This window comes from Phyllostomus discolor, chromosome 13 (assembly GCF_004126475.2).
Source record: "Phyllostomus discolor isolate MPI-MPIP mPhyDis1 chromosome 13, mPhyDis1.pri.v3, whole genome shotgun sequence".
NCBI lineage: Eukaryota > Metazoa > Chordata > Mammalia > Chiroptera > Phyllostomidae > Phyllostomus > Phyllostomus discolor.
In genome coordinates this window covers 25,749,470-26,324,493 of record NC_040915.2, presented here as the reverse complement: position 1 = coordinate 26,324,493, position 575,024 = coordinate 25,749,470, and the positions used below count along the sequence as shown (strand labels likewise).

At 46.1% G+C, this 575,024-nt stretch overlaps 11 protein-coding genes, 1 long non-coding RNA gene and 1 pseudogene across 23 annotated transcripts; 7 read left to right on the top strand and 6 right to left on the bottom strand.

The window, feature by feature from the left end:
* Positions 1–98,957: 98,957 nt before the first annotated feature.
* On the top strand, positions 98,958–156,059 carry CLINT1 (clathrin interactor 1). Of its 4 annotated transcripts, none has more exons than XM_028527134.2 (12): positions 98,958–99,186; positions 125,445–125,549; positions 126,094–126,190; positions 127,840–127,948; positions 128,917–129,081; positions 132,132–132,309; positions 136,117–136,363; positions 138,388–138,457; positions 145,435–145,509; positions 150,740–151,032; positions 152,902–153,106; positions 154,336–156,059. In XM_028527134.2, the coding sequence occupies exons 1-12, from the start codon at positions 99,146–99,148 to the stop codon at positions 154,680–154,682; spliced, it is 1,932 nt and encodes a 643-aa protein (XP_028382935.1). In that variant the 5' UTR covers positions 98,958–99,145; the 3' UTR covers positions 154,683–156,059. The 4 variants fall into 4 exon arrangements, with proteins under 4 accessions (XP_028382935.1, XP_028382936.1, XP_035870185.1 ...); XM_028527135.2 differs by having other exon boundaries at positions 98,959–99,186; positions 152,956–153,106; XM_036014292.1 differs by lacking the exon at positions 98,958–99,186 and adding an exon at positions 119,603–119,615.
* Positions 156,060–176,231: 20,172 nt separating this feature from the next.
* On the bottom strand, positions 176,232–189,640 carry LSM11 (LSM11, U7 small nuclear RNA associated). The gene is made up of 4 exons (XM_028528861.2): positions 189,181–189,640; positions 183,809–183,948; positions 181,832–181,915; positions 176,232–181,389 (listed from the first exon to the last, which is right to left on the bottom strand). The coding sequence occupies exons 1-4, from the start codon at positions 189,620–189,622 to the stop codon at positions 180,979–180,981; spliced, it is 1,077 nt and encodes a 358-aa protein (XP_028384662.1). The 5' UTR covers positions 189,623–189,640; the 3' UTR covers positions 176,232–180,978.
* A 1,873-nt stretch (positions 189,641–191,513) lies between these two features.
* THG1L (tRNA-histidine guanylyltransferase 1 like) lies at positions 191,514–198,763 on the bottom strand. Of its 4 annotated transcripts, none has more exons than XM_028528780.2 (6): positions 198,573–198,763; positions 197,613–197,789; positions 196,714–196,883; positions 195,874–195,962; positions 194,312–194,419; positions 191,514–193,029 (listed from the first exon to the last, which is right to left on the bottom strand). In XM_028528780.2, the coding sequence occupies exons 1-6, from the start codon at positions 198,761–198,763 to the stop codon at positions 192,868–192,870; spliced, it is 897 nt and encodes a 298-aa protein (XP_028384581.1). In that variant the 3' UTR covers positions 191,514–192,867. The 4 variants fall into 4 exon arrangements, with proteins under 4 accessions (XP_028384581.1, XP_035869729.1, XP_035869728.1 ...); XM_036013836.1 differs by lacking the exon at positions 198,573–198,763 and adding an exon at positions 198,137–198,427; XM_036013835.1 differs by lacking the exon at positions 198,573–198,763 and adding an exon at positions 198,224–198,327.
* An 11,578-nt stretch (positions 198,764–210,341) lies between these two features.
* SOX30 (SRY-box transcription factor 30) lies at positions 210,342–229,128 on the top strand. 2 transcript variants are annotated; one of them, XM_028528783.1, is made up of 5 exons: positions 210,342–211,353; positions 212,980–213,219; positions 215,171–215,350; positions 217,508–218,000; positions 228,747–229,128. In XM_028528783.1, exons 1-5 carry the CDS (start codon positions 210,342–210,344, stop codon positions 229,126–229,128), a joined length of 2,307 nt encoding a protein of 768 aa, XP_028384584.1. The 2 variants fall into 2 exon arrangements, with proteins under 2 accessions (XP_028384584.1, XP_028384585.1); XM_028528784.2 differs by lacking the exon at positions 217,508–218,000 and having other exon boundaries at positions 228,747–228,956.
* A 3,103-nt stretch (positions 229,129–232,231) lies between these two features.
* Positions 232,232–234,071, top strand: LOC114510287 (annotated as a pseudogene).
* A 23,831-nt stretch (positions 234,072–257,902) lies between these two features.
* Positions 257,903–336,737, top strand: ADAM19 (ADAM metallopeptidase domain 19). The gene is made up of 23 exons (XM_028528426.2): positions 257,903–258,114; positions 261,101–261,186; positions 265,279–265,349; positions 290,197–290,275; positions 297,587–297,663; positions 306,093–306,285; positions 306,931–306,996; positions 311,612–311,683; positions 314,970–315,136; positions 317,453–317,537; positions 318,176–318,315; positions 320,003–320,180; positions 322,585–322,674; positions 323,391–323,586; positions 324,855–324,963; positions 326,275–326,479; positions 327,155–327,232; positions 327,336–327,444; positions 328,279–328,423; positions 329,267–329,351; positions 329,651–329,875; positions 332,359–332,511; positions 333,293–336,737. The coding sequence occupies exons 1-23, from the start codon at positions 258,048–258,050 to the stop codon at positions 333,344–333,346; spliced, it is 2,730 nt and encodes a 909-aa protein (XP_028384227.1). The 5' UTR covers positions 257,903–258,047; the 3' UTR covers positions 333,347–336,737.
* A 1,723-nt stretch (positions 336,738–338,460) lies between these two features.
* NIPAL4 (NIPA like domain containing 4) lies at positions 338,461–352,122 on the bottom strand. Its single transcript, XM_028528387.2, has 6 exons — positions 351,812–352,122; positions 348,191–348,430; positions 345,560–345,616; positions 344,329–344,419; positions 341,472–341,632; positions 338,461–340,826 (listed from the first exon to the last, which is right to left on the bottom strand). The coding sequence occupies exons 1-6, from the start codon at positions 352,047–352,049 to the stop codon at positions 340,195–340,197; spliced, it is 1,419 nt and encodes a 472-aa protein (XP_028384188.2). The 5' UTR covers positions 352,050–352,122; the 3' UTR covers positions 338,461–340,194.
* A 13,682-nt stretch (positions 352,123–365,804) lies between these two features.
* Positions 365,805–470,180, bottom strand: CYFIP2 (cytoplasmic FMR1 interacting protein 2). 5 transcript variants are annotated; one of them, XM_028527236.2, is made up of 32 exons: positions 469,912–470,017; positions 454,453–454,592; positions 452,870–452,959; positions 449,670–449,747; positions 447,983–448,084; positions 445,148–445,329; positions 443,331–443,427; positions 442,028–442,156; positions 438,407–438,511; positions 436,167–436,258; positions 434,346–434,463; positions 431,914–432,033; positions 431,308–431,433; positions 429,720–429,886; positions 428,603–428,750; positions 426,392–426,466; positions 425,436–425,589; positions 424,281–424,437; positions 423,698–423,794; positions 420,999–421,075; positions 418,638–418,746; positions 416,977–417,096; positions 412,125–412,324; positions 410,446–410,533; positions 395,129–395,272; positions 394,070–394,160; positions 392,843–392,973; positions 377,558–377,630; positions 377,005–377,099; positions 371,731–371,969; positions 370,084–370,231; positions 365,863–368,024 (listed from the first exon to the last, which is right to left on the bottom strand). In XM_028527236.2, exons 2-32 carry the CDS (start codon positions 454,567–454,569, stop codon positions 367,857–367,859), a joined length of 3,837 nt encoding a protein of 1,278 aa, XP_028383037.1. In that variant the 5' UTR covers positions 454,570–454,592; positions 469,912–470,017; the 3' UTR covers positions 365,863–367,856. The 5 variants fall into 5 exon arrangements, with proteins under 5 accessions (XP_028383038.1, XP_028383037.1, XP_028383040.1 ...); XM_036013709.1 differs by lacking the exon at positions 469,912–470,017 and adding an exon at positions 469,375–469,459 and having other exon boundaries at positions 367,857–368,024; positions 454,453–454,594; XM_028527237.1 differs by lacking the exon at positions 426,392–426,466 and having other exon boundaries at positions 365,805–368,024; positions 469,912–470,180.
* Positions 405,366–410,318, top strand: FNDC9 (fibronectin type III domain containing 9). The gene is made up of 2 exons (XM_028527245.2): positions 405,366–405,627; positions 407,603–410,318. The coding sequence occupies exons 1-2, from the start codon at positions 405,467–405,469 to the stop codon at positions 408,258–408,260; spliced, it is 819 nt and encodes a 272-aa protein (XP_028383046.1). The 5' UTR covers positions 405,366–405,466; the 3' UTR covers positions 408,261–410,318.
* Positions 470,181–477,132: 6,952 nt separating the features above from the next.
* ITK (IL2 inducible T cell kinase) lies at positions 477,133–533,568 on the bottom strand. Its single transcript, XM_028528071.2, has 17 exons — positions 533,266–533,568; positions 514,587–514,691; positions 513,005–513,086; positions 511,061–511,189; positions 507,461–507,501; positions 504,605–504,756; positions 502,383–502,448; positions 499,789–499,843; positions 493,041–493,123; positions 491,109–491,242; positions 490,698–490,772; positions 486,957–487,128; positions 486,343–486,559; positions 485,311–485,375; positions 485,108–485,226; positions 482,752–482,909; positions 477,133–479,809 (listed from the first exon to the last, which is right to left on the bottom strand). The coding sequence occupies exons 1-17, from the start codon at positions 533,401–533,403 to the stop codon at positions 479,738–479,740; spliced, it is 1,863 nt and encodes a 620-aa protein (XP_028383872.1). The 5' UTR covers positions 533,404–533,568; the 3' UTR covers positions 477,133–479,737.
* An 11,763-nt stretch (positions 533,569–545,331) lies between these two features.
* On the bottom strand, positions 545,332–564,700 carry LOC118498019. The gene is made up of 3 exons (XR_004900541.1): positions 564,617–564,700; positions 559,739–559,742; positions 545,332–545,343 (listed from the first exon to the last, which is right to left on the bottom strand). It is a non-coding gene; the product is annotated as an uncharacterized LOC118498019 (long non-coding RNA).
* Positions 547,729–551,085, top strand: FAM71B (family with sequence similarity 71 member B). Its single transcript, XM_028529032.2, has 2 exons — positions 547,729–548,337; positions 549,102–551,085. The coding sequence occupies exons 1-2, from the start codon at positions 547,729–547,731 to the stop codon at positions 550,563–550,565; spliced, it is 2,073 nt and encodes a 690-aa protein (XP_028384833.1). The 3' UTR covers positions 550,566–551,085.
* On the top strand, positions 561,967–570,589 carry MED7 (mediator complex subunit 7). The gene is made up of 2 exons (XM_028528761.2): positions 561,967–562,063; positions 567,030–570,589. Exon 2 carries the CDS (start codon positions 567,047–567,049, stop codon positions 567,746–567,748), a length of 702 nt encoding a protein of 233 aa, XP_028384562.1. The 5' UTR covers positions 561,967–562,063; positions 567,030–567,046; the 3' UTR covers positions 567,749–570,589.
* The last annotated feature ends 4,435 nt before the right edge of the window (positions 570,590–575,024 follow it).

Below are 575,024 nucleotides of genomic sequence, written 5' to 3'. Positions count from 1 at the left end.
GAGGTGCTGCTGCTCAACAGCTGGGCCAAGAAGGGGTGTAATGCCCTGAGCTCCAGAGGAAACCGCCCCAGTGTGACCTCTGAGCCTGACCTCAGCTCACTTCATCAACCCCTCCTGGCAGCCCAACTTCCTGATCCATTCAAATGGGGATGATAAGAAAACAGTGAAGTTTAAGTAAGACAATGCATTTAAAGCATCCAGAACAATGCCTAGCATTTAGTAAGTGCTCTTCAGGCCTCCATTCTACTGCTAAAAAGAATGAGGTATAGAAACAGGTATGACTTCTTTGCAACAATTCCAAAGATATTTGGGAATATCCTCAAAATGTCCTTCTTTCCCCCTATAACCAGTTATCCATCTTTCAGCAAAGTTTTTACCTCAATATTTTTCAAAAGCTACACTTTCAGCTTTTGTTATCTCTTCTGAGCCCCCTATTCTGATGAAAAGCTGTGTCAACTTTTATTCAGGTCTTCCTTTTATTCAAGCTATATTTAGCTGCATCTTTCACAAGCTCAAAGAGAGTGAAAGTCAGGCAGGGTCCAATGAAAGACGGAGTCTGCCCTGATCCCTTCCCAAGTGACATGGAGAACCCAGGAACCACATCTGCTTGACACAACTGTGACTTGCCTCTGGTGCCCCCATCACTGCAGGTGCACAATAATTATTTATTGAATCTATTGATCAATCCATCAATATCAATTTCTCCACTACAAAGCATGCTGGCTACTCTGTATCTGGAATAAACCATTCCATCTTGTGTGTCTTGTTTTGGAATAATTTTTAATCCCCATTTGCAGTTGCTAGGTCTCCTAAATCTATGGTTAGACAAAGCTATCCACCAACCCAGTCACTAGAAGAAAATTGTTCCAACTAAACAAGAGTCAAGGAATAAGTGAAGGTAGGGGCAGGAGCAGTACCAAACAGAAGTCAGAACTGGAGACCAGATTTGCCATTAATCAGCTATGTATCTGTTGCGAAAAGAAAAGCAATGAGACCGTTTGTACACAGCCTTTGCTATGGGCTAACTCTGGGCTAAACACTTCCTACAGATTTGTTCAATTTCATCCCCTTCCAAGAAGGTATTTCCACCCCAGTTTTAAGAGCACAGAAACTAATACTCAGGGAGTTTGAGGATTTCACCCTGATTATACACATAGCAGTGCAACCAGGATTTGAACCCAGGTCCATTGACTAGAATGCACAAATTCTTCTCCTTCTCACCACATCAACTCACCTCCTTCATCAAAATGAAAGATTATAACAGAAAATTGTTTCATTCAATCAGTCTCTGGCTTATGGGCCCAACAACTTATTCCCTTGAATCAGACCACATCATCTATTTAAGCCCTAGTTTCCCTCTCGATAAAATGAAGAGGCTAAACTAGATGGTGCCTTTCGCATGTTAAGTCCTGTGACTTGGTGTCAAGGTGCTGAGGTACCTCTGGAAAAAAGCAGCTGCTAGCCGGTGCGGAAGAAGGCAGCCTGTGTGTTCAAGCATCCATCCTCTTAGCGTTTCCAATCTGCCACATTAATATGCTAATTGCGGGGGAAGAAATGTGGAACTAACGCCAGGGATCACTCGAGTAAGGGCATCCAGGTAGCATGAGCTGGAGAACCAGGGTCGGTGTGACTTGAGCCGCCTCCGAGTGCGCCATGGCAGGGGGACAGGACGTGGGTTCCTCGTCGCAGCTCCTTGCCACGTTGTTTCTTCTAAACAGTCCAACGGGAAGGAAGCTCTTCTCGCCATTCCCTCCCAGTGCTGGCGTTGTCCAATATATAAACCACGCTGGCAGCCTCCTCCGACCCTCCAGGAGCCCATCAAAAAGTAATAACCCTGATGCCTTGGGGCCCGGTAAATCTGCTGCTCCCAGAATCCCCACCCAGCTTTGAAGGGTTGGCTGACTTGAACAGATGAGGCTAGGAGAATGTTCCAGTTGGCTTTTTCAGAATCTTGACTAATTGAACCATCTGGTGAAGGACAAAAACCATGTCATTTGGGGCATGACGGTTCTAAGGAAGCTGCCAGCGTGTGCAGGAGGATAAAAAGGATCGGTGGCATGTTGGTAATGGCTGCGGGGGAACGGAGCGCATCTGCCGAATGGACCTTGAAACAGAACTCGCTCGATGCAAAGTCATCCTTTCCCCGTACGACCCCTGCTCTGGTCCGTGACACCAAGTGTATGCTTACGTATTTTTTTCACATCCGTTGCCCAAATAAGGGCATTCTTTGCTTCCTCTCTTCTTTCCTTCACTAAGAACAAGCCTAACACATCAAAACGTCGAAAGTCACCTACTTGGCTCAATTTGCAAGGCCCTTTAAAGCCCTCTGGTCTTACGCACCAGTCCCCCACATGCTTGGCCCACCCGCCAAGAAAAGTACTGACCTCTGGTTTTACCACAGTGGCTGGCGTTCCCTTTTTATTCTTCCTTTGTGTTAAATTTGTGATTCTAAGATGTGTTAGGCGGGACTCTCCGGAAGCAGACCCTGGGAGGAGGGTTCATGGGCAAGAGATTGGTGAAAGAAATGCTCTCAGGAGTCAGGGAGGCACAGGGCGGGGGAGAGACTTCCGGTCTAGATGGCGCAGGTGAGTGCTGTGCTCCCTCCTCCTGTGACCACATCAAAATTACAAATAATGATAGAACAGGCAGCCTGAGGCACTACCTGAAGACTAGCCGAACGAAGGACACAAAGAAGAGGCCACGCTGAGACTGAGAATTCAATGCACTTTTACCTAATCTGGTCAAAGACATTGTAGGACAACTTGGTCATATGTGTTAAAAAAGAAAGCACAGACTGGGTGGCTTGTACAGCAAACGTTTGTTTCTCAGAGTTCTGGAGGCTGGGAAGTCTAAGCTCAAGGCGCCGGTGGATTTGGTGTCTGGCGAGAGGCTACCTCCTGGTTCACAGACAGCTGTCTTCTCTCCGTGTCCTCAGAGGACAGGACAGGTGAGCGGGCTCCCCGGGGTCTCTTTCATAAGGGCCCCAATCCCATTCACGAGGGTTCCAACACTCATGACGTAATCATGCCCCAAAGCCCAACCCCACGCACCATCACGCTGGGAATTAGATTCCAGCGCAGGAATGGGTTAGGGGACACACGTGGTCAGTTTCTCAGGGGGCCTCGAAGGCAGAAGTGCACATTGTCGGAAGTCCCGCATCCCCCGCAGCTCTGGAAACCTCCCACAGCGAGACTCTACGAAACCGGATTGGAGTCACTGTTATCTCTTTGAGGGTAAGAACATGTTTTGTCCAGTTTATTTTAAGAACAATCTAGCACAATCCCTAGTAAACCATGAATTCTTTCTTTAAAAAAAGTTAGATAGCCCTGGCTGGCATAGCTCAGTGGATTGAGTGCGGACTGCGAACCAAAGCATCATCGCAGGTTCAATTCCCAGTCAGGGCACATGCCTGGGTTGCAGGCCACGGCCCCCAGCAAGCGCATATTGATATTTCTCTCTCTCTCTCTCTTTCTCCCTCCCTTCCCTCTCTAAAAATAAATAAATAAAATCTTTTTTAAAAAGTTAGATAAATGAAGAATAACTAACTAGGAGATACCCAACTAATTACAGTGGCAACAATGACAATATTCACTGAGTATTTGCCTTTATGGCAGGCACCATGCTAGACACCTGTGTTATATTTACAGCCTCCCCTGAGCCTCACAACAAACTCGAATGTAGGTACTGTGATTAAGAGATGAGGAAACTGAGGCACAGACAGGTCATATGACTGGCCCAAGGTCACACAGCAATCAAGGATTTAAGCTCAGTTAGTCTAACTCCATGGCCAAAGCTCTTACTGGTAAAGCTAATATCAATATTTGGACATTCTAAACACCTTTGTAATGCCCCTGAAGACCAAAAAGTTCCAGGAAGAAATTCAGATCTGTCAAGTGATCTAAGGCATAAAACAAGGATTGCACTCATAAACCGACCCTCTGCACAGGTGCCTGGTCAATACACTGCTGTAGGATACACTGATGAGCGAGAGACAGTGGAGAAATTTAAGGAAGTCACACAACCATACAGAAGCAGGAAGGTGCAAAGTGATGCCGACACTGCACGGAGCGCCTGCCAGGAGAACTGACCTGTGTGCTCCGTTACTCTTCTTGAGCACTCAAATGAAATGTTAGAAACACTGGAACGAATTAGACAGTCAAGGTACCTACCCTCATGAAGCTTCCATTCTGATGGGAGAAACCAAGCATAATTCGGCAAACCAACCCAGATCATGTACAACAGTGGCAAGTGCTAAGGCAGCAACAAAAAGGGGTAACAAACAAGCAGTGACGGGGTGCAGTGGAGGCTACTCTAGAAACAGTGGGCAAGGAAAACCTTTCCCTGGGGGTGTCACTGAGGCAGAGGTTTGGACAACATAGAGAACATCCCTGCAAAAATCTGAGGGACGTTATATGATCTGGTAGAGGGTTTTAAAAGATCCCTGTGGCTGTCAGGAGGAGAACGAACTGTCACTGGACATGTTAAGAGGCTTTTCTCAAAGACCAAGGGGGCCGGTCATGGCTTAGACATGGATGGAAGCAGGAGGTGTGAGGGGTAAGGACATGAGGAGGCACTGGAGAGGGAGGGGAAGGACGTCACCTAGCGTGCAACCCTGGGAGCTGCGTGTGGGGAGGGGCTGATGGGGTCCCACAACTACTTTGGGATATGTGTGTCCTCTTCCCTTAACCTGCCTATCTGTCCATTGCAGGAAACAATCAAGTTCATCAACATCAAGAGTCAATATCCAAAGGTACCGATGGCACTAAAGGAACCTGGACCCTTCTAGTCCCAACGCTGTCCTTTGAGAGCCCAAGTCCAAATTCCTCTAGGACAGGGGTCAGCAAAATTTTCCTATAAATGGCCAGAGAGTATTTTCAGCTTTCTCACCACACGGTTTCTGTCACAACCACCCAGTCTGTGAGTGTAAAAGCAGCCACAGATGATGTGCAAACAAATGGGTAAGGCTGTGTCCAATAAAAATGTTATGGGGAAATGAGATTTTAATTTAATATAATGTTCCTAGGCCACGAAATAGTCTTCTCTTTCTTTTGATTTTGCTTAACCATTTATAAGTGTAACGACCATTCCCAACTCACAGGGTGTGCAAAAACAGGCAGCGTTTGGCCCGAGGGCCGTGGTTTGCAGACCCGCGCGAGAAGAAGAGCATCTGTAACACACCCTCCCCGCCTCCCCACCCCCCGTTCAATTTCTTAGGTAGCATCGCTCCTTTGGGCCCAATATATGTCACACTGCATATCTTACATATAAACATAAGCCAGATTTTTTCCTCCCTGCCACAGAGTGCCCCTGGAGACTCAAGGGTTCTAATAGCCAGAGTGAGCCGCATTTTGCCAACAATCCCCTCTTTCCATGACGGAATTTAATTATTTGGCCTGAAAAGCATTTAAGCCTCACTATACAGAAAGAGTCAAATAAATAAATAATAAAGGGGCACATTTTGATAGCACCTGCCTCAAAGATCTTAAAGGCATTGTCATGCCTACTTTAATATTTTATGGTGTAGAAATGTGACTGTTACCAGGTCATAAAAATATACTGCTTCTTATACCAGGTCAGAATCCAGGGGCAGCCGTCCTGTTTTGTGGCAGGACGCAGCCAGCCAGCCGGGAAAGAGGATAGAGTTACCTTTTCTGAAAACTGAAGAGAGCTATTTAAAGATGATGGGCCAGATAAATGCATATTGGGTAATTTTTTTTTTCTCTCTCTCTCTCCCTCTGCATCTCAAAACAGAAGGCTTCCGAGTCTGCCAGCAGCAGCTGGTGCAGCATTCATTATTTACCACTCAAAAGCCAAGAATCTCTGCCCCTGACCCTCCATTGTTGCTCAGGCGTATTCTGGGAAGAGCTGAGAGGCGGGCAGGTGTTTCCTGGAGCCAGTACCACATGGTCCCTGTGCAAACACTTCCAGTCTTGAAGTTGGGAGCGTGAGCACCGATGGACCCCACAGCTTGCATCCTGAAGGAGAGACTCCCTCAGTGCCACCGGCTGAGGACAATGCCGTCACGGGGCGGGGAATGCGCCCCCTCCCTGGGCAGCCTTTGCCGTGACTGGAGAGAGAACTGGTGGTTGTTCAGTTTTCCCAACAATCCCTGAAAACAGGGACCATTTTAATGCCCATTATACAGAAAAGGAGACCGAGGTTGTTGAACTTGCTAAAAGCGGCACAGCTAGTCAATGGCAGAGCTGGGGTTTGAACCCTCGGTTACCTGGCCCCCTCAAGGGGCCCCTGCAACCAGCCCTCTCATCGCCCTTGCCTCCCACCTCTCAAGACATTTTAGTGTGACAAAGTTCTCCTTCATATGTGAGCTGCCCTAGTTCCCACCCAAGGAAAAAAAATATGTCTGTTTCCAAGGCTGAGATGTAAAATTGAGAGAAGAAGAGAGGAGTAGCAGTCCCGCAGCTCGAGTTAGGTACTAACAAAACTAATAACGAATGTACAAGTAAACAAATGCAGAGAAAGGCCTCTGGCACCATAAAACAGAGATTAATTAATCACAGATTACAATGGAATTCCTATAGAATTACACTTGATCCAGACCCCAGAATAACAAAGGAATGCCGCATGATCAATGCTCTGAATAGCAAGGAACAGCAGAATGATTTACCTCTTACTGCTAAAAAGGGCTGCCAGCTGGCTCAAGAAAGCCCCGCCTGACCCGGGGCACGGCTATCTCCCGTGCAATCAGCGATCTGAGTTTCCTCATCTGACAGGAGCACCAGCTCTTTGCCAACCCGGCTTCGTTCCACACATCTTCCCCCACTTCCTGCCCGGGCTCCACGCTCTCTCCCAACGGGCTCAGCTGGGTGGCTCTGGGTGTGCGGAGGGGCCAGTTCCGGGCAATGGGCAGCACCAGCACAACCAGCCTGGACACAGGTGCCAGCCGTCATACAGGCTCTGGGGGGGCGGCAGGGAGGGGAGGGCTCCTTTATTTTATCTTCTCATTTTTCCCGTTCGGAAAAACCTCTGCTGGTGAGTCATTTGCGGCCATAGGTGTTTAAAGCATTTATATGAGCAGAAAGACAGATTGATGCCTTTAGCCCAGCCTGCCTGCTCTGGTCTAGAGAGAGGTCAGGAGGATGACAAGAATACTAAAGCTTAAGACGACAGAGTTGGCGCCAACATGCATTTAAGCAGAGACGAAGAGTCCAGAATTCCTGGACATCATAAAGAATCTATTATCATTGTGGTCACTTTCAGCAAGACTGATTTCATTACCATCTGTCTTCATCCACCACCGCTTGGTGAATAAATATTAAATATGGAACTTTTCCTGGACTCAAGGCACTGAGGCCGAGAGGGAAGCAGCCATGTAACCACATGACGTCCGCACACCCCACGGCCCGGAGGAGAGAGGAAGAGGTGAGGGGGTGCGGTGGGGAGCACTGGGGGAGGGAGACGCTGTGGAGTGAGATAAGATCGTTAGCTCTACTCAGTCGAAAATAAGGGTTCAGTTCTCGGTTGAATAATAATTCTCTTTTCAAGGTGGGCAATATTTAAGCAATCATCTCTGGAAAATTGGTCATTACCACCAGCTAATAACTGATTTGTTAGTTAATAGCCCAAGGTGAAGCCAAGGGCAGCAAATGCTCCGGCATACCTTTCTCTGATGGCAGGATTAACAGATTTCAAGGGCATTATTGCTATTATGAACCATGTTCATTGATTTATAACAACACTAATACGTTTTATCAAAAACTGGGTGCAATGTCCTGGAAAAATTCATCATTGTCTGGTGCTTCGAAGTTGAATAACCACTATCCCACATCCCAGAGAGACACCCTCTGGCTCTGGGCATCGCCAGGGCTGGCTCACCCTGGTGGCTTGCACAGTGTGGGGTCACAGGATCTGGAGACACATCATTACAAGACGGGGTGTCCAGGCTGTAGCATTCATTGCAAAGATGCCACTTCTTCCCTTAAACATGTCTTGACTGTAATTTTTAAACCCGCCAGAATAAAGTCTAGAAGAATAAACAGTGAGATTTTATCAGTGCACCTCTCAGGAGTGGGACGGGCACAGAGAAGGAGCAAGACTCTCTCGTTTAATATTTGCTTCTTTTTTGAAGATAGAATAAAGTTTTGGTCAAAAAACTCTCCTCACTTCCCAGTAGGAAATTCTGGGGCTCAGGGTGGGAGCTGTTGCCCACTGATGAGACAAGTCGCCCCCCAAACAGATGTGTACAATGTCACTGGGTCCCAGGGAGAGAAGCTGTGAGGGCGGGTTAAGGCATGGGGTCCCACTGGCAGCCTCCCAGACGACTCTCTGGCTGAATGATCACCACTCCCACTCTGGAAGTCACAGCTTTCCTAGGGAGCTGGAGCCATGCCCCCTCACTTCTTAGGACAGCCCTTTCTTTCCCCCTTCTTCCTTAAAAGTATAACTCCCATTTTATGCTTCGAGAAGGACGGGTCCCCTCCTCCGTCCCAAGGGCAAATCTCAATTAATCTAAACGAGTCATGGCAATTCCAGTTCTCTTCCAGTAATTGATGTAAACATGGGCGTGTGGCCCAGTTCAAGCCAATAAGATTAAGCAAAGATCTGTCGAGGGATTTCTGAGAAAGGCTGTCCTGCTCCTAAAATCGAATGTGCAAGAAGACGGAGGCCCCTTTTCCCCTCTCAGGACAACTGGTAGGAGGCGATGCCTGTGCCGGCCGCAGCCTCTGGACAAGCGTGCAAAGGTGTCAGTCCGGGTACCAGAGCAAATACGCCAAGGTCATAACCTCAGGGTTTCACTTGGCTGAACCTCCAAGTAAACCAACCCTGTGACTGCCCTATCTTCAAACTTCTTTTCTGACACCATAAAGAATGTCCAAAGGGTTTATTCCACTTTTCACTGGGTTTCTTTTTACTTACAGCTGACAGCATCCTGCCCGATACCCTCCTCTAACCTGCCTCAGGAAACATGGACAAGGTGGGGGGTGGGGGCGAGTGGAGGTGGAGGAGGGTATAAGGGGGACACATGGTCATGAAAAAAAGAAACCTGGATAAGGAAAGCCGCAGTGAAAGAGGCGAGGACAGAGTCAGGACAGATGTCAGGGAAGCAGGATTTGACAGTCCTGGGAACACTTAAGTGAGTTCCACACACCCGAGTGATTCCTTGTACCCCAGAGAGTAGTAGGTGGGGTCTCTTCCATGGCAAACACAAAGGAATATGCATGCTAGCCAGGAAAATAAACACTTATCAGTGCCAAAGCCCTCAAAAAATCAGAGTGCAGATAGTAGAAATGAGCTGGCATCCCTGATGAAAATCAAGTTGGGAAGAGTATCAATTTCAGCTCTCAGCCTCACTGAATTTCTCTTTCAGAGCCGTCCGTGGGGAAACAGCTTTGAGGGAAGGCGGTTGCTTGGCTCTCTTGGGGTAAAGAAGAGAAGTAAAAGGGGAGGGTTCCTAACCGGTCAGCTCGCTAAGGACAAGTTTGCCCTCTGCCCGCCAGGCACGGACACCGCGTGGCAGGGCGACAGAACGGAAGTCTTCTCGGAGCGTGCTCCCTGCGGACACCTAACCAAAGGAGGTCGTGGGTTTCTTGAAGAGGCCAATGTAAAAGTAAGAGCTTCGATAATTAGGTACGCGAGACAGACCATCACCACGCTCAAATCCGTAAGCCACGCCGCTCACTGGCCCAGAGCCAACGGAGGTGCCCGAAGCCGGCAGTTCCCTGCTGGGGATAGTTCGTGGCTGCCTTCCAGCTTCAGCTGAGGCAGAGGTTTTCCAGCAGCTGAAGCTCCCTGTTCGGCCTCCGAAGCTGCCGAAGTCGGAGGAGCCGGATGAAGAGGAAAATAATGAGGAGGAATGTTTGGCTATGGCACGTACTATTTTGGAAAGAATTTTGATGTCACTGTTTTTTTCTGGTCCATCATTTTTGACTGAGCTGAGATTAGCCAATCAAGGTCATCAGTTAGTTGTAGGCCTTCCCGAAAACAGAAGTTTAAATATGTCTTAATTCCATCAGAAAAATAATGTGACCAATTTAAGAGAAAAATACACCTTCCTTATCCCATCTATATAGAAAAACAAAACAAAACAAAAAAGAACTTGCCCTTACCAGCTAGTTACAGAAAGTACAAAGTAAAAGAGGTTAGTTCTACCTCTACTCTGAAAAGAAAAGCCCAATGGATCTTTCATGAAAAGCATTCTCTTTTTTTTTTTTACTAAGCTAAACTTCATGATGGGGCCAAGTTGCGTGCCTACCTCCTCCCCATCCTCACTCCCACCATCCCCCTTACCGAGCGCTCCCCCCCTTCCCACAGCACCTCACAGGCACTCAGGGTCCCTGAACCAGCGCTTCCCCACCCGGGGCCGGCGTCCCTCACTCCAAACAGTTCCGTCTCTCCTCACCCACTGTGCCCCCATCAAACACTCCTCTGACCCATGGACCAACCCTTTAGTATCAGGAGTTCTGCTCAGAATCTGAGATGCTAAATGCTCTCAGTGGGTACAAATGGGTTAATCTGGTCCCTCTCTCGGGTAGCCTAGAAGCATTTTTACAGGAACCTCCTGGTTTGGGATTCTAATGGGGATTTTTAAGTACCCTGGAAAACTTGTGAAGGAATTTGGGAAAACACAGTGGTGCCTTAATGCTCATCATCAATTTTGATTCCGGACCTCGTGCTGAGTGCTGAAACTGAAGCGTACTGAACGGTGACGCACTTTCTCTTGCGGGGCAGCGTGGTGACTCCTGCAAGTTCAAGCAAGTGCGACATGAGCCAGTGCCAAGTGGGGAAACGTTTTTTCCTCGCCAGAATGCAGCAAGTGCGGGGTTTGACGAGTTCTGACGCAGACGAGTACTGAGCTGTGACTGTGCCCCTGAAAGCACACAGGGCAAGCCACTGGGACTCACACAGTTTAGGACTGGTCATCTCCTGAGTTCATCCAAATAGGTTCTGCAGGTTCACACGAGATGCTCCTCCTATAAAACAGCTCACACAGTGGCAGTCTTGCTGCACAAGACTCCGGTGCTCACCTGGCGTTTGCGACAAGCTGTGACCGCTCAGTCCCAGCACCCACCGTTCAGTTGAGTCTAGGTAGTCATTTCCCTTCAGGAAGGAAGCAGATGCTCCACTTAACCATGGCCGCCTTCCCCTGTGTTCAACAGGCGGGCCGATTCAAGTGACAGACACCACCAAACTTTAAGAGCCTTAAAACAGTACAGATTTGTTTCACAGTGTAATGCAAGCAGCTCTCCTCCAACGAATGATTCAGAAACCCAAGCTCCTTCTATGTGGGGCTGTGCCATCTGCAACCCACAGCTGGTCCTCCAGGTTCCCTGGGCCTCACCTCTGAGCCAGGGGCACAGAGAGGAAGGAACGTGCAATCCAAGGGAGGTCGTGAAGCCCTGCCTGAAGAGCCAATAAAACTTCAATGCTCACGCTAGTGGCCAGAACCCAGTCACATGACCACCTAACTGCAGAGGAGGCTGGGAAATGCAGTGTAGCTGGGCACATGGTGACAAAGTCACAGTGCAGGGAGCAGTGTCTGCCACACCCGGGAACCCAGAGGGCTGATAACTGTCCACTCACTCCGCACAGGCCCGTTCCCGACCCGCAGCTACAGCAGACTGCCTCCGACCAGACTCCGTCTTTTCTAACTGCTCCCTCTGGGGGTTTCGTTTGTGAGACCGGACAAAGACTCTTTGCTTGACCAAACTTGAACTGGGCGCCTGAATCTTCTCCTAAGCCCACGCACCCATCTCCTAGGTGCATGTCCTTGTAAATCTAGTTTTAGCCAAAAGAAAAAAACCCTGCTAAGTCAGTTTAACCAGAACCCCACCTGCGGTATCTGACCACCCTCGGTATCTGATCAGGTTCCTCATCCCCAGAGAGCCCCACGGAGACGTCTGGCTGCCCCGGCCGGTCCCCAGCAGGAATCTTGCTCAGGCAGCTGAGCCAGAGGCACCTTATGCCCCTGATGGTTCCTTTTAGTGATGTTCCATCCACTGCCCCAACCCTGCTCCTTGGCTATAAGGCCTGACTTGCCCGTGGTGTTTTCAGAGTGAGCCCAGTCCCCCTCCCCCTGTGAAGTCCATTCACAGTGGTCCCCGCACCTGTTGCAACGGTCCTGCCTAAAGTGTGCCTGACCATCTTTAACAGTTGCCACTGAATTTTTTTCCTTTAACAGACTGAAAGCATGACCCTTAGGAAGATAAAGGCTGAAGAGTTAGACACTGTGAGTTCTAATCAATTCTGGAAAAATTACCTTCAATTTGAAAAAAAATTATACACCTTCCAGAATCACCTTTCCAGAAAAATGAAAAAACTAATTTTACCCTTTAGGAATGTTCTGCTCTACTCCCAGAATATACACTCATGGATACATAAGGCCTGAGAACAATACACAGGAAAAGACACACAGGCCTTGCAAACCCTGCTCCGCACTGAGTTTGAGCCGTGTCTCCCGTGTGGACCTGCAGCATTTCTGTTTGGCTGGCCGCTTCACAGAACACCATAGGCAAAGGAGGGCTGGTCCGAGGGTTGCCAAGACTCCTTTGATCCAGGAGTCACTTTATCAAGGCATTCACCACTGCTGATCCAAGTCCACCCACCCCATCCTCAAAACACCCTCCCAAAGGGCCTGGGGGTGGGAGGGGAGGGGGGCGGTTCACTGCTTCCAGTGAGACACCAGTGAGGTGATGTCTGGTTTGTATTCAACGGGATAATTACTAATTCAATACCAAATTATTAATTTATGCCAGAAACTAAAGTATGAATGCTGTCACATTGCAACATAAATAATGGAGGAGACCAGACCTCGGACCACACTTTGAGAATCTCTGACATGATTGATTCCTGCTCCCGAATGGCCCCGTCCGGGCAGAACCACGTGACCAGTTACCCATGTTGACAAATGTGTTCCCTCATCAACAAATGTTGAGCATGAAAATACGACAAGCAAAACCTCTGTTTTTTTGGCTTTAAGATGAAAGAGTCTTTTTATCTCTTCGGTTATTTATCCTGTAATCTCTAGATTCGGTGTGTACTTACTATTTGCCGCAAACTTTTCTAGAAGGCTTTCCACGTCTTATTCCTCTTACATGATCTAGAAAGGCAAATGGGAGAAAAACAGACTTGTTGACGAAACCAGAGCAAATCCCAGGTCCAGAGACAACGAAGGCCGCCCGCCAGCCAACCCCAGGGAGATGGCACACAGCGCCCAAGACCTGCATCTGCGAAATTGACCCAAAAAGCAGTCTCGAGATTCTGTTACCTGCTGAAGCAGACACTTAGAGACCAAACAACAAAGTGGTTGGAGAAGGCTGGTTGGCGGAACATTTGGGAGATGACAGGACAGAATGTGGTTCCAACATAGCCTGGAGTTGCATTTAAAATTCTTGATCCACACATAGAGAAAAACAAAACAAAACACACACACATATACACATACACACACAAACCCCCAAGTTTAGACTCTAGTCCTGACTCTGCAAAAAACTAGTGAACCGCCTCAGGCAAGCGAATGACTGACACTCCCTGGGCCTTTGTTCTTCACCATCAACTGATGACTGGACTGTAGAAACATCTACAGTAGTCATTTGCTAAATTTAAAAAATACAACAATTACACTTGTTGGCTGCCTCCCTTAGGGCTACTATAACAAAAATGCCACAGACAGGGTGGCTTATAAACAACAGAAATGTATTTCTCACACTTCTGGAGGCTGGAAGTCCAAGATCAAGGCACTGGCAGATCTGGGGTCTGGGGAGAGTTGTCTTCAGGGCTTACAGGTGGCTGTCTTTTGGTTGTGTGCTCACACGGCAGAGAGCACAGGGGAGGAGGCAAGCCCCCCCCACGTCTCCTTACAAGAGCACCAATTCCATTCGCGCAGACTCGAAGCCAAGGCCTCACCAAGGCCCCGCCCCCCATACAGTCACACTGGGGGTTAGGATTTCAACATGTGAATTTGGGGGGAACTTGAATATTCAGCCTATGACACTGACCAAAGGTTTGACAATTTTATTCATTGATTCCTTCAAATTTTTGACATGGATGCTATTGAGTCCTGAGAGTTTTCAATAGCTTGGTTTTGCCTTAAATCTAGAATATTCTGAGAGAGCATTTCTCAGAGCACATTCTGTAGACTTCAAGTTCCAAGAAAAGATTCTACAGTAAAACAAACTTGGAAAACATGGCATATCATGACTTTATTTTTAGATGTTCATTATCTGTATTCACATATTAAAAACCCTAAGAAGTCCTGAATGAAAACAAACACAAAAAAACCTTTGCTTTGTTTAGCCTGTATCCCTTGAGTCCTGCAGACCACCATCAGTACCTGCACCTTCTTGTGTGACTTATAGTCATAATGTTTCTGTCTCTCTCCCTCCCTCCCTCCCTCCCGCCTCTCTGCTCTCTGCTCTCTCTTCAAAAGCCTGTCCCACCTGCCTGTAGAGCAGGCCTAAGCAGCCCCAAATAACACATACTCCAAAAGCAGCCTCAACCAACAGCTGAGAAGAGCTGGAGTGTAACTATCCCCCGCTCCCTTGCTGCTTGGCAGGGATACCTCCGAGACGTCTGCTTTATACCGTCGCCCCGGGGCTTCAGTTCTAGCCATCCACCGTGGTTGCCGGCTTGATGAGGTGCCGTTTATTAGATGCTTTCCCTTCACTGCCGCGCTTCCCCACTCCCACCTCCCGTACAGACTAGCTGCACCCAGACCCTGTTGGGGGACCCAAGCTAACATGCCCAGGGTTTCCCACGTACATGCGGTGACAGGTCAGTCTTCACATAACACTTTTTCACTTGGCCAAAACTCTTTCGGTGGTAAGGGAGAGAAGGCCAACACTAACTGACTAAAACAACAAAAATAATAATTTATTTCAGTCCGGGAATAGTCTGGCTTTCTGCCTGGCGGAGCTCAGGGTCTTGGACCAAGTCACGGGGACTCTCAGTCTCTGGGCTCTGCATTCCTCTGCGTTGGCTTCATGCGAGCAGGCTCTTTCCACAAGGCAGAGCAGTGACCATCAGCAACCCCAGAAAGACGGGCTTATCCCCGCCCATCGTTCCAAAGAAAGGGCCCAAATATCTATCTCACTGGACTGGGGCTGGTCGCACGGCCATCCTTGCACAGATTCCTGGGACAGGGAAGATGGGACGTGCTGACTGAATGACCCTGGGCCAGGTTCCCACCTCTGGGCTCAGTCACACCCAACACGCAGGGACCGACAGTAGGGAGGGGCAGCTCCCCAAAGGCCAAGCAGGGTGCTGCGACCGACGGAAAGAAATGGCTTCACCCAAAGAAGAGAGTCCCAAAGAAGTTGGATGCAAGGAGGATCATACCAAGGCACATCATCATTAAGTTACCCAAGGTTAAAGGTAAGAAGATAATCTTAAAAGCAGCAAGAGATAAGGGGACAGTAACCTACAAAGGAGTTCCCATCAGATTGTCAGCTGGTTTCTCAAAAGAAACCTTACAGGCAAGAAGGGGCTGGAAAGAAGCGTTTGAAGTCATGAAAGGCAAGGACCTACATCCAAGATTACTCTATCCAGCAAAGCTTTCATTTAGAATGGAAGGGCAGATAAAGTGCTCCCAGATAAGGTTGAGTTAAAGGAATTCATCATCACCAAGCCCTTGTTATATGAAATATTAAAGTGACTTACCTAAGAACTAGAAGATCAAAAACTATGAATAGTAAAATGGCAACACACTCATAACTATCAACAACTAAACCTAAAAAACAAAAACTAAGAAAACAGCTAAAATGGGAACAGATCCAGACAAATGGGGATCACATGGAGGGTTATCAGTGGGGAGGGGGAGGGAAGGATGGGGGAAGGCTACAGAGAATAAGCATAATTGGTAGGCATAAAATAGATGTGGGGTGGGAGGAGGTTACGAATAGTGTAGGAAACAGAGAAGCCAAAGAACTTACATGTACAACCCATGGACATTAACTAAGGGAGCAGCGGAATGCTGGAAGGGGAGAGGTGCAGGGCGGAGGGCGGATGAAGGGGAGAAAAAAAGTAAGAAATCTGTAATAGCATAATCAATAAAATACACAAACACACAAAAAAGAAATGGCTTCAGGGCCCAACTGACTGATGCCACTGTGCTCTCCCACATTCTACAGCCCTCACTGGGGTGGGGGGGGTGCTGCTCTACAGTTTCCACACCTATCCCCCGACATTCCTGGGACAGCCTCCCCCAGAACAGGTGGGAGGTGTGCTCTGGAAAGGGCTGGGTCTCTCTGACCACATCTGGTCATCCCACACACCCCTCACACACGGCCACGTCCGTGGCGTCGCCAGCTCTCCACTTGGCCTCCTGGTTCGGGTAGATTTAAAGGATGGACTATCGGCACTGGCATTTCTTGTCAAGAGAACAAGATATTCCATCAAGTATTTTCCATCAACCTAGGGCAGCATGATTCACTTCTTTACTCTTCCTATCAGGGAAGGTGATCCCGCAGCCTAAGCACACGGGAGATCACCTTCGCACGCTGAAGGCACCGAAGAACAATGGAGGTTAGGAAGTGTGCTCTGCAAACCACCCGTCCACTCCTGAAAACATTTGCTCTCTGGCTTCCTTGTCTTTCCCACAGGGAAAAAAATTACAACCCAGGAACAAAAAAAAAAAGAAAAAGAAAAAAAACACACAGAAGAATTTAACTGCACACTTGTGGTTTTATTGGTTTCCCTAGAATTTACTACAATGCCAGAAATTAACTTATAAATAATGACAAGCATGGGGACCGCAACCAACATCACGTGAAGAAAAGGCAAACACCTCAGGAATGTTATAATTGGCATGGAAATACTCTTCTGTGGCTGGAAGAGCCGAGAGAGAAGGGCAAGTTTCACATACCAGCCTTGGAAAGCATCACTGTTTTCATATTCCGAAACAATATAATACCGTCTTCCTCAACTCGTCTACCCCTTGTCCCTCCCGGAGGGGTCTCATGAGGCAGGGACACCCGACTGAGTGACCAGAGGAGCCCCTGGGCCACTCCCTTCCCTCCTGCTCTGACCACCCTCTACTCTTTTGAAAGAAGGGTCCCGTGTCATTTCCGTTTAATGGCTCCCCTGACAAATATCAATGTAATTCCTGATGGTTATCATTAAAAGGATACATTATGTAGAATTGCATGATTTCAAAGTTCCTCGGTCTACCAATGACAAGCAGCTTTTAAAATACAGAGCGATGGCTGCCTTCGGCTCCTCCACCGCGGTGTGCACCGGCCTGGGGAAGGGTACTCATTAAGTACTGCTCTTCCTGCCCCAGGGGCGCACCCATCTCGCCCAAGTGCATTTGTCTGGGCACAGCCCGTGTTCACAGAGACTCGACTCTCCCCCAGGGGCCCTAGCACGGCCTCAATACGAAGCCTGGGGAGCCCATGGAAGGGGGAGCTGAGCTGTGAAAACATGAAAAGACTCACTATTAGGAGGCCAGTAAATAAATGATAAGACATCACTTCCATTCAGCTATGAAAAAAAAAGATTCTTCCAAAAACTATTAATGATGTGAGAAAATGCCAACAAGAAAACTTTTTTTAAGAATGAGAAGAAATACACTCAAACATTAAAAGGATCGTTCTCTCTCTGGATGATAAGAGTATCAGTAGTTTTTTTTTCTTCATGTTTTTCCCATGTTTTCTATAGTGAATATATTACTTGATCATTGGTGGGAGGGGGCAAAGGCTAAATACTGAAATATATAAAAAGTCTCTGAGAGAAATCTGTAAAACGCAGATGGTACCAAGTAGGACAGAAGCACAAAAATCAGAGCCCCAATCATGCCCTTCCACACCAGTAAGTCACCACCTCATCACATATACTGACAGCCCCCAACATTGGGACCCCCTAGCCTGTCGGTGCCACATCACAGCTTCATCCTCCCCAAAATGCTTAGTGAAGGGCTCTGCACAAAACAGGTGTTCAAAAAGTGTGGTGTGCATTGATTTAGGAGAGCATGGTGGTGTCGAGATGGGTGTGATCAGGCGGGAACCAGCGAAGGACAGGAAGACCTAAGGGTTCACGTGCTCTGGAGCCCTGAAATTTCAGCTAAGTATCTGAAACCACAGAACCTGGCTGAAGAATCAAAGGCCCAGGAAGTCAGGGGGTTAGGTGACTAGGTGGTTAAAACAAGCAACTAGGAAGTCAGTTGAGTGAGCAGCCCTGAAACCCAACCCAACACAGCAAAGCAGCTCTAAGCCTGCCTTCAGCTCTTCCCAGCAAGGGGGCCTGGGAGTCAGTGTGCTGTGTGGCTCCCCAGAGCTGCCCCCCGCAGACACCAGGTCCAGAGGATTTGACCAAAAACAACCTAGCCACAGAAATTTAGTCAACTAAGCAATTTAGGCTAACAATACAGGATTTGTTGGAACAACCTCGTCTCACAATAGAATGTCTTTTAAAATGACATTTATTGTTTTTCCCAAATTTCAAAAATTATGCCTTCTCCTTAGAGGAATATCTTGGATGGCTCACAAGCATATCAACTTAACATGTCCAAAACGGGGCTCCTGACCTTGTCCCCCAAACGCCACCTTCCTGCAGGCTGCCCACCTCAGCTAACACAGTTCCATCCCTCACTCACCCAGGCCAGACAAGGTGCATTCATTCCTGACTACTACTCTCTTTCTCTTGTAAGTCCTAGAGACTCTAATTTGGACGTATATCAATAATTCAACCACTTTTCACCACTTCCACGGCCATCACTTTGTTCCAAACCACCATCACCTCTCACCAATGGTTCCTGCTCCCACCACTGTCTCCGCTTTAGATGGTTCCCCAAAGGCAGTCACAGTGGTGCGTCTACAACATATGTCAGATTGCGTCACAGCTTTGCTCAGAGCCCCCTGGTGGCTTTCCCTCTCACTCCCAGAGAGAGCCCAAGCCTTCACAAAGGCCTGCAGGGACTCCACGAGAGCAGGCTCTCGCACTACCCCTCCGACTCGCCCTCTCCTACTCTTCCCCGTGGCTGACTGCGCCAGCAGCTCTGGCCTCCTCGCCTGCACATGCACACACACGCACACAACGTGTTTTGCACTTGCTCTTCCTTCCCCTAGCATGCGTTTTCCCCAGATACCAACCTGGCTCACACCCTCATCTCCTTCATCTCCTTCAGGTCTTTATTCAAGTCACCTGGACAGGGAGCCCTTCCTGACGACCTCGTTTAAAATCGGAAGCCTTCTCCCACCCCCCACCCCCCTTCCCTGGCTTTATTGTTCTCCGTGGTACCCGTCACTGTCTAACCGAGGATGCATTTTCCTTAGTTCTTTTGTCTACTCCTCTGCCCACTAGTGTGCACCTTCAAGGGGGCGGATATTTGTCTTTCTTCTTTATTGCTGTATTCCCAGCATAGAGGACATGGCTAGCATTTAACTTGATAACATTTTTTGAATGGATTAATAAAGTACAAATAAGCAAAATAATTCCACCCACCCAAGGAAAACGGTTGCCCAAATAGTTTTCTATACGTTGCCGTTACCCTTTAAATCTAGGACCACACCACATGCACTGCTTGCACCTGTGTGTCTGTCTTGTCTCATCAGGAATTGTTAGCTATTTTAGATGTTTCAATGAAATCCTACCTTTTCCAACTTTCCACTTCAACAAATACCAAAGAATAGGAAAAGAATAGGAATAACAGGCTGGGAAAAATACTTGAAACAGAATAGCAAAAATACAAGGATAAAACTGAGAACTTAGACTTAAATGGCAAGAATCCCTAAGGCTGCATAAAGGGAGCACAGTGGTCACAATCATGGACCAAAATCATCAAGGTTGGAAGGAGGGTCTGAAGAACACTCATTTTGTTTGTGTTTGTTCTTCTACTAAATAGTTGGGTCGACCCATTTATTTTTGACTGCATTGTGTTCAGCCCAGTAACCTGGAGCCAGTCTGGGCAGAGGAGAGTAGGGACGTGGGAAGAGCCCGAAGCCCTCAGGGGTGTCCTGATCCTGGCAGAAGCAGGAGCAGAGGGAGGGCTGGCGATCACAAGGAAACTGTCATCAATGTTCTCCATGGAAGACTTCAGGGCCTGAGGCTACGGACATCACCCTCCACTCCAGTTTCACCATCCGTCACATTAGGACAGAAACACCCCTCACCTCCCTGTTCCCCAAGGATGGGCAAATAGACACACCAGAGCTCTCTGAGATCTGCAAGGAACCCTCTGGGCCCTGCTGAGTGGGCTTTTCCAGAGCCAGAGCAGACGGGACCGGATTTGGGAGTCTAGTTGCCCTGGTCTCTTTTCCCTGCACTGCACGGCAGCTCGAGGCAGCTCACAACACGGCACGGCAGCTCGAGGCAGGGGCTGACAGAATCAGGACTTTGTCCCACACCCACCGCCCCTGATGTGCTGGCCCCTTTGGTTTCTTGTATCCCTTCACATCCTTCTGAGACCACTCACTTAGTAGGCGTTTTGAGACTTTAAACTGACTTCCCATTATCTGAATAGAGTGGATGATGTGTTTCTTTTCTTTTCTAAGAAAATGGAGCCCCAGCTGGTGTGGCTCAATGGCCTGTGAACCAAAAGGTCACCAGTTGGATTCCCAGTCAGGGCACATGTCTGGGTTGTGGGCCAGGTCCCCAGTTGGGGGCGTTCAAGAGGCAATCAACCAATGTTATCTTCCAAACGCTGATGTTTCTCTCCCTCTCCTTCTCTGTCCCTTCTCCTCTCTCTAAAAGTAAATAAATGTCATCTTAAAAAAAAAAAGAAAGTTCAACTACTGAGGTGAGCTGTCACCAGCAAGAGTACGAGGGATTAACCACGTCCAAAAAGTGACTTCTGGGAGGGGACACTGAGTTAGGGCACACAAAGGACTCAGTCTTCCCACAAAGGGAGGAGAGAGACCAGTCACCCTCCGGCAGCTCCGCTCGGGGCTCCGTCCTGGAGAGAGACGAAAGGATGGCGAAATAATATTCTGAACCTGCTCTGCGGCATGCTCTGTGTTGCTGCCTTTGTGGAAGTTATCTCAGTTAATCCTCACAACAACCATATTAAAAACAATTACCTGTACTGTGGGTGTCATTTTACCAACTTTACAGATGAAGAAAATGTGGCTCGAAGAAACTAAATAATTCTAAGAAATGTGCCAAAACTTGTAACCATCTTGAGACGTCATTATTCTAGTGCAGCCTCTCTGTCATGTTGCACTTCCGGTCCTCAGCGGTACCGGAAACGGCGGTCTCTAGGGCTGGGGGACCTGGAGGGAATAAGAGGCATGTGCTACACAATATGGATTTCTTCGTGGGGGGGTGAAGATGTTCTAAAATTGATTGTGGCTACATTTGCCCAACTCTATGATATATTCAAGTCCACTGGATTATATAGTTTAAATGGATGTATCATGTCGTTTGTGAATTATACCATAATAATATTTAAGGGAAGGCTTTCCTCATCCTGTTATACCAAAGAAGTCACAAAAACCTCTTGATTTCCGATAATCAACATATCCTGAGGATCAGTGGCTCTGCTTTCTATCTCTTTGTAATTTTATAAAGTGGGCAATAAACAAATGGCTTGTGATGGTCATGAGGAAACAGATCTAAATTCCCCCACTCCAGTTGTTGCGGAAACTGCCCAGGTAAAGGCAGCTGAATGGAGGTCAAAAGCTAATCCTAGATGAAAATAAGGCAGCAAAATTTCCTCTAGCACAGTGCCCCTCCCATTTAAAGGCTCTGCCCCCACCCTCCTCACGCTTCCTCCTCTTCCATCACCACCGCCATGATTTTGTGGTTACTCAGTTTCATTGAGTAAAATTAGAAATTGGCTAAAGAAGCAATGGTATTCTCCTGATTCTATGATGCCATCCCTTTAAAATGAATCATCAATTTAGTAACAACTTTCCAAGAAATAAAAATAAAACATCACATTGAGCACATACACTGTCCACTCATTGAGCATTTCAGAAGTGTGAAAATGTGGAAGGAAATGCATCTTAAAATCAAAGAAATAATTTCTATGAAGGTGGTAATCCAGTTAAACAATGACTTCTCTATTTTGAAGAAGAACAAAATGCCTTTTATGGAATTATGGGTTTTCCTGGCTGGTGTGGCTTGGTGGATTGAGAGCCGGCCTGTGAACCAAAGGGTCACTAGTTCAATTCCCAGTCAGGGCATGTGACTGGGTTGCAGGCCAGGTTCCCAGTAGGGGGTGTGCACAAGAGGTAACCACACATTGATGTTTCTTTCCTTCTCTTTCTCCTTCCCTTTCCCCCTGTCTAAAAATAAATAAATAAAATCTAAAAAAAAAAAAAAGAGTCACAGGGATGATGTATCTTTCATGATGGAAATGCAGGCCTGAGGCAATGGAAGAAAAAGTGGTATTTGTTAGGGTGAAGGAGGCAGCTTCCTGGAACCTATTAAATACCCAAGTCTGTGCCCCATCCATTTATTTTGCAGGAATGAAGCGTCACCCTCATTTTGCAAGGGTGACAGAGGGAGTGGGAAAGGGTGTGGCTTTAGGCATACACACTGAAACCAGCGTGTTCTCAAAGGCCTGGGGAAGTGTGCATGACTGCTGGGATGTCATGGCCACTGCCAGCATGCTGCAGAACTTTCAGCAAAGGATTGGTAGCTGGACCATCCAATGTCTGAAGAACTGTGCAGCCTATTTTCTCAGTATTCCCAAAAAAGAAAAAAAAATGGCAGGGGGGAACTTGGGAAGCAAATCCTGCCTATAAAATAAATGCATGCTTTGACTCTATGGTATTGGACAGCCCATTGCAAGGATGACTTGGGTTGGAAGTAATCATGAAATCTTAATATCTCTGCCCCTGGCTTAATCACAGGAGGGATTTCCCCAGCCTAGAACCCCTTGATTTCCCTCTGCCTAAAGAAATAAGACCAGGGACCCCACCACCATCTCAGTCAGAGGGATTGAACAGGATGAGAATACGTCTCTGTCATGCTACTCTTGCCGACAATTTGATTTCTTGAATTCCAGACTGCCTATGCTCCCCAACCTGTTCACTCCACATTAGCTGATCAAATCACATTGGATTTACGCCTGCCCAAACCTCAGGTGTCTGCTTGGTCAGAAATCCAGGACAACTCCAGATATCCACATGATGAAGATTCCCTCATAACAAAGGAAACGCAAAATCCCAACCAAATGATGATAATATGAGATTTTCAACAGTGAGTTCCACAAAGGCAGAAACTACCATATTTGCTGCGACAGAAATTGCAGAGATATCTCGCATAGAGATTTTCTGAGGGAAAACCATGTGAATTATATTTGTCACATAGGAGTTAAAAGTAACTCTAAACTGGAATAACAGATGATAATACTACCTTGTTTTATAAATACAGCATATTATATACTAAAATCTAGCAGAAAAGTATATATTCTAGATTTGTACTATTAACTTTTAGAAAAATTGTAAATCAAATGGCTAGAAATCTGACATGGGTTTCACTGGATAGGAGTACAAAGCAGGGTTATAGTGTATTTCCATTACCATTTTAACTTTAGACATATAAATGTACATGTGTTCATGAATTCATACATTCCCATTTACTGAGAACAAGGCTGTTGATTGAAACCAATCATTTTCTCTCTTTTTTGTTTTTTTGCATACATGACGCTAATAAAGCAATGCCTACACTCTCCAGTTTAGGTCTCCTTAAAGAGTCCTACAAGAGATCTTAAAGACACTTAGGAAGAAATCAAAAAGGATGCAGAATCCTTCCTGGTTTTCACAACATTGATACACCCATCTTTCACAGTTATTTCTCACACTCCTAATTCAATAGCTATATAGATATATTTTTGAAGTTTAACTTCCTTCTTTTATTTTACTGTTTTCCATTTTATGTGTATATTTTAATGATTACTTTAATTAGACCTTACAAAGTATTCAAGTATATCCTTATATATACACTAACTTTATTTTTACATATAATTTCAGTGGATTTCTCAGTTGCAACCATAGGTAGTTTCTCTGAGGTCCATGAAACAGTAGTGCATTGTAGTAAAAAAAACAGAGGATAATTATACGTCAATTATATGTCAATAAAACTAGAAAAAACAGACAAACAGGCAAGCATATGAGCAATACTGTTGTAGTCCTTCCTTAGAATGAGAATAAGATATAATTAAACAGATAAGGAATGTTTTCCTAAAAAACTAACAGAAAGGCAGTGTGGGCCTACTTGTTAAAATATGTGTGACAGTGTAAAGTAAAAGAATGTACAATAAACTTAGCAGCTAAAAAAAAGAGCAGAGTGCTGAGAAACATAAGATCTAGTTCAACAGCTCACTCTACCTTTTCCTAGAGATATGACCTTGAACAACTCAGTTCAGCTTTCTTGAACTTGGGTTTTCCCTCAAAAAAAAAAATGAGAGTGGCTCTAGCAGCGTGGCCCAGTTGGTTGGAGCATTGTCCCATAGGCCAGAACACTGCGGGTTCGATTTCCAGTCAGGGCGCATAGCTAGGTTGTGAGTTTGATTCCTGGCTGGGGCAACTGATTGATGTTTCTCACAGCCATTTTTTTCTTTCTCCTGCCCTCTCTCTCTCTAAAATCAATAAACATATCCTTGGGTGAGGATTTTCTTAAATAAGAAGGTGGTCCCAGATCTGAAACTTTCAAGCTATACCCCTAAGAGCTGTGTGTACCCGCTCCCAGCAGCCACACACTCCGTGCTCAGAGAGGAACGTGAGGCACACAGGCGCCCCCATGCACACACGCTCAACACACAGCAGCTTGAGGCTATCTGCTTTGCCTCTGAGGCTTCTGGGTAAGATCGTATTTGGGTTTTGGCATGGAAAAAAAAAACATGGAAACTGCTGGAGTAGATAACATCAGAGTTCAGGCCAGCTCTAACTCTGATTCTTCCTTCCACACTTCCATGGGTGCAGAAGGCACTCAAAACGAAAATGAGTTGCTGGTGGTGTCTCTTGTGAGCATTGCAAAACTGAACACTCAGCTACCAAGAGCTGCTGGAATTAAGCCTCTCTCTCCACAAGATCCCTCACAACTCTGCACATGTTTAAGATTGAAAACGTGTAGCCTAATTAGCAAGAAAAAAAATAAAAAATAAAATTGGTATTGCTTTTAAATTGTATTCCCATTTGAAAATTTTACCACTGGATTTTTTTAAGATGCATTTGGCATTTTATTTCCCTGTTAAAGCTGCGCTCAATAAAAATAAAAGAGAGAGAGGAGGAGAGGGAGAGGAAAGAAAGAACCGAACAAGCCGCCGTGTAGGAGGACAGAGAACAGCTTGATAAAGATCGCCGGAAGTCGGCTGCCTCTAGAAAGTTCAAGAGCCCTGCCATAAATAACCCTGCATAAACCTACAGAGGTCTGAAATGTTTAACTAGTTTTTAAATGTGAGCTAATACACACACACACACACACACACACAGCCATCTAACATGCTTTAGCTTCATATCCTGAGCACTATAAAAATGTCCTATTATTGGTGTTCACGACAATTTAACAGCTTGGATAGATTATATTCCTTAGGGACAGAAGGCAGCTGCAATGCAAGGTTCAAGTTCCTGAAGTTCAGATAGTTTTAGGACATAAAAAAAAAAAGCTTCCCATAGGAAGAATTAATTTCTCTCAAGCAAAGAGCAAGGAGTGAGAATTTCAATTAATCCCATATTTTGGACAGAGGTGATGGAAACTCATTTCACAGGTGACTTTTGCAGAAAGACTGAAACCAGCCTTTTCCCAGGAGGCCGTATGCAAGTCTGCTAGAAGTACATAAGCATGAAAATATGTAGGAGATCTGCATACTTGTTGTCCCAAGTTTACACAAACCAACAAGGTCTACACAGTTGATTCTCAAGTTCACCTTTTACTGCTGCCACCTCTAAGTTAGTCTGTGTGGAAGTTCACTCATCCCTTCTTACCCAGCTAATGTTCCTGTCTTGGGCCCCTGAGGGCAGGCGCATTACTTAACTCATAAAATCAGAGGTAGGATTATCAGATGTAAGAGTTGAAAGGGGTTTGGCCTCTACCTCTCTGACATTCAAAATTGGGGACAAAATGGCAAGGTCATCTGAAATTTTCCTACGGCCGCTCGGAGCTGATGAGCCAAGTTGGGAAGCATTGACCTGGAGAGGGAAAGTGCACGGACACCCGCCCGAGAGCTAGAGGGCGGGGCTTGGGGTCAAACGGCAGTGGGTCCCCGTCCCAGCTCTGCTTCCTGCTGACTGAGACCTCACAAGCGACTGAGCATTTCAGAGGCTTTATTTTCTCATCTGTAAAATGGATATTTTATTAAAGACTGCTTTACAGTGTCTACAAAGTCAAGGAGGTGCCTGTGGTGCATTCACTGCAACGCTCAGGCTCAGCTCATCATTGTTTAGACTCGCTAACTCATGGTGAATCTCCTGCTGCATGACCTGGATGCTGAGAAGCATCAGAAAGGACCTACAGATAGAGAACTTCTCAACACTAAGCAAACTTCTGCAACCAGACCTCTCATGTTCCGTATCAGCACAAGAATAAAGACTATTTATGCAGTCAAGTGACTATACCCTAAAACAAGAGAACTTTTTCGTAAACTAAAGTTACAAGTTATTAAATGGGTAGGTCACCAGCATCCCCCCCAATACTCTTCAACAGTGAACAAAGGTCCCCAGGCCCTTCCGTGCCACCTCAGCGCCCCCAGCACTTTTCACAGCCATGATCCCTGTCTGTCCCCCCTTTTTTAAAAAGAACCACAGGCCTCCGGGTCATTGCAGGAACAAGGGTACAATTAGGCATTGACTATCCGCCCCCACCCTTCAGCTCGTCCGTGTGATACAGAGGGAATACAGAGACGAAGCTCGGCCGCTGGGAGGGGTGGGCCTGTCAGACCGAGCCCCGGGCTGATTTCAATTTGAGGCATTTCGGTACGGTTCCTCCTCGGAGTCACTGAGGACTAATGGTGCAATCCGATTTCGCCGAGATGCATTTCCCATGACAAACGATGTTGGCTCATCAGTTGTGGTCGTGACTGAGTGCCAGTATTTTTCTTCCTCCAGAGCTTGGGTAGGACAGCACGGAGCTCTTGTGTTCCCTGGGACATTTGTTTCCAATTTCGCAAACACTGTGAATGTGCTTATTTTTGTAGCTCTGTTAGGAAAGTACATGGCATTTAGTTTTTCTTGTTGGAGTTAATTATAAATCATTAGGGTTCCAGTGCCCACAACAAAGCCCTTGGACCTTGAAGCTCAATCACCGCTGATTGCCACAGTTCTGCCCACACCCCCCCACCTCTTGCTAAATCCTCCATTCCTCATTATACAGCAGGAGGGAGGAGGGGGCGTTATTTTAAGATGTTTTTATTGGCTTCTAAATGTGAAGCTTTCATTCCAAGGTCTTCTTTTTTCCCAGAGCAAGATAAACTTTGGGGGGTTGTAAATCACGGGACCTCTGCATCCCTTGACAGGGTCCATGTTTAAAAGCCATTCCAGCCGCCTCTCTGATTACTTAGGAAGCCGAGAGAGTTGCCCGCGCATCGTGAGAAGGGCCCTTTCAGTAGCCCTGGGCCTGCGCCCAGACCTGGCGCTCTAGGACGATAAATCATTGTGCTCGCCCCTCCCCACTTCCATCCCCCATTTACAGAAAACAGTGTTGTGACCTGGCCAGTAACCTTAGGATGAGCCATTGGCAAGACTTGGGGGAGGGACCAAGATGGGAAGTCACAAGATGGGGGCCCCTCCTCCACCTCTGAATGCCCCCGCTCCCTGCCCACGGCCGGGCACCCACATCCCTGGGAGGCCCCAAGGGCCCTGCTGTCACTCCTGGGCCCATCTCACTGCCCAGGGCAGCACCCGCAGTGCCAGTCTTTCCCACTGAAACACCCCGATCCTGCGTGGCATCTTCCCCCAGGGCACTGTTTCCTGCTACAGAGTAGACGGGTAATCTAATTTTTAAAAAAAAAAACCTGCATCCATGTATCCATAGGTACCAACTAGAGAATAAAATGAAGAGGAGGTTTGCCTTCTGCCTTTTTAGCCCCCCAACCCTCTCTTCACTCAAGGCCTTCTCTGGTTGGATCAGAGCCTTCAGCAGGCATTCTTGTTCACCTCTGGCCCCAGTGCTGGACAGGGTCTGGCACCCAGCAGGCTCTGAGAACTGAGGAATGAATGAGGGCCCGTCCAGCTGCTTCGAGCTCCCCTTCTAATCCCTCCCCATCCCCTGGCAGATCCCGGTCCTTGGTGGGGGGAGGGGGAACCTGGAGGCAGAGCTTGCATGCCTCATAGTCAATGAAATACGTTCACACATTCAGGGAGTGCCCCAGAAGGTTGGCGCTGAAGACCACTCAGTCCCACCCGGCCACCTCACAGACGAGGAAACCGAGGCCCAGACAGGGGACGTTTCCTGTCCAAGGCCACATACTGAGCGACTCCGTAACAGAATCTGATTCGGGTCATCCCCCCGTGGTTTGCTGCCCTGCTCCTTTCTTTTTAACATAAACCTTCTGGAGAAGAGTAACTTCAGACAGATGTCCTCACCAGTCTCCTAACGAGGATTTACTTTTCATCGCTCACACACACACACACACACAATAAGCTTTCTTTTTTTTATGGGAGGAGCAGGAGCTTCTGGTCCGGAATGTCCCTCCCCTTCTTCTTACCCCCAGAATCCCCACAAACTGCAGACACAGTCGTGACAACCGGCTTGAAAGCAAACACGCAGAGCTTCGAGATGATCTCAGCCTGGCTTCCTCTCAAAGCAGACTCCGAAACAGGGATTCCAGGACGCACCCCTGAAGGTGACGCTGGGACGCACCAAGAGGAAGGACTGAGGCAGAGAAGGGAGGAAAATCAAGGAAGGACTTCTGGATGTGCACGTTACCACTGAAGGCTAGCGGGGCCTCTGCCCGGCTCCGGATCCTGAGAGGCTGGGTAGACACAGGCAGAGGGTCTGACACTGAAGGAGGAGGAGGCGTGGGCATGCCCCCTCCTGTCCCATGTCAGGAGAAAACCAACCAGTGGGAGGTGTTGGGCCGCCTGCGCACCTGGCCTGCCCTGCAGGCCCCCGGAGTGTCTGCAGCCAGAGAGCCCGGGCAGGCAGGGCCAGGAACGCAGCGGGCTGTCTGCAGCTGCGCCCACAACAGGCACCAGCAGCATCCACTGCGGAGAACAAGCAGGTCATCAGAAACCACCATTACTCCATAAAGAGACTGGCCTACTCTCAAGAAGGCCCTGTGCGGGGTTGGAGGTGGAATTTTCGCAGCACGATGGAACCATATCAAACCCAGCAAGGGGAGGCCGGCCTCTTCCTCGAATGGTGCCCTTATTCCTAGAAAGTTCTTCCCTGTGCTCATTCTTCAGGTCTCAGCTTTTTGGGTTTTTTTTACAAAAAATACTTTGCTAGGGAAGTCTCCCCTGAGCTGCTCTCCTGCCCTTCCCTTTGTCACACACTGTTCCCGTATCCAGTGTCCGTCTTCCCCCCAGATGCCCCGTTCCGAGTGCGGGAACACAGCCCTGCCCACTTCTGTGCCGCCGGCACCTGCCACAAGTCCTGGACATGGAAGGTATGGAATAAATACCTGTTACAGGTGTCACTGCAGCTTGTGTTTTATGCAGCTTGATGGTGGGCTGCATTCGTTTGGCAGGAATGAATGGAATTAGTCCCTCTGTCTTATTTCTGAGTGTTTGTACTTGGGCAGCAAAGCCTTCCCTGTGGAGGGCAGGTGAGGCTGTTTCTCAAAGCAGCTTAAGTCAGTAAAAACTCAGGTGAGAGGATCTCATCCAGCTTCATGAAAGGAAATGTGCTAATACTCCCTCCCTCTAGCCTCCTGCCTATTTATAAAGCACGGGGTTACAACTAGAAAAGATTTAATCGGGCTTCCTCTTGCGAGGATGAAAATTCCGCTTCCGTGTACAGTGAGCTGCATGATGTTATCACAGCCTGTTCTGGGAAGGACAAGCTTCTTCCACTTCAAGATCGGCATCTTCTCTGGATTTTATTTTCTCGGGGGCTTTCACAGCAACAGGAAGGAGCCATGGGGGAGGGAAACGGCAGGTCAGCTCCCTACAGACACAGTGGAGGAAGAAGGGACAGCAGAAACAGAGAAGGGCATGGGGCACTCTTAGGGCACCTTGCTCCAAGAGTCGGCCAATGCCTTGGGACAGGATAAGAAATGGTAACTCACTCGTGCTTATTCAGCTAAAGGGCGGAGGTGGCTCTTGTGAGGACAGAGACATGCCTCATGAGAAAGCTGGCAAAGTTGAACCAGGGCTCAGGAAAGACGAGAAACAAGGCCGCTTTGGGATCTGACCGCCTAACGCGTGAGCGCGCTCTCCCCCCATCCCCCTTCACTCTCCACCTCCTCTCCTTGCCGGCGTGTTCACGATTTCCGCTTGAACACAGCTATCACACGTTCCTCTCTTTATACTTGAACATTTTCATACTAGCTTCTACCACTAACAGGGAACTGGCTCTTTCTCAATTCTCTGTCCCCAAAAGAGGACTCCGGCCTGCCCTGTCCATTTGAACTGGGACAAACTCCAATAATGGGTCAGAGGACATTGACCAGTCCATAGACGGGGCTAACCTGCAACAAGGTTGGAGGCCGGCCTGGTCAGTGCGGTAGGAATGAGAATGGCAGGAGAGAGTCCCAGACATACAACATACACATGCTCTCGTGGGTGAGGGTCCAGGCAGAATTTCCTGAGAAAGGAGTATAGATGGTACAAATAACCCAAAATATGAGCTGCCCTACCCCTCTCCCAAAAGTGGGGGTGGGTGGCTGGTGGCAGAAATTAAAACCTTTCTCAGACGGTTGTATTAGGGCCCCTCCTCCCCACCCCTGTGCAGGCGCCTGTGACTCTCCACCAGGGGCTGCTCAGTAATACAGATTTTTGCAGATTAGGAGCTGAACCAACCCTCTCTCCAGATCTATACTCCAGCTCTTGTTCCTCTCCCTCGTGTCAGTCTCCTGGCACCTATTCTATAAAGCGATCACCACAAAATATTAGGGACAGCAAGGCAATAACAAAAGTGACAAATTTGTCATTTCCCACAGTAAGGTATGTTTTTGCTCTGTGGGTCATTTCACAAGTAAGTGGCTAGCACCTAGATTTTCTGAACAGGTTGCCTCAGCAATAAAAAGAATAATCTGCCCTAGCTGGTGTGGTTCTGTGGATTGAGTGCCGGCCTGCGAATTAAGGGGTCACTGGTTCGATTCCCAGTCAGGGTACATGCCTGGGTTGCAGGCCAGGTGCCCAATAGGGGGCGTGTGAGGTGTAACCACACATTGATGCTTCTCTCCCCTCTCTTTCTTCCTCCCTTCCCCTCTCTCTAAAAATAAATAAATAAAAATCTTTCATAAATAAATAAATACAATAATCTATAGCAGCTTAAGAAATGAACTGAGTGGTCCAGGCTCAGAAATCTGTCATAGTTGGAAAAATGCAACAAACAACCAAAAATTAAAATAATTTAAAAACAACACAATTCTTTACATAGAACGGTATACTGTGTCCATGCTTAAGAACTCAACATCAACATCATAAAGATGTCAATCCGGCCAAGTTAATATATAAATTTAATTCAAGCCAAACAAGAGTTACCGGTAGTATTTTTATCTATTATCATATGGAAAAACAAACAAGTGAAACTAGCTAGAAAAATCCAAAAAAAGTGAAGCCCTGGCCACATAGCTCAGTTGGTTGGGCATCGTCCCGCAAAGAGGAAGGTCCCCAGTCTGACTCCCAGGGAGGGCACAGGCCTGGGCTGCAAGTCTGTGGGGCGCATACAAGAGGCGACCGATCGATGTCTCCCTCTCACACCAACGTTTCTCTCCTCTTTCTCCCTATCTTCCCTCTCTCCAAAAAGAAATAAAATTTTTAAAAGAAAAAAGTAAAGAGGCCAAATTAGCCCTGTCATATATTAAAATATGATATAAAGCTACATTAATTAAAGCAGCATAACACTGGCCCATAAATAAACATTTCAGTGGAATATTCCAGTAATGGACCCAAAAAGATAAGGGAAATTCATGTAAGATAAAGATGTGATAGTAAAGAAATGGCGTTCGCACAATGGACAGCTATGTGGGGAAAAAAAATTGACTGCATTCCTCTAAGCTAAAAACAAAATAAATTACAGATGGAGCAAACACTTGAATATAAAAACTGAAAACCACAAAATTATTAGGAAAAAATGGAAGAAATCTGTGTGCACTCCCAGAGTAGGGAAGGCCTTCTAAGCATGGGTAAATCAGGAGTCATGGAAGAGAAAACTGTTATACCAGACTACACAAAAATAAAAAAGTTTTGCACATCAGAAACCTCCATAAACAAAGTCAAAGAATACATTTAAATGGGGTAGATTTGTGCAATTGATATTATAAATGGCTCCGTTCCCAAGCATATAAAAAGCTCCTCAAAATTATTATGCACAATCAACAACTCAGTATTTTTCAATAGATGCACAAAGGATACCAGCAGACAGTCCGTAGAAAAGGAAGTACAAATCGCTTTCAAATATGATTTGCTTCAATCACAGTAAGTCTAAAGAGGGAAAAAAATCCTGCATGTCTCTCCTTTATTCTCACAACACTCTAAAATACTTAACTTTTGACACGAAATGTGTTTGTTTCCCATACATTAAGCAATTCCTCCACTGCAGCTGGGTGCCCTACCAAATACCTCCGTTCTAACACTAGCTTCCTGGAGACAGCATCAGGGCCCACAAAGTAAGGGCTCAGCCCTACAAGGCTTCGGGTACCACTTCATCACTTCAAACACCAATCACAAATCCAGCTTGTCACCTGCTGCCTGTACATCAGAGGTTCTTGTGACTCCTGCCTTGGGTTTGATTCATGCGCTAGAGTGGCTCACGGAATTCAGTAAAACAGTTTACTGTGTAGACTACCACTTCATTATCAAAGGATAGAACCAGGGAACAGCTGGAGGGAAGGGATGCACAGGACAAGGTACAGAGAATGGAGTGTGGAGCTTCCACGCTGTCTCTCCCAGAACCTCTGCGTGCTCACCGTCCCAGCTCTGCAAACCCATTTTGGGTTTTCGTGAAGGTGTTACTACGTAGGTATGATTGATTGATTCAACCTCCATGTCCTCTTCCCTCCGAGACGGGGCTGGGGGAGACTGAAAGTTCCCACCCTCTAGTCCTGCTTTGTTTCTCCTGGCAACTGATCCTAGCCTTTGGGGCTGTCCAAAAGTCGCCTCATTAACATTGTTCAGGTGTGGTTGAAAGGGGTTTGTTATGAATATTAAAAGACACTTCCATCACTTAGGATACTCTACTGGTTTTAGGAGCTTTGTGCCAGGAGTCAAGGACAAAAACCAAATATATATTTTGTGATGCCCAATACCTAATATTAAATCTTACTAATTATAAGTACAATTAAAACTATAGTAAAATACCACGTTCACCTCATCAAACCGGCCACATGAGAGAGTTTGACATCACTCTGTCTAGGTACCGGCGAACAACCTCATACATGACTCAGCGAAGGGCACGATCTACTGAAAGTCAAATGCGCACACACTTTGATCCAGCAGTTCCGCCTCTGCGGCCATTCAAAACCCTGTCCGGAACTGGAGTCAGCACACTGTTCCGTAAAGGGCCAAGCAGTACACATCTTAGTCTCTGGGCCACGTGCTCTTTGTCTCAACTACTCAGCTCTGCTGCTGTAGCGTGCAATCAGCCATAGACGTTGAATAAGCGAGTGTGGCTGTGTTCCGGTGAAACTTTATGTACAACGCAGCTGCAGGGGGGTTTGGCCTGTGGGTCATCCTTCGCCAGCTCCTGCTCCAGGAGGCAGGAGGAGCAAGAAGGCAGAACACACCTCACTGTGGCAGAGGCCACTGCTGTCCCCAAACTCCACTTCCTCCCCATAGTACAAGGGCTACAGCCGGGGCTTGGATGCCCAGGCAGGCACTGTAGTTTCAAGCCCTCTGCAAAAATCCTGGTGGCCACGTAACTAAGCTCTCAGGGATGTGCGAGCAGAAGTTCCGTTTCCAACCTCTGGCTCATTTGCTGAAACAAGGTTTCTTCAGAAGAAATCTTTGTTCATTTCCCGGCTCTCACCAGCTGCTGACAGTAACCAGGATGATATTAAAGCCACCTACTGGGAATGGCAGAGCTGCCCTCAGCCGGAGACCCCGAATGACTGGATGTGGCAGAGCGACCTACAGTCTCACACCTAAGAGAAATTATTCCAGACCTGGTCTGCGGGAACGTTTCTGCTTTCACAGCCTCTTTCTGAGAAGTTAGCATTCCTGATAAAATGCTTAAGCAATTTTCTGTGAACTTTAATGGGATTAAGGTTTGCTCTAGGAAACCAATTACCCACATGCCCAATTACCCACACACTCGGTTGCCAACTGTCAATCAAGGGTCTAGTGACCTTTAACCAGACTTTCTTTTCTTTCTGTGTCTAGCCTAACAATGATTAACTGAATTCTTTTCCTATCAAATGTCCCTGCCAAATCTGTATTTGGGAAGTGGTCTTCTAGGGTCCATTACCCTATGTGCACGATCATAATAAAACTTTGATACATGCTCATAGCTAAATTGTCTGAAAGTTTTCTTTAACACTTGGAACACTCCCCTGACGCTGTAACATGAGTGAGAAGTAAATTTTTCTTTGAGCCATTAAAGCCTGATCTCTATTGCAGGTGCCTGATCTACCCTAATATGTTCACACTTTATAAATTTGCTTAAATTTACAAAATGCTTACTTTGCACCAGAGACTGTGCTAAGCACTTTACATGCGTTGTGTGGCACCGAACTCCACTTCTTCCCCCCACTGAAGGTTGGCAGCTGGACTGGGTGCCAGGCCAGGGACCAGCACCACCACCACCATGACGCATTCCTGGCAGTAAAGCTCAGCACGCGCGTCCTGCTTGGAGGACACAGAGAGAAAATGAAGCTCCTCTTGAAAGGGCTACGATTCCCCTGGAGCACACCGGCATCCTTGGGTCAGAACTGGGGTGGGGAAGACTTCCTTTTTAACGCTTCCCAAAGAGAGGCATTATTCTTGCAGGCTGAGAAGCCCTGCACACTCTTGCCATTTAGAGCTGTCGCCCTGGTCCTTCCGAAGGCAGAGCTTTAAAGGTGATCTTCCAGGCTCGTCTCCCAATGGCCCCTTCCCTTCAGGAGAAAAAAAGCATCTCACGTTGCCCCCAAAAGACTTGGCTCGGTTTTGAACCAAACTCAAATACAGGCACCACCCGTGACATCACTGCCAGTCACTGCCACCTGGCAAGTGTTACAGCGACGGGGAGGGGATGGATCTGAGGGAGTGCGTCCAGGAAGAATGAGGCTGGGGTAGAGAAAGGAGGAAGCCAAGAGGCTGCAGAAAATGAAGTGAACGCAAAACTTCTACCCGGTGTGGTCAAAAGACTTTCCTGTAGAAAGGACCAGCAGGCAAGAGGATCGTCAGTAGCAAACCGAACAACGTCTGGTGTTGGACGACGTAATTCACTGCGCATGTGTATTTTCCCACACACCTGAACCTCCTAATGGTTCACCGTCATTTTTGGAAATAGCAGGATATGTATACACCTTATGTAACAAGAATCTTCTTCACTCGGCAAGAGAACTCACCCACAAATTGCTTAACTGGATGACTAACTGAATTCAGAGACTTGATGGGGGAAGAAGCCTTCAAGAGGAGCTTGGTGACCACTTTGGGGAGGACACCAGGGTTTGGTCCTGCTGAAGGGGGTCTCTGAGCGGGGGACACAAGCCAGAGAGCCGAGGAAACAAAGGGGTCGTCCGAGGCTGTTTGCAGTGAGAAAGGGGGTCGACCAGGCTGCTGGCGGAAGACAGAGCAGGGACAAGAGCCTCACTAGTTCTCTGTGTGGTTCTCTATGATGCAAAGCATCCCCCCTGCTTCCTCCTGGAATCTTCAGGGAAGAGTCCATTCTGGCTCCTGTGCTCTGGAGCTGGGGGTTCACCAAAACCCTGAGGGAGTGGCGGAAGCACCAGCTGCCCACAGGAGGTCTGCTAGCTGTGCAGGGCCCCAGGCCTGCAGCCTGCTGCTTAGTGCAGGGCGATAGGTTTGAAGACAGGATTTGTTAAAGCACTGTGAAAAGGTCTGGGTGTTTCAAATACAGTGTTTCGTCGAGGTATACCAAATCAGCGTTTTACATTCCAAACCGGGTCCCTTCTTTCCAAAAATGAGTTTGCCTAATTCTCCCAGCTCGGGAACACAATAGGCATCATTTCCCCACTTCCAGGAATGGTGTGACCCTAGCAAGCCCAAGGAACTCCACTAAGATTCCCAGGCAGGACAAGAGTCAGAGAAGCTGGCTCTCCACTGAGAGAGAAACCACCTGTGGGGCCTGCGAGCCACATCAGAGCACACAGCTTCATGAAATTCATTTCCCGAACGTAAATTCCATTTTCTTCTCCATTAAAAGGCTGCTGAGACACCATTGGGTGGCACTATTGCTCACATTTTAAAATCCCAGGCTGTCAGGCGGAGTCACGTTTCAAAGCCGGCTGTGGAAAGAACAGCAGGGCGCCCTCCAAGGAGTTCTAGAAGACGGCCTCCTACCATCACCAAGACAGTTCAACTACAGAAGGTTCAAGATAAGCAAAATACGATATCCTGCAAAATAACCCCACTCCTCTAAAAGACACGGTCTCTCCGATTCAACGAGCACTAGCATCCTCGCTACAATTTTCATGCCATTTGACATCCTAATGAGCTCTCCTCTCGGTCCAAGATGGATTGCCAGCAATTGCCACTCACTAATGGGAAAAGGCATACTGTTTTGCGGCTTTCCCCTTCCGCAAACACGCTGAAGCCTCGGTTACTCGATTACCCCCGTGACTCCTACGTCCATTTACAGTAACTTCTATTAGGGAAAGTTCCACCTCTTGCACTAATGGGAGCTTTGATGGCCAACTCAAGGTCCCTAGCCATTACATTTTGCTCCTATCCCTGCCTGGACTTCCCAGACCTTTCTCAGCATGACAGAAAGATGGATCTTTGAGGAGTATAATGACTCTCATTACTCCTCCGAACACACCCACTTCACTAGCAGACAGGAATCAGCCTGGGTGACAGCCAGTAGATCAACACTGGGGACAATTGTTACAGTTGTCACTGTCTGGCATAACACACACAATGAAATGTTAGTCGGTGGCGCGACTCTGTATTAATTACAGTTTTCACCGTTCGTGCTTTTTCACTGATTTAAATAGCCCCTTCCATGCTGCTGCCCCAGCGTAAAACCAGCTATGTCCACTGCTAACGGCATTACAAGGAAAGACTCTACTGGGACAATATATTACCTGTGCCAGCTTTTGTCGGCGGCACAGTCCCAGCTGATGACAGCCAGAACACCAGGGGGAAGGAAGGACCAAAGGCATAAGTCATATATAAAATGGGAGAAAAAAGGCAATAGAGAATGATACCAAAGTTTGATGCAGTGGATACATCTGTATATGTGGATACTCCATACATATTTTTATTAAAATGCTATCATATTATGACTCGTTCATTCATTCATTCATTCATTTGGTAAAACAAATATTTACCAAACACTTACTATATGCTAGGAGCTGGGGATAAAACAGTGAATGAGACAGATTCTTCCAAAGCACGCTTTGTTCACAATAAAGCATTCTTTTTTCTTCTTGAGGATCTACATCTTTCTTTTCAATGGCTTTCTGTTATCACATTGTATGACTGTACCATAATGTATTAACTACTCCTTTTTTGAAAGACATTAAGGTTCTAATTTGATACCACCCATTATATATATATATAATCTTATATATATATATATATATATATATATATATATATATGAGATCTTCATGAACTCCCTTTATTTTTTATTGAATTTACTGGGGTGACGTTGGTTAATGAAACTGCACAGGTTTCAAGTGTAGGACTCTATACCCACCATCTGCACCCTGCATCATGCACTCACCACCCAAAGTCAAGTCTCTTCCCACTGCCACTCACCCTCTTTGCCTGATTCCATCTCCACATCCCTGTCTTCCTCTGATCAGCATACTGCTGTGCATGTCTGTGTGTCACACATACATATTTTTTTTGCTATTTAACCCCTTCACCTTTTTCACCCAGCCCTCCCCAACCTCCCTCCCCTCTGACAGCTTTCAGTCCATGTACCCATGCTTCTATTCTATTTCGTTTGTTAAATTATTTTGTTGATTAGTTTCCATATGTAAGTGAATTCATATGGTATTTGTCTTTCTCTGGCTTGTTTCACTTAGCATAAACTCCCCAGGTCCATTCATGCTGTTGCAAAAGGTAAGATTTTCTTCTTTCTTATGACCAAGTAGTATTCCATTGTGTAAAGGTGCCACAGCTTTTTTATACACTCATCTACTGGTGGGCACCTGGGCTGCTTCCAAATCTTGGCTGTTGTAAATAACACTGAAATGAACACATACTTTTTGAATTCGTGTCCTGGGCTTCTTCAGATATACTCCCAGAAGTGGGATCGCTGCATCATAAGGCAGTTACGTTTTTAGTTTTTGAGGAAGCTCCATACTGTTTTTCACAGTGGTTGTACCAGTCTGCATTCCCACGAGCAGTGCACGAGATAAACTTCCTTTAAATGAGCCTTATGAACACACACGGTTTTCCTGAAGCAGCTCATTGCTTCATACTTTTTCCTTTCCCCCCTCAACACTTGGCATGGTAGTTTACATACAATGGGCATTTCATCAACATTTACTCAATAATCAGTCTGCACAGCCACCCTACCTGACCAAGGGCCCCTGAACTTTCGGCGTGACTTCTTTTAATGTTTCAATGAGAGACTGAATTCTTGAGTTTAAATATATAAACATTTAAAACTCTAACTCTACTTTGTAGATTTAAGTTATAATTAACTCCAGTACATTCAAGAGGCTGCTTGTGGGCTTTCCCACCAACAACGTGGCATTTTTAATATGCTCTCATTATTTTAAAAATTCTGTGTTTTAAGGAGCAAATTTTCAAACTGGCTTTTGAAGGGGTCCCCAGAGGCCTTCTGTGGATGGCTTCTGACGTGCAGAAAACCCAACATTTACCATGAGGAATCACCAGCGGCGCATCCACAGGGGCCCCTCCCAGAGGCCGCCCGGGCACCAGCGCCCGCGCTGCACTCCCCCTGCGACCAACAGCGAGGAGAAAAGTCTTCTTCCGCGTCCCCGCAGAGCCTGGACCGTCTGATGCGGTTGCCAGGAAATGACAAGCGAGCACAAACAGTGGTTTGTGCTGAACAGGATCGACATGGGCTATCACCTATTAAAGTGCTTATTAAATGTGCACTTTGCTGAGGTGGGGGGGTGGGGGTGGTCATGCAATAACCAAGGGAACTCTGTACTCGCAGATTGTGAACAGAACTTCAAAAGCACGCAGCACCAGATACGGCACTCACCAACCAACTTCTGTAAAGAAGCATGTCAGTGAGGAGAGGGCAAAAAAAAAAAATGTTGAACTTCAGCAAATTTGCAATTTGTGAACTTGGAGGGTGAGAGGAACTTCTACACACTTAATAATACAGAAACCAGCAAGTGTTGCTTTGGGTACGGGAGTTCGAGCGTGGGGGGAAATGAAACGTGAGCAGCGTACAGCAGGCTCGTCGAACGCTTTTGACTGCAGCCCACAGAGCGAGCGCCTCACGTACGCCGCAGCCCAGCGCAGACTCCACGCACGTGCGGACACATAACCGAAACGCAGATTTCGTAAAATAATACCATCGCTATGTAATCTTTTCTACCCTATTCCATTCCATCACAGTATTTAATGAGGTTTGTGACCCGCTAAATTGATTTCAGGACTCACTGATTCATGGTTTATTGTTATTAATGGTCAGCAGCTAGCCACTGAAATTAGAAAAAATATCATCTTAATGAAAGACGGGACACTCAGGCACACAATCGTCACATGCCCCAAACTTCAGAGTCACAGAGACCTGGGTGTTAGTCCCAGCTCCATCACTAGTGTATAACTTAAGAAGGTCACTTAAGTTTTATAGGCCTCAGTTTCTCCATCCATGAAATGGGGATAATAATAGTAGCTATTATGCATATTAGGCTCTCAAATGATAGCTACCATCAGCAAAATCAGGAAGATGATGATGATGGGGATGTATTCATTCACTTTGAAAAATGTCCCAGAAATCCAGGGCAGCACAAGCCCCACAAAATGCAACAACCTTCTCTATATGTTTCTTTTCTGAGTTACACAGTCACCCAAATAAAGGTTTCCTAGAAAAATGCCGGTTGTATGTTCCAAATCCTAAAAGGCATAGTTTATAAGATACCGTATTTTTCAGACTATAAGACACACTCTTTTCCCCCAAATTTGGGAGGAAAATGGGGGTGCATCTTATAGTCCGAATGTAGTTTGCCTGGCTTGCTGCTGGGGGTGGGGGGGCAGTGGTGGAGCAGGGTCACAGGTTATTAAATATTTTACCACATTTTTTGCTTCAAATTTTTTTTTCCTATTTTCCTCCTCTAAAACCTAGGTGCGTCTTATGGTCCGGTGCATCATATAGTCCTAAAAATATGGCGATTCTAAGACAAGTACATGTACATATACAGATTCACAGCACCCCACAATAGCCAAAAGGAGAAATCGGCACAAATGACCATCAACAGAGGAACAGACAAACACTCAACATGATCATTGTTCAGCCACGAAGGGAAGAAAGTGCCAGCACATGCTACGACAGGGACAAACCTCTGAGCCACGCTAAGTGAAAGAAGCCAGATGCAAAAGTCACCCATTGCATGATTTCATTTATAGGAAATACTCAAAATGGAAAGCCACAGAGACAGAATGCAGACTGGGGCTGTCTGGGGCTGAGGGGAGGGAGAGAGGGGGACTATCCTTAGTGGGTGAAGGGTTTTGCTTTGGAGTGATGGAGATGTTTTGGAACTAGACAGAGTTGGCAGTTACACAACATTATTAATATATTGAATACCTAATGCCACTGAATTGTTTGCTTTAAAAAGGTTAATTTTATAATATTTGACTTCCAGTTCAATAAGTTATTTTTCTGAAATGAGAATGCCTAGAACATGGGAAGAAACCCAATATTACCGTATTTTCCTGTGTATAATGAGCACTTTTTTCCCCAAATTTTTGAGGGAAAAATAAGGACATGCATTATACATAAGTAGTACTAATTCCGTATTTATGTTTTTAATTCTTTTATTTATGCTTGTGCATTAAAAGTTACTCTAAAAGCAACAATATCCATATATAAAATAATAGCCTATAACATGATCATTGGTTTTGTTTCTAAATATAAATAAATAAATAATTGAATTGAAAGATTAAAACAAAAAAATTTTTTGCCTGAAAGTTCAGGCCAAAAACATGGGTGCACAGCGCGTGATCAAGAAGCACTTGGGCCCTGGGGTCGGCCAGCCAGGTCTGGACACCACTCATCACCCTCTGGCGAGCTCAGCCCTCCCAGCCACTGTACTCTTATGCCGAGGGTGCTTGTGAGATCTGCGGCTGGCAGAGCCTTTAGCACATCGCCTGGCCGAGCAACAAGCCTGTGATGATGGCGACGACGATGATGGTGACGATGACGACAACGACTGTGACAGCACTGGTGCCGCCACCATGAGCAATAATGCTGTGGGCCTGTCTCTTATTGCCTCACATGCACCACTCACACACGTGGCCGCATTTCTTTACAGCCGGTCATGCAGTGGAGAAGCGACAACACTGTAAGCCGATGATGAAAACTGGTGTGACCAGTGACCATTGTGCACCTCCAGACGTGACACATGAGGACAGAGATGGTGTCGTCCAAGTGGAATTATGGCCAGAAATACGTAACCTGAATACAGTCAAGAGACAATGCCAGATAAACCCAAATTGAGGGGCATTCTATAAAATAAATGGCTTTTTTCTTCCAAAATGTGCATGCAATGAAAGGTAAAGAAAGGCTAAAAAACGGTTCCAGAGTAAAGGACACCAAAGAAACGTGATGAGGGAATTCTCTATGGGATGCTGGACTAGAGGCCAAAAAAATTAAAAAAAAAAAAGATTGTAAAAGACATTATTGGGACAATTGGCAAATCTGGAATATGGTCCATAGGTAAAAGTGTTGTATCCATTAGCTTTCCAGAAGGTGATAACCATCTGGACCATCTTTGCTTTTAGGAAATGAGCATTGGAGGATGGAGAAGGGGCCTGAGCCATGTGGCCTGCAGTCATAGGACCCAAAACATCAACAACCCTGATGTGTATGCACACACACACACACACACACACAGAACAAGAGCAAGAATGATAAAGCAAATATGGCAAAATGTTCAGATTTAGTGAGTTTAAATGAAAGGTATTTGGATATAATCTACACTAGCAACTTTCCTCTAAGTCTGAAGCTACTTCTACGTAAATAACTTTTTTAAATGTGTAGGAGGGAAAAGCAACGGGGACACAAAACTGGCCATGAGCTGAGCCCTGTTGAAGCTGGGTGACGAGAGCCTGGGGGTAATTCTACGCCTCTGCCTGCTTTTGTACAGACTGGAAACGCAAGGCATAAAGCACCCACAATAAAGTGTTAGCTCCGTAACACGTGTGCATGTGCTCACCCGTGTGATCGTGGAAGTGTGGGCATAGCTCTGTGCCCCTATGATTATGGTGTATGAGCACGTGCATGCGTGTGAGCAAGTGTGCGCACACACACGTAGGAAGGACAGTGGCCAAAGGGTGCAGAGTGCCCGTCCGCATCAAGGCCGTGCAGATTACTGACGAAGAGCACAGGCGTTTAGAGTCAGGCGACCGGAGTTTCCAATCCAAACGCTCAGGTGAAACTGGAATTTGATCTTGGGAAACTTACTTAACCCCCATGTTCCTCAACTTCCCCAACTGTAAAATGGAAATTATAGTAGGAACTGCCTCGTAAGGATATTAATGAAGCTTAACTATATTCATATATAAGGTGCTTAGAACAAAGCCTTGCACCATTTTTATTTTTAGTAACGTCATGGGTAATTTCTACTCTCTCCTTTCCATTTTTCCCTGTTGTCCAAAAGTTATTTTAGTGACTTTATCTAATCTGAAGGAAAAAAACTTTTTCATTTTAGCAAAATAAACAAAGAGGAATAGACAGGGGAGAGGGAGGGAGGGAGGGAGGGAGGAGAAGGTTTGCTTCCTAGGGCTAATTCCAGTTTTCCCTGCAGCTGAAGTCTGTGCCTTTATTGGATCATTTTAATTGCTATTATTAGAAAAAGACTTGAGGGGATTTTCTCCTAGAAAATAAAAAATTCTTTTGTAATGCAAACAGTGTATCTCTGGAGCATTTGTCCTATAATTATGAACTGGAAGTTTCTTAAAGGCAGGACAAATATGAGTGCCCCTCTAAATAACAGTCATCTTTTCTCTTTTCCTCACTTTGATTCTGATCATTTTTAAACACACAAAAGTTGGAAAAAATAGTATGAACACCTCTGTAGCTGCCACTTGTACCTCAACAATGATTAGCATTTTTTCGTGTTTGTTTTCTCTAACACATCCAGACTTAGTTTTTTTTTTCCTAGACCAGTTGAGTTGCAGTCATCGTCCCGCTTTGCCCCAGAACACGCTGGTGTGACTCGCTGAAGAATTAAAGGTGTTGGCCTAGATAACCGCCACAGTATTAGATAGGGGCAATTACATGCTCACAGGCATTGGTGAACGTTGCCACCCAGCTGTGTATTCGTCACACCGATATTTACGAGGACTTACTATCAACCAGTCAGTGAGCTAAAGTGATGATCCAATAAATACGACCCCTGCTCATGGAGCAAGAGAGAGACATTCGAACAGAGTCAAGCCGACCACTCATGTAATTACAAATGCGGTGACTGTCGCAAAGGAAAATGCCACAGCGTATCCACTTCAAGCTTAGTTTGATCATCTACTACTGCTCATAAAAATGGCTAGCGCTGGTTGTTGTATGAAATAGTTTTCCAGTTGCAAGTGATTAAAACCCAACCTGAAACTAGGTTAAGAGAAAAGGGGAATTTCTTGGCTCACCCTAGGCACACCCAGAAGCAGGAGCTCAAACGATGGTCTCCTTTGAAGTTCCAGGCCCCACCTTCCTCTTCATCGTTGATTAGGTTCTCAGGCATCCTCTCTCCATGTGGCCCAAAACAGGGCTACTGATAAACCAGATGTATAAGGACCTATAAAATCCTAGATCCAGCAGAAAGAAAATGCTGTCTCCCAACTCTTTGAGAAGACCTGATTTGCCCAGTTTGGGTCAGGTGCTCTCTCTGAACCGACCCGTGAGAACAAAAAATGGAGTGCTCCCGATGGTCAGGCTGGGTCCTATGCCCACTCACTGTGCCCGGGGGAAGGGCAGGGATGATGCCACGCAAACTCTACAGAGTGGTTCTTGTACCACGTATTGCAGAAGGTGTTGGATGGTCAAAAGCCACCCGGCCACCCCATGGCAGTGTCTGGAATTCCGCCACTCCACAGGTGCTGAAGGCCTTCCTACCACAGTGCACACAATGAACCAGACGCAAGCAGGTGGGGATAGGCAGCGAAGGCTTCCAGACTCCAGCTTGGTCTGTGTCTTAACAAGCCCAGTCCACCAGAGGTCAGGGCAGAGCACAAAGCAGGAATGATCCAGGAGCTGGCACTTCAACCTTGCTCAAATCCCCAGCGCACAGGAGCGGGCCCTGGGGCAGAGGCTGTCGCCAACAGAACGCAGCCTGCAGCAGGGGCCGTGTTTCCATCAGAACTGGCTTCCTACAGGGCAGGCTAGGTTTCAGGGCAGAAACAGACAGAGTGAGGGAAGTGATTTTTAAAGCACTGTATTCTGCAGCTGCACGTGGCCCCAGAATCATGCAAAATGAGATTCAATATGTACCAGTGCTGCATTGGCCAGAAAAGCTGCATTCTCTCGTTCCTGTCCCCTCCTCACCTCCCATCACACTTCTGCCTGCTCACTAAGAGTCAGCCATGCCGACTGACCGCCTTTCTGCAACCTGATCATGCCGAGCTTCTTCCTACCTCCGAGCCTTTGCATTTGTGGTGCCCTCTGCTTGAAAAGTCCTTTTCCTAGGTCTTTACACACTGGGCTCCTTCCTGTCAAGGAGGTCTCATATGAAAAGTTAGCGCCCCATCTAAAGCAGTGTGCCACCTAGCACACTGTTTATCTCCTTCACATCATTTAACACTCTCTCATCTATTAAATCTGTTAACGTGTTTTTTCCCTCGTCCCACAACAAAGCACAGAACTCCAGGACTGTGTGCTGCAGTTTACCCAGCATGGGGCTCTGGAAACAGGCGAGAAATGAACAAATGAATGAGCCCAGTTTCCCGCATATAAAACGCAATGGTTAGCTTATATGACATTAACAAGGGTGCGCATACATTGAACGTGTATTGCACGGTAGGCACATTGCTAAGGGTTGTGGGCAGTATTATAGATAGATGGTTGACTTGTTATCTGTTCAGCCTAAACAAGATATCAAATATTCTCCAAATCTCAAGTATCCAAAAGGATGTTTCTGATGCCAAAATTCCTCAGTTAGCTATTTACTCCTCTGCCTTAGTTCAGAACATTTCAAAATACCTTTTGGCTACGGAAACATTTGTTCAAGTGAAATCTCACCTGGAAGCTTCTAATGAAAAGCAATCGGGAAAACAAGTATGCGTATCAGGCCAGTAAAAAAGCCTCCAGCAAAGCTCAAGACCAGGAGTCTGAAGACCATCATCTCGGGCCAGAAGGTAACTGAGGTGGAAGTTTATAAACAACGGAGGAGGAGACATTTCTCTCTGTACAAGCAGTCTAGCTCATGGCCGGGGGGGAAGGCAGACTTAGCGTTTGGCTGCTTTTCAAGACTGAATGAATCCAGGGAATGAGCACGGACGCCCGCGAACGTGACAGAGACCGACAGACGTCACGTACCTCCTGGTGAGAGAGCATCCCACCACCCGTGAAGGGGCCTCACCAGAAGGTCACACCTGAACCTGATCACACCTCGTGAGTTCACCCTCGGTTTGGAGGAGGCACAGGGGAACCCAGGAAGGTACACCACAGGACTACAGCCAGCAAAAGCCAAAGAGAAGGAAATGGAAAACCTGAATTCTTCCGAAATAAGCTATGCGAGCAGGGAAAGGAGATGGCATGGAAACTGGTAAGAGTGAAGAGCTCTGAAAGACACATCAACCAATCACAAAACGTGGGCCTTTTTTGGATCCTGATTTAAGCACACAACCTGAATAGCAAACGTATGAGATAAAAATGCTTAACACTGAACAGATAACGATCTTGAAAAATCAATGTCTTCAGGTTGACATGTTGGTGATATTTTGTGATCTACATAGAGTCCTTTCATTATACAGACACAAACTGAAATATAAATAAAATAAAGAAAAAGTTAACAAAGAGATCGATTTTAAATGGCACCTATTTGGACATTTAAAAACACTCTGAGCCAAAAACTTACTGCAGCCTCTCCATCTAGAGCTGAGAAAGGCCAGGATCATCGCATAGGTCCTGACTTCTGAGAAGGGAGGCACTGGCGGCCGTAACCCACATGGACAAGAGGCTGCGTGGGGCTTGCAGTTAAAAAAGGCACAAAAGAGCCCTGGCTGGTATGGATCAGTGGATTGAGCGCAGGCTGCAAACCAAAAGGTCGCCGGTTCGATTCCCAGTCAGGGCACATGACTGGATTGCAGGTCAGGTCCCCAGTGGGGGCCACGTGAGAGGCAACCACATACTGATATTTCTCTCCCTCTCTTTCTCCCTCCCTTCCCCTCTCCTTAAAAATGAATAAATAAAATCTTAAAAGAAAAAAAAAGACAAAAAGACTCTTTAGACCAGAAACAAGAGGAACCACTACGCTTCGGTCCATAATGGGTCCCTCTCTTCCTATGACCTCGTAAGGAGACAATATTATGGAATCCTAGGGACCAATATGAGTCCCTAGTTAGGCCTAGATTCTCAGTCCTTCTGAGCTCAGGAGATTTTCAGTGACCCAAGGGACATCTGACCAAAGTTTGTTTCCTCCTTGGCATTGTGGGCTTTCTGTCTCATTTATTGCTAATATTTTTTTCTTTACTTTTTTTTCTCATTTTCCTTGTTTAATTTTTCATATTTTTCTTTTATTTTCTCTGTTTTGTTTTTCTTTATGCTTTTTTCTCTTCCTCTTGTTTCTTCTGTTTTATCTATTCTTTTTCTATTTCTTTTTTTTTCTTTGTGTTTTTACTTTATACTGATGTAGTCTTCCATCGTGTTTTGATTCTTTCGTAAACACCAGTTCATCAGGTGGCGTCTGCAAGTGATGTCCTGGAGAAGTGGCACAGGCCAAGCTTCCGCCCAGCTGTCCCCAGGCTCATGTGATCTTAGGGTACCTCGCCCTCAAGCCCAGCTGTGACTCCAACATGCACAGGGCCTCTGTCCCATCTCTGCTGAGGAGGAGACCCATGTTGGCATCGACGGCTCCGAGACCATCAGCACGGGCACCCCTGCCATGGTGAAGGTGGCCTGACACATCCCGGCCGGGGAAAGGCCACCGTGAAGATCACTGACAGGACTCGACCACATTTCTCCACCTCAAAGAAAGAAACATGGAGGCTTTAAATGGCCCCAACACAATGGGACTATTGGAAGTGGCGGAGGACAAGATTCCTCATCACAAGGAGCACCTGGAGACTCATGGCAGAACCCAAGAAGAGACCCAAGCCACATTCTGCCAGATAGTATCTGCCATAGTGGGCGTGTCCAGCTCATTTTCGCCGGGGGCCACATCAGCCTGAAGGTTGCCTTCAAAGGGCCGAATGTAATTTTAGGGCTGTGTAAGTGTAACTACTCCTTAACAGTTAAGCGAGAGCTCGGCACTGCTGCTGGGTAGAAACAAGGTGCCGGGCCGGATAAAACAAGATGGAGGGCCGGATCTGACCCATGAGCCTTGTGTTTGCCACCTCTGTGCTCTAGCAATGACATCAGAACTTTCTCATCCATAGAGACTTACTGACAGAAAACCAGCTCTCGGATGCTGACAAAAACATCAAGATTGCAGATTTAGGCTTCACCAACAAGTTTACCTTTGGCAATAAGCTAGATACCCTCTGGGTAGTCCCCTGATAGCTGCCCCAGAGCTCTCCCAGGGCCAAGAGTACGATGCACCCACTGTGGCTGTAGGGGCCTAGGTGTCATCCTTTACACACTGCTCAGTGGGCCCCTGCCTCTCATGGACAGAACTTGAAGTGGCCGTGGGAGAGAGTACAGGGTAACCAACCACATTCTGCTAGACTAGAGCACTCCAGGGCCCTCAAGTCTTTCTGCAGTGGAAGGTAGAGGTTTGCAAACTCTCACGGTGGTCTCTCAATAGGGTTCATTTAAATACATACTCAGCGCCCATGGCCCTCAACAGCATTGTGTCTAAATAGCCAAAGAGCTTGGGCTTAAAGGGCTGCCAGGCTCTTAAGGCAGTGGAACTACCCTGTGTGAGAAAATCACGGCAGCTCCACGTCATTGCACACTTGTCCACACCCCTAGAATGTACACCAGGAGTGGATCCGAATGTAAACTATGGACCACGGGTGATATATCAGTGTAGGTTCATCTGTCGTAACAAAAGTGCCCCTCCAGGTGTGGGGCGGGGGATGCTGATAATGGGAGAGTCTGTGCACGTGTTGGGGCAGGGACCCAATCCCAAAATGACTATGACAGGGTGGCTTCACTCACATGCCCGGGGGTTGGCAGGACAGGTGGCATAAGGGCCTCCTCCAGGCCTCTCTCCTTTGCTCCCTGGGTTTTCTCACCCTCTAGCAGGCTGATCTGGGCTTCCCCGTGGGGCGGCAAGAGGGGCCCAAGCAGCAAGTGAGGGCCAACCCAAGGCAGCGTTCAAACCTCTACCTGCACCACAATTCCTAACGTCCCTTTGACCAAAGAGGTCACAGGGCCCAGCCCAGACTCAAGAGGTGGAGAAAGACTCCGTCTCTAGGTTGGGGGATGAGCAGTCACGTGCCAAAGAGACTGCACTCTGTCTGGGGCGGGAGGAATTCCCAGCCGTTTTACAATCACCTAACTGCAAGTATTTGAACAACGACAACGTGAAGTCCTATTCTGGGCAGTCAGTGACGGCAAACATGATTGAAGTAGCTAACTTCTCGTGTTAGCCTCCGTGTTTAATTCTTAGAGGAAAACTTTTCCACCAATAACAAGTTTATAGAACAGTCCGAGATTTTGCTTTTCACAGAGCACTCTTGTGTGAATCTCTTGTCCAAACGGGTCAGCTGAGACGTTTCTATAAACATACTATTTATATCAGTGATTCCTAAGAAAACAAACATTCCCTCCCCTGAGCTCCACCCAGAGGAACTTACCAGACATGGGGCGGGCCTGTATAATTTAAAAACACTCTCATAAACCACACAATTTTGTAGGGAGAAAATGAAAAATATATAATTATTTTTTATGATACAAATTACAGAACACATCACATTTATAAAGTGGAGACATGGTTTTTAAAACTTGAGACGCACCAGGCAAATACTGGAAAAATTGCAGCTTCAGGAATACCCTGAGCTGGGTAGAAGCTAGTTCTCTTGAAAAGAGACCCTGTGGGCGCAGGGTCCAGTTAGAGGGATGGCGTCCAGTCAGAGGGATGGCCTCCTGGAAACAGCCACAGGAACAGTCCTCTCCAGGCTGGACCGACACCCCCCCCTCCCCCGGGCCGGCTGGCACTTGGCGACCTGACAAGTGTTTTACATCCAAAAGGTCAGGCTCTGACTGCATCTGCCCGGAGCCCCTGATGAAGGGGGCCGTGCGACTCACGCCTGGATGCCCCGGCCTGGCGTCTGTCCCCTGCTCCACCCTGCTGACAGCTGCGGAAGAAGGGGCCCAGGGGCCCACCAGCCTGGGCTGTCAGGGCGTGTGACAGAAGCTGAAGGTCAAACTCGAATTCTCGCTCCAGGGAGCCTTCCTTCTCTTTTCCTCTCTTTCAGCACACCCATCTTAATAACTGGTTGTATGTTTCTGCTACTTTAGAGTCTTACAAACATTCTCCCTTTCACGCTCTCATCTGATCCTCTCCAACAGGAGGGGGGTCAGAGCAATCAGGAGTTTCCCTTCTGTAAGAACCAACTGGCCCAGGGAGGCCAGGAAACTGCGAGCTGGGAGAAAGCATAACCCAGCGGCGAAGAGCAAGGGCTCCGGAGTTACACTCCCGCCCATCGCCAGCCAGGTGACCCTGGACGAGTGACCTCATTTCTCCTGACTCAGTTCCCCTATGTGTAAAATAGAAGTGATAATTTTCCTATTTTGTAAGGCTTTTGCAAGAACAAAGTATAATACGTGAAATGTCTGGCACATCACAATAGCATAGTAAACTGTCAATACGTGTTCGGTATTTGTATTGCTTGCCTCGCCGCACTGCCGGTGAGCAGCGGAACGAGGACTAGAACGCACATCCGGGGCCTGGCAGCCACACCGGCAGCCCCCATCCTTGCACAGCAGGCGCTGGCTGTTCTGCCGCCCCCGGAGGTAGTCCGGAGACTCCGTTAGACTCATCACCCTGAATGAAAGCTTGTTCTTACCGCTTTCTAAAGCTTCATGAAAGAACCCCAGGGCCTGATGCTCTTTTAATTACTTTTAAAAAACACCTAAAAAACTGGTATTACCAAAAACTGGTTTGTCCTCAGAATACTGGGGGCCTTTCCCTCCACAGCCTATGATTCTAATCCAGGAAAGTCAGTATTCTCAGGGAAATCAGCTTTGCTGATAAGCAAAGTTCCTGTTGATAGCCAGGAACTTCAAATCCTTCCACAACTAACCTTCCATCAGATTGACTCCAAAATCACCCAATTTTCATTGTTGGAGTTCTTTTTCCTCCTTCATCCCTGGGTAACTATCAATGACAAGGTAGTGAGCAGGGAAAGCGTACAAAGCCCACAATGGGAAGAAGCTGGAAAACTAACAGTCCACCGGACCTGGAAATCAGGCTGCCGACCCCACCCATACCTGACCTGCCCACCAAAACGAAAATTTTAAATGTGTGGTTCAGGATGCAGAAACAAACAACCAAAAGCTTAGAAGCAGAAAAGAATTAAAGTCTGAATGTCATACTGACAATACAGGAAAATATCAAATGAGAAAATGAAAAGAGAGTTGGGATCCCCAGGAAATACACTAAACTGTGGCTGTGAAAGGCAAGGGGGAAAGAAAAAGAGAGAAAAATAACATAGAAATCTACCTTCATTGCACTGTGTCTGACCACAGAACAGTATAATGAATCTCCTACTACCATTAAATTAAACACAAATTGCTTTGTTTCTAATTAACATTTGCCTGAGTCAAATGTGATGTGTGAAAGTCTTCTTTTTTAATGGCTTTCCCATGCCACAAAAATATTATAACCAGAGTGAAAGATTATGGATGTTTTCCAATAGCTTCCTCTAAAAGAGAGGCCAAACCTTATAGGAGATATATGTGAGAGTCATTTGAATTCTAAATGCATTTTCAAGGACCAGCTCTATTACAGTGCATAGCAAATGAATCCATAATGAGGAGATATTCCAGACCAATTGTTTCCAAATTATGCCTTCAGATTATCTTCATTTCTCTTTTAAAAATATGCCCCGTTATTTTTAGCCTGGCATAAGAAACCCTCGACTTGTCTGGCATCGGACAACTTCCCCAGTCTCTGCGGCTGCTCTCCCTGAGGCCTGCACACGCTAGCCCGGCCACACAGGACTAGACCCTCCTCATCCCTGGTCAGCTCCCGCTGTCCTTCACAGGCCGGCTCGTACATCACCTGCTCCGTGATACCTCTGCCAGCGCTCCCAGGTGGAGTGAGAAATCCCTCCTCGGTGCTCCCACCACCAATGTCTATGTGTCTATTGTTCTGGGGTTCTACAGGTGGTCCTCCGCAAGGATCTTCTCTTCCAGTGTCTGAACCGCCCCAGGTTAAGGGCATAGCCACACTACCTGAATGGTATTAATAGTCCAGTAACAGAAACCTATGGGAGCTGGCTTCAATTGAAAAGGGTGAGGAGGTACAGCATATATTAGAAGCTCATGGGAAGCTCATGGAATGCAAGCCAAGACCCAGGAAGAGGCCAATATAAGAGGTGGAAAGCCATCTGGAGTCCAAGGTCACTATCTCCCATATAACGTCACCAATTCACGCCTACATCTCGTTTGCTCATCAATCACCACAGACCGACTTTTGTCATCAGTCTACACAGCAGAAGAGGAGTGTGCTAGTGGATGGATTCCGTTCCGCATCAATCTTTGTACCCACAGGGTAGGAGATCAGCCATGCAAAAAGAATCCTTTGTTGTCTCCCCTTTGGCCCAAGTCTAAATTCCAGGGAGAGAACTGACTGCCCGCTTGAGTCGGGTGTCCACAGTAACCCAATGTGCTACATTCCGATGCTTGGGGCTGTGAGGTTTATGGAAGGGGGGGGGGTATTTAATTTTTGTAATTTTTCAAATACAGTTGGCATTTAATATCAGTTTAAGGTGTGCAAAGGGTCATGTAGTGTAAAGGCAGTTATCAAGGACTCTGAAAGGGGGACAAAAGAGAAGGGAGAATCATTGTGAGCTGAACAGACAGCCTAGAAGGTGACTCCAACACAGGCACTTTGTGCAAGGGAAGGGATGGAGGAAAAGGAGGAGGGGAGGAGGGAGGACAAGTCCAAGTCCACTCGGAGGGCTTCCCCCTGGTGCTGAGAGTCAGGCAGGAAGGTTAGGAGCTTAGTGTCTCACAGAGGATTCTCATGAACCCAGTGGTGGTGACATCTTCGATGTCCATATGCTTGTGATGAGAGTCTGCAGGTTAAGTAGCCACTGATGTGACTCTTACCTTTGAGAACATGTGGCTAACCAAGAGTGGGGGCCTGTAGCTTAGCAAAAACCAAAGCCAGGCAAAGAGTTCACCGAAGAGCCCCAAACCGAAAAGCCACATGCCTGGCAGTGGTATCTGCTCCCAACAACCCAGGGGCACGTGGTCTTCGTGTCTAGTAGGAATCAAAAGCTCCCGGGAGGCAGGGGAGGAACCCCACCCACTCCCACCAGAGTGTCAGTGTGTGCTCGCAGCAGACAGCTGGCTGCCCTGTGGACCTCAGCCTGTCGGTAAGATAAGGCCTTATGGTCAAAGTTCCCCCAAGTGTGGTCCACTGCAGAGTCAGGCCACTGTGGGTTAGAAGCTGGAGGAGTAATTTGTGAGTGTTACAAAAGGGAAAGCCCGGGGTACTCTGTCAAATGGTGCCACGTGTCTTTTCTGGAAATTTCTTAAAGATACATCCCCCTTCATTGGTAGAGTCTTTTAGATTCTGGCCATGTTCCAGATACACAGAGGAAGGAAAAATATCATTTTACAAATTCAGCCAATGCAGGCTTCCTGGGTTACCAGGGTTTATGGTGGCTGCTTTCAACTGTGGCTGTCAGCTGTCCTTTCTTTGGATTAAACATACATGGACAATGGGCAATTGTATGCCTTTCCTGTGCCTACTTTGAAATTATTTATAACGATGAAACTAGAGGATCGTCTTGTCCAGGACACACTGCTCTGCGGAGTGGCCACAGCTTGGTTGGAAGTGAAAATTACAAGATCCATATAACAAGCTAAAAGCTTTCTCATCAGGCTGCCGATAATGAAGTTTGCTAACCATTCTAGTGCAGAAAGTAGAATTATGAAAACTGATTCAGTCTAATTATCAAAGAGTCGGGCGTTTTCCATGACTCTCAAAATGCAGCCATTGAAGTGGCTGAAAAACTCGTTGTCCAGAATTTAAATTGCCTCTCGCCAAGGCTCAGTGACTGCTGCAGGAACGAGTGAAAGTGCTTGAAATCTCGGGACTGTGTGATTACAGGTAGCCCCTCCCGCCGTTTGCTCAGTCGCGCACAACCGTGCAATTAAAACAAAGGGTGGCTTGTGGAAGGCCGACTAAGGGAGAACTGGCCTGCGGGCAGGGGGCCGGTCTGGTGGAAGGGAGAGCCAGGCACAGCGGGGAAAACAATGGGCAGAAAGGACACAGGTCCCCAAGCAACATACCCCCAGGAGCGTATGGCCTCTCAGGGGAGAAAGACAAGCAGATGGCCCCTGAGAACACTGTGTGTAAGAGCTGTGTCACAGGGGAGCTGCTCAGAGTGGGGTGGGGTCAGGGAGCGCTAACCTGAGGATGCGACCTCCAAGCTGAAGGTGGCGTGGGAGTTGGCGAGGCCAAGATGGGGTCTCGAGTGGGAGAAGAAAGCGAGGTTCCGGCCAAGTCAGGTACAAGCCAGGACACACCAGAGACTTGGGGTGCTAGAACAAAAGAGTTCAGGATGGTGGGAAGATGAGGAGGCCAAATGAGGAGAGATGAGGCCAGAGGGTCAGCCTGGTCCGGGAGAGCCTCACAGGCCACTGTAAAGAGGTTCGGCTTTCTGTTCCTTGGAGTTCGTTTCTGACATGAAACAGACATGTTCAGCTAGCACCTCAGAACAAGTGTTTGCTTTTTTTTTTTAAGAAACTCAATTTCATGAGGATCTCTAAAATTCACATAAATGACAGAAACCGTTCTTCTCTGGTCTTATGGCAAGAAGACAGAGAACATGGAGTTCCCACTCTCAGGCTCCCGTCCCATCTTCCAAAGACCATCCCGCAGCTGCTTGCTCCTCACCTCCTCAGCCCTGACCTCTCCGTGACCAGCAGATTAGAGGGGGAGGCCACGGAACAAAGTGTGAAAACTCAGAAGGTATCAGCCTCCATTCTCAAGAGGAGTTTTTCCAGCAAAAAGGATAAGAATTTCTGTTTCTGATAAGCGGCAGAGGAGGTAAATATTGAGACTTTAGAAATGGCATACATCTTCTTTTGAATGTAAGAAAGACTTCTTCCGGTGTTAAACATGTATGCCTTTTATCTGGGTCTTTAGAAAAATCGTGTTTCTTACAGTTCAGTACACAGCACGTGTAAATGCACTGCCATAACGGGGCAGCAACCGATTCCACTGTAGACAGAGTGGCCGCACATCTGTAAGTTTACTAAGTGACAAAATGAGTATCCCCCAACGCTGCCCTATTTGCAGAAATGGCTGAATCAAGGGCGGGATGTCTCCTAAACTGAATGCTAGGTGTGTGGCATACCCAGCACAGCGCTGGGGGTGAGAAAACAGAGATGAATTGCTCTGGCTGGTGTGGCTCAGTGGCTGCGCACCAACATGTGAACCAGAAGGTTGCAAGTTCAATTCCCAGTCAGGGCACATGCCTGGGATGTGGGCAGGTCCCCAGTTGGGGGCAGGCACATGAGAGATGACCATCAGTGTTTCTCTCACGCATATTTCTCTTCCTCTTTCTCTATCTCCCTTCCCCTCTCTCTAAAAATAAATAAAATCTTTTAAAAAATAGAGACGAATTAAATATAAGTCACAGTCCATTGCTAGTCCAGACACGGGCCTGATGGCCCGAGGCAGGAAGGGCTTCGGGAGTAAACAATTCTGTGTTCTGGAAAAATTTTGCCCTTGCCTGAACCACCCAGGCAAAACTCACCATAAAGAAACCCCTTAACTTAAAACTGACTGAGCAAAAAGACAAACATATTGAAGTTTCCTATTGCTATTATAACACACTACTACAAACTTAGTGGCTCAAAACTATGTGAATTTATCTTACAGTTCTAGAGATCAGAAGTCCAAAATGTGTCTTACAGACTAAAGTCAAGGTGTCAAGAAGGTGGCGCTCCTCTGGAGACTCTAGAAGAATCCATTCCCGGCCCTTCCCAGCTCCTAGTGCTACCCACATTCCTTGGCTCTTATCCCGCCTCCTATCACTCCTCTGTGTTATGTTTTTCGACTCTCCTGCCTCCTTCTTTCCTTGTAATTACACTGGGCCCACCCAGATGATCCAGGATAATCTCCCCATTTCAAAATCTCTAAGCTCAGGCACATCTCAGAGTCCTGTCCTGCCATGGAAGGTAGCACAGTCCCAGGTGCCAGGGATCAGGATGTGGCCATCTTCAGGGGCCTTTATTCTGCCTCCCACGAGAAGAGAGCAGTCTTTGCACAGAAGGTAGGACCTGAGGGCAAGGCTGTCTGGTTTGCTCCACACCATCCCCAGCACACACCTGGCTCAGAATCAGTACTCGGCGAACACCTGTTGAATAACCAGTACATGAATAAGCAAGTGTAAAAGGTGCGCTGCTTCCTGTGATAAGTCCTTATGTGAATAACGTATGGACAGTTCCAAAGTCTGTAATTTGCTGTCTTCTAAACACAAAGGATCGAGCGGTACTGGCTTTCAGCTTGGGAGGATGAAAAGTTCCGGAGCTGGACGGTGGTGATGGTTGTACAGCAGTATCAGGGGACTTAATGGCAGTGAACCATGCATTTAAGGTGGCAACTGTTATGTCATGTATGTGTTACCATGATAAAAGAATATGAAGGACTAACTGAAAGAGTCTATAAGTCAAGGGAAAAAAATTACACAATGGCTGTTGACCAAAACAATAACACCTAACTTAAATAGATGCCCTTCTTGTAATAATTCCCTGAAAAGAAAGGTTTGGAGTACCCTACGTTCTGGGGCGGAGTCTTCTCACCATGTGTTTCCCTCCTAAAGCATCAGAACCTATCACAGGCCGTGCTCATCGAGCCCAAACATTTTCACTCCGCTCCTGAAGCTACACTAATCGGGAGAGATGAGTCAAGCAAGCAGCTTTCCACTGGAGCCTCTGCTTGGTTCACTCTCCCGTGTCTGTGCTCATTTGTCTGCACCCTGGGTTCACACTCACCCTCATACACACACACTAACATGCATACAAACTCATACACACACATGCACAAATGGACACACTTGGACGTGAAGTCAGTATTCTCATGGTATCAAAGTACTCCGTGGGTTCACGCACAAAAACCAGTCAGATTCCTGAACAGACTTTCCGCAGCCTCAATGATCAGGATGTGGAGTGAATTTTTCACTTATTCATCAGTTCCTTTGGGAAAACAGTATACACAGCTCTAAACAGACCATTCTCAGAACTGATGGTCAACTTTTATCCCAAAGTAACAACTAGGAACCAATTAGAGCCACTCTCTTCAGTTAGGTTGATTACTGGTGCTAATCTGTGAATGGAAGAGTCCAATTGCGAGGAAGGTTAGCAACCCCAAATAACACCCCCACAAGGTTTAGCAGGCTTCTGCCAACACCTCCAGTCTGCTTTAATTGCTTCTTCAGGGCCGGTTTCGCACGCACGGAGAGTAGAGCGGCTTCCACAGCTCTAGCTGAGTTCTCTCAGCCGCAGGGGTGGAAGGAGGGGAACAACACAGAAAACCTGGGTCGCTCCACTAAACCTGTAAGAGAGCTATTTTTTAAGTCACTTACTACAGTATTGCTCCAAAAAAAAATCAATAGAATAGGACCCAGAGCCCAAATCTGTCTTACTCAAAGTCCACCAGCTTTCTGATACATCACACACTGAGTCAGTCCTGAGTCTTCAAAAAATATTGTGCAGTTCTTCCTGTATCCTGGCCTATTTCAGCAGCCGGCCATCTCTCTCATGCCCATGGGAGTGCAGTCCCCCACCCTCCCCCGCCACACACACACACACACACACACACACACACACACACAGAGGAAGAAAGCATCATGTGGAACCAACTTTCATGCCAACTATATGGCTAGAATTTACAGGGTGCTGGCTCTGTGGCTGAACCTGTCTTACATGCATTGTGGACCTGTAGTATCTTTTTCTTACATGTGCTTGGTGATGCTGAGGTCTGAGAAATCATTAGCAAAACCAGAGCCTGGATTTATGCCACCAGCCTGAGTTCCAGGTCTCTCTGCTCCACCACATTGCCTTTGGGGCCGAGACTCCACGTTCCCTACCTTGGTGACTGTCAGTACGTGGAGCACAATGTTGGTTTTGCCATATAAACACAGAATGCCAGGGAGGCAGTGAAGACAGCAAAAGAACAAGAAGCCCTTCGCCGAGGGAAGAAAGGACTCTTCTATAAACAATGCTCTCTTGCTTGCATTTTGCTTTCAAAGAATTTCTTTATAGCACCAAGAACTCTATGAAATACATTTGTGTTGGAAAGCACGAGAAGACATCAATGTCTCTTTTGTGTTTCCTACGCGCTGGGTCGAAGAAGCTGGGCAGAAACTGCTCTTTCCAGCATGAAGCTAACCCTAATCCTAACAGATCTACCAGAGAAGATGGATCCACGGTTGGTCCTCATCGCTTCACAAAGCCCTCTCACTTCTCTAACCACGGTCCCAAAACATCATTGAAAACTAGGCTAGATATTTCTTAAGAGATTTGCTCACAGAGGTTCATTATTTTTTGAATGAGGCTGGAGTAAAAAAACCTCCTGTGAAAACAGCCTTCCCAGCTTAAAGTTCCTTCCTGTCTCCAGATCCCTGGGGCAGGGAGCGCTGACTCAGGAGCACCCCCTCCGCAAAGTTGGGGAGGGGGCGGGATGCAGGGAGAGGAGACTTTTTATAGAGATTCCAGTCACGAAGCAAGAGAAGATTCAATCCGGATCTTGACTTGACTTTTCTGTAAAACCACCCAAGAGATTGCCGAAATCCTTCTACAGGCAAAAAGAAAAAAGAAAAGGGAAAGAAAGGAAAAGAAAAAAACCCAAAGGTTTGAAAGGAGAGATTCTAAGCTCTTAATGTTTAGCTTTGTAAAGAGAAATTTTTTCCCCTGAAATTAAGCAGAGAAGCAAGCTAATGCCACCAACCAGGGGTAAACAACCTTGAAAGAAACTGATGGGCAAATGAGTGTGGAAGAATACTTGTCCCCCTTTGAAAGTGACAGAAAAGCACACAGTTGTCAGACAGTAAGTCTCTAGGCTGCAACCCAGGACAATGGAGGAAACTGCTCATGGGTGAAATTAACACACAGAAAATCCCTCCGTGGACAGGATGAACTGGCCAGGGAGCTTGATGCCTGAGCGTGAGAAGAATCAGAGTCAACTGCAACCAACCAACAGCTCCAGGGTGGAGCTAAACTGACAGGCAACGCAGATTTTGTGCTGACGGCTTGAGCTCGCAGCATTTGAAGAGTTGACGAGTTCCATTTTCTACCGACAAGTCTCCCGGAGAGCTGCGCTCTGCTCTCTCGCTGGTCACCGTGTTGGAAAACCCCAAGCCGAGAGGCCCGGCTGGGACGTGCAAGGAAAATTCCACCTCATCTGACTGACACCAGGCTAGGGTCAGATTGTGACCTTGTGACCTTAGCTGAAGCCTTGTGGTGTGTGTGACCGGAAAATAAACCACCTGTCCCCACAGAGGCCCGCCCACCACTGCCGGGGAGTCAACCCCGGGCCTTATCTTTCTCTTCTTCGAGATAATGGTTTGACGAGGTCATCTCCCGCCTTCATCTCAGCCTTCACCAGCGAGGTTTCTAAACTGGTCTCTGGCCCCCTTTCATTTCCTTCCATTCAAGTCCTTCTCCCCCAGTTCTGTCGCTTGCCTACTACACGGCAAAAACTGTCGTGTATACCTCTGTATATGACAACGTCTATAAATGTTCTTTGATTTAAAGCACACACATACAAAGAGTATAAAGGTACTAATACCTTCCTTTAGCACAGGGGTCTCTAACCTCTGGGCCTCGGACCAGTACAGGCCCCAGGGCCTGTTAGGAACCAGGCCGCACAGTAGGAGGTGAGCTTGGATGTAATGCTCTTGAATCATCCAGAAACCAGCAACCCCCCACCCCCAGCCTTGGGTCGGTGGAAAAACTGTGTTCTGCAAAACTGGTCTCTTGTGCCAAAAAGGTTGAAGACCACTGATTTAGAAGATTCAGAAACTGAGAGTCAGAGAGATTAAAGTACTTACCTAAAACCAAAGATCAAGAAGAGGGTCACGGCAGTATTCGAACCCAGAGACTGTCTGACTCTAAAGCTCACACACTCCTCACTGCACCCTGCTGTCTGCCTGTGGGCCTTCTGTGAGCCCCATGGCCAATGGCATGTCCACTCCACTTGAAACCCCTAAGGAGGGAGTCTCTGCTCCCACCAAAACCCACGTGTCCTAACCCTCGTTTCCTCCAGTGCCTATCCGATTTGAACACATTTTCTTTCTGATAGAGAACTCAGTACATATTATAATCCACTTATTAAAAAAGAGGGGAAAAAACAAACACAGAGGAGGCAGCTGCTCAGCCTTGGAGTCTACACCAGTGAGGCCCGAAGACAACCCACCAAACCCGCCACTTCTTGAGCTATCACACGAAGTCACCAACCACCAAAACACCACTGAGTTATTTTGGATTAATATAGTAACTCTCGTGTGTAATTTTTTAAACAAATAAGATGTTTTCTTCCACAATAAAAAGAATACAAGTTTATTTTCGAACAATTTGGGAAATAATTAAAGCAAAGTAAGACAAAAAAAATATATTCATAACTCGTTCAGAGGACAGCACCGTTAATTTTATCAAATTTACTTCCAGTAGATTTTGTTTCTCTTTCTTTTCCTTGGAATCACTTCGGTTATATTATTTTTGTAATAAGGCTGACTTTTTTTCTGAATAGTATGTGATACACAATGAGATACCACAACACACCTACCTGAATGGCTAAAAAGTGAAAAAAAAAAAAGTAGAAAATATGGAAAACTCCAAAAGTTCAAAGAAAAAGAAGACATTTCCAAAACACTGCAGCTCAACAGTAATATTAAAAACTACGGTAAACTGCTTTCCATCCTTTTTTTTTTTTTTCACATTTATGGGTGTGAGTGGGCGTTTTACAAAATGAGTACCAAACAGATGGTATCTTCCTATTATAGAGTAGCACTGTACCTGCGGTACTTCCCCAGATCATTAAGTGTTCTTCAGAACTACTGTGTTACAACTTGCTTACCCTGTGCTGAACACTTTAGGTTCTCTTTCCGGGGTGTGAACAACACTTAGGTGAACATGCGCAGGGAACTACAGTTTTTGCCCAGTGCCTTCACCACAGGGAAGTGCTCTTCAAGGCAGCATGGCCTGGTGGTTTGAAGACGGAGCCAGAGTCCAACCCCACCACCTGCCACAGGGCCACCTGGGGACATTCACCAAGTCTCTCTAGCCCGTCCGGTCTGCTGTGCCCGGAGGCGGGGCGTGGGAAGCGCCTGGCACTGTGCCGGGCACGCAGCTCCCAGCCACGTCATCATCCGTGCACCGCAACAGTGAGTGAGGATATTCCTGATGAAAGCGGTACCCAGGGAGACAGAGGAAGGCGCTGTAGGCACAACGAGGACCGCGCCCCATGTGACTGAGTGTCACCACGCCGTGCACAGTGTCCACTGTGTGAGAGGTGTTCGATAAACCTGGCGGAGGGAGTGGGCAGTGAGCGATTGTATCAGTGCGAGGGCAGACCCCTGGCTTTCACACGCCGAGGCAAGAGGCCAGCCGCAACCTCCCTGGTAAGCGTTTCCTGCCCCTGGCCCTCCGGAAGCGGCTGAACACATCTCTCCTTTGTTCACCGAAGTTATGTGTGATACACCTGAGTTCCGAGTCTGGCTCTGTCTCTGACTAGCCGTGTGTCTTCGGATGAAGACATCGGTGACAACGCTGCCATTAGTCTGTTAGACTATTACAACAGTCTCCTGTGAGGGACTGGTATAGAACAGGTCATTATCCCCCTCGTTCAGATGAGGAAACCGAGGCCCAGAGGAGAAAAATGATTTGTCCAAATTCTCTCCTGCCACCAGGGGGCAGTCAGGAGAACGCCCTCCGCATGCCCTCCTGGCTCCGAGGGACTCAGACAGCGGTGGCCCTTCCACCACTGTCTGAGTAGGCTCCCCCTCCTACGTCTTCCTCCCCCCCCCCCCCCCCCCCCCCCCCCCGCCCAGCCAGCTGCTCGGGCTGAGCTAGGGGTTGGATTTTTGCCAGCAGAGGGGGCTGCTGAACCAAAAGAGGCCGTCTCCAAATAAGGAAGAGAAGGTTCCTGCTGCTGAGATGCAGCTAGAGGAGTTCCTCCTTCCATCCCGAGCTCTGCGAAGACTCTTAGGTCGCAGTGACACAAAATTCTCTAAGGGTCTACAGTACAAAATACAGCCCACAAGGAACATGGGCTCTGCTCTAGCTCCGTCACCCCAGGAAAGGCCCTCCATCCACACGTAAGGAAGTCCGAGCCCAGGGGCTCTCAAACGTGGCTGTGCATCCGGGCCTCCGGGGGAGCTTGTAAAACGCACAATCTGGGGCCTCATCCCAAACCTACTGAATCAGAACCTCCGGCAGCATGGAAGCTGGGAATCTCTCATTTTACCATTTAAGGTCCAGGGCTTTCTAATGCACAGACATGTTCAGGGACCACTAAGACTAGATAAACTGGAAGGACCTTGTTTTGCATGGTAACATGGAAAACTCAAAATGTGTCGACTTCCCTGTCACGCCTATCAAACACCAGGCTTGTGTTTCTGGTTGGATCACTGACTGCCCAGAGAACCGCCTTAAGGCCGATTAGAAGGCAGCGCCCTACAGTAAAGATAGGACATGAGCCGCAGATGTGAGACACATAAAAACGTTTCCATGTTCTAGTAACCAGTTAAAAGGAGTTAAAAGAAGCAGGTAAGATTAAGTTGAATAGCATATTTAATTTAACTCAACAATGTAAAATATTACCATTTCAACTTGTAATCAATACCAAAAAATGAGATAGATTACTTGTATTTCTTTTGTGAGGTCTTCCTGCTAGCCACATGTCAAGTGCTCACTAGCCACACGTGAGCAGTGGTTACCCATATTAAACAAAGCTGCTAAAGCCACATCAACGGGAGACAGCCCGATAACCAGCAGTGTCTACTGTGGGACAGGAGGGAGGCACATAGCTTATACAGTCGTCATCCTTGGGCAGTGGATGCCCAACCACCTCATTTCTAGTTCTCTGGAGAGCAGACCCAAGCACAAAAAAACAGAGGTGTCTGACCTAGGTTTCTTGGGGAGAAAACAGGAAATCCACACTAGTTAGCGGTTAGAAGCCCTGCACCCAAGTGGAACAAACATTAACGTAAGAAAGAAAAATATTTGGCCAGAAGCAGGTAGAACAGGTCAAGCACCAACACTTGAGAATATAGTTTGTATTCATGCTATGCAAATAATCTCCTTCAACCAGGGCCAATAGAACGGTCTAGTGAAGGGCTATTGATTGGTTTATAAGGTGCATTCACAGTGTGGCTGAATCTCCACCCTGAGAGACAGACCGCTGATACACAGCATCAGAAGAAGTGGGGAGGGCGCCCTGGCAGGGTAGCACAGTTGGCTGGAGCGTTGTCCGTACACCAAAAGGTGGCGGATTCGATCCAGGTCAGGACACGCACCTAGCTGGCGGGTTCGATCCCCACTCAGGACATGTGCAGAGGCAACCACCTGATGTTTCTCTCTCTCTCTCCCCCCTCCCAATAAACATATCTTCAGATGAGGATTAAAAATATTAAAAGAAGTAGGGAAAGTGAAGACATTGAGAAGTGCAGATTGGTAGTTACACAATAGTCATGGGGATGCAAAGTATAGCACAGGGAATATAGTCAATAATATCATAACTATGTGCGGTGCCAGGTGGGTACTGGAACTATCGGGGGGGGGGGGGCGGAGAACACTGTGTCAAGTCCATGATTATCTAACCACTACGCTGTACACCTGAAACTAATGCAAAACCATATTGAATGTAAACTGTAATTGAAAAATAAAATTTAAATTTAAAAAATTAAAAACAAGCAAAAAAGAAGGGGGGTACCTAGGCCATGAAAATAATAATGTGAGCAGTAACAATAGTAGGCCATATTTAAACTGTATGCTTTTAAAAAGCACTTTGCTATCCATTGTCATTTAGTCCTCTGACACTTGGGACAAGCGGGTGGGATGTGCAGGCCCATGTCAGACTGGGGACTGAGGTTCTGAGGGGTGTGGGTTTGCCTGCGTCCCAGAGCCGGGCAGTGAGCCCACATCTCTCCGCATGGAGCACCCTGGTTCACGTGGGAATTCAACCTTGGCCTCATTATCAGCAGCTCTCCCAGCTACTAACCTGATGCAGTTATAAATATCATTAATTCCCTTTTCAAAGGCCTCGCCTCTTCTAATAGATTACTTTCAGCTGCTTCCTAACCGCCCCTCCCCTGAGCTGCACCTGCACATACCCTGCGGTCTCTAATCAGATGTCTCCCTGGAAGGTGTGAATGCCTTTGCCTCAGGCAAGGATGCCTTTTCGACTGCGCCACGTGCAGCCCCAGCCGGCTTGCAACAGAGGAGCCTCACGTCCCCTGTTCTCTGAGTCCCCACAACAACCTGACAATCCTCAAAGTCACCCAGGGAAGCACGGAAGGGTTTCAAGCAGGAAAGGGATGTGATGAGATGAGGCAATGGGGAAGGCAGGCGAACAGCTGAGGGAAAGAGGGAGACCTGGAAAGAAAAAGAGGAAGAAGGGAGAGTAATAACCATAATAGTCAATGTTGGCTTTGCTGGTCATTCAGCTCTGAGCTTGTATCGCTTGCTCAGGGAGGCCTCTCCTGTCCCCCGGGCCTGAAGTAGCCATCCCCTTACTCCCTGTCAGTTCACCCTCCCATCGTTTCTGTGCAGCAGCTGTCGCTTTCAGATGGGTTTGTCTGCAACTACACCTCCACACCCCAGGCTGACGACAGGTCTGTGAAAGCACAGACACTACTACGTGTTTTACCCGCTGTCCTCTGTGCAGACCCCACAGCCACACCTGCCCCGTTAACAACACTCATTAAATGTTGCTGTAACGAAGGAATGAGGGGCTGAGCAAAGTGCTTCGCCACTGTTTACAGGCTGAACCACTGAATCCTCACAGGAATCCAAGGAATTACATTTTACCACCTGCATTTTACAGGTTCTCAGAATGTGTGAGGTGATAAGAGTTTGTAATCTGCATGCGGTGAAGTCACTTTTGATTTCCAAACCTCCAAACCCGAAACGTTTTTCTCCGCAAAACCTTTTCCCATTCTTTCAGCCTTGCTTCAACATTTGGGAGTGTTGTTCCCTGCGTTTCTCCTAGAAAATCTCTTTTGGATTCCACTCATCATAGCATTATTTACAACAGTCAAGCTATAGAAGCGACCCAGATGCCCACTGATAAGGCAAATGGATAATGGTACATGTGTACAGTGGAGCATTAGCCAGCCATAAAAAAGAATGAAATCTTACCATTTGCAACAACATGGGTGCTCCTAGAGAGAATTAAACTAAATGAAATAAGTCAGACACAGAAAGACAAATACCATGTGATTTAACTTATATGTGGAATCTAACGAACAAAATAAACAAACAAAACAGAAACAAATGTATAGAGAGAACCAACTGATGGCTGCCAGATGGGACGGAGGTTGTGAGGTTCGGTGGGAAAGATGAAGGGATTATAAAAGTACAAACTGCCCGTTACAAAAACAGTCACTCAACTGTGAAGTGCAGCGTAGGGAACGTGGTCAGTAATATTGTAACAACTCTGTACGCTGCCAGCTGGGTACTCGACTTATGCGGGGGGGAGGGGGGACTACTTTAGTTATACAAATGTGTAATCACTATGCTATATACCTAAAACTAATGTATTATTGAATGGCAACTGCAAATGAAAATTTAAAAATTTTTTTCATTGTACTTGACTAAAAGAATACAGATAATATACATTTTTCTTTGTCCTTTCTGTATTTCCAAAACTGTGATACTTATTACTTTGGAGTGTTTTTATTTCTTCTCAAATATACCTGTATATTTACCTGTTAAAACAAAGTTAAATAATAAAGAAATTTAAAAGGCAAACATCTACTCATTACCATCATCGCCACCGTCGAATCCCAACCCCAGCTAACCACCATTCGTTAACCCTCCAGTGCGGAGCCTTCGGGCTTTTCCCCGTGAATTAACTAGCATGAACCGAGCGTGTGTCCGTGCATGCGCACACACAGGGCTGTTGTGTTTCACCACGTCTGTGGAAAACTGCAGGTCTGTGGTTTTGGAGGTGACTGAACTAACACCAACCCCTGGACACGCCCGATGCCGCTGTGCTGCACCAGGTGGGCCGTGACTCCGCCGGTGGGCCCAGCACTTCCCTTGATCCCACCCCCTCTTAAATACAGGGTTTCTGCCTGGTGCGCCCAAACCAATAATCCATCCGGCTGACTCTGCAATAAGTGTCCTCGGGTGCGAATGTATAGTGTATATCTTTGCGCCCATGTTTTTTAGATAAGTTCTTAGAAGGGAAGCTGCTAGGTCAAAGGGTGTATTCATTGCAAGTGTTTCTAGATGAGTCCGATTTGTCCTCCAATCCGGTGCCCACTTAACGCCCTGCTCCACCTCGCCTCCTTATCAACACTGAATATTATATTCCAATGTGATCAAAGGAAATAGCATGCTGCTTCAGTCTGCATATTTGGAGCATTAAAATAATTGAATCTTTCCTATCTTTTATAATATGTCTAATGGGTTTACAGTCGTCTTCTTTGAGGTGCCTGTTTGTGTGTTCTTTGTCCTTTTTCTACAGAGCTGTCTGTCTTTTTCTTGTTGATTTTAGGAGCTCTTTATCTTTTAGGGTTTTTTTAAGTAAATGTTTGCAAATATCTTCACTCAACCTAGAGTTCGCCTTTTACTTAGGTGCATAGTGTTTGGCTTTTGCTTCATTTTGTTTTGGTTAGAGTCCCATCAGCTTATTTTATGACACATCTCAGTGCGTGCTGGTGGGCTCAGCAACAGTGTGACTCTGTCAGGGTAAGAATTTCCCGCTCCCGGAAGAACCCTGGGTGTGTTTTTGCAAAGTCAGAAGCAAAGCTGTTCTAAATGAAGCTAAGAATTTCAGCTATTCTCCTGCTCGGAACAACCCAGTCATCACATATTGTTTTAAATCCACACAGTCCTAGTTCTGAACATGCAAACTACCTTTGAATGCTTAACCAATATTCACATTGCCTTGGAACTCCGACTGGAATTTCTTAGTGCCTGTTCACCCAGGGGTGCCAGACAGGAGACACGCACACCCTTATCACCACCACCATCCCTTCTTGCCCGCCCACGGCAGACTTCACTAATGGATCACTTGCTTCCAGGACCCAGGTGTGGTCTAAAAAGCTCTCCCTCCGCAGCATTCCTGGGAACTGCTACCCATCAATCAGAACTTGTGTATAAGATAAAACCTGTTTTGCCACTGTGGTTCAAGTCCAACCCTCCGTTTTCAAAGAAAGAAAGGCAGGCCCCGGGTGGGAGTATAACTCACAGCAGAACGTGCAGCAAGGCAGCCACGAAACCAGGGCTAGGAGCTGGGCTCCTGTGAGCCAACCCGAGGCTCCGCCCACGGCACCGCTGTGTCCTGCCGGAGCGTTCAGTGAAGACCCTCACACAGAGTGAACTCTAAAGATACGGTTGGATCGCAGCATCTGTGTCAACAATAAACAAGCAGATAAGCTCAGAGCCGGGTTAAGAAGGGGACCAGCTGGGCAGTCGACAATCTATAAGGGGCACTGAAACACAAAGACAGAAGCAGGGCAGTGGGGAGCTGGCCTCAGCAGGAGCCCCTGTGGAATGGGACGACACAACAAATGAGTCGTGTGCGGTGGGAGTAGGAAGCAAGGGCGCAACCGGGCTCAGTAACAACAGAGGGTCCCTAAGCCTGCAGTCTGATTAACCCTTGTTTTGGGGGGGAAGGTGGGGGGACACAATAACAAATCCTCGGGGACAGTAAAGGAAAGACAAGGCTAACAAAAGGTAGCCTCCTTCTCTGTCCTTCCCCCATGCATGCTCCTCCAAACTAACACTGAACACTGAACACTTAGATATCCAAGGACCTGCAATTTAAAGGATCACGGTGCTGCCCCAGCTGATGTGGCTCAGTGGACTGAGCGCCAGCCTGCAAACCGAAGGGTCGCCAGTTCCATCCATTCCCAGTCAGGGCCCACGCCTGGGTTTCAGGTCAGGCCCCCAGTAGGGGGCGTGCAAGAGGCAACCACACATTGATGTTTCTCTCCCTCTCCTTCTCCCTCCCTTCCCCCTCTCTAAAAATAAATACATAAAATCTTCATTAAAAATAAAAAATTTTAAAAAATGAAGGATCACAGTATGACAGTCTGCTTTGAGCACCAAGTCACTGAGCCTCGGGCCGTCGCTGACACCTACCTGCCCCCGGCACCTGCTTCTCCTCTGGCTGCTTATCATCATCTGCATCTTGATGAGGCCCTGGGAATGTGCGGGCTGTTCGCAGCAAGTGTGTCTGTACGGAAGGACGGCCTGCTTCTTCTCCACCAAGCACAAACTGTGCCTTCTCCTTATTTGTGTGCCATGAAGCACCCAGTGGACAATGTCCTTGCTCAAAAAATATCCTTTGATTAAATGGCAAAGAGAAAAACTGGCATTAACTTCTGGGCTTGACTTTCAAAGAGTTCGTGGAGATCTTGGAAGCACACGAAGTTTCTGTTCCTCCAAGGCCTATCTGAGCAGGCCCTGCGCCACCCACAGAAGGGTTCTGCTCGGAGAGGCGTGATTTCCAATCGCCTGCGCTGTTTTTATTTTTTGACTGACTCCCATTTTATCAGAGTAGCCATTTGTTTCTATTTGAGCTCACGCCTAAGGCTAGTGCTGGGGCCCACAATGTAATTTATTGTATCCTGGGGCATGAAGGCTGGATGGAATTAGGGAACAAGGCCGGGAAGAAACAAAAGTGGGCCAGGCGTAAGAGAAGGTGGTTGAGGTGGTTGACACGGGGAGCTCACTGAGAAAAGCAAACCTTTTTCTAGGAGAGTGGTTCTTCACTCGGGGGAGAGCGCATCCCCCAAGTAGGCTGCCACTCCAGGTACAGTACACCCAGTGAAAGGTGCGCATTCCAAAATGTAGTCATTGTTTCTCTGGAATTCTCACTTAACTAGGCATCCTGTATTTTCATTGGCTAAATAGGAAAATCCTACCCCAGGGGACATGTGGCAATGTCTGGAGGCATATTAGGTTGTCACAACTTGGGGGTTGTTAGAAGGGAAACTGAGGCATGCTAAAGATTCTAAGAGTTTATTTGAGCAAAAAATCCATTCAAATGGGGCAGCACCGAACAGGAAGTGTTTAGGAGCGCCCCACCCCCCAGAGCTGGGGGCAAAACTCAGAGAAGAGGCAGAAACAGTGCAAGGAAATTGTTTGAATGGCTGTAGTGTAAGCAGTTGCCTTATTTGGAAAAGCCTAATTGGTCGTTTGCGATTGGTTGTCCTTAGGTTTTGACTTCTTAATCTTGAGGCATTTACAGGCTTAGGTTTTGGTTTACGTACGTTGGTGGCTGAGGCATTGGAACCACCTTAGTCTACTGACCTCCTTCTTGAATTAATTTAATAGGGTGCTCCTGGCACCTAGTAGGTAGGGCCAGGGATTCTGCTAAATAAACATCCTTCCATTCTCGGGACCATGCTCCCCAGCAAAGAATGGCCTGGTCCGAAATGTTAACAACGTCGCTGCTGAGAAGCCCTGGCGCAGAGGAGTAATGTTTAGCTCTCAAGAGCACCTCGTGTGGCGGAAACAGCACAGTAGGAACACAGTACACACGTCTGTGTGCAAGCATGTGTATTCCCCCCCAGAAAACTTGTTTGCAAAGTGTGTTTCCTTTAATTCTACAAGTTATGATGATCTGCAGTTTTATGATGGTCATTTCTCCAATTCCTCCCTGGGGAGATATGACAAAATTCAAATCACGTTTGGGGGAGGAAAAAAAAAGTACTGAAATGTATTGAGTGCTTTTCTGCAATCTCACAGAGCCCTTTCATTCTGTTACGGAAAACGGAATTAAAACTCACAACTGCTGAACGTATTGCTCATGCCACTAAAGCCAGCCTGCCTGCCCCTCTCCGGCTGGGCCCTCACAGCGCTCAGAGAGCGGCTGCAACGGGTTTTAGTTTGCAAGAGAAGATCAAAAGTTTTTGTAACTGATTAGTACCCAGAAAGCAACAGCCTCCTTTAACCTTGAGATGCAAATAGCCAAAGATTGTCAGGGGATCTGAAGGGCTGGAGGATTTGATGGAAGATCAGATTCCCCGCATTTCCAGGGCAATTAGTTTCCCATGCAAAGTCACAGGAAGGTCCTGCCTGCTCTCCACAGCAGTAAAGCTGTAATAAGACTCTGAGCTTTATCAGCTTGGACTAATTGGCCTGCTCCCACCCGGCAGAGTTCATTATTGTTATCCCCATTTCATAGAACTCCGAAGGTGGGTAGAAATCTTTTTACTCCCCCACCACGAGGCACAAGCTGCTTTAATACTTCCCACTCTGGGTCACTGTACGTAAACTCCTGGTACCGAAGGTAGGGATTGCTCTGCTAATTATTCATCCAGGCAGGAAGGAAAGGTCCGGAATTAAGTCAAATCTCTTTGCAGGTGCCTCTTAAAATTCCCCTTGGAGGTGAGTCCTGGCCTCAGAAAGGTTTAAAACAGTCCAACACGTTCTTTTATCTGATAGTTAAGGAAACCAGGGAGGAAGTTGCTGTCAATTACAGCCAGGATTCCGGAGCTCGAGCTAAATTGATTTTGAAAGGTCTGATTGCTGGACCGCTGCCCTCGCACCAGCGGCCAGGGCTGGAGCCGAGGCTGACTTCTCCGGATAGACCTTTCAGGGTCGTGGTCCAACCAGGTGGCCCTGTCCATTTGGTGACTGAAATGCAGCCTGTTGTCACGATGGATTTTCTGCTCACAAATGTACAGTTATGTCCGCATGTTTTTCGTCATTGCCTCGACTTCCCGAAAGGCAGCACATCAGCTTCCTGCAGGGCCCTTTACTGGCTGGGGAGTCTCCCACAGGGAGACCCTCCCTGGCCAAAGGGGTCTCTGAGCATGTGACACCCGCAGACGCTCTTGGGCTTTCACCTTGATGTTCCCCTTCCTCTGGCACGGGTTAGGCGTTATGGCATGCATGGGTGAGAAAGCTGGCAGCCTGCTTTCTCAAACCAGCTGAAGGACACTGGCCGAAAAGGCCTGCCCAGAGAGAATGTGGTTGGCCAAAGATGCGGGTGGGAGGTGTGTCTGCCGGCAGGATGGTCCCCCTGCGAGCAGCTTGGCACTGGCTTCCCCACCCTCTCGGTTTTCCACTAACCTCTCCTGGAAAAGGAAGGGCTAATGCCAGGAGGCGCGGGTCCTACAAAGGCCTCTGCCCCGCTCCCTTACCTCTCTGGGGTGCTCGGAACACTAAATGCAGTGGTTAAGAACAGGGCCCAAGTCTCCGCCCCTTTACCAGCTGTGTAACCTTACACAAGTTATTTTTTAAATTACAGTTTCCTCGTCTGTAAACGTGAGATAGTGATACTGAGACCACAAACCACTGGCACAAAGTGAGGGCTCAGTAGAGATGACCTTGTGTGATGGGGGGGGGGGGTAGTGCAGGTTTCCCTGTCAATCAAAGTCACGGGAAAACTCAGGCCTTGCAGAAAGAAAAGAAAATACATTATGAGAAAACAACAGACCCCAAGTTGCCTCCGTCTCTCGTTCGCCCTCTGCTGCCCTCTGCAAGTTCTCCCCACCGTCCCCACTCGGCCTCAGGGCCCTCCTCCGGCCCTGCATTTGCCAGAACCCTCACTAACCCCCGACCTCTACTCCCACGGCGCCCCCATGCCCACCCTGGCACACAGCGAGCCTGCTGCTGCCCGTCACATCAGAATGCCCGCTATCTGCCGCTCCAGGCTCTCTGCCCTCGCAGCCTGCAGCCCGGCCCGGCCCTGGGCATTGGCAGGTCACACGGCTGCCTGCAGAGGGTGAGCGGAGGAGCACCAGGGAACCAGGCTCGTCCGGACAAGTGCCTCCCACCCCGGGCTGCCACAGGGCCTGCCTTCCATCCATCCTCCCTGGCCTTCAAGGGCCGTGTGAAACCTCCCCTTTGGGCAACATCGTCCCCACGCGGGCTACTCCGTGTTCTACTCCGTGTTCCTTTATTACATGAGAGGTGAAGGAGAGCCACCTCCCTTCCTCGGTGCCCAGCAAGTCATCAGTCCACAAAAGCCGGCTAGATCCGTGCACTGGGAAGCCTGCCAACTGAGAGAGCCGGGCTGGCCACGGGACGGGGAGGTTTGGATGGGATCGCAGGGGGAAAACACTTCAGTGCATGAGAAACAGGCAGCTCTGCGTCACGACGTCATTCGGGGAAGAACGAGGGCTTGACGTCCCGGAACTTAGGAGGTAAGAGGCCCAAGACTGTCGCGCAGAGATAGGTGGGAAAGGTCAGCTTCTCCCGGTCCCCTCCCGTCCCCCAAGTCCTGCCTCCCCGAACCAGAGGGCAGAGCTGTCTGGCCGGAAACGCACACCCCAGCACACACACTGCCGCAGACGGAAAGGAAGGCATGAATATTTTAAATCAAAGTTTTCTGATTTGTCGTGCACTTGGGAACTTTTGCAATCGAATTATGAAAGGCAGAGAGCCTAAGCGGGGAAACCATTACTTTCTTAGGCTTAATGTGCAATAAACCTTCATTTACAGGGTCTGTGGGGTGACTGATATAAAAAAGAGGGGACCAGGGGAGGGTGCTGCATGTGGGGCGTTTACCCTGTCCCTGTGATGGGTCCCTTTGTCTGGGGACAGAACCCAAGGGTAGAAAGAGCAATCATAAATGCAGACCAGAATAGCACAGACCTCTAAAGCATCTTGATTTATAAAGTCATTCCTTCAGGTTACCTGAAGTACTTGAAGTATCAAGTGTAAGTTTGATTGACTTCCACAGATGCCATTAACCCCGGCATCTAACACCCCCATATCCGCACACCCAGAAATAAAGAAAACGAAGGGAATGGATACGCAGATATATTCGGGTAACAGCCCTCTCCCACCAAATCTCAGTGAGCTGGGAGGGAAGGTTTTACTTATTCCCACCACAGTCCGATGTGGGATGCAACTGTCAGGTATCAAGGTCCTTCCAGTACATCCTCTCTGTGGAGCTGGTCAAGACAGGAGAAGAAAGAAGCACAAAGAAGGCTCTCCTGGGCTTAACCAACTCAGCCCAGAGACAACTCACATCGCTTCAGGTGACATTCCACTGGTGGGAATTGGTCACATGGCCCAGGCTTCATGCAAAGGAGCTGGAGAAACCCAGTCCGTTGTGCACAGGAGAGAAAATGGACCGGCGAGCACCCAAGTTTCCACCACAGCCAGTGACACTGACTTCAGCGTCTAGTCGATTCCACATTCCATTTTCCCTTCCTTGGAAAAGTAACACAATAGGTAGTTATTACTACCTATTAGTTAATAGGTAGTAATAACACAAGAATAAACTCTGTGTTCCACCTACTCACAAGTGCAACCTACTTTTGCCCCGCCCTGTATATAATGCCGATAATGGGCTGGATTGAGCAAGACCCAAACTCCCATGAGTCAGAGAAATCTTCTTTCCCTAGATGGCACTTCTTGGGCAGGTTTGCTGTCACTTGTAATTTCCCGGCCATGGCTGACATAGCTAATTAATCGTGACACTCTTCCCTGTCACTCCAGTCACAGCCGCGCAAGCCTGCTCAGTATGGAACTCCAGACAGCCAGGACCAGTGGATCAGAGTGGACATGCAAAACAAAGCCTCTTTTTACCCCTAAATGTTTCCACCCCATTACGTTTCATAGACAAGGAAACTGGAAGTCAGGGAAGTACAGTAACTTCATTCATTCATTCTTACTGTATATTAGACATCGTGTTAAGCTCAGACAATGCTACTTCAAACAAGATACCGGCCTGCCTCCAGGAACTTGATGGACAGTGGGAAATCAGGCGAGAAGGCAGGTCATTCTGATACAGTGTGACAAGTGCTAAGAAAGGGGTAAGGGCAAGATGCTGTGGAAGAACAAGGCACAGACAGCTGGCCTACTGTCGATGAGGGTTGGGCAAATCTTGCCGGAGGAAAAAACCATCTATGCTGGTCATGAAAAATGAATAGACTTTAGCCAAGCAAAGAATGAAACTGGAAGATAAGATCACTGCAGGCAGAAGAACCAGCCTGTGCAAACACCGAAAGGTGAAAGTGAGGATGACACAGAGGAAACTGCAAGAAATGTAGCCTGCTTGGAGCCCACGGTGCAGAGAGATGGAATGAAGGGTGCATCAATTAGCTACTGCTGTGTAACAAACTACTCCAAAACTCAGAGGCTAAAAATAATAACAGCATTCCATTGCTTATGATTCTACGGGTCGGCTGAACAATTCTCGTCTCTGCTAGGCTCCTTCACGTTTAGACAGTCATCTGAGAGCTGGGCAGGGAGCTCTTTCTTGAATGTCTGGGCGTTAGCTAGCTGTGGACTGGTTTAGGGTAGCCCAGGCTGTGACAGCTGGGCTTCCCTCCAAATAGTCTCTCGTCCTCCAGCAGGCTAGCCTGGCCTTGTCCACATGGCGGTGGCAGGGTTCCAACAGAGAGAGCAGAGGCACTCCAGGCCTCGGGATTGACACAGTGCCACTTCCAGTGCATTCAGTGAGCCAAAGCAAGTCACAAGGACAGCCCAGAGTCGAGAAGTGAGGAGATATACTCCACCTTTTGATGGGGGAAACTATTATACACAATCTTTTTGCAAAGCATGGGGCTATAGGGAAGCAGAATTTAGATGATTGTTTTTTAAATCAATTACCATTAAGGGAGAGCAGTGGCAATAAGAAAACCCAGCAAGATAGGTCCAAAACATAAAATCTTGTTTCCCAAACCAGGGTTTGGAGAGGTAGTGGAGAGCCGTGGAAGAGTGTCATATACAGACATGAACTCTGGCAAGGTGCTGCTTTAACCCAAAAGGTTTGACAAAAGCTTGGATCAGGGCAGAAGAGATGGGTTGTGCAAGAGATAGGTACACGTGCTACCTACTGGCATGAAAAAGATGGAAATATCTGAGGTGACGGTGCTGGTGAGTGGCAGAGCTGAGATTCAAGCCAGGTCTTCCACACCCCAGTCTGAGGTTACCATTCTTCCTCCCCAGGTGCAATAGTTTAAGAGCAGGGATTTTTTTTTCCGCCCCTCCCCCACCAACTTCCAGTGTTTCCTTGGCTGCTCTCTGAATCCGTGACCTGGAAACAGGGACACCAAGGCCACTCTAACCGTCAGCCACGGAAAGCCTTCAGATTTGGAGAAATAACAGCGGACTCTCAGAACTAGCAAGTCTACCAGAGGTGGCGTGGAGAATCATTAACCACCGTTAGATAAAGAGATCCTGGCTGTGGCTTATCCGGGAGTGTGTGAGAAGCCGCACTCGGTTGCAAATCGACTCCTGCCATGAGGAGCAGCCACCCTTTTGACCTCAAGGCAGGACTCGCATTCGAGACCAGTTTGTCCTCTCGGCCCATTGCCCCTTAACCCCCTGGCATGTCTCTCCCAGCCTGCAGTCTGCAGGCCTCAGCTCAGTTCAGATGCTTTGGCAAATGACTTCTCTAGAGCTCCTCACAAGTGAATATGTGTGCCAAACAAATACTGCCTGTATTTCATCTGATCGTTGCAAACGCACCCTCCAAGTCTGACTACATCTACTGAATTGATTGTGCAGGTCACAGTGATGAACAGAAACTACTTCTATTTATTGGTAGTGGGCACTTGCCCCTAAACTTTGTACGCTGCACTTTTCTACCAAGGGGCTCCAAACACTTTGTGAACAATGTTTCATTTAATAGCACACCCTTGGAGCCAGCTGCCAGTCCTCTGTCACAGCTCCCCTCTCTTTTTCGGGTCCAGGGTGGTAGTCAATCTGCAAAGATGGCCTCAGTAATTCCCCCTCCCTTGCATCGCACAGACTATTCCAGCGACTCCCAACAAGAGGTGGAATCTCTTTCCTCACCTCTTGAATCCGGTTTGGCCTCATCACTTGCTTGAACCAAGAGAATATGGCATAAGTGACACTAGGAAACTCAACAGGCCTTGCAGCTTCTGGTGTGGCTCTCCTGGACCTGCTGCCACAGTAACTAATGACTGACAGCCTGCCATGCTAGCCTGCTGGAAGATTAAACAAGAATACAGGTACTAGGTTGCAGGTTCGATCCCCAGTCAGGGCACATACAAGAATCAACCAATAAATGGATAGATTCGTGGAACTACACATCAGTGTTTCTCTCGCTCTCCTTCTCTTTCCTTTCTCTCTGTAAAATCAATTTTTAAAAAAGAGTGTGTGGACCGAGTCCCCAGCACATAGCAGGCGTTACAGTGGATGTCAGTTTCCTGCCTCACTGCCTATAATAATCAGTTGTCTATAATTATCATCTGGAAGACAGCCGCGGACTCTTCAAACGCCCTGAGCCCCTCACCGAGAGCAAGGGCTCACTTTGTAATTCGTTGTCCGGCAACCAGCGCACAGAGAACTCCTGAATGCCAAGTATAGTTCAAAACTCCTACTCATTAGGGAGCAGAAAGGAAAATCACAGGTTTTGCAACAAAGTCACTCTTCAGGTTCTCAGAATCACTTGAAAAGACCAATTTTGCTGTTTGCCTGCCAAAGCTGAGTTTTTGTCCCCAGGCTGCTAACCACACAGGTCTTGTGGGTCACCGCGGCCTCCGGCCTCTGAAGCAGACAGACAGGGCTGCTGCAGCCTGAAAAACCAGTTCAACGGGTGGAAGGCAGCGCGGCAGGCGGCAACTTGCTCCTTCCCTGGAGTCCTTTCAGGTTTACAAGGAGAAAGGTGTGGCGGGTGAATGGGGGCGTAGAGAGGGTGGTGCGACCTTCTCTCGCCAAGACGGTGTGTGACTGTGGCAGCAGCAGAGATGACATCAGTCCAAAATCTGGGGGGCCATTAATAGATAAAGACCCGGTGCCTGCTAAACGTCCTGACCAGTATCAGGAAATACAAGAAACCAGGGGCGCTGACTTTCCAAAGCCCCCATCCAGGACCGATGCGTGCTCTTCTGCTCCCTTCTGCTCGCTGCCACTGTGACCGCAGACGCAGCGCTGTGGGCACCAGGGCCGGAGAGCAGCGAAGGAAGGGAGAAGTCGATAACCTCCACGTTCGGCTCTTCTGGCTGGGGCGGTCGGGTGGGGAAGGCCATTCCTGTGCCAGTGTACCTTTGGCACATGAGGTGATACTCGCCAAAACCTGCGATGAGTTGAAGTCTGTTTGAAAGTTATTTTAATGAGTAGAAATTGACTCAACACTCTAGATTTGAGCAATGTCACATGTGTTTATTTTTCTAAACCACCTAAAATCCACCCTCTAGCCCCAGGCAACGAGGTCGGTAAGAAGACTTAACACCTGTCACTTCTGCAGAATCGTCTCTGTCTCGGTGTGGAGACCGTTATCATCACCCCGGTGGAGCAGGAGAAGGAACCCAGCGCTCCAGGTCCCCTGCCGTTCTCTGGGTATGGATGCAAGTTTCACCTGCTCACTCTTTGGCTCTGAGGCTGCCACCATGAACACCACGAAGCATAAGCTAAATAATCATTAAGGACAACCCTCCTGATTCGGAACTGTGGTCATTTCTCTGCCCTCCCAGGTTTGGCAAATAACAGGGAATCTTGATTGACAGAGATAAAAATGCAAAGTCGCTTACACAACTCGTTCGTGTTTTCTTTGTCCAAGACAGGGGAGTCTCTCGGACAGTAAATTCCCAGGGAGTCATCACCAAACGCTTCCTTTTAACTATAATTACCACATGATGCACCTGAGGTGGTTATTCATGATGATCCCTCCTAACAGTCATTACCATCATCCCCATTATCCTGTACTACCATTTATTGCGAGTTTATTTTGTAATAAGCACTGTGGCAAGAGCTGGACCTGCATCACCTCACTTTATCCTCAGCACAATGCATAGAAGCAGGCATTATCATCCCCCTTTTCCAGCAGTGAAAATTAAAGCTCCAAAACATTAAATTGCCCATCACCAGCTACTACATATAAGAACTAGAGTCAAGAACCCACTGTGTCACTTGAAAGCCCAAGCTCTGAACCTCTATGGCACGTCATCTTCCAACCACGTGCAGGGTACGCCCGAGAGCACCCTCCTAAGGCCGCCGTGATCTAGCCCCTACTCTCCTCCCCACACTTACGTACTGCCTGCTATACATGACATTTCAGGTCCGTCAGAGAACTTCGACTCCCTGAACACACCCTGCTGTTGTGTACCTCGGAGCCTCATTTCATAAGGTCCCTCTGCTAGGATCACCTGCTCCCCACCTCATACAAAGCAGATGAGAGATGCGCTTCCCGAGAGCCCTTCCCCAGTCCTCCCCTGACCTGGGTGTGTGTCCTGACTCCTCTGTCCACTAACATTCTAGGTGCTGTCTGTCATTGTCCTCACCAGAATGCATTGTGATTCTGTATTTCCTGTTCATTTAGCTTCCAGCTAGACTTTGGGCCTTTTCAAAAACAGGAGCTAATTTAGATAGGTAGATAGATACATAGATGATTTTTTCATCTTTGGCCCTTAGTACATTCCCTATTCCATATTAGACAATCAATATTTGCTGACTCACACTGCCAACCATGTTAAGTGAGTTTCCAGGGCTATCTGAAAGTATTACCCACAGCTTTGGAACAATAGGTAAAAAATAATCGCCATTTAATCAAACCAATATTTACCGTAAAGTCATTACAAGAGTAGGAAAGGAACTTAGAGAAGACTTAGTTTGGGATGGCCGCAAAGCTCTGGAATGGGAAGCAGGGAACTGAGTTCGAGGCCCTCTTAGCTGCCTCCCAGCTCGGGGAACTGTGTGACCTCCCGTACTTCGGTCAGCACGTTCACCTACAGAACAGGGTTCATCATACCTTATCGGCCATGAATGGCCAGTGTGAGAATCAACTGAGACAGTGTTTATGGGAACACTTTGCTTACTGGAAACATTACACAATGAAATGCTTTGGTTTTGTTTTTGCTTTTCACAGAGCCTGGGACATAGTAAGGACTCGGGGTAGATGCTCCATGAATGCTTCTGGAAAGAAGAAAAGGAGGGAGAAAAGGAGGAGTGTCGTCGTACAACTGGGAGTAACTAAAAGCCCTAGGGTGCTGATTCCTCGGTGGCAGGTCCCCCCACTTGACCATGGCAGTGGGTGCTGTAAGCCAGTGGTTCTCCAGGTGCGGGCCCAAGAACCAGCAGGAGCAGCAGCATCAGTCTGGGGTATGTTAGAAATGCAAGTTCTCGGGCTCCACCCCAGACCTGCTGACTGAGAATCCTGGGGGTCTGGCCAAGCGGTCTGGGCCGTTCTGCCGTGAGGCCTCCAGGTGACGCTGGCGCATGCCAAAGCTGGACAGCCACGCTGGGGGCACTCCTCATCATCTGCCTCTACGTGAGACATGCGGGAAGACAAGGGTGAGCTTATTTAAAACTTACACAATTTATTCTAGAAGCCTAATGCACATTATTTTCATTGCCATTTTCCACTAATGACATATTTAGGATTCAAGGGGACACATTTCTAGAAAGAGTGCACCAATAATGCAGTACATTTTTGGTTTAAAATAACATTTACTGAACTATTTTTATAAATATTGATTATATTACATGATCGACCATTATTAATAATGATCAATAATTTACCCATTAATTATAATGGGTAATACTAAAAATTGCAATGACACTTATATGGTACTTACTGTGTACTAGGCACTATTTTAAGCACTTTTACTGCATTAAGTAACATTACTCAACACAATCCCGTGAGGCAGGTACAGTTTTTTACTATTGCCATTTCACAGAGAGAACATTGAGGCATGTGGAGATTATGTAACTTGCGAAAGGTCACGTGGCCTGGGAGAGCCGGAATTTGTAACCAGGCAGTCTAGCTCCAGAGTCCGTGAGGTTAACCGCTCACTGAGCTCCACTAGGAATCACCCACAATTTAGAAATAATCACTCACTATTAATATTTATGGAGAATCTAGTATTTTCCTCCAGGTTGGTAAAGACACGCACACATCTGTGCGTGTACATGTACATATAAAATGTTGGTAAGTATATTTATTTACATGTAAATAATTTCAACACAGTTGTTTACATTTTTACATATTTTATATGTTTACAAATATATTTCTTTACAATCGAAAGAACAAAATCAGGTCATAAGTAGCTGTAATCTAGGTTTTAATTTAATAATACAACGTCTGATGTTAATACAGTCCTAAAATAACTGTAAAGGACCTGTGCACCCGCACTTGGTATGGCGGGAAGGGGAGGCCCCACTAGTCCAGACTCAACTAGAGGGTCCGTGCAGGGGAAGGTGGAGGGAGGACAGAGGTCGGTGTCACCAAAAGTTTCGGGAAACTCCTCTCTCTCTGTGCGCTATGAGTGTGTGTGTGTGGGGGGGCATGAAATCTGAATAATTCCCAATGTCAAAATAACCCTGTATTGTATTTTTTATATTGAGTGGGGCCTTATATTCAGAGTAAATGTTATACATGAAATTGGAAAAGAAAAAAAAACTATAAATTGGCACTATTTAGAATACCAAAAGACTAGAAACCATGTACCATATTTTGCCATGTATAACACACACTTAATTGCCCAAATTTTTGAGGGAAAAATAAGCATATGCATTATACACGGGTAATGCCTGAGATACCCTCTACCTGTTCTTGTGTTTTGTAAATATTTGTCATATATCTTGTATCATATTTGTCATATGTCTTGTATCATAATATGTTCAAAAATAAATGCTCAGATTCCTAGCCCTGGCTGGCGTAGCTCAGTGGATTGAGCACGGGTTGGGAACCAAAGTGTCCCAGGTTCGATTCCCAGCCAGGGTACATTCCTGGGTTGCAGGCCATAACGCCCAGCAACCGCACATTGATGTTTCTCTCTCTCTCTCTCTCCCCCTCCCTCCCTCCCTTCCCTCTCTAAAAATAAATAAATAAAATCTTTAAAAAATAAATGCTAAGATTCCTTTATCATACAAAAAACAAGTATCTAAGTAAGTCATTGAATTAGAAAATTAAAATGAAAGATATTTTTCCTGAAAGTTTGGGCCAAAAACATGGGTGTGCATTATATATGGCAAAATACGGTAAATGTTCATCAGTGAAGAGCTGGCTGCATAAATAATAGTTAAGTGCTCACAATGGAGTTCTCTAAGCTGTAAAAATGCCACAAAGGGATCTCCAAAGTATAACATTGAGTCAGAAAACAAGGCAGAGAAAAGTTATTTTAATAAGCTCTTGTTTATATACATATATGCTTATATATACATTATACAAGGTCTGCCTGGAAAAAGTCCAACCATTGTTATGAGAATGGTTTGTGCAACATCAAGGTAACCTGGCAGCCAAGGTAACCTGGCAGCCTGGAATGAGCATGCATGAACAATGGCGACTTTACTATACTAGTCAGTGGGGGCAGTAGCTGCCATTGAGTGAGCATGTGTACTGTGTGGCCATCGCATTCAAAATGACTGAGCGAATACAGTGACAAATTTTGCAGATTTGCATCAGGCTTGAACATTCCCCTGTGAAGAGATGCAATAGGATGAAAATGGTGGCAGCCTTGGGCAAGTGGTGATTGGCAGCTTCATCACGGTAACATGCCAGCTCATGCATCATGTCTCCAGAGTTGTTTGGCAAAACATCAAATCGCCCAGCTGACTCAGCCCCCCTATAGCCCAGACTTGGTGTCCTGTGACTTCTGGTTTTTCCCAAAACTAAAATCACCTTTGAAAGGGAAAAGATTTCAGACCATTGATGAGATTCAGGAAAATATAACAGTTGCAGCTGATGGCGATTCCAGCAAAGGATTTTGGAGTGTTTTGAACTGTGGAAGAGATGATGGGAGAACCGTGTGAGGTCCCAAGGTGACTACTTTGAAGGGGACTGAGGCGTCATTGTTCTATGTGCAATGTTTCTTGTATCTTGTCATCTTCTTCCATAAATGTCTCTTTTTCATAGCACATGGCTGGGTACTTTCTGGACACACTTTGTGTGTGGGTGTGTGTGTAGTGCTTATATATAGTTAAAACAGACTGTTACCCACTGGGGGAAAAGGGAACAGGGTAGAGGAGATACACTGAGAAACCAGACTTCTGAATATAGTTTAATTTGCAGATTTGACTTTCATCCATACAAATGTTTAAATGATTAACAAAAATAAAAATAAAAATACTCCCTATGAGATAAAACATAACAATATATGAAAAAGAATTCTTTCACATGATATTAAAACACAGTGATTTATATATGCCCAGTGAAGAAAAAGAACAGCAAAAAACTATCCAAAACTACTTTTAGTAATCATCTTATTAGTAATACTGCTATGATTCTGAAACTATTATACTCAAAGCAAATAAATAAGAGTTAATGTTAGGAACCAAGATTTTCATAATAAGAGAAAAGAAATACAGATATTAAAACAAATTAAGTAATAGCGTGTAATAATAAATGTTGAATTATTATGAACTCATATTGTCTTTTCACTTTTAAAATTAAAAAAAATGTTTTTCCAAGCTTTGTCCATTGAAAAGTCCTAGAAACAATAATAAACCCATTATTAATAAACACTGCTAACCTTTAGATCATGGCCCCTAAATACCATTTCCCTGGAGACATGGTTGACTCCAGGCTGGGGCCGAAAATGCAGGAGACAGCCTGACTGTCCTGTCACATTAAAAGGAGAGAAGCAATTCAAGAAGTCTGCTGTTATGTCAAAAGGAGCCATAATGAAAAACCTCTCCCTGGCCAGAGTTGGCATAATTTGAACATTAATAAGAATACTGCAATTGGGTCCAAAAAGTCAAAAGTACTAAACTTCATGACTTCATTTTTTTAAAGATCATATTTACTTATTTTTAGAGAAAGGGGAAAGGATGGCAAAAGAGAGGGAGAGAAATATCAACCAGGTTGCCTCTTGCCTTTCCCCAACCTGGGACCTGGCCCACCAGCCCGGCATGTGCCCTGACTGGGAATTGAACCAGTGACCTTTTGGTTTACAGGCCGTGCTCAATCCACTGAGCCACACCAGCCAGGGCTGTGACTTCTTTTTTTTTTTAAAAGACTCATTTCTGAAAGATGCTAGAGAACCAACTTCTTATTCTCAGAGTTTCCAAATAATTGATGAAGGAAAAATTTCTCTTTAGAAAAGAACTCCAGTTGAATGAAGAAGGAATAATAAAATTAGAAATAGGCCCTTCTGGCAAACCTCAAATAAAATAAGAAATCTAGGCATTAATCACCGATGGCTGCTAATATTGCCACAGAGCCACCCCCACACCATGTGCCTCCTGCTGGGAGTCCCCGGTGCCGCCAGTGTCAGTCTCCTGGCTGAGACATCGGCAGTTAATTTTCCCATGCGTCTGGAGACATATGTATGAGACCATTGAGAAACATAAACGTTGACTAATGCTAAAATTTTTGGCAATATTAAGAAATTTTGTGGTTATGCTTTTAAAACAGTCCTGTCCTTTCGAGAGAGATATTGAAATCTTTGTGGATGGGTGGCAAGACATCGGGGGTTTATTGCAAAGCAACCTGTGGGGCCCTGCAGGGTGCTCAGCTGGCTGAGTGGCATCCTGCACACGAAAAGGTTGGGGGGGGTGGGTGGGTTCCATCTCCAGGCGGGTGAAGATTTTAAAAAGTTATAAAATAAAGAAGTAAATAATGAAAGAAAATAATCCCGCGGGGAAGAAGGCAGAGGGAGCATGGATGAAAGCAGAGTGGCGATGCTTCCCACCAGCATCGGAGGTAACGACCGGACCTGGGGAATGGGTACACGGGCGTTTACTATCCCATCCTCTCTACTGTGGGGCGTACGGATGTGTAAATGAGTGGAATAAGTGGGGGCATGCCACGCACCCCACTAGCAAGGGTAAAACTACTGAGGTGAAAATAGGGAAGGCTAAGGCACTCGGGGGCGTGATGGGAAATAAACGGGGCTGATGAACAATCGTGGCTACCCCTTTTAGAGCGCCAGCTAGAGTCCAGGCCAGGCACTAGGCAACGTTATCCATCTGCATGGAAAGTCACAAATCTCTACTGCTTTCCATCTTTTGAACAGTCCTGCAGTAGTGGGGAAACTGAGATAGGGAACCAACGCTCAGAGAGGCCTGGCGCCACCAGCTGCTGAGGACGTGAGGCACCCAGCGCCCAGACAACGTGTGCGCCCCTTCCGTGAGCTCAGTCCGGCTCTGGAGTCCGGAGGGAAAGAAATAAACGCAACACCCGAGTCCAGGGAGAGTGCCCTCAGTCTGGAAATAAAGCTTTCGGGTCTCTTTCTGTGTTCTTAAGAAAACTTGTTTTAGGAGTTTGCCTGGCTTTGTCCTCTAATAGTGCTCTTTATTAAAAAAAAAAAAGAAAGAAAGAAAGAAAGAAAGAAAGAAAGAAAGAAAGAAAGAAAGAAAGAAAGAAAGAAAGAAAGAAAGAAAGAAAGAAAGAAAGAAAGAAAGAAAGAAAGAAAGAAAGAAAGAAAGAAAGAAAGAAAGAAAGAAAGAAAGAAAGAAAGAAAGAAAGAAAGAAAGAAAGAAAGAAAGAAAGAAAGAAAGAAAGAAAGAAAGAAAAAGTTCTTGAAAGGGTCCCTATCCAATAGGAGTGCCTGCAGCCCCACTTCTTCCGCAGGCTCACGGTTACACCAACCGACGCCAAACCTTCTCTTTCCCCTCTGATGTCAGGTGTTGAGCTCCGACATCGACATGAACATTTGAGAGAAACAGAGAGGGTGCGGGAAACGCTGTGCATGCCTTCTCTTCGGCCCGGATTTCTCGGTATCCCTCCGAGCAAAACGAAACTCTTCGGATGTGATTCGCATGTGTAAGCTATCTCAAATGCACGGGCAGCCGTCTTTTTCATTTGGAAAGTATGCTTGGGTTCTGTTTTTTATTTTCATGACCCTCTTTTTAATAACGTGGGAAGCAGGCTCTGTTTGAGAAAGATTCCCACCGAGACAGATAAAAATGAAAGTGTCAGCCCACGAAGCTGGAGCTTGGCGGGCCCACAATGCTGCGGGCATTACCCGAGCTCCTGGAATGCCTGCTTCTCTGCCCGCCCTGACTTTCACTTCCCTCTGAGTATGGGCGAAAGAGTTGAGGTGCAGGCCAGCATTAATGATCTGTCCCTCCCTCAGTCATCTTCCTGACGCTGCTCCTTGGAGCTGCTTGCCCTCTGGCCCCTCCCCCTCGGCCAGGGTGGGTGGATGGGACCAGGGAGAGAGGGGCTTCACTTCCCTTTATGAATCGGCCTGAGACCCAAAGAATTCTGGGTGGAGGGGTACAGAAGGGCCTTTTGGTCTGGCCTCTCGTTCACAAAAGGACTGAAGATTGCCTTTAAAGCGAGTTCACATGCACAGACAGAAAGACAGGCTGGCAGGACTGGAAGACACGGGTGCCTGCCTTGAGGCTCGCACGGGTACCTGTCCCTGAGCTACCGCGCGATTACCCGGGGAAGCGCACACTTTTCCTTCCTGTGTTTCTCTGTGTGTTGTAAAGCATCAGGGTCTTATACCTAAATGTTTAAAGCATACCACAATCCTTTGCAATCATATTTTGCAATTTCCTTGTTTCTTTTGATACACTGGTAGCCTCAAAACTGGAAGTGGCCCTGGCCTCCCTGGCCTCTCTGGCTGCCTGACAGGCCCCGAGAGAAGGAAGAGGAGGAGGAGGAGGTGGGGTAATAACCGACCCGGCAGCAGTCACACTACACAGAGCACCTGTTTATGCCAGGCGCTGCCGAGTGCCCTCTTGGATTCATTTAAATGAGCTCATGCATTGCCATGTACTAATGCATTTAATTCTCTCCTGTGCAGTGGGTGTTTTACAGATAAGGAAGTGGAGGCACAGCTGATGAGCGGCTGTGTGTGGAACCTTCCTGAAGGGCTGGAAGGAGCAAGAGGGAATGAGAGAGTGTGAGGGGAACAGGGTAGAGCTGTTTGGAAACATCCTGGCCAAATGGGAAAGCACCTAAGGGGGGAAATCCCTCGTGAAGGGCGCTTCCTTCCTGGAAGTCCCCAGATCCTAACCTTGCTTCTGAGCCCTGGCATCCTCCTGCGAGGGCAGTGCCTTCCCCTCGACTGCTCTCTGGAAAATTCCGCCCTCATCCCCGGTGCTCCTGCTCCTCTGCCTTGTGGTGTCTCCGCCCCAGGCGAAAAATCTCAGAGTCTGACTTACTCAGTATAAAACGACACTCGGAAATTTTGGGGAGTGGCCGACAGTAGGGTGGGGGTGGCTGGCACTCCAGGTGTCTGGCCCTCTTTGGCGTCTCTCTGACATGGTGGGTGGAAGTTAACGATCTTTATTCTATCTCAGCCTGTCAGTAACTGGTGTATTACTTGCCCCTTTACTGTCAGGAAGGGGCAAGTAGATCCAACAGTTACTGACAGGCTGAGATAGAATACACCAGTATTAATATACCAGTATTGTCAGAGGAAGTTAAGTCTACACCAACTCATAGGGATGTAGAGAATCATCCCTAAATGATTCATGATTTGCAAATGTGTCTTTCTTAACAACGGAGCTAGTGCTTTGGATGATAGTCATACCTCAGTACCTGCCGGCGTCAGAACTCGTCAAACCCTTTGCTTGTCGAATTTTGACAAGAAAAAAGTATTTCTGCGCCCGGCGCTGGCTCGGGACCCATCACACTTGCTAGAACTTGTGTGAGCCGCAACACTGCCCCGCAAGAAAAAGCGTGGTCGGTATTCCCAGCTTTCGGCACTCATCATGACTTCCGGAAAGAACCGCAGGTACCACTGCAGCACGGTTCGTTTGTCTGGTTCACTGTCTCCTTCCCCTAAAACTGGGTTCCTTCCAGGCAAACCACCATCCTCCCCGTAACTGCCTGTGATAAACAGGAGGCGGGCGGGTGAGGGTCCAAAGGCTTCGGTCTCCCAGCTTCCAACAATGGGAATAAGGTTGCCTGAGACTGCTTTTTAAAACACGCTTTCTCTGCATTCTAAGTGATCAGTGGAAAACTATGGTCAATGTCCTTTGGTCACATTTTGCCCTAGCACCAAAAATATTTGTTGCCAGTTCCCTGAGGCCCTGGTTGTTCCTAAACACTGTGTAACTGCTTCCTTTGACCCAAGTGCCAGGGCCTGGCCCTCACCCAGGTAAGTGAGGAGGAATCTTATGTTAAAGGCTTTTTTTTTTTTATGGTAAACATGACTTGGGGCTAGCCCCAAGCAGAGGGATAAGTTGGTACTGTAAACAATTCAGAGGCAGATTTTGGAATGAAAGCTCTATAAATTGGTCATAGTGTCCAGAATAACAAGTTAAGGTTTCCAAAGTACTTTCACACATACCACATTGTTCCACTCTCATGATAACACGGAAAGGTCATTTAGACTTGGCATTAAACACCAGGAAATTGAGACTAGGAGAGTTTACGTGATTGGGCAAGGTCATTGAGCTAGCTAATTAATCATAGAGTAAAGCTTGGCTTTTGGCAACCTAGTCCAGCTCTTACCAAAGCATTGGAGTTTCACTTCTTTACATCCGCAAAGCATTTCACGGTTATTCGCCCTAATGGACAGTTCTATGCTTTGATCACCACCTGTGATGGTGAATGGTGTGTGGGAACAGGACCGGGCTAAGTGATGCCCAGATAGCTAGTGAAACACGGTTTCTGGGTGTGTCTGTGAGGGTGTTTCCAGAAGAGATTATCATTTGAATTGGTGAACTGGGGAAAGCAGATAACCCTCCCCTGTATGAGTGGGCATCATCCAATCAGTTGAGCGCCTGAATAGAACAGGAGGGTAGAGAAAGAGTGAATTCACTCTCTCTCCCTACGAGCTGGGACATCCACCTTCTGCCCTCAGACATCAGAACTCTTGGTTCTCGGGCCTTTGGACTTGGACTGGGACTTCCACCATCCCCTCTGCCTCCTCCCTCGGTGGGTTCAGTGCTGTGTTAAGAATTCAAATTTGAGCCCTGGCTGGCATAGCTCAGTGGATTGAGCGCGGGCTGTGAACCAAAGTGTCACAGGTTCCATTCCCAGTCAGGGTACATACCTGGGTTGCAGGCCATGACCCCCAGCAGCTGCACATTGATGTTTCTCTCTCTCTCTCTCTATCTCCCTCCCTTCCCTCTCTAAAAATAAATAAGTAAAATTTTTTAAAAAAGAATACAAATTTGAGGTCCTGGAATGATCTCTGAGACAAAAGTGCTTACATAAGAGGAAACAAAGATTCTTCATGTAAACCAGGTGCCAGCAATAATTCTAATTGTTGTTACTGATATCAGGAAAAACTTCTGAGAGTTATCATCAGTTGATTTTCAACAAGGTACCAAAGCAATTCATTGGGGAAAGAATAATGTTTTCAACAAATGGTGCTGGGTCTCTTCCTGACACTATATACAAAAATTAACTCTACTTTGATCTAAGACCTGACTATAACAGCTGAAACTACAAAATTATTAGAAGGAAATAGAGAGGCAAATCTTCATGATCTTTGATTAAGCAATCGTTTCTTAGATAAAACACCAAAAGCATAAGTAGCCAAAGGAAGAACTGCCCTGGCTGCTGTGACTCAGCTGGTTCCAGTGCCATTCGGTACACCGGAAGGCTGCGGGTCTCACCCCTGGCAGGGGCACGTATGGGAGGCAACCCATCGATGTCTCTCTCTTTCTGTCTCTATCTCTGTCTCCTTCCCTCCCTTCCTCTCTCTCTCTAAAATCAAGAAACATATTTAAACTTTGTTTAAAAAAAATAGATAAACTTCATGGAAACAAAAAAAAATGTGCTTCAAAGGACATCATCAAAAATGTGAAAAGACAACCCACATAATGGAAGAAAATACTTGCAAATAATACATTCCATAAGGGACTTTTATGCAGAACACATAAAAAACTCTTACAACTCAACAGTAAAGAGACAAATAATTCAATTAAAATATAGGCAAAGGATTTGAATAGACAATTCTCCAAAAATAAAATACACAAATGGCAAACACTGTAAGCACATAAAAAGATGTTTGACATCATTAATCATCAAGTCAAAGTACAAGTCAAATCACAATGAGGTGCCACTCCACACCTACTAGGATGGCCATGGCCAAGTGCTAACAAAGACGCGGAGAAACTGGAACGTTTGTACGTTGCTAGTAGAAATGTGAAATGGTGCACCTACCTTGAAAAACACTCTGGCAGCTCCTTAAAAAGTTAACCACAGAATTACCATATGACCCAGTAATTCCACTCCTAGGTATATACTCAAGAGAATTGAAAACATTTGTCCACACAAAAGTCTGTACACAAATGTTCACAGCAGCATTATTCAAAGTCGCCAGAAAGTAGAAGGAATGCACATCGTTCAAATGTACGTCAACTGACGCATGCATAAACAAAATACGGTAAATCCACATGTGAAATAACACCTGGCCATAAAAGAGAAGTGAATTACCACGTGCTACAAACAGATGAGCCTTGAAAACACGGTGCTTTCTGTAAGAAGCCAGACACAAAAGGCCACCTACTGTGTGATTGCATTTATATGAAATGTCCACAGTCGACACATCCAGAGAGACAGAAAGTACATTAGTGGTTGCCAGGGATGGGAAGAGAGGGGGAAGGAAAGTAACAGCTAACGAATTCGGGTTTGGGACAGATGGTGATAATGTCCTGGAATTAGTGGGGGGTTGTGTACCTTGTGAATATACTAAAAATCATTGAATTCACACTATAAAAGAGTGGATATTATGGCTTGTGTATTATATCTCAATTTTTTTAAAAAAGAATAACCCCCAGCTTCTCACAGGTGCTACCATAAGGGAAATAAATAAATCACTTGATTCAGTGCTCCTCAGCCCACCAAGGAGCCACGTGAGAAAAGATCGATGCTCAGAAGATCGCGAGGGAGGGCAGCCTGGTTGTTAGGACTCTGAAGTGTTCTAGTAGCACTCCAGGGCAGTCTCCACAGAATTTGCATTCCTGCTTAACGCCAGGACTAGATCCAAAGTGAAACTGTGGCCCGAGGAACAAGCTGATCTCATTTTCATAAACCTCCATCTTGCCATCTTTCAGGTGCTTCCCCCGAGGTGTCAGAAAGAATGAAAGTCAAACTTCTAACTGGTTCTCAGAGAATTCAACGCAATTCAGCACATGTCACTGAGCACTCGGAATATCCAGGCACTTGCCAGACCCAGGGAATCAGCTGTGATCAGGATGGGTGCTGCCCTCCCTAGATGCATCCTGTAATCTAACACAACAAACGAGTAGTAAAAAATATGCTGGTTCTTCTTCAGCACCCAGACCATCCTCAAGCCATTCGGTGACTTTTCTGCCCTGCGCTGCCTTCTGGAGAGGTGGGGCTGGCCTCCGTGCATTGCCCCACCCAGGCTCTCCTCCAATGGCAGATCAGGCAGCAGGAAAAGCGAGATCAGGGTATTTTTTCTGCTGTTCTTGCCCTGCCTCAGCACCACAGTTTTTTGTTGCTGTTGTTTCAAGTCTTTTTAAAATTGATTCTAGAGAGTGTGAAGAAGGGAGAGACAGAGTGAGAGATATCAATTTCTTGTTCCACTCTTCCACATTCATTGTTTGATTGTCATGTGTGCCGGACCAGACCAGGGGTGGGTGGAACCCACAACCTTGGCACACCGGGATGATGCTCTAACCAACTCCACCACCCAGCCAGGGCCTTATTACTTTCATTTTTAATTCTCCTGTTCCCACCCCTCCTTCTACCTCAGGCAACAACAGTTCTAATTTATTTCAACTTAGATTCATTTTGCCTGTTCCAGAACTTTATATAAAAGGAGTCATAACTTTTTGTGTTTGGCTTCTTTTGTTCACTATTATGTCTCTGGGATTCATCCAGGTTGCTGCATACATTACTACTTCATTCCTTTTTATTGCTGAGACATATTTCATTCAAACGATGTACCACAATTTGTTTGACCACATGCTGTTGGTGGACACTTGGGTGGTTTCTAGATTTTGGCGACTGTGAAAAAAGGTGCTATGAACATTCTTGCACAAGAACTTTGACACAGATTTCCAAGTGAATTTATGGGTCAAAGGCTGGATATGTGAGGATATATGAACACATTTTACTTTTGTAATATAGAACTAACAAAAACATCCCAAAGAAAAAATTTGAAGAAAGAGAAGCAATCTGTATTTCAACAGGTAATAATACTTGCTTTCTGTTTCTCCAGTCCCTCCCCTCTCAATGGGTATTTAGGTTGGTGAGATCTTAGGCTTCCCAGGCCAAGTCAGCAACCCACCACTTTTCAGGGTGAATCATCGAAGGTGGGGAAACTCTAATGTTACACCTTCCCAAGAGGAACTGGATTTAGATTATCACCCACCAGGAGCCATGGACTCAAGGGATCATTCAAGAGAACTGCTAACACACAGGAAAAGCAGCTTCCACAGAAACCACTTGCAAAGAAAACAAAACAAAACTCAGGACACTCCTTTTCTGTAATAACAGAGCGTCACCAGAGCAGATACTTAGCATTAACAAAAAAAAGCAAGGGGTGGGGGGTAGGTTCTGAAAGTAGTCAAATCACACATCAGGAAGGAGAGCAGCGGAAGCAGCCTCACCACAAGGAAAGGGGTATAAACAAACTGTGGACCAAACCCTGGCAAATTCCAAAGCTAAACTGAAAGTCCAACATGCTACAAAAATCCAATCAGTATCACGAAGACCTATTCTTCGGAGAGATTGGCTGGAATCTGCATCTATTTTTAACTGTTGAAAAACAGTAAGGCCCTGCTGCCAATGAGAGATTTAGGGGCACCTGCAGGCCCGTGGCCCACTGCCGCCTTTCCCCTCAGACCCGGCCTGGAGTCCTGACCCACAGGAGCGTCACGGCATCAGTTGTTCCTCCAGAAGACAGCTGTCTGGACCAGGGATGGACCCCTGATAGGTCAAGTTTGGGTTCTAAGTGCCACAGGAAACCATTGAAGTATTCTGTGCAAACAGGAGCATGGTCCCATTCATGATTCAGAAAAATCTTGGGGAGGGTGGTAATGGGAGGGAAGTGGGGAGGGTTGGGAGGGGGGCTGGATTGGGAGTAAAAGGGAGAAAGCTGTATTTGAACAATGATTAAAATAAAATTTAAAAAAATTTAAAAAAGAAAAGAAAAATCTTGGAGGAAGAAACCAGGAAGCTTTTGCAGTGCTTCCCATGAGAGGTGATTATGGTGGACAGTGAAGGAGAGAAGTGAGTCCACCCAATAGCTACAAGCCAGGGAGAAGAACACAGGTTTCTGGAGGAGCCTGAAATGTTGGAGGAACTGGAAGGCTGGTGGGTAATGAAGGCTAGGAGAGCAGGGAGCTTAGAGAGGAAAGTAGTCAACTGTGGCTTGCCAAACCTGTTTGTGAAGAGGACAGCCTTCTGTAAGGGGAGCCGAGAAACGGGGCACCCGCTGCAAGACACTGAAGTGACATGAAGTGACTATGGCATGTCTGCATCTTCTTGATGCACATCAGATAAAAATCTAAAAGGCCACACCCTCAGCTTGACACGCAAGTCCCTCCACGTTGTAGGACTCCCTGCATCTCTCAGGGTCCCGGCAGCAAACACTGGCCCACTCAGAGTTTAGCTGGGGAGGGCACAACAAAGGGACAAGTTACAGCAGGGCAGGAGGGGGAGGGAACTAACCTCATCTGGGGAAGCACCCAGGGGTCAACATCAGGGTGAAGGGAGCTCGAGCTATGGGAGGCAGACTACCCGATACCAGCAGCGGCCACAGAGGGACTCAGAGGCGGGGGAAGGAATTATCATGACTTCCTCCATCTTCTGATCCCGCCTCACAACATTGACGGAACCCAGCAGGAACCTGGGAGCCATGAGAATGCAGGTAACGGAGGCCTTAGATGTCAGGAGGGAACAGGGCAAGGCTCACCTCGCCGGCTCACCTCTGACTATTCCACCCCTCTCCCTGCAGCCTCCCTGGGCCTCCGTCCACATCCTGGAACACGCTGAGCTGTGCCCCATCTCAGGCCTTGGCACAGCCTGTTCTCTCTATCTGGAACGCTCTTTCCCTCTCTACCTCATTAACTCGAAATGATCTTCCCACCTTCGCCTGAAATGTCACTTTCCCAGAGAAGCCTTTCCCGTCCCTTAGGTAGGGACCTCAGCTGAATGAAACACCACTGTTACATTCTCTCACAGCATCCCATTCTTTTCCTCCACTGCGTTCGTCGTATTTGCAGGGATAGATTTATCAAGATGTTATTTGTTTGAAATCCATCTCCTCCCACAGACTGCAAACCTAATGAGGACAGGGGTTGTGTCTGCTTTTCAGAGTATACTTCTTGGCGATGGGGCAAGTGCCCACATACCTAGTTATTAAAGGATCTCACGCACCTGCTCTAACACTCTTTCCCACATTGCCCATGATTTCTGGGCATGAGCAGTTCAGCAACGGTAACAGATCTCACCCAATCAGTCCCTGCTACGTGTCAAGTGCTGTGCCAGATGTTTAATGTACCGTCATCTCAGTCACTCCTCCCAACAGCCCTATGAGGCAGGGACCCTTATCAGCCCTGTTTTCCCAACAAAGGTGCAAAGGCCTGAGAGGTCAAGTAACTTAGTCAAAGCCACACAGCTTACAAGGTGTGAACCAAGGTCCTGATGATAAGACAGCCGATGCTCTGACCTGTCCCCCACACTGTGCTGCCTCCTTAAATATTTCACTGTGGTTTTGTTTGTCTGTTTGTGTGTCCATCTTCCACAGCAGACTGTAGGCTTCTCGGGTAACAATAGCCTTGAGTCATCTATTTAACCCCACCGCACACTGCAGATGCCAATAAACACTGAACGTGGACTCCTTCCCACCAGGAAAGCAGGCCTTGCGCTGACTGGCCCCCCAAGTCTTCAGCCGCATGCGTGTGTTTATTGCAGAGCAGAGGTCTGCACGTCAGACACTTTTGATGCCCACTGCCGCGAGCTTTCCCTCTAGAGCACAATTGTTTTCTAATGAACTGATGGAGTTCAAAGACCAGCAGAGCCTCCATGTGCACTCTGGACACTTGGGGCTTTCCCAGGACACCTGACCTTACCCAGAAGGCTCTGCCTCAGAAACCAGCCAGCCCATCCTCTGGGGCACCCACCCCATTCACTCCCGAACCTGACTTGACAATGCTGACTAGTTGCTACGTTGACAGCACCTCGGCTCCCAAGGCCTAGACACTAGGAGCAGTACATACACCCTGGGCCCACCTGTGGCCGGAAGACAGAAGAAGAGAGCATCTCAGGAGGCAGGAAAAGATTCCAAGAGCGAGTCAGCCTTCACCTCACCTCCTGCCTGCACATTCTTGCAGAAGGACTGCAAAAGTGTTAGCCCTCTAGAGCACCTACCAGGCTTTCTGACTAGGCCCTGCTGATAGCGCTGAAGGGAGATGGCAGTTCAGCCAAGAAGAGCCCAACAGTCAGCGGAACAGGTAAGCGAGGGCACGCCCTGCTGCCAGCTTACCTGCTGCACAACGCCGCACCGCCACGCAACTCCTGCCTTCTTTGGTGCTCCCTTTTCTCTTCTGTAATTCCCCGTGGTAATCTTTTCTCTTTTGCTCTCCAACCCAACATTTGTGGAATTTGGACCTTAAAAGTAAAAGGTATGGTGTCACAACTGGAAAGAACCTTGTGTCATTCCAATCCAGAGCATCCCTAACCCTGGTAAAATCACTTAAGAGGGGTGTTTGTTTGTTTGTTTGTTTGTTTGCTTAAATACAGATTACAAGTTCACACCTTAAACCTAGGTTTAAGCAGAGTAAGGGAGTTTATTGACAAAGGGGAATGGGGACACTTCAGAGATAGAATTTGTCTCTGTTGCTTTTCTCTGCCAGGGTGTGGCTTTCTTCCGAGCTTTTTCAGAGCACCTGTCTCCCCCAACTCATGTGGTTCTCCTAAAGCTACCAAATCTGTAATGCATACCTCCATAGAGGGGATTGGCTCGCACATAGGCACATGATCAAAACTGGGCCAATCAGAGTCATTCCCTGTGATGTTCAACTCAGCAGGTGAAAGACAGAGCATCTCTTCCCACTTGCTTGCCTAATTGGAAAATGGTACCTACTCCCCACCAGGTAGTGTCCTATTACCTGCCAACTAGGGGAAACCTATGTGCAATAAGGAAAAATGAGAATTAGAGAGTTCTGACAACATTTGCTAAGTTCCTGAGGCAAATTCTATCTCTGAAGTGTCCCCATTCCTCTTTGTCAATAAACTCCCTTGCTCTGCTTAATGCTAGATTTGATTTCTGTCACTTGTGACCAAATGTATAGAGGATAATACACCTATTAAATTGGGAATTCAGGGGCTAGGACAAGACCATCTGAAATTTTTAAATGTTCCAGGAATTTTTGATGTATGGCAGGGTCTAGGATATTCTGGTAGGCCAAACCTCTCAGTTTATGAGGAAAAAAAGCTAACATCCACATAAGAGGTATGATATTAATAATGAGGTAAAACTTAGTGAGCATTTGCTACATACAGGACCCAATGTGAAATGAGCAATATGCACTATTTCATTTGATCCCAAGTATGTCGCTTTTGAGTTTATTATGCTTATTATATCATTTGTTTATTATCTATCTATAAATTATAAATTTCATCTATCAATTGTACATCCACCACCAACATAGCACCTAGAATATAGTAAGAGCTTACTAAATACTTGTTGAATATTGCATAAATTTTATAGATTTATACAATTACTACTATTATTATTATTATTGGGGGGAGGAAAAGTAACAATAGTAGTAGCAGCATTGCTACCATTTACTGAGTGTTTATTTTGTGTTAGATACTGTTCTAAGTTCCTTTTAAACATTACCTTATTTAATTGTCTGAAAAAGCCTTTAAGGCAGGCTTCTAGTACCCCCATTACGATGAGAAAACTGAGCCACAGAGATGTTGGATGGTTTTCCCAACTCGAACCCAGAATCTAGCTGCAGAGTCCCAGCGCACAGCCTCTGCGCCCTGCTGGTTTAGTTCACTTACCCAGAACGACCCAGCTACTGAGCAGCAGCAGGTGCAGCACCTGAGCCTACGCTGGTCTGAGTCCAGAATCTGCACGCTTTAACCACTCACTGCCTTACACTTCCGCTCTGGGATTAACTGTCTGGCAGGTCCCGGTGCTCCACATCGGGCCATGCAGTATGTAATCTGCACGATTCTTGTGGCCACCCTCTCACTGTGATTAAAAACTGAGTGTCCTGACTGTCAGAGAATAGAAACAATAATACAAGTGGAGCCACTTTCAAATGGAGCCAGAGCTGCAATGCCGGGAGAACTGCCTTGAATGTCTTATACCTTAAACCTTGGAATATTAAAAAGAGGGCACAATTCACCTTTGGACTAGGCCTAAGCAAACTTGTTTCCCAAGGAACTATTTGCAAAACTACCGAGAAAGCAGTTATTATGATTACTATACTGAGAATTTAAAACAGTGTTTAGAATTCACATTGCTATGTTATTTTATGTACACCAACAGAAATGCCTTCCTTCTATTGATGTAATTGTTCCCTTTTCCCTTCTTATAAATACCCATTGCCTTTGCCTCCTAACCAGAACACTATTTGGATTTCTGCCTGAATGAAGGATTTCCAGCTAGCTATTCTTTGATCTCAAATGTACACTTATTTGCCTTTCGCTTTGAAAGTCCTTTTTATTTTTAGGTTAGCAGGAGGAGCAGTCAGGTGTGATAAAAAAAACAAGACTGTTTGAGCCAAATACTGAAACCAATTGTTTGCCTGTTGTGTCTGTGTGCACGCTGCAGGCAGAAGCAGCCCAGGGGGAATTAGAAGTGTAAGAGATTTATGGAGGGAAATACCTATGAAGGATTAAGGGGAGAGGGAACAAGAGCAGGTGGGGAGAGCCTGAGACCACAGGGAAGTTCTGACACCTGCCACAGAAGGACGGCAAGGCAGGAAGGCTGGGTAGGACGAAGGTCCCTCCAATGGCAGGGAAGTTCTGAGGAAATCTGGGCTGGGTTGATGGGGAGTCCAGGACAATGTTTGCCTCATAAAGGAGCCCAGCCTTGTGCAGAAATGGCCCAGCACCAGGACACCGTATTTAGTCACTGTCTGGGAGCAGCCCAGTGAGAGCATGGTCTCGATGGGAATGCTGTGGCTGATCCCCAAGGAGTGGCTGCGGGAAGCTGTTGGCCATTCCCACTCCTTACCCTGGCTCCCTTGAAGAGAGATCTGGGCAGTGCCTTCCTGGGGCTGCCACACCTGCATGCCATGAATTAAACTCCTCCAGAGGCAAACAGCAAGGAGCCAACCACAGGGGATTGGTCAGTGTCTATAATTGCCCCTCACATATAAATAACACAACTGAGTGCATTTACTTTGAAACCTTGTGTTGGCTCGGCCTGTCAGCTCGTTTAGTGAAAAATATGCTTTCCTGAGGAGGGGTGGGTGGGGCATTTTGTAGTTTATTTTTCTACCACACACACTTAAATTGCCACAAAGAAGTTACTATGGGAACTGCTCCTAACCTTGCAAGATAAGAGGTAAAAACGGAACACTTTGTGGACATGCAAATACGTAGTCTTTGTGACCACTTTTTAACAAACTCTCTTTGTCTGGTTCTTCTGAGTCCCTTAGGGACTCTCTTGAATGAAAGGTGGACAGGCAGGTTTTTGGCGTTACATGCTAAATGGCCCTGGACAACCCTGAAAATGCCACAAGTGACAACCCTGGAATAAGTCTAGACACTTCCAAACTTGGTGTTGGAACAAGTAAAGTAGATAATTACATTACATTCTCTGGGTAAATCTGGTGAAGCTGACAGTGAATTCCTATGAACAGGCAAACAGGCTCAGAGCTCTGAAGATAGTTATTTTTATGCTTTGCCCATTCTGCCGGTGTACCCTGGAACCCTCTGTTTGAACGTTAACTTGCTGAGCTCTTATTTATGCAAAGCAGTTTCTCTTATCTCTTCCTGCCACATTCTATCCTTTAAATCTTGGGTTGCCAAGTCCTTTCAACAGGAAACACAAACTTCTCGCTTGAAAGTCCAGTTTCTCTGCCTATCTCTGCTCCTCTTAACCCGCCCACCTCTCTCCATTTCATTCGGGTCTGCCCGGGCACTCCTATCTTGACAAAGCTCTGAGATAGCTTTGTCCTGAGTTCTGCTCTCTGTACTTTTCTGCCAGGCAATTCTTTCAACCTGCTTCTTTCAGCCTTAATTCCAAAGACTTATTGAAACCCTTTTCAAAGCTGCTTCCAGTAATTAAGTGGATGCAAGGAGAAGAGGTTACTTGACCTAAGGAACTAGGGGTCAGAGGTTCTGGGTTCTTGATTTGGGATCCTTAGTACCTGGCTTTCTGCCTGGCAGCACTTTGCTTCTTCTTTGTGAGCCAGTCTTTGTCTGTTCCCTTCACCAGGGATTCTTTTATTGCAGATGTTTCTTCTACAGCTAGCTTCTCTTTCACGTTCAAGATTCAGCTTAAATATACTGTCCTCAAAGAGGCCCTAAATATTCCCTAATGTTATTTTCTTCCAACATCATTCTCTTTAATATTATTGCCTATCTTCTTCATGCATTTTCTATCTGCAATATCCTAAATGTTTCCTTGATTATTTTTTCCCCAAAAGACCCTTAAGACCCAAGAGAGCTGGGGCCTGTCTGCCTTGTCCCCAGCTGTATTCTCCACTCATGGCCCATAGAAGATGCTCAGTAAATATTTTTAGAATGAAAAGAACTGTAAAACTTAAGCAGCTGGACCAAACGAACTTTAAGGATGTTTACAGCTTTAAGATGAACATTGTCAACAATGAGTAGGTGGAAAATGAAATGACACCAACCATTGCAATAAAACACCGAATGCAGTGTGTGTATGTACTTGTGCTTATAAGAATATAAACCCGCTAAGTTCTGGGACATGTCATAGTGCTGCCTTTCTACCTTCTGCAATGGAGGGTGAACTGAGTTTCTGGGCTTTACGATAACGTATCTGACTAGGATATCAGATAGCTAAATATGAAACCACCGTATCATAGAATTTGAATACAACCTCTTCAATTTGCAGGAAGCACTAAGGCCCAGAGAAAGAAGTATATTTGGACACTTAGAACCAAATACAGAGCGGCTTCTGTCGGTAAGGAATACATATACCGCTCACATTTCCGTATATTGTTAACCCCAACACTTAACATTGGAACCACTGGGTCTGCAATTTGGGCGTGAAGGACGTGTTAAAGCACAGATTGCCGGGCCCCACCCCCGGAGTTTCTGGTTCTGTAGGTCGCTGGGTGGGGAAAGGTGCGGGGTACCCGGGCAGTTTAAGAGAAATCCTTCCAACCTTAACACGCCAACTCAGTTTACAATACTCCGCGCCGCGCGCAGAACTACTAGTCCCGGCGTGCCCCGCGCGCAGCGGGCGGAGCATCGGGCACTTCCGCTCCACGCAGCGCCTCTAACCTCGCGTCTCGACGTGTCACCGGCGGCGCCGAGGCTGTGGCTGGAGAAGGAGCTGACTTGGGAAGTTCGAGGCGGCGGGCGGCGGCGACCCGGCCTGGATCTGCCCCGGCGCGGAAGTGATCGGGAGTCCGTGCGGAGCGGGAGAGGGAGGAGGCGGCCCGGCCCGCGCGGGGCACGATGTTGAACATGTGGAAGGTGCGGGAGCTGGTGGACAAAGCGTGAGTATCGGGGGGCAGTTGTGACCAAGGCCCACGCGGGGAAGGGGGGAGAGGGGTACGGGGAGCTGACCCTGCGCACCGGGCGGCCCGCGTCACGCCCCCCGGCCCGGCCAGCCTCATCATGGCGGCGGCCTGCTTTTTCCCTGGCCCTGATCCTCGTCCGGATCCGCGAGACTGGGAAGGGACTCTTCCTCGTTTCAAAACATCCTCTTAGCCCCCGTCGCTCCTACCCAGGCCCTACTTACTCTGTTCCTACCCACGTCCCCCTAGGCACAAACCCTTGGGTCAGGGAAGGGGGCGGGGTTGCCCAGAGCTGGGTCACTGCCCTGGCAGAGGACTGTCTTGGCCCCAGGCAGTACGCGTTGCCTCTTGGGCAACCGCGAAGGTTTGAGGGTGGGGGACGCAGTGCACTGGCCCTTGTGTCCCTCGGGTGTGGTGCAGAGTCCTTAAGCCTGGTCCGGATAGATCCTTTACCTTGCTGGGTTTCTTTGATTTCCTAATGAACCTGGAGTGTTGGAGTGGGTGCTAAGTGTAACAAGTGGCCATTGTGGTCAGGCTGGAGTTACCCAAGAGGAGACTCATCCTTGGCTTTTCTAAGTCCAGTGAAAGTGGATCACCAAATAACTTCTTGTATTTCTTTTTCTGTTTCCTTTTCCACTACACTTCATTTTTGGAGGGCCACTTGTTTCATTTGGTTTAATTAACAAGTCATTAAGAAATTTCCCCTAAAAAAAGAAAACAATTCAGGTTTATATCCTGTCGTTCTGCGTTTAGCTTTCCTGATGGGTAAAATGACTAATACGTAGTTGATTTCCTTTAAGACTGAAGTTATAACTTTAGTATCTTACTGCACTAGGAAAACTTAAACACTTAAGTTGATTATATCAGATATAACAGTGGTTAAGTAAGGTCTTCTAGGCAGGAAATAAAGTTGAAGAATTTAACCAGTCTCTTCCTTTGGGGTTTTAGTGAGTATGCAATAAGTGTGGAAACAGTTTATTTGTCCACAACATCCCACCTAAAATTAGGAACTGTGGATGACAAACTGTTAGGCTTTCTGACAACAGAAAAAATAATTAACTGACAACAGAAAAAATAATTAAAGTCAGATAGAACTCAGAGTTTGACCATTCTTCAAATTTTCAAGAAGGCAGTAGAGTGCCTAAGGAGCAAAGGTTTCAGGAGCTGGTTCGAGTGCTGTGATGGTGAGAATTCACCTCAGAGCATCCCGGTGAATCCCGGGCACATTTTCATAGTGTGCCCGCATGTCAGGCACACTATGAAAATGATAGATACCTCCCTACCTTGGAATGCTAGCGTGAAGGGCTAATATGTTTAATATGTTTAGATCAGTATACTTTTGATAACTACAGCGACTGTTCTGCATTGGGAGTGAGGTGAATTTTGTTGAGAGAAGCCCCATCTTTGAAAAGTGATTTGCTTTAATAATTTTCTTTTATCAGCTATTCATTTGACCATTAAGTCCCCAGACATTTATTTTGGGCTTATTTTGCTATTCATAAACTCTGTTTTTACTTTCCAAAGATAAAATATTACTTCTTTCCCAGATCCTGTTTCATTGGTTGCTTTTTTCATATATGGTATAAAGACTAAGGTACTAGCATAAAGAGTTTTTTAAAAGCCCAAATGTTTCTAAGCAGAAGAAAACCACTAAGAAATACCTGGTTATTGTAAAGGACTGTCTCTTTTCAAGAGACAGAAATCAAGGCAATATTCCTGCTGGTGGTGTTCAGTTTCATTGTTTGTCTTTATCACCTGTGTCACTAATCTAGTGCTTTAGGTTAAATTTGCCATGTAAGTAGTTATCAAGTCATCTAGTAGAAGAGCTGTTGTTGAAAAATAACTTCTACCTTTGTACTTCTCAATTTAGAATGGAGACTTGAACCAAGTTATTCAAGAGCTTGTAAGAATGTTGCCACCAAGGGCTTTTGAAAGCTTTCCTGGGTGCCTGACACATGATATTAGGACTAGAACATGAGGTTACTTTATTGATGCATACTCAGGCTTTAGTGTTCATCCTTCACTGGCAGAACAGCATGTGCATCTCACAGAACCGGTACCTGTGGCACTGTGTACAGGAGAACTGTTCGGTGCACAGTGCCGTTGGTGGAGGGGAGGTGGAGCCCTAGAATGGCTGCTCTGGTTTTCACGGGGGTAAGGCGATCGGGGAACTTGCGAATGAGGAAACAGTGAAGTGATTCAAGGCTGCTCTGAGAACTTGGTTAATACGATAGAAAGGGCATTGGTTTGGGTTTTGGGGACCTCAGTTCAGATTTTGACAGTGCCTTTTAGAGTAGCCATATGTATCATTGGAGGCAGAACCATATGAATCTCCAGACCGAGGTTTCCCTATCTGTAAAATGAGGGACTGGGCTTGAGTGTCGATTTTCAACCTTTTTCATCCTGTGGCACACCAAAAAAATGCATTTTTGCTGATCTGACCAAAAAAATAGGTAGAATTTTGATTCATTCACACTAGACGGCTATTGTGTTGGCTGTTCACATTGTTTAATGTGATAATCTAAGGGAAGAAGGTCTGTACCCCTGACTAAAATAGTCAGGTATTACATGTTCTGAAAATCACTGGGCTAGAGTAAGACTTCTTCCCACTTCACTGGCTATTTGGAGACATGAATTTCCCTCGGTAAAAAATTGGAACTAGTATTTCATAATAGCAGATCAATTTTGGAAAGTCATTACCCTTCGGAGATAGTTTTGGTTTAAAAAGGACATTTTTTAGGAGAGTGGCAATCAATAGATGTTATATTTAAGTGCTTTGTGCAGTAAAGAAGTGCCAGCCATGACTCAGGAAAACTAGGACCTTTATTTAGTGCATCTCCCTACCCAGCGAGGTTGACTTCAGAAAGAAAGATGCACTCTTACAAAATGTGCTCCTGGAGCTCCTGTTGGATCCAGCGTGGTGGCAGTTCTTAAGTATAGTGATATATGGCAAAGACTGGCTTTTGAGACCTTTAAGACATACAGAGAGTGGGAAGGTCTTTTCCACAATTGTGGCACCTCCTGGTGGTGCTAAGTAGCTGTTTGGCAGAACAATGTGGACTGAGGAGAAGGAGATAAAGCCATAGGTCAGCCGGGGCTTGCAGTGCCAGCTTCCTCCCACTTGTCCTCCAGGCACACAGAGGCTGCTGTGGCAGGAAAGGATAAGTGGCACCACTCCCACCAGCTGGGACTGGCTTGACCATCGTCATCCTGTGTCCTGCCTCCCTCGTTTGAGGCTGTAATAAAATTGGACACTCTTGCATTTAGTCACGCCATACTTGATATAAATTGAAAATCGCTGCAGTTTTGTTATGTTTTTTCCTCCCAAGTTTGGAAACAGGTGACATGGTATAGTAGTAGATCAGAACTGCTCCTTGTTCAAGCCTGGCTAATGGTAAATCTGACTCATCAGTGGCTCCTGCTCTTTCTATGGTCGTGATTCGAACAGCGCTGGCCAAGGTCCTAAAGCACCTACTGTTGGTAGTCCATTTCCCGTTCTTAAGCATAGTCTGCATTTCCCCCCGTAAGCTGATTTTCGTTGGTGTTCTGTTCAGTTTGCTTCTTAGAATGTAAAAGCAAAGACTAGCTTTCTAGTCTTCCCGTATCAACTTTTCTTTGAACCAGTTGTAAATAATTGTTATTGCTGAAACAGTAAGTTGATTATCCTTCCTTCTAGTAACTACACAGAAGTAGATTAATAAGAATTTAATTCCAAAGAAAGATGAGTTTAATTTATCTTCTGCCAGCATTTCTCATGGGTGATTTTCTGTAGCGGAAATTAATGTTTAGTACTACTGTCCAGATGCTTTTAAGAAGCACTTAACTGCTCCATTTTCCTGAACCCTTTAGTGTTAGCTTACAAGTAGTTTTTCGTGTTTACTGATACATCTGCTAAAGGTACTAGGCCTTCTTAAGTGCAGCCTACTAGTACTCCTAATTTTTACAGTGTAGCTCTACAGTTGAACCTTTTTCTATGCTCTTGTGCTATTTTCTTATGTATTTCCAGTGTTTAATGTTTCCTTTAAAAAGAGCATAGGCAGTTTAAATAACGTTTTTTAATCTTGAAGAAATTTTATTTTTTTACATATTTAGATCTAGACTCCATATCTAGTTGGAATTTATTAGTTTTTATTACGCAAAATTTCAAATACACGTATATCCAACGATGGAGGGACTATTCGTGTACACACGAGTGGCTTCAGCACTTTGGCCAGTCATGCTCCATCCGCACTTGTACATCACACTCCCGCTCCGTGTTGTTCCGAAGCAAATCCCAGACACCATACCATTTTGTCTATAAACTTACCAGTCTCTACAAGGTAGGGAGTCATTGTTTATTTAAATCATAACCATACTACCACCACAAAATCTTTTTTTAAATGATGGTTACTTAATACCAAATGTCCAGTCAGTTTTCATTTCTTAATTGCTTCATAATTCCTTTTTGATGTTTCTGGTTAGTGGGTATATCTCTTGATTCTCTCAATGTATAGGTTCAACCTCTGCTTTTCTTTCCCCTTGCAATTTATTTGTTGAAGAAACATAGTTATTTGCCTTTTCCTCAGTCTGGATTTTGCTAATTGGACCCCCATGAGGTTATTTAAATATTTATCTAACTTCTGTATTTCCTGTAAATTGATCATTGTATCTAGTCATTTTGATCAAATTGAAGTTCCAGTTTTTGAAGAGCAAAATACCTCATAGATTCAAAGTACATTTTTTGGTACTAATAATGGGTCTCATGTACAAAGTTAACTCTTTTCCGTCTCAGCTGACATTACATAACATTCTGGGAAAACATATTTAACTATTTATTTTTTGTTTTTTTAAGGTGTCACTTCATGGGAAATTTCCTTGTTTAGCCTAATTATGCATTTTTCCATCCAGGCATTTCTGGACTACTTTGCCGGCCACACACACTCTCTTACTATACACAGCCCCTGTAGATGGAATTCGTGGATCTGGGAAGTGGTTTGTGGTTCAGAGGTCAGAACTGGATTGAAATTGTAGGTTTGCTACTAAGAAACGATGATCTTGGGCATTGGAACAGTATCTCTAGATTTCCCTCTCTAGAAAATGGAGATGTTTATTTTACAGTCCTTGTGAGAATTAACTACATGTGAAACACTTAGCATAGGACTCAACATAAAATAAACTCTTGAACCACCTACCTACCATTCTCATTATTATTATATAATGTACAAAACAATTTTAATGTCTGGAAAAATCAAAGGAATGTAATATGGGAAAGAATACAGAAAATATTGTTCCCAGACTAGATTATTGAGAAGTATAAGAACTGTGTATGTAAGAATTGTCTTAATTCATGGATCATTGCTTTCCATGGGTGCTCTCTTCTTAAACCTTTCACCTGAGTAGGCGTCTTAACCCTACATGTAGGAAAACTCATGTAAATATCTCTATTGTGTGTGCCTCGTGTTGTGTTTATTAGCAGATTATGCATGCTTCTACTTTAGTATTGTAAAGCGTATTACAGAGATAACTCTTCTGAAAGACGTATTGAGGAATAAAGTCTTTGGAAAGACATATTGCTCCATCTGCTCATTGTTTTTTTCAGTTTTGGTTTATATTTTCTCAAGATTTTAAAGATACTGCTAATGTAAACATTTTAGAATATAAAAGATTTACCTTTTGAAGGAAATTGAAGTTGATAGTTTACCCTTAGAGAGAGTGAACAATATCAAGAAAAAGAACCCCCTAAAATACGGTACCAAACTCAGGGTCTTTGACGATGGTTGAGCACTGTGTACAAGGAGAGCACATTGTGGAAAGGACTTGGCGATTATGCAGCCCAGTCTCTCCAACCGACAAGAAATTCTTTTTGGCTTACCGGAGCCCTTTAGCCTGCAGATCAAATACAGGTAAAAACATAGCATATTTCCATGTTGGAACCAATTTATAGCTATTTATGACTTGGGGGTAGATTTAGCTAATGAATTATTAAATATGAGTGATTTTGTTACTGTGCAGCAATAGATAGGCATGTTTTATACTTGAGAAAAGCCTAGTTAGCCAGTTATTTTTGAATGTTTCCTCTTGGCATATGAATTTTTTTTAGTTTCTAAGTTTTTAGGAGAGTATTTAATTCTAATATAAATAATTTTTTTTATAATTTCCATATAAACTCACCGTTATGTGGTAAAGGTGTATACATGCTTTTGAAATGGTTCGCTCAAAAATTGTCATACAGGTAGCCTTACATTTTTATAGAAGTGATATGCATTGAAAAATCAGTTTCTTATTTTCCTTGCCATTTGTTCTCATGCATTAGCAAATCATTAAAGAACAATGCAAATAAACATAGTGAGTTCTTTTCTGTTTTTCTCATATTCATTTTTCAGTTGTCACCTGTTAAAGTGACTTAAAATTGTATGACTGAAACTTTTTATTTGCAATTAAACCACCATAGTTAAATAATATCCTTAGTTTGATGTATTTGGCTTATAAGTTTGGTACTGAATGGGCTTTTGAGGTAAGACTCATTTCTCATGAAGCTAAATAAAAATTTCAACTCTATAATTTGCTCTCCACACAGTAACAAGAGGGATTCTGTAAAAAATACTGTCAGATCTACTCAGAACCTTCCCAGTCTATTCTCATCTCCCTGTTTACCAGCCTCTCCATGATCTGGCTCTCCAAGGCCCCCTCCAACCTCATCTACCACTTGCATTAGATTCCGTGCCTGTGTAAAATAGCGTGTGTTCACACTCCGCACTCTTCCCCTGCGTTCTTTATGCACGGATAGTCACATGCTGCCCCTGGGAGGTAAGCTTGTAGAGGGCAGGGGCCTTGTTTTGTTGGTGCTGCGTTACTCACTCCCGGAGCAGTGCGGGACATGGAGTAAGTGCTGAGTAAATATTGTTGAATGATGATGTTAAATTTGGTAAGTTGATTTATATTACCAAGGAAGTCATTTAAGTCCAGATATTTCTAATAAAAGCTAATAGTTATTGACCATTTGCCATGTGCTAAGAACAACGGCGACAACATTATTATCTTCAATTTATTAATGAGGAATCTGGCCGCAGAAAAGTCCAAGAACTTGCTGAGAGTAACACATCTAGAAATAGACTTTAGATTTAAATCTAGATGATCTGCTTTCCGAACAAATACAGTTTTTACTAACTTTTAAAGGACGTTATTTAAGTAAAAAATTGTTGTATTTCACTATAATAAAGGTGACTTCTAGTGCATACCTTATATAAGTTAAAAATTACTTGGAAAAAAATTATGATACTGAAGTTTTGGAGACAAATTCAGGGAGAATGTTACAGTTTCTTTTTTTCCCTTTTATGTTCCCGTCATAAAAGTTTTCAGGCCTCTTGCAGTAGTCTAATAGTTGTACACCGGAAGCCCTCAGCAGAAAGGAAGCTAGTATGTTTCCGCAGGTGAAAAAGAAAATTGTGGCTGTTGTAACAAAGATAGTCATTGTAATTAATTCTTTTAAAAAAAGTGACATTAATGAGCTGTATTAAGTGCTTCAGAATGATTGGACCTCTGTAACCAGCTTTCACAACCTTAATAGGTTTCATTTAATCCTGTGATCCTTATATGGTGGTTGGTTTGCTGCGCCTGCAGTGCTGTGTCAAATTAATCTGTGATTTAAATACAACTTTCCCCAATTTTACTTAGGTTCAAGTTGGATAATTTAGGAATAATTTTCCGTAGGCCATTATCTACCTGTCCAAGTAGTATATTTTTGGCATAGATTGTAAACATTTAAATGTTTACAGTAGCTGAAAACACATTACAGACATCCTTAGTGATCTTGGCCATGCCTTGTAAGGGCCCTTCGGCGACTGTGTATTAAATACCAGCCATGAGCCCTGTAGAGCACTGGGAGATGAGAGCCAGACCTTACGGTCCCAGTGGCAGCCTGTGGTGCTGTCAGGCATGTGGAAGGCATTTGAATCTCTTGGGAATGCTGCAAGATGGTGTGGTATCTGAATTTGGGGTGAAGGGTATAAATACTGTGGAAATTTAGAGAATGGAAAGAGTTAAGACAGCAAAAGCTTCATGAAGGAGATATATCCTGGTATTTTAAAAATGTCTATTTGCTGAGAGGACGGTGAGGCCAAGTCAAGTATAGAACATGGAGCAAAGATCTGAATCAGGTCAGATGATGCAGGCTCACTGATAAGAGCCTTTGGGGCGGTAAACACAATACAACATACAGATCACGTGTTGCAGGATTGTACCCCCCAAACCTATGTAATTTTATTAACCAGTGTCACTTCAGTAAATTCAGTTAAGAAACAAAGACCCTGTTCTCAAATCCAAGGAGCAGGGTAACATCAGTGACGGCCGCCTGAGAAGCTGGTCTGTTGCAAAAGGGGGTTCCCCTTCTATACCAGTCAGTTCAGATTAAGTAATTCGAAGTGTGGGTGTTTGTCGGGTTGTATTTTGAGAGTTTGAAGGGAAATAAATTATGATGGTTTCAGAATTTTAGCAGTGAGAGTCTGGAAACCATTTTTTTTAGTGTCAGAAAAGTTGAGTCTAGTTTGGGGGATTTGTACATGCATTTGTGTAAATCTAAATTTAATCAATCACAAGTGAAAAATGGAGAAAAACTATTACTGGCTTAATTTAAACAGAATATCCACTATTTAAGTTTACGTGGAATTGGTTATACAAACTTATTACTGTTAAAGTGCAGGATTTCTCATTTTTATCATTCCGTTGGTAGGGTTTTTCAGTTATATACTTCCAGTTAAGTGTTTGATATGTGGCTATGCATCTGAATTTAATCAGGAGTGAGAAAAACCTATAATCCAGCTGTATAAGATCAAGTATTTGTGTTTACAGAGATCTGATAGTCTCAGTCCAAGACTTGTCATCATTTTATTATTCTCTTAGGAGGGTTTTATGCTTTTTTAAAAAAGTTTTAACTTCAGTACTTTTAGATTTTTTTTCCATGAAGGAGTCATTTAATAATGCATTTAATAAAACTACTTTAATTGGAAAATTTAAATAGGGCCATGTATTTTATTATTTTTTAATTTAATTAATTTATTTATTTTCAGAGAGGGGGAAAGGGAGGGAGAAAGAGGAAGAGAAAGATCCATGCGCCTTTCTCGCACGCCCCCAACTGGGGACCTAGCCGGCAACCCAGGCAGGAAATCAGTCTGCTGACCTTTCAGTTTGCAGGCCTGCACCCAGTCCACTGAGCCCCACCAGCCAGGGCGAGTATCAAATATTTAAAAAGATAATTTGTAGTGAGTACGTCCAAGCCGAGCAAATTTCTTTGGGTTTCAATTAAAAAAATTTTTTTTAATTGATTTGTGTGTGAGAGAGAGTCAGACAGATACTGATTTGTTGTTCCACCCATTCATGGATTTATTGGTTGATTCCTGTTTGTGCCCTGACAGGGATCAACCCTCAACCTTGGCTTATTGGGATGATGTTCTAACCAACTGAGCTACCCAGTCAGGGCTCAAGTTTATTTTTATTTTTATTTTTTAGAGGAGGGAAAAAGAGGGAGAGAAACATCAGTGTGTAGTTACCTCTCATGCGCCCCCTACTGGGGACCTGGCCTGCAACCCAGGCATGTGCCCTGACTGGGAATCTAACCAGCAACCCCTTGATTTGCAGACTGGCACATAACCACTGAGCCATGCCAGCCGGGGCTCAATTTTATTTTTAAATGAAGGGTAGGGAGGGGAAATTGGAGGGGAAAAGATATAGGTAAAGAGACTTTGTCCACTTTCGCTGTATGAAATAAGCATAAGGTTTACCCTCCTTATTTCCACGACTGTTAAGAGAACTAATGAGTTAATATATTGTGAAAATGTTTACCATTGTGTTCTCAGCAAATTCTTGTTCTTTGCTTTTGTTTTGGTTATTTAGTTTTGTCATTGTGAGATAGCTTTAAAAAGCTGTAACCCAAAATTAAAAGATATATATGAGCAAAGACTCCCTAGATTAGTTCTCGCTAGATTAGTTCTAACTGTAGTGGCTATTTTATCATACCAGTAAAAATGATGATTGGAGTCTATAATGCAGATAAAACTCTTGTGCCTTACTCATCTTTTAATACGTTGTATACTTGATCTGCTTGTCCCTTAGATATTTGATCTGCTTGTAGAGCCAGTTTAACATAGGGTGTCTCTTGACAGGAAAAACATCACACTGTGCTTTCTTTAAAAACAGTGGATTTACTAGGAAAGCAAAGAACCTGTGCCAGTGGCCTTAACAGCTGTCACCAGCAGGAAAGTTTGTTTCACAATTAAACTTACACATAAAACAGTGTGAGTTTAAAGCTGCTTTAAGTACCGAGTATGAGTGTTTTTGGTTGTTGATTAGGAATAATATTCCCATACTTTTTTTTAAAAAGTAGACCATGGGAACTTAGGCTTTTAAAATATATTAGAGATTGCGTTTTAGGCCCTGGCCAGGTGGCTTAGTTGTTGGGACCGTCATCCTGCACGCCAGAAGGTCGCAGGTTCAGTCCTGGTGAGGTCCGTTGAAAAGGCAACCAATCAGTGTTTCTCACATGGATGTTTTTCTCTCCTTCTCCCTCTCAACCCCCGCCCCCTTGCTCTCTCTGTAAAATCAATCAACATATCCTCAGTTGAGGATTAAAAAAAAAAAAAGATGAAGTCTATATTTAAAAAAAAATAAAAAGTTGCATTTAAGGAACTTACACTTGAATTGATAAAGTGTACCACAGGATATATAGTTAAATTTGTGATGACTCAAATTTGCAAAACAATTTAAATGTTTTACATTAAATATTTTATTAGAAGTTTTTCTAGCAAGTAGAAATCAGTGTCCTAGTTATGTAGAGTCATAAATATACTCAACTATTGTACTCAATAAAACATCTTGCTAGCTTTTGTTAACTTGTCATTAGATGTGATAATAGATTTATTTACAAGAAAACTTGTAACTAGAGCAATCCTAAGAGCTTCATCAAGGATGTTTTTATTATTTCAGTTGAGTAAAATGTTTAATCTTTATGATGATTTTTTTACTCATAAATAGTTAGGACTGCTTGGTATGTGAACATGGTTGAGGGGGTGGTTGCTGATATCCCAAAACAATAAGATTTGCTTAATATATCCTGTAGTCCCCCTCAATCCATGGTGTGTATGTCCAAGAACCTCAGTGGATGCCCCAAACCATGGTACCCAACATACAAAATACAGACGGGTGTCCAACCTGCAGCCCAACACAAAATCGTAAATGTGCTTAAAAACTTTTTTTTGCTCATCAGTTTTTGTTAGTGTTTGCGTATTTAATGTGTGGTCCAAGACAACTCTTCCAGCATCTCCCAGAGACACCAAAAGATTGGACACCTCTGCAAGTACAGAGTATCTTATTGTACTGTACTCAGCCTTTCTTTTTCTTGTGGTGATGACACATTGCCTCTGTGATGAGACGGAGTCAGATGAATGATGTTGGCATTGTGACGTAGCATTAGGGTTATTGTAAGGGTTACTTGAACCCAAGTACTTGGATACCCGAGACAGTCCATCAGTAACTGAGGTGGCTACTAAGTGACTAATGGGTGGGAAACTTATCAGTGTGGAAACACTGGACGAAGGGACGATTCATGTCCCATCCTGGACAGTACAAGATTTCATGACGCTACCACAGCAGCGTTAAATTTAAAATTTACGAAATGTTTGTTTCTGGGATTTTTCATTTAATGTTTTTGGACTGCGGCTAACCACAGCCAGCTGAAAATGCAGCAAGTGAAGCCGCGGATAAGGGGGCACTACTTTATTACTAATTGCTCCTTTAACTGCATCTAAAATGTAAAGTAAAATGACATTAATTATAAAAATCAGGTAAGCCTAAATTTTATAGTTGTTTTAACTCTGATAAACTTCCTTTACATTAAATGTATGCATTCTGTGTTTAAAAAGCATGATGTACACTCTGCATCTAGTAATTGCCTAATCTGACACTAAAGTAAATGTTCTCCAAATTGTAGAATCAAGACAATGACAGTTCAAAATGAAAGGGATATAAACCAACCAGTCCTTTTCATGAAGTTTGACTTCATTCTAAGTATGTTTCTTAAGCAGATTTTTTAAAAAAAATGTATTGAGGTAACTCATACAACATAAAGTTAATGGTTTTAAAGTATTGAATTCAGTTGCATTGGATGTATCTTATTAAATTTTTAAATAGTTTTATTTGAAAGTAAAGTTTTAAAAACAGTAAAGAGAATACCTGTATACCCTTTGCCTAGATTCACCAGTTTTTAAGATTTTGCCATGTTTGTCATTCTCTCTTTTCCTCCTCCACTCTTTTTGTCTGTGTACACACACACGCGCACACATTTATTTTTCTGATCATTTGGAAGTTGGTTACATACCCACTTCGCCTCAAGACTTTTGTGTGCACTTACTAAGAACAAGGACTAAGCCACAGTATTGTTACCAGATTGAGAAAATTAGCCCTGGCTGCTGTAGCTCAGTGGATTGGGTGCTGGCCTGCAAACCAAAGGGTTGCAGGTTCAATTCCCAGTCAGGGCACATGCCTGGGTTGTGGGCTGGGACCCCAGTGAGGGGTGCATGAGAGGCAACCACACATGGATGTTTCTCTTCCTCTCTCTTTCCCTCTCTTTCTCTCTAAAAATAAGTAAATGGATAAAAACCTTTTTTAAAAAGAAAGTATGTTAAACAGTGAAAAAATTACTTTTCTCTCTCTGTGGTCCATATTCTGATTTTTTCACTTGTCCCACTCCAGTACAGGGTTATGTCCAGGGTCAAACACTGTATTTAATTGTCATGATGCTTTAGCCTTTTTTACCTTTTTTATCTTTAATAACATGGGTGGTTTTGAAGGTTACAGCCCAGTTATTTTATAGAATATTCCTCAGTTTAGGTCTATCTGATGTTTCATGAGCTAGAATGTCACATTAGGTAATACTGTGTCCTTTTCAGTAGGAAAACAATGTCTGTATGTCCCTTCTTAGTCATTTTAGTTCTGATCATTAAGTCAAGGTGTTGCGTGGTTCCTGCACTGTTCACACTTGTTTTTCTCGCTGCAACTGATGAGCAATCTACGCAGAGACACGCTGAGACCTCTCCTAATCAGACTCCTCCCTAGATGTACTCTCTACTGAGGTTTCTTGCTTGAGCTCATCTTCACTGTAATGGGTACAAATGGTGATTCCCATGCCCGAACAAAGTTTGTCTAACAGGTATCTTCTCTGTAGGGCACATCACAGCCTTCTTCCGCTCAGGAACACCAGGCAGCACCTCAGCACTGGGGTTGGAGCCGTATGACACAGTGCAAGCACCAGCAGAAAGCACAGGGCAAAACACGGCCCCAGAGAGACCCGGACAAGGACACTTGTTTCCAGTGCGAGAGCTGGAGGGAGAGGCAGGGCATCACCTCTGTGAGCCCCCTCGGCTGGGACTGTGCGTGGGGAACGCCTCAGAACTTCATTGCTCTGCATGTTCACCGGTGACCGTGAGCGCACTGAGAGTGTTCATTTGAGGACTATACATGCATTTTAGGGAGCAGGCTAGATTTGCAGATATGAAGCCCTCAAATAATGAGGATCAATTCTACTTGCTTTTTAAACATTTACACTATACTAAGGGAATTAAAATAAATTCACATACAAGTCATTGCACAAGGCAGAACATAATTCATAAGAGTTCTAAATGTAAGGTTGGATTTCGTCATGGGAATGGGAGACGGTGGTTTGGAAAGAATCGGGAGGGCTTCATGTTTGCAGTTTTGTTAAAAACTAGGTTTGCTTTAGCTGAAAGGAGAGTTGGGGATGTCAGGAGTGAACAGTTTCTAAGGTAAGAGTAAAGGCCGTGTTTAAGTTTCGGCTAGTGACACGGTTTAATTATCCCGTGAAGGAAACGAGACAGAAGCCGTGTGGGAGAAGGCTGGCCAAGGAGACTGAGGCCAGATCGTGCAGGTCCTGATGACAAGTTCAGTTCGGACTTCTTTTCCTCAGGAAAGAAGCTGTTGAAGAATTTTAGTCCTTTTGTTCAATTACTCGGTAAATGTTACTGAAATCCACTGTCACTGAGCACGTCCCATATACTGAGGATCTTGAGGTGAGTAGACCTTTTCGTCCAGAGCGGGCGACAGGCCTGTGGACAAGCATGCCTGCCGGAGGGCGCTGGTGTTAGTTAGTTCTAGTTCACCGCAGCAGCAGGCACAGGGCACTACAAAGAGCATACAGGCAGGGCCCCAGCCTGTTTGGTAGTTACAGGAAGGTTTCTCGGAGGAATGGGCGGGCAGAGGACTTAGAGGGTGCACGGGCCTGGAGGTGCCCATGACAGTGATGGAACTGAAGAAATCGATTGGTATCTCAGGTGCAGGCCCTCTTTTGTCATGTTAAGGAATTTGGACTTCATCTTGAAGGTAACCAGGAAGCCTTTGCTAGATTTAAAGTGGAGAGCTCGGTTAGATAGGATCTGTATTTCAGCAGGAGTTTATTTTGGCTGTACCTTGGTGTGAGAGAGAGAAGCAGGGGCAGTGGTTAAGTTACAAGGTCATCGGCAACAATCCAGGTGTGAAACGGTGGTGTCCCGGGACTAAAGTGGCAGTGTGGGTAGGATGAAGTGGTTGGACATATCTGAGACCTGCCTAAGAAACCAGGTTGAAAAGGCCGGGGAATGGGCTGGGTACTGGATAGGAGAGCGGGGAGAAGTGACCAATACTGATGTTCAGGGCATGACTCTGAATGGTACTGTCCACTGACACATGAAGAGGGAGGTGTCTGGGGGAAGGTGGTGATGAACTTGTGGTGGACTAACACGGCTGATCCTAAATATTAAGAGAATGGGTCTTGGGGGATGAAGAAAAGAATACCCCTGCAGTGGAGAGATTGTTAAATGGCTTTTGTAGGAGCCTAGGCTAGAGGTGAGTGAGTGCCTGTATTTTTAACGTAGAATGAGCAGGTCTTGGAAATGAGTGGGAAGTGGGCACTGGGAGCAAAGGCTGCCACAGACGGCTCCGGACAGGCCAGCCAATGCCTGCCTTGAGTGCCTTGTCCTGTGCCCCGAGATCGTTCTCAGGATGGGAAATCGTGAAGCTGCTTTCATGTTGCTGCTCCTCAAATACATAGAAACTAATATTTCATTGTTAAAAACCATGCATAATTTCTAAGAATAAGCATTTTCTTCGCTCTTGGCACTTGACAAAGCTCATTTCTTTTTGAGTATCTCATAACACATACTTAATTGATCCCTGTGTACAGTGTCACCTCTGTATGAGGGGCCCGGAAAAGCAGCGGCAGTCAGGGCCAAGGGGAGAGGCCCCTCATCTCCTCCTGCGCGCTGAGCCCTGTCTCTCCCTTCAGCTTTGTATTATAGAATACCATATGATAAGTAGAATATGCAGGGCAAAAAGAAACAGGTTTAGTAACAGGTTTATTAAATTAGGGCTAAGAAATCAAAACTTAAAGCTAAAAATAAAGTGAGAACTTTGAAGGGATTGGAATGAAGTTTAAAAGTCTTTTAAACCCAGTGGAAAAAAGGATACAAAAAGAGTAAAACAATTGAGACTTTAAATAGAAAGCTAAGATCAACAGTAAAGAATCACAGTTTTTAAAATATGATAAATGAGATGTAAAGGAAGATAAAAAGCTGAAAGCCAGCCAACAGATAAGAGTTTAAAGACATAAAAATAAAGGATTAAAGGGAAAATCTATTTAGGAAGAGCTGTTTACTAGGAAAGAAAGGAAGGGGTAGGGGAGAGAGGAAAGAAAAGAGAAAAGAAAGCATGCAGGGTGGGATAAAAGTAGGTTTACCGTTGTATTATTTATTAATTACTATATTATTCCCTATACGAACACCTGTAAACCCCACCCTGTATTCTAAAAACAAAATGATAAGACAAAAGATATAAACTGACCCTTTTTAAAGTTTGGTGGGGAAAGGGCAATTTACCAAAGTGGGTTACTTGGGACACTCCGAAAAAGCTTCAAGGAAAAGCTATGTCGTCCCTGACCTTTAGAGGTGTTTGACACTGTCTCCTGTTGGAGCCGCGGCGGGCACATTAGGGTAGTGGGGCCTCTGAGAAGCCTTGGCAGTCGTGAAGTTGCCTTTGTTTTTCCAGAACACTTCCCAGATCTCACCACGGGATCCTTCTCTCACATAACACCTACTAATATCTCCCAGAGTGTTTTTCACAAAACACTAGAGTACTGTTTTAGAAGAAAATAAAAATGAAAATCTTAAAACTTACAGCGATGCATGGTTTTAAAAAAAACAGCTGGAAATAGAAAATAGTGTTGGCTCGGGGCTGGCATTCCTAGGGAATAGTGCCAGGGGGCAGGGAGCAACTTGACACTCAGCCCCGGCCCCTCCGAACTGTCTTTTCAGAAAGCTTTTATCTGTGCAGACAGGGCCCTGACAGAATACACAGGCTGCCGAGCCAGGGCGGAGAAGCTGATCCTCAGCAGAATGAAATCAGCCCAGCTATGGGGTGTTTCCCAGCAAGTCAAGAGTAGTTTCATAATCAAGTGCTGTTTTTGTTTTTGTTTTTTTTTCTTTTTAAAAAATCCGTTTTTTCCTTGCTTACATACAATTTAAAACAAAGGTGTCCCCCACACTGTTTTCCTGGGTTTCATTCCTCCTAGGCTTTGGCCGTGTGCACGTGTGTTTTTCTGTAGTCCATAGTGGTTAGCATTCACACAGTTGTGCGTTGTGAGAGCTCTTTCTCTGTGACCATGAAAGGAAGAGAGTTTCCTGGTGGCGGCTGCCTCTGCAGGGTCTCCCGCTGCAATGTCCCAGGCACCATTCCTGCCACACTTTGGAAGCAGCTGTCCATCTGCTTCCGTGAACGACGCAACAAGGCCTCTCTTTTGTGGCCATAAAACACTCCCTCCCCTCTCCCAATCTTATTGCCACCAGCATGCCTCTCTGCGAAATAACTCCTTAGCATCATGGGACCAGCTTTATGTCAGACAGCTTCTTTGTAAGCCTGTCACCCGCTGCAGCAGTACCTGTGCTAGAGGGGAGTGGGAGGACTTCCATGTAAACCATCAAGACCCATGGACACGCAGACATTTGCTGGTATAAAGACTCGTGTTCTTGCAGATGTAACGGCACAGAAACTGGGTATCATGGCCCTTCTAAAACTTTCTTTTCAGCCAAACACCTCATGGAGTGAGTAATGTAGACCTTAGTTTTGGCATTTTGAAAGCTCATAAATCTGCTCCTTTGTATATTCCTATGCTGTAAACATAAAATTCAGGCTAGATAATTTCCCTTATTATTATAATGACTTCAGTCTTTGTTTTTGGCTTAATTTGTTTGCTTTGGTATGTGCAGCCCCAGTAGTTGAGTTAGTTCAGTGAGTTCAAAAAAAGCTAGAGACTAATACGAGATTACCACTAAAACAGAAATTGTTATTTAATGTAAAATGAAATCCTAGGTCACATTGGGTGATGTGCTAAGACTAAGGAGAGTTAACTTCAAAATACAAACTCTAGTAAGCATAAAATAGCAAATGTCCTGTGCTGGGGCTTGTATTAATAGATGCTTGTCCTGTCTTTTAATGATACTCATTCCCAGCTCTTTGGCCATTTCTTAGCAACAAGTCATGTCTGCCTTACTGTATAGTTATGTCTTCAAAATCCTCATTTCGGGTTCTGCCCTGTGGGTCAGATGGGATGCCAGTCAGTGTAACTGTTAAGTTCTGCAACAGTGAATGACGTGGGTAAATCATAAGCATTATGTCAGTCTATTCTAAGGACCATATAGAGAATATCTTAAGACTAAAAATAATAACTAGTGGCAGAAAAATAACCGTGAGCGCTAAATGCTTTACACAAATCATTTCATTTAATCTCTGTAGTCATACATAGGAACTACCTTCTAGAAGAAAAAGCTGAGAGCAGTTGATTTGTCCAGGGATCAGAGACAAGATTTGGCCCCTGTTAATTTCTTAATTAGTGGTCAATAATATGTATATTAATGTGCTTTTTTACAAAATTAGCCATAAAAGATGAAACAGATTATGAAAATAGGTAAATGTACAGTATTTTCGTCTAGTGTGGCCTTGGGCTTTGGGCAGGTCCTGGAGTCCAGGCCCCTTTTAACTTCTGTGCACGGGCTGCTGTTGAGTGGGCTTTGTCCAGTCTGCGTTGCTAAAATGGGCTTTGGACTCGTGAGGAAAGGGAAGTGGTAGTACAGTTTCTTCTTCCCACACGTCATAATTTAGTTGTGGACATAAGGATGTTTTTCTTGGCTTATCTCATTCATATAGTTTTCCTTGCACATCTGTTACATAAATTACAAAGCTATTTCCTTGAAAAGTTGCCAGTTTAAGTCACACTTAATAGTGATCAAGAGGTCCATTGGTACCTTTTGGAAAAAAATGGAATGACAGACTTTGACGGACAGAAATCCAACTACCATTCTGGTTTAAGTTTTTTTTGTTTTGAATCAATTCCTATATTTTTTTTAGGCATTGAAATAAGATTACGTGGTTTCTGGTGTTTCTAAAAAAAAAACTTTATGTTGGACTAGAAACATTTCATGATCTTATATATAAAATGGGGTATTTAAGTCACTGCTTCTATGTTTTTATCTTTTCAATGATCAACTTATATGTTCCAGTCTAGTACATAGTTTGGCATTTGAAACTAAATTTGGAGGGTTACTTTTTTTAATGATTATTCATTTTATGTAATTCTTCCTGGCCTTGAATTTTACATAAACCATAAGGTAATGATTTTCTGGTTTTTTCTTGGGAAAGAAAATTCACAAGATTTATTCTGCTAGTTACATTTTAGGACAACACTATACTTAAATGTTGAACATACCAGTTTTTGTGAATCTCAGAAATTTTAGGTATGTCTGATTTGTGTGGGCCCATGCAAACTGATACTGAATCAGTACTAGAAATTTTCCCGGAATGGTAGGTGAACTCCCTACACCAGGGGACTGAGTTATTTCTTTAATGCACAATTTGAAATTGTGGGGATCTGGAATACTGGTTTTTAAACTTGAAATATTTAGATATCATTTGGAATTCTGATAATCTGTAATGGGTATTTTTAGAGATCAGAAGTGAAAGTATATTATAAATAGGTTAATGTTAGTTCCTGATAAAAGTTCTTAGATTAATTTTTTTTACATTACATTGCCTATGAAACCATTCTCCTTTCTGAAATACAGTAGATTCTTGATAGATTTTTCTGTTCAAAGTTGTGATTTTTTAAAACAGATCTGGAAGATTTATTAAAGAAAGAATGTATAATTTGGTTGTGTCCCAGACCTGACTTGCAGTGTGGGGACAGGTCCCCAGGCCACGCTGGTCACTGCCACCCACCTCCACCTCTGTCGTGCCCCAGCTCCGAGGCTGCGGCGGGCGGGACTTCAGCTTCTTTGTGAAAGCAACTCAAAGGAAGCCCGCCTCCAGGATGGGTAGTGAACCCGGCAGAGCCTAAGGAAATCATGAATCATGGACAGAAAATAGGAACTTATACATGTATTTAGAGAGGAGCACCAGGTGTGGTGGTACCTTGAATTAATGGCACCAGCATATCTATACAAAGTCAGTAAAAAATTTCTGAAACATGTTCTGCCATGCAGAAGTTCCTTATCTGAAAAATAAAATGTGGTGAATCTAAATATTGGCTACCCTGAGCTGCATAAGTATAGTACACACAGGATACTTTAACTCTTGATCGAACCTGGGTGATTGGAGTTTGTGCAAATGTTTCCATTTTCATAATTTTGAAGATACACAGAAGTGTTTAGCTAATTTTTCAAGAATGTTAAGGGTTTACTCTTACAGCTTCTTCTGCCTGCAGAGTTGTGTCCAGTGTTTAATTTGCTCCCTGCCCAACACCCCCAAAATCCTGAATAATAAGTACTTTTATAGAAAACAGTTTTATAGAATTTATCTTTATACTTTATCTGTAAGTAGCTCAAGTGCAGTCTAAAATTTTGAATTAAGATTACAGGAATATTTGGCCATATCAGTCGACAGTGCTCAGCAATAGGAAAACACCAATAATGATTAAAATTCCGTAGTTCAGTTCTGCACCCCCATGATGCCACTGGACTGAACTGTTACTGAAGTTGAAGGCCAGCATTGGTGTGATAGATCAGAGAATTCGGTAGCAGAGTCATGTGAGAATGGCTTTTGGCCTTCATTTTCTTACAGCTTAAAGCAGGTGGGTATTTCAAAAACAGTTGACAACAGTTAGGAGTAGTTCTCTATTGTCTCACGTCATACTGGGAGGGAACAACTGAAGTGGTGTTTTGAACAAGAACAGATTTTCTGTGGTTTTAATGACACACATGCAGGCTTCTGGAGTTTTGAATTAGGCCGTTTTTCTTGATCTCTAAAAAGGACTATGGGCCTCCCATGCTCCCTCAACAAAACCTGGTAGTAGACTGCTTTGCTCTTTATTTTATTTACTGATTGATTTTGACTGGTAGATAAAGGTTGAGGTATGATATTTCAGAGCCAATTCTTGATAGTCATTTTAAAAAGCAAAAGTTTCATGTTTTAACATTTAGCATTTTACGGTTCCCTTTTGAAAAGTAAAGAGGAAAACAGAAGGTGCATTATCCTTTGTAAGTAAGTGAAGTCATAAATAACGCACATGCGCATCCCACATACTTAAATAATTAGATTGAAATAGGGTACGTGGTTTTTGAGTAATAACGTTACTCTTTTCTGAAATTGTGTTACTGTAGAAGAATGGATAAGACAGCCTCAGACTTTAGATATGTTTAATTTCAGTTTTCCCTATTCAAACTTTTGATTTCTTTACTCTGCTTTTAAGAGGGGGACATTCGTTTCCTCCTTTTCAGTTGAATAGTTTGTATTTAATATTTACTAAAACCAAAGAAAATGCAATTTCCATGACAGGGAACATGCAAGTATTTTATTTATTTTTTTGTATTTTTAAACGTGAAGTCAGCATTTAGTTCTTTTAGTAGCACAATCTGTGCTGTCACACACTGATGAGTAGATTTTTCACTTAGAATGATCTAAGTGAAATGATACTGCTAATTCTCTGATTTTAGGGCAACGGTGGCATAATAGAAAACGGGCTTTGGAATTAGAAAACCTAACAAACTTGAACATCCGTTACCACCTACCAGTAAGGTGATCCTGAGTGACTTTACCCAACTTCTTTACTAAGGAGTTGCTATTGAGTATATTTTCCCTCCCTCCTCATTCTTTTTAGTAGAGACGGGGCTGCAGCTCATGGTGGCCACAATAGAAAGTGCCAGTGTTAGGTTTGCTACCTTTGCTTCTTCTGTTCTTTCCAATATTTATTTTACTGGTTTTCTCCTCTGTAGGTATAGGGAGCACTGTAGTTTATTCCTTGTTTTAGCACTGTAGCTATTTTAGAACTAAGATACTATCTAATCAAATATGATAATACTCGCTTTAGTAGCATTAAGTATCCTGTTGACCCATTGCTTGTGTTAAGACATTTTCCATTCTTTGTATTTCATTTTCAGATCAAGAAAATACTTTTTTGTGTTTTGATAGGTAGCCAATATCCAGCCAGGAGGGTGAATCAGTTTTTCCACCTCCCCCACATCATTTCCGTATAGCTTCAGATTTTCTGCTAACAGCAAAAATTGTGTTTGTTGAATTTAGGAGTGCTGGAGTTCTTAGTTGTTGACCATAAACTTGATACTGTTCACTGGACTGTAATAACATAACTTGGTTTTAAAATATGAGTACTGAATCGATAAAATGTTCAGCTTGCTAATAAGGGTAACATGGTGAAGACCGTTTCCTGATGAAAAACAGTGATCACAGAGTCCATTATCAAGCTTTTAGAGCAGGTGTTCTTAAAACTCCTTCCCTAGTGTTTTGGCCAGAAAGGCCTTTCTTCTCTTCTTCTTCTTCTTTTTAATGTACCAAATTTTCCTGGCTTAACTGACTTGTTAATAAGGAGCATAATAATTTTAATTAAATCATAAAAGTATCTGAAATCTTTGTGGCATTGAGATTAAAAGGTTACTTTTAAGTATAGGTTTTATTGTAAGGAATCATTCTTCCCTAATATTCAAATAGTTTTAAAAAGTCATTTTAATTTCAATATTAGGTACTTAAATTATTCCCTGTAGTTTTACACACGTAGCACTTGGTTGGTATACACATTTAGTATGTATACATATATTTTAGTTACTAGTTTGCTGCATTTATTAGCCTGACAAAACAAAATGTTAGAAGTCTACATAATACTCATGTGGTCTATAATGATGCCTGTTTTTCCTTATGCATAAAGTATAGCTAATGATGATATAGTACTTGACTGACCATTTTAATGACATTTAATAATTTTCCTTTGGTTACAATATCATGTTCATGGGGGAAATTTTGGAAAATTCAGCATTATTTAAAACCATTACTTTGAACCATTTCTGTCTTTTGCTACCTCTGTTTTTCTGTTTCTGACCCTCTGTCTGTAAGTATGGATATAAGTATGCATGCATATGATGAAATAAGTTTAAAGATTTAAAAGGAAATACTGCAAAGAACTTTCTTGACCTTGGAGTGAATGAATTATTTATAATAAGTTCAAAACAAAAAGAAAAGCTATATTATAAATACAGACCCATTGACTCTGTCTTTTAAAAAGTATTTCTTACTACATCAGTGTGTTTCAGTGTTTTTATTCCTTTGTTAACAGTACTGGGTTACACTTACACTCTACCTTTTCTGCTTGTGTGTAGTTTTCTTTTAAAACTAAACAAAATGTGCTTATAGTTTGTAAAGCACATTCTTGAATTTTTGACAGGAAAAGTATAAATAAGGGCTGTACAAGTTTTTCCTCGTGGGTCGTTTTACTGATTGTTCTCCAGGTAGACGAGAAGCAGCCCTGGCCATCTGTGAGCAGAAGCCCCGTTTTAGCTTTTACTTTGAACCAGTTTTGCCTCTAAAACATGGTCTAGAGTTGTTGTCAAGTAAAATAGCTTGATATTTTATCATTAGTGAGTGGTGAAATAAGCAGAAAATGGGGAATAGAGAAAGCCAAAGTGAACGTTAATAATTTACAAACTGAATAATCAACCCTCAAGTAAGTGCACGTCGACTCTCTTTGTTCACACACACGGCCGTGGAAGCGAGTGTGTGGAGCGTGAGGGCGGTCGGTGTGAGCAGCTGGCGCAGAGAGAAGGTCCAGTGAGCCAGTGGCTCTGGGTCGCCCAGAGTTAAGCACGCCCAGTGGGGGCTCGTAGTTCTGTCCTGCTTATGAACAAGGGTGTCGTGAGGAGCAAAAGTGAAAACTATAAAAAAGCTGTGGGAGCAGTGAACGGTCTCACAAATGCAAACAAATAGTGATTTTAATTGTGGATTTTATCCTTGTAAAAAGCAGTTGTTCAATATTGCTTTAAGGTAAACTCTTGAGAACAGGGGCAGCTTCTTTTATTCTTTACTGATAATTTCCTATAATTTTGTTTGCAGAATAGATCCTACACCTTTGTCTGATTTTTGTGTTTAAAAAACTGATGAGAGAGCCCCCTCTAGTGTCTGAAATATTCATCCTAAAACATTTGTGTCAATCATGGGATGTTTTAGGAATTAAATGAGCTGTTTTTTCCTTTCACATCTGGACATAATTTTTTTTTTTTTTTTACTTTTCATTTTGGAGGGAGGGAGGGTTTATCCTTTTTAAAAAAGGTCACCAGAATTATGGGTAGGGTGTGGATTGAAGGCAGTAGAAAACATGGGAAAGGAAGGACCAAAATGCCATTTCTACCTTTTTAGAAATAGTTATTTCTGAATGACTTGGAATAAGGCCAAACTACACAGTGTTGTTTTGTTTTAGTTTACATTTGTTTGAATTGAGTGCAGCATAAAAAAACTTTGTTTTGGAATTCTTTATGCCATCAGATCTCATCTTAAGAGAGTTCTTTCCAGTTTCTGAGAGCAACAGTTTTATTGGAAAACGACTTTAAAATAGAGCCTGATTCTCTTCGTGATAGTGTTCTGACTTTGTTATTGTCATTGTCATATGTTTCTGTGGACATATTTTTTAACAACATTGTGAGTCTGTTCTATGGCAAGTTGTCATTTTACACAGTTCCCGTTTTTTTCAAACCAAGGAAATAAGGAGATTCTTAAATTATTGGCTCTCCGCCACCTCTCCCTCTAAACACACAACACTCAAACACAGGCCTTCAGCTTCGAGTTTTGTGAAGGGTTACGGAAACAGGACCTTTTTCATTTGACCCATGGGCTTTTGTGCCTTGAACAAGGAAAGTAGTGTTCTGAGGGCTGCAGCATTTAGGAAGGCTCTAGTGAAAATATTTCATGTGCATGGACTGAGAGATTAACTTCTTTCATCTTACTCTCCAACGAATTAAACAATGCAAACAGATTTCAAGTGCATTCTGGTAATGAAATGCTTGGATGAATTATAATCCTAATTGCTATTGTTCATTCGCACAGCTGCATTTTGACACTTTTTAACTGCCGAAGCCACGCATTCTTCAGCCACTAGGACAAACAAACCCATTCCTTTATTGTATGACATCTTAAACTGCATATCTGTCATTGGCTGCTTTGATTTTATTTTGGTTCCATTGTTGATAAAATTAGGAAACAATGTGATTATTTCTTTGTACATAAAATTATTGTCAATAGAATCATTATTGGATTTTCATGAAAATTCATTTGTTAATATCCTTAAAATTTGAAGGAGGCAGTGGAGATTATGTATTTATTTTAATCCCAGTGAAATAATTTGTATTTACTTTATCAAGCTAGTTGATATTTTAGGAGGCACTTTCTCCAAGGTGTGAAAGAAAATAATAGGATTTTGCTTTTCTTCCTTAATAGAAGAGTATTCTGAATATCTAAAAGTCAGGTTTATTTTGTGGTTTGGCAAGTTGTAATTATATGCATAATGGTTCCTTTAAAATTTGACTCAAAACTGTTTATAACTAGTCTGTTCCTTCAAGGTAAAGAAACTGAAGTGTTTACAATAAATCTGAAATTTATATTTATTTATATTTGAGAAAGATTTGAGTGCCAATTTTGACAAAACCTTTCTTACTTAAAAAGCAAAATTTTTTGATGACCGAAAAACTGTACAGCAAAAGTTAGGTATATTAAAGTAACAGTTACCAAATTCTGATTTTCCACTATTTCTAAGACCTCATTTTAAGTGGAAGATTTGAATTAGCATATTCATTGGCATCTGTTGTAACAATTGTTTAGTAGTAATTGGAGCTTTAAATGTCAAATTATTGCTAGTATACTACGTCATATTTAAAAGCATTTTTTATTCCTCAGAATGTTTTTGAATTTTTAAGCCCATGTAAGCATGAGAAATCGCTTTAAAAATCAATTTTGCATCTCATTTCTTAAATTTAACATACTCTTTTAAAAGTTAATCCTTTTATAAAAATATTAATATTTAAAATTCTAATAGGTGATTATTGTCTCTAATAATAAAATAAGAGCTAACATTGAGCACTTCTTATATGTTCCACACTGCTAATAAGTATCATTTGTAGGCTGTCCTTTAAGCTAGAATTTTTCTTGTTTATTCTCATTTTGCATTTGAGAAAGCTGAGTTTAAAAGAATTAAAATACTTTTGTCAAAGGTTATTACAATGTGAGTGATTGAAGTCAGATCTTTCTGACTCCTAGAAGCCGTGTTCTTGACCACTGCTGAAGTCTTAAGTGAAAGTTAAATGCATTACCATAGTCTCCTGATGGCTTATCATGTAGCCATTAAAAGTGACGGTTACAGTGCCTATAGTGAGGTTGCAGATGTATGTGATGTAATTGAAAAAGACTAAGGGATTACAGTAAAATGTTCATAGTGGTTCTAAACATTTTTAGAATGTTATCTTTTATTTGTCACTGCTTTTTAAAAATATATAAATAATGTTCCACTGTTATATAATTTTGTCAGCTAATTTGCCAGATCTTTAAGACTGCACGTAAACCACGTCTGGTCAGGAAACTGACAACTTCAGTTTTAATCAACTCTAGCATGTTCAATTTTCTTTGTAATTTAACCCCAAACCATTTTTTACTGGGCTTATGCCAGCTCTGATAGAGTCTGTTATCAGTATTCTTGAAGAGGAATGGAATAGTAAAATCTTTTTAAAGATAACTGAAATGTGTTATATAGTGTCCTCAGGGTAGCCAATGCACAGAAGATATTTTCTTTTCCACCCTGTAGAGGTATCTCATTAGGACACCCAGTTGTGTCATTATTAAGTTTTCATGTGTTTCTCAGTTTTGATGCTAATCTCTGTGCGTATGTGCGTGCATTTTTTTCTTTGCAGCACCAATGTGGTTATGAATTATTCAGAGATCGAGTCTAAGGTTCGAGAAGCAACGAATGACGATCCTTGGGGACCTTCTGGGCAACTCATGGGAGAGATTGCCAAGTAAGTGATAATTTGACTCAGCAGTGCAGAAAGAATCCAACCATCTTTACACAGAAATGTGAGATTTGCCTTCAGTTTTAAATCGGTTAGCTTCCAGATAAAATTTTTGCATAAACATTCAAGTATTAGTGGAGAAAGTTTTATGCAGGGTCCATTCCCCTTAAAAATTAGCTCAAAAAAGTAAAACAAAAAAGTTTCTTCAATGACATTTAGAGACTTACTGTAGTTTACCATGTAAAATTTGGACAAATGTGTATAAAATAACTTTAAATACATTTATTAACATTTCTTCCTCATGAATGTCTAGACCCACTAGGCCAGTGACGGAAGGACTTGTAAAATATGATATTCATTAGTGGGGCTTACAGATGTGCTAGATGGTAAACAAAGTATAGGGAAAACATTTTTAAGAAAGCATATCATTAAATTCTTTAATTCACATATAATAATTTTTAAGCTTTTTAGGAAAACACAGTAACTTAGAACAAGCCTGCCATCTACTGTCAAAATTGACGTATTGCAAGGAAAATTATTCTCTTTTCAGGGCTACATTTATGTATGAACAGTTTCCAGAACTTATGAATATGCTTTGGTCACGAATGTTAAAAGACAACAAAAAAAATTGGAGAAGAGTTTATAAGGTATGGGCATTTGTCTGTTGCTGTTACTTAACATGTTGAAAATGCTTGAAGATTTAAGGTATTTGTAGTTATTATGAAACACATTAAATCCTAGAATATCCTAAAACAGGTTTTAAAAAAAGATTTGCTCTTTGTGTTGTTTTCTAGTCATCATAAAAACTATTCTTAAATTGTTTAAAATTAGTAGTACTTCTAAATGTTGAGTATTATTTTATGGTTAAAGTTGTTCTACCTAAAACCATTTGTGCATATGGAAAGTAATGGATCTGTAGTAGTGTGTGTATTTAGGGTGTGCACAATTAAGATGAAAACTAGGCCAGCATGGTTTGTCATCTCCACATAAGAATCTGCCTAATTTAAAACAGTGTTGTTTGGTGTTCTGCAGCAACATTGTTAGTTGAAGAGGATCTGTTTTCATCTCCTCGTATAATGTAGACTTTTAAACGGAGGTAGTCAGCTGTTCTTCCACTTGCACCATCTTTTCTTACCCCTCAGAACAAGTGTTTCTGTGCTTTCCAAAATGATATGTAATATTTATATATGAAACTTTGAAAATAGCATTTCTGGCTTTTAGGATTGAAAATCAGTGCTTTATTTAGTTACATGTTTTTTATAGTATTTCTGAAAATACTCACTGTTATTTCCTCAGCTTGTATAGTAATTGCAATGAAATACTTGAAATTTCTATAAATTAAATATTTTTTTCATTAGAGCTAGAAATTTTGGGGGGTGTTGGTATACTTTTTTAAAGAATTTGTGGTATGTTGAGGGTTTTTACTACTCAATGTCACTAACTTAACTAAATTTTATAGATCTAATCATCTTTATGTGAGGCTTATTCTAAGCAAAGTTAAGTTCAAAATACATAATTCACTGATTTTTAGTGTAATCAGAATAGTGCAGCATCTACCACTATCTAACACCAGAACATGGCCATCACTTCAGAAAGAAGCCTCATAAATCTTTTTTCCTCTTCATTTGTTAGCAGCAGGTGTTTGAAACAAAAGTCACATCACTACCCACCCCCCCTTGCAATTAAATTTTATCTTTGGAAAGTGTTGTGGGATCTTACAATTATCAAGTAATTGTTCTCTTTAAGTTTTTTAAATTTATTGATTTTAGAGAGGGAGAGAAAGAAACATCAATTTGTTCTTTCATTTATTTATGTATTCATTGGTTGATTCCTCTTTGTGCCCTCACCAAGGATTGAACCCGCAACCTTGGCAAACAGGGATGATGCTCTAGCCAATAGAGCAACCCGGACATGGCAATAATTGTTCTCTTTCAACTGATACTCTGACAGTTCACAGCTCTGTAATGCCCAGATGAAAAGTAAAAACTGCGCCAGCTTTCTAAAAGCCTAGTGTTCAATTTATATCATACATTCAAATATTTCTTAACACCAGAATTACATTTTTTATCTTCTGACGCATGGTATCCAATGGGTAGTTTATTTACTGTGCTTAGTATAAGAGGAACTTCACATTGATAATAGACTGTGTATAGTCTAACATGGAAAAGAATTTCCTCCCCCCACACACAAATGAAGATTATTCATTTGCTAATGCTGAAATTATTTTTTTAGCCATTTACCAAAACTCCACCAGTATTTATTTTGTTGAATCATTTGGTGCTTTGTATTTTTACAGTCGCTGCTGCTCCTAGCTTACCTCATAAGGAATGGATCAGAACGTGTTGTTACAAGTGCCAGAGAACACATTTATGATTTGCGATCCCTGGAAAATTACCACTTTGTAGGTGAGCAATAGAAAAACCTTATAAGCAAATTAAAACAGTAGTTGGAGTTGTCAGTCACCTGAACCAGCTTAGAAGCTTCTCCGCTCTAATTAGAATGTGACTGTTGCTGGTTGTGTGACGAGTGCAGAATCCAAGACGCGGGGCCCTAGAGTATTAATTAGTGAAGACAAGAACTTGCAGAAAAGACCGGCTAATAACAACAGAACCAACACAACATGAGTGTTCGGGTTTATATTAAAATATGCACTGGAGACTGGTCCCCTGTGGTGTCCGTAAAGGAATAGCTTTAATCATATGGGAAGAAAAGGTTAGAGCTCCAAAACACACACATCTGTTTGAAGCTGGTTTTTTTCCTCCCACCAAATAATATTTACTGTGCAAAGGCAGCAAGACCAGAGTGTGTTTTGAATGTGAAAGAAGATACAGAATGAACCACATTTCATTTTGTAGTATACTCCTGTTGAAAGCACTTTAAAAATTCAGTTTTTCAGCTATACTAAATTCTGGTAATTAGTGTTTCCAAACTTGTATTGGGAAAACCAAAGCATTTGGGTGCTTAAAACCCAAAATGTGAGTTTTAATGGCTGAAGTAAGTTTCGTGAGTTTTGATTTTTGTTTTGTTAAAAACCATCAGAAAAGAAAATAACATTTGTGGATAGAAGTCCATTTCATATGGCCATCATTAGGAATCCTTTTCGGTGGATCTTTAATCGATCTTGCGTAGCACTGTTATCAGTGGTCCTTTTTAGTTCAACTTGACAGGCTCTTATAAACCAAAATTGCGCCTCAAAACTTAGAATTTGCTAATGAGGAAATGACAAGATTTAACAGCATAATTGCCTCTCTCTTAATTTTAACATATATTGGTTTCTTATGTTGAAATTTTCATGCCTGTTTTTTGTGTTAAAGAGTTTGATAGAGATTATCTGAATTCCTAAGGTTTTGTCTCTCCCTTATCATCCTCACAGATGAGCATGGCAAGGATCAAGGTATAAATATTCGCCAGAAGGTGAAAGAATTGGTTGAGTTTGCCCAGGATGACGACAGGCTTCGTGAAGAGCGAAAGAAAGCGAAGAAGAACAAAGACAAATATGTCGGGGTTTCCTCGGAAAGTGTTGGAGGGTTCAGATACAGTGAGTATCAGAAACGGACTGGCACCTAGCCACCAGTTTAGCTTCTTGGGTGTATTTAAGAATCATTGAGCTATGAGAGACCAAAATGCTTTTTCTTTTTTTTTTTTTAAGGAATACATAGAATACTAAAATATATGTCTAGTCATTTTGGCTCCTATTATATGAATCTTAGGAATCTTTCTCTTTATTTAGTGTGTTCAAGAAATGATATTTGGTGGATTCAAGAATATGATTTTAACCATTAATTGTTAATTAAATGACCGCATCTTTGAGTTGATCTACAGAGAACAAAACAGATATATTCCTTTATCTCTTGGTGTACCATTCTAAAATGAAAAAAGGGTTTCTCTAACTCAGCATTTAGAGCATAAAATTATATAAAGTTTGAGCAAGAAATGAATCTTCCTAATTTGAAACCAATTTATCTGTTTTTGGCCAAAAATAGATACTAAGCTTCCCGTAGGTGGGCTCAGCCTCAGTCTTTCCCCTCATTGAGCAGTGCATTTATCTGACACAGGCGAAAGGGACCAACAGTGTTGTTCCTAACACATTGCAGACGGCTAGCAGGTTCATCTCCCAGGTTTATTTCACGTGTGATCATGTAGTTGGCCTAAAAGAGATCACTAAGTGTTTGAAACAGATAGAGAAAATAACTCTTTCATAGCGTGTCTCTTTGGACTCACATCTTCCGGGGCTCTACAGTCCCCGGCCGTTTGGGGTCTGCAGAGCCAGGCCAGCGCTGTGTACACGCTCGCTGGGACTCTCCAGCTCCTCCCATCTGCATCTGAGTGTGTGCATTTGGGTTATTCTGAGAACTCACGACTCGTCATTGGAACTGTATGAAAGCCTTCAATTCTTACCTTGTGACCTCCTGTAAAACAGTCTTTTCACTCCTCTCCTCTGCTTTCTTGTTCACAAAGAGAATGCTACACTTTAGTTGTTAGAAGATGTTTCTAACAGCAGAAACGTCTATTTCTTTTGTGTCTCAGCATTACGTAAAAGTGAATTCTTGAATTGGGCAAAAATATTTATCTTAAGTAAATCTTGTAAATGTTTTGAAGTTTTTATTTATTTGGGGGAATAAAAAGTTTTTGGATTATTTGCCCAAGTAGTTATTTTTATTCTTTAACTTTTCAAAGTAGCTATAGCAATTTAATGTATGCACGAGTAGAAATTGCTATTTGCAACTCATTTCCTCATTCTATTTGCTTGTAATCCTCTTTTTTACCTATAATTATAATTATATAATTATATATATAATTTATCTAATTATAATCGTCATTATATAATTAGATAAATTTAGAAAATTGAACACATTTTCAGAATCCATCACAGTGAACTGTGTGCAGTAGAGATAAGAATTGAATGGCCTATGTATTTGCATCACATTCTTGTATGAGTTATTTTCAGTGTTATGCGTATAATTCAGAGACTTAATTAATCAACTTTAACTATTTTATATGGGGTTTGGTTTTTTTTTTTCATTTTAACATTAGATAATATCCTGCCAACATTCAGTATTTTTGGCATGCATTTAGTATACCTACCACACTAGTCAGTTTCATTTTCAGTTACTTTCATTTTGCAGATAAATTCTTTTTCAAAGTTTAGTTTATCATATTGTCACTGAAATACTGAACAACCACCATTTTTATAAAACCATCCTGTTTTAAATTTTATGTAAGAAACTTTATTTTTTCATGTTCTGTTTAAGTTGGTGGTCACTTTCAGATTTAGTAGACATGTTTGAAAATTCTCGAGCTCTTACACAGCGTTTTGACTTCATGGTTTCAGCAGGCACTTCAGTGCGGTGTTTGTTCAGTGTGCAAAGTATGTGTGTGCCATCACTTGTTTGCCAAAGCTCAAGTGAAAAGCTCTCTCGCCCACCTTGGGACTATTTTGTTATTTCTCGTTGCCCTTCCCTTTTCTTTCCAACCTGCCTTAATTTTCAGTGTTTTCTTCTTTTTAACCTCACGTGATTTTTCCTGTACCTTCTGTTCTTGCCTCTTGAGTTTGGACATGGACATTGGAATGGAAAGGTTCCTTCTAATGCCTATAATTCCTTTCTCTCCTTTGGACCCCAAGGTCAAGGACTAAAACAGATCTTGACCTTTGGGAGTTTTGTTTGCTGCCATGATCTGTTCCCCTCACTTTCAGACTCGCCATGAGGCTCCCTCGGTTTGACCAGCCCCAGCGTATGTCTGTTCTGAACTGCTTGAGCATATTTCATGATTCCAGTCAGTGTAGCTTTTGGTAATTAGAATATTCTTTTCTATTTACTGTAATTAAAAGATGCTTTCTCGTGTCATAAAATCTATTATTTTTCTGGGTTGATATTAAGGAATGTCTTTATAGCGCATTGAGACATGTAACATTTAGAATGGTGTTTCTTATAGCTTGTGTTTTAAGAAACTTAGCTGTCCACCCTGGCTGGCACAGTTCAGTGGATTGAGTTGCGGGCTGCGAACCAAAGCATCGCAGGTTCGATTCCCGGTCAGGGCACGTGCCTGGGTTGCAGGCCACGGCCCCCAACAACCGCACATTGATGTTTCTCTCTCTCTCTCTCTTTCTCCCTCCCTTCCCTCTCTAAAAATAAATAAATAAAATCTTTTAAAAAAGAAACTTAGCTGTCTAATACTTTTCTAATAACTGAAAAAACATTGAGAGAGCGGAGTGAAATATAATTCATTGAGTGACTTTTGTAAAAACAAAAAGATTTCCATTTCTACTTGGCTTATGTAGCCTGTGTTGGTTTTTGTGTTTTCCTCCACTCCTTTCATCCGCCTTTAAGAACTTCCTGATAATGCTGTGCTGTGCATTAAAGTCATGTAAGTTTTCATAAGTGAAAGCTTTTGAGTCTGCGTTCCCTGCCACTTAATGACTGGCACTGCCTGCTGTGTCTTGCTGTAATTGTGTTGATTCAGCACCATGGGAGCTTTCTGTTTTCCTTCGAAAACTATTTTATTATGAGAAAAGCTTCAGAAAGAACTGTAGACACCTTTTGTATTTAATGGCCTTAGAGTTGCTTCTTTTTTTGATGCTTTATATAGGTGAAAGATATGATCCTGAGCCCAAATCAAAATGGGATGAGGAGTGGGATAAAAACAAAAGTGCTTTTCCATTCAGTGATAAATTAGGTGAACTGAGTGATAAAATTGGAAGCACAATTGATGATACCATCAGCAAGTTCCGGAGGAAAGATAGAGAAGACTCTCCAGAAAGATGCAGGTACTAACACTTTGTGTTCTGGGTCTCTTGGAGAGGGCGCTAAATTGGTGCAGCTGGGTTTTTTTGTTTTTGTTTTGTTTTGGGTGTTACCGTTGTTTGAAGTTCAGCTTTTTTCCCCTAATAGATTTTACTTTTTAGGTTCCCAGAAGAACTGCATAAATTACAGAGTTGTCATAGTAACACACAAAATTTCTCCTGTTATTGATATCTTGCATTACTGTGGTTCATTTATTAACAGTTGATAACCAACACTTGTATATTGTTACTAAGTCTGTTGTTTGCATTAGGGTTCACTGTGTCGACAGTTGACAAATGGGTAATACCCACCATTGTAGAACCATATAGAAGAGGGACACTGCCCTGAAAATGCCCTGTGCAGAAATGGAATGATTTATGAATTTGCATGTCATCCTTGCACAGAGGTCAGGCTAATCTTCTCTGAGTCACTCTGGTGTTAGTGTGTTTGCTGCTGCTGACTGACTGTGGCTGTTTTGAAGATGCTAAGTCAGAGACTGTTTGAAATTAGTACCAACACACTTCATTTTGCTTTGTCCATTTATTTCTAAAGTTTTCACATTTCCTAGATGTTTTTATTCAAGCTATTTATTGGAATTTTTTTTCTCAGTAAGAACTCTCAAATCTTATTTTTCACTTGGACATCAGATTATCCAGGGATCTAAGGTATTGCTAAGGGTTAACAAGGCTTATTATATTAAATTTAAACAAAAGTTAAATGGTTTGAAATTTAACTCCTCCTGTGACATTTCATTAGGATTCTGTGCCATTGAGTACCAGGAAGAAAGTCCAAATGGATTTTTGGACTAAATGTATTATGAATATAGACCAGTATTTTCATAAACTACATTTTCTAATGGTAAGGCATCTTTTATTTAGTTTTATATAAAACTAAAATAGCACGTGGAATAGCATTCATTTTTCTTCTCCCTACCAACATAGCTATAAACTAGCTTTGCTGCCAGTTAAAAGGGCAATGTATGTAGCATTTCATTTGCAAAGCGAGTGTTACAAGATTTTTGTCATTCATGCTTCCAAGTATCTCTATTTGATAGGCTAGAGAAAGGATTTTACCCTTATTGTTGAGAAGTAAAACCTGAGGCCCAGTCAGGCAGTGTTGAGCTTTCCTAAAATGAGTTAGTGAGTGCTGGCCGGGGGGCTCAGTTTGTTGGAGCATCGTCCCATGTACTGGAAAGGTTGTGGTTTGATCCCTGGTCAGGGCACACACAGGAGGAGAGAACAGATTGCTATTCCTCTTTCACGTCAGTGTTTTTCTCTTTTTTAAAAAAAAAGGTTGTATTTGTTTATTTTCAGAGAGAGGAGAGAGAAACATCGATCAGTTGGTTCTCACGCACCCCCAGCCAGGGATCTGGCCCACAGCCTAGGCATGTGCCCTCACCAGGAATTGAACTGGCAACCTTTCAGTTTGCAGGCCAGCACTCAGTCCACTGAGCCACACCATCCAGGGCTGTTTGTTTGTTTGTTTGTTTGATTCTTTCTTTTCTTTCTTTCCTTTCTTTTCTTTCTTTTCTCCCTCCCCTCCAAATCAATACACAAATCTTTGAGTAAGGATTAAAAAAAAAAAAACAAACAGTGTTAGAAGCCTTCAAGCAAGCTCTTGTAATACTGTGGCCATGTATTCTGTTGCTATTTTCTGAAGTGTCAGAACCAAGTATAGATCAGCTGTTTAGACATTGGACTATGTACATTCTTGTGTTGTTTCCTTTGCCTTCCCACCCTCGGTTTTTCTTTCCATGCTTTTGTCTTCTTATTCTTTCTTTTTCTTTGTTGGCTCTAAGACAGAATCTGCTGGAGTTCATAAATCTTTTATATAATTTAAGTTAAAGAATGAAAATATAATGTATATTATTTATTATAGTAATTAAAGGCCACATCAAGGACTTTTACATCTTGGAGTATTTGTGAGAGAATTTTAGACAAAGTTGCATGTGACCTCTTTGTCATGTTACCAGAATTTCAGATTTCAGACTTCTTAGTTTATTATTAGATTTAGGAATTCTTGAACATAGATCAAATATAAGGTTTCCATTTCATTGTGTGCTAGTCAGGTTTATATTCTCAACTTATAAAGAAATTACCTTGATTGAAATAAAACTGGACATCAGGAAGGTAGGAAATTTCTGGTTTACTTATAGAACTGATGATGGGACTCTTAGGTCATTTATGCTACAAAATTACGTAGTAAGTGACAAGGACTTAAAAACAATCAGAACTTGAAGATTCCCACTTATAGATAAAAATACATTTAATGCCTTTGCTGTGTGTTGGAAGCCATGCTTTTTGATCCTTGATTTATACAGCTTTGGAATGAAACAATTCCAATTGCATTTATATTTTAGTAGAAATTGGCTTTACATTAGACTGAGTTAAATTTCATCAGTGATGATAGATAGTCATAGTTTTAAAGAGAATTTTCAGTATTTTATTTTGCCCTGGCTGGTGTAGCTCAGTGGATTGAGCACTGGCCTGAGAACCAAAGGGTTGCTGGTTTGATTACCAGTCAGGGCACATGCCTGGGTTGCAGGCCAGGTCCCCAGTAGGGGGCACATGATAGGCAACCACACACTGATGTCTCCCTATTTTTCTCCCTCCTTGCCCTCTCTCTAAAAATAAATAAATAAATAAAAGTTCTTTAAAAATTATTTAAAACATAAATAAAATTAAGTAACATAGATAATGGAACATGCTTCAGGTGTCTCTCCCTGTGTCCTTCTTGGATCAAAAACGAACAAAAACAAAACAGTGCCTTATTACTGGAGAACAGACTAGTGCTGGCATTTTTAAATTCATGGCATATGAGAAACCCAGTTCCTTGTTAATGTTTTTTTCTTTTGCACTATTAAAAAAAGAAAAAATATTGATATGCCTGAAAAATTATTTCAAAAAAATTTTAAGTATACTTAATTTTTCTATAAAGTAATTTTCATAGTTATATAAAAATTTGATCTGCTGATACTATGGTGAAAAAAAAAGCACAACTGTTGTGAAGCGCATTACCTTACATGACAGGTGGCAAGCACAAGGCCCAGGAGCCGAACCCAGCCCTCTGCCTTGTCTCCACCCGGCGGCAGCGCCGACCGAGCTCCTTGCCCCAGTTAAGGAGCACTAACACTTACACGGTCCTAAATTACATTCGGCCCTTGGAAGGCAACCGCGAGGCGGATGTGGCCCCCGGTGGAAAAAAGTTTGACACTCCTGCCTTACACTTTTGTGCATTTACAGATTAGTGTTTAATCATTTGAATTCAAATAAGATAGAATTTAAAAGGTATTTGTCGAAATATTTTACTGTGTATTGCTTTAGTATGTGAGAGTCAGTGAGAGAATTAAGTTATGTGAACAGAACTAGTTCCACACAACCCATTTCAGGAGAATGGTCATCAAGTGCAGATGTTGGAGCTCCTAGGGTCTTATAAGTTGATTCTGATATGGTAATTCTGTTACTTTATTTTTTAAGTAAGCTTTAATCTATAATAAATAAGCACTGGAGTTATTTCAGACATTTTTTGTTTGTGCACACGTGTGTAAGGACTGTTTTGTAGCAGCATTTTAGACGTGCCCAGGGAGTTTGCCTGGTCCCCGCGTCCTCTCCCGGCACACGCGGAACTTCACTCAGACAGCCCGGGTAACGTTCCGTTGGTCCCTGTCAAGCAGTCAAAGTGTGGAGTTTCAGAGTTACTGCATTTGAAGTTCTTCAGCTCAAATCACTGAGGACTTCATTTTAAAGGACTCCCTAGCCTTATTATTTTGCTTCATTTTTAATATCTTTTAGCGACAGTGATGAGGAAAAGAAAGCGAGAAGAGGCAGATCTCCCAAAGGCGAGTTCAAAGATGAAGAGGAGACTGTGACGACGAAGCACATCCACATCACACAAGCCACCGAGACCACCACGACCAGGCACAAGCGCACAGCCAACCCTTCCAAAACCATTGATCTTGGAGCAGCAGCACATTACACAGGGGACAAAGCAAGTCCAGACCAGAATGCTTCAGCTCATACGCCTCAATCTTCAGTTAAGGTGGGGATGGCACAAATCTACACATTATACACAGTTTCGTTCTTAGGGATTACTTTTAGAATCACTGCATGCGTTGGGCATTTCCAAGCAACCATATTAACTACAGATCTTCTGGCATGTATTACTCAGAGTCATTAATGATAAAAAATCTCCTCGGGGGGAGAAATCTGTCCAATTTCTGAATGATTGTCTGCACTTTCTACAAAAGTAGAAATGATGCTTTGGTTCGCTTGGGAAAGGCTGTGAATCAGAATTTAGTCCATCTGCTTCCTTCTAGACACACCTCTGGTTACCAGGTACAATGAGATTCACCAAGGAAAACATGGGAGTCTTTGGAAGTTGTAAGAAATAGATGATGGAGGGCCGAGTAGATACCTGGGGGAAGCGGTCCTGTTTGGCACAGAGGAGGTGCCTGTAAAGGGAGGCGTGTTTGCTTGCTGCTCACTGCTGACCGGGGCAGCACTGACGCTTGTCATTTCCCCATTTGTTCATTTACCACAGAAATGGAAGTCCACCTGCTGGATACCTGGCCATGAGCTAGTCTTTTAGACAGAAATCTGCCAAAGAGGGAGATTTGCCCCCAAAGGCTAAATTGTTCTTTTGTCACTCTCCCCCCACTAGTGTTTACTCAACTTGTATCTCTGCATCAGAAGTGGCTAAAGCTCAGGAAAACATTTTGCTGAGGTATCCGGCTAATAGTAGATGACTCTAAAAATAAAGGTAGTCCTACTTAGTGTCAAAAACAGGTATCGTGTTAACTTTTGCCAAATGTCTTCTGGTATGTAATTTCATCCATATTTGCTCTTTTTAAAATTTGGATGAAAATTTCAAAATTGTAGCTCAACTTTAGTTGTAGTTAAAAGGGGGAAATGGCTGTTCCTTCTTTCTCATCCTAGATTTCAAACCCCTGTTGTGGACACAGTCAGCTTACTGAAGGCGGCTGTGCGAAGTCTGGTAGTCGTAACTGAAACCCGCAAACGGGGCGGCTGTCATGTGGAAGATTCACTTAAGGTCACATGAAGAAAATTATCCCAACTGCCAAATGTTTTAACAATAAATCAAGGCTTTTATAATTCGTGGGATTTTTAAAGTATCAGTTTGTAGTATGTGTTACCCTGCCATAAATATATCTATAGTGTAAGCTTTTTGATTTTGTTTTTAGAAGGTCAAAGTTCTGGAAAAGTTTCTCAACTACTTCGATCAGTCTCGATCTCAAGGCCTCCTTGAGCCATAATGTAGTACTTTAATCTACAGAGCTCAGAGTGAGGAGCCCGGGAGCTCAACAGTGTGTCCCCGATGGCTAGCGATCCTGACCTCTTCAGTGTGTATGCACTGAACATCCACACGTGCTTCAGGGCGCTTGCACTGCGGGGAAGAGAAAAACTGTGTTACAGTTCCAGCCCCTTAATTTAGTGGGAACTAAATATAAAATAATTAGATGTCAAGGTACATCAAACAACAGAATTATACTGACTTAGTAAACAAGCAGTTAAGTGTTGCTGAAGTTCACAGAATCAGAGGACTTTAGAGTGGGACAGGATCTTGGCTTCTCGTCCATTGGATCTCAAACCTTCCTAAGTGTTGGAACTTCTGGGGCAGCTTTGTCAGACTGTACAGGCCAGGATTCCACCCTGGGCATTTAAGGCTCCATGTGTTGTGATAAGGCTGGGCACATGTATTTTTTAGTGTTTCTCATGATGCTGATAACATAGCAGTGAATTTTCTGTGGAAGGTATGTGTTCCAATGTGAAATGCAATACAAAAAAAATGAGCCAGGGAAAAGAGGAATGTGGATGTTACAGACTTTTACAGTGATGGGAATAGAATTACTTAAAAATACTGTCTCTCCATAGGATTTCAAGGTTACATCTGTTGGGTTTTTTCTTTTTTTCTTCCAGAAAACTAAATCTGCCCCTATTAAGATAATTACAGGTATTTGCGTCTAAGTTGGAAATTAGAGTAGAGCAGATTAAAAGAAATAGTAGAAATTTGTTTTCTAAGCTTATGAGTTTGTGTGTTTTCAGACTTCAGTGCCTAGTAGCAAGTCATCTGGCGACCTTGTTGATCTGTTTGATGGCACCAGCCAATCAACAGGTAAGCTTCCACATTGGCTCACTCTTTCTCTCTTTAAGATTTTATTTATTTATTTTTAGAGAGTGGGGGAAGGGAGGGAGAAAGAGAGAGAGGGGAACATCAATGTTCAGGAGAAACATCAATCGCCTTACTAGGGACCAGGCCCGCAACCCAGGCATGTACCCTGACTGGGAATCGAACTGGGGACCTTCTAGGTTTGTGGGATGACGCGCGAACCACTGAGCCACATGAGTCAAGGCAGCTTATGACCCACGGACATGGACAATGGTGTGGAGATAGACTGTGGAAGGAGGGGGCTGGCTAGGTAGCAACGGGAAAAAATTTGGGACAACTGTAACACTAATAAATAATACTAAGTTTATTATTGGTGTTACTAATAATAACACCAATAATAAAATAAATTTTTAAAATAATTTTTTTAAATGTCAAGGAATGAAAAATAAATTTCTTTGCAATGTATTTATTTTTAATATGAAATTAATGAGCTTTGAACATTACTTGAGGGGAATTGTCCAGTTGCCTAAAATAAGGAACGATGCTTAAATATTTAACCAATAATTTATTAATCTCCTTAATTTCTTTAACACTGAGTATTTGGGGTCCTTTGCTTTCTCTATAAACAAAATGCACCGCTCTGTTCATGTTACTGTCTGTTGCTGAATATTAATTCTGGCTGTCAGCATCAGCCATGCCTAGAGTCCACTCATTTATTCAACAAATATTTGCTGAACTAGACGCAGGTCTGGGTGCTGGAGGTATAACGTGTAGTAAAAGAGTTCTTGCCCTCGTGGGAAGCTCAAGTGGTGGAAGTACAGTGATCGTTACTCAAGAGTCACAAAGAGTTACTTAATTACAAACATGGAGAGTGCTTCTGAGGAAAGGAGTGTTCTACAAAAGGGTGTAACTACCTACCTGACATATTTTAAGAGTGCCGCAGCAAAAGAATAGTTTTTTTACCAAGATTTTCTCGAGATAGGATTAATGATGTCTTCAATTTGATTACCACTATGTGCTAGATTTTGAGTAGTTCCCTATAAATTATTTTCAAGAAAATTTATATTTTAGGCTATATTCAGTGATTATGGATTTCTAATAAACTCCTATGTCAGAACAGCTTGAGAAATGAAACTTCTCTTTAAAGACAGTCCTTCCCAACCTGTTCAGTTCAGTTCACATTAGATCGTAGATGGCAAGATTGGCATATAAGTAATGAGCAAAGTAAACATACTGTTCCTAGATGTGTGTAATGATTTTTTAAAACTGTGCCTGAGAGGAAGTCTATGATAGAAATCGATTAATGGTTAGTTTAGTACATGTAATTTAAGTCTCCTGCTATTTTTGTCTTCTCCTTGCCTAGTGTCATAAAATTCTTGGACTGGGAGTGAACTTCATAGGGTATCTGGTATAACCTAGTTTCTGAAATTCTTTAATTCCCATCCCCTTTTTTTTCCTGTGATTGTAAACTCATCCTAAAATTATTAAACTGCACGCCCAAGATTACAAACTACATTAGTTTTTTTAAACTTATACATGCTTTTCGTATAGTTATATGATTTTAACTCTCGTATGAAATGGCAGTTAGCATGCAGTGTCACAGAATATCAGCTCTTTTGGACTTCCCAGCGTGAAATATTAAAGAGCCCCTTCCGAACATCTCTGGAAAGTTTTAGTGGAGCAATCAGAGAAGAAAAAACTAGGAAGGCCAGATGAGTGAATGAACTTTTTTCCTCTGATACCAAGATTGCTTTGAACAGTGAGAATTATCAAGTAGTAGCATGCTTCCTTTGCTTAACAAGAAATCTTTGAATGGTTTTTCTTCTCCAGTACTTAAAAGTAGATTGATTAATTAAATAGAAATAGCTATTAATATTAATACAATAACTAAGACAAATGAAACCTGGAAGGTTTCTTGCCTTAATGTTTATCTTAATATTGTCTTTAAAAAAGCAACTGAATGTGGGTTGACATCAGATTATTTTTTTAAAGTCATCTCCTTTTTGAAATAGTGTGTTTTAACCAGTTTCTTCAGAGCACCCCCTCTAATCAGTACATAAATTTTGTTATTCAAAATCTCTATTTAAATATTTCAGTAATATATTTGAAATTGAATTCAGCGGTGGAAATCTTTAGCAATGCTAAATCTCTAGCACCACTAAGTCTTTGGCACCTACACATGAGAAAGTGTAAGAATCCACCATGTTCGCATAGCTATTTGGTATTCCATTGGGGGTCATTTACCAGATGTGCCTGTACTTATTATAGTGCCGTCGGGCACATAATATGGACACGAACTATAAACCTAAGCAGATATGGCATCTGTACAGCTCACCAGATAGAGTTCTCCTCTGAGAAAATGTTCGGGTCATCTTTTTTGTATATGTTATTACATCCTTTTGTTAGCAGCTTCCAAAGTATACATGTGGTAACAGTCATTGTAGGGTATGTACCAAGTTTAAACATACACATGTGAGCCCATTATCAAGGCTTGCTTGAGACTCTCCTGAATGTCCCACTGTGGTGGTGATCTTTCAGACTCTGCACTCAGACGATATTTTGATGGCTTAAACACATATAGGACATTTCTAAATAAACTGAATAAAATAAAGTAAAATAAATAAATACAACTGAATTGAATGAATAATTTCAAGTTTTTAGAAAAATAAGCCAATTAGAAATAGAATGCCAAAAACCATTCCATTTCATTTTTTTTAAAGTATATCTCACTTTAAAAATCCATGTAGTCTCCTTTGTCCTTTTGCGATTAAGGAACTTAGGCCATGGTTACCTTACTGTTAAAGAAGATAATTTCTAGTACAGGAAATGATGTTGAAGAGAAAATACACTGTAGTCAGTACTAATAGAAAGACATTATATGACTTGCATATGTTATGATTTCTTTTAAGTTAAAAAATCTTTAAAGATTAAGGTATATCAAATCCAAAATTTTTATTACATTTACATTTGAACCTGTTGTCTTATAACCAGTGGTCACTGAAGTTTGTTGAGGATATTTCCATGACTGTGAACCACCTCGTTACAGCCTTAACACATCAACATATATAAGAATTTCCTGGGAGTTGTTTCCAGTTTGAACTAAATTTACAAAAATAAAAATTTTTAATAACTCTTTCTACTATATAAAAGTAATGCTCATTCTAGAAATTTGATGGAAAACAAGTGATTCACCATAACTTAGATTCATAAAGTCAACTATGAATTTTGGTGATTACTCTTTTTTTACATACATTTTCTGTATATTTAGTCAGTACCTTTTAGCATTTATTGTGTGGCAAACCTTTTTCAGGCTTATAAATAAGGATTTTTATTTTTTATTTTTTGTAAACTGCTTTTCAACCAAGATCTCATGACCATTTCCTCATGATAGTTGGCATTCTTTTACAGACCTTTTAATTACTTTATAATAATCTTAACATTGTATGGATAAACTATAGTTTATTTAGCCAATCAGTATCTTTTTTTTTTTGCGACATTAGGTTTTTAAGGGGTTTTTTCCTCCAAAATTTTCTATATTATAAAGTAGTGAAATAGCACCTTCCCAAAATCTTCCAATTTGTTAAGGAGAAAGTAGGATTTCATTTTGCACTGAGTTTAAATACTTTTTATGTTTTTATAAATTAATCATAACTTCTCTATTTATGTCCTTTGTCCATTTTTTCTTTAATTAGGGTGTTTATCCTTATTGGTTTTTAAAAGAACTTCTTACATTAATTCTTTGTCACATATTTACATGTTTTATCATTTTTTTTAATTTGTAAGTATTAGAATTCTATATGCAAATTTTGTTTCATAATGTAACCTAGATTAAATTTTTTATGGAAGGAAATTTCCATACGTAGTCTGGCTGTATTTTCCCTGTTCACAGATTGCTTTGGAAAATACGTGTTCCCAGCTGGTGATTGTAAATAACTTCCTTGCTGCCCTGAAAAGGCAGATGGAAATGGTTCATTTGTAATGACAGCTCTCATGTGGGAATCTTGAAGGATGGCTCTTGCTGTGAAATTTAGCAGTCTTCTACACACAGCCATTTTTGGGTAGACTCTTTTATTTAAATTCCCTTAGCCTTAGAAGTTATCTGGGAAAACGCTTAAGAATAGAAAATTTCTATTGAGTTCAAAGCATTGGTATGAATAACATCATGCATATGGGTATAGAGAGTGTGTCCTAGGAGAAAGTCTGTTCCTACATGAAGTACAAAGATTTTTAAATTTTAAGGTAGTTTTCAGAGTTGAAGACCATAGTGTAAAATAAATAGCAACATAATCTGTGGCACTTCAGATCATTGGAGAAAAGTTAAATTCTTTACAAGGAAAGGTGGTTTCTGTCTGTAAAATACTTGTGCGTATGTGTGTTTCCATTCTCTCCTCCCAGTGTTCTTAAATTAGTCATGTTAAAATCAAACTCCCTTCGAGTATGGGTGGAAGGGAATAGTATTTCCTATAGGTGTAAGTTAAGAATGTGGCATAATTTCAGCATAGGTATTAGAAGGTAGAACAGTAGAATAACCCAAGTGGGTAATTATCTGAAATATTACATTCAGGATATGACACAAATAAATATCTTGCCCAGTTTGGAGTTGTGGTCTATAGTACTCGGTGCTTTTATCCACAGCATGAATTTTCTTACAGCTCAGACTGAATAAGATTTGAAAAAATTCCTAACTTGTTTGGCATAATAAATTACATACTGATGCTTATTCACTGCTTGGATGAAGCAAATTAAAATAATCCCCAATTTTCAAGTCTTTTAATGTTACAGTAAATGATGAACTATCAGTTTGTTACCTGATCGTGTACTTTGATCAATATCTTGAACATGAAGGAACATTACAGAAGACAACTTATGAATATTAAGCAACAACTGTTTGTAACATTCATTTCCCTGCTATTTTTTATTAATGTATGTGCTTGTTTAAATAGTTTAAAAATATAGGTCATTGATTTTTTTTGCCCCTTGTCATATTTTATCATGATATACGTGCCTATAAAGAAAAAAGCAAACACTGTTATATTATCTTTTGGATAAAGCAGAAGTGGGTGCATGAGCTGTAGGTGTTGATAGGGAGTGGAGAGCCTTGGCCTTGGCGGGACAGGAGTTAATTCATGTTGGGTGCGAATATACGTGAATATGTGCATTTGTAATGAGGTGAAAGAAGGAAGAATTCCTTATGCCTGCTGATAGTTGACTACAGTAAATGTGTATTAAAAAGAAATACTAAATACATATGTATCAGAAACTGATTTGTTCCTTTCATTACTGCTGGCCATTTATTAAGAAGGGGAGATGGTTCTACTTTAATTAACCCAGTTGAGTGTAGCAGATGGGGCAAAATGTCTTGCAGCGATAAGACAATTCAGAAATGGCACCAGATGTTGAAAGCTGTCCCTGGTGGTGTTTGAGTGCAGCCCAGATGTTCCAGTCCCACCTGGCTAGTTTCTAAGCACTGCAGGCTAAGCAGCTGTGATGTAACCTATGTAATGTTCGCATAACACTAAAAGCACCATAATTGAACTGCCACTCTAAACTTCTAAGGCTGTGACTCTTAAGAGGTGAAATCTTTAAGGACAAAATAAGGACAACTATTTACGGTTTTAGATCCTTTGGCTGTTGCTATTTAGTTGATAATTGGAGAGAGGTGAAATATTAAAATTTAATAAGATGTTATTGTTCAAATGGTAGATAAAAGTAAATATTCTCACCCACGTAGTGTCTCCAGATGAGAACGTGTGTGGGAGTGCGGTGTCACGTGCACAGAGACTGACTCGCAGCCTTCCGATTCGGGTCTCACCCCTTTACAAACGCCAGCCTAGAAATATCAAAACGCTATTTTTCATGTAATAAAAATGCAAATATTTGCTTGCTCATAGAGTAAACAGTTTTTTCCCCTTTTATTTCTTTTAATTTCAAACCTACATAAAATTTGCCACATTTTCTTTCTCTTTAGTTCTTTTTGGTGGGTGTTTTATTGTGTACTATTTGTTTATTGTGTACCATTTGAGAGAAAATTGCAAACAGCATGACATTTTGCCCCTAAAATCCTTCAACACATATCTTTTTACAACAAGGGCATTCTCCTTTATAATCACTATATAATTATCATACTTCGGGAACTTAACATTAAAACAGTTTCATTGTCTAATAATAAACAGACCAAAATGCAGATTTCCCTGGTCTCAATTATATCACTTCAGGGTAGCACTTTTCAAAGAATCCAGAGCCCAGTCCAGGATCACGCATGTCATTCACTTGTCCTGCTTCTTTAGGCTCCTCCCCTTTGGAGCAGTTCCAGTCTCTTTGTCTTTAGTGATGCTGACATTTTCTGAAGTCTTCAGAGTTGTTTTGCAGAATGTCTTCAATTTGTATTTCTCTGATTCATTCCTCATCACTAGGTTCAAGTTAAATATTTTTGGCAGGAATTTCTGCATGGGTGACAATGGCCATTTCAGCTCCTTATATTAGAGAACCCATGAACACTGTTTTATCCTATTCTTAAGTGGGATCACTTATTTGTTATCCATCCAATTTCTCCATTGCAAAAGTAGCTTCATCCCCTTGTATTTACTAAATAACCGATGGGGTGATGTTTTGAGATTATGTAACTATCTTACTTCCCAGCAGCATTTTACCCAGCATTAGCATCCATGGAGGGTTGTTATAAAGAGCATAACTGGCTGGATAAACTGCATGCCCATGTTATGTTTCTGAAATGTAAGTGAGGGATAACTGACCACAGTTGTGGTGTCAGTTGTCTGCTAGACACAGAACTGAGGAATGTACGAGTCTGTGGTTGCTTAAAGGGACCGTGAAAACGTGGATCAACAAACTAGCTTTTATGATGGGTCTGGACCCTTTAAATAGTGAATATTTTTTACGTGTGGTGCTAAAACGGCTTCTTGAAATTACTATCAATTGTTCTGTGATTCTAACAATTTAACTTCTTCCTCATACTTAATTTCTAGGAGGATCAACTGATTTATTTGGCGGATTTGCTGACTTTGGCTCAGCTGCTGCATCAGGCAATTTCCCTTCCCAAGGTATGATCCGGTTTGATTGGCCAGAAATCTAGCAGCAGTGAAAAGGTTATCAAAACAAAATGACTCCCTCCCACACCCGCTTCTTTTTGGCATTTTTTTCCATACCGTATTTGTAATTCCTAATGGATTTATTCAAAGGTATATTATTAGGCCAGTGTCTTAATTGCACCACACGAATTAATTTGGTACAAGCCGCTGAGGTACACTTAAAAGTGTTCTTACTCATAAGTAACTCCTACTTAGCTTTTTTTGGTGGGGAGTAGGGAGTTTGAATAAGCATTAATAATCTCAGTGGCCAAGGGTAGTGGGGTTTATGTTTAACTTACGATTTTCATGAACAGCATTCAGGGACCTTGGGTATGGGCAGACTATCTTAGTAAAATTCATTTCTTTATAATTTAGATAAGAGCATTTTTGTGACAAATAACTGGACTTCATTTTGACACATCCTTAGCAGGTGAACCTTAGGCAAAACTTCCTCACTCCATGTTAGATTAGAAATTTAAAAGTGCCCTACCAGGGGTGTCCAACCTGCAGGCCACATGCAGCCCAGGATGGCTATGAATGCAGCCCAACACAAAATTTTAAATTTACTTAAAACTTTTTTTGCTCATCAGTTTTCATTCGAGTTTGTATACTTAATGTGTCGCCCAAGACAGCTCTTCCAGTGTGGCCCAGAGATGTTAAAAGGTTGGACACCCCTAGACTCACTGTGGTGATCATTTCATATAATATATACAATATTGAATTATTAGGTTGTACACCCGAAACTGATAGAATGTTACATGTCAATTATACTTCAGTTTTTAAAAAGAAAAATCAAAGCCAACATCCAAGCAGAGTAGAAGCTTAAACATCAAGGATTAAGGTGAATGGCTTGTCTTTTTTCCCTTTTTTATCTTAACGCCTCTACCACAGACTGTGGTAGCTAGTTAACTTTGGGAGAGCCCCTGAGCCTCCAGCTTCTAGAATCGGGAGTCATGCTTCCTTTAGAAGTATGGTTATGCCTTCCTAAGGGTCAGTATCTTACTTCAGGCAAATCAAAGTGGAAGATGCATACTGCCCCAATTTTACAGACTGCCTGTGTAATTCTCAAAGTTTTTATGTATATAAAGTTGCCTAATATGCAGATAATTCAAATATGTTAATGTTGCTAAGTGATACATTTCTTCATCCATATGAATGTGATTACTACAGCTTGATCACCATTACACAAAGGGCTGAAACTGTTGCAACAATGTTTAATCATTTCTGAACAGTGTATGCCCCACTAGAAATATCTTTCTCTGATTAATCACCTGAGATCAAGTTTTCACATGGGCAACATATTTTGTCCCAGTTTCCATTCTATTTGTTTCATCTATCAAACAAACACAAAACCAACATAAAGATGACATTTGTCCAACAGTCTTATTTGTTAGTTTAAATTGTTTAATATAGAGAACTAATTGTAAAACTCTTAATTCAGTCTTTTTTGTAGAGAATATCAAAGACACGTTTTTGTAAAACCCTGAGGTAATGAATATTAGCTGAGTTCTTGTATTAAATTGTTGGTAGAGCTTAGGGTTTCTAAGTGAATTATTTTCTCTTTTGAGGGTGTTTATGTTTTAATATGGTAATAGAAGAATGATTTTAAAGACTTAATGTTCTTTTGATATTTAGCATAGTGAGACACAGCATCGCTGTGGTTGGTTACTGACCTTTTCACCTAGACATAATGTATTTCCAAGTTGTAAATGAACACAGAGTGCAAAGAGATGGTGCTTTTAAAAAATACATATATTTTATTGATTATGCTATTACAGTTGTCCTATTTTCCCCCCTTCATTCCCCTCCACACTCCCTCCCACCCACATTCCCCCCCCCCCCTTTAGTTCATGTCCATGGGTCGTACATATAAGTTCTTTGGCTTCTACATTTCCTATACTATTCTTACCCTCCCCCTTTCTATTTTCTACATACCATCTATGCTACTTATTCTCTGTACCTTTCCCCCCTCTCTCCTCCCATGCCCCTGTTGCTAACCCTCCATGTGGTCTCCATTTCTGTGGTTCTGTTCTAGTTGTTTGCTTAGTTTGCTTTTGTGTTTGTTTTAGGTGTGGTTGTTAATAACTATGAGTTTGCTGTCTTTTTACTGTTCATATTTTTTATCTTCTTTTTCTTAGATAAATCCCTTTAACATTTCATATAATAAGGGCTTAGTGATGATGAACTTCTTTAGCTTGACCTTATCTGAGAAGCACTTTATCTGCCCTTCCATTCTAAATGAAAACTTTTCTCAATAGAGCAATCTTGGATGTAGGTCCTTGCCTTTCATGACTTGGAATACTTCTTTCCAGCTCCTTCTTGCCTGTAAGGTCTCTTTTGAGAAATCAGCTGACAGTCTAATGGGAACTCCTTTACAGGTAACTGCCTCCTTATTGTTTGCTGCTTCTAGGATTCTCTCCTTAATTTTAATCTTGGCTAATGTAATTATGATGTGCCTTGGTGTGTTCCTCCTGGGTCCAACTTCTTTGGGACTGTCTGAGCTTCCAGGACTTCTTGGAAGTCTTATTTCCTTTGCCAGATTGGGGAAGTTCTCCTTTATTATTTGTTCAAATAACTTTTCCACTTGTTGCTCTTCCTCTTCTCCTTCTGGTACCCCTATAATTTGGATGTTGGAACATTTAAAGATGTCCTGGAGGTTCCTAAGCTTCTCATTTTTTTGAATTCTAGTTTCTTCATTCTTTTCCGATTGGATGTTTCTTTCTTCCTTCTGGTCCACACCATTGATTTGAGTCCCAGTTTCCTTCCCATCACTATTGATTCCCTGTACATGTTCCTTTATTTCACTTTGCATTGCCTTCATTTTTCATCTAATTTGTGACCAAATTCAAACAATTCTGTGAGCATCCTGATTACCATTGTTTTAAACTGTGCATCTGATAGGTTGGCTTCCTCTTTGTCGCTTAGTTGTATTTTTTCTGGAGCTTTGATCTGTTCTTTTGTTTGGGGCCTTTTTTTTTTTTTGGTCTCGAGCACCTGTTACTTAGTGAGGGGTGGAGCCTTAGATGTTCACCAGGGCAAGGTAACCCATGTGGCTGAGTTTTGATGCTGTATGTGGGGAAGGGGTCCGAGAGGGAACAATGGCACTTGCTCTGCTCTCTGCTGGATTTCAGTCACTTCCCCCACTTCCCCCAAGCAAATCGGGCCCTTCTGGTGCTGATTCCCATGTTGGTGGGCTTGTATACCTTCTAGGACCCAGTGGGTCTCTCCAACAAACTCTCCTGTGAGGCTGGGAGTTTCTCCCGCTGCCGTCTCAACCCCCACAGGTGTTTTCAGTTTGTGATTTAGGGCTTTATTTCCCTGCTCTGGGGCCCGGGGTTATGCGGTCCATCCCGATCCCCAGTTGTTCTTCCCGGTTTATCTGTGCGTGAATGTCGGACCGCCTGCTCCACCAGCCACTGCCTGGTGGGGTCCCCCAGGTGCTGCCTTGCCGGCCAGCTGCCACCTTGCTGCGAGTCCTTTCTGCACAGCTGCCTGTCTGCCCTTCCTACTGGTCTGGATGAACGTGTCTTCTTTAACTGCTTTGTCGTCGGGCTTTACCATACAGTTCGATTTTCTGACAGTTCTGGTTGTTTTTTATTTTTAAATTGTTGTCCTTCTTTTGGTTTGCAAGAAGGCAGTGCGTGTCTACATGTCCATCTTGGTCAGAAGTAGAGAGATGGTGTTAATTAATGTGGAAATACATACTCTTTGCTTTCAGATGAGTTTTTCTGTAACTCTTTTCAATTTCCGTTCATATTTATCTATTTGTCCCTTTTTAAATTTGTTCCTTTCTTAAAGAAAGGTTTATTTACTTAGAATAATGTAATTAAAAACTTTTTAAAGCATCACATGCCCTTACATTTATTGTGTTCCAAGTAGCATTCTGTATGAAGAATTCATAAAGCTTGACTTAGACTTTCGTGAGGCGAACCTGAAGGACAGAGAGTGCAGTGTCTTGGCTCTCCCCTGTCTTCTCACAATTAACCCAAAGTGAAAATAACAAACCTTAAATGGCATTTACTATTTATTAAATTGTTTAGTGTTCACAACTTCGGCCCTTTTTTAACGTGAGGCACAGAGGTGGTTAAGTGGCTTGCTCAGGTTACACAGCTATTAAGTTATAAAATCCATACTCTTAAACACTGGTGTTTTAATTAACTTTCTATTTTTATATTATTGATTGCATTAAGTCTTAAACTTGTAATTATATTTTGAAGTGTAGTGATAGCTACGTATTTTTAATATTAGCATGAGTTCCCCTTTTAAGACTATATACCCCACTTTTTATTAAATAAGTAGATTGAACAGTCCTATTTGAAGCAAGCGGAATACTAAGGTTATATATATTATGGCTATCTACAGCCCTTATTTTATCAGTGAAGCATGGCCAAATGGGTAAGCACTTCCTACAGAAATGTACTAACCCTACTCATTTTTTTGTATGTTTTTTTTTAATTTTAAAAAAGTTTATGTTTAAATAGAGGGGAAGGGAGAGAAACATCAATGTGAGAAACTTTGATCGATTGCCTCTCGGATTAACCCCTACTGGGGACTGAACCTGCAACCTAGGCCTGTGCCCTGACATGGAAGTGAACCAGTTACTCAACTGAGCCACACCAGTCAGGGCTAATTTCATTGACTTTTTTTCCCATGCTTTTCTGCATTTGTTTCATAAATTTAATCGCATGAAGTTGGGGTTTTTGTTTATGAGATGGTATAAATTGTAGTTTGAGTTCTCTTTGAACCTCTCCAAATAATGAATGGAATGAGTTGAATTCTCTGACTTTTCTGAGTGTGTCCTTACATGAGGATTCTGGGTCTCCCAGCAAAAAGCTTAACCAGTTCAGAGTTTTCTTCTTACTTTTAGGGGTCTTGGGCTAGTTCACATTTGTTTTGCTGGAAGCACATTAGATATGCAAACTTACGTTGAAGGGAGGTTTTGATTATACTTTCTGTGTGTCACCTCAGACCTGCTAAGAGATGGATTTTACTTTATCTGTGAGAGTTATATTTTTTTCTTTGCCACCTTGTTAATACTTGTGGAATATTCATGAGAAAGAACAATGTCCAGATGGAGATGGTACCTGCAGATGTTAATCTAAATGGACAGAGATCAGCTCTAATTTGTTTCTGTTCACAGATTGTTGCATTTGTGCTGTGCACTTCAGAAAGTTTCTTACCCTTAGCGTTCTCTCTTCCTCAGTGACTGCAGCTAGTGGGAATGGAGATTTTGGAGACTGGAGTGCCTTCAACCAAGCCCCCTCGGGCCCTGTTGCTTCCGGCGGTGAGCTCTTTGGCAGTGCCTCACAGCCAGCTGTAGAACTTGTCAGTGGCTCACAACCAGCGTTAGGCCCACCTCCAGCTGCCTCAAATTCTTCAGACCTATTCGATCTTATGGGCTCGTCCCAGGCAACCATGACATCTTCCCAGAGCATGAATTTCTCTATGATGAGCACGAATACTGTAGGGCTGGGTTTGCCCATGTCGAGATCACAGGTGAGTTGTCTGCTTCCCTCGGAAATTGTGATTCATAATCTTTGAGATGCTCTGTCTAATCTAATGGCAGATTAGCATAAAACAAAAGTTAGCAAGCGATGGATAGATTGCCTTTGCACAGTGCATTTATCTTACGCGCTTTCTCCCCGGCATAGTCATTTGAGTTCTAGAGGGCAAGCCTTCTCACTCATCTTGTAGTCCATGCAGAGCCAGTCATAGTGGCTTGTACAGTGAAGGCACTTGCTGAAAAATGATTGAATTAATTTAAAAAGTGGTATTTAATAGTTTTTAAAAATTGTGTTTAAGAAGTAATAGAGAAACTCGCATATCTCATAGCTACTGCCGGTTCAGTTCCAGACCACACAATAAAGTTGGTATCACAATAAAGCAAGTCACATGAATTTTTGGTTTCCCAGTGCACGTAAAAGTTAATGTTTGCACTATACTATAGTCTATTAAAAGTGCAATAGCATAATATCTTAAAAACAATGTATATACCTTAATTTAAAAATGCTATATTGCTAAAAAAAAAAAATGCTAATCATCACCTGAGCCTTCATTCAACGAGTCGTAATCTTTTTGCTGGCAGAGGCTCTAGCCTCAGTGCCGATAAAAATGCAGTACCTGCAGGCTGCAAATGAAACCTGTACTGGTTTCACCCATGACTCAGTCAAATCTCCGGTCACGTTCTTCAGGAAGTGTCACTTACTGGTTGCAAACAACCATTGCTAATAAAGGAAATCATTTCCTAAAGTGATGAATGTTCTTCCATGTTCTGGGCCGGCTCTACATTGTATAATGTTTATGCTTTTCTTTCAGCTGTTATTTTCATAAAGGAAATTTTAAATTGGGAGCTTTTTAATTCATTTTTATAGTTAAATCTAAATTACCTAAAACTACCTTAGAATTTGAACAAGTGTAGGGTTAGAATATATATGTCTTAGTTGTACTAGGAACTTGGTTTTTTGAGTGAAGCTATTCAGAATATTTGTGCAGGGTGCTAATTACTCATTTTAATTTGTAGATTCTCTTCTTTTGGGTGTGAGGATGAAGGAAGAAAAGAGAGAAGCAGAGGGTGACTGCTTTCTGTAACAAATTAGATCTGACATTGAGAAAACGGACATGAAAGCCACACAAACACCATTAAATTAACTGTGCACCACTGAATAAGCCCAAGCCAGTTTATTTTTTGAGTTTCTTTATATGATCTAAGCAGAAAGCCAATGTTATTTGCAACCTTAGTTGCAGCTGTGTTATGATTCTGGGCATTGGTACATTTTAAAGTATTTCTTCCCGTTGCTATTCCTTTCCCTTTTCCTGCTCTTTTCACAGTTACCCTTAGTATTGTAACTATCAGGCACCTCTGCTCCTTTCTCCGGAATTTCTCCTTTCTTCGGAATAGGTCCACATAGAGCCAGCTCCGCTGGTGTTGCTCACCGTAGTCAGTGGACACGTCGGGCATATGAAATGCCCGTCGGACAACTGCTGTTGTGATTGTTTTGCTTTCTATAACATGAGAAATCATATCCCGAATTCCGTTTTGTAAGAATAACTAGTCTACTTGTATGTTTCCTTAGAGCTATCCTAACCTTAAGCTGGTCGTTGCCCTGGAACGGTGGCTTCCAGACTCCGGGTGATGGGAGGATAATTGTTTCCACCCCAAACATGATTTGGATTTCAGACGAATGTTTTGGGGGAGTTAGTGATTCAGGCTATTGAAGACCTTAGAATAAACCATTTGTGGTTCTTTTTCATTTCAATAGTTTATTACAGAATTTAGTATATATTTGGAGTTACTGTGATTAAACTGCCATCTGATTATCTTTATAGAGCAGATGCTTAATTTTTAGAGCATTTTCTATTTTCCAGCCTTTGCAAAATGTTAGCACAGTGCTGCAGAAGCCTAATCCTCTCTATAATCAGAATACAGATATGGTCCAGAAGTCCGTCAGCAAAACTCTGCCCTCGACTTGGTCTGACCCCAGCGTAAACATCAGCCTCGACAACTTACTACCTGGTATGCAGCCTTCCAAACCCCAGCAGCCATCGCTCAATACAATGATCCAACAGCAGAGTAAGTTGCCGCAAGATTGGTAAATCGTGTGTCTTTGTGTACATGTGATCTTTTGCCCTGATGCCAGGATTGCTTCAAGCCATGAATAAAAACACTTAACACAAACTCTGCTGAAGGCAACTAACTGTGTGTTCACTTAAGAGTTTTTCAAATACTTGTTATCCCTCCCAGTACTCTGTTCTGTTCTTGGCATGAAAACATTTATTTTGTATTGTGGTAAGTTTTGGGGTCCTGATCACTAAACTAAAAATATTTGTTGTAGAAAACTTCCTCATCCCTGGCAGGTGTGGCCAGTGGGTTTAGTGCTGGCCTGTGAACCGAAAGGTCGCTGGTTCAGCTCCCCGTCGTCAGGCACGTGCCTGGATCGCAGGCCAGGCCCCCCGTTGGGGGTGTGCGGGGGCAGCTGGTCAGCGTTCCTCTTGCACATTGATGTGTCTCTCCATATCTTTCTCCCCCCCTTTCCCTCTCTCTAAAAATAAATGAATACAATCTTTTTTTAAAAAAGAAAAAAACTTTTTCAATATGGGCAAATGTGACAAGGAAACAAAATCATCAACAATCCATAATCCCAGGATAATCACCATTAATTTATATTTTTTCCATCTTTTCTGACTGTATTTTTAATCACTGATCATTTTGTCTATATTTTGTTTCTTGTAGTTCTCATTCAACATTAAGTTCTCATTTCTTTGTGTGTTGAATGTTCTTAAAAAATTATTTTTAGATCTTATATGATGGATAACTATAAAGTGTACAGTTCCTCTATTGTTGGCTATTTCAGTTTCCAGCTTTTTGCTATTATAAAGAACTCCACGATTTTGTTTGTATAAATCATTGTGCTTGTGCTTTTTTTTCCTGAATATTCTAAAAATAGAAGGAGTCAAAGGATATAAACTTTTTTAAGTCTTTTGATCTACAGTAGCTCTTGACAATTTGTTAGGTTGGATTCCACAATAGGTTTTGTGGGAATGACTTTAAAATGCCTCATGTCTTCCCCTAACCCACGTTTATACTGTTTTTACATCTATGGGAAACCAGAGCTAACAGCCACTGAATACTTCTCAAGAGAAAACAATGCCAGTTAATTGAATTCTCCTATAAAATCACTAAAAAATTTTTATTGGGGCTTACAGGTAATGGTGGTCAGGAAGATTGTATTATTTTTGTCCTGTGCATCTAAGAATTCAATTTCTAGTGGTAGAGTTATTTTGTCTCTTTTCTTCTGGTAGATATGCAACAGCCTATGAATGTGATGACCCAAAGTTTTGGAGCTGTGAACCTCAGTTCTCCATCGAACATGCTTCCTGTCCGGCCCCAAACTAGCCCTTTGATGGGGGGACCCATGCCTATGAGCATGCCCAGTGTGATGACTGGCACCATGGGAATGGCCCCTCTTGGAAACACTCCAATGATGAGCCAGAGCATGATGGGCATGAACATGAACATAGGGATGTCAACCGCTGGGATGGGCCTGACGGGCACAGTGGGGATGGGCATGCCCGGCCTCGCCATGGCTTCTGGAACTGTGCAGCCCAAGCAAGATGCCTTTGCAAATTTCGCCAACTTTAGCAAATAAGAGATTATAAAGGAGCAGATTGAATGAAGGATTTTTAGTGGTGCAGATAGGTGATGTTGGGATGGAAAAAGGTAATCAACTCCCCTCTTATCAATTAATTAAAATAAACGTATGTAAAGAACCAAAAAGGCTGTTTCATAAACGTGAAATGTCTGGTATTTCAGACGGCCAGGCAAGGGCACTTCAGACAAGGTAGTCCAAACCAGTGTTCCCAGTGAGAGTGGACCAGTGGGTTATGAGACCACTGAAAGAAAGCCTTTATACATTGAAGAGCTCTTACCAATATTGTAAGTTGTGGGAAGTCTGGAATAGGGCTGAATAAATATGTTTGAATCTCTAATTTTATACTTTTCTTTTCCTGAGGAACTTGATTTTCCTGTCCCTGAATCACCTTATCATAATTGGACCTGTTCCTTTTACTACCACTCTTGAGCCCATATATGAAATCATTAAAGTGGGATGATCAGTTTTTTATAAAAAAATATATTTTTATCCAAAAAAAGGCATACATATGTGATTATGGCTAAATCAGAGGTAACTGGAATGTATATACTTTTGCTAATGTTCCAGCAACAACACTGCTATCATACTCTCCAAATTTTTATTGTAACAAAACCTCTTTAAGTAATTGGTGATAGCTATGGGACTTTTCCCATATCTTCTGCTATACTTATCCTTTGCAGAACTAGGAAAAATTTTTTTTCAGGACTGCTCTATGGTTTCCTTTAAAAGAAGAAGAAAAAAACCCTCCAGTATTTTGTTTGTTTTTAGCAGTCATCATTACAAATTGCAGTGATTAACTTGGCAAGGCTTCCTTCCGTGTTTGTCCCTGTAGCCACCATTTAACAGTTAGCAACAGTCAAGAGAGAAAAATATTTATTTTTATTTTTTGATGTCTTTTCAAAAAATTGAAAAGATAAAAATTCATTAAGACCTTAAGTTAAATATAAATGTTAGACCTCAACAATGTTGGCTTTTAGATTTTATACAGTATTTGTTTTGTTTCGGTTTTGAGTGTATATAATATGGCACTAGCAATATGGTTCCAATAGAGAAAAGTTAAATATATATTATTAAAGGAGACCTGTAGCAGTCGAAGATTTTATTGATTTAATGACAAATAAAGGAAATGAATTGAGATGTTTTTGTTTTCCTGCTGTAATACTGCATTAAGCTCACATGAGAAATCATGATTCTAGAGTTTGGAATGCAAAATTGTTTCACCCTCAAGTTGGGAATATTTTTTAAAATAAATATAGGTATCAAATTATTACCTCCCCACTTTGTGTTGAAATTTTTTTTATTAAATTGATAAAACTTTGTTTCCATTGTATTCATAATGTTCTGTTATAACATTAAAATGTTCATTAAAATCAATGTTGAACTGCTTTTTCTTTCTTTCTGTTAGACATTTCAGACTGTTTGGGGGGGAAATAATTATAATTTGGGCAAAGTAATTTTTATAAATAATTTAAAATTATTTAATGACCTCCCTGTTTTTTATCAGACTCTAGTGTTAGGAATTAAAAATGAAGCAGCAAAGATATTCTGACCTGCTCCATTCTTGCTAATGTTCCCTCTACACCGTTTCTAATTAGGCAGAAATTCATGTACTTCTGCTAAGTGGTAATGCAAAGTGATTCATTTGCTAAATAAGAGATGAGAGAGAGTGTAATTAGCTGACTGCGGTTTTTAATCTTTCAACAATTCAATGTGTTTAAATTAGTTTCAAAGAACAGGAGCTTTCGAGTGTTGTTACTTCGGAACAGTTCAGGCAGGCTCTGGTGGCAGTATGGAGAGTGTCTTCGCTGATTTTTAAAACCCATAATCTTAAATGAATTTTTCTATAAATTGGGAGTTAAAGCATCACCTTTATATGGTTCTTGGAGGAAATATTTTGTTCCTAAACTTTTGTGTTTACATTTTTTTCTAATAAAATCAAGATTTCTCTCTAAAGCGTTTTCTGTACCATGCCTTCTTCCTGTGTTGTGTCTGTGGACAGAAAGAAGTGCCCGTCCCAGTTACTAATGCACCTGAACATGCAGTTTATATCTTACCATTCTTTTTTGTTTCAGAGCGCATTAAAGAGGAAAACGTAAGGTTTGCCACATTGGAGGTCCATGCAATTTAATGATTTGTCTCTGAAAGGGTTACTAAGTGATACTTCAAAGTGAAGTTCTAATACCCCCAAATTATTTGGAGTTGGCAAGATAATACTCAATAATCGGCTGGGCTCCCTTTTGCCTATCCTATACCCCTTTTCCTTTTCCACAGCTTCTCTGTAGTATCGTTTTCATTCTGCCAAATATTTTGGGGGTGGAGGGTGAAATAGTTACTGTTCTAGCAACTGACATTTGAGGAGTGAGTCTCCACTGCCATTCCAGGTTCATTTTTACTTCTCTGATAGGATCTTCAGGAACCATAAATATATACAGTTCCTATATGGTATTTTGAATGTCTCCTTTACTGTTTAACACAAACTGCCTGAATGACATCCACAATGCTCTTGGTTTGGGGTAGTCACTAGTAAGTTGAGACCTATATTTGGAGGGAAGGATTAATAATTATTTTTCAAACATTTATGAAACACAGTAAGAGGAAGTTTACTGTCCTTAGGAGCATACCTGATGGTAAACAGGCTTCTGAAATAAACTGGCTTGGTGTTCCAACTCCTGGGGAACAGGGCTGTGCTGTGGGAGGGGCTTGGGCTTGGGAGCAGGCAGAAATCCCCTTGCAGCCGCCAACTGTCTGAGTGACGCCTGGCCGATTTACCTGACCTCTCTGGGCCCTCATGTATTTTTTTCCTGTGAACTTAAAATCTGGACGTGTTGGATAATTAAAGGAGTGAAACCCACTAGCACATACATGCTTTAACGTTTCTCTGCCTCCCTTTTTTTTTTAATGTAAATGCACAGACCAAAATTTCATACGCGCCAGTCACTGTACTAAAAAAAACTTCACATGTGTCATTTAACCTACATAAAGCAAGCCCCCAAACTCACAATCCCGCTTTATTTCTAAAAGCACTGTGTAGTGAAGAAAGCCTGAGAGACTGTTCTACTAAATTGATTTCTAATTGAGGATTTCCCTGTCTTCCTGAATTTAATTCCACTTTATTTAACAGCAAAGGAAATTATAAATGATCTGTTTTTGTGAAGGTATTGACTCACTTCCACTGAGCACATGGTGCAGATGGGAGGGCGAGAACCAGGAAAAGTGCGTGGGGGAACCTTCATGCAGCCAGTTCGATGCTTTGCTTCCAGGGATTCAGAAGGGATCTGAAAGTCCTGACGGACTAACAGGTTTCATTTGTGACTCTTTACCGTGATTGGCATTAAATGAGTCCTGGACTGGGAAACCCTGCATTTCCTTCGTGTTGGATTTTTCCTAGCTGCATAGTTGCAGCCATGTTCTCTAAAGGCTGCAAGCACACTCTGCATTTCGAAATGAAGTAAGAGTACCCCAGAGTTGGTATATGGAGGGGTTTGGTCTCAGGACCCTCTTTACAGCCTTAAAAATTGTTAAGGACCCCAAAGAGCTTTTGTTTACGGGGGTCGTATCTATTGATATTTACTGTATTCAAAATAACTGAAAAACTTTAAAATAAATTGATTTTACAGTAACCCATTACCTATCAACTTAAAATTTTATAAACAACTTTTCCAGAATAAAAATTTGTGAAAAGAGTGGCATTGTTTTTACATTTCTGAAAGTCTCTTTGTTACCTGGCTGAATAAAGTGTAGATTCTCTTACCGGCTTCTGCATTCAGTCTGTGTTGCCATATTGTGTGGAAGTCTATGCAAGAAGTCCAGTCACAGGGATACATGGCTGCAAAGGCTGGAACCTTGCAATTTCCCTGAAAGGCTCTCAGGCTGCCCAGTGATGCGCGGGCCCCACTTGGGGAATTGCTGCTATCACAAATTATCAGATAAGATTATTGCCTAGTAACTGCTTGTTTTATTCTGTTTATAAGGTGATCTTCGTGAAGTACAAAGAATTTAGTTTTCCCTTCCACTTCAGTTATAAGCTAAAGACTTATCACGTGAAATTGCTCTCTGGGTCCTGAATATTAAAAATTAGCCCTGGCTGGTGTGTCTCAGTGGATTGAGCACCAGCCTGTAAACCCAAGGGTTGCCAGTTCAATTCCCGGTCAGGGCACATGCCTGGGTTGTGGGGCCAGGTCCCCCCGGTCAGGGGAGTGCGAGCATCTGCTTGATGTTTCACACATCAATGTTTCTCAGTCTCCTTCCCTTCCTTTCCCCTCTCTAAAGAAATTAAAATCTTTTTTTAATTGATGACACCATAGCTTTTGCTCAGTTTTAGATTCTTTCCTCTGATAAATCGTACATAATTACTAGTTTTTATAATTAGGAAGAAGCACATTTCTTTCTTTGGATTTTTTAGAAAAGCTTAGCCTGAAAGACGGGGTGTTCAGTGCTTGGTAAACCTCCTGTTCTGTCCTTGGAGAAGCAGGAGTCAGATGGGTCACACCCGAAGACTTTGGACTTGTTTACAAGGGGGCCTGGCCACCTCGTGTACTGTGCTCCCTGGCAAACCCTTCACAGGGGGCGTGGCTCTAGAGAGAGTGCATCCACGTTCGTAAATTTCCTCACAAACCCCAGGTACATTTGATCCCAGCACCGGCGGGACCCAGCAAGGTCTCCATCGTTTCATGGAACGGCCGTGGCAGGCTCTGCTGGGCTGCTCACGTCCAGCAGCTCCCTCCCTTGTCCTCACCCAGGACACAGTGCCCTCCCTCCGGCAGACACACAACAGGCGAGTCAGAAAGAGACAGCCAGAGGGGCTCTGAGGACACTGCTGCACAAGGTCCCCCCTACACAGAGACTTTGTCTATGAGCTGACGGCCATCGTCAGCCTTCAGTAAGCATGTGTGGCAGGGTTCTTCCTCTGGAAAGAGGACGGAGGTTTCAGGCAGAATTCCCTCTCGTCCTGGAGGGGCTTTGTTTTGGAAACCAGTGCACACCGCAGGCAGAGTCCACTTCTGGTAATGAGTGAGACATTGAAGATGTGATCTTTTGTGTCTGGTAACTCAAATACCAGTTTCATTAAACTGTATTTCCTAAAATGCAGCTAAAATACTGGTTGTGAAATACTGGGTTCCAGTATTCCTAGATTTTTAAATAATATTTTCACTTTGCAGTCATCAAAAATTACATCAAGGACAGCAATGCCAAAACAGCATGATAAAAAGTAGAACGTCCATACCCTCCCAGCGAGGGAATGAAAGTGCCCTAGGGTGATGAATGGGCTACTGGAACTGGTTCTAGGGGAACCAGAGGACCACCACCCAGAACTTCTCCCCCGTGTTTACTCACCCCTCCTACGTGCCCACTGCCTGCACTGCCTCGGGTTAGTTAGCACGCCGCACTGCCTGCAACAGGGGCCACACGATCACACGGCAGTGTGCACGTGTGTAAGCGTTCCGAAGATGATCAGGTTGCTGTTACATGCAAACAAGAGGCCTAATCTAGACAGGGCAACTCCAGAAGGCCTCTCTGAGAACAGAGCTGCTGTGCAGAGACCTGAAGAATGAAGAGGAGCCAGCCACGTGACCTACATGCCTTACGGAGTTCAGCAGGTATGGCTGGAGCTCAGTGTAAAAGGGGAGGACTGAGACCAGGTGATGGTAATGTACTTGGTGTCTAGGGTGCTGAGGTAGGTAAAGGCTTCACTCTGCTCCAAGTTCCTCGGAGGGGACTGTGACCACCAGGGGTGGTATGTTCTAAAGGCTCCGTTTGCTTTCATGGCCACGGTTGTCATAGACTCCTTTTAAGTTGAATCGACTTTGAAAAACTTGAGTGGAAAACTGTATGACAATTGTTATTTAACTGTCAATAATTAACACTGAAGTACATTAACAGTTTACTTATATATGAAAGATACGAATCTCTGACATCTAAGGGGCCACTTACAGGTAGAAATGGGGTGTTTCAAACAGGGCTAACGTGCACTTGCACACTGTCGTTCGCAGACAGGGCGGCCTCACACTCGTTTCCGCCCAGAGCCCACAGCAGCCCTGGCGGAGAAGGGGGCAGTGCCCCCTGCTGTGCGTGGGCAGACAGGCTCCGTGAGACGGAAGGAGCTGGTGAAGCCAGGTCCCCCCGGGCAGGTCTCTGAGACCCACACCCCGTGTCGTCCCACCGCCCCCCGTTGTTCCCCTACTAATACTGCAGACCCTTTCATTTGAAGATTGTACGTGCCACGCAGATAAACTGTCCGCTTTCTTTCACTTACCCCTGATCTCTGACTGTTTTCCCAGATGCCGTGTAACACTCCACACACAGTAGACCACTAGTGAATAGTTTCTAAATGTGTTTTTAAGTAAGCACTGCATGCTTATGGAATCTATTTACATTTTCTAAAGGTCACCACCAGGAGATGAGCCACAGAGCAAATAAAAGCTGATCTCTTCTGAAGAGTAAACCTTTTGTTTGTTTTGTAGAAATGGTGATGCAACTTAGAATAAGATGTTAACCAAATCTCAAAAGCAAAAAAAAAAATGTCAGCAGCTCTGGAACAGTGTAACACGACAGCTTCTGAAGGTGAGTTACGCACAAGCTGCAGTCAAGGTGGATGGCCAAGGACAGCTTGCTTAAGGAGTCCGCTTCCAAAAGTGCACACAGTGCTTTCTAAAAATCGGGTGTTCTCGGCGACTTTTATTTGAATCTGTGATTCTTGCATTTGAGAAACACACATAAGATGCCCAGCCACCAATGAAAGTAAAAATGGAATTTCTAGATTTAAGTTGGTGTCAAGGAAATATGTGAATTGGTATCTTTCGAATGGGTTGCAAAGGCATTTAGAAATACCTGGCAGCTTGGAAACCCTACTTTGATTGCCAACACCTAAGCTCTCTTATTTTTGATAGGGAAAAAAATACTAACTTTAATGAAAAATATGAAGTTTGAGGCATAAGTTATACAACCAACTTTTCAAGCCATTTTTTATAGAAAAATGATAAGATTAGATAAAAGAAATATTAAAGTATTTTTCCTTTTAATTTACATGGTTTATCAGTGTTATCCTTTTGACCTAATTCCTATGAGGAACCAAGGAAAGGGTATTATAGCTGAAAATTTTTCAGTTAAGAACTTTTCACACACCTTTAATTCCTCCAACAGGGAAGTAAGTCAGTGTACATGTGTTTGCATACACACACTACCTGTCCATATGAACATATAATAAAGGTTGGCTCTTAAATACTGTCTCTTTACCAAATTTTTAGATGTCCCAAGAGTTCTAAGATTTAAATGATAAAAAGGGTGCCATAAGGTACCGCTTTAGTAATTAACTGGTTCTTTAATAAGGCCTCAATTACTTCGTTTCATGATAAGGAAAAAAAAAATGTTCCAAGACAGAGTTACAGTCGACATCTGGGAACCTCCTAACAGCTGGCTACCTAATGAATATGCATCTGCTTAAGAGGCTGTAGACCATTAATAAACCAATAGATGGAAAGCAGAAATGATCTCCATCAGCTTCAAGTGAGATTGGATGCAGTGTGCTGTGAAGTGTCACTGTCACATTGAATCGAGTTTGGGAGGTTAACAACGACCGTTATCTGCTGTGCCTTGGTAGCTCTACACTTGCGCTGATGCTCGTGCCAGGCGGGCGGCCGCACTTCTGGAGTACAACTTCTTTCTCCCGATCGCCTGATCTGAGGCTTACGACGCACCTGTTTCAGAATGCCTTCTATTTTGTTCCACTAAACCATAGTTTGCCAAGACCGTTTAAAACAAAGAAGTCATCTCCCAGTGGGAAAGGTGGGAAATAGCAGGATGAGGTCGGTGCAAGATGAACTTCCAGTGAATGGGAAAACAGTTAAAACGAAACTTCGGTGTGTCTGCAGGTAGCTTGGGAACTGTGGGGTCTTTCTGAGGGAACCCCTCACTCCCCCTGCAGGCGGCAATTCGGGTGTCGGCAACTGGCCCACATGAGACCCCTGAGTAAGTAGGACGCAGGGTCCTTGATCAGACTCCATTTTCTCCCCTTGGCATTATCGAGGAGAAACTCTAATGCAATCTCAGACTTTATTCTTCAGGTGGTTTCCCGTGCACACCATGAGAATACATTTTTTAAAAAATGGGAATTAAGTCCCACCCACTCCCCCCAACAGGAAAGTAATTTTCTTTCTTTTCTCTTTTCTTTTTCTTTTTTTTTAAACAAATGTGGTGTCCTATCACAAGCTGAGAATTACAGTTTTTGAAAGAACACTTAGCATCAAGTACATATTTAATACCCTGTAATCTCAGTTGTGTCACTACTTTATTAAATAAAACATCACCTTGGATTCCTACGCAGAGATTATTACCATATTTGTGGGGATGTAAGATCCATTTCCCCCCAAAACCATATACAAATTACCAACACAACTGCCACCTCATCTAACATACAGACGGCACACCGAAAACCCAGAACTTCAACGACGGGTCGGCTCAGAGACAGAGGAAGTGGTTTGTAGAGGAGGACAGGCCTTGCCGTTCGTGTAGACGCGGCAGTGCGGCACACCACAGTCCAGGAGGAAGTCGTGCATGCGGGTGCGCAGGAACGCCCCCCCCCCCCCCCCGACTGCTCGGGGAGGCACTGGAGGAGTCCCGATGCCGCACTAAACGCAGGCACTGACCACAATCCAGTAGCAGGCACTCTCGGGCACATGCAGTCATATTTGTACCATTTTCAGTACAAGTATGATGTAAACATTAACTGTTTAAGAAAAAACCCTTACAAAACTGTGATGCATCTCATTTATACACTTGCATACCTTAGATGCTAGAAAATAAGTGGCTTAAACTCACTCAAGTATGTAAATAATAATATTCATTCACCCCTCATAACAACTTCCTTCTGTTGTTCAATTCTCCTTTTCCCTTTACCTTAACCACTTTCTAAAACTACCTGGGGAAGATGATAGGTCCAGGTGGGAGTGCAATCGGAGACGATGGTGTTTTCCTCTGTCAAGGTTATATGTAACATTTTTTACTATACGGCAAGTATGGGTGGGTCCCAGGCCCCAGACTGGGGGTTCTTCCGTGGGCTTCCCATGAGGGGTGCATCCTCAGAATTCAGCCGTCAGTGCTGAGGCTCAAAGAACTCTTCAGTAATGTTAAGTCATGACTTAAATTCCTGTCAGTGGCAGCTTTGTATTTCCATATTTAAAGGCTTTTCAGTTCACTGTTGAAAGGTAAAAACACACTTCAAAACTTCTGAAAAGACGGCTGCACTGATTCACACTCCCACCAACAGTGTGCGAGGGGTTCCTTTTCTCTGCCAGCACCGTCCTGGCCGACACTTTGCTCTCTCTCGTCTCTTTAATAGTAGTCGTTCTAACAGGTGTCAGGCGGTATCTCACTGTGGTTTTTATAAATTTAATAATTACATGCTTAATTTTTAAAATTTCTATTTACAGTGACTCTGGCATTCCATTTATGTAATGTACAGGATCTTTGGAAACATATGAACTTAAATGAAAGGGAGAAAATCCAAAGAAAAGCACTTCTGAAGTCACAACCCCTCGGCACTCTAAGGAGCCAACACTCGTGATGGGGACGGGAGAAAGGCAGCCCTGGGGGAGGGCCGGCATCCGAGAGGAGTGCACAGCTCTCTGAAACTGTGGACCAGTGACCCCGAGAGAAGCTCCGGGGAGGATCCAAGGCCAGCATGTCCTGTCTAATGCACTTTGCATCCAGACTCTTATGCAATAAATGCCCCGAATGTTCTTAAGATGCCCCTAGCAGCAGATCTGTTCCCCATCAACACAAGAGCAAATTTCTGCAAGACACCCTGTTTACCTGCGGTTCAGAGCGGTGACCTGCGGCCGTCGGTTCACACGGGGCCTGAGGGAACGCCAGAGGGTCCGCTGCAGCACGGCAGGGATGGAGTATCTATTTGTGTTTACTTTATCTAAAATACAGAAAGATAAATTTTACTGATGATTAATATACTCATATAGAATGACTGTGGAATCGGTATTTGTTTTATAAATGTACACATTTGTGGCGGGACGCTAAACACCATGTCATGGATAGGATGTCAGTCAAAGAGGTTTGGTCGCTACCAGGTGTGAGGAAGGAGTGGCTGAGTCCCACCTGGCACATGCACTACTGCTGTGTCCGAGACTCTTTCCGCTGGGCACACGTGCTCTCTCGCACCCTCTCCGTCCCTGAAAGAGGGCAAAGGCCCCTGCAGCACCCACTCCTGGGTGAAAGATGCATGTCCCACAGGTCGCCCTCACACATGGAGGCTCACGGGCTGTTTTGTTACACCCCTTTGCAGACCCAAAAACCCCACCATCTTGTTCCAGTTCCGAGCTTTCAATAGGAAAGAAGACGCAGGCCACAAATGGACTGTGTTCCCACATTTTTTAGTACTTTTTAATTTTTCTAGAAAAAATAGTTTACAGCAATACATTTTCTTGGAAAAGATCTATTTAATACTCAACGTGGCAGAAATAGACATGGGCAATGACAATGTACAGATTTTAATGCCACTACAAGGCTAGTGATTAAATGGAGCACAAATTGAATAAGAATAATTTATTTTGAACAATGTGGTAGTTACAGAAAGCCACAAGAATAAGAAATAGAGACTTTCGTGAAGACTTTCAAAAAAACCTAGTCTGCTTTGAGGACATGAAAGATGCACAGAACTCGCTTTTTCTTGTTCTTGTTCACTGCAAACTCACAGGTCTTCTCTTCCTTAACACTCGAGTACCACCGGCACTCCCCTTTCCTTCACAGTCCCGAGGAGACCCGCTGCGGGCTGGTGGGACTCCCCGCCCCCAAGCAGTTACCCACTAACACACGGGTCTGCTTACATTTAATCTTTTCTTGTCTCATTTGAGCTGAGATGAGGCTGGGCGTGTTCAGGGGGGTACAGCCATAGACATCTTGTCTCATTTGAAAAGACTGTTCTTAAGACACCTCTCAGAGGTAATTCAGTTTGAGCTGGGTATATATTGGGACCCATGAATGCAAAAAAAAAAAAAAAAAGTCCCAGCAGTCCACCAGGTCAGGGGCCCCAGAAGAGAGGGGCACATTTCGCTGGACCACTGCTTGTTTCACAATGGACAGAGATTATGGGGCCCTTTCTGATGTTTCCTGTTAGGCAGAATATTTTTTTCCCCGACATATTTGAGCGGCACCACCTCAGGTTTCTTGCTGGGGCTAGGTTGCTCTTCCCAGAGAATTTAGCATCCATGGGACAATATGGACATTTTAGGAATATTTTAAAGTTTCTTCAGCACATTGTGGAGGTGCTAAAACAGATGAAATACATAAAACGCAGCTGTAACCACTTGCAGAGCATGGCGGTGGCAGGAAGACACAGGGATGAGGAACAGCAACCTCTGCAGTTTTGAACCCGCCAACACACACACGAACAACCAGATGCACACGAGTCCATACCAGAGTCTGACTGCAGAAAAGTGGCCGTGCTTGCGAAAGATGATGATAATGATGGCGACATAATGATGCTCCCTCCCATTTCCCCTCAGTCTCTCCCTTACCTGCCACTCTCACCCCCATCCCGCCTCCCTGTCTCTCTCCCTAGTTGCCTTCCCCACCCACCTCCAGTAACTTCAAAAGGACACAAAGCAGAAAAAACTGATGACACTGGGGGAAGAACCACCTCTACGTTGCTCAAAACCCTCCTGCCTATTTGCAAAGGTCACCTTCCTCCGAGAGGCCTTCTCCAGTGACACAGTCACAAAAGCCACCCCAGTCCCCTTCTGCCACAGTCTTCCATTCTCCTGTTTGAGTGTTTTTCATGGCATTTTGCACTGCCTAAAGCTATTGCTTATGTTTTGTTTCCTCGCGGTGTACGGTTTCTGTCCCTCTTCCCCAGTTTTTGTTCCCCAGTAGAACGTAAACACCAGCTCGCCATCAGTATCTCCACTGCTTAGAACAGTGCCCGGCCCCAGAGGTGCTCGGTAAGCAAATGTCACCTGAACACATTCCCTCGACTATCCAGGAAGGTAACTCAGGCAGTTAGCACAGTGTCTAGTGGTAGTAAACACTTAGTAAATGGTGGCTGTCGTGTTTTTATCATACTCTTTTGGGACAGAAAAATTACCTGGCCCCTAGAATTTGATGTTCTTTCCTAGCCCAGCAAAACAATTTGGTTCTTCCCACCTCACTCTAACCCTAGAATAAAATCCCCCCCGAAGCCCCATAACAGTACCCTACCCACCCTCAGCCCTAGCCCCAACATCTCCGTGTATGAGCAATGTGGGCTTAGGGCTAAGATCCACTGCCCCCTTTGAAGATGCTGGGTGAAAAATCCCCACACACTCGGCCTTAGCTTTCTTTGTTCACTCTGTTTGCTTTGAAGACCTTCACGCGGTGCTGGGAAATCAATACGCAAGGCTGCTGCTGACCCCGTACGTGTCTCCTTGATTCTCCTCCGGGAGGCCCGGCTTACCCAACGCACCGAGAAGTCGTGAAGTGCCCGACTCTGTCTGCAAATTAAGGCCCTTGTAAGTAATCAAGGAATGCCGCGTTTACTGTGCCGTGGATTTTCCATCGTGAGCGTCATTAGATGAAACAAAAGCACACAACACAGGTTTGCATAATGAACAAGCCTCAAGTTAGGTTTGCCGTGATAGGGTTATCAGTCATCACGCAAATTAATTATTTAGGAAAGCACTTTTTACAGTGGCTTTTCATTTAAGTTTTGCCCCTTGATGTATGTGTATAAAAATGACAAATTCATCGGACACTGCTATTGTACTTATGCATCTATCACTATCAGACCTTTTTTTGTAATTGGTTTATTAATTATAGCATCTTAATGATCTGTTTAAAATAAATAAACCATTTGCACAATTTCAAAGGTATTTTGTGAGGATCAGCTGATACTAAAATAGCACCAGCCTTATGTGCTTTTTCAGCAAGTGACCTAATTAGTTAATAAAGTAATTGAATATTAAAAAGGATGTTGCAAGTGATTAAAATTTAAGAGCCTTCAGAACGTTATTAAAGCTATAAATCATACATCACTGTTTTAATTTGCATAGCTGCAGAATTACTAATGGCCCCACGTGCACACGGGGCTTGGCAATTAGTTCTTTAACAAAATGTTAGTGATGTGGAGGTACCAAGTTCTCTCAGCCTTTTTTGATAGCTATGTTAGAAACCTGCTTTTGCCAGACTAAATGTCGAACTGTTGAAATGCTGCTTGCTTCCTTTGACAGGTATAGAGACCTTCACTCACTCGATAAATATTTATGAATACCTACTGTGTTAAGTGGTAAGTATAATGATGAACAGAACTGACACCATCCTAATGGAGTTTACATCCTGGAGTTAGCTGGGTAGAGGTACTAGTCGCACACTTCTCTAAGTTCATGTATAATTACAAGGAGTTAGGAAGGAAAAGTACGGGATGCTCCAAGAGGATTTTGCTCATGAAATCTGACTTCATCTGTCAGATTAGGGACCAAACACTGCATTCCAGGTGAAGGGGCTCAGCAGACTGAATTCTTGTTTGAGGGAGAAATGCTTGATGAACCTGCCAATGCTGTGTAGGAAAACTGGGTGCAACTGTTGGGTGGTTGCCAACAGCCGTGACTGTTTCCTGGCTAGTGGGATCCCAGTTCTGTCTGGGTACAGTACTGGCACTATGCTCACGGGACGTAGGCCCGGCCCAAGGATAAATGATGAGACATCTGAATGGATTGTTATGATTGCATTGCTCTGTGCCTATGACTGGCTGGAGGTAGAGGGACTCTAAGAGGCTTTCTGGAGAATTTTCCACTCTGATGAAAGGAGGTAGATAAGGAGAACACCCCTTTCCTCCATGTTTTTGGATGTCATCATGAGTGGAGGTGGTACTTGGAGCTATAGCAGCCATACTGAGACCATGAGGGGGAAGGCAAAACAAACAAAACCAAACCACACACAGTCCCTAACCTTGAGCCCTGGTATTGTTGAGTTGCTGAACCGACTCTGGAAACCTTGAATATCTTGATGTATGAAAGAGTAAGTTGAAGTTGGATATTCTGTTACTTTCCACCTAAAGGGTCTTCACGGAACCAGGTGGGTTTAAAACAAAGGCACTGGAACCTGAAAGACACATTAAGAGCCTAACATAACTGTCAGACGAGCAGTGGTAAAATGCCAGATGATGGTGGGGAGGAATAGGAGGAATGGAAAGTTGGGTCAAGAACAGGGCTGAGGCACTGCAGACACGGAGTCAAGAGAACGTGTTAATTCCTCAGTTATCCAAGGTGTCAGGTAGCAGCAGCTGCCACGCGTTGAGTATTTCCTACACTGCGGGCATTGTTCTGAGCGTTTTCGCACTGCCTCGTGCCATCACTTCAGCAGCCATATGAGGCACTATTCCTTGTCACCACGACCGAATCCTGGTTTAGTCGCGCCCTGATTTCCTAAATCCAATCTCAGTAGTCTCTGCCACCACCAGTGGGCAAAAGCAGAAGTTACTTCGGATTCCTCCAGAAAGCTGCTGGCTAGATTGCTGCTCCCAACATTTTTCACTTTATAACACACGTAAAAAATGATAACAGTTTAAGGTCCACACTGGTATAAATTGAAGGGGACTTGGAGTATCCATACAGGACTTAGAAAAAGCCTTCATTACTCTTTCTTTATATTATATAATTATAAGAAATAACATTCAAAATTTAGGGAAGATACTAAATACTAAATTTGTATACAAATTCTAAAATATAATCTCTTTAATTCTTAATGAGAAATTTGCATTTGTTTTTTATGAATATAGCTCTTTAATATTGGATTTTTATGCTGGAAATAGCAACTCCAGATAAACATTTTTAATCCAATCAAGACTTTTTAATGATGGTCTCTTTGAATTCTTGATAGTCATCACTAACTATAAACTTTGTTCATATAATATTTTTAAAAAGTCATGTTTTTTAAACTCTTCCAAATTTTACAATATTTGGGTCATATTTAAAGAATGTAACAGTTCTTCTTTTTCTTCCATTGACTATTGCACTGTTGAAAACTTCTGAGATTGTGTGAACAGATTTCAAATCTTTGAGAACTTTCTCCAGGTATTTCAAACTAACGGTGACACTTTAACTCGAAGGCCACTCGTGCAGGGTTAGAGCAGCTGCTGAGCACAGCCAGCCTGGACCCACTGAAAGGGCCTGTCAGTCACGAACAGAGGGAAGAATCCAGGACGTGTGAAGACAGACTTGGCGCTGTGCCTGCCCAGAAACCCCCACCCTTCTCCCGCCCCTGAGGAACTTCCTACTGGCTCTCCGTTGGCCTGGGGCTGTGCTTGTTGCAGGGCTGGCATCATGGGTGTTTACAAGGACCCTGTGCTTAGTCTAATGCTCTGCTGTCACCTTGAAATGATTTTCGAACAAATGGCCCAGCATTTTCAATTTTCCCTGGGCCCTGCACATTATGCAGGGGCGGTGCTGACATCTGGGGCACCTGGAATGCGAAGTCCGTTGGTAGCTCCCCTGTGCCTTTGTCCATGATGGGCTTGGGCATATGTTACCACTAGCCCTTGAGACGTGAAGCAACTTAACTGCCACACTCAGCTCCTCGTCATGGAGCATAACAACCTGGGTGCCATCAGCTTCACTAGGTTCGATGTTCCCATAACCAGGGGCCACAGCTTCATAGCTTGTTCCGTTCGACCACCCCCTCTCCTGGAGGAATCCTGATGAAGTCGTGGACACTTGTGGATAGAGGTGACTGGCCCAGAGGTTCTAGTACCCCAAGAACTGAGGCACCAGTTATGTAATTCAAGGTGCTATGGCTTACCATTTGGCAATCCTGTGCAGTGTGACTTCCCAGATATGTTACTTTCTGGTAAGATCTTTGTGACCAAAGATAAGTCTAGCATGTCATTGGTAATATCTTTCAAAATGAAGCAGTTAATTCAAAATTAACTTTTGAATTCCCACTCAATGCAAGACAGCCTAGAGGTGAGGTGTGGTCATTGAGGGTTCTATCCAGGGAGGTCTGACATGAAAGGTGGAGTGGGCAGGAAATGTTCCGAATCCTGGGCTCTTCCTCTGGCACATGAGGGTTTAAACCCATTTCTTCCAACCACTTTGGAATTTGTTATATCACTCTTGTTTGGCGTCATAGCATTGGTCTATTAAAACAACATATAAAGGCATACAAATGTCTCTCTCTCCTCTCTACACACACACACACACACACACACACACACAGTAACCAAAAACAATTCTAAGCCAGTCAAGACAGATGACTCCCAGCACTGGGGAAGGCAGCTTCTGCCAAAATACTTTTCACGGAGCAACAGATGTGCTCAGATGAACTCTGGGGACAGGGAGGAGGGGGCGAGAAGCCTTGCGGAGGTGTGATTGGACTTGGCAAGGGTACGGAAGAGGCCATAATGAGAGCCTCAGGCTCCTCACACAGAATACCAAATGCACTAATCGCTCTCTGCCCTCAGAGGCAAAGATCACAAGTATGCAACAGTCTTAGAAGGCGGCCATATAAACAGAATCCTGATAGATCATTCCTAAGTAAATGCAATGTTTATACTACTGTATGTAAATACACATACCACTCTTCCCAATGGCCCAACCTTACGGCTGCAGCAAGTATTAAGCAGTGAGAACATTGTAGATGGTAATGGCATGGAGTCCTTTCCCTGCTCTTTACCGTGGGAGTGGGGGTGTCTGTGTGTGTGGTGGGGCAGCAGTCATTTGAAGCAGTTCCTGTGGTCAGAGGAGCGGTCAACATGTCCATGTGCAATGGAAGAAGCTGCCATTGCATTCCTGTCTCTTCATGTTTGATTTTCTGGTCTTAGTAAGTCTTGGCACTTACACAATTGGTCTGGCTCTCTTGCTACCAAACAATGACTTTCCAAGGATGATGAGAAAGCTGTAAGAGCGCCAGAACCCAAGCAGCACTGAAACAATGAGTGGCTGCTGCAAGAATCCACACGGTATGGGGAACACGAGAAGAAACGTGAAAGCTATTCACCTTCTCACCCTTTTGCACCCCAGGCGACCTTGTGTTTCCACATTACTGAAAGGACTGAAAGCTGTCCATCACTCAACCTGAATTTGTAAAATACACACCACCTTTACCACTCTGCTTTGACATTTCTCCTCTTTTTAATGTATTGGGAGCCTCAAAAATGGAAGTGGTTGAGCTCTCTCTGCACCCTGAAGAAGCCCGTGTGTGTATGTGTGTGTGTGTCTGTTTTCTGTGTGTCTGTCCTCCAGTGCACATTTTCATAACTGGGCTGGGTGTGACATGCTCAATTAATTGAAGAATACATTTTTATTAGCAACACCACTACTGGTTGTATCTTGATCTCCATAAGGAACTAGCCAGCTGGGGAGATCAGCATGGTCTGGGGCACAACTGGAGGGGAACAAGGATGCTGTGAAGACGACACATCTGCTTCGCATGTTTGTGCTTTGTTTAATCATAAAACGGCCGATAATGATGAGGATGTGTAAGATGCACAGTGTTAATGATGAGACCAGTGAAGAGTGCGAACAAAAGCCATGACTTTTGAGCTAAAGCTACATGTAAATTAAGCCTAAGATTTCTTCAGAGTTTAGATTTTATAGCTACATATTTATGGCTATTAGGAAGATGCCTGGTGTTAAAATTCCTGCAAGAATAATTCCATCACATCAAGTGTGAAACTCCCATCACTGACTCCCACTCTTACCACTAAAGCAATTGCTTTATAAATACAGTTTTTGCTAACTATACTTGAACAATGATTAAAATAAAATTAAAAAAAATACTGTTTTTGCTGATGTGACCATTTGATCATAAATCAATGTATTATCACATGCACAGCTTATATACCTGCAACATTTATTAACACACAGTACACTGATCACTTGTGGATCAGGAGGTGTTTACAGATAGTATGAAGATAAACATTTTAATTTCAATAGTTGTATTTTAATGTGTACTCTAAATTTAGGATACATTTTCGAATTTTCCACTGATGGGAGCGATGTACCATCGCTTTTAAGTGCAAGCTAAAAACTGAATCAATTTATAGAAAAATACTGAATAAAAAAATGCAGTGGTCTACTTAGGGTAAGGCAAAAATCATGAAGGTGTTCTGAAAATGACCCAACTTTTGGAAACAAGGGGCTACGTAATAATAAGAAAGAAAATGTAGGCTTTGGGTTGGGTTTTCAATAGTGATGACGGCTACACTGAGCCATCCTGGTGACCAGTGCCAAACACACGTAAGGCTGCTGTCTGATGCCCCTGGAGCATGCTTTTCCACGTGACACTAATTGGCCCACACAGGAGTGAAACCATGACCCTTCCCTCATTAGCCACATGCACAGGCCAGCTGAGCTAGCTTGCTCTGGGTCACTGGGGTCCCATGTAGGAAATTACCATTCCAGTGCCCTGTGGTCCTCTCGTAACCTCAACTAATGAATGTCCCATGGAGCCTAATGTCATTCCTGGGGGAGCACACAGCTCTCCCAGCAGTGGGGAAGTTGATGATATTCTGAAGTTTGAACCTGGGGAGAGCTGAGGAAGTGGGGAGAACTCAGGCAGCCTGGAAACTCTCTTTCAAACACCTGTGTGCAAGAATAAAGGATGGCCGTACGCTGTTTTTTGTCCGTTTGTTTGCCAGGCCTGGTCCCAGGACATGAAATGTAAGCACAGGGTAGCAAAGAAAGCTGCTGAACATCACATAGCAAGCTTATCACAGCACGAATGACAGTAAGTCTTTGCTGCCTGGACCGAGCACGTACTATCAGCAACCCTATGAGGCAGATGTCATTATGCCTGTTTTTGAGTTCCAGAAACTGGGACTCTGAAGTAGCTAGTGGAAGAGCCTGGGATAGTGGGCTCGTCTCAGGATTGCCTTATTCTGGAAATTAACACATCAAGTTGATGATGGGTAATTATACAAGATGGACAGACAACTTGCTGGCCCTTTCTGCTTGCACCCCCTTTTAGGTCTCAGGAGAAAGACTATGGGCCCTTTTTTTCCCTGTACCTTTAGCATATCCATGATTTAGCCTTGAGAAGAGTTTTTTTAAGTAAGGTGAATTTACAGTCAAGACTAAGAGAAAGTATCCTTCCCAGGTGCTGGAGAATGTTGGAAAGGAAGGGATGGCAGGTTTTCTAAACGCACACTGAAGAGCTGGGAAAGGCCATGAGATACTCCACAGTCTTTTTAACAAGATCATTGATCAGTACCCCTCTGACGGCCAAACTAACTGGTGGGTGAAATACCGCCTGGCACTCACCTGGCAGCCACCCCTCTGCCCTGGTCCTCTCTGGAAGCCACGGAGGCCTGAGTGTGAGCCCACTTCTCGTCAAAGGACAGTCCTAGTCAGGAGAGACTACAGACACTTGAGCACACCAATGAGCCACGATTTAGCTCGGCCCTCTGGTATCTGGTTAGTCTAAGAGGATAACTCAGCCTGCCCTTAATTTTCTGGTCAATACCTAAGAAATCTATGTATTTTTAAGGTGCACTTGACTAACAATAAAATTATGAGTCAGACCTACACAGAATTGCAAGTGTGCCATTAACAAAGAGATCCTGGAAAGTTACTTAACCCATCTCAGTTCCCTCCCATACATAACAGAGACAAAAATCCTCCTCTCGTTCTGGTTATAAGTAATACACGTAATATGTGTGGCACAGGGTTGAAGTACTCAAAAATGATAGTATTTCTTATTGAGCATTCTGTCCTCTTCCCAGTCACAGAGTGTGATTGAGTGAAGTATGGTACAAGCTACCAGGGCCCACAAACACACGAGACAAAGCTTTTTATTGTAATCTTATTTTTAGTTATTCACCTGAAGACAGTATCTATTTATTATTTCACGTACTGTATTCCTCTTCACCATAGGCCACTGGGAAATTGTGTGTTGAGGTAAGGAGGGGAAGGTCTTTTGAAGGCCTCGACATGAAGTGCTGAGACTTCCTCACACTGGCCACCCACTCCTTCTGTCCCCGTGCCCGGCCTCACACTACTGACTTTTCTGCGTCTATTACAAACTTTCTTCTGAATCCACAGCATGTTTGCTTGCAGTTGTGGGGGCTCAGTTCTGGTTGTGGAATCACAAGAGAGCTGCAACTTTCTCTCAAATGGGCTCCCAGGCATCGATACTGGATACACGGAGTTGTTTCCAAAATTGAGACAGAGCTGCTGAGAACCAGGGGCACGAAGACAGTGTTCTGTGATTCTTGGCCAGCAGGTGGGAAGAGGCTGAGTGAGGCTGACGGTGCTCCAAGATGAAAGGAGGAACCCCATGATGTGAGAATAGCAAGAGACTCCCTAAAACAGTGGACACTGGGCATTTTGTCTCCTAAACACTCTTCCCCAGGCATGTTCACTGGCTGACTGCCATTGGTCAGGCTTCCTAACTTCAAATTAGGTAAATTCAATATTGGTAAGAAACATTTATATCGCCACTTGAGTTGGTTATAGCTCGTTTTTGTTTGATTATCTCAGTCCAGACTGATGAGCATTTAGCAATTAATTGTAGAAGTGATGGGAGATCTGGAGAGGTAGGTCCTCCTGGGACCTCTAGGAAAGCAGTTCTCTTTAACCCACTGCCACCTAGTGGTAACTTAGCAGATTGGAAAAAGCTTCACTTGCCTCCAAAGAGAGAATGGAGCTGGGCAAGAGACTTTTTCTTTCCTTGCCACTCCTATCCAAAAAGCACAGGGAAAGAATGATAGATACATGCATGTCATTCCACTGGCCTCCATTCTCCTGCCAAAATTTAACCATCATTGTTTCATTTGAAACCGTCCTATTTCAAATGTCAAGCTGATTCTTCTGCTTTTATTTTGATTAGTGAGGACATTCTCATTTGCATCTTGAGATGCAAAACAAAAAAGCAACAGCCAGAACTAGAGCATTTGGATCTTGCCTCCCTTTCCTCCACTTCCTTGGTGGTTAGAAATTTCCTGGTAATAGGTCAGCTGAGCCCAACCTAATACCATATTCTTTCAAAGTGGAGAACTGGGTCTTGACAGTAAACTCGAGGTTTCCCTCTTTAAAAATCAACTTGATTTGTTTGTCCATCTTCCCAAGGTAACTTGGTTCTGGAAGTACACTAGGGAGATCCAGTAATCAGTGTGGCAAATCTCTGCACAGTTTAACTTTCTTTGCATGCAGAGAAAAGCTTATGGCAAATTCAGATATTCTTGGAAGCAGTCAGGATCAATTAGATGTAGTAAAACATTCAGAAGGAGCAGTCAATGGTGACCTCAGCAGATCGTGAAGATAGTGAATTAATGCCACTGAGCTATTAGGGTGGAATGAATTCACAGGGTAATCACCATTGCTTGGGGCTTAGAAGAAACAGTTCACAATGTGGGGCAAGTTTCTTTTCTAAGCATGAACTTTAAATAAACTGGAAGGAACAGTTACCCCAAGGATAGAAATCTAGATGTGTGGCTTTGGTAAAGAAAAGGCACAACAATGTCATTGTCTGAAATGTTTTAACTTTCTGAGTCCGTATCTTCTCTTGGTAACACACCTCCCTGCCTCCTCTCCGCCCCCCCCCCCCCCAAATCAGCAGAGACAAGGCAGCCAGTACATTAATACAATCAATTTATTCCAGTTTCCAGACTCCCATATGGCACATATCTAAAGCAGAACAATGCAAACTGATGTTACTAGCAGCAATCCTCCCTAAACAGGAAGGGGTTAGGTGAACTTAACAGGAGTAATTTCAAGACAGGATTACAAGTCACAGTTTTTCTTTTAGCAGCTGGTATATGAGGAGAAAAACTCTAAATTCAGAGTCACCCAGGTTTAGCCCTGCCTGTAAAAACAGTAATATGCCCCGGTGCAGAGGAGTCTCCCCAGGGCAGCCCGGAGGCTCAGGTCTTACGAGGTCAGTAGGAAATAAGTAAATCACTCTTCGAGGTATCACTCACTACCCGCTTTACTGCCAGGACAACAGAAGAACTGGGCAACTGCCCTAGAACCCGGCTCCCACAAAATCCAGCCCAATAATCTTTGTTTAAATAAAATCCCTTAAAATTTTTAGACATTTTCCTCCAGAGCTCTAAAAACATAACATCAGACGTTTGTTCCAGAGGACCAAAAACCAAAAGCAATTGCAATGTCCGGGGAAAAGCTTTTATAGCTTTCCTGAGGAGCAGTTCCATCTTTTCAGAAAGTATTTTTAAAGCAGCACTAACTCTGGCTGCTTATCAAACTACTTTCTATTCTCAATAAATAAAAGACCAACTGAAGGTCTCAGGTGTACTTATTTCCCCCGCCACCCCCCCCATCTCCAAACTATCCAAAGCCATTTCCTGACAGAAAGCTTTCATTTTTACTAGAGGAGTGCATGAGAACTTACAAACATTTGAAAAAATACTCAAAACACTGAGAGTACGAAGGAAGGCCCACTTCCTCTGAGCCCAGGAAACAGTGGCAAGGAACCCCAAAGGCTTATCTTAAATTCATCAACTCAATTAGCCAGAAAGCAATCCCACCTTTGCAACATGAGCCCAGACAAGATATTCTTGCTTTACAATCACTAAGAAAAGCCTTCTAGGAGTTACTGCCCAGAAAAACATGGGCTGATGAACAGAAGTTACTGAAAAGGGGCTGACTGCATTCTGTATTTGACACAGGAAAAGAACAATTACAAGAGTTTGGAAACCATTACATTTATACCATGATATCCCCATATAAACCTTGACCTTCCCACAGCAATCATCTCATTCATAAAAAACTACACAAAGGATTGGAAAACTTTAGGGCAGCACCAGTGACAGCCAGCTGTCTTTGAATAATTTAATTTTTTTCCTAAAGACAAAATTTAAAGAAGTAATTTATAGAATCTATTCTATTTCACGATTTTGCCCGTGTCGGCTGCTGTAGGTACAGCGCAGACAGGAACACGACGAGTATGTCCTCTTCATCAAGTCAGGTTTTTATGCTTTCTCAAGGGACAGAAGCAGTGCACCCACATTTCTGGAAGGCCTCTGAGGATTCAGGGCAGCTCACAGCTCACGACCTGGCAGTCTCTGAAAGTGCTCCTGGACTGTCTCACCACAGAAATAGACAAAAAGCCTTCCCGATCTACTGACAACTCAGAGCTGGAATTCCGATGCACCTACACTTCACCGCTAATGGCATCTGGACTGACCTCACACGCTCCGTGCACAGAGAGCAGGCTACCACCGCCACTGCCACTCACTGCCTGCCTCCCCATGGCCCACCTCTGCCGTAGATGGTCCCGAAAGGAAGCAGAAATGCGTCCCAGACACCAGAACGAACCACCGGAGGTGCAAGTCCTCCTCATGGTAGACAGTGGAATTACTTCTATGTACAAAGCGTGCACACGGTTTCTGGGTGTTGAAACCATTATCTTCCATTTCTTAATCCCTTGTTCTTACCTAACAAAGCTGGAAACTCCTGGGAGCACCTCAACAGGAAAACAGGTATGCCCTGTGAAAATGTCTAGAGAACACATTCCCAAGTTTAGGGATCGCTCTGAAGAACCAAAGTTGGATGTTCAAAAACAAGTGCTCTTCCTACCACGTTCCCCACCCCAAGTCTCCGGAGAACACTGAAGCTGGCTGTGCTGCTCCGCAGCTGCTCTGAGCCCCTGGGGGCGCGGCGGGGGCTCAGGCCCCAGGACCCTACCGTTCTGCCCCCCCACCCCCGCCCCAGGGAGACTCAGTCATTTCCACAGCAGTTCACTGTAAGGCCTGGATTAGCACATTGCTCTGAGCAGCATATACATTGTTAGGACCTATTTTTTCTTCCTCAGGAAAAATTTCTCCAATAATAAGGAAAAAGGCAATGGTTTTTAAAAACTGACTTCTCTAGAAAAGTATCACACTTCGTACAAAAAGCATATTACTAGATAGTTCATTCATTCCGGGATCACTGTCCAAACCAAACAAATAAATGGGCATGTAAAACAGGTTACACAGTTTTAAAATAATTTTCCGAGCTGGGATTGTCAAGTTGGGCAGAAAAGAAGGACATTAATCCTATATGGATGTATGAAAATTGTATACAAACATGAAAGAAAGCATGTGTTTAAAGTAAATCAGGTTGGATTCAATCAGGTATGATTAAATCTTTAGAATGAATAGAAACTGATTATATTCCTTCTCGTTTCAAAGCTCTACTGTACTGGGAGGACCTAGTATCCGTCACGGCTCCCAGCCGAGGAACAAGCGGGAAGGCAGATGGGGACGGCCAAACAGGGCGGGCCGGTGCGGAGGCAGAGCCTGGGGGCCACCGCAGGGTTAACATGGCACTGCTAACTGGAGGGCCAAGACTTCAGACACACCATTTAGAAGAGATGAGACTGGCAGATCCCAAAGATGACTGTTCCAAGTCTGTGACCAGGAACCTCTTTGAATGTTTAGTGGGTCTGCTCTGGCCCGAAAAGCATAAAGATACATTTTAAAATAAAAAAAATAAATAAACAAAAGAGTTTCCACAAATTCCCTTGTGGGGATGTGTCATTTTTAGATGCTCATTCTCCCTCTGGAACTGTCATATAAACCCCTAGGAAGTGCAGGGGAAGTCTTTCTGATAATGGTCAGAAAAGGGTGGGGGCTAGGATGTAGGGGGCACAGCAAAGAAATATTACTCTCCTCTTACTGAAGATATTCTTCTGAAACATCCATTGTCCCTTAGAAGAAAGGAATGGAACATGGAAAATAGTTCCCGAGGATATCGCTGCCTTCTGACCACAGAAAGATCATAATTATGACACCTACAGAGATCACTTCCTCATGTGGCACCTGCCTTGCCTGTAAGATTTCTTACCGAACTATGAAATAGAGTTAATAAAAACCACTCATGGCACTTACACATGTTCAGAAAGTTTGAAATGCCTTCCTAAAACTGTCTCAGTGCCCCTGTGAGGTAAGTGTCTGACAGGGAAAAACAGAGGCACAGAGGGACTAGGCCTGCTCTCCTTTCGTTATATAATGAGCCCGTGACCCAGCTGGCAGAAGGACAAGGCATCCTAGCTCCATAAACTCTATTAACCCTGCTTTTCAAAGGCTTATCTAAGTCACACAACCAATGCAGCAGGAGAAATTTTTCTTTTCAAGCATTTTAACTAGTAGCTCTTTCTTATTTTCGCTTTGAACATGAGTTACCTACAATAAAACCAAATATAAACAAAACAAAAAAAAAAACCAATATTGCCTAACAGTCTGTGTCGCGACATCGCCTATTCCACACGTGACCACGACTCAAGTAGCACCAGCGAGCGCTGTGGTGTTCCTGCGACTGCAGCCAGGCTGTGAGCAAGGTGCCCCTTTCGGGCAGCACCACTGTCGTTTGTGAGAACCTCTTTGGCCTGACACAAGAAAACAACGGAACTACCACCACTGCCCCGTGGGAAACCATTCGGAAAGCTTTCTACACTGGGCCAGCCCTGCCTGGAAAGGGGACTCTCAGCTGTATGATGCATGTGTATTACTGAGTTCATGCAGCACTCTCTTTGAAGCCAGACATGAAGATCACAGTCCCTCGCCATAAAGCTCACAGGACAGGTCACAAAGGGGCAATACACAGGGTACATGCACTAGCACCATGCCACAGAAGTTAGAGAGAAGGACAAGAAGCCACCATGTGAGCCTCTTACAGTCCCACCTGGTATGCCATTCACAGAAGTTACCACTGGTAAGGAAAGACCACTGAGGTCCCCTATTCCTTTCCATCATAATAAGGAGAGGGGTAAAAACAGGGCATTCGTTGCTGGCTGCTTTAAGCACACCAACTATGCATATTTTACCCTTATATAAGTTGGCAGCTTTCTTAGCTCTTATAGATATCCACAGATTACAGTTCCTGATTAAGAGAAAATGGTATAAAGCAAAATTTAACAGTCAGTTACAAAATGTGGGTGCAGGGCTCCATGGCAGGGTATACTGCTCCTTAGATTCAAATTCATGAGTACTCAGCGCACCACCTTGTACAACGAGAGTTTCTGTCCCCCATGCTATAGAGTCCATGGGGTGAACTCAACTGACACCATAACTCCTGATTCAAATGGAAGGTCTTATCTTTGGTTTGAGTGTTTGAAGTAGACCACAATCCCAAATCAGATGTATGTGCCCGTGTGCAGCTTTAGCCTTGACATTCATGCAAATGCCCACCCTCCCAAGACCCGTCTCCCCTTGAGGGCGCTCATCTCCCAGAGAGCCCAAGCCTGGCTACCTCCTCAACACATGCAGTACCAGGGGGAATCATTCCGACTCAGGGATTCACTGGGACACTAGGATACAGCATAGCAGCGGTTCATGCATTTTATTTCTAAAAGCCAAAGCTCAAGTGAGGCTGAGCAGTCACTGTGCCAGATGAACCAGCAGGACATTCTCTCCTCGAATGAAAATCTGATTTATGTGTCTAGTGAATACCTTTTGGTAATCTACTTTGGGCTTTTTCTTTTTCTTACGGGACTGGCCCCTAGAAAGTGTGGTAGCTCTGGAAAAGGTCCCTCCCACACTAGACCCGTCTGTCCGCAGAGTCCTCCCTGACAGCTCGGACCGGGACTCCTCCCTTGTGGACGCCTGCAGGGAGGAAGGAACGGAGCGGGAAGGCTTGCGTGAACCCCGGTCAGTGTCTCCTCTTCCCCACACTGACGCTACCTTCCAAGTGGATGTCTGGGAGTATCTGGACAGAGTGGAGTCTTCAACTGCAGACTTAGAGTCTGCCTCCTTCTTGGAAGAATCCTGAAGTTTTAGTCGATCAAACAGCTACAAGGAAAGCAATGACAAATATTAGCCCTTAGCATCCCTCTTCCAATGTACAGAAAAAAGACCAAATTCTTTCATTGTGCTCTGTGGACAACTTGCTTCACAACTTTTAAAAAGTTAGCAATGAATTTTCTATTTCTACCCATAACTCAGATAAATCAGCAAGTCTGTCAAGAGAAAAGGCACCTGCTTACTTCTACAGGGTAAAAAAGAAAGACTTTTAGGCCTTCTAAGGGGTAACTTGTTGCAGGTCAGAAGCATGAACTCATCTGAGATTAGCTGGAAGCATAAGAAGACAGACTGAGGAAGACCCTGGGCCAGACACAGCTGGCTGGCAGCACTAGGGCTTTCCCGCTAGGAAACACGCTCACTGGGCTCAGTGACTTTAACTCCTAAGCTGAAAGCGTGCTGGGTGCCCAGGAAATGAGGAGAAATGACCTACCCTGGTGAGAGTCAATGAAGAATCCCGCTCATACGCTTTGCCTAGAACAGGCTTTCGGTAGGTCTCATCCACATCAGTAAGTGCCTAGAGAAACAGCCCAAAGGGGAAAATAAGACAGTTAAAAAATACTATTTCTATAGCTCTCAAAAAAATTTTTAAAGGCAGAATAACATCTAATTGTAGCATAATTAAACTTAAGAGGTGACTCAGCCACTGGGCAGAGAAAAAATGGCAATACCTGGCACCCTCTAAGTAGGATTTCCAAGTGGCCACGACCATATAAGACGAATTTCTACTGTGGTAAGGGGCCTTTACAACTGCAGAGAGGTTCTTAAATTTCACTGTGCATAAACTCTAGGAAGCTTATTCAAGTAGGAACCCAGGGCTGCTACCGTCCTAGAGATTCGGATTCAGCAGGTCGGGATGAAGCCTAGGAGCTTTCTGTTTTAACCAGAAACCCCTGGTGACTCTGCTGCAGGACAGCCTTAGACACACTTTGAGAAGCACTACTTATTGCCTCTTCTCCTTTTCCAGTCTCTAAGTTTCATGAAGCAATTAACAGAGACTGACCAGAGTTATACAATGAATTACTGGTGAATTCTCGTCATTGAGAGATCAGCCACACAGGACAGCTGTCAGGATCAAATGAGATCCTGTGTGAGAAACTACTTTGAAAAGTGTAAATCACTGTACAAATATAAGCTGACAGTGTCACGATTACCAGCATTGTTATTACATATGTTCTCTTAAGTCCTTTTCCTTCAAAGGTAAAATTATAATAAAAAAACATATTTCTTCACATTTTAGAGGTGAGAAAACTGAGCCTCAGAAATTACTTTGCCTAGGGTCCCACAGTTACCAAGTTAGGATTCAATTCCAGGTTTCTGATTCCATGATGGTTGACAACATGGTTTCAAAAGTCAGAAAGAACTAAAATAAACTCCTAGTACTTCCACTTACTAACAGTGTGATCTGGACCAATCTTCCAAAATCTGTAGCCTCAACCCTTTCATTTGTGAAATGAAACAGAAATATATCTGCAATTCATTCACTGAAATAATACATATAAAGTTCTTATTATAGTATCTGGCACATAAGCGCTTACTAAATATTAGTAACTACTATTATTATGCAGGGGAATGCATGGATGCAGACAAAGTGCAGGGAAAAGAAAAGTTGGAGACGGATGACCACACGGAGGAGAAACACCAGGAAGCCCTGGTGGCTCCTGCTTTAACTGCCTCACATTACATTGTGCTATGTCATAACATAGCCCTTCTTTTCTTCAGGTGTCTAGTAAACAGTAGCCTCTAGAAGGCTGGGAGCATGTGTACACGTCTTCATAAGCAAACACCATGCAAGGTATCTTTCTTATCAATGTCTGCGTCCCCTCTGACTTTATCTTTCTTTTTTTAAAATGTAATCTTCATTGTATTTTTCCTATCTTTCTAAAAACAAGAGTGACAGTTCCTTCCTGAAACTTCTGTACTTAGCATTGTGCCAGCCAAACTGAGATGCCGATAAATATTTTTAATAGGAAATCAATGTAAATTTACTAAACAGGTGAAATAAGTCATTATTCCTTAAGGCTGGGTTTCTCAACCTTGGCATTAAAAACATTCTGCACTGGATACATTTCTGTTGTTGGCGGGTGCTGTCTGCATTGCAGGACATGCAGCAAAACCCATGGCCTCTACCCGCTAGATGCCAGGAGCCCCCTGTTCTACAGTGTGACAATCAAAAAAATGTCCCTGGGAGGGAGAGAGGGCAAAGTTACCCAACTGAAAGCCACTGCCTTAAGGAAAAGAAAACAATAAAAAGAACCTTTTTGCTGCTTCCCAAGAGAGTGTAAGGATTCTAGTTTTTCTGGGAAGTTATTCTGTAGGTTTTGCTGAATAAGGTTACTCAGGGCCTTTAGACTTATAAAAGATTTACTCCCCAAAGGTTCTTCCAGCCCCTTGCGGAAGGCTCAATTACCATGTTCCAGAACTTGTCAAACGCCACGAGGAAGCCTGTGCAGACGCCCCGAAGCCCCTTGAAAGTGCGGATGTGCACGTTCACCTTCACCCCTTCCCGGATACAGCGATGGAGCTCACCCAGAGGGCTGCCTTCGTGCACTGAAACGAGAGAAGAACGGTCAGCGTAGCACGAACATCTGCTCTCATTCCCAGAACTGACAACCAAGACTACCCATCCATCCCAGCAACACAAGGCAGCGCTGTGCCGTGGCAGCCTCACTGTGGGGACAAAGAGGCCCAACGGGCGATATGGCTGTTACCGGCAACACACAACACACACTGGAATGAGACCAGATTCCAACACAATGTGGATAAACCATGTGAATGGCTATCATCCAAAAGTTTCGCCTTCTGTACATCCCAGAGTCTATGATTCTAAGATGCATCATAATTTAAAACCTTTCTGGGCAAAAAAGAAATACCACATTAAATGTACACAGCAGCTAGATTCTTCTCATTCTGTGTCTCGTTAAGACGTTTTTTAGGATAATTCTCGTGAGCCACATATCCAGCTTGAGCCCTCCAAAGCACCAAAAATCTTCTTATGTCTGAAGTGTTTCAATATACATCACCTTCACACTAGCAGTCACGGACCTGCTTATATTCCAAGTCTTGCTCGGGGAAAGGACCTGCCTAACATTTGGCTGCCACGAGACTGCGGATGAGCATCACGTAAAAAGAGCAGCGTGGCAATGCATAAGAATGCTGGGATGATACTATCAGCTTTTAACATGATGAATTCTTTTTGCAGAGCTTGGGAACAGAGATGAATTTTTTTATTATTTCATGTTAATTTACCCTTCACGATTTGCTGCCTATACTACATAGTATATACAACCTCCCAAAAGAAAATCACACACATACACATTCTCTCTCTCACACACACACTCGCACATTCATGCATACACAGTCTCAGTCTTTCCTTCCCTCCCAAGTTTGCAAGGCAGAATTCTTTGGAGGTTAATGCCATTGAAAGTAAACAAACAAAAAATGACGGTTTTCTTTCTAGTGGCACAAAAATAGAACAACAGTTCTGCAGTTCGGTTCGGATAACTCTGTTGGTTACTCTTGACCTTGTGCTTCCCTCATGGATGGGCTTATGAATGATGGCAGTGATAAATTAATAAAAGAAAATACTCTTGGAAGAAAGTGCCATAAGGTGAGAAGTAGGAGCTTATGTCAGACTGAAGATGCAGCAAGAAGGCACCAGGTGATACAGAGTGGCAGAAACAGCAGCCTTGGAAAGGAACGTGAGAACCTTGGTCTGACCTTCATCATCTACTCTTCCTCTAGCAAGTCTAAAATTCTCGGACCCTTTGGTGTGTGTGTGGGGGGGTGTACATGTATCTGGATATGTGTTACAAACTGTGTCAAATCCAACATTGTAAACAACTTTCAGTGTGACCTTGGTAAATAATTTTCTCTCTACAAGTCCAAGTTTCCTCATTCATAAAATAAAGTTAGAGGACTAGTTAGCTTCTAGACTCAGGAATAAATCTCCATAATTCAAACACTTAGAAAACTGATACAGTGCTTGGATTACTCGCTTTGCCTACACACACATACACTGCCCCCAGCTCACCCCCTTACACATGTGTTTCCACAAAGAGTGGAAAGACCATTCTGTTTCGAAGTTGGAGGCAAATAGGGCACTGCTTCTCCCTGCACACCCCCAAATCAAGGAGGAAGGACAAGCATGTGGCTTAACAAGTCCTCTATTCTAACTAAACCAACAGGAAACTCAGGTCTTTCATCTCTCACATCTGTGTCTTTCCCTTGATTTTTTTTCCTTCCAAGAGTGTAATAAGGTGTCGTTCCAGGATGCATTTCTCTCCCTCTGTGATCAAAGGTGCAACACCAGCACCACCCATCAGAGCAACCTGCCAAGGCGAAAACGAGCTTCACGTTCTCAACCTCTTTCCAGCCGCCTCTGTGACAAACTCCAAATAAGTATGAGCTAAGCTAATAAAACTTAATACGACCAAAGGCAAAAACAAACAAACAAACAAACAAACAAAAAACCACAAGAAAAAACACCTCTTTTTTGCAGAAAACTTTTTTTCTAAATCCCCCTTTCCATTGCCACTGTGCTTGGGCCGCACCCTCCAAAATCCAGGTCACTTTTTTCAGCTCCACTCTTACTTTTCTCCCTGCTCATGGCCATCACAAAATTCAAACAATAGATTCTCAATAACTAAGATCTTTCTCCTTCAGAACCAACCATATCACCATCATCACTGTCACCATCATTATCACCAATTGCTAAGCCCTCAGTATGGGCCACGCCCTGTGGTAAGTTTAACTTTATGTACCACTATTTTCTTTAATCGTCACAACTAACACATACGTAGCCTTATTTCCCCTCCGTCTATAGGTGAGGAAATCAAGGCTCAGAAAAGCTGAAATAATTTGCTCAAAGTCACCCACCTAGTAAACAGCTGAGCCAACAGTCAATAGAGGCAGAGTACATGCACCCTGACCAGAGCTTTTTTTTTTTTTTAAGATTTTATTTATTTATTTTTAGAGAGGGAAGGGTGGGAGGGAGAGAGAGAGAGAGAGAGAGAGAGAGAGAGAGAGAGAGAGAGAGAAACATCAATGTGCGGTTGCTGGGGGTTATGGCCTGCAACCCAGGAATGTACCCTGGCTGGGAATCGAACCTGGGACACTTTGGTTCCCAGCCCGCGCTCAATCCACTGAGCTACGCCAGCCAGGGCTCTGGCCAGAGCTTTTGATGGCAGTCTACCAGGGACATCTCACATTCCCCAAGAACCTTCCTGCATGTTAAGGAAGATTGTTGTTGTAAATGCTTTAGAGGTGTTAACTAACTTAAACCTCACCACAGTGGAGTCTATCCCAGTCCTCCCCTCGCAGATGGGGAAACTGGGGCCCCCAAGGGTCTAAGTGACTCGCCTAAACTAAAACAGCTGGCAGCGGGGGAGTCGGTGCTCACACAGAGGCAGTCAAACGCGCATTCTTCTCCACCCTCAAATGCGTTTTACTGCCAGAAACTTAGCTCCTAAAACATCTGCCCTGAAAGTGCTTTTGCTTAAGAGTACACTCCACGGCTCTCACTCTCTATCATCACAAAGTCGAACAGAAACTCTTCCGGCTGGCTCTTCCATGGATTCTAGCAACAAGTCCCTCTCTGGACCCAAATTTCACTCTCACTGCTCTGGACACACACCCTCGGCCTCACACATGCAGCACCCTCCACACACCAAAAACGAGCACACAAAGAAGCACGAGAATGACGTCCTCTCCTCCTCCTCCCCTGAAATGAGCATACGGGGTAAGCACAGAGGCCCTGGGGCTGGACAAACCCAGGATTCTCAGCTGCAAACTAACCAGCTATGTGACCTGGGCCCTAAAAGGTAATAACTGAGCCTCAGTTTCTTCATCTACGAAGTTGTATCTAAGGGCAAAATGAGATATAATGCATTTGAAAGGTTTAGCAAAATGTAGAGCACATATGTGCTCAATAATAGTAGCTACAATTAGCAGCAATAAAATTATCACCTGGCTTACAAAGGGGCACAAGGAGCCTTTTTGGGTGATGGAAGTGGTCTGTATCTTAACTGTGGTGGTGATTTCAAAACACATGAAAAGGGAGTATTTTGCTATATGTAAATTACACCTCAACAACCTGATTTTCAAATAATTACTGTTATCTGGAACCGTGGTCTTCCTTGCCTTTGAGACCTAATGTTTACCCTTACAGAAACTCTTTCTTGAATACATCTAGTCTTCATCCATGCTTCTGTTTTTGTTTTGGTTTTTGGGGGTTTTTGTTGTTATTGTTATTGTTTTGCTTTCTGAAGGTCATAACTCTCTGTGACACCTACCCATCTCCGTCATGTACACACATGCTACTGTTTCCAGTGGCACGACTAGAATTTTCAGAGCAAAGCGAGGCTTTGATTCCTGGCATAGATTTTAAAGTGGTAAATCCACAAAGCTGGGCTTCACGCTCTGCCAGAACAATACATACAGCACAGGTGCTCCCCAGGTAAAGCAAAAGCCGTCCGCCACATAGAAATATTTCTTTTCCTTGACAATCTCAGTGGCAATGCAATAACTGGCAAAATGGAAAGGAATGATACATGCTGAGACCTGGGGCGCATTTCAAAGACCTGATGTGGCAAAAAATAGAGGCAAAATCAGGTCCCCCAAACTGCTCTTACTTTAGGAACATGATACCCTATCTTTGTGTTATTGCAGGACAAGCAATCTGGGGCGAACCCTAAACTTGGGCAAGGCTGCTCTGGCAAGGTGAACCACCTGACAGAGGCACCCTCAACAGCACACAGCTTTTCAGGATGTTTCTCTCTAAATAAACACATTTCTAGGAATAAAACAAAATATACCCTTGCTTAGCACAACCCTCCATTCCGAAGGCAAGGATCTAATAATGTCACAATTCAGCTATCAGGACATAGATGCTCTGAATGGCTAAGTAGGTCACTGCATTCACCTGGCAGATGTCAGAATTGCTCGCCAGATGACTAAAGATATAACCCTGGGCTGTTTTTATTCCGTTTATGCAAGACCTAATTCACACATTAGCAACCTCTGCTGTTTACAGCTTTGCTCTAAGGATCTATTAGGAGGCTCCAAGAGCTGTAAAACAGTGTCTGTGTTTTAGTGGCATCTGTGCCTGCTGCATTCTAGCACTTGAGATCTGGCAAAGTGAACAGGTGCACATCGAGAGTCTGTGACCCTTCTACTTACAGCACTGGAGAAGGAGCTGTCACTTAACGTGCAGGGGTTGAGGTTATGTCCCCCTGCGCCACCTGAACAGATCTCCCCACACTCCCTTCCATCGTCCCCACACCCCACTGACCAAACACTCACTCCCCTAATGCTGGCTGTGCACCACCTCTTCCGTCTGTGGTCCCCAAGACCTCCTGTCACCTCTGCAAGCCCTTCCTGTGGTCTCCAGGCTCCACTTCTCCAGACCCGCCCCCCCCATTCCTGCAGATTCCTCTGTGCTCTCTGCAGGTTCCTCATCACCCCACCACCTTTGCAGACCGACACCCATTACCTACGCAGACCCTCCCCATAGCACCCGATTCCCTCTCCAGCTTTTTCCACTCTGCCTCAGGGCTCGGGCGGACCCTTCATCACTCTGGACGACCGCTCCCATTTCCCACGGCACTCAAGCACAACCCCCCCGCCCAATAGTCGCTGACTATCTCGGCAAACCTTCACGAGACCCTTCCCCTAAAATGTACAGACCCTAATACGCCAAGTCCCCATCGTCCCGCATGTGCCCCTTCGGCAGCCCCCTCCGGGGCAGCCGGCCAGTTCCTCGTCCGCGCCCGCCGGACTCACAGGGCATTCGCGTGAGCACGTTGCGCGGCGCCTTCCTGCTCCGGCCCGGAGGCCGGCGGCTGTCCCGGTCGGCCTCGTCCCCTTCCTTTTTGACCACCATGAGGCGGCGGAGGCGCTCGATGCGCTCGGGGTCCGGGGCGGCGGCGTCCGCACGGCGGCGGGTCCTGCTGGAGGGTCGAGCGGCGGCGGAGGCCCCTGAGGCTGGGTCTGCGCCCCGCGCCCGCCCGCGCCCGCCGCCCCGGGACCCCGTCCGGAGGAAGGTCTCGTACGCGGCCACGTTGTTGAAGCAGGGCGCGTTGGGGTAGGGGATGGGAGGCAGGCGGGGCGAGTACAGGGCCAGCAGCGGGTCGAAGCTGTCCGAGTTGACATCCAACCGCGGGCTGGGCGGGCCCGCCGGGCTCCCGGCGCCAGGCGACCTCGCCCCCCGCTCCCGCTCCTCCATGTTTGAAAGGCCCGCAAGCTGAGGCCGATGGGAAGAAGGAGCGGGGCCGCCAGAGGGCGGCACTGCGCAGCCGCGGGGCGGGGTCGCACTGCGCCGGCGCGGCCGCGGGAGGGCAGCACAGGTCCGCGGTCTGCGACTCCAGGGGCGTGGCGCGCAGCTGCAGCTTATCAGGGTGCCCCGCCGCTCGGGGCAAGGGTGACGGGTTGATCTGTTTTAATGCTGTTTCCCCATCTGTATTTCACTGAGCGTGTTCCAGATTCCCTGGGGTCGAATCCCGGACCAATAGGTTAACAAACTCCCCAGGCGTGTCTCTGTTCGCTGGGACTGCCGTTTACTTCTAGCTTGAGCTGGCAGGAAGAGGACTAGAAATGTCCCAATTTGCTTTCATGCTGAATAGTACCGTTGGGGTTAAGCCTCCCTAGACTCAAATTACTTCGCTTTTCTGGGTCTTCACATTCTCATCTTCAATGTGACTAATAGTTGCTACGTCCTAGAATTGCCCTAACAAGGAAGATGCAGTGCAGAGTGCATAAATGGCCTATGTTAGCTAATATTGGTTAAGTGCACAATGAAATAATGAAGAGTGGGTGGATCCCAGTCCTCCATTTCCTTCCATTTCCTATTTAAAAAGTAATTTGCACTAACACAGAAATCTTGGTATTAAAGAAAAATCATATCAGTGATTTTCTAAGCGTTGCTGAGCAACTGGAGGAAATGATCCTGCTCTTGGAACACAGGATGAAGGATTTACAAGACTGGCTGTACTTTATACACTCTGCTCAGCAAGACATTTTTTAATATTAAAATGATAGTCTTCCCTAAAGGCCCAGGTATTAATTATCCCCTCATCCAGCAGAGGTAAGATGTTCCAGCTACCTACAGGCCACAAAAATCTAACTGCCACCACTCCTCAAAACTATCAACTAGTATTAACTCTACACCGGCTGCTTTTGTGTATGTTTCTTTAGATTTGGAAAGGAAGTGCAAGAGAATACTATTCTGTCCTAAAAAAGATGAAAATGATTATACAACTGCACTATACATTGGAATGAATACACACAAAATAACAAAAACCGTCAAGCAATAATAGCACTATAGGTGTAGTTATGGCATGAGTATTAAGCCTAGGATATTCATTTGCTCAAAACTGTGCCAAAACAAAACCCAAAGCTACAAACTGCTGGCAATTCAAATTCAAGCAACAAGTGTTTGTCCCCAAATCTTATGACAAAATCAAATGAGAGCCTTTGTAGTATTGCATAGCGTCCATTGAAAGCACATTTCACCCTGGCTGGTGTAGCTCAATAGATTGAGCGCGGGCTATGAACCAAAGTGTCTCAGGTTCAATTCCCAGTCAGGGCACGTGCCTGGGTTGCAGGACACAGCCCCCAGCAACCACACATTGATGTTTCTCTCTCTCTTTCTCCCACCCTTCCCTCTCTAAAGATAAATAAAATCTTAAAAAAAAAAAAAAGAAAGCACATATCTTTGGATGGTTTTGTCTTGAAAACTTGTACTTTAATGCCCGTATGTTTTGATATGAAGTGCTATAAATTTACTTACCACTTTTATTTGCCAATCAAGAGCTACATTATTTATTGCCTTATTTGGCCTATCACAGTATACCTTGTGGCCCAGAATGTGATGTATCAATGACTATAGGCATCAGGACTCTTTAGAGTTAAAATGTAAATTACTGAACCCCAAATCTTCATGGGGAAATATGGGGTCATCATTTTAAACAAGCATCCCAGGTACCTTCGTGCACCCAGAAACCTGTGAACCACTGCTGTGATGAAAGGTATGTACGTTCTGGCTTACACAGACACACACATATACACACAAATGGGACTTATATACTGTGTGCGAGAAAAATAAATGAAAAATTAGGCCTAGGGAGCTGAAACCTTTATTTTCCTTCTCAAAGGGATTTTATCAATTGCTAAACATGAGGCACATCTCCTGTTCCTGTGGAGTAAGAACAGGAAAGGAAAACACAGCGTGGACAGATGGGGCATCAATAGGGGAGGCGTGAGACCAGCCGTTGCTCTTTCAAAAATACATGTTCTTCTTGGCTGTAAATTCTGCAATGCAAGACCAGGCACTGGGACATGGGCTGTGTCTTAATTAGTTCTCAATAGAGCCAAATAACTTCTTTCCTCTAAAATATGAAACAAGGACAAGAGGCAATGTGAGTTCTCCCACCACCTGTCCCCACTGTCCCCCCCCGTTCAGAGACCAACAGCTGGGCAGCATGAAATTACTGCTGCAGCTTCCTGGGCACCTCACCCATCCCACCTCCACTGGCCAGCACCAGGTGGGGACGTTGGGACTCTGCTGACACCTGTGCTGGGTAACCCCGAGGGGAGTGTTGACCCCTCTGCTCTCCGATTCAAATGTCACTGTTCTGATTATACAAAAGTGACCTCAGAATCTTTTTCAGGAAGTCCAACAGGTGACAAGGTGACTTTAAAAACAAGTATCTAAAGGACATGGAGTGCATGTTCCTCCCTGATAGTTCACTCATTCTCACACATTTTCTTCTCAAATATACATATGACTCTTCTTAGAAAGACATAAGTGGCCTTGCAAACAATGCCCCTGGCAAGATGATGGTCATGCTGATTAACTCCACAAAATCAATCTATGGACTGTCTAAGGACATCCAAACTACTCATTTGTACCGCCAAGGTTGCCAGCGTGGAGACTGACACCGAGCCGAGTTTTCCCTGGAATTCCTGAGTTCAGAGACAGCCTGCAGGCAGTGGCCTACATTCGTCTCCAGGTCTGCCAAAGATGAATGCCAAGTAGAAGGGTGGGAAAGGTGAGATTTAAGGTCGCTGGATTCTCTAGTTAAGAACAAGTGTGCCAGAGTAAATTTTGGCCTCATCTTGTATCATAGGTGGAAAGAGTTTGGCAGGTTTTTGTAAGTCTTGTGCCATAATCTAAAAATGATTCATTCGGCAAGGCATAAAACAGTTCTCACTTTATAAAAATAGTACCATGATTTTTTAAAAAATGCACTTCTACCAAAGGAATCATGTTCTAACACTGCAAAAAAGGCGTTCCACCTAAAGAACAAGACCCCTCGCCCCATCCATGCATTCCTTCCCTGCTCCCCTCCCAGCCACAGTCATGACATGCCTGGGACACTATTCTGGGTGGTAGGGATACTAGGGCCACCTAAGGCCAGAAGACTTGGGGGCCTTCCGTGGTTAAGCACAGCAGAACAGGAAAGCGCAGGGTCAGCTGTCTTCATCTAGGATCTTTGGGTGCTCCTTCCAGAAAGCATCCCCGATGATATCGCAGTGCAAGGGTACTGGCTTAGTCCTGGTCCGCGTCACTGCCACCTTTTTCCCCTCCATTTCTACGGGAAGCTTCACTTCTTTGGTCATAACTTCTCCCACCTACAGGTAAGTTAAAATATTGACACTGTGAACTCAAGAGTGGGCTTGGAAGAGAAGGGGAAGATGTGAAGGAGGTTCGTTTTCTTACTTTATATACTTCTGCCATACATATATTTACCAGAGATATACAGATACACATATATCTCAACATACATGAATTTCTTTATAACTAAAAATACTTCTCCTGGCTGGCGTAGCTCAGTGGATGGAGCTCGGGCTGGGAACCAAAGTGTCCCAGGTTCGATTCCCAGCCAGGGTACATGCCTGGGTTGCAGGCCAGAACCCCCAGCAACTGCACATTGAAGTTTCTCTCTCTCTCCCTCTCTCTCTCTCTATCTCCCTCCCTTCCCTTTCTAAAAATAAATAAATAAAATCTTTAAAAAATACTTCTAAAAAGAGTTATGTTGTTAAATTCTAAAAGAACATCTTAGGAACAGAGAGTTCTTGTTCCTTGTTAGCAATAACTGTAAAATATTTTTTAAGAATAACTATAGAATTAATGGTAGTTTTGTTTTCCCATGTGCAATTAAGAAGTCTCCAAAGAACAAGTGTGCTTTAAAAAAACTAGTAAAAGAGCTGAAGTTGCTAGTGGAATGACTGACTAGCTCCCAAGGTTCCCCTTAATACTTGAAAACATTCATTTCAGAAAAACTACTTTGGATGGAAGGAAATACATTTAGAGAAAGTCATTGTGGCCAGGAGCTGGCACAGAGGGAAAACACTGGTAGAATGAAGGATTTAGGTGAATGCACAGACTCATTACGGAACATTAAGGTAAGTGTGAATGTCTGGGGAATCTCCTGAGTATTCTGCAAGTATCAGAACCCTCACATCAACATCTCTTAGGGCCTCTTATTACAGGTGCCACAGGATGGATGGACCATTCAGTGGTATTGTCCAGTGTAGGAGAAAATATTCCTTAACTGTGTTATGAATGCACCACTCCTTATATCTGCACTGTAACCCTTTAACAGGGTTTTATTTGATTTGAGGAGAGATTATGATACAGAAAAGTAAGTGTCACAGGTCTAAAATTCTGTGATTCTACTTACAGGAGAGATTCAAGATCTCAAAGTTCACTGACAAACTGATACAATGGGCATGGACTGACCAAAAAAAAAGGCATTGAAATAGTGAATCTATAGCTCCTTGTTTGGGGAAGGACCTAACTCGTGTTAGCAGCTGCAGCCTCGGCAGCACCAGGCGGCAGGGAAGACAAACTCGGGACGGGCACGGACACTCTCCTTCCCTGACCTCCCTTTTCTCAGGGCCCGAGCATTACCTTTTGCCATATCAACACAGTCCCCTTCCTACACACCGGCGGCTCGTTATTGTAGTTGATGTTGAATTCAGAAAACAAAATCTCATTCTTGTCTGCTGCAAGAGTTCCCTGAGAAAATAAAAACAGATATGCAAAGCTTTGTATGTCTTATCTCTACCCTAACTACCATTCCACCTCGACCTGAACTTCCACAAACAGCTCAAGAAGCGGAAGTGTTCTACCAAGCATCTTTTGATAGTGAAGAATTTGCATTTTAAGCACAGTTCCCATCTTTGGATGTATAAATTCAAAAAATTCTCGTCTGCTAAGCACTATGCTGTATACCTGAAACTAATACAGAACAATATTGAATGCTAAAAATAAATCTCTTCTGTAGCAGACAAAGTCCTCCCAGTCATGACGGTGGTGGGGGACAGGAACAGTGAGACACCTGTTCTGTACTAGATGCTTTATGTTTATTTGCTTATTTGACCCTCATAACCATCTCCATACTGGAAATGAGGACTCTGAGGCTTAGAGAGTTTACACAAATTCCCCAAGACTATAGGTTGCTCTTATTCTTCTAAGAAAAATCAAATTCTAAGCTTGGCTCTTCCAAACTGGACAGACCTATTAGTATTCCCATTATTGCCATACAGCATCCGGCAGAAGTAACACCTGTTGAGTGTGGTTGGTAGGGTAATAATATGGATGTAATAATTTATAGTTTTAATTTGAACATTTCACCTGAAATGTCATATAGTGTGCTTGAGTGTGATGTTATATTACAGAATTACACGCTTATGATTTTGTAATAAAAAGGGGGCATTATTTGTGCCAGACCCTATATATACATCTTTATCATTATTTTTAGTAATGGTAACCATTTACTGAATAGTTATAAAGGACCAGACATTGTATTAAGAACTGTTACAATTCATCATTTCATTTCAGAATTAGTTATACTACAAGTGGCACTGTCATCTAATAACAGAAGCCAGTGTTTATTAAGTTGCTTACAATGTACTTTGTACTATCTTATGTGTTTTACAGGCATCACATCATTTAATTCTCACCATAACCTATGTGGTTGGAACTACTACTCTTTACATTTTACCTCTAGAAAACTAAGTCAGAGGGGATAAAATCAAACAGAAACATGACATGAGTACGATTCCTTGACTCCCAGAGCCTAGACGCTTTACAACTCATTGGGGTCACAGACCTGAGAAACTGCAGGTGCCCAGCAGGGCCTGGCCATGAGGGAAGAGGTCAGGTGGGACTGGCAGAAAAAGAAGAGCACATGCCTTGCTTAAGAGGGCAGTCAAAGCTCAGCTCCAGCCAAGCGCTACCACGTGGGAATGCAGGGCCAATGTCACTGCTTCCCTCTTCCAGGGGTGGGCACTGAGACTCAGGGAGTAGAAGTAATTCACGGAGCATCACAGCACAAGCAAGCAGCAGAGTTGCCACTAGTCTGATTTTTTTTATGCTTTCAAAACAAAGCTGTAGAGAGAGCTTTAAAAGAATGCAAAGTGTCATGGGAGAGACTACAGTTAAGCTTTAACACATTAAGACTTTTATACCTGTAATCTCTCTTGGGCTTGTACTGGTGTTAGTCCAGACTGCTGTACGAGTGCCCAGAAAACTGTATTATAGAGATTATTGATGTGACCTGTTAAGAGAATAAAGTGGCACTGTTTATACATATATATCTTTATTCAGTATTCATGCTTCAAAGAATATGGAAGCCCCACCTCTATCCTTTTTAAAGGAAAGAGATCTCAGAGATATTTACTGACCTCCCCAAAACCATACACAGGAAACATGGGGGGAAGTGGGCAACCAGAAACACACTTATTTCCTAAGAATTTTTATTCTGTTATTTCAGTTATGCTTTACACAAACCTGTTAACTTGAGCACTAAGCTTAGGTATACCTTCCAGGTTATGGGATTTTCACTGTTCCCATCTCTTTTCCAGTTCTTCTGGCAAAATCAAGATACATCAAAGGAGAAAGTCTCACCAATACTTCATCTCAATCATGTAGGGCAGGAGTAACATCTCAAACCCGAGTAGGTGACCCGTCCCCTGCCCCGAGAGGGAACAGGGACTAGTGGAGACTGTGGCACATTGACTCCTGTGTGTGTGTGTGTGAAGGCAGCAGCCACTGCAAAGGTTCTGTCCAACAGTCAGTGGGAATATAGACTTACTACCGCCAGATCTTCCAATTAAAAAAAAAAAAAGCTAGAAATAGTATTTACCTGAAATCTCCAAATTTTTCAATTACTTTTAACTAATTAAAAAAATATTTTTAAATATTTCATTCCAAACAAAAATACATGCAGGCCAAATCTGTGCCAGATTACCACCTCTCATGCCTGGAATTGGTGTTTTAATTGCATCTGTTCAACTCCTTTCACTTACAATCCGCCTGCCGCCAGCTGAGATAGTCCTTCAAGGTCTGGTTGTTAGGATACAGCACAACTCTTCCATCAAAGCCCGGGGGATACAGAAGGGGCTGGTCCTGAAAGTAATCCGGCCAATAGAACACGAAGCTGGAGGCGAACTGGGAGGCCACGTGAGTCATAAACTTACTTGCGAGTGTAAGGCACAATGGGTGGAGCAAGAAAAGAGAACAGACAGGACATTAACTCAACACCCTGATAGGGCTTGTGGGTGTGACAGAGAGATTACACAAACTGGCCCGCAAACCTACAGATAAAATATGAGCGACCAAGAAAAACCTCTTTAATATTTCAGTTATGTATTTGAACTGAAGCCTGCCTCTCCCCCTAGTCCTATAAATAATTTACTAACATGAATTTTTTCTGTACAATATAATGTGAATTTATGGTTCAAGAGGTATTTTTTTCTAAGTCTTGAAAGGAGAGAAACCATTGTTATAAAAAATACCAATTTATTACATGATTTATTTCCTGCAAGAGTTTGAAAATACTCAAATATGAGATTTGCCTGTTTCATCTGAAATCCGCCTTTATTAAAAGTTTAGTAATACCGCTATACCTCTGTAGACTGTCACCGGCTAAAGCCAACCTATGAATCATAATATCATATTCCATGGTCTATTTCTCTGGTCTTAATGTTCAATGCCAAATCAGTCCAGCATCCAAGGTGATGGGGAATGGAGCAGAAAGAATGCTCAGACACCAGATCAAAGGACAACAGTCCTAACGGGAATACACAAACATTGTGCCGTTGCAGACGCGGCAGACGTCATCTGTGGTCTGCGAGTCTGAGTTTAAGATAAGCAGAAACCAGATGCTGACAGGACAGATTCTGAAGGAGCTGGGCTATGGGATTACCTGGCTCTTCTCTTAAACCAATTGCTTTTCCGCTTGAACACAAAGCTGTACTCGTCACTCTGTCCATACGCAATCACAATGTCCTCCAGTTCTTCCATTACCGTCTGGGCACATTTGGTCATTAGGTGGAGGGCGCGGCTGTCATTAGGTTTGGCGAAGTTGTGCTTCTCAGAAAACCTTCGTGAGAAAGAGAGAAAAGGGCATGGATGCAGGAGAACCTGTCATTGACACCACAGATCAAAGAGGCTGTTCAAAGAGGAAGGTGCTGTAATGGCGCCATGAGTCCACACATTCCTTAAGAATTCAGGTTTTTCTTGTCCTGACCAGCTAAGAAAAGGGGACATAATTGTTAAACTTCAATTCCCTTTTCTATAAAATAGGGATAGAGTATTTACTTTATAGAATTGTCCTGATGATTAAGGGAAGGTAACAAATGTAATTATGCCTGGCTTCTTAGAAGTGTTCAATAAGTGTTTGTTACAATAATCATTACTAAAATAGCACTTTTTAAAAAACATTCCCACCTTTATTACACTTCTGCCTTCTTTGACTTTTTTTCCTCCTGAGCCCAGTCCATGTGTCCTGCTACTGATAATGAAACAAGAACATACTGTCAAGTGTTGCGCACAGCAAGGCCTAAGTGAGCCTCTGAACAGTCAGTTCTCGAACGAAACAGCTGGGCAGCTGGCCGAAGAGCTGAAGTACCGTGGCCGAAAGCGGCTTTTTCCACAAGGTCCTTGTGGAAAGCCCGCTTCTCACCAGCGGGACACCCTGTCGCCTTTAACACCCAGACCAGCTCGCGTCCCATCATGTCACAGCCAGCACCTAGAATGATGCTCAATGCCGCGCGCTCATTGGTTGCCGCGTTACTCCGGTGACCAGGAATCCCGGCCCGCGATCCCGGTAGGATTTCCCCGGAAGCGTCGGCGAGCGGCGCGGCCCAGAGCTGCGCTCACTCACCGATGGAAATTCCTGCCATCCAGCCGCACCACTACCCAGCAGTGGGGCAGGCAGGTGTCGTCCGTCTCGAATTCCCGCACGTACTCGAACTTGCTCTTTGCCATGGTCACCCCCAATTTCAGGCACCGTTTCAAAGTAACAGAAGTGGAAGCCCAGCAATCGTGAACCTTCACGGTACACGCCGCCCACATTCCCCCCACCCCCACCGCCGCCGCCAAAGGACCAGAAAGCCCGCCCCCGGAAGTTCCTGCGTCTCTTCGTGGCCTCTCTAGCCCTACAGGAGGTCGGCAAGTTTCTCGGCTCTCCTTGTAGTCCTTAATCCACTTCCGAGCCTGGGAGGAGGGTTCCTAGGTTCCTCTTCCCACGACCCGCGGTTGTGGCTTTTCTCCTATCTTACAACAAATCATTGTAATGCAGTTTAAAAAAATTTCCAAGTTTGAAGTGTTATGACTTTTTTCTTTCAAAATAGATTTTACTAATTTGTTGTAGAAAATGTAAAATATACAGCCCTGGATGGTGTGGCTCAGTGAATTGAGCGACAGTTTGTGAACCGAAAGGTCGCTGGTTGGATTCCCAATCAGGGCACACGCCTGGGTCCTGAGCCAGGTCCCCGGTTGGGGGCAGGCAAGAGGCAATGGATCCATGTATTTCTCTCTATACATGGATGTTTCTCTCTATCTCTCTTTCTCCCTCCCTTCCCTTCTCTCTGGCAAAAAAAAAAAAAAAGTAAAACATAAAATGCGTGTTTTAAAAAAAAGAAATGTAAGATATACAGAAAAGCAGAATTAATATTTCATTTATCACCCCTCTCCATGTCAAAGTTAGTGAAGCTTCCTTCCAGTCTCTTCTCTCTGTGGTGTGTTTTGTACAGGGAACACACAAACCTGCAATACACATATAATTTTTAATATTTTTCCACTCACCTTGAGTATTTTCAAATGTCATTAAATATTCAAAGAAAATGGACTCTAAATTAACTTGGTCAGCATTTTCACAATTAATGAATCCAAGACCCGATGTTTTATTTAATGTTGCCATAGATAGATAATGCAATAGTAACAATAAAAACCTATTATTTGTATTATGCTTTATGATTTATAAATCTCTTGGATTCATTACTTACATTATTGGTTTTATCCTTAAAATATTATTCAAACAATATAAAAGGACATATGGTGGAAAGTGTCTTGCTAACTCCTAACTCCCTACTTCAGGCAGTTACTATTTCCTACTTCTTACATAACCATCCAGGAAGAGATACAGATATATAGATGACACACATAAGTACATATTATATATAAGTATATCTGTACATATATACGTCAGGGCAACAGGATGTTACCTCCTTCCCTGCCCACATGTCCCTCTTCCACCGCCTGCCTTGAGCACCCACCCCACACCCAGGACAAGTAATGGCAGTGGGTGGAGCCTTCAAGGGGAGGCAAGAAGAGAGGACTGCTTCCTCACTTGCCAGCTGGGAAGCTGCAGAGTTTTCCTGGTGCTGCCATTGACGGAGGGCACCAAGACAGTCACTGAAGGATTCTGATAGGGGTCATCTCTCCTGCTCCCTTCAAGCCTGGCCAATGAGGAAAGGATAGGAGTAACTTGCTGCAGTTCTCCCTAGCCTTCGAGGCCTGGAAAAGATCATCACCACCACTCCCATAGGAAGGAGTTCAGAGGTTACAGGGGGATGGAAGTGCTGGGAGTTGCCTATGAAGTCATCCTGCTGAAGAAGGTTTGGAGACAGAGCTGGATGAGACAAAGGTAGCAAGGCTACTCCTCTTCAAAGGATCCTAGGAAGATCCTGCTGATTCCAAGAACAGCCCCAGGACAGCCAGGCACCATGCCAAGCAGGAAGAGAGAAGACTTTCCACCACCAGGTTGAAGGCCAGTTACATAAGGAGGCCTCTGACTAACCACCTATAGCCCGCCCACCCCTCAATGGGATGGGAATTAAGCCTTGAAAAGAGGGGCACGATCCAGAGGATCTCAGAACCAATCCATACCTCCCACCTCCATTCCAGGTTGTTGGAGTGGGGGCAGAGAAAAAGGGCAGACCCAGGGCCTCCTGCTCCAAATCTCTTTAGTAGTGAGCCTGGCCTGTTCTGGGGCCAGGGAGCAGGGAGGAGATAACAATGCTTGTTACAAAAAGACAATGCTGAATGATTCAGCATACTCAAAGAGGTACTTAGAGTAATCAGATTCATAAAGAAACAAAGTAGAATGATGGTTGTTATGGAGTAAGGGGAGTGGGGAAAGGTGAATTGTTGTTTAATGGGTATAGAATTTCAATTTTGGAAAAGATTTAAAAAGTTCTAGAGATTGGTTGCACAACAACATGAATGCACTTTACACTACTGAACTGTACACTTAAAACGGTGAAGATGGTAGGCCCTGGCCAGGTAGCTCAGTTGGTCAGCACGTTGTTTTGATGAATCCAAGTTGTGGATTCAATCCCTGGTCAGGGCACATATAAGAAGCAACCAATGAATGCATGAATAAGTGGACAAATCAATGTTTCTCTCTCTCCCTTTCCTCTCTAAAATGAATACATTTTTAAAAATGGTTAAGATGCCCAATTGTATGTTATATGTATTTTACACAATTAAAAAGATCCTGTACACAACAGACATTTATGACCTAACTGGATGCTGACCTCTATTTTCAAAAAATTTCTATTGCTTAGAAGATCACTTACTCACTGAGGCTGACAGGAAGAAAAGTAATTGCCTTTGGTATGGAAGTCATATTTCAATTTGTCTTCCCTGATGCTGACTCATTTCATTTGTACTAAGAGCCGCATTATGTAAATGAAATTCATGGATGGGGTAAGAAGAAGGACTAATTCGTCTCTACAGTCTGCTTCCCCACTCTGAATCACCCTAATCAAATTTCTGGCTGGAAGTAATATACAGTATTGCTTCCAGGAATGGACTGCCTGGTTCTGTCATGGTTTTGAAGTTGGAGTTTTGCCTGCCCAGCATCCCTTGTCCTGTCTTCTGGCAATGGCACCCCAGCTGTCCTTTCCCCACCCTCAGGTCATCTGGTTCATATGAGGATAACACCATCTCACCTTTGCTCTGAGGTGAGCATGTGACCAGACCGCTTAGTGTCCGCAGTGCCTCAGTGTGAATTACAAAAAGGGCCCCCTCTCCAGAAGGCGTAGTAGTGCACCAGTCGAAGGACTGGTAAGTATTCCTGAATTGGATTTCAGCCCCTGCTTGTGCTCTTTGAATTGAACATTTGCACAGATATCTGTGGTGGCCTCACCAGTAACCTAGACTTGGCCGGTCCGCTCAGAGATGTGCATGGGCCCCAGCTAGGTCAATGAGACCGTCTGGATACTCTACTGGAATGGCTGGGAAAAACAGTCTCTCTTCCTATTAGAATTGCCACACTGCTGGCCACATCGCCTTCAAGAGGGAAGAGTCCGCCCATGAGTTAGGCCTATGAAGCAAAGGATAAAAATCTGAGAGATGGGGAAAAAATATCTCTGATGACACTGAGCATCCGCCTGGAGCCAGCACTACTCCTAGACTCGTGTAAGTTCCAGGAGGGCAGGGACCCCACTTAATGTTTTCCAACGCTGTATCCCCTTTGCCTAGAACAGTGCCGGATGCATGGGAAGCAATCAACAAATATCAGTTGAGAAATTATGACAATAAAGTCCTTTTTGTATATGAAATTGGGTTTGTAGAAATCTCAATTCATTGGGGTAAAAATAAATAACTTAATTTCCCCTAATAACTGCTCTCTCGTGTCCTCCTCTCCTGCTGGTTAGCAATTCCCGTGAAGAATCTTGAGCAGATCCACACCTTCCTGGTCAGTAAAATGCATTAGTGTTAGTATTCAAATGTTAGTAGGACTGTGCTCCCCCAAGGCAGGCGAATTTCTCCCTCAGTCCTATTCCTGCTTGCATCACCTCAGGATAGAAAGGTGATTTACATAACAGATCTGGTTCTAGCCTTTTTAACACAAGTCTTTCAGGGCCTAAACTTACAGGGGCTCTCTGAACTTAGAAGTGAGCCACTTCACATCTTACCTTCTGAGTTTTGGGCCTTAGGTATAACTTCCGAACAACAGGAAAAATCCAACTCAACATCTTGTTTACTGGGATGGAGTTGGATCAAAAAGTAATTCACATAGATGAGATGAACTTGACATTTTGCATAAATTCAGGAATGTGAGTAATATATGCGAGGTAGATTGAGCTACGTGAAGACCCACAGGGAGATGGAAAATTAACCTGGCTGTGGTGTGAAGGGTAGATGAAAGGGAAGACAACCTGGAGGCAGCCAGCCAACTGAGAATCTACTTCCATATTGCAGATACACAGTGCTGATGAAAAGGAAGAGATAGATGAAAAAAGAAAAGAAAATGTTTTGAGGTCCTAAATCACAAAGAGCTTTAATCCTTTTTAGAAAAGGAAAGGCATTAAGAGGTCTTGAAATAACTTCGACATTACCATCGATACAGAGACAGTGCCGAGTTCACTGCATAACTAACCAGGACTTATTTACAAGGCTATACATCAAGTGCCTCATAATAATTTGGCCCTGAATGTGCCATAAGTTGGTAGTGAAATTTATGCATGCACATATATTTCAATTTTTTTCCAATGGCTCAGCCAGTTTGCTGAAGAAGGAATTTGAAGTCTTCGTATCCATATAAAAGTGGAGTCTGGAATGTGAACTGCTTTTCTATTTATATCATTACTCATTTTTAAGGAAAAAAAATTAAAGTTAAAAGAAAATCTATAAATTTTTGAGTAATTTGCTTGGGAAAAATTATTTCCTAATTCAAATTCAGAGACCAAAGCAGAATCAACTTTCAAAAATCAACAAAACAAGAAAATCAGGGGAACTGATATTTGGTTCTTTGAAAAGATCTATGCAATTGAAATTTTAGTAAAATGACCAAGAAAAAAGGGGAAAAGATACAAATTACCAAAACTAAGAATGAAAGAGGAAACATTCTGAACCCTACTAAAACTGAAAGGATTATAAAGGAATATTCTAAACAACCTCATGCCAACAATTTGACAACTGTTGAAATGGGAAAATTTGTAGACAGAAATGATGAAATTGACTCGAGAAATATTGAATCTGAATAGACCTTTATCAAAGACATTGAATTATCCCTGGCTGGTGTAGCTCAGTGGATTGAGTGAGGGCTGCGAACCAAAGTGTCTCAGGTTCAATTCCCAGTCAGGGTACATGCCTGGGTTGCAGGCCATAACCCCCAGCAACCGCACATTGATGTTTCTCTCTCTCTCTCTCTATCTCCCTCCCTTCCCTCTCTAAAAATAAATAAATAAAATCTTTTAAAAAGACATTAAATTATTTAATTTATATATTAAAAAATCTTCCTACAAAGGAAAGTCCACACTCAGATGATTTTCTTTACTGGTGAATTCTATCAACATTTAAGGAACTAATAATACCAATCAAACACAAACCCTTTCAAAAATAAGAGAGAAAGGAACATTTCAATCTCATTTTACCCTGATACCAAAGCTGCAGACAAGGACATCCCAAGAAACTACAGAACAATACCCTTCACAAATATAAATGCCAAAATTCTTAAAGAGATAGCAATTGGATTCAGTCATGTATAGAAAGGATTATACATTGTGACCAAGTGGAGTTTATCCAGGAATGTAAGTTAGCATAACATCTGAATATCAATTAATGTAATGCACATATAAATAGGATAAAGCAGAGATCAGCAAACTACAGCCCATTGGCCAAATGCGGCATGCTTTTCTTTTTGTAAATTAAGGTTTATTGAAACACAATCACACCCATTCATTTACATGTTGTCTATAATTGCTTTCATGCTACAACAGAGTCGACTGGTTGCAACAGAGATGATAAAGTTCACATAACCAAAAAACTATTTATTATATGACCCTTTTTGGAAAATGTTGCTGACCCCTGGAATAATGTAGAAAGCCATATATAATCATCTCGATAGATGTAGAAAAAGCATTTGATAAAATCCAACAAACATACATGATTGAGTTCTCCACAAACCAGGAAGAAAAGGAAACTTCTACATAAAACCTACAACTACCATCAAACTTAAAGATCAAAGATAATGCTTTCCCCCTAACATTGGATCCAAAACAAGGATGTCACTCTCATCACTTCAACACTGAACTGGAGCTTTTATCTAGTGCAATAAGGCAAGGAAAATATACAACCAACAGGAAATGAAGTTAAGAAAACAATTACAGCCCTGGCTGGTGTGGCTCAGTGGATTGAGTACCGGCTTGCGTACCAAAGCGTTGCCGGTTCCATTCCCAGTCAGAGCATATATGCCTGGGTTACAGGCCATGTCCTCAGCAGGCGGTGCGTGAGAGGCAACCACACATTGATGTTTCTCTCCCTCTCTTTTTCCTTCCCTTCCCCTCTGTCTAAAAATAAGTAAATAAAATATAAAAAAAGAAATAAAACAATTACATTCAGAACAACTGCAAAAAAATACTCAGGAATAAAGTTAACAAAAGAAGCGTTCACTGGGAATTACAAAACAATGTAAAGAAAAAGTGCTCCAGTGCTCTGTAACTGGATTGTAATGATTGTTATGGAACTTTATAAATTTATTAAAACTCATTGAATTTTACATTTAGTTGTATAAATCAAACCTCCATAAAGCTGTTTTTTATTTTAAAAATTGCTTTCTACTGAAAACACTTCTAACACAGTGTTTGTGTTGCTGTCACAGAGAATTGTCATATCACTTTTTTTGAATTACTCATTCAAATTGAATTAACTGGCCTTGCCCAAAATCAACACTAACTTAATTTATTTCTCTGCCTCTTTTATCAACTTCTGTTTATGCCCATACTTGGCTTTACCAGTTAAACCCTAGTTCACTAGGTTGATACAATTTTCATAATAATTCTAAAATAATATTTGCCTTTTTCACTATAATCTCTCATGAAGGTACAAAGAAGCTGTTTAGACCCTATATGGCATGTGAATCACAACCAACTGAAAGTAGAAGCAGACAGGAGAATACAACTGTATTTTTTTTAATTAAGCCAGACATTAGATTCATAATGCCACTCTCCTAATTTTTTGGAAAACAGTTTTATCATGAAAATACGTTAACATGTAATGGGTTTGGTATTGATATCTTAATTCATTGATAATTAAATATTTTTTAAAGTCCTCAGTTTTTATTTATAATAGAGCAAACACTGATCAATAAAACCACATAAATAAAAGCTATTTGTACTCTTCAGTCATTTGCATGTAAGAGTTTCTGGATGAGAGGGGAACTCAGGAGTTAAAGATTTTATACAGCAATACATCAAAAAGATTATACACCATGATCAAGTGGGATTTATTCCAGGAATGCAAAGTTGGTACAACATTCAAAAATCAATAAATGTGATTCACCACATAAACAGTTAAAAATGTTAGCTGTAGTATTTTGATAGGCTTAAGTGACTAAAGCTTGTGGAAAGCTGTTATTCCAGGAACTGGAATACGTGACCTACGTGACTCTAGGTGGTAGACAAGGGATTCAACCTTTGTGCCCCAGGGGGTCTGCAAGCAATAGTGTCTGAGCCACGAGTTCCAGGGAGGAAATAGTAGCGAGGCAGATGAACTGTTGATCATCAGATAAATAGTGGTAAAATTGCCTCAAGACTGCACCTCTTACCTGATTAACCTTTTTTCCAAACCCCTTACTTACCCTTTTCTTCTTCTTCTCAAAAGTTCAGCTTGAGGTGAGGTGTTAAGATGAATTTTAGGGTACATAAACCTGTCATATTCTCAGATCGCCAGCATCTGAATAAAGCACCCATTAAGATTCAATCCCTGTCTACTTATTGGTTCTGGTAGTGACAGAGGGCACAAACATCAACTTTTCCAGTTTCACTGAGATAGGAAAGTTTGAGAACCACTACTCTTGTGTACCTGCCAGGTGTAAAAACTCCTGCTTTGTTTGTTTGTTTGTTTGTTTGTTTGTTTGTTTTGACAACAGAGATTAGAAACCCTCTCTTTCTCTCTCTAAAAATAAATAAATAAAATCAGGAAGGAAGGAAGGAAGGAAGGAAGGAAGGAAGGAAGGAAGGAAGGAAGGAAGGAAGGAAGGAAGGAAGGAAAGAAAATTGGGGCAGCCCTGAGCATTGTGGTTCAGTTGGTTGAGCATCATTCCACAAAGCGAAAAGTCGCTGGTTCAATTCCTGGTCAGGGCACATGCCCAGGTTGTGTGTCCGATTCCCAGTTGGAGGGGGGTGGTGGTGGCATGTTATGAGAGGCAAATGATTGATGTCTCTCTCCCTCCCTAAAAGATAGTCTGTCTTTATTTTGCTTGTTAGTTTAGTTTGTTCATTCGATTCAACATATGAGTGAAATCATATGGTATTTACTTTTCTTTGACTGGCTTATTTCACTTAGCATAATGTTCTCCAGATCCATCCATGATGTTGCAAAGAGTAAAATTTTCTTATTTTTTACGTTCAAGTCATATTCCATGGTGTAAATGTACCACGGTTGTCTTATCCACTCATCTACTGATGGACACATGGGCTCCTTCTGAATCTTGGCTATAGTAAATAATGCTGCAATGAATATAGGGTGCTTATATTCTTTCAAATTAGTGTTTTGGGTTTCTTTGGATAATTCACCAGAAGTGGAATCTCTGGATCATAAGGCAGCTTCATTTAATTTTTCGATGTAGCTTCATATTGCTTTCCACAATGGCTGCACCCAATCTGTGCTCCCACCGACAGTGCTGAAGGGTCCCCTTCCTCTACACCCTTGCTGGCACTTGCTGTTTGTTGATTTAATGATGACGGCTATTCTTACAGGTATGAGATAATATCTCACTGTGGTTTTAATTTGCAATTCTCTGATGATTAGTGATATTGAACATCTTTTCATATGTCTATTGGCCATCTGTATGTCCTCTTTGGAGAAGTGTCTGTTCAGGTCCTTTGCCCATTTTTTAATTGGGTTGTTTTATTTTGGTGTTGAGTTTTATATGTTCTTTATGAATCTTGAATATTAAACCCTTATCAGATGTATCAGTGAATATGTTCTCCCATTCTGTAGATTGTCTTTTTATTTTATTGATTTCCTTTGCTGTACAAAAAACATTTCAGTTTGATGTAGTCCCATTTGTTTACTTATTTTATTTTATTTCCCTTGCCTGGAATGATAGATAAAATATTGCTATGAGCAATGTCTGAGATTTTGTTGCCTATGTTCTATTCAATGATTTTTATGGCTTCAGGCCTGACATTTAAGTCTTTAATCCATTTTGAATGTATTCTTGCATATCATGTAAGAAGGTGATCTAGTTTCATTTTTCTGTGCCTATCTGTCCAATTTTCCCAACAGCATTTATTGAATAAACTCTTTTTAGCCCTTTGTATGTGCTTGCATCTTCTGTCAAATATTAATTGACTATAAAGGTATGGGTTTATTTCTGGGCTCTCTGTTCTGTTCCATTGATCTATATGTCTGTTTTTATGCCAATACCTGCTGTTTTGATTATTATGGCCTTATAAAAGAGTTTGATATTAGGTATCAGGAGTCCTCCAACTTTTTCTTTCTTTCTCAAGATCACTGACCTAACTGAACTAACAAACAAAACAGAGAGAGACTCATAAATGGAAAGCAGGTTACAGTTCTGGGGTGGAGGGGGGCAGTTGAGGGGTGGAGGGATTGAGCAAAAAAAGAAAAAGGACTCATGGACACAGACAACAGTGTGGTAAGTGCAGGGGAAGTAGGGGGAGGGCAGGGTAGAGGTGGAAGAGGGTATAAGGGGGACAAATGATAATAAAAAATATGATAAAAACATACGTCATGCACTAAGTTATACACAAACAGTTGTAGCAGCATTGTTCATAATAGCCAAAAGGAGATAAAACCCAAATATCCATCAACTGACGGACACATAATTAAAATGTGGTATATTTACACTATAGAATATTATTCATCAATAAAGAGAAATGAAATTCTGACACGTTACAACATAGATGAGCCTTGAGAACATTATGATAAGTGACAGAAGTCAGTCACAAAGGACCACATAACAACATATAATTGCATTTACATGAAATGTCCAGAATAGACAAATCCATCAAGACAGAAAGTGGTTGTCTATGGCTAGGGGGAATGAAGGATTATCAGGTGAGGCTAAGAAGTGCAGGATTTATTTGAAGGGGGGTAATGAAAATATTTTAAAACTGATTATGGTGAAGCATGCAAAACTCACAGATTGTCACAACATACAAAAGCCATTGAATCATACACTTTAAGTGGATGAACTTTATGGTATATTAATAGTATCTAACTTTTTCAAAAACTTCTTCAAAATAAATAAGAGGATTGGGACAGGTCTTCTTTCAGAGAACACTTGTCTTGGTTAAAAATATCTGTTTCAAGGTAAATTTATAGCTTTTAATTAGTCCATCATTTAGAATATAGCAAATGTTAAATACAAGACTTTTTTGTTTCCCTTGGTGACATTTAATAATAATAATAATAATAATAATAATAATAATAATAAATAATGATACATTGTGGTAAGGGTTTTAAAAGATGTGACAGAGGTATGGCTACATAAAGGAGATTTGACCTGATTTTCAGAGTCACAGAATACTTCTCTGAGTCAGTGCCAATTGAGCTCAATTTGAAAGATGAGCTGAAGGAGTTAAGGGAGGACCAGCCTTGGGGGCATATCCAAAGATTTCGAGGTAGGAGAGAGTATGACGAGAAGCCAGCGTGGCTGGACCCCACAGGGCCAGGACTAGAATGGTGACTAGGAGTAGTACTGGAGCCCAAGCTATTTGGGACTTTATAGGCTTTGTCAAGTACATTAGGCCTTTATCAGGTGGCCAATGGGGAGCCATGGAAAGATTTAGGAGAGTGGAGTGTGACAGAACTAGATCGTATTTTTGTAAGATCCCCGGCAGGTGGAATACAAGGGGCAAAAGTAAAAAGCAGGGACACTATTTACAGGGCTACAGCCATATCCCGGTGAAAGATGATGGATGGTTGGAACACAGCAATGGTGAGAAAACGGAAAGAAGTGGGTGAATTTGAGATGTAATATGCAAGTAGGGTCCACACGACTGGCGATTCAAGTTTAACTAGCACAATCACACAAACGCCCTTCCCAGCAAGGGAATTAACTAATGGGGTTATTGCGAAGTTGCAAAATTTCCTCCCTTTCCCTTCGGCAAAGACCCAAAGGCCCCTGTGATGGTCAGGGGCCACTGTGTACCCTTACAGCGCAAACGAACCCCAGGTACAAGGCTGGGTTCCCCAGACCACGAAAGGGACTCACGCGACTTTATCACCTGGAGGCCGGCGACGCAGAACCACACAGTTTCCTGGGCAACACCATTGTCTGGCGCTCTGGGCGGGGGAGGGGTAACTAAGGACAACGGCCAGCCCTAAGAGAACTCCGGAAGAGAGGGAGAGTCAGAGAAAAATGGGAAAAATGGGCAGCACGTGCCAAGGCCGCGGCCCGGGCCATTGCGGGTGATTCGAAGCTCCGCACAAGGCGAGAGTGGAGGGCGGGAGGAGCCGGAGAGCGCGCCTGTAATTGGCGGTACAGGGGTACTGGGACGCCTGTGATTGGGCGAGGCCTCGACAGAGGGCTTCTTTTTGAACCGCATAGGGTTCTGGGTAGCCAAGGCCTTGGAAGGGTCTTAACCGAAAGAGGGAGGGGGGAGGTCGCCAACAAACGGCTGAGCTCACAATCCGGTCCTGAACTAGGCCCGGGCGACCCTCTGCCTCTATGGAGAGAGCCAGGCGGGAGCCGCCGCCTCAGCCACGCCAACTGCCACGGGCCACCCCGCCGCGTCCACTGCGCCCCGCTCCGCCCCAGCCGCCGGTCGAGGGCACCCCCTTTCGGGCAGCGGCCGCGGAGCCCCCATTGTCGCCTCCAGCCCCGTGCGCGGCCGCCATTGCGACCCTGGCCTCGCCGTGCGGGGAGGCACCGGCGTCGAGCGGACAGCCCTCAGCAAGGCGGCTGTTAAAGGTGAAGTCGGAGCAGGTGTTGCTGCTGCCGCCAGGGCCACCACTGCCTCAGGCCCAGGACGAAGACGCCAACGTATCGCCCGCGCAGGCGCGGCTGCTGCAGCTCAGGCCCGAACTGCTGCTACTGCCTCCGCCACCGCCCTCATCCGAGGGCGCCCCCTGCAGGCCCGAGTTGCACACGTTGCAGCCCAGGGCGCTGCAGGTCAAGGTGGAGAAGCAGGATCTCGGGCCGGACTTGGATCCCTCGGTGGGGCCTCGGAGGGCAGTCGAGGTGGGCCCGAGGACCTCCAGGACGGCCAAGGCGGAAGGCCCTGGGTCGGCCCTGGAGGGTCGCCGAGGGGACCGGAAGAAGGGCAAGTTGGAGGCGGAGGAGGTAATGAAGGACACGGAGAAAGTCTGGGAAGGCAAAAGTCTGACAGCCATCAGAGAAGGAATCATCAAAACAGAGGAGCCTGAGAAACTCCACGAGGACTGCAGGCTTGACAGGGAGCCCGCGTCTAATGGGCTGCTCCATGGCAGCAAGGAGGTCTTCCTGGCTCAACCGTCCAGCGCCTTTGGGCCGCACCAGCAAGACCTTAGGATCCCTTTGACTGTCCACACTGTCTCACCTGGGGCCCAGATCCAATTCCAGGGACCTCCACCTTCAGAGCTGATACGATTGACCAAGGTCCCCTTGACACCTGTGCCTCTTAAAATGCAATCCTTACTGGAGCCTTCTGTAAAAATTGAAACCAAAGATGTCCCGCTCACCGTGCTTCCCTCAGATGCAGGTATTAGACGCCAGGGGAATCTGGTTTTCAGATTTCGTCTATGTTGCCCCATAGCTGACATGTCAGCAGTTCAGAAGCCTAAACTAGAAAAATAAAATCATGGAACCGATTCTTTTCAGGGCAAAGCCTGCACAGGTATCACTTCTGATTGACTTGTACATATCCCAGTAAAATACACTAACATGTTCAAGATTACCATTTTTTTAAAAAAATCTGTTTTAAGACCCAGTGAAGCTGAGATTTAGATGTGACTAAAGTTTACACACAAAAATAGAAATATCCTTGCTGGATAATACAAAACCTTCAGTTTATATGCTGCAGATTACAAAATTAAAATATTGTATTACAGTAGCTCAATAGTTTTATGTGTAACAAGAAGCAGAAGAAAAAATGGTGCTTAATGAAAAAATGGTTATTATTAAGGAGGAAAGTTTTACTGATTTGTAGAGTTGATTTTTCTTCTTTAGAAATGTATAGTGAACATTCTTCTAGGAGAAAAACAGTAACATTTTAGTTTTGTAGAAGCTAAGGACTTAGAGAAATTTGGAAAATGAAAATACTATAGAGTAAGTTAGAGAAATTGCTTTCAAAGAAATCACTATGGTTAATTGTGGTAACAACTATAAATAAATATTTTATTTCTACCCATTATTTCCAAATATAGAGTTAGGAAATTCTTATTTTAAGGTTTAATTCAGACAAAACACTATGCCAATGAATGTCATAGGAAATCATTAATTTTCATATTTTCATTAACTTTTATATTTATTGTTTTTGTTATTTTCTTTACTGATTCTTTCTTCTTACCCTACCTTCTTGCTTCTATTTTCAGTAGTTTTTAAATGTTTTTATTTTCTAAATGAAAGAAAGGGAAGACTTTCTTCACAATACTTATTTCATTCTTTGTGCACTTTTAAAAAATTATATATTAAGTAACCCTAAAAAAGAAACAATATAAGAAGTTTATAGATCATTGTTTTTGATAAATTATATAAGAGATGGGAGTTTCATCAACTTTATTTTGATTTCAACTGGATCCGTGACTCTTAAAAAGTCACTTTTATTAATTTTCTCCCAGGACATGGGAATAGTGTTGATGACCCATTTTGACAGGAGCTTCACTTTGATGATTAAATAAAACTAATGTAGTATTATAACATTATAAATATTTTTGCTTGAATAGGCACTACAGCAGCATGTAAATGAGTTCCTTTCAACATTTTGAACATGCCTACCTAGTGCTAGGATTCTAGTCGTCGATAAATCGTAGTTCATGTCCCCCATTAATAGAATATTTGTAGTGGGAAATAAAGTAAATGTTAATGATTTTTGGAGGTATTGATACAGTTCAAAGAAGTAATAAGCCACCAGTTTACTGTCTGCAACACTGTCCCACAATTTCTTCAACAACACATTATGTTGAGGAACAGAGCCATCCTAGTTACAATTTAGAATGCTGAGTTTAGGGGTGATGAGGAGTTCTGGAACACTGGCAGTTCTTTGGCTACTTAAGTGTATATTTTCTCCAGCTACTTAAAAAAAATCAATGTAAATGGTGCATTTCACTTTGAAATTGTGTGTATGTCTCTGACATGTTAATTTAGTGTCTTAATTTTTGCCACATAGGAATACCAGATACTCCCTTCAGTAAGGACAGAAATGGTCATGTGAAGCGACCTATGAATGCATTTATGGTTTGGGCGAGGATCCACCGGCCGGCACTAGCCAAAGCTAACCCAGCAGCCAACAACGCAGAAATCAGTGTCCAGCTCGGGTTGGAGTGGAACAAACTTAGTGAAGAACAAAAGAAACCTTATTACGATGAAGCACAAAAGATTAAAGAAAAGCACAGAGAGGAATTTCCTGGTAATTAAATGAAACAAACAAAGCTAATTTCTTTTAAATTAATTGATTTAGGTAAAGATTAGGTTAGGCTAAGATTGAAAGAAACAATGTGTGATGTTTTTCTTAGTCTGATATGTATAATAAAAGACAACTGCTAATAATATACTAATGATGGAATTGTTACTGGGCATCAATTTCCTTGAACAGAACCAAGTAGAGGGATATTTGGTCTCTTACTTGCTAACTAATATAAACCAGGTGGCATAGAGTTTTACTGTGGTTTTGATGAAATATAGATATAAAATTATGAAGGTAAGAGCTCCAGAGTTCTAGGCTATAATATGAGGGGGGACCCAAAAAGACTGGAATTGTTTTCTGAAGGGTGGACCCCTTGTGGTGGAGGCTTCCCCAACTAGGTGAGTGTTCTAGGAACCCAGCTGTAGCAGTGTGCCAGCTGGCGTTGTTGCGAAAGGCTGCGTGTAGCTTCAGTGAATTTTTTTTGAAGACTCAACATGTTTGACTATTTCATGATGGGCGATTTACAAATGCACCTGTCCACACCGTACTGAGTGTTCAGCAGTTTTTGACCGAAAATGGCATGACTCCTTCATGCCCCACCCTTTCTATTTATGTGATCTCACGAATAGATCTCAAGCAACTTTTTTTTGCTTCCCTGGATGAAAAAAGTCCTCAAAGGGAAACATTTTGTTGATATGGAAAAGGTGAAACAAAAAATAGCAGAAGCACTAAAAGGCATCAAAATCAAGAAGTTCAAAAACTGTTTTGGGCAGTGGAAAAAACTCAGTAGGTATATCTTATCAAATGGGGAGTATATTGAAGGTGACTGAAGTTTAAACATGTAAGAAGAAATATACACTTTTTTATAAATACCATTTTGGGGGGGTTCTCCCCATACTAGAAAATGAAGTTTTAAAATTATAGCAATAGAAAAAGTGCAGTGTACACTTAAAGACAAAGAGAATGTAGGTATTAACATAAGGCCATGCTCTATTTTAATATTAAATGGTTATCAGAACATAGTCCTGCTTTCTGATTAATAGATTTACCTTTACTATGATGTAGTTTGAAATGAATTCTGATTTTCTCCCCAGCAGCAAGGACATTAAGATTAAGCTTGGGTTAATGCATAGTGGACAGCAGCCAACATGACTGTGCATGGTAGAAAAACAATTATTTTTTTCTAAAGTATGAGCAAAGACGTTGGGGGGATGTGGAGAGGGGGACAGAGGCAGCAATTATAGGGAACCAGCTATCCTTCTGGTTATACTGTGACTATTACTGCCATAGCTCCACTCCTCTGGCTTGGGAAGGAAATTAGGTGGTTTATGGACTTGGAGACTGCAAGTCTAGGTGAGTAACTCTTCTAAGTCAGGCATAGAAATAGTGACTGCTCATTAGTGACTATTTCAGTATAAGATAGAGACACCTGTATCTCATAGGAAGAAAACGGGGACATGAATACCGTCTTGCTGGAGCCCTGTTTTGTAGGTAGAGGAGAAGCTTTGGGATTCAAACTTGATGACTTTAATGCTGATTTTACTACAGATTCTATGTGTCTTTGAGTATAAGACATTTGACTTGGTCTTCCTTGGAATCATGGGTTACAATGTTGGCCACAGTTAGAAGAATATGGATATATATATATATATATATATATATATATATGCTAAAATACACAGTAGTATAATAGGGCTGGAAAGATAGTTTAGACAATAACTTATTTTTTAAAAAAACAGAAATGTTATGGACTTTTAATACAGGATGGAGCAAAAGAAGTTTTACAGTTGTATGTGGAACAGAGTTTATTCTTGCATTATTCATTAATTATTGTATTATTTTTCATATCAACAACTGTAAACCTAATTTTGCTTCACCCTGTATGGAAAGAACTATTTAAAGGCTAGATGGGGTCTATATGTTCAAATTAAAAATAGTTTATCTTCTTCTATAGGTTGGGTTTATCAGCCTCGGCCAGGGAAGCGAAAACGCTTCCCTCTGAGTGTTTCCAATGTGTTTTCTGGTACCACACAGAATATCACCTCTGCAAACCCTGCAACAATTTATCCTTATCGCTCACCTACCTACTCTGTGGTAATTCCAAGCCTGCAGAACACCATCATTCATCCAGTTGGTGAGTTGGTTTTACTGTAGATTATGAATTTTTAAATAGCTCTGTGAAAACTTTACCTCAAGTTGAAATTTTATTTCTGTTAGCTTAAGAATTTAGAAAAACAATATTAGGGGAAAATGGAGAAAGGGAAAACATTAAACTGGAGGAGGAAAATGTTCAGTCGATGTCAGAGAACTAGGTTTGCCAGAGCAGCAAAGATGTGTATGACTGAACACCCCGATGTTTCATTGGCACCCCTTCTGCTATGGAAATGTCTTTGGTAGAAAAGAACATTTGTTGCCAGCTGAAAGATGAGACGCTCCTTCAGTAACAGATTAAAGTGATGGTCTGCCACTCTCATCATTTACGTTTCCTTTGCCTACAAATACCGTTCTACCCCACTGAGGACTAAGAGCTTCTTGTAACGGGCATGGGGAAGCGAGATCTGAATCAAAGGCAGCTTTCCGGAGCTGCTGACTTGAGTGCAGTGACAATTCAATTAATACAACTTGGAGAGGTTTCGTGGTTTCACAGTCGTTTAGAGGAGGTTTAGATCTCCTTACACCAGGTCAGCGGTGGACGTGCTGTTAGCTACAGGCTCGCCTGTTAGTTGGTTCTTTCTTTCATCAAGCCGCCCCTTTCCCGCTGTCGTGGACCAGGCTTTGTGCCAGGCAGTGGGGTCACAAACACGAATAAATCAGTTTCTGCTCTCAGGTCCGCAGGTTCGTGATTATGGTCGGGGTGGGAGATATGTAAATAATAACAAAGATTTATAATATTTTCTAATAAGGGATAGATCTACAGGTTCCGGGGGAACAAGGAGGAGGGAAATTACTTTATTCCTGATGAATCAGGGAGGGCCTCACTAAGGCTTGTGCCCCCGTAACCCTGTCAACTGAGAATCAGAACAGCTCATTTGTGCCCTGGTCCCATGTGGCCTCTGCTTCACCGGGTCAGAGGCTATCGTGAAACGGATGGATGTATCCCTTAACTGCCTACCTCCAGGTTCAAGATGGGTAGTGTCTACCTTATCTGGAGAGAGGCAAGGGTGGGAAGTTGTTATCCGGACAAGGCTGAGAGCAGATGCACATTCCTCTGAGCCTCTGGCAGAGACATTTCTAGCCATTGAGTCTGTTCTTGGGCAGCGTCTTTTATGTTAACAGAGACCTAACTGCACCGGAACAACCTAGATCATGACTCTGTTGCTGTGGCTTCTCTCTCCACTTCTTTGGGAGAGATTAGCTGAATGTAGGTTAAGTGCGTCATTTGGGTAATTTAGTAACTCAACCAGCAGTCCTTGCTTCCTCAGGAACAGAAAGATCAAATCCCGGCTGTCTTACCTGTCTTCACAAATCCTGCCATCCCTGTCATGCCCTGCTGTGATAGTATCCCTTTCACACCTGTCACAAACTGACCGGTGGCAAGTCCTGTCCTCACTTAGGAATTTCCTTTTATATTCACATCACATACAATGAAGTGAAATACTTTTACTAATTGTTTCTTTAGTTTTTTCAGTTAGAAAAATTAAATGTCATTCATCATTTAGTTTAATATACAGAGAGAACAAAAACAAAAGAAAAACAACCCATGCCACTACACTAAAACCTCTATTAATATTAAAGATAAAATTAATATGTCTAGATGATAAAAAATTCAAACAGTACGCATAGGTATAAAATGCAAGTCTAGCTTTCCCTGTGGCTCCCCTGCCCTGCCTCCTCTCCCCGATGACCACCCCTTAAAAGTAATCCCTGTCAGTAGTTTCACAGCATTTCTTCTAGAAACATTTGTACCCACAGACCAGCATTGTGTATATTTGTCTTATATTCCATCATTCAATGTTATTCATTTATTTAAAAAATTGCTGCACGCCTATTCAGTGTCAATCAGAATTTAGAGCCCTGGAGATAACAGCTGTGCCCAGAACAAAAAAGGTCTCTCCTCTCATGGCACTCAGAATCTAGGCGAGAACGAGAAACCCAAAAATATAGGTAAACAGATGACTTTAGTTTGTTCAAAATGCTGTAAGGACACAGAATGGATTGACAAGGTGATGCTGTTAGGTTAAGGTAGTGACTGAAGGCTTCTAGTTGTATGGTTTATTAAATTTAACTGAAAACAAACAAACCATGGGATGGCTCAATTAATGCCTGATCTCTGCTATTTTTATTTTTGAAGGTGAAGCCCCGCCTGCCATCCAGCTACCCACACCTGCAGTCCAGCGCCTCAGTCCCATCACGATTTTTCAGCCCACCGTTTCCAGTACCGCTCAGGTGGCCGTCCAGGCTCCGAGTCTGCCCCTGCGCCCAGCACTCCCGCCCCAGTGCTTTGCCGGGCCCTCCCAAACGGACGCCCACCAGCTGCCGTCTGAAGCCAATCACTCTGTAAAGAGACCCACGCCTGTGTCTCCTGAGAGCACCAACAGGCTTTCAAGTAGTGCAAGTACTGCCCACGCCAGATTTGCAGCCTCCACCGTCCAGCCCCCCAAGGAGTACCCCAGCGTTTCCGCTTGTCCCAGAAGTGCGCCAATGCCCCAGGCTCCTCCGCTTCCACACTCACACGTCTACCAGCCCCCTCCCCTCGGCCATCCAGCCACACTATTTGGGACACCGCCACGGTTTTCTTTTCATCATCCTTACTTCCTACCTGGACCTCACTACTTCCCATCAAGGTAAATGATCTTTTATTTCCCTTCACCTAAAAATACATATATCTAATGAATTTTTACCTCTGAAGGCAACTCTTTTTTACTGAAAAGGAGACTTCTTCCATTCTTTGTGGAATCTAATTTAGGTTACAGGCTGAATAGGGGCCAAGCAGTTAGCATACATACATGAGAGGAGCTAGATGAGGACTCGGGGGAGGCAAAGAGAGTGCGTACCCCATCTGACAGGGCAACTGCTGTTCAGTTCCAGCCGACCGTTGCGGCATGAAAAATGGGCACCGGTGTTGTCAGATCTGATTCTTCATGAGAAATTAGTTATAAGGGACCTTAAGATCATTTAGTCAACCCCCGTTAGTGTATAGAGCTGTGTTTCTCAAACTTTTATGTGCATGATTCACATGTGATCTTTTAAAATGCAGACTCGGAGTCAGTAGGTATGGTGCACAGTAGTATTCGATGCCAGGGCATTGTAGGCCTGCTTTTCTGTGTTTCTAACAAGCTCCCTGGTGAAGCCAATTCTGCCGGTCTGTGGACCACACTTTGAATAGCAAGGGTATAGAGGAGGGCACTTGGGCTGAGAGGTTAGATGGTTTGTCCAAAGTTACACTCCCTTTCAGTGCCCTTTTTAACTCTGGAATTTCCCTTAGAAATTACCAGCCAAGGAATTCATTATCATAGGGAAGTATCTAGAATCATAGGGAAATGATTGCTGTTCCTTTTTCTTTTTAGCATTTTGAGAATGAAGCATTGTTACATATAATTCTTACAACAATCCTGTGACTTGGGTATAATACTTCCCAGTTTTTCAGATACATTATCAGATGTTAAATCTCTTTGTTAAGGTCACTCAACTGGTAAATGGCAGAGCCGGTAGTCAAACTTAGTTTGTCTAGCTGATTTTGAATTCCATGTTTGTTATTTTCAGTGTATCAGTAAGGCTTCTCAGTTTAATAGCTCTTCTTGATTGGCAGCTGTTACTTGCTAGCAGAGATGCATATGAAAAATATGTACTTTTGAATGGAAACTCATGTAGTCAAGTGGACTTTTGGGTGCATAATACTTCCATATGTAATAAATAGATAAAAGCATGGGAAATTTATCTTTCTTACTCCTGACAAGGCTTATAGGAGTTGGCTGTTAATGTATAAATTATCTGATAATTTAAAGAACATTTTACAAAGAAGCTCTGGAAAGAAAGTCCTTAGAAGACAGAAATTATATCTGTATCTTTAATGTCGTATTGTCAGTTAATAATGATGCTATTGGAGGAACCAAATGAGGTGAATTAGTAATACAATACTGAATTTTATCTCATTTAAGAAAGTCAAAAGCAGTATGTCAGCTATAAACATTAAGCTGCATATAGTTTTCCAAAACAGAAGATTAGCCATATAAATTATAATATTTGTGGGGGGGGCTCCACCCACAGAGCCTTCCCCCACCAGCCACCACGGATGAGAATAAGTCTATCAAGACATGATCTGCTTGGGGGAAAGGTGGCCAATCTCTCAAAGGAGAAGGGCCAGGAGCCTTTTCCTCAGTGGCTTTTATTGGGTTCATTTACACAGGAATTCAGGTAAAGCTCATTATTCATTGCTGGGAAGTAAGGATCAAATAACAAGGAACTCTGAGGGCTTATTTTGAGTCAGGGTCAAAGAGCTGTAAAATTTTAAGGAACAAACTTTCTTCTTCCCTGGACCCTTATCATTTCATTGAGAGCATTCTAAACAATGCAGGTTTCACAGGATTTTACATATTCTTTCTTAGACCTGATCACCCAGGGAACCCCCCCTTTCCAGCACAGGGCTGCACCACCCTCTGTCATTGTTTCAGGCTTAGGTGGAGCAAGGGAATTAAGGCAGCAAAGAGATTAGGAGATTCTCTCGCAGACAATGAGGACTCAGGGTATGTCAAAGCCGAGGGGCGAGGGTCCATCACCCCCTTTTGCTCTAGCCCCCAAAGTCCTTCCTTGGAGGCCTCCCACGTGATCATGCCTATTTTAGGTTGTTCCCTCCTTGGGGAATCTTACCCATCATTGGCTAACTGACTAAGCATTGGGGGCCAGTTATGGATGAAGTAAAAAGAGCAGAAGTGGTGCTCCTGCCAGGGAGATAAGCTTTTGTCTCCTTGGTGACTTATGGTCCAAGGTCATTCCCTCAGCCTTAGTCTTGGCAGGGGTTACAGCTTCTGATACCAGGCAGGGCGGTTCCCAACAAATATTTTTTTATTGCTTTTCTAACTTCTACCTGTACGTATATGTTAATTTCCCCAAGGAAATGGGTAATCTTATTTATGCTTATTTAGATAGTATATTTCAGTAAAATCTAGCCTAGCTAAATGTCAAAATTAATTGATTCCCTCTCAATTTTCCTATTGTCTCTTCTCACAACTGATAACAGAATCTTCTATAAAGAATATTGCCCCCTAATCTATTCCATTCGTGTGTGGAATTATTTAGTACCATAATTGAAATGATGTTTGATATACATATCAACTATGTAAATATATCAAATATGCATATTTTTCAAGCAGTCCATTTTTCTCTGTATATCTAGAATAAAAATCAAAGACATTAACTATTTTCTCAAGGAGTCATTTTATAAAATAGATAAACTCAAAAGAGCTGATCCCTAGCTCTGAGAGCTAACATCTTCCTTCCTTCAAATCTTAACCATCTTCATACTCTGCTTATTGAAACACTTTCTTTCTGTATTAATTTCTTAGATTAGTTCTTTTCTCCCCCACCCTTTTTTCTCTTCTTCCTCCTCCTTGCAGTGTTTATACTTCTACAAAGAGATATCTAGGATCTTTATTCTGTTGGCCACTGAGTAAATAAAGGTGTTTAAAAGTCTGTTGAAATTATATATAAAGGATAGAAAGACAAATGGGAATTTGTTAACTTGAAATATATAGAAAATATAATTATACATAATTATGTATACATATGCATATATACATGCACATACATAGGAAGGTAAGTAAAACAAAGTTCCCAGATTTATGAGAATATATAGCATCTTAACTATAACATTTCAGACAACATATCAAAGGTTAAAAGCAATTATCCCTCACCTTCGTTTGGGTTATAGGCCTATTTAAGAACTTGATGTAAGTTGTGGACCCACTTCCCATAATAATGCACATCTAATCAATAGACATGTACAATGTTTTGCCTAGATTGTATTTAGGAGGGAATTTAAAGACCCCAAACAAACATGATAGACTCAGCTAACACGAGATACTTCTGTGGTAACTATCTAGAAATATGAAATTTAAATAGGAACAATTTACTATCTAGCTAAATGCACCATTTCATTTGCTGTATGGAAGCTTTTTAGTTTGATATAGTCCCACATGCTTGTTTTTGCTTTTGGTGTCCAATCTAAACTATCATCACCTAGACCAATATGAAGGAGCTTATTGCCTATGTTTTAGTCTTAGAGTTTTATTTCTCATGTTCAAGGTCTTATGTTCAAGTTTTTAATCCATTTCGAGTTTATTTATTTTTTTTTTAAATATTTTATTTATTTATTTTTAGAGAGGGAAGGGAGGGAGATAGAGAGAGAGAGAGAAACATCAATGTGCGGTTGCTGGGGGTTATGGCCTGCAACCCAGGAATGTACCCTGGCTGGGAATCGAACCTGGGACACTTTGGTTCCCAGCCCGCACTCAATCCACTGAGCTACGCCAGCAAGGGCTCGAGTTTATTTTTGTGTTATGGTATAATGTAGGGGTCCAGCTTTATTCTTTTGCATGTGGCAATCTAGTTTTTCATTTACTGAAGATATTGTTTTCCCCCATATATTCTTGGCTCCTTTGTCATAAAGTAATTGATCATATACATGTGGGCTTATATCTGGACTCTCTATTTTATTCCATTGATCTATGTATCTGTTTTTATGTCAATAGCATACTATTTTACTATAGCTTTGAAACATAGTTTAAAACTAGTGAGTATAATGCCTCTAGACTTGTTCTTCTTTCTCAATATTACTTTGGCTAGTTGGGATCTTTTGTGGTTCTAAACAAATTTTAACGTTGTTTTATTTCTCTGAAAAAAAATGCCATTGGAACTTTGATAGTCATTACATTGGATCTGTAGATTGCTTTGGATAGCATGGAAATTTTAATATTAACATGGAATATCTTTTCATTTATTTGTGTTCTCTTCAATTTCTTTTATTAGTATCTTATAGTTTTCAGTGTATGGGTCTTTCACCTCCTTGGTTAAATTTATTCTTAGGTATTTTATCCTGTTTGATGCGTTGTAAATGGGATTGTTGTTTAAATTTTTCTGATAGTGTGTTGTTAGCGTATAGAAAGACAACTGGTTTTTGTATATTGATTTTGTATCCTGCAAGTTTATTGAATTCATTGATTAGTTCTAATATTTTTTTTGAGGCATCTTTAGGGTTTTCTATTAGTAGATTTTTATAATCTACTAATAGAGACTGTTTTATGTCTTCCTTTCCAATATGGATATATTTTATTTCTTTTTTTTTGCCTAATTGCTCTGGCTAGGACTTCTAATACTATGTTGAATATAAGTGGCAAGAGTCGATATCTTTGTCTTGTTTCAGCTTTTCTTTGCTATCTGTGAATACTTAATTTTAAATAATGGATAGAAGACCATCCCCAAAATGGATGACTATCAGTAAGGAAATAGACGACTGGACAACACTGATTAAACCAACTAGATCTAAATGTATATTTATTATATATTATATATAAAATATTCCATCTAATAACAAAATGTAAAATTTATCAAGTGTACATGATATATCCTGTAGGATAGATCATTGTTAAATCACACAATAAGTTTCAAAAACTTTAAAAGATTGAAAGCATACAAAGTTTCTTCTTTAATTATGATGGAATAACACTAGTAATCAATACAAAAAAAGTGGAAAAATCACAAATATATGGAAATTAAGCAGCATAGTTTTAAACAGCCAATGGTCAAATGAGACATCACGAAGGAAATTAGAAAATACTTTGCGGTAAATGAAAATGAAAATACAACATACAAAAACTTAAGGGATTTTATAATGAAAGCAGTGCTGATAGAGAAGTTTATAGCTGTGATGACCTTTAGTTAAAAAGAAAGACATCAAATCTACAATCTAACTTAACACCATCAGAAGCTGAAAAAAGAAGAGCAAAGAAAACCCAAAACTAGAAGAAGGAAAGAAATAATAATGATTAGAGATAAATGAAATAAAGAATAGAAAAACAACAGAGAATTTAATGAAATAGAGAAAAGTCAACCAGTTGTTCTTTTTGAAAAGACCAACAAAATAGATAAAACCTTTATCTAGACTAAGAAAAATGAAAGAAGACATAAACTATGAAAATCAGATATGAAATTGGTTATATTACTTCTGATTCTATAGGAATAAAAATGATTATAGAACAATACAATGAATAATTGTATGCCAACAAGTTAGGTAACCTAGATAAAATGAAGAAATACATGAATTACCAAAACTGACTTAAGAAGAAACAGAAAATCTGAATAGACCTGTATCAAGAGATTAAATCAGTAATCAAAAACCCCCCAACAAAGAAAAGCCCTGGACTAGATAGTTTCACTGGTGAATTCTATAAAACATTTAAAGGGGAATTAACATCATTACTCTCAAACACTTAAAATATGAGTGGGAACACTTCTAAGGCCAACATTACTTTGTTACCAAAGCCAAAGATATCACAAGAAAGAAAAATACAGATCAATATATCTTATAAATATAGATGTGAAATGTACTCAGCAAAATTCTAGCACCCTGAATCCAGCAGCATAGTAAAAGGATCACAGACCAAGAACAAGTGGGATTTACCCCAGGAGTGTTTTCAACATCTGAAAATCAATCAGTGTAACAGACTTCATTAATAGGATGAAGGCACAAAACCACTTGATCATTTCAACTGATGCAGAAAAAACACGTGAAAAAATCCAACACTTTTTCATGATAAAATCAATTCCTAATTTCAAGGTTATTCAGAAAACTAAGGATATAGAAGGAGACTTCCTCAGAATGATAAAGAACATTTGTCAAAAGCCAACACTCAAAGTTTTAGTCGGTGATGAAGGACCAGAGCTTTTCTGCCTAAGGTTGGGAGCAAGACAAGGATGCCCACTTGTATTTCTGTACACTAGCAATGAGCAAAGAGCAAAGTCCAAAAAGGATATTAAGAAAACAATTTCATTTATAATAGCATCAAAAAGGACAAAATACCTAGGAATAAATCTAACCAAAGAGGCGCAAGACTTGTAAACTGAGAACTATAGAACCTTGATGAAAGAAATGAAAGAGGACCCAAGTAAATGGAAATGTGTATGTGTTCATGCATTAGAAGACAGGTGGCAAGCGCAAGCCCCGTGGGCTGAATCCAGCCTTCCACCTTGTTTCTTCCCTTCGGCAGTGCCGAGCTCCTTGCCCCTAGTTAAGGAATAGTTACACTGATACAGTCCTAAAATTACATTCGGCCCTTTGAAGGCAACTGCGAGGCCGATGTGGCCCCCAGTGAAAATAAGACACCCCTGCATTAGAAGACTTAATATTGTAAAGATGGCAGTACTTCCCGAGGTGATTTACAGAATCAATACAATCTCTCTTAAAATTCAATGGCTTGTTTTGAAGAAATGGGAAAGTTGATCCTAAAACTCATATGGAACTATAAGTGACCAACAGTAGTTAAAACAGTCTTGAAAAAGGAAAACAAAATTGAGGACTTACAATTCCTAATTTCAAACTTACTACAAAACTACAGTATCAAACAATGTGGTATCAAGAGAATGAGAAGACAGGCCACAGATTGGGAGAAACTATGTGTGCAAGATGTATCTGATCAAGGACTGTTATCCAAAATACACAAGGAAGTCTTAAAACTCAACAATAAGAACATGAACGACCTGATTGAAAATGAACAGAAGACCTGAACAGACACCTTACCGAAGATGTACAGATGACAATTAAGCATATGAAAAGATGTTCCTTGTGTTCATTAGGGAACTGCAAATTTAGACAACAATGAGATACTACTACACACGTATCAGAATGGCCAAAATCCAAAACACTGCCAGCACTGAATGCTGGTGAGGGTGTGGAGCAAAGGAAACTCTTAATTTATTGCTGGTGGGAATGCACAATGGTACACCACTTTGGGAGACAGTTTGGCAGTTTCTTACAAAACTCAAAATACCCTTACCATATGATCCAGCATTCACACTTCTTGGTATTTATCCAAATGAATTGGAAACTTATGTTTATACACAAACCTGCATATGAATGTATAAAGCAGCTTTATTCTTAAGATGAGTAGATAAACTATGGTGCATCTAAACAATGGAATATTATTCAGTGCTAAAATGAACAGAACTATCAAGCCATGAAAAGACATGGAGGAACCTTACATGCATATTACTAAGTCAGAGAAGCTATGGGTAATATTTTCTTTTTGTTTTATTTACCATTTTGTGATAGAAATTTTCATATGCAAAGCAGAGGGACTAATCTCCGTGTACCCATCACCCAACTTCAACAACTATCTTGGTTCATTTAGTTCCCCTCCCTTTTGTGCGAAGGTGTCTTCAGCGTTTTAAAGCAACTTACAGACATCATATAATTTCACCTCTAAATACATCAGTATGTATATTTACTAGTTAAGGATGGGGAAAATGACCTTATTATTTTTACACCTAAAAATTAATACTTACTTATTGTTTAATTTTTCTGCACTGTCTCAGAACAGTCTTTTCACAATTGGTTTGTCTAAAACTAGAACCAAGCAAGGAATACACATTGGATGTGATTATGTTTCCTAAGCCTCCTTTATGCTACAATAGTACTTAACCTTTTTTTTAAATACTGTGTATTTATCGAAGAAACAAGAAATTATCCACATCCTGGATTTGGCTTATTACATCCCTGGATATTATTTAACATGCTTCCTTATCACACATTTTTCCTATAAAATGATAGTTGGATCTTGTAACTAGATAGATTCAGGTTCAATTTTTTTTTTTTTTGCAATGATACCTCATAGGAGGTTCTCTGCACTTTGTATTGCATCACATCAAGGGGTACATAAAGTCTTTTTTATTGCTGATGCTAGATTGATCTGTGGGCTCAGGAATTACTGGTCTGATCATAAGTTTCCCCACCTAAAGCAATGCTTCTCAATTCTCTTCCCTGCCATAGTATCACTTGAAGATCTCAGACCAAATAGGTCAGAATTTGGGGGTGTTAGAACTTGGGTGGCAGTATTCTTCAAAAGTTTCCCCATGGAATTCTGGTGGTCACCTAAGGTTGAGAAATACCAGCGTAATTATTTTAGTAGCTATGTTGATTGTTACCTAGAACCATGCAAGTGTAAAATGGTGATTTTCTGATTTGATATTCCTTCATTCATTAGCTGGAATTCTTTTATGAAGAAAAACTTTCCCTCATTCACTGTTTGAAATATGGAAGGGCAGGATCAACTCTTGGTTCTCCCCACATATCAGTGATTCTTGTTTTGTTTTGGCAATATCATTATGAACAAGTGGGTTTTTGTATATTTGGTCTGTTTTAATGCTTTACAGTTATTACTTATTATATCTTTTGATTCTGTTTTTTGTCCAGTTGGCTATAACTTTGCTCCTGTGTCCTTGGTCTTTGATTTAATAGCTTTCCCCCCCTATCTGGCACAACATGTCCCAAACTCACCTTGTACTTATTTATACCAACCTGGAATCAGTCATTTTACTGAGATGTCCAAGTTTCTTTAACTGAAAGTGATATTTAGAAATATCATTTTGGACAATAGGCATGTTATTGCTACTAATTAAGAGGATGTCTAGGCCTTTTCTGTGAAAATATGTATTTTTGTGAGAAAATTAGAGTTTAAGTTGGTAGAACTTTTAAGGCAATATTATCCCTATTTTATGTAAGGGGGCCCTAAGGTTCAGATAACTTAAGATTTGCTTAAGACCAGGCATGTAAGTAGTGCGGCTAGAGCTAGTGCCGAGGCGACGTGCTGCGGTGCTCGGAGAGCAAGCTCTGGAGGCAGTCTGCCCAATCCTGATCCTGTGCTACTCCTTACCAAGCATGTGGCTTCGAGCAAGCAGCTCAGTCTCTTCAAGGCTGTGTTCCCTCATCTACAAGGTGGAGAGATTATAATATCTGTCTCATAGAGTGATTCTAAGGAATATTTAGAATCACTCCTTAGACACATACTCCTTAGGCACCACCTAGAAAACATAGTGAATGCTTATTACATGCTGGCTATTATCATTATTCTGATCATTCTATTTGATGCTTTTTCCACTATACCGTCATGCTTATGGTTGATCATTTTCACCCATATAACCTTTAAGGATTACCCTTGTCTTAATTGACCATTTTGTTCTTTGGACATAACCCTAATTTTTTTTATAACACACCACTATGGCCATGTGGTGTTTGCACTGTAGACTTTAGCACATGCCTAGTACGTACCTAGATTTTAGACCTTTTTAAAACCAATTCCCCACCAACGCATGCCTAGTGTCTTGTCTACATTCAGTCAGTCCAGGGAAAAATAGTGGTTGGATTGTTTCTAGCTGATGTGAATGCTTGGTGGGGGAGGCGGCTTGAAGCACCCCCTTGAAGTACCTGGAATTCAAGGGATGGAGAACCTGAAGGTGGACCAGTTGCAGGAGCCACATCACAGTAGCTGGAAGCACAGCATTCAGGACACAGGTATTAAAGTAAAAATACCCGAATGAGGGTGTGGCAGCAGGAGTGGAAACCTGAAACATTCGAGAAACTTTGCCTCACATTTGTGATATTTAACATGGGCAAGGCCCCTAGCACTTAGAGACACTGAAGCACTGAATAAAGAGTGCTTTCAAAGAGTTTGAGGTGATAGTTTAGTAGTTGATCATACTTACGTCTTTCAAGAGGAGAAAACAAAGTTGACTTCTTTTTAAAATGTGGGAGCGTGAAATGGGTTTTCCTGAGAGTGTTCGCTATGTTTACATTATCGGTCACTAGGTGGCGTCCCTGAGTCCAGGGACGTCTTGGTTGGACTTCTCTACACACAGTACCTCTTCCTGCCGTGCCTGTCCTGTGCCTTTGAAAGGGAGAATAAATGCTTTAAAAATATATATATTTTGACAAGTGGGTTTGAATGGCAAAATTTGGTGGGGAAATATCTTTACAACAGCACTTTGGCATCAGTTCTAAATCTTTCTGGTACTGACTTTTTAATTTACTTCATTATTGAATGTCAATTAAAAAGTTAAATTGTTATCCTCTGTTTCAGGGCTTCCCTAGGATCTCTTGATTTCAACCTAATTATACATTTTTCCTTCATAAGCTTTGTTTCAAATACTCCTAAGAATAATTGCTGCACTGCCTACTGCCAGCTTCTAAAGCACACACAATGCATACCTGCATTTCCCAAACCTTACATGGCGTAAGGCATCGAGAGGGAAAGGCCCAGATTAGCAATTTTCTTTATCAAGACTCAACAGGAAGCCGAAGGCTGATAATAGATAATAGTCTACTGAATATGTCAGTCACGAACTTACTTTGCCATTTATTTATTTTATGTTGGGGCTAAGCAGTAGTAAAAGGGCACACGGATACATGAAGTGGTAGCAGAAAGTTATTTCAGGAATTTTCCAGGCCCCAAAGAGGATGCAGTTAAATTTGATCAATTAGTCTGTGTGCAGGGCAGTATCTGGGCAAGGTAAGATCTAATTCCTTTTTTGTCTTTCTGCTGCAGCACGTGCCCTTATAGTCGGCCTCCCTTTGGCTATGGAAATTTTCCAAGTTCAATGCCAGAATGCCTTGGCTATTATGAAGACAGGTACCAAAAACATGAGGCTATGTTTTCAGCTTTAAACAGAGACTATTCTTTCAGAGACTACGCAGATGAACGCACACACAGCGAAGACTCTCGCAGCTGTGAGAGCGTGGACGGGGCCCCTTACTACGCCGGCCACAGCCACGGCGGGGAGGAGTACCTCACCCTCGTGCCGCAGCTGGACATCGGCGTCCTGGAGAACGTCCTGACGGTCCCCACCTCCACCCCCTCCAGCGTCCAGCAAGTCAACGTCACGGACAGTGATGAGGAGAAAGAAGAAAAAGTGCTCAGGAATTTATAATTTTTAAACAAATATGCTCAGAAAATAAACATTTCTTAAAATATATTCTGGGTCAGTTGGTGTGAGGGGGAAAAAAAGCCTAGAATGTTTTGCTGAGAGTTTTCAGCCATGATTTGAGGAGTCCAACCAAACGCAATTTATGCCTTCATTAAGTTTTCATTAGTGAAACTGGAGTCCTGGTGTTTCATCGTAGGGACATTTAAGATACGAAGTAGTTTATTTTTATGGCGGAAATTTGCATCAACATATATTATCGTCACTTTCTCTTGGAACATGAAAAATTCTGAATCCTCACAATTACATGTGAGGGAAAAGGGAGTATACATCTGGCGTGACAAATGTGATTTGTATTTATTTCAGGATACATTTATTTATTTGTTTTATGTGATTTTTGTTTGGTCTTTATGTAATACTTATGGATGTCAATTTTTATGTAACATTTTGAAAATATTTTGATAACTTTTAGTGAATTGGCTCTGTCACCACATTTAATTTATACTGATAACCAATTATAAGTTGCAAATGTGTTTTAATGTCACCTGAGGTAATTCCTTCAGCTAGATTAGTCATTTCTGTCTCTGAACATTTCGATCATCTATTTAGAATATCTTTTTCCATTTGGTATTCATTGTTCTACTTTTGTTATAATTAAATAAACATAGATAAAATCGTTCATGTTGGATGTTTTCTGTTTGGGGGATAGATATTGGCAGAATGAGCATCCTTAAAATGAGGATGCTTTCCATACCACCTACAGATATCTATTTTTACTTAATAGCCTCCAGAATTACAGATTCTATTAGCTTACATGAGACCAAGACTCTATTGATGAAGATGTTGTGCCCATATCCCAATGCCATTTCCAAACTCTAACACGCGTGTCCATGTGACTTGAGCACTCCTCATGTTGGAAGGGCTCTTCCAGATTTGCTTCAAGCAGCTGTCTTTAAAACCACGGAGTTCACGTAAGAGCATGTTGGGATCTGTTTATTCACAAAGAACAAAAAAATTCTACTTGCAATGTGACCTCTTGGTAAGTGCCCACTTATGGATGGAGAAACTTTTTAGAATGGGATCGGGATCACCAAAGATGGGATCATGGTAAAAGAGATCTACAAGACACAGAGTGAATTGATGATCGGAAATAGCCACAAACCAATACCTTTTCCCTCAATGATCTGTACAATTTATGCAAATTGAGATCTTGTTACTTAAACCTGCTTGGAAATTGTTGGAAACCTGTTCTAAGCTTTTAACTTCTTCCTTTGCTCAATCTGTATTTGTTCCTTAAGCAAAGGTTGTTTATGTATTACATTTCATCAACCCTATACTTAATTGTATGTAAAATTTCCTCTTCCCAATAAAAGATTTTATTTTCATATGTTACAATCTTTATTACTCTGTGCAATGTCATTTCAATGTGGTTAAAGAGCAAACTGTCATTTCTTGGTAGAGAGCAAATGTTGCTTCACCTTGAAGCTAAAGAAACATTTGTCTTCACACTTGACGTCTATGCTGTGAAGGAAAAAATGCATTTGATAATTTGACCCACTTTCCCCCGTCTCACTTAATGTTAAATTGGGTTTTGATTCTTTTCAGACCTTATTCTTTTTTTTTAAAGATTTTATTTAATTTTAGAGAAGGAAGAGAGGGAAAAAGAGAGAGAGAGAGAAACATCAATGTGCGGTTGCTGGGGGCTGTGGCCTGCAATCCAGGTATGTGGCCTGACTGGGAATCAAACCTGCGACACTTTGGTTCGCAGCCCATGCTCAATCCACTGAGCTATGCCAGCCAGGACTATAGACCTTCTTCTTAAGACAATTTGTTTACGGGCCTCCCTGTCTAAGGAATGATACAGAGCATGCGTCAGTGTTTCCTGACTGCTTGTCTTCAGGCTAGCCCTACACCACCAATTCCTTCCCCAATTTTCTTTTTAATAGCTGTTAAGGTTTGGCAACTGTTTAATCTTCCTCCTCCTCTTCCTCAGTGCTCTGATCAGAAGCTTAGATAGTTTACAGATCCACTGTATAATTTGGGCGGTGAAACGTGAGTAGCTTTATGTTGAAAGGTACCCAGTTGCAGATAAGTATGCCTGATTACAAATGCCCATATCTGCTTGTTCATAGTCCCTCAACCCGCTGTTGGCTCTGACTAGAGCTCTATGGACTTACAAAGCTCTGCCCGCCGGCATTCATTCACCTGCCTCTCCAAGTCATCAAAGGGAAACTCTCTAAGCTTGAAGCCACAACCACTTTCTAACAGGTCTCATTGCCTTGTTTGTTTTTATTATAACCCGGAAGCTAATGATATTTATAATACGAATAGCCTCCTTTAACAGTGTGTTGAAAAGTCAATAGGCTTAGAATGTCCAACTGTTCTGCACTCTGGCTATTTGTGAGTAAGAACTGTTTTCACTGCAAATAGGCTTGAAATAGATTTAGTGTCAACTTTTGAGTAGCTGACTTATCAAATCTAGAGAGGAAAGGGTAGTGTTCCTCTAAGTGTATTAGTTGGAACCAAACTTTTTAGGTACCCGACACTATCTGGTCACATGAGTTTGGGAAGCACACACCACACCCCCACCTTGGACGGTGCCGTCATCATTGTTAGGGTTCTCAGAAGCCTTGCAGTGAAAGAACCCGTTGAACGCTGTTGATCCCAGCACTTCCCAAAGTTATCTAGCTTGAGAACCCCTTTTTCATTTGAACACGATGTCTACTAGCAACTCAGAGAGTCCACTTTGGGAAATATTCATTGCGATTAGATCTGGTGGCTTTGCTTTTTAACTGTGACTTCACATGCGGTTTTCTGTATTGATCTCCTTAAATCTTTCACTGTGAGAAGCCAGCGGCCAAATAAAATGTTTTCTGCAATAAGTATCTGATGGTCTAAAAAAAAATGAAGAGCTGAAAAATAATTGTAAATTGTCATTCTTGACTTTTTAATGAAAGTTGATATTGCACCTGGGAGTTCAAGTTTGGCAAATGTGTGAAACTCCCACACAAGCACATTTTTCACAGTGTAAACCAGCTGTCAGTACGATGATTCCTGAGTCAAAAATATAGGCTACTTTTGAAAGTTGAAGCTTGGAACTGATTTCGAAATGAAATTGTGGGTATTCTATGAATTATAATATTTTAAAGAAGTATAATTTTAATGTATTCAGTAGGCAGGGTAATTCCGAAAGTTTTGTTCTACATTTTGGAACAGACTGCTGAGGCACGTCCTTTTTTTAGCTTTCTGAATCATCTTTTCAGGATATTACAAAAATTCCAAAGTCTTTACGGTAAAAGTAAAGTGTAATAGGGAGTTAGTTTCTATCTAAGTTTATTTGATGAAAAATCCCATATCCGCTAGACAGATTTACTCTTTATTTGTATGTTTTGCATTCTGATTGCCTGGCCCAACCTTCCATGTCTCCTTTCTGATGCTAAAGCACACGCAAACAGTGGTAGACTTTTCACTAGGTGATGAATGCTTATAGCAATCAAGGGAAGATGGGAAGGGCTGTTTGCTATAATGTTATGTCTCTGGCTCCTCTGAAACCACTTCAGGAATATTTTCATTTCTAACAACAATGAATAGGATCTTACATGTATTCTTTTTCAAAGGAAGATCTTTCAAAAGCTAAGTGTTTGCCCCTGTGTTCCCTGACACAGTGTCTGGGAGGCTGAACAGCCTTCCTGGAATATGTCTTTTCTTTCAAGCTCTGCATTATTACATAGGCCAAAGGCGATGGAAAGGTGCGGGGTGACCAGCCGTCCCGGCACTGAAGGACAGAGTGTCCTGGGTCACAGAACTTCTCAGTGCTAAAACAGAGAAGCTCCTCGGCCCCTGAGGCAAACTGGTCACTTGACGCAATGAATAAAATGAGTATAGAATCATCCAGAAGGCTGGCTTATGTAGACTGTGGGGTCCAGATTTAGAGTTTTAAATTGCCATGCTTCATTCAAAAAGGCAGATTTTAGCTGAATTTATGTCCAGCCCATGGCAAAGGCATGGGGTGAGTTATAGGATGGGTGGGGACTGGAAGAGAACTGGAGATATGTTAACTGTTAATAATCCAAGGTGCTTTTATCAGACAGCTTCAAGTTTCCTTGGGAGACTGAAAGGAAAATGATCAGAGCTCTACCTTTTAGTGCTATTTTACTTTATAAACCAGGGACAGAAGACATTTTTGTTACTATGGAGTCTTTGTTTTAAATTTTCTTCCTGTTTCCCCAGAAATGACAATGGAATATTGGCCTAGAGTCTTTAGCACAGCGTAAGCTGGGCGGCCTTGGCACAGATAACGTCCCAACCTCATACTTTAATAAGTGCCTCTGAGACACCAGCTGTTTCAGTGTTTTTCCAGTGTGATCGTTGCCTCACTTCCAACAAAGGGACCTGGGGTACTCGTTAAAAGTGCAGCCATTCCTCTCCCCGCCCCCCTTAGCACCGCTCCAGCGACACTGTGCTCAGTTCTGGACTGGGCTCAGCTAGCGCCGCTTTGGTCTCCTTCCAGCCTCCAACCCGATCGTCTACCGGGACCTCATCAGCCACGATGAGATGTTCTCCGACAGCCACATGATTCGGGTCTCCGATGGGCTGTGCCTGGAGGTACAGGGGAAGATGGTCAACAGGACAGAGAGTGATACTGATGGCTTGTTTGTTGGTGGAAATACCTCTGCCGAGGTTTCCCAGGGCGAAGGTACCAAAAGCACCGTCATCACTGGTGTTGTCATTGTCCTGAACCATCACTTGCAGGGAACCAGCTTCACAAAGAAAGACTAAAGGAAGGACATCAAAGATGACATGAAAGCAATCACAGGGAATCTTGAAGGACAGAGGCCAGCAAGACTAAAGCCTTTTATGACAGGGGCTGCAGAACAAACCAAGCACATCCTTGCTAATTTCAAAAACTTACCTGTTCTTTATTGGTGAAAACATGAATCCAGACGGCGTGGTTGCTCTACTGCACCGCTATGCGGACGGTGCGACCCCACGCACGGTTTCCTTTGAGGAGGGCTCAGGATATGGAAAAACGTTAACAGAGTTGACAATTTGGATCTGTCATCATACCTGGCTGCTGTTTTTCACGCACACACCATGACTAGGACAAACAAGACTGATGCCATCTTGAGCTCCTCATTTATTTTGACCTTGATTTGTTTGGAGCAGAGGCATTGTTTTTTAAGAAAAAAAAAAAGTCAGGTAAATTGTCTGAAAATAAAATGCATTTAAACTTTAAAAAATGCGGGCATTTCCCAGACCTATAAAATCAGCTCTTTCTGGCTATGGCCTGGGAATCTGCATTTAAGTAAACTCCTCACGGGATTCTTAAGTACTCCTACCTTTGACACTATGTAAAGTTTGCAAGGCTTACTTCAAATTTTACTCATTATGAAAACAGTATTTCTAAAGGAAATTTCCACCTCTAATCCATCCGATAATTGTTTTTATGATTTTTTCCTAATATTTGCACATATATACCCATTTTCACACAATTATAATCATAAGACATGCACATGCACAAATTTGCATTTCCTCAGTGTTTTCTCATGAGCTCATGACCATACACTATAGTTTCACAAGTGATCACCCTTTATGTTTGCATAATAGTGCTTCAGGCAGATGTGTCAGAATTAATCCCAAGAAAGGGTTAGGATTGTACTTTTTCCTAATCTGTTTCAGTAATTCGTCCCAGTACATTTCAACGATGAGATTTCAGGGTGAGCTCTTTTATAGACCAGGAGGAAGGGGTATCTCCAAGCAGCCATTATTTCCTTGACATGATGGGTTTTGGTATCATTTGAGAGGTCATTTTAGATCTGAGCGCTGATTGGCTAGGGAGGCAGGCTCTTATTGTTGGGACTTGGGGTCATAATATGAAGGATAAGAAATAGAGCGCATGGAAAGAAAAGTACTTCTGAATAGTCTTTGCTTTGTGACTTCCCTTGCCTTAGAGCTCTGCCCTGACTCCTAATGGCTGTTTTCCTTTTTTGTTTCTCCCAGTCATAAAACCCTATGTTTTTAACTGTGCTTCATCTGAAGCAAGGTGTGGCTCAGTGCCTAAATTCCAGGCTATAAGATGTCAATGGACATTTCATGTGCAACTTCCAGAAAATACCTTTAAAGGGAGAGGTTATGTCTTTCTTTGCTCCTTTATTCTTCCTACTGGCAGGATATGGAAGTGATGGCTGGAATCTGAGTAACCATCTTGGACCACAGAGGCCTGTGCTGAGTGTGGGAGAAAAGCCACAAAGGAATCCAAAGCAAATACCAGCATGGGTTACTTTCCTTAAGACTTTCATATGAGGAAAATTAATTTCTCCCTAGTTTAATCCAGTATAATTGTGTGTTCTCTGCTAAATGCAGCGGAGTCAAATTCTAACTAATCCAGAATTCCCCTCCAGAAAGTTTTCTCTGAAACTCAAAGACTAAGTTCGTTGTTCCTGTTTTGTATTCCCACATCCTTTTCATTTATACAGTTTGCTAGATTCTAAGCGCCCTGAGGGCCAGCTAGGGCAGATAATCCTAGAAACTAGAAAACCAAGTCTATGGTGACCAGTAGAATAACAGGCCCAGTCCTGTAGTGTCGGCCTTGGTGGGGATTCACAGGCTGGCTGACAAGCAGTGCTTCCCATGTGTGGACGGCCCATCAGAATGACCAGGAAACTCTAAAACCATTCTGGACCTCCAGAATTCAAGATTTGAGGATGGGAGCTGGGGGTCTGCATCTTTTAAAGGCTCCCCAGGTGAGCCTGAAGCCCACCAGGGTTCAGACCAAAATAGTGTTTGGGAGCCATGGCACAGTGTCAGGATTTCCTTCCCACCGACACCCCATTTTCTCTCTCTCGCTCTCTCTGTCTCTCTCCCTCCCTCCCTCCTTCCCTGCCCTATCCCATCACTTTAAGAGCTAGTAGTTCAATGCCTTTCCACATTCATACTTAATGCAATTGTTAAACTCTTTTTAACTTGAGAGTGGCTCCCCATACATAGATAAAGGGGTGGGGAGAGCTTGAACAGGAGGAATTTTACACTAACAAGATAAATACAAGCACTTTTCCGCCATCTGCAATGAACTGGTTTCCTTGTTTCGTTTCTCCCCATCAACCCCCGCTGCCTGAAGCTCCAAGAGAGGGGGAACATTGACTTTCTCGCTTGATGCACTATCCTTCACACCTAGCACTGTGCTTGCAACATGCGACACGTTTAATAATATCGGTTGCATTAGTCAACAGGTAGGAGTTACACTTTTTTGAGCACCTGCTACATACCACTGTGCCTGGTATTTAATATGAGAGGCAAGGGTACAGCAGGTCAACTTCCGACTCCTTGGGTCTGAGAAGACAGTCCAGAGCACTGATGACGTCTGAAGCGCTCGCACTTGCAAAGTGTCTTCCTGAGAAGGCACCGTGACCAAGCAGGTGACTTTCTGGAGCTGGGTAAAAGTGACTTGAGCACACGACCTCCTGATGCCCCAGTCTTGAGCAGGGCCACACCTTGTAACAAGTAGGCAGATGTCAGAGAAGACCGGGAAGTAGGTAAAGATGCCAAATATAAACAAAGGTGATAATAGAGGCCACTGATTCAGGACACAATGCTACTGCTCTAAGAGGAAGTCTGGAGTCATCCTTTGTAACAGTCCAGCTCTGGCTCGCTTAGCAGACCTGGGTCTGCCCACTCCATCAAAAACAAGTCTGAACAAGCCGGGCATTGTCCATCAGATACCCAGGCATTTTTGACGGTTGAGTTCTGAGCACCAGCCAAAAGTAAATTGAGAACTCCAAGTCATCCATCATGCTTTAGCCACGCGTGAGGTTAATGCCTCATCTTTTAGAGGCACACAAAGGGCCATTTGAGTAGGAAAGTCCCACCAAATCCCACTGAAACACACAGCCCACGTTCGGATCATCTTTCTCAACAGCGTCTTGGTTTGGAAGGCACAGCTGTTGCTCAGACCCCTGAATACAGCCCGCTGTTCTCTGTGGAAGCTAGGGTAGATTAGCATGGTGAACTTGATATACAGGAAAGCCCTCCAGACTGCCCCTTCCTCCAAATAGCCAAGCTGTGAGAGCCAGGGTGCTTGCCAAGGCATCTCTGTCTGCTTGCCAGTGGGCAAAACTGGGTGGAAGTCGAATCCATCGTATGACTTGGGGAACATTGGCACCCTGTCAAGGGGCTTCATTCCATCGAATCAGGAATAGAAAAAGCTCCACTTCATACTGGAAAGTCCCCCTCGGGAATGAGCGCCCGGCCCTTCTGCTTCCTGGGACGATGATTAGGAGAAGTGGCTTCCTCTGACTCAATCCCCAGAAGTGTGGCTCTTAGAAACTCTCAGGAAACATGAGACGTGGACCAAGAACAAAGCTGAAATCAGGTTTAGGTTTCTAACAGCTGTGGTGTTCAAATGGTTTCACACTGAAGAAGCTGAGGAACAGCTGCAGAGTTAGTCCTTGCTGGGACAAGAGGTGCTGGATGAAAATACACCGGAGACACAACTGGCATGACTTTCTCCCTCGGCCAGTTCCAAGTTACGTCTTGCGTTCTGTGAAGTAAGGTGGAAAATGAGTGATCTGCTACAACCTAACCAAAGTGAACACATGGAGTTAGCTACCCCCAACCCCTACAACTTCCCAGATTCAGGTTAATATTTTTGCTTCAAGATGCTCCAAACTCATAGAGTTCTAAGAGATCGTTATGTTTTCTAGTCTACCTATGGGAATGGCATTGTCCTCCTGTGTCGTTCCTCCTTCTGTCGAGGACAGGCACTGTTGGTCACAGAGCCCTTGCCTTCTTTCACAGAGGCGGCCCAGGGAGTCCTTAGTAATGCTATGGAGTTGACATTCAAGGTAGGAGTGTGTCTCTGACCTATCCCAGCTCATGCATTTTACAGACAGAGAACTGAGTCAGGGAGGAAGGAATCTGCCCAAAGTTACTCGGTGAATCTGTATTTGTAGGAAGGGAAATGAGGGCTCAGAATTGGTAGAAATATCAAGTAAAAAATGAGTCACTACTTACACGCTTACTATGCTATGTTTGTTCTCTCTGTTTTCAACATTAATCAAACTTTTTAAAAAATGGTTTTTTCTTATATAAAAGCAATAGAAATACAAATGAATAAAACAAAAAATTCACCTAAAAGTACTACCCATACATGAAGCCATCAAGTTAAGCCAAGGTCTATAGACTATATTTAGATCTATATATAAATATATAAATATAAATATAGATACATAGACATACAGCTATTATATGTTTGTCTTTTTATAAGGGAGTAGTCAAGCTTCCTTTTTAGAGTTCCTGGTTACAAGAAATTCTTAACAGAAACACTACTTCAGGTCGTACATATCATCGAAATGGACCCACATTGTACATATTGTTTTATTACCTGCTTTATGTAAATGTTCATCAATTATAATGTCTAAATATGCATTTGATGTCTGTTGTTAGACATGTAGACTGTTACTAAATTTTTGCTACCCTAAGTATATCCTGGCTAACTCTTTGCTCCCAAGCTTCATTGTTTTCCAAAGGGCAGACACATTTTTAAAGGCTCTTGACACACATTGACACATTGCTCTCCAATCAGTCTGGAAGCAGGGGCCCAGCAGTGTCTGCAAACTGAAGTTCATGCTTTTTAGCAAACTTACCATCACAGGATCTCATTATTCATTAGTGTTGTTCTTTTATCCCCCTGTCTGTATGCTTTCTGTATCACGATAGAGTACAGAATTCCCAAAGGCAAAACGAGGCTTTTGTAGTCGCCACGGTGAGAGCGAGCTAACAATGAATTCGCATTTACTGAAAGTTTACCAAGTGCCAGACATCAGACAGTTCGTAGGGTTCACAGCAACTCTTTTGTAGGGGAAGCCCAGAAAGGTTGAGCAACTCGCCTGATGCCACACAGGGACAAAGCCTGGGTAAGTCTGACTGCAGCCTGCATACCACCCCCTTTGCCATGCTGCCTCCACGTAGTCCCAACAAATAAATACTCGTACGTAGTTCTTTTCCTCCCGTAGGACAGACCTGAGTCCCTCTGAAGGGAGCAGCCATAGAAATGTTCTAAAAATGCGGTCTTCGTTTTCCCAGTCAGTCCTGACCTGACTAGCCCCAATGGATTTCAGCAATGTTCAGCTGGGTTTGAGGGTACGACCCGAGGTAGTATTTTTATTAAGTATTTCTTATGACTGGGAACTCGAAGAAGGAAGCTTGAGTTATCCCATACAAAAATACAGCCATCTAAGATTATCAGTGGCATTTCCTTTTTATAGTGTTTGGTGCTAATAATAGCTCCAAACTCCTCAACCCAACTTTCCAGCTTTTTAAAAGAACAGTACTTCGGAGAATGGGGTTTATTCCACCCACTGTTTTCTTGGGGCTTCCTTGAGGGAAAAGACAGAAGGCTCGGAAGTCAATGGCAATTCCAGTCTCCGTGCTGCCCAGGGACCTGCTGAGGGGCCCCTGGCTGCTGAGCGGGAGCCAGAGAGAGAGAGAGAGAGAGAGAGAGAGAGAGAGATTTTCCTAAGGAAGCGAGGAAGCACGTAGGCAGGAGGAGGAGAGAGGCCACGAGGGTATTCATGAAGAACTCAGAACTAAGTCAGGTTACTGTCCTAGATTCCAGGGAGCTGAGTGGAAAAAAGAGGCCCCTTGCTCCAGGCTGCTGTGCTTTGGCCAACCCTGCTGCTGCTGCGGGGCCAGCACGCGGTACCTGCTGGGACCCAAGCACGGACTGCAAGCTGGAAGACCATGAGCAGTCTCGGTGAAGCGGAGAGTGGTTTCACAAACGGGCGTGTTCCCTGCAGGTCTCCTGCCATCTCCCACCCCCACGTTTCCCCCGCTGTGGGTCTGCCCATGGGGGCCACTCCCAGCAGGAGGCCTTGGAGAGCAATTCACGTGTTTCATGACCCTTTTTAAAAAATCATTTTCTGGAGGTATAATAATATGCACCCATTTTAAGGGTGCATACAAATGTACTGACAAATGTACCACACAACCACGACAATCCAGACTGAGAATGCTTCCATCATCTCAAGAAATTCTTGTCTAACCCTTCTGGTCGACCCTTTCTCCCTCCCCCGCCTACCCCAGGCCACCACCAATCTACTTTCTGTTATGGCAGCTTAGTTTTGCCTTTTCCAGAATTTCATAGAAACAGAATCATAAGGTACATCGGATTTTGCTTCAGACCTCCTTTACTCTGCAAAGATGTTTTTGAGATTCATCAGTGTTGAACATATTATAGTTGTTTTCTTGTGTGTGTGTGTTTTTTTTACTGCTGAGTAAATACTGTCATATGGATGAGCCACAATCTGTCAAGCCATTTGAGTTTGCCAGTTTCTGATTACGATGAATGAAGTCGCGGTGCACACTCCTGTAAAACTCTTTTTGTGGGCACAAGCCATTCATTTCTCTTGCGCAAATACCTAGGTGTGGAATTGTTGGTCGCAGAGTGAGTGTATGTTTACCTTAAAAAGAAACCGCAAACTGTCTGTCAAAGTGGGCTCTCTGGAAGTTCTAGCTCTTTCCTATCCCTACCCCTCCCCGGTGTTGTCTGTGAAGTCTGGTCATTCTCAGTGGTGTAGAGTGGTACCTACTACCAGTGGTTTCGCTTTGTCTTTCCCCGATAGCTCGTCACAGTGAGCATCTTCTCATGTGCTGGTCGATCATTTACACACACACACACACACACACACACACACATATGTAATATATTTGCATATATATATAATCTTTTTTGAAGGGTCTGTTGAAATCTTATGTCCATTTCTTAAAATTATCTTCTTTGTATTGAATTTTTAGTTCTTTATATGTTCCGGCTCCAAGTCCTTTATATAATATTTGCATGGTACATATTCTCTCCCAGATTGTGGTTTACTGTTTCGGTTTCTTGAGAGTGTCTTTTAAAATGCAGAAGTGGGGTTTTTTTTGTTGTTATTTTGATGAAATCTAATTTGTCAGTTTTTCTCTGTGGTTTATACTTTTATGTCATGTTTATGAAATATTTGCCTACCTCAAGGTTGTGAGTATTTTCTCCTATGATTTTTTTCTAGAAGCCTGTAGTTTTAGCTTTTACTTTTAGCGCTGTGATTTATTTCCAGGTGATTTTCTTTCCATATGGATATCCAGTTGTTCCAGTACCGTTTATTGAAAAGATCATCCTTTTTCCATTGAATTACGTTAGCACTTCTGTCAAAAATCTGCTAACCATAAATGTGGGTTTATTTCTGGATTTACTACTCACTAGCTTCATGACCTGGGACAAGGACACTGCCTCTCAGAGGTTCCGTATCTTTATCTGTAAAATGGGATAATAGTGCCTAGTTCTAGGGTACTCCCTCCCTTCAGGGAATAAATGTGTATACAAGATCGGTCACTGCGCTTGGCATAGTAAGTCCTACATAACCCTAGACAGTTATTATTCCTGGTCTGAACACTAACGTCAATTATATTTACACAACTATTTTCCATTTGTAAAGTACTGTTGAATACACTCTTTGGTGTGACCTTGTCCTGTTCCGTCTCAGGCTTCAAGACCCCTGACAGAAAGAGATGCGAGATAGTCACCCCCGCACTTAGTCTGTACTCGGTAGACACTGTCATTTCCTAAGGGGCAGGGGCTGTGTTTTGCCCCTCTCTGCATTCCCTGCCAGGACCTACAGAGTGCCCGGCCACATACACACTAGGTGTTCAATGGCAGTGTGGTTTCGTATAGTGGGACAAGAATGTATCGATGCTCTCCGTGAAACTGGTCATGTTGGCTGTCTTTTGCTTTTCCCTCCACAGAGATCTGATGGGCTCTGAACCAGCGTCGATGACCAGCCCATGACTCCCACATTGCACCCCTATCTCACCCGTGTCCACCCTCCCTCATGTTTCCAACACCCTCACACTCAATAGGTTTAAAACCACATTCATGGGGGTTATCTGAATCAAAGCTCTTTTGTTTGCAAGAAGCAGAAACGCACTCCAGTGAGCTCAGGTAGAAAGCTGTGCTTTCTTGAAGGGTTGCAGGGGATCTCACACAAATGGAGGGTGGGGACACGGGGGCTTGCAGGGCAGCTTGCTTGACTTAAGTGGCCGAGGGCAGCCTCATGGAACAGCAGCATTTGAAATGAAGTCTGGCTGCACTTGAAAAGGTGAACATGGTGTGAAATGTTTTCTACGGTAGATGGAACAAGTTGGATAAAGGCAAGAAGATAGGAATGTGCTAGTCATTCTCCACCCTGTGGTTGTTTGGAAATTCAGCTTGTCTTCCCAACTGGATTCTCAGTAAGAACTTGATCTTATATTTCTTCATATTGATTTAGAACAAAATAATAACAAAGATTATCATCACCAGCACCACCAGCACCACCAGCGGCAGCAACACAACTCTTTACTCATTACTTACATTGTGCCAGGTACAGTGCTAAGTTATTGTCCATATTTCTTTTCTAACCCTCACAACACTTTTGAAGTCTTTTTTTAAGATTTTATTTATTTATTTTTTAGAGAGGGAAGGGAGGGAGATAGAAAGAGAGAGAGAGAAACATCAATGTGCGGTTGCTGGGAGTCATGGCCTGCAACCCAGGCATGTACCCTGACTGGGATTCGAACCTGCGACACTTTGGTTTGCAGCCCGAGCTCAATCCACTGAGCTATACCAGCCAGGGCTCACCTTTGAAGTCTTACAGATGAGGAATCTGAAGCTCAGGGGGGATGTGTTCTTTAACTTGATCAAAGTGATTACTTAAAAAACACATAAGAAGGGAGACTGGATTCCGACACAGGGCTGCCTGTGTCCCAGAGTCCCTTAATCCTGAACCCTAAGGCTTCTTCAGAACCTGGTCTTAATCCTCAGCTTGCCTGTTGAGTGAAAAAGGCCCCATGTGACTGCACTGGAAATTTCCGTGCAGTCATCGAAGACTATTAAACTGTGAATGCAATCCTGAACTAAACGTCTTTTCGTGATGACTTCATCCATCATGAAGGTTTCTGGCTCTTTGAAAAAGACAATTATTTCTTCTGACAAGCCTTTCTTCAGATGGGATCTTGATTGCCAAACCTTGCAGGAATACTGACACACGGAGGAAGTCATTGCTCAGCCCCAGTTAGCATTGCTAATCTTTGGGCAAACTGCTCCTTTTAAAGTTGGTTCCTCCGCTTGGCTCTTTAACCTAGAGAACTTGGTTACTGAGAACCTGTGGGAGGAGCTTTCGAATTGATGCTGATCAATAAGCTTCAAGAGGCTGGGAGGAAATGATGGGCTTAAGTGATCCCTGATGACCTCCCTGTGGCAAATGCACTTTCAAGGTGTTTACAGCAGTATATTTGTCAAGCCCAGATCCTTATTCAGAGAAAAAGGTAATCTTGTACCGTTGTTCCACTTTCTGAGATACAATCGTTGGGCCATCAGAGAAAAAACCCCTGCATCTGGTCCCTGACTCATGCTCCCTATATACCATCGAAATTACTCGGGGTCTGTAAAAGAGGAAGCAGGGCTATGCAGAACGGCCTGGCCCAGGAAGGAATATCCGTTTTTCCAATGGGTGTGCAGGGGCACCACCCACTGTTGGCATTAAATCCCAGCTCTACTCTGCCCTCAGCATCCTGTTCTGGTGATTTGTCAACATACAGTCTCATAAATATAGCTCTGAGGTTGGTTGCTAACAGAACTTGTTTGCATCTGTCTAACTCTTTGTAGTCTGCAAAGTATTTTGAATCATTTATTGGTCCATCCATCTAGTCATTTGTTCAGTAACTACATACTTCATAATAATAGTCACATTACGGGCCCACCATGGAGTGGGCATTGTGCCCGTTGTAGAGGCTGCAGTGGTAATCAAAGGAGTTATACAGTCATGGTCACTGCCATCATGGAGTTGGTAGTCTAGGGCAGTGTTTTGTTAGTGGTGTTGTTTCTAAACACAGTTCGATGAAATTTAGTTGAATTGTATTGTAAAAGGTATTTCTTTCTGAGGATCATGGTCAAAAACACGAAAACCCACTTTGGAGATAGTTGTGAAAGATTCCTCAGACTCTCCTCCTCACAGCCCGTGGAGAGCAAGCTCACGGAGTCCAGTGCAGAGACAGAAAACATTCCTGCTGTTCCTGCTTGTATTCTTCAGGCCTCGTAGCTTGCAAGGGAGGCAAAGGTGATGGAGCCCGTCTGTCTTTGCCTTTGATCCCTCTGTGGTTCCCCATCACCCTCAGGACGCAGGCTCAGCACCTTAGCCTGACACAGCAGCCACTTGTGGGTGATCTGGTCTCTCTCTCTCTCTCTCTCCCTCTCTCTCTCTCTCTCCCTCTCCCTCTCTCTCTCCCTGCACTGCTGTTGTACCATTTCCCCCCTCCTCCTCACATGCCTTTCTCACCTCATGCCATAAAAAAGTCAACTCAGATAGCTTGTAGATCTAAATGTAAAATGAAAACAGGAGAGCTTTTTTTTTTTTAAAGATTTTATTTATTTATTTTTTAGAGAGGGAAGGGCGGGGGGGGGAGAGAGAGAGAGAGAGAGAGAGAGAGAGAGAGAGAAACATCAATGTGCGGTTGCTGGGGGTTATGGCCTGCAACCCAGGAATGTACCCTGGCTGGGAATCGAACCTGGGATACTTTGCTTCCCAGCCCACGCTCAATCCACTGAGCTACGCCAGCCAGGGTGCCCAGGAGAGCTTTTAGAGAAACACATAGGAGAACATCTTTCTGGTCCTGGGGCAGGACACAATTTCTTGAGGACTTGAAAAGCACTAACCATCAAAAACTGATAAATTTGACTACGCTAATGCTAAGAATTCCTTTTCACCAAAGTGAGTGAAAAGGTACCTCATAAAGTGGAAGAGGATATTTGCATACATATCTGACCGACGGCCTGTACAACTCCCACAAACCAATACGAATAAAACAGACCAGTCAATTAAAAAGATGGGAAATAGACCTGAACAGACTCTTCAGAAAAGAGGGTATCCAAAGCCCAATAATCATTTGAAGACATTTGCAGTGTTATTCATTCTTAAGGAAGTGAAAATTAAAACACAATTGGATATCGACACAGCCATCAGATGTCTGAAATTTTTAAAAAGGGAAAATACTGCTCTGGCCAGGTAGCTCCGTTGGTTACAGTGTCGTCTCGATATACCAAGGCCGCAGGTTGGACCTCCCCCGGTCAGGGCACATGCGAGAATCAACCAGTGAATGCATAAATGAGTAGAACACCCTCTCTGTCTCTTTCTCTCCGTCTGTCTCCCCCGTACCCTCTCTCTCTCTAAAGTCAATATAAATAAATAAATTAATTAATTAATTAAAATACAATAAAAATACCAAGTGAACCCAGAACTCTCTTAAAAAAGCTGGTGGGGTGTAATTTCGTGGAATCATTTTGTTAAACTGTTTACCATCTCCTCTAAAGTGAATAGATACTATGACCCAGCATTCTGTGACCCAGCTGTGTCACTCCTAAGGGTACACCCCAAAGAAACGCAGGCATATGTTAACCAAAAGAACGTGTACGGCAGCACAATTTATAACGGCCTCAGTCTGGAAACTACCCAAAGGCCTGTAATTAGCAGAATAGGTAAGTAACTTGCGGTGCACGCCACTAATAGCACAGCCTGCAGGGTAAGCCATCTATAACTACGTAAACAATATAGTGGAATCTCACAATCATAACAGTAGGCAAAAGACAGGACATCCCAACTCCCCCGGTCCCACTCCCATAAACCATATGCTATGTGACCTCATTTCTACAAAGTACAAAAAGAGGCAAAATTAATCTATGCTATTAGAAACCAGGCTAACAGTTACCCTTCATGGGAGGGGGACTTAGGACCAGAAGGGGTCAAAAGGGGGTTGGTGGGCTGCTGGTCATGTTCTCTTTCTTGATCCGGGTATCAATCATACGGGTGTGGTCAGGTTGTGAAAATAATTGAGCTGTGCGTACGGTGTGTGCACACAATGTGTATATGTATGTTGCATTTCGATACAAAGTTAAACATATAAATAATGCCGCAGCGAACATCCTTGTCGCTATGTCTTTGTAGACATCCTTCTCTGTTTTCGTTTGACTAAATTCCTGGAATTGGGGTTGCTGAGTCAAATGCTGTGAACATTTTACAGGTTTAGGTATGTATTGCCAAGTTGTCAATATTTATCTCTGTCTCCCTGTGCCTAGCACCACGCCGCTGCCTGATAGACATTTGGTACACAGATGAATGGGTGAATAAATGAAGACCTTCTCTCAGTTCCCTGAATGAATCAGGCCCTTTCAAGCCTAAGAGCAGTACTAAGAGCAGTTCCTGTTTGCTCTGTCTGGAACTCTCTTCCCCCATTTTTAAAAAAGATTTTATTTATTCATTTTTTTGGAGAGGGAAGGGAGGGAGAAAGAGAGGGAGAGAGAAACATCAATGTGCAGTTGCTGGGGGTCATGGCCTAGCAACCCAGGCATGTACCCTGACTGGGAATCAAACCTGCGATGCTTTGGTTCGCAGCCCGAGCTCAGTCCACTGAGCTATGCCAGCCAAGGCTTCTTCCCCCATTCTTCATGCCACTGACTCTCAGCTTAAAAGGCACTCAGTGGAGAGCCTTTCCCCACCACACAGTCTAAGGTAGTCCTCCTCTCCTACGTTCTTTCTTAGATCTTCCGGTTTACAAATCCCAGTGTGTAGTTATTATATTTTATTTATTTGTGCAGTTAGTTGCTTCATTATTGCCATCATCCCACCAGACTCTAAGTGCCACAAATGCAGGAGCGACAGGTGTCTCGTCCACTATTGTAACCCCAGCACCTTACACAGTGCCTAGGCTGCAGAAGCCCTTTATATTAGTGAGACATTTTCAGCAACAAGGGACGGACTCCTAACCCAGACAAGCTTAAAAGAAAGAGAAAACAAAAATGGGGGCTCAAGGAAATGAGACGTTCAAGGGGTTGGTTTCCTTTAGATGTGGCTCGATGGACAGCTTCAAACAACATTGTTAGACCCTTGTCTCTCCCTTTCTGCCTCTTGCCACTGTTTGACTTCATTTTCAGACAGGCTTTTCCGTGCAGCGGTACCGAAGAACAGCTCCCAGCCCCAAATTAACCCTGTTGGCCGTCTCAGAAGGAAAGGAAACCGCTTTTTTTAAAAATATATTTTATTGATTATGCTATTACAGTTGTCCCATTTCCCCCCTTCTCTCCCCTCCACCCTGTACCCTATCTCCCACCCACGTTTCCCCCCTTTAGTTCATGTCCATGTGTCATACTTATGAGTTCTTTAGCGCCTACATTTCCCATACTATTCTTGCCCTCCCCCTATCTATTTTCAACCTACCATCTATGCTACTTATTCTCTGTACCTTTTCCCCCTCTCTCCTCCTCCCACCCCCCTGCTGCTAACCCTCCATGTGCCCTCCATTTCTGTGGTTCTGTTCCTGTTCTAGTTGTTTACTTAGTTTCTTTTGGTTTTGCTTTAGGTGTGGTTGTTAATAATTGTGAGTTTGCTGTCCTTTTACTATACATGTCTTTTCTTTATCTTCTTTTCTTAGATAAGTCCCTTTAGCATTTCATAAAATAAGGGCTTGGTGATGATGAACTCCTTTAACTTGACCTTATCTGAGAAGCACTTTATCTGCCCTTCCATTCTGAATGAGAGCTTTGCTGGATAGAGCAATCTGGGATATAGGTCCTTGTCTTTCATGACTTGGAATATTTCTTTCCAGCCCCTTCTTGCCTGTAAGGTCTCTTTGGAGAAATCAGCTGACAGTCTGATGGGAACTCCTTTGTAGGTGACTGTCCCCTTACCTCTTGCTGCTTCTAGGATTCTCTCCTTCGTTTTTACCTTGGCTAATGTAATTATGATGTGCCTTGGTGTGTTTGGAAGCTGCTTTTTGATAGGGCAGTCAGAGTCTTGGGGAAGTTCCTTTGTTCATCGGTCCATCTTGGGGCCACATACCCTTCACTGAGCCAAGCACAGAGGCTGTGGGGATGGAGTTCTATGCTCAGGCCTAGGTTTCTTGACTATCTTCGAGGGGGTGGGTGTGTGGGAGAGGAGGCTTCACCCCACCCAAACCACAAACCCAGATGCGAACAGGTGCAAGACCACCTGGAGTGGAGTTATTTGTCTAGCCTCTCGTCCAGCTTTCCACTCAACCAGCTGCAGGGACTCTGCCCTCTCACTGGGTGTATGCAGCCATTAACCTAAAAACAGCAACCGGGACCTACAAGTAATTGAGCTATTTTCCAGCTAAGTGGGGCCAGCTGAAATTACGTGCTTCCTTGAACCTTGATTGCCATTTTAAATCAGGCAGCATATTGGCATTCCCTGAATGCCTTTGCCTTTTGCAATTTATTTGAGGTTTAGGTGGAGGTCTGCCTTTTGTAACAAACATGGGTGGAGTTCATGTATGATGTTTTCCTCCTTCACAATCTTTCTCCCAAGCTGGGCCTTTTACACAGTTTTCTTGACGTGTTTCAAGATCACCCCCTCCCCCAACCCTTTCTGTTTTATTCACTTCCTTCAGCTTTAAGCAGATCAACCAAAGTTTACCGAGCTAAGTGACAAACAGGCATTTGCTCATTGGTATGCTGAGGCACAGCAGATATATAAACTCACTGCCAGCCTTAGTATTCACTGCCTTGCAGACTCATCACTTGAGCCTTCCAATTTGGCTCCTCTTTCAGGATTTGGCCATGACCTTGAGGGAGCCAGTTCTCTCTTTCTGGACCTTGGTAGCTCTAGCTGTAAGATGAAATAATTACCTTATCTACTGAACAAGTTGGTTTCTGAAGTGTGCCCCAGATCTCTGATCCTAGAATTATCTTCCCCTCCGCATCCTGTCCTTAGCAACTGGTGACGAGAAGGTGACCATTAAGAGTGGGGTGGCTGCACAACCAGCCACATGCTTTGTGGGTCTCCGTACAAAATGAAAATGTGGTCCTCTTGTTGAAAAATTATTAAGAATTTCTAGCTAGCAAGAGCAGAGCATTAAGCTAAGGATGGGGCCTTTCTCAGAGTGGGGTCCTGTGCAGCCACCTGGCTTGCACTTTTGTGAAGCCACCCCCTCACCCCACCCCAGTGCCTGAATGAATCAGACAGGACAACCAGCTCTGCTCGTGCACCTCCTCGATATTCTGTTTTATGTCTCCACACCTTTTGCAGGGATAGCAAAATCAAGTGCCTAGAAAATAAATGAGCCCTGACTGGCATGGCTCAGGTGGCTGGGTGTTGTCTCACAAACCGAAAGGCTGCTGGTTTGATTCCTGGGCAGGGCACGTATCTGGGTTGTGGGTTTGGTCCTTGGTCAGCGCACGTATGAGAGGCAACCAATCGATGTTTCTCTCTCACATTGATGTTTCTCTCCCTCTTTTTTCCCCTCCCTCCAAAAATAAATAAGTAAAATCTTAAAAAAAAGAAAGAAATGGGTGATGTAAACTGGTTGGTGACTAGGACAAAATGGAGAACTAATGTTCTACCTAAAAGGACCAGCTAATACTGATCTCTAGCCAACTGTCACCATAGAGAATTTAAGCCTGCTCTTTCCCATCCTTCTAATTTTTTAAGAGAAGCCAGGATAAGGATCTCTTTAACAATAATAAGTTTACTGATTTCTTTAAATATTGATAACTGTTGAGAAAAATTGTCCAAAGTATGAAAAATGTGGCAAAAGATGACAGCAATTCCTTTCAATGGCGTCCAAGAGCAGTGGTTCTGCAAAGTGCTTTGTTATCAGCAGCATCTGTATCACCTGAGAACAAAGCATCAGCATATGTGTAAAAGCATATATACACACATATATGTATACAGTACACATAGGCATATGTGTGTATATACATGCTTATATACAAGGGACAGGAGGGAGGAAATCGAATTATTTTGTTATTACAAAGTACACTGCCTGTGAAGTGGTAGAGTGTTATTTAAAAATGGACTTGGATTAGCTATGAATTCATTTTGCAAACTGTAGGGCAACCAGTAAAGAAAGGTTTTTGAAAGTACAGCTAATATGCTAAAAGAGAAAATGGAATTATCTAAGATGTTCAAACAAAACCACAAAAGGCAGAAAAAGAGTAGAAGACAAAAAAGAAGGAAAAAGGAACAAGAACAACAAGTAGGAAAACGTAACAAATATGATAGATATTAATCCAACTACATCAATAATCACTTTGAATGTCAATCATCTAAATGCACCAATAAGAAAAGAGATTATCAGAGTGGATCAAAAGCCAAGATCCAATTATATTTTGTACACAAGAAATTCACTTTAGATATAAAGAATATGTAGATTAAAAGTAAATAATGGGAAAATATACCACGCTAACACTATTCAAAGGAAAGCAGGAACAGCTATATTAATTTCAGACAGAGCAAACATCAAACCAAGATAACTTAGCAGGGATAAAAAAGAGTATTACATAATGATAAAGGGGTCAATATTCTAAAACAACCCAACAATCCTTAATGCATCTGCATCTAATGATAGAGCGTCAAACTGGGTGAGGCACAAACTTAGATTTGCAGAGAAAAGATGACTTCACTAACCTAGTTGGAGACTTCAACCTCGTCAGCACAAATGCACAGGTCCAGCAGGCAGAGAATCAGGAAAGATGGTTGGACTCAGCAATGCTATCAATCAGCTGGGTATAACTGATAGCTGTAGACTACATCATCAGCAACAGCAGAATACATATTCTTGTCAAAATTACATGGAAGAGTCACCACTATAGACCACATTCAGAGCCATACAGTACTTCTTAATGAGTTTAAAAGAATAGAAATCATGCAATGTTGACTCTCAGACCACAGTGGAATTAAATTAGAAAAGAATTAGTGGAATTCATGGAGATAAAAGAATATACTTCTAAATAATACAAGACAAAGAAAAAATCTCGAGAGAGAAAATGTTTTGAAATAAATGAAAATGAAAACACAAGTTATCAAATATGTGAGATACAGTGACAGCAATGCTTAGAGGGAAATTTATACCATTTCATGCATATATTAGAAAAGAAGAAAGATCCAAAATCAATAATCTATGCTTCCACCTTAGGAAACTAGAAAAAAAAAGGAGCAAATTAAATCCAAAGTAAGCAGGAGAAAATAAATAATAAAAATTAGAGCAGAAATCAATAAAAATTAAAATAAGAAATTAAAGAAAATCAGTTAAATCAGAAGCTGGTTCTTTGGAAATATCAATAAAATGAATAAGCCTCCAGTTAGGCCAACTAAGAAAGGAGGAAAGAAAACCCAAATTACTAAGAACAGAACTGAAAGAGAGAACATTGCTACAGGTCACAGGGACATTAAAAGGATAATCAGGTCACAGGGACATTAAAAGGAATACTACAAATAACTCTACGTCCACAAATTTGATAACCTAGATGAAAGAGACCAATTGCTTGAAAGACCTAATTTATCAAAGTGACCCAAGAAGAAATAAGCAAACTGAATAGGCCTATATCCATAAAAGAAATTGAATCAATAATTAGTAGCCTTTCAAAACAGAAAGCACCAGACCCAGACGGTTGCACTGGTGAATTGATTAAAGGAAGAAATTATACCAATTCTCTACAATCTGTTCCAGAGGATAGAAGCAGAAGAAATACTTCCTACCTCATTATATGAGGCCAGCATTACCCTGATACCAAACCAGGCAAAGACATTACAAGAAAACTACAGACCAACATCTCTCATGAATATAGATGTAAAATTTCTCAACAAAACGTTAGCAAGTCTAATACAACAATGTCTAAAAAGAATTATGTACCATGACCAAGTGGGATTTGTTCCAGTGTGCAAGGCTGGTTCAACATTCAAAAGCCAATTACAATAATGCAATCTTTCACATTAAACACGCTAAGAAAGAAAATCACACATTAAGAAACTTCATCACCTTCTGCAATTGGCCATTTGATTCTCTCCTCAGTTCCTACCCCTGTCTGTCTTTTCCCCCACCACCCCTTGCCCTAATTGTTATAGCGGCAACTTTGTCTTAGGAATCTATGTGTTTGTAGATTCTAGAAAATGCCAGGCACATAGTAAGTGCTCAATAAATGCTATTGGATGAATGATTTCAAGAGCTTTATGGGTTGTCCAAGGGTTGGGGGGATTTGCTTTTTCTCTGGATTTTTCTTTTTAGGGGAAAAAACCAGAACTAAAGACTAATATCTTGAACATAATCAAGAGACTTGAGTAAAAGACCCTCCTTAGGTTCTAATTCCTTCTATCAAAATGGATTCAATAATCCTGACCTGGCTCCTTCATGGAGTATCTGAAGAGCAAGAGAGTTGCTGGGAAACCACACATCTATTAGAATGGCTAAAATCAAAAGAACCAGCAATACCAAGTCCTGACGAGGATGCAGAGCAACTGGAACTCTCATACATTGCTAGTGGGGATGCAGAATCATACAGCCACTTTGCAAAATACTGTTTCTGGTTTCTTACAAAGTTAAGTGAGTATTTAACCATGAGATACAGCAAGTCCACTCTTAGTTTTGACCCTGGAAAAATGAAAACTTATATTCACACACAACTTGCATATTTACAAGTATAGTGACTTTATTCATAAACATCAAAAACTGGAAACACCCAAATGTTCTTCAACTGGTGAGTGGATAAATTAACTCTTGTACATCCACACAATAGAACACTACTGAACAGTAAAAAGGGAACTATTGATACATAGGCAACGTGCACTGTGCTGAACAAAAGAAGCCGGACTCCGAGGGCTACATTTTGTATGGTTCCATATATGTATGACAACACTGTAAGAACATACAGCAGATCAGTGATTACAGGGTTTGGGAGTGGGCAGGAGACAGGAAGGAAGTTTTGGGGTGATTTTGATTGTGGAATTTGATCATATGCATTTGCCAAAACTCATAGCCGTGTACACTAAAAAAATTGGAGCATGCTGATGTATAGAAATTATACCCGAATAAACCAAACTTCAAAAAAAAGTGCTAGTTCCCGGGAAGATGATGGCAAAGTTCTCACAGGGCCAACGTCATGCTCAGAGTAAGGGCCCATGAAGACAATTCACCCAGGAGCAACTCGGGAGTCTGTGCAGAGCCAGAATGAAATGACTATTATTAATCACTTAGGTCATAATTTATTATTTAATAAACAATGTAGTGTGCCTTCCCCATGCTGGGAGGCTGAGACCAGAACAAGGTCCAGCCCCTATTCAGAAGGGCCTAACTGTGGAGTGGGGGCAGGGTACAGAAAAGACAATTAAGATATCACATGAATCATTATCTTTGATAATAATGAAAGAATCAGTATATAATTAGACTCTTTGCACATCACCCAACTAAAAGCACAAGCTAAGCATTATAAATATGCTCCGCATGCCTTTACTGAGTAGCAGTAGATTGAAGATAATAAAAGCTAGCATTCGATTGCTTACTATGTGAGGGGCACTGTGCTAAGCACCTATTTAAGCCTCACAAAAACTCTATGAGCTATGTTGGATGAATTAAAAAAGCCTGGAGGTTTTGCTAGAAATAAATGATACAGATTTATTCAAGGGCCTTGGAGTTTGCAATCTGGAACACAGGCGAAACCCCAGAAGCGTTCCAAAGAAGAAAGAAAAGTTAAAGGTTATTATCGTAAAAAGTATGTCCTTGAGAGTTACCAGTCCTGCACGCTGGGCTCTAGGATCGCTCCGGGACTGTTCTGAGTCAGATGTCAGGCGGACAGGGTGACAGGAGCCAGGAGTTCTGGCCAGTCAGGGGCGTCTGGGTAATGGATGTCCAGGGGATGTGTCTGTTGAGTCATTCAGGGGACAATCAGATGGTCTGGATACGAAGGTCCTTCGGTGTGTAGAGACTTACCTGAAGTCAGATGTATATCCAGGCAGTGACTCAAGACAGGAAAAGTTAAAAAAATAAATTAAGTTCCTGGGGCTAGTTGGAACAAAAATGGACTCTTTCCTTCTGCCTCAACCTTCTTCATACTGTTAATAATTTTAGCTGCTTGATTAAAGTGACTTCATTTTATATATTCCCTATCATCCATCTCTGTTTCCTCAGCTAGGAACTATCATTATCAATCAGCATCCTTTATAGAGGAGGCAACAAAGTCACAGAAGTTTGCTTTCTTTTTTTTTTTTTTTTTGGCCCCTGGTCCCCTAGCTGGTCAAGGAGAGCAAAGGGACTACTTAACCCCGGGCAGGATGGCCGCCTCCAAACCATGATGGTGTACTCTAGAGGGGCACAGTGGTGGGGGTCACCTGGACTCCCCAAGTTTGGAACTGGTTCCTGTCAGTAACTCTGCCTCAGTTCCCCTAACATTGGAGGAGAGAGGCCAAGCATGTGAAACTTTCTAGAACACCAGGATAAACCATCATTGCTTCTGAGTTCTTTTCCTGTGTTTACTATTTACCCACCTACCCCCACTACTAAAGTCATACCTAAGCATTGTAGAAAATGAAAAAGGCAAAAAAAAAAAAAAACAAAACAAATGTAAGAAAGAAAAAAACAAGACAAACAAAATCCAAAACAACCCTCAAACAAACCAAACCAAAAGATTTTACTCATTCATAGTCTCATCACCCAGAGGTGACCACTGCAAACATGTTGGCACGTTTCCTTCTAGTCTTTTTAAAAATGTCTTTTATTTACATAGCTGAGGTCATACCTAAATGTAATTTCGGACTTTGCTTTTCTTCACTTAACATCAGAGGATACAATTTTTTTAATGTTATTTTAAATGACTGCATAATAATCCATCATATGGATATTTTGTAATTTATTAACTGTTCCTCCACAATTAGATGTTTAAGTTGTTTCCAGTATTTTCAGTATTATAAATAACACCACTATGAACATTCTAGTTCATAAATCTTTGTATGCATTGCAGATTATTTTTTTAGGATGGTTTCCCAGAAATGTAATTAGTAGGTTAAATGTCATGAATAATTTAAAGATTATGTAGAGAAATATAGTATGTTTTATAAACAACAAATACAGCCTTTAAAAATAAATGGGCAGGCTTCCAGGGGTCAAAAGTTGTGTATATGTTTATTCCTGTGTATAAGGGTGAGAGGGATACATGAGAGACAAAACAGATACTTTCTCACTCCTTGGCCAGAGTTCGATAATCCCTGGACTTTTTCTCTTGTGAGCTACTTCCCAATTGGGGGGCAGGGGGTACATGCTGATTAAATATTGATCTGCTGAGTGCCAGCAAATGGAAGCAAAGTTCAAGTATGGCGCTTGTATACCTTTTGCAAGGAGATGCTCCATAGAATCAGTTAGCCTTGGCCCTTCAGCATTTTTCACCGGGTACAGCGCTGTCACCACCATTATCTCAACAGCTTCTCACAGCTTCTGGGTGGGATGGATTGGGGCAACCCTTCCCATTGCCAGGTCATTGCCAGGTCATTCACCATCAGCATGGTGAAACCTTCACTCCCAATGTAACCATACTAGGAGACAGGGCTAATAGGACACCAAGGTGTCCCTATAAGGTGACCCATGCAGTTAACCAGCCCTTTTAACAGAAACCAGGAATAGAGATGCGATTGCTGTATTTTGCCATGTATAATGTACACCCATGTTTTTTGGCCCAAACTTGCAGGGAAAAAAAACCCTTTCATTTTAATTCTTTTTTTAATCAGATTTTTTTCTTTTTTTTTTTTAGATATGGAAGTGGTTTTTTAAAGATTTTATTTATTTATTTTTTTAGAGAGGGAGGGGAGGGAGAGAGAAGCATCAATGTGCGGTTGCTGGGGGCCATGGCCTGCAACCCAGGCATATGCCCTGACTTGGAATCGAACCTGTGATGCTTTGGTTGAGCAGCCCATGCTCAATCCACTGAGCCATGCCAGCCAGGGCTCATTTTAATTCTTTAATTCAATTATGTATTTATTTATATTTAGAAACAAAACCAAATATCATATTCCAGGGTATTATTTTGCATAAGGATATCATTATTGCTTTCTAGAGTTACACTTTTAGTGCATTAGTATAAGTAAAAGAATTAAAAACATTTATATAGATATGGAATTAGTACTACCCGTGTATAATGCACACCCTTATTTTTCGCTCAAAAATTTGGGTGAAAAAGTGCATCATACACAGCAAAATATGGATATATCAGCAGAGACTGCCAGTTTGGACCAAAGAGAACAGAGTCAGGATGAAATAAAGTCTTCTAGACTTCTGGGATTCTACAGGACAGAACGATAGAGCCACTGAGTACGCTTTGTCCTTCAAGGAAGTGGAAAAATGACCCTGAAGATGATTCAGAGATGCTCAGGGCCACCATTCCCCCTCTATATGCCTGGAGGACAAGGCGCTTGTTTTCTTGGTTTCTGAGACCGGGTGCCCCTCCAGGTATTGGGAGCCAGGCTGTTCCCGTCTAGTGCCTCAAGGGGCAGGGCTGCCGCGAAAAGCCCCAGGGGTGGGGCTGCTGCAGAGCAGAGGGGCCAAGGCCACTGCCGAGGGCCTTGGGGATGGATGACTCGACCACCTCAGTGTGCCTGCAAAGCTGAGCATCCAGTCAGAGGACTGTTCTAGAGCTTTAATATTTAGTACAATTTGCCTTGCTAGGTTTTGGGACTTGCTCTAAACCTATCACCCCTTTCTTTCTGATTTCTCCCTTTTGGAAATGGGGATAACTATCCTATAATCTCCATTTCAGAAGCAAGTAAGTTGTCTGGTTTTGACCAATTCACAGATGGAGAGGACTTTTGCCTCAGGATGAACCACACACAGAGTCCCACCCATATCTGAGCAGAGTAGATACTTCGATGAGACATTGGACTTGGAGTTGATGCCGGAATGGGTTAAGACTTTGGGGGCTACTGGGACGCAGTGATTATATTCTGCATGCAAGAAGGGTGTGCGTTTTGGGGACCAGAGGATGGCATATTAGGAGCTGAACTGTATCTACCGAAATTCATATGTCGAAGACCTTATCCCCAGTATGACTGTATTTGGAGCTAATAGAACCGTTAAAGAGGCACCTGACCTTGGGCAAATTAGCTTCTCAAGTCTGGTTTTCTCATCTGGAAAACAGGACACTATTAGTACCTGCCCTAGAAGATTATGGGGCTAATTAAAAGAGATGATGTATGCAGAGTTCCTGGCACATATTAAAGGACAATAAAAAGTAGTTCTTTTCCGAGATTAATTAATTAAGTAAGTTAATGGATGTAAAGTGCTGAGGACAGTGTCTGGAACTTACTAAGTGCTATGTCAGCCTCAGTTATCACTAGCATTGAAGCAGAGAGTAAGCCCTCCAAAGCCTTAAATCCTAACCACCCCACATTCCGGTGTTCCCCCAATTGAGATTACAGACTTCCCCTCCCCAGTGTGCTTCTCTGAGCCATTTTCTCGGCCTGGGGCTCCAGTCCTCCCCGTCCCTAGCTCGGATGTCATCTTTGGGAGCCCTCTCTTCCCCGCCCTCCCTCTTCTCCCAGTCAGAAGGAATGGCTCCTTGATTTGTGTTCTGCTAAGAAAACAACTCTATATAGCACTTAGTTCTTTGTGTCTGGTGGTTCCGTTAACTCTTTCGAAGCCTCCCTCCCAGAGTGGATGCCTCTGGGGACTGGTGCGGTTGAGTAACCTCTGAGTGTCACCCAAGGCGTCTGGGACAGTGCGGGACACAGGAAACTGGCTGCTGTGCAGAGACGGGTCTGGTTTAACTCTTGCAAGCCCAAGTCCAGGACTCTCCCCAGGCCGCGCCCCACCGTCAGTGAATCCTGGCGGCCCAGCTCCGAGTCACCTGAGCCAGCGGACTCCCCAGGGGTCCCACCGGCTCCGCCCCTGGCTGTCCCTCCCACCCCTCTGGGCGGGCCCGTCCCCTCCTCCACCTCCGCAGGGCGGAGCGTCTCGCTGATGGCTGGGAGCCGGGCTGGGAGCCGGGCTCGGAGGCACTGGGCGGTCAGTGGGTTCCAGACGCGTCGCCGGCTGGTTGGGGTGCTGGCATGGCCGCGTGCTTGTGAGTGCGGAGCGCGCGAGGGGCCGCTGCCACCATGCCCAGGGGTGCGGGTGCCGCCGGGCTGTGCCTGCTGGCGCTCGCCCTGCCGGTGTGGAGCAGAAGTAAGTGGCCGGGCAAGAGATGGCTGGGGTGGGGATGGAGGCGGGCGGGCTAGGTGGCCCTCAGACCTGGGAGCTGCCCCTCGCAACTCCTCCGGGCTGCGTCCCTGAGGTCCCCCAGCCCGGGATCCTGGCTTTGTTCCCACGTTGCACGCCCTGGGAGGTGGTAGAGGTTCTGAGCAAGAAGAAAACAGCGGGTCCCCTCCCTGGCTTCCCTCCCTCTCTCCCTCCCTCCCTCTCTCTTTCCTCTGGTTTTTTTTTTTTTTTTTTTTTTCCTCCTCCTGCTTTTGGCTTCTCTTTCCGCTGCTTTTCTAGTCTCTCCTCTTTTCTCCAGTCTTTGTGTGTGTGTGTGTTCCTATAAATATATACTGATAAAGCTGGAGCCATACCATATGTACAGTTTTGTGCTTGCATTTTCTACTTCACATAATGAGCATTTCTCACATCATTAAATTCTCAAAAAACAGGATTTTAATGACTACATTCCACCAAGAAATTGCAGAAGTATAATCTTCCAAAAGTTAAAACCATGACTCGCATCCAAATATAGGATGAATGGGTGGCAAAGATTTGTGCGGGTCATTAATGAGGCAGTGAATGGGGTGGCAAAGCTGGTTCAAAGCGCTAGAGGAACGGGGCTGGGGGGGCTGGGGTGGGGGTGGGGGGGGGAGACAGGCGCTGGAGGAAGAATGTTGAAACCTTGTGCTGGGACAGAGGCAAAAGTGGTCAGTGCCCCCACACCACAGCCAGGGCCAAACAACCAGGACCCTTCGTTATCTTTCTACTATCCTGAAGTCATTTGCATCTCCATCGGTCAGAAATCTACAGTTGACCCGTAAGTGAGTATAGTCTTTTAATTAATATAGTACGTTTAAAAAGTCAGACAAAGATACATTCCCCCTGATCATTCAGTGATGGATGGCAGGGCCTGTTAAACAATGCTACAGTGTGGTATTGAAAGGATGTCCTGCTTTCACTTTGCCTTATTTCCAAATTTTGAACAATTTTTCTTAAAATGTCCTGTGGTCCTTCATCATGGAGCCTTTAGATTGCTTTCAGCCTGTTTTATGTCATAGGGATCATTTCATTTTTAGATATTCCATGAAATGTCATATAATTCTTTTTTTTTTTTTTTTTTTTTTTGCAAACAATCTAGACAATCAGAGCCGCCAGAGCAGGAACTGTGCTTCTCGGTGGCTCTGCGAATGTGGAGCACCTAGCATACTGCCTGGCACGCGGTTCAGTACTCAGAAAACATGTAAAATGAGTAAAATGCATTGCTTCTGATTTTTTTTACCAATGTGATGAAACTAATGCACGTCTAATGAGATTAGTTTTAGGATATGTTTTGATGGAGAATATGTCATCACTAATCTGAAAGGAAAGTTAATCACTCATAATCACACCCCTCTAACAAAACAACCATGTCGCTCCATCACTCAGTACATTCTGTGTCATTGATATGGTTGGTTTAGACAGAATAGATTTTGGAGTCCTCACCCTCACCCCCAGGAGTCCTCTGGGTTTGGCCTATTCTTACAGAGACTAGGTCCTGGGAAATGACCACTTTCTTAAGATTGTCTGGCCCTAACTGGTGTGGCTCAGTGGGTTGGGCGTTGTCCCACAAACCAAAAGGTTGCTGGTTCAATTCCCATCAGGGCACATGCCTGGTCACTACCTCATGGGGCTAGGTTGGGGGTGTGCAAGAGGCAACTGATCAATGTTTCTCCTTCACATCAATGTTTCTCTCCTTCTCTAAAAAATAAATAAATAAAATCTTTGAAAAAAAAAGAGAGTGTCTGCAACCCGTATTTGAGGTTGCCACTGCCTGGACCAAGTCTTTCTTCACACAAGTTTCAATTTGCCTTTCTTAAAAAATAGGAATCCTGCAACCTACATCCGGGGTTGTTGTGAAGATGAAGGAGAACTGGGTGGTGAGATTGATTTGGAAAGTGGGAAGTGAGAGCCAAAGGTGGATTTCCCATTAGGAGGAAGCTCAGGTCCGTGCTAGGATGCTCTGTGGATTGAGAAGTAATTTCACAGTGACTCTCCCCAGGTAATGCTGTGAGATGGGCAGGCAGGTATCATTTTCATCGTACAGACGAGAAAACTGAAGCTCAATTGAAATAATACTCATGGGCTTGACCTCCAGAATATGCCCAGAATCCAACCACTTCATTCTTCTCCACTGATGTCATGCTAGTCCGAGGCACCATCATCTCTGACCAGGCTGGGCTCTTGCGAGTCTCCAGTTCTGCCCTGTGCTTCTACTCTCACTCTCCCTGCCACGCCTCACCCCCACCCCCCCCAGTCAGCACCCAGCAGGCTGAACAATCTTTTAAATACTGAATACAGATCCTATTGCCCTGTGTTGAAATCTTCCAGTGCCTTCCACGTCTACTTACAATAAAATCAAGACACTTTCCATGGCCTCTGTGATATCAGATCCATGGCTGTCTTGCTGGCCACGTCTACTACCAACTTCCCCCCTCATTTACTAGGACTCAAGCTACCTTTACCTTCTGCTGCTTTGGTAAACCGGCCAAGTCTGCTTCTGCTTCTGCAGGGTCGTTGTGCCTGCTGGTTCCTCTGCCTGGGGCACCCTTCTTCCAGATCTTTGCATGGCTGCCTTCTGGTTGGTCCCTCAATCAAATGCCATCTTTGCTGACCACCCTGTCTAAAATAGGGAACCCCTCTTCAGTGTCTCTTTATGCCCTGACCCTTTTGTACCATTTGAGAATATTTGTGTGGTATCTATCTCCCACCTCTAGAAGATGTACTTGGTGAGGAGTACAGAGACCTTGCCACCTGTTTGGCACTGTATTACCAACACCTAGCAGAGCACCTGACCCATAAGTGCCAAGAGCCTGGAATCCAGCAGATCTTCTAATGACCCAAGATGGGGTGCTTCCCAGTTGGAAGGGCATGCCGGGCTTAGCTAGGGTGCAGAGGTCTGGGACTCCAATGGTTGTGTTTCTTGTATCGACAGGAGGAAGTGGGGAGGGCAGCCCCCCTCTACAGCATGAACTAATAATACCTCAGTGGAAGACTGCAGAAAGCCCCATGGGCGAAAAGGTAAGACCAAAAGCTCTCATTTTCAGAGGCAAGAGTTGACAACTCCACTGTGGGAGGCTTGGGCCACCTACTCCACTGTCATCACCAATAGTTCCATCTGACCCACTCTATCCTGTCTGTCATTTTTAGAATCCCACATGGGACTTCCCTTCATCGTGTGACAGATTTGTAGAACATGTTCAAATGCTGTTAGTTGAGGAAATGAAAACCCATGTTCATGCTGATACAAACTAAGTGAAAATATGTGTCACAAAAACCACCAACTTATTTGGAATTGATTAAACATCGTCATTGTTGTTCTTGCTCTGCGTAATCCATGCTTTATTTTATTGATGAGGTGATGCACTTGGAGAGAAAATGCTAATCCAAACTATTTTTTAAATAAGAGGCCAGGTAGGGACCTAGTCCTGGGCAATATATAGCTTGCAATCCAATGGGCATCTTGGGCCACAGCACCAGCAAAATGCACAGGCTTTATCAAGGAGCTCGGGGAGAAGACAGAAAACACTCCTCTGTCCTTGCAGAGAGGGCCCGTGCATGTAGGATGTCCTTTGTGGCTCTGGTTTTACAGGGGAGAGCTGGAAGGGAAGATGAGGTTGTTGACCTTCCACTTTCCGAACTCCAGTTTCCTCATTGATAAAGTAGGGCTGAGAGGGAATGAGAAAGGAGAGGGCTGGGGAGGGCGGGTAGTGAGTACGACCTCTTCGGTTTCAATGGGTCAGTGATTTATTGGGCAACATATACGAGCAAGATTATAGCAGGGGAGAGAGGAGAGAGCTGTGTCAGGAAAGATCTCAGACTCTGTGGCTTTTGAGTCCAGAAGGGTAAGTGGAGAGGGAGCATGCCTGCAATCTTTATTGTTACGGTTAGGGTCATCTTGACATGTTAAAAAAAATGCCCCAATTTGTATTTACTAAGAGAACTTACAGCAAGCATTTTGGGACAAATGAAAAGCAAGTGGCATTTTACCCTAAAGACAATACACGCATTGAATTCATTTCATCAAAAAGTAAGAAAGGCTGAAAATAGCTTCAGGAAAAGCCTGGACAAATTAATGGATGGCCATCCTCGGGCAGGTTATTTTTAAAGATTCAGATCCCAGATCGTCCAACCTATCCGCTGTTGCCGAGGAGTGTCTCTGATACTCTTCGTAGAGGCCTCTCCGTTCCGCCCAGATGTGGGGTGCTGGGCATCCTCAGGAAGGGTTTGGGAAACAAAGCGGAGCCCCAGATCCTGTCTTTGTTCCCAGCCATTGTCTGCCCAGAATCATGGCGTTTCCTAGGAATAGTCATCCCAGGGCCTGGCACCATAAGTATTTGTTGAATGAACAAATGAAGGAATGTCAGGGGGAGGGGGAGGGCAAGTGGCGGGGGGGGGGGGGGGGGGGGGCGGGGAGAAGAAGGTGTGTCCACTCAAGCCTCTTATTCTCATTTACATAATTAATTCATCAAACATCAATTGAACACTCACTCTATAGTAAATACAGTCCTGGGTCTTCACAGGGATGCCATACAAAGGACAGATTTCCAATACCCTATGGAGCTGAAGATCTGTTTCATGCAGCCCTAAAGTGAAAAGAATTTTAACCTTCTGGGGTGTAAATACAAAATAGTGGCTTAGCTCCTTGGGAGAGGCAAAGTCTCCCATTCCTAGCACAGGGTGGAGTCGCTAGAGAAAAGCTGAGTGAAGCTGGCCTGGGAGGCTGCACAGGTCCTTGCAATGCTGTTTCATTGCTTTGGATGCAACGTCCCCCTAGAAACAAGGACCATCATATTTAAAAAAATAGCAGTGCCTGAGCTTGTTCTCATGTTACAGTTTGTGTCTCTTTGAGGAGAGGTGACGGTGCTTTGATTTGTGTCAGCTTTCCTTTTTTGTGTGGGCTGTCCCATGGCCACCTACCTCTTGGATGCGAGAATGGCTACCGCTCAGTTGCCACGCTCAGTTGCCACGTGCTTTTTCTCAAATGACCGCTGGGGACGGTGTCCCTGAAGCCCAATGCGGTTGCGCAGGGCCCTTGTTCCTGCACTCCCCAGCGCAAAGTGGCAGAGGACCAGCAACCAGAAGAGGCGTTGGCAGAGCTGAAGCAGGGCATCCGAAACAGAGAAGTGAAGCCCTTAGTGAAAGTTATTGGGCAAACATCCACCTAACTTCCTCTCCCCATGGTTTTGAAATGTTCTTAAGAGAGAAGTCAATGAGACAAATTAGCAAAATAAAAGAAGCCGAGGACAGGGTTGCTCAAGCATCCTGGATCAGAAAGTTCAGATCTCCTCAGAGCCCAGAAAGTGCTCAGGGGTGCCCAGGACCCCACTGGGAGGTGGGGTTTGAGGCAAGTCAGAGGAAGAGGTGTGGGTGGAAGACGCAGGCCCCCAGCCGGAGGGGATGACAGAGCAGATGACCGGCTCTCTCAGACACGCCAAAGCTAAGTTTTCAGTTCCGCACTCAGGGGCAGAGACTCCACCAAGAGCTTTTGTGGATTGAAAGAGACCTCAAGGGTTTATCCGTTCCTGGCTGTCAAGTTGGAGAGCACATGTTTAAAATACCCCAGAGAACAGATGCTGTTTGAAACAGGTTTAAATATGTAAATCAATAATTTCTTCCTTCAAAAGTTGTTTAACCGCTGGAAGTTGAATCGTTGAAGCATGGAGATTTTCTTAGACTTCGATTTTTAATTTCTTTGAAATTTCCCACAATAATAAAGTAAAAAGAAATAAGAGGCCTCTTCCTTAAGCAATTATAAAAACATGGAAAGTTGCACAAAAAATAAAATTAACCAGGTATGTATGGTAACTATGGAGGTAACTATGGTAACTGGTCGGTTTAGGGTGTTTTTTTTTCTCTCTGCTTTTTCCTTTTTACAGAAATATTTAAATAAAACATGCCATGTGTATACTTTGAGTTTTCGTGCTTCATAATTATCATTGATACTTTCTTGATGATTTAGAAATTATTTAAAGTCTTGGTTTTTAATGACTGTCTAGTGTTTTGTCATGTGAACGGGCCATCATTTACTTGCCCATTCTCCTATTTTGGACATTTAGGTTTTATTTCATTATTTAGGGTTGTAAGTAATAAACATGTTTGTGTAAATAAAGCTTTGCCCCATCTTCCATTTGTTCCTTTCAGACATAAAAACTCTTTTCAGACACTTAGAAACTCTTAGTCTGTACTGGCAAATTATTTTCCAGTGAATTGGTGGTGTCAACTGAAAATCTCCCTGTTAGGGTATGAGAGTGCCCATTGTACAGTGTGCTTCATTGCACTGTGAGCATGGTGTGTGTTTTTTAAAGGTATTTTTGAAAAAAATTGGAGGGGGGAATTAGTAGTGATGTTGAGCATGTTTTTCTTGCTTATTGGTCATTTGTATGATATCTTAAATAACCTGTGCTGGATGTATAGCAACTTTGGGCATCAGCAAATTTTCTCTTGTATGTAAAATGTGTGTTCCTTTGGTTTAAAAAAAACCTGAGCTGGAAGTGTTCCTAGTTGTCTCCTCTGAGATGATGGTGGGGCGGGTATGCAAACTGGGAGCCAAAACAAAATAATATAAAATAAGAACCCACTATGAAAGACTTGCCCTGGTATTTTAGATAATAGCCACCATGGATTGAGGCTTCCTGTATGCCAGATAAATTCTTCGTAGTCACTATGTCACATAATCCTACCAGAGCCCCATATTAGCTCTGTGTTATAAACGAGGAAACTAAGCTGTAGGGAGGTCTAGTAACATGCCCAAGTTCACAGCACGGCAGTGTCAAACAGTCAGCCCTGGACGCCAGACCTGATCCCACGCAAAATTTGCTGTTGAAGATCGTGTTTTCCAGCATTTGCCTTCACCAGACCTGCGTGCAAGCACTCACACCACATCTCAGCTGGGAGTTTCTTTCCTTTGTCTTTCAAGGAGAAGGCAGATGGGGGAGGGCAATTTGTCCTTCTGGGACTGAAGCTATTTTATGTTTGGGCTGCAAATGCAATTGACCCTTTCTCTCTCACTTCCTGTGATCGATGTCAGAGCGCTGTGCTAGATCCTGTGTCTGGTTCTGGGAGCGTCCGTCCTGCATTTCGGACCTGACATTCTTTTGTTGTTGCTTTCAGCATCCACTCAAAGCTGAGCTCAGGGTAATGGCTGAGGGGCGAGAGCTGATCCTGGACCTGGAGAAGAATGAGTAAGTGGACTCCTCCTTTGTCTAAAATGAAACAATTCACTTCCGTGTCACCGCCGGACGCAGGTGCCACTGTTTTGTAAGGAAGCTGTCCGTGAAGTGACCCAGGCTCTCTCTCTCAATCCTTGGTTTCTTTGTGGGGAGTCTCTCGCCGAGACATCGTTTCCACAACCTCTGGACTCACTGTGAAATTGCCGGACTGTTTAACAAGCTGTATTTCCAGGGCTTCCTGGAGTTCGTGTGCGTGTGAGTGTGCACATGCGTGAAGGAGGGATGGACTCGAGGACTCCAGGAGTTGTCTTACCAGCTGCAGCTCAGGGCATGGCAGGAAGCGAAGGGGATTAGAGGCAAACAGCAGAGAGGAGAGAGGCTAGGCGGAGTGTTCTGGGATTTGAGCCTCCAACCCTGGCTGCTCCATCTGTTTTGGTTCAGCTCAATCTGAGATCCTGCCAATAAGGGCACGGTCAGCAGTCTCCTGGCTTCGTCGGGCTGCAGCGTCCACCTTTCTAACCTCATTCATCTTGGGTGGCGGCCGGAGTCAGAAACATTTCCACACTAGTTTGCCATCGTGCACAGTTACATCTTGATTCATGTTATTGGGCAGGTGAATAGATAATGCATGGCCGTGTCTGTTGCCTGCTCTTGAGTCACTCCCAATCTGCTCGGCCCCTGGGGAGCTCTCCCTCCTTGGCCCGGAGACCCTGAAGGCCTTTGGTATTTCCCCACTTGGGCTCCGCTACACAGACCTTGCAGATGAGGCTGCAGGGCTCGGACAACTGCCCATCTCCTCTTGGCAGCCTCCCTGGAAGCAGATGAGTAATCAGATGCCTTACTGCCAAGAAAGGGATGGCTGGGGACCTTCCCATATCCAGAAGGGTGGGAATGGCTAATGAACTGGGGTGGAACGGGAGAATATAAATTATTCCCGATTTGGGCTTCTGGACCCTTGCAAAGAAGGGTGAGTGGAGTCAAAAGGGTGAGCGGCACCAGAAGTGTCGCAGAAGTGTGTGACTTCAGCACATGCACTGCAGCACGTGCAGTCATGGGGCTTCATCCATGTCTTCCTTCCGCCTCCAGAAAGATGGGCATCTCAATTATTTTAGCTACTTTTCTTTTCGAGCGTCAACCCAGCCCAAGAATGTGTTCTTTCTGTCTCATTTCCCTGGAGCAGACCTGGCTGCTTCTGTCCCCAGAGGGTGCAGGCTCTGCATGCCTGGGATTTCTCCTCGCCCAGTCATCCTTTTGTCCTGCAGGGAACGGCCCTTCGAGGGTCTGTTCCTGATCATCTCTCTCGGGGGTCGGCTTTAGTTTCTCATGGCCCCTGCCCTCCAGCTCTAATCTAAATGTTCCCCGTTGTCACTTAATCTAATCCGCCCTATTCTGCCCCCAAATGGAGCATTTGACCCTTCAGCTTCCTCTGGGCAGTCCAAGTGGTAGGGTTGCTGTCATGCGCAAATCCTTGGGAGTTGGGCCGGCCCCGTAGGGATCCCAGCACTCACCCCTCCCTCCTGCTTTGGAGCCTTTGCAAGAAAAGGTCACTGGAAGTTATAGTGGGAAGACACTTGAAAAAACACTGAGAGCAACGGTCTTACATGTGGATACAGAAACTGCAACTCAGAGGGGCAGGCACTTGTCCAAGGCCACAGAGCAGGTAGATGTGGGAGGGGAGACCAGGGTCATCTGTGTCCTTGGCGTGGGTCTGGGTTCGAGGAGAGCCTGCGGATGTGGTTCTGCTGTGTGCTGCTCTGAGCCGCTCTCTGGCTTCCCAGTGAGCGGCGGGGGACTGGATGTGGTTCCCTGCCTCCTTGAATTGGCAAGAGGCAGGAGACTTAACAAAAATGGAAACAGCACAGTCAAGCACTATGACCTCATCAGGTATCCCTAGGGGACAGCTTCCTGCTATTTTCGTCTAAACTGGGCTTTTTGTTTTCGAACATGTGTTAGCGAGCGGAACTCCAACTGCACACGACTTCCTAGTGTGTTTACTTCCCAAACCCTTCTCATTCATGGTGTGTGTGTGAGGCCGGATGCAAAACAGCTTAGGGGGTGGGGATGATGGTTTTCTGATTTTTAAAAACCCTCTGTTAAGGTTTTTATAATCCTGTGATTTTTGAGGGGAAACTGGGCCTTGTGCTAAGTGACTCCTCTGGCTCTGGTTTCTAAGCTCCTTGATTGGTTCATTTATACTTATTTTTTAATTTTTTTTTATTTAGGTAGAGGGAAAGGGAGGGAGAAAGAGAGGGAGAGGAACATGGATATGTGAGAGATACATCTATTGGCTGTGTCTTGCCCGCCCCCAAATGGGGGCTTGGCCCACAATGCAGGCATGTGCCCTGACCGGGAATCAAGCCGGCAACCTTTTGGTTCGCAGGCCAGCACTCAGTCCACTGAGCCGTACCAGCCAGGGTGGGTCACTCATTTTTTTCATCTCCTATGCGGCCAGAGCACTCCGGGCACTAGTTGACACTAGTGCAGGGAAGATAGTTGTGAATGAGCAGCTCTGCCCTTATGGAGCTTTTATTCTACTGGCAGGAACAGCAAACAAACAAGTGAATGTGTACCTATGTCAGCTGACAAGTGCTATGGAAACAAAGAAATAAAAGGGCTCATCAGAGCAGGGGTGGGGAGGGGGGTGTGCTTAGGAATGGTGGTCCAAGAAGGCCTCAGTGGCGAATTGATACTTGAGTCAAGATCTGAAGGTGACAACCTGAGCCATGGGGGTGGCTAGGAGATGTCAGTTCCGAGGAGACAGCACAGCAAGCTAGAAGGCCCTAATAGATGATGGAGGTTTCCATTCCCTTTCCCAACCCCTGAACATTTCTCTGTTCATTGGATTGTCGGGTCGCCCCCAGGAGCGGTAGGCAAGAGCTTCTGAAACTGTGAGGGGAGAGAGAGGGCGTTTCTAATTTCTTTTTCATCATGTGGAGGTGTCTGGCCTTCTCCCATCAAATCAAAGCCCGAGTGCTAACGCATGGTCCAAAATAGCAGTGAGCAAGCCTTTGACGGAATTCACACATGGAGAGATCGCCAAGAACGGTGAAGATGGAAGAGCCGGGGTGGGGGGTGGGCCAGGAGAGGGGCCGTCAGCTCAGGCAGCAGGAACCCCAAGGCCCCTTGTTCAACAGCATGGCAGCTGGCAGCCTTTTTCTGCCGTGAAGCAACTCAGAACCAGCCGATGACATTCCCATGGGAGACACGCTCTCCTGAGTGCACACGTGTCCTGGGGATAATTTGCATATGGCTTTCATGTCAGATGGTCCTGGGTTCAGATCCCAGCACTCCCACTTTCCAGCTGGGTATCCTCTTTAAGCCTCAGTTTCCCTCTCTGGGATGTAATGATCGTTGCACTCTGTAGAGTCACGGGGAGGAGGAGATGGGATGGGTGGTGTGTGTAAAGGACCCGGCAGAGTGCCTGGCTTGGATTCTATACTCGGTAAATGGCAGCTGCTATTATTTCTCACTCGCGGTTTTTTTTGTAATTGCAAAAGCAATACATGCTGATTGGAAAACTTGTAGCAATACCAAAGTGTAATAAGTAAAAGAATGCAAGTCTCCCACCCACAAGAAGAATCCACTGTTGACAGTTTGGTGGGCATACCCTGGACCTTTCTATGCTTGTGAGAACATGCACGTCAATACTCAGACACATCACACAGACACACACACAAAGGCGGCGGCTATTTCTGCTGGGAAGGGAGGAAAAGGAATGAGATTCTACTCTACCTATTGTTCCACACTTGTTTTCTTGGACTCAGCCATATATCATGAAGGCAGTACACTGCTCTGATAAAGTATGTATTACATTGTGTTATATTTATTCACACGTATACACATAATTTGCAAATGTCGGTGCATAGCTGTTGTTACGAGAACCTTACTTGAGGTGGGGGCTGTGTGGTACAGTGGAAAGAGTACTGAGCTCAGAGACAGACATGCAGGATTGACCCAGAAGCCATTAAGCCGTCCTGGGCCTCAACCTTGTCATCTGTAAAATGGGGGTTTTGTCCCAGTTGGGCTCTAAGAGCTCCTCCTGCACCTCCTATTTAAAAGATACTATGCAAGTGGAAGGATAGAAAAGAAGCATGGAGTCTGCTCCCCACTTGTGGAGACATTCCTGGAAGTGAGGGGCACTGGGATAAAGGCAAATGGCCTCCAAAACCATGGGCCTTGAAGTTGCGGATGAATTGCCAGCTCAGGACCCAGCATTTAGGCAACACAAACACGAGAAAGGAAATTACAGAGAAGAGATTACTGTGCTATTTTTGCAACCCACAGTTTTGAGGCATCCCTCCATAATGTTACTTCTCCGTGTAATTTGCCCCATGCTCTGAGGACTGCCTCATCAGCCCAGAGACCGTACTGGACACACACAAAAAATCAAACCTCATTTGCTGAGATGAAATGGAACCTTCCCGAGCTATAGGCATCTGGGGAGATGCACCCCTCCAGGGAGATGTAGGCCTTGTCTCTCTTCCTTCTCCTTTTGTCCCCATCATGCCCTTCTTCCTAAGAGGAGGACATGCTGAACTGTTGAACCAGATTGCGGGGTGCTCGCTGAGCTGCATTATTAGATGGCAGGATCACTGCATTGCAAGGTCACCTTCAAAAGCCAATGAACAGCTCACCTAGTGGGCATTGTGCCCAGAGGACCTTTGGCCATATGCTTCTCTCTGCTTGTCACTTGAGCACATTCTGGAACTTTTATCTCTTCACTGTACTGCCCTTCCTGCACCTAATGATGATAAGGTTGGGGTTTTGGCTCGGAAAAGGGACGAATGTCCTTTGGTCTCACCCCATTCGTTGTGCTTCAGCCCTGGCTAATGACAGACCCTGTTTGCACACGTCTAGTTAATAAGAATGGATATTTATTTTGTGTGTGTGTGTGTGTCGACCCTCAGACCTCATAAGGAACAGCAATCGTCAAAGCAGAATTGGGGCATTTAGAGGTTTGCTGGTCCTAGTACTCACCATTACTTTGGAATCAAATCTCTCTTCCTATCTCTGACTTCTTATCGGCCCCACAGAGATACCACAGGGAAGGAGACTGCTTTTGTTGGCTTGGAAATCAGGCTACAACCTGGAACATGAAGCCATTTGTGCTAATGGAGCCATTTAGCTTCATAATTTTCTCCCCCCCTGCCCCCCCCAACCGTATTTAGTTGTATAACAAGGGAAGGGGAGAACTAGCGGGCAGGAGAGGAATTTCTCAGCACTAGACAGGATGGATTCGTTATCACCTCTTACTACTGCTCTGCTCTTCAAAGGAGGCCTGGTAGATATATGTAGCTGACCCCCAGCAAAACCCTGCTTACTGCCCGGGCCTGGAGCTCTCCCTCGCCCACACCCCCCTCCCCCGTTTCCTCTGGGGTGCTCGTGTTAACGTCTTATCTGGGACTAGGACAAAGGACAACTCTCTTGGTCTCTCTCTTGATTTGTTGTTGGCAAAATTCAACGTCCTGGATCTAAGAGAAGCTTAAGAAAGGCTTAAGACGATATCCCGATGCTTTTGGGAAACCACGCTTCGCCGAGTTGCATTTAAATGAGTCGCACACATATGGCTTACATTTCACTTGAAATACACATGGCTTAAGAAATTAGAGGATATCATTCTTTAACCAAGTACTTGGCAGATCTCAAGTATTCAAAATGTTTTTCCAAACTCGGCGTGCAGCTGGGCTCCCCGTCCCCTGCAGCTGAGAGTGTCTAACCCAAGGAGACTGGTGCCGAGAAAGCAGTGGGATGGGTGGGTGGGGACACCAGCATTTGATGAGAGCTGCCTGCGAGTGCTGGAAATGTTTTCAAACATTTTTTTTTAAGTATCAGCAACCGGATTGACCCTGCCGCCTTGACTCTGAGGCAGCGAATGCATTCAATGAATTTCAATTCCAAGCGCTGTGCTTGGTCGGCACTTTGCCCCAGAGAGACCCCATGGTCTCATTGGAGATGCCATTTCCAATGGTGGCTTTGTAGGCAGAGATTGATTTCATTTCCAATTCTCGTGATGGCCAGAACCCCTGGAGTCATAGGCCCAGTGGACTGCCGGCCAGTCTTGTGCAAGCCAAATTCTTTACCCTACCCCTGCATAAGCAGGGTCCCCATTATTTCTAAGTCATTGGAAACACGATATTGCTGTCTGAGGGTCCTTGGCATAGACTCAGTCTCAGTATTAGGAGTGGTGATCTGCAGGGAGGCAGCTATACAGTTGCTGGAGGAGAGAGTCAAGGAGCATCGGAATGGAAACAACCTAGGTGTGTCGATTCTGAAGGCGATGAGCACAGAAACCCAGCACACCATAATCCCGAGAGCGAAACAGGCTTGGGCTTTGGTGCCAGAGAGACCCTGGTGGAATTCTGCCACTGCCACTTCCTGGTTAGGTGGCCTTCAGCAAGTCACTTGCCTTCTGAGTTCATGAAATGACTCCTTACTGAGCTTTACTAGGAGCCGGTCACTGTGCCAGGGCACTTCATGCGCCGTCCTGTTTCATCCTCAGGGCAGCCTTTTGGAGGAGGCACTATCGTTGCTCACCTTTTATAAATGAGGAGACTTAAGTGTGAGGAATTCGCATAATTTATCCTAAATGTCTGGCAGAGCCAAGACTCAAACTCAGGTCTGCCTGCCTTTTATAACATTCTACCACCCACATAGGACATGGACATTAAGCCCTTCATTGCACGGTGGGGTAGGCTGGAAAATGCCTCCCTTCCCCACCATCCCAGCGTACCTGCATTCTAACCCCTGGAGTGTGAGGCTCTGCTACTTTGTATGGCAAAGAAGAGGCTTTCAGTGTCGCAGGTTCGATTCCCAGTCAGGGCACATGCCTGGGTTGCAGGCCACGGCCCCCAGCAACTGCACATTGATATTTCTCTCTCTCTCTCCCTTCCTCCTTTCCCTCTCTAAAAAATAAATAAATAAAATCTTTTTAAAAAATTAAAAAATATTTTTAAAAAGAAGAGGCTTTCTTTGTAAGGGTGACTAAATTAAGGATCTTGAGAAGGGGAGATTGTCCTGGATTGTCCGAGTGGCCTCTGCACGCAGCTGCAAGTGTGTTTGCAAGAGGAAGGCAGAGGGAGGTTTGCTCGTAGCTGGAAGAAAGCAGTGTACCTCGGAGGGAGAGATGCAGTGATAAAGCTATAAGCCAAGGAGTGCAGGGAGTCACCGGAGGCTGGAGGAGGCAAGGAGTGGACTCAACCACAAGGAGATTTCGGCTCAGTAATACTGATTTCATCCTTCCGGTCTCCAGAACTGGGAGAGAATAACTTAACCGTTGTTTTAAACCACCAAGCGTGTGTGGATTTGTTACACAGCAGCCACAGGAAACAAATACATGGGCATGTGAGGTTTAGAGATAATGTACACGTATTCCAATGTGCTTGGTACAGTGCCTGGCACATCACAAGCAGCTGTTCAGTACATGCCAACATTCGTTAATGCAAAGTCAAGAACAGATGTTTTCTGAAGTGTCTTGGTGATGCAAAGCTTGCATGTGACTGCAAATACGGAAGTAGCGCGAGAAAAACATACTGACAAATACAGTAGTGTGTGTGTGGTCAGCATTTACCAGCATTTCCCAAGTTCTCGGTCGTGTACTCGGATGCTCAGTCTGCCTTTGCATTCTGGCTGAGGAATGTGGGTCAGACATGAATAATGGTGCCAACAGTCGTGATAATAGCTACAGCGAAGGTGACGCCTCTACAGCAGGCTCTGCTCTGCAGTCTCTACGTGGTTCATCTGACTGAATCTTCACAGCAACTCTGTGGAGTGTCGGTGCCTACATTAGCCCTATTTGGCAGATGGGGACCCTGAGATGTGGAGCCATGTGACTAGTTCAAGGTCACCTGGGTGGGAAGGGCAGAACCAGGCTCTTTGCCATGACCTTGTATTGCCCCTCGGATGCCCCATCCTTGCTCAGTATGCCTTTCTTCCGTGAGCACTAGCATCATTTCTCCATGATTCTGCCCTCCCTCTTTTCCTTACTTCTCCCTTCCCGGGGCCCTGGTTAGAGTCTGGATTTCAGTGTCCTGTAGTGGTATATAGTCCAGGCAGGCTGGATTCAGGGCCTGGTGCCTTGTGGCCGCTGGAGATATGTGCTCTGGCAAGTCTCTTCGCCTTTGCATGTCTCAGTTTCCTCATCCGCCTGGTGGGGCTAATGACAGTGGCCACTCCGTCGGATGTCGTGTGGATTTGATAACGTAATGCTCTTAAAGGACTTATACCATGCCTAGTGGGGAGCCCAGTGAATAGTCACTATTATTTGTGTTTTGTGGGGTTGGAAAAACAGTTAACAATGAAGTAAGAGGGAATTCCCCTGGGTTGGTTTCCAAATGTAATTAAGAGGACTTGACCTTAAAACCCATTGCCCCTGGGAGGAAGCTCACTTCTGCTCTGCAGCCAGTGCCCAGTTTGACCTCACTGTATCTCGAGAAGACAGCATCGCAGGCTTCTCCGGTCAGCCAAACTGTATCTCTTCTCTGTGCCTGCGGAATCAGTGCCTGGTCCCTCCCTCGGCAAGTCCCTGAACTGTCCGATAAGGAGGTCAGGACTCGTCCACCGGTTCCGGCTCTCTCTCCTTCCAGGGACCCGCAGCCAGGGCTGCCTGTGTAGCCAGGAAGGATGTCCACGGCTTTCTTTTGTCCCCAGCTTGTTTCTCCTGGCGGCCCTTCAGCAGGAGTGCAGGGTAAAATGAATGGGAGGAAGCTGTCAGCTGCCCTCCCGGCCTGAGCTGGACCCTTGTCAGAGTGCGGGGAAGCTGTGCCCTTGGAGGAAGTGTGGAGTCGGTTCTGGAGTTTGAGGATTCCTTTACCATCAGGCTGTTTACCTTAATGCAGTCAGTGACAGCGGGCATCCAGCGAGAGAGCATTTACCACGCACATCCTGTTTCACACAGATTTTTAAAAACCATCTATATATTTACCCGAATAGGGTCATACAGTATCCTCAGTTTTATAACCTGGTTTTCTTTTTTCACTTGGAAAAACAGCACGGGCAATCCCAAATCGTAAAAAAAAAAAATCGACATGAGAACTTTGGGGGATGTTTGAAAACTGTGATAATAACATTCTAGAAAAAAATTACACAGGTAATGGATTTTGAAAATCAATTAGCTCCTACTTCATATACTATTCTGCAATTGTCTTTTTCATTACTTGTGTTCAAATATCTTTTTATATAACACTTACAGGCCTCTTTTATTCTTTTTAATGGTAACATAGAATGCTGTTGACTGGATGGACCCAAATGTATGCATTTCCCTTCAATAGACGGTTAGGCTTCCGAGTTCTGGCTCTTACAAGGAATGCTGCAGCGGTGAGCGTCCTCATGTTTGCAAGTATTTCTGCAGGGTTGGTATCTGGACGTAGAGTTGCAAGGTCAAATGGCATAGATATTTTAAATTTTGACAGATTGCACCTCCTACACCACAGCTTCCTCCCCAAAGGCGGTACTATTTTTACATACAGCAGAGAATACGAGAATATTATAGATGCATTTCCATGTAAATTTACTGGTTCATTTTAATGGCCGTATGGCATTGCATTGTAAGTGTACATTTTAACATTTCTTAGGATGAAAAATTACCAAATGCACATGGAAGGAGAGAGAATAATGTAATGGGTTCCCGTATACAAATCATCCAGATTCAGCAATGATCAAGATGCTGTGATTAATGTAATCATCCCACACTCAGGGGCATTCAAGCTGTTCCCTCTTTTTTCCCCTTCATTTTTACAAACCGTGCTGGGGTGAGCACCCTGGTATTCTTGGAAGGGACTTCCGGGCGATCACCCCCTAGGTTTAATCACTGTGTCAAAGGGAATTTGCGTGGAACACAGAGGTAGAGACAGGCACGGTGCCTTGGGCTTCTGTCTAAGTCACCTCTTGTCGCCCTTGTTTGGATAACTCGTTTTCACACACTCTTGTCAGTGGCTGATTGTGGAGCTTGGGAAGACTCTTTAAATCCAAGCTCCCCTGCCTTTGAAAAAAAAACAGCTTTGTTGAGATATACAAAGTGTACAATTCAGTATTTTTTAGTGTCTTCACAGAGTTGTGCAGCCCCCCCATATTCTGATTTTTTTGAACACTTTTGTCCAAAGAAGCCATCAGCAGTGTTACGGGTTCAGTGTGTCCCCTCAAAATTCTTACGTCGCCGTCCTAACCACTAGTACCTCAGAGCGACCTTATTTGGAAATGGAGTCATTGTGGATATAATTCCTGAAGATGAGCTCATACAGGAGAAGGGCAGCCCCTAATTCAGTATCCCTGGTGTTCTTATAAAAAGGGGAATTTAGACATAGGCGTGCACACGGCACGGAGCTGTGCCGCCACAAGCCAGGAGAGGGGCCCAGAACAGCACCTTCCCTAGCAGCCTCCGGGGACAGCACGGCCCTGCCGGCAGCTTGATCTTAGACGTCTAGCCTCCAGGACTGGGCGATAATAAATTTGTTTTGTTTTGTTCTTTTAAAAATTTTATTTATTTATTTTTGGAGAGAGGAGAGGGGAGGGAGAAAGAGAAGGAGAGAAACATCAATGTGTGGTTGCCTCTCACGTGCCCCCTACTGGGGACCTGGCCCACAACTCAGGCATGTGCCCTGACTGGGAGTCAAACTGGGCACCTGCCCCACCCCACCTCACCCCAGTTCACATGCCAGCACTCAATCATTCACTGAGCCACACCAGCCAGGGCATAAATTTGTTTTTTAAACCAGTCAGCTTGTGGTGGTTTGTTAAGGCAGCCCCCCACAAACTAATATAAGCAGTCACTCCCCATTCTCCCCCACCCGCTTCAGCCCTAAGGCAAACACTAATCTCCTTTTTGTCTGTATAGCTTTGCCTATTCTGGCCTTTTCACATAAAAGGACTAAACAATATGTGGTCTTTTGTGACTGGCTTCATTCACGTAGTGTAATGTTTGTGAGTTTTCTCCACGCTGGACAGCGTGTATCAGTACTTTAGTCCTTCCGTTGTTCTTGTTCCGTTGTATGGATTTCCCACATTTTGCTTATCCATCCACCCACTGATGGACCTCCTGCCTTTTCAGCCACAGCCAGCTGGTCTTCATTCTGCAAGGTGGAGTTCAGCAAATGTTGGCTGAGTACCTGTGTGCGGAGCCCTGTGCTAGGTGCCGTGGGGCGTAGGAGCACACACACTATCCTTGCCCTCTGGCAGTTTACTTTCTGAGAGAGAGAGAAGACGGGAACAGCACAATCCAAGGCAGATCTCAGTTTTCCATAATAGAGTTGGAAGTGCAGTGCTCCGGAGGCAGGAAGGAAGAGAGGATTTCTGACTGGGGGGTGGGGAAATCTTCCCTGGAGGGTGTCCTGGAGCTCTGTCTTGCGGGAACATGGAGGCAAGGCTTTGGATGAGGGAGGGAGGGAAAGGAAGTGAGTAGAAGGATGAAAAGGAATTCAGACTGAAAAATTAACGTATAAATATTTGGTCTGGGTCAAGGGGAGTCAAAACTGTAGTGCTAATAATCTCTTAGGAATTCAGTATTCCAACCAGCCAAATCATTTTAATTCCAAGGAGTGGTATGTGGGGAACGGGGAAGGGGTTTATTTTTCTTCCACAGCTGGGCTACCCCAGGACTTGAGTGGGTTAGAGCTCAGTTTTTTATTCTCCTGTTTTTGACTTTGAGTTAGGTTCTCTCTTGCCTAAGGTAAAACCACACAACCACCGTGTGGTCAGGATAGGTGTGGTACTTCTAGGTGAGCTACATGAGGTGCCCTTGCAAGCTGCACTGTTTATTTTCTGCGTCTTGGATGAGAAGAAGCTCTTCCCCCGCCCCTCCCCATTGATGGGAAATTTATTCTAAAAGCCAGATGGACGGAGCCAAGTGGACGGAGGTGTGCCTGGTGGTGGAGCTGTGGACTGCTAGGGCCTGAGCACAGGCAGATGTGGCTTCTTCACAATGTAGGGAGGTGGGGAGTCTCCAGAGAAGCAGGTCATGGGGGCGGGGGTGGATGGATGTATGGTCATACATCTGGGTGTGGGAGATGCACTGGAAGTCTTACCTTCCAGATCTCCGTTTTCTCCCTAGCTTCAAGGATGTGCCTCGGTTCTCATTCCAGACTCTCCAGAAGCTGGAGGATGTTTTCTGCTCTCCAGTCTTTGTGCTGAGGCGGTAGAGCATGACTCTCCTGGGAGAAATGTATGGGAGGAGGAGGAGGAGGCTGACACTGGGCCTGTGGACTGGTTTTGCCCTGAGTCATGGCATGTACATGTACCCGGGAAATATTCTGATCCAAAGAAGGAAAGCTTACTTGTTCTCTACTTAGAACTCATTGACATACACAGACCTTTGGCTGACCCCTCACATACTAAATGAGTTGGCTTTGGGCACCTTGGGGATGGTCTTCCTCTGGGGCAGTTACTGGCTCAAGGAATCCCTGGCCTTACTGATGAGAGTCTCTGGTGTGTTGGGCTTGAGCTCCACACCCCTCATTGGGAATTCTTAACCAATTGTCCTTCTTTTCTTTTCTTCTTTCATCTGACAAATACTGTGAGTGCTGACCATGTGGCAGGCATTGAGCAAGGTCCTAGGTTTTCCTGGGAGAGCAGTGACAAGCGAGACACAGTCTCTGCCGTCCTGGGGCTTACAGCCCAGTGGAGGAGACAGAGAACCGAGTCATTGTGGACACGCTGTGATGGAGGAAGTTGTGCCGGGGGAGCTTGGGGAAGGGGAACTTAAGTAAGCAGCAACACAGTGGAGTAGTAAGATGGGATCAGTGTGTGTCGGGGTGGGGGGAGGTCAGCAGAGGCTTGTAGGAAGAAGTGAAGTGACTAAGAAGAAGGGCTGTGGTAAGGGGCATGGCTTATACAAGGGGAGGCCGGCTCCGAGCATCAGGAGCAAAAGCTCAAAGGCAAGAGTAATATTTGAAGATGGAAAGAAGTTCTTTACCATTAGAGCAGAGAGCAAGAGAGAGGAAAGAAATGGTCAGGGAAGAGGTTGGCATGGTAGGCAGGGGTGAATCCTGCAAGGGCCTCGTAGACTCTTTCAAGGGTTTAGGCATTTATCTTGAGGACAATGAGAAGTTGATGAAGAATATTCTAAAAGCCAGATAGCAACAGTACCCAAAATGCATTTGAGCAGGACTACTTCTGAAGTGTAGGGAATGGATTGGAAGTGCAAGACCAGCAATAGTAATTAGACCCATTCAAGAGCTTTATTATAACCTGAGCGAGGAATTGCAGTGACGGAATTTAGGGCAGAAGTAGCTGATATGTAGAGAAGGGGATGGATGCCAAAGGTATTTTTATGGTGGAGTCATGGAGATTGGGTATGGGTCAAATATGGGCTGAGGGCGAGGGTGGATTCGAGAACCAACGAGGGGAGGGGTTCCTGCTGAAGGAAGTCATAAGCGGAGCCAGTCCCTGGGTTTGCCCTCAGCTCGTGGCGGGACCTCGGACAAGCCACTTCTTGCTCAGATCTTTAGTCTTCTCATTAGATGAAGGTAGGAATCCCCAGTCACCAACTTGGCAGGCTCGCGGTGGGGAGCCCAGGATGAAATCTGTGTCAGTAGTAGCCTCTGGTATTCTTTCCATGACCCCCAAAGGAAGGTCTGGGTTTACCCTGGTCAGCTCTGCACGTGTGCTCCCCGACAGAGTCGTTCCACCTTATCTACAATTCTAAGCACTTGATCTTCTTGGGAAGTGGTTAGACCTCTGCCCGTTCTAGCAGTGGAGGCCACGCTGGAGGCCTCTCTGAGGGTTCTGAAACCAGCTTCTGTTGAAAACAATGGTAGCATTGAATGGGTGTACTGGGCCAGGCTTTCCTCCGCTGGTTGAAGGAGAAATGGGGTCTTTATGCCTTCTGTACTCGTGGCTCTTTTCCAGTCCCTTCCACAGCTCCCATGTGGCCCCCTGCCCCCTTTTCCTCCTCCTTTTTCCCCTGAGGTTATGGGTTTGCAGAAAGCTGGCAGCCTCCACATTTTCTTCTCTCGTATCAGTCTCCCTGGAGAGAGGTCCAGATGGGCCAAGGGGCTATAATGGCTGCATTATATCAGGCGTGGCTTCTTTTTCAAAGCCCCCCTCCCTCTCTGGGGAAGGGAAGCGCAAGTCCCAGAAAGGGGTCCCTTTGGAGGGAGACTGGAGCGTTAGGGAAAGAGGTGACTGGCGAAGATGTCAGGCTCCTCATATTCTAGAAGTTCTTTATCTCTTGACTTCTTTTTTTAATTTATTTTTCAATGACAGTTTACATTCAGTATTGTTTTCATTAGTTTCAAGTGTATAGCATAGTGGTTAGATAGTCATATACTTTATAAAGTGTTTCCCCCAATATGTTCGGTACCCACCTACACCATGCATAGTTAGTACACTATGGTTGACTGTATTCCCTGAGCTGTACTTGACATCCCCGTGACCATGTTGTAGCTACCAGTTTGTACCTCTCCGTCCCTACATGTCTCTCCCCCAGGCCCCCACACTTCCTCCCCTCTGACAATCGTCAGTCTGTTCTCTGATCTCTTGGCTTGTTGACGTTAGATTTGTGGTTTGGATAAGAAGGTGAGGATTAAACTGGCTCTCAGTTGTGGGGTGATAGAAATGTGGCTGCGGAAAAGGAGACCCACGAAGTCGGAGGAGCATCCTGGGGACCTGAGCTGTCGGCTGCCTTTCTCCTCTGCCCTGTGCACATGCACGCACGTGCACACGCACGCACATGCGCACACACGCTGCCGTTCCCTAGCTCTGCGGGCAGCTCATTAGGGGAATTTGGAAGCTGGTTTGCAACAATTCTAGGAAGGAAGGAAGATGGGCTATGAAATAGCGACTTGGCTTCTGAGAACCAGACAGTGAAGCCTACCTTCTGTGTGGCCTGTCAGTGTTTGCAAAGGACTTTCACAGAAGACCTTGTAGGGGAGGAAAAAAAATAATTTTCCCTGTCTAAGTTCTCTGCTGGGAACCCTGTAACAAGAGACAGATTAGCAAGAGAAAAACAAACAGAAGTTAACGCATCTACACGGGAGATACCCAGGGGAAAAGGAACAACTCAGAGTTCAGGCTTCTATAGCGTCTGCAACAGAGACAAATACATTTGTAGAGAAATGACAGGACAAAGGAAAGAACTCTTAGGTCTCTAAAGGGGGTAAGCTGTAGGTAAATGTATGGCAAATAAACATTAGTTCGTCAAGTCTGCTGTGCAAATTCCTCTGCTGCTTTCTCCAAGCTGATAGGGTGTAAAGTTGCCTCTGGTGATTAATTTCTGTCCTTGGTAGAGAGGGGAGGAGGGAGGCCTTTGAAAATGCATGTCCTGCTGAAAAGAAATTGTAGTATCCGCCTTCACCTCAAAATAATCTTATGCCAAAGTGGTATACTTGGGGACGCATATTCGGCCACCCTTCAGTGTCCTCTGATCTTCACGGTGGGAGATTCGGGTGCCCGGTGGAAGGCAGGAAAACCATGCTCCCTTCACATGGTGCTTGCCACAGGCCTTAATATCTGTGGAGTCCTTGCGTGGGCTTGCAGATGCAGACCCCGAGGCTGAGAAGCAGTGCTTGCAGCTCGGCCAAAGACCCGGGGCGCACACGTGGGGAATTCAAGCCAGGGGGACCTTGGTCTTCCTGGTGCCATGTGCCCCACAGTCTGTACAGCATTATGCTGCCTAATAAGTAATTATTGATGAGCTTTCATGAACATCTTTCCTCTCTGCCCTCCGGGAGTGTCTGGATGGCCTGACTCTTGGATTATTTATTGCTGACACTTAGTTTACTTTAGTTTATTTAGACTGATGGGTTTAGAGGCAAAATCTGACTTTGTGATGTTGGATATGTTGCTTTTGCTCATTTTCAAGCCTGCCCCCCCCTCCCCCCCAGAAAAAAACCTTCATAGAAAGGATACGGGGCAACACACAGAAGGAGGGAAAAGGAGAAGGGCAGACTGGGGCTCGGGAAGGACAGGGTCCAGGATTTCATAGGCAGTATCTTCAGGTGCCACCACCAGGGTGACTCAGCTCCAGCCATTTTCACCGGGTGTCACCCATCTTGAAATGCAACTGCATAACACCAGATTGTCCTGGCTTGTCATGACTAACTTGGGGTGCTCCCAGTCAGCATGTAGCGAAAGGGGAACATTTCTCTAAATGCAGATCAGGGCACTGTTATCCCAAGAAGGGGGCAGGGAGGCTGGAGGCGGGGACAACAGGTATTCATGACGAATTAGCAGGGTTTTCCGAGTCCTGACCCTCCTGACTCATGCTTCAGCTGTGACTTGTGCTTTAGGTTGCAAAGAAACATTGGGCAAGATTTATCGAAGTTTCTGGGACATGGAATCAGAGCCTAAAAGGCGCCAAGCGCCCACACATAGGGCAAGTTGCTTTTTGTTCATTTGCCGTTTTTCATGGGACGGTCTACCCATTCCCTTTTTGCTTTCTTTCTTTTCTTTTTTTTTTTTTTATTCTCTTTTACTACTCAAAAAAGCTTCACTTTTGCATTTAGCTTTCTGACTCTGGGCTCGCGTCTTTGATACTTCCACGACGATTTTCCGCTCTTTGGTGACGAAAGCACGCCGGGCCCTGTCGCAGGCACACTGGGTGCACGCGGGTCCACCGTGGCCCCCGCAGACAGGTCTCTTCGGTTTAGACCACCTCCTCAGGACTTCAGGTCTCACAGCACGGGCTCCACCAAGTCAGCCTGGGCACATGCCACGCACAGATTTTGGAGTTTTCCCAACTTTCTTGGTGTGGAGGCAAACAATTCTGTTACCAGGGGCTCGGGGCAGCCTCGTTTTATCAGAGCCGCGTTGTAGGACAGCCTCCGCAGTCTGTCAAACGCTGGACCACTGCGACTGCCTAAAGACACTGTCCCCAGAAGAGCTCCCTTCTAAGCATCTTCTCAACAATGCTGTGATCTTAGAGGTTCATTTTCTTTACTTCCTCTGTGTCTTAAGCACAAAGTTGATCTCTATAATGTGGCCAGTTACCTCTTGCATTGGCTCGTCCCTGCAGGTTAATCTGATAAGCAAGATTGTGGTTGTTTGTCAAAAACTGGTTGCTAGGAGGCTACTGTTGAGCTATGTTTTACTTCTTTATCTTTCTTAGAAATAGTGTAACTAGTACCTCATTTTTCTTAACTGTTCTTATCCATTCCCAGTAAACACCCACACTGGGCCATGGAGGACACTGCAAGACAAATCTGTAAACTCCACTTGGGTGAGCCCTTTGTAGGGCCCTGCAGGTCCCTGCCAGTTAAGCTCCCTGGTGATCCCAAGAAGCTGACCCTGTTTGCTTGGAGAGCTTGCTCATCTTTGTGGAGGCATGAAGAGGATTAAACAAAGACCCCACAGACCTAAGGAATAAATAGTGTTTATCTAAACATCCTTTGGTATTCCACATATGAGCAAAACACAGGACCAGGAGCTGGTCCCAGGATACCAGGTCTTGCGGGGACTGGGAGAAGATGTAATGGGAAGTGGTTGGTGAAAAGGAGTGCTGATTTGGTGCATTGTTTGGACTTAATAGAAGGTTAAACACACACACTCGAACTCCTTTGGCTTCGGGCCAGGCTTGCGGGCAGCGCCATCTTGTTCTTGGTGCTGCTTCTGGAACTCGCCCTCCAGCTCATGGGAGCCCTGGAGGCAGGGGCGATCCCTGCTCTCTACAGTCCCCCCTTCCGTGTCCGTTCTGTCCCTTCAGAAAGGAATGCCTCTGCCTTGGGCCCCTGGACGTGTCAGTCCCTTATTTGGCAGCGGGGCCGAGCCTCTGGTGTGTTGGTGTGCTTCCATTCCTTTGGAGTCAGACATGGAATGAGCCCTGGTTGGGAAATCTTGGTTCTGAAACGGCTCGGGCCATCTCACCTTTTCTTTCTTCGTCTTTGAAGACAAAGCAGCACTTACTGTAGTTGTTATTCCTACCGTCCCAAATATGGGCAAGCTTCGTCCATTGACTAGCAGAGCACTCTGCTTTTCCCGGTCCTTCCCAGGGCTTGCCTGTGCTGGGCCTCACCTTTCTCGTTTGATAGGGAGACAGGCAGACTGGCTCGTGACTTGCGTAGTATCACCTAGCTAGTTAAAAAATAGTGTTAAAATTTCCAAACATACCCAAAAAGAAGAGAAATTAGATTATGAGCCCTCAAAAACGTATTATCCCTGTTTTAACAATTATCAAGATTTCCGAGCTACCTCTGGAGAAGATGACACCCCTGGTGTTTGTAACGCGCAAATGCTTTATACTGTACAAGGAGTTCTTCTACATTTGTTCGTCTTAATTTAAACAAGTATTCTTAATTAGTCAGTCTTCTAACATTTTACAAAAGCCCTACGAAGTAGTTTCGCTCATTTTCCCCATTTTATAGAGGAGAAAGCTGAGGCACAGAGAGGTTAACTCACTTGTCCAAACTTACAGAACTAATAAGCGTCAGGGCCAGTGTTTGAATGTATTTTCTCATTGGATCCTCTTGACAGCGGTGCGAGACGGAATTCATTTACTCCGTTCACTTGCAGTCCAGGAAATGGGCACTCGAGTGAAACACTTGTCATACAAATGCTCTTGTCAGCTTCCTCCACTGACAAATGGGGGAGCCAGTAGGATGATAAAACTGGTTTAAAAATTGGAAAAAGGGGCCCTGGCAGGTGTGGCTCAGTGGACAGAGTCCTGGCCTGTGAACCAAAGGGTCGCCTTCCATTCCCAGTCATGGCACATGCCTGGGTTGTGGACCAGGTTCCTGGTGGGGTGTGCACAAGAGGCAACCACACACTGATGTTTCTCTCCCTCTCTTTCTCCCTCCTTCCCCCTCTCTCTAAAAGTAAATAATAAAATCTTTTTAAAAAAAATTGGAAAAAGGGAATTTTGAGATAGATTCCTCAGTTAGATCTACAACTTGTTAATTAATATCCTAGGGGCAGCCCTGGCTGGCGTAGCTCAGTGGATTGAGCGCGGGCTGGGAAGCAAAGTGTCCCAGGTTCGATTCCCAGCCAGGGTATATTCCTGGGTTGCAGGCCATAACCCCCAGCAACCGCACATTGATGTTTCTCTCTCTCTCTCTCTCTCTCTCTCTCATCTCTATCTCCCTCCCATCCCTCTCTAAAATGAAAATGAATAAATAAAATCTTAAAAAACAAAAAACAAAAAAAATATCCCAGGGGCAGGAAAGCCCTGCATAATCTCGGGAATTATCTCTTGCTGGATGGAAATCAGTTGCATCTCTCTTCTATCTTATTAGGTTTTCACAAATTACATTCTAGTTTTACAAGGTTTTGCAAGAGCTGCCCTACTTAATTGTAAAGAGCCTTTTCCAAAGAACTGTCCCTGACCGGAACAGTGCCCTTGTATGACATTGAAAGAGACCTGAGCAACTGTTGACTCATTTCCAGGGTTTGAAAGGACAGTTATCTAGAGAGTGGTTGTGGCTGGTGCTCAAAACAAAGCTTTCTGAGCTGTAGGCTTTCCCTCTGTCTTGTGGTGGTATCCTTTTTAGGTGTCGGGAGGCTAGAAATGGGGGAAAGAATTTAAAATGTTAAAACCGATCCAGTGGAGCAGGAGAATTGTCAGAGCCAGAGCCTGAAAAAAGTTACCACCTGGAAAAACGATGAAAATTCCACATGTTCTGAGTCCTTCTCTAGAGAATATGATTCTCAGTGGGTCTGGGGGAGGGCCTGGGATTATGTATTTTTTCACAGCGTTTCCGGCTGTGGTGCAGTTACTGGGCCAAGTCCCATGATGATGGCATTGAGAGTATGAGCTAGACCTGAAAGAGGCTCATGTCATCACCAACACAGGCAGGCAGGGCGAAGATCCTCCGGGGAAAATAAGAGGAACCGGCAAGATGGCACTACCAAGTATTACCAGCACCTAAGTGCCCGGATGCCCTTGAAAGAGCGAGATGGACCAAAAGCTGAGGGAAGGAGGTGTCGATAGAAATAGCCCCTGGAGTGAGCAGAGTGATGCTTGCTTCTGCTGAGCATGTCTGCACAGATGGGCTTATCAGGCAGAAGCAGCAGGAAGAAGGGTTGATCTCAGAGATGTTTTGCAACTTTGCCTTGGGTTGCAGCCTAGAGAAGCGCATCAGATTTATCTGACAGTGAAGAGTCCCTTAAAGGGATGGTGCTGGGTTGGAAGGCTTCAAGCCCAAGGAAAGGTGGGTCAGGGCCGGTCGGACTGCAGTGTGCCTTGGGGTCTGGTTGCGTGTACACACAGGATCCAGGCTGTCACAGGCGATTTGATTGTCCTTCCCTGGAGAGCAACCTTACGTTTTAGGTCTGGTATTCGGGGGCTTATTTTCCCAGGTGGGACTCAGAAGATACAGGTTTTGCCCAAGGACTTTGGGGTCTAGGCACCCTGGGTTTCGCCCAAGCGGGCATTCCAATGCTGGCTGCTATGACAGTGGCATTGGGATGGGATATGGACACAGCCTGCCTGTGAACTTGAGGGCCTGGAGGGAGGGGCAGGAGGGTAGAAGAAACCACTTTTCCATCAAAGCCAGAAAAAGGAGGGGGCGGGGTGGGAAATCTTGGATAGTCCTTCCCTCTGCCTGGACACACATCACTCACAAGTCATTTCCTGAAAATCCTAACACACTCCAGTGGTGAGAGACGGCTTCCTGCCGATCTGCTGAGCCAGCGCCTTGTCAGGGAGGAGATGAGAACAAGATGTGGTCAGGGAAGGGGCGGGTGGGCCGAGCTGGGCTGCCCAGTGGCCCCTGTCGGGAGACAGCCGTGTCTTTGGTCCTGAGAGCAATGCCAGGGCACCACACAGGCATCACGGATGGGCTCAGCTTGGGACAGTGGGGGAGCGTTGGAAAGCAGTGTTTCGTCTATCAGTAAAATTGCACAGATGGCGGTGATGAAACATGACCCTTCCTTTTGTTCAAGAAGGAAGGACCTTCCTGGCCAACATCTGCAATCTCATTTGGGGAAAGAGTTGTCATTAAAAAAAAAAAACACAACAAAAACAACAAACCCAATTAGCCAAACAAACAAAAAAAACTAGCCCTGAAGTTCTCACATGTCCATCCTCTTTTGCTGCCCCGTGCTTTGCTTATTGTTACCTATTGCTCGTCTCTGTACATAGTCACATCGAAGAGCTCCATCTTCCTTCTGTGACAGCACAGATGTACGCAAGGCTGCCATCATCACCGCCAACTTGTGGTTTGGACAACTGGGTCCTGGCGGTGCTTTAGTTTTATGCTTCCACCTTCTAAGAAAGATGAAACAGAAAACTGCCTGAAAAGTGTGGTCGGGACCAACAGACCTGACGCCGTGCCCGGAGGACTGGGACAGCCACACGTCCAAGTTCCCAGTGTCCTTCGTCACAATACGAGGCAAGGATTAGTACCTTCCTCAGAGACATGTTGTGAAGGTGAAATAATTTAACACCTAAATACATGTGAACTATTTTGAATGCAACATTTCTGGGCTTCTGAGGCTGCCAATGATCCAGGATGTGGTGGAGGCAGGAAGGTGGTGGGGGCTTTGATATTTCTGAACTTTACCTGCCTTAAAAATATGTTGAAATCTCGTGGTCTAGGGTGGTAGTTCTGGTTGGAATCACTCAGTTATCACAGTAGGTGGTTAGTTAGGCACCAACCCCTGAGTTTCTGCCTCCTTCAGTATATCTGGGGTGCAGCCCCACAACCTGCATTTTCAACTAGTTCCTGCATGATGCTGATGCCGATGCTGCTGGTTCTAAAAGGACAGTTATGGAGAAGAAGAGGCAGATGGTTCCTTGTAGATTCAGAAGACAGAGCACAGGCCAGTGGGTGCCAGTTACAGAGAGGCAGTTTTTGGTTCAGTGTAAGAACTTGATTTAACTATTAGGTATGGTCAAATATGAGGTGACAGGAGTTCCCTGTCACTGGGTATGTCCAGGGCTGAACGGCCATGTGGCAGGTTCCTCTACAAGATACAGAAGTTCATTCACTAATTTATTAATCCACTTATTCACCAAATAAACATGTCCTGGCTGCTGGGTACAGGCTGGAAACTGGGGAGAAGCTTGGATAAGGCAGCCATGCCTACTGCTCTTAGGGAACGCATAGTCTAGTGCGTTTGGCTCTGATTTCCCGGAGTCCCTTTTAATGCTGAGGCACTAAGAGTCCCATGGTGACGGGGGCCGATCCTCAGAATAAGGACCTGCAGAAAGATGCTTACCTTTCTGAGCATGAGTGGCTGAGGGCTGACAAGAACGTGGACACCTGTGAGGTTCCGTCTGGGTGGCTTTCTTGGGAGCATCTTAATGTCACTGGATGAATGGTATCTCCCCCTGAGACGGAGAAGAGTTGGAGAAGGTATTTATCAGGAGTGCATTTTCTGTGGGAAAATTTATATCCATTGGCACCCGGGTGGACCATTAAACTCTGAAGCCCTGCCTAGCTGCCCATTATGTGGTCTGTGAAATCAGACCCAGGAAGCGGGGCTGCAGGAATGAGCTCATTGCTTTTCCACCATTCCCAAGAGATACACTGGAGAGGTCCCGGCTGTGGAGATTTAGAAGGAAATAGGTAAATTCCATCTGTTGTGCCGGGTGTTAAGCCCTTTTTATGCATTTTTGTCATTTTACTTTTACGAGAGTCCTATCAGGTAAGGATATTGAAAAAACATTCAGAGGGACAAAGTAACTTACTCATGGCCATAGAAACAGTCAATGTCAGAGCTGGCATGGAACCTCGTCTCTCGGACTCCAGACTCAAAGCTCCCAGCATGCTGTACAACTACTTATTTGTACTTATTCCTTTGTGTATCCGTTTCTTCATTCAGTAATTAGTTAAGTCAGTCTTTCACTGAGTCAATGTTAACCACTGATATATACTGGTGAGCAAAGTAGCTTGGCCTCTGTCCTCATGGGGCCCACAGTTTACCTCGGACACATGGGTGACTCCTCCTCCCTTAGGTCCTTGGCTGCTCACATGCTTAGGAGAAAGCGAGATGGCTGGGAGACAGAATCCGGGAAGTCCACTCCTGACTCAGAGTTTCCATGTAATGAGAGTTTCTCTGCACAGGCTGGGGTTTGGACTTTGCTTTATTTTTACATTTCCCTGTTGAGTCCCGTTCTTCTTGTCCAAGGCTGGCTGTTGAAGGGCTTCGCACAGTACAAGGGAGAATTCTCGTGGCATTTGCCTTCTGACTGCTCTCCAGGGGTGGAGGGCATCTGAGAGTCAGGATCCCAGAACTTGGCGCTGGAAGTGACCCTAGAGACTGTCTTCGATGACCCTGTCTTTCTGGGAAATGCCACCTCGTCTAGAATGGGGGCTGTCTCCGCAGATTCCTTTGGCTTTCTGTGCTGGCCTCAGCCTATATTTTCTTCGGAAAAGCAGTTTCAAATTAGGTTTTCAGTTTTCAAAATGAATGCGTGTTCATTGCTTTTAAAAATCAACCAATTTTCAGAAGTATGCAACTGGCGTTGTGAGCCTCTTCTTCCGTCCCCCGAGATTATTACTGTTGGCATTGGGCATTTGCGTCCACAGTTGTTTTTGACACATACACTAGGGTGCACTATTATTATTTTTCATTAAAAGGGATTATTAAAATGCATACTTTCCTAAAATTTATTTTTTATCTAACTCAATTTTGGATATTCTTTCCAATCAGTACTTATAGATCCACTTCATTCTTTTTTTGTGTGACACTCCAATTTCTCTTTCATTACAAACCCCTCTGCCCCCGACCTTGACTTTTTGTAGATGCATCTGGGTTTCAGTGTGGCTGAGCTAGTCGAAGCATCCACTTGGCTCTTGAATTTTATTTTACTTTTATATTTTATTCTTGTGTTTTTTAAGATTTTATTTGTTTATTTTTAGAGGGGAAGGGAGGGAGATAGACAGAGAGAGAGAGAAACATCAATGTGCCGTTGCTGGGGGTTATGGCCTGCAACCCAGGCATACCCTGGCTGGGAATCGGACCTGGGACACTTTGGTTCCCAGTCCACGCTCAATCCATTGAGCTACGCCAGCCAGGGCTATTTTTGTGTTTTTTTAATAAGAGAAAGTTTACTTAGAAAGTCACAGAAGTAGAAGAAGTGAGCACTAGAAGAAATGGGCTCAGGAGGCAGGTTACAGAGGGAGAAGAAGGGCCCGTGGAGCTCAGGGGGAAGGGAGAGGCAAGGAAAAGGTGCACCTGGCAGGCAGGAGTGGGGACAGGTGTGGGCGTGCCCCCTAGAGAGAGCTGATTTTTTTTTAACTTTTAGAGAAGTTCTAGGAACCTTGTTTGGTGTTGCCTGTCCTTTGGTGAGGCATTCTTAACCTCAGCTTCAAGAGGTCTGTGGCAAAAGCAAAACCAACGTCCAGTTTTAGGGGGAAAAAGGGATTTATGGGAAGGGCGAGACACAGAGGTGCCAGGTCTCAAGAAATCTGAACCACTGGGTCTCAGAAAGGACAGGCTGTGGCAGCCTCAGGAACCCGTGCAGCAGGAGCAAAGGGACAGATGAGTTGCTCCCACCTGCTCATCTCTGGTGACATTATTCCGCTGGCTTAGCTTGGATCATGGTTCCCCTTGGCTGGGGCCAGGGACACCCTGACTGACAATCTTACCAAAACATGCAACGGGGGAGAGGTGTTCTCTTCAATAAAAATTGGTGTGCTAATACTACAAGTTGGTAGGCGCAGTGGTAGAGAAATCAGTCCAGGTACATTTTGAGTATGCATTTGCCTGAGTGTATTCTCAAGACCCAGGAAAATTGAAAGCCACTGCTTTTGTTCTGTTGACTCCGTCTGTTTGTCTGAACTGAGTCGTGGTCCCCACAAATTGAAAAATTCAAAGCACACTCTCTCCTGCTTTTCCTTTTGTTCCCTAGGCCCTGGTGGCCGCCCTTTTTCTTCTGCACAGAGATGCTGGGAGTGGTTATGCCTGCTTCAGTTCGAGTGACTGGCCACAGTCCCTGGGAGGGTGGAGTCTATCACCTCAGGTGACAAATGTCTATTCTTATTCTTCACAGGCACCTTTTCGCTCCAGCCTACACAGAAACCCAGTATACTCCCAGTGGCACCCCTCAAACCACCACGCTGAAATCCGAGGTAAGTTCAGGTCAGCAAATAGCTACAAAGCGGCTGCCCTCCACCACCCCACCCCTGGGGAGCAAGGAGACGGCAGACCCAGTGGAGATGGCTTCTCCCCCAAGGGGATTTTTTCTGCTGCCTGAAAACCAAGGGGGACAGCAGGAGAAGCCAGGTGAAAATTGGTTGTTTTCTGAGTGTGCCCTCCCCTTTGCTGGCTAAAATGGTCAAACAGAAAGTCTTTCGGGATAATTGCTTCTGATTAAAATTGGCATAAATCACCTTGAGGCATATATTTTCTTTGCTTTATGTTAAGCACTCACATGAACAGAAGCTGCGGCGAAGGGAGTGGTTGCTGGTAATCCTGTCCTCTTACCCTGTCAGCTGTCTAGTTGTTCCTTTTGCCTATGGATCCGTGTGGTTTTGCACTCTGCCTTTTTAATGTGATTTTAGATTGTGGAGATTTGCTTATTTTGCCGCTATCTCCACAATGACTTTTTTTTCTCTCCTCAAAGTAGTTTTTGAGTACGGATGTTTGCACAAAGAATTTGTCATTTAGAAAATGGTCTTTCAGGTGGATACACTTCAGTTGGCTTCACCACACCCCACTGGTGAACATTGAAGGCAGTGAGTGAATTGTACACATTTCGTGGTTTGCCAGCTTTTCCCACCAGGGGACCCATTAGAATCATAGGCTCAGACCTTTGGTTCTCAAGCAGAAGTGATTTTGTTTTACATCGTGCATTTACTTAAACTTTTGTCAATATGCAGGTAACTAACATGAAGCAAAGAAACTATGCTTCACGATGGTTTATACCAATTTTAATCCAATACAGTTACCCTAAAATATTCTATTTGTATGTGTGACCATCTTAACCAGCAAAGGAGGGACCCTCAGCTACATCCAGAGGCAGGTTTGGTCGTCATGACTGAGAGGTGCTGTTGGTGCCCGGAAGGTGGAGGCCAGGGATGCTGCTCACCTGCAGTGCACAGGACAGTCCCCACACAGAGAATTAGCTGGCCCCAAATGACACTGGTGCCCAAGTTGAGACACTCAGCAGTGCAGTGACCCTTCTCAGACCCTGGGCTGATGCTGGCTGAAGGGGAAGAGGGGACGGGCTCTGGAGGAGCCTCTGAGGCAGGACTTAATGGATTGGAGTGGCAGGTGGATGTGGGAGGGGTGGTGTGAAGACAGCAGGACAGGCCCCTGGACCCCAGGGCTCCTCCAACAGAGGCTTCCCATGGAATCTAAGTCTCCCATATAGCCCATTCTTTCAAATATCCCTGCCTGAGCATTATTGCCTGGAAGACAAGGACAGCCACTGTCTGTCATTACCAACTCAGATCACTTGAACAGATTACCCTTGAAGGACAGGATACAAGATAGCTACGTGCCCACAGCAGGCAGTTCAGCTGCGTTTTTCACCTCTGGGCAGTCTGTCCGGCTGTAGTGTGTCCACACACCTTCTTCAATGCCCCTTGGGTCAAAACCTCCTTCCTTGAGATTGGTTCTCTGCCTCTGGGGAGGTGGAGAGGGGTCAGGCATGCTTCGAAAGCCTCAGCCAGGACAACCTCACAAAGCACCCTCCTCTGAGCTTGGCTCCTGCCTTGGTGTACCAGCAGCTCAAGAATGGGTCTCAGTGCCCAAGTTTGCCATGAGCTCATGCTTCCTGCTGTGGAAGCCCCCTTGGGGTGGCCCCCTCAGGCCTAGAAGCAGAGCAGGAATGTGATGACTTCATGACTGTTTATTTCCTTGTTCTTTGTGCTCTCAGACTTAGAGATGTTGTAAGGGCCCTTCCGAAACAGAGGAGTGAGAGAGACCGTCCTCCCATTTCTAGAATGCTCCTCCTTCCTGGCGGGTTTGCAGACCGAAGTATGGTCTAGGCCATTGTTTTCTCACATCCCTGCTACAGGACAGCAAAACCCCCACCCAACCCCATGGAGCTCTTAGTTCTTTCTTCTTTGGGAGTTGAGGACCTAAAGGGGAATGGGAATGGAGTAAATCATTTAGCTGCACTTGACCCATGTGTTGAGGACCATGCCCTACTACCAAACTTGGCCCGGGGCAGCGGGAGTTCTGGGAACCTTATCAAATACACTGGAAGGGGCTGGAGGCTGTAGCCCTAATCTGGGTCAGATCACTGGGGGAATGAATGGGTCTGTGAATGTGTCCCAGTAGAAAGAGTTACAGAGTTTGGGGTCTGAAGCCAGGGTTTTAGACTTGGCTTTAGCTATTTGACCTTAAACAACCCTTTTGACTACACTAGTATTGAATTTCTTCTTCTGAAAATTGGATATGCAGAGATCTGATTCTCAGGGCTATGGCAGAGTAAGATGAATCACTGATTTTATGGGAATTTATAAACATCTCTTGCAATGCCACATTTTACAGACGAGGAAATTGAGAGAAGAGAAAAAGGAACATGCTTAAGTTCAGATAACCAGCAAATGGCAAGGTTTAAAGACTAGAACTCAAATCTCTATTGGTGGAAGAAGAGAATAGTTTTGACAAATTAATTTGTATGTACTTTGCTGGGTCTCCTTCCCTGGGAGAGGCTGAGCATGGGGTCTGATAGGCTGCTGGAGTTTGAATCTCCACTGGGTAAAACCTCTCCAACCTTGAATTCTGGCCAAGATGGAGGCGTAGTTAGAAACCCTTCCTCGCACAACCGAAAGAAGAATGAGAACCATCTAAAATCAATAAACAACCAGAAGGGCCAGAAAATCAAACTGCATAGAACTCCGACAACCAAGGAATTAAAGAAACAGTCAACCAGCCCATCCAGACTGGTAAGAACCCCAGGCGAGGCTGCATAGTGTGGGGCCAGCTGAGAAAAACTGCATGGAGGTGGCCGACCGTTGTCAGGGAGCAGCTGAGAGAAACCTCGTGGGGGCGGTGGACCATGCAGGTGGGGGTGGGGACAGCTGAGAGAAACCGCGTGGAGGCGGTGGACCATGCAGGTGGGGCTGGTTGAACGAAAACTCAGAGGTGGCTGTGGACTATGGCAGGGGTGGGAGAATCTCCCAGTCTCACATGAGAGTTCATTGGAAAGTGTGCTAGAGATGAGCAGGTGACCACACTGTTCCCTCTCTTGCCCCTCCCCCACAGGCAGAGCTTGCCCTGGTTGTCACAAGGAGGGTTGCCCTGCGCAGGTGAATACCTAAGGCCCTGCCCCCTTGCAACTTATCAGGGGCCCTGAACAAGGAAATATGGCCCAAATAAAGGAACAGAGCAAAACTCCAGAAAGAGAGCTAAGTGACGTGGGGATTGCCAACCTATCTGATGGAGAGTTCAAAGCCCTGGTAATCAAAATGCTCACAGAACTGATTGAGCTTGGGTCACAAAATGAAAGAGCAAATGAAAGATACCCAAAGTGAAATAAAGCAAAATATTCAGGGAACCAACAGTGACAGGAAGGAAACCAGGACTCAAAGCAATGATTTGGAACAAAAGGAAGAAATAATCATCCAACTGGAACAGAAGGAAGAAACAAGAATGCAAAAAAAAAAGAAGAAGAAGAAGAAGAGAAGCTTGGGAACCTCTGGGATAACTTTAAACGTTCCAATATCTGAATTATAGGGGTGCCATAAGGAGAAGAACAAGAGCAAGACATTGAAAACTTATTTGAACAAATAATGAAGGAGAACTTCCCCAATCTAGCCAAGGAAATAGACTTCCTGGAAGCCCAGAGAGTCCCAAAGAAGTTGGACCCAAAAAAGAACTCACCAAGGCACATCATCATTAAGTTACCCAAGATTAAAGATAAGGAGAGAATCTTGAATGCAGCAAGAGCAAAGGAGATAGTTACCTACAAAGGAGTGCCCATAAAACTATCAACTGATTTCTTAAAAGAAATCTTGCAGGTAAGAAGAAGCTGGAAAGAAGTATTTGAAGTCATGAAAGGCAAAGATCTACATCCAAGATTGCTCTATCCAGCAAAGCTATCATTTAGAATGGAAGGGCAGATAAAGTGCTTCCCAGATAAGGTCAAGTTAAAGGAATTCATATCTCCAAGCCCTTATTACATGAAATGTTAAAGGGACATATCTAAGAAATTGAAGAAGATCAACAACTATGAATAGTACAATGACAACAAACTCACAACTATCAACAAATGAACCTAAAAAAAAGAAAAATAACGAAAACAAAAACTAAGCAAACAACTAGAACAGGAACAGAATCAGAGAACTAGACATCACATGGAGGGTTTTCAGTGGGGAGGGGGAGGGGAGGAATGGGGGAAAAGGTACAGGGAATAAGAAGCATAATTGGTAGGCGTAAAATAGACAGGGAGAGGTAAAAAATGGTATAGGAGAATTCAAAGCACTTGTAAGTACAACCCATGGACATGAACTCTAAGCGGGGAGAATGCTGGAGGGTTGGGGAGTGCAGGGCAGAGGGGGGATCAAGTGGGGGAAATCGGGAAAGCTATAATAGCATAAGCAATAAAATATACTTCAGAAAAATAAATAAAAGACACTGGCTGGAAAAAAAACCCTCTCCAACCTTGAGTTTCCCCCTTTTTAAAAATGGGAATAATAATACCTACCTCATAAGACTTTGGTCAGAATTTTATTTTAAATCAGTGTAGGTTGTTTATGCAGTAGTAAAAGCTGGATGAATGTTAGCTCTTATTGTTACTAACAGCGAGTGGCAGGTATTATTATCCATGTGAGGATGTGTGTGAAAGCCCTTTGGAAATTTAAGGCATGGTACAGAAGTCCATTGTGGTGCTGTTTCAGAGACACCCAGGCAGTGGTCACTGTTAGCATCAGGCCAAAGACGGGAGGAGGTACAAGGGCTCTTCACACCTGTCCCAGGCTCTGATTTCTCTTCATCTGTAGAGATACCAGGATTTTCAAAGCTGACCCATATTTCTGAACTTCTTGACTCTCTGTCATTCTGATATCTGTGAGCCCCATACACCCCATAAAGGCCCAGCCCCCTTTTCTGCCTATGAAAGACCCTGGGCTGTAGAGTTCCAAGGCCTTGTTGCTGAATTCTAAAGATCAGGTTTAGCACCTGAAGGCTTGATAACGTCCCTCCAGGTCCCAGAGCCTAGGGTAGATGGAGAAGTCGTGCCACAGGTTGGCATTTGAAACAGATGGGATTCTGGCTGGAAGGAGGGTCGTGCCCACCTCCCATCTTTCATATGTGCTGCAGGATTGCCCCCGGCACAGTGGCTTTTTTTGTGCCCCGATAAAGGTGGGGAGTCTGACTTGTTTCAAGGCCGGGAGAGCTTGATGCAAAAAGAGGGGCCGGTGCCTGTCTCTCCTCCTGACTGCCTGAATGTGAGTGGGTGGAGGAGCCACCGGGGAGGCACCACCATGGAGGCAGCAGGTTACCAGCAGGTGACAGGGCACCGGACTGAGACTGACCTTGGGCCGAGTGGCAGCCTGGCCTGTATGATGTGATCTGGCTGCAGCTAAGACCAAAGGGTCAGCCCTTTGGCGGGCTTCCTGCTCCCTCAAGGCCACATTCTGCATTTGACAATGGATCTCTAATGTCTATGGCCGGCTGCTCCAGGCCAGGTACACTGCACTAGCTCCTTGAGGTACAGTGTTCTTACAATCTTCCTTGAGGGAGAAACTGAAGATGCTTGAAGTCAGAGAGAGGTTGTACAACTGTTTCCACAGCTGGTAGGTATGGAGCTTGAGTGTAAACCTGGCCTGGGCATGCCAAAATGCCTACATTTAATTAGGCTATACTTGGGGCTAGAGCCGGGCAGGAGATGAAACCAGAGAAGATAGATGAATGGGTTAACCGTGTCCTAGGTCCCCTTGCTGCCTGCCAGGGACCAAGGGACATCCACAAGCAGGTATGGTCCTGCTGATGGATCACTTGGACTGTTCCGTAGGCAAACGCCAGAGCTTTCTGTCTGGCCCTGCTCATGCGCGGGTTGTTGGGGTGGGCTCGGGAGAGGAGCTTCCCTATCTGCAGCTACATAGTCCTGCTTGTAACCTGGCTCTGCCCTGGGGGCTTACCTTCTCTCTGTTCTGACCCCCTTCTCTCTCTTAACCATTGGGGAAGGAGCTCGTAGGGATGTGTCCTTTGTTCTGACCCCTCGCTGTGCCCTGGCCCGTCCAGGTTTGAGCCCGTTTGTCAGGTTTCACACGTTAGCCCTCAGCAGTGTCCTTGTTTGCCTCCTAAGTGCTCTGGTTACCCTACTTATAAACCGCTCTGCTGGCATCTCCAACCTCGGTTTCAAGCCACTCTTCATGGTTTGTAATTATATCTTTGTATAGTTTTTAAATTAAGATTGGTTTGCGCCAGACCCTAAGTCCCACGAAGGCCAGAGCTGTGTCTGTTAGTTCATTGTTGTGTGTCTGGGGCCTAGCCCAGGGCCTGGCACACGGCGGTGCTCCACATCTGTTTGTCGTCATGGAGGAATCCAGCCGGGCTGGGGAGACCAGATGGCCCTGAGACCCAGCGAAGGGAGAGCAGCATCAGACCTCTGTGCGTCCATGAATGTGTCTACAGGTGCCAAGTTCATTCTGATCCAGGCACTCAGGGATTCAAGGCAGGTACAGAGGAGCTGGGGTCTGTTCATTTCCTAGGCCTGCTGTAACAACTATGAACTTGGAGGTTTAACACAATGGAAATGTATTCTCTCACAGTTCTGGAGGCTAGAGTTCAAAATCAAGGTGCCAGCAGGGCCAAGTTCCCTCTGTAGTCTAGGGAGGAATTCTTCCTTGCCTCTGTTGAACATCTGATGGCTTCTGGCCACCCTTGGTACTCCGTGGTTCTCCTTGGCTTGCAGCTTCAGCATGCTAATCTCTGCCTCGGTTGTCACATGGCTTTCTCTGCGTGTGTGTGTCTGTGCCCTGTCCTCTTCTTAAAAGGACACCAGTCCAGTATGACTTCATCTTAACTTAATTATATCTGCAAACATCCTGACCCAAATAAGATCACATTCTGAGGTTCTGGGTAGACAGGAATTTTGGGGGGAGGCACTATTTACCCCTATAGGGGGTCACAAAGGTGACTCTGGTGGGGAGCCAGGCTCTTCAGAAGCCAGTGTTCTCTCTGGCCAACTTCCTGTCGTGGCAAGAGCTCTGAACCCGCTCTGAAATCCCGGGTCTCCAGCTATAGAAGGGACCTTTGGTAAACCTCTTCGCTCCTCTGAGCCTCAGGTCCTTCATCGGTTCTATGAGGGTGATGTACCTGCCTGCCAGGGCTATTATGAGGATCAGAGAAAACAGAGGTTTGGAAGGCTCTTAGCAGGTTCTGAGGTTAGGCTAGGTGTACAGTCATGCATGAACTTCACGGACATTACCACAGGTGTGCTTCCCGATGTTCTCTGGCCTGACCACCCCTTTCTCCTTACTTAGGATCACTGCTTTTACCACGGGACGGTGAGAAACGCAGATCAGTCCAGTGTCACGCTCAGCACCTGCCGGGGAATGAGGTAAGAGGCCCTGACAGTGCTGGGGGACACCTGGCTCTCCCCCCCAGGAATGGAATTTTCAGGACAAGCAGGGCTGGCCTTGGGCAGGGACCTCGAGAAGCTGTCCACGGAGGGTGTATGCAAGCCAGTTCAGAGACAGGCCGAGCCCAGCAGCAACTTGAGGAACTTGATGTTTTAGTGTTACCCAGGGGTGGTGAGGCCAGCAGAGCAGGAGACGGCTGCCATCGAAGGGACAGTTTGTTGTACTCAGTCAGGGTCCCAAGAGCAGGGGGCCTGTGGGGGTGGGGCACCCCGGACACCCAGGGGTCCATCTGGAGGCAGAGGGAGGAGAGATGTGGCAAGTCTTTATTGTGGTGACTGCAGGAAAGAACAGGTGAGGCTTAGGGTTGCTTAGTTTAAATAATTTCAGTGGCCTCCATGGCTCAAGGGCTGCCCCTCATTGTCTGGTACCTGGGCCTGGGGTGAACAGGGCAGGGAGCTGGTGGGCCAGAGCATGAAAGCCGCATTTGAAAGGCATGCTTGCTGGTGAGTTGTTTCCTGGCTGCAGGAGTTGGAGTAGATGTGCAAGCACCGAATATACAAAGTCCAAGATGGAGTCACACACTTGAAACTGATGCGTGTGAGCATTCACTCTCACTTCTCCTTTGCTCTTTTCTGGAAGAAGTACTTGTAGGTGGTGAACAAGGAAATGGGCAGCTAGTGGAAAGAGAGAAAGGAGAAGCAAGGATAATTTTCAAGGCTGGAAAGTTAACTGAAAAGTTGCAGCTAGGTTGCGCGTTGGAAAGAGTTGGAAAGAGAGTGACTTCGTCCTCTGAGCCAGACTACCTGGTCTTGAGCCAATGGCAGTTTACCAGCTGGGCGACCTGGGGCCGCGATGCTCTCCTTTGTAGAAGGTAGATGAGAGGGATATTCCTCGTGTGCTGAGGGTGGGATGTGTTCATCGAGATCTGATGTGTACAACTGGCTGTCACGCAGGAGCACTCGGTCGCCTCCTAGGTCCTTGCTTCCTAGGTGTGGCCTGCAAGGGGTGGCAGCACCTGGGAGCTTGTTCAAAATGCAGTGTCTCTGGTGCCGCCCAGACCTACTGGATTGTAATCTGCATTGGCCAAGTTCCCCAGGGGATCGCGGTGCACTTCCAGTGTGTCCCTGAGAGTGCCCATTCTTTGACAGTGTAAATTCTGCATCAGGTATCTGTTTCTCTACTCCAGCCTACCCAAGGGCTTTGCAGACAGTGGGACTTTATAGATGCATATTGAAGTAGTAAATGTCACTTATTTAGACTCTCCCCACACTTCCCTCCTTTTAGAAAAGAGATGATCTGAAAGTCCTGTATTTTAACTGCCTGAAATAATTACCTGGGGTTTAGTGGCCTGGGTTTTAGTGTGATACCTATACTCAATGTGTTGGTGAACTGTCTCCACAAAAATAAAGAAAGAGAGAGAGAGAGAGAGAGAGAGAGAGAAAGAAAGAAAGAGAGAGAGAGAGAAAGAAAGAAAGAAGGAAGAAAGAAAGAGGGAAAAGGAAAAGGAAAAGGCCTGATTTGTAGCATCTGCCAATAGGCTGGTAAAAATACTCCTACCGTGACCAATGCGAAGCTGTCAACACAATGTGACTGATGGCAGAACTGGGGAGGTGTGCACGCGACTGCCTCTCGTGGGCCAGTGGGTGTTTCCACCGTGCACCCTTCTTCTCTGTCAACTGATTCCTTCAATAATTGTTTCTGCCATTCAGCATATTTATATTGGGCACCTGCTCTGTGCCCATCCCCTACACAGGTAGAGGAAAGAGGCATTGGAAGTACTTTTCTGAGCCCTCAGTTTCCTCTTCTGTAAAAGGGGCATCCATGACCGGCATGTTAGAGAATGAGATGTATTATGTGAACTCTGCAGCACTCTACAGGCAGACGAGATTGTCATCATCTACGCCATCTCATAACAGTGAAATCATGCTCACATTTTTTACCCAGGCTCACATGCAAATGGAAGGCTGCAGTCGCAGTTACTCAGGCTCACATGCAAATGGAAGGCTGCAGTCACAGTTACTCAGGCTCACATGCAAATGCAAGGCTGCAGTCACAGGTACCCAGGCTCACATGCAAATACAAGGCTGCAGTCACAGGTACCCAGGCTCACATGCAAATACAAGGCTGTGGTCACAGGTACCCAGGCTCTCAGGCAAAATGCAAGGCTGCAGATCCCACGTGTTTGTTTATAAATTGGGCCCTGTCTCCTCTGTAAGGCTTCGCAGTGAGTGGGCCAGAGGGAATTAGGCAGGAAACAAGCTTTGGATGGGAGGCCACATCAGTGGCCTCCAATCCCCCACTCAAATGACTTGGTTGAGCCAAGCCAACTGGCCTCCCGGTGGTGTTTACAAGCCCAGCCGCAGCCACCTGCAGTCTGCAAGTAAACAACCGTCTTTCCCAAGAAGGAGGAAAGGGAACATGCAGGTGTGACTTGCATCTCCGCCTCTTCCTCTGTCCCCTTGGTCTGGAGTGGTGGGAACTTGGCTTGGCCTCTTGTGAGTCATCCCCAAGGCCGTGCTGACAGGGGGAAACCGGGTGAGCCGTCCGTGTGTTTCTGTTTTGCACGCTTCCCTCTGGTGAGGTCCACCCGCCTTGCTTTCCCAGCCGTCTCACGACACACCTTAAGAAACCAAGGGTGTCTGCGGGCTCCACTGATTTAAGAGCTGGAGACTCGTGCCAGATGGCTCTGTTCGGACTCTGGAGAAGAAGCAGCTGCGGCAGCTGCTCAGGTCCCCCCCACTAGGCTCATAAAACGATGCTGCAATGGAAAATCTTTTTAGCAATTGTGCTTCTCCTGGAAACATGCTCTCTGTGATTGGAGAAAATAGATAGGACTTACACCAAGTGGAATCTCCAGGCTGATGATACAGATACAGAGGAATCCTGCTGAGTTTCTAGTTGCCAGGCACCCTCTTCTCTCCAAACCAGTTCTGTAAGCTACTTTGAGGAAAGAATACATGATCATAGAAAAAAATGGAAATAGGACAAGAGTATAAATGAAAGATAGGCTTTTTACCCCCAATTTACAGAATTTCCCCTGTCCCAGAGGCGGCCATTGTTACCAGTGTCTTGTGCGTCCGTTAGAAGTATTCCTTGCAAAAAGAGCATAAATGTACACAGTAATGGCAGTGCTTTGTCATCGATTTGGAACACGGACCCCTTGGAGAACTGAGTGGCAGCTGCGGATACTTGTAAATTGTATCAGTAGAAACGTGGCACATCATTGCGTTAGCGATGTCGGGTGCGCATATCCCCCAAGTCAGTCTGCGATGCAGGACTCACCCGCTGGGCGCCCACAGGACCTCTCAAACCAACACGAAGTAGCAGTGTAAGGAGCGGTGGTTATGTGCTAAGGGTCCTAGACCGCACTGGGCTGAAGGTGTTCGTGGCCGACCCTGTGGGACTGGCGGGGGGGGCAGGGAGAGGGGGGGCGGACACACTGTGTGCGTGTGTGTCCGTGTCCCTAGCTCCCTGTCTGTCAGCAGGAGGGGGACGGATTGCAGTAAAAACGTTTTTTAAAATCTGGTTTGTCAGTTTCTTTTTAATGATACTGCTTATTTAAATTATCATTGCATCGCTAATTAGTGTTAAACAGAAGTGCGGAACTGTAGAAGTCAAAGTTCTGTATCCTGTCCCATCCTTTCAACTGATCCCATTCCCCGTCTCTGTTCACTGTTGGGGATGTACATAACTGAATTATACAATTGTGTGTATACATGATTTTTTTAATCCAAATGCAATCACTCCATATATACCATTTCATTTAACGTACCTCCTGGTTAGGTGATCTCTGAGCTGTTCTCGTCCAGTCCATTTTCTCCTTACCTTTGTCTTGGCAGGGCTGGTGCCTCCCACAGCCCTTACTCAGTTCTATGGATGGTGCCCTGGGGCTGGAGGCTGCTGAGTGCTGGGAGGGAGCCGGGAGAGGGAGGGGCTGTGTCAGGGCCCCACAGTGAGTGATGAGCCTGGTTGGCAAACCTGGGCTCTGCCCCCAGCCCTAACAGTAGTAACTCACAGGTGACCTGGGCAAGTTCCTTCTCCTCTGGGCTTTTGGTTCCTCTCATCTGAAAAAGGAGAGTAGACCAGACCACTAAAATGACCCCTCAGCATTAGGACTTCTGTGCTGCACAGGGAGTGGGCAGAATCGCAGGGAGGCGGCTGCCTGGGACAGAAGGAGGTGGCCTGTAGATGGGCAGCCAGTGCAGACCTGCCTGTCCCTTTGCCACAGCATGGCAAGGCCCTTCCGCTTTGAGTACCTGGCCTTCCGTATGCAGAAAGGAGGGTAGGTGCTACCTCTGTGTCAGGCACAGAGTAAGGCCATGTGGGAGGGTACCACTAAGTTGTGACAGGTGTAGACCCTGGAGTTGGACAGTCCCTGGTTCAGGGCTGGATGGCTTGCTTCAGTCCTCCAGCATCAGTTTCTCTTCCTGGTAAAATGGGAACAACAGTGACACCACTGGGTGACGGGTGCGACCTCCTTGAGAGCAGGGACTTTTCTCCCCATCACGCTGCATCCCCTGTGCTGAGAACAGTCCTGGCACATAGTAGGTTCGCAATGCCTATGTGTTGAATGACTGTCAAATAAGACGCTTTGTACCCTCCCTGATGTATGATGCATGCTCTTCTTTTTAATGTTAACTTTGATTGTTAGTAAACATTGCTTATTACTTCTGTCGATTATCATAGTGAGCCCGTGAGAAGGGCGGCATTGTTGAGTGACTTCCGCCAGAGCTAGCAGACATGGGGGCCAGAGGAGTTTGTATCCAGTGTGCCTGCACCCCCCCCCCCCCCCCCCCCCCCCCCCCCCCCCCCCCCCGCCCCAGCCCTGCTGTCCACTGCAGGGGGAGCCCATCACCTGTCTGTCTCCTTTCCTCCCTTCTCTGCTGCCTGGGAAGGTTACTGTAGCTCCTTCTCATTTGGATGCAAATAGGGGTCAAGGGGGTAGGAAGGAAGGGTAATAGGGCGATTACCTCCTAGGGCTGCTCTGGATTTGGGGAGGTAGGGTGCATCCCTCTGAGTTTAGCTGTGAATGGACAAATTCCCAGGAAGCAGTCCTGCCTAGTTCCTTGAAGGATGTACGAGGACCAGTCCTGCATTCACTCAGGGGTTAAACCTGAGTCTCCCGCGGCCTGCCTGGCCTGCCTTGCCAGGGTTCCTCTGTACAATTTCATCTGTATAAAGCTCTTAACGATGAGCAATGGGATGGAGAGTGGAATGGAGAAGAGCTTGTGAGGTCCTGGCCACCCAGCCTCCTGGGCCCCCCTCCCGTGTTCCTGGTGAACTTCTGCCAGTACTTACATTTAACAAATTAGATCAACTGAGGCTGCTAGAAGGATAAACAACTGGCGAGTGTTCACAGGAGGGTGGCTAGCAGGACTTGGGGCTGGTGACCGGGGAGAGCCCCAGGAATTAGATTCTCAGAAATCCCTCCACCGTCAAGGCTGGGGTTCACTGTAAATGCATGCAGATCTCTGCCTCACCCCCAGGCAGTCTGGGAGGATTGCAACTGAGACATGGGGTCAGTTGCCAGGGGCCACAGTGGTGGGGGGGGGTGAGGGGCAGGCCACGGAGTTCTACTGCTGGGAGCACTTGCAGTGTCCTTCTGAGCCTGTGTTTGTCAGCTTGTCATCTGCCCACTCCCTGCAACAGAATTGCCAGGGGCTGTGTGAAGAGGGGGCCCCTGTTGCACAGCCGGGCTCCAGGCCACAGTTCCTGAGTGTGGCTGGGCATGGAATTACTGTGGAGCTCGTTAGGAGTGCCAATGCCCAGGCCTATGGAGTCTGCATCTCCTGCCTCTGTCTGTCTGATGCACTCTGTAGAACATTCTGTTATATAGCTCTGGGCTCTCTGATCCTAGAGATCCCTGACTGTAGGGTTAGACCTCACTGATGGAGATGGATAGCATAGAGGTTAAGGGCATGGCGTCCAGAGTCTACCAGACCTTAAGTCTTTGGCCCCAGAGACTCACGAGAGCTTGTAATTTAATCCCTCTGTGGCTCAGTTTCCTCATCTACAGAATGGGGCCTGTGACGGTGCTTTATTGCGTTGACATGGGAATGAAATGTCTTACTTCCTATACGCCAGTGGGGTGATGGCCCGCCATGCCTCAGAGGAGGGTTGCTGGTGCCCGTCATTTGTAGCCATCTGTGAACTGGGGACATCTTTCTAACCCACTCTTCAGGGCTATTGTGACAGAGGCCTCTTGAGGTCATGGTTAAGGTCGTGGGACCTGGAACCAGACTGCTTAGGTCCTTGTGACCTGTGTGAATTGGGGTCAGTTAATTAACCTCGATGAGCCTTAGATTTCTCGTTTGTACAGCAGGGATAATATTCGTAAGGATCGTGGAAGCCGGGGTGAAGCACCGGTGCCTGGTCCATAGCAGAGGCTCAGCCATTTATAGCCACCATGATTATTGTTATTCAGCCTGCACTGAAATTTGGCATGGCCTCTGTCCAAGTGGCCCAGAGGTTTTTTAAGTGATGCCCAGTCAGCTACACTGGAACTTTTCCCCAGTCCCTTTGTGGAACTTTCCATTCACTGGCTGTTATCTCCACAGCCACAACCTGCCACACGCCAAAGCATTAGCTGGTTTGTGGTCCAGCCCTCTGTGTTTGCTAAGTTCATAGCCAACGGGGGAAACTGAGGTGACGGGAAGGGCTTTGGTTTGGAAACAGGATGCCCGCAGCAGCTCTGCCCTCTGCCCTTTCCTGTCTGGATTCGGGAGCGGATGTGACCCTTGCTCTTCTCCACACTTCCACTCCCAGCTGTCCAGGGAGCACCTTGGGTGTCCCGCCAATGCACTGCGCCAGGATCACTCTGGATTGCTGTGTCAGCCTGGGCGAGGCAGCCGGGAAGCCGTTAGGTGCACCGGCACCGGCACCGGAATGAGGTCAGCCCAGGATGGACTCCAGGAAGGGCTGCTGCCGACCCAAGCCTGGCGTAGTCTCTCCTGGGAGTGTCCCAGTCTCTTCCCGAAGGGCATGCCCTGGGTGGGGGTCCTAAGGAGCAAGGGGCGGGGCTGGAAACGGAAAGAGCTGAGGAGAGAGGGCCTTTCAATTTGGAGTGGCGAAGACCCTCGTGGAGATAATGTAACTGGAGTTTTTTGGATGGAGGAGGGCCTACGGTTTTGGAGCACGTGAAAGGCTGCTGGCGCCCCTGGGGCTCATTGCTGGGCCTCTTCCTCCCTCGGAGCCCTGGGTACGTCCCCTCACATTCATCTCACTGCATCAAGGATGGCAAATACCTGCCGCCGGGACGTCTGCTCACGCATCCGTTGATTATTTGCAGCAGTGATGGATAATAAGCTGTAGCTTTCTTTCTCGCTGCGGCCAGATAAAGCTCTCAGACGCCTCACTGATGCAGCCCTTCAGGCAGCTGCATCCAGTCCGTCAGCGTTGGGGGTGATAAAACCCTTTAGCTGTCTCTGTTGTGTACTACAGCGATTTAAGCCCTTGTTCAGACTCCAGCCTCTGTGTGGGCAGGCACTTTGTCTTATTCACTGTTCCTTCGTCAGCATCTAGCTTGATGTCTGGCCCAGAGCAGGAGCTCAGGAAATGTTTGTGGAATGAATGTCCGTCCTCCAGTTGGCAGTGAGTCACTCGGGCATGGGGTTTATGTCTTGATCGCTTGGAGTACAGAGTGAGGGCTCAGTGAGGGAAAGAGTATAATGGATGTTCAACGCTAGTGCCTATGACCAAGAGAAAGAGTAGCCACACGTGCTTGGTCGTGGGTATCACGTTACTGCAGAGCTGCCTTGCTGGGGATGTTGGGGCCAGTGAGAATGCCATCGGTGATGCCTCTTGCTCTGGTTTCCAAGGGCAGTGACACTTGTCGATCTATATAGTCATCCCAGGAGTCCTCATGAGTTAGTAAGTTACCGTTTGCATGGGGAGACAGAGGCTCAGACTGATTTAGGAGGTCTGTTGAATAGCATTTGGTAATTTCATGTCGGAACTAAGGCCAGGACCTGGGTCTCCTCACCCCCAGACCAGTGTCCTTCCTCTGGTCCCCACACCATCTTTTCCTGTGTCTATAAAGTTTCTACCTGTGATTTGTCATACGCCGTGTTTGGGTTTCGGAGGCTTTTTGGAACCCTGGTCCTACCCTCACTTATAAGTATTAACTGTCCCTGGTCCAGTCTTTTTAGAACCTTTTGAGGTTCTCTGCGATAAGCTTTTAGTGCCCTGAAGGTGTGAACCACACTTCACATGCTTGTGCATTTCTCTGGAGAAGAAGTCTGAGTTTGCACCAGGTTCTCACCAAAGGGTGCATGACCTCATAATAAGGTTCAGAACCAATAACCACAACCAACTGGGTCATTTTGCATAGGGGGAAATTGAGGCCTGGGCAAGGGACTTTTCCAGGGCCATAATCTCTGACCAGAGATTCCATTTCTCCTGTTGACAGAGGACTGATCGTGGTGAACAGTAACCTCAGCTACATCATCGAGCCCCTCCCTGGCCATGAGGGCCACCACCTTATTTACAGGTCTGAACATCTCAAGCTGCCTCCTGGGAACTGTGGGTTCGAGCACTCCGGAGCCAGCACGGGGGACTTGGGCCTTCAGTTTACAAACCAGATCAAGAAAGGACTTCGCCGGGTGAGTTCTCGGGGCAGGAGTCACCCTCAGGATAGGCTTGTCCCCTCCGAGCACCCTTACTCCCTTACTTTGTATCCAGGAGTAATTCTGAATTAAACAGAGGTGGCTAAGAAGGAGGAAATAGCTTTTTCCTTGATCCTAAGTCATTGTTGAGTGTGGGATACCCTTAGAGTTGATAGAATAATGCTTTAGGGAAAACACTGCTACATTTAAAATACTCTGAGATACTAATTTCAGAAACTTCAAAATGTGAGGGAAAAAAAAAAACATGTTCCCTTTTTGGAACAGCCCCTTAACCATATGCACAGAATGCCTGTGTTTATTCATACCAACTAGAGTATGTGGGTTCGGTGGTTTTGGGGAACTTGATGGTCAGCATGTTCCCTCACGGGATGTTGGCCTCTGTGCTTCCTGTACTGGAAGCTCATTGATTTGTGACACTGGCTGCCCCCAGTGTCCCAGAGCAGCTCCCAGCAATAGCCAAGATGGTGGGCGCAGGGCGTAATGAGGGTGCAGGCAGCCAGTGCGGGGCTGCTGCTAGTGCCCAAGTTCAAGATTACACTAGCACCACTGCTTACCAGTTTTTCGAAATGAGGCCAAGTCCACCACTTCTAGCACTCTGATCTGTTCCTATCTTGTTCTTAGATGAAAAGGGACGATTTAAGCTCCATGAAGTATGTGGAACTCTACATCGTGGCGGATTATGCGGAGGTAAGGGGGAGGCGATGGGTTTCAACAGAAAAACTGGCTCTTTTGATAGCTTCCTCTCCAGGTTTCCAACTGCTTTGGAGGAATGATGAAGTAGTCATCTGTCTCTGGTTTGTCATGTGATTGAGCTTAAATTCAACTGAGGGCTCTTTTTGCTATTTTAAATGTAGTTGGGAAGGGGAAAAAAAAATAGGAAAAGGCTCTTCTAGCTTGATACGCTCATCAGATAAAAAAAGAAAAACCAGTACAATTCACATTATTTGGATTAACATTTTTTAAAATATTAAAACCTGAAGACCTTTTAGGTTTTGGTACTTATTCATGGGGAGTCAGTGAATTCTCTATACAGATTTTAAAAAGTAATTTTTTTGCACAAATAATACATGCATTCTGAGTCACCTGATTGAGTACATTTTCCTTGCCCACGAATGGGCCCATTTTTATAATCGGGTTGGTGCTCAATGAATACCTGAAGCTGTGGGTCCCGAAACGTGGTCCCTGGACCAATAGGATCAGTAGCCCCCAGGGACTTGTGGAAAAGCTAATTCTTGAGCTGCGCCCCAGGACTCCCAAATCCTAAACTGTGGGGCTGGGTCCCACAATCCATGTTTTCGCAAGCCCTCTGGGTGCTTCTGACACACGGGCAAGTGTGAGAACTACTGACCTGGAGGAATAGCTGTTTGGCCTTTAGCCCCATGTTCCTCAAGTTGGACAGGTGCCTGCAGGCCTGGACCTCTAAGAGCTGATGAACACTCATCTCTCTCTCTTTTATTTCATTTATTCATCAACGATTTCTTGATTCTTTATCATGTGCCACGCCCAGTGCTCCACCCCAGGAGGTATAGACAGACCCGCCCCTGGGATCCGAGAGCCCACACAGCAGCACGGAACAGGGTCCTCAAGTGGTGCCATAGCTGCTGAGATGTGTCATTGCCGAGGGGTGGGGTGCAGATACCGAGGAACCCAACATGGTGGTTTTGGAAATAGGGGAAAACTTCTCCAAGGTGGTGATGCTAAAGTTGACACCGGAAGAATGGGTTCAAGTCCCGGAGCCCACATTTGCCTAAATTAGCCACATTTTACCTCATTTCTCACTTTATGTCGTGACTCAACCATGTAACCAAGCACAGGTTCTGTGCATGGGAAGTTGCAATGAGCCAACTGTGCCCTAAGTCCTCACACGTCCAGGGATCCCCTTAGGACAGAACTCAGCCGGGCTCCAGTCTGTCTCATGCCCAGTCCAAGTGGCTTAGTGGCCGGCTCCCCCAAAGGCCTCCTTCTGAGGTCACTGTGTGCAGTCTGCAGTCCCAGCGCACAGATCTGGAGGCCATGCAGAGTGGTGGGGAGAACGCCAGCCCTGAGGCCCGGAGGTCCGCCTTTGTGTGTTAGTGGCAGGAGGAGGTGGCCCTGGGACTGTCTGAAAGGACAAGGAGTTGTTACTGGGCAGAGAGGTGGAGGCGAACGGCATTCCAGGCTGGGGAACATCGTGTTCTGCTGTGAGGAGTTTGGCTTTTTAATTGACGTTGGTATTGATTTTAAGCAGCCTTTTCTTTGCCTTTCCAAAGACTGGGGTGTGTGTGTGTGTGTGTGTGTGTGTGTGTAGGATGGAGGAGCAGCGTGGGGAGCAAGCTCCAAAGCTGACTTAAAAGCCAAGATTCTGCAGTCATGGGAGGAGGTGACCGTCGCCGGCCCCCAGCGGGGAGGGTTGCTGGAAGAAAGCTGAGCTCTTCTGACTCCGGGATATTTTTTTCACTTAAGCTTTGCATCTGAGGTCATCCAGTACAGTGTTCTTGCACCGTTGTTTTCAGCTGCAGGATCCTTGGTTCAGAGGACAGCTCCTGGGACCCCAGTAGATAAGCATATGGAAACATAGCCACTCTGTTGTAAAGGTGGGGTGACCCTCTGCTTCGCCCCTCTACTCTCCCCTGTGGAATCTTGGTTCAGGGTTTTAAAACTCACTGGGTGTGAGTCTCTGGAAGCTGGAGAAGCAGGGGCAGGGTAGGGATTGGGTATCTTTAGTCTCCTGACCCCCACAGTCACAGAAACCCCCCAGAAGGAAGAGTGCTGGAGGTGCCTTGGGGACTGCGTGTTGTCTAGAGCCATCGTCCTGTGTCAGAGGAGAGCGCCCTCCGCAGCAGCTGACTGACAGGCGGGATTCGTGCTGCCTGGGGACAGGGAACTTGCTGCTTTCTCAGGGTCCTGGGCTTTGGATGAGTCACGGGAGGGGTGGCGTGGGGAGTCAGTAGGCCAGGCTGGCTCTCAGGCTCACAGATCCCTCCCCTTCCTCCTCTCCCCCACTCCCTCTTCAAGCGGCCTCCCACCCTCTGCTGGCAAAAGCGAATGCCTGACAATTAATGTGAAAGGATGGGAAGACCCAGGGCGGGGCGGGAGGGCTGCCTTATCTGTTATTTACAACCTGGTGCTCGGACAGGCCAAGCTCCTCCTCTGGGCTCTGCACAGGGAGCAGGGGCAGGGATAGTGTTGCTGCCTAGAGAGAGGGAGAGAGCAGTGTCCACTGTACAAGTGACCAAGCAGCTGCTCGCTCCCTGGGCCTAGGAGGGGCGCCTGGGGTGGGGCTCAGCGTACTGCCACAGATGAGAGGGCAAATCCAGGGGAGGGAGGAGCGAGGTGGGGTATTGCAGACGGGGACAGAACAGCTGTACAAGTGGGAATACAAAACACGTCCCTGATGCAGGCAGGAGGCGAGGTAGTTGGAAAAGGCCAGGCGATGCACCGTGTTTCCCTTTCTCTGTCACCCTAGAGAGCTGGAGGTTGAGATGTACCTTTCTTTAGATCAGGGTTCTGCAAGCTATAGCCCACCCCATGGTCCAACCCAGCCCACCGCATTTTTGTAAATGAAGTTTTACTGGACCACTTCTGTGCCTGCTGCTGTGTGTATTGTCCGTGGCTGCTTTTGAGCTGTATGATGGCAGAGTGGAGTAGTTGCGACAGAGACAGTATGGCTGTAAAGCCTAAAATATTTACAGTCTGTCCATTTAAGAAAACATTTGCTGACTCCTACTCGAGACTCCTCTGGACAACAGGACACAGCCCTAGAACTGTGGTGGTGTTATCAGGCAGTTGCTTGAAGACAGGAGTAATTGAAAGGCAATGAAATATGGCTTTGATTTTATAATCAATATTCACTAAATACTGCAACACTTTCTGTGCACGAGACCAGTCTAGAAATGGGATGACTCTATAATGAGAAACTTCAGGATTAACACCTCGTAAAGGTCTAAGTCACATGCCTGGCATTGGATTTAACTCTCAGAAGGCAATGGTGAAAGTGAGACTATTGACAGTTCTCATGAGTGACAGTTGCAAGGAAGCTCAGGGAAGTCCAAGTGCAGTGGAAAAATAGGAAAAGGTGGTTTTCTCCCCTGAATCACGGAGGGGACACCCCCATCACAGCCAGCATCCCAGGGAGTTTTATTTAGCTATTCTTTTGTTTCTTATTTGGATATTCTTGTTGTTGTTGTTGAATTACAGTTGTCCACATTTTTGTTTGAATATTCTTGCTGGATAGGGTGGAGGAAGGGCATGAAGGTTAGACTTGACGTAACGTACATAGTTTTGTATCCCAGGTAAATCAGATAGGTACCCAGACTCTATGTAACAGTGGTAGCGGATAGGACATACCTATCACTTGCAAATTTAGGTGAATTGTGGCACATTTTATCTTTACACTGTGAAGCTGTTTTTCATCATTGCTGTTCAAAGAGAGCTACCCTTTTGAAGCAGAAAGGATGAATGTGGGACCACATACTGAAATGCCCTGGTACCCCTGGCAGGCATTTCTAATCGAGCACAGCACTCTTCCCTGCCAAGTTGCACGCAGCCTCAGAATTCTTCTCACTGTGGAAGGCGCTGCCAGTCCGTCTGAGTGGTGGGCCGGACCAAAGCCAAGGTCTTATGATCCTTGACACCAGCACCCGTTCTGTATCACTCACGTGGCCTCTGATGGCAGTTATTTCTGTCCACATTTTCTCAGTGCATTTCCATGATACACTCCCTAAATACAGAAGCTGCCACTGTGGTTATTTCTGGCTCTCTGTCTGTTTTCACCGAAGCTCCTCTGGGCCAGTCCCAGGCTCCCAGTCCTGTGCTCCCACCTGGTGTCAAGCAAGGTGCCTTGTCCATGGCAGGTGTTCAGTAACGTCTGACCCCTGTTGATGGGTCACATGTAGGGGCACGTGTTGCAACCCTGTGATGGCGGCTTTACATTGGGGTGACGACCGAGGCAGGGATCGAACCGGTCCCTCTGCTAAGGCCCAGTGAGAGTGTGCAGGAGGCCTCCTCCTTTGGAGGATGGGAGAACAAGGTTGACTTCAAGAGCTGGAGAAAGAATTCAGTTCACTGCACAACTGCTGCATGCACAGCGCCAGGCCTGGCACGGAGCTGGTAGTTGGGGACACCGGATAGATCTGACCTGGACTCTGCTGTCCCCGAGCTGGCACTGTGTGTGTGTGGTGGGGAGACAGCTGTGTAAATGCGATGCCCCTAGAAGATGGAAGGAAGTAAATACTAATTCAAGGACAAGTAATGGGCGTGGGAGGGGTCCTGAGAGAGGTTCTGTGGGGCTTACCTCTTACCTAGTTCTGCTTGTCCCATTCAGTTTCATAAGAACGGACGAGACCAGGATGCCACCAAACACAAGCTCATGGAGATCGCCAATTACGTTGATAAGGTGAGACCAGGTGTGTACTTTGTGGGAAAAGTGCCAGCACCTCAGAGGACAGGAGATCACGTAGCACCTGAGCTGCCTCCTGGTGGCCCGGCCAGCCCAGTCGGTTTCTGAGAGGGACCAGCAATGCCACAGACCCCCGGGGCGGCCTGACAAGGCTCAGCTACGTGACCATATGCAACTCCTCTTCTTTGGCTGGAAGTTTTGTATTGTTTTGTGTTGAATTTACATAATAGAGGGGTTGACCTAAATCAGTGGCTTTGGATTATTTTTATTTTTCTGCTGGAATCCTTTTTTTTTTTTTTTTAATGAAATCTTATGCCACTTTCTATGTAATGTAAGCCCTGACACTGGTTATTTTTTTATTTTTATAATACAAGTTCCTGGCTTGAGTTCTGATTGCCCAGGCCTTCATTCCAGAGGGGCACCCACTTCAAAGTGGGTTGTCTCTACAGACACTTTGCTGCCGCGGGACTAGGGAAGGAGCCAGGCCGCCTCCCTCCACTGAGGCTCCTTTGTTGTAGAGATCTTGGGTGATTTCAGTAAGTGACCATTTGGGCTACTTGGTTTTTTTCTTTTCCTGTGCTTTAAATTCCCACCCTGTGCTTTAAATTTGGCAATCAGGAGTGAACCCTCAGGGACCCGGGCCCCCACCCTTCACCACAATGAAAGCAGCATCCAGCCCATTCTCTCTCTCTCTCCTCACCCTCACCCCCACCCCACCTCGCTGTGTGGCCCCAGATGTGCTGTGTAATTTCCAGGCCTTGTAAAGAATAAACCTGTATCTTTTCAGTTTCCTGACGGTTATTGCTGAAGGGAGTCTTGTGCATGTATAATGAGAACCACAGGGATGGTCCAGCTATGTGACACTGGTTATTAATAGGCTGACGCCAGTGCAAAACAGTCCAACATAAAAGTCAGACGGAACGGACTGCCCTAAGCTGAAGCAGGGGTGAGGGCTGAGAGCGTTGTCCTCTGACCCGTTCCCTTCCTCCCTGCAGTGGCTCCCAGAGAACTGAGGATGTAGAAGAGCTCAGTTGAAGAAAGCTTTAGGGTTCTCTAAGTTTCCTTCTAGGAACAAAGCCCAGGGGTTCTCAGACTTGGGAGAGATTTGAGGTAGGTCAGCAAGGGAAAGTGACAGAATCATAAAAGTTGGGGAATGGTGTTTGGGGACCAGTCTGTATAGTCTCCATCTGTACAATAGTTCTAAAATTATTTCCTGTCTCAGAAAGACCATGCACATGGTTAACTTTCCTAGGGCAGACCTCCTTAACATGCTCTTAGGAAATACCCAAAATTCTTGAATTTTACTAGAATGGGCTGGTCTGGGACATGGGAATACTTTGGTGTATTTATTTATTTATTTATTTATACGTATTTGCTATAGTGCAAAGTGCAGTAGAATGGGCAGCCTAGACTCTTGATAGGCTAGTAGTAGTTTTAATATGTAGATTTTAATATGTTTGGGGTCACAGATCTCTCTGAGACTCTATTTAAACATTTATAGTACGAATTCAGAGTGCCCACAGAACTTCTGAAGCTTTAACTCCGGGCCTGCTAAGGATTCGTGGAGCCTAGGCTAAAAGGAGAAATCATTCTCTCCTAAACACTGGAGTATAAAGGAGAAAACTTGGGTATTTTTTAAGGGATTTACAAGCAAAGTTGGCAGTACTGGGAATCACCAGGTGGGAACGTCTGTGCCACGCGTGTTCGTTCTGTCCAGATGGCTCTGGAAGTTGCGGGCAGTGACCGGTGGAAGTGACCTGGCATTTCCTGGAAGGAAGGGCCCCAGCGACACAGTCCCGTCGTCTCTCGCTCTTGACTCACTCCACACACAGTAACATCTAGATGATCCTACAACCCAAGCACTTCAACATCTGGGAAAACAAGAGCAGCTTGGTCCCTGGGGTGCACGCAGGAGGCAGACCCCGTTATTACCCACGTGACAGCTATTGTTCTAGAGACCTGGCGGGTGGGAGACTTGGCTGGGTCTCCCGTTTTGAACACTCCAGTCAGTCTGGGTGGTAGAACCAAGGGCGCTGATGAAAAAATAGAAGGAGAAGAGAGCAAACCCCAGGCCATCCTTGAGGCCCCCGGCGTGGCTCTCCAGGCCATTCGTTCTGTGCAGTGGTCTCAGTCCTCTCCCCAGCAGCTGATGTCTGTCATTCCTGGCTGGAAGGCTGACCCAGCTACTTGAACTGAACTATTGTTGAACCAGACCTGGAATGAACTGCACTCATTTGCTGCATCATGAACCCAGTCCAAAATGTGTTTCCTTAACCACAAAAAAGCCAAGTTTAAGTCCTTAAAAAGCTTCCTAGTGAAGCAAGTTCAAATTGGAATCCAAACTTTTTCTTTTCTGTAATGATTGGCCTGGCACAGAGCAGGAAAATCAAAATGTCCATTGAGGTCAGCCGCATCTGGAGCCCATCCTGCTCCACCGTTTCTTGGAGGCAAGTGGATCATCTGGATGAGAAGACGCCCGTGCTGGAGTAGAGCAGGGTCAAGGGTCAGTTCCGAGAGCTGATCATTCTGGCTTTAATCCTGACTCCATCATTTTTCTGCTGAGACTCTGGGCAAGGTCCTTATGAACTCTAAGCCTTGGTGCTTCGTACCTAGAAAGTGCTTGTGTTTTGTTTTTGTTTTTTTTTTTTGTTTGTTTGTTTGTTTGTTTGTTTTTTTCAGCTGGGGTAGTACCTGCCCAGAGTCACTCAGTTTTGGATTAAATGGTATCTCCTTGCTCATGTCACCTAGGTTTCCATACAACTTTTGTCTTTTTTAAGTCAGTGCCTCAGTGTTCTCTAGGCTATGCCAGTTAACGAATTTCTTATACCCACACCCTCTAATAGCTTTAAAGAAAGCACTCATCCTGCTTATGTATACGGCGTGACAGGTATATGTGACAAAGGTTAAGTACAGTTGGACTCTTAAGGATCCTGAGAGTCAGGTCTCATTCATATAGAATTTCCAAACCTTTGGGTTGGACGGAACCCCAAAGATTGTCTGGCCCTTGCAGTCTAATGCTTGCAGTGGATGGTATCCTTGGTGAAAGCTAAACACCTCCAGTGATGAGGAAGGAAACTTTTGAGAGTAAGCAGATCTACCTACTTGTAGATCATGTCTACCCATTTACTTCCAACATGAGTGGGGAGATCTTACAATAAAATATCTGTACACAATTGGGTATATCCATACAGTGGAATACTACTGAACCACCTGAGATTTATAAGCTCCTTCCTAGCATTGACAGATGAAGATGATGCTCTGGCTTTTCTGTTTCATCAATCAGTTTTACCGATCCCTGAACATCCGGATTGCTCTCGTGGGCTTGGAAGTGTGGACTCACGGCGATTTGTGTGAAGTTTCGGAGAACCCCTACTCTACCCTCTGGTCCTTTCTTCGTTGGAGGCGCAGGCTGCTCATTCAGAAGAAACATGACAATGCACAGTTAGTCACGTAAGTAGCCCTTCTCCATATGCGTTGCCATGGCATTGGCTGCCTGTCCACAGAGCATGCGCTTTCTGCCCCTTCCCTTCCCAATGCTGAGTGTTGGCTGCATTAGGCCACCCAACTCTCTGGTCCCTGTAATCAAGTATTTCTCAGACAGGTGCTCTGTGCCTAGCACACGCTAGAAAATATTAAAAAGCCTGAGAGTCATAACAGTCCCCAAAAGTATTTACCATCTAGATGAGGAAATGAGACCTACACATTTTCAGCTGAGTGTCTGAGACCACTGAGTATGTACTTGGGAACAGATTGATGACTGGCCATGGGCAGCTTTGAAATGGACTTTCCGAGGGGCTCATCTTCATCTTGGAACTTGTTCTAGTCCAGAGCTAACCTCCTGAAGCAGGCACTGTTCGGGGGGGAGTGGGGCAGCTCCCTGGGTTGTCCTTCGTTCCTAGAGGCTTAGGACTGCCCGCCCAAGATAATCAAAGTGACAGTTAGTGCAGGGACTGTGTGCCTGGTGGGAGGCAGACGTGGAGGGGGTGGGGTGAGGATTCTGTTTCTTTCATCCCAGAGAGAAAAAGAGAAGACATCAATGAGGGTCATGGTGGCATGTGACAGTCCCCTGGGGGTGACTGTCTAGTTTTTATTAGGGTTGACTTCCAAAGGTATCCTGAGGCGGTTACAGCGAAGGCATGTATATAATCAAATCATTTTTTTTCTTTTCTTGCCTAAATGCCTTTCTGAATTAGCAATCATTTCAACATTTGTTTACTCTAAAAAATGTCCTGGTGCATCCCATTCATTTTAAAATATAATGCCGCATAGAGCCCTGGCTGGCGTAGCTCAGTGGATTGAGCACGGGCTGCGAACCAAAGTGTCGCAGGTTTGATTCCCAGCCAGGGTACATGCCTGGATTGCAGGCCATGATCCCCAGCAACCACACACTGATGTTTCTCTCTCTCTCTTTCTCTCTCTCTTTCTCCCTCCCTTCCCTCTCTAAAAATAAATAAATAAAATCTTTAAAAAAAATAATGCCGCACTGCCCTTTCTAACTGGTTTATCACTTCAGCTTTGGTTTCCCTTCTAAGCCAAGAGTTATTTAGAAGTTATTAGATGTTATCTAGAAGTTTTTAAACTAAAGCTTGTTGAATTTTTTTTTAATTTCAAAAATAATTGAAAAAGACCTGGGAAATAACTACACCAAAATCCTGGGCAGTGAGCGCATTCACCTCGGAAGAGTCTTGGGGTTACCGAGACTTTGGGCCTGAACTTGGGAAGCGTTGCATCCTGCTTTGGGCAAGACCTTGAACCTAGGTTTCCAGCTGGACTCCCTCAGAGCCGTTGTCTAAGTTTATAAAATCACCAGTTGTACATGTTTTGTGTATTCCTTTGCATCTTGTTTCTCCGAATAAGAGTCTGCCTTGACTTCATCACACATTTATTAAGCATCCACCGTGTTTCGGATTCTAAGTTCTGGTGACCCCAAAATACGTAAGATGGTCTCAGCTCTCAAAGATGTCAAGCTGTAGATAGGACAAGCACGGAGGTGTCAAAGTACCACACAGTGACCTTCCACGTAGACTTTAAATTACATGTTCGTGGTGTGCGTGGAAACACTGGGTTTCATTCACTTCTTGGCCCCTGTGCTGGCTGTATACGGCCAGAGAGGGATGAATTAAACGGGGGAATGGAGCTTGGCCATTGGCAGATTAGGATCAGAATTGCAAAACAGAGGCAGAAATAGGTCACTCTTGCACCCAGCTGCACTTCTTGACGCTTCTGATGGGACACATCTGTTTCCTTGGCCCCCGAGTGATGTAAGAATGAAGCATCACCACCTACAGCTGCTGGCCCAAGTGCCCCGCACCCTCCCCCAGGGCCGGGCATGTGGCACGGGACCCCGGCAGCTGGCGGAAGTGGGCCTGATTCCCTTCAGCATCAGAGCCTGTGCTGTTTTCCCCCGGCGCCCCCCGCCCCCCGCCCTGCGACCTTTTCCTGTGCAGCAGGAATGGGATGCAGCTTTGCAAGCCCTGCCCATTTCCTTCCAGGGAACAGGGTTATGGGCATATTGTAGGGAAAAGTGACCTTTTACTCTCTCTTTCTGTTTTTCTAGAGCAGTGAAAGAGTGGGTGAGAGGAAGTCAGAGGTGTGGCGGCCTGGGATGTGTCCACCTGGCCTGTGATACCAGGGCCTCTCCCCTTGGGAACGGTCTGGGAGTGGCAGAAGGGTCAAGGGACACCATGATGACCACGTGCTCCTGGGCACATAGAAACAGCCCTCTCGGTCCCCTCTGTAGTCACCCTGTCGCCTTCCCTCCTGCAGGGGCAGGTCTTTCCAGGGCATCACCATCGGCCTGGCCCCGCTCATGGCCATGTGCTCCGTGTACCAGTCTGGAGGAGTCAACATGGTGAGTCTCAGCTGCCATGTGGGTGTTGCAGAAGGCAGGAAACCCTCTCTCAAGACAGGAGGTCATCTTGTCAGAAGTAATCATTATGAGAGGAAAGAGAAGCTTTGACATCACAAAGTGCAGTTGTTTAAAATGAAGTCATAAGTGATAAGAGATGGAATTTTCATTGATTGCAGTTTATGCCCAGTTTTCAAGTTCAGGAGAACCCAGAAGCGATCACGTTACTGCATCACTGGGTCTTTCATATCTTCCAAACTGTGGGCTGGGGGGTAGTGAGATGACAGAGATGAAAAACATTTTTTATGTTTTCTAGGTTTCATGTTATGTGTACCATTATGAAATAAGAGCTTGTCTCAAAGTCATGGTCAGGAAATGACTGCCTTCTTTTGAACTTTCTCTGACTTTGTGACTACTTATTAAATGACTTTGAGTGATCACTTCTGACATGGGCAGTAGATATCCCGGAGCCTGCCGTCCACCCTTTGTCCGTCCTCTGTCCATCCCATGTGATTGGCAGGTGCAGCGTGTAGTTAAAAGCATGGGCTTTTGTCGAGCTGTGAGGCTTGACCAAAGTAAAGGCAGAGCCGGGGGTTGGGGACAGCAGTCTTCCTGACCTGAATCTCTCTCTCCCTGGGCAGGACCACTCTGAGAATTCCATTGGTGTGGCTGCCACCATGGCCCACGAGATGGGCCACAACTTCGGCATGAACCACGATTCTGCCAACTGCTGCCCAGCCAGCGAGGCTGACGGTGGGTGCATCATGGCAGCCGCCACCAGGTGAGTCGGGCAGGAAGGGGAGGACGGGGCGGAGGGCAGGGCGTGCACAACCCAGTGCTCCTCCCAGCTGGCCCTAGGGAGCCTCTGTTAGAACTTGGAGAGAGATGTGCTTTTGACACCGAAGAGATGGGAGGAGGGCAAAGAAAGGAAGGGCATGTAAGGAGCACTAGGTCCCTAGCAGGTGGCTTGGTACTGGTGAGACCCTAGATAGATTTAATTTTGTCTTAGGTCTTCAATGGCAAACCTGACCTGACTACACGTGTCTTTTTCTCTTCATGAATTTTTGATGAGGAGTGGTTTTGGTAACAATCACAGTTCTCAGTTCCTCCGTTCCAAGGGAGCTTGGTGCATGCTGTCCCTTCCCAGGCCTGATAGAAAGTGCTGATGTGGAGAAGGAGAAGAAAGAGAAGCATTTCTACACCCCGGGGTGACCCCTCCAGGAGTTTACAGGCTGTGTTTACCAGGAGAAACAAGTGCAAGGCAGCAGCATCTCCCCATAGTTGTGAGGGGTTTTAAACCAGAGCCCTTGAAAGAGAATTCTGGAGTTTATTCAAAGGACTTATATTTAGTGTCTGAACTCACTCAGCAGAGGGCACTGGGTTCTTCCAAGACCCGAGTCCTACCTTGGAAGGCATCGTGGTGGGAGGTTATATTCCTCCCACCCCAAACCATTAAGACTTGCTTATGCTCCTTAAAGAAATGGAGTTTCGGTGTTTCTGAGAGAAAACACAGCTTTTTTGGAGCTCCAGTGGCCCGTGTTTTCACCATCCCCTCTCAGCTGTGACACACAGGAAACAACTCCGTGGGTCATGCTCGGACCTCTGTGAGCTCCTGGTGGAGTCCACTTCTCTTTCCCAAGCTAAAAGGCATATTGTAGACAAACCGTTTAGAGTTGTGTTAATTCCTACTCCAATTCGTTTTTAAACTATTTGTAAGTTTTAGCAGCTTACCAGTAAAGTCCTTGTGATATGCTGATATGCCTGATGACTCAGGGAGACCCTTGGTGTTTAGTGTCCAGGTGGGTTGGAGAACGGGTCAGGCTAGCTCTGTTGCAGACCCAGATGGCAGTGCCGAGCTGCTACCAGGGACCACGTGACTTTTAATTCTTTTTCCCAGTAGTGGGACCCAGGAATTTTATACCCTTTGTGATAAAGACCCTGCATTTGTGAGTTGGCTGGCTGAGTTTGGAGTAGCGCCCATGTCCTTAGTCTGGAGATCCAATCACTGGCTCCACGAAAATAAATTAAACCCACGACCCCATCCCTTTCTGGCCGAGTCTTCTGTCCCAGGAAAATCTCTACCTAATATCGGCTTCAGAAAGAAGTTTGGGTTGGTTGGTGTTGTATTCAGCTCTAAGGCTCAAGAGACCTATTGTAACACTTATGCTCCTTTGTGTGTCGCAACCCCTTCGTGCAAAGGGCGGAGACTGCTGCTTCTGATTCTTAGATACTTCCTCTGTGCAGAAGGGGTGAAAAGACCATTCTGGGGTGATTGGTATTTCTTAATTCTTGGAAGGAATTGCAAGTTAATATATTGATGATGTTTGGTAAGGGCAGAATGTACGTACATGGCACCATTGGGGGTCTGAGTCCCTTTAGGGGGAACCAGCCCCGTGGGCAGCAGGATTGATAGCTGTTCTGGCTGCTTGGTGCTCAGACATCCAGCTAACTCCAGCCTCACTCTCCAGCCATCCTTTCCCCAAAGTGTTCAATGGATGCAACAAAAGGGAGCTGGACAGGTATCTGCAGACAGGCGGCGGGATGTGTCTCTCGAACCTGCCGGACACCAGGACGCTGTACGGAGGCCAGCGATGTGGAAACGGGTACCTGGAAGACGGGGAAGAGTGTGACTGTGGGGAGGAAGAGGTAAGGTTTCCTGGCCTCGGAGGGAGGATCTGCATTCGTTTCAAGGCTCCAGTCCAAAGAGGACGAAAAGCGTGTCTTGGTTGTGCGCATGTCCTATAACATCACAAACACAACGTGGAGAGCAAGCTTTGACGATGGGCCATTTGTGCAGACTCGCCCCGTTTGAGGTCATCGTCACTGTGTGTGTCCAAGCTGGGGAGGGGTGTGCCTAGTGGGTGTCTGATCTACCCAGAGGCCACAGGCTTCACCGGGGCGGTTGCAGGTGGCCCTTTTAGTCTTCCAGACGCACTGAACTTAGTCTGGAAGCCACACAGCTGGTCATATGAACTTGAATCTGGGCCATATGAGGATGTTTAAAATAATAAGCTCGTACTGTTCAGCCTAGAGAAGAGATGATTGAAAGAGGAAGCAGGAAGTATGGTCAAGTCTGAAAAGGGCTGTTAGGAGGAGGAAGGAGCAGAGCTGTTTTGATCTTGAAAATGAGTGTGACAAGCATGCGGCATAGCCCTGTCGCTTTGAATGGACACATGTTGTTCTGCAAAAAGCAGAACTAGGTAGTTTTATCTTTATTTTTGGAAGGGTGGAAATATGTACCTTAACATGAAAACAGTTTGGGGGAGAATGCATGAGTAACAGTTAGCTGTGGGGGGTGAGATTTTGGGTCTGTGTGTGTGGGAAAGACTGTTGGATTTTATAACCTTCCCTATGGTTTGATTGGTTTTTAAATGTTAGCAAGTAACTTTCAAAATAAAACAAGACCCAGCCTAAAGGCTCTGCTACCCCACCACCGAGAGTTCACAGCGATCGGCCCAGACCCTTCAGAAGGGAGGGTGTTGTGTTGTTTCGGGGAGCACCATGGGGTTGAGGAGCAGCCCAGCCCACCAGTGGGCTCAGCCGGTTGGCTTATATTTGGAGCAGTTGCTGATTCCACAAATATTTACTGAGTCAAGCGCTAGGCCCAGGACAAATATAGCAAAAATAGATGTTGTCCCTGGCCTTGTGGCACATTTAGTATAGTGAGGGAAGCGCAAATTGACGAAATAGTTGCAAAAGTACCTAAATACTAGGAGGGCCAACGGCAAGGTACTTTGAGTTTATGTAGGATGAGGGGAGCTGCCTTACTTGGGTGGGGGTGTGACTTCTGACCTCGTACCCAAGGGCTACTGGGAATTAGGGAGGAGTGCAAGGAGAGAAGGCACATTTCAGTCCAGGGAGGGGCCATGCCTTGAGGTGGGAAGAGACAGGGTATGTTGGAAGGGAAGGATTTGCCTGGAGCCCAGGATGGGGGGAGATTACTGGAAGGGAAGTGTTCTTACTCCCTCTGTAGGGAAGACGGGAGGATCTCCAGTTAGGCAGTGGCACGTGTCGCTCCAGTAGGCCAAACCTGCACAGTAACGCTTATGATGTGGCCAATAAGCACAGAGTGGGTCCCAGGCAGACTGGCTGGACTTCCGCTCCCACACTTGCCAGGCGCATGCCTTGAGCAGCCATGGGACTTGCCTGAGCCACAGTTTTCCCGTCTGTGAAGGGGACCGATCCTGCCTCTCAGGCTGTGATGGTTGGTCCCGTGCGTGTGGGCCGGCACGGTGTCCAAAACTGTGAATTGTGATGACGGTAGGAGTGTTATGAGGACACTCAGAGGCACTGGCCATCCGTCATTCTTTTAAATCTCACGCTGTGTGTCAGCAAATGAGGACCAGCAGGGCAGGAAGGAAGAGAAAGGAGTGTGGAACCCCAGGAGACCTGTCCCAGAAAGGCCTGCCGGTGAGGGTCAAAGAAGAGCAGCAGGTGGTGGGAGAAATCTGAGGAAACGGGCCCCTGGAGCGGACAAAACGGCGTTCAAGCTGGTGCCGGATGTCCTTGCTCCCCATGGCCTCTCTGGATGGGCTAGCAAGGCCGGGGGTTGGGCGCGGAGAGGGCAGCATAGAAGACAGAGTCTTGGGGTGTTCTACTGGGGGCAAGAAAACAAATCACAGAATTCCTGTATAGTGTAATGCTATACTGAGAATCATGTTGGAAGGATACGTGATTACAAGGAGAAGTGTGCATATTATATTACGTTACGGAGCAGTTCGGATACCATGATTTTATAAAATAGGTATACGTTTCTGTTTACAGGAAAATGCCTGGAAAAATATCCACACTCAAAATGGAGTTGTGTCTGAGTTGTGCTGAGACTGATGAGTGTGTGTGTGTGTTTACAGTAAATACACATTACCTTAGCAATTAAGCTATAAAGTGATTTTTTTGGGAAAGCCTTTTAGGGCCCCAGGGCTCCAGGGGCATGTGAGGAGGGGCGGGGGTGGGGAGGTATGGGAGTTGGGTGCAGGCCCTGAGCCCCCCCAGACTCCTGCCTTGGGTCCCGCTGCCCCAGAGGCTCACACCCTCTTCCGTTGCCCCCCAGGAATGTGAAAACCCCTGCTGCAATGCCTCTGATTGCACCCTGAGGGAGGGGGCCGAGTGTGCCCACGGCGCCTGCTGTCACCGGTGCAAGGTGAGTGGCCCTCCCCACCGCCCAGGGTTCCAGCCTGACAGCCCAGTGCCCTGCCGTGGACGTGATGGACAGGGCGCAGCCTCTGTCTTGGGGAGGAGGGGACCCTGTGAACACATAATGAACACACAGGAGTATGCGTGTAGATGTTCAGGGCAAAATGTGTGTGTGGACAGTCTGCATATATGTGTGTGCATGGGTCTGAATATTTGAATATGTGAGTTTATAATATGTGCGCTTGTGTGTATCTCTGTGTACATATTAATGCACCTGGTTCTTGTGCCGTTTACCCATCATGAGAGTTTGGGCACATTAACCTGTGCTGTCTCAGGCTTTATAATCTATAAAACAGAGGTAATTATACCGCATAAAACTGTCATGAAAACTAAACAGAGTAATGTTTGTCCTGGGCCCTCACGCAGGAGCTCCAGCCAAGTAGGTGTTATTGCTGAAGCGCTTAGTCAGGCGTAGATTGTTGCATAAATATTATTTCTTACCTACTTCTATGAAGAGGAAGTGAGTTAGCATTTGTGAAAACACCTGGGCAACTCAGGTCACTGTTCAGGGGAGGAGGCTAGCGCCTGTTTGAACCAGCGAGGTCATGTAAAATGGTCATAATGGGAAATTCTGCTCCGCCAGAGCGAGGCTCCCAAGCCCTTTGCCGGGAGGGGTGAGGGCAGGCAAAACATTGATGTTTTTCCCTCTTCTCCTTGGCTCAGTTGCTGGCCCCCGGCACGCTGTGCCGCCAGCAGGCCCGGCAGTGCGACCTCCCAGAGTTCTGCACGGGCAAGTCTCCCCATTGCCCCACCAACTTCTACCAGATGGACGGCACCCCCTGCGAGGGCGGCCAGGCCTACTGCTACAATGGCATGTGCCTCACCTACCAGAAGCAGTGCCAGCAACTTTGGGGGCCTGGTAAGTGAGCTGCGCTGAGCGGCCCTCCTCCCACCCACCCACCCCCACTGCTGAGCGTTGAGTCTTGGCTTCCAAACAGCATCTCCAGATCCTACCCTTGGGTCAGGGCAGACTTCCAGGGGGAGAAGGTGGACTAGGCTCCCCCCAGCTCCTCGATGCTTTATGTTCACAGAGCAGGGAGATGGATGAGAAAAATCCAAAAGTGCAGTGGGCAGAGGGTAGAGAGAGAAACGGAAATGCAAACACCCTCGCCTATAAGGTGTTTACCCTCCTTCGTGTTAAGTGGAATCTAATTATAACCATTGTAAGATAGCGTTTTTTATATATCAGATTGGCAGGGACTGAAGAGTCGATGTAATGACGTAACAGTGATAATAGCACTGTGACAACACAACAAGAACGGTAATGACACAGCAGTGTGAGGAGTGTGGGGAACCAGATACAACCCCTGTGGAGAGCAATTTGGAGATACAGAAATTTCCAATGCACTGATCATGGGACCTGTCCATTCCACTGCTTAGGAATGTACCTCCCACTCTATTTGAACATACACGTGATGATTAATTTATGAGGATAATTGCTGCAGCGTTGTTGGTTACAGAGACAACTAGACACATCCACCCTAGGGACGAATTAAACTAAGTCTGGTCCAGCCATACAGTGGAGCAGGATGCAGCCGAATAAAAGGAGGCAGCTGTGCAGGTTCTGAGTAAGGTCGTCTCCCGCAGTGAGTTAAGTGAACAGTGCAAGGCACAGAGCAGTGAATAGACGGTGCTGTCAGTCTTTACTAGATAAATTATCTCGACAAGATGCAAAGGAATTCTATCTAGAAGATATATAGGTATCTATAGAAGATACATTGTTCATTGTGATTACTTTTCCAGGATGTAGAGAAATAAGAACTGAAATGGCTAGTTAGAAAAATTCCCAAGACATACTTTATTTCTTTAAAATTTTGCATATGTATTTACCTATTTTTAAAAATCCTGGAAAAGGGCAAGGCTTTTTTTTTATTAGAGAGAAGGCTTAACATACAAACCCACAGATATAAAACCTCAATCAAGTATAAAGCACTGATGTAAACTGTTTTTCTGTGAGTAGGAATAGGACAGGCTAATAGGGGGTCTAGGAAGAAAAGGCTGAATATTCTCCCCCAAAAAGCTTTCTTAACCTTGACCCTTTACCAAGAATTGCCTTTGCCCTTTGAGGGGCTTCTGACTGCTACTCAAGCTGGCTGGTATACCGATAAATGTTGCTTGCCTACTCAGGAGCCCGGCCTGCCCCTGATCTCTGCTTTGAGAAGGTGAATGTGGCAGGGGACACCTTTGGAAACTGTGGGAAGGACATGAATGGGGAGCACAAGAAGTGCAGCTTAAGGTAAGGGTCGCAGAGCGGACCCCGTGAGAAGAGCAGGTAACAAAGCAATTCCTGCTCTGTCCTCCTCCCTTCCACCCAGCCCGGCAGCTTGGCCAGCCCCAGAGCTGGGCCTTTAAATGAATTGTTCGGAGTCAGTCGTCTTGCCCAGGCCCATCGCTGGACAATGCCCCATTCAGCCCTAAGGAAGCCCGGGGGAGGGTGTGGAGGGCAGTGCTTCCTAGAAAGCTGGTCAGACTTCCTTTGGGACCTTTCCACAGTAGGGCAGGGAGTCAGCCTTCTCGGGTCCCTTCTGGAGGGTGCTAAGTACACTCTCATCTGAATAACCCAGTCGTTCATGTACTCATTCATTCATTCATTCACTTCAGGCAACCAACCACGCATCCATCTATTTATCCATCTGCTCACCTATCCCCTATCTATTGAGGGTTTGCCGTGTGCCAGATACTGTGTTGAGAACATGGCACTTTGAATTAACAATGCAGTGGGATACTGGGCATGTGGAGAGAGCCACCCAGCCCGATCTTAGTGGGTGGGGGTGGTTTCCCAAAGGAAGCCATGCCTGAGCTGGGAGCTGTACAAACCTCCAGCTGGATCAGGTGGGTTGGGTGCCGGTACCTGGGAGAGGGTCCCCAGCAGAGAGATGGGAAGTGCAAAACCGGTGGTCAGAGAACTGATAACAGTGTGATATAAAGTCTAACGTTGGGGTGCACTGTAGAGGGGGCTGCTCAGAAATGAGACCAGATAGTTAGGCAGGGACCAAATCATAGAAAGTCTTCATCACATGGTTGAGACAGTTTGGACTTGACTTGAGAGCCATTTGGAAATTAGATCCCAGTGGGGCGAGACTGGGAGCAGAGGTCAGTTTCTTGGTGTCCAGGTAAGAGGGGATGATGGTGTGAATTCGGGTCGATGTATAGGAGGGAGGGTTGACAGGGCCTAAAAATCGCTTGAACCCAAGAGTAAGGGGGGAGGGGGAATCTTGAATGGCACCAAACTTCTGGTCACAGCACCTGGGTGCAAGGAATACAAGGACCATAGGGGGACAGGCTGCTCCATTCAGGCCATTGTCCTTGCAGTCAAGAGTACTCCCTATGTCCAGCTCTCGGCCTGGATCTGCACAGAGACCAGGCTCCTGTTTCCTTCCCTCGGTCTAGGTCCACCTGGTGGGTTCCTAGAGCGTGCGCATTGCCCCTTTGCCCCTTCCCCAGGCTTGGAAGCCTGCTGTCCTGGTCAAGAAAAGCTGAGCTCTCCTATGCCCCAGCTGTTCCGCAGCCTCTGATTGGCCCTCCTTCTCTCCCTCTCTCGGGCCAGGGATGCCAAGTGTGGGAAGATCCAGTGTCAGAGCTCTGAGGCCCGGCCGCTGGAGTCCAACGCGGTGTCCATCGACACCACCATCGTCATGAATGGGAGGCAGATCCGGTGTCGGGGCACCCACGTCTACCGAAGTCCCCGGGAGGAGGGTGACATTCTGGACCCAGGCCTGGTGATGACCGGAACCAAGTGTGGTCACAACCATGTGAGTCCCTTCCTGCAGCTTCCCTCAGGGGCTGGGCTGCGACCCAGAAGGCAGTGACTGAGAAGCATGACAGTGACCGAGAAACAAGGGCAGTGACCGAGCAGCATGAGCGCTGAAGGGGGACACCCAGGCTCAAAGCCCAGCTGGCCCAACACCTCTGCGCCTGGATGGGCTGGCCATTATCATGGTCACTTTTGTCCTCGTCGTTAATAATCATGTGAAGTAAGCAGTGGACTAGAACAGCAGTTAGAGAAGCCTGGGGAAAAGAGTGGCACCCATCTCTATGTTAACCATGAGAATGACGTTCTTAAAAAAAAAAAACAAATGAAACACTTGGTAGGGAGCACTTGGCACAGAGTAGACTGCTGTCGCTGTCGTCATTTTTAAGCTTCATAGTTGGTTTAGTACAGGATATACAGTTAAGTAACTGACATACAACCGACATGCGATAATATAGGATGTAATAACACATTTGTTATCGGATGTGACTTCACAATGTACTGTGTGTTGTTTTCTCACTAGTCACAAAGGTAAAGGAGGGATTTAGTTAACCGCTGTCTGGTCCTTGGCTTTTCCGGTTTTCCAACGTTCACTGCAGGAGCCTGAAGTGGGCTGCCTTTCCGAGCCCCGTGTGTTCCAGGTTGAGCTGACAGTTCGGTTTCCTCCTCATTGCAGGTCTGCTTCGAGGGACAGTGCAGGAACACCTCCTTCTTTGAAATGGAAGGCTGCGGGAAGAAATGCAATGGCCACGGGGTATGCCTGCAGAGGGGCGTGGGGCTGGGCAGCTGGGGTGCCCGCACTGTGGGAGGCCGGAGCTCTCCAGGGTGCTGATGCCTCTTCCCGCCGCTCCCTCCAGGTCTGCAACAACAACCAGAACTGCCACTGCTTCCCGGGCTGGGCCCCGCCCTTCTGCGACACTCCCGGCCAGGGGGGCAGCATCGACAGTGGGCCCATGCCCACCGAGGGTGAGTGCCTGGCCTGCTCGGGGCCTCTGCCCACCTTTGTGAGGAGGGGTGGGTGCTGTGGGGGCAGGTGGCCTGTTGTAGGGGGATAATGAATCAGCTTCATTTTCCAGATTTTGCAGACGAGGGAACAAAAGAAAGAGAGGCCAGATGGGAGGAGCAGCTGCATCTGGCAGCCCGGTGTGGGGCTCAGCTCAGTTGCTCTTCCTCTGTTGTTTCTACTGGGTAGAGTGAATCCTCTCAGAGCAAGAGAGAGAATAAGATAGACTGTAGGCTATTGAATGATCTCATCCTATTGGGGGTGGGGTGGCGTGGCAATCAGTCCTCCTCAGCCACTTAAAAGTAATCGCGAACCTAGAGCACATTGTAATGGTTTAGATCCCCTTCCAGGGGTGTCCAACCTTTTGGCATCTCTGGGACACACTGGAAGAAGAAGAGTCGTCTTGGGCCACACATTTAACACATTGCAACACATAATCGCAAAAACACCTCATGATGTTTTAAGGAAATCTGTGACTTTCGTGTTGGGCCACATTCACAGCTATCCTGGGCTGCATGTGGCCCACAGGCTGCAGGCCGGACACCCTTGCTAGATGGACAAAGCTTAAAATTGTGAGCCACTCAGAAAAACTTGCATTTTTCCACTGGGCATCTCAAGGATTTTAACCTTTTGGTTTCCAAGCCTTTTAAAAATTACCTTTATGATCATTTTTAAGTTAGAATAAGTAATGCATATTAAATGCAAATCGGTATCTGAAGAAGAGTCAGAAAAGGTTCTTTGAAACCCACCGTGGTGGTGCCGACAGCTTCTCAGCCTCTTGGTTCTGCTTCCGGAAGGTGTGGGCCCTGTGCTAGCCGGAGTGTTCTCGGCCATCTTTGTGCTGGTGGTCCTGGTGCTGATGTACCACTGCTGCAAGCAGAAGAGCAAACTGAGCCAACTCAAGCCCTTCACCCTTCCCTCCAAGCTGAGGCAACAGTTCAGGTAGGATGGAGTGCCGTGAAGGACTTGGGGTGCATTGCGGATCACAGAGCTTTCTGTGTGCGGTCCCAGGTGAAACCGCTGGTGGTATGGCGGTGGGTCTCATTCAGGGAAGGCGACACAGGGTGCATGTTCCTCCTCCCCTCGGCCATGTCCAAGGCCGTGGCAGACAGTGCTGATTGGCCTTACTGTGCGTGTCCTCTGCTGAGCCTGGTCTCCGCATCAGAGTCCTTCTCAGCAGAATGCCCCCACCCAAGTCAAGTTGAAGACATCTGTTTTCCACCCTTTATCTAATTGATTTGCTCCCTATGGAAAGAGCTGGAAACTGAGGCAACGGAGAGAGAACGACTAGCCCAAGACACTCCCAGGGGTAGCTGGGCATCAGCTCAAGACAAAGACTAAGTCTTTTTTATTTTTTTAAAGCTATTCATTCCCTGGGATGGGGAAGGTGTCTGGTCTCTGAGTCCTGTGTTAAACTGTACTTGTCCTGGAAGGGATTTTAAAGCCCAGGTCCTTGTGACTCAGTGCCTAAGGGGAACTGTTAGCTGGTGGCTGATGACATCCATTGTCTCCTTGGGGGAGAAAGGTCTTAAAAGGGTGAAGAGAAGGTGCCGAGGAAAACTCGGCTTCGTATAAAGCCAGCTCTTTTCCCTGGGAGCTCTCCATTGGCCACACACGTCTTCACACCCAGGAAGCTGGGGTTCAGGGAGACCAATCCCACTTCCTCCAGAGCAGATTGGGGGGAAGGTCCAGCTGTTTACTGGCCATGTTTGCGTCAGAGGGGCCAGGCACCGACTCTCAATGATCACCCCCTCTTCCCATCTTCTCCCCATTCCTTGTTATCAGTTGTCCCTTCAGGGTGTCTCAGAACAGTGGAACTGGTCATGCCAACCCAACGTTCAAGTTGCAGACCCCCCAGGGCAAGCGCAAGGTAAGGGCTTTGCACCTTGAATGCTACTTTTCCTTTATCCTCAGGACCCTACTGGATTTCCCTAAGAGCCTCTGTGGCCCATGAGATTGGTAATAAAAGCCACTTCCTCGGCATCAGAGACGTCCAGTTGGTTCTGATGTCCCCTGAGGACTATAAAGGTTCTGACCTCGGGGATCCCCGGGATTTAGCAAGTCACCCTGTTCTCCTTCGGCCTCTGTCATCTCACAAGGGCGCTCCTGAGTTCCTAAGTGCACTGAGGGTTTCTTTGTCTTAAGGCATTCCTTGTCTTATGCCTACAGGTGACCAACACCCCTGAAACCCCACGGAAGCCCCCCCAGCCTCCTCCCCGGCCCCCTCCGGACTATCTGCATGGCGGGTCCCCTCCCATGCCATTGCCAGCACACCTCATCAGGGCTCCTAGGAATCCTCCAGGGGCCGGGTCCCAAGTAGAGAGGAAGGAGTCATCCAGGAGGCCACCCCCAAACCGGCCAATGCCCCCCCCACCAAATTGCATCCTCTCCCAGGTAAGTGAATTCTCAGCAACCCTGGGCTGGCGGCATTCATTGCTTTTAAGGCCACTGCCAACGGCAGGGCGGGGGTTTGGGGGACAGTGACCAAGGCTGGGAACATGGAACTCACCGAGTCTGAGCTGACTGCCGTTTCTGCCTTCTGGTAGCTACAGGGTGAGAGCAAAGGCTGTGGGGAGATGCCCTCTCCAGGCAACCCCTGAATGACGGAGGACTCCCTCCCGGGTTGGCCTAGTTTGTGACAGGCCACTACCCACCTTCCACCCAAAATCAGCTGCTTTCCGTTCCCCGAGGCCTTGTTCTCTTCCCCAGGTCTTTGCAAACGCTGTTCCTGCTGCGCGGTGCACTTTCCTCCTTCCAAACACCCAGCTCCCCCTCGTGTGCAGCTCTCCTCTGAGATGCCCTGCCTCCCGAGAAGCCCTCTCTGACCCCCAAAGCCTGGGTCTGGTGGCCCCACGCTTCTCTCATCTTAGGAATCACCCCTACCCTTTACCTGTCAGAGTCTCCCACTGGCTAGGACCTCTGACCGAGGAGGTCCCGTGAGACCTGGCTCATTGTGGGGCAGGGTGCTCCGGGAGAGCTCGGCTGCCGGTTCACCCCGCGTGTCTGGGCTCCGGCGGCTGCAGCCGTAGCTGCTGGCAGAGCGCCCGCAGCACGCGCACAGATGTTTCCAGGGCGGTGGCTGGACCTGCTGCCTTCCCGAGTCGAACTGTGTATTTTGGGTGTGACCCCACCGGGGAGCAGGGGATTTGCTTATTTTCCTCCCGGGACTGCTTTTCTTGGGCACCGTCCAGAGGGCTCCACGGGAGCCCAGCCTGTCTCTGAACCTAACGACCGTGGTGCTGGCAGCAGGTCTTGGAGAGCCCCTGGGACACAGGCGGGCGGTGTCGCAGTTCGGCAGAGCTGAGAGCAGCAGGTTGGGTTTGCTGATAAGGCGAAGCCTCTGCTATCACGTTTCCCAACTGGGGCCGGGGGAGGAAGGAGCGGTGCAGGAGGGAAGGGAGAGGCTGACTGACAGTGAATGGGAAGAGGGGGAGGAGCCAGAGGACGGGTGGGCGAGAGGGAGCAAGGGGGAGGAGCCACAGTACGGAGGGCATTAGTCTGCTCTGGCATCCTCAGCAGACACCGCCGAGCGGCTTAAACAACGGAAATTTATTTTCTCACAGTCTGGAAGCTGGACGTCCACAGCTCCAGGTGTCAGTAGATGTGGTTTCGTCCGAGGCCTTTCTCCTGGGCCTCTCCCGTGTCCTCACACGGTCCTTCCTGGGCGTGCGTGCCCCGGGTCTCCCTGTGTGTGTGTGTGTCCGCATTTCCTCTCCTAAGGACACCGATCGGATTGGATCAGGGCCTCCTTTTAACTTAATCACCTTTTTAAAAACCGTGTCTCCAAAGACCATCCCATCTGTGGCACTGGGGGTTGGGGCTACAACATAGGGATCTTAGGGAGCCCATGGCAGAGGGAGAGGAGAGAAAGGGTGTACGAGGGGAGAAAGTGACACGTGGAGATGCGGGTGTGCAGGGAGAACGGAGCGTGGGCGGAGACCAGGGAGCAGTGGGTTCAGACCGTGGCTCCTAAACAGCCCACCCCGGAGGCTCGTTGAATGAGGATGGTGTCACCCCAGGGCACCAGGCAGTAGGTCGGTTGTGGGTGGCCAGGCGTGGAGGGGTTGTAATTTTAAATAAGGTGGTCAGAGAAGGACTTAGTGAGAAGGTGATGAAGTATGAGGGTGATTGATACAAACGCAGAGAGAAAAGGATTCCTTTTTCTGTGTCCCCCATAGTGAACTAGTCATTTTTCAGTCTTATTTTTTTTTTTTTTGCCCAGGTAATAGACACGTACGGTCTTCCTGGAAAAATTTCGTGTTCACCTGGGCGAGCCCCCTCCCCACTCACACCCCATCGCTAACCTGTTACCCATTCGGTCTGTGTGCCTCCCAACTTTCCGGCTGCAGTTACATGGGGGCAGGGGTGCAAGGGCCACCTGTGATGGTGTAAACTGTCCTGTGTAGCTTGTGCCTTCATGACACTTGGTCCCCTTCCCACACAGCGCATATTAACTTCTTCATTCTTTCTAAACGCTGCATCCTGTGTCACCGTATACATTCAATAATGTGTCTGTCAGTGGAAGTTATGGTATCTGTTGTTTCTTTTGCTGTCACAAACAGTGCTGCGCGGAATGTCCTTGTCATTTCACTTTTGTGGACCCGTGCAGGTAGTTCTCCAACGTGGGTAGTAGGGAGTCGAACTGTTAGATCAGGGAATGGTCCTTTCTCATTTTAACAGATACCGCCAACTTGCTCTCCAAAAGGCATTTTCCCGAGCATTAAAACACATAGGCATACAACTTCTTTTTAAACAGGACCCTAGAGTATGGTATAATCCCCTTTCTCATCTGATTTTGGTCCGTAATTATAGTGGGAACATTTTCCTTTGAACAGGCCCCCCTGGGCTTTGAGTGAGGCTTGTGGCTTTCTCCCCAGGATTTCTCCAGGCCCCGGCCGCCCCAGAAGGCTCTCCCAGCTAACCCAGTGCCAGGCCGCAAGAACTTCCCCCGGCCAGGCGGCGCCTCCGTCCTGCTGCCCACTGCACCTGTCCCTCAGCACCCCCGGCCTCTGGGAGCACCTGCCCCGAAGGTGAGTCTGCAGAAGCCCCCGAGGTAAAAGCTAAAGCCAGAGGGCTCCAGGGGACAAGACCGCAGTTGAGAAAACCTTGGAGTTCATGCGGCTTGTGGTAGGGCTAAACCTCCAGAACAAAGGCCAAGGACAAAAGCTTAGTGTTTCTTGGTATCTGTGTGATTCTCCCTTAAATAGGCGATAGGGGATTTTTGTTCCCTGTGAAAGGTGATGCTTAGAAACCTGAGCCATGATGGCTTCACACCTGCATCTGCAAGGGGCTGGCTGGGTGGCCCTGAGCAAGTCACCCTCCTGAGTCTGTTTCCTTCCCTGGTGGGAGGCGATGAGAAGCGTGGTGCCGGCCTCCCCAGGTCGCTGTGAAGGTCAAGGCAGTTCATTTACATGAACTTCCAGCCCGGGGTAGGACATGCACAAATGACTGCTCTTAGGACTTCTTCCCTGGGCTGACGTCTCCAGTGGCTGTTCCAGGGGTCGGGTGCAGGGGAGGCAAGGAGACTGGCTGACTCCCTGTGTTCCCAGGGGGCCCTGGGAGACCTGTGCACTGAGCTGCAGCTTTGGGGGAGAGGCAGGGCGATGACTTGTCAGTCAGCTCGGGGTAGGGGCACCGTCATGTGGGACTGATGGTCTAGCAGACACGTCACAGACTTCCACGGGACACCATTCCTGTCACCGGCCAGCTGTCACCCATCTGACCTGTCAAAACCCAGAGGACGGCTCCCCTTGACCCCCCGATCAGCAGGTAGCTGATGTCTGTCCCCCTCCCCTCTTTTTCTCCCCACAGTTTCCTGACAACAGGTCACACAGGGCTGGGGGGATGACGAGCTCCAGAATCTAGACCTGCCTGAGGGGCTGCTCCCTTCCCTTGAGGACTCTGAACACCGCAGTCTGGAAGAAGCCTGTCTGGCCGCCTCTGAGCCCTCCTCCCTTCCTCCCCTCCCCCTGGAACCACGGCATCTCTGAAAATCTCCTTCTTGACTCAGCGCCTCCCCAGTCTCCTCGGAGGCCCAGAGGGACCACTATCCAATAGCATCCAAGTGTTGTTTTGTGCAATATACTGGCCCAGGGGTGGGGGGAGGGGCGTGCCGACGTGGGACCTCTTCCCTGCAGGAGAGGATGAATGGCAGCCTCTCCTCCAGCCTCCCTTCACCCGGCCCCTCACCTCAGAGGTGTCCCTGGCCCGCCGTCTGAGCCAAGAAGCCTAGCTGGGGAAAGTCCCCTTCAGCCCCTCAGGTCAGGACTTAGCTTGGAGAAGCCATCCCTGCTTGTCCTGTGGTGGGGGGGGCAGGGGGGGTGAGCAGGAGAGCTTTCCGTTGCTTCTGTCCTCCTCGAAGGTCCCGAGCTAGACAGAGGCTGGGCGCGTATGTACCCAGCCTCTGTAGCTCCGAGATTTCGAGGGGTCACACCAGCCACTGCTGTGTCCCTGCCCAGGGCTTCGCTGGGGTCACAGCTTTTGGCTCTGCAGCCAGGTGAACAAATCCAGTCCCCTCCTCACTGCCCCCAAACCCCGACGTTCCCATATTTACACGGGTCACTCCGACTCAGACAGGTACTATTTGTAGGCAGTGTAGACAGCAGGGGGAGCACCAGGCCTCCTCTGAGCCCTAATGCCAAAGGTTTCGACTCTTGACTCTCGATGATCCTTGGTTGCTCTCGTTTTCTCTTCTGCACTTTCCACGTACCCGGCGCTTTTGATTTCTCCTTCCCCACTTGGACCCACCCCGTGTGCGGTGCCGCGGAGAGTGGACCCTTGGCAGCCCTGACTTCCTGGGGACCTGGTGCTTGGGACCTGCGTGTCAGGGTCCCACCTCCGGGGCTGGCTCCACTGGTTATTTTTCAATGTGTTTTGTGACCTCAGCGGGGTGAAGGTCTCTCCCCCACTCCCTGGCCTAAATGTAGGTAAGGTCCCCGGGAAGAGCAGCAGGTGCAGTGACCTAGGGAGCGGGCACCCTAGGAACCCCCACCTGTCCCTGGGCCTGGTCACCGAGCAGAGAGCACACCTGTCCCTGCAGGCCCCCGGAGAGTCCGCAGTCAGCAGTCTTGAAAGGACGGAGTCTGAGCTGGGGCCCAGCTGGGCGTCTGTGTTCTGCTTCCCCTTGTTCTCTCTGGTCACTGCCCTTACCTGCCCTTGCAGAAGGAGAGCTGGGAGCAGCCTGGGGGTCGCCCCAGAGCAGGGCAGGAGGGCTGTGTGGTGCTCTGCTAAATCAGACGACTTGTCTCTGGAGTGTTCTCTGGCACTGTCTCCCACCCCCAGAAAGGTGCTGTGCGGCTCTTGAAAACCTCAGTGAAAGGAAGAGACTTGAGCTTTCACTCTCCACCCCCGGCCCCTCTGCCAGTCCTCGGCACGCAACAGGTGCTCAGTCGTGGGTTTGTAGACAGGTGGGAGGTTCGGAATCTGCACCCGGGGGGGACACACAGGGGGCGGCTTTAGGAAGATCTCAGGAAAACGGGGTTCTCTTCCCTCAGGGAGTCATGATGTTCATGCCCTTGTCTCCCTGACATGGGTCCTGGTTGTCCCCCGTGGCCAATCTCGACTCTCTTTGCTGTCGACTGAGTCAGGGGACAATCTGCCATTGAAGTGTGCTACTGCAACCGTCCCAGGCCTCAATGCTGGGTCCCAGAAAAGTGAAGGTGAAAACGACCCCCACCAAAAAAAATCATCCCCCTTAAAGGCACCCCCATGGCTCACAGACGTTCCTGTGGCTGGTCCAGCTTTCCTCCCTCAGGTCAGGAGGCAGAAGGCTCGCAAGGGAAAATGCCACAGCCACTGTGGCTGCTGGAGCCTTGTGAACCTGAAGTCCACTCTCCCTGGAACCATAATGAGAAGAGAGTTGGGTTGTTGCTTTCTTGTTTCGTGTCTATTTTCTGTTACTTTAATACCACCTCCATCCCATCAAAGTGTACTGTGAACTGGAAGATGGTTGACATGTTAAATTTTGAGAGATTTTTGGCAGCCGGTTCTGTTTAACACTTCACTCCTGGCTCTGTCCAGGGAGCCGGGCACCGCCATCCCGGCAGGCCAAGGTGGCTGCCCAGGAGTGAGACTGGCTGTGATGTGCCCCTTCTCCCTCCTGTGCCCATAGGCTGCTCTGAGGTGACAGAGGTAAATCTGGACCTAAGAAAGGAGGGACTTTATTCAAAAGGGTTATTGCAGTAGGGACAATGCCTGGGCAAGCTGCTGTGAGGTCTGTCTGCACCCCAAAGCTCAGAAAGAAGTAACCTTTGCTTTTCTAGGGAGGCGTGGACTTGGCTCAAAGTGCAGTCAGGGACCGCCTCTGTGCCCGGCCTTTGGGGGCAGGGGCTGTGTGTCAGCTCAGGCTGATGGCGGGTCCAGGCTCAAGTCAGAGGGCAAGAGGGGGGAGCTTTCCGGAGGCTCGGTGGGGTGAGTTAACCAGTCCTGTGTGCAGACGGAGGTGCGCATAAATCTTCCTAAAAGCTAATTTAGTCTTCTGCCAGTTTTACAACCCGGGAAATGTCTTTCTTAAGAGCCTGGGAGCCACCGCTGAAATGTAAACCTCAGGGGACCTTGCGGGGAGACAGCGCCTGGCTCCCCGCCTATTTTGGCGGGAACTTCAGCCCAGGCACCTGGCTCCCGGTGGGAACTGCCTGCTCGCCCTGGGTTCTTGTAGCCTTGTTTACGTCTCCCTCTGCAAGAAAAGCCCCTCTCTGCCCCAGCTTGGTGAGGTCTGCAGGTCTCCTGGGATGGCAGTGGCCCCTCAGTCTTACTGCAGTTGTCCCCGCCCTCTCTTGCAATAATCCTTTTGAATAAAGCCCCCCCCTTACCTCTGTCCTAATTTGTTACTTGGCCCGGGGGTAGAAGACTTGCATATTTAAATCTTTAAATGGGGAGCCAGTTCTAAGTCAGTGACTGTGTGAAATGCACCTGTAACAGCTTTGCTGGACACCAAGGAAGCCACGGGGATGGGACAGGGACGTCAGCCAGAAAGGTGCTAAGAGGGGTTCCGCAGAATCCAAGCCAGGTGCCCCCAAAGTGACCCTCCCCCACATCCTCACACCACCCACCGTGCGTGTGTACGCGTCTGGGACCCAGGGCAATGTGAATTTTCTTTTATTTGGGAGATTCTTCGTGGAAAACAGATCCTCTTCTCTCTTGTCCACCTATTAATTGTTTACAATATTTCTACATCTATGCAAAATACTTGAATGGGCCATGGTGCCTTTTTTTCCTTGTTTGTATTTAATTAAAATAAATTGAGATTTGAAATGTTGTCTGGTGGCGACTCTTTTCTGTTTTGTGAGTTTCGATGTCCTCCGGCTCAGCCTGGAGATGGGTCACGGGAGGCTCCTCAGGGGGAGTGGGCACCACACAGACAGCAGGCCAGCCCTTGGGGCCATGGGGGGGAGACCTGGAGCTGTGCAGAAGCCTTGGGTCTCCCCGGGACCAGCCAAAGGGGCTGCTTCTCTTTGCACTTGGACATAGGCTGGTCCAGTTTAATCGAGTATTGGGTCACTAAACGCCTGAATGATCCTGGGATTCCCTGATACATGTTTAGGAGGCAGCTGAGACCTCCTGCTTTTCTCATCTTAATTGCTAGGGACTGCACTTCAAAGAGGGGAGGGCTTGCCTGAGGACTATTGGGCCGTGTGAGCAGGGTGGGGCCAAGGCAAAGGGCAGGTGTGCTTTTGGACCCCAGGGCCCTGTGTGCTAACAGCTCGTCCATTAGTGCTTCTCTGGCTGCAAAAGGATGCCACCCTCTCTCATTCAACCCCCACTTCAGTGTTGAGCTTCTCTAAGAGAGGCCGAGCCGTAATAACCAGGGGAGCAGGGAACATTCACTGAGCACTGAACACGCGTGAGGCTCTGAGTGCTGCCTGATCTCATTTGATCTTCACAAAAGCCTTGGGAGGGGTCCTCGATATCCAATTGCACTTTTCGTGATGATGAGTTTGCCTAAGGGCATCAAAGGCATTGGACACAAATACCCGGACTCCTAAAATGCTTGCTTATGCAATTGGCCCCCACCTCCAAACACCCCTGCCTGCCTAACACTGTCGTCTACACCAACCGCTGTGTCCAGCTGTTGATCGGCACAGGCTGGTCAGCAGCATAAGACACAGAGCTTGGCTGCACAGACCTGGGTTCAAATACGGCCTCTGCTGCATCCAGCAGGTAAGTTCCAGAACCCTGGTGGGAACCATAGCTCCCTCTGGAGGGGCATGGTCCTCAGTGAAGTGCCCTGTGGGAAACACCCAGCTGGCACACGGTGCTCAGAAATGGCATCAGTTTCAGAGCCACTCTGTCTACCATGGTGGGGTTCTGTGAGGATCTCTTCTGGGCTGAGCTGGCCCCAAGAGGGTTTGGGCAAAGAAGGACTATGGTATCGTTCCTTCATTCAGTAAATGTTTTTGTGAGTGCCGACTATGTGCTCAGGACACCCATGAGGCCATCGTGGTCACCACGTACTCTGAGGAGCGGAACCACAGACAGCTGTCATCGGGGGACAGGACAGATCACAAGAAGAGATGAACAGTCACATCAGACTGCAGCCTGGGGCACACTGAACCTTTGGAGGCACACTCACTCCCTGGTGGTTAAGACTGGGGGCTGGGAGCCAGAGATCAATGTAGACTCCCGGCTGTGTGGCCTTGGGGGATTACTTAACCTCCCTGAGACCTTTTCCTCATATACAAGATGAGGATAAAAAGTCTATCTGGCTTGGGGGTTTCTGAGGACCTAAAGAGAGAATTTCTGTGAAGCTCTTAGCACTGCGCTAGGCTCCTAGGAAGGTCAACTACTAACAAGGGATTGTTAGTAGAGTCTTCTGACTCTGCTCCCGAAAGAACCTTTCCTACTCTAGTGACAGCTGTTGAAAACCACAGTAGGGACTTCCTTGGAAGCCACAACCCTCCAGAGAGATCAGGGACCAGCTTCCCAGCACTAGAGGATGCAGGGTAACTCTTCCATGCCCCAGCAAGGCTAAGACGCAAGTATAAAGTAAACACGCTCGGAGGTCTTTATTCCTGACCCTGCAGACCACGCTCTCAGGGCCCTTAGATTCCTGCTGTGCTCAAGACCCAACACGTTGCATTGACTTTAGTTACAGACAGAAATCCACATTCATTAAAAAACTGGGCATTTAAGGCTGGAGGTGCAGGAAGCCAGCCTGGTGGTCAGCTGAACCTTAGCGCTCCCAGTCCAGCAAGGGTCTGGCCTGGGCTTGGCTGCACTCAGGGCACGGTATGTAAACACAGGGCGCAGGGACGGAACCGTACACGGGAGGCGCTGCCCCAACTTGGGGGCTGAGGATCAAGTCTTCCCTCTTTACAGAGGTACTCGGCTCCCTTACTTCCCTTTCAGTGGTCCCTGTACCAACTCCCACACTCCTGCAGCGAGAAAGAAGGCACGAGGGGAAGGGTATCAATTACACCTCTCTCCAGATGCTCCTGTTTTGTGACTCCTCTGGCCAAACGTGAGGGGACCAAAGGCAGTCCCCAGAGCAGGTGGTGTTGGAGCATCGTGACACTCTGCTGCTGCCCAGGGTGAGCAGCTCCTCAGTGGAGTCGAGGGCTTGGTGGCAACCGGGCCAACAGCCAGAATGCACCCACCCGTGCCAAACCTACACCCCACTTGGTCACTGAAGTTTAAAGCTGGTCCCACCGGCCAAGCCTCTAAGGCTGGAGCTCAGAAATTACCCAGAGCCCTCTCTGCCTGGGGTCTTGGTTGAGCACCGGAGTAAACACAAAAGTTAGCTGGGCTTCCAGAGGACCGGTGGCTGCTTTCTGCCAAGTCCTGACCTTGCTCTTCACCCTCCTCATCTCCCCAAGTCATTTGGGTTTACTCCTTGAGGGAAAAAAAAGTGCATTCTGTCAACAGCTCGACAGGGTACTTGCAAGAGCAGTGCAATTGCTGTTCTCTGAGGCAAAATGAAACACTGAGTTTGGCCAGCAAAGCTTGGCTGCGAAGCATCTTTTGTTGTGGTTGTCACTTTGTTCTGAGCTCTGAGATAACTGCCCCAGCGTCTCAGTGGCTGGCTCCTTGGGGTGCAGAGAAAGAGAGAAGGGGCAGGTGGGTGGAGTCCAGTGGAGCAAATATGCTGACCTCCGGGCTGCACTGCTTGGGGGGCGGGGCTGGTGGAAGTGTTTCCCTGAGACATCAGGCGACTTTCACAGTCAGAAGGTCAGCTGAGGCCTTGCTTCTGTCTCCAAAGAGGAAGCGGCAAAAAGCAGCAAGACAGTTTTCACAAGCCGGCGCTCTGTCGGCTCTGGATGGGGAGGCGTGGCGAACGGAGCCGGCCTCACATCACCCTCAGGCTAAGGAATGGCGAATCAGTCCCAGGAGCAGGAGAGATGAGGATTTCCTGACGACCGACATCCCGGGGCAGTTCTTAGACCGTGTGCTACATTCAACAGGTCACATTCTGTCTTCTTCCCAGCAACACACAGTTGGCACCGAGGAAATACGTGGGAAGGGAGGTGCAGGGACCTGCTGGCGACGATGTAAGTGTGGTGTTTGGTCACCGAGGCTGTGTTTCCAGGAAGCTCTGCCCCCACCACGCACGCACTGGGTGGGGATTTTCCTACTGGAAGCAGCGATGAGGTATACATGAACATCTCAGAAAAGAGAGCCCGTGGGTCACAGCTGTGCTGAAAATGACCGGGTGGCTCCGAAACTGAGAACTCGGGCAGTCCCGCAGGGCTCGTCCTCTCCCTCTCGGATTCCGAGCTTTAAGAAGAGTGGATGACAAATACTTTGGGCTTCTCTTCTGGCAACGGAGTGCTGGAGAGTTCTATATTGTCCACAAGGACATTCTTGTCTTCTAGTCTAATGGCGGTGGGCTCCGGGGCGGGAGGAGGGGTGGGGTCTTTGTGCGTGTGGGGCAAGCTCGTCTGGCTCATGTCCAGGTCTTTGAAGGCATGAAGCATGAATACGCCCAGGATGATGGTGACGAAGCCGGAGAGCGTGCCCACGATGTCCACGGCAGACATGCTCTGCCACTCCTTGAAGAGGACGATGGAGGAGGTGACCACGACCGTGGTGAAGAACACGTAGTAGATGGGGAACACCAGGGAGGTGTTGAAGATGTCCAGCGCCCTGTTGAGGAAGTTGACCTGCGTGCTGAGCGACAGCGCCAGGATGAGGGACAGGATGTAGGGCAGCGGGTGCCGCACGACGGGCAGCCCCTGGAAGAAGTTCCTGATGGTGATGCCCAGGCCCTTGACGGCGGACACCGAGAAGGCCCCGATCACGGAGCAGATGGTGATGTAGACCAGGATGTTCCTCTGCCCGTAACGCGGGGCGACGACGAAGATGAGGATGAGGCAGAACACCAGCAGGAGCACGGCGAACACGATGTACCCTTCAGGAGCAGAGGGGGACAGGTTGGCCCCAAGACCGCAGTTTCTCCATTTGTACAGCAAGGCTAGTAACGAGACCTTCCGCGGAGAGCTTTTTCTCGTAGGGTTAAATGAGGTCACGCATGCTGCACAACTGACTGTATCTCCCCAAATCCCTAGGTGGAAACCTAATCCCCCGTGTGAGGGCATGAGAAGGCAGGGCCTTTGGGGGGTGACTGGGTCATGAGGGTGGAGCCCTCATGAAGGGGACCCCAGAGAGCTCCCTCGTCCCCTCCACCACGTGGGACACAGTGAGAAGACGGTGACCTAAGAATCAGGAGGCAGGCGCTCGCCAGACACGCAATCTGCAGGCCCCTGGGTCATGGACTGGCGGCCTCCAGAACAGCGAGAAATAAAGGTCCGTTGTTTATAAGCCGCCCCGTCTGCGGTATTCCGTCCTAGCAGCCCGAACTGACTGAGCCAGTGTGGATGAGGCACTTAGGACAGGGCCTGGCACGTCCCAAGCACAATAAATGGCATAAGATATCTCGGGCTGGGAAGCTTATGAGCTAGTCTTGCCTTCTCCACCTGAGATACTCCGAACCCAGTCTGCCCTCCCACGTGGGGCAGCGCCCGGCACTTCCCTGCTCACCGGGCTTGGTGCCTACCTGTGCCCTTCATCTTGGCGGCCATCTCAATGACGGTGGTGACCTTCTCCTCCTCGGGGGCGTGGATCACCATCACCGTGCTCCCAGCCACACAGATGGCACAGCCCAGCTTCCCCAGCAGATTCAGACTCTCTCCCAGGAAATACGAGGACATGATGGCGCTGCGGGTGGGAACGGGAGGAGGAGCTGAGGCAGCCAGGCCTGGGCCAGTGCCCCGAAGAGAAACAGGGTCTGAGCAAGGGCTCCTGGAGCAAAGGGTCAGGACGTACTCGTCTCTTGAGGGGAAGCTTTTCTAGAGCCCCCCACAAGCCGCTGGAAATAGACACTCACTTAGGGGAGGGCTACAGTGTGCGCTGGAGGAAGCGAGGACGCACGCGGGAGTTTCTGTCACTTTAGAGACTGAAAGTATTCCAAAGCAGAAACGTTGGAAGAGCCCCTCAAAGCACTCTTGTCTAACCTCCTGCCCACTGAGCACCTCTTAACATTGCAAACAGGCGGCTTTCAGCCTTGGCTTGTATCCCTCTGGTGGCATGCAGCTCACCCCTTCACAAGGCAAATGAATGCACTGTAGGTTCATTTTAATTATACACCAAAATTATGGTGCTTTCTGGTCATTATTCCATTTCTGTTCCTTGAGCCATACAGAACAAATCCATTGCTTCTTCCTTTTGTATATGCCAATATAAACAACACAATGACAATTATAGGCACTGTGTCTTTGGCCTATATTATGTACCCTATGGCGATTACACTAGGAACTTTACATTTTTTTAATTTATTTTCTTTTTAGAGAGGGAAGGGAGGGAGATAGAGAAACATCAATGTGCGGTTGCTAGGGGTTATGGCCTGCAACTCAGGCATGTACCCTGGCTGGGAATCGAACCTGGGACACTTTGGTTCTCAGCCCGCACTCAATCCACTGAGCTACGCCAGCCAGGGCAGGAACTTTACATTTTTTACCTCGCTAGAATCTCACAACTCTTTGAGGAGTAAAATATTCTATCCCCATTTTACAGAAGAGAAAACTGAGTCTCGCAGAGGTTAAAACAACTGGGCAAGGTCATACGACTGGTTATTTGCTAAGCCAGGATTTAGGTCCAATTCCCTCTCCTTATAAGGCCTAGGTACCCTTAGGTACCCTCTGTACCCTAGAGGAGGAAACTTACAGGTTTCCTCTACACATCACCAAGGAGCATTCTTGTGACGCCCCTAAGTCTTCTCTTTCCTTTCTGGGCAGAACACCTCCACTTCCTTGCTGTTCCTAGATGACATAATTTTCATTCCCCTCACATCCTCCAGATGAGCCAGCAGAAGTGAGGGAAGAAGGGAGGAAAATTGGGCGAGAAAGATATCATCGCTAGGGCATGCTTTTGTCTCTTTACAAAGTTAGCACTGGTTTAGGGTAAAAATCTGTTATCTGGCCTAGGACCCAACGTTCGTCCAAGTTCTTCTGGATGTCTCCCGTCTCCTCTAAAACTACCAAAAGCATCTCACCCACACGCCTGTGGCATTAGTGCAGGCAGGGATCACTCACGGGAGAGCGCCTGACTCTTCCAGCTTCCCAAGGGAGGGAATTTGTAAACTGATCAGATGTGCAACCCTGGTCACACTGCTACATCAGCCAACTGTGCTATGTGAGTCACTGCTCTATTTGTTTGGTTTGGTTTGGTTTCTGACTGCATCAATGTTGCAAAATTATTGTCAAGAAGGTAAACCAAAACAGAGGAAATTGTGACTACTGGGTGTGGTTGGCTAGGATTTGCCAGGGCTCCAGCTTCAAACGGGGCTTCAGGAACTGCACCCCCTCCCCCACCAGAGGGGCTATGTTTATGGCTGGGGAGGAATGGGGCAACGGGAAGCACACAAATTCAGTATCGGTTATTTTTAAAGCTGGAAGACGCTTGCAAGGCAACACAGCACAGCTGTTGAGCACCCAGACTTCAACACAGGACCACCCGAGTGGGGTCCCTGGCCTAGCCTCTTAGGACCTGGGTGACCTTGTCCAAGTTCCTTAATCTCTCTCGGCCTCAGATCGCCCCTACTTTCTAATGAGCAGGGATGATGTCAGGATTACATGAGTCAGTACACGGGATATACTTAGAACATGCAGCACATAGTAAGCCCTTCCTACATGTTAGCCATGGCTACTCGTCAGTGCCAAGCTAACCATGCACTTTGTGTGCATTATGTCACTTGGTCCCTGCAGCAATGCCTTCAAGTAGGTGGTATTAGCATCCCCATTTGGCAGATGGGGAACCTGGGGTTTAGACTGGTTCAGTGACTGGCACATGGTAATGTCACTCGCTACTCAGTGGGAGAGCTAAGGTGAGAACTTGGCATGTGCATCTAGGGTTCGTGCTTTTCACGTGTAAGCTTCTCCTACTGGGCATCAAAACATTGGCATGAGACGTTCAGACGGGTGGCAGTGGAAGCGCTTCCCACTGGTCTGGGCTTGGCCTGCCCCTCCGCTGCCCGGTAAGTCGAGGGGACACTACAGCAGCTGACAGGGAGCAATTCAAGGAGCCAGAGCTCTGAACAGCACCCTGCCGCCTTCTGGAAGCTGGGACCGACCCACGTCCCTGACCGCTAGTGGGAGCTGACCCCACTGGCAGTTCCAGACCCCAACAAACTGAAAATAGGAAGCCCTGGCTGGGTAGCTCAGTTGGTTAGAGCGTCGTCCAGATACACCAAGGTTGTGGGTTCAATCCCCAGTCAGGGCACATAAAAGACTCAACCTATGAATGCATACATAAGTGGAACAACAATCAATGTTTCTCTCTCTCTCAAGTCAGTAAATACCAATTTAAAGAAGAAAAGAAAGTAAGGAGCCAGAGAAAGCAAGAGAGGTGACAACAACCTTATGAGGACACTCATGGCTCCCAGGGGAGTGATGACCGTCGCGGGAGCGAATGCGTAGGCCCCGAAGTTGGCCACTTCTCCAGCAGCCACTAGGACATGAAGGGGGAGAGAGGTTAGTTGTGGCTCCGCTGCCTCATCTCCCACCCGAGTCGGCTTCATAGAATCCCAGGCTACCCTTCCTTAAAATCCTGATTCACGTGCTTCTCCCTGGAGAATCCAGTCAAGGTCAGGCCCAGATCATCCTGATCAAAGCCTTCCATTTTAAAGATGGGGAAGCTAGACCCAGAGTTCAAGGTCACATGACATGGTTGTGGGTAGACACCGTCTTGTTCTTGAGGTCTCTTGGCTTCTTCTAGTCCAGGCATGGTTAAATGTGCCCCAGGGACTGCCAATATTTGGTCTGTATCTTTAAGGTAAGTTCTAGAAAGTGTCAAATAGAGAAACAGTTATGGTTTTCGATTCTCCAGGTTCTGACTGGTCCATAGAGTCCCATCTCCCAGGGGAACTGTGGGTAGCCCACAGCAGACAGGCAGGTGGGTTAGAAAGTGTGACCTTTCACAGGGCCCAGTTCTCCCCATTTGAGTGCCCAGTGTGCGGACTCCTGCAAGTGCCTTTTCTGTCTCTGCTGGTAGAGAATGGCCCGGGTGTGCCCCGTGAAAGCAGATGGTAAGTGGGATAGCTCTGGCTAAGCCTGGAATCCAAACCTGACGTAGGCGATTATAAATGGAAAGCTGGCTGATTTTCCATCGGAAAGAATTAGGGTTTGAAAGCCAGAGAGGGTGGGTGGACATTGGGGGAACTGTGTGGGTGTGCAAATTTAGGCAAACCTTCAGCGGCAGATCAGCCATGTTCTGAGTGAGTCCCAAAACCGCCTGTGGAATAGGGCAGTTGGCACAGGAGTGCCAGCTTCTGCCACGAGGAAGTCCAAGGGACGCCAGTAGGCAGTGATATCTCTTCATGTTCCAGGGGAGGTTGAGAAGTGACACCTTTCTCATTACCAGCTCTGTACAAACCTCTCGGGGACAGATGCTTCATGGACCAAAACCAACTTTGGGTTGAGAAAGAGACCTGAGATACAGGTAAGATGTCCCACCTGCAAAGATGGTTAGGTTTCCCACCTAAAAATCTGGGCCTCACACTAGAGACAGAAATGCCCCAGCCACCCTTCCTTTCACCTCTGCCTCTGCCGTCCATAGGCCACTGTCATTAGTAGCGAAGTCCCCACTTACTGGTGAGAAATCCAGCCCACCACATCGCGTCCTTCAGGTAGCCATAGCCTCCGTCCACTGCAGAAAGACATGGACACAAAGTCAGAGCGTGGCCACACTTTTTCAGGCACCCTCCCTCTCTCTGCCTTCGCTTCACAGCCTGGAAGGGTTCAGTATATGTTAGCTGTGCTCAATCCTCTGGGCTTTCTCCTGGGCCCCCTCGTCGGTGAGTTCATCCACTCCCCAAGTCAGAAATACCATCTATGTGCTGGGGGCCCTATTTCATGCATGTACCCTGAGCGCATATCCACTTGCTTATCCGACATCTCTTGGATCTCTCAACAGGCATCTCAAACTCTGTCCTCAATGGAACTCTTGATTTTCAATGCTCCCCATCCACCCCCAAAATGAAACTCAGTAACTGACACCTCCATGCACACAGTTGCTTAAGCCAGAAACCAGGGGATCACCCTCGGTTCCTCCTACTCCTCCACCTTCTGCATCCGGTCCATCCTGCTGATTCCATCTCCAAAGAGCATCTCGCGTGTGTCCACTCCACAGCCACCGCCCAACTCCAAGTTACTATCATCACCTCTGGCCTGGTTGAGGCAACAGCCTCCTCTGGGTCATCTCTTGTCCCTTTATAATTTATTCTATTCGCAGAAGCCAGTGGTCTTTCAAAAACGTAGAAGAGAGTATGTCATCCTTCCATGTATAGCTGGCCAATGGCTTCCAAAAACACAATCTAGCCACTCAGGCTTTCTTCTAGCTCTTCGAGAATGATGAGGGCTTTCAGCCTTCAGAACTCTGCCCATGCTTTTCCGCATTCGGAAGAGTCTCCTTAGCGATATTTACCTGGATGTGCACTCACTCTACAGGTCTCTGCCCGAGAGAGGCTGTCCCTGAGATCCTCCTCCCCGGCCCAGTATCTCTATTCCTTCCCCTTGGGGTTTTCCCTCATGGCACCCAGCTCTTCTCCTTCCTGGTGCTTATCATTTAGAATGTGAATTGACCTATTTATTTGCTGGCACTTCTCTCACTGAAACGGAAGCTCCACGAAGCCAGGCATTGTATCTGCTTTGTTTACATAATGGTCTCAGAGCCTGCCCATAGTCGGTGCTCAATAATATTAGCTATGATGATGATAATGGCTAGGTTAAAGGCAGTTCTCTTAAAACCCCAGCATTGCACACCATTTGTTGTAAGGGTCTTTAGGTTCCTAGAGGCCTTAAAATCTCCCATAAAAGTTAAGAGCTCTGAAAGCATTTTAGTTTAAGGTTTGAAATCTCCGAAGCTATTAAAATAGCAGAAAATTAAATAGAACATGTCCAAACTTGAACCCGTCATCTTCCCACGAACCTGCCCCTCCTGCGTTATTCATCTCACAAAATAGCACCCTCATCTCCCCGGTTGCTCAAGTCACGAAGCTGCGTCATCCCTGACTCGTGCTTTTGCCCACCCCCGGGAGCCAGGCAACAGCAGAGCCAGTAAGTTCTGCCTTCACACCTGGACTCCACACTTGTCTCCGTGCCCACTGCTCTTTCCCGGCCCAGCCGAAGTTCTGTTGTCTCTCCCCCCGCACTGGTCTTCCCCCTCGTCCCTGATCCATTCTCTGCGCAGCCTCCAGCGACCTTCTCTCATCATAAATCGGACCATGTCACCCCCCTGCCGAAAGCCTAAAGTCACTTACAATCTCACTCAAATTCTGAAGCCCAGTTTACAAGACCATCATGATCTGGCCCCAGCCCCTCTCTTACCCACCATGCTCCAGCCACTTGGAACCATATTCACTTTCTAATGTCACCCATGCTCTCTCACCTCTGAACCTTTGCACGTGCTGTCCTTTCTGCCTGGAACACTACGTTCTCCTCCTTTCCCCTTCACCTTGCTATCTCCACACTACTTAGGTCTCAGCGGTTGGATCACTTCTACAGAAAACCCCCATTAATGCCCAAAGCCCAGGCTTCACATGCCTCTCCAAAACATTGCCATTGCATCCGATTTTCCCCCCAATAGCACTTTACACACTATAGAACAACTGCCTACTGCCCTGCCTGTCCCTCCCACTCAATTCAACGCCCTGCAAGGACACTGCGGCCCATGTCTAACATGGCACCTGGCACACAGCAGGTGCACAAGAAATGCTGATTAAGTGAATAAACTCTTTTACGCATGATTCCATTTCTCAAGAATTGTTTCATGGATACACATCTTATTTTCCAAGCAAGCAAATCCCTGTGGACAGAGACTCGGCAATTCTTCTGTAGCCCATAAGGGAGTTCGGTATGATAGTAAGTGCCTTGCATTGTTCCAGGCAGAGGTATTTGTATTTCCATTTCATAGGGAAGTTACAACACATCTTTGATGACACAGATAATAAACAATAAAACCAGGACTAGACCTGGGGTTTCTGATTCCTGGCCCCTATCCCTCTCTTCACCCCAATTCCCTGAGCGTGAGGTTGTCAGGAAAAACCGGATTATAAAGGAAGGGCTCCTACTGGTGGGTTGGCTTTCCAATGGGGATGACTGTGAGCCTTTTGTGCCCTTCGGGGCCAGCCTCTCAAACTGCTGCAGCGAAGGGAGGTTCACAGGGCTGGCTGAGGGTCCAGGCCCCCAGCATCCCATGCCCCCCCCCCCACCAGAAGCCTACCAGCCCGCGTGGCCCCCGAGGCCACCAGGCGCAGGAGGCCTTTCTTCTTGAGGATGACACTGCTGCCGATGAGAAGGCTGGACAGGAAGGCCAGGCCCAGGCCGACGTAGAAGCTGTAGTTCTTCCTGAACCTCTCCTGCCAGCTGTAAGAGGTGACATTGCCGGGTATCTGGGGGGCGAGCTCACCGACGATCTGGCACAGGACTTGCTGGGAGGAGCAGTAGAGGGTGATGAGGGAACCTGGAGGGGAACACCATGGTGAGAAAGGCATGCGGGGGCCACAGGCACACTTGAATGATATTTAATGATATTAGACTGACCACTGTTTCAGGCCCCATGCTTCAGCTACAGCAGGGTTTCTTCCCCACACTGGGCCACCCCCCCTAAAAACACCGGCTAATGTTCACTAGTGCTTACGCGGGCCTTGCATGAACTCATCAGATGCTTACAACCACCTGTCAGATAAGTGCCGCCTTGAGATCCCATTTCACGGATCTGGCTTCGGGGGCCACAGGAGGTCACGCACTTTGCTTAAGAACGCAGATTGACTCTAGAACTCCAGCCTAAACCACTCAGCTCTTCTGATGCCCCAACAAAGGCAGGGCCCCCCAAGCTCTTGTTGAATCCATCTTCCTGTCCCCGCCCCCAAATGAAATCACTACCTGCTCCCCCCACCCGCCCCTAGCCTCTGGGCCTCCGACAGCTCAGAATCACATGCAGAGTACCCCTCCCAGAGGCCTCTTCATTTACGTACCCTTCACTCCAGCGTGTTACCCTGGCAGGTAACACAAGGCAGTGAGATTAGAGAGTCCACAGCCCTTTCTAGGTCTGGGGATGATCAAATATGAGGGCGCAGTTTGTTATGACTGACCATGCCCTGACCTTACTTCTGAGACCCTGGTGCCATGGTCAGTGGCTGCGGCCTGTCTTCGGGCCTCAGAAGAATGAGTGTCCCTCTCAGAACCCGTCTTCAGTTTGCTTTCTGAGCCCTAGGGTCCGTGAGAGTCCTCGTGCCCCAGAGCCAACCCACCCTTGTTTGCCCTTCTGGCATAAACACCAAGGACAGCCCTGGCTGGTGTGGCTCAGTGGGTTGAATGTTGGTCTGTGAACCAAAGGGTCACCAGTTCAATTCCCAGTCAAAGCACATGCCTGGGTTGTGAGCCAGGTCCCCAGTAGGGGGCATGCAAGAGGCACCCACACATTGATGTGTCTTTTCCTTTCTTTCTCCTTCTCTTCTCCTCTCTAAAAATAAATAAATAAAATCTTTAAAAAAACCCCACAGGATAACAGGGCAAACTTGGACATGAGGGGCAGACCCTTAGTCAAAAACCTAAGCTGCCCAAGTTCAAGGAAATAGTGCAAAGCATAGCCAATAACCCTCCAGTGCTAGGACTCACATGGCCCTGTGCTCCGGGGCTTCCCGTGAGCCTTCCTGTCGTGAAAATGGCACGGTGATCACGCCCGGGTTTTAGCTGAAGAAACTGGGACCCTGGTATGTTCGGTGGCCTGTCTAAGGCTACACTGCTGGTAGCTGGTGAAGCCAGAATTGGACCCGAAGCCTACCTGACGCCAAAGCCCATGCGTTTAACCACTACGTACCCCCACAAAACAGGCAGCAAGGCGGGTGGCATTGCACTTGGCCTCTTGAGGGCTATTTTAAAATACGAATTTGTCACCAACATTTAACAATCAGATTTCCCATAAAAATGCAGCTTTCAATGACCTTGCAGGGTCCCCCTTCCCACTGCAACAATCGGCCGCTGCGGAGTAGTGCTGCCCCCCAGATGGAACGTGCTCTTTGCAAAGCCCCAGAGTCCCCACCCAGCTCCCTCCAGTCATTCTTGTCTATGCTGGGCCCTGGGGGGCATTCGAATTTGTGACCTCTGGCTGTCAAAGGTCTTTTCCTAACAGTGTCATCTTTAGACCCAGCCCCTGTGTCAAGGACGTAAGCCTGGGCCAGGCACGTCTCCTAGGAACATGCTTGCACGAGAAGGGCCCTGAAGGCCAAGGTCAGGCAGCTCTGCCTTTGGAATACCCAGGTCACAAGGTGGCATCTTGACGGACATAACGAAGTGCAGTGCTGAGCTTTCTTCCAGGGCGACGGAGCAAGGAACAGCAGAGCTAGGACAGCCCTCTTCCGGCTGGGGAAACTGAGGCCCCGAGAAGGGGAAGTGCCGACTTGTGTCGCACAGAAACCCAGTGGCAGCTGGCTGGGGAACCCCCCCAGGGGACACCTGTGTGTCTTTTGCAGCGGCAGAGCTCTCTTTCTGACATGTGTCACAATCGAGAGAAGATGAGACAAGCAGCCGTCTCTGCCCCTAATCGAGCTCGTCCTGATTGCTCACTCCTGTTCCTCACCTGAGACAGGAGTCCAATCCGGGGAGTTCCCTGAGCTCAGGAAATGAGCCAGAGCCTGGAAGGACATGGGCCAAGCAAGGAGACTCCCAAGAGGAAGGTCAAGCCCGTTCCCACACCCACCTCCTGCCCTCCTGAAGGGGCATCTCCAGCAGGTGGAACCAGCAGGCCTACTGTGGGTTTGGCTGTTTCGGGGAGGCCTGAAGCACCTAAGGGGCACAGCACCCTCCATTGACTCAAGTTCTCCCGTAGGGATAGAAAGAAAACGAGAGAAGGCTGAGGGCCAAAGGAAACCCAGTTCTGGGAAAGATGTCATCTGCCAAGCAGAGCTGGGCCAGAGGATTCCTGCTTCTCTTCCAGAATATGCCAGGACTGGGGAGCGTCTTCTTCCCCAGGGCAAGGCGAGGCTGAAAATGAACTACCTTGTTGGCCAGGAAGCCAAAGCCAGCCAACACCCAACAGGCTGGCTTTGAAAGCTTCAGCGGAGAGAGAAGTTAGAACAACTGGGGTCCCCCACAGGGCACCATTCCAAGACAAGGTGGAAAGTGGAGACGCACCAAGGAGAGAGTCGAGCACAGGGGTGTGAGCACAGGTTTGGCATCCAAGAGCCCTCGTTCTACACCCCATTTCCCCACTCTGTTACCTGGAGCAAGTTATCAGACTTTCAGAGCCTCAGATTCTCTGTCTCCAGCGTGGAGCCAGTACAGTGATAGTATCTGCCTGCCTGCCAGAGTCGTGTTAAGGATTAAATGAGATAATGCATGCAAAGGGCCTAGCCCCCTCCTCGGTTCACCATAAGAAGTCAACCTAAAGCCAAGGATCTTCCCTTATCCTTTCCTGGGTTGTTCTTTCCCACGTCTGTTTTCGGTGGGCCGCAGGGAGACGGCCAGACCTGGGCAGGTGCTAGAATCTGAGGCAGCCATACATACAATGAAACCCGGGGCCCCACACCTCTAGGGCGACCTGTTGCAACCAAGAATTTCTGCTTCTGCCTCCTGCCTACCCTGTTTGCCCCCCTTTCTCCCACTGTCCTTTCAGCTACCCAGCTCCCAAGATGGGGGAAGTCGGCCAGAACCCTGCTCCGTCCCAAGACAGGCCTGAGAACTGGATGGGGAACGGCGCGAGCTCACCACTGCACCACCCCGCCCCCTCCCCTCGGTTTTGGGCCGCCTGGTAGGATGCGAATGGAAGGAGCGCTGCGGAAGGAAAGGCGGTCCCCTGTTCCCCCCGGCGCACGCCCTGCCTCCGCCCCCCTTCTGCACCCACCGTTCTCGCAGCTGGCATTGCTGGCCGGCGACTCCATGGGGCCCTGGGCGCACGCACCGACGCGCGCGGATGACGCCCCAGGCTCCCGGGCTCTGGAGCAGGTGGCCGAGACTTGTCCCCGGCTTGGCCCGGCGTGCGAGAAGCCGCCGGGGTCGGGACCCAGGGGTGGGGAGAATGACCCGCCCCAGAGGGGGAGGGTCCCCGGGGAGGAGTCACCCGGTGTCTTGGGCAACTCCATGGCCGGGCCCACCCCCCTCACTACCCCTCAACCCCCACCCCGCACTGCATCTGCCCGCAGAGGAGCGCACGCCTACCTGGGGCGGAGGCTCCCCGAGAGGGAGTCACCGCCCCTCACTCAGGGCCGGCGACAAGGGGGCGGGACCCTGGGCGCCACCCCTTCCCGAAGCGGAGATTGGCACGGAGTTCCCTCTCCAGGGACAGAGTTGGTGGGCCCTAGGATGGCGGGAGAGGGGGCAGTTTTGGGGCCAAGGTAGAAGTGGGAACGTGGGGTTTGGAAGGGGAAATTCCTGTCAGTTGGGGCCCTCTCCCCCCAGGGGTGTCCAGGACCCTGGGTGTTTTTCTTCCCGCCTGGCTGCCTGGCTTCCTCCCTCCCTGCCTTGTGCATTCGTACAACACAGGTCTGACAGTGCTGGCCACCAGGACACAGCGGCACCCGCCAGGTGCCCACTAAATAGTGGTATATCCGTGGAATGAATGGATGCTAGAAGCTTGGTAGATTGAATGGAAGAAGAAAGTGAAATGACGGGAGACCGTCCCGAATGAAATGAGTCCACACGTAGTCCCTGTCCCCCGAGAATTTTATATATTTTGGGGAGGGGAAACGCAATGGGATCAGCTATCTAGAGACTGGTGTTTTCCAAATCACCGTTCAAAGACAGGGCGATGGAAGTGTGTGTTACCGCGGTGTGACAGTGAAAACAGGACCACAGAGGTGGAGCGCGTCCCCTCGGCAGGGCCGGGCCTTTTTAAATCTCGAGAGAGCACCGTGCACGGGGCCAGCACTGAGCCCAGACCCAGACTTACAGACGCCCGCGTGTGTTGTTAACGCACTTAGTTGTGTGTGCGTTTGTGATTTGTGGAGCCACTACCTTTCAGGGTACAGGGCTGCACCCCCTTGCCTGGAGTTAAGAGCAGCGCTGAGTTCATCCTGTACTTTGAGGGCTTTTCAGAGTTCGATGGATTTCACGGTTTGGGGCAGTGGGCTGAGGTGGAGGGAGCAGGGGCTACTGGAGGGCCTTCCACACCCTTTCTGGACCCCGGGTGCTCATCTGTTCTGGCGGGGGCGGGGCCTCCACTGGACTGCCACCCGGAGCATCCTGGGAGTGCACACATAAAGGGCCCCATTGAACTGCAGGCTTCTCACTGCTGTCCTGACAAAGCCCTTTTCTCCCGGAGCCACAATAGCCCTGTCAGGCAGGTAGCAGGGCCTGCAGCATTGTCTCCCCAGAAAAGAACAATAGGGTTCACTGTTGGCTCCAGGCTCGGTCTCCCAGGGAGGGCGGGTGGCTTTGGGAGAGTCTGACCAGCCTGGGACAGATGGGCTCCGTCCTTAGCCAGCCAGGCACTGGTGAACCAGCCGCATCTTATTTGGCCAATTCTTTGGGGATGAACAGAAAAACAAGTTTACCAAAACCCAAATTCCTAAAAACTTGGCTTCTCAAAGTGCATGTCTACGTGTTTCACAGTACAGAGCCACAGTGTCCATTACGGTAGCCACCAGCTCCAGTGGCTATTGAGAACCTGGCTACTCTGAACTGTGTGTACTGTGCGAGCAAAACAGGCTTTGCTGATGTTCTGGCCAGGTCATTCTCTGTCGCTGGGGCTGTCCTGTGCATTACAGGGTGTTTAGCAGCACCCCTGGGCTCTGTCCTCTAGATGCACACACATCTGCCCCCCCTCCCCTCGTGACAACCAAAAATGTCCCAGGCAAGGGCCAAACTTGCCCCCAGTTGAAAACCATCCAGATTTCAAACGTAGTAAGAAAAAAAAAAAGCAAACTATCTTGAATACATGGGTTAAGTAAATTCTATTAATAAAATTAATTTTCTCCATTCCTACTAAAGAATGAAAAATCATACACGTGGCTCAGATTTTATTTCTATTGGACAGTGTTGTTACAGAGGAAGACACTGAGAGCCAGAGAGGGAACACGGCCAGCAGGTCCCAGAGCAGCAGAGAGGCAGAGCTGGGGCTCCAATCGGGTTTCCAGACTGGAACCCCAGATCAACTCTACTGCTCCAGGCAGCTTCACAGTGGGAAGGAGATCCCAATTAATGCCCTGTGCGTTTCCAGCGTGGTGTGGCTACAGGCACGGAAGGAGCAATAGAGAATAGAGACATAAGTCATATGAAAGCTACTTGGAGAGGGCTGGCTATGTTACATGCATGCTCATGGAATCTTTGCATGCAACACCCCTGGGAAGCAGGCTCTATTAGTATCTCATTTTTCAAATGAGGAAACTGAAGCCCAGAGAGGATATGCAGCCTGCAATCCAACACAGAAGCCCAGAATCCAACAAACACTCATTTCAATGCTCCCAGACCACCTTGTGGTCCTAGATCCAGGAACACGCCATGAGATTCAGGTCACTTCTCTCCCTGGCGTTCCTACCCCAGGTAAAAGGGCTGGGCAAGATGTAGCTTGCAGGCCTTTCCAGCCCTGCAGAGCCGGTCCTCTGGGCAGGTTGGGAAGGACAGATGGCTGTCACCATCTTTAGGCTGACCTGGAATCATGAGAATCTGGACGGTCGACATGCAGAGGCCAGCCAGCCTGCCTTCTCTAGGTGGGTCCCCAGGATGGCTGCTGTCCTCATAAAGAGCTTTGCTGTCATTAGAAATAAGGTTTGGAATGGACACAGGAGCACTCTGACTGGCTCCAAGAAGGGCACCTTGCCCAGCGATGGGGTCCACACCAGTTGGCACCAGTGACAATTAAAACACCACACTAGTTCGGACTTCTTCCTCTGCGTTCTAAGCACTTGGAAGGCACTGGCTCATGTGGTCATTACAAGCCCTTCTTCTGGGTACCATTTTAGGTCCCATTTTACAGATGAAGGAACTAAGGCTCAGAGAGATGAAGTGACCTCCCCAAGGTCACACGCAAGAGTATAGACAGAACTTCAACGTGGACTTGTGAGTCCACAGAGCAGCTCTCTTATGCAAGGTGCTAGCTGAGGAGGCCAGAGCCTTCCTCCCAGACCCCTTCTTGCTTCTGCTCTGCGTGGGGTGGCGGGGCACCCTGGGGCCATCCTGAAATCACACGGAGCAGCTGTCCTTCAGAGTTGGAGCTGCAAGGGCTCAACTCATCCAACCTCTCTGGTTTGCAGATGGGTAAACCGAGGCACAGAGGGGGCACGGGCAGGCCCCCATCACCCTGCTAACTGGTGGTACTTCAATACCAATCCAGCACTTTCGTCTCCCACTGTGCTCTTGTTCGGGGCAGAAAGGGCTGACCTTCAGGCAAATAATGAGTTGGGTTTTTTCCCCCCGACTTTTTAAGGATGAGCCAGAGAACTAGGGACTTCAGACTCATTTTCTTATTAATTCTTCACAACAAGCCTGTGAATTAGATACAACTATAATTCCCATTTCAGAGATGAGAAAACTGAGGCTCAGGAAGGTTAAGTAGCTTGCCTGCAAGTAAACAGTGGAGCCGAGATGAAACCCAGCAGACCGATCACACCGCATTCATGGGATTCCCTCATCGGAATATCTGCCTACAGGTGGAAGAGGTTTCAAATTCCTACGGAGGGCAGGGTTCGCTGCAGGAAATCCATGTGGACATGCAGCATTGCTTAAACTTGGAGTACTTGGAGTGGGTGTGCAGACAGCCAAACACACTTAATGCATGGAAAGAACTTCAGATCTTACCGAAAACCAGCAATAGTTAAAATGATAATACTGAGACGAACTACAACTTGCTGCACAACTTCCGCGTTGCAGGTTCTTCACGTGCGTTAAACTCCAGCCCTTAGAGCGGTCTCCCGAGGCACATGAAGTTATCCTAGTTTTACAGCTGATGACAGTTGAGTCTAGGAGGTCTGATGACTTGTGCAAGGTCAGGCAGATAACGAAGCGGCCGAGCCGGGCTCTGAGCAGGTCCTGGAAGCTCTCACTGTGGTCCTGTCCTCGTTCCCTGCCTCCTGCTGCCTCTGCTCAGGCAGTGACCTCAGAGGGTGGGTCCAGGGGACTGCAGCAATCCTTGGACCCTGCATCTCTTTGGACCTGTGGCATCTGGTGTGTGGGGACAAGGAGGACAGAGGCATGGTGAACGTTGTGGCCAGAGGGACGCCTCTAACTTTAAAGCGGGAAGAATCAACTTGAAAATGAACTACCAACTTGGGTTCTGTTTTCCCTTTGGGATTTTAAAAAATAAAGCCATCTTAAACTTTGATATCAGAGAGGCTGGGCTTAAGAAAGCCAGAGAATGTGAGTTCTAGGCCTCATTCTACCGCTAACATGCTGGGACCTGAGGCAGGTCCTTTCCGTCTGGGCCTCAGTTTCCCCAACATGTGCAATGAAGTGAAATGAAGGACTAGATCAATGGTTTTTAAAGTGGGTTTGGTTTTTTGTGTGTTTGTGAGATGAGGGTAGGCAGCAAAATCTTTTTTCAAAGCAGAAAGTTTCTTAGCAGGACAATATACAAATCTCCTGAAAGAGAGTGTCTTTCATTGATTGAGGGCAGGAGCCTGAAGCTTGTCCCCTTGGCCTCCACGTTGTGCCCCTGTTGTCCCCTCCCCTGCAGCAGTGCAAAGACATCCCCTCAGTCAAGCCAAGACTTGGGAGATCCCGGATTGACCGGGGGTGGGGGTGGGCCTGTGGGGCCTCCTGGTGACACAGCTTTGCCTGGTCCTCCTGAGGGGTGCTCCCTCAGGGCTGGCTCAGGGTGCAGAAGAATGGCCAGTGACCCACTGTGTGGGGAAGCTCTAGCAGGGACACTTGTGTCCTAGGGATCTTCTCAGGCCCATCTGTCAGCGTCCTGTGGCAAAGGCACATTGTTGCCAAGTGGGTCTGAACACTCCCGCGTGGGTGTTAGGCTCTGAGTCCTGGGGAAATTCCCGCACACCCCTGAGTAGGGAGCCAGCCATAAGCGTGAGACCCCACCCCCAGAGCACACTCGTCACTCGAGTATGTTGAGTGTTTGTGGGATGTAGGCCAGGCTCTGGGCTATGTAAAAGCTTCACATCAAAGACTGGGCTCTGGCCCAGACAGCCTAGGTGTGATTCCCAGCCCTGTCACTTTGTAGCTGGCCACTTGCTCACTCTCGTGTGTGCTGGGACCCTCCTCCGAGGGGCATCCCTCCCATGTGCCTCAGTCCAAGGGGAGAGACCAAGGGCCGGGCACCTTGCTCTGCCCAGTTGGGCAAACCGTGCTGCGGCGGGTGCCCAGCTCCCCTGGGCTGCTCATTAACTTTCTGCCTACACAGTCACACTGGAAATTCTGGTTTGCGGGGCGGGCCTGGGTTCCAAAAGAATCCAGAACTCGGGTTAAGGTTTCTTCCCGGTCTGTCAGGTGGGGCAGGGGGTGAAGCTGCCTCCCCACGGTGGAGGACCTCAGGCAGGATGGGGATGGGGGGCAGAGGGGTGTGGGCAGAGGTGCGCCTTGGGATTGGCTGCAGACCAGGGCTCTGGGCCAATGAAAAAGCCACACCCTTTTTTAAGTTGGACCAAAGATCAACTAGTGATAATTATCTGCATTTTGCTCCCCAAAGAAATATTTCGTTGTTTGTTTTGCGACTGGTCCAATACATATGTCCATGCCTCTTCATCTGACGTCGTGGGTTCCCAGAAAGCCTGGTCTGCCCCGAGTGGTCTGACTTCCGGCCAAACCCGCGCAGAACCACGAAGGAGCGGTCCTCAGTCTGGGGAAGGGCCTCGCTGGTAGGTTTTAATTTGGGGGGGTCCCACATCCCTTGAAGAATCTGACAAAAACTATTAATGCTTGCACAGACTTTCAGGAGAACTCAGGTTAATAACTCCTGGCTTTTGGCCAGAGGACAAAAAGCGTAACTTTTTGAACATACACTTTTATTGGGGCAGCATTTCATAAAGAACAGTGTGCAAATGTCAGAATTACATGTGAAAATCAATGTATTGTTACATCTGTAATATCACACACCCTTGTAACTGCCGTCCTGAGAAGAATATAGACTATCTCCAGCCTTCACAACATGAACCAAGGAAATTCTGACATTTTTGAGGCCTTCGCAACATCTACCCCTAACTGTGATAGGGATAACTGCCCTCAGTAGTGACCCACAAGACTGTTATATTTACGGCTTGTAAGGGGCTATGTACTTAGGTGACTATCTCCCCCCCACACAGGGGCCCTTGGAAGCCCGATCTTGCCAGGCTAATCCTCGTGACCCCGCTGCTGACGGGAGGCCATACGACACTCAAGCTGCCTGCACTGCGCTGAGCTGAAGCTCCTTCTCTGAGTTGCTCTTATTGAGAATAACACCTACAGGTCACTGCGTGCTGGGCCTTGTGCTAGACTCACCTTATCTAACATCAGGCCTGGTGTCAGCCCGAAGAGGTAAGTGGTGTTATCGCCATTTCACACTGAGGTTTTACTGGGGTTTTGACCAAGACCACAAAGCTGTCTGTGGTAGCACCTGCTGCAAACCTAGGTGTGTGACAGCAAAGCTCCCCAGCTGTGCACTGACCACACTGTTCTTAGCTCCTGTAGCCGGAGGGACCGGGGAACAGCAGGAGTACGGGGACTAAAGTCACAGGGAGAGGGGACCTGGCCCTATGCATCCCAATCCTGGCTTCTGGAAGAGGACCTCAGAGCTAGGACCCCACCCCCACCTCTTTAGTGGTCGAAGTGCTGCATTTCAGTTGGAACATATGGTTTTTAAATTATAAAAGTCATATGTACTTTTAGTACAAAAAATGCAGTTTAGAAGGGTATGTACGGAAGGATGAAAGTCCCCTGGCCACCTCTGTGGCAGCCACCACCACTAGCAAATCCTTTGGCATCCATCCAGAAGTCATACACACGTATCTACAAAAGTGTATGTTCCTCCAAACAACAGGAACACAGTCTATAGATCTCATTCCTTCTGCTCTTTCCACTTTACAAAGCATCTTGCAGACGTTTTGATATGAGTCCATGTGAATGTACTTCATTATACTTAGAATACTGCACGTTCTGGAATACTTTAACGTAGAACTATTCCATGATTTATTTAGCTCCGTCTCTACAGATGGAATTAGGACAGGTTGTTCAGGTTTCAGCATTATACACACTGCTGAACATTATACACACTGCTGCAATGGACATTCCTGAACATACACCCTGATACACGTGTATAGTTACACCTGTAGGAGAGATTCTGGAAGTGAAATTGCTGGGTTAAAGGGTATCATTATCTAAAATGTTGATTTCTCCCAAAGGGCTGTGGTAGGCTGAATATTAGCCACACCCATACCCCTGCAAACACAAAACAAAGCAAAAATAAAAATGAAAAACCACTTTCTAATCCCTGCAACCTGTGACTACATTACCTTTATTGTAAAGTATGGGGCTTTGTCCTGGCTGGTGTGGCTCAGTGGATGGAGCGCTGGCCTGGGAACCAAAGGATCACCAGTTTGATTCCCAGTCAGGGCACATGCCTGGGTTGCAGGCCAAGTCCCCAGTGGGCGGCATATGAGAGGCAACCACACACTGGGGTTTGTCTCCCTTTCTCCCTCCCTTCCCCTCTGTCTAAAAATAAATTTAAAAAAATCTTTTTGAAAAAGTATGGGACTTTGTAGATGTGATTAAATTAAGAATCTTGAGATGGGCAGATTATCCTGGGATGTCTGGGTGGGCCTGGGCACCTACAAGGGTCCTTATAGGAGGGCACAGGGGTCAGAGTCAGAGGGGAAGGCCGTGTGGGGAAGGAAGCAGAGGCTGGAGTCACGAGGCCATGAGCTACTGCAGCCTCTAGAGGCCAGGGCCCGATGGGCCCCAAGGGAACCAGCCCTGCGGATGCTGTGCTGCCAACCTGGGGACTCCGTTACCAGACTTTGGTTTTGACAATAAATCTGTGTTGTCACTCAGTTGGAGGCAATTTGTAAAAGCAGCCTGAACTCTCATTTGTTCCAAGAGTGGGCGGTGCTTGATCCCCCAGATTGTTCCAGATGGTGGAAATGTATTCTAAACTCGGCCAGTTTCGGGTCCAAGTTGTTAACCGTGGGCTCCTTGGGGAACCTGCGGCCGTTCACTCCCTCTGAAGAAGAAAATACGCACATGTGTGCGTGTCTACTGTCCCAGAGAGGCCTGGGACCCACGGAGCTTGTCCCTGGGCCCCCTCAGGTCTGGGGTGGTCCTTTTAAGACTTCGGGTTTCCCTCCCCTCATCAGGTCCCCTGGGGTCTCAGTGTGGAATTCTGACTGTCGGGGCACGAAGAGTCCTTGGAGGTCATCTGGGCAGCGTGCTCATTTTAAAGACGGGGAAAATGAGGTCGAGGCAGTAAAACCAGCACCAGTCCCGGGTCTCGGGACCCCCGGGCCTGCTTTCTGTCCCTGTGTGTGCCCTCTGTTGTCAGGGGAGGACGAAGGCTGGGGAGGCACTCCGGGGCCTGCCTGGGGCTTTGTTAACGCCTCAAGTTACAGGTGCAGCCAGTTTTCTTAACCAGTGGTCTGTTGGCCGCCCCTTGGCCTTCCCCAGGTGCTGTGAATTAACTCTGGGTTCCTCTTGGGAGCCTGCCACGGAGGGGGCAGGCTGGGGTAGTGGGTCCTGCCTTCTTCCCTCTGGTTTTGAAGATGAGCCCCATCTGACCTCCTGGCTGCCTGGGATCTGGGGCAGTCCCTTCCACTGCTTTCTTCTTCATCTCAGCGTTTGTGGTTCTCGAATCTGTTGAAAGAGTATTTGGCACGGAATGGGGAGTAGAGGTGAGTGAGATCTTCTGGGATGTACGTTGACCTTCCCTGGGGAGCCCCGAGTGGAAACCCAGGCTGGAGAGAAGGAAACGGGGAGCCTCTGGCTGGCTGAGCCCTCTTTCCTGAACCAGTCCCAGCCCTTGAGCACCGACGGTGTGCCAGGCGCTTGCAAAGCAGGTTTGTGCATACTGTCATTTGGTCCTTGCAGCAACCTGAGAAATAGGTATTACCCCTGTTAACTGTTCTTATCAGTGCGGATCCTGATGTTTGGAGAGATGGGGAACTGGCTGGTTCCTGGTACGGCTGGGTTTTTGGTCACCAGCTTTTAACCGATTACTCGCTTTTGCCGCATTCTTGGCTGAGGACAGTCCCAGGGGAGAGAAAACAGCCACCGCCACAAACTGCTCCTGCAGGCTCTGCCTCCATGCTGTTCCCCAAGCCTCATGCCCACCCTCCCTCTGTTACTCTCTTGTGTTTGTCGCTGTCCCTTCTGCACGACCCCAGCTCAGGTCCTCCCTACCGCCCTGAAGAGTACGACCATAGCATTTATGGTTGACACCAGACAATTCTCCCTTATTTCCCCCTCTTTTATGACAGCTGCTGTTTTAAGCCAGGCTGACTTCTTAACACCCATTACACGGCAAGCTTCTTTGAGGGGTCAAGGGACTGAATCATTCAGTGGACATAGTTGGGACACTTTTGACATGTCACTTCCTGTGACAGGCACAGGCAACTATGATGGCGAGCGAGAGGGATGTGATCCCTATAATCATGGCCTGTGTCCATTAAATGGTCACGTAATATTGAATTATAATTTTGATACACAGCAAGAAGGTCAAGTATTGAGTAAGTGGAGCGTATCTTAGAACAGAGCCGCTGAGACCTAGGCTTCAGAGGGAGGGGGTGTTTCAAGTGAGACTCGAAGGGTGACGGAGGTTTAGCCTGTGGACGGGGAGGTGAGGTGGGGTGCAGGAGCATTCCTTGCGGGCAGGGGCAGGGGTGAGTGTTGGGGTGGGGTGGGGGGGCCTGGGGCCCCAGGATGAACTGGAAAAGGCCAGTGGTGTGGTGGTTCAACCTGCACTCATTTCTGAGTCTGGGTCCTCGCGTGTTCAATGGGGATACTGACGACGTGGGAAGTACGTTAGATGAGAGAACACGTGGTAGCTATGGATAGGCTGACCCCAAGCTGACCCCGGGCTGTCCCCAGGGGCAGAGTCAGCCCCTGGCCCATCGCAGCCACCAACGAGTCCAGTGAGCTTTCTCCAGCTCAGGGCTGGGCTCCTTGCCAGAAAGTGGTTAAGCCCCAACCAACCAGGGGTTCTTTGATTTCCCCTTTTCCTGTCGGTCTGAAACTCCAGAAGGCAGAAATCCCTGGGTTTTATCCTGACTAATGAGGGTGGAGCTTAGGGGCCACATATTTTTAGCTCTGATAGCATCTCACAGCATATTTTCCCAGGGAAACCCTCCGCTCTCCCCCTCCTGCCGGAAGCTCTGGGCCAGCCAGCCCGCGCAGCATCTGGGACCGGCTGGGAACAGGTTGGGAAGGGGCGCAGGCTGAGGCAATCAGCGTAAATCAAACCAGATGAGGACGCGGGGGCTGGCCGTGGGGGCTGGTTACTCTCCTCCTCACCCAGAGGGAAGCCAGCGTGCCTTTGTTCTTTTCCCACCTCCAGCTTTGTTCTCGTTAGGGGAGCGGACTGCAGGGTCTGAGCCAGCTCCTCCCACCGTCTGCAGGGGCTGGGGCAAAAGTGCCACATACCACATGTCTCTGAGCAATCAAGGGTTCTCCATCACGCTGTTAAACTGTTATAAAATGTGCTCGGTCTTTCTGATGACAAAACATACATTTATAACCCAAAATAAAATATATCTAAAGTCACTGGTTTTATAGGACTGCAGGTTGGTGAAAATACCAAAGATGACTGAATTTAATTATCATTGCATATTCCTGCTTGTTCTGTTGTTGGGCCAGCGGTGTCTGAATGGGTAAAATAAAGACATCTGTAATTCATAAATTAATATGTATTCTGTAAATTTCACTTTTTGGCCTTTCCTTTTAGCATTAGTATCTTGTTCTTATAAGCAAGATTCCTTCCACTTCCCAAGTTTATTGAGGTACAACTGACAAAAATGGTATGTATTTAAGGTGTTCAATGTAATGGTTTGATATACCCATACTCTGCGAAACGATCACCCCCGTCGAGTTAACTGACTCATCCGTGGCCTCACAGGCACCTGTTTTTTGTTTTTCTTTTTGGTGTAGTGAGAACACGTGAGGTCTACCTTCTTTAATCAAGATTTCTGTATAATTTGCTTTCTGTTGTCAGTAATGCAAATCAGATAACTTTTCTTGAGTCATTGTAATGCTTAATTTTTTAAAAAACCTGAAGAAATTTTGCTCTGATAAGAAGTATCACCTGAAATTGTCAATAAGATTTCAAAAGCAACACTTAGATTCAGGAATGAACTCTGCATTTTACACGTTCCATTCAACTACTCTAATGGGGTCACATATAATTATTGTCATTACAGGAAATACTAGAAAATATTTTCAATTCATATATAGATTTATATAATAGATAACACATATCTATAACATATAATTTATGCATTATATACTTACGTATACTCTATAATAGAACAAATAATTTATTATTATTTTTAAGATTTTATTTATTTATTTATAGAGAGGGAAGGGAGGGAGAAAGAGAGAGAGAGAAATATCAATGTGCGGTTGCTGGGGGTCATGGCCTGCAACCCAAGCATGTACCCTGACTGGGAATCAAACCTGCAACACTTTGGTTCGCAGCCTGTGCTCAATCCACTGAGCTACGCCAGCCAGGGCACAAATAATTTATTATATAAATATCCCTTACACTGTGATAACCTCTTCCATGAAGTTCTTCCCAATAGCGCCCTCATCCTCTCCACTGCCCCCAGCTGGAAGAACACTCTCCTTTTGAGGATCTTGAAAACTTTGTTGTATAGGTGTCTCTTGGGACCCCTTAGCGTTACTATTATATGCTTAGTGGTTAAGAGCCGGGATCCGGGTCCCTATTTATTGGGCCCCTGCCTCCATCCCTTACCTCCTGAGACCAGTGCCTCCATAGCTCCATTTGTAAAATGGGGGTAAATCATAGTACCGACCTCCTCCAGGTTGCTGGGAGGTTTAGGCGAATAAAGCATTTAAAGCACTTTTTCTGAAGTCTGGCATGGAGAAAGCTCAGTAACTGCTCATGGTTATTAGACTCACCATACTCTCTCTGCATAGTTCACGGTATGTATGTTTGTTTCTCCACCCGACAACCCCGTGCGTTCCTTTGGGTTGCGGCCACGATCGATTTTTAATGTTGCAGAGTCTTGCAAATAGTGGAGTTCGAGAACTGTTTCTCAAAGCCAGGGCAGGGCAGCCTGCACACAGTCCTGGGGCCCCAGAGATGGCACCTCTCCTGGACCCACCCTTCTGTTTCCCCAGGGCTATGGACTGAACGGTGACCCCCAAATTCATATGTTGAAGTCCTAACCCCTGCTACCTCCGCATGGGTCCGGTATTTGGAGACAGAGCCTTTAATGAGGTAATTAAGGTCCAGTGTGGTCATGTGAATGGGTCCTAATCCAATATGGCTCATGTCCTTAGAAGAGGCTAGACATACACAGAGGGAAAGCCAAGCAAAGGCGGACATCTACAAACCAAGGAGAGAGGTCTTAGAAGGGACCATGCTAACAACTTGATCTTGGACTTGCCCCTCCAGAATTGCGAGAAAATTAAATTCTGTTGTTTAAACCACCCAGTCTGTGGGGTTTTGGTAAGACGACCCCAGCAAACAACTGGCCCCTTTCCATCAGAGACCCTGGGTGATCTGCCAGCCCCCTCTGCCCTACTTGTGCCCAGGGGTCGTGATGCCTGCGCTGTCAGTGGCCCTTCTCCTGTGGGAGTTTGTTTTTTTTTTTTTTTTCACTGTTGCAGAGAAATGGGTTTCTGAGGTCATGGCCACGAGGAGGAGGTGCGGTGTTAGTCCAGGCTGATGAGGTTCTGCAGGATTTGGAGCCCTGAGGATCTCCGAGAGGGGCAGAGAGCACAGGGCGACCCCCAGATGTATTTGACCGTGGAATCTCCTTTTCACTGAGCACCTCTCAGGACTCAGAGTCCCCTGACTACTCCAGCTCAGCTCTACGGCCCCGATGGTGAAAACCCTTGGAAGGTGTGACACGGGCCTGCGGACAATGTTGTGTTTGTGAGGGGCAGTGACCTGGACTCGGGAAATCAGAGCTGGGAGGGGCCTCTGAGCTTTCTGTCCAGTCTGAAGACGAGGAAACCGAGGCCCTGAGCAGTTAGAGGCCCACCCGAGGCCATGGCAGTGGGGGAGTCGCCCGTGCCCCAGGTCTAGTATCTGTGGATGGTCTTCAGTGAAGCTGGTGCTGGTTTGAAACACATCCTTCCAGTGTAATTAATCCTGGTGTCATCCTTGTGACAAGCATGAGAGGTTTCCAGGCAGCTTTAGCCTGGGAACTCCCCAATACCCACTGAACTCGCACTTACTGACCCAAAGCCCCGCAAAGTCCGAAGTGACCGAATCCCTAAGGCTGGCGTTGGCATCTGGCATGGTTGATCAGTTCACGGTAGTGTGACAGTGAAAACCTGGGGTTTGGAGCTGGGTTCAAATCCCACCTAGTAACTGCGTGAAAATAACCCCCTGGTACAGCCTCTCTGCCAAAGTGGGTTACAACGCATCAGGGACTGGCTGCAGTCCCAGGGATGGACACCCAGGATCCAGCATGGTGCCCACACACGTCAGCCCTCAGTGGGTGTCAGCGCCCATCCTGCCTCCAGAACCAGGGGTCTGGGGCGTCAGGTGTGCTGCTCCGGGAGACGTGAAATCCCTAAGGGCGGGAGCTGCCTCCTACACCTCATTCAGTCCCAGTCCATTCGTAAACAGGTCGTTTTTTCCGTGAGAAAGCAGGAGTGCAGGGCACCCTGACCCGCTGGCTCTTTATCTTCTCCCATTCCATTTGGGTTATTTTCTTAGTCATCGGGTGCACTGTGGCCTCCCACAGGCGAGGAGGCCTGGAACGCAGCCCGGAATCATGACCAAGATGCGGGTTTCACCAGTTTGGAAGCAGTTTTAATGAAGATGGAAATGTTCATCAACTCAACACAGGTACCCCAAAATACAAAGCAAAATATCATCTTCAGCTGCATAGCAAACATGATTGAAGAATTTAACATCATTATTCGACCACAAGCGTAAATAGAAGTCACCATAAATAAATGTAAATTCATTGTACAAAAAATCCCCGACAACTCTTAATACAAATATGGTACATTTGACAGTTTCTGAAACAGATTTTTTTTTTAACTTTTTAAAACCTAAGATTTTTTTTTCCAGGTTCTTAGACACACCAAAAAACCTAAAGGGGGACAGTTATATCAGGGAGGAAAGGATGTCAAACCTGCCCAGTGCTCACAAATCAATGCCGCTGGCAAGCTGGGGAAATGAGATGTCTCTCCCAACGGCAAAGACCTCGATTTACTGGGATTGACTCTCTTGAAGACAACGGGATTCGATTCTCCCGAGAGGGTCAAATGCAGGTTTCGGAATTTGGGGCTGGAAGGGCATGTTGTTGAAATAGCAATCTCATCAAATGGATGATCCAAATCTCCACAAAAGCAAAGGTTAAGGATCTGGAATGATCTCTAGGACTTAAGGGCTGGTCATCTGTCTGAAAGAGCTGCTGTTCCCAGACAGGAATGACGGTCCTTAGAGATCGTATGTGGGTTGTGAAGGCGCATTCTGTGTTGTTCAGCCATGGGGTGTAACCTGTCCCTCTCACCTCTGACCTATGGCCCCAGCAAAAAATAAGGAATTGGAACAGGAAGCAGTACCTCCAGATGGGAGGCTCTGCCAGCTTCTGCCCTGAACCACTTTCCTCCGCAGTGGATACTCTGTTTCACGGCTCAGAGGGGGCTCGAAGGCCACGGTCAGCAGCGGCCCCTGGACTTCCACGTGCAACAGAGGGCAGAGAGCCCTGGAAAGCACAGGCCTCTCCACCTCACTCCCAGAGACGCAGGTTTGAGGCGGGGCCCAGGAGCCGGCATCAAATGTGCTAATCGCAGGAGACCCTGATGTGGGGGGGCCTTTGGACCACACTTGGCGGGCCCCGCCTCTCCTCCCTGGTGAGCCCGTGTATCACACAAACCTGCTGCTGTGGGCTCACCTTTGCTCTTTCCAGGGGGTTAAACTGGGCCAGCGGATCAATGGTAACCATTCCCATCCATCTGCCCTGAGCGGGGGCATCATTATTGTTCTATTTTTTTTCTCTTTTCTTTTCCTCCCTGGGCTGGGCTAGGGGGTGGGAGGAAGGGATATCAAATGTCTCACTTTATATTTTCTTACAAGTGCAGAGGCACAGGCCCCTTTGAAGATGACTTGCTCTGTGTGAGGCATTCACTTCCAAAGGCTTCCATCTTTCTGAGCAGCCTCCCCATGCTTTGGGGGAGATTCTGCGAGAAATTCTGACCATAATCAACCAGCACAATCAACCACTGCACTGACACCTGGAAACTTGTCCTCTGTTTGCCATGGCTGTCAGCACCTGGTCCAGGAGTGCTCTTGGTGGTAGAATCCCTGGTGTCCAGAGCAGGCGGAGATGCCACCTGGAAACATGGGGGGAGGGAGCCAGAGGAGGTGAAGAAGCCAGTGAGTGGAGGCATGACCGTCCCGTTGGGCCGATATCTCGGGCGGTGGCCATGCTCTTTCTCCAGCCGAGACTTCAGCTTTGAGGTCACAGGTGGGCACCGGGTGGAAGGTCCCCACCTTGGGAGGAGGTCTTGGGAAGCAACCACAAGTGTGAGGTGGGGATGGGACGTGGACAGAAGGTAAAACTAGGGCTCTGAACACAGCTGAGGAAACAAAGGAAGAAAAAAGAGCACACACTGCCCGTGTTTTGTGTTTTCATTTATATGAGGGCAAAACCACCATGGAGATGTCACGGGAGAGCATGCACAGGCCCAGCCCTCGGGAGGGTCGGTGTGTTTGGGGAGGTTCTCGTAGGCTTCCTGGTCCATCTCACGCGCATCTCACGTGGCAGGGCTGGCTGTGGCTTTCTCTCTCCTGCTGCTTCGTCTCCTCCAGGCTGAGGGCTTGCGGGACCTTCTGCCTAGCAGGTGGTGGCCAGGGACTGGTGGATGGGTGGCTGGAAGCAGCGCACATGCTCCACGGTGGAACTGTCTGTCTCTACGGACTTCATGTACTTGTTCAAGATGGCAAATACCTCATTGTTCAAGATCTGGTACTTCCTGATCCGGTCTGCCATTTTCTTCAGGGGCTGAAAGGACAGGGCCGTTCAGGTTAGCAGTGGGAGGGGGGGACAGAGAAATAAAGGGCGAGCAAGGGGTCTGGGGTCCTGGTACCTCAATGATCATGTCACTCTCTCACTTAAAGACCTTCTGTGGCTTCCTAAAAGATAGAGCTTGGCCCTATAATCTTTTTGTGAGTTTCAAAACATACTACAAAGCCGCAGCAATCAAAACAGTGTGGCACTGGCACAAAGACAGAAACTGAGAGCGACAGAATAGACAGCCCAGGAATAAACTCTTCCATATACGGTCATATGATTTCTGACAAGGGTGCCAGGACATTCAATGGAGAAAGGGTAGTATTCTAACAAATGGTGCTGGGAAAACTGGATACCCACATGCAAAAGAATGAAGCTGGATCTTTACCTTACGCCACACACAGATAATTAGCTCAAAATGGATTGAAGATCTAAAGAGAAGAGCTAAAATGATAAAACTCTTAGGAGATAACATGGAGAAAAAAAACTTCAGGACATTTAACTTGGCAATAATTTCTTGGATGTGACACCAAAAGCACAGGTGATAAGAGGAAAAATAAATGAGACCACATCAACATTTAAAAACTTGTCTGCATCAAAGTCACTATAAACAGAGAAAGGGCAACCCATGGCAGGAGAGAAAATACTTGTAAATCATACGCCCAATAAGGGATCATTACTCAGATTATGTAAAGAGCTTTTATAATTCACTAACAACACAAAACAACTCAGTTCAAAAGTGAACAAAAGACGTGAATAGACACTGCTCCAAGGATGATACACAAGTAGCCAATCAGCACATGAAAAGATGCTAACATCACTAATCATGAAGGGAGTAAGAATGAAAACCACAGTGAGATACCTCTTTACATTCATTAGGATGGCTATCACCCAAACCCCAGAAGGTAGGAGATGCTGGGGAGGACGGGAAGAAATGGGAGCCCTGGTGCATCACGGGGCATGTGAGATGGTGCAGGGCTGTGGGAACCAGTATGGGGGTTCTTCACACATTAGAAATAGGAGTCCCATACTTGAGCAGATATTTGCACACTCATTAATCATAGTAGCATTTTCCACAACAGCCAGATGGTGGAGGTAATTCAAATGTTTATCAACGGATGAACTGATAAACAACATAGGGTATACTCTGCCTTAAAAAAAGGAAGGAAATTCTGAAATACGCCGCAACATGCTGAACCTTGAACACATTAGGGTAAGTGAGGATTCCACCTCTGAGTTCCCCGGAGTACTTAGTTAGACCCGCAGAGACAGAAAGTGGAAGGGTGGTTACCTTCCAAGGGCCTGGGGCAGGGGGTGGGTGTACAAGTTAGTGTGTAATGGGCAGAGTTTCAGCTGTAGAAGAAGAGAGAGTTCTGGAGATGGATAGTGGTAATGGTTGTGCAACAGTGTGAGTGTGCCTAAGGCAGTGGGACTTAAAAATGTACATGTAAAATGGTTAAAATTGTAAATTTTATGTTACATATATTCTCCCACAATGAACAACAAACACCCTTTATGAGGTGGCTCCTGCCTCCTTCTCTGAGCCACACATCTTCATGTCAGTGACTTTGCTCTGGCTGTCCCCTCTCTCTGGAACATTCTGCCTGGCTATTTGCTGCCTATCACCCCAGACTGGGTCCTAGCATCGCCTCCATGCGAAGTCTCCTCTGGCCATGCCCCCACTCCCCGGCTGGTTCAGATAGCCCTCCTGGTGCTCACACAGCAGCCCTGCCTGCCCCCTGTGCCTGCACAGCTCTCCTGCTCACTGAAAGCCTGTGCAGATGAGGAGCCCGCATCCACTGAGCCTGGCTGGCGTGGGGAAGGTGCATTTCAGGTCTGGGGCCTGGCCCTGCCCTGCAGGGCGCCCTGATTCATCCCAGAGGGTTATGAGCAAGTGACTCATGGCTTTCTGTGAGGAAGTCCCCACCGCTGAGCGTTGCTGTGCCTTCCTGCAGTGGGGAGTTGGCTTCATAAACAGCTCACCCCCCTCTTTCCAGATATAAGCCTGCTTGTCAGGCCTGGCCCCACCTCCCAGGCCCCAACTACTCACCACATTCTTAATGATTTCATCCTTCCCATCCTGTCTCTGTACTTTCAGCAGATGGTAACAGAAGTCGAACAGGTCGAAGCGCCGCTGCTGGCCCAGCAGGACGATGATAGAGCAGCCTGCCCAGTTCAAGCCATCACCGAAACACTGCCTGGGGGCAGGGAGAGGAGGCAGCTGGGGTGAGGGGCACGAGAGGGGCCAGGGGAAGGGTCTCCCCTTGGACCAGGAGTACTGCTGGTGAGCAGCCGGTGTCTGGGACAATTCTCTTAATCCGTGAAATGGGCACAAGGGAAGCTGTAGGTTCATTTATTCTAGGAACTGTGATGATATTATAAGCCCTTCTAACCACAAAGATGGATCAGCCTGTTGCCCCACTGATGTAAGAAAAATCACCTTTGAAGAGGACAAATGTGCAAGAAAAAAATCCAACTGGTCCTTGAGATTTACGTGGCTGATTATGTCAAGGAAGGATCCGTTTTGGCCCATAAAGGAGTCAGGGCGCACCTGTGAGGGGGAGGGCCGTTTCAGCCTGCTGGCCAGTGTGCATGGGAGGGCGGGCACGGGGCACCGTGGGCCCATGAGCAGGCGCTGCCGTGCGTGGGGTGGGGAGGGGGCTCCAAGTCCTCCTGGGTCTGGTAAAGCTCAGCCCTCATGTCCCCAACCCTCAACGGCAATTTGGGCGATCTGGGGGGCTGCGGGGTCACCGCTCCGCTGTCTCTCCACCCTGGGCAGGTTTCCTGCTTCCCCATGGCTGGGGCGCAGGCCCAGCAGCTGCTCTGGAAACAGCCTTCCCATCCCAGGCCCTGGGGCACTTCCTCTGGGACTCGGCCTCCTGTGCTTTCCCCTGAGCTCTTGGCTCCCCCGGGGCAGGCCTTCTCTGCTTTCCTCGCCACTCTGCTCTGGGTGTGTAGCGGGGAGAGCTGGGGGAGAAATGGGCTCTGCTTCTGTCTTCTGAGGACAGGACTAGGTTACTCTTAAAGGCCCCGCCACATTTCAGGGTTGTAGGCCTCCAGAGCCAGGGCACCCCAAGCATGCCGGGTCTGACCTCTGCCAGGGAGCCTCTGTTCCGCAAACCCTGCAGTCATGTGGGGGGTGAGGTTCTTAATGCCAAACCTCCACCAGGGCTCCCTTCTGCCTCTTCAATCAGAAACACAAGCCCCAAGAGGCCCGAGGTCCCCAGTATGCACACTCGCAGGCATACGCTCCATCTCTGTCTCCTCCACCCACCTGTCGCCTTTCCTGGACGCCCCCCCCCCACCCCGGTCCCTTAGCCTCTGCTCTGGGATCTGAATCCCAGCAGCATTCAAGGCTCAGGTCTAGTCTGTGGGTTAAATTCCGACCACCCACTTCTCTCTCTTCTCAGGTGTCTGTCCCCCTTCCTGCCCTCGCTGTGAAGCTGTCTCATGCAATGTGCCACGTGTCCCTTCACAGACTCTGTGGTCCCCACAAGGCCAGGAAGCATCTGAGTTTGCTCAGCACTGCTGCAGGGCCAGCACCTACACGGCGACCTGCACGTAGTGTGTGCTCCACACATAGCCCTTGGACAGCCCCGCCCCGCCCACCACCTTTCTGGCTGGGCTCCGCCAGCTGATGCCCCATCGGGGGACAAGCAGGTTGGAGGGGCCCCGTGCTCTCCCGGGAGGTACTCACTCGGCTGTGAACTCGTTGGTCCCCACGGGGATGCAGTAGACGAACTGCATGGCACTCCACAGCCGGTGGAACTCCACGCACTCGTCGACGTGCATGACCCCGTTGGTGGGTGGCGGGCCCCGCCAGATGGGGTCCTGCAGGTAGCTCCGAATGCGGGTCAGGATGACCTCGAACATGGACAGGCCGCAGCACAGCCGCTCCTTGGTCAGCAGGTCGCCCTCCCGGGCGATGGCGATTTGCTGGGAAGAGAAGGGTACAGAAACATTCCATCTGCATCTCAGACCCCATCTTCCTCTTCTCACGAGAGACTCCCAAACCCTGGAGCTGGCGTGTTTGCCAAGGTGAGGCACTGACTTTATACGCCAGAGGGCAAGCCTGTTGTAGTAGGTCAAGTCTAGGAGCCACTGATAGAGGAACTGTTTTAAAGAACGTTGATATACCGAGGCAATGAATGAAATGCTCCGTAGACACTGAAAAGACTGAGAGTCCTTCTAAGTCTTCTAAGGACTCTCAGAGTACCTTTTAAGAGTACTATTGCTACGACTGTGCTATCACAACTACTCACTCATGCTCACTGAGTGTGTGTAACACACCAGGGCCTGCTCTAAGCACCCTATCAGTATGGATTCCATTTATTCCTTACACCAACCCTGGGAAGTAGGTGCCATTATTATGCCCATTTTACAGATGGAGAAACTAAGATTCAGGGAGGCAGCCAGAGAGCAGGAAAGTGAGGATCTGAATCCTGGTAGGTCTGTGGGTTAAACTGTTAAGTGAATAGAGCAAGTTGCAGGAAAGGACGTATACTATAATCCTATCAGAAGACATTGCTAACACGCAAGCCCACAGACACACACACAACTATATGTGCGGTGTATGTAAAACAGTTTAGAACGATTAACATCAGCTGTGGGAGCAGATGGGCTTGGAGGAGTGGGCGAGACTTTCACTTTATCCTTTAAATGCTTCTGCATAATTGTATGTGTTACAATAAGCATATGTTACTTTTAAAATCTGCCACTAAATTTACAGAATTATTTCCTTCAAGGAGAAGTCCCCTGACCACTGTAAATGACCTCTATTAATAATTGAAACTGGCTTCTGGTTACTGCGTCTCTAACAGCAGCTGGCGAGACAAGCACATCAAAACACTGCCTGAGTGACGAGTGAACTACCTAGGGACGGAGGTGTCAAAAGCCACGTGCAAAGTAAGATAGATAGATATTACAATCTAAGGTCAAAGCCAGGTCTCCAAATCTAGAGACAAAGCTAAAGAGGGTGCTCATGGGATCAGCTCCCGAAAGGGTGGTCTCCCCAGAGCTTGCTTTATAAAGAGCCTCATTTCTGGGTGGGAGCCCTCACCCTGGAGCCCCCAGAAAGAGGATGACCTCCCAGTCACTCCGTGGAGGGAAATAAATCAGGAAACATCACTGTTGGAGCTTGTCAGGATATTATGGGTCAGGAGTGCCGTTGTCATGACAACGATAAGCTGAAAGAAGTCTCAGGAAAAAAAGGCGTGAATTTGGGGAAGAAGAGTTTCACAGGGTGGGTTTCAAACAGGAAGGGGAGGAAACCCTCATTCAAGGTGACTCTTGATTCCATGGGCAGGGAAAGACAGCTCTTGAGCAGACAAGGGACCGCTCAAGTGGCCACAGTTAACTGGGAGTATCCCTTACAAAATTCTGAACCTGGTGCTGGATTCCGTCCTCACCAAGCCACGCTCTACCAGGCTGGTCTGTGGCTCTTCGCTTCAGACAGGGAGGGCCTGGAACGGTGAGGATGCTCCGTGAGGAAATAAAGGGTCTAGATTTGTTCTTGAGTCATGAATATTCTCCTTCATAAGTTAATTCAGGGCGTTCTGAATTGCTAATTAATCTCACGTGCATTTAATCAGTCTGACTCAACCCTCAAGACCTGACAATCATGGGGGACTGACTTTGCAGCCAGACTATGAATTCTAGTTACTCCCCCCCAATACCTACTACAGCCAACCAAAGGGCCCTTGGCCCTTGAAATGCTTAGGGGCTTTGTTCCTTTCCTTGAAAAAGTATTTACCCTTACCCTGTGAACTATAAAAGTAATGCATGGTTACTGGGTAAAATATGAAAAAAATTAAAACATTGTGTGAAAATGAAAATTCCCCATAAACCCCATTACCCACAGAGAAGCTTTCTTCAAATACTGATGCATCATTTATTTTTGGTATGTGTGTATATACACCTATATTTACAAAATTTGGATCATACTATCTGCATTGCTTTTTCCCCCAAAATACTCTTTCCTTCAATATTTTCAGCAACATGATTTTTCAATGGCCACATAAGATGGCCACCGACACACCATCATTTGTTTAGTCCGCTGTTCTTGTTGGTGACATTACATTGCTTACACATTTTCCCTGTTACAGACAATTCCTAAACAACCAGCCTTCCACAGAACACGTCTTCAGCTCATCTCCAGTTATTTTCTTAGGATAAAATCCTAGAAGTAGCGACTACTCACTGGAAGAGCATAAATATTTTAAAGGTGTTTGTTACAGAGCGGCCAGCTGGTCTCGGGGAAAGCTGGGCCCCTGCCTCCTTGCTGTGTGATGCCTACACCCGCGCCCTCACCCACGCTCCTCTGTCATGAGGGAAGTTCTCTGCTGGCGTGAATCATGAAAAGTTCTAGCGGCCTGTTCTTTTCACGTACATTTCATGGGTTACTGGGAGACCTGGACACTTTTTCTGACCTTTGTTGGCATTCGTATTTTTTTATGTTGTCAGTTTTCTTTCATGTGCTTTTTCTTTTGGTTTGCCTGTCCATTCTTTTTGCATTTGCTACAGATGCCTGTAATGCATGGCTACACACACAAATTTATGATATGTATATGTATATTTAGTGTTTGATGTAAGTTTTATTTCCATTTCTTTTCTATTCTGCTTGGTGGCGGATTTTTCTCTTTCAGCTCTCCTTTTCTGAGTTAACAAGAGAATAGAAGAAGCTTCCTGGAAGCCCCGTGGAAATGCATTTCTTCACAGAGTCCTCTGATGACATCTAGTGACCTTTGGAGGAGAATGACACCTGCATACTCCTTTTGAAAATATAATCCTGTGTGTTTTCAGAAGTCTTCTACTTAATATGTTCATTATACTGATCATGTCAGACAGCTCAGCTAAGGAGAGAAAACAGCCATTGGCCCATTTTACAGATGGAAAAGCAAAGGCTGAGATATGAAATGTCTAGCACTAGGTTAAGCAACAATTCAGGGGTGACACTGGGACAAGAACCCTGTCTTTTGACCCCCTGCCAGAGCGTTCTTTCCGTGAGAGCACCGGGCAACAAATCAGGTCAGCTCCATCTGTCCCAGAAACAAAGGCAAACAATGCAATAGTACTAAAACCTCCCGACTCTGACTATGTAGCAGAATTGCCCTGTCGCTGACCTAGCTACAGGGCGGGGCGAAAGGAGTACAGTTTCGAGTAGGTGAAACATAGAGTTTATTCTTGTATTATCATGTATTGATCATTTTATCATTTTTCATAGGAAAAACTGTACAGCTACCTTTGCCCCACCCTGTATTATGGGAGCCCCCCGAACCCCAGCCAGCCCGGACGTTAACACTGGGTTAACTTTCCTTTGGTTGTCAGGACAACCGAAGTTTCGGACTGGTCCTCAAGGGCCGGCAGGTTCCTAAGACTGGCATTTCCTCTCCCACAGACTGCCCAGGCTTTTATTTATGAAATACTCAGCGTTTGACAAACGGTGATTTCTGTCGGTCCCCGGGAAATGGTGTTCCCCAGAACAGGGAAGGGATCCAGCCTTTGAGTGAAAACACACGCCAGGCCTGGGTGCGAGGGGCCGGATTCCTGTCGGATGACACCACCAGCAGGGCAGACACGCTGCTGTGCTGCCGGCCCGGGGGACTTCTCCCTAAAAGGAAATCTTCGGAGGAGCTCCTCAGCTCGGCCGTGCAGGCCAGGAGAGACGTGGGCGCCCTCCACAGGGTCTGCGTTCTCTCTGGGATGGCTCAGACCACCCTTCCCACTGCACGTGTAGTCAGGTTTGCAGGAGGCGGTGGGGGACACCCAGGCAGACCCGGCTCTGCAAGGTGCCCCAAACACTCGCCATGGTTTTCCAGAGAACAGGCTGCCTCCCACCCTTTGCCCAGGATGTGAGCATTCACACTCGCGCTTCCGTGTTTGCCAAGGCAGAGGACCACAGGAGGGCAGGGCCAAGGGGGATCTGAATCCTCAGCTTTTAAATAAACAGTGAGCTTTGGCGAACACGACACACCACCCCGGCTTGTCTCCCTGCGGGGCCCTGCTTCTCTTCTTCCAGAACCTGCCCCCCTCCAAATGTTTAGATTGCTTAAACCAACTTGAAGGGAGACAGCACAAGGTTTTTGTCTTTCTCCCCGTTTTTCTTCTTCCCCAACCCCCTGCACAGTCTGTGAGATGTCTGAAGGTAGGGGGCCTGTCTCACTCATCTCCATGTTCATAGCCACTGGCAGGACTGCTTTGTGAAACTTACTTTCAACTACAGGATTAGTGCATGAGTTCATGCACCTTTGATAATATTAGAACATTACAGACGAAGCCGAGGTCTTCTTTGATCCCACCCCCACCCCCACCCCCGATCTGTCTCTTATCCTCTGTCGAGGTTGCCGTCACTTCAAACTACATGTGTATGTATCATTTTCTAGGAAAAGTTTTATCTATAAGGGTGCTTTGTGTGTTTCTTATAAAAACACAAATGGCATCAGACCAGACGAACTGTATGTGGTGTAACTTGCTTTCTTCACCTAGCCATGTGTTTCTGATCTACCCACATGGACGCACCGAGATCTAATGTTTGCTTTTCATTGTTACATAACAAGTACGTAGCATCTAGGTGACTTCACCACCTTTTATTTAGTGAACCCTTTACCGAGGGACATTTAAGTTGTTCCCAGTTTTTGCCTGTGTTCCTGTAAGCGGTTTTCTAGCAAGATACCCAGAGGTGAACCACTGCCTCGCAGGGTGTGTGGAATTTTGATTCTGCAAGGGGACAGAGTGGAAGGCTTGGCACCTAACAGCGGCATCCCAGACCCTTGTCTGACTTCCTTCCTTCTTGACAGGATGAAGGATGCTGGGTACAGAAGGAAGAATTCAAGCCTAAGAGTCAGCAAATCTCATTCCAGACCTGCCCAGCCACAAACAGGCTTTGTGGTTGCACATTCCCTTCCTGTGTCCGGGCCTCAGTTTCCCCACCTGTAAAATGATGCTTCCCAGGCCCCAGACAGAGGGAACATACCTGAGGGGTTCCCAGCCGCTCTATCAGAGGGACCAGGTGAAGTGGGGCGTACTTGGCTTCCAGGCGTTTCATCCGGACCTCCAGACGCTCGCCCTCTGTCAAAGAAGCGGATGGCAGAGAGTGAGATTCGGGTCACACTGAGGGGACTGGGGAGGGGACAGCTGTCAGAGGAACTGGGGGTGTATCTGCATTCCAAAACTTGGATGGAACATGGAGAACGATTCTCCCTGGTTCTGGTGAAGACTCAGCACAAGGAAAGATGTTCTCTTCTCTCTGTCCAACAGTGAAATAACCCACCTAGTGGGGGATGAGTTCTCCATTCCTAGAAAGATTTAAACCAAGGCTCAACAACAAGAAACTAGGGATGTTCTAGAAGGACAAAGAAACAAGGCCTGGAGTATCATTTCCAATTCCACCATTCTGTGACTCACCTATAGCTTCCCAAGGCTTTCACCTTCTCTCTGTCTGACTGCAGATTTGGGTTTATTGGGATTAAATGAATATGAGGTTCGAAATCAAGTTGGCTACTTAGCTGCCGTTAATGGTTTCTTACCTTTGATGTAGATTCTCGGCAAGATATTTTGGAAGGGTGCAGCATGGAGCAGGTCGCAGACTTCCTCCTGAGACTGCAAACAGAGATGGGGGAGAGAAAAAAAACTATTATAAACCAGGAAGGATTTTCATTCCTAGAAATTTGAGCACTGGCGTCAACTAGACATGCATTCTAATCTTGGCACTTTCGCTTGCTAGCTGTGGGGTTTTAGGCACGTTGCTCCACCTCTCTGAGTCCAGTCATTTATCTGCAGAATGAAGATGAGATCAGTGCCCACGTTAATGGGCTGCTGTGAGGACTAAGTAAGAGAATGCATAACCTCACAGCAAAGTCGGAGGTACATAATGAGTGCACAACACATTTTTATTACCCTCTTACAAGGAATTTGTTGGAGAATTCTGAGTGACAGTGGGATCGGGCAGTGATGATGGGCCCCCATGGGTTGCTTCTGTCTGGTAGGTGGTGAGGCCTGTGGCAGCTAGCTGGGCTAGCATTGAGTTCACTAATTCAGTACGACTCTGTAAAGGCCCGTGTTTGGTTAGATTTCTCCACACCAGACAACAACTCATGAGACAAGGGCCAGAACTCAGGACAGAGGTTTGATGGTGACTTTTTCTCTCTCCTTTCAATTGTGGGGACTTGTATTAGGTAAGATCTGGGCTTCATTCGACATGGACACTCTTGGGTCCTAAGCATCTGAGAAAATCAGGAGGTTTTCAGGCATGGGTGGATCACGTCCATCCTGGAAAGCTAGCGGGTCACCTGCTTGAGAAGGGAACCCCCAAACTCCTGTTACTACAGATCCCTCCCTGAAACAGGGAGGACAAGTTACCTCTTTAGAGGGACCCGCCTGATCTGGGTGTCATTCTGTTTCTCAACCAGAGGGGAAATGTCCCTTGCTTTCTTAACTCACTTGCTTCTCCCCTAACCAGTGGATCAGAGAACCCAGTTTTCACTGCTATGTCTAAGCTTAGAGCCTTTGCTCTATCACATAACCTGACAACTTGGCTAATTGATCATTCAGGTGATTCTTTCATTTATTAATATGGCGAATCCTATTGATTTTTGAATGATGAACCAGCCTTGTATTCTCGGTACAAACTTCACTTGGTTGTGATGCATTATCCTTTTTAAGTACTGCTGGATTTTCTTTGTGAGTGTTTTGCTGAGGATTTTTACTCTCTATTTATTGGGGACATTGATTTGCCTTTTTCTTTTCAAATGTCTTTGATTTTCATATGAGCGTGATGCTGGCCTCTTAAGATAAGTCGGGAAGAGATCCACCCCCCTTTTCTATTTTCTGGAAGAGATTGTGTAGAACTGATATTACTTTTTCCTTAAGTGTTGGGTATAATTCATGAGTGAAACCATCTGCAATGGAAGTTTTCTTGGTTGGAAGCTTTTTTTCTTTTTTAAACTAGGCATAAAATTTCTTTAGTAGATATAGGACTATTCAGGTTTTAGGGTTTTTTTTAGTGAGTTTTGGGGGTTTGTATGTCTCAAGGACTCGCCCCTTTTATCTAAGTTTAATTTATGGACATAGAATAAAGGTAGCACACCTGTGTCATCCCTTTGATGTCTGTGGGATCTATAGTAACGCCCCTCTTTCATTCCCGATATTGGTTATTTGTATCTTCTTGTTTCTCTTGGTCAGTCTGGCTAGAGGTTTGTCGATTTCATTGATTTTTTTTTATTTCAAAGAACCAGATTTTAGTTTCATTCACACTTTTTATACTTTTTGTTGTCAATGTTACCGATTTCTGTTCTGGTCTATATTATGTCCTTCCTTCTTTTTGCTTTGGGTTTCATTCGCTCTTCTTTCTCTAGTTTCTTATGATAGAAACCTAGACACTGAGGTAACAACTTTTTTTTGGTAATATAACATCCAGGCCATCCTTCAATACCTTCAGTAACAGCTCAGTATTGCTGGAGGCAGCAATTTTCGAACCACGCTAATGGTGAGAAAGTTTGATCATGCATTAAGCCAAGGCTGCCTCCCAGTAGTTTGTAATCAAGACCTTGCTCTGCCCTTTAAAGTATAATTGGATGTATTTTTCTAGCCAGTATCTTCAGCCACTCTTCTCTCTTTCCTCCTTGCAGGATTGAGCACCTTACAAGAGTTTCCTGCCTCTCTCTCCCTCTCCCAGTCATGGCTTCCCCCCACAGCACACAGAGACAGCCTGCCCAGCTGCATCACATCACACCACGGCGATGACTCTGGCCAAGAGCACTGAGCACTGCTCTGCCACCACGTGCAGCGGACACCTTCCAGTTCTCATCTCACGGCATCTCCGACGCATCAGGCACTGATCTCCCTCAGCTACTACGGCAATGAGTTCTGCAGCTTTCCATCATTTCGGTTTCTCCTTTTCAGACTTTCCTGGCAGGTGCGACATCTAACCACCCCTTAAATGTTGGTTTCCTTCAAGGCCCCACTTCTTTATCTTTTCTGCTCAGTTTGTCCTACCTGCTTTGTCTCACCCACTCCCACGACTATGAGGGTCGCCTTTGATTCATCAGCCCGGCTTCCAGCCAGACGTCCCTCTCAAGCTCCAGACTCAGACACCCAACCCCTTGCTGGATCTTGCCACTGGGACTCGCCCCAGGCCTACACTTCTAAAGCAGACTTTCTTCTCCCCTCATCACCCAGGGTCCTTTGCTCAAAAACTGGCTCCACCGTCCCCGCAGAGTGGCTCAGTTGGTTGGAGTGTTGTCTCGTACACCAGAAGGTTGTGGGTTTGATTCCCATCAGGGCACATAATACCTAGGCTGTGGGTTCGATCCCCAGCCGAGGCGTGTATGGGAGGCAACCAATCGATGTTTTTCTCTCACATCAACATTTCTCTCACTGTCTTTCCCCCTTCCTCTCTCTCTAAAACCAATTTAAAAAATATACCCTTGGGTGATGATTCAAACAAAAAAAAGCAGAAGAATGGTACCATCATCTCTTTATCTGCCCAAGTCTAAAACCTAGGGCTCATTTTCTGTCTCCTTTTCACTTCCCATCATCAACTGGTCCTCATGTCCTGTGCCTCTCTCCTAGGCTCTCCCCACTGACCACAGTGCTGCCATCTCCTTCCAGGCAGGGAATGAAGCTTCTGTATTCCCAGTGCCTAGGACATAACAGTTTCCCAGTAATTATTTGTGAAATGAATGCATATTTGTTATCCCTAGGTTTCTCAGATGAATCAGTAAATGTCTTTATCCACGCGAGTATATTCCAGATACAAGAATGTTATGACACCCATTCAGCCAACGAATACGCGTGCGCGCCAGGCACTGCTCTAGGTTTTGCAGATACGAGGCTGAACGGGTTAGACCAGATCTTCGCACTCATGGAATTCACAGTCTAGTTCACAGAGGCAGATAAAAACAAGTCCATAAATCAGGAAATTTCAGGTAGTGATGAAACACAATTGGGTAATAAAGCGAGACAGTGACTGGGACAGGGGAAGGGACTACTTAAGGAAGGGTGGTTAGAAAAAAATCTTCTTTGTGGGGATGACATTTACATAGAGAATGGAATGAAGCGAGGGAGCCGGCCATGTAGATATGAGGTAAGAGCATTCCAGCGCAAAGGGCCTGGGGCAGAAAGTCACCTGGAGAACAGTGATGCAAGGCACCTTTGTACAGTCCCAGGCCCTGACGATGGGGAGGGACCAGCTCGCGTGGGGCCTCACAGGCATGGCAGGGAGCCTGGGTTTTATCTGAAGGGCAACGAGGAACTACTGATGTATCCCAGCAGAGGACTGGTATACAAAACAACCCCACTGCCAAGTTTATCTTTCTTGTTTTCTTCCAAAATTTCCGTTGCTCCTGGAAATGTTTTGTTACCAGAAAAGTTGTCCATTGCATGGACTATCACCTTTCTGTGAGGTTAACGACAAGTAAAATTGATATTCGGACACGCTTAGGGGGTGGAAAAGAGGAAGGTGGCTCCAGGCCCGCTACACCAAGAGCAACGCTGCTCACTTACTCATTTTACACGATGAGCCTCCACTTCAGATTTCTTGGGGGAGACAAGAGTGCTTGCTGCATTTACCCCCCTGTGCACCCCGCTACCACCCCTGAGTTTGTGAGCTGCTGGACTCCAAAGGCCCTGGGGGCGGGGCCGTTCGTGCTGGCACGCTTCCTGTGTGTCCTGTCCTTGCACTGCCATTGGTGAATGGAGGCCAGGAAAGACAGGAGGATGTGGTTTCCTAGTAAAGGTGGGAAAGTGTTTGCCTGGGAGCTCCCAGAGGATGAGCCACGTGGCCATTTGCACAATGAGGTGGCTACATACTCGGAAACACCTTTTGTAGAAGGTATTTGTTTGGCATGTGCCTGCCATTGCAACTGATAAAAATGTGCAGTTCAGTTGAGGGCATGCAAAGACCTACCTCAGGGAGCCAAACAAGCTTCCGCTGTGGGCGCTGATGCTAGCGGCTGACCTCTCTCTGGTCCAATCTCAGTCTTAAAGGATCCACACCTGGCCTTTAACTCTGCCGGGAACCCATCTGGCCCAGGGCCTGTGAAATCCGCTGAGAGTGGATTTCCTCCCCCTCGGCCCCCTGGAGATCTCTGCTCCAGCCAGGGCAGTGTCCTGTTCCCTGAGCGTCTGTGCACCCATCCCAGAATTTTCACCCTCTCTCCATAAGGCTCCCTCGCCTAGCTCTTTCCCTCACTCCGCTTTGCTCAGTTAATTCCCATTCTTCCACAAACCTCAACTCAAACACCACGCCTTCCAGGAAGGCTCCCTTGACTTCCTCAGTGCCTCCCTGACCATGCGGGCTCTTTGTTTTGTGTCTTTTAAAGAACCCACTCCTTTTCCTTGTAGCACCGGAGCTCAATCTGGGTGATTCCTGCCTGCTAGTTCCTCTTTGATTAATGTCTGCCTCCCCCTGCTGGCGTCACGAAGGTTGGGACAATGCCCCCTTTCCGCCACAGTGTATTTACTCACAAGGGTGAGCGCGGTGCTGGGTAGGCGGCAAACGCTCAGTGAGTGTGTGAACGAACGTTGAATGTCTGCAGTACGTAAAGGAACGGAGACTTAGAACAGAGCCTCTCCTATTTTCACACGGGCCCAAGGGAAGCGGCTCCTCTCTGGTGTCACTGATCACTCTGCAGGACCTAAGTGAGCTCCATGCAGCGAGACTGTCAATCAAAATGTTTTAAATGTCCTATCCCTCTCTTGCTTCCCCCTTTGTTTTTTCCTACTCGTATGGATTTACTCAGTTTTCTACATTGAACATGTATTACTTTAAAACTTAATTTGAAAAAAAAATTCCTCTGGAAGTAACGGATTCTTAACTCTAAAATAAGGAGCGTTCAGGGTCTCAGCGCTGGAACCAGAGGGAAGGAACCCTGGTGTGCCCCTCGGTCCGGCAAGGAACAACCTTTGCATAGGTTTAGTAATGTGTAAACAGTACACGTTTTCGTTTCCTCTTGTTTTAGGCTACTCTTGACAAAAGACAAATGTGACCACAGAAAGGCAGCTGTGATGATCCGGAAGTAAATGCACACCTGGCAAGAGGCAGGAGGAGGAGGAGGTTTCAGGAGGGTTAGTTTCCCCATCTTGCTTGGAGAGAAGTCAGAGTACTAAAGAATGTCACTCAAGGAAGCAACAGAGGTGTGGAGGGAGCGTATCGTTTCTGATCACAAGGGAAAACAGCAGAGGCGGTAAGTAGTGTAGTTAAACACTGGGAGGAAGAGAGGGGAGAGGTGGACGCGAGCCGAAGTCGGTGCAACCAGGGAGTCAGTCAGTGTTGTCTACAGTGGCCAATCCAGAAACAGAGGCCTGCGGCCTTGCAGAGACTGCAGATCTGAACTTGGGGATCATCAGCGCGAGCATGGAAACTGACCCGGGGAAGCAAACACACAAGTGCAAGGGTAGGTGTGCTCCACAGCACGGCCTGAAAGGGGCCTGCACGCTGCCACCGGAAACAGGACGACAGGCGAGACTGGAAAAACAAGATTTTAACGACGTTTACCATCTAGTGGGGGAATGACGCAATGATGGCTTTGTGAGGGGCCTGAGAGGATGGGCAGGAAATGTGCAGGGCACACGGAGGAGGGATAAGATCAAAGATAGCATCCCCAGTGTCAAGGTGGCAAGAAGCGCCCTGTCTGGCTGACAGGGCTACGGGCAGGCAGGAGCCGGGCTCTGGGGTCCCAGGGCACAGGCAGGGGAGGCAAGGACTCCTGGTAACCAAGGGCCTGCTGACGAACTTCTGCTGGCTTTACCTCCATCACCTCATTTAAATACAAACACTCTACAAAGGAGGTATGTAGCCCCAACACTTTGGGGGGGTGTGAAAGCTCAGAGGCTCAGAGGACTTTATCATTTTGCCAGAGTCTCAGAGCTATCACACAGAGAGAGGCAAGAGGAACCCAGGACTTCTGACTCCAAAGATACAGCCTTTCCAGGAGCGCAGCTGAAAATGGGCCTGAAACCCGCTGACACAGCCTGCTGTGACTCAGCCGAGACTCCTCTTTTGCCTCCCGATGCATCTGTGGTCTTATTCTCTGAACCTGCGGTCTCTGACTTAGTGCCACCTTGGTCTCACTCTTATGGTCTCTGGACGAGTGCCACCATTACTTGTAACCGTGAGGCACTGTGTATTTATGGGACAGAGGCAGAGTATAAGTAAATACAGCAGTACTTCTTATTAAATGAAGAAATGGGTGACAGGCTGGAGCTGAGACTGCACAGGATTCTCTGGCTTGATCCGTACGAGGCCACCAGGCCCACGGGACAGGCATCCTTCCTAGACCCAGCCTTCCCTTGCTCTCTCATTCTGCAACACTTGCTGGGTTTTGCAGCCCTGGATGGGACACAGCTCTTTCCCGAGAGGCACAAAGGTGGGAGGATTCCCCTGTGTCCACAGCAAATCTCAGGTCGGGAATGCCGGTTTTCAACCTCTAAGTGGCTGATGAGACCCTGCTGTGCGGTCACCATCTGAACCCCCTCACTGGTCATCAGGCCCCACGGCCCTGCCCCCACGGCACACCTCCTTCAGAACCACGGGCTGCACACCCGGAATGCTGGGTGTGTGTGTGTGGGGGGGGGGAGAGACGCTGGGCCTGCCACGTGGCCAGTGCAATGGCAAAGGCCCCAGGGAACTGTGTCCATTGAAAGCCACTGAAATGTGACACCAGCAAATTCAAGGATTGGAAAAGAGATGGAATTAAGTCTGAGTTGCGATTGGAACAAAGACCCGTGGTCTCCCCTCCATCCTGCTGCCTGGTGACCCAAACAACGGACGGGTTCACGACATCCAGGCAGTGTCCTATGCCTCACTCTACAGCCTTGCTGTCCACGCAGCCCGACCAGGAGGAAGTGGGCACTGCAACTGCCTCCCAGGTGCCGGAGCAGGACAAACGCCAGCGCCAGAGTCGGGGCAGTGGGCAGTGTCCAGGGGTCTCAGCGCACTCTGCCTTCACTGGCGGTAAGGATGCCATCTCGTCAGGGTTTGTGTTTACTCGGGGGGAGGGGATGGCCTCCAGCAGAGATGACAAAATAATGCCACCCAGAGTGGGGGAGTAGGCATGGCCGAATTCTCCGGGCCTGGTGGGTCAAAGGCGGGAGTTAGCACTTTAAGTCCCACGGGAGACCACCTGTCAGTGTTAAGCAGGACAGTAACATGATCGGATTTGTGACTGTATGGAGGTCCTTTTGCTGCTATGTGGAGAATCAGCTCTGCCATCTTATTCCCCATCTTACGTTCTACCTACTAGTAAATTCTACGCTTAGCAAGAATGGAAAGATAGGAACCCTCAGAGAATCTGGTCTTGAAACATTCCTCATAAATTGAGCCCAGGGGGAAGGCATTGTTAGTTTTCTCTGTCTAAGAGTTGCAAAAGCAGCAAAGTCTCCCACCAAATCCACAGAAGGAGGGCAGCGGCAGCGGTGTTCTGGGTGTTCTCTCAGGGCCACTCACATGGCCCATGTGGCCTCTTTCTAACGTGGACCGGCCAGCTTCCCTGGCTCCGCCCGCCCCTCCCTGATCCTGAGCTGACGTTTCCTGCTGGTAAGTCAAGCAGATGGGCAGTGTAAGAGTCGCAGCTGAGTATGGCACCAGAAGATGCCTCTATAAATTTTTTAAAATCCAGCCAGAAGTCCCGAAGGGCATATGTTACCGAGAATAAGGCTCACCCACTAGCGGAAGTAGCTGGAAAAAACAAGAAGCCTTCCTAACTTTTCTTCCTTCTTTACATTGTGACTCTGTCTACACAGGGGCCTTTTCTCTTCTGAACTTCTCAGATTCCGTGATGAGGTTTCCCTTTTTTTTTTTCCCTCAGGTTTGTGTTACAAAATATGTTAAACAAATAAAACACTTGAAAGAACAACGAACATCCTGAGACCCTCGGTGTGGAGTCACAGCATTTTACCACATCCGCTTTGACTCCATGCATTTTACTGAATCGCTAGAAAGTAAGCTAAAGCTATTGCATTACTCGGCCTTAAATACTTCAGCATGCAACCTCTAAAAACAAGGACATCCTCAGTGATCACAACATTAAAAAAATTCTTGTCCTAGGCAGGTAGCTCAGTCGGTTAGAGCATCGTCCTGACACGCCAAGGTTGTGGGTTCGATTCCCAGTCAGGGCACACACAAGAATCAACCAATAAAAGCAGAATAATCGGAGCAATGAATCCAGGTTTCTCCCTCCCTCTCTAATCATTTGGGTCTGCGGGATGACTCCCAACCCACTGAGGACACCAGTCAGGGCTATAGTTCATTTTTTTTTAAATTGGGGTCCAACCACGATGAGCTTTCTAAAGCTTCTGCACCTACCAAGTGCCACAGTAATGCTTATTACCCTCCCTGCTTAGGACGATCACTAATGAACTGTATCATGGTTATGAGCGAAGAAGTCATTAGGTGATTAATGAGGACCAAGACCTCATGTAAAATTGCTCTTTGCCAACAGAGCAAGTAGAAGTGAAAAGGTTTTGGGTCAGACTGCAAGCATATTTTATTGTAAGGAACCCACATCAAAATTCTTCAAGGGATGAGCATTTCATCTGGGCACTGCTTTCACTCCTAAAAAATTTCCTTTTCTGTTGCACTTAATTTAAAACTGATAGACTATCAAATACCACAAAACCTCATGTTCCCAACTTAGTCCTTGAAGTTAACTGGGGACTGATTTCTCTTGGCTAACGGATACCACAAAAATTCAAAGTACGTATTTTTAAAAAGCAGGGCCAGCGTGATCCTTGGCGTCCAGATTCACGTAGAACAACAGACTCCACCTTGTAGCTCTGTTTCTGGGTAGAAGACAGTGTAGCATTTTTTTTTTTTTTTTACTAATTTCCTCAAGGTAAACATCAAAGCAATCTCACAGCAATATTTCTTAAATAACATTTTGCTCTGGGTTTGGAGGCAACAAAAAGACAAATATCACCGATGTGAGTGTCGTATGGTTTTATCTTTGTTGAGTGCATGTAGAGAAATGAGCTGCCAGATGGGAGGTGGGGCCCCCACGGGAGACCCCCCCTGGTTTTCTGGCAGCAAAGGCACCGAGGGGGGTGGGGCCTAGCTGGAGCGCTCAGCGGTCCGGTTTAAACATTCCCTTATATGGACGCACATGGACGGTCAGCGTATGCGTTTCCTGCAGACTGGTGTGAGGCCCAAGGACACGGGGCCTGTGGAGCAGGGAGAAATCAGGCCTCCCACATCCCCTGTGACCCCCGTTGTCCTGAACGAACGAGCTGTACTTCCAGCCCCTCAGCTGGGGTCCAGGTACCGTGGGAAGCTCAGCTGCGGTATGTGCCTTGCGCCCCTGCTCTGTGCCCCCCCCCCTCCAGGAGCGCTCTGTAGCCCTGGCTGAATAAATCAGTAATTTAATCTCCTCTAGTTCTCTGTGTGTGTGTGGTCTTGCCCCGCTCCTCTGTGCCTCCCTTGTGTCATGATATATATTGTTGCGTCTCACCTCCACCCGTTCCCCCATCCCCACCGCCGAACTGTCAAGGGGAGGAAGAGTTATTATTCTGGATCCGAATCATGTTCGGTCAACTAGGAAAGCTCTACAGCCAAGAAACCGGCCTGCCAGGAAGCCCTCACCCAAGTGCGTGCCGGTGTCTGCCAAGGTCGGCAGGTCCCAAAGTGCGTACACTGGGGGTGTGGAGAAAGGGTGTTTCATAACAGTGGGTCCTGCGGTGAGCAAGTCCCTCCCTTTTCAGGCCCCTATCGATCTTTCCGACAACTCGAGTGAGAAAGTCTCCATTTGCGACCTTTCCTCACAGCACACCCGGCTGCCACTCAGACACTGGCTGATCCCCGTTTTGAACACAGAGAAGGAGCAGGCCCCAGGGGCAGGGGCCTGCGTGGGCAGCAGCTGGACGGACCCTACCTTGCCTTATTTTGATTGAATTGATTATTCCGGCTGCTTTCTAATGGCAATAAGAGATCATGAGGTGCTTTCCATGGAAGTGACATAAAGTTTCCCGCTAAAATAAGTGGAAGTTAAAAAGTAAGCTGATTTAAATAAAAACATTCTGTACGTAATAGGACCAGTGGTGTGCGGGCACAGCGAGAACTGTGACACCCGCACGTCAGCGACGGAGCCTCGGAAACGAGAGTTCAAGGAGACTGCTTCTAGGTCAGGCACTGTCTGCCCTGGCGGCACTTCTCAGCCCGGCGAATGTGACTTTTATGACCAAACAAAGTAAAAACATGTATATGGGGGAACTACATGCTGGAACATGACATCATCTGGGAGGCATCCTCCAGAATGTGAGCGATAGTTATCAAGTGTGGTGATGTGGTTTGTGTCTTCTTCTTTCGGCTTCTTCGGGTTTTCCAGCAGTGAATTTGTATCAGTTACACAATTAGAAAAACAAAATTAAGGAAAAGGGACTATAAAGTGGAAGCCGGAGAATAAGGGGCCAGATGTGAAGCTGGAATGAAAACAAAAATAAAAGACAAACACCAACACGGCAATCTGCACGGCTCGGTGGAGCAGCCCTCTGTCCCCGGGGATGGCACCCAGAAGGGTCCTGGTTCTTGCCTGACTCCCGCCCTCCTGTACCGCTGGGAAGGTCGTCTCCCTCTCGGGGCCTCAGTTTCCAGTCTGTGAGACCGGGGCTTGCATGAGATTGGTGGCTCTCAACAAGGGGAGGGGTTTCGTCTACCAAAAGAGTATTAGGCGTGATCTGGAGACCTTTCTAGTGGTCACAACTAGCGAAGGTGCTCCTGGCATCTGGTGGGTAGACCCCAGAGATGCTGCCCAAGGTCCTACGATGCACAGGACGGGTCCCTGCACCCAAGGGTTGTCTGGCCCCAAACGTCAGTGGTGCAGAGGTCGAGACACCTGTCCTGCATGGTCTCTGACGGTTTCCCAGGCCTGACAAACATTTAGTTCTGTGGGTGGGGGCCAGACCCTCCTCCCCTCCTGAAAGAGAGGTGATGCTCTCAGGACTGACCAGAGGGTGGCTGGGGCCCACCCAACTGTGAAAAGGAGAGAAGAAATAAACAACAGGACCAAAGGCAGGAAACATCTCCAGTGCTGGGCTGGGCGGGCGGCCCTGCAGTGAAAGGCAGATGTGGAAGAGCTGTCTCCTCCCCGGCGACTCAGGCCTCCCTGGCTCACGTGAACGAACAGGGCCCTCTCCTGGTGTGTGTCAGTATAACAAGCTATGTGCTGGAAAACCACGCAAAGTTTGAATAAAATTATGGTGACTGTGCAATATTTCCTGAAGGACCACTTTATGATTTCTCGGGGTAAAAGACACTAGAGAAAATACTAGTCATTAATAACAGAATTCCCGTTAAAAGCATAACAGACTTATAAACAGATACTTAGGAAATGCTGACTCATTCCAGATTAGACTCATATATATTAAAGAGCATGCCACAGCCAGACCCTTGGTGACTGCCTGGTAACCACTGACGCGGCACAGCCAGTGCACAGTGGGGACAAGAAGGTCTTTTCAATCAGTGACGCTGGGACAACTTGGCAAGAAATGAAATTGGATTTCTACTTCCCACTAAACACAGACATCGATTCCAGATACATAACACACTTAAAGGCCTGTTACTCCTTGAAAGGCTAAACTCTAAAAATTTTAGAAGAAAACATATGTTTATGACTTTAGGGCAGATTTTTAACTTTTTTAAAGACTTTATGTGTTTAGTTTTAGAAAGAGGGGACGGGAGGGAGAAAAGGAAGGAGGGAAATATCAATGTGTAGTTGCCTCTTGTATGCCCCTCACTGGGGACCTGTCCTGCAACCCAGATGTGTGCCCTGACTGGGAATCGAACCAGTGACCCTTTGGTTCTCAGGCCGCACTCAATCCACTGAGCCACACCAGCCAGGGCTAGGGAAGACTTTTAAAATAACTCATAAGAGCACCAGCCATACAGGAAAAGAGGAAAAGATTAATACACAAAACCTTAGAAACGTCTGTTCATCAGAAGACAAGCTACATGGGTGGCCTCATAATGCGCCTCCTGTCCTGGGACTAGCTTTTTTCCACTCAGTATTGACTCACGCTGTTTTTTATGCTGGTATGCACAAAGCTACTTCAGTACCTCTCCTCTCCCCTCCCTTCCCTCCCCTTCCCTCCCCTTCCCTCCCCTCCTCTCCTTCCTTTCTTTGGCTATTAGTTCCCCTCTTTAATGAGAACAGCTGATGTGTCATTAAAGTAATTATGTAATTTCAGCTTCATAAAGTAAAAAGCTGCAGAAAGCTCCTTCATGCCTCATTCTAATCTCAGAAAGTGTCTTAGCTTAGAGATTTCCCCAGTTGTCTGCACAGAAAGCAGGGTGCACAGCTCTGGGGAGCCCTGACCCCTGCAGTGGGCCGGCCCCGCCTCCCTGGGGCTGGAAGCAGCCCTGAAAACCTAGGCCTCTGTTCTTCCCCCTCTGCTGCAGTGTGAGCTTGGGGGACGGGCTGCCCCCCTCCCCGCCCCATTCGCCATTTCCTCCCACCGCTGAGGTCTCTCTCGGGCCTGAAGGTCTTTGGTCCTGAGTGTCCTGTTGTCCTCATTGATCTATGCAAGGCACTGCCCAGGCAGGGCTGCCTGAGGAAAATTTCCCTTTTCTTGTAGCCTGATCAGGGTCTGCACAGGGGAAGCTTAGCTGGTGCTCAGGAGGTGCTAACAGGAGACACCCAGGGCCTGAGGCTTAGGTCCTCACCCTCCCCCTCCTCCACTCTAGGTTCTCTCGATGGAGCATCTCCCATCTTCCTGAGGCCTGGAGCAGAGAGCAGTTATCTCATCCCTAGTTATCTCATCCCTGTGACTTCTGAAGGCTCCGTTGCCACGGCAACCCAGGCTCCCTGAACCAGGTTACAAACCTGTTACTGTAAAGAGGAACATTAGCTGTCTGGGAAGCCCATTTAATGGGGAACAGGGAGGCAATTACTCCTTATGGAGGAACAGCAAACCCGTGCATTTCCGACTTTCCGGTGACGACACGCTCCTCCCGTGCGGGTGGGGCCTCCCCCGGGCCTCCCCCCGCCCCCTCAAGGCACGCAGTGAACGGGCTTCCAGACAACCTGGAGCAAGAACATTTTTCGGCTTTTATTCCGAGCTCTTGCTATCCTGGCTTCCTCCTCACCTTTCTCTACCTTCGTTCTGCCTCCTCCCCGAGCCTTCCTTCCCCTCCCCGCCCCTTTCCATGCCTGCAAGGTGACCCCTATGGGGCACAGCTGCAGAGAGCCTCGTCCTCCACTCACCTCCCCTTCTGTTCTTCTCCCCACGGCCAAAGGGCCTTTAAGAAAACTAAACCAGAGCCCCTCACTCCATCTCCCACGGCTCCGATGGCCAGGGACTGCGGCCACCTGCTTCTCCCACCTCAGCTCCCGCCTTGGCCCCTTAGCCTCTTCACTCCGGCTCACTCCAGGTTCCTTCTTTCCCTTCAACACAGCGAGCTCCATCCTCTCCCGACACCCCTCCCTCTGCCTGTCCTATTTCCCTGGTGATTGCTTCACGGCACGTACCGCCGCCTGCGTTCACAACCTCTGGTTATTTACTTCTCCCATCACCTCCTCTCTGGAGTAAAAACAGTAACCATCTGTCTCTCTTGTGCCTGGCCATTTACCCGCCACCTGGAGCAGCACCTGGCTATGAGCAGGCTATCCGCACCACCCACCGAATGCGGGCACAGAGAGAGAATCGCGGGAGTGGACGTCCGTGTTCCCACCGGGTCCTCGGGACCCTGCATCCCCACAGCGACATCTCTCCCCCTTTGCTCCAGCGGCTCCGGCTGCACCGGCTTTCCCACGCCACCGGGAGGGCTGGGCCCACTTGTGGACACCAGCCGTGGAAGACAGCGGAGACAACGGTGGACCAACAGTTGTGGGATACAGTGGCTTGTTCTGTGCGGTTCTCAGAGGGTGGATAACTCCCACCACTTACTGAGTTCTTACTGTGGGCTCTTGACACATACCATCTCCTTTGAGCCTTCAACTGCCCCGTAGGGAAGAATCGCTATCTCCCACCACAACAAATGAAGATAACACTAGGTGCGCTTCCCTCAGCCTGGAACACTTGTCCCTGACTCTCCACCAGGCGAATTCCTGGTCATTCTGCAGGTCACTTCCTCAGGGAAGTCCTCCCTCACCCCCAAGACCACACCACGTCCTCAGTTCTACGTTGCCATTAAACCTGGCACTCATCCCTCACAGTCCTGACTGTGATTGTGAACACATACTTCTTGCCCTGGCTGGTGTGGCTCAGTGGATTGAGCACCAGCCTGCAAACTAAAGGGCTGCTGGTTCGATTCCCAGTCAGGACACATGCCTGGGTTGCAGGTCAGGTCCCCAGTAGGGGGCACTTGAGAGGCAACCACACACTGATGTTTCTCTCCCTCTCTTTCTCCTTCCCTTCTGCTGTGTCTAAAAATAAATAAATAAAATCTATAAAAAAAAACCCCAAACAAACAAAAAAACCCCCACATACTTCTGAGTAAATACTGCTCAGCATGCATCTCCCTGCTACTGTCCAGGACACCAGGCGGGGACTGGCTACTGCTATGTCCACGAGGGCGGTGCCTGTCCTACAGCAGCCAAGGAGTCGTCATGTGTTTAATGAGTGACGGGAGAGTTAGGACTTCCAGATGGCCAAGGCCCTGCCTCTAGGGAAGGTGGGCGGGGCGGGACCCGCATTCCTCCCAGCGCTCCCATGGCCACAGGTGTCAGAATGGGATGCAGAAGGGGCGTGAACCCCACACTGCGAGAATGTGAATCCACGCTGCAGGGCCCCTGGGCAGGGGCGGCACAGGGGCCTCGGAAGTCTGGCTGGGCCAGGGGTGTCCCGCCCAGCCTGGGACGTCCCCCTCTGGGCTCAGGACTCACCAGAGCTTGCTCGATAAGCAGGCAGAAGAGGATGGCATTGCCCACTTCCCTCAGGCTCTGGAACACGTCTGTTTTGAGCTCTGCGTACTCAATGATGTCTTTCAGCTGGTGGTGGAAGAACTCCAGGATCCCTGGGGGGGGAAGGAGGGCGGTCAGCGGAGGCTGAAACGGGCTAATGGGAGGTGCCAGCTGAGCAGCAGCCCCGCACACCTGACTCGGGAGAGCAAAGAGCCAAAGCAAAGCTCAGGGTAAGATCTCTCTCAGGCCGAGGACTACAGAAAGAGCAGGCAGCTAGTTCTGACATGTTTTTGCAATAAAACAACACACACACACACACACACACACACACACACGCACAGCAGTCCTGGGTATTCTGCAGTCCTTCAAGGAGTCACCTGAATTCCTAATAAGGACAGAAATTAGCATTTATTTACCAGTGTTAGATACTGTGCTAAGGACTTGATCTGCAGTACCTCCTTTAATACCTATACCACCACCACAAACTAGGCACTAATACTCTGCTGTTCAGATAGGGCTCAGAGAGGGTAAGTGGCATGCCCAGAGTCACACAGCTTAGCACGTGGGGCAGCCAAGACCGAAAACCAGAGCTTTCGGCCCCAGCCCTTTCCTTTGCTGAATCCCACTGCCCCAGCACCTGGCATCCTGGTTTTTAGAAAACACACCAAGTGCCAAAGTCCTGGTCTCCATCTTTCCGTGTTCCCTGGGCCCTCGATTCAGTCCCTACTCCACTATGAGGAAAGGAAAGAATCACTTCTCTGCCCAGAAGCTGAACGGCAAAACTCCCGTTTCTCGACTCACCTTAGAAATGCCACTTGGGCACCAGCCTCCTCCGTCTGGGCACACGGAGGAAGGAATCCCTGAGCTAATGGACACCTTTACGAGGAAACCCGCCTAGTGCATGACTTAAACACTCTCGTGTCTGCAGTCCTCTTACACTTCCCGGCGGTCCTGTGAGGCGGGCCCAGCAGGCATCACTTACTGTGGCTGATGCAAGACCCTACTGCTGCCCAGAGGGATTAGACAGGGTTCAAGGCTACCTGTCTAGCCAGTGGCAGAGGAAGCATGCAAACCCGGAGCTCTGCCAGCTCGCTGGCTTGTTAGAGAAGCAAACACCCCAAGGTGGGTGGCCAGAGCCCCCTCTCCCCACGGGAGGGGTTTGGGTGATTTTCCTATCACCACCCCTGCCCCCGGTTCCCCATCACCAACCTGGGGAGCCATACTCATGGCGGGGCAAGCGGCATATCTTGGGCATCACCTCAATGAGTGTCTTCACGTACTGGAGGATGGTGCCCTGGAGCTGTGGAGACAAGGGGACGAGATGAAACCATCCCCCGCTGCTGCACGGGTGCATCTTCGGGCCAAACGCCGGGCTACCAGGGTGCACGGGGGTTCTGCTGAAACCCGGGGGTAAGGGCGATGGACTGAACGTGTCCCCCGTGAATTCCTGTATTGAAACCCTAATCCCCAGTGTGATGGTAGGAGGTGGGGCCTTTGGGAGGTCCTCAGCCACGAGGGTGGAGCCCTCGGGGTGCAACAAGTGCCCTTAAAAGAAGAGAAGCGAGAGAGATGATGTCTCTCTGCCACGTGAGGACCTGGCCAGAAGGCAGCCACCTGTGACCTGCGAGGGTACCTCACCAGAACCCGACCACGCGCGCCCTGACCTCGGACGTCCAGCCTCCAGAACTGTGAGGCGTACGCATGTCACCGAAGCCCCCCCCAGTCTGTGGTGGGTCTGTGGAGCAGCTGAGCTGACGCAGACAGCGAGGGTCTGCACTCTGATAGGACGGAGCAGGTTCTCCCCCACGATGGGGGGCAGCCCCGGTGCCCTTTATCAGGGAAAAGGGGCCTTTGTAAGGCAGCAAAGGGGGCTTTCTCATCACCCCACTGGTCTTACGGACTTTAAGGGGGCAGTTTCTAGACCCGGTGTCCTTCCTGGGCTTGGGGTGCCTCCATGGGATCCAGACTAAGAGCTCAAATGCAGTGGGGCCAGGGGGCTGTAGGGCCTGAGATGCACTCTCTTATCTAGGCGTGAAAAACCCAGAGCACCTCGATCCCTCCCGTGCCCAGACATCTTCCATCAATGGCCACACTCTCCTGTTTAACTAACAGAGGGGCAGGTCCCAGGCACCAAGGGACAAGGGCAAAGGCCTCCGTGGGTGATGCCTACAGACACACCCAAAGTGTCTCGAACTCTTGGGCCGGCAGATCTCGTTCCTATCAACCCCACTTGGCCATGTCCCAGGCCGCACAGTGGCCCGTCCTCACCAAGCTCTTGACGATCTTCAGCAGCTCCTCCATGACCACGGCGATGCCCTGGTAGCCCAGGAGCCTGCAGATGGTCTTGAAGTGCGGGGGGCCCACGAAGTTCCTGTAGGAGCTGTAGATGTGGCTGTAGGCGATGTTGAGAGGCTGGAACACAGAGGGTGTGCGAAATAAGTGGCTGAGGACATCCTGGGGGGAGACGATTCCCTGACACAAAGGACGGACACCTGACGTCACCTGCACACTCTCACTGGGGGCCCCTGGGCATGGGTTGGCAAGATGCTGGCCGTGGAGAGAGGTGTGGTCAGTGGCCACAGGATGGAGCAAAGGTCACTCGATAGAGCAGAGGGGAGAGAACTTCCAGGAAAATATCTTTTTTATAAAGGCTCCTGCTACCCACACCTGCCCACACACAAACTGGGACTTTTATACGCTGAGCGACGGGGTGGGGGTAGAACTGATGATTTTCTTTCCCTAGAGACATTTTTGGTCCTAGAAACCAGCTAGAAGAATCACATGAGAAAGCAACAGCTGATTCAACACTGTCCTTTTTCTTCTCCTTTTAGTCGTCTCCATCCGTAATGGGGCCGGGAGTCAGGAGACCTCTGCTGAGTGCATGGGGAGATCAGTTTCCTCCTCTACGAAACGAGGGGATGGACTAAATCTGGGGTTTCCTGACGTTTTGAGGAGCAGTGTAAAGGAAAGATGGCCCAGGAACTGGTAAGTGAAACAGACGAAAGCAGAGCGGTTCTGTCTGGGGGCTGAGGGCCCTGGCCATGGACTGGCCACCTCTGATGTCCTCGGAACCCCTACCAAGTCCCCCAGCGAAGGAGCGGGTCTCTTTAAGGTCTCTGTCGAGAACATGTGTCCCTAAAATATAGGTCCCTAAATTGCTCTGATTTGGTTACCAAAGTTGTCTCTGACTCTGTTTGAAATGCTGCCACTTACAGAGCCCCCGTGCCAGGCCCCGTGAACCCCCCGCCATATGTGTTCTCATTTAATCCACACATGACAACCATCTGGGGACGGATGGCTCTCGGCCCCATTTCACAGGTGAGGAGCCTGAGACTCGGGTGGTAAGTAGCTTGCTCAAGGTCACACAGTTCCTGGGCAACGGAGCCCTGATGTGCACCCAGGGAGGCCAGATTCCGGAGCCCACATTCTTAACCTCTCCTTAGCAGTGATGGACTCTGGAACTGAATTCTATTATAACCCCCCCCCCCTTTTTTTAGATAAGGCTTCACTTCAAAGCTTAGTGCTGAGTGAGTCTTCCTGCCCACACTCAAGAATCATAAATCTCTTGAACGCAAACCACGCAAATACGGGAAGACCACATCTGAAGTTCTACTGGCTGGAATTCTCTATTAGTTGGCTAATGAGAAACGCCGCGTGAGTGAAACAGGAGCTGTAACGCTGCTTTCGGAGGACCGCAGGATTCTCAGCTCCGTCTGGAGCCATCGAGGGAGGATTTGATTATGCTCAGCCTGGGTTCTCCACTAGGCATGTTTTAGTATAGATGAATTCTTCTAAACGTTATGAAACACACCTCACGATCAGAGTGCCCTCCAATAACAAGGACACACGAAGACCACAACTGGAAAACCCACGAACAGCGAGGATTCCGGAGGAGTCAGAACACCCCCTCATCAGGCAGGCTGAGTGAGGGTTCGTTTGCTGAGCTAATCCCTACGTGTGGGGAGGCTCAGACAGTGACAGACAGCAGGCTCCACACTCGACACCAATGTGCTGTCACAGTAAACTCTGCCTGAACCGGGCAGACAGATACCTTTTATGAGGTTCCTACGGGTTTCTAAGTGTTACGGGGCAGGAATGGTGTATGTAGGGAAAGAAACATAACTAACTTAAAAGTACGATGTTCACTCAAGCTGGTGTTCAGCAAACCCGGGAAGTCTGCGAACTGTTGAGCTTGATTTAGCCATGCCTGGGGGCCAAGGCATGTTATTTTTGGTGCATGCAACAAACCGTTTTGGTGCCCGTGTATCAGGCCACCCTGTGGAACAGGGCTGGGTGCGGGTGGGGTGAGTGGGGCCCCGGCGCACAAGATGGTGGGGGGCTCAGTCTCCTCCGTGAGTGCACCTCAGCTCTGGTGGTGCTGTTCTCAAGGCCCCATTCCGTACTCTCCTGTTCCCACAGTTAGGGATGAGGAGCATACTGCCAGCACCGAACGAACCCTGGCTCACCACTGGTGGGAGAAGATGATGACGAGCAAGGGGCATGAGAGAACTTTCTACCTAGTGGATATGCCCTGCAAGTCACTTGAGTCCTTGACTACACAGATGTGTGCATCTGTCACAGCTCACGAAACTGTGGGTACCCTTATGATCCGTGCATTATGGACTGAGTCAGCTTTGTATGTTGAAATGCCAACCCCTATATGTGGGACCTCTGGGAGGTCATTAAGTCATGAGGGTGGGGCCCTCATGAATGGGATGAGTGCCCTTGTAAGAAGAGACTCCAGAGCTTCCCCCCACCCCTGGTCACGTGGAATACAATGAGAACAAGGTCATCTGCAAATGAGAAACCAGGCTTTGGCCAGGCACCAGATCTGCTGGCACCTTGACCTTGGACTTCCCAGCCTCTAGGCAATAGAGAAATGTGGTTTAAGCCATCCAGTGGGTGGTATTCTTGTTATAACAGCCAGAGTTAAGTGCATTTTACTATATACGGTTATATGTCACCATAAAAGTAAGAAACCCACTGGGCTATACCATAGCCTAATTTACTTCCTGACATTTCCCCCCAAAGATTAAAAAATGAAAACCTCAATTTAATTTTCTCTAGAAGAGGGCTGCAGCTCGAGCCCGCACAGGCACGCAGGAGTGGTGACCTGGCTCTGCTCACAGGCCCAAGGGGCACCCCCAGCAGGTGGGCTGCCACCCCCCCCTCGCACCCCTGCACCCACACCGCACTCTCCAGGCCTCTCCTCTGAAGCCAGTGAGGCTCTGAGCACTTCTCCCTCATACCCTTTCAAATGCCCTATAAAAGGCATTTCTGAGCAGGAGGGTGCTTTCCAGTGTGTATGCCTGGAGGAGGCAAAAGGTAATCAGCTACTTTACTTTATTCTGTGATTCTACGACTTCTTTTTCTGCTTTGTCTGGGTCTACAGTTATAAACTGGGTGGGCTCACCGGAGTTCGCATTCCAGGTCCGTAAGTTTACTAGCCTGGTGATCTTGAGCAAATTACTTAACCTCTCTTAGCTTTGGTTTCCCCTCAGTGAGGATAACACCAGCTGCAGTAGAGCCGTTGGAGGCTTAAAGGAGACAACAGATATGAAACACCGAGCGCGGTGCCTGACACGCTGCAAGCACACTTTGCAGTAACAGCCATTCCTGCTGCTCTGTTTGATCATTTGCTAAAGACCAGGGAAATACAGCTTCCAGGTCAAATGTCCCCCAGCAGTCACGGCGCTCTGCATGTGAAGAGAGGAATGCATCCGTGGGGTGCAATTCCGCACAGCACAGTGGATGTCCCACATGGGGATGTGACGGAGGGCAGAGCTGGGACCAGAGGATGAAATGCACCCAAAATGCAGATTTTGCTAAATGGTTACAACATTACAAAGATGGGAGCTGTCCAACAACAGCCTGCTGGGTAGAGGCTCCCCCTGCACGTTTGAGTGGAGGCTGAGAGAGCAGGGAACCTGCCTGGGGTGCGGGGCTGGAGAAGCTGTGGTTAACGCTCCCTGCAGAGATGAGCAGAGGTGTGCAGAGATACGAGCACCAGTGAGGTCTCCCTGGATGTTCTTCCCTCCTAGAGTCGTCTTAACCCTTGCTCCCACCCAAGGAGCTTCTAGTACCAGGTTTTCCTTAGCACTTCCTGGCAAGCACAAGTAAAACATATGTATAGGGTTCAACAACACTCCCCAGTTCTAGACAGAGAAGAATAATTTTGGAATTGCTTCACCACACACAAAGGCTCAAAAATGCACCCCCATAAGTCTGCTCAACGCACACAGGCAGCTTCTTGTTGATGTTCCTACATCAGTCTTGGATCCTGGGTAGGACCAGAAGTTTAAGCCTCGGCTGATCACACAAGCTCAGGAAGGACCAGCATGAATTGAGCAGAATTAAATCCTTCTCAGGGAACAAGCACCCCTCACTCCCAACCCCGAAAAGACACCACACCCATGCAAGAAGAAACACCCGTCCATGCTCAAGAGTCCATGCACACACACCCCCGGAGGGCACCCGTCTGACCTGCTGGCTCAACAGGAGGCTGGGCCCTATTGAGAAAAGGTGGGAATATGGGAGCCTGGGCATTTTCTGAGGTTGGGCAAAGAAAAACAGGAATGCGACATGACTTGAGACGCTGGAAACTCACTGCAAATCTCTTACACTGAACCAGTCCTGCTAATTGACTCAGGTTACAACCCAGGGGCCTACCTTAGAAATGAATTGTAGTTAGGATGGCTCGCTTTTAAAATCCAGCTAAACGAGCCAGCACCATCCACAATACACAAAATAGATCATTTTATGAGCTCTTAAGAAATAAACAATCCTGATTCAGGCATTAGAGCCATCTTATTAACGTGACATGGATTTGCTTTTATTTTACTTTAATTTTTTTTAATTTTTATTTTTTAAAGGCAAACCAGTATTTATCCATGTGTCCTCCAAATTTGAAGGCAAACCAGTATTTAAAGGAGAGAAAAAATAGAGTGAATTTGATCTGGCAGGTCCTGGGCACTATATTATCTGTATATGGACCTTTAGAAAATTGTGATAAAGCATACATAACATAAAAGCTACCGTTTAAACTATTTTTATGTGTGGTATACTGGCTTTTAGTCATAAGGCCTCTGCCTTTCACTAGATGGTAAACAGGGCCCGCCACCCCAAACAATAAGGGCTATTTACTTGGCAAAATGAATTCACAAGCACTTTGCATCTCTGCTTCCTGGAATTTCAATTGCTGTTTTCAGCGATCCCAAGAGGAATTAAAACTGCTTCTAATTTCCTGTTTTAGTTACAATTTCTCTCATGTTCCTTGAGCAATTTGAATACCATCAGCCCACCAACGCAAACACGGCTCTCTAATTGGGTTCAGAGAGCAAGCGGCACCTCTACTCTGAAATCACCGCAGATAAATGAATAGGACAGCAACACCAAGAAAGATCACAAGGTGAGATGTATAAAGGACTATATATAACTCCCGAGCTCCAGGTTCAAATCCATTGCTAGGGCACGGGGGAAACTGCTGACACATTGATTGGTCCATCCCTTCTTGAAGTCTCATGAGCCGTGGGGCTGGGTCTCCCACAGCTGGGGAGACCCTCCTTGTGGGTCTTCTCAGCTGAGACGCTGAAAGATTCTAGGCAGCTGCTGTAGAGACCTTGAGAAATGATGCTCCTCCTTTCTGGTCCTAGGAATGGAGTCCTTTGAAGAAGGCGAGAGGGAGAGCAGGAAACGAGCCTTCCTGTTCAGAGATCCCGTACCAACACTCTAACACTAAAGTTCTGAAGGAAACCAATGTCATCGTTTTAAAAAAATAATCTAATATAATAATGACTCTCATGTGTGTATAATGCCTCTCGGTTTATGAATGTTTTCACCTAGTAATTCCTTCATAACTACCCAGGTGCCTTCATTTTCCTTGACTGCGGTAGCAAATTACTGCAAGCCTGGTGGCTTACAACAACAGACATTTCTTCTCTCGTAGTTCTAGAATTCAAAATCCAAAACCAGCATCCCTGGGCCGACATCGGGTCAGCAGGGCCACTCTTCTTCCAGAGATTCTAGAGAAGAATCAGTCCCTTGTGTCTCCCAGCTTCCGGTGGCAGCCAGCACTCCTGGGTTGTGGCTGCATCGCTCCCGTCTTCAAACGTCCCTGCTGAGATCTGCCCTTCTCATCCTCATGGGTGCAACCTCCCTCTGCCTCCTTCTTAGAAGGACATTCGGGATGGCATGTAGGATCTGCCCAGGTAATCCAGGATAATCTTCCTGTTGTAAGATCCTTTACTCACTCATCTCTGCAAAGCCCTTCTCTCCAAATCAAGTAACATTCCCAGGTTCCAGAATTAGGACCTGATCTCTGTGGGGGTCATCATCAACTTACTATACCGGGGAGAGGGAATGCAAGCATCCCCATTTGGCAGAAGAGGAATCTAAGTGCAGTGACTTGCCTGAGCGAAATGCAAGATGATATTCTGACATACGGACCAACTGCCCAAATCGCTGAACTCTCTGGGTGGCAGATAAACAAGGGGTGGCCTGGGAGTGGGACCATGCAGACATGAGTAGGGGTGGCCGCAGCAAAGTGGGTGGCGCCGCTGGTAGGGGTGTCAGCGGGGCTGAGGCAGATTCCCCCGGTTAGGCCTCCTGGTAAGAGCTGGTGCCCAGGTATGGACCCAGGTGGGACAGACCCAGGTTGCTGCAGCAAAGCCCCTGAGGATGAGGACAATGACCTAATGGGGAAGGTACTGCAGGAGGACAATGAATTTCCCAGAGGTTGAATCATGCCTTACGGGCATCGCGTAGCCAGAGAGGCCCACATCAACACTTTCTAAAGGCTCAAAAATTATAAGAAAATGACTGATACAATTGAAGGAGTGATTTGTGCCGCCATCTGCATGACGTGGAAGGCGGCTGTGGGATGGAGTCTATGCAATTACTTCACTCAGAGAATGCACTGGCAAAGTTTTGACTCATGTACTGATTTTGACGACTGAGCCGGCTGTCAAAGGTTTCTTACATTGGACGTCAGCCCTCACCTGAAGTGAGAGTTCTCAGGCTCAGGCAGGTGTGATTCCAGAAGGCGGAATGCTTGCTAACTATTTCTCCAGACATGTTTGATGTTTTCCTTGCTTCTAAGTCGACCTCATTCAGGTGGCCGAATTCTCTCTGAGGTCTTTTAGTTTCTTGTCTGTTCCCATTTGTGTGTGTGTGTGTGTGTGTGTGTGTGTGTCTGGACCTCTCAGGAGAAGCAACCCACCAGGAAGAGAGCTATTGTTCACTACTGTAGACTGCAGAATGGGACAAGGCAAATGACAGTGCATCAGAGAGGCCAGCTAGGACTCTGGCTTTGGGGACCCAGTGACTTAGACTTAGAGCACTGCTTGGCCACAACCTGGCTTTGTGGTGACGGTCAAGTTAATTAATCCTGAGCCTCAGTTTCGCCCTTTGCGCCTACCACAGAGAGTTGTTGCATGGGCACAGTAAGAACACACATGAGAATGCACCGAAATATGCTCAGTGGTTATCTCTGAATTGGATGAGCTTGACTGCCATCTCTGAATGTTTCTAGATTCTTTAATTCATGTACAATAAGCGTGTGGTTTGTCAAAGCCATTTTTTAAAAGGAGGGGAAGGAAGCATCACGCAGGGTATGAACCCTGCCCATTACCACCTCCGGGCTAAGCTACAAGCAGCTCAGGGAATGGCCTGGACACACTGACCTCTTTCTTCTCAGTGATCATCGCTGCTCTTCCTAAGCCAGCACTTTGGAGAGAGGGTTCATCTCTCTGCTACAACAGCACTGTAAGGCAGGTCTTATTGACATTCGCATTTCACACAAGAGTTCACCAAGGCATAGAAAGTGAGGGAATTTGTCCAGGCAGGATGGGAACCCAGTCCGGGGGGTTCAGGGCCTGCATGCTGAACCCTGGGTGGCCACCAGCTTTGGGACCCAGGTAAGCCCTCTCATGGTCCTTTTACTGCCACCTTCAGGAAGGGCACAGGGACCCCACTCTGTCACTAGCGACTCCTGGTATGTACAGCCTGGCTGAACAGCTGTAGAGGCTACAACCTAGAGACCTAGCAGAAGGGCTCCCTGAAGGTAAGAAAGAGTGAGCGTGGCTGCAGTGGGATCTCTGGGGGCAAGTGTCCCCAGACGGTTTATCTCATTCACTAAGCGCTGCACTGGCTCCCCTGGGTGCTGGTGAGTGGAGGTGGCCTGAAGGAGCAGGATGAGCCCTGGTCAGGGACACAGCCTCCAGCCCTGGGTCTGCCGTTAGTGAGTAGCACGGCCCGAGGAATGCCAGCCCTTCTCTCAGGATCCCTGAAGCCAAAGGCCTCATATTCTGAGTGTCTCAACTTCTCAGATAAACCCTGGCTTGGTGGCTTGGTTGGCTGGAGCATCATGCTGTACAACAAAAGGCCACAGGTTCGACTCCCAGCTGGGGCACATACCTAGGTTTTGGTTTAGAGCCCTGGTCCGGGTGCACATGGGGTGCAACCGACCGATATTTCTCTCTCACATCGATGTCTCTCTCTTTCTCTGAGATAAAGAAACGTGTCCTTCGGTGAGGATTAAAAAATGCTCAGGGTTAAAAACGGCATCCAGGAGCATCAGAAATAAATTCCCCTTCTCTGTGGCAAAGGATCGAGTTCTCTCTCATCACGCCACAGGCGCCCTAATGGTATTTTTATTCTCCTGAAAATAACTTTTCAAAAGGCACCTGCAAACTGCCGCACTGGCCTTTCTGTGGAGGGGACGCTTTCACGCTCCGCAGCGGGGAGGCCCCATTAGCCTCAATTACAGCACACTTGGACGGGCCCCCGGGGAGACCGAGGCCATGAGGGGGCCACAGGGCACGTTTCATCAAGAGACGCCAGACATCCCAACTCCACACCCAGAGACCCTGGGCCAGGGGAGGGTCTGCGACCCCCGGGCACCTCTTCGTGACCTTTTGTTGCTGAAAGGACTCACAAGGAAGCCTTCGGGGTTCACTTGGCTACTCTGGCCAACAACCAAAGCTGACTTTTTAATTTTATTTTATTAATTTTTTAAAGATTTTATTTATTTATTTTTAGAGAGGGAAGGGAGGGAGAGAGAGAGAGAGAGAGAGAGAAACATCAATGTGCGGTTGCTGGGGGCCGTGGCCTGCAACCCAGGCATGTGCCCTGACTGGGAATCGAACCTGCGACACTTTGGTTTGAAGCCCACGCTCAATCCACTGAGCTATGCCAGCCAGGGACCAAAGCTGACTTTTAACAACATGCAATTTGTGTAAAAGAATTCAGGCTCCAATCTATCTGAGCCAGGGTTGCTGCCACGGATTAGCTCAAACTCAGTGGTTGTCAGAAGACAGGACTCGGTTCTCTGTCTCAGACATGCCCTGTGATCTCGCCACCAGAACAGTGACAATGTCTCCTTTTAAGGCGGACGGGAGCGGCAGGGGGTGGAAGCTCACAGGCTGGCGGACCTTCGAGGGGCGTGGAAAACGGCAAAGTCAGGATTCTTGGAAGAAAAGGTACTTTGGGGATCATCCGACCCAGGAAGAGTGGACAGTTTCTATTTCTGGTGTCAGCTCCACACGACTGATTGGTAGTTTCTGGGGATGCTGTTAAGAAGGACTTTGAGGCTGTGCTTCTGAGCCTCAATGGAATGAGTGGTCCCTGGGGGCTGCTGCAATACACCCCCGCAAACGTGGTGGCTTAAAACAATGGAAACCTCACACCCCTCGTGGTTCGGAAGGCCAGAAGGCTGACACCAAGTGCTCCCGCTGAGGATCTGGCAGACAGTCCTCCCTGGCACCTGCCAGCTGCTCTTGACCCCCGGCAGTGCCTCCGTTCACGGCGGCATCACTCTAAGCTCTGCCTCTGTCCTTCCGTGGCTTCTTCCCTTCCTGTCTGTCTGTGTGTATCTCTCTCCCTCCTTTTTCTCCTAAAGACGCCAGCCACTGGATTTAGGAATTCCTCTAAATCCAGCAGATCACTTTGAGACCCCTAAGTAATTCTACAAAGACCCTATTTCCTAATAAGGTCACATTCTGAGGTCCTGCGTGGACCTGATTTTGTGGGGGGGGGGGACACCCAGACCAACCCACTGCAAATGCCACGATGGTGTAGCAAGCCTGACACGAATTCAGAACTGGACAGAGGTGGATCCACGCCTTCTGTCTGCCACCGGATGTAGCCCAGGCCCCCAGCTTTATAGATGATGGAACTGAGGCCCATAGAATGAGAGACTTGGACAGTGTCGTACACCTAGGTAATGCCACAGCAGACCAGAACAAAGGAGAGAATACGGAGGTGGGGGTGGGAGAGGGGTGGGGTGGGATGGAGATGAAATTACTGTTTTAGTTGTGGGATAATGGAGAAGGGCATCTTTGCCTTTGAAAACACTGTGCAAAGGGGATCTAAATGGGGCTAATGATAATAATAATAATAATAAAATAATAATAATCCTGTGGAAAATTTAGGCTCCTCGGAAGAATTAGCACCACTCTGAGGATCAGTTTGCAGCAGACTGTCTGCCTTTTTTTTTTTTTTTTGCACCAAATAAACAAGAGCTCCTCTCAGACTGGTTCCTGAAAGCAATGTGCATACATTTGCCTCCTGGTTGCCATGGTGAATGATGCTGATCTGTTGAAATGAATAATGCGAGCGTTGGGGGCGACAGTGGGATTGCTCAGACGGTGGCGGCGAGAGAGGCGTCAGGAGAGCCCAGAGCAGAGGCGGGGGAAAGGCACCATTCCCTTGGTCCGGGTCCACTCTGCCTCTGAGGGCTGTGCTCCAACCAGACCTGCCGCAAGCATCAGGTAAGGGACATAAATGGCTCTTCTTGGAAAAGGAAATGGCTCTTCCTTCCACACTCGCTTGGAGGAGGGCCAGGCAACGGTCGTACGAATAGCTACAAATCGGGGGAATTTCCAAAAAGAAGCAGAGGAAGAAAAAATAAATAAGGGAGATGGAATTGGTCCTAAAAGCGGAGGATGCTGCTAGCATCTTGACAGAAAGCCCTTAAATATGCCTGCTGTCGGGACTCAGTCTGCAAAGACAGCCAGCAGCAGGGGGGAGGCAAACGGGAGAAAAGATTCATGACAAGAAACAGATTCCTGATCACCCCTGCTGGAAGGGTTTTACGAAGGTCGTTGCCTCTGCACCCTTAGTAAAGAACTAAGCTCTTTCCCCGTGGTCAGAAGTGTATGTATAAAGCTGCGCGGGGTGTTGGGGTGGTGTGAGGAGCCCACCACAGGGAGCGCTAATATTCAGTGTCCTTGGCAAATGACCTCCCCTGGAGGGACCTGAGCACATCTGTCATCCCTTTCCGTCCCCATCTTTCGGGGAGGAAATTTCCTGCCAAAGAGGAAGGAACTGCTCCCCTTTCTGAGCATTTTAGTTCCCTGTCATCCTTAGAGAAGGAAAACAAGGATTGAAAAACCACTCACGTCCTCTTAGGAAGGAATAGGGGCATGAACACAGAAGGCTGGAGGGAGGCAGGGAGGACAGAGAGCAGCTTGGACCAGAAATCAGCCTGGCTTAACATCCAGTTCTGGTTGAACTCTGATGGATGGTTTTCCACCATGCCACTGCAGTCTAAAGCAAAGCCTCCTGCACTGCATGCGAGAGGAGGAACAGAGAACAGAGCTGGGTGGGGGGAACTGCCCATCACCATACACGGACTGCGTGCGGCTGTCCTGGAATTTTAGATCAGGGGCGAGTCAGTGAAGGGGAAATAAACACACAGGGTTCAAGAGGAGTGAAAAGGCTTGCAGGTGGTGCTCCCTTCCCAAAGCAAGGAGGCTGGTGATCTGAGGGCTCGTTTGACTTGTCTGGAAAAACAGCACTGGGTCCTCGGGCCAGCCTCCCTTTTTGCGGTAACTTTCTATTACTGAACCCAGTGGCCTTGCATTGGAAAGCCCAGCAGTTCAGTGGCTTTGAGTCTGGCTCTTCTTCGCCGAGTCACCTCAGATTGCTCATCTGTAAAATGGGGATCTAGTGCGGACGGTGCGTTGAAGAGTTAAGGAGATTTATTATTGTGTGTGGCACACCTAGCGCGACCTGTGACACAGCCATGGCACGCTAACCATTGGTATTACTGCCACTATTAACGTTCATAGGACCGGTAGTATTAAATAGTAACAGCTGGGCCGGCATTCGGCGCTGCCTGTACTGACCCAGGAAGCTCATTTCCTGCGCACCCCTGGCTTTGAAAAAAATAAACAAAACAAGAGCAGAGGCTTTGGGGAGAAACCAGCTGCCCAGGAGTGATGAAGCGGATCTCCTCTTGCCACGGGCAACAGAACCGGGAGGCAGAATGCTCTATATGGCTGAGCTACCAGCAGTCGGAGCAGACGTAAGAAGCCCAGAAGGGAAATTGAGGAGAAACACCTGCCTGACTCGGAGGTCACACACCTGTGATGACTCATGCAGTGACTCGAGTTGTCCTTTCAGGGCTTTTTTCCCTTTTTTTTTTTGAAGGGTGGGAACCATGTTGTATTCAAAGGATCCGGCCTGGGCCAGATGAGGCTAGGGGATGTGGGCCCATCGTTTTTAGGTCTGCAGGCCACCAGCTTTGGCATACAAAAGCCCCAGTTTGAACTCCTGCCCTGCCGTGGTTTAGCTATGCCTAGTTGAGTAATGTCATCTCTTGGCCTCCATTTTTTTTTGTTTGGAAAATGGGGGCAATGTTAGTCTCCATCACGAATGTTCCCTAAACAGTGGCTGTGATGATGATCATAAACAACTACTCAGCGGAGGGGAAGTCACTCTTTACTTCCGTTCTGGTTGCAGAATCAGGATGAACATCGAGGTTGGCAACGTTTCCTACACGGGAGCCATTGTGTCCTGGTCGTCCTCGGAGCCCTGCCTGGAGGACTACTACCATATTATGTACAGGCCCAACTGGAACAGCATCTTCTCCGGCTATCTTCGCTACAGCTTCCAACACGAGGAGAAGGTGCCTAAGACCGTCAGCAAGGTGGTGCTGGACCACCTCACCCCTTCCACTTTCTACTTCCTGTGCGTCAGCTGCAAGAAGATCACCTTCCCCTACAGGCACTACTGTACCATGTTCCACACCATGGAGAAGAATCCGCTGTCCTCTGGAAGCCCCCTGGTGGACCCCCACGTCTCCCTGTGGGTCCTGCTGGCCATTCTGATGGCCTGCTTCACGGCCGTCTTAGCATTCGTCTGCCTCCAGTTCTGGTGCATCCGCTGCCATGAGCCCCGCTGGTCCTACAGAGCCGGCCACATGGAGGAAGCCAATGGGCGGGTGAGGTGGCCAGAGGAGGCCCGCGTCCTGGGTCTGAGGGATGAAGACCAGCAGCGGCTTCCCCTGGTGGAAATGCCCCACGAGGATTCCGGAGCTGGAACGGAAGCAGAAGCCGACCAGGCTGCCTCTGATGTGGGTGATGACCAGCCTGCCATTCCGCCCCAGTTCAAGGAGTGAGAGGTGGGAGGGGGGAGGCAGCCCGCACTGCATAGCATGACGCCCTCTGCAGAGTACCTCCTTTGTAAAAATGTGTCTGTAGACTGCCTACCCACGTCTCCCCTCAAAAGCCAGCATTCTTCTGGACCCTCTGGGTCCACAGATGCCCCGTGACAAAGCTTCTCAGGCCAGCGGACAGGTACCCCCACGGTGTGCTGAGGTAGACACGTGGCATCACTTAGAAGTGTCCATTTGAGGAGGGGCAGCTCGCAATTTTAGAAGTTATTTTAATATTAAAGCAAATATGAATATATCAAGATGTAGAAACTGAAATGTGCATGACTTAAATAAAACACAATATTCCAAGGCAGTTTTGGGGTTGAAGATGGGCTCTCTGGGTTATGGTCTCAGTCAGCTTCCAGGAAGGACCGCAGACGCGCCTGCTGCTGGGGGGTAGTTTTGGAAAGGTGGGACAAGGCTTGCTCTCGAGTGTTTTCCGGCTTTCAGGCAATCACATGTCACCTTGTACATCATTTTCATTTTTTTAAGCCATATACTATCTTTACTATTATTAGCAAGTATTTTTATTTTATTTACTTATTTTTATAAGATTTTACTTACTTATTTTTAGAAAGAGGGGAAGGGAGGGAGGCAGAGAGGGAGAGAAACATCCATTTGTGGTTGCCTCTCGCCTGCTCCCTCCTGGGGATCTGACCTACAACCCAGGCATGTGCCTTGACTGGGAATGGAACCTGTGACCCTTTGGTTCGCAGGCCAGCACTCAATCCACTGAGCCACACTGGCCAGGGCACAAATATTTTTAAGTTGACTCATTCAAAAAATTTAAACATATTTTAAAAGGCAGCCTTACATTACTCTGAAAATGAATACCACCACCCTCCTGCTATAAATAGAAGAGACATAAGAATAAACAGAATGAAAACATCATAAACTTGACTTAGACACCACTGCCTACTGAAGACTCCAAGGTTATGGCTCACTTTCTAGTCTTCAATAAAAAGGGAGATTAGCAAGCACTGGAGAAGTATTAAGGACCCATTAGCACCGGCGGAAGTCTTTCTCCCTGACATAATCCACGAGGTTTGAAAACTACCTAAAATGCGCTCTGGAGGCATCTCCTGATTTAAGACAGATGTGCTGGACAGACCGGCTGTCCTGGAGAAGCCACCTGCCTTCTCTTGGCTTCATCCTAAGACCTTCTAAGCCCCACCTTTAGGGCCAGCTGGCGGGAACTCACCTCGGTTCATCCCACTCCCTGAGCTAGGGCTCCCCGACCCAGGGGACGACCTTTCCTAAGAGTGTTCTGTTGGCCCAGTCGGCTCCTCTCCTAAGTTCACGCGAACATGGGCTCAAAGGTGGCCGTTTTTGTTCCCCCGCAAGGAGAAAGGTTGGCTTTTGTGTTGTTGTTGACCCATCTCACCATTTCGGTGGCATTCTGTAGTCCTCCCATAACTGCCGCCTTCCCAGGGTGAGAAGTGACTCTCCTACCTATGCCATGTGACAGGAGGACCTGGGGAACGGTGTTGCCCTGTCGCCACCCTGGGCGTGGGACTGGAGCATGAGGAGGGCAGAGGTGATGTCTGTTTTAATCTCTAGCGTATCTGCAGCACGTAAAAGCGAGCCGTGTCTGGCCTAGAGTGAGTGCTTAGTGAGTGTCTGTTCCATGGACGGCAGGGACTGAAGGTCTGGCACAGGCACCGCCGGGGACCGTCAGTTAGCGTCAGGCTGTGTGCGTGTGAACGGCGCAGCACAGATGGAAAACAGGGTTCTCAGTTCTGGCTCCGGTCACCTGGACTTCCTTCAAAGCATCACCTTCCCAACCACTTCCAGTCTGCACATCCCTTCTATCTATAGAGCACAGATCCCAGAGTCACAGGACGATATCGCAATGAATCAACTGAGAAACCGGAGGCAATGGGACGCCAAGATGAGAAACCCCATGCATGCATCTCCCCGCTTACCTACCGGCAAAGCTCCTGCACAGGATTCAACCCCGGGCCTGTGTTCACCCCTGTCCTTGCTAGTTGTGAACAAATAAAGATGAATAAACACGCAGTTGTTTCTGCCTGGATCTCACTGCTGCCTCGTTATCTCCACACCTTGCTTTTCTGATTCAGGGAACACGTTTCTAGCCGCTTTGGCTCACTAGTTCTCTTAGAAGTAGGACACAGGCAAGAGTACTCACCTTGGACCCGTAGAGGTAATAAGGCTGGACGTTGGCAGGTTTATCTCGTTGCGGCTCTTGGGTGAAAGGAATGGCAGTTCGGACAAAACTAGGAGAAGAAAAGAGATGGGGCAGGAGTTAACTGGGTCCTCACGTTCTTCAGGGGACACGATGTGGTGGGAGCCCTTCCTGACCGGGTGGTGGCTGCCTGTAAGGGTACTGAATCAAGTTCTCTAACACACTCCCAATTCAACCACTGCTTCCGCTGCACAGACGGGCAAACTGTGGCCCAGATTCACAGGTTGATTTGGGGCTTGGGGCTGCTCAGAACAGTGGGCTGGGCGTGAGCATGGCCTTCTCCAGGGCGCCACCTCTCCATCCTCAGGCTGGTTTCTCAAGAGGAGGGCTCTGCAAACTCTTTCTGCACAGGCCCTGACGGCCAATATTTCCAGCTTTGCCCGCCAGATGGCCTCTTTCATGAAGACTCAGCTCTGCTGGTGGCAGGGAAGCACCCGTAAACAGTAGTAGATGAATGAGCATTGGCTGAGTTCCTGTGAATTTTAAATAATTTTCACTTGTCACCAAATTATACTTCTTCTTTGGGCTTTTTCCCCGCTTAAAAAATGTCAAAACCATTTGTAGCTCATGGGCTGTACAAAAATAGTCAGGAACTAGGCGTGGCTTGTGGGCCAAGAAAGTTACAAGCCCCAAATCTTCAGAGAACTGGAAGTGCATCTGGCCAAGTGCATGGGTTCAGGGCATTGGTGGATTCCTCCCAGGCCTTCCGTTCACGCAGCACACACTGACTCAGTGCCGGCTCTGAGGACGCTAGAGGACCTGTGAACACAGTGTCGCTCATCCTCATGGGCTCACTTTGTGCGTGAGCACCTCTCCCACCAGGGTTTGAACCTCTCAGGGGATAAGGGATGAGGTCTTGTTTCTACCTTGGCGCCTGGCCCAGATTGTGTGCACCTCGTGGGAGACGTGTTCCACTCCATCATGCGTGTGTGTGTGCTCTGCACATGTGTGCCTCTTTGCACACACATGTTCCCATATGTGGATGTCCTCACAGAGTACCATCTGATCATGTCACTGCCTTCCTTAGACTGTTCCAAGGTTCCTAAGTGCCCCATCCTGATGTGGCCTGTGGAGCAGTGTACGGTGTGTGGTCCTGCTTCTTCCTGCATCCTGACGTCATCTCTTGGTACCATTCCCCATCTCACTTGCTCCACCCTGCCAGCTTCCCGGCTCCTCAGAAACTCTGCCTGGAGCCCTGTTCTTTGCCTTTTCGCTTTATTGATTCCTACTCAGCCTCTGCATTGCAACTCAAGCACACTTCCTCAGAGGAGGAAGCCTCTCCTGAGGTTTGCATCGCTTCCTGCACTGGTACAGGTGATGCTGTTCTCTCTCCTGGCTCTGAGGGTTTTCTTCCATCTCCACATTCACTGCTTATCACAGTATATTTGTCATGTGATAAGTCACTCGATCAATCCTGCAATTGTTTGATCTAGCCTGAAGGCTCCAAGAGGTGGGAAGGTGTCTGTTTGCCTCCAGCACGGAGCCTGCACCCAGAGGGGCTCTGTGAGATGCCCACTGCGGGAACAAGCTGACACCTGTGCGGGGCCTAGTTTGGAGGAGGCAGCTGGCTGCTCCCCGGGCCCCACCGCACCCCAGGTCCCTCTGCTCGGGGACTCCCTTACCGGTTGGTGGACCCGTTGTAGCAATAGTTGGGGAGGAAGTCGAAGTTCAGCTCCCAGAAGACGTGCAGGGTGATGCGGCCGTAGGGGGCGGACACATTGTGATTAGCCTCCCGGAACATGGCGTCGAAGCTGTCCAGGGTCATGTGCTTGCACAGCAGCCGGTGCGTGAGCCGGTTGATCTCCAGCAGCCACTCCAGCTCCTGGCCAGAGAGAGACCCCGCAGCTGCTGAGAACTTACATGCCACTTAGCCTTACCGATCCCTGTCACATAGAGGAGAGTCCCTCACACATCCTCCCAACTGCTAGCGTGGGGACCTAGACCCTGGCTGTGGCAAATGACCACGTTCCCTTCTTCCGAGAAGAGGAAGCAATTGCCAAATGTTGCCAAGGGAGGCTGCATGCCTGTCCCAGGAAGGGGACCACAAACCATGTCCACCTCCCCTGTCCACTTGCCCTCTGGGCACTGGCATGCCTACTTGCTTTCCAAAGACACTGCCCAGCTAGCTGGGCCCCAGGAGACAGAAGCAGAGTCGATCTTGTATTTCTGTCCTCATCTACTTCATGGTGCACGATGACTGGAATCTCATTCTTCCAACTGCTGTTCCAGAATTGGAATCCTGGTTTTGACCTTCTTTTGAGAAACGGCAGGAGCTGCTCTCACTAAGCCCCGTTCTGATGCTACAACAATTAGATGGACCTTTTTCTGGGCAGCGGCGCTCACAGACAACCCACCCCAGGACTCCCTCCTGCCCAGCCTGCCTCACTTCCCTGTCTGGCCCCCTACAGCAATTTAAGTCTGCAAGCATTGACCCAGTTCTGTACCCGCAGTGCAGAGCCACGGAATCTGAGTTTCAGGGTGGCAAAGCTCCAAGATTGGAAGCATGGCCTAAGGACTCCCCCTGACCACACTCTGGCCCCCAACCAAAGTTAGGGGTGCTGGTGGCTGACGAGAATGAATGAGTCCCTGGTGCGGGGCTGCCTCCTGTGATCATAGACAACTAAGCTCCATGTCCCCCCCGCCCCGTCAGTCTGGCCCCCTGGTCGTCCCACCCCCTGGCTGCACTCTGCTGAACTGCCCTTCCGATGTGCTTTTGCTTTTATGTGGTAAAACCATCTTTACTTTTCAAAGGGTTTTCTTAGCAATGGTTTCCTTTCTCCAGACAGCTGGCTGTGTACAGGGGCCAAACACCTGATGATCTGGAATCAGAAGACCTGGGTTCGCATCCTAAGCCCTGTCACGTATGTCCTGGGTGACCTTGGGCAAGTTACTTAACCCGCTGAGCCTCCCTTTCCTCCTCTATGAAACATTCACTTGCAATGGGTAAAAACAATAAAAGGAGTAAATGCTAATGAGTCCATTTCCAAGAGGAATGAGTTGTTCTGTTCCAGGGAAGGCAACTATACCTAAGGAACCGGGAACAATTTCTGTCCTAATGTTCTGTGCTTTTAACAGTCTCGTGAATGCATCAGTGTTGACAAGGGATATTGCAGGACTGTCCTCAGCTCTGTGACGTGGGGGCGGCTGGAAGTGGAGGTCCCCTGTGCCTGCCACCAGCAGTACAGGGGTGTGTCTTCGTGACATAACCCCAGCTGTGCTCTCGCCTCAGCAGGGATGCAGGGTGCAGCTCACCAGGTGCAGCCGGTTTAAAGGGGACACATGCGAGGTCCAGGTATCTTTGAGAGGATATCGGCATTCCACAGTGAAGTCGATTTACTGAGGAAATACAACACCTACATGGGCAATTCCTGTGAAATAGCAGAGAGAGCTCTTCAAGGGGAACCAGAAAGCCTGAGCGTCAGCCACGGGTGACTGTTAACCGGCTCTGTGGCCCCAGGGAGGTGAGAAGATGGGGAGTCTCGAACTTGGGCACAGTGAGACCCGGGAGGTCCAATACACGAATGTAGTGTCCCAGGGGGCTTGCGGGGGACCACAGGCAATGCAGCCAGGCTGAGGGCAATGGCTGGGCAACTGTTACCATCTGGGGAGACTGGTCTGGCGCTGCCAGAGCATCTGTGGGGTGACTCGAGTTCCTCCAAATGTTAAATGTTGGCTTGAAACTTCAAATTCGCTCCGCAGCCTGAACGTCACAGGCTGCCAGCTCCCAACCTCAGCCTCAGATCCCTCGGAGGACCTGTGTGCCCGGCTGTGGGGGGGCGGGGGTGGTGGTACCAGGCTGACCAGGAGTCTCTGCAGCCCTCCCAGCTTTGCATCACGATGCCACCCCTTCTCAGGATGGAGTTTCTATGGGTGAGGGAAGGGCTGAGGGGAGCACATTCCTTGGTCTGTTTCTCAGAAGAGGCAGAAGCTTCTCAGCAGAGGTGAGTGGGGGATCTTCTGAGCCTAAAGGGGAGAGGGGCCCTGGGGTCTCCTCTTCAAGGGCTTCCTGGGAAGTGGCTACTCTCCTGAGGGCTTTCACTGAGTGCTCTGGTGTTGTTCTCAGCTCAAAGAACATTCAGTGCCTTTCAAAGGGAGGGGAGAGGCCGCCCCCACACACCCAACCCAGTTTTCCCATAAGCTGGGCTCATTCATTAGTGGAGAACTGCAAGGCACAGAGAATAAGAAGATGAAAACAAAAATCCCACTGCTCGGAGATAATCACTGCTAACGTTCTGGCACAAACAGAGAGAAATCTATTTCTTAAAATAGATTTCCCAGAAGAAGGTGTGCTATATTACAGTCTCTTCAAGTCAGCGACCCAGGACTCAGGTGGGCGGTGGGGTCAAGTCGTGCTATGAAATGTTGCCGAAAATTCACCCTGAGAACGTTTCATTGCAGCTGCAAATTTCGACGTCCCTCTCATCTGTTTCTCTTTCCCCGCAGGCTATTATTTATTGTCATGAACTATGCAAAGCTCCTTCCAGACAGGATCTCATTTCATCCTTGCAACAACGCGGTGAGGTGAATGCTAATAGTTCCTCCATCGCGCAGACAGGGGAACAGGCCTAGAGAAGAGGATGAGTTGCCAAGGTCACCCAGCTAGTGAGTGGCAAGGTCACGACTGGCCCCGCAGGTCTTCCTGACTCCAGAGCCCTTACTTCTTAATCACTTTTTTTTTTACTACTTTGTCCACTTGAAAAAGAACACCTTTTAATTTTGAAGTAATTTTAGACTAACACAAAGTGGGAAACGGCAGAGTTCCTGCATGTCCTTGACCCTGTGTAACCAACGGTAACATCGTACATAGCCGCCGTCTAATGAGCAGAGGTGGGAAGTTAACATTGGTACCATACCACGAACTCGACGACAGACCGCATTTGAATTTCACCTGCCTGTCCCCCAAGGCCCTTCTTTCTGCTCTCAAATGTAATCCAGCCTCCCACGTCGCATCTAGTTGTCCTGTCTTCTAATCTCTTCCGGTCTCCAACTGCTTTCCATCTTTTGTTGTCTTCTCTGATCCGGATGCTTTTTTTTTGGTTTTGGAATGTCACTTGATTTGGGTTTGTGAGCTTTTTCTCATGATTAGACAGAGAGTATGCCTTGTGGCAAGAATACCACAGAAAAATACATACTGGGGACACACGACTCTATGGAACTACTGCTGGTGACGTTAACCTTGGAAAACCCGGTGTCTGCCAAGTGCCCCCACTGCAAAGTCATTGCTGTTCTATTCGGAGGTAACAAATGTCTTGGAGGAGATCATTGGATATGACGCAAGTATCCTGTTTCTTCCCAAAGGTTTCTGGAGAATCTTTTATTGTGGGAAAATAATACCTGACATGAAGGGCACCATTCTAACCATGCTGAAAGGTGCAGGCCCCTGGCAGTCAGCACCTTCCCGCGTGGCACCATCGCCACCACCCGTCTCCAGGACTTCTCCATCGTCCTCAACAGGAACTCCGCGAGAGCTAAACAGTCTCCCCCTGAGACCCCCACCCCGCTTTCTGTCTCTGTGAATGTGGCTGCTCTAGGAATGTCCTAATAGGAGGAATCACACGATATTCTCCTCAAAGTTCTGCCTGCTAATTTTAGTATCCGTGGCCAGATCTTGCCAGCAGCAATGACCACCGTGGTGATCCAGGGGTGATGTTCTAGTTCCCTCACTCCTTCTACTCTTCTGCTTCTGAGAGCATCCCAGCCTTCCTTTGATCCACTGGGAGACTGATCAGTGAAGTTTATCTCATTCTTGGAGAATGAAAATTACCAGAGAAGTTCAGATGCTGTTTAATAGGAGAAGAGGGTAGGTCCATGCTTGTCCATCAGAATGGACTATATAATTTGCAGGTCCCTTCGCAAAATAAAAATGTGGGACCCTTGTTAAAAAAATTATTAAGAATTTTTTCCTGGCTGGGTGGCTCAGTTGGTTGGAGCATCGCTCCCTACACCAAAAGGTTGTAGGTTCGATCCCCAGTCAGGGCACATACCAAAGTTGCAGATTCAATCCCCTGTTGGGGCACATACAGGAGGCAACTGGTCGATGCTTCTCTCTCTCTCCCTTCCCCTTTCTCTAAAATCCTCAGGTAAGAATTTAAAAATTATTGAGAATTTCAAGATGGTGACTGCAGAGCATTAGAGCCAACACAGAGCCCTCTGGGCTCTGGGCCTTGGCACACCCATGAGGCTAGCCCTGGTGTGCATCCTTCCCTGGCTTTAGTGGACCACCCTCCTCCTTGCTCGGATCTGCAGAATCCTAAAGGACAAGCATGTGTCCCCAGGTTGGCCCTCCGGAGGGATTTCAAGACCTCTCTCCACTCCCACTCTCCTGGCAATTGGGAGGGTGGGATTATTCTCATTCTTAAATCTACTCTCCCTGCTCCATTCAGAAAGGAAAGAGACTCACTGCTTCTCCTTAACTGGCCTGGTACTAGGCTCACAACAACGTCCACCGAAAATCCCAGAGTTCCTGTCTCTTACCACAATGGAGGTCAGGTCCTCACTCTCGAAGCGGCTGATGGCCTGGTCCAGGGACTTATACATGGCGGCAGAGATGCGCTGAGTAATCAGTCTGTTCAAGTCAATGGATCTCCCCAAGAGCTGGATGGAAGGCAGAGAGGGAAGAGTGACCCAAGGTGTGCGCAGGCGCATGACAACTAAATGCAACACACTAATAGAAACTTGGATCATATATTTTACATATTTACTGTGTTTGTGAGACAGAAAATACATGTGAGAAGAGAAAGCGAAGCAAATGTGGTAAGGCATTAATAATCATGAATCTGTTTATAGAATATATGTGTGCTCAGTAGATTATTCTTTCCAGTTTCCTGTAGTTTTGAAACATAGAGCGTTGAGGGAAAACACAATTCGTTCAGACTGTAGGAGGAGGCCCAGGGGAGGCTCTGGCATCCTGTGCAAGGCCAGCACCCTAAATTTGGCCCTGAGGTCCTTCCTGAATCAGTCTGCCCTGTGCCCCAATTCACAGTCATCCGGGAATAGCCGCCTCCTCGGCAAGGACCTGCTGCTTGCCTTTGTGGGGGTGAGGTTAACAGCAAGGGGATGAAGGGTTGCTTACAGAATGGAAAATGTAGCTTCCACTGGGGAACACATGGGCATTGTGGCAGATGCTATGTAGATAGCAATAAACATTTATCGACTACCTGCTGTGTGCACTGTGCTTTGCTAGGTGCCCAAGGAATATTCTTAACTGTTTAATTTTTTCCTATTTGTCTTCTAGGAGTGAATTTTCTACCACCTGCCTAGGGCCCCTTAAAGCCATCTTGTGCACACATGAAGTCCTCAGTATTAAATATCCTGAGGCCAACTCTGGCTGCAGCAGTAAGAGACAGGCATCATTTTCTGAGAGGCTGACGGAAAAGCAGCGAGCCCCTGCTGCTGGCAGAGGTGAGACTGTCCTTCTTCCTCTTGTGATTCTCCATTTCTCTGGGATTTCTCACAGCAGTGGGAATGCCCAGGGCTTCCACAGTGACTCCTCTCATCCTCACCTACAGCATCCTCTCAGTGGAACCTCTGCCTTCCTTCACCTGCGTCTTCCCACAAGCACCGTGGACCATGTAATGAGCACCCGGAGGTCACGGCGTAAAGGCCATTTCACATCACTGCTCGGTCGCCAGCAGTGCGCAGGAGTAGGGCGCAGTCTGCCGGAGCATCTCTTACTCTGCCTGCCTGGTTCCGTTAACACTTTTAAGCAAGGATGTATGTTTCTGAGCTCCTGGCAGCATTTTCTCTCCATCTGGGGTCAAGTGTTAACAAAAACCAACTCCACAAAAACCAATAATAATTTCTGCCCGATGTTTAGTCCAACACGCTTTGTTTAGAAGGCCCACAGAGCTCTCCTCCCCTGAGCCTGTTCGGGGATAGATGTCGGATCAGCAGTCCCAAGCAAGGAAGCGGGCTGCTGCTTAGGACAGGAAGACAAAAGGTCCGGTGGCCGCAGAGGTGAGCCGCACACGGGCTGAAAAGCCTAGAACCTGAACCCGAGGAAGCCCAGACATCCACGCGGGGAGACGTGGGGGGCGGACGACAGACGGCCCTGGCCTCTGGTCTCCACGCTCACTGCTCAGCGGCTCTCTCCTGCCCCGTTCCAACATCTCCTCTCGGCTGCCTTTCCCCCTTACCTGCACGTGTCTCTGTTTCAGCAGCGTCTCGTAGCGGTTGGACGGCGGGTAGGGGATGATGACGCCGTAGTTCTTGCACTCGGCCCGGAAGCGTTTGTCCAGCAGCACACTGGGAGGGAGGGGAGGGGACGCAAGGTCAGCAAGCATGACCCTAAACAGCTTTCAGCTGCTCAGCCGTGTCCAAGGGAATCTACTCATGAGGCACCACCGTATATGTTTTATTTAAATATGATTTTTTTCTGTTCGAAAGCAAACTTCTTCAAATTCCTTTTCAGCCGCTAGAGCTCGATATGTGAAACGGCACTTCTAAGGCAAAGACTGGCAACACAGAAGTTCAGCTGCTCTCCTCTTGTATTCACTTACCAAAAAATAGGACAATAAAAATAAAAACAAATGCGTGCGTGTTTCGCACGTCCCATAGCCTTTCTCGGGACAGAATGTCCCCGAGAGGACACGCTCTGAGCACTAGGAATACAACGTGCGTGTCCTCGTGAAGCCCGTGTTGTGGTGAAGAGCGACGGCTGCTGTAGACCAAAGCAGAGGAGTCAGATAACCCCAAAGAGCACCCGTCTGCACAGCGTTTGTTATTGCCAGGTGCGCGCACACGATCACGCACTCCCTCTCCGTCTCACAGCCAATCTGTGAGTTAGATGCACCGCGACTGAGGCACGGACAGCAGAGTAATCGGTGCTCTGGAGAGAATGGGACAGGACCCTCTGGTGTTAGGGGGTCAGGGAAAGGGTCTCTGGAGAGGGCCTCTGGGGCAGAGACCTACATGCTAAAAATGGCAAGATCTGGGGCAGACTCTTGCGGGCACACAGGAGCTGGAGAGAAGGAAAGACGCCAGGGTGGAGAAAGGGAAGGGCGTGGCCGAGATCCTGGAGCAAAAAACGAATGTATAAAGTCAATCTAGGGGCCAGATCACACGGGACAACATAGGCCACAGTAAAGAGGTTAATGTTTCCTGGGTGTAGCTGGAAGTCATTAGGAGGAAGCCACTGAGCAAGAAAGTGACATAATCCAAATCCACACTCTCCAGTATAGGGAGCGGCGGCCACCACACGAGCTCCAGAGCAGCTGAGACGGGTGGGCCCAGGTGCGGATGCACTCTCAGTGTCAAATACGTACTACAGTGTGAAGACTTGGGGTGGGGGGGGGATGGGGAAGAAAACTCTCTCTCTAATAATTTTGAATTGTTCCATGTGGAAATTATAGTGCTTTACATAGAGTGGATTACATGACACATCAAATAGATTGTTAAAATTAATTTCACCTGTTTTTTTCCCTTTTCTACATATGGCCACTGAAACTTGTAAAAGGACGTTTGTGGCTCACACATACAATGTGTGGTGTGTTTCTGCCGGGTGGCTCTGATCTGGGCCATTCTCCACCCACTGGGCTTTCTGACCCTTCCAGCCTCTCTCCAGCTTTGGCCCGCAGCCGGCCCGCCCGCCCGCCTTTGGTCTGTGAAGGGACCTGTCCATGGTCTAACCCACTCGGATCCCCTCTCAGCACCCCTAAGGGGTAGGCCTGCTATTATAATTTTTTGAACTTTTCAAGTAATGCATACAATAGATTAGTTCCAGGTGTACAACATAGTGATTTGACATTTATATCCCTTAAGACATGGTCTTCATGGTGAGTCTAATAATTATCTGTCACCGTACCAAGTTATGACGATATTATTGACTATATTCCCCATGCTGCGCACTACCTCTCTGGGGCTTGTTTGTTTTGTCACTGGAAGTTTGTACTTCTTATTAAACTTCACCGTTGTCACCCGTCCATCACCCCTCCCTTCTGGCAACCATTAGTTTGTTCTCTGTGTCTATGAATGTGTTTCTGTTTTTATTTTATGCGTTTTGTTTTTCAGATCCCACATATAAGTGGCATCACGTGGTATCTGGCATGCTGTTATTATTATTATTATTATTATTATTATTATTATTATTAAACTTCTGCCACAGGGACTATGCACGGGTAGTTCCTCTTCCCTACATTTTCCTGTCTCCTCCTTCACCTCATTTTACTTAACTCCTATCACCTTCAGAAATAAACTCAAGTGTTCCTTTCTCAGAACAGCCTTTCCAGTTCCCTACCTCAAAGACTAGTTCAGGTTTAACTGTCACAGTCCCACATTCCCATGAACTTTTCATTCACAGGGAGCACGTACCCTCCCCCTCCCTCGTCACTGTGCATGCATTGGTTTTTACTAATGTCTGTCTTCCCGGGAGGTCCAGCCCCAAACCTGTTTTCCTCTCCTGTATTCTAGCACCCAGTCCAGGCCCATGGAATCATTCCGACTTCCTTCCATGACAAAGAAGGGAAGTTTTGCAACAGGAAAACCCCAGGCTCTCATACCTGCCGGCCATGGCTTTGTAGTAAGCAAAGATCTGGTCCGCCAGCTTGTAGACAAACTGATCAAAACACAGGTTCACCTGGCAAAGAGGAAGCAGGAAATGTTAGCGGTGCCCAGCCAGCTCTATCACAGAAACTTGGGCAACTCAGAGGGCAGCTGGGGAGGACCGCCTAAAGTGTGTAGCAGGGCGGGAGGCTTTGAAGGAAAAAGAAAAAGAAGATTCTGTGGCCAAGTGAAGTTGGGAAATCTGGTCCCTTGCTCTCAAGGTCCTCAGTGAGGCACAGAGAAGGCAAAGCTCAGAAAGCTGTTGCGGAACTGCCCTCCCCACCCGTCCCCTCCTCCACGTTACAAGGGGCTGGCCCGGGGGACACAGCAGGCGGGACTTCACATCCTGCAACCACTCCTGTCCTCCTGCCCTGGCCACCTGTCACGACAGACTTTTTTGTCATTCCCCTTCATTTTAACCTCGCTTTGCAGATAAAGAGGTAGATGGTCATTAGACATTTAAAACATTTAAAAATATATATTGCTTAAAAACCTTTGATTTTTAATGGGCAAGGGACTGTCTTGCCATTTCAGTGTTTCATGGCATTGGTGCTGCTCAGGCGGGAAGAAAGTGCACATCAGACACAGAGGATCAAATCCAATCCCCCACCACGGTAAGAGCAGGAAATGGCGGGGGGTGGGGCAGGCGGGGGCTTTAAAGAGACGGGGTGGCCGTATGATATCAAAGGAAACAGCTCATAGTTAGGTGATTAATCCTTGACTCTTTTTTTACCAAATTCTCAGCTCTATGTGGTGAACTCTTTAATTCAATGAGCTCTCATGCCTTTTGCTTTACACTCCAGATGTTATTCTGAACACAAAAACAGTGGCGTATGTAGTGCTGTCTTCATAGGTGGGTAACCAAGGCCATTGCCCTGGACTTTGAACTTCAAGGGCATTGGGTCTTCTCCAGTCAAGGAGCCTGCAGGGTCCAGGCCGGGGTGCCCACTCATACCCCATGACCCTCCTGTAGAACCAGGTTTGAGTGTCCTTGCCCCAAGGGCCCAAGCCCCTTCTGGGCCCTGTGTGCTCCCTTCCCAGGGTTCACCCCCAAGGGCAAGCTATTCTGCAAGTCCGTGCACCCCTAGGGCTGGCCAAGGGGCCATTGTTCGGGGGCAGGAGATGAGGCTTGGGGAACCTCACACATATCGGAGAGGCCCTTCATGGTGGGGAATGGGGTCTGGAGGTATGGGAAGAGAAAGGGTCAGGCAACACTGAGGATAGGTCTGCCCTCCATTTCAACCCCCACAGAAATGAGAGGACGCAGAGAGAAAGCAGGATCTTCACTAGCTTCTCTTTGCAACGCACAAACTTTCAAACCCATTTAGTGGTAATGCTTATCCTAAAACATTCATGTCTTCCCTTTGCAAATAATGCCTTACAGTTGTATGACAATTTTACCTCACTGGCCTCATTCTATGTCTCTATAATCCCAGGGACGTGACAGAACAGTGACTATCATTCCAGCTTCCGGGAGACAAAGCTGAGCCGTCAGTGCCTTTGATCCCCTGCTCCTGCCAGCTCCTGGCAGGACTGCGCTTCCTTGCTCCTCTTTGAAAGGAGGTGCAGCCATGTGACTTGCTGTGACCCATGACATGTCACTTTCAGGTGGCAGCTTTAAGTACCAGAGTGTGTGATTCACCCTGACCTTTCCCCCGCTGGGGCAAGTAGTCAAGGAATATTCCCAGTGGGTCCCAGGCTGGAGACTACACGGAACGGAGCCTCCGGCCAACCTATAACGCAGACACAAGCCTTTGCTTTCAAGCTACTAAGAATCTGGGGTTGGTTGTTACTATATGGTAACCCAGCTTATCCTGACCGTTACAGAAATAAAGCCATTGAGTGACTCTCTAGCAAACAGCTGAATAGCCGAGAGGATGCCGATATTTCAGCCCTATCGGTACTAGACAGAGACTCTGTGACTTGGGATGTGACACTTGACCCACTTTAAGTCTCCAATTGATTGCCTGCCGAACAGATAGCAGCGTATACTTCTTTACATTGTGGTCAAGGTTATGTAAAATGTTTGTATAGTGCATACGCTGTGCCTGGCATATGGTAAGTATATAATAATTGATAGGTGTATTACTATTGTTACTGTGAGCCAAGTAATCAAACCATAAAAGACCCATTAGAAGACTAATTTTACCCATGCAGTTCTACCATTTGCTATCCCTTAACCGTTCAGAAAATAAGGACCATCATCCCAGTCTAGGTGCTTTGGGGGAGCACACTCCAGAATAAGTCATTGATCCCCCATGCTGTGGTCCCCCCCAAATTCATATGTTGAGATCCTAACCCCCAAAGGTGATGGTAGGCAATGAGGTCATGCGGGTGGAGCCCTCATGAATGGGATTAATGCCCTTATCAGAGAGACCCCTGGAGCTCCCTCGCCCCTTCCACCATGGGGGACACAGAAGTCTGTGACCCAGAAGAGCACCCTCACCCAAAAATGCTGGCACCCTGATCTCAGACTTCCAGCCTCCAGAACATTAAGAAATAAATATCTGTTGTTTATAAGTCATCCAGTTGGTGATATTTTGCTACAACCTGAATGGACTAAGACACCCCAACTTTGCGCCAACAGCTAAAGATGTGGAAGGTCCAGCCGCTCAGAACAAGAATAAAGGAACAGAAGGAGAAGCACGTCACTTGCCTCGGCCTCGATCTCATCATACAGGAACTGCTTTTTGAACTTGGTCAGCGCATAGTAGGCGCTGTCGTTGTACAGATCCAATGGGTAGAGGACGTACCTTAAGAGGAGAAAACAAGGTCAGCTTACTAATCATCTCTCTTATGGCAGGCAGATTTATACCCGCTTGGGAAACATGAAAATCCAGAAGAAGAGATGAGCAAGTTCAGGGAAAGGAAAAGAGAACCTCCCAGCATTCCATGTTTCCAGCCTCCACTTAGGAATAACTCACTTTATGACCTGCCCACAGAAATGAAAAGCCCAGATGCTAATATACCCAAGGCCTGCAAAAAAAATGAATTAGCTTCCCGATCTCCAGAACTGACTGTTTTCCCGGGCTGACTGTTACAAGACTAAAAGCATCAGAGGGCAGATGGGCTGGTAGGTTCTGAACCTGTCTGCAAGGCTCAGCCAAATCTGGTGTGACCAGATCCTTGGCTGGGCACAATGCCTCATCTGGAAGGTTCTGGAGAAAACAGAGCTCTCTGGCAAATGAGCCTCTGCCTGCACCCCAGGCACCTCCTGCTGGCCCAGCCCTGCGTCTTACTCCATCATGGAAGGCTCTTTGGTTTCCAGGATGTGGTCTGTTAGGATCCAGGGCATGGACATCTCAATGGGAAACTGGATTCGCCGGCCCATGGTCAACTCCAGGAAGAACTCGCGGAACCAGAGCTGGGAGAGGTCACAGCACTGCTGCAGGGCTTCTGGGGAGCATGAGGGAGAGAGCCTTGGGTTACGGGGGCAGCAACAGAGGACCTGCGAGCTTATTGTGTTATTGTGTTTATGACTTTTTCTGTTGCTATTATGATGGTGCGAGGTACACAGCTGGTCCTCATGAGTGTGACCCCATCAGTAGGTCCTGCTCTCTTCAACTGGAATGCCAGGCTAACATCTATTTAGAAGACAGGGTTTGTTACGCCTTCAGAGACAGTGACAATGCGCGGGGAAGGCATGGGGAAGGAGGTGGTGATGTTTTAGAGCTTTTGGGACCCCCACAGTTTCTGTCACCCCCTCTACAAAGTCACCCTGAAAATACTTGCTATTCAAAGTGTTAAGACAGGTCTCCAGGTGTCTGCTTTTAAGTGGACTGCAGCTCTGTGACCCCTTGTACGTAGGAATTCCTGACTCACTGCTCAGAGGCCTTGAAGGCCCCTCTTAGGCTACGCTCCATGAAGAACTTCGGACTATCGGCTAAGGTCTCTCTTCAGTACTGACAGATGCGCTACCACTCCCATGACCCTGGGATGCTCCTCTCCCTGTATTCTGCCCTGTCACACCTGGGCACGCATCCTGCTGACAGGGGAAGGGTGGGGGACACAGGATGGGGGTCCAGCCTGGGAGCCTCCTTTGCTAGGGGCAACAAGCGGTAATCGGCTCAGAGCTGCTGCTTAGAAGCAACACACTGACCGAGTCCTAGGTGTGCCTGAGCACACTGCTGTTTCTGACCCCCCTCTGCTAAGGGCTTCATGACAAATTAGCCACAAATGTCTACCAGACGGGTATCTCCAGCTCAGTCAGAATATCTGGGCTGAGCCTGGCCTTTCCTGGGTCCCAGGGTGCATCAGAAAGTGTGTATTTTTTCCTTGGCGGCAAAATGCACCCCTGGGGTCAGTGATCGCGTCTCTTGGCAACTTCTGGCCTGACCGCTTAGCAGCTCTGGGCCCAGGAGGGCCCCACTCTCTCCCCAGACCCCGTGGCTCACCGCTGATGTTGAGCAGGTGCGTGAAGAAGAAGGACTGCTTGTGGAAGTCCTCTATGGCGAGGACAATGGGGCCGTCGAGGCTGCTCCTCAGGGTCTTCTTGGAGCCGCTCTTGTCCGCGATGAGCGATTCGAGCATGGTTCGCACCATGTACAGCTTGAAAAGGAAAGGCAGGCAGGTCAGGCAGGTCATTTGGAACACGTGACCTTTCAAGAGGGAGACTAGCCAGCCCAGGAAGGCAGTTCTGTCGGGGGCCTGCGGCATCCCCGGGTAGGTGGTCCTGGTAAAACCAGGTCCTTCAAGGCCCAGGCTCCTGCTCTGCTCGGCCAAGGGCATGGGCATCAGAGGGGAACCTCATTCCACGCCACCCTGGAGTCGCTCCCTGCCTCCCCAGATAGCACTGTGGCACCGTGGGTGGATCATGATACTGACAGTCAAAAGACCGGGGAGTCAAAGCCAGGCACTGCCACTGACTTGCTGTGTGACCTTGGGCAACAAAGTCCCACTCTGGGCCTTAGTTTTCTCATCTGTTGACATGAAGAAGTTGCGCCAGATACTTTCTCAGACCCGTCCCTTCCAGGGCTAACACTCGGAAGAACTGTGACATGGCCTAGGAGCCGAACAAGCCCCCCACCACCTCAAGCGTCTGGCTCTCAGCATTTAGAAACCATTCCTGAGGAATTCTGCCCTCTGGTGGCACCAGCTGCACGGCGCAGCCTGCCGAAATCCTGGGCGGAAAGCGCGTGAAGGTTGGTACTTACACAGGAGCCTACTAGACAATTAGCTCCCTCTCACAGAGGACCTTAAGAGCAAAGGGTACAGGGGCTAATCTAGAGCTCTCCACATCATCTGTCTTTGAATCTTAGGGCCGGAAGGGGCCTCGAGGAGCCAGGCTAGTCCATTCCTGCTGCCTCCTGGACAGGTGCACCCAAACCAACCCCGCCAGGCGGTGTGATACCAGGGATCGGCAGCCTCTTCGGCCGTGTGTGCCACCAGTGGGGTGAAACAAAGCCCTCGGGGACCACTGGCAGGCCTAAGACATAGGTAGGAGAGAGGAGGAGGGGATGGGAGGGCAGGAGAGACAGGGAAGAGGAGGAGAGAGAAAAGAGAGAGAGAGAAAAGCGAGAGGTATTGTATACGGTGGGAAAGCCGTCACGACTGCTAGGGGCCACTGGCCGACCACCTCTGCGACGCTCCAACCTCCCTCTGCCACCACGTCCGTGCTCGCTGCCTCGGGGCCTCCGCTCGGCTCTCACCCGCCCTGCGCCTGGCGCTGGGCGGGGCGGCGGGGCCACAGAAAGGAGGGGTGCGCCATCCCCCCTCTGCGGCCCTGCGGGGGTGCGTATCTATCATCCCTAGCAATCGGGAAGCCCTCTTCTCATGATGGCCTTGGGAGGCCTCGGAAAAGGGTTAAGTCCCTCCTTGTGGGTGCTGACTGATTTGTATCAAATTCTATCTGAAAATCCCTTTTGTCCGTGCGAGGGGGAACTCTTTTCCCGCCTAGCTGTACTGAACAGAGCCTTTCACTTGCCACCACGGCCCGCGTCCCAGTGGGGCTCGAGGCCCACGTCTGCTGTGCTCCCAAGGCTCCGGCAGAGCCCTGGGGTGGGAGTCAGGAGACCTGGTTCTTGTCCTGCCTCAACCTGTCACTCACCTTGTGGCTTGGACAAGTCACTTCCCCTCTCTGGACCTCAGTTTCCCCATCTGTAAAATAGGGGGTGGGGACTGGGACTAGTTTGTCTGTAAGGGTGCTTTTAGGTCTGACTGTCTAGGAGCCTATTAAATGCATCTGTGCCACCTGACACGACTTGGTGGTGCAGGGGGTGCTGACTGCTGGAGACATTCGCCTTTTGTTTGTCTGTAAATAGTCCTTCTCTCTCTCTCTCCCCCCACCTTCTCTCTCTGCTTCCAGCACAACCCCTCTCCTTTCCAGTTTCTCTTGTGCCTTGTCTGTCTCTCCCTCACTCATGTCTTAGGACTTAGAGAAATGCCCGAAGTCCTGCTCAGCCCCGCCGGGGGCATTCTGGGCTAGAAAGGTCTCCGGCCCCTAACACTGCACAGAACTGTCTGAAGAAGCTTCCTCAGGACATCCCACAGCCAGCAGGCAAGATCAAGACAAACCAGCCCACGGGTGGTGACGCCAAGGGGCACTAAGGACGATAGTCCTGAGCACACACCTAGCCCCGTCCCTCCTCCCCGCACCCCTGCCCGGACACAGACGCACACACAGTGAGAAGGGTCAGGGGCGGCCTCGGGTGGCTCATCTCAGATGGCTCAAGAACTCAGGTACGTGGAGAGAGGCTTAAAGGTCGAGAGAAACAGGAGTCCCAGCCTGGGGCTTCTGGACCTGTAATGCCTTTAAAAATGGCAACGGAGCTGCAAGCTTCCCCCCAATACTTCAGAAAGCCCACCAGAAGCTGTTAGCCTTTAAGTCGGTGGCAAAGACTTTACTACAATGCCCAGATTCTTTCATTGTTTCCTGTAATCTTACACCGGCTTTGGAGGAGCCACAGGCAACCTGTTGCTGGTCAGAAGCTCCAGTTGGAAACCTGCAATATCCTGGATTACTAGACTTTCTCTGAGGGGTCAAGGGCTTTCAATAGTTGTGCTTTGGGGGGGCAAAGAGGGATTAAAAAGGGGGTATTTTATCAGTACCATGATCTCCTACAAAGTTTTCATTTAATGGAGAAGATAAGCAGAGCTCAGAGAGGTCAAGGCACTTTCCCAAGATCACACAGCAAGTCAGAGGCAGAACTTGTGAATTCCCAAGCTGGGATGCCACTGCAAGGGAAGGGGCAGGGTCCATTAAAGAGGAACAGGGCAGATGCATATAGATTCTACCTTGAACTCCTCCTACACTTTGGAACCAGTCCTGGTGTTACCCCCCATTTGCCAGATTAGACAGCTGAGGCACAAAGAGAATTATCTAACGTGCCCAAGGTCACACAGGTATCTAGGATGAGAATCCAGGTCTCCTGAATCTTAAACCAGCGGTCCTCCCTCCTGTATCAAAACCAGATGGCAGAATAAGACTAGAGCAGCTGCTTGACCCTGCCCCTCCTGCCTGAGGACCCCCGGCCCCGGTGCCCCACGGCCCAGCCAGGATGACCTGCCACGGCCTGGCTGGCCTCTGAGTCAGCCGAGCTGGCCTGTGCTCGCAGCCGCCTACCTGTGTGCTGGAGGGCCCCACGGCACGCCGGGGCACCTTGATGTCAAATCCACCTTTCGGATCCTTCTCTCCTCTCAAGCATGGGTCGTTGGGGGGCTCCCGGCCCCCCTCCCAGTCACAGATGGTTTTCCGAATCGCCTGCAGGACGCTGGGAAGGAAGGACGGAGGCTCAGGTCAGGTTTCACCGTTAGAAAGAGGTAAACCTTGCAAGCCTGTTTCTAGAGCCTGTGGTGTCCCGGGACCGCTTCCCTAGAACTCCTGCGATGCCCGTAAGAGGTGCTCACCCTGGATGCAGAGGTGCTCACCCTGCATGCGGAGGTGCTGGTTTAGCAGATCTGAGGTGCAGCCCTGAAGCCTGCATCCCACAAGTGCCCCAGGTGATTCCAAAGCCCACTGGCTGCCTGAGAACCCAGCCCTGAGCCTGTGCCGTGGCAGAGTGGGGCGGGATGGCTGTTCTTGGTGTTGGGCAGAGGAGAGTCTCATTAGACTCATTAAACCGCTGCACATTTACAGCTTTAATAACAGCTTATGTTCGCTGCATACTTACTCCATGCTGCTGTGCGCTTAGGTTGACATATGGATTATCTCATGTTATCATCCCAACAGCCTACGGCAGGGGTGCCAAACTCATTTTCACCGGGGGCCACATCAGCCTTGCTGTTGCCTTCAAAGGGCCGAATGTAATTTCAACTCCTTAACAGTTAAGGAGTAGTTACATTTATACAGTCCTAAAGTTATTTCAGCCTTTTGAAGGCAACTGTGAGGCTGATGTGGCCCCCAGTAAAAATGAGTTTGACACCCCTGGCCTAAGAGGTAGGTAGGTACCATTATCACCCACGTTTCACAAATGACGGGTAGAGAGGTTCAGAGAAGGTAAGTAACTCGACTGAGTTCACATAACCAGGCAGTGATGGGTGTGGGCTTCGAACCCAGAGACTGAGGACTCATCCATCTCAAATGTCCAGTCTCCTAACAAGGCTTCCTGAAACGTGCTGGGAGGGTCTGTGTGTGTTCAGAGGCTGCCCCGGACGCTGACTGAGCAGGCAGCTTCTGCTGAGGCCTGCACCGCACCCCTGGTTTCTGATGTGCCCCTGCGAAGGGCCACACGGAGCCCCACCTGATGAGAACGTTCTTCTTCTTCCGCACCGCCTGCCTCAGGGGCTCGCGCAGCGTCACCTGGGCGAAGTCCTGCAGCGCCGCGTAGATGGTGTTCCTGATGGCCTGGTTGAAGACACTCTCCATCCGGCCCATGAGCACCTGCAGGCCTTTTATCATGGCGATCACCTGGCCGGGCAGAGACCAAGGTCAGGTTCACTGCACCTGGGCACACCTGTCTGTCCAGTCCTCTACCACATCATGTGATCACAGCTGGTCTCCTGCCTGAAATTACACCCCTGGGCCTCAGTCCATTAAAGTGTGGCCTGGAGACGTGCTAAGGGACAACTCGGACCCCTTAGAGGTGTCCGACCCTTTACAGCTTCCACAGCTCAACCACACCATTATCTCCTCTGATGACTGATGTCTGACTCCCAGCAGGAGCCCTGGGATGGAGCGGGCGGACACGATCAGCTCCCATTGGCAGACAGGAAGCTGAGGCCCACACAGCGGAAGTGGCCTTGGGCCCAAGGGCTAGTGTCCAGGTGTCCAGCTTCCCGGCCTCAGACAGTCATGAGAGAGGGAGCTGTCACTCAAAACTTAGTATGAATGAATTGTCCTCCCTCAAAATAGAAACATCTTTTTGCAATGAAACAAACAAACAAAAAACAAATTAGAAGGTTATAAACCGGGAAGTAAGAATCTCCCCTCCAGAAACTACTACTATTAATGGGCTGGTATACAAAAATACAAATACTTATGTCCTTCCGTTTTGAGCAAATATGCAAAAGTATATTAATTTTACTCTAAATGGAATTATTTTTTACACACTGTTCTTTAACCTGGTTTTTTTTTTGGACTTAACCACACATACACTGTGCATGTTTTTCCATGTTGGTACATCCATTTTAGTAGCCACATAGTATTCAATGACATACCTGTACCCACATTTGTCTTACCTGGTCCCAGGCTGGAGGACATCTCAGCTGTTCCCATGTTTTGATATTATAAACAACACTGTGATAAATACCTATGTGCATGTGTCTGCATGTGTCTTTGCACAGTTGGCTCATTTTTCAGGGGTATATTCCCGAAAGACCTTCTGAGCCCAAGGGCACACACATTAAACGTTTGAGTCCATCCCACCAGACTGTCCTCATAGAAGGACATGCACACGAGCCACCCAGGTCTCCGAGAGGGTCTGTTTCCCACACTTCAACAGCGATCACCAATCTTCAAGACCTGACCATCCTGAGTGGCCAACAACACTCTCTCATCTTAGTTTTAATCTGCAGTTCTGTCTGAACACTCATCCGTTCAGGCATTTCTCTGATCTCTGTCAGCTATTTTTTGGCTTGTTTCTTCTGTTGGTTTTCCTTTGTTCAGTTTTCTAGTGGAGTGAACACTTTCATTTTGGATTTTTAAGAACAGAATGAGATTCTAATTGTTTGTGAATAACCTGAGAGAGATGAATTCGGGCAGAGAAGGGGGACAGGGACATGCATGCCCAGGAGGGGACCAAGGCTGCTCAGAACCAGCCCCTCCCACTGCCACAGACCCTGAGCAGCAGCTTCGGGGGCTGGAGGAGACGCCGGGAGGGCAGCACCCACCTCCACGAAGGCGAACTTCTCCTCGCTGGTGTAGTTGTAGCGCGTGGCTCTCTCATACTCCTCCGCCGTGCCGGGGCAGTCCTTGTTACAGAACTTGTCCGTGGGGTGGACCAGCTTCCAGGAGTACTGCGGGGAGGGAACAACCCAAACGTCATCAGCGGCGGAACACAGAGACAAAACCAGGTGTGCCCGTGCCACGGGAGGGAATAAAATGCAGATTCACCCCACAACATGGATGGACCTTGAAAACATACCAAGTGAGAGGAGCTACCCACAAAAGACCACACAGCACAGGATTCTACTTACAAGGAAACACCGAGAACTGGAAAATCTATAGCGACAGAAAGTAGGTTGCTTAGGACTGGGGAGACAGGGAATGGGGTGTGTGTGCGGGGGTGCAGCAGTGATCCTATTTTTGAGGCAATGAAAATGTTCTAATAGGTGATTGCATAACTCTGTAAGCACACAGAAAGCCAATGAATCTACATTTTAAATGGGTGATTGGTATGGTATGTGAATTATAGCTGCTGAAAAGAGTGCTCAGGGAGAGGCAGGCAGATGCCAAGGGAACGGAGGTCGGGCTGAAGGGGCCGGGGGGACACCCACCACCTCCATGACGTGGGCGCTCCACTTGGACAGCAGCTGCAGGCCCCGCAGGGCCAGGTCGAAGAGCTCACGGTACTCCTCGTCTGACTTCTGGCTGTCCAGCCCGGAGCCCGTCACCACCTGGGGAACACCGGCCGTCACCCTCACCGCCCACGTGCCCGGCACTTTTGCACACTCCTTCATTGACCCTCCTCCCCGCAAGAACGCTACAAGGAGGAGCGATTATTACATCCCCTTGACAGGTAAACTGAGGCTCGAACAGCACCTTGCGGAGGGCCGCGTGGCTGGTAAATGAGTGGCTGAGGGTTCCAACGCAGGTGGAGAGACGCCAGCCGCCCTGGTGCCTCTCCCAGAGCAGCGGCGGCTTTCCGACTTTTCTGACTGTGACTCACAGCAGGAAACTCGCGCCCCAGACTCAGGGACCCTACTTCGAGACATTAAACACTCGCACGAAACACTCGTCACAAAGCTGCTCTACTCTTAACACAGGGGCTTCCTCTGATTTTCCATTCCATTTCACACAAAAATCCTCATCGTGTGTCCCTAAACGGATTTCACAGCTCATTAATTGGACATGACTGACTGACCGGAACGTGCTGGCGGGGACAGACATCTGTTTGCACGTGTAGTGTTCCACGATGAAAGAGTGTGTAAGCATGCATGTGCATAGGCATGTGTGTGTATATATGTTTGAACACACACATAAACATACAGAGACCGTTCTCGTTACTTGTGCATTCTGTATTTGTGAATTCGCTGACTCACTAAAATGTACTTGTAACCGCAACACCAATAGTTGCAGCGCCTTTGTGGTCACTCACAGACACGTGCTGAGTGACAAAAACAGTGTGGGTCCTGCCCTTGGCTGAGGCTGGACCAGGCGAGGCTCTGCCTTCTTGTTTCGGCTTCCATACTGTAAACAAGTGTCTTTTCCGTGGTTTGTTCAGTGCCAAGTTTTTCACATGTTTGTGCTTTTTATTAGTGATGATTTCACTGTTTCTGATGGCCCCAAGCCTGGTTCTGAAGTTCTGTCTAGAAGACTAAGAAAGAAGTGCTTTTGGAGAAAATGTGTTTTACACAGGCTTCCTTCAGGCATACATTATAGTGCTGTTGTTGGCTGTGAGTCCATGTTAATGAATCAACAACATCTCTTATTACCTGGGGTGTCTTCGAACAGAAAAGCACATAAAACAGGGTTACACGTTGATCAGATGCTGAACACGCTGTGACCAGAGACTCACGGGGACCTAACCCCATGTTTTCCCCGGAGCAATGGCTCAGTGTTGGTTAATTCAGTGTTCACCACCACTTGCTAGAACATGACTACTGCGAATAACAAGAACTATCTGCATGTACATATATGAAACATACAATTTAAAAAACAGCTTTGAGCCAGGCTCATTCTGAGACCACACCAAAACTTGGCGTAAAGGAGGAGTAAAGGAGGCCCTGCACCTAAAGTATGCCCGCATTTTTAGCTCAGTTGATGCGCACATGTGGTCAAGAAAGCCAAAGGCGTGCGCTTGACCTGAGTCCACATCCACGGGCCTAAAGACCACACCTTCTGCGTGTGCCTGACCATCTTCGTTTCAAACATGTGGCCTCTTTGGCAGAAGCCGTGTCTGAGTCTGGGTCTGAGAGGCATGCGCACCATGGCTGCCAGCCATGTGGTGGAACCAGTGAGCAGACATGGGACAGACAGTGTGATCGTCCAGGTGTGCCAGGTAACAAAAGGTTTCAACTCAGGAGACCTGTGCTCCTGAAACAATATGTATACTCACAGGAAGGGTTTGCAGAGGTCCAGAAGGAGATATATACCCAAACATGAATCATCGTTGGTGCTGGTTGGTGGGATTTTACGTGACAGATATTCCCTCCTTTTGTGTACTCTCTTTTTTCTGAGGTCGAGCATTTACCCTGTCCCCAGTTGTATTTTCTGGCTTGTTTAATGACCATTTGTTATTGTGCAGATTAAACTATTTAGATGGTGTTATGAGCACGAGTGTTCAGAACTCGGCTCCTGCTGTGATCCGGGGTAAAGGTGGTTTGGAACATGCACAGACTAGCAACCATTAACAATTGCCTTTTGTTCTCTGTCAGGCACAATGCGTTTTCCATGCATCACAGTTTAATCCTCTCAATGAACCGTTCTGGATACTCTTACCCATATCATTTTGCAGAGGAGGAAACTGAGGCACAGAGACGCTGACTAACTTGTGACGGTCAGCAGCAGAGGCAGAATCAAACCCAGTCCTGTGTGGCCCTAAGATCCATGCTCTTGGCCATTCTGTCCTCCTGCCTCGGCTGTGCCTTCCCTCACCCCTGCTGTCCATCATCTCTGTGGCCCTTTCTTTCCTGCCTGGTCCTCAGCCCTTTACCCCCTGGGCCCACACAACAAGCCTCCATCCCAGCAGCTGGAGTGGCGTGCTCACCTCACTGTTGCTGTAGCGAGCGAGTTCGGAGATGAAGCGGATGTGGTCATCTCGGATCTGAACCATCTGCTCGCAGATGTTGTACTGGGGGCTGATGCTGCTCTGGGTACAAGTCCACCTGGGCGGAAAATCACAGGGTCGGACAGGTCCTTGGGTCGTCGGCACATGGTGGAACAGGCTCCTTCCACTTACACGTCGCTCCCGGGACCCAGCCAAGGTGGCCGGCTCCCCTGGGTGGAACCAAGAGGTAACCCAGACATGAGCAAGACAGCCTGTGCCTCCAACATCATGGTGCTCACAGACTGAGTGGGCCAGCCTTTCCTCCTCCTCCAAGACCCAATCACAGGCTTTTCCAGATACCTGCTATCCACGCACTCACCAATCACATGAGCAAGAAGGGACTGGCAGCCTCTCTAGGGCTACAAAGGGTGGGAGTTCGTGCAAAAAAGCAAGATGGGTGACCTCCCAAAACCTGTCTACGGATGCTGACAGCCTGTGGTGGCAGCTGGCTTTGGAGGGGCCTTTGGGGAGGGACTGAGGAAACCGAGAGGGACTGTGCCTCTTCCCAACAGTGACCTGGTAATGCGCAAGCAAGCCCAGCCTGGTGAGGAATGCCATGGTCATTGTCTCTCTCTCTCCTCACCCCTCTTCTCCTCCCCCTCCTATTTCTCAACTCTAGTTCTGAAGGATATCATCGGGAAAACCACCCTACACTGGAGAGGAAACGAACGAATGCAAATCTTCACTCCCCTTCCCCAAGAGAAAAAAGTCAGCCCCCGTTACCCTCTTCCACTGTCCAGTGCTGGGTGGCCCGGTAGACGAGTTAAAAGCACGGCCACCCAAGAAAGCAGATAAACGTTTTTGGCAAGAATTTAGTATTTCAAAAGGAGCCCTGGAGTGGCCCTCGTAAGCACTCAGGATGGCAATGCACTTCCTCACGCCCACACTCCGGCTTTTGTTTCATGTTGCGTCACCAGCGCAGGGATGGGGACAAGGCCATTCAGATGAGACGCACGCCCAGCCCAGGCCACGTCACTGTGCCAGACCAGCTTCAGGTGGCAGAGGATTCACGCAGAAAGTGTGAGGAAATGGGTTCAGCATTCTCAGCTCCGTGCTTTGCCTGGAAAACCTTCCCACACACTGGCAGCCAGTGCGTTATAAAGAGGCTAACTCAGGTTTCCCTGGTGAGACTCGGTCACAGGGGCTCAAGGATGGTCGCCCCTGAACCCCTCCCTGCTTTCTCGTGGAAAGGTCAAGATCACTCAGCTTGGGAAGCAGATGCCAGCAAAAAAAAAAAAAATCCAACAACCCCAGTGATAAAGGCAGTAGCTGGACGTCCTCCACTCCCACCAGGCACTGGCAGCCCGGATGGCAGCCCAGACGCCCCAGGATGGAGGCTCACAAAACGAGCTAAGGTGAGGCCAGCGACCTTTCCATCGCAAGACCTGTCCACACCGCACACGCCACGGTATACTTACTGCACAGACTCAGAGCCTGAGGAGAGAAGCGGGATGATGGGAAGGGCGTCATCTTGCTGGCCTGACCGCCTAGGGCCGGCTGTTCCTCCCACTTCTCAAGGAAGGACTCCTGCTGTCCCACGGCGGCTGGGACAGGGAAGGGGCGTGGCTGTGCTCTGAGCCCTTTTGAACCCCAGCAGCAAAGGGCAGGCACAAAAGGGCACAGAGCACCCTCCGCTGCTCCCCTCTGGAATCCGCCTGCCCAGGGCTCTGGGGAGGGAGGAGGGGCTGAAGTGGCCCCTCGACGCCCTGCCCAGGCTGGGCGTCCTCGCAGGAGCCGAGAGACATTACGGCAGGCACTCACTTGGACTTGTTCTCTTCATAGTGAGCACTGGTCTTAATGTATCTGGCCAGCTCTATCTGCATGTCGCCGAAAAGGGGCACCACCTGCAGCTGCTGCAAAGGAAGCAAACACAGCGCGTGAGACACTGGGTCGGGACCAGGCGGCCACCTTCCACCGGGGGAGGCGGCCTCCGCGGGCCTCTGGGCTGACCCCTAGTGCTTGCTTCCAATGGTGCTTCCAAGGGACCCTGGAGTCAAAAAGAGCCCCAGCCAGCATACAGGTCCCCTGCCTCTGACCAGCCACATGTTCCAGCCACTCAGCCCAGAGGGGCAAAGGGACTTGTTCAAGGTCACCCAGCGGGCAGGTGAAGGATGAGGACCAGATGGCCTGCCTCCCTGAGCAGGGTCCTTTCTGTGCTCATTTTGCTCAGATTAGATGATCCTTGCTGCTTGGACTCTGAACTAGGAGCGGGTGCTTGGGGGCTGCGGGCTGCGGGCTGCTGTGGTGTTCCCGAGAAGGAATGGAAACGACACCACCTGACACCAGAGGGCAGCCAAGTCCCATCTGAAGACCCGGACCAATGGCGGGGAAGCCACCGTTTACGCACATGGTCTGCTTCTGACGCACTAGGCACTGGGCCAAGCACTTCCAAACCAGAGGATATTTGGGTCAGTGAAAGGACTCCGTATGACACCATAATGGTGGATACACGTCATTCTACATTTGTCAAAACCCATAGAATGTACAAGGTCAAGAGCGATCCCTAATGTAAACTGTGGGCGTTGGGTGGCAATGATGGTTCAACATAGGTCCATCAATGACAACAAATGCACCACTCCAGTGGGGAACACCGATGATGGGGGAGGGGGGGTGGGAGCTGTGCATGAGCTGGAGGAGCAAGGGGTAAGGCAAATCTTCATACTTTCTGCTCAACTAAGCTGTGAACCTAAAATTGCCTTAAACAAATAAAGTCTTTTAAACAACGACAACAACAAAAAAATAGTATCTCAACCCATACAATAGCCCTGCGAGGTCAGTACTGTTCTCACTCCCATTTCAGAGATGAAGAAGCTGAAGCTCAGATGGCGTAAGTGACTTTTTCCCGAAGTCAAACCAGCTAGAAGTCAAGGAGGTGGGGCTATGACCCAGGGCTCTGACTCACCCAGGATAATCCCCCTGAACCCTCAAGGGGACCCTATGACGTGGACCCCTTCGCACCCACATGAGGCCGGGGGGCTCAGTCTCAGAGAGGTTCTGTGGCTTTCCTGAAGTTATCCAAGGAGTACGTGGCAGGGTGGGACCCTAGCCTGGTCTGGCCAAAGCGATGTCATATCCGTCCACTCCCCCCGCCCCTCATCACGCTGAGGAAGGCTGAGGCAGACTTTGTAAGGGTCTCCCAAGATGAACCCTGTTTTCATTAGGGGTGGCTCCAGAGAAAAGTGGAAGTTCCAGCCTCAAAAAGCAGTCAAGGCACAGAATGTCTTTTGGTGGCTTATTTCCCCTTCACCTTGAAGAGTTCACGGGTCTCGGGCCCAGCCTGGTGTTCACCACGTCGCATCTGCAGGTTCTGCCTTGAGTGTTAAGCCTGGCTTTCCCATGTCTGACCCCTGGGATCCCATCCCATGCCTCCTGCAGTGCCCAGTGCTAGAATCAACTGACAGCATGGGATTCAGTTCCAAAGTAGGAAATCTCTTGGGGGAAGATCTCAAAGGCCTAGCTTAATCGAAGTGTTTTATTCGCAAAGATCTGGGGTGAGAAGCTGACATCTCTGGGGCACTGGACCAGACTGGATGGAACAGCAGGATGGATGCTCTGCAGCATCTATCTGCCCAGAGCCAGGGGCCAGCCATGGTGCTTCGGGAGGGCCAGGTGAGAGGCCGTGCTTTTGCAAACGCCCATCAATTTAAAATCCAGTCTAACCCTTCTGCTTCTGTGAGCTCTGATTTACACTGAAAAATAAAGCGGGTGCTGTCTTCCAGGATGTGCCTTTCTTTACAGGGCAGGGGGTTTCAGGAAAGGGAAAAAGCCGTGTGCACACGGGATCTCAATGCCTCCCCGGCAAACCCTAGCCAAATCCTGAGACTGGAGCACGTTGGGCCGCCAGGGGGCCCTTCTAGTGCAGATTCCCCTACCAAGGGCATTCGATTCTCTCCCTCCTCAGAGCTGCAGCCCACCAACAAGCCCCACTGCTTGCTGACCAGTCTCATTTCTTTCCCCCCAGAGAGACCATCCCTTGCCCATGCCCAGCCCCAGGTGCTGACCTTAAAGAATTTATCGATTTTGCTGAGGTTGATTCTCTTCTTGGCATCCAGTTTGTAAATGTTACTGACATTTCCATCCATCAGGTAGAGACCAAAACCCATTACCTGAGTGAGAAAGGGCAGAGCACAGAAGCCAGTCACATTGGATGGAAAAGTTTCAAAAAACTGGAAAAAGTAGGTCTGTGCACGCGTACATACCACACACACACACACACACACACACACACTCTCCCTGTGCTATACGTTCTGTTACAAAACCCACATGTGCCTTCAAATAAAGAGCACACAGGTCTAATTTCAACTGGAAATCTGATTTCCTTGAAGAGATGCGGATGACTCCTTAGTATAGAAATGTGGCGGCCGCTGCTCGCGTCCTAACGATGGGCCCGAGTCCGAGGGCTTAGGGCTCTCACGGGCATCGCCCTTAATTCTCACAACAGCCTTGCGAGTCAAGTTCCACACAAGACCCTTGTTCACAGACGAGGACTTGAAGACACAGAGAGGTCAGACAGCTTGCCAAGGTCACACAGCGAGGAAGCTGCAGGGACAGGATGCGAGCCTGGGCCTGTCCGACGCCACCACCACGTGTGCACCCAGGGCCTTCCCGAGAGGAAGGGCTGGCGGCAGCTGCTGCCGCTGCCTCCCTGGGGCCCAGCGCATCTCAGGCACTTGCGAAACACTTACCAAACGTTGAATGAACATAAAACTATTTACCTCTTTCCCCCAGGAAACAATAATAATGTAAAGCTTCCTGGGGAGCCACGGGAGACTTTATTTTTAAAATAAGAATATTTTTTAAAAACTTTTTGCCTGACAATGCTTAATAAGCAGGTTGACAAATTGCTGATATTCCAGCCCAGGTAATAATTTCCTGCAGGCTGGCTTGATCTTTTAGTCAAACATACAGGGGAGCCTCCCTTGGCTCACAGGTGCTGTGGGACCACGGGCCAGTCACAACTGACACAGCGGAGTGGACTAGAGGACTGTGAAGGTCTCGTCCGCCTCAGTAGTCGTACTGTGTGGCTCTGCGGGGTGAGTGCCAGACTTTTCTGCGAGGGGTGAACGGCACCGCCTCATGGCACCTGTGTTCCCTGACCAACTGCAGAAGTTAGACACTGCAAAACGGTGCCGGGGCCCGGCTGCAGACGCAGGACACTGAGAAGGAGGAAGGGTAAGGAGCTGCGGTGGGTAAAGATTAAAGGCCGGCGAGGGAGAAGGAAGGCCTGAGAATTTGATGGCAGCATCTAAGCATACGTGTGGACTGGAAATTGGTACCCTCACTTGTGGAAGCAGCAATTCTGGGGAGAGCTACAGTAGTTGTCTGGGCACAGCACCGGGGCTGAGAGAGGCCACGTGACTTCCCCGGACTGCTGACTGTGCAGAGGAAGCCAGAGGGAATAAGACACAAAGCCGCACTGCCCTGCACACTCCATGCAGGTGCCATGGAAATGCACCGACAGGCCTGGGGTGCTTAGAATAGCGGGAGTGACATGGAGGAGAGAAATAAAAAGTATAGCCATCAGGACAGTTTGAAAGGTGAGGTTCTGGAGAAGAAAGAATCACAAGGGCCTACGCTATGTGTATTAAGCATATGAAGGTTGGCCCCAGCCCAGGAGCTCAGTTATATCAAGGTTGCCGGTTCAATCCCCAGTCCCGGCATAGAGAATCAACCAATGATTTCATAAATAAGTGGAACAACAAAACTGATGTATTCTCCCCTGTCCTTTCTCTGTCTAAAAATCAATTTAAGAAAAGAGTTCTTGCATTAAAAAAAAGAGAATATGGCAGTTGTTCGTTTCAGTGCCATAGCTGTTGGGGAGAAATGAGAAACATTGAAGCAGCCAACATCAGGACAATGGCTGAAAAAGGGGAGCTTATCCACGGGACACTATTTAGCCACTGCACACTGTTCCACTACATTTCATGAAAAGGGACGGACATACATACCTTATGTATCCTGTGTATGTTGAAAATACATAAACACAGAACAATGGGAAGGAAATACCTTAAAATGCTAAAAGGAAAGCATTTTGCTTTCCTCTGGGTGGGAAGATTGTGAGAGACTAAAACTTTTTGTGTGTGCTTCTCTGTATATTTCAGATTTTCTACAATAATAATGATAAGTCGATAGTTTAAAAATTAAACTTGTAAATTGGTGGATCAAATGCGATGATTTTGGCCAAACAGCGCAGATTTTGCCTTCCCTCCGGGTCGGTGGTTTCTCCTCCAGGAAGGCTGACCCGACGAGGGTATGCGCACGGAGGCTGTGCTGTAAGAGTGCGCAGTGCAGACTGGCAAACACACACCCTGGGAGGGGGGATTCATTAAATAACAATGTCCCCCTACCATGGACTACTTGGCAGCCACTAAAAATTACACTGCAGAGATACCCTTAATGATGTCTGGTTTAAAAGAGAAAACCCAGCTTATAAAACATTATCATAACAGGGTGCAGCCAGGGGAGGGGGGCGGGCCCAAATGGGGATTTGTAATGGGGTCCAGAACTCAGGAAATATTAGAAAAATATATATATATAGGATGTCCTCACCCCCACAAGTCTGGGGGATGGGATGCATGGAGCAGGGCCATTGAGAGTTGTTTTGAATAGCAACAGTTTTGCAGATAACCTCTAGAATGGTCACTTAACATTATCTATAACCTTTAACTGGTTTCATAGACATGTTAAATAGCTGTGGCCATGCCCTGAGCCAGGGGGATGGGAGTGAGAGGCAACTCGCTCTGGGTACAGCACCTGTGTAAAAGCTTGCAGATGATTGGCTCCATGCCATGGGGCCACGCCTGCTCAGACTCAGGATGGCAGCCCAGTAAAGCTGGAAGAATACAGGAATCTGGCAGGTATAACTGATTGTGGGAGGAGTCAAAAATGGGGCTGCAGAGGAAGATTGGCGCTGGGATTTAAACCCAGGCACAGCAGCCATGCGGGGCTTTTGGGGACCACAGGCTTTGGCGAAAGCTGGGACTGTGCAGCTTTAGGGTGCTCCCTCTTTGCCACGTGGCCTAGGAATCAGGAGAGGCTTTGCCTGGAAGAAAAGGGGTGAAAGGACTCTTGCTGGTGGGCCATGAGAAGGTGCCCCATGGTTTTGGATTAACTGGAGATCACGGCAGTGACACAGCTGATGGTGCCAGAACCGAGGAGCTGCCTGAACCACGGATTCCTACTTCTTTTCCTGACATATGGTACCCCGGGCTGGGCAAAGGGGAGAAGGAAGGACCGTGCGTTTGTGGGTATTTTAAAAGGACTTTAGTATTTTTAATGAAGACGTTAAGTCAATACTCTAAGTCTGTATAACTTTTTAAATAAATAATCCCTTTCCTTTTCACCAACCTCTGGCACTGAGAATAGTCTTCCCTGGTTTCGTGCAAGGTGAATCTAGTATGGGGTGGGAGGGGACCCCTGGAGCAGAAGGGTGGGTCCATTCAGTAACAGTATATCGTTCGCCACCCACCCCTGGGTCTGTTCTGGAACATTATGTGCAGTAAGATCTATGTTGATGTTTGAATAAGAACAAATAAATACTGTTCTTTTAAAAAGTGATTGTCAGCAAGAAGGAGGTGAGAGGGCAATTCCAGGCCCCGGGGTGCTGACCACAGGGGTCGTACCTTGAGGAGCATGTGCTTCTCGCTGGGGGTCAGATACATCTTGTTCTCGTAGTAATCCACACAGATGTTGACAATGTCCGCCAGCAGCTCCTCGTAGCCTGGGATCACTTCCAGTTGCTGATGGAGACACTACACAGCAGCGCCCCCCTCTGGTTAGCCCCTCTCCTGCCCCCTCCTCACCCACCCCACTGCGGAATCGACAGTGTGTGCTCCTGCACCCGCCCCTCTCCCCCCACAGCCGACCACCAGGGGAGGGGGCCTGCATCCTCTCGATATCCCTCAGCGGCTGGTTGGAGCTCCTGCACGTCTCCCACCACAGGCAACTGGCTCCCCTCGGGGCCCTCCACTGTATTTCCTTGCAGTTTTGATGGTTGGAAAGGACTTTCTTGCGCTGAACTGAAAAGCAGTTCAGCTTTACAGGAAAGGCTTGTAGTGATCTCGGTTTAGTTTTGGGGGTGTGGACTTAGCCATGACATCTCTCCAGATGATGGGGGGTGACCCAGCCTGGTGGGGGGAGAGCAGGGCCCCCAGGTCTCCCTCCTGGCAGACACGGGGGTACAGAAGCACGTCTCCTGAGAGAAGGGCCCGGCAACAAGGGGCTGCGTCTCCCAGAGACAAGCCCGGAGCCTCCAGGCTGACAGCCTTTTGCCTTTAACCCAGAGCAGGGGGCCCAGGGAAGGTGGAGGGCCGCATGCAGCCTGGGTCCTGCTGGCATTCTCGCTGCTGCCTGTGCAGGCTGGACTGACAGACGAGCAAGACAGATTACATGAAGCTAGACAGAGCGTGAGAGCCACAGCCGGGTGGGCATGCGCCGGCCAGGAGGGGGCAGTGACAACAGCAACAGCGTCTTGTGCCCTCGCCATTTGTCAGGCTCTGCCTGGGCCAGAGGGGTGGCTTTTCATACAGTATCTCATTTGCTTCTCACAACATTGTCATAATGTTCTCAGAAAAAGCCCCACTGGACACATGACACAGTGAGGCGTGGACCTTGCCCAAGGTCTCCTAACGGGTCCGTGAAAGGTGCAGGGCTGGAAGACAGGCTGTTTCACTCCAGAACTCCTGCTCTCAGCCTCCGCTGATGGAGCGGCAGGATTCTGGCTGAGAAGGTTTTCGGGGAACAAAATCGGGAGAAGGTGAAGGTATTCATCTGCGGATGGGAGGGGAGACGTAGGTCTGCAGCCGAATTCCTGAGCCGGGCAGTGGGGCGTGAGACCTGGACTGGGACCCTCTGTGCAGTGTCCACCCAGCCTCTGGGCCCCGCCTGTGTCCCGGGCACCAGGACGCACAGGAAGCGTGCCCTCACCTGGGTGATCCTGTTGTGGTTGGCCAGGAACATGGACAGGTTCTGCGACTCCTGGATAGACTGGGGGTCTGCCATCTTCCTCAGGAACTGGGCAGCCCTAGAACACGGGTGTCACAGAGAGGAATGCTCAAGTGCCCCTGCCGAAGCAAGCCACCTGGGCTCCACTCCCACCTCCGCTGCCACCTGACCCGGGGTTACACCTGCCACAGGTGATGAATGTCAAAGGGGAGTGTGCTCTGGAGTCATTGCATTTGGAGCTGTTTACACTCTGATAAGGGCATCTGAAATTCAGAGGCAAGAATGCCCTGAAGGTCAAACTCCAAGTTTAAGGGCAGCTAGCATCCTATCCACCAGGTGGAGGTGGTAAGATGGAGCAAAATAAGCATCCCTGGGCCTCCGGGTGACCTCCATGGAATGGCCAGCCAGTCATGACACAGAACCACAGGCAGGAGGCGCTGTGTTTGTTGTGTATTCTGTTCTTGGAAAACCTCACTGTTTCTGAAGCAAAGCATCACACAGAAAACCGAAGTCTATTTACCCCACGAGGATTACAGGTGAGGGGACGGTGGGTACAGGGAGCACACGCAGGACTTGAAGGGAGGAGGCTGCAGTGGCCCAGACCCTCCCAACCTAACCCAGTGGTGGCACTGCCTGACAGTCACAACTCAGATGAGACACCTGCCCCGCTCACGACTCCAGCCGGCCCGCAGAGCATGTCGGCTGTGACCACGATGGAAGGGGTGGGGGGGGGGGAATTGCGGGGAGATACTACACTGTGAAGTGTCTCTGAACTTTTGTGAAAGGTGCCATTTCTGAGTCGGGCTGGAGGTGGGGCTCTGCCCGCTGGGCACCCCCAGGTTTCACAGCTCACTCGGGAGGATGACACGCTGAGAGTCAGCCTGTTGTCTGCTTTCTCCAGTGACCTGGGAGTCCCCAGGGATGATGTAGTTCAAGCAGGAAGGGCCCTTCTATCAGCGACACAGAAAATGCCTCCCAAGAGGTATGTCCAGACAACATAGAGGAAATCTGTTGCTTCTGACTCCCCACCCCACTTTTGAGTGGCTGCCCCTTAATTTCTAGAGAGGAACTACCCCTTCCCTGCTCTCGGTCCCTCTCTCTTGGGAGCTGACGCTGACCCCCAAGTGATGCCACAGGTGGGCAAGCACCTGCCCAATCAGAGCCCCCTCCCCCCACAGTGACGGATGAAGGACCTAGCACAGGACCAAGCGGGAGTGATGACAACCCTCCCTGGGACTTTTGCAAAAGCATTTGCAAGGAGGAGCATCCTTTCCTTCCTGTGAAGCGGGGGTGGCTATGCTGGCCCAAGAGAGGCCACCGCAGGGCCAAGCCTGCCTGAGAATGAGCCCATACAGAGGACAGGGGAGCTGAAAGGTGGAGGGAGCTAGACCAACACCCTCTGAGTACCCAGATCCAGGTACACAGGGGCTTCTCAGTTCTGGGAGCCAATCCCTCCCTTCTCTCACAGAAGCTGTTTGAACTGGCTGTCTGACGCTGGCAGGAATGGCTGCTGTGGTCGTTTTATTATGATCTGACGATGCTGTACTACACGGGACAAGAGAGGATGCTGCTGCCCCACAGGCAGGGAACTGGGATCTGATTCCATCTGGAGACAGAACACCCTGCAAAGACCCAGCTCTCCCAGGAGGCAGCCTGGCACCTCGTTCCTGGCACCACAGAACCAGGTCCTGTGTGCTTGGGGAGTGGCTCGTTTGGTTCTGGAGAAGCCTGTTGGAAGGGCTCCATCCTCTTCCTCCCCTTGGCCAGCTACCCAGGAAGCGGGTGGAGGTGGGGCTGACCTCTTATAGGCAGAGTGGTCGTTCTTGACGCTGCACTTCATATTCTTCAGCTCGTCCAGGACGGCGAACATGTTGATGAACTTGCCCAGGGTCAGGAGGTAGGCTTCGGAGACAAAGTCCTTCCTCCGTTCGGCATGACACAGCCGCTTCACCTCGCTACAGAACCGCTCGATGGCCTTGCGCTGCAGGAGCAAAGGAGGCGCATGCGTAAGGATGGGGCAGCGGGGGTGGGGCAGCTTGCAGCGCTCTGCGGTGAGGAGCAGGGTGGAGGCTCCCTTGAGGCCCTGGTCAGAGCCTACACATTTAGGGAAAGGCAAATCCGCCAAGAGGTCTTCCTCAGAGAAAAAATCCAAAGCTGGTTTTTCAAGGGAAGCCTGGAACCACCCCCCACAACCCCCAAGGGAGTTGAACCAATGTATTCATTAGTCACATCTTTGCAAAGAAATATCATGCGTTACTCGGTTTTGTAATCTAGCACCTAGGACAGTGTCAGGTACCAATATGGCGGTAGAGACCAAGAGTAAGACAGACATTCAGAAAAAGAGGCTCATTCATCCAATAAATAGTATTTAATGAGGGTCCACTATGTACCAGGTACCATTCTAGGCTCTGGAGTAAAGAAGGGAACAAAACTAGAAAAAAAAACCTCTGTCCTAACCAGCTTATATTTTAATGAGGAAACACAGAAAACAAGCTACTTCTGCACATTACGATGTGATGTATCTATGGAGAAAAATAAAGCAGAGGGGGGGGTAGGGAGGGCGGTTGCCTAGAGCTGGGGTGGAGAGGGGTGTAATGGATGATAGCAACAGGGTGTGGGGTTTCTTTTTGGGGTGATGGAGACGGCATAAATGGACACACAGCTGGCCATGGACACACAGCTCTGTGAATGTACTAAATGCCGCTGAAAGGTCTACTTTACATGGGTGGATGACATGGTCTGTGAATTACAGCTCAGGAATTCTGTTACCAAAGAAAGCTACCGAGGAGCAGTCGCAAAGGACTAGGCTAAAGCAGTGATCCAGAGAGGAGGCGGCAGAAGAGGAGGAGAGAAGGAGAGGGAAATTCCTCCTTTTAGGTGCGCTCCACTCCTCGGGGTGGGTCACCCCACCGGCCAGGAATTCCTCTCCTGCCAAGGCCAGACCAGGCCATGCTTTCTCCTCCCAGAGTCCAAGTCCAAGAACACTCTCTGTGGTGGTGGAAATGTCCGGAGTCTACAAAGCCCACTGTGAGAACCGCTGTGCGGCTACAGAACACTCCATGGCTAGGGCAACGAAGGAACGGAATTTTAAATTTTATTTGATTTTAACGATGGTAAACGGCCACACGGGGGCAATGGCTCCTGCCTGCGCAGTGCAATTCTAGAGGATCCCAAATCGCCCCTTCTCTTGCCAGGAGGCCCTCAGCTTAGCACTTAACTGGCTTCTGGAGAGTTTTTCTCTCTTGGATCTTTCTCCCTAAAGAGACTTTAGGCTCCTTGAAGGCAGATCCACGAGGCTAACAATGGCAGCTTTGATGTGTTAAACCTATCTTGTAGCCAGGGCTCTCCCTAGCTCTTTACAGACAAACTTCTTTCATCCTTGCCACAAACCGTGCTGAGGTATGATTTCCAAGGTGAGAAAACGGAAGGTGTCAGAGGCGCTAAGTGACACACAGGCACACAGGCACAGTGTGGCAGAACTCGGGCCTCTGCCTCTGAAGCCAGCGTTCCCACCCTGGGCTGCAAGCACCTCCCCTCCCCAAACACCCCCCCTCCCACCCCCAGGAGGCCAGTGCAGAGCCGGGCAGACATTCGACCAGTGCCCGGGAGGCTGTTTATGAAGCTCAGCTCTCCGTAGAGCCCGGCAGGGCACGGTGTGTAACATGACTCCCGCTCTGGGGTGCAGGCTGGTCTTAAAGTGCTCACCCTGCATTCCCGAGCAGCTTCCAACACACGCACACTGACCAACCAGCGTGCGTTATCTTTCCTTTGTTACTTCCGTGTGACCAGCTTGTCCTTGCTTTTTTAAACGAGCTTGCCCTCTTGAAAGCCCTTGGCTGTCTTTCCTCTTTCCCTCCTTTAAATAATCACTCTTCCTGGCTTCCCAGGTGGTCTCCCTGCTGCCGCTCCTGCCCCTCTCGCCCCTCACATCTGCCCTGCCCCCGCCTCCCATCCCTTTCCCACACAGCAGCCAGATGCTGTGAAACCTCAAACCAGATCTCGGCACTCGGCGGCGGCCGTGGCGCTTGAATAGAATCTCTGTATTCTTTTCACGCCCTACTTCATGCCCTCTGTGATCGGGTCCCTGGACACCTCTGCGGCCCCCCCTTTTACCACTCCCCCTTCTCACCCTGCCGCCTCCTCGGCTTCCTTCTGTTTCTGAACCGCATGAGGCCCCGTCAGGCCTCCGGGCCTCCCCCGGCTCTACAGTTCCTCCCACCTGAAACCCTCTTCCTGGGACCACCACTCGGCAGCCTTTCCCATCACGCCGACCCCAGTTCAAATGCCACCTCCCGAGAGGTCGTCCCTAGAGCCACACTAGGTCACAGACACCCTCTGGTCCAGAGAGTTTTAAAATGTCATTTGATTCACAGCACATATTAAACCCTGAAAAGGGTTGTGTACTGTTTATTGTCCGTCTCTCCTCCTGCCCAGAGCACACCTGTGTGCTCACGAGGATGGAGATTACGTGGAGGGGGAGGGGCTTGTCCACCTCGTCCGTGCCCCCCACCCAGGGCACTCAACAAGTATTTGCTGAATGAATAAGCCACATGGCACAAAAACCCAGACCCCTGTGTCTACAAGAGTGGGGGACTTCCCAAGTGTCCTGGTTCCAGATGCCTCCAACGCCTCACCTGAAAGTACATGAACTTCATGAGCTTGGTGACCTCCGGCTCCAGCACCTCCACTGTCTTCTCATAGATCTCCACGCGGTTGGGCTGCTCGTTGCACTTCACCTGTGGTGGGGGGGGGGCGGTTTCAGGCATCCTGACCGGCCCACGCAGGCCTGCTTCATGCCTGTTGTCTTGTGAAAGGGCCCCTTTCCACTCCCAGCTGGGTAATAAATGGCAAGGTCGCCCTAGTGAAGGGGGGCTGGGTAGCCCTGTCTGATGGGTGTGACAGGGGGAAAACGCCCCCCAGTCACGGGCTGCAGGAAAGAACCCAGCTGAGCCCAAGACCAGAACCCTCCACCCCTTCAGTCGGCTCTGCACCATGCCCAGGAGCCATACACTCGTCTATATGTTTATCTGTGAGTTTATCTGGAAGGTCCTGCTCCTGTAGCTGTTTCCCCACTCTGCTCTGACCCCAGAGGGGCCCCGCCAGATTCTCAGCAAAGAAAACTGTTCCGTCCACCGCTCTGGATGCCCCTGGCCACCCTCGGGCCCACCGAGAAACCCACGGTCTCTGCCCAGGGGTTTCAGCACATCGGAGTCACGTGGCAGGTGTTTTCACAGCAGGCACACCAGAGACAGCTAGCAGCGTGACCGGAACTGTCACCCTGTGACAGTGAGAAACTGTCACCCATGACGAAGAGTGCGCGGAGGGTAAGTACAAGGTCATTCTTCACACTGCTGTTTAGAAGTTCTTAAAATAGGAGCAATAAGCTCAATAGCCATGCGTCGATGACTGAATGGATGAAATATGAGGCGCTCATTCAGTATCATTCCGTAACCGTCACAAGGAATGAGACAGCCCCACGTCGACCAACACGCAGAGATCGCTGCCATAAATCGACAAGTGAAAACTGCGACAGGACAGGAGGTGTAATTCAATCCCATTTTTGTTAAACAAAACACAAAACAAAACTGTGTGTTTGTGCCCACATCTATTACAGACACAGAGAGTCTGAAATGGCACAAAGCGAACTGTGGATGAGCAGCTGGCCCTGGGGGTCAGGGGGGACAGAGGAGGGGGGGCAGCCCCCCTTTACACATCTGCACCTCGCTGATTTTGTGAAAATGTGACTGGTGAATTGTATGATGGTTATGGGTATAACGATAGTAACATGTGATCTGCATGTGCCAACATACATACAGACAGGATGTTAATAAATGTCAACAATAAAGAATAAAGGGTAAAAAATCAAATGGCAGAACAAGATAAGAAGCAACATGCTTTTGTAAATCTTACAAAATAACCGTCACAGAAATAGTCATGATAGTCAACAGAAAAGGCGCAGACGGACAGCAGCAGAGCACCCACAGTGACCACGCTCTGTTGGGTAGGGGGTCGGGGTGGCACGGGGGCAGGGTGGGGATGTCTTGCTTCTTACTTTATTCCTCTCTGCAATGGTTTGGAATTCTGCAATTATTTGGAAAACAGTAAATACAGCTAGCATTCACTGCTTTCCAAATAAAACAGGTGGAACAGAAACTTTTTTAGGTCGGCATCAGTTTTATGGGAAACTCTCCAAGTGTCTTCTGAGAGCTGCCCCCAAACCCCTACTTTGCTCCCCGCCACCTGGAGTTTAGAATGGAGGGGATGCGAAGGGTGGTGGCGCCCCCTGCAGGCCGGAGAGCCACCAGGTCAGGAGAGTCTCACCTGGGGGATGGCCCGGGAACAGCTGCGCCAGGTGTACAGCATGACGGCATACTCGTGCCCTTCCTCCAGCATTTCATTCTGAAACGCAAAACACGCTCATCAGGGAGAGACCGTGCTGGGGCCACAAGCTTCTCAAGGGCCCCTGAGTCCTCACTGCTCCGGTGGCCCGTGGACCACCAGCATCACCCTCACCTGGGGGGCTTACTAGATACGCAGAGCCTCAGGCCACTACCTGGGCTTAGGGCTCAGAATCTGCATTTCAGTAACAGTCCCAGGTGACTCGCCCTCCCAGTGCACAGTGAGTTTTTGAGCAACGCTAGTCTCAACCCTCCTCATCAGACACCAAGGGCTCTGCGAGGAGGCCATGTTTTTTGTAGATGGATAGCCGGCCACCTTATAAACAAGGAAGCAGATCTATTTGTTTCAAGAGCAAAAGTTGTCCCAGATATACTGTTAGCAAGAAAATAAACAAGTAGCAAAACAGTATGTACAGCAGTTAGGCTAAAAAAGCCAAACAATGAGTGTTCATTATAAAAATACATTATTGGGTATTGAAAGACATTTTGGTGGAGTATGCACCAGGCTACGACTAGCAAGCTCTCCATGTGGCTGGACAAACAGGGGGGTTCACTGTCCCTATCATAAAGTACCATAATGCTTACACTTTCTGTGGGACCTTATGTTGCTCTTTCCTAAGTAAGAAAATGATTAAAATCAATTTTTCAAATAATACAGAGCAGATAGCAAAACCCACAACACCATCAAAAGTAAATCAGAAAAAAATGCAGTGATGCTAATCCATTTTTCACCTGGTAAATGATGCTGTGCAAAGAGCCCTGAGTCCTGGCTGGTGTGGCTCAGTGCATTCAGCACTGGCCTGTGAACCAAAGGGTCACTGGTTCGAGTCCCAGTCAAGGCACATGCCTGGGTTGCAGGCCAGGTCCCCCAGTAGGCGGTGCATGAGATGCAACCACACATTGATGTTTCTTTCTTTCCCTTTCTCCCACCCTCCCCCTGTGTCTACAAATAAATAAATAAAAATATTAAAAAAAAATAAAAAGAGTCCACATATCTGGGCTCAAATCTCTGCTTCATCACTCTTTGGCCTTCCGTCCTTCAGGAAACCTCTGAACCTAAGATTCTCCATTTAGTGACAATGACAATAACCACCTCAGAGAATTTTAGGAGAATTAAATGGAATACAAACACACACACTGGCTGCATCATCTGCAAAAGGGGTGAAGAGTATTACTAGGAAAAAAAATAGTCTGGCGGTTTCTCAAAACAATAAAAACACTGTTTCCAGATGACCCCTCCATGATGGGCTGAGGTGCGTCCCTCTGAAATTCCTATGCTGAAGTCCTAGCCCCCGGGACCTCAGAATGGGACTATATCTGGCGGCAGGGCCTTTGAAGAGAGAGGTGATTAAGGTAAAATGGCCCTTGGGGAGGGCCCTGCTCCAGTGTGACTGGTGTCCTTTCAAGAAGAGGGAATTTGGACACACAGAGACACCATACGTGCGTGCCCGCGGAGGAAAGGCCACGTGAAGGCACGGTGAGAAGGCAGCCATCTGCAAGCCAAGGAGAGCGGCTTCCAGAGAAACGGACTTGCTGACACCTTGGTGTTGGACTCCTAGCCCCCAGCACTGCGAGAAAATACATCGCTGTCCCTGAAGGTACTGGCTGCTCTATCAAACGAATATGCCCCCTACGCACGGACCCTTATCTGATTTTCCATAAACACCGCAGTGAATCTCCTTGTATGTATCTTACATTCCAAACCCAGGCAGTCTTTGAAGTTTTATGCCTTTCTGCCTTTGCTCATGCTGGTCCACCAGCTGGGACCACAGAATTCAGCGGAGAGAGGTCAGGACTGGGGAGCAAAGTCCGGGATTCCAGCTGCAACCCCGTGGCTTCCTAGTTGTGGGATCATGAGCAACTTGCTGATTAACTCTCTCTAGGCCTCAGTTTTCTCATCCCTAAAGTGGGGATAATGATCTCTTTGCAAGTTTCAGGGCTGTTATAAGGCTCCAGTGATAGTGTGGGTGAGCATACCTTACACATTTTAAAGGACCATATATATATGGTTATAATGTAATGTGTATATATTTATATATGTTATATATACATACACACAATACAAGCTGCTTCCTTCATTAAGCCTTCTCCGACACTTTCAAGGCCCCTTCAAAAACAAAGCACCCTGTGCTTTTACTGTTTCATTCACCTTTAATTTTGTGCATTTTTATTTGTTTGCAAAGAGTAGCCTAGTGCCCAGGTTTTATAGTCACGCAGACCTGGGTTTAGCTGTCACATGTCAGCAGCCGACTCCAGGCTCCATGTAACTGAACTTTTCTGAATTTCGGTTTTTGCCATCCCTAAAATGGGTATTGTCATAGGAACCTACCTCACAGGGTTCAGGTGAGGACGAAAAAATGCATTTAAAGTATCTGCACAGAAAGTGTTTGATAAACGGTAAGCTTGTCGATTTCCCGCTTGCCTCACCGAGAATCAAGGCAGGCCCCTGTCTCTCCTTGCATTCCCCCCCGCCCCATCCCAGCATTCAGCACAGTCTCTGCAGGGCCCAGTGCATGCATTTATTCAGTGATCGGGCAGGGGCTGGTAAGACCAGGTTAGAAAGGAGCTGAGACAGTGAGAAAGGTCCACAGAGCCGCAGGCGCAGGCTCTGAACGAGGAACCTGGAATTCCCCTGGGTTTGGTGCTGCGTGAGAACACAACCCATGAAAGCCCACGAAGGAAGGGGCGACCCCTCACAGATGGGTCAGATGCCTGCCCTGGGAGACAGCTGGCCCCGCTCGTGAACGATTTAGGTCACCAGCTTCCTCTAGTCGACAACCAATGTGATTCCAAAGCCACCTTTTGTTTTGCTCGAGAAAAATTCCACACAGCCAGTAATCTATAAAGTATGAAGCAAGGCAGCATCTAGCCATGTGTTAGCCTGAAAGGGAAGTGAACGGTGGGGCTAAAGTTGAGCCCTAAAGGTGAGTAAGTTTTGCAAAGCTGGAAGATACGGGGGGCGGCATGACCCTAGACACTGAGAGGGGATGGGGCAGATGGGAGGATGGGCCGCCGGAGCTGGGTCTCACTGAGGCCGGGGGTCCTCCGCATGGCTGAGCACATTTCCCTGGTGTGCCAAGCTGCCCGCAGCCCCGCCCGCCCCGGCAGGTCACAGAGGCTTACCATGCTGGAGTGGACCGTGGCCTGCTCAATGTACCTTGCAATGCCCGTGACAAAGGCATTCCTGTCCTCGAAGTTTGTGTCGAAGTTGGCCTGCAGGAATTGGAGGACAGGGACATTTGGTTATTGGGAAACAGGCCCAAGGTGGCTGGGTGCCCAGGGAGCAAACTGCTGCCGACACAGGCCACCAGTTCTCTGCGAAAGCTATGTCCCCATCAGCCTGTCATCCTCCCCCCAAAACCCACCCTGAACCACACGGTGCGGGAGCTGCCTACAGACAGGGCTCACCGCTGCGTCCCACCGGTTGGCCTGGCGGGGCCCTGGAGTGAGAGCTTACTTACGCTTTTCACACCTGAGAGCTGTTCAAAGTTAGATGTGCACAGCTTTCACCCAGCAGGTGCAAAACCCACGCACCTGAGGGTGCACGTACATATGCTCAAGGGGCACAACTGCAGCATTTTTGTGATAGGAAAAGCTGAACATCATCCCAATGGCCACTAACAGTGAAAGGCTAAATAAACAATAGCATATCCACACAATGGACTTATATGCACTATGTGATGGTTAAATGCAATATGGTAGCACTGTAGTGTTGTCAGAGACAATATCTACAATAAATTTTAAGTTAAAAATGCCAAATCACAGAGCAATATATATGTAGTATGATGCTCTTGTTATATTAAAAAATATGTACATTTATATGGTAAAAAGAAGTGTGTGGGGATCTATATACACACATATACGGAAATAGTTACAGGAATTTTTATTATACTTTTCTGTACTACTTGTAATAAACAAGATATTTATATAATTAAAATTTAATCTGGGTTAAAAGATGTGAATACACCAAGTTTATGAGTTGAACCTTCAGGCATGTGTTTCGTAAATCTCACCACTGAATGAAATGTAAAATATATTATGCATTTATGTTTAGTCTGAATTAGCATTCTGAGAACTTTCAAAAGGTCAAGTACAGCTCAGAACTTCAGAGGAACTTATTCTTTCAGAGTGTGGCATACTCACCCTGCAGACCCAGACCAGGGGCTATTCGCAAGGCAGAATCCGGCCGCAGGATGCCTTGCCCCCCTGTGCCCTGGTGATTGATCATGGCTTTGACCCATCCGATCATGGTTTAGCACAAGCTCACCCAATCTTAGGCAAAAGCAAACAACTGTGACGGGCTTCCCTGGCCCATTAGCTGCTGCAGGGAGTTGAAGAGCTCTTCTCACATACATGAAGGAAAAGTAATTACCCAGGCAGGCTCTGGGGGGTTCTAAATTGCAATATTTAATTCATGAGATCGGAGCTGCCAGAGCCTTGGTTGGTGCTGCAGCAAGAACAGCCGGGAAGGTATTTGGGGTCAGAGCAGAGCAACAAGCCTCCCCTGGGGAGGAGGAATAGCTCTGGTGTACATTTACTAGCTAATCTATTCCTTACACTCAGCTCCATTAGGGCACCGGGGACTCCATCAGTTCACAACCTTTCACCTCCGAGACGCATTCCTGCCCCTTCCCTCTGCCTTCAGAGCAAACCCTCGTGGGGGGTCCCCAGAGTTCCTGAGCCCCCGGAGCCCTGGGAGAGTTGACCTGGTACATGATGGAGGAAGGCGGAGGCTCGATGCATGGCTGCTGGTCAGGGAGGGGCAGCTCCTCCAGCAGGTCCACGTTGGACAGGGCATCTTCCAGGGTCACGTGGGTCGTCATGGCTGCCGTTTCTGTGTTCCTCACTGAGGGGAAGGAGGAGAAGCACCATGAAGAATTTCAGGGTCCTCCAAACACTTCTCTCAATCCCACCCTGCCCAGGCTCCTTTCGGAGAACAAAGGGAGTTAACACGCATGGAGACCACACTCGCTATTTCTCCATAAGGTGCCCTCCATCTGCAGCTGATGTTCGAGGGTCTCTTCATCGTTCACAAAGGACTTTGATGTCTATTACGTTGGCTGAGCCGCATCACAGTGCTCTGTGATCAGCACGGTAGGTGGTATCATATCCACATAGCTGATGAAGGAACAAGGCTCAGGGAGGTTATATGACACCCACACAGCCAGTGACCAAGGGCAAAGGACTTCCAATAACGCCTGACGCCAGGATACAAGCCACGGCCAGTCCCCACCTTTTGTTCTTTATGAGAATATTTACCAGTTCCACACTTAGATTATTGCACAACACAAATACCCACGATTGCAACAGCCAAGACTATCCACCTGAAACCGGAGCCCAGGTTTTACAAGCTAATTCAACTGAGACTAACAGAATTCAGACTCCAGTGGTATGAACTTCATTTGCAAAAATGGAAGAACCACCATCTTCCTTGGCCTTGGTGCATTTTGTGGGCCACACCAAACAAATCAGCCCTGCACGGACATCGTGGTGTCTGGGATGCTGGCAGAGGGTGGTGGCTTCGATGACAACTCACGGACAGTGAAACCGAAGAGGATCTGAACAGCTTAGCTCTCTAACTCATTTCTTTTTCAAGAAAAAGTGAAACGTTGGTACAAACGGATCATAACTTCAGCCATAAAGTTTTCCCCAAACACGATCTCCTAGCGGTCACATTCGCTGATCACAGTGCAACAAAATCAGCAATGAATAATGCAAATAATAGCAAAAAAGAAAAAACAAAACAAAACATGCCTATGGAAATTTATAAAGACATACTTCAACATTATGTATTGCTAAAGAGGAATTCAAATAGAAATTATAAAATATGTAGAACTGGAAGCTAGAGCATGAATAAGTGTCCTCAATGTGTTTAGCAGAAAACAGGAAAGTGAAACTAAATGAACTGAATTTTCCAGTCCAAATCTAAAGAAAGAATACAAATCAACCCACAGAAACGAGAACATAGGGATCGATAACACAAAAGTAGATCTAAATGAAGCAAAAAAAAAAAAAAAAAAAAAAAAAAACAGAGCAAACCAAAGCAGACAAACAATAGACTAGACGAACAAAAAACTAAAAACTGTTTCGTAAGAAAATTAATAATAAGTTAACCCCTCGGCACATGTGAATGAGGAAACGGAGAGAAGGCCCACTGTGCTTCAGAGCCGCCTCCCCCGCCCCACCCCCACCGCGCCAAGCACAGGCAGGTGGGAAACACGCTTAAGGGCAGCGGTACTGTGAGTGTCTGAGAACTGACTCCTCACTAGGAAACGGGGCGTCAGATCGCAGGGGGAAAGGGGCCAGGGGCAGGACACCTGGGTTAGGGGCTGCGACAGCTGGAGTGTTCCCCACGGCTTGCTGCCCTGAAACTAGCGTCTCCCTCGGGCCTACGGTTGGGAGGGCAGATGGGGCAGAGCAGCTAACTATGAGTCACACTTCACTGCGTTCTCAGCACAACCCCTGTCATGCTCTCTGGTGACAGCCGAGGCCACATCCAATGAGGGCACAGGGCACTCAGAAGTGACTTCCGCCTCCAGCACCTGGCCTCCCTGCTGCAGTTTCAGGTCCTTTCCACACCTATGCTTCTTCCTCTTCTCTCTTCTCCCTCCTGAATTCTAAGTGCGGCGTTCAGCAACACCATCTGCCACTCCACAGAGCAGACGGCCTTCTTTCTTGCATTAATATGAAGTTCCATTTTGCAGGAAGGGTTCATGATTGTATGGGGCATAATGATCTACAAGCTCCAAAGCCCTGATAATGCTCTTCATTAATTCAAATAACAATAATCAAACCAAACATTTTAAAGCCCTTACCCTGTGTCAGACACTCTGCCAAACACTGGACTATTTTAATCTTGCATCAACACTCTAAAGGTAGGTACTATGATTGTTCCCATTTGACAGAGGAGCAAGCAGAAGCTCAGAATTTAAGTAACCACAAGGTCAAGTGCTGGCAAGTGGTGGAGCTGTGAGTGGAACCTTAAGGTGTGTCCTATAAAACAGGCTTAGCAGCAGCTATCTACCTAAAACTAGTGGGGTGTGTCAAAGCGACCCAGGCGCCAACGGGAAGCAGCTTCCACTGGCCCAGTATGGGGTCACGTGAACACCGCTAAGCATAACTCAGTGGACTTGAAACAATATCAAATACGTGTAAATCCATGAAATCATAAGCACACTTAATACAAACTTGAGGTGTATTACTTTATTAAAGTTGGAGGATTCCTGCGAACTTCCATGGAAAAGTCGGTAAATAGAAGGAAAGAAGCAAACACTTAGCCTGTTTTTCCCATATAGACTATACCACTGGGAACCCGAATTGCTGAAGACAGATGTTTCTTCCTATAAAGTTCTTTCTTTTTTTCCCCCAGAAATTGTGACAGAATTAAAATATTCCTGTTTCTCCAATCTCCAATGAACAAATGGACGTAGGCGCTGACCATCAACTGTTACTAAATGAAAGAGTCAGGCATTCAGTACCTTCTGGTGGAAAACACAGCATTACTTTCCAAAGCGTGCTGGACCCAAAACAAAACACTAGAATCGAATCAAGCCTCTGACACCAACTGGCAGAAAACACAGAAGAACACATTAAAATGTGCCACAGCGATGTAATCAGTAAAATAGAACCTATGGGAGACTCTGCTGGACAAATGACCCAGTGCCGTCTGCAAATAAGTTGCAAGAGACAAAAATGAGACGGAGCGGGAAGCTGTAGGTTTAAAGGCCTCCTCTGGACCCTATTCCAAACCAACCATCACAACCATAAAATGAGCACATTTGTAAGAAAACTGGAAAATTTCACACTGACTTAGATATTTGATGAAATTAAGGAAACCGTGTTCTTTTTCTAGATGTGATAATAATACTGAAGTTAGGTTTTAGAAGAGTCCTTATCTTCTAGAAACACCCACTAACACCTGGAGGAAGAAAGGGCACAGGCGTTTGCCTCACAGGCTGCCTGGGGGCGGGGGGTGGGGGGAGGAGAAGAGTGGGAACCAGACAGAACAGACCAGTTGCTCAGTAATAACCGTCAGTGCTGTGTGATGATCAGCCAGGGATTTATTATATTTTATCCACTTTCATAAATGCTGAGATTTAAACATTTCCACATTTAGCCCCTCAGTTCTAATTTACCTTACTTCCCTTTTTCTGTCCTGACTCCTATTTGCCAGGACCTCTCTCCCCTCTTCTTTCTCTCATAACCTTAGTTTTTCCTGAGCTTTTGCCGACATCAAAACACTCATTTACCAGAATGATCCTTAAGGTTCCCCACTTTAACACAGTAATTAACCCTGCCCTTCCCTTGAAGAGAATCCTAAAAGAACAGCCTAGAAGCCAGTGTGTTAGGAGTCTCTGTTTCGTTAATGCAACCTTCCTTTTCTCCCTGTAAATACAGCTTCTCTAATGGAGTGCTCCGTGTGTTTGCGGACCGCTGGCTGCCTGAGGGAGAAGGGAATCAAACGTCTTTAACTCAAGTGCTGAAAGCCACTGCCAACTCCACATCAATCAGAAAGAAAAAAAGTGCTGGAGATCTGAACAGAGATACACATGGAAATGAGGGGTTTTCTGGCCCCAGTGTCCTGCCTGTTATGCAACCTTGCAAATGGGAAGCATTCCTTAAGACTCTTTGGTCTATGAACACATGGCCATTTTGTCATTTTGGAAGAGAAATTAATAAAATATTTAAAAATAAACAGTGTTCTGGGAGCATCATTTGACAGACACAGCGGCCACCTCTCAGTGTGGGGTATTCATGGCACAATTACATTCAGTGTCTTCATAACAAACCCAGACACAGTGGCCTGGAGTCACGAGACCAGCACTAGCGTGGGGCTTGTAGGCAATTTGCTTCTGAGAAGGGGTGCAGGCCCCGCCACCACCCACGGCTGAGCTGATGGACAGCTCGTAAGCCAGAGGAGGTGGGCCCCCCAAATGCACGAAGGCTGAGAGAAAAAGTGGGCCTTGGGAATGCAGGTTCTGACTACCCACACCCCAAACCCCGCCACCCTGTAAGCAAAAGATGTGCACTGTCATTTTCTGTTGGATGTTCTGGAAGGAAAGTGAAGAAAGTAAGACATTTTTACTGAAGTGGAATCATTAGGCTAAGTATAATCGTTAAGCTTGAGCTATGGGCTCACCTCCGTCACCTGCCACTTACTAGCTACACATACAGCCTTAAGCGTATTACTTAACCTCCCTGAGCCGCCTCAGTTTCCTTTTCTGTAAGAGGGTGCCAATTCACAGCAGTCCCTGCCCTCAGGGATTTACTCGGAGCGCTACCTAACACTGTGGCGGGTGGAACGTTTGGCCCAGTAACGGGATCTGAGCAGGCACCGGGGAAATGTCAGCTCTGTCTGGTGGCCTCTTTTTGATAGAGTGAATGGAAGAATTAAACAACGCAACAATTCTTCTACAAAAAGGGAAGGCTTCATTCATTATTACCACATGCACATCTCAGTTCTACAGATCTTTCACACTGACTTCCTCAATCACAACTACCCTGGAGGTTTAAGAGAGGGCAGGTGTTATTTTTGCCGTTTTTCTAAAGAGGGCACGGTGTCACTGAGAAGTGCACACGCCCATTCGAGGTCACGTGGTCAGCTAGGGGCTGAGCTAGGGCAGAAAGGGGATGGCCGGACTTCCAGTTCTGCGCCCTTTCCTCTAGACCACACCTACTTTCGTACCTTCATGGAGGGTACCAGGCACTCTGCAGCTTCCCCCGCCCCAGTGTGGCTGCCTTTTCCTTCCTCCAGAAGAGCAAGACTCTCACAAACTAGAAAGATTAGGTAACTGCCACCTTTGGGTTTCATGAACATCAAAAGGCCAGGAAATGTCTTCCCTATCTGTCAATCTCTCCAGCTAGAAAGCCACGAAAATAAATAGGTAAAAATAAAATTTAAAATATATGTATATGTATATATACAATAAAATATAAGTAAATAAGTAAATATAAAAAATTTAAGAGGAAGGCTTAGAGCAGGGGTGTCAGACTCATTTTCACTGGGAGCCATAGCAGCCTTGCCGTTGCCTTCAAAGGGCCGAATGTAATTTTAGGACTGTATGAATGTAACTACTCCTTAACAGTTAAGTGAGAGCTTGGTGCTGCCTCTGAGTAGAAACAAGGTGCCGGGCTGGATAAAACCAGGTCGAGGGCTGGTCTCAGCCCGAGGGTCTTGTGTTTGCCACCTGTGGCTTAGGTGGTCTCTCTTAAAAAAAAAAAATTAAAGCAGCCTTTGACTGGGCAAGAAAATATCCCAAGAAGAAATTCAGAGCATTGCTGGTTTTTCCATCATGGGGTCAGCTGGGTGTGTCTGGAGTTGTGTAAGGGCTCAGGTTTGCTGTGACAGGCTGTGGCTCCACAGGTCACAGTGCTATCCCAGAGCTGGGACCCTTTCACATGTCAGAGCTTCTTCTTGGGCATAGGGGCCAAGCCAGGACAGTCCCTTGTGGGCATCTCATAAGGCTTCCCAAGTGGACCGTGTAGGTTGCTCTGAGCACACTGGCAAGGAAGGGTTTTACAGGAACTCTCCTCTGACCCTGTGGCTCCAAACGCCATAGGATCCACTTAGAGCCCCCTGTCGGGTATTACCTGTTCCAACCTGCAAAACACAGCCATAGGTTGGAGGCAGCCCAGATGCTCAGAGCGGCAGGCCTCCCAGTGGTGTGTGGAGAGGAGACTCAGCCGTGGAGCGTGGGAGTGACCGCTCTCCACATTTCCATACCCTGCAGAGGTATCACCGATACCACGGTTCACAGCACAATTCAACATTCTCCATATGTTGCCAGCATGACGGCAGAGCTGGGAGACCCCTAAGAAAATGCGTAGCCCCTAAAGCAGCCTTTCTGACCGCCCCCTCCTGTACCTGAATCCACCTGCTCCCTTGGTCCTCAGTGAACCCAGTGCTTCTATAATTCTTTATCATTCAAATTTCCCGTGTGTTCTCTCCTGACCCAAACAGTAAACTCCTTAGGGGTGGGCACTGCGCCTGACTCACACCTAGCTCCTAGCACACTGCTAAGCACACCTTTCCAACTCAGTGGAACTCTCTGTTCAATGAGGGGCTGACCCATGAACCCAAGACATCAGGAGAGGCGTCTCTATGTCCCAGACACCAGGGTTTTCGAAGTGAGGGAGGAGGAGAAGGAATATAAACAGCAAGAAAGGTGTTCATGTTTTAGAAGGAACTCCATCAAAATGGTTCCAATGTTAACATTTGAGCACTTAAAGAAAAAGTTTCCATAATTTGTAAACAGTTACCTGTGAAACAAAATCTCTTTCTCCTCTGTCACTGCATGCCCTGATTTCAGTCATCCCTCCGAGGCCCCTCCCCTCTCTGACACGCCTGCTCCTAAGCTGGACCCCCTGGGCTCATCAGCAGGGCTGGCGAGGATGTGGGATGGAACCCCCAGGCGCACGTGGCTGGCAGGAACGTGCAATAATTCTACAGCCACACTGGGAAATAGTTGGGCAGTTCCTCAGATCTGCAGAGTTCCTGCAGAACCCAGCAGTTCCACCCCTAGTTGGACTCCCAACAGAAATGAAAATACCCGACCACACTAACCCTTGTGCACAAATGTTCATAGCAGCACGATCGGTAAAAGCCAGAAAGTGGAAACAACTCAAAGGTCCCTTGACCTGATGAGTGGATAAATAAAAGACGGTAGAGACATACAATGGAATATTACTCGGCCATGAAGAGGAATGGAGATATGCTACAGCATGGATAAACTTTGAAAATATGACGCTGGGTAAAAAGAAGCATAATAAGCTTTTTTAAAGGAAATGTCCTGAACAGGCTAATCTATAGAGACATAAAGTAGATGAGCAGTTGCCTGGGCTGGGGCTGGGGGCGGAGCCTGGGAGAGACAGGTGTTACCGCTGACAGGCACGAGGCTTCTTCCTGGGGTGATGAAAATGTCCTAGATTTGATCATGATGGTGAGTGAACAGCTCTGTGAATATACTAAAAATCACCGATCTGTATGCTTTAAATGGGGAAATCGTACAGTACGTGAACTCTATGTCAATAAACTTATTACCAGAAATGTTAGCATCTGTACGACCACTTTTGGAAAATTTGGGGTACAGGAGCAGAAGTGATACAAAGAGAGATGGAGCTAGTGTGAGCTTGGGGAGCTTGATGCCACCCACACCAGCAGAGACTGTGCTGAACAAAAATAAAAAGGGGACAGCAGGTGGGGAAAAGGGAGCGGCAGGCACACCCCCACTAACCCCTTAGGTGGCTGCAGGGTGAGCTGGACCACCCAGGGGCACGGCCCAACCCTGCCCCTCCCCTACCTGCTTTTGTTAAACGGTCTCGGGTCAGGTCCTGGGGCTGCCCCACCCAAGAGAGAGACTTTGCAGACAATAAACACCTCTACTGTGGGGTGTTGGGCTTGATGAGAAGATGGGTCTCAGCCTCTCCTCCTCCTCCTCCCCAAGCTCTCTTTCTGAGGCTGAGAGATGGGAATGACTTGTGTACATGGTCACTTGCCCAGTTAGGGACAGCGCCGGGGCTAACTCTGTCACTTTCTGAGAAGGTACAGGGACCCAACACAGTAACAGATATGACAGACTGTACTTGGACAACAATTAAAATTAAAAATAAAATAAAATAAAATCAGATATGACAGACTGTGGAAGAAAAAAAACGGGGAGTGTGAGAGAGAGACAGGGGTGGGGATGAATTCTAATTCTGTGATGAACTAAAAAGCCACTTAAGAAAGGAAACACGATCAGAGGACGTGACCTGGCTCTCCGGTGGTCAGCATCCCGTGTACGTAATTTGGACAGTCTGACAGGACCGAGGTTAAAATGGAGCTCTCTCTGTATTGAGAGATCGGGGCAGGGGAGGGCGTGGTAGGGTGTCAGAAAGAGAAATCTGAATCCATAGCAGCAGGAAGTAAGCAGACAACAAGCAGACCAGATACATCAAGCAGCAGCAGCAGCAGCTTATCATCTGGAGATCTGGAGGCAACTACTGGAAAAAACGGTGCGTTGCAACGGCGGTCTCTGGGGGCTGGTGGGCGCTGGATGCCTGCTTTTCACTGGGAGTCTTTTCGGCACTATTTGGTTTTCTTTACAGCATGTGCATGTATTGCTCTGATCAAGTGTTTAAAATTTACTTTAAACATTTATAGTAACCCAAGCCCTCCTTTCTAGCAGTCCAGACAGCTAGCCAGTTCCCAGCTGTCTCTGGGCAGTCTTTGCTACAACAGGGCCTCCCCTTGGGTCTTCTGGGACCAGAGGCCCTGTCCCCTGCAGCTTCTCTCCACATAGGGGACCTAAGGCTGGAGCAGAGAAGGCTGTCAGCCCGGACTCGGGATCCTGGAGGAGGCCAACCTCCCTCTTTGTCAACAGCAAAGTAAAAGATCCCGGCGGGGGTACCTGGCTTGCTGCTGCACGTGCTGAGTTATCAGCTGCCTCCTGAGTTGTCAGGGTGGAGGTGGCCTTTCTGCTGATCACCCAACCACCTAGATAGCATCTTCCGGGGTGGGGAGGTCATGCCACCGAAAGCAGCTGGCTGATTTGTTCCTGCTGGGGCTTGTGACAAACCACCCCCAGGAGGGGCACCGATGGGACTTTTATCTGCGGGGAGGAGCTGCCTCTCAGAGGCACCTGCTAAAACTCAGGAAGAGAAGCCACTGCATCTGCAAGAAACGGGACGTCAGGGTTGGCCACCAGACTGGAGCACGCAGGCCTCAGCTTCATCGATGCGAAATTGCAACCCACGTGTGGCTCAGTCTGCGGACCAGCCTGGGTCCTGAGATCACATTTTCATTCACTCTAAAGGGTCATTTCCCTCACTGTAAAAGGCTGGGTTGGCCACAAAGTTCATTTGGTTTTTCCTGTAAGACGGCTCTAGTAGTGCTTAGTTGTCTTGAAATTCATTCAAAACAATTTTGTGAGATTGTGTTGTGACAACTGTCATGGCAGCGTGTATTTTTTAAAAAACGTGTCAAAACTGGTGAATTTTTGTGTAGCCATTTTAATATTGGAGATGGAAGAAAATACGCAACATTTTCAGCATGTTATGCTTTCTTATTTCAAGAAAGGTAAAACTGCAACTGAAATGCAAGAAACGATTTATGCAGTGTATGGAGAAGGTGCTGTGGCTGATCGAATGTGTCAGAAATGGTTTGTGAAGTTTCGTGCTGGAGATTTCTCACTGGACGATGCTCCATGGTCCGGTAGACCAGTTGAAGTTGACAGTGATCAAATCAAGACATTAATTGAGAACAATCAATACTCTACCACATGGGAGACAGCCGATACACTCAAAATATCCAAATCAATAAAATTATTGGTGAAAATGAAAATGTGTCTTATTTTAAGGAAAGAACCACACAGACTTGTTGGCCAACCAAGGGCGGCCTGGCAGCAGTTCTCAACTGTGATGTCAAAAGCTCTGTTAGGAAGGTTGCTATGGCAACTTGTACTAATAACGGTTCAGGTAGCGAGGTTTGCAAAGAAGGTGCTAGCTATTCTGTGTGAGGCGGGCCTCAAAATCCTCCTTTGCTTGTCTGTTCATCCCTTTCCTTCAGTGGGAGAACATGGGGTGGAGTTAGGGAGGGGACTAGGGTATGATGTCAGCATTGCCCATCATACGTATTTAAAAAAAAAAAGCAAAACCAAAAACAACCAGTTAGGAATCATTGGACTCGAGTCTCTCTTTCCAACTCGAGAGCAAATGGCTCTGAGGATAGATGGGGCACTCCACCCCATCACACCTCCTGACACAGACTCCCCACTCACTGTGGCCAGGGTGTCTAGGGTGCCATGACTGGCCCGTGGGCCTTCTTGCTTTGTGCCTTTGCTCAAACGCTCAGCGCTCCCTCCTGGGCTGTTCTCTCCCCTTCTCAGATCCTGCCCTTGACCCACTGTCCAGGCACAAATGGAGACAGGCCACCTCCGTGAAGATGTGACCAGCTGAACCCACCACAACCTTCGTGTCTCTGGATTCCCGTAGCACTCACAGTCTAGAGTCTGCCATTTCCTACCACATTACGAACTGCTTTATGTGTTACTAATTAACTGGATCACCCAAACTCATCTTTTTGTGGAGTTTGACCCACAGCAACTAACGCAACTGGGCACATGTGAGGCATCACTTGCTTACTTGGCATTACTAGCTTAGTTAACACTTCATGAACAATTTGCTGGATGTGTGAGCCAATGGTCAAAATTCACGTCTTCTAGTTTAAAAAAAATACAAAATTTAGAACATTGTGGTTCTCAAGGTACCCATACTTCCAGTAAGTCTTATTACTATGAGACTCTTAAGAGACCTCTAGAAAGTTCTTCTGTCATACAGTTTCTACCTCAAACCATGAAAAGCAGAAAGTCATCGTTCGCTCCTAAGTGAGAAGAGCATACTTGGAGGCTGACGGCTGACCCTCGGTTTGAACGCTGGTCTCACCAGTTACATAGACTTTGCCAACATCGGCCTTAAGGCATCTCGTTTCAAAAGCATAATCAAAATCGTTCTCAGGTGTCCCTTCACTTAAGACTGAACCGCTGAGTGTCCTCTGTGAGGGTCGGCCCCTGCAGATGCTCTCGGATTTCAGCCGGGCCTGCGGTGAAGTCAGACAATCCTCTCATTCAGCTCCGACTGATTTCTCATTCCACCCACAGAGGCAGCTGCTCCGAACTTCCGAAAGTCTCTTGAACTTTCCTAACCACTCCACCCCCTTTAGCTCCTGCAGAAGACCTCATCTCCTGCTTCCTTTAGAAGGCAGGAACCATGCAACATAGACACACTAACCCGGCCTCTGGTCCACGAAGAGACTGAAGCCTGAGAACCACGGCTCTAAGATGACATAACGATGATGCAAACACAAAATCAAAAGTCCTACTGATGAAGTCATCACTGGGCCTTTCTCGGCCATCTCTCCCGAAGGCCACGTGTACCACTCAGCCAGAAAGATGCCCGTAAGGATTCTGCCTGAACCCAAGCTCTGACTTCTCAAAACAATTTCTTTTAAGAATTTGCATCCAATTCGTTTCCTCCTGTTACCTGAGTCCAAGAAGTGTGGCCGGAATGGGTGTCCTTTGAGGAACATCACACACAGTTCTTGGCATGCTGGCCACGGCTAGGAAGCCAGTATCCAAATTCTTTGCATCCTGGGAGGCGTCCCACACCCACTGCCCGAAATCTGAAGTGTCTTTGTACAGACAAGGCCATCTCGGGGCCTTCACAGGGTCTGTGAGTCACAACATGCCTTTTAGTTTCCCTCTGGAGCCATGGCACAGAGAGGCCACACATCTGTCTTCTTAAACTGACACACAATATAGAATTGATAAACTGTTCCTCTACGGATGGAGGGCAGCCATCCAGAAGAACCACACATTCCGGAACCTCCTTCTCCTCCCTTCCCGTGGCCTTTTCTTCTTAGGCTGGGACTAGCAGACGTTATCTCATCCGTGGGCTCCTGTGGTGACAGGTAGGGAACAGACAGGCCAGGCAGGCTGCCTTCCATCGCCCAGTTTCTACAGTCAGAGAAGTAGTGGCCGGTTGAAAGGAACCCAGCAAGTCAGGGATCCATCCTGTGTCCTAAGTCCCCTGTGCTGCTCTGTCTGCCAGGGAAGCTGAACGTGACCTCAACATGCTTGTTGGGTTGCAAAACGCTGAAGGCACACAGAGGAAGAGGTGCCTCCTGACCTCTGTGTGGAAATGTGAGAACTGCCTCTGGGCTTCTGCTCAGCGGAGCCCCTCCCCCTCTCTCTGTCTGCTCGCTAGACCCGCCTTCAGTGTGCTGCTCAAGAGCACTTCCTACCTAAAGTCCCTACTGATGCCCTGTCTTATCACTGTCCTCTGGCAGGTTAACCTGGGGCTGGGTTTCCTGGTCACAGAGACCAGCCCCCTGGGAAAAGCAAACTCCAGGAAGGCTCCAGAGATAGATGGGTTGGTAAGAGCTGTGGGTTACTTTGCGACAGCATGGATGGAACTGGAGGCTATCATGCTAAGTGAAATAAGCCAGTCGGTGAAAACAAATACCATATGATCTCGTTGAATAAAAGGAATCTAATGAACACAATAAACTAATGAGCAAATCAGAACCAGAGGCATGGAAACAGGGAACAGACTGACAGGTGCCAGAGGAAAGGGGGGAAGGGGCGAATGGTGGAAAGAAGGGGAAGGGATTAGTCAAAGGACGTGTATGAAGGACCCATGAGCATGGATGACAGTGTGGGGATGGGCAGTGGGAGCCCAGGGTGGGTGGGACGGAGGAGGGCAAAGGGGGAAAAATTGGGACAACTGTAACAGAATAAAAAAGACTTAAAAAAAAAGAGCTGTGGGTTAACTACACACATGAGCCACATTCTTCATGATTATGTAATTAACACATTTAACAATAACTACGGAAATATAATAGCACTATGTGTTGGACTCTCTACGGAGCACTCTCAGGCATCCCTCATTTAACAAGAGCATCCAGTGGAGTGCCAGCTCCTGTCCCGCCACAGCTGGCCTGCCCCCTCACCAGTCCGAAGGCAGCAGCATGCTCCACCCCCTTGCCCCGCCTCCACCATGAATGCAGGGCCCATCCTCTGGCCTCCAGACACCGTGGCTTCGCTCCTTAGAATAACAAGACCAAAGGCCTTTTTACAAGGCTCCAATGCGGTGACTGATGTCTGGTTTCGTCAACTACAAGTGAATAATTAATACTTGCCAGCAAAGAAACAGACTCATTATTATGGTGGCCACAGGGGGGCTACAAAAGGCCATTTTGTGAAGCTCTTGGTGGAACCCTGGGGCCAACAGTGCCCCAAAGAAAACCCTTTGAGAGTGCCGCTGTCGACCCTCAAACCTGGAGACTGGAGCTCTGCACGGTTTCCCAGGGGCCCATTTCCCACGTTAATTAGCTTGTTGCCTATTCATCACCTAATTCAGCTCGCTGGTCAAGGACAGCCGAGGAGGCCTGCTGAACACCCCGGGAAGGCACCATTTATCAGAAGGGACACGTCATGTTCTCCCGGGGCCCTTTCCTCATTTTTAAATTCCTGTCCGCTTCCTTCTCCAGGTCAGCCTGACTTGAACTGAGGAATACTCTTCAACCCTACTGGATTTTATACCCCACGCTTGGCCTAATGCCTTTTCATTTCCATATCCACCTGGGACTGAACAAGGCGGGCTTGGGTGCCTACAGAACCAGTCAGAACTGGCCAGGAAATATAATAAAGAGGCTTAGTGAGCAGAGAGCTATTGCCCCCAGCTGGAGGCTCAGCGTGCACAGCTAGCCAGAGACACAGGCTGTGTAAGTAACAACACACCCTTCTTGTGGCCTAGTAGCTGTCCTGGCAGAGGGCAACCAGTGCCCCTGAGTAACTCTCCAGAGGAAAGTGTCTCCTCCCCCATGTGGACACTGGGTGCTCAACAAGGGCATTCTAGTGACAGTGACCCCTGACCGGTTACACATACACACTCCTACGGTATTTTTGCCCTCAGGGCCAAAGCTGTCCTAGCAGCAAACAGAGCGGACAGCTGCTAGGTATCGTCGTTTCAGGAAGCTGTTCCCCAAAATTGCTACCCAGCTCCGCACTCGGACTTCCAGCCCACTGTCTGAAGTTCTACCATCAGAGAGACCAAGTATTTGACCTAAAGCTTTGCTTCCCATTAAAAGGCCCCCTCATCCTCTGTTTGCTTTCTGGCCAAATGACATCAAAGCACCTGCTCTGTGTGGAATGGGAAATTCTTTTGTATTGAGCTCTTGAGGATAAACATGGTCACTGGAGAAAACAAGGAGAATGGGAAGCACAGGGCACTGTGTGGAAAGGGGCACGGGGGCTCACGCGGGGTCACAGAGGAGGCTGATGCTGGAGAAAACAACCGGGAGGCCCTAATAATCCTGCCCAGGGATGTGGACCTAGACCTTTGCTCTCCAACACCGGTCATCTTCAGGGTTGCCAGAATCTTCCTACAGAGCCTGTGCCCAAGAAAAAGGTAAGAACCCCCTGAGCTAAAGGGGACACAGGCAGGAGGTGGAAAGGGGGAGTGTGAGAACCAGAACTCTTCTGATTTGACCCTCCTGCCCACAGGACTGGCCCCATCTCCCTGCTCATTCCACACGGGCACAAGCAACCAGGAGCCAGCCGGAAAATATCCTCGCTCCCTTCCGGGCCTGGCTGAAAGGGGAGCTGATGGTTACTAGCCCTTGGTGTTTCTGCTGTGCGGAGGAAACTCTAATTCAAAGTCAGATTCCCTGGGCTGAGGAGGGCACCCGGGCAGCCTGTGTCCTTCCCCGCCCGGATCCGTGTTCAGAGAGGAATACTCTTATCAGATCATGCTTCCCGCCCCCACCCCCCAGAAGAGCGCACCCTCTTCTCTGGCTTTTCACATAGACGGTGTGTACCCATCCAGGGGGAGGGCTGTTCTGAAAAGTTGAAGCCACAGCAGACAGGTAGGCAGGTTCCTGAGTGTTCAGAGCTCAAGGAAACCCAACCTTTTGCCCCAGGAGCCAGCCCACTCATCCTCTTCCCCCACCTCCTCCCCGCCCCCAGCCAGCCGGGAGGTAGAGCGCAGCCAGCGTAGGCCTGGAGGCTTCAAAGCGGGTCAAACGATACTCCTCTCTCTTTAAAACCCCCACCCGCAAACAGCGCCGCGTCGCCCCCTCGCCCCACCCAGCTCAGGTTCACCGCAGGGCTCTGGGCGCCCGAGGCAGCTGCCAGGCGGGCCCAGGCGGCTCTCGCTGGCCCTGGGGGAGGAGATGGTGGACGCGGCGGCAGAGGCGGAGGCTGGCGCTCCGCACGCACTACCTGGGCGCGGGTATGTCGCCGTCACCAGGCTCGCGGCCGCTGCAGGTGTCTCAGGGGTTAGGGATTAGAGCTGCTTCCCCTCCGGCCCGCAGCTCCGGCCCCGGCAGTGCACCTGCTGCAGCTACCGCCGCGCCCAGGCCCCTCCGCGTGCCCGCGCCTCCCCGCAGGGGGTCCGCGTTGCGGAGCCCCTGGCAGGCCGCACGGGCAAGGAGATCGCGCGGGGGCTGGGGCCCAGCCTCCAAGGCCTCCGTGGGCCCTCAGGCCGAGCTAGCCGGGGCGCTGCGCCGAGCGCCCCCCGCAGGCCGGGAGAAGGGGCACCGGCCCCTCGCGCATCCTTACAGTCACATCGCCGTGTCCAGCAGCATCCCGGTCCCCTCGACGGCCCGAAGGCCTGAGAAAGCCGCTTACCTGGGTCTGCCGCAGGTCCAGGGGAGCGGCCCGAAGATACCGCCGAGCCCCGCGCCGGGGCGCAGGATGCTCTGCCTTGCACCGCGCAGCCTGCCGCGGGCTCCGCCCCGCCCTCGGCCCCGCCCTCCTTTCGCCGAGTCTCCTCCTCTGTCTCGGTGCCCGGCCCCTTAGCCGGCGCGGCTGTCACACAAAGAGGAGGAAATGGCTGCGGCGAGGGGCTCCGGGTGTGCCCCGCTACGCGGCCGGTGCATCCCAGACCTGCAACTCTCTCTTCCGCCCCAGGACAGCCAGCCGCCCTGCTCTGGGGGCGGAGAAGACGGGGACGACTCGTCCCCAGTCTCCCATGCCTAGAACCACGCCTGCAGCAGTGGCAGGACAGAAGCTTTGGGCTCCATTGGGATCTGATATTATTTCCAAGTGCTTATTTATCTACCTAATATTTATTGAGCACCTACTTTTTCCAAGCAGCGTGCCAGGAGCTGGGTATGCACTGGTGTACAAAAGACGGGGTCCCTGACCTTTTGAGCTTATCATCACCTAAGAGAGACAGAGCATACGTGAATTAACCTAGCACATGTCCAATTATTGCTAGGAGAAGTTCTGTGAAGGAAGGGAACAGGGTGAAGTGAGGGGAAAAAACTCTGGGGCTTGGGAAGAGGGCCTTTTTGAATCTGGTCCCTAATGCTGCTCCCCTGTTAAGAGTAACTTCTGGCATTCCTTTCAGTTCCTTAAAGCCACATCCCTGAAGCTACCATCTCTTAAGCAGGACCGGCCTGAGCTTCATTCAGGAAGAACTGCCTCGTGGACAACAAGGAAAAGGTATGGTGACATGAAGAGGTATTGATAATTCCTGGCCGAACCTGGGAAGGAACTGAGGACAGGCACCTTTCTCTTCAAGGCTTCCTCTGTCACTTAGGGCTCGCCAAAGTCATGGCTCTCATTGACACCCATGCAGCCTGGTGGGCCTGCAGACCAGGCTGAAGGCAGACCACGTTACATTCTAAGGTTGCAGTAAGTCACTTCTTTACTCTGCTCCTGAGAGGACACCAAAGGTAGGACGAGCCCTAGCTACCTCATAGGGTCAATAATTGGAAAGCATTTGAGGCAATATAAGGTGTATGCAGATTTAAGGGAAGTGTTTGCCTAGAGCCCGCAAAGGTATACTTAATCACTCCGCTCTTCCTATCAGGGGCTATTTATGGCTATTTATAGAGGGGCGAGGTTACTCAAGTCCCAGAGAAGGGCTTGGCAGTGTTTCTCCTCTCTGAGCTCTCACCATTGCCTAAGCACTCAGAAATCCTCCTCCTCTGTGGTTGGATGGTACCTCACTCTAATTTAAATTGCTATTTTTAGCAATGTATATGTATTCATACACACGCGTTTCTGTCCCTGATGCCATGTGAGAAAGCAGTGTGGGTGTCTGGGAAGGATGGCTTTCAAAATGGAACTGAGGTTTCTTTCTTTAAAAAATTTTATTTTTTCATTTCCTACTGTGATCCTTGGGATTGTGAGTGTCAGTGATTACAAATGCGCAACAATGAGAGAATGGGCTTTCATTCCGAAGGGAGTTTAGTTGTGAATGGTGTAGATTTCTGGAAGACATTCTTTTTCCCTGTTGTTCCTTCTCCGTCTTGTCACCGTTTAAGAACAAGTCGCTTAAAAGCAAAGGAGACTATTACATATCTGTTTGGTTCGATCTTAGGGAGAAATCATTTTCTGACCCCTGAATGTTATTTACTTGCAAGGGGAACCAGCAGGGTCTTGTTGTAACCACTGTGTTGGAAATTCAGAGGCTTGCCTGTTTGTCCTCGTTTTGCAATTGAGTGTTCTTAGGCAAGTCACTCCACCTCCCTGTTCCCCCCTTCTACAGCGTGAAGCAGGTTGGATACACTCCAAAGTCCTTCTGAATGTGGAAAATCGCTTGAGTTAACACAAAGGACGTGCCTTGGCCATGCTTTGAGCACTTCACTATCTTCCTGCACTCTCAGCTTGGAGCCCAAACTCCTCCCCATGGGGGGGAGGGGCTTCGGGACTGATCTGTGCTCTCTCCCATGAACAAGCTCACTGTGCTTCAGTGAAGGGAGTCGCTTAGTTCCCCAAACTTGCTGTGTTCTCTCTTGTGACCTTTGCACGAGCTGGGCTTTTTGTGCTTGGAATGACCTGTCCTCCTTTCCTACCCCCTTGCACTCTTTTCCCCATATTGCTGCCCAACTTCTATCCATCCTTCTGGCATGTACGTAGATGTCACTTGGTCCAAGATCCCTCCATGTCTGGGGTAGGTTAAGGTTAGCTATCTCTAGGCCCCCGGGCTTCTGTCGTACTGCTTGTTATGCTGAGTTGTGATTGTGGATGCACTGACCTGCATTCCATCAGCAGAACATTAAACCTAAGAGAAGGGATGAGCCCATCTTGCTTGCCATTCTGCCCTCAGAGACTAGTTAGTGCAGAACAGGAGATCAGTAAAAGTGGGTTGAATGAATAATCAGAACTGAAATCTTAGCTTATATGTTGCCGGTGAAATTCATAGCCATCTTTCCACTGCGTTCAGATTTCCTTCACGTGCAACCCGTCGGCACCATCAGCCATGAGAGGACCGCAGCGATCGGGCAAGAGTTGCTTTGCCCCTTGCAAAGCTATGTCCCACGCATTGTGTTTTTGTGTGTGGCAGTATTGCTATGTTTTTAGAAAACGCTCAAGTTGCTTAGGACACCTAGGTTTCCATTTAAAATCCATTGGCAGACCCTACGTCATGGAAACCAACGATGGAGTATCTGTAATGGGCACAAGAATTGGTTTCAGAGGGAGAAATAAAAAATACTGATATTAGTAACAATAGCTAACGCGTACCAAGTGCATTGCCTCATTTAATATTCACAGTTCTCCTATGAGAAAAACATAATTATTAGCCCCAGTTTATAATTGAAGAAACTAAGGCAGGTTAAATAAGTTGTCCAGGTAGCGAAACCAAAACTCATGCTTTTAACCAAAATCGTCCACAGCCTCATTTCCCCCTTGCCAACTGAAACCATGTATTCATTAACATGCCATCTTATTCCAGCCCTCAGCAAGTGCACATTGATGTTTCCCCCCGCCAAATAAATGAAGAATCTTTAAAAAAACTATGCCACCTTTTTCCAAAAACATGTTTAATGCAAGTTACTGAGGTGCATTGATTTAAAATGTTTTTCATAAGTAATAAATTTTAAAAGAAAGAGGAAAAGGTTTTGAGATGGAGAGAAAATGTGAATAATACCAAAAAAAAATCTCCATATTGCTTCAGAAGGCTGACACATCTGGTCCATGTAGTTAGCAGGAAAAGAGAAACTTAATGTTCAGTTACACAATTTACATTGTCCATTAGATCAAACCTGATCTTTTGCTCAAAATGTCCTCAGTTTATAAAGGAAAGAACTGGGACCCAGAAAGGGGAAGGGTTGCTCAAGGTCAGCTGGCCCCAGACCCTGGTCTTCCCATAGGAAACTGTGTTGCCCATTTTCTTCACTGAATCTGAAATAATGTATCAAAGAATATATTTAAAACTAAAATTTTTCAGCCTCTATGATAAGTACTATATATGACTGGGCTCATTTCATCCTTACAAAACCCTTAGAAGTCACCCTATTATTTTATAGATGAAATAAATATTTTAAGGTATTGCTTTCACATATTGAGTGTGTGTTTTTAAACTTTATTTTTCCACTGCAGTTGACATTCGCTGTTATTTTGTATCAGTTTCGGGTGTATGGCATAGTGGTTAGACAATCGGCACCATGGTTAGAGTGGTCCCCCGGCACCATGCATGGTTATTACAATATTGGTGACTATATTCCCTATGCTGTACATTACATCTGTGACTATTTTGTAACTGCCAATCTTTACTTCTTTTTTAAATATATTTTATTGATTATGCTATTACAGTTGTCCCATTTCCCCTCTTCACGCCCTTCCACCCTATACACCCTCTCCCACCCAGTTCCCCTAATCTTTACTTCTTAATCCCTTCACTTTTCAACCCAGCCCCTGCCCCTCACATCCCCTCCCCTCTGGCACCCATCAGTCTGTTCTCTTCTTCATCTATGGGTCTCTTTCTTCATAGATAAAATATGGAGGGATGTTTTGCTGTTGACACATTGCAGCTCCACCCCGGGCCGTTTGGAAATGCACTCCTTCCCTTCTCTGCTGTCTTGCCCTCACTTTGCTCATTTCTCACAATCTCTAGAGAACTGGCCTCCCTTGAAGGTCAGCTCTTTTACACATAACTGATACCGAAGAACATTTCATTGTTAGTTCAACAAATACTGTTTACAATAGTTGTGGGTAAGAACTGATAAGGAGGATCTGAGAGTATTCCAAATGGATCTGGAATGGCAAAGCATAGCGGAGGTGAAACGGGGCAGGTGCTGCTGCATTCTCAGGCTAGCTTTAGGCGGCCCTCGAGACCACCCCACTATTCGGAGGTGGCTGTGAGAGTGGAATTGGGGAACTGACGGGTTGATGTCTCTTGTTCCTCCAGACCATCTGGCTCTCCTCCTCCTGCTGCCCTCCCTGGGGACTGACCTCTGTGGGCCACCCTTCCAGGGTCTGCTTGTCATCTGGCTTCCCATTGGTTGGGTTAACAAGAAGCCTCAGCAGTTGATGGGGGCGGGGCGAGAAAAGCGGGGCCAGCATATTTGTTCTTCTGCTTCCTCCTTGAGATGCTGCTGTGGGCTTCCTCTGTCCCCCACCAAAGGTCCTCTTCTCTAAAGGCAACCTTCTCCAGTGACCCCCGCTTCCACACTTAAATGACCACTGCCCCGGCTGCCTGTCCAGGCCTGGGGGTAGTAATTGACCGTTGGCTGTTCTTTTCCTCTGTGCCACTTCCTGTGGTTCTCCTAAATCTGACCCTGACCCACACTATTTTCACAGAGTCCTTCTGTAAATAAGCCCTGTGGGAACTATCTTGACTTGAGTATGACGTGTTTGGTCCCTAACTGACATCTTAATCTTCTCATGCAGCTAACACAGTGCCAAGTGATAGCACGTGGACAGTGACTACTTATGAAATAAAGGAAGGATCTCGATAACTCTTTCGAACAGCATCTGTGTGATTCTGTTATTTCCCATGTCAACTACACACCATGACATGGGGAAGTCATTTACACACACACACACACACACACACACACACACACATACACTGCTGCCACCTAGGGGTGGCTCTGGGGAGCAGACACCTCCTTCAAAGCCACTGCAAATGAACACACACTCTAACTGAAAATATGTGCTTTCATGCAAATGCAGCTCCAACTCCAACCCTGTCTTCCTGATCATCAGACCGCCTTCCTAAGCCCCTCTAGCTAGGGAACCCACAGCTCCCTCCGCACGTGCGCGCGCACACATGCTCCCCATCTTGCCGAACGGAATGTGTTCTGCCTCTTCCTCAGAGCGGTGACCTCAGAGTGATGGAAGATTCCAGGGAGAGTGAAGTCTGCAGGATAAGTGCCCTGGGAAGCACATCTGTTCATCTAACCCCATATAGAAGTTTCCTGTCTGGGTCATTTGCCAGCGGGAGTCGGGCCCGGAGGTGAGCTCCGCAGAGGACGGCGTGGAAGCTGCAGGCTCTCTCACCTGTGCCTCGGGGTCGTCTGGGTCCCGAACTGGCTCCTGCAGCGGACCTGGGCATTTGGTGAACTGAACGGTATAAGGAGAGCTCAACACCGCCACCCCCCCACCCAAATAATACCCCAGCTTGTCTTTCCTTGAGATTCTGAGAGGGAGGGGAACATCTATTCATTTCTGTCCATCTATGACCTAAGACTGAATTATAACTTCTGCGTCTCACCCACAGAGCAGGCGACAGTGAATGAGAGTGAACAATCATCTGGTACTAAGAGCAGGGGGGAAATCATATCAAAATTGGTTTCTCTTCCACCGGTTTGCGTCTTTCAGATCCACTCAGCATGCTGTTGACAGAATACATTTTTATTCTTTCTTGTTTAAAAAAAAATTTTATCCTCACCTGGGACATATTTTTATTGCTTTTATAGAGAGAGAAAAGAAAGGAGAGAGAGACAATACAGAGACATTAATGTGAGAGAGAAACAACCACTTGGTAAGTGTCCCAATCAGGGATCGAACCTGCAACCTGGGCATGTGCCCTGACTGGGAATCCAACCCAAGACCTTTCAGTCTGCAGGAAAGTGCTCCAACCAACTGAGCCACACGAGCCCAAACCAGAATAGATTTTTTAACACAAATTTGGCCTTATCTCCTTGCTCAATGACATCTTTTCCATCTATAGGTAGAATTCTGTTTTTTTTGTAACATGGTCCTTGCCTAGACTTATAGCCTCTTTCAATTTGCCTGCCCCTTCTATCGCCCCCACCCACCCTCTCGGAGACCACACACACCCCCTCGTGTCCCACCAATGGTAAGCTGGTAACAGCTTTCCAACACACTCCGTTTCCTCTAGTCCCCTACCTGAAAAGTATTTCTCTTATTTCTTTTTAAAAAATATTTTATTTATTTATTTTTAGAGAGGGAAGGGAGGGAGGGAGGGAGAGAGAGAGAAAGAGAGAGAGAGAGAGAAACATCAATGTGCGGTTGCTGGGGGTTATGGCCTACAACCCAGGAATGTACCCTGGCTGGGAATTGAACCTGGGACACTTTGGTTCCCAGCCCGCGCTCAATCCACTGAGCTACGCCAGCCAGGACTGTATTTCTCTTATTTCTGCCCACTTGCTTACCTTAAATAAAAACCATATTCACCTTCAAAGCTGAGTCAGACATTATTTCCTCGAGGACAGTGCTTCCCAGACTTCCATGTGTGTAGGATCCTGAGACCCTGTTAAAATGTAGAATCTTATCCAGTGGGTCTCAGGGTGAAGCTGTCTAATTTGCACATCTCACAGCCTGGTCTTGCTGCTGTTGCTGGGGCAGGGACCACGTTTTGAGTAGCAAGTGACATAACCTTCCCCTATTAAGAGGGAGATTTCCTCAATTTTTCTGAGCTCTTCTCTTCTTTGACCGTATTTCTGTTGTTGCTCTAATTGCTGTATTATATATAATCTCACTTATTTATGTGTCTCCTTTCCCAGTCATACCTGCAGTTTCTTAAAGGAAAAGACTCTGCCCCTTTTCATCCTTGTTTCTGCAGCGCTCAGCACAGGGTGTCATAGGAACCTAGGAAGCATTTGATGTTTACCTGTTGATTAAATGTTGAAGCACGCCTGTGGAATATGAAACCGTGTAACCATTTTTATGTAAGGAATATTTGTGGTTGACACTCCGACACGTAGGAAACCCAGGCCATACACACTATGGTTATTAAAATGGGCAGCTTTATTTGCTGGACCTAACCTTTAACTTTGTGTGCTTGATGAAGGGTAAGAGACATTCATAATGTTTTATTGTGAATGCTAGCAATGACTGTACACTAATAAATATCCCATCTATGCATACATAAATACATAGTCTCAAAAGGTACAAAAGGCAAAAACTATAAAATGCATTAAGAACCAAAACCTTGTTTAAGGGAATTCCCTGTGAATATGTGGCACCATTTCCAAAATGATTAAAACAACAACAACAACAAACAGGCCAGAAAGCCCATTTTGCAGGCTAGGACAACGGGAGCGAAACTGTCTACACAAGTTCAGCTAGGACCGCTATGAACCTGCACTTGAACAAGATAATGACATGCGAGGCGGGCCTCCTAAACCAGACTGCAGAAATCAGTCAACTCCGATGTTTTCCTTCTAGGCTGGATGTTCCAGAAATCATCTCTAATTACAGATGCCAAAAGAGAATGTACAAAATGCCAGCAAGTGCAGAGGGATGATTTTGGATAAGTTGAGTATAAGATCATCTTCTGAATGACGGAGTTTTATCTTGGGGCCTCCAGTTTCACAATAACTGTCGTTAAAAGTCATGCACCTGGGTCTCCAGCCGGTCAAAACATCACCTGGTTTAGAAAGAGCTGATTGCAGCACCACCCAAAAGTCCCTCCCCGAGTTTCATCTGGACACTGCAGGAAAACTAACGCTCTCTTACATCCGGGAATTCCCAGCCATACAAAGTGTCCAAGAAAACTGCAGCCAGCTCAAAGTTGGAAGAAAGAAACCCTTCTACATACTTCTGCAGGAGAATCTTTCCAGGCTGCTTTGAAGCCCACCTACATGGCTTCACGCGACGTGACTCTGCTAGGTTGAGTGAATCAAAGGGTTAATTAACAAAGTCCAATCTCATTACCTCTGACAAAGGGGAGGCTACAGCTGAGGAAAGAGAAGACCCTGCTCCAGGTGGGAGGACTCCAGTGCCAGCCGCAGTGGTCTGTGCAGGAGCAACATTACTTTCTGGTGGTGCTGTGTCGATGTCTTTATTGGCTTTCTCTGCCTTTTCCCTCTGCTGTGTTTATTTCCTCTGCCATCAGTTCCTTTTGTCCTTGGTAAAAGACCATGTTGAATAGGAATAAAGAAACTGTGCACTGGAGGCAGACATGCATGAGCAGAATCCTGGACTTAATTCCTAGCTCTGCCACTTTCGGCAGGTATCCTGGCTTTTGAAAGCCCCAGTTTTACAATATGTAAATGGGAATAGTAATACTAACTCACAAGGTTGGTGTGAACTTGGGATAAACTGCAGAGAAGTCTTGTAACTCAGGACACACTCACTTTGCCTATTGCAGAGCTCAATCAACAGTGGCCAACACTGTGCATCTGAGGACCACCCCACTTAGTGACGGGCTGTTTCCATCCAGATGGTTTGAACAAGAACAGACCCCTGGTTTCTCTCCCAGAATTTTGGGAGGCTGAAAGTCTCACCCTTAAAGCCGCAAATCTATATGGCTTAAACCAGCTTGAATTTCTTTGCACGACATCACTGCTCAACACAATGCTGCCCTCTGTTGTTGATGGGAGAAGGCAGAGAGGGGGCTGATTCCCCGAGGTGGGGGGTGGCGGGGGACATGATGATGGAGTCCTCAGCCAGAGTGTGTGTGCAGAAGCAACCATTTCCTCCTAGGATGCCTGCAGAAGCATTCTGTACAGAGGGGGAGGTGTAGTCACCTGCCTGGCTTGTACTGAAGGTGAGCATCAGCGTGATAACAACCTAACATCTTTCTCTGTACCACTTGGTTCCCTACCATCAGATGCCCCCTTTCTGCCCAGACACCAGATACCCAGGGCTCCAACTCTGGGGTTGGAACTGTTCACCCAAGTCCATAATGCTCCCTTCAAGGAGACAGGTGGCAGTGTGCTCTGCGTTAAGCCTCATCACGCTGCTTCTCAGGATATCCGGCCTCTGAGGTGAGCAGCTGCTCCTTCGTCTGCGGCCGGAAGCTGAGGCCAACAGCATCACAACGGAGGAGCTTACTCTTTCAGATCTTAATTAACTCACCGTCCTCCTTCATAGGGAGTCAGGCTCCTCGGCCTTCTTGCCCCATCCCCTGGGATTTTATGTTGCCAGGTCAAATGAAAAGTCCCTTGACCATTAACCTTAGACCCTTGTTTAAAATAACAATAAAAATAACAATCCAGGGCCCTACCCTGTCTCTCTCTCTGTAAGAAGTGCAAGAAATGTTGCCGGAAAGCTGTCAGATTGAGGTTTGTGCACCGCCCGAGATAAGAGGCTGGAGGGAGGATAGAGAGAGGCGTGGCCGCTGCTCTGGCCCTGCTCTCACTTCATTGGCTGAGCCTCGTGCCTGTGGCTGAGCACCAGCCTCCGTGGCAGCCCAGGGACCAGCAGTGCAGGCCAGCTGCCTCTGGGGAGTCCTGGGCTGGTGGCGGCTTTTAATGCTCTGTGGAGGGAGGATTTCTTCCCCTACTCAGGAACTGTTGCCGAGTCTCTGCTAAAGTCCCGATTCTGCAATTTCACCCAGCTGACTCAGAAGTCTGGAGAAAGGTGGCCGGTCTTCTGGTTTCTAGAGAGGGAAGAAAAGAACTCTGAGTTCCTTGTACTTGTGCGTCATAGCCAGTTCCAAAAGAACACTGGAATTCAATAGCAGTACCCTCTGCTGATTTTAAATATTAAACTATGGTGTTAGACCAGTTGGACCTCTAGATGCAATACAATGATTCTAGACACAGACCTTACACCCTTCACGAAAATTAACTCAAAAGGATCGTAGACCTAAATATAGGATGAAAAACTGATGAAATTTGAGAAGATAACATAAGAGAAAATCTGGGTGACTTTGGGTTTGTCAATGAGTTTTCCGATACAATATTAAAAGTATGATTCATGAAGGAAAAAAAATTGATGTTGAACTTTGTTATAATTAAAAACTTCCACCTGTACAAGGCACCGTTAAGAGAATGAAAAGATAAGCCATTGGCTGGGAGAAAATAAGTTTAAAACATATATCTAATAAAGGTCTTATATCCAAACTATACAAAGACCTCTTAGAACTTAAAAGCAAGAAAACAACCTGACTTAAAAATGGACAAAGAAGATAGCAAACGGCAAGTGAATATAATGAAAAGATGCTCAACATCATCTGTCATTAGGGAACTGCAAATGAAAACAAGATACCACTTGTTCTAGAGCTACCACTATCCACCTATCAGCATGGCTAAAACCCAGAACACTGACAACACCAAATGCCGGCGAGGACGTGGGGCAACAAGAGCTCTCCCTGCTGGTGAGATGCAAACTGGTACAACCACTTTGGAAGACAGTCTGGTAGTTTCTTACAAACCTACACATAGTGTTGTCATATGATCCAGTAATCACACTTCTAGATATTTACCCAGTTTGAGCTGAAACTTGTGTCCATACAAAAAACTGCACACAATGTGGGAGGCCACTCTGTGTGCCGTGGGCCCAGCTCCCACTGGGAGATGCACAGGACCCATGCCCACGGATAGGTTTTCCCGTGGGGAATCAGGCCTGCAATGTACTTAGGCCACTATGAGTCTTGCTTTTTGCTAAAACTCCCTCACCCTGAATTGAGGACATTTACTGCAAAGCAACTTCCTAAAATCCATGCTAAACCTTCCAAGGATGAGTGTAACCGGTTCAACTACTTTTGCCTTTTCATTTGTAAATATCCCTCTTCTGTGATGTGATTAGCAGCATCCTCTCCTTTGTTTTCTGTAAAAGGTAACCACCTAAAGTGAGCCTGTGCATAGTTAATGAGGACCTTCTTGTAATGTGCCCAGGAAGACAATAAAAGCTCATTGGAGCAAGGGCCAAGGCGTTTGCTCCCCTTGAGAGAAAAGCTATGCTGTCCTTTTCCTCCACAGGACTCAGTAGTCCGCGTGAATTTGTCTCATGATTCATCCATAATGACTCGGACCCCACAAGCCAGGGTCCGCATCAACACAAAAGTTTATAACAGTTTTATTCATGATTGCCAAAAACTGGAAGCCACCAGGGTGTCCTTCAGTAGGTACACGAGTAAACAAACTGGGGTGTATCCATACAATGGAATGTTATTCCGTGATAAAAAGAAATGAGCTATCAAGCCACAAAAAGACACAAAGGACTCTTAAACGCATAATGCTAAGTGAAAGAATTCAACCTGAAAAGGCTACTTACTATACGATTCCAACTACATGACATTCTAGAAACGGAAGAACTTGGATAATAAAAAGATCAAGAGTTGCCGGGGATTTGGGGAGAATTGGGGAAGGGATGAATAAATATAGGTGAAGCCTGGTGGATTTAAAGGCAGTAGAACTATTCTGTATGATCTTATAATGGTAGAAACATATTACACTCCTGTGGAAACTGATGGGACCGTACAACATACTACACTGGTGCACAGTGTTAGTCACCGGGGAGGATGACATGTGGGTTCTCCGTACTACGTGTTCACTTTCTTCTGCGTATTTAAAACTTCTAAATAGTAAAGTTTGTTAAGTTAGAAAAAGAGGGGTGGAAATGGGAAGGAGGTGGGGAGGGCTGGGGGGTGGGGTGGGATGGGCGTAAAAGACAGAAAACTGTACTTGAGCAACAATGAAAATAAAATAAAATTAAAAAAAAAGAAAAAAGTGTTAAATGAATGCCAGCTATCATAATTATCCTTGTGAAGTGGATAGATTTGTTTTGTGTCCTTGTTGGTGTGTTTGTTTCTAGTTACAAAAGATCTATGAACTTATATCTATGAACTTACATCTATGAACTCACAAATCAAGCATTACTAAATTCTCTACCAGTAAGAAAGAGGAGGTTTAGGGAATTGTCTAAGATTAATGACTAAGACAGGGCAAAGCTGAGACAAAACCCAATTATTCGATAGTTTTTCAGTTCTACCTCTTTACCCTTCGATGATCTGAATTTGTATTAACTGCCGATTTCAGCAACTTTCAACTTTGGTGGAAACTCACAATTGCCTAGCTCACAAAGGACATCTAAGTCTCATGCTGATGTGGCTCCACACCCAGCCTGCAACCCAAGCGTGGGATAGCTGAGACATCTGGGAGCATGAGGAGTCCTTGGATTCCCTTTCTGAACTGTCGAACGAATACAACGAACTCCACGTCATTTTAACATTTTCACAGCACGAGTGAACTTCTAATCCCCGATTTACACAGCTAACTTCATATTCAATAGTTTTACGATGTTACCTGAATGGTATTTTAATCTCAAAAAAGTTGACATAGCTTCACCCTGTTTTTCTCTCACCATATACTGATGGCTTGTGACAATATATAGCAAATCAATGAGATTTAAGGCCACTGCCAGATCTTTTAGGGATGGGGAACCTCTCTAGCTAATAGACTCTCAAGGTCACTTTCCTGTTAATCTATATCATTCATCCCTGCTGACTCACCCTCTAAAAGGGTTCCTTTCTCCAGGGAAGGGGCAGACCCTGAAGCTGCAGGTGATAATGCAGTGGAAACCACCTCCTCTACTGACCTCTTTCCAGCAGTGGTTCATGATCTGGTAGATGTGCGAGGAGGCCAGGCGGGGCTTGTATAAGCGAAATCCAGTAGTGATGTCTTCCACCACCTCCGAGTTGCTTCGGTTTTCGTATGGGATTTTGCCTTCGCTGAAGACTTCCCACATCAGCACACCTACAAGAAATGGAAAGTGCAGCACAGCTAATGATAATGTTTACAAATAGCAAACAAACAAGTGTACCTCTAGAAAGCACAGACTTCTTGACATTAAGATTCAAGTCCCTACCACCTGGTGGTTATTAGGTCTGTCCTATTTCTAAAGAAGAGAGATTTCCCAACCTTCTCAATGGTGAAGAAGTGTCAAGTTCAGCCCTTTGCTATATCTAAATCAGATGCTACTGCTAAAACTTACAGGGACATCATAAACCCAAATCTCTACACATGATGTAAATAAGTGAAGTGGATGAGGTGTATCGTAGGGACTAGTGAGGACTGCGGAAAACTGAAGATCAAAAGTTCTGCCTCAGTGGGACAGCTGCAACTTGGCTCCAGCAAGGTAGGGCCCCAGGGAATGAGGGCTCAGGATTACCACATTTTCTGATTTGTCAAAAGAAGCCCTATCTTGAGAATTTTAAAATATAAACTCAATTTGATTTAAAAAAATCCTGTGTAGACCAAGCAAAACACATCTGTAGGTTGTCCATTTTTGACAACCCGATTTAATCCCTTTTCTTCTTCTGCCCAAAGTATACCTGTCACACCAAAAACCTTTGAATGTGTGACAAAGGGCAATGGCCTGAGGCAGGCATCGAGCTCTTGGACCACCCAGGATTCTGTTTCTCAGGTTTGTCCCCCTTGTCCCCCTTTCTACTCTGCTTCTATCAGCTGATCTCATCTCTGGACATTCCCGATGACACGTCCTAGGCAGGGATGGACTTCAGCTGACCCCTCTAATTATAAGATGCAGCAGTGAATTCCTGGGTTGACAATCTGTGGCAGGATAAACCCCATTCAGAGTCGGAGGGAGAATGTGCCACAGTGGCCATGGCTGCAAATGTCTCTTGATGGGACATCCGGCAGGGCACAAGCATGATCAGCGGCACTACCCATAGAGAGGGGCCACGCATCAGCCCTACCCTTTCTAGTCACAAGGGGGGAAGGAGCATCTTCTAAGAGTGCTCTAGTGGAATTGTATTTCTTCAAGTTCATTCTGTAGCTTAAATTTGACTAACAAAGTCATCGCTAGGCTTGTTGAACAGGGGAATCATTTTAAGGAACAGTTCAGAAGGACTCGGAATTAGCAAATCACTTGGCTGTTGAAAATGGATGTTCTGAAATGCCGGAGAAGACTTTAAAACTAGTTATTCTCCTAAGAGATTTCACTAGTCAGCTTCTTCCTGGTTTTAACTACCAGTCAGTGCCCTTGGCGAACCTTCCCTTTATACAGAATGGCAAAATCAGACTCCAACTTGTTCCTGCCTGAAGTAGGATCCTTCTTATAATTCAGATCAAAGAGATTGTCTGGTACGTTTTTGTGCATGCTTTAGCTTAGGGTGTCGTGACAACTCCAGAAAGAATATTTAGTACATCCTACCACACCAACATCCTTCCTCTAATTCATGGCCATTTTTACGTATGAGAATTCGAAGTTGCTGTCATGGCCTGCCAACCTTGTCACCTGCCGTTCACCTGCTTCTCGTTGGACATGCCAAGCTTTCCCACCTGCTGGTTCCTGTGTCAGGGACGCAGTTCCCTGGGATCTTTGAACGGAGACAGCTCCCTCTCATCATTCAGATTTCTGCCCAAGAGTCATTTCCTCGGAGAGGCCTTCCCAGGTCACGTAATTTAAAGCAGACTTCTCTCCATCCCAATCCCTTTCTGTCCCGTTACTTTGTTTTATTCATAGCACTTACTTATCACTACCTGAGAAGTTATAGACATGTCGATTAGCTTGTTTATGCGGTCTGCCTCCTCCTAACCTTCAGCTCGGAGAGGAGTCTTCCCTATCCCGTCTTGTGAGCACCTAGATTAGGCCCTGGTATATGGCGGATGCTCTATAACTTGCTGAATGAATGAGCAAACAGTTATTGAGGATTAAGTCTGGGAATATAATATTGGATGAAATTGGTCCTGGCCCTCGAGGAACTCACATTCTGGTCTCCTGACTCCTCCAGCTTCTGGTCTCACAGCCGCCACCACCAGAACCCCGTGTCCTCTCTCATTTTTATCCTCTCCCATTCCAAAGATTTTTAAGTATAAGTACAATAATGAGGACCCCTTCATACGGACTGCCAGTGGAACTCCCTCCCCACCCAGAGTTCAAGGGCGAGTGGACCCAGATCACGTGGGTATGGGGCCAGCACGACACTCACCAAAGGACCACACGTCCGACTTGCTGCTATAGCGACTGAAGGAGAAGACTTCCGGGGAAGCCCACTTCACCGGGAATTTGGTGCCTGTGGAGCTGGTGTATTGATCATCGAGGACAAACCTGGGAGAGAGAATGTCGGAATGTTCTGGGGGCCTGAGCCCCATTCTCGAGGCTCTGCAGGGGCGCACCACCTCCCCGTATTACCTTGTCATCCCAAAGTCCGACACCTTGATGACTTGGTTTTCTCCCACTAAACAATTTCGGGCAGCCTGGAGAAGAGACAGACCAACAAAAGGGTGGATAGTCAATAATTAAGGAGCCTCTCATCATCGCAGTCCTTAGTTTTTCTATGTGCTGTTGTACAAGGGCACTGAGGAGCTTTACAAATGTTAATTAAGCTTCACAATGGCCTGCTGGTAGTTAGCTAGAAATGCCTGCTGGTAGTTAGCTAGAAAGGTGAGTATGAGATCCTTGATCAGGATGAGTAAGGTTGGTCTTTTATCTTCCTTTCTGAGATCCTGATTAGAAGAGAAATTCATGGTGTTGTTTAACCAATGATGTGCTCTAAGCTAATGCAACCTGATGTGATAAAAAATAATGTTCACACTAGGGCTGCTGGGAAGAGACTGTCCCCCATTTGACTAAAATAGGAGTATTTTGAGGTTGTTAATCCTCTTAGGACCGTTTCTCAGTAGGAAGAGTACCCAATGACTATCACAGAATGTGGCACTGGATGTGCCAGAACGTGGTGCAGAATGTGACAATAAAGACTCCAGTGATTCTCAGATTTTAGCATACCAACAGGCAGGACACATTAAAATAAATATTCCTGGGTCCCAACCCCCAGAGATTCTGAGGGGAGCTTTAGGATCACCCCAATGTGACTCTAGCAGCTCTTGCGATAACATTTTGAGAAAAACCGCATGTTTGAAAAGCTTCCTTCACTTGCCAGGAGGCCACAGAGATGTGAAAAGAGGCCGTTGGTTTCATTTTTGGAGAATGCAGACTGAATCTCATAGGGTTCAAGTCAGAGGCGGGGCTGAGACCTGAGACCTCGGGCCTCATGAAACATGTTCCCACTAGGGCATCCCAAAGAGGGTAGAGGAAGAGGAGGTTGGGAGGGAAAGGCGGACGGTCTGTGACTTGTCACTGACTAACGCATTTCCCGTCTCGGGAGCTCTACATTCAGGGCCCCTGTCTCCTGGGCCTGCGGGCGGCTGCCCGGCACATGCTCACCAGGTCTCTGTGGATGACGCATGCCTCTTCCAGGTAGGCCATGCCCTCACACACGTCCAGGCACATGCCCAGCAGGGTCTCTGCCGCAAAGAGCCCCCGCTGGTTGCGCAGGTAATCCGACAGGCAGCCGTGCTCCATGAACTCAAACACGAGGCAGATGGGGGCCTGCTCCAGGCACACCCCATACAGCTGGACCAGTTTGGGGTGAGAGAGTTTCCTGGAGGAAAAAGTCAGGGGTGTGATGGTCCAAACTCAGTCTCCGCAAAACGCACCCCCGCCAAACAAAAACAAAAGCGCGTCATTGGAGCCTAGACCGGAAGGATGACAGGGAGCCAGCTGGTTTGTGTGACGATGAATGGAGGCCAGTGTGGGTGGTGTATTGTGAACCGGAGGAGAGATGGGTAGGAGATAAGATTCATGAGTGGGCGGGGCCAGGCCATGACAGGCCTGGCAGACCACAGGGAGAGGGTGGTTTCATTCTCTGTGCCGGAGGAAGCCCTTGCTGGATTTGAACAGGGAGCTGGCACAACGCAGCATCAGAGTGCTGTGTAAAGAGCACAACACAGAACGGGCTCCCCAGGGCATCTGTGCATGCTCGTGTTCGCACCACTCACATCATGACTTCAGCCTCCTCTATGAAGTCCTCTTCTGACATAGCTCCTTCCTGAATGGTTTTGATGGCCACCTTGTCCTTGTTGAGCCAGTAGCCAAGATGCACCAATCCGAACTGCCCGCTGCCAATCTCTTGCACAAAAGTGAGCTCGGAGGGGTGGATCACCCATTGCCCTGGAGGAGACAGAGGGTTTGCCAGGGTTGGTAAGCAATGCACATGAGGGATAGGGCTACCAGGAGATTGTACAGCCCTGCACAGAATGTTAGCCTATCGTCAGTATAACCCCCAAATGGCAAATGTTGTAAGTCCTACATCTAGAACTATCCCAGATAGATAAAATTATTATCTTTTTTCCAAATAACAACATAGGATATGTATTTAAAACCATGAAAAATGTATGTGGGAGAAATTACCCGGAAAGAGGGAGGAGAATAGCATTAAACAAGATATTAAAGAAAGTAAATGAAAACGTTCTTATAAGATCCCAACCATTTTCTCTACCTGGTTGAAAATGTATTATTGTTGTTTTTCACGCAGAGCAAATTCCATTTAAGCCGATTGTGCATTCATTCATTTAACCATCAAGAGCACCCACTATGTACACAGCACTCTGCTAGGCCTTAGCAGGGGTGGGGGCTGAGGAATTGGATTTAAAAGGACTGGGAGACAGGGGCCAGCCAGTACAGTGTCTGACGCATGGTAGGGTCTCAGTAAATGTTCAATAAACAAATAAAAGGGATCTGAGTCTCAATTTCCACAATGATACAGATGAGTGGGATTATAACTAATCTCTGACATCCCATCCAGCATGAATACATTGGGATTTTACAGTTATTAGAATAACTTTATTTTCATAAAGAGACTAAAGAGGCGTGTGCCTATCCTGACACTTGGTCTAGAATCACAGACAGTTTGATGTCTACCTCTGAAGCAGAGACTCAACAGAGAACAGTGCTGAGTACCTACTGTGTATCGGATATGACGCTCGTTAGGAATGGGAACTTGTAGTAAAGAATTACCATCTAACCACCTGGGTCAAAATCACCTTGGGCACTTGTTTAAAATGCAGGCTCCAGGGCCCCTCTATCAGGGAACATTTTGGTAAGTGTTGGGGAGGGTCCAGCAGTCAACATTTTTTTAAATATATTTTATTGATTATGCTATTACAGTTGTCCTATTTTTCCCCCTTTATTCCCTTTTGCCTTGCACCCCCCTCCCACCCTCATTCCCCCCCGCCCCTTAGTTCATGTCCATGGGTCATACATATAAGTTCTTTGGCTTCTACATTTCCTATACTATTCTTAACCTCCCCCTGTCTATTTTGTACCTATCATTTATACTTCCTATTCCCTGTACCTTTTCCCCCATTCTCCCTCCTCTACCTCCCCGCTGATAACCCTCCATGTGATCTCCATTTCTGTGATTCTGTTCTTCTTTTACTTGTTTGCTTAGTATGTTTTTGTTTTTTTAGGTTCAGTTGTTGATAGTTGTGAGTTTGTTGTCATTTTGCTGTTCATATTTTTGATCATCTTCTTTTTCTTAGATAAATCCCTTTAACATTTCACATAATAAAGGCTTGGTGATGAATAACTCTTTTAACTTGACCTTATCTGGGAAGCACTTTATCTGCCTTTCCATTCTAAAGAATAGCTTTGCTGGATAGAGCAGTCTTGGATGTAGGTCCTTGCCTTTCATGACTTAGAATACTTCTTTCCAGCCTCTTCTTACCTGCAAGATTTCTTTTGAGAAATCAGCTAATAGTCTAATGGGAACTCTGTAGGTAACTTCTCCTTTTCTCTTGCTGCTTTTAATATTCTTTCCTTATCTTTAATTTGGATAGGGTAATTATGATGTGCCGCGGTGTGTGCTTCCTTGGGTCCAACTTCTTTGGGACTTTCTGGGCTTCCTGGACTTCCTAGAAGTCTATATTTCCTTTCCCAGATTGGAGAAGTTCTCCTTCATTATTTGTTCAAATAAGTTTTCAATTTGTTGCTCTTCCTCTTCTCTTTCTGACACCCCTATGATTTGGTTGTTGGAACATTTAAAGTTGTTCCAGAGGTTCCTAAGCCTCTCTTCATTTTTTTGAATTCTTGTTTCTTCATTCTGTTCTGGTTGAATGTTTATTTCTTCCTTCTGGTCCAAACTGTTGATTTGAGTCCCAGTTTCCTTCCCATCACTGTTGGTTCCCTGTACATTTTCCTTTATTTCACTTTTCATAGCCTTCACTTTTTCCTCTATTTTGTGACCATACTCAATCAATTCTATGAGCATCCTGATTACCAGTGTTTTGAGCTGCGCATCTGATAGGTTGGCTATCTCTTCATCGCTTAGTTCTGTTTTTGGAGCTTTGATCTGTTCTTTCATTTGGGCCATTTTTTTTTGTCCCGTTCTGTAGTGAGGGGCAGAGCCTTAGGTGTTCACCAGGGTGGGGCAACCCACAGTGCTGCGTTGTGACACCGTAGGTGGGAGAGGGGTCCAAGAGAAAACAATGCCACTTGTTCTGCTCTCTGGTGATTTTCAGTCACTTCCCTGCTACCCCCAAGCAAATTGGGCCCTTCTGGTGCTGACTCCCGGGTGGGTGGGCCTGTGTACATTCTAGGACCCTGTGGGTCTTTCCAGTAACTCTCCTGTGAGGCTGGGAGTTTCTCCCACTGCTGTCTCAACTCCCACAGCTTTTTTCATTCAGAGGTTTTGAGGCATTATTTCCCCATGCTGGAACCCTGGGTTGTGAGGCCTGTCTCACTCCCCAGTGGTTCCTCCAGGTTTGTCTGCACAAGAATGTGGGACCACCCAGTCCGCCAGCCAGCCACCACCTAGCCACAAGTCCTCTCCGCCCAGGCTGCCCATCTCCACCCCTCCTACTGGTCTGGGTGAGTATTTCTTCTTTAACTCCTTTGTTGTCAAACTTCAATACAGTTTGATTTTCTGTCAGTTCTGGTTTGTTTGTTTGTTTGTTTGTTTTTTAAATTGTTGTCCTTCTTTTGTTTGTGTGAGGAGGCACAAACAAAAGATAGGTAGGTATCTTTTGTATCTACCTATACCTCCATCTTGGCCGGAAGTCCCAGGAGTGAGCATTTTGAATAAGCATCCCACATGACTCGGATGCACATTGAGGTGTGAGAACAGCCAATGGGGGAGATACCAAATGAAAGTTACAACCAGCGCAGTTTGGACAAGGGGATGCCAACTCATTGCCTTTGAGTTCCAGGTGGATATCACAAGTGGCTGAAGCAGTCCCTCAGGACAAGAGGGAATAGTAGGGCCTGTGGCACAGGAGTTTCATGCCCTTCCTAATGGTGTTCAAAAAAATTTTCACACTGTGCAAAGAAACACTTACAGATGCTGCCAGCTTACAGCCCTTGCAACGAACCCATACCTGACAAACTAGACAATGCAAACTTCTAGAAAAAAGGGTGAGGACATAGTACTAAGGCATTGTTCCCTAGTATTTTTCCAGTAGCATTTAGTAGAGTGCTCCGTACAAAGTAGATACTCAATAAACACTTCACTGATGAACTCTTAACTAAAACCAGTGGACATTGATTTGGCCAAGATAAATGTTGTCCTATAGATAACTCTTACTCACACACACCATCTCCACATACACAGTGCACCTGTTCCCATGGTCATTTTAGGTCTGGGGAAGAGTTAGGTTCACGGAAAGTCCATCCAGATTTGCCCCAGACCTCAAGGGATGTGGGTTTTAGTGCAAATGTCTAACATTCCTGAATGCGCTGCTCACCGTATCTCAGCCCTGCTGTGACCGGGGCTTTCTGCCTCCAGGAGCAAACCGGGTAGCGAAGCCGAGAGACCAGGCCTGGATCAATTCAAAAACAAAAGGCTGTGGTTAGAGCCTCATGGTGCTCACCGTCCTAGATAAACCACCAGGAAGAAATAAAGCCCAAAGCCCAATCACTGATCTTACACCTTCAGAGAACACTCAGAAACACAGGTGGTGAAATCCCACTCTTCCAACAGCAGAATTTGCTAATGGAAAATGCGTACTATAATCCAATACTCGGCATCCTTTTCTATTTGTATATTTAATTATTACTTAAGGTCAGCTTATCTGCCATAAAGACACCAGGCTAGGGCTTGTCACTTCTCTCCAAGCTCCTGTGTGAGGGTCCCCACCTTGTCCTTTAGCACTCACCTCCTCCGTTGTGCTGGTGATAATTGATGAGGAGAGGGATGGAGTCGAACACATACTTCTCGGCCACGTAGTATCGCTTGGGGTTGTCATTTGTTTCTTTGATGTGATAGTGCTTTATACAGGGGTTGTTCTCACTTAAACACATAAAACATAAATGCGGTGATTAAGAATCAGCGTTTAGACACAAAAACATCGACTAGTATCGGATTCCTACTAGCTTGGCTTTTTACCCTCCCAAGGACGACAGATATGCTTCAACCTGTGCCCATGTGGACAGGTTGCCCTGGGTGCTGTGTGCAGGACTCGGGAGCTGTGTGGGGACCCGAGTAGAGTCAGTGCCGTGATGTTGCTTCCACAGCCACGAAATGGGGAGTGGTCCCATACGGGCTGCGTGTTTGCCTTCCCTGCTCTGTGAGTCTCACTAATAATCAGCGTATATTAAGGAAACAACCGAGGCCCCTCTGCACTAATTTGATGTGTACAGCAGAGTTAACACGGCAGCCCTGACTGCTGTCCTTAGACAGGCCTGCTTGCCAGGCAGGCCCCGTGGCCGGTGTCTGAGAACCTGGGGTCGGGGAGGATTCTCACCACACTCTAACTAACGTGGGTGGTTGCCCGGGCCTACATTGTTTGTATAGACAATGTGGTTCTGCCCACTGCTGGCTTTTCTTCTGGGAGCCCGGAATTTTGCTCTGCGTTGGGCAGAGGCTGCCTATGTGGCCAGCCCCCGCGGAAACCTTGGGCACCGAGTCTCCCATGAGCTCCCTCGGTAGGCGCCTCTCTAGCCCTGTCATCACAACTGGCTGCTGGAGGAATCCAGCTTGTCCCGTGTGACCCTGCTAAGAGAGGACTCTTGGAACCTTGTGTGTGCTTTTCTCTGGATTTTGCCCCACGAGCCTTTTTACTTTGCTGACTTTGCTTTGATTCCTTCCCCTGTGATAAATCTTAGCCTTGAGTATAACTGTATGCCGAATCCTGTGAGTCTTCCCAGTGAGTCACCAAGCCTGGGGGTGATCTTGAGGACCCCACACAGCTTTAGTTCTCGCTTCTCCGTCCTGTCTTCTGGAGTGGCAGGTCACTCTCATCGCTGTGATGTGCACGGCACACTCCCATCCCCCAGCAGCACCCTTCCCCTCCGTCACCTCTCTCAGCCCCGGCTCTTGCTCTGAGTCTCGTTCACATCCTCCGTCCTCCCAAGGACGCTTAATGGTTACTTTTCTCTCTCCTCTTAATTCTTCCTTCACTTTGGTCACTGACAAAGGTCTTATTCTTCCTTATTTTCTAATTAGAAGAGAATTTGACATCGTTTTATGGTCCTGAGAGGGGCGAACGTGCAGTGAGGGCCTTGTCGGCAGCCGGAGGAAGCATGAAGGGGCTGGACCAGTGCATCTCCACTGCCTCAGACAGGTACCAGCCGTTCTTTGAGCCTCAGTTTCTTGTTTGTGAAAGAAGCATAGTAACGCCTGCCTTCAGGGCGTATTAGGATCGGAAATGGTCTGTGAAGTTCTGGCACATAGGAAGGACTCAGTAAATGGTAGGTAGGTAGCTTTATTAGCAGAGCCAGAACTGGAATTCCTATCTTCTCACTGCCTTTTTATTACTCAGAAGTACCTTTTTATTATTCTGTGTAATTAATTCTAAGCTCATCAAATACAGAGCCAGGTACTTTAGCTCCTTACAGCTCTGTGCTGGGGGGTGCTAACCGGGAAAAGAACCTGGCCTCCGGTCCCAGCTCTGTCATTTGCCAGCTGAGGGACCACAGTTATATCCTCTGTCTCTCTGGCCTTGACACTCTTGGTGGGATCAGGGAAAGCACACCATCCCCAGTGACCCCTCGACCTCCTGCTCTGCCTGACGTTGCTGTGTATGCCTCCTTCCCTGCCCCCTTCAGGACTGTCTCGCCCCACGCTGACAAGCCAGTTAGCACCATACCTTACGATGGCCTTGGTGAACACAGACAAGGTGTATGTTCCTGGAGTCCTGGAGTCTCGTACCATGAAGGCTCCTTCTTTGCCCTGGAATGGTTAGAAAGAATGGAAGCTTAGTGACCCCAGAAAACCAGGCTCATGTACCCAGCTCCTGAACTTTATTGCTTGTGAACAGGGGGAATTCTGTAGGCCAGTTTGGTACAGAGCAGGCTTTCAGCAATAGTAGCCACCAGTTTGCATATTCACTCAATAGATATCGCTCAGGCTCTCACCATGGGCCAGAGAGTGTTCCGGTGGTGACAGAAGTAGTAATGAAGACAAACAGACACAAGCTCTGCCCTCTTGGAGCTCACCATGTACCAGATTCATGACAGATATTGTCCCACTTTCACCAGGACACTGCAGTCTAGATGTCTCTATCTGCCATTCCTGATGAGAATACTGAGTGCCAGAGAGCTGAAGTGACTTTCTCCTGACCCACAACCATTAAGTGGGTGACCTGGAATTTGAACCTTGAACTTGGCCTGTAAGCAAAGTGATGCTCGTTCTACTACTCCGTGTTGCCTCCCTTCAACAAATGTTAGAAGTCACATCTCCATTCCCCTACAGGGGCATAAGCTTTCTGTTCTGGAAGCTCCATCAGTTTTTCAATGAAAAAATATTTGTAGGCCCTTTTCAAAGTCAGTGCTGACTTTGCTGTAGGGCAAAAGGAGAAAAACATGAAGCTCCTGGTTGCACGGGAGAAGTGGAGAGAAGAGAAAGACCCAGATATGCACCCCTCATCCCCTCTGACAATTTTGCTAGCACTGATAAAATCAGTATAAGCAAATGAATATACCAGTTTACTCATTCCTGGTGGGAACTTTAAAATCTTAATTCTGTTTTGAGTCCTTCCTTTCTAATGCTCTGATCCCACCCAGCAGTAAATCTCTGTTGGTAATATTTGCAAAACCTATTAGTTGATTTATTGAATGTAGACACGGCGCGGTCCTTCTGTCAAGGCCAGCGGAGCCAGAAGCCTTGTGTGGTGGGCCCACACGTGTAGCAGGTGGAGCAGAGTACATGCACTTCCGAGCAACACTGGCCCCTCCACTCACCCAGCCCCAAAGGTGGGTTGTCTACACATACAAATAATACCCACAGATGGCCATGCTGATTGTTTGAATCCTAGAATCTTGGGATTAGAGAGGGCCATAGAGAGGTTCTCTAGTCCAGGCTTATCGCAACCTCAGCACCGTTGACATTTGGGGCCCCGTAATTCTGTGTGGTAGGAGGTTTTGCAGGAGGTTTAGCACCATCCCTGGTCTGTAACAGCTGGGTGACAGGCATGAGTGAGTGTTCCCTGGTGGACAAAATCGCCTCTGGTCGAGAACGACTGATCCGGCCTCACTACCTAAACCCCTGTGTCCCAAACATGGCTGATGATCACATTTACCCGGGCAAAACAAAATAGCGACAGCAAGCAGCTGACCACGCTCCACCCCATATCCATGCACCAGACTCTCCAAGACCGGGGCTCTTGATGCCTGAACTTTTCAAAAGCTGGCCACGTGATCCCTACAGACATTCAAGTTTGATCTTCACCGACTCAGCTAAACACGCAGCTCTTCTTTATAACAGTCCTGATGAGTGGTCTCTGTCTCACAAAACAGCACTCATAGTAAGGAAGCTTACCTTGCACACACACATACCTGCTTCCTCTAACTTGGCCCTGAACCTGCAGGATGTGTGTGTGTGTGTGTGTGTGTGTGACTGTGTGCGTGTGGGAGGGTGGGGATGACTGGCCCTTACAATATTGTTCATTCTTGCCAAACATAGTTTACCACATAAACTTTGTGAAACTCCCCAAACTCTTATCTCTGCTGGGAGTTTCAAAAGTCTCTTTTGAAATTTGAGAGGGGAGCTGGAGAGTGGGGGAATTGGATGAAGGAAGTCAAAAGGCACAAACTTAAGGTGACAAGACAAAGAAGTCACGGGGATATAATGGACAGCATGGTGACTGCAGTTAATGATACTGAATTGTGTATTTGACAGTGTCTGTGGTGTATTAGAAAGTTGCCGAGAGTAGATCTGAAAAGTTATGAGAAGAAAATCTTGTAACTATGTGTGGTGATGGTTGTTAAGTAATTGTGGCGATCAGTTTGCAATTTACACATCTATCAAATCTTCGTGTCATGCCCCTTAAGTTTCTACATTGTTAGGTGTCAATTTTATCTCTCACTATGTTTGTAATGTTCATCCACGCATTACATATAGCATAGATTGTCTCCAAAATTTCTCCTTTTGCCAAATACTGAAGCTTTTGCTCTCGTCTCATTGAAATATGTTGGGTTAAACTCAAGGCAGGAAGAGGTGACTCTATCTGTGTATGTAACTTATTCTAAAGGGGAAGAAACGTACATCAAAAAAAAAAAAAAAAAGACCAGAAAGTTACCAACTGTCTTGTGAAGAGAGAAGTGGGAACACCTCTTCTATTTGATCAAGAACATTTTCTGTTGGTATTCTTTCAAAGAAGCCATTTACTTTTTGGACAAAAATTGGACATCACAGCGGGGTTCCACTGTTAACAAGAACGACCCACAGACGTGAGACGAAGGAAGGAGAGGGGAGGCTTGCAGTCGGCTCCTCCGAGCACAGGAGGAGGTTCCGAGCTCTCCCTCCGTGGTGGTTGCCCTAGGCAGCAGTCAGTGATGGTGACAGGAAACTGCTTTGGGGCTGAGGTGGCCTCGAGTACTGAAGGAAATGAGGCATCCAGCACATGCTATACCACCTACTTCCTGAAAAGGGCTCAGAGGAAGTCACAGCCGCCAAGACCACGGGGGCCTGACAGGTCTGTGCTCACATCACCACCACACCAGAGGCACTAACCAGGCAATGCAGCCCGGGGCAGGCGGGGTGGGGAGCCTCGCTCCCATGGGAGTCCCATGGGATTTTCAAGGTCTCCATATACCTTTTACACTTTATCTGGAAAAAATAAGTAAACAGGTAAGAAGAGAAAAAAATCTTTCCAAGGAGGTGAAATGCATGAATAAGAAATACAGGGATGGGAGAATAGGACTTAACTCCGATATCCTCTTGTGAACTGTGTGTACACATCCATGCATGTGTCTGTAAGAAGCACCCCTGTGCTGGTTTAAAGGGAATTGTTATTCTAATGGTCTATAGTTCTGTGAATTCTAGATGTTTCCTGATTACATGTATGAGCTTCAGTTTTCTTGGCTGTAAAGTGATCTTTGTAAGATTGCTGGGAGAATTAGTGTAAGGTGCTGAGAACAGTTCCTGGAATATGATACCCACACAAGGATTATTGGCACCATCATGGCCATTATCACCACGTGCTATGAGTCACCATCTGTTGGATGTATTAATTCATGCTTTCATATGAGACAGGTTGACTGGGTTAGAATGGTCTTTCTTTCTTTCTGTCCATATGATTTGAAGGTGACCTTACAGAAGATAATCTCGACACATAGGTTAGGTTATTGCAAAAAAAGATGGAGGGATAATTCACAGTCTCGTCATGCCACGTTATAGTCTAAAAGGGTCTGACACATAAGCACTCTTTATTCCAGAGCTGGTTCTTTTCTTCTCTTGAAACATACCCATTCATAAGTCAATATTGCATCTTTAATGACAACTTAGAAGCATGGAAATAAGATAATCAATGTGCAAGATGAAGCTCCTGCCCGAAATTCAGGCCACCCAGCATGTGATGCTGGAAGGCACAGAGGGCCTGCTTGCAAAGAGTTTACCCTCTGCAAAATGGGTTTAGACGGGAGACCAACTCCCGAGGCCCAAGGCGGAGTGAGAACAGTGCCACTGGAGAAGTAACAGCATTGTACCACATGGAGTCAAAGGGAGAGGAAAAGCACGTGCAGCTTCTTGGAGGAGGTGTTATCTGAGGACTTGGTAGGACACCATACGAAATGCTTTTCTGTGGTTCCCAAGCTGGGGCAGGTCCCAGCATCACCTGATGCCACCTCCGGAGGTTCTGATTGGTGAGGGCTGGAGAATTAGAATTTATATTTTTAAAAAACTCCCCCAATAATGCTCACCATCAGCCAGGTTCTCCTTAAGCACAGGTGTTAATTTAAAACCACTTATTAAGCATTTGATGTACTTGTCATAGGCACAGTTTTGGGTTCCTAGGTATAGCAGGTACATGATAAAGGGTTTCTGTCAAAATGGAGAAAAGTGTACAGGGCAGTACCTCAGGAGATTTTGTTAATAAAAATGAAATAAATCTATTATCGGTTCATTGCCATGAGTCAATCCATGTCTTAATGGTCCTATACTTGTTAGATAAGGAGACACCAATGAAACAATTCAGCTGTTGTTTTAAACAACATGTTACACGGGGACCCACTGAAGTTTGCCCTTGCATTACCTTAGGAGGCAAAGAGGATTTGGTCGAGTAGTTCAGAGTGTTAGTAAGGAGGAATGTGTCAACCATCAGGGACATTGGAATGTATATATTTAAGTCCCTTCAAGGAACTGTATTGTGGGCTCTTATAAGTGCACATGGGCAACACTTCATGAACCAAGGAGTGATTGAAAATAATAAAACCTCACTTGTTTAAACTTAGTGTAATCCAGGTGTTTAAATAATTTTGCATTCCTCTCAACTGGTCATTTTTTATTATATGATCCAGTCACAGAGGTTGGGGGAACTAGGTGCGGAGCTGGGTACACGTGCAACTCAAGTTTGACTGGAAAAAAAAAATACAGATTCCCAGAAACTCAGCATGGAGATCCTGATCGGTTTGTCTGGGGTGGGCCCTGGGAATCTGCATTCTAAAAAGTTTCCCAGTGGTTCTATGGAGAACCACAGGAAAAGAGGAAACGCTAAGTCAGCGCGGAACCAAGCGGGCACCAGAGTCCAGGCATGACTCAGCTCCATTCCTCTTTTCCACGAAGTCGGTCCAACTCCGCTAGCATCTTCCCTGAACTCACAGGCCACTGAAGCCTGCCTCATGTGCTCCCAGTTTGCCTTAGATTATCCTCTCAGCCTTTCTGCAGAGTTTGTTTTGTTTCCCAATAGAGTCTAAAGCTCACTGAGGTCAAAGATCCTGTCTCAAGCACGCCTGAGTCCTTAGTCCTGTGCTCAGCAAAAGGGTAAGTTCCCCGAGTTTATACTGAAAAGTCCTTATAAAGGAAATGGTGCAAATGTACCGTCACTGAGACAAGCAATAAGTGAGACAGCGGACATAACAGGCAGCCTGTGCTCATAGGCACCGGTAGGCGCGCAGTCTTTCGGAGAATCCACAAACAGCTAGGCTTGCCCTCCTCCATGAAGACCTGTTGCCCAAGGGCAACACATCTTTCCTGTTCTTTGTTAGCTGCCTGCTGTTAGCAACTTCCCCAAAGAGGAAAAATAAGGTTCCCTGCTCCCGAATAGGACTGTGGATTTTCCTCCTCCCCTCCCATTTTCCTCTTACAGATGTCATATTTTTTTTACCTCTGATAGAAGGAATCAATCTATTAGTTTTTCTTGTGCAAAGGTAAATAGATATTAATAATGAACTCTCTGTCTTTAAATTATTCCTTGAGAATATTCATCACCCCTTCCCATCACAGCCTTTCATGTCCTTCCTGACTTCTTCCCAGGTTTCCTTCTCCAAGGCTCACTCCTGACCACCGTCCAAAATCATGGATGGCAGGGATGGCCCACCGGCCGGTTTGCCGGGGCCTGGCACGGGGGCGGGGGTGCTCCTGGGACACAGGAGTCTCCGTGTTAACAGTGGAACCATCCCAGGCAAGCCGGGATGAGTTGGCCACTCCAGCTTCATCCCACCAGGAGACATTTGCAGTTTAAGATTCTTAAAGATAGGAAATACTTTCAAATCATAACTGGAGGATGGTACACAGGGAAGTGACAGGGACAGTGTTGACTATTGGCACAAGGAGACCAATGCCTTCGGGAACTCCTACCGACTGTTTATAAGTCTCCCTGGTAAGGCTAGTGTTGGGCCCTGGCCGCCGGTATCATCTGAATATTAGACTCGGCTGGAGAGATTTTTATCTAATTTACTCATGCCTGGATCCTTCCAATCCTGGAGAGACTGACTTAATGAATCTGGAGATTGGCCTGGGCATTGGTTTTAAAAATGTGTCCCAGGTGCTTCTAATGTGCAGAGCCACTCCTCTAGGCATATATGCTGATAAACTAATTGATTTAGTCCAATGCTCACCTCCCTCTCACTGAGAAACTGAGGCCCAGAAGAAAGATGAGACACCCCCAAAGTCACACACTGAGCTAGTGACAGAGCAGGGGTCAGGACCCAGTACTTTTCCCACCATGCTTTCTCTCTTCTCATGCCTCTGTCCCTTAATCTTGATGCCCCCGGTAGGATCAGGGCTGCCACTCACACTGCATGGCTCTGGAGAACTGTTGCATTAAAAAACGAGTTAAAACTGTGGTGTATTTCCTCTGCGCCCACGGCCCCAGCAGGCAGAAGCTGAGTCACAGCCTCCCTTCCCCCAGACAGAGAAGCAGGTGGCTAGGGCAGCTCCACGGCTCCCTGGTGACAGCCTTCACAGCTGAGACACCGTCACACCTGCGGCTACAGCTGCCAGCCAAGGCCAAGGCCTCAGACCCTTCCCAGAGCCCTCATCCTGTTGCGTGCTTGTCCTGTAAATCCCCAGAATATTTTTACCAGACCTGAAAACCACTGTTAATCCAATATATTGATTCACGCATTGGCATAAACCACAGCATGGCTGAAAAACAACAGCACAATGTAGAGACTTACTGTGTCCAAAAGAAGTTTCTCAGCTTTGTCTCGGCTGATACTCTTATTGTACCACCTGAAAGAAAAAAAAAGTCATATGTCCATTTAAACATTTTTGTGTGTGTGATTTACTTATGAAAGATAATTAATGCCAGAAATCCCTTGGGGGGGAATATGCTTTTTTTATTTGCCCCAGGCTCTACCATTCCCTATTGTTTATAAGCAGTTGGAAATTTGGGTTTGTCTCCTCTATCACATCTAATGAAATACAAAAACAAACAAAATTTCCCAGCCTGATGAGCATTTGAAATAAATGCCTATTTTTTTTTCTAAAGGCATTGACTATAAAGGAAGAAAAAGAATTCTATTTAAGTACTGCAGCTCAAAGATTCTTGGAACTGTTGACTCTTTTAGCTGAGGGCAGGGGCTACTCACATACTTCATCAAAACGAATCTCAGGTTGAGAGACTCTTCAGAAGATAAATGATAGCTTTTCACTATGGAATGTTTTCAAATCTCAGTACCAAATAACTTGACCATATTTGAACTAATAGGGACTCACATGAGTTTATAGAAGTCCTCATAGCTAGTATTCTTCAACCGTAGTTTCATATATTTGGTAATGATTTAAAAATTATTTTTTCCTGGTTGGTGTAGCTCAGTGGATTGAGCATGGGACTGCAAACCAAAGGGTCATGGTTCGATTACCAGTCAGGGCACATGCCTGGGTCGCAGGCCAGGTCCCCAGTGGGGGCCATGTGAGAGGCAACCACACATGATGTTTCTCTCCCTCTCTCCCCTACCCCTCTCTCTAAAACTAAATAAATAAATTCTTTTAAAAAGTTATTTTTAAATAATTTCAAATGTATAGAAAAATTGTAAGATACTAAAACAGAATTCCCATATACACTTTACTCAGGTAAACCAATCACTTACATTTACTTTATGATTTTCTCTAGATAAATAAATATATATATTTTTATGAACCATTTGAAATTAGACTTTTATTTCTAAGGACTTCACTATGTACTTTGAAGAATATAACCATAATACAATGATCCAAATACAGAAAATTTAACATTGATGCAATACTATTATTTAATTTAAGACCTTGTTCAACTTTCATCAATTGTCCCAATAATATTATAACTATATATATTTTTAATGATTCGAGATCCAATCCAGGATTACTAGGGCATTTAGTTACCATGTCTCTTTAGTCTCCTTTAACATGGACCAATTTCCCAGTTGTTCTTATATTCCATGATATTCACATGTTTGAGAGCGCAGGCCAATTATTTTATGAAACACCCCTCACTTTGGACTTGTCTCCCATTTCCTCACGACTGAGATTTCCTGAGACTATACACATTTGGGCAGGAATTTCATGAAAGTGATGTCATGTCCTCCATGCATCACATCAGGAGACACACAGTGTCTGTCTGTTGCATTATTGGTCATTGGGTTAAGATGCGATCTCCCAGGTATTTCCATTTTCTTATTAATAAGTGATTGACCAGAAGATACTTTGAGACCATGTAAATATCAAATGTTCACCCCCTAGTTGTGATATACATTGACAGACTCTTGCCTAAATCAGTTGATACTTTGAGTTACAAAATACTGATTTTTTAAACTTTATCATTCCTCCTACATTTTTTAGTTGAAATTCTATTTTAAGAAAGAACTTTCTCTTCTCATTCATTTATTTTTCTTCTTATTCACTTACCTATCAAGCTATCTATTTCTTGAGGATTCTTATTTTATTCAATGGATTGTAGTCCATTGAATAATTATGATCACTTATTCTAATACTCAAATCATCCCAGATTTGGTGAGAAGGAAGATATTAAGGCTGAATTCTGTGCTTGTTTGACATGCCAACATCATTGTAAAAGTTGGTGGGTACCTTCTTTACTTTTTGGTGCAATTAGATGTTCCAAATTCATCTTGTTTTTCCCCCACCACGCCTCTGAATCCCCAAACCATTTCTCCAAGAACTCCTGATCTTTATAGTGGGAAGTGTCGCTTAGAAACCAACATCCGGGTATACACACGGCTACTGGGCTGTTATTGCTTCCGGGTCTTTCAGCAGCTAACCTAGGAAATCTGTATACATGGTGAGTACTCTGTATACTACGATTTTATTTTATTAAACTTTAAGTAGTTCCATTAAAATTATATCTGCGTAAACGCTTCTAAATGGTAGCTTGAAATAAACAACACAAACTAGCAGATATTTAATACCTATTTGTCTGCTGTTTTGGAATTGGACACACTAACCCATGTTTAAGTCCGTTTGTGTTCGATCCAGTGTTCATGGTATTTTTTTTCCTTCTCATTTAGGATCAACATTCCCGGGGTTCCCAGAGGAACCTTTCCCTTTACTACAATCTGCACAGGTACCTGAGAAACATCCTCTTGATAAAAGGGCAGGTAAGTACACATACCCTCCCCCTCCTCCTATTTGAAGTGCTCCTTTACCGTTATTTAGGGATCAGAGTATGGGGGGAAGAGAAAGTGCCTGGTAGTGTTATAATCAACCAGTATTTTATTTCTAATCTAAGGAGGGCTCCTTAGTACCATATTTTTATAAAATAAATATAATATCTTACTCATAGGTTTCCAGGTTATTTGCAGACTTTTCCACCAGATAGCTGCTGGGCACATATCCTTCATGCCTGTTAGAAGGGAAGTCATTGTTTAGACTAATATAGGACACATTTTCACATCTCCGTTTTATAAGTTTAGATTACCGAAGTCACTTATAGATGAGAGAACCTCACGTTATTTGTCATTCCTGATAAGACATTTTAAAGTTTCAGAATAAAAAAAGCCTTGCTAAAAATAACAGCAACCTGCTATCTGTAAAAGGCAAAAGCTTCACTACTAACACAGGAGCCATAATAAATAAGACCTGGCTATTTTGCTTAAAAAGTGCTGCTTGCTATTGTCTTCATTGTGAACCTTCCTCTACTGGAAAAAAAAAAAAGATCAATGTGCAGTCTCTATTTTCTATAAGGAAACATTTTTCTGAGTGTGACAATCACTACTTTTTCCACTTTAATGCTACTATTTTATAGTCAGGAAACCCCAATAATTAAAGTATTAAAAAAAATTACTTTCCAACCACAGGTGCCAAAAGATACTGCCAGTCAGCATTGTAAGTTTTAACTCAAGGCCTCCCGAATATTTTTGGTTCATTGAGCTCCTTCAGACATAAATCGTAAAACATGAGAAAAAAGGATAAAGTCATGTTGGATTCGGGGTGGGAGACTCTTGTGAGCAGGGATAAATAATTGCGCCTAACCAAAGATTAAGAGACTAATAAGCACATCAAAACACGCCACATTTGTGTGTAGGTTAGTGCTTTTCAAAGCACTTTCACATTCACTGCTGCGTTTCATCCCACAAGGTGAGAAGCGTGTCCTTCCCCTTCTTGCCCTCTGACTCCTCACCCACAAAACGAGGGACCTAAACCAGATCACACACACAATCCCTCCACACCCTGCCAGTCTATCAAAGGATGCCTGGCAGTTTCCTGCTGTTCACTCCATAAAGCGTTTTGCCATTTTCCAGTCTAGCGATTATGTTTATGGAGAATGTGTACTCTAGTTCACAGAATTGTTTTGAAGTTTGAAGAAAGCAAGAATGGGGACGTCAAATATGGGATGAGTATCTCATTTCCTGTGCCCAGGGCTGGCATTGCTGGTCAATCACGGCATGTTTTTTTTGAGAATTGGACACTCAGCCTCAGAATCCTCCTTAACACAGTGCTCGCTGCAGCCGGTGCCAGTTGATGGGAGTCAACTTGTTCTGAAATTTGCTAGTTCTTTTATACCTGTCTTTGGGAATTCCCCTTAATTATATCAGTTTTGTCACACCATATGTTTACAATTGTATTAATAGGTCAAGTACTATTTTCGCTTTCAAATAGAATAACCGTGTTTTAATATGCCAACCAAGCCTGGGTTAGCTACACAAATGATGGTAATTCTCTTCTCCTGAGTGTGGATGTAGCATTTACGAAGCCCTTTCACTTTCATCATCTCAACATTCTGGAACAGTCAAAGCTGATACAATCATCTGCATTTTATAGGTAAGGAGAAGCATTCACGGAGGTCAAGAGACTTTTTCAAAGCCCCTTAGAGCAACAGAGCAGCTGGTACTGAAGTCCAGCGCTTCTGTCTTGCTCTCCTGTGGACTTTCCACTGCATGGCACGGTTACAAACCAAAGGGCAGGGGGGATTCCCACATGCCAATTGGCCTCTGGGGTGTCCTCTTCAAAGCCCTTTGAAGTGCAGAGTTGAGTCTTTCCACGGGCCACTGAACAAAGGGTAAACTGTCATTTGGGAAAGTGAGACCACGGGAAGAAATTCCCCACCTCAGGTGTGCTACATAGGTGTCAGTGGATTGAAAGGATGGATTTCTGAGCAAGGCCCTCTGGTGCCTGCAGAGCCAGGTGGTCTGGAACCTGCTCCTTAGACAGCCTCTCCACTGGGCACAACAGTGCTTCTTTATGGAGCAAATTGCCAGTCCCTCAAATGGTAGATGTCAGTAGGAAAATACCAGGTGATTTTTAGATGAGTTTAAGGGCCGAGAGGGCTTGGTGGGGTGCAGGGAGCAAGCATAGCAAGTGACTGCCTCCCAGCCACATCTGAGAAGGGCAAGGTATCCTTCAACAAGTGCTGCCTTCCTTTTCCTTCTGCCTCTGTTCCCCTCCCCTAACTCAGTGCAGTCAGTGGTCATGCTGAGCGAGGCAGGACAAACCGCCCCAGGGTTCTCTTGGTTCCCACCTCACCTCAAACGCTGGGCAGCAGCCACAAAGATGCCTTACCCGTTCTTGTCCTGAACTCTCCACCAGTGAATCTCAGAGCTGTCCAGCAGGTAGTACTCCTCGTCGCGCTGTAGCGTGAGTTCCTGAGGATCGGTCGTCTGGTAGTCATACAAGGCAATGACCAGGGTTTCTTCGTGTTCGTGGAGTGATCGCTGCAGGAAGGAGACGACAGAATCAAGCAAAGATGTAGAAAGGACGTGAACTGCAGAGCCAGGTCAGTAAGTCCCTGAGCTGTAGCTGGACCCTGGATGGGTGCCGGGTCAGACACCAGTTCCTACAGCCCACAGGGGTATTCTGTCAGATAGCTGCCTTCCTCTAGGTGGCTTTCTTTATCTGTTAGGGTTATGGTGCTGAATGTAACACAGAGACACTCAATACCTGGAATTCATCAGCCCTCCCCTTCCACGAGGTAAATTCTGACCAAAGGGAATTCCAAGCAGCCACGTGCGCATCACAGGAGTCTGCTGATTTCTCCACTCGTACCATGTCACGCGCTGCAGCCTCTCTGCCTGGAGTATCACATTCTTGGTGAAGGTGATATGGTCAACCCTAAATCATTTAGTCCATGCTTTTCTGATTTGATTCGTGGGTTTGTCCAGATGCATAGAATCATAGGCCAGAATTCCCCTGAGAGATCATCGAATCTACTCTTCTGTTTATAATGGGGAAACTGAGGCCCAGAAGGAGAAACGGACATGACCCAGTTTAGCACTTCAATTAGTCTTACTTCCCTTTCTACTGTAGCACATGGGTGCCCTCCTTCCTCTTGAGGGCTCTGTTGTGTATGTCTCTACTTCTCAGTACCTTTCTTAGGATGAGCTATTGAGGATGTGGAGAGGAGGCGGTAAGGCAAAAAAGTTCAGGATGGGCACACCTGCTATGGGGTGGCAGATTTTGGTGACAGGATAAACAAGGAAGGAGACTGCAATCACTGACAGAATGAGATTTGTCCCTAGACAAGTGAAAAGCTCTCTGAGTACTTGAACTATTTGATTGCATAAAAATACGAATGCTAAAAAAAAAAATACTGGCCATACTGATGAAGCATGTCATCCCAGCTGAGCCCACATTGGAATTTGAAGCCTAGATATTTATGGGGCTTGTGAGGTGGTGTATTGGGTTCTGTGAACAAGAGTTGATGGGTCTGAGACTCTCACCCTAGGAGCTAATGGAAGAAGGAGCTGTGTTCGAAGGCACCTGAAGATAAAGGAGGGATATGACAGTTCCATGGTCCCTCTCACACAGAGCATCAGGCTTACTAGCTCAGACTGGATTGAAAATATAGGATCTCTAGATGCCCGTTCAAGATGCTGTCACCCGTCAGGGGACAGAGCACGAAGGTGAAGGGAGAAATAAATTCAAGTGGCTCAAGGTGAGGGATGTTGTAATGGATTTAGGCGTGTGGTCGAGAGCAGAACAACGATTGCAAAGGCCCTGTGGTCAGTGTGCTGAAACAGTGAGGCTGCTGGTCCTCTGAGAAGTCTGCAAGAGCCAAATGGCAGAATCCAGAGAGAGATGGGCAGGCAGTGTTTTTGGCCTTCACCTTCACTGATAGTAAGATAAGACAAGGACAAACTAGCTTAAGAGGTAGAGGTATGGGTTTAGATAAGACTGCAGGGTGGGGGCCTGTCTGCATGCCACGGTGGTGAGATTCTGAACTGTGTCTTTAAGAGGCAGGGCGAAACAGTCTTTAGGAGATCAACAAAAGGAGAGGGGCAAGGGTTCGTTTTCTGCTACAACCGAAGTACACTTGTTACATGTCGTGAGGGATTAGGCTGATGACAGACCTAAAACCCAGCCTGAGATTTTGAGATATTTCGAACTTCTCTCATGGGGAAGCTGCCGGTTTTTGACATGTCAACATATTGGCTGGAGGGGAAAGAGCAGAGCTCAAGCTTCAGGAAGACGCATGAGGAAGCAGAATCAGTAGGTCCTAGAACTAAAGGGCAGTTACTAAAATGTGGTTTGGTGTTGATATGACCATAACAGGAGGGCTGATCTTTCTCCTATTTTTTTTTCTTCTTCTTGACTAAATAGCTCCCCCAGAGTTGGCTTTTGATATCACCTAGGTCTTGTAAGCAAGTGTGTTAGGCCAGCATTTCTCAAACTTCAGTGTGCCTCAAAATCACCGGGAGGTTTGTTAAAATGCAGATTGCAGGGCCCCTTCCCCAGAGTTTTGGATGCAGTAGGCTTGGGGTGGGGCCTGAGAGTCTGCATTGAACTTCTAACAAGCTCCCAGGTGATGCTGATGCTGCTGGTCCATGGACCAGACTTTGAGAACCGCCCCTTGAATAAGAGACTGCCCCACCAAAAACTCAGCAGCTTACCAGTTTGACTCCTAAGTGGCTGAATGGCCTTGGGAGGGTGTCAAAACTGCTCTTGGGACTTGATTTCCCAAGCTTTCAAAAGAGAATAAAACCCTAACTCTCTTAAGTGACTAGAACAGATAGGGAGTGTTGAAACAGGTAGTAAAAGTGTGGAAGTGCTTTGAGAACTACAAACTATCCAATGCACGCTTCCAAAGTGCCTCTACGTAGGGTAAAAATGCAGTTTTACACAGATGTGTGCTGCTCTTATGCTTCCAAGTGGTCAGGTGGCTGGACACACAATTTGATACCAATAAGTGTCTGCTGAGTGGACAAAGGGAGGTGAAGGCTTGGCAGCTGAGGGGTCCTTTTGTGTGGACAGACCCAAGGAGCTGGCCAGGCCCAACGTATTGAGTTCAGCTGAACCACCGCAGTTCATTGCATTGGCCAAGGATTTGAGAAATCCAGGCAGGCAGGAAAAATGCAGGTGGGCACAGGCCTGCCCAGCAGCGTGCAGCGTGGTGGGCCCCTGTGCCCCGCTCCCACTCACCCTGTTGTCTTCAGGAGTAGGAGGAAGAGGCTTCTTTGAAGCTGAAACGAGAAAAACAGAAAAAGAAAATGAGCCTGAAACCGAACATCCCCAACCGGAGGTGAGCAGGCAGGGGGCTTTTCGGAGAAAAGGGGCCCCGAGGAGATGGTGAGACCCAGAGAAACAAGTATCGGCCCTGGCAGAACCTCTCTTGTGTCTGTCTCAGCCCGCGCTTCCCGATTTCATTTTCTAGGAGACGCCAGGAATTTCCAGAAGCCAATATTCTGGGCCTCATTTGCTGTAGGCCCGGGCAAAGCCTACTCCCAAGGTCGTGATGGGGGGGTTAGAGTCTGGAGCCTTCCACGGCAGCCTAGCACCTGCCACCTGCTAAACCCAGGAGTGGGAATGGGTGACTCAGGGGGACCGTGACTCACTGGCTTCCTGATGCTGTTGTGGCTTGAGGAGGGGGCGGGTGAGGGGGAGGTGGCCGTGCTGCTCTTTGAGAGGCAGAAATCCACTTTTAGTTACATTAACACCTCTGAATACGTGTTCCTGTTGCCTCCTCCAAACACCGCAGCCGACACGCCTTCCCTGTTTACCTCTTTTGTTTGTTTCCACGGTGCCATGTCTCCCTCTCTTTCTCTCTCCTCTCTGTGCTCCTTCTGTCCTCCTTCCGCCTCTCTTCTTTCTCTCCGTTTTCCTCTCTCTTTGCTATCATCTCATCACCTCTGTCTCTCAGTATTTCTCCTTTGAGGCCCTGAAAGGTCAGGCCTGGGATCCGTGGACCAAGCACAGGTGTCCGGGTGTCATATGGGAGCCACTGCACAGGCTTCTGCTCGCTTCGAAGGTTTCTTTAACGATCAGAGATAACCAGGGACGGGGCCGCAGAAGCAGGTGGTGAGTCCCTCACGTTCGCGTGAGGCTGACTTGAGGTTGGACGGCCCATGTCAGGCATGTGGTGAGAGGAGGTTCACACGGACCCTGGAGCCCAGTGCTTGTGCTAACTCCTTGAGCAAGGGCAGGGTGGGGCATTGGGAGTGCAATTCACAGAAGGAAAACCAACATAATAGGAAGTGTGATTCCTATTCAACACTGAACTTGGAGCCAGCTGCACCGCATACCAGTTGTGTGGCCTTGCTCCCTGCTGGCCCTGAACATTCTGTGACGGGTCTCTTTCTTCCTCTGGCCTCGCTCTGCCCTTCCTTCCTCACCCTCTCTGTGAGGCTGTGGTGAGATCAGGGTCAGTTCTGGTTGCAGAAATAAGTGTTGCTGTCACTTGGGTATAGCAGCGTGCCTTTTTACTCAATCGCCTCAGCGGCTTGGCTTCCCAGCCATATACACACGCATACAGCTTCCCATTCTTCTGTCCACAAATAAGAAAGACCAGTAGACCCAACTGCCATTTACTGAGAGCTCGGTAAGAGCCAGCAGCTGTGCTAAGAACTTTGCACACCCCAAGGCTCATCACAACCCAACAAAGTAGCTACTTATTATCATTGTCCTCATTTTACGGGCCAGGAAATGGGCTCAGAGACTCAGATAGGTTAACATATATGAAGTCACACTTCATGTATTTGGGCAAAGAAGTGATGGGGCTGGGACTCACCCCAAGTGCTTTGCACCCCAAAGATCTGTGGTCTTGGGCCCTGCCCAGTAGGTGTGCCCAACACCAGAATTCTGTCAGCTTTCGCTGAGAGCCAATGATCATGTGCCATGCACACAGTGTGGTGTGTTTCTTAGACACTTTGCCCTCCATTCTGCCAGGGCTGTGGTGCACGAGCTTGTTTAAAACAGGTCAGAGAGAGGAGAATGAGTGCATGCTGAGATGGGGACATGGCCGTAGGTGGCAATGCAAAAGCAGGACTGTTGGCAAAGTGGCTGTCCAGTGGTTAGGCCCTGGGTTCACATGGGGAGAAGCTCAGCATGACCATCCTCCCCAAGTGTCATCCTGGTGAGTCATTTAGATGGTCCTCGCACCTCAGCCGTGTGCCCACCACTCGGCAGAGGGAGGCACAGAGAACCCTGAAGGGGAACAGCTGGGACATGCGTGGTGGAAACAGCAAATGGAAACACAGGTTCCAAGAATTTTCAAAACTGGAAGGGGGCTTAGTGAATATTTCATCTTAGCCTCCCTAAAACTTCCCTCACCATTTCAGAGACGAGGATGTTAGTGTCCTTCATGGTCAAGTGACTCACCCAAGGGCCCAGAGCAAGGTGCTGGCAGGAATTTGGAGACCAGATTTCTGGCTTTGGAAAAAGGGTTTTCACTCCCCGAGGCCAGCACAAGCCACCCTGTCATTGTGGTGGATTCCACTCATGTAAAACCTTCCATTTCCTGTCCATTCCATACTCATCTTTGCGACTGTGGTCAACAGGGCTAATGCAGAGGATCACTGACTTCTGAAATTATATACATGGTATTGTTCTGGGCCAAGGGACTGGTAACCTTGAACTTTCTCTTCCAAGGTGGAGGGTGAGAAGTAGTGGTTTTTAAAGTGGTACTGAAAGGAGCTATGACTCAAGAAGCCACGGAAAACCCAGCCATGAGTTACTTTTAGCACATCCGCCTTGGGTTGTCAATCTGAGGCAGTAGGTTTTAGTGCCAGAAGGAAACTGGCAGATGAGAGAAGGTAACTAAGGTAAGAGAAGTTGAGAGAAGAGGCGAATGGGAGCAAAACGATCCACATGATTGATCCATCATCCCTATTCAACAATGGCTTTGCACAGAGCGCTTCCCAGCTGTGTGACCTTGAACATACCACACTGCTCTACCCTTCTCTTTCTTTAACGTCCCATCATCTACCCCAGACGGTTGAGAGAAATGGGAGAGTATTTCATATAAAAGTGCACTAGAAGGAGCTGCCTTTCATTGTGGGTTCAGGTCCCAAAGTCATCACATAAGGTAGAGTTGAGTGGTACTCCAATCCCCAGGGCCTGGGCCTGGGCCTTTGAACTCAAAGGCCAAGAAACGATTTCTTTTGTTTTCACTTTGCAGGTAAGCTGTGGCCTCTTTTTTCTCTGAGATTGTGGGCAAGTTTGAAGGGGAGGTGGGGAGAAGCCACCGAGCAAAATAAGCTGTTTTGTTTTTACTTTCTTCCCCCTCCAAGTATATAGAGTTGAAACTTATGTAATTAAACATTGCTATGATGTGATGACAATGTAAAAAACAAATGTTAATATACTTCACAAGGCTGTCTCTAAATTGAAGACTTCAGTAGACCATGCCATTGAAATTTCCAAACTTGAAAGTTTTAGCAGTGCTCCTCAGACATAACTATGCACACAGATCTCCTGGGGATCTTGTTGAAATACAAAGTCTGATCCAGAAGACCTGGGATGGGGCCAGAGAATTTGCATTTCTAACTCACTCTCAGGTGATATTGACGCTGCTGGTGTAAGGACCCCCCTCTGAATAGCAAGGAGGTACAGAGATGGGGAAAAAAATCAACAAACTGGCAGTGGTAGTGGAGGCAGATGATATCCCTCTGAAAATTCTGGAAATGTAGAATTTTGCATTTAATCTCTGACATCCGTGATAATGGGAAGCTGGCAGCTTTTACTTCCTGTTAGTAGAGAGGTCATTTATTTTGTAACGGAGAAAGGGAATTCTCGGTGTCTTACCATTCTTGGTTGGGTCGTACTGGGCACACCCCACTGCAAGCTTCTCCATCTGAGCACAGCACCTCCACCTCCCGTCCATCCAGAAATTAGGGTGATACTTGGGCACCAAACTGTTATTATTCCTTGTTTCTGAAAGAGGTTGTTACCAGCAGAAGAGTTATTTCCAGAGCAGTCTATCGAGGGCCACCAACTTGATAACTCCTTGGGACTGTGTGAGTCTGAGTGAACAGTGCTCAGAATAGTCATACAGATGCATATGCCTTTCCCCAGGCCTATACCTCGTCACCAGAATGCATGTTGGATTTAGGCATCAGCGGATCTGGGTTCCTGTCTGGCTCGGCCTTGGGTTAGTTGCATGTCCTCAGATTGGGCAAGACCCTCATCTGAGCCTCAGGTTTCCCTCTGTGCAGTGAGGTTGTTACACTGGATCAGTGGACCCCACAAAATGCCTAAGGGTAGTGGGAAGACTGAGCAGGTGGGATTCCCACTTTCCATCTCTCCCACGCCCAACCATGGCAACTTTGCTTTTACCCCTTCTAGGTTTGTAGCTTTAAAGTACGGTTATGGTAGGGAAAAAAAAAAAACAAGATTCTATTACTGAAAAAAAAGTATAAAAGCCAGAAAAGCCAGAGAACTGGACAGATTATCTTAAATGCTGCCTCTAGTTTTAACATACCGTGAGTTAAAGTTCCCTCACAGAGGGAGAACGGCCAATGCTCATAGTTGGAGCCCCTTTGATTACTTTTACTTTAGTGTTTACTTCAGTGTTCTGATTACTTCTGCTTGAGTGTTTGTCCCGTGACTGTTACACTTGAGAGCACTTTCCAGTTTTCCCAGCACTTGCCTGTTCGTATGCCATTTGAAAGCTGATTAAGGCTTGCATTTTTATTCTTATTTTTTAGATAGGGCATTGTGACTTCTGAGATTTCAAATGGCTTGCTTCCCCTGAGTCCCCATAGCTACTTAGAGACAGATTAGTACTGGAACCCAGTTCTCCTGCAAATCCAGGGCTTCAGGCCAAAGAATATTAAGAGTCATACTGGCTGAATGCTTCCTTTTGGTGTTTTCCTATGTGTGTGAGGTGTCCTAACCCATTTCATTCTCACAATAACCCCGTGAGTGTTACTAGTCAGAATTCACAGCTGAGGAAATGGAGATACTGAAGGGTCCAGGACCTTGCTCAGAGTCACATACTAATCTTTGGCAGAGCTGGGATTTTCACCTTAGCAGCCTGGCTCTACATCCCAGGGACCCAAACACTCTGCTGGTTTTAATTAGACTTTCAGGAAGGTGAGCCTTGAGAAATACCTTCACTGATGCTCTGAAAACACTTAAAGCTAGTCAACATTTATTGGGTGCTGACGATGGGCTAGGCTAGTTCCAAGGGCTTTACTCACAGCAGTACTGGAGGCAGGCACTATTATTATTCCCTCCTACACCCCCTTTTAAAAATAGGTGGGGAAACTGAAGCACAGAACGGCTGAGGAAGTTGCCCGAGCACACATGGCTGGTAAGTGGCAGAGCCAGGATCCAAACGCAGGTCATCTAACTGGAGGGTCCACGCTTATATCCTTCACGACATACTGGAAGTTAACAAACTTTTTCTTAAAGTGCCAGAGAGTCAGTATTCTAGGTTTCTCACCATCACGCAAAAGCGATATATTTTGTAGGTACTTGTATAACCCTTTAAAATGAAACCATTTAAAGATATAAAAACCATCCTTAGCTTGGAACCTTACAAAAACAGGTGATAGGCTGGACTTGGCTGACCCTGCCCTGTACTGGTTGTCGCCTCTTGGGCCCAGAATAAAAGGTTGGGACCTTCTACTGACACCGAAAGGGAGAAATGTTTGACCATCAGCTGCCCTGTATTCTAATGCGGAACCCAAGGCTACTAGAGGACCCAGGGGTCTCAGGGACTCAGTCACACAGGAGATTAGTTACCTTCCTTAAGGGCCAACACCCAGCGCTGCCGGCTCTCGCGGTCTGGAGCAAACACATACAGGAGGTAGTTGTCATGCACAACCTGGAGACACACACAGATTTCAAGGTGAGCAGTGTGCCCAGAGAGGGGTGACTGGTAAGCCATCTGGTTTACTGGGCCGATTGTGGGGTCTCAGTGTTTGTTGTCAAAAAGGCAAACTCTGGATGATCAGGGGGCCAGGATCCTTCTCATCCAGATGTTTGGGTGCTGTGCAGACACAGCTTGAACCTCCACAGCTTAGGCTACTTGTCTCGGGTTCAATGTCATCAGTAAGCCATCACTAAGTTAAAGCAGCCGAAAGAGTTCTCCTCTTGACAGCATCTTTATTTCTCACATTAGTTTTTTAGAAAACAGGAACTTTCTGGCATATAAAAGAGTAAGCTATTAGTAAGCTATAATTAGGATTTTAAGAACTTCTAATTTTGAAATAATGTAAGACTCTCAATAAGTTCCAAAAATAGTATAGAGTTCCTGGGTACTTTTCACCATCTTTCCCCAATGATAACCTTTTACATAACCACAACGCATTTTCAAAACCAAGAAATTGACACTGGTCCAATACTGTTAACTAGACTACAGATCTTTTTTGATTTCACAAGTTTTTTTTTCATGCACTCATTTGTAACTGGGATTTTAATGACAGGAAAATGTATGTTATTCCTTTTCCTTACAGACCTAAAAATTCCAACCCATGGAAGTCACCTTTCTAGTAGGAAAAAAGTCTTTTTCTGTAACACTCAGATTGTTAAACAAGAATGATACCATAGGATGTGCAAGGAGGTACCCACTTCTTGAGAGGCGCAAATGCCAAGAGTGGTAATAAGATGTAGACAATGTCATAACCTAAAAACTAAAGATGCCCTCCACCAGCTCTGTCCAATAGAACTTTCTGCAGTGATGGTAATATTCTGTCATCCGTGCGCTCCAACATAGTAGCTCCTAGTCATGTGTGGCTATTGAACATGTGAAATGTTCATTCATTCAATGTGTCTTAATATGACTCAGAGCTAAAGTTCTAATACTGTTTAAGTGAATTCACATTTAAATTTAAACATTCACATGTGGCTAGTGGCTCTTATATTGAATGGTATAATTACAGATAGTTCTCAGATGGTAAAATCTGATTCTTTTTAATCCCAGAACCTCCAGGCAACTTCTAACCAAGAATTGCCATCAGTCACCCCAAATCATAAGTAAACTACAATTAAAGACCTAAAGGCTTGGGGCCCTTGGTAGTTTTTTTTTTCTCCCCTCTCCACCCCTGCCCTGGGCCTGGAACAGAGTAATTAGGAATTTCCTCGGGATAGGGAAGACATAGGGAAAGGGGAATGAGGAATGACAACTTTTTCAGGATTCTGTGCTAATCTGTGTTGAATGAATGAATGAGTAATTGAAAGAACACAGCAGTGCTCTTTTGGTCTTGGGCTAACTTCTAACCCTGCACCAGAGTCATCCCTGTCTCACCTTCTCTTACAATGACTGAGCATTTCACCCATCATGGAAAGTATGAGGAACGAGTCCCCTCGGGCATGATGGACTTACCTGAAAAGGATATTTATAGTGGCAGGGGATGCTAATGTCACTTTTCACAATCTCAACACATTTGATTCTGGAGAGTTCAATGGAGCCCTTCAACGTGCGCTTTTTCTGTGGGAAGAAAATGCACATCCCATTTAAAAAGAGAGAAGACAGTATTTTTTTCCAGGTTATTCCCAGAAATCCATCACTAGATAAGATCCATTAGTTTTGTAAACTAACCCCCCAAAATCCAGAAGCTACTTCTTGGTCCTCAGTGGCAGAGAAGGACACTCTGAGCAGACTCCTAGGAGAATATACTTTTTGAATTTTCTTGATGGAGCAACTGATTTCCACTCATTGAGCCATGGCATCTTATATCCCAGTGCCCTTGTGACAAACGGCAGCATTTGCAAAACTTGGACCCGGGGTGGGCAGTGCAGGCTATAGGAAACAGCCACGCACGTGCCAGTTTTCTCTGCTTTGTGCCTATCCGTAGCCTGATTAACTCAGTAATCGAGCCCGGGCCTGACCTGGATGGTGGTGACCTATGCTTTTAGTGGCTCCTTTCTTTTCTGTATCTGGCTTCTCTGGGTCCCTTAGCAATCCATAGGCCCACAATGACAGTCCTGTGGCTCATTCCTAACTCAGCTCTATCACCACCCCTTCTCCACACCCCCTCAAATCTTACCAGACCCCATGTCTCACTCATTGGGAAGCTTGTTAGATGTATTTCCTTGATAACTAATTCATACGATGGTCTTCATGATTTATAATGATGTTAGATGTTACATGTTGGTAAGGTTCCTTGTCCTTGGAGAGTGGGTCCCAGGGGGATGTTACCCAATAGGACTGATTCTATTAGTGGACTATCAGGCTCCAAAGAAGGCCAGTTAGAGAAAAGCTTTTGGAGATCAGAGGCCTTTCACAGGCACCTAGAATTAGGCTTCCATTGAGAATAGAGTTTAATTCATCCGTGGAACCAGCTGCAAAACACTTCATTATATCTCACCCCTTAAAAGGAGATAGCAAGTGGTGATGAACTGGGCAAAAGTTTGGAAAAGGCTAGGTTCAAAGTTGTGCTCTGGCTCTAAGTAGCTCCGTGACCTTGGGCAGTTCATCTAACCTCCCTGAACTTCAATTTCCACATCTGCTAAGTGACGATAGTAATGCTTACCTTTTAAGAGTTGATTACAAAACAAAATGAGAAATGTAATTATGTCATTTATAATGGGTGCCCTCTATAAAGGGTACCCTCTCAGTTAAAGTGGTTAAAGAAGCCGTATGGCAGAAGAGTTGTGATATGTGAGTGCACTTGGTTGGTGTTCAGGGAGCCAAGACATCACCAAATTCTCAAGCAGTGACACCAGTCTTCCATTTTTTGGTACCCAGACTGGTTGCTGGCTTGTGTGTTAGTAGCTGAGGCACAGAACTGAGATGGAAAAAAGTCAAGATGTGAGAAGTACTTCCAATCAACTACAGGGAAGCTTTCTGGCATTTCTTTTTACATTTTCTTTCTAAACATCTACTTGATTCATTTTTAATAGTACCAAATCTATCCATGGTCATTGTGAAAAATAAAACAATATGGAGAAACAAAATAAAACAATATACGAAGAAAATATTTACAGTGTCTTATTATCCTACCCTTCTCCACATCCCTAAAGTAGTCCATGTTAACCATTTGGAATGCACCGTCTCTCCCACACACATTTATAGGATATACACAAATAAAAACAAGCCTCTGCCCCATGCAGCAGTCTAAAACTACTCTGTAATGTAGCAATGTATGAAGAGGTCAGTCTCCCCTTAAAAGCCTCTGAAAACATGTGCCTTTTGGACTCAAACTATCTTTTCATGTAGAGATTGCCGCAGCTAGAAATATGTGCCCTGATTGTGCCCATAATCACAGTCTGTGGAATGTTTAATCTGGTTTTCAAAAACAGAAGCGTACACGGGAGCAGCCTTTTCAACAACCATCTGCCGTTACCAGGAAACAGGGAGTCTAAGCTTTGAGGTTTTCTTGTTTTTTGACCTCTGTTGGGTTATTTCCTTAGTAGTACACACAGTGAAGTGCAACAAAAGGCTCGCGGCAGTGATAGGATGACTCCATTTGCACACATCCATTTGCAGACATTTTTGTCCTCGGACCCACTATGTCCTGTGCTCCCTGAAAGCAGAGACCGGTCTCCATCAGATGAAAGCACAGACCGGTCTCCAAGCAGATGTAAGGCCCATGCATTTAGTCATTTGGGAAATACTGATCGTGGACCAGCTGTGAGCAGGGCACTGTTCCGAGGGCAGGAGACAGAGAGGCGAACACAACAGATTTCCCCCTGGAACCCATAGTCTAGTTGGGAAGGCAGGCAATGTTAGCAAGTGCTATGAAGACAGTGGAAGAGGCTGATGCGTTCCACTTGTGGCCAGAGCAGACCTCACAGGGATGTCCAACCTTTTGATGTCTCGGGGCCACACTGGAAGAAGAGCTGTCTTGGGCCACACATTAAATACGTTGTGACATGTAATCACAAAACAGGATCTCATAATTTTTAAAGTAAATTGACAGTTTTGTGTTGGGCCGCATTTGTAGCCATTCTGGGGCACATGCAGCCCACAGGCCACGGGTTGGACACCCCTGCTAGAGGGAGGGCATTCGAGAAAAGACCAGGAAGTCGGAAAAGGAGTCAGACATGACAAGGTCTGGGGGAGCGAGCATCCCAGGTGGGGTGAACACCAGGAGCAAAAGCTCTGGGGTAGAAAAGTCCTGGGTAAGACTGGCTGTCAATAGCCTGAGATCATCATAACCAGGGTGCAAAGTGGAAGTGAACAGTAACTGGAGTCATGAACAGGGATTAAAATTCTATATGAAATTCTGAAGTAATGCTGTTCAATAGGAACGTAATGTGAGCCAAATGTGTATTTAAAGTTTCCTAGTAGCCATGCTAAGAAAGGCAAAAGGAATCAAGTAAAATTCATTTTAAGAATATATTTTGTTTAATGTAACACATGTATCTAAAATATTATCACTTCTACATGTAATCACCATAAAAATTAATGAGATACATTCCTTTTTTACACTAAGCTTTTGAAATCGTGTATTTCACAACACATCACACCTTGGACTGGCAGCAATCCAAGTGCTCCCTAGCCACCAACGGCTGCTAGCTACTTCACTGGACAGGGTGGCTTCAAGATTTCCCAGAGACGCTTCTCCTCCACACTCAGATGATCTCCTTTGATTTTTTTAAATACTTGTTGATTTCAAACATATATTTGAAGAGACATTTGCACCGTCACCGCCTGTCAGGTGAGCCTGCTCCCAGGTTTGCCTTTCTGTTGCATGAATTTTATGTTCCACGGTCAAAACTCACTCTTATTCCCAAACGCGTGCTTGGGTTCACCCCTCACAATCCGTCTTTTTGGGTCAGTCTCTGCAAAGGCCCGCAGGCCATTCTCCTTGGATCTTACAAGACCTGAGAGGTGATAAACAATAGGCCAGCCGTACCTTTCCCCAGCCGGCACTGGGGAGCAGCCAGTCAGCCGGCTAAACATAGTTCCTTCTCTGGCAAACGGTGATTGCCTGTAATCATCCCAAACAACTGTGCTATTTCTGCAAAAATGCTGGGGTGAAACCTTCCAAGGAAGCCACACAAAAGCCACCAGAGAAAGAGACACACCAAGTAAAACATGCCTTCCTTCTTCCTTGTTATCCTGTCTGCATCACTTGAGGTGAAAGTCACGGAATTTCACTTGGCCTCGTCTCCCCTCTTGGCCATGCTCAAAGCTGTCCTCATATTCCAAAGCTTCACCCCGGCCATCTGACGTGTGTCCCACATAATCCAACAGGAAGCTGATGCCCGTATATTGCACAAAGGCAAGCTTGGGAGAGAGGCTTTTATATTTCCTTTCTCCTTACGATAATTTTTGTGTAAAACAGAATTTTGGATTGTGACTCTTAAAGAGAGAGGCAGGGAAAAAAACTAAATAAGAGACAATATTTTGAGCACTTGCACTTCAGGCATTCAATACACCATCTTATTTCATCACAACCCCCATGTTAAAGGCGAGGAAGTTGAGGTTCAGAGGGGCCGAGTCTGTTCGTCGATGGAAGGGAGGCGCACAGGTTCAACTCTATGACTCCAGAGTCCTATCCGGTATGCTTCATGGCTTTGCACTTGCCCTGACTTTTGCCACAGGAGACTTTCCTTCTCCAACCGACACCGAACAATCAATCGCATGACCAATTTCTCCAAGCCAACAGAGATTTGTGTCTGCCCCATTTGGTTACACAATGCATAGGCTGGATTTCAAAGGGGGAGTGTTTCCCTTGGGTCCTCAGAATAATTTAGGTCCACTTCCCTCCATCACATCGGCTTCTTGGCTGCCCAGCTCTCATCCAGCAGATACGTTAGTGAGAAGTTGTATGTCTGATACCCATGAAAGAGGACATCTGTACCCTTCTTAAAAACAGCAGAATTTGAGCTCTCTGGTCTGGTGGGGCAGAGTGGGACTGAAACAGAACTTTTAGGTCAGGAAGACCCCTATCTGCCTGACCAGCTGTGCAAACTGAGACAGACGTCTGAACTTCTCAGTTGCCGTGTATGTGTGTGTGTTTTAAGTGGGAACAATAACAGTCCTTGAATCATGGGTTAGTTTAAAGGACTTAAAAGAATGACATAGGCCCTGGCTGGCTGACTCCGTTGGTCAGTCCATCGTCCCTATACACCACGGCTGTGGGTTCTATTCCTAGTCAGGGCGCATGCAAGAAGCAACCAGTGAATGCATAAATGAGTGGAACAATGAACCAATTTTTTTCTTTTTTCTCTCCCTTTCTCCCTCTCTCTAAAATAAATAAACAAAGGAATAAATGGCATAAACCTACTGGCCAAATAAAATCATTCGAATGACAAACCAATCATTCAAGTGTTACTTTCCTTCTCCAAATGCTGACCATAACACAAGACTTTGTTTTCTTGTCTTTCTGGGCCGACATTTTCTTTGGGGATTTTTTGGGGGTATGCAAATATATAACCAGGAACCACTATTTGAGAAAATAGAATTAATTTTCAACTAGTGGTACTGGTGATTTTGACATTCCGGAGTCATTTGTTTACTTTGCCAATTATTTGCAAAAACAGAGCAAAGCAGTGGAAGAGACCTGTTTCCTGGTCTTCTCACCTTTGTCACAACGTGAGGGCTTGAGCTTTGTACTTCCTCTCCTGCTGTCCTGTCCAGACCTTTCTCAGTCATTTACCAAAGGCTTAACTTACTGAGAGCTTAATGTTCAGCTTGTTTCACAAGAGTTTGGATTAGGACAGGCCTTAGGAAACTTAAGTCAAGAGGAAGCTTTGATAATGGAATTTCAGGCATCAGCTGAGAGGGTATTTTTCAAAGGGGAATGGTGCATTTAAGACTTTCCTGGGTCACACTGTAAATGTAGCCACATGCTGCCTTTATCAGAGCTCCTTTAAGACCAGGAAATCTTTCTGATGATGATTTTAACAAGGCATTTCAAATAGTTGGTGCATTGTCTCTTCTGGGGTGGAGCATAGCCATTGTCCCAATCTGAAACATCACAGTGACACAATTGAAATGAAAACTGATGTCACGTGGGATGAAACATGAATGAGTAACTGACTTGGGGGCTGTTTGCCACACTTCCAATAGAATGCAGAACATCAGTTCCAAAATTAGTTTTAGGGGTCTTCCTGGATTCTAGGTCCATGCCTTCTGCAACACATGCTGGGGGCAATCCACAAATTCCCTCCCAGTCTCCTCTCTCAGCCTTCTGTCTTTTATGACAAAGGGAACGCTTGTTTTGGGGGGGGGGGGGTGGAAGGAGGAAAAGCCGTGGAATTCCTGTGACAGGTAACATATTTGTCTCAGTTCTCTGAGCTTGGTTCTCTGTGCTCTCTTTAGTTCTTTCGGTTTTTCAGGAGTAGGGGATACAGGAGTAGGACAGCTGCAGCTTAGGGCTATGACCTGCACTCTAGGAAGTCACCTAACAAGTTGCTTCATACCCAATATATATTAAATCCTACTATATAGGTGGTAGGTTCACCTATATATACATCTACATATATGTTACTATCTCTCTAAAAAAAAGTAGCACCTTCTAAACCACAAGTACAGTTGGTAAGTAGCTATTGCTGGTTCCTTCCCTCCCCACCCATCTTCAACTGAACCTACCTCCACGCAACTGCAGTGCTGGGACACTCCGGGACCAAGGAAGCTGCTGACTCTGAGGCTCCTGGTCTGCCTTAAGCCAGGAGACTCTGACCCATCCCCTACCTGCCTTCTTTTCTTTCCTCTTTCCCACAGGGCCTTTTATTCACAGAGAAACTTGAGCCAACTGGGTTTCCTTCCCTCAGCTTTTCACACTGTGGGCTGTGCTGTGGGGACACCCTGACTTCTCCCTACCGAGGGTGCCAGCTTGTCAGTCGCGGCACCCTACTACCCAAAAGAAAAAAGTGAGAATTTTACCAAAAAAAAGAGAGAAAAAAGAAAAGAAAAACTTCTGTGGTCTCATACAGTGTCCAGAGGGCATTTTGTGATCCTCAGTTAAAATGATGAATGTAGTTTTTCACAAGAAACCAGTAAGATCAGACACTCATGTGAGCGGCCCTGGGGCTTGGGAGTAGAAAGGAGAAAGACAGCTTTTCTTCCTATCTCGTATCCTTCTGTATTGTTTCACTATTTTACCATGAATATGTATTTCTTTTATTGTATTTAAAATCAGCGAATGAAAACATAGGTGTGCATCCCTTATAGGATTTATCCTGTGGGAACATTTGTTTGAAAAATATAAAGATGTAGAAAAGAAGATGTTCACAGTGGCATTATTTATTACACTAAAAAACTTAGAGAAACTTAAATATCCATCAAAGATAAATGGTTAAATTAAATTAGGATCCAGCCATTCTGTGTCTGCTCTATAGCCATAACATTAGTGTATATGGAGGGACAAATGTGTGTGTGTGTGTGTGTGTGTGTGTGTGCGCCCGTGCGCGCATAAAAGGCAGGTTTAGAGAAATAGATGAAGCATCATTTCGTTTTTGGAAAAAAGTAATCAAATATATATTGGTTTATGCAAAACTCAAAGAAATAGTATAAAAAGACATACTGCTAATCCCAGCCTTCCCTTCTGGGTGGTAGTATGGCAGACTTTTGCAATGCGAGTGACATGTTTCTACCATATCTGAAGTTTTTACAGTGAACATATAAATTTACTAAGCAGAAAAATTAGAACAGTCTTTTAAAGCAGTCAGAAAATTTTAAAACACCACCCTGTCATGCGAATTGGGCAGGTGATGAGGGGAGCGTGGTCAGGGGTGCACAGCAAATGCTGCGTGTGCAAAGCGATGCAGCTCTGCCCTCATAACCTCATGGCCTCATTAGCTGCACTCAGCAGCCAGGCTGCAGCTGTCACCTGCTCGTCTGTATTCATGGAGGTTCAAGTTCATGACAGACCTCTTACGTTCTTCTTGAGCAATAGCCATTTTCCTCCTAGATTCTAAGGAAGCAACTCTGTGTGCCTTAATGTGGGCATATTTATCTTGGAAGAGAAGCAACAATCCAGGAATAAGTTCCAAGCCTCCTTCATATTTGATAAAGATATTAGCGATCCTGGCCTTTGAAAAGCACGTCTGTGTACATTTGCTTACAAACGTGGGCAGGGAGAAAAGGACTTCTGCAGGAACTCAGAGCAAGAACTAAGTGCTGTGTGCCAGTGTAAGTAGGTCATCACAGTGTCCTGAAGCTTTTATATCTCAGTGTCTCTGGCTTCTAAACACTCTTTCAAAGCCCCTCTTCTTTCCAGAATGTCAGGATATGAGATTTGTAATGAGATTGAATGTGCTTTTGAAGTGCTAGAGAGTTGGTTGCCAAAGAAAGTACATGAATAATTTTGTTGTAGTTTAGGAAATAACTCCTTGCACAGGAGGTAATGTTCAATTAATATTTATTAATTGATTGATTGAGGGAAGAGCAGGTAAGATCCAGTGTGCAGCGGAAAGTTTGTTGGTAGGACTAAGACAGAACTCTTACTATAAACGGAAAGGCGTCCATGTTTAGCTAATCTCCATATCTATCTCTAAATGCGTGATGCCACTGAAGAGAGATGCAATCGTAGTTCCTACTCATCTTGATCTCCAAGTGTCTTTAGAAATCATGCCATCCACATGTAACTCTTTATGCTAAATATTTCACCTCAAGGTGAAATGATTTCTAAATTGGCTCTTACCTGTTCATTTCTACTAATCAATTTACACTCTGAGGAGACTGAGGTCATGGGATTGGAAGGCACCTTGGGGATTCTTGCAGGTCAAGGGGCAGGCCTAGAGGGTAGGGTCCTGGGTTCTCCCTCCAAGCACAGCCTTTCCACTTCTCTCTGTTTCTGACATGGGGATGGAAATGACATGTGCAATTCTGTACTGGGTGGGGGTTCCGTGCTTTAGGAAGTTCGAAAACCACTGACCTAGTCCAATTATGGACAAGAAGACTAAATCCCAGATAGAATAAGGAATTGACCAAGGTCACCTAGGTTCATTAGTGCCAGGTCTTCATCCTATTAAACTGCCACGTTGCTGCTTTCTCACTTTATCACACTGTTCTAAAACTATAGAATTATGGTGTGCCTGAGACTTTCAGTCCTTTAGGCCCCATCTAAAATTAGAGCTGAGCCCTGACTGCTGTGACTTAGTGGGCGTGGCTCAGTTGGTTGCGTGTCATCCTGCAAAACGAATGGTCACTGGTTCAATTCACAGTCAGGGCACATGCTGGGGTTGCGGATTCAGTCCCCAGTCAGGTGCAAACGAGAGGCAACCAGTCAATGTTCTCACACATCGATGTTTGTCTCCCTCTCTTTCTCCTTCCCTTCCCCTCTCTAAGTATAAATACACAAAATCTTTAAAAAATAAAATAAAATTAGAGCTGACCTCTATGGAGCAGTCAAAAATGGCTTATGTGATAACTCTCTGTCCTTCATTTGCTTCTTAATAAAGACGGTTGATGATCTAAACTTTCAGATCCTCTAGGATGATCAAGTAGGGAGACTGATGTTGTGCAGAGTAGGAGGCTTTTCTGCACCCCTTAAATCCTGCTGTATAGGTGGCGAGTTCATCTACGTATATAGGACAGACTTGAAATCAAATCATCTTACTCATATATAATATATTATATATTTCTCCTCTCTCTTATCATAACATTAAAAACCTAGGAAAACTGTGTACTTGAAAACTACCACAACAATGGATTCTTTTTAAAAAAAAATTTTTAAATTGTATAGGTTTCAGGTGATCCACATTATTCTTTTTTTAAGATTGTATTTATTTATTTTTAGAGAGGGAAGGGAGGGAGAAAGAGAGAGAGAGAGAAACATCAGTGTGTAGTTGCTGGGGGCTGTGGCCTGCAACCCAGGCATGTGCCCTGACTGGGAATCGAACCTGCGATGCTTTGGTTCGCAGCCCACACTCAATCCACTGAGCTACACCAGCCAGGGTTGTATTCTTTTTTTAATTCCATGCTACCTTCTTAGAAATATAATCTCGAGGGTTCCCGTAACTCTTGGAGGCCCCTTGCAATGCTTCAGTCTCTTTGGAAGAGGATGTTGCAAAAATTATAGAGACTGTCAGGGTTCTTATCCCAGGACACTATTATCTCATGAGCGGTACTCTATCTAAAGGGGCTGATTTAAAAAGGAGACAATCCTGTTTTAGGGACACTATAATTTTTTCCAGTGTTTTCACTCTACTTGGAAACAATCTGAAGAGTCAAACAGTAGATGATAGATTCATCAATGTGTTCAGACACGTGATATAGATAAGTGTATCTCTGAAATTAACCCATTCAATTATTAAAATTGGTGTCTTCGGACAAAAGAGTTATGGAGAGCATTTTGTGTGTAAGTGTTTAGTTCCCTTTTGTAACAATATATGAAGCCTCGCTGCTCTGCCTTTTCAGGTTGATCAAAGTGGATTTAACCTGATTCTAACTTGATTTTGGTTCTTGCTGCTATAGACTGCCTGAGCTCAGTGTCGGCTTTGAGGCAAGTTAGATACCAGGCACTTTTCCACCCAAATGTGGAGCAGAATGACTCTGGACCGAGTACCCCCCAGGAAGAAGGATGCTATGATAAAATTAAGACATAAAATAAATGACGGGCAATTCAGAGTTGCGCACAGCATACTACACAATAGGTCAGAAGAATTCATCAGTCTAGACCAGTGATTTTCAACTGGTGTGCTGCAAGAATTTTTAAAACATTCAGTATCTGACTGTTTAGTTAGGGATTCTGACCTCTTTTCCCTCAGATTGTCAAATAAAAAAATGGCAACAGCCAACACAACAATAGCCATCCAGTGTGAATAGATCAAAATTACACCTATGTTTTTGTCAGATCGGCAAAAAAACATATTTGTTTTTTGTGCCACACAACTGTAGTAATTATAACAGTTGGTGTGCCGAGAGATGAAAACAGTTGGAAATCGCTGATCTAGACCACCGCAGTAGCCTCAGCCGGCATCCTGGCTTCCGCTCTTGCCCCTGGTATAATCTGCCATCCCCATAGACGTCCCATACAAATTGCTTCTCTGACCACCCTTCTTCCCAGTCAGCCCCCGCTTACTGCTTAGTTTTCCCCCGGAGCCGTCCACAGTCTGTATCTGCCCCATGTATTTATGTGCCTGCATGGAGTCTGTCTCCTCTGCTAGCACGTGAGTTTACGAGGGAGACACCTCCTCTTGATTATTAACCACTGTAATCCCTAGCATCTAACACAGAGTCTGCTGACACTTAATAGATGCTCTTGGAATGTTTGCTGAGCAAATGAATAAATCTAAATATACCAAAAAAGAAACATTTCTTTGATACAGTGTTAAATAAAAATAAATAAATTCATAAAATATGAAAGCTTTGGCACCATACAGAGCAAGGCAAAAGTAGGTTCACAGTTGTAAGTACAGGAAACACAGTTTACTCTTGTATTACTACTTATTGTTATTGTATTATTTTCCACATGAATAACTGTAAACCTACTTTTGCCCCACCCTGTATATGTAATTTTTTTGGAAAAAAAGTATTGTGCTATTTGAATTTTTATTAATAGGTAGGTATAATTTCTGTGACTTTTTATATATAAAATACAAATAAATTTATATTTATACATTTACAAATATTAAAATATAGTGAGAAACCTGCTTATAAATAACTTTAGGTTAGTGGGGATTATATGGCAACATAAGATTTGGGATCAGGTTCTTATTCTGTTAACACACTGATCATTTTTACTGAATTTCTAGAAGCCAAGCAGCCCTCTGATCTAAAAGGGGAATTTCGTGTGCATGGTACCCCGTTTCCGAGCTCCGCTCTCCTCAGAGTCAGGAAAGCAGCCCCACACTGACGTCTGGATGGGCGTCTTGTCCTGGGAGAGCTTCTGGCAGCAAGCCTAGTAACTCACGGGTGAGTGGGATAATTCATCACCGGTTGGTTGAGGAAATGGGAGAATGAGAATTTTCCACGTGGCCGATGAAACCTCAAGAACTGTACAATGGTTTCCTAGGGGGTCCATCGCTAAGTCTGAAATGATGGTGTCTTGGAGTCCATGGACCTCATACTTCAAGAGGCTCTTGTGTCTTCTCTTGAAACCTTTTTCCCAGACTGAGCCAGGAACTAAGCCCTCACCTTTTCAGGGTTGCTCTGTGGCCTATTTTTCCTGCAGAAATACGTTAATTGGTTGCATCAGTCCCTGAGCAGTAAGGATCAAATCTAATTTTAATGTGGGAATAGTTCCTTCCAAAACAAAAATCCTCTGGCCTGTGCTATCTCCGTAGAGCACCAACAGCACATCACACAGGCAAACATCAACTCACAAAGGAACTCCATTAAGGCAGGCATGGCAACTGCACGTGTTTAGCCTTCAGTGGCTTGAATTGCAAAGAACTCAGCTTTGTATTCTTACTTTTCTTGGCCTGGCTGGACAAGGCCCACAGTTTTAGCTCCCAGATGCTCTTCTGAATTGAATTTGAGTTCTGTGATTCACTCACTGAGTATTTACTGACCACCCCTGCATCTCATGTTAATGATGCAACGATGAGCAAGGTAATCAAGATCCCTGGTCTCATGGAACACCTTCCAGTCGATGTGCAGACAGAAAACAGATAAGGAACCACATCAATAGATGCACTGAAGTGTCTATTGCTTTAGAAGGAAAAAAAAAAGAGAATCCTGGGGAAATATTTAAAGATATGAGAAACAAGAAAGAACCAGGCCTGCAAAAATGTGAGGTGTTCCGGACAGTGAGAATGGCTAATGCAAAGACCCTGCGCTTGCAGGACCCCCAGAGCGAGCACCCCCTCAAGTGTGCTTCTCCCTTGCTCACCCTGGTCCTGGCCCTGTATAAAGAAAGGCCCTAGGAGGAACACTCACTTGGGGTGTCTGAGATCCTGAAAGAAGGCAGGTGGGACAGGAGCATGATGGATACAGGAAAGTGTGATGTGAAATGAAATAAGACAGGCGGTTAGGGACCGCAAGATGAAGAGCCTTGCAGGTGACAAAATTTATTTACATACTCTAAACAGCCATGGAGGACTTTAAAGTAGAGGAAAATGTATGCTTTATCATTTTAAAAGTTTATTCTGGGTTTGGCACAGGTAATAGATCACACGGAGTGTTAAGTGTCAGTGAGAGCTAGAAGGCAACTCAATCACGTAGGAATGAAGTAGAGAGAGACTGTAACTGATGAAAGTCTCAAGGAAAAATGCTCATGTAGCTTTAAGAATATTATCTGCAAAGGGTTTAGCTGTAAAAGGCAAGGAAGGAAGGGGAAGACAAGGTGGGGGCAAGAAGGGAACAAAGTTGCTCGGTTCTGCCAAAAAAGAGTTGGGGTAGGTGTGGCTGGCCTACCTCCTGGTTCCTACATGTGTCTCTCTGACCCAGCTCTGATTTTAAGATCACATTTCCTGATCCTCCAGGGGGATTGGTCTCCACGAGAGACCAATCTCCTGATCCTCCTCTTCCTCAGGCCAAGGCTAGGCCATGAACTGAGGAAGTCTTGTTTACTTACTCCTGCATTCAGGGATTTCCTGTGTAAAGTCCTGCATCACTTGCTTTGTTCTGCATTCTTTTGCTGTTGAGCCTGGTTTTGTTAGGGTTCATTTGTGGAACTCTTACCTCTCCAACTGTATCTATACTTTGTGCCCTTCCGTCTTTCTTTCTCTCCCCCTCCCTCCTTTTCTTCCTTCCACAAATGATTAGTGACTAAATGATATGTGTTAGGCACTGCCCTAGATATTAGTGGTGCCTTCTTTAGCAAATTGGGTGCCAGCCCTCCTGAAGCTTACTATCTAACAGAGGGTGGGGTGGGGGGATGGCATTAATACAATAATCATATTAATGAGTGGGTAACTACAGCTTTGGCATGTGTTCTGAAGAAAGGGTATGTATGTGTTGACATGGCAGAGCCTAACAAAAGGAGGCGACCTAGTCTAGGGAAATCAAGGAAGGTGTTCCCAAGCAAGTGACATTTAAGGTGGAAGCATTAAAGTTGAAGAAAATCTTGCGTGGTTGGAGCCCAGAAAGATGGGGGAAAGAGGGGCATGAACTGAGTTACAGGAAACCGTGTTGTAGATTCCGGTGTTCACTTTCAGGGCAAAAGAGAGAACCACTGCAGGGACAAGTCAGCTTCTGATGAGGAGCATCAAGACATGATCACTGTCACCACGTTAAATGGAGTCAGGGGCGGGGTGCCGTAGAGTGTGTGCAAGGAGACAGGAGGTGGCAGCTGTCCCAGGTAAGAGTTGCTGGTGGCTTTCATGAGGAAGGTGACTGTAGGAAATGGAGAGAAGCGGACAGATTCCAGAGGAACGTAAGAGGCTCTCATTTCTTTGTGAACACATAGTAGGGCTCCCTGAAGTGAATGAAGACAAAGATCTGGTCTGGACTATATGTGGAAATGATAAGGCTCATAACATACTTCACTGCAGAAGAACCATATGACATGGGTTGCTGGTTTCCAGGAGTGTTCTGACTTTGTGGACTTCAGAGTGGGATGGCATTGCCCACTTTGTAATAGCCCAGTGGAGTCTCCAATTACCTATGAGTAACAACTGCTAATAGTAATAAGCTCTATTAATCAGGGAGGTTGTGTGGGCTCTGGAGACATATGGAACCTCAGGCACGTCATTTAAACTCACTTTGCCTCAGTTTCCTGATCTGTAAACTGGGGTAATAATAGTGCCTAGTTTTCAGGGTGATTGTAAGAATTAGGTGAAATAACCAACATTTAGTACAATGATTGACATGTGGTAAGTGCCCAGTAAATGTTAGTTACTATTATTATTAAAATAACAGATAACCTGCATCTCATTAAAAGTAAACAAGGTCAAGAAGGACTGTTTAATCATTTTAAAACATGGAAATCGCTTTCTAGAGGGTCATACAGCATTAAGCAACTTACATTAAGACACATAGCTCTTCAGTGGTGGGGCTGGTCTTTGACACAAATTTGTCTAACACCAGAAGCTGTGGTTTTGACCACTGCACAGTACAGTCATCCCCACCTGTCATTTTTAATTCAGGATAGATGCATGTGACAAGAGCTGGTTCTGCTACTAGATCAGACTGTAGGCTGAAGGGAAGCCTCTGGGAGGAGTGGTGACCCTTATTCACGCGGTGACTAGAATGGTGATCCTGATGGTTCATCCCATCCCATGCCAATGGTGGTGGTTTTAATGCCGTAGCAAGCACCGTAAGGTTGATTCCTCAGGTGCAAAGTCATGAAAATAGGGAACCCCTTCCAGTTCTCCTGAGGGCCTTTCAGAAGTTTGAGATGGCACTATTACAGTACCAAGCTTACAATATACTTTTGTCATGAAATATTTAACATCACTTGAGGTAGGTAGCATCGAGGCTCTCACTTTACAGATAGGAAACAGAGGATTTAAAGGTTAAATATTTTGCCCACATCAAGAAAGTGATAGAGGCAGGATTTGAACTCCGCTCTGGTTGTCTAGACTGGCCTCGCCAAGCTGTGATGCTTGTTTCCATCATCCTGCCCCGTCCAGCCCAGGCTCACTCAAAGTGCCCTCTTGGACTCCTGAAAAGGACCCGGGGTTAGTCATGTGCAGCTATGCATGCTGCTCAGTGGTATCTCTCCGGAGAGTATTTGTATTTAGCTGCCAGGGGTGTGCTGGAAATGGCTTGAACTGGCTCCTGAGACCTGACTGTTAAATTGGCAGGAATTCTGTGAGTCAGTAGACGTCACAGCAGTAGTTTGAAACTGGCCACATGGGAGTATTTACACCAGAGCAAGCGGCAAACCCTTTGAATCAGGGCTCCCACACACTCTACTGTCATTACTACTACAATGGCTGTTAAATATTTACCAACACACCACCAGGCCCAAATTTTTCATGGTCTCCTGTTAAAAAATGTCAGGCATTGGGGACCACATAGCAAAGAATTTGGCAAGCACAGAGAAGCGTCTGAAATCATGCCTGCCAGTGAGCCGCCACCTGCCCACTTTATGCTTCTTTCCGTCCCACCGCTCCACCAGGATGAAGGACCACTCTGGCCCTGCAGAAAACACACGCACAGCTCAGTAGGGGAAACAGGCGCCAGAACTAACTCCATGTTAAAATGAACGGCTCAGCCAGCATTATGACAATAGGCGTGGGTATTTAAAGTTAGAGAAAACCATACTTAATTTGCAGAACTACAGAATTTGTCCCTGGATAGGTAGATGGACTGTTTTGCCTAGGATGTCATAAATCTAGAATTTTAGAGCTGCAAGGAACATAATTTTACAAATGAGAAAAGAAAAAAAGAAGCGAAAACCTGGAGAGGGGCAGCGATCAGCCCAGCATCACACATCTCATGGTGCGTGTGCGTGTCTGCCCCACGAACTTGTGTTTACCCACAGAATCGAAGGAACCCAGGACCCTGATGTGAAGCTCCACTTTAAAGAATTCTTTGGAGCCCTAGCTGGCATAGCTCAGTGGATTGAGCTCAAGCTGCGAACCAAAGCATTGCAGGTTCGATTCCCAGTCAGGGCACATGCCTGGGTTGCAGGCCACAGCCCCCAGCAACTGCACATTGATGTTTCTCTCTCTCTCCCTCCTTTCCATCTCTAAAAAATAAATAAATAAAATCTGAAAAAAAAAAAGAATTCTTTGTTGTTTCCCTTCATTTGAAAGTAAATATATTATTCCAACCTGCTGGCTCTGATAGGGACAGGATGATGCCACAAATAGCTAATTTTTAATTACGCACTGACTAGGTGACAGGACTTCTCTAAGTACTTTATATGTTAACGTAAACTACATGAAATTGTCAATGTCAGACCTTTCTTTATCTACCAGATGGTGATTCCAAATAGTTCAATCTAAATACATTCTGTTAACCTTTACCATCGTTCCATGAAGTGAATACTGTTATCACACCCATTTTATGGACGGGCAAAACAAGGCTTTAATATAAAAACAAAAAGTTTTGGCCTGGCCAGTAGCTCAGCTGGTTAGAGCATTGTCCTGATCTGCCAAGGTTCTGGGTTTGATCCCTGGTCAGGGCACATGCAAGAGTCAACCAATGAATGCAGAAATAAGTGGAACAACAAATCAATCTCAATCTCTCTCTAAAAATCAATAAATGAACATTAAAAAATAAAATAATCAACAACAAAAAGTTTCTTCCCACAAGTGTAAATGCTATTCTTATTTATGGGTGATGCACAACGTACTCTTGTGTGCAGATCAATACCCCTAAACAATGGCCCATATAGAGAGCATGAATATAAGCCATAGACATTAGAAAACAAGAAATTTGATGATTGTCCATCATACAGCAGCTATATTTCACACAGAAATATTGGAAACCAGAGCTCAGTGCTCCTCGGAATGAATGAATTGCCCTGGAATTTTTCATAATGCTTGAATGAAAAGGCAGAGTGATTTTACAACATTGTCATCTGAACATTATAACCAAGACAATTCTGAATCAAGACGATCTGATTGTGTGATTTTTTGCAAATAACATTGTCTTGAATTCCCCACTAAACAGTTCTCAAATAGCAATGCTGCTCAGAGAAAAATTAACACTAACTCAGCCAGATGATGCTCTGTTGAGTCAGAAAAACACACTGATGAAAACTGTAAAACGGGCTTTAGGAAAATATTTAAAGGCAAATGACTGCTTTTTCACTATCGAGCGAGAACTTCTAATGTTCTGTGCACGGTAGGAAATTGACTGATGACATATGCCTTATCAGCTCTATACGATGAATCCTCTGAGTAAAAAACTTGCCTACTGGCTCTCTATTAATTTAATCAACAAATATTTACTGAGCGCCGACCCCTGCAGCCTTGCACGTAAGTAACTCCCTATGCTTTCTGATTGATCATTGATTGTTATTAGTAACCATCTGCTGACAATAAGCATGCATTCTCACCTTTAAAAAGAGGCAGTACTGTTTCACCTGACACTCCATAACAGCCCAGCTTAAGTCAGGATTTCATTGCATCGAACACTTGAACACAACCCAAAGTTGTGCCTACACCTACTAAGCCTGATCCCAACAAGGAAGGGGAGCATCTTTGTCTCTGAGTGACCCCCCAATGTTATTTCCCTTCATTAGAATGTCGGTGAAAACCCATGTCCTACTTCCCTAATGAGAGGAAAATAATATGGTGGTAAAATAAGAAATCAAACATGCTTAAAAAATTGCTGGGAAAGGCTGAACAAGTGCTACTTCACAGAAACAAAGCATTTTTTAAAAGAAAGCAGTGTTTGCAGGTGGTGTTTGCAGTCCTTTCGTTTTATACGGCAAGAGCCTGGAGGAGAAGGGAGAGTCGTCTGCCCGTGCTCACTCTCCTAGAGGGAAGTCAAGTGTGGTCTCCCGACCCCCTGTCCGGTGCTTTTTGTACCAAACTGCATAGTTCTGACCGGTCATGTTACTTTGTTATTATTGGTGTTATGGCATGTAAGGATGGCTTTAGATATATAAAAAGACCGACTTAGCTAAGCAGCTGTAATCTTCCGGATAAGAACTGCTGGTCCATACTGCATAACACTTTGTGCACGATAACCCTAGTCTCCTGGGAAGTTTTTAAGGGATAAAAAGGTTCGCCATTGTGCCTTGCAAATTTTAGACAATTAAATGCCCAGAGAATATTTTCCCAAGCTATCAGGTGAGTGATGGCCATTGAAACAAGCAGAACTGAATTCATAAAATTGAAAACGCCGAACCCCATCACTTAACCACCCCAAGAACCATTTCATCCAGTGTAACACTGAGAAAACGGGGCATGATCATCACTCAGGTCTCAACAACTGCTGATGTTTTATTAATCTGTGTCGCATAACATGTGACATAATTCAAATGAAATTTACATTCTATCCAGTCATAACACTTGCCAAATGAAAATTGTGATATAAACATTAAACTCAAACTTGAAGAGGAAAATTGCTCATAACTATTAAATTTACTCTTGTGCAGTTTTTGGAACTGAAGTCACCTAACACAACCACCCCACCTCGTGACTTTTCTCCACGTTCTCTTCAGATTACTCTCGTTGTGCTTTTTAGGTTGCTATAGCCACGGTGTCTGTGTCCCCTCCATCCTTACTTTATTCCACGTATTTCCTTCCTGAGTCAGCCCCATCTAAACAGAAAATACTGCTTGAAAAAAGGCAAAGACAGCCAAGTTCTTACATACCCCATGACGGTCCTCAAAGTATGCCAGGCTGGTTTTGGTCAAAACGAAGAAGCGGACTTTAAAGTTTGAGGGAGAAGTTCTTCTCTTTTGTTGGGATTTCTTGATGAGCTGTTCTTCTAGGAGGATAAAGTTGTTCATGGTCCAGTTCTTGAAAAGCGATGCGCCTTGAGCATCAGCTCTCAGCACAAGCAGGGGAAACAGCTTCGGAGCAAGGAATGCGATGGGGAGGCAGTTGATCCTGAGAGAGTTGCTCAAAGGCGACTTGCCTCCAACGTTATCTTTCTATCAATGTGCAGTCAACATCGCTGAGCTGCTTCTCTGATGTCAAAGGCCATAACCACATCCTTTCGAAATTCACAACACTAAGCGACATAGGTAAAAAAAAATACACATGCTCTTGGCTGTATGGTTTGAAAATGATATCTGAAAAACCTTAGACTCAAAATGATATAAGGGACTGGAGTTTAATCTTTATGGTTCCTGGTTTAGCCTATCCAACAGTTAAGGCACGTAGCACCAGGGGTAGGAACATGGGCTCTGTGGCCAATGGGCATAGTCTGTGTATTAGTTTCCTGTGGCTGCTATAACAAATTATCACAAACTCAGTGGCTCACAAATTTATTATTTTTATCATTCTGTAGTTCAGAAGTCCAAAATGGATCTCACTGGTCTGAAATGAAGATGTCAGCACAGTTGGGGTCCTCCCTGGAAGTTCTCCAGGGTAGAATCTGTTTCCTTGACATTTCCAGCTTCTCTGATTACCCGTGTTCCGTGGCTCATGGCCCTCTTTCTCCACCTTCAAAGCCAACAACAAACAGCAGGTCAAGTCCTCTCGTCTTACACAACCGTAATCCCTTCTTCGGCCTCCCTCTCCTATAGACAAGGACTTTGAGATGACCTTGCGACTGCCTGGATCATCTAAAATCACCCCTCTATTTTAAGGTCAGTTATTAGCGAGCTTAGTTGCATTTTATATCTTAATTCCTCTTTGCTATGTAACCTAACATATGCACAGGTTCCTGGGATCAGGACATGGGTGCCAGTAGGGGAGCCATTATTCTACCCACCACAGCTCGAAATCTGGCTCCACTACCGAATCAGCTGCAAGGCTGCAGGCACATGACTCAGGAGCTCTGAGCCCCATTTTTCTGCCCTCTAAAAAGGAACGACAGAGCTCCTCCACAAGGCACGGCAGGGCTGCTTCTCCCAGTCTCAGCTCGCACCTTGCTCACACAGCCTCACTCCAGCCCCGGTGCAGGCACCTTAACGCTGCTTCGGACATCTGTTCCCTTTGCCTAAAAACATCATTTCTCCCTAGTTTGCCTGATTAACTCTAAATTATACTGCAAGTCTCAGCCTACATGTCACTTCCTCAGGGGAGTCTTCCTGACTTTCCTTAAGTCAAATCTACTGATTATACCCAGATGGCACCTTGTATGTTTCTCTCCACACCACTTATGACAGTTGTAATTATATACATTTTGCAGGGTGAATGTTGGATTGATGCCTGTCTCCCCAACTAATCTAGAATGTCCGTGATGGTCAGGATTATGTGTGGTTTGGCTCACCATTGTATACTCAGCAGCCCTCACAGTGCCTGGCACCTAAAAAGGGTGTTAAGAAGAATGTGTTGAGTGAATCACCGAACAGGGTGGGACAATCAGAAAGGACAAGGAGCATAAAACACCTAAGAGAAATATATTGACGTTTATTATTTTAAAAAATTTAAATAAAAGCCCATAGGAATCTCTCTTCACTGCAGGTAGATAATTGCTTTTCTACCAAAACTCAGTGGAAAACGCAATAAATCCTCCAGAATGGCATACTAAAGAAAGCACGTACAGGCTCTGAACACAGAAAAAGGTGTGTTGGTACCCCGGTCTGCCACTTACTAAGCTGTTCATATCTGAGTGAGCTGCCTATCCTCTCTGATCCTCAGCATCCTTGTGAGGGTCCCTTTGAGAACGGAATCCCATCAACTCTGGGAATGGTGGATGCTAGGTGTCTTGCTTAGAATTAGTCTATGTTTGAAGTATAGTATGTAAGCCCTGATGCTAGTATGGATAACCAGGAAGTCTCAGGGTAAGCAGAGATGGCATATACTGGGCAGAGATGAGTAATGAAACAAAACAATTATTATTGCTGTACAGATGTGCAATTATCTAGAATTTAGTTTAAAATGTTAATGATCAGTGAGCAGATTACAGCTTAATTTTGTTTCATATACTAGATGCCCCAGCATAATCAAGACACTCAGGATGGTTGGGGAGGGGATGCTTTAAATGATCCCTCTTCCCGCATTCTGGGGGCTTAAGATATTCTCAAAAGAAAGAGGTAGCTTTGTTGTTGTTTTGTTTTGTTTTGTGGGTTTTTTTTCCCTTCTGAATATGGGCCTGAGACAGTAACTAATCTCCCCTTCTTCCCAGGTAACTGACTCCCAAAATGTTACCTGGACATCTGGCCAGCCAGAATAAAGATGACATTTTTCAGCCATGTAACTGTTTTCTAGCTAATGGAACATAGCAGAAGTGATGAGCACGACTTCCAAGGAATGTCCTGAAGGGCAATCATCATACCATTTTTATTTTCTTTTTCCTTCTTCTTGCTGACTAGAGTATGGATGTGATGGTTGGAGCTGGAACAGCTATATTATATCATGAGGTAGAAATTATAAGGTGAGAGCAATGACATATAAGACAGAAGGAGACTGGGGTCCTGATGACCTTGGATCTTCCATCCCAGCCTGGGAACACTTTTTTAACATATAGAGAAATAAAATTCTATTTTCTAAGCCCCTGTTATTGTGAGGTTCTGTCATAAGCAATACACCTAATTCCAGCTAATGCAATGCTATATTCCAAACTGGACTGTAAACTCCTTTGAGAAGGGTAGATTTGTGCAGGTTTATTCAGGTTCAAAGATTTACAGACTTCACAAAGTACCTTATATGGGAAAGCAAAATATCACCAGTAGGTATTGTGATAGGAACCTATTGTTTGCCAAGTGTTAGTGAAACACAGTCACAAGTAATGGTATTCTCTCTCTCATAGCACCTTCAAATGCACTCACTGGGATTTGTCTCTGTCCTCACCCAAATGTAACTTAAGGTCCCGATATTTTCCCTGTTACTTTCAGGGAAACATCATAAAGATAAATAATCCTGCTGCTTTGGTTTAAAAAGTTCAATTCACAGGAGCCAAATTCAAGAAGCTCTTACTCATCAAAGGTGAAAGAATTTGGGTATCAAAAAGAACAATAATGGCAATGACAGGAATAATAGCCAAAATGTTAATTAACATCATTACTTCAAAAGGTATCTGAAGAAAAATCCCAACCCATCGGTCACTTTTGGAAGATGCTAGAGAACCAACCTATTATTCCAAAAACTAGGAAACAAGGAAAAGAATAAACTCTATTTCTGTTTTTCCTGAGGAACCCTATCTCTGTTTAGTAATCAAATATTTAATAAGAGAAAATCCTTTAGAGAAGAATTCCAGTAGATAAATAAAGAAGTGATAGACTATCACCACTTTGCAATGCTGATGAGATAATGAACCTGGGCAACTGTCATTAATATCATTATGCAAAAAGCCATTAGGAAAATTTATGATTTCTATATTAGACTGGTAACACTGTAACATAATGATTAATCTTAACATCATACAAAGAGAGACAACTAGACATTCTATTTCCTGATGTGATGAAATAGGAAGCACAGGAAACCACCTACGCAGAAGTTTTGCCAAAAAAAAATCAAATATGAATCTCTTTAAACTTCTAGATCTATATTCAAGTTTGCAGAAAGTACAGGGGATGAAAGAACATGACAAATGCATGGAGATGCAAGTGGGCAAGTCCAAAATTCACAAATGGCCCATGTTAGCAACATGTAAGTCAGAGGAAGAACCTAAAGATGGAAAGAGACTTTTTAAGAGACATGTCAAGGATGGGATGATTTTGTTTTGATGTAGAGTCAAACAAATTAATTGTGTAAAGGCATTATGAGACCATTAGAAATCAGATCACTGCATATTTGATGATTAGTTAATCATCATTGTTAATCAAAATTTAATTGTTATTTTTAAAGGTGTAGTAATGGCACTGTTATGATAAAGGAGTCTTTATTTTGCACAGAAACATGCTGAAATAACTATTGATAAGATAATAAAATGCCTGAGATTTGCTTTGTTAGAATCCAGTGAAGAGGGAGAAATCAGTAGGGAAGAGGAAGAAAACTGGCCGTGGGCTGAAAACTAAAGTGAGGGACTTTCGGTCAAGATGGCAGCATGGGCAGACATGGCTCATCTCTTGCAACAACCACATCAAAATTACAACTAACATATAGGACAACCATCACTCAGAAATGTCAGATATAGAGTTGAATGGAAGTCTAACAGCTATAGAATTAGAGAAACCACATCCATCCATCCAGACTGGTAGGAGGGGTGCAGATGTGGAACTGGCTGGTCCCACACCCACATGTGGTGGCTAAAAATTCAGGAGAGATATCTCAGGAGCGAGGAGTCCCAGCCCCACACCAGGCCCCTCAGCCCAGGGTTCCAGTGTGAGGCAGATAAGTCCCCACAACTCCTGGCTGAAAATACCAGCAAGGATTTAGTTGGTGGGAGAAATTGCTATAGCCCAAAGTGGTTCCTGTTAAAGAACCCACACATGGACTCACCGACTCAGACTCACTCCCTTTGAGCTCCAGCACTGGGGTAGCAGCTTGAAAGGCTTCAGTGGCATACTGGGAGAAACTGAAGTGTCTGGCAAGCCTTTGTCCCCTATTTAACGCCCCCCTCCAACAGAGCCACACAGCTGGCAAGCAGGTGCCATATTTGAAACTCCATCAACCTGGCTAACAGTTTGACCCACCTTGGAGATCCCCAGAGACTCTGCCCCACCCAGCTTATGGGCTCAGCCAAGCTGCTTTTCCACATGAATGGCTCATCTTGGCTTATACTGCACAACTTTCTAAATCCTCTCAAACAAGAAACAGCTGGCCTCAGTGAGCCCCAGGCCTGACACTAGCAGCAGCCAGCCTAGATTCACAGCTTGGCTTTGCCTGGGAATCTCCAAGTCCAGCACAGGTAGCAGCTATCTCACATTGCTTTATAGCTCAAGCAGAGTGGCCCTGGACAAAACGCGTGTAGAGGCTGACCTTGGCCTGTACCACCAGAGAAACTCCAGGGCCAGCGCACTCAGTGGACAGTTACAGACCATGTCAGAGCACCACCACCCTGCCCCTGCACAGCTGATCCTCCATGGAGGAAGGAGGTTTGTGATCACAGCCATTCCTTGTAGCTGACTGGCCTGGTTAAATCACTCCTATTGATCTGCCAACAGCAACCAAGGCTCAACTACAAGAGGAGGGTATACTCAGCCCACATGAAGGGCACACCTCAAGTATCCAGCTTGGGTGATAGGGGAGACTGTGCCACTGGAACCTACAGGGGGGTACCTACTACATTAGGCCTCACTACCAAGATATGGAGTCAAAGCAGCTCTACCTAATACATAGAAACAAACACAGGGAGGCTGCCAAAACAAGGAAATAAAGAAACATGGCCCAAAATGAAAGAACAGGTCAAAACTCCAGAAAATGAGCAAAAATGGAGATAAGCAATCTATCAGATGCAGAGTTCAAAACCCTAGTTATGAGGATGCTCAAGAAACTTAGTAAGAGCCTCAACAGCATAAAAAAGATCTACTCAGACATGAAGGACACACTAATTGAAATATAGAACAATGTACAGGGAAATAACAGTGAGTAGATGAAACTGAGAATCAAATCAATAATTTGGAACATAGGGAAGAAAAAACAACCAATCAGAACAACAAGAAGAAAAAAAGAATCCAAAAAACAGGAGGATAGTATAAGCAGCCTGTGGGACAACTTCAAGAGGTCCAACATTCACATCACAGAGGTGCCAGAGGGGGAAGAGAAGGAGCAAGAAATCAGAAATCTATTTGAAAAAAAAAATGAAAAATAACTTCCTGAATTTGGTGAAGGAAATCAGAAATCTATTTGAAAAAAAAAATAATGAAAAAAAACTTCCTGAATTTGGTGAAGGAAATAGACATGCAATTCCAGGAAGCACAGAGAGTCCCAAATAAGGTGGATGCAAAGGGGCCCACTTTAAGACACATCATAATTAAAATGCTAAAGGTTAAAGATAAAAAGAGAATCTGAAAAACATCAAGAGAAAAGAAGTTATTTACCTACAGGGGAGTTCCCATAAGACTGTCAGCTGATTTCTCAAAAGAAACTGCAGGCTAGAAGGGATTGACAAGAAATATTTAAAGTCATGAAAAGCAGGGATCTACAGTCAAGATTGCTCTACCCGGCAAAGCTATCATTTAGAATCAAAGGGCAGATAAAGAGCTTCCCAGACAAGATAAAACTAAAGGAATTCATCATCACCAAACCATTGTAATATGAAATATTAAAGGGACTTATTTAAGAAAAAGAAGATCAAAACTATGAACAATAAAATGGCAAATATACATATCTATCAATAATTGAATCTAAAAAACAAACTAAGCAAACAAGAACAGAGACGGAATCATGGATACGGAGAGTGTTTTGATGATTGCCAGATGGAAGTGGGTTATGGGGGAACGTGCAAAGAGGCGAGGGGATTAAGAAGTACAAATAGGTAGTTACAGAATGGCCCTGGGGATGTAATACACACTATAAGAAATGGAGTAGCTGAAGAACTTATACGCATGACCCATGGACATGAAATAAGTGTGGGGATTGCCTGAGGGAGTGGGGGGTGCTGGGTGGAGGGGGACAAAGGGGGAAAATCAGGACAACTGAATAGCATAATCAATAAAAGACAATTAAAAATTAAAAAAAGAAAATTGAAGCTGAGTGATGGGAGTATTTTATTCCATTCTTTTCACATTGCTATATGTTTAAAAATTTTCGTAACAAAAAGAGGGAAGTTAAGAGAAAAAAACAATTCAGTGTAACAATCAAAACCTGAAAAACATTCAATTTAATGCCTTTTCCTCAAGCTAAGTATGGTTCTGCTTCAGGCTTCAAAGTGTGCTGCCTCTTCCACTGCATCCTAACTCCTCCTCCTTCCCTGCACCCCAGCCTGCCTCCCAACCTACCCCTTCAGGCTTAGGCGTGGGGAGGAAGAAGTGGAAAATGCACAGCATTCCACAGGGCTACCGCTATAATCTGGAGTGGGTGCCCTCTGCAGGTGGGAGACACACCATTGCTACTTTTTCTTTCATGGGAAACTTCTGTTGTGTGTTTTGTTGTTGTCATTGTTTTCAGAGGGCCCTGACAGTAATTCTCTTGATGTGGGCGATGCCACACTGACTGGCCAATGCGCCTGACCCTCAGGCCTTGGGCTCCTGCTGGTGCACCTCCAGGGTGCCTCCTGCCCCCCCAACTCTGTCGGACCTCTTTGCCATTTCAGTTATCCTCTTGGGTGAATGTTCCTTGAAAAGGAGCTACACACCACTTAGTGTGCCAGCGGCTCTCCTCAAAGACTCAGGCATCCTTGCCCTCCCATTAATGGATGTACCTTTGACCCCACGTACAGCCCTTTCTCCCTCTGACACCAAATAAGCAACTCTTCCACAAGCCTTCCCCATTACCTTTCTCCAAGGGGGATTTAGACCCCAGGCCTATGTCTCCTAAATTCTATGAGACGTATGCCAAGCTCATTGAGAAGTCCCTTCAAACCCCTGTCACTTGGCTTCTGGTGAATGCAAGCAACTGCTCTCCTGCACTCAGGTGGGTTGTAAGAGGAAATGTGCAGCGCACCACCATCTCTCTCTCTGGATATTTCAAACCCTTGTGTCCTGAAGGCCGAGGGCGGGTGGACACTACCACGGGGAGGACCTAAGACCCGCTCTTCCTGTGTGAGGCATGGCTGATGCAGTGCTCTGTCTTAGGACGGGAAGGTACTGGATTTCTTCAGTTGTATTACTTTAGGCCTTGGCCTAAAACTGAATTGGGTAAAGCCTCATTTAATGTTCTATAACATCCTATAATTCTCCAATTAAAAAAAAATTAAAAAACTTCCACCTGGCAGTACTAGCTATACTTACACAATGACATCAGAAATTTCAGTTGTCACTCCTCTGTGTTGGCTCCCTGCTTAGGCAGGCTTTCCTCCAGAGCAGCACAATAGGTTGTTTGCCAGGAGAACTGGGTTCTTTTTTCCTTCTAGTTTCAGAAAAAAGTCTCAGAACCATGAATCCTTGCCCTGGCTTGGGTGACAGGCAAATATGTCCCCCAGTCATACAGCCAAGGCAATGGAATAGTCTGTGGTCCGTCTCCAGTCCGCACCCTCCCCTGGAGTTGAGGGTGGGACGCAGTCAGCCCTGGGGGCTGAGAGCAGGGCCGCTGGTTCTCCAAAGGAACACCAGAGCGTTGCCGCTGGAATAAGGAACAGATGCCGGCTCACGGACAAATGATCTCAGGCCCGCATTGACCTAAAGCCCTTCCTCTTTGCTTTCTCATGTGAGGCCCTGCAATTCCAGTCCTCTTCCCCCATCCAGGAACAGCCGTTTGGGTAAGTGAAGAGCCCTCCCGAGCCCAGGCCAAAGAGATCCTTTAACTGTTCTCTGAAGACGAGGCTGCGAAGCCCTTTATTTCCTTACGGTTCTCATCTGAGCTGGCTCACATGTATTTGTATCTGTTTGAGAGTGGTGCCCAGAATATTTGGTAATTACATAACCTCTTTCTTCTGAAATTAAAAAAAAAAATTCTTATTCCTTCCAAAGGTACCGATCCTAGAGGGAAAAAGGAGCATAAGCACATAGAAGTGTAAGTACAAAATGTTCAATGCGGTGTTGTTTGTCGTGGGAATGACATTCTGCGCATCGGTCAGGAAACCGTTCCATGATCTACGGTGCACCCGTCCAGGGGAACACTACCAGATCATAGAAATTAGTAAAGAATATCCATCATGCATCACCCTCAAACAGTAAAAGATAGGTTGTTAATTAAGGCAGACAAGGTGCAGAGCAATGAGTGTGGTGTGATTTGTTTTTATAGAAAAGCATTTTGTGTTTATATTAATGTATCTGTATAAGCCGAAGGTGTTGTTAGGAAGTTTACACATCAAACTTCTAGCAAATGGAACTGGAGAGGCAGACAGATGTTCCGCCATTTAATTTATATAATTCAAAAAGGTGATATTGTGGGAGAATTTTTTACTTTCTAGTTAAAATAAAAATATGTCTTCTGTCAGAAATCATTGGTTTGATCAGTAGAACTCAGTGATAACTTGAGGTGACCAGAAAGCTTAGAGCTATGTTTTGGAAATATATATAAATATTTCTGGTTCTAAAAGTGAAAACATTCTTCCTGGAAAAAGCAGAGCAACAAATAGCCAAAAATAATACTCACTTCTAGTTTCACTCCTCACAAATAATCAACAGGAACATTCATTTTACATTCTTCCAGTATTTTCCCAGAGTTAAATTTAACAGCAATTACCATCTCATCCACCTTCTGAATTATTTACTTCCCTCTACCTACCTAGAGGTTCTCATCTTTATTTTTAACTTTAATGTGAACTGTTTGAATATTTGGGCGCCTACTTCATTGCAAGCCTCTTCAGTACAACATCAAAGACATAAATATACGAACGGAGGTGGGACCTCTCGTGGCGCATAGACACAGCAGAGCTGGAAGCTGAGAGAGGGAAACAGCGACACGAGTGATAAGCAGGGCAGATTTCGGCTGTGAGTCGGGCTAAACATGGCCGGGCGGGACAGCAACAAGCAGGGAGCAGGAGAGTGGGAGGTAAAGAGCGGTGTCTCTAGTTGGATCAGCAAGTTGAAAAATACAATTACTTCGATCACCTGCCTGGCTTCTTTTATGTATAGCAGCCCATTTTCTTTCTGTTTTTTTTTCCCCCATTTTCTTTTCAAACCCAATGCAGAAGCAAGCTAATTTGCATAATGACCCTCGGGGGAAGAGTCTAGGTGACTGTGGTCTGTTTCTGACAGCCAGAGGTAAGGCAGAAATCTGGCTGGCTTCCTCAAGTCCTAGGTGCCCAGGGCTAACCACAGCTCATCCCACGCCATCTCGGCTTAGCAGCATCAACATAAAAGGACTGTGGATTATATTTTAGACTGGGGGATTTACCCAGCACGTACAGATTGTATACAGTATGGAAATCTCCCCACCCTCACATCCTGCCTAGCTCACAGCACCCCTCCCAGGAGGCATGTTCATTGAAAAGGCTATTTATAGCTGTCTGCTTGCCTTGCTTTTCAAAATAATAAATGGGGGAACGACAGTGACTTGAAACCTCGTCCCATGATAACTGTGTAGACTTCAAGCACCTATAATTTTGCATGTCTGCATGTACGCAGTATATCCTATAGTGCTTTGCGTTTTCACTCTTCACATCGCTTCAGTCTTAGACCAATTTAAAATGGACAGAAAACTATCCTCGGAATTGTTGGGCAGTTTTTCTTCTTATGAAACAATTATTGTCGCTTTTAAATGTTGTGATGAATGTCATTACTTCCACCATTCCTTCAACTTACTATTCCTCTGTCATGTATTTCATTGCCTTCCTGTTTTGTTCTGTTCCTTCACTGTGTCCTCCTGTGGGATTATAAGCTTTCTGGATTTAGGGTCATGGCTTATCCATGCTTCACTATATTCTTGTTAGGAAAAAATTACCCCAAACTGGTAGATTAAAAAATCACCAAGCAGGCAACCTCTACTTTCAATGTCATATTAAAGCTGGTTTAACACACCTGCCCAAGGATTATTTAATTACTTAAGAGAAGAAAGTAAGACAGTGAGGTTGGATCAGTAAGTCAAGACTGAAGTGTTTGCTATCTATTATTTTTTTACAGCTTCATTGAGGTGCATTTTACATGCCATGAAATTTATCCACTAGAAGTGTACAGCACAGTGGTTTTTAGTATGTTCAGAGCTGTGTGCCTATTACAATGTGAATTTAGAACATTCCCAGCACCCCAAGAAAGCTAATATTGATTAAAGTCTCAGACTCTGCCATGTTCTGTCATCACTTACAGGTTTCTGTTTAGTAGAAAAGAGAACCCCAGAGGTAATGCTTTCGTTGTCCTGGAGACATTTAACCAGGTTTTTAAATCTAGCCTGGCAATGTTAGTCCCACATCTTTTCTGCAATGCCAGTGCCCTTTCTTAATCCCCTTTGAACCAGCTTCACCATCCTGCTGGGCGCTCGTTGGTGAATCAATCAAACCTTTGGCATGTTTTCATTCTGTAACTTGTTGGAGGATCATGTTTACGAACATCTGAAACTTGTATGTTGATAACCTGAATCCTCCTCTCAGTTCAGCGACAGGCACAGAGTGGGCCGCCAATAAACATGTCTCTGTGGCCTGATGTCAATTTTTTTTGATAAGGGATGTGTCAGAGTTTTACACTTTGGGAGAAAGAAATACATTTTTGAAAAGTCTTGAAGAAAAAAAAATCAGAAAGTCAATTTTGAATAACAGTTTGTATTTTTGGCTCTCAAATTCTAAAGGTTGGTGTCAGAGAGAGTTAAATTTGAATGAAGCTATTTATTGTCTATCTCCAGGCTTAAGTCAAAGAATACTGTACGAATATAATTTTACTGGCATATCATTTTTATAAACCTATAAACTAGAAGTATTATTTATTTTGTATAAGTAGGATATGTAATGGAAGAAAACCTGACAAGTTCAGAAGAGAATGTTCTGGAAAGCTACCTCTCCACTGCACCATTGCCCTCCGCCAAAAGCTGCCTCAAGGTCCCTCCTATTGCCGGTTTCTCTGCATCCTTTCCCTCTCTCTCCCTCTCCTTCTCCCTCTCTCTCTCTCTCTCTCTCTCTCACACACACACACACACATGCACACGCAACTCTTTGTTAAAAGATGTATGGCATACCATATATGCTATTGTCAAGTTGCTTTTTTTACTTACTAATACTTATTGGAAACTGCTCAACATCAGCATTCATAATGGTTGTCCCAATCAGAATACGTTCAGTGGCTCATCACTCCTCACTTCTTCCACTGCTGCGACCTGTGTCCTCCCATCAGCTTCCACTTCTGTCCCCCTGGTTCCTCTACAACCTCATTTCATCATGGCAGCCCAAACGATTCTCTATATATACAGGTCAGGCTATGGCCCACTTAGAGCAAAGCCAGAGGCTTCATAATGTCTCATGAGGTCTGTCCCACATGGTCTGTCCCACACAGTTGCTCCCGATCAACCCCACAGTTGCCTCCTGGCCTCATCTCCAACCACTTTCCCTCACTTCACTCTGGTCACTGTAGCTCCTTTGTCTCCTCTAACACACCAGGCACGCTCCCACCACAGAATCTTGGCTCTTGCTGTTCCCTCCGACTGAGATGCTTATCCCCCAACATCGGTGTGGCTTCCTCCCTGAACTCCTTTAGGGTCTTTGATCAACCTCTAGTTCCCCATCCCCTGCACATACCCCACCTCACTTGCCCACTTTATCTTCCTCCATAGTGCTTACCAGCTTTGCACATACCATATAGTTTACTCTTTTGTAGTCTAGGCACGAGCTTCATGACAGCAAGGATATTTGTCTGTTTTTGTCCATTGTTGTATTCTTTGTACCCAGAACAGGGCCTGGCCCAAAGTAGGCACTTAATATTAATTGAACGGATGAATGTATGCTGCATAGTACTCGCACATTTGCCTGCTGTTTGTGTGACCTAGTCCAGTGTAGTTTCACCATGTCCACATCTGGGGACTTCCGTTTGCTTTTGGTCTCTTGTGACCTTGATGAAGTTGCTTGACTTCTCCAAGCCTTGATTTCCTCCTCTATGAATCAGGGGTGATAGTGGTAACCTACATTTTATAGGGCTGTTGTGAACATTAAAATTTTAAAAAAATGTAAAGTGGGTAGAGCCATGCCTGATTTATACTAAGTTCTCAATAATATGATTGGTTTCTCTCCTTATCAGTCATTCATCAGAAATGGACTTATGAGAATACATGATCAAGTATAATCTAGAAAAACCTTACTTCTCATTTTTAAGCCTAATAGTGTTAACTTTGTGTGATTATCTCCTTACAATAAAATATAAGACACTTTATTCTTTTTTTTTTGGAGCAGGCATTTAATATCTTTAGAAAAGGCATTTTAGTGCATCAGAGGTAAAGACTATCTTTGCATTTCCACTTTCTGACTGGTCCTGAAAATAGTACTCAATACATTTTGTTGAGTAAAGAAATGAAGGAAGGAATCTCAGCGGGCACAAGCAAGTTCACGTTTATTGAAAAGTCACCATGTGCCAGGTACTGTAGGAGGCTCCAGGGATATAAAAAAGAACATTGGGGGGTTGGAGTTTATTTCAAGACCTTTACAAAGTAACCACTGACTTTGGGGGACGTGTTTTACCTCAGAGGTCGTTCTCTGACTGAGGGAGGGGGAATTTGGATTTTTCACCTTGTGCAAAGTGAAAAAGAAAAACTCCAGAAAGACGTCTTTGCCATAATTTCTCTGAAGAGCTTTTCAAAGAAACCAGACATCAGTGGTTTGTCAAACAGACATCAAGGGCGAAGCAGCAGGCACATCAGTGTGGGAAATCCTATGGTGATTCAAGACCTCTATGAATTCCTGTGGTTCCCAGTAAGTCCCCATGTGTATGACTAACCACAAACAGTTCTATATTTGGAGCGAAATGAAAATCTGACGATGAGCCATGCAGCTTGAGGCAGAGAAACATCTCCGACCTGAGTCCCAAGCCCTGGGATAGAGTCTGGCTCTGCATTCTGACCTTGAGCAAACAATCCTGAGCCTCTGTCCCTAACCATAAAATGATGGTTTTCAAAGTTAGCCTCCTTCCAATGAGGAAGTGGTGAGAAGTTCTCCACAGCCTGGAAACTACTGTGCCAATGGGACTCTAGTTGTGATAGGTTTCAGAAGGCCCTTTGGACCATTCGTTCAACAACTTCATTCAACCTCTGAGTGCCTGCCGGCATTGTGCGCTCACCGGGCCCATGGAGAACGACAATCGCCTGCACACAGCTCACTTCCGGGCAGTTTTTCAGCAAAAGCAAAAATATATTTGCAGGAAGTTGATCATCGCAGGGATATCAGTAACAACAAAAACAAGAAAAGCTGGAAACGGCCCAAATATACTATAAAAGCAGGATGATTCATCAATTATGCATTCCAACATTTTGATTAGAAAGGATATCCAGGTCACCCACACCTACACCCCGGCAAGGTCAGCCTGTCACCCTTGGAAGTGGTGGTTTGTGTGGGGGGAGGCTGGTGACCCTGCCCCAAGGGGGTGGCTGCTTGGAGGCTGGACAAAGGGGTGGGTAATGGTGACAGGTCACAAAGGACTATGAAGGGTAAATGCAGTGGTGTAAGGAGGCCTGGACAGACCCCTGCAGGGAGATGGGCAGTTGCTTTCACTCCCTCTCTCTTGGAGACTCAAGTAGTGGCTGGTGGCGCTGTCTTAAATTCAGAGAACATGAGCAGTGAATGTTTGTTACCTTATTACACGGCCCGCAGCTACCGTTCAATGGGTGTGTTCAACACCTCCATGGGGGACCTGCAGCGACAACTGTACAAGGGAGGAGAGTATGACATTTTCAAGTATGCACCAATGTTTGAGAGTGACTTTATCCAGATTAGCAAGAAAGGAGAGATGATTGATGTCCACAACCGTGTCCGAATGGTGACGGTGGGCATCGCATCCACCAGCCCCATCCTCCCACTACCTGACGTCATGCTGCTGGCCCGACCAACTAAAGTCTGTGATGAGCATGGCAGACATGCCCGGCCCACCAAGGGGAGACGTCGCAAGCCTGCGAAGGTCCTAGAGCTCACCAGGCTGCTGCCCTTGAAGTTTGTCAAGATCTCCATCCACAATCGCGAGAAACAGCAGCTGCGCCTGAAGCTGGCTACCGGCCGTACTTTTTATCTGCAGCTCTGTCCCTCTTCAGATGCACGAGAAGACCTATTTTGCTATTGGGAAAAACTGGTCTATCTCCTGAGACCACCAGTGGAGAGTTGCAGCAGTACCCCAACACAGCGAACTGGGGACACGATGACCACAGAGGATGACAAAAGCTTGGTGGTAAGCATCTACAGACACTCAAGATAATGGGGCAGGGGGCTTTGGGAGAGTAGATCAAAGCTGGTCCTACAAAGGTTTGGGTGCTTGCTGAAGCTCACCTGGGAAATGCATTCCATTTTCAAAAGACTCAGGGCCACCACAATGGCACTTACCACACTGGGGAGATTCCAAGTGTTTCTCCCAATTGTCTCCCAAGGCTGAATTTCAGAGACACCTTAGGTATCGGCTGCTCTGATCTCAGATCCAGGGTTGTAGTCCCTTCTACAGCATCCTGATTGCCTAATCCCTTCCTGAACACTCACCCCAACCCAAGTGGTCTCTTCCTTCTTCTGTCTGCCTGTCACTACCATTGCTGATTGAAATCAGCATAACCCACCTGTGCATCTGCACACTCGCAATTTATTTTAGCAGGCACTGAAATGCAAACGTGTGAAGCCCCTGATCCCGCAGTCCCACTTGTAAGAACCTGTTTTGCAGAGAAATAAACACAAGTGTGCAAAATAAAAGTGTATAAAGATTGGGAATTTTATCCCTGCTTTCCCTGGCATGGGCTTTGTTCAAGAAAATGGAATGACCATTTGACAGGGGTGCTGTAGGTGGGACATTGCATCCCATGGCACCATTAAGCTTAGATGTAAAGATTTCAGAGGTTCTTCTAATTAGAAGCTCTGACATTGCTCAGCTCCAGGATGAGAGAGAGAGCAGACCATGGTGGTCTCAGTTTGTCATCTCTGTCTCACCTGTTTCTCCTCCTCTTGGCACAGATGTCAGAACTCCAAGGAGAAGGAGACCAGAATAATTTGAGCCTTCATAAGCTTCGTGATGTCTCCAGAGCCACTTCTTCTGGTTATGCTGGGGGAGAGAGAATGCCTGGTTCAGCTCCCATCAGCAAAACTCCAGGGACTGCCCAAGGAGCAGCAAGGGGGCCAGCCACAAGCCTGGCAGTGGCAGGAACGGCTACAAGCCCTACAGCAAATGTGGCGGTAGCAGGAGCTGGAACAAAACCTACAGCAGACACGGCGGTAGCAGGAGCGGGAACAAAACCCACAGCAAACATGGCGGTAGCAGGAGCGGGAGCAAACCGTGCAGCAAACATGGCAGTAGCAGGAGCGGGAACAAGTCCTACAGCAAACGTGGCGGTAGCAGGAGTGGGAGCAAGTCCTACAGCAAACATGGCGGTAGCAGGAGCGGGAGCAAACCGTGCAGCAAACATGGCAGTAGCAGGAGCGGGAACAAGTCCTAGAGCAAACGTGGCGGTAGCAGGAGCAGGAACAAACCGTGCAGCAAACATGGCAGTAGCAGGAGTGGGAGCAAGTCCTACAACAGGTGCTTTGAGCATAGCAGCAACCAAGAATGTGGGCGCAGGCCAGGCAGGCTTGGCCCTGGCTGGAGCCACCACCAAGGGTGTAGAAGAAAGTGGATCCGGCAAGGCCATGGCAGGTGCTGCCAACGTATCCTCAGAGAGTACGAATGTGACCTTGGTGGGTGTTGCCAGCTCATCCTCCTTAGGCAGTTCCATTGCCACAGCGGGGGCTGCCAGTGTCTCCCGGGCGAGCAGCGTTGTGTTTGCAGGCACGGTGACGACCACAAGTCCTGCCACAGAAAGAGCTAAATGCCCAGCAACAGGACCCCTCGTCTCAACCCTGAAGAGTGACGGCTACATGAGTGAACGGGACGGAAGCCAGAAGGTCTCCCAGCCCGCAGCTGAGGCTCAGAAGGAAAAAAAAGAAAAGAGAGAAAAGAAGGACAGGGGTTCCACGAGGAAGAGCTCCCATCGCCACAGGACAGGAGGGGGCAAGTCGTCCCGGAAATCATCCTCCCACAGGACATCATCTGGACATCAAAGCACAAGAGATGACAAAAAAGGAAAGGGGCAGAGCAGCGTAAAGGGCAGACACAGCTCTCACAAGAGTGCCAGCCACAGCGCCACCGCAAAGGAGTCGAGGACAGCTCACAAGCCGGGGAAGAGCAGATCTGGCAGTTCGGCTCATTTAAGTAAGCAATCCAGTATGATTGGCTCTTTCTTCAGGAGCTTCAGAGTCATTCGTGGGTCAAAAACGGAGGTCTCATCACGGAGCAGAGAGGTGGACTTTGTGGCTAAGAAGGTAGGGAAGCACAACATAGAGGCCAAGGTAGAGAAAGTCCCCGGTGGCCAGGATCTGCAGATCTGTGAGACCGTGACATCGGAGATGATGGAGACAATCTTCATAGAAAACAAACCCGTTTAAATAGGAGCCAGGGCAGGACACTGGAATGGAGACCCAGCCTCACAGAAGTATCCCTAGAGACAATGCCCGCTTACTTTAATAAAGGACACCATACGACTCCAAAAGAAATGCTTCTTTTGTTTGCCTCTCTATGTCCCCTATCCTGGTGGTGACTTCACAGTGGCTTCTGTGATGTGGACTGTGCTCAAGCCTGAGACCCCAACTTCCAATCATACAGGACCCCACCTCCCACCCATGCCCAATATAAACATCCTGCCTGGCCTCAACCCTCTTCTGCCTTTGGTTTCCCCAAGACTAGGGCCCCCGGTCACAGACTACAGACTGGGAAGCACCACCACCACCAAGTCTCCATGCCCTCTCCCTCCTCTCCCCAGAGTTCTGAACATGGACGTTCAGTCCAGTTCATAGACTGAGAGAAGACAGGACTCCTGTCGTGTCGCCTCAGGGAATAGTTAGGGGTGCAGCAGCATTTGTAGGCAATCAGAATAGTGCAGTTTATCGTCTAGGCCAGGAACTGGTAGCCTGAGGGCCAAATCTTGCTAATTGCCTGGTGTTGTAAATAAAGTTTTATTGGCACATAGCCATAGCCATTGCTTATATATTGTCTGTGGCTGCTTTTGCATTGAAACAACAGATTTGAGTTTTTACAACACAGACTGTATTGCCTGCAAAGCCTAATATATTTACTATCTACCACTTGCCAGAAAAGGCTTGCCCACCGCAGATGTAATCTTAACAATTCTTCCTCTTGGGTATATACTATGGAAAAACTCTCACATATGCTTCCTAGGCAACAACTAGGAGTTTTTTTTTTTTTATATAATAAAACAATCTGTTATAGCAAAACCCCAAATGTTCATCAAACAGAAAAACTGATAAATTGTGGTATTTGCCTGTAGCGCATAGAATACAACAGCAAAAGTATAAATAACAGCTATGCAAGATAGCGTGGAAGAATCTGACGATGGTGAAAAATAAAAGCAAGTCAGAAAAATACGTATGATATAGTTCCATTTGTAGAACAGTTCAGAAACAAGGTCAAACAATATGTTTGGGGCTATTTTCTCAATGTGTAGAGAAAAGCAGGGAAATGATAAACACAGAATTCAGAGGAGTGGGTATCTGTTGAGTGAAAAGGGGGGAGGATGACCTGAGAGGCACACAAAGAGCTTCAATGGAGGAGGGATTGTTTTATTAAGCAAAGGAACATGTCCATGGTAATTTATTGGTGTGTCTTTTTTTTTTATTTTAACATCTCTGAAATCAGAGTGGTTTTAAATTGCTGTCAGCTGGCAGTTAGTATCTTAGAAATACCCACCCATTTAGTTCACTTACTTTTTCCTCCGTGCAAGAGGTAGATGACAACAATACCTAAGCCTGAAAGATACATTTCAAGAAGTGAAAAATAAAAATTCTAAGTAACATAAATCCTTTGAATCCATGGAAAAGGAACATGGAAAAGGGTTAGCTATCTTGTAGACAAATCCAAAATGCAGGGTGCTAAAGAACCCTGCCAACTGTGTAGGCATGTGGAAGGTAGCCCCAAAAATAACTCATACTACATTAGAAATGAGAAAACAAATTTTTAAAATGCCTATTTTTGAAAAGAAATTACATTGTCTTTTCCATTTTAAAAAGTTATCAGTATCTTTCATGAGTCTATGAAAATCATTAAGTTGTTTTAACAATCGATGATAAAAGCTGGATTTGTGAAAAATGGTTCTGAGAACTACGTGCATTTGTGTTGAGCCTCGGAGTGGCCTGCCTGGCCTTGCAATTCTTCGCTCATTCCCCTCTGTGACGGTGGTGTCCAGTAGAGCCTAAAACTTAGGGCCTTTCTCCGGAGACTGGACGTGTGTGGCAGAAGGTGAGGAGGTGGGGAACAAGGTGCTCTGGGTGGTGTGGCGTTTTAGTTAGGAATATCAGGGGGGAGCCCTTCTCCGTTGCTCTGATGAGTGGCCGGAAAATCCCACCTCGTGACTTCCGATATACAAAGACCAATAGATGCTGGGAACCAGGATTCCTTACAGTTGCCTCTTGAAGGAGTGAAGGTAGAAGGTAGAAGCCCAGAAAGAGGCATGCTCTCAAAGACCTACAAGGGCCTTTGGGTAAGCCTGCTGGGCATACAAGAGGTTATGGGTCGAGGAGAGGGGGAGCTCTTTCCAAAGCCATCAAACTCTGTGCCTGAGTCTGATGGACTAGTTAACAAATGGTTCAATCTCATGATTCTGTAGATCACCGCTTCATCTTTTGTCCTCCTTTTAGCCTTATTTTGTGCATTTCCGCTCCTGCATCCCAAAGTGCTTCTTTAACACAAACCTAATTCGTCCACCATGCAGGGCGTTAGCTGAGCAGACCCACAGTTTCACACAAAGGCCACTGAAGTGAAGTGGAGGTGGGGGTTTGCCCACCACAACAAGCTCTGCCGGGCACTTTCTCTGTATTTCCTTTTCTATCTTGACAGTTCATCAAGAGACACAAGCAGAAATGCCTACGTATTTCAAAGCAACAGGCCTCTTCCTCTGGGGGGGAGATATCAATTTGGGCATCAAGTCAACACACCCCATCAGATAAAGGCCAATATTTTTGACAGCAATATGCATCATCATGGTAGCAACGCTGCAGCAGCAAGTGTAATGAGAAGACAGATGGCTGATTACCAACCCGTGTCCCACATCTACACACCAAAGATGAAAAGGGAATCTTTTGTCAATAGCAAAATACGGTAATTCATGGAGTTGTTGTGATCAGGCGGAGTCTTTCAGACAAGGAAGATGTACTGTGGTGGGAGGAGGCAAGGTGCCTCAAACTACCGAAGGCAGTGTTGTGGCTGGCACAGCCAGAGGAGGAGAGAGATGCCGAGGAACGCTGCAGGGGACCCACCGGTCAGGCCAGTGTTGAGGGCCATGTCAAGGATGTTGACATCCGACTTTAGAGTAATGAAAAGCCACTGAAGTGTTTTACATAGAGGAGTGACTTGATCAAATCTGCGCTTTGTAAAGGGCACTGTCTGCTGAGAAGAGAAATATTTGGGGAGGCGTTATTAATATGTGACCTTATGTCCCTTCCTGTATTTTGCCACAGGATCCATAAAATGAGGAGATTGGAGGGGATGGTATGAAAGACAACTTTCCACGTGCAATATCCATGTGAGGTGGCCTAGGCTATTGGGGGTGAGCTTGAACATTGTCTTGGCTTCAGAGAGCTCTCCCACCCAGGGTAACGCTCTTCTCAGAGGGCACAACAGGAACCGACTGATGGGGAGTGTGACGGTCTGGCCATCTCAGTCCGACCCAGACCAGCTTTCAAGGGCCATTCAAGTTTGAGAATGCCCAGTGGGGCCTGCCTCACAGCTCGACTTCTCCCTCCGTGTACTCCTGCTTTCTCCCCTTCCCTTCCCTTCCAGGTGCTGGTCCTGAGGGCACTCCTTAATAAACATCCTTCTCACAGAACTCTATCTCAGAATCTTTTTTTCTTTTGCAGTGTGATTTACAATAGTCAAGATATGGAAGAAACACAAGTGCCCATCAATAGATGAGTGGGTAAAAAAGCTGTGCTACACATAGACAATGGAATATTACTTGGCCATAAAAAAGAATCTAACCATTTGCAGTGGCATGGTTTGGACCTAGAAGATATGTTAAATGAAATAAGTCAGCCAGAGAAAGACAAATATGATTTCACTCATATGTGGAATCCAAAGAACAAAATGAGTGAGCAAATAAAACTGGAACAGACCCATAGATACAGAAAACGTACTGATGGTCCCCAGAGGGGAGTAGGTTCAGGGGAAGTGGGTGGAAAAGGTGAAGGGATTAAGAAGTACAAATTGGTAACTACAAAATAGCCACGGGGATGTAAAGTACAGCACAGGGAATATAGTCAAAAGTACTGTAATAACTATGTATGGTGTCAGGTAGGTACTTGAATTATTGGGGAAACACTTTGCAAAGCATTAGCTAACCACTATGCTGTACACCTGAAACAAATACAAAATGATATTTAAAAAATAAAAAAGTAGCCCTGGCTGGCTGGCTCAGGTCGTTGGAGTGTTGTGCTGTTCACCAAAAGGTTGAGGGTTTGATCCCTGGTTAGGGCATAAACCTAGGTTGTAGCTTTGATCCCCAATTGGGGTGTATATGGGAGGCAACCAATCAATGTTTCTCTCTCACAACAATGTCTCCCTCTCTCTCTCTAAAATGAAAAAACATATCAGATGAGGATTAAAAAAAGTAAATAAGCAAAAAAATTATTTTTGGGGGAACATAATCTGCAACACTGTGTTAGTGTAATGTGCCATGGCTACCTCCTTTGACGCCACTAACGTGAAAAGAGTTGGTGATGGGCGTGTTCTCTCTCTCTCTCTCTCCTCTCCCTCTCCCTCCCTCTCTCTTCCTCTTCCTCCCTCTCTCTCATGCACCTTTCCCCCTCTAATTCCCCCTGGTGTGTAGAATTCCTCCTTGTTTTTTTTAAACAGTCTTTTTAAAAAGATTTTATTTATTTATTTTTACAGAGGGAAGGGAGGGAGAAAGAGAGAGAGAGAAACATCAATGCACGGTTGCTGGAGGCCATGGCCTGCAATCCAGGCATGTGCCCTTCCTGGGAATCGAACCTGCAATGCTTTGGTTCGCAGCCTGCACTCAATCCACTGAGCTATGCCAGCCAGGGCTTCCCCCTTGTTTTCTTTCTCCTAAGCTCCAAGGACCCTTCTTTTGCCTCTATAACTTGTTTTCTGAGCCCATGAAGCCCAGCTGGCTCACTCTTCCTTGGCTCACTTCTTCTACCTCTGTGTCTTTCTAAATAAACTTTTGCTTGTATTTCAAAGAGAGAGAGAAAAAAAGAGAAACAGAGTTGGTGATAACCAGGAAGGGTATAATGCACTATATACAGTTTTGAATTTAAACAATTAAAAAATAATGTACATTTTTATTGTAAAATTGTGTCTGCTTTAGAAAGTTTAGAACATGTAGATATGAAAGAAAAAAGAAAACAAGTACCCCCTTTGATAATTCACTATTTCTCAGAAATGGACTAGTTAGACTTATGCTTCCAGAAAGATGGAGTAGGCATATTTTTCCCTGTTCTTCTCATTCATGACTAAAGACCAGGACATTGTATATGAAATAAACATTACAAGACTCCGAAAGGTGGAGAGATGCAGAGAGACTTGCCAGGGGCCACAGAAAATGAGGAACAACATGGTGGTGAGTTCCCTGGGTTTTTCTTTTTGTCCCATGCATTCCAGGCTTGGCAATTCTGAAGAAAAGACACAACAAAAACCGTATCTCTCTAGCTAAAGGACCAGGAAAAGAGCAGCCGAAAAGGGCAGAAATCTTTTAGACAATAAATGCTCCACTCCAGTAAAACATCACAGAAAAAACAGTGTTTCTAATGCCCCACTCAAGCAACCAATCAAATGGAGAGATTAAAAAACAGGTATGATAGTGGTACAGTTCATTTTCTTTGGTGAAATTTCACATAACGATGTAAATGTAGGCTTTAACCACAGTAACAGCTACAACACGTAATTCAAAAGGGATTATCTGCCTTTTTGTAGTGTTTAAGTCCATCTTAATTTCTTCAGCCTACAAGAAGAGATAAGTGGCCCTTAGTGGGATCTCCTACCTAGGAACACAAATCTTTGTTATAAAAAAAGTGTAAATGGGAGATAGTTCCCAAATACCAGGGCTACTGCTGCCCCCTGCTGCTAAGAAAAGGTATAGCATTCACAAGAAACAGACATCCCTGAATCCCATCTGCTGCACAGGAATCTGGGTTGCTAACACTGTTAATGATGAGGTTGTTAGTAACCAGGAGATTGGGAGCTGAAACCGCACAGCAGGGAACGATGCATTAGTGATGACTCCCACCTCAAGTGCATTGTTTAAACAATGTATATAAGCTAATAGAAATTATATGATAGAAAGGAGCAAGAATTGAAGATGAAAAATTTAATTTGCTAGTTTTTATTTCTTCTGCCTGGACTGATAAATAAGTAGTAATATGATGTAATTGACTAATAAGAGCTCAGAGATGTCATTTATGAACCTGTCTACGAATGACAGAGGTGGTAAGACCAATGAAACCAAAATCAATGTAAACGGTGCTGGAACAATTGCACTCACACATGAAAAAAAGAAAGGAAGAAGAAGAAGAGGTCTCAAGATTTTATATATGCAAGATATATAAAAAATTAATCCAAATGTAAAATGCAAAATTCTAAAACTTCTAGGAGAAACACAAGGGGAAATCTTTGTGACCTCATCATAGGCAAAGATTTTTTTGGCTACGACACAATGTAAAAACCATAAAAGTAAATAGGACTTTATCAAAACTAAAAATTTCTGCTGTTTGAAAGTCGATGTTAAGAAAATGAAAAGATTAGCCACAGATTGGGAGGAAACACTTACAAAATATGTATCTGATTTAGGGCATATCTAGTGTGTGTGTGTGTGTGTGTGTGTGTTCATGGGCGTGCCCTTTCACAACTCAATGGTAAGAAAACAAACAAGCCAAATAAAAATGGGCAAAAAATTTGAACAGAAAGTTCACCAGAGAAAAGGTACCCATGGCAACTAAGTATATAAAACATACTCAATACTGGGGAAAATACATTAAAACAACTACACAACTATTAGAATTGCAGCAAGTAAAAATAAAAAGGAAAATGCTAAGTGCAGGTGAGGATTCAAAGCAACTGCCAACTCTCACAGTGTGCTGGTAGAAATAAAACATGATACAGCCTCTTTAGAAAGACTCTGGATGCTTTCCTGTATAGTTAAACATATAACTACTACAAGGCCCAGCAATTCCATTCCTATGTGGATGTTGATAGGACTGAAAATAGCCCAAATGTCCATCAGCTGGTGAATGAATGAATGGAATTACATACAAGGGAGCACTCCTCACCTGTAAATAGGAACAGACCATTGATACATGCAACAACACTGATGGAACTCAAAAGTTTGATGCTAAGTGAAAGAAAGAAGCCAGACAAGAAAGAACATTTGTATACTGTCTGGTTTTATTCACATGACATTCTGGAAAAGGCAAAACCATATAAATAGCAATCAGATCAGTGGTTACTAGGGGCTGGGATTTAAGAGAGGAAAAGGGATGCAGAGGGGACAGAAAAGGAATTGCTTGGGGCTGATGGAGATATTCTGTATCTTAATTCTGGTGGTGGTGGTGGTTATACGGCTGTACATATTCATCAAAATCCGTAGAACTATACACCTGAAGTTAATTTTACCACATTTAAAGTGTACCACAATAAACTTAACCTTAAAATAAATCGAGAGGGCGGAGGAAAAGTGTGAATATTTCTGCTTGCCACTTAGGCTCAAATGATAAACAATGATGTTTCTTATACTGTGTCAAGCTCCTAAAACAAGCAAGACCCCAGCCACCACGTACCCCTGCCTGTTTCCTCCCTCCCGCCTCTTCTCACACTCCCTTTGCATACAGGCGCCCTTCCTGCCTCTAACTCGGGAAGATCTTGGCAGCCTTGGGCTCTTTGCCTGGGGCTCTTTGCTGTCTCCCAGGTCTTTGCTCGGTTGACTCCTTTTTGTCACTCCTGTCTTAGCTCCGAAGTCACCTTCTGGGAATAGAATATCCTGTTCATGCTTTATAAAGTAGCTGTCCTCATCCCCTGTAACTGTCGCATTATTTTGTATTTCCTCCCCAGAGCCCCTTATGACTATCTGAAATTCTTATTTGTTTGCCTGTTGTCTGTGTATCTGTATTGGAATGCAAAGCTTTGTCTGTCGTTTTTACCTTCTAGAACAGTGCCTGGCACAGCAGACTCATGATTAAGATTTGTTGAATGAATAAATGTATTCCTTGTTAAGCTATGCAAGGCATCTTTAAGTAATAAACCTTCCATTCAGATTCTGGAAATACATTTATGTAAATAAATGTTATTACATGCCATATTTTTACCAGTCTCTCTCATGATAGGAATTTCACACCATTATCCACTTGTGGTTCACTGTGAAGAACACTAGGCTGAAAGGTAAGAGTCCTAGGCTGAAGCCTTGATCCACCCACTAACTGTAAGACACTATACCTCTGGGTCCAGTACTTCCATTTCTAGAAAGTTATCTCAAGGAAATAAGATAGACATATGCACAAACACATACAAGGTCAGGCAAAAGCGTGTGTACAGTTTTGAGTACATGAAATACAGTGTTTAGTCTTGTATTATTATTTATTAATTATTGTATTATTTTCCGTGTGAACAACTGTAAACCTACTTTTGCCCCATTCTGTATATACCAGGATGCTTATTCAGTGTATTAATAATAATGAAAATTAAAAGGAAAATAGTTGCACACAATAGCACTCTGGCTAAATAGACTGATCGATGTCACACTGTGAATAAATTTGAAAATGATCATTTATATTCATTTTAACTTATTCTGTAAATATGCATTCAGTACTTGCTAATCTCAGGCACTGTTCTAGCGCTAAGCTTATAGTGGTGAATAAGACAAAGGCCCTACGCTCATGACCACTATTTTCATGGGGAAGAAAGACTAAAAATAAATAAACAAATATACTACATGACATGGCGTCAAAGGATGATAAGTTCTTTGAAGGAAAGACAATGTATAATAAGGGGATTGGGGCATCCCCCAAGAGAATGATTAGGGGTGTGCTATCTTATATAGAGCAATCGGGAAGACCCCTTTGTAAAGGTGGCTTTTGACCGAAGACCTGAACGAAGTGAGGAAGTGAGGCATGTGATATCTGTGCAGAGTTCCAGGCAAATGCAGTGGCCTGAGATAGCAGTATGTTTGGCGATTTTGAGGGGGGAAAAAATAAAGCCTGTAGCTGGAGAAGACTGAGCAAAGGAAAAATATGGTAGGAAATATGATTGGAGAAAAAGCCAAGGACTAGATTTTGTAGGACTTTATAAGGGCCATTGTAAGAAAATTTGATTTTTTTCTGAATGTGATAGAATGAATACCTTGAACAATTTTGAGTAGGGGAGTGGTCAGATCTGTCTTATATTTTAAGACAGTGTGATAAGCAGGCTAAGGACAAAATTGGAAGCCAAGAAGCCATTTAGGAAGCTATTTCAGAAGTCCAGGGGAGATAGTGGTAGCATGGACTAGGACCATAGGAGTGGGGACGGTAAGAATTAGTTATACTGTATGTGGGACTTTTACTTACCTCTAAATAGAACGAATACAAGAAGCCAATATGGTAGCTTTGGTGGCATATGGGAAAAGAGGAGTAAAAGATGAATCTTTAGATCTGAACCTTTGCAATTGAGTAAAGATGTGTAACACTGTTGGATAAGGAGGTCTGAGTACGAAGTCGGTGTTGTCAGGGCCTGGATACCACCTGGCCATTATCACCTGGATGATAGTCTAAGAAGTGAGAGCCGAGTCAATTTAAATCATCACATGTGCCAGATGCTACTGAGAGTGGAGTACAATGAGGACTAAAAATGACCATTTGAGGTCACACCTGCGGGTCTCCTTGGTCTCAGTAGCAGGGAGAAAAGCCTGATTGAATATGCTCAAAAGTGAATGGATTTCTTCAACAAATAAATAGATATGGGGGGAAAATTGGGATGGGGGAAGCAACCTATAGATTAAAACATGATTAAAGGACATGTCAGCTCTGGTTGGTATAGCTCAGTGGACTGAGCTCGGGCCTGCAAACCAAAGGGTTGCCAGTTTGATTCCCAGTCAGGGCACATGCCTGTGTTGCTGGCCAGGCCCCAGTGGGGGGCATGTGAGAGGCAACCACATGTTGATGCTTCTCTCCCTCTTTCTCTTTCCCTTCCCCTCTCTCTAAAAATAAATAAGTAAAATCTTTTTGAATTAAAGAAAAAAAAAAAGGATACATCATCCAGTCACAAAGGGAAGGAATTTATTGGATGGATCCTGAGGCGGTTAGTATCCAAATACTGGCTTGAATTTGATGATATTAAATAATTTTAAATTTATTTTAAAATGAGTTCTGTGGATATGTGAAAAAATAAGAGTCCTTATCTTTTAGAGATGCATGTTGAAATGAAATAATATCTACGGATAGACAATTGTTGAAGCTGGGTGATGAGTACACTACTCTCTCTAGTTTTTTTACGTTTGTGTGAACCCTGAGAAGGAAGTATCTGCTCAGAAGGCCTCCTCGTGGTTAACTGGACACAAATTCATAACGAGAGTCTAGCAGTCATTGCTGACAAAGTCCTCTCGTGGTACTCTGTATTTCAGGGAAAAGCCACAGACTGAGCTAATCCTGTCTAGTACTGTGTTCCTGCCTGTCAGTCAACTCTTACAAAGGAGTTCCAAGTGTAGTCTTTCCACCAACCCGTCTGAGACCCGCCCAGTCCAGTGGGAATGGCACAGCTATATCCTCATTTGCATCTTTAGTGACCAGACATAACAACCAATCAGAACATGCAACTCTGACCAATCAGGACAGTGCTACTTGAACCAATCAGACTATGCAAATTTGGATTCCTTATTTGCAAAGATATGGACCTATCAGGGACTAAGATGGGAACTTTCTCTAAAAAAAGTGGATTGCCCTTTGAATGGGGAGAACACACTTTATTTCCAGTGGGGGCTGCGTCTCCCACTTTTGTAAACTGTTAACTCCAACCGTTTCTCCTTTTATCACATCCCATACTGGACACTCCTGTTGGCATTAAACTAGTGGCAGAAACTTTTGTTGACATTTTTGGAATGCTCCCTAAGAAGTTCATAAAAATAAAATTAAAGAATCTTGTTTTAAAGAGGTAAAATTGAAACTTTAATCAGAATAACAATCTTTAACGTGCCACATGCTCTTGTAAGTTTTCCATGAATTTACAAATTTATGACACTTCTAATGAAATACCCTTCAAACGAAAACTTTCAGTCTAAGTTATTTTTTAATTTGCTTGTTGCCTGCAAATAGAACAGATATCTCCGAATTTCTAAACAAAAAAAACAAAATAGATAGTCAAGAAACGGAAATTGAGAGTATATTATTCATTCCTAATCGCGGTCGCAAAAATTTCCACATTAAAAAATATTTAAATAGTATGTGGGATCCAATCTCATTTTTAAAAATTTTTTGACAGTGGGGTTAGTCGACATAATTAAAAAATAGGTCTGCTTATCTCTACTTTCTAACTTTTATGTATGGCATATAGATAGATGCCTTGTTTAATTTTAAGGGTTAAAAAAGAAGACGGAGCTACCAGCTGCTATTTCACTTTCATTAACAGAAAGTTGAGTTACAAGCCCACTTCACCTCTCCCAGAACCCTCTAGCCCCACGCAACTACGAGGGACCGGCGGGGGCGGAGAAAAAAAGTGTGCGCAGGCGTAATAACGAGCCAGCGGTCTCAAGTGGGCCTGAGTCTCAGTTAAATGACAGCTCTCCCAGCCAATAAAGACACAGCATCGTTGGCTTTCTTCCGAAGGAGGGCGCCGGAAGTCGGCTTCGCCCGAGGTGGGGAAGGCGGCGACCAGAGTAAATAAACCCAGGGCTGAGGTGAGTGGGCGGCGACGTTTTGGGGCTCAGTTCCGCGAGGTTTTCCCTTTCCGGACCCCCCCTGCATCGTTAGGGCACAATGGGAAAGAGGGAAGCCGGGCGCGGAGTCCGCTCGCTCGCCTCCCTCTGGCGCGCCCCTCCGCGCGGCCTCCCCGCCGGCCGTGGAGCCCCGGCTGGACAGCCGGCGGGCTCGGGACTGCCTCCGGGTGCGGGGGCTGAGCCGGACTGGAGGTCGGGGCTCCTGGTTTCCTGAGCCGTGTGGCCTCGGCAGTCACCGTCGCTGCCCGTCCTCCTCAGGGGGCAACCCTGAAACCCCTGGCTGATAGGGGGCGGTGGGGGGAGGGAGGTAGACCCCAAGCCTTATCGCCCGAGATTCCTCCGGAGGGGCTTTAAAACGACGTGGCAGCAGCCTCGTCGACCGTGGACAAAGGGAGTGAAGTGTCCGGGGTGAGGCCCGGACCGCGCGCTGTGACCCCGGGCGCTGGTCTTACTGAGGACCAACGCGGCCTTGAACGGTTCGGTCTAGAGAAGTGACAGAGGAGTAAACTGAACTCCTGTATGGTGTCGGGTTCCTCCTACGCAGTTAGACGCTTCGCCGTGTCCTGATTGAAGAGAGCTCGCCCCCTGCCGCCGAAAGGGCCGAGGCTGGGAATTCCTGCCCTGGACCGATCACTGATCTTTTTTGGGGCTTTGAGATCTGAGGCTTGGGATCCTTAGCTCTAACGTGAAATTGATGCTAGTGCTTAACTCAGAATCGTTACGAAGATTAGGCGAGGGTATGAAACAGTGGTACCTGTTGCTTAGTTGGCCTTCGGAAAAGGGCGTCTTCGATAGAGCAAGGGGCGTGGTGCTGAGAAGCACAAAACCCGGCTCAGAACCAGAACAGGCTCGAGTGGGGGAGACCTGGGCTGTCTACGTTTATCCTGAAGCACCAGATCGATGCCGATTCCCTGCTTTGTGTAATTACGTCGTTAATCAGAGATCGTTCCTGTTTGGGGGACCTGCACTGCAGTGTTTGGGTGTAAAGAGATGAGAGACCTGTAAGGCACAGGAATCTGCGTGAAGAAAATGGAACGTTCTCTGTGTTAATTCTGTTAATACTGTGTTTCTGTGTCTGATTTTATGTTAGTTTTTAAAAAGTTGATGATAGTTTTGCAGCTGTCGTAAGCTTGTAAGTAAACGGAACAGCCCACACTTTATAATCCCCTCACCCCATGCACTTTCATCTCTTTTTCCTTAATGGCTGTGTTGTATTATATGCACAGTTTGTGTGTGTATTTCTACCAATATTTTTATAGGATAAGTTTCTAGAAATAGAACTGTTGGTTCAAAGAATATCAGCATTAACATTTTTGATACTGCCAAATTAAATCCCAAATATATATTTGTTTCCTTTTCTGTCAGTTGTGTATGAGAATTTCCCTGATTCTCTTGGGGGACTTGGCCTACCACCTGAGAATGTTAAGTGGTGGTGGTGATGGTGGCTTCTGCCAGGGCTGAGGTGAGGGGGTGCGCTCCACCCCAGAAGGCTTCCCTGAGGGGCCAGCGTTGCCAAAAGCCTGCTTCTAAAATTGGGGTGACCACTCTGAAGAAATGGAGCGGGAGGAGAGTGGGACCTCTGCCAGGGCAAAAGTGTGTTAGCTTATCTTTCCATCTGTATGTAGTGTTTTCATTTTCCTTGCCACCTTGTGCCTGTCTTCTTTGTTAATGTAGGTTTTAAAAAGACTCACTCCGTGGACTTTCCAGAAGATCTAGCACCTTTTAGAGGTTGTCTAGGGTGCTGGAGGTAGAGTTGTGAACAAGACAGGCAATTCTTGAAGTCATAGTGCTTTCCGTCTAGTGGGGATGGAATCAAAGAATGTTTTTAAAAAGTCAGAATGAAATTTCTAGTATTTGCCCTTTGTTAGCTTGCAAGCATTTTTGCCCCAGAAAAATTGGGATTGCCTGTTAATTTTTCTTGTGATGTATTTTCCTATTTGTTTTTATTAAGTTTACTGGGGTGACATTGGTTAATAATAATACTATGTAAGTTTTAGGTATACATCTGTATAATGTGACCTCTGTATACTCCATTGTGTGCCCATCACCCAAAGTCTAGTCTATGAATTTGACCCTTTATGCTCTTGGTCCTTCCCCACCCTCCTCCTCTGGTAACCACCAATCTGTTGTGTTAAATTTATTTTTGGTAGTCAGATTCATTGGTCTTTTGCAGTAGTCTTAAAACTTGTAGTTATTTCCTTGAGAGATTGCAAGCAGCACTAGGATAGAGGCAGTGTTCCCTGTTTACTTTTTTTTTTTTTTAAGATTTTATTTATTTATTTTTAGAGAGGGAAGGGAGGGAGAGAGAGAGGGAGAGAAACATCAATGTGCCGTTGCTGGGGGTTATGGCCTGCAACCCAGGCATGTACCCTGACTGGGAATCGAACCTGGGACACTTTGGTTCGCAGCCTGCGCTCAATCCACTGAGCTATGCCAGCCAGGGCTCCCTGTTTCCTCTTGAAAGGTAGTATAGTGTGGGGTTTGAGATGTTTACACTCTGGATCCTTCCTCTACTCTGTGACCGCACAAGCAGCTCAACCGTTCTGAGCCTGAGTTGCCTCATCTGTAAAATGGAAAGAGCACCTTTCTTTTCTCAGATTTCTCTCAACCATGAGAAGAGTATTTAGAACAGTATCTGGCAAATGATATACCGTCAAATATTATCCATCCTCATAATCATCCCTGGATACTCATTGTCATATGTTAACAAACAATACATTTATGAAGGAGTGAACGAACATTAAGGATGTTTGTACCTACTTCCAAATTCTCATTGATTTGGTGCTCCCTTGAAATGAATGGAGCTGCTCAACAAATATTTATGAAGCTCCTGTGTGCATGGTTGTGGACATAGTGAGAACTATGATAATCAGAAAATTTCTCCTCATCCAGCTTGTTGTCTGGTTGGGGAGGCAGATCAGATACTGGTATAGAGAATAAGTGCCGGAAGGCAGAATCTGCTTTTGATGAACAATCAGAGAAGTTCTTTCTTTAGAGGTGGTATTTTAAGCAAGTGCCTGAAGCAGGAAGACCGAAAGGCAGAAGCAGCTGTAAAAGAATTGTGTAAGAATTCTAGTTTGAAGACAACATTGCTAGGATTTATAAGGGAGAAGGGATGTGGTGTAAGAAGAATTATGCTGGCCATTATATAGAACAGCAGTGAAAGCAAAAAGATTTCTGGGGAAGCAATTGTATTCCTGCAAGAAGGAATAGTGACTCGGTCACCCTTGATGATTTGAGGTAGTGAAGGTGTGGAATCAATAGGACTTCGTAAATTTGACAGTGGTGGGGAGGAGAGGAAGTTGACTAAGATAAGCTTTAGGTTTCTGGCTTGAAATCCTAGGTAGGTAATGGGGACATTTTATTGAGATAGGAAAGATTAGAAACTGGGAGGAATAGGTTTAGGCTTTTATGGGTATATAAGGGATGAACTCAGTTAAAAAAAAAAGTTTGAACACCTTATGAGACATCCAGAAGGGGTTCAGCGGCCTAGACTGGAGATGTAAAGAGTCATAAACATAGACCAGGGTTTTTCTGACAGAATATATTGGCATTTTGAGCTGGATAATTCTTTGTTGTGCAGGGCTGTCCTGTGCATTGTATGTGTTCAGCAGTGTCCCCAGCGTCTACCTATTAGATGCCACTAGCACCCCTTCAATTGTGACAATTAAAAATGTCTCCAGAACTTGCCATATGTCTCCTTGGTAGGTAAAATTGACCCTGGTTGAGAACCACTGATAGAAATGGTATTAAAAGCTATGGAATTGTCTGTGATCACCCAAGAAAGAATTTAAAGGAGAAGTCTAAAACGAGTGGCCAGCAAGATTGTTGCAGATAAGTTCTTTTTGACCTCATAGTACTTGACAATTTCTGGAGTTAATTAGCAGTATTTAAAAATTGAGAGATGTCCCATAAAAATCTGGGCTTATTCTCTCTCTTGAAAGATTAAAGAAACTGAGGAACAGTTCATCTTCATTCCTACATGAATACTAATGTTTAGAGATTTTGGTATCTGGCATGTGTGTGCCTAGTTCACTCTAATCTCTGCCCCATAGTGCTTCACTCTTTATGTTGCTTGCCTTTTCCAGTTTGTGAATCCCTAATTTAGAGACGAGAGGTCCCAGGGCAGTCCTCTGAGACACCCTCTGTCTCACAGGGTGTTCAAACTTAAAAAAACAAATTGATTTGATTTCATCCCCTGTATATATAGGGGTATATTATTTGCCATTTTTGATGTTGGATGGTGGTTTATATCTTGAAAATCTAATAAGATCAGTCTAAAGGAGCATTTGGATGGGAATCTTACCATTTTATGATGTACCTAAGCTTAAAATGAAATAGATGTTATTGTAGCCATAGAAGATACATTTGTGTTTGAAATTTCTGTAGCAGAAGTAGAAAACTTGTAAGAGTACCTTGCAGAAAAAAAACGGTGTGGAATTGGATCATCATTTTATCAAAGCAGCTCAGATGATACCAGCTGTCTGGAATATAACAATGTTAATTTTGTCATAGTGTTAATTAGAGTTTTAAGTGTTTGCTTTTGGAAATCAATCTGTAGTATAAAACAAAAGTGGTGCATGTGATAGGGAGACAGCATGGATAGTGTGGCTATGGAAAGGAGTAGAGAAGTAGGGCATAACTGGTGAGGTGTGGAATCTAGATTTTCTTGATAGGTGAAAGCATACTACAGCATTATTTTTTTATGCTAGTGAAAGTATCAAGTAGAGAAGGAAGGTATTTGGATAATTAGAGTAGGATGGCAGCCTTTCCCCATTGTAAATGAAAGTTTTAGAAACTAAGGAGATCATTTTGTTCTGGGCCCCAAACTGCTAGGGTGGAAAAAGGAAACTATTCTGTCTCTAGGCATGCAGTGTGACAGGTTTGTTTTGTAGAGGCACTCTAAATCTTTGATCTGTTTCTGTAGGTTCTTGATCTTCCACGATGGGTGAGCCACAGCAAGTGAGTGCCCTTCCGCCACCTCCAATGCAGTACATCAAGGAGTACACAGATGAAAATATTCAGGAAGGCTTAGCTCCCAAGCCTCCACCTCCAATAAAAGACAGTTATATGATGTTTGGCAACCAGTTCCAATGTGATGATCTCATCATCCGCCCTTTAGAAAGCCAGGGCATTGAACGGCTTCATCCTATGCAGTTTGATCACAAGAAAGAACTGAGAAAACTCAATATGTCTATCCTTATTAATTTCTTAGACCTCTTAGATATTTTGATAAGGAGCCCTGGGAGTATAAAACGAGAAGAGAAACTAGAAGATCTTAAGCTGCTTTTTGTACATGTGCATCATCTCATAAATGAATACCGACCCCACCAAGCAAGAGAGACCCTGAGGGTCATGATGGAGGTGCAGAAACGTCAACGCCTTGAAACAGCTGAGAGATTTCAGAAGCATCTGGAAAGAGTCATTGAGATGATTCAGAATTGCTTGGCTTCTTTGCCTGATGATTTACCCCATTCAGAAGCAGGAATGAGAGTAAAGGCTGAACTAATGGATGCTGATGATAGCAACAATTGTACTGGCCAGAATGAACAACAAAGAGAAAACTCAGGTCACCGGAAAGACCAGATTATAGAGAAGGACGCTGCCTTGTGTGTTCTAATTGATGAAATGAACGAAAGACCGTGAAGGGTGTTTCTTTTTCTGTTGTTTTTCTTTTTTCCTTTTAGTAAATAGCATCATATATTTGTTAATTTGCTCTTGGAGAGTCTTAAAAGAGATTTAAGAGTTAATGTGAAGAGCCTCAGTCTCCAACTTTATCAATTATGAGATGTCACAGGCAGTAATATGCAGCAAACGTAGGCAAGTGAATATGACTACATTAAGAGTAATCAATTTAGCTCTGGCTAGTGTGGCTTAGTGGACTGAGCACTGGCCTGTGGACTGAGAGGCCACTGGTTTGGTTCCCAGTCAGGGCACGTGCCTGGGTTGTGGGCCAGGTTCCCAGTTTGTGCAAGAGGCTACCGATTGGTGTTTCTCTTGCACATCAATGTTTCTTTCCCTTTCTTTCTCCCTCATTTCCCCTCTAAAAAAATAAATAAATAAAATATTTTTTTTAGAAAAGCGTAATCAACCTAAAAAGCAAAGTACCGCTATTGTGTGGAACATTCCTGTTGCAGTAAACGTTGAAGATGATACTAACAGCAAACTTTCTCTCTGGAAAAGTAGATTGGCCATTTGCTTTAAGAATGATGAATAAAAGATACCAAGCTGCATAAGTATGACATTATGAAATCTTTATATTTTACTTAAAATTTGCTTAATCTCTAAAAAATAATTTTAATATGTTAAAAGAGGAACCCCACAGAGTTATAAAACAGCAGTTTTGTTTGTTCTCTTGACTCCTCCTGTCGTGGCCTCTTGTCTCTGTCCTGCATGGGTCCCATGAGTTTTTTCAGTCATTTATATAATAAGTCCTTCGATCACTTTTAGTTGCAACCATTCCTTTTAGTAATAAAAATGTTTATGTAATTAGCTGTACATTTTTTAAAAAATCAAATTTGTACTTGCTTAAAGCTGGAGGCCCGCAAGGGGAACGTAGTTTCATGACAGACAGGTATTCCCTGGAGAGTGCGTGTCCCCTGACATGTGTGGCTTAGATCAGGCTGCCCTGCCGGGGATCACGGTTCCCCGCTCCCCTCACAGCTGTGTAAGGTCACGTGACTGAATTCTTAGCAGCAGAATATGAGGGTAATAATTCAGGCCTGCCCCCTGAAAATTTCTTGCATGATCTTCCATTTTCATCTGCTGGCTGGGTGGCCACACCCAGGGTAACTGTACCATTTTGAAGATGGTAAAGGTTCACTCAGTTAGGGCCTTGAGTGACTGAGGACTAGGCCTTCCTTTCATTAACTTCACCCCCAACCCCAGCTGATTTGACTTTATATGAGTAAGAAGTCACCATATTTTGATCACAGATTTTATTTCTGAATTTCTCTTCTCCCTCTAACCTCCCCACCGCCAAAGTCTTGGTGGAGAGTCTGCCTCGTGTTTGAGTATCTTTGTTGGTATTTCTCTTAGTATAGGCCAGTGGTTCTCAAAGTGTAGTCTTGGGTTAGCAGCAGTAGCATCACTTGGGATTTTGTTAGAAATACAAAGTTCAGGCCTCACTCCAGACCTACTGAATCAAACTCTAGGGGTGGTGTCCAGCAAGCTGTGGTGTATAGAAAGCCCTCAGATGATTCTGGTGCAAATAATTAAGATTTAAGGGTCACTGATAAAGGTAATGCCTTTTTCCAGATGTCCACTTTTGATTTTTCCCTCAGTCTGGTTTCCAAGTATACCACCATCCTTAAGGAATGTACTCTATTAAGGGCTTCAGTGCTAGAGCTGGCAAAGACCAGTTTAAAGTGGCCATAGGTCAATTCTCTATGTGAAACATTCATCCTTTTCTTTAGGAATCTTAGGGTGTAGACTATTCCCAAGTATACCCCGGTCACATTTATTTTTGTTTTTTTCCTGGCATGTGTTTGGTGTAGATCTCTGAGCTCCAGAGACTAGAATACACAGTCCAGTCTCTTAAGGTTAAATGAAGGGGGAGGGGAATCAAGCTAGACATTGCATTAACATTTGAGCAACTCTCAAAAGAATTGTCTTCTTTGTCCTCAACCCTTTTATAATTTGAGGGCCTTGGGCTAAAAGATACAAAGTACCAATTTTTGGCTGCTTTGCAGTTCCTTGGGGGGAAAACACCTAACTGAATCTGTAATGTTACAAGATTTACAACATAATTTGTATATGAATTTGTATGTGTTGGGGAGAGGATTAAGGGATTTAAATTCCACTAGGAATCTTAAAATCTGACTTTGAGAGGATATTATCTTGTAGGTCTTTTAAGAGTTCTGCACTGGTATAAAGTAGCACTAGTGGTCTGATAATTACAACTTTAAAGTTTATATTAAAATCTTTCAATCTTGTGAAGATTAAAATACATCTCTGCACACCTGGTTGTTGTAGTGGATATTCCTGACAGATTGATTCCTCAGAGTGAAATATCTGGAAGAATAGCCTAGGTACCTCTTGAAATTACTATTCCGGGCCCCAGACCACAGAGATTCTTCCTTTTGTTCTGGGGTAGCCCTGACATTGACTTTAAGAATCTCTTAATTACTTTACTGTGCAGTGGGTTCAAGGAATATCACGTTAGTCCTCTCTACTTGAACTAGTTTAAGTGAAAGGATGAATCGTGGATTCTGTGTTACATGATTGGAGGATAAGTAGAACATCCAGACTATGAAGAGGATTGGGAGGGTCTCCAGGGCAACTGGAACTCAAACTCCATCCAGACCCCCTCTGTCTCTCCTGTCTGTTTTCTGTCTGTTAGCCTTATTCTCTGTTTCATTCCCCTTACGGCCCAGCTTCTTTCATGGTATGCCTGCAGAACGTGGCTGCTGATCATTCCCAAGGGTTAAGTCTTTCTGCACTGCTCTCTGGGCGTTGTCTTTCAAATTAGAAAAAAAGAAACAAAAAGTGAAAGGCGAATTAACCAGCCTGGATGGAGGAATTAGGGGTGGCATTCCTGATGCCAGCTGGACGGATCAGGTGAGTCCTGTAAGAATTTGAGAGTCCCCGAATCGTCTGCATGGGAGTAGGTGCACACCTCCCAGGGGAAAGGAGATGCTGAGCTGGCTGTACTGCGGATAGCTACTACAAATTAAGCACATTTAAGTAAATTTTTCATATAAACAAAAAATAAACAGATTGTACTAATTTATTGTGTGTGATTCCCCCCCCCCCCATTCTTTCATGTATTCATTGTATTCATGTAGTTAGTATTGTCTCTCTATGCTTGACACTTGTTTAGTTGCTGGGGGTTTGGAGAGTGGGGAGGAAAATGGAAGAAACATGTACAAGAAAAGTGAGTTAATTTTTGAAGGTGTTAAGTTCACACCTTAACCACCCAACTATCACGAGTAATATTCCAAAGACTCTTGCTTCCAATTATATCCCTATTGCCTGCTCGGAATGCCTCGTTCACTTTCTTTCTAAGTTATGTTTACCTGTCCGCATTTGTTAAGGGCTTTGGAGGGCAACTTCAACTGTACTGTGTGGTACTTCAGAAAAGGCCTGTGCTAGGTCTTGAGGTCACTGGAAACAGCAAGTTCAAGGGTGTCATGAGGAAATAAAAAGTTGACCTGATTTGGATGAGAAAGGCTGTTGTGGCCACAACACAGGGAGGAGGTTAGACTTAGAGAAGCAGATGGAGGGCAGATTACAGGATTTAAAAGGCCAAAGAAGGAGCTTGTTTTATACTAAATCTGATGGGAGATAGTAGCAAACTTGTATAGGGCTTTGTTGACACTGTTCTAATCACTTCATGCACACCGTCATTTTGTCCCCACAACAACCCAATGAAATCAGTATAATTTGTACACTGGTAGTACAGATGAGGAAGCAGTGGCTTTGAGAAGTTAAGTAATTTACCCAAGTCACCAAGACAGTGAGTGGCAGAGCCAGGACTGAAAAATTCTAGGTTCAAAGCCAACACAGTCAACCTCCATACTTTACCACCTCTCTACTGCATCATGTAGTTAATAAGTAGTGTAGTCAAGAGTGGAATCCAGTATATTGACCTATGAAGTCCATACTCTTGGATACTACATGACAGTGGGCTGAGGGAGGCAGAAATTTGTAGGTAGAATTAACTCTTTGGACACGTTAAGGCATTTACGTCTTCTGTGGGTATTTTAAGGAGATAACTACATGTCATCACTTTATGAAACTAAGGGTCAGTTTTGTGGTTTTGTGGCTACAAAGCACTTAGCATAATCTCTGGTACTTAGTAAAGGATCAAAGTTCAACTATTCTTCCTGCTCAGTCTTTTGTGTTTTGCTTGTGGCATTCAAAGACTGAAGTGGTTTCAAATTGCAATGTAATGAATGTGACAGTAAGTGGCACTCTTACCTCAGGTTTAGTAGCTGCAGGCAGGTGGCAGAGGAGAGGAGTAAGATGATGTAACCCAGAGGTTCTGTTTCTGATACTGAGCTTTACTTCTTTCAACAAGTGAGGCTTGCTGCCTGTGTCTGACTGTGGCCTTTTCTAGTGGAGAGAACAGGGTGTGAATTCTTCAAAATAACCAGTATTGTGTTGTGAATAAGAATCTTTTGATCAGAGCCTTTCACCGAGGGCTGCCTGGACAAGACTGGGGGAAGACCTCAGGCATTCCTGGTTAGTAGTGAGTAAGACAGTAAGATGCTTCTCATGTTTGCTTAACATGTGGCCAAATTCTGTGAAGCCGCTGGTTCCCTGCTCCCTTGCTCCCCACTCTAGGTTTGGAATAAGGGAAGGCATTCAAAAGATGGGAGTCCAGTGAAGGTGTGGTTGGCCAGAAAGGCATTGTATCGGCTCTACAAGGAAAGATGCCTTGTGGGTCTTTGCTGATTTTCACATTCATTCAACAAATAAAGGGATCTACTATGAATACCATGCAACCAATGAAGAGCCACTAAGAATGAGAGCACTGATGTGGAAAGATTAAGATATGATAAAAACAAGTTGCTGGGTATACTCTGAGCCCATATTTGTGTATACATAATCAAATTGGAAAATTACATAAAAACCATTTCGTGTGAGGAAATTGAGACTCAAATGTAACTTGCCACACATGACACTTCAGCAAGTAAATGGCAGAGTTGAAACAGGTTTAAAAGAGAAAGAAAGGAAAAGAACAGGCATGGTAGAATTTGGGCTTTACTATTTACTGAACTATGGTAATTATGGTACCTATCTCATAGGCACCATCTAATGTAGAGGATGAAAGAGAAGACCCATTCTAATTGTCCCCAAGCAACATACTCAGGTCTCAGGCTTGCTCATTATCTGAATGGAAACATCTGATCCAAAAGGGCTGCGGTGGGGCCTGGAGGCTTGGGCGGTGCAGGAGCCTGGGGCCCTGAGTTACCGCTGCCTCCTAGGGAGAGTGATACAAAAAAGGAGGAAGACAGGAACAATAGAAATAAAAAGGGATATTACTATAGATTATGTAGACTAGACAGTAAGAAATAAGATGAAAATATTGTAGATGAATAGGGAACTTGAATAACATGATTTAAAACAATCAGTGATTGAAATATCACGAAGAAACTTCAAGTTGTTTAAAATGGCTTTGCTGGCAAGTTCTACCAAAGATTGCTAGAAAGAAAAAAAATCCAATCTTATGCAGAGTCTCCTAGAGAATAGAAAAAAAGAAACATTCTTCAGCTCTTTTTATGAGACTAGCATTAAACACACACACACACACACACACACACACAAACCTAATAATACATAAAAAATAAAAGGTAATGTTTTATGGCTAAACTATGGGTAGTTCAGAAATGGGAAATGGAAAATTAATGTAACCTGTCACAATAGATGAAAGGAGAAAAATCACTTGATCATCTCAACAGATGCACAAAAGGCATTTTATAAAATTTAGAATCCATTCATGAAAAAGAAAAAAAGAAAACCTCTTAGAATATTTAGGAATAGAAGAGAACTTCCTTAATCCAATAGATGGTAGTTCCATAAAACCTGCAGCACGTATTATACCCAAGGTGGAAAGCTAAACTCTTTCCTTTAAGAGATGGAGTGAAACTATGATGCCTACTATCAGAAGTATTAAATATGTACTAGATTTCTTTTTTTATAATTGCTTCTTTGTTTTAAGATTTTATTTATTTATTTTTAGAGAGGGAAGGGAGGGAGAAAGAGAGAGAGAGAAACATCAATGCGCAGTTGCTGGGGGCCCTTGCCTGCAACCCAGGAATGTGCCCTGACTGGGAATCGAACCTCCGATGCTTTGGTTCACAGCCCGCACTCAATCCACTGAGCTACGCCAGCCAGGGTTGTACTAGATTTCTTAACCAGCATGGTAAAATAAAAAATGTATTGAACCCTGGCTGGTGTGGCTCTGTGAATTGAATACTGGCCTGTGAAACAAAAGGTCGCTGGTTCAATTCCCAGTCAGGGTACATGCCTGGGTTGTGGGCCAGGTCCCCAGTTGGGTATATTCAAGAGGCAACTGATTGGTATATCTCTTACACATTGATGTTTCTCACCCTCTCTTTCTCCCTCCCTTCCCCTCTCTAAGAGTAAATAAATAAAATCTTTTAAGAAAATGTATTGAAAAAGAAGAAACTAAAATGTCATTATTTGCGGGAAATGTTTTTCTACATAGAAAATTCAATCTACCAATAATTTATTAATAGAGAATTTACTGGTTAGAGGAAAAAACATTCAAAAATGCATTTCAGAACATCAGCAACAAACAAAAAATTTTCAATAAGATACTGTGTAAGATAGCATCAATATCATGAAGTACCCAGGGGAAAAAAAATCACAGAATAAGTTGAAGATCTCTATGGAGAAACTTTTTAAATTGTATTAAGATTTAAAAAAAAAATCTAAACAGAAGAGAAAGCATGTTTATGGATTGGAACAGTCAATATTATAAAGAGGTCAAATTTACCTCACATTGATCTGTGAATTTAATGCAAGCCAATCAAATTTTTACCAGGTTATTTTTTATTTTTAGTTTGATAAGATTACTAAAAAATGTACTTGGTGCCCAGCTAACCAAGATGACCTTGTTAAGAGGGTTAAGGGGAGGATTTGCCTTATGTGATGTACAGGGTCCAGCACAAATAACACCCTTTTTATTACAAAATCATAAGCATGGAATTCTACAACATAACAATATCACATTCAAGCATACCATATGGCATTTTAGGTGAAATGTTCAAATTAAAACTAAATTATTACAGCCATATTATTACCTTACCAACCACACTCAAGCAGGCATTACTTCTGCCGGACCCTGTGCATAGGAACGCACATACAAGAGAGCTTCGGAGCCAGAAAGAGAAAATAAGGAACAGAGGACATTATGAGCTAAGGATGATGTCAGAGGGCTGGGGCCTCCGAG

What these genes read in the sequence shown, in the direction of transcription:
- ITK (XM_028528071.2), bottom strand. Translation starts at nt 533,403, where the DNA reads ATGAACAACTTTATCCTCCTAGAAGAACAGCTCATCAAGAAATCCCAA. An exon ending in AGAAACTTCTTTTGGACACA is followed by an intron (nt 493,124 to 499,788) that starts GTAAGTCTCTAC and finishes TAACCATTCCAG; the next exon opens with GGCAAAGAAGGAGCCTTCAT. An exon ending in GAGGAGGCTGAAGTCATGAT is followed by an intron (nt 486,560 to 486,956) that starts GTGAGTGGTGCG and finishes TTTTTCCTCCAG; the next exon opens with GAAACTCTCTCACCCCAAAC.
- NIPAL4 (XM_028528387.2), bottom strand. Translation starts at nt 352,049, where the DNA reads ATGGAGTTGCCCAAGACACCGGGTGACTCCTCCCCGGGGACCCTCCCC. An exon ending in CAATGCCAGCTGCGAGAACG is followed by an intron (nt 348,431 to 351,811) that starts GTGGGTGCAGAA and finishes GTTCCCCTCCAG; the next exon opens with GTTCCCTCATCACCCTCTAC. An exon ending in CTCGGGGGCCACGCGGGCTG is followed by an intron (nt 345,617 to 348,190) that starts GTAGGCTTCTGG and finishes GTCTTTCTGCAG; the next exon opens with TGGACGGAGGCTATGGCTAC.
- LSM11 (XM_028528861.2), bottom strand. Translation starts at nt 189,622, where the DNA reads ATGGAGGAGCGGGAGCGGGGGGCGAGGTCGCCTGGCGCCGGGAGCCCG. An exon ending in CGTGCTCACGCGAATGCCCT is followed by an intron (nt 183,949 to 189,180) that starts GTGAGTCCGGCG and finishes CTCTCGTTTCAG; the next exon opens with TGCACGAAGGCAGCCCTCTG. An exon ending in CTTCATTGACTCTCACCAGG is followed by an intron (nt 181,390 to 181,831) that starts GTAGGTCATTTC and finishes CTTTCCTTGTAG; the next exon opens with CTGTTTGATCGACTAAAACT.
- THG1L (XM_028528780.2), bottom strand. Translation starts at nt 198,763, where the DNA reads ATGTGGGCGGCGTGTACCGTGAAGGTTCACGATTGCTGGGCTTCCACT. An exon ending in TGGTTTAAGAGAAGAGCCAG is followed by an intron (nt 196,884 to 197,612) that starts GTAATCCCATAG and finishes TACACTCGCAAG; the next exon opens with TAAGTTTATGACTCACGTGG. An exon ending in CTGTGTTGATATGGCAAAAG is followed by an intron (nt 193,030 to 194,311) that starts GTAATGCTCGGG and finishes ACTTACCTGTAG; the next exon opens with GTGGGAGAAGTTATGACCAA.
- SOX30 (XM_028528783.1), top strand. Translation starts at nt 210,342, where the DNA reads ATGGAGAGAGCCAGGCGGGAGCCGCCGCCTCAGCCACGCCAACTGCCA. An exon ending in CGTGCTTCCCTCAGATGCAG is followed by an intron (nt 211,354 to 212,979) that starts GTATTAGACGCC and finishes TTTGCCACATAG; the next exon opens with GAATACCAGATACTCCCTTC. An exon ending in CACCATCATTCATCCAGTTG is followed by an intron (nt 215,351 to 217,507) that starts GTGAGTTGGTTT and finishes TTATTTTTGAAG; the next exon opens with GTGAAGCCCCGCCTGCCATC.
- MED7 (XM_028528761.2), top strand. Translation starts at nt 567,047, where the DNA reads ATGGGTGAGCCACAGCAAGTGAGTGCCCTTCCGCCACCTCCAATGCAG.
- FNDC9 (XM_028527245.2), top strand. Translation starts at nt 405,467, where the DNA reads ATGCGAGCGTTGGGGGCGACAGTGGGATTGCTCAGACGGTGGCGGCGA. An exon ending in AGACCTGCCGCAAGCATCAG is followed by an intron (nt 405,628 to 407,602) that starts GTAAGGGACATA and finishes TTCTGGTTGCAG; the next exon opens with AATCAGGATGAACATCGAGG.
- FAM71B (XM_028529032.2), top strand. Translation starts at nt 547,729, where the DNA reads ATGAGCAGTGAATGTTTGTTACCTTATTACACGGCCCGCAGCTACCGT. An exon ending in AGGATGACAAAAGCTTGGTG is followed by an intron (nt 548,338 to 549,101) that starts GTAAGCATCTAC and finishes CTCTTGGCACAG; the next exon opens with ATGTCAGAACTCCAAGGAGA.
- CYFIP2 (XM_028527236.2), bottom strand. Translation starts at nt 454,569, where the DNA reads ATGACGACCCACGTGACCCTGGAAGATGCCCTGTCCAACGTGGACCTG. An exon ending in AGGACCTGACCTCCATTGTG is followed by an intron (nt 412,325 to 416,976) that starts GTAAGAGACAGG and finishes CTCTCTGGCCAG; the next exon opens with GAGCTGGAGTGGCTGCTGGA. An exon ending in TGCTTATCGAGCAAGCTCTG is followed by an intron (nt 377,631 to 392,842) that starts GTGAGTCCTGAG and finishes CTCTGTTTGCAG; the next exon opens with TCTCAGGAGGAAGTCTGCGA.
- ADAM19 (XM_028528426.2), top strand. Translation starts at nt 258,048, where the DNA reads ATGCCCAGGGGTGCGGGTGCCGCCGGGCTGTGCCTGCTGGCGCTCGCC. An exon ending in TCGCCAATTACGTTGATAAG is followed by an intron (nt 311,684 to 314,969) that starts GTGAGACCAGGT and finishes TTCATCAATCAG; the next exon opens with TTTTACCGATCCCTGAACAT. An exon ending in GTGACTGTGGGGAGGAAGAG is followed by an intron (nt 320,181 to 322,584) that starts GTAAGGTTTCCT and finishes GTTGCCCCCCAG; the next exon opens with GAATGTGAAAACCCCTGCTG.
- CLINT1 (XM_028527134.2), top strand. Translation starts at nt 99,146, where the DNA reads ATGTTGAACATGTGGAAGGTGCGGGAGCTGGTGGACAAAGC. An exon ending in CTCATGGGAGAGATTGCCAA is followed by an intron (nt 125,550 to 126,093) that starts GTAAGTGATAAT and finishes TTCTCTTTTCAG; the next exon opens with GGCTACATTTATGTATGAAC. An exon ending in TGGCACCAGCCAATCAACAG is followed by an intron (nt 138,458 to 145,434) that starts GTAAGCTTCCAC and finishes CTTAATTTCTAG; the next exon opens with GAGGATCAACTGATTTATTT.